Source organism: Phyllostomus discolor, chromosome 1 (assembly GCF_004126475.2).
Source record: "Phyllostomus discolor isolate MPI-MPIP mPhyDis1 chromosome 1, mPhyDis1.pri.v3, whole genome shotgun sequence".
NCBI lineage: Eukaryota > Metazoa > Chordata > Mammalia > Chiroptera > Phyllostomidae > Phyllostomus > Phyllostomus discolor.
Genome location: NC_040903.2, coordinates 187762713 through 188291797, shown reverse-complemented (window position 1 = coordinate 188291797; position 529085 = coordinate 187762713). Strand labels below are relative to the sequence as shown.

At 39.0% G+C, this 529085-nt stretch overlaps 3 protein-coding genes, 1 long non-coding RNA gene and 1 other non-coding gene across 5 annotated transcripts; 4 read left to right on the top strand and 1 right to left on the bottom strand.

Moving 5' to 3' along the window:
• The first annotated feature begins 28208 nt into the window (after positions 1–28208).
• On the top strand, positions 28209–28340 carry LOC114493700. The gene has a single exon (XR_003684309.1). It is a non-coding gene; the product is annotated as a small nucleolar RNA SNORA51 (small nucleolar RNA).
• Positions 28341–38530: 10190 nt separating this feature from the next.
• GPHB5 (glycoprotein hormone subunit beta 5) lies at positions 38531–44764 on the top strand. The gene is made up of 3 exons (XM_028505463.2): positions 38531–38775; positions 39779–39991; positions 43515–44764. Exons 2-3 carry the CDS (start codon positions 39788–39790, stop codon positions 43701–43703), a joined length of 393 nt encoding a protein of 130 aa, XP_028361264.1. The 5' UTR covers positions 38531–38775; positions 39779–39787; the 3' UTR covers positions 43704–44764.
• Positions 44765–55410: 10646 nt separating this feature from the next.
• On the bottom strand, positions 55411–134220 carry RHOJ (ras homolog family member J). The gene is made up of 5 exons (XM_028506393.2): positions 133447–134220; positions 80210–80268; positions 69801–69965; positions 67841–67936; positions 55411–58098 (listed from the first exon to the last, which is right to left on the bottom strand). The coding sequence occupies exons 1-5, from the start codon at positions 133691–133693 to the stop codon at positions 57832–57834; spliced, it is 834 nt and encodes a 277-aa protein (XP_028362194.2). The 5' UTR covers positions 133694–134220; the 3' UTR covers positions 55411–57831.
• An 88284-nt stretch (positions 134221–222504) lies between these two features.
• Positions 222505–482398, top strand: KCNH5 (potassium voltage-gated channel subfamily H member 5). The gene is given in 15 exon segments (XM_036010818.1): positions 222505–222946; positions 244576–244699; positions 251985–252091; positions 256856–256984; positions 265797–265912; positions 269766–270158; positions 295036–295462; positions 379725–379936; positions 385887–385895; positions 413494–413524; positions 413527–413585; positions 413587–413725; positions 425065–425261; positions 475520–478686; positions 478887–482398. Coding segments are annotated over 14 exon segments (2964 nt in total). The 5' UTR covers positions 222505–222873; the 3' UTR covers positions 476468–478686; positions 478887–482398.
• LOC118497143 lies at positions 385984–393517 on the top strand. Its single transcript, XR_004899687.1, has 3 exons — positions 385984–386058; positions 387678–387682; positions 393492–393517. It is a non-coding gene; the product is annotated as an uncharacterized LOC118497143 (long non-coding RNA).
• Positions 482399–529085: the final 46687 nt, after the last annotated feature.

Genomic DNA, 529085 nt, shown 5'->3' with positions numbered 1-529085 from the left:
AAGGCAGATAAAAAAAAAACAAGTAGCAAAGCTACATGCTGCTCGCTCCCCGTACCTAAAAGTCCACTAGAAGACAACTCAGTGACTGGTAGGGCCAGCATGTATTGATTGGCTCTGTCCACATCCTTGCCCATTCTCTGATGTTCAGATTTTCTGTCTTTCTGTTTAATTTAGTTTACTTCTTTTGAAATCATAGTCTGAATTAATCATACAATTTGTAGTGAGGCTTAGTGGGTGCCAGATGATGCGAGGCCTAGCACCAGGAAGGACGTCAGCCCCAGCCCCCTTCATCCTCGCAGGTGCTCTTCAGGTAAGAGGTCTCTGGCCAGAGTCCCCCACGGTGAAGGCCAGGGGCCTGGAAAGCAGAGACCCTTGGGATCCCACTTGGGTTCTTCCATTTATCAGCTGTGTGGCTTTGGGAAAGGTTCTTGATCTAAGCCTCAGTTTCATTTGTAAAATGCAGGTTAAAATGGCAGTTTATAGTGTTGTATTATATTAGATACTATATGTAAAGCAGTTATCACAAAGCCTGGCACATAGTAACTTACCTGCAGTGAATTAGCTGTTATCTAAAGTGGTGACTTAAATATAAATAATTATGATAGCTATCACTTACCAAATACTGTAAGCCTCGCATCGTGCTAAGAATTTGTATCCATTAACTTTTGACAGCAATTCTGGGGAGAAGTTACCATCCCCATTTTGTGGATAAGGACAAGATCCCCGAGGTTCTACCAAGTACTGAACCAAGAGTCTGACTTGAATGTGCTCTGAACAGCGGTCACTATGCAGTAGGATCACTGCTTCTGAGCATGTGCATCACGTTGTATTCGCCATAACTGAAAGACTGAAGTTCACTCCCTTGCGAGAAAGAACCTTACTTTATTCATGCTTGTGTTTCCATTTACTGTTCAGTCCACTTTCCTTGGAGCTCCCCCAGACTTCCGTATCAGGCCTTTCAAGTCCTTTAACCCAATCCCATACCATCTTAACTTAAAAAAACAAAACAAAGCCCAAAAGTTAAACAGCTGGTGCTGGTGATCATGTGGGTAAACTGAAACCTTTGTGCACTGTTGCTAGGAATGAGAAATGGTACAATCGCTATGGAAAACTATGGCAGTTTCTAAAAAAAATGAAAATAGAATTTCTATATGACCCAGCAATTCCACTTCTGGGTACATACCCAAAAGAAGTGAAAGCAGGATCCCAGAGAAATATTTGTATGCCCATGTTCATAGCATCATTATACACATGGGTGCAACCCACATGTGCATTCAATGAATGGATAAACATACATATATATATATGATGGAATGTTACTCAGCATCAAAAAGTAATGAAAGTCTGAAATATGCTACAACATGAATGAACCTTGACATTACGCTAAGTAGAATAAGCCAGTCCCAAAAAGGCAAATACTGTATAATATCACTTAGAGGAGGTACCTAAGAATAGTCAAAGTTGTAAAGACAGAAAGGGCAATGGTGCTTGCCTGGGGCGGGGAGGAGGAGAGCACGAGGCGTTGCTGTCTCGTAGGTACAGGGTTTGGTGTGAGACAGAGTCCCGAGGATGGATGGCCATGATGGCGTACGGCAGTGTGAATGTATTTGATGCTGTTGACGCGGACACTTACAAGGGTTAAGGTTGATAAATTCAACACTGTGTGTTTTACCACAGTAATAAAAACAGAACACTACCAGATCATTTTCTACCGTGGGTGTGACATTTCATACTCGCACTAGCAGTGTGTGTGCCAGTTACTCCACGTTTTTGTCAGCAACGGTGGCTTTCTTTAGAATTAGCCGTTCTGGGGAGTGTTTATGGTGCTGTTTCATATATGTGGCTTTAATCTCTTCTCTTGATGACTGATTATATTGAACAAGTTGTTGATGACTTGTATATCTTTTGGGAAGTATCTGCTCAAATCTTTTGCCCATTTTGCTTTATTGTGTTCTTGGCCTTTTTATAATTGAGTTGTAGGAATTCTGTATACATCCTGAATAATAATTCTTTGTTGGATATATGTTTTGTAATATTTTCTCCCTGTCTGATAAGCAGAAGTTTAAAATTTTGTTGAAATATAATGTAACTTTTTTCTTTTATAATTATTGTTTTGTGACCTAAGTAATCTTGTTCTCTTCTTCCTGCCCAACGCTGCCAAATTATATTCTCTTTTGTTTTCCCTCTATGAACTTTATAGTTTTTACTTTTATGTTTATATCCATGATTCACCTTGGATTTTTCTGTTGCATAAGCTTTGAGATAGGAATCTATATTCATTTTTTTCCCTATATGGATGTCAAGTTATTGCAGCAGCAATTTTTGAAAACTTTCCCCAAAGAATGGCTTTGGTGCCTTTGTCAAAATAAAGCTACCACCCTGGCCAGTGTGGTTCAGTTGATTGGAGCACCATCCTACAACTGAAAGGTGGTGGTTCGATTCCCAGTCACGGCACATACCTGGTTGTGGGTTCTGACCCGTCGGGGCATGTACCATTCCTGGTATGAGTGTGTATGGAAGACAGTCGGTCAGTGCTTATCTGTAGCATCAAGGTTCCCCCTCCCCCTTTCCACTCTGTAAAAGCAATGAAAAAAAAATTCCTCAAATGAGGATTAAAAAAACTTTTTAAAATAAAGTTACCATAAAAGTGTGGATCTATGTGTGGGTTTTCAGTTCTGTTTCAGTGGTTGACTTGTTGATTTTTACTCAAGAACCACACATGCTGTCGTGATTACTGTGGCTTTAAAAAACTCTTTAATCAAGTTGTCTCAGTCCCTAATTTGAAAGGTTTTTTCAAGATCACTCTGCATGTTACAGGTCTTTTGTATTTTAAAATAAAATTCAGAAGAAGCATCTTGATTTCTACAAAGGAAAAACCATAGTGGGTTATAATTGGAATTACATTGAATCTGTATAATTTTGAAAAAATTTGATTATAATAGTCTTATAATCCATGAACATGGTATAGTTCTTCACTCACATAGTCTTTAATTTCTCTCAGCAATATTATATATTTCACATAGAGGCCTTATACATCTTTTGTTAAATTTATCACTTATGTTTTTTGAAGTTAACTATAAATAAAATTTTCTTAATTTCATTTCAATTGTTTGGTGTTAGTATATAAAAACAAGTGTTTTTTGTAAATTAAGTGGCATCCTTAAGCCATGGTTAAAGCACTTACTAGTTCAATTAATTGTTCTAGAAATACTTCAGAATTTTCTATGCAAACAGTCATTATCTGCCTCTTTATTTCCGATCTCTGAATTTCTGTTTGCTTCATTCTGAGACTGGGGAATGGTAGTTATGTTTCCTTTGCATGCTCCCTCTCAAGGTGCTGTTCAGTTTTTTTAAAAATTATCTTTATATTGAGATAAACGTCTCATAAAATTAACCATTTTACAGTATACAAATTAGTGACACTTAATACACAGTATTGCACAACCTTCATTTCTGTCTCGTTCCAAAATACTTCCATCACCCCAAAAGGAAACCTCATGCTCATTAAGAGTTATCCTCCAACCCTCCTTCCCTAACCCCCGGCACCCACTAATCAGTTTTACGTCTTCACGGATTTACCTATTCCGGATATTTATGTAAATGGAATCAAACACTATGTGATCTTTTGTGTCTGGCTTTTTTCACTTGGCATTATGTTTTTGAAGTTCATTCATGCTATAGCATATATTAGTACTTCATTCTTTTTCATGGCTGAATCATATTCCATTGCATGGATATACCACATTTTGTTCATTCATCACTTGATGGACATTTAGGCTGTTTTCACCTTATGGGTATTGTGAATAGTGCTGCTGTGAACCTTCAGTGTGAGTTTTTGTTTGGATACCTGCGTTCAGTTGCTTTTGTGTGTGGGTAGGAGTAGAGTTGCTGCTTGCTGTAATCAGGAGACTTTCTGAGGAATTGCCAAATTGTTTTCCACAGCGGCTGCACTTACATTCCTGCCAGCAACGTACAAGGTTTCCAGTCTCTACACATCCTTGCCAACACTTGTGTTTTTATTATATCATCCTAGTGGATGTGCTGTTCATTTTATTTAAAAAAATGTTTAATATTCTCAAATTGGATAACTTTTATGGTCTACATTCAAGTTCATTGGCTCTTTCCTCTGTCATCTCTAGTAACTGCCTTGCCCGTATAATAAATATTTTTATTTTAGATACTTTATTTTTTTGTTTTAGAATTTCCTCTTCGTTCATTTTTATAGTTTCTTCTCCTCTGTTGAGATTTTCTATATTCTTATTCATTGTGAGTATATTTTTTCTTAATATCTCAGCATAATTATAGTAGTTGTCATGAAATTATTGTTTGCAACATTGAGGTTATCTAAAAATCTGCCTATTTTTGTGGTGTTTTCCTTGATGATTTGTTACATTTTCCCTGTTCATCACATGTTGAGTAAATATGGGTTTTTGTTCTGGATACTTTGAATATTATGTTTTAGGAACTCTGGATTGTGCAATACTCCTCTAAAACATATTAATTATTTTGTTCTAACAAAAACTTACACGGAGGGTGTTAAACTGCAAACTCCTTCTCTTGTGCAGTAGCTCAAGTCTCAGTTCAAGCCCTTTATCAATCCCTGGAGCTTGTTCTGGGCTGTGTGGGCCAGGCATTAGCTGTCGACTGGGGCTGAGTCATCCACACACGGATGCTGGTTCCTGCTCTCTGGCGCTCTCCTCTGTGGGATACCCCCACGCCCCTTCCAGTACCCGTGATTGCCCCAAACTGTCTTCTCTGATTCTTCAGACCAGAAAGATAGTTTCTCTCTTTGCCTTTTCCGGCTTCACATAGTGTTGACCCTCAGCCTAAAACCCGTGAATGTCCCTTTCCTCTGCAGCATCCAATCCAGGATCCCATACTATGTTTCATTATGTCTCCTTAGTCTCTTCCTGCGTGTGATAGTTCCTCAGTGTTTCCTTATCCTTCACGACTGATACCTCCGGACAGCACAGCACTGGCCAGTTATTTTTTAGAATGTCCCCCAATTTGGGTTTTCTTGAGATTAGATAGAAGTCTCGCATGACTGGGAAGAATGCTTCAGGGTGGTGCTCCTCTGAGGGCATGATGTCGGGGGTACATGGTATCACTGTCCATTACTAGGCTGCAGAGAATAGTAACATGGTCATATATTAACACAGTGTCTGATTATATTGGGAAGGTGGGAGAGAGAGACATAGGTCACGCAAAATTAAGCTCAGTCCTTAGTAGATAATGTCTGTGAAGTTGCTAAGTCAAGGAATAGTAGTATAAGCGACTGGAAATGCGGAAGCAGTCACTAACAGCATAAGGAGTTAGTATCAGCTACAAGTAGTCAGAAGAGAATAGAGTGATCATGCAAAGGAAGTGTAACTATCCTTGACAAAAGTCTCAATGCCTGAGAAGTAGGTCAGATAAATAGGGTGCCTGCTGTTTTGAAGCGTAACAGACCTTAAACAACTTCAGCAACAGATTGAGACATGCCTGTTGGTATAAACGGGGCTTTCTTTGAGGACAGAGTGGCTGTAATATGTACCGATAAAGCAGACCCAGGTCAAGCATTAGGAAGTAACTTTGTCAAGCTGCTAGCCCCCCAAATACATAACTATTTTCTTCAGTTTTTGGGAATGTAGGGGGTCAGAACTTGATTTGTGCCACTGTTGCAGTATCCCAGACTAGAAAGAAAGTTGGCACAGATAGTTTCTCAAGTTTGCTCGAATGAGGAAATGCGAACATCAGGTGGTGTTAGTTAGGTGTTTACGGGCGATTTCCCTAACACAAAAAGGATATTATCACTGTTCTCCATGGCGCTTCAGCCCCTGGAGTATCTCAGACAATAGCAAGTTCACGGAGTGAGCAATCTGCAGTGCCAAGGGGTTAGGACTGAACAAATTGAGCTTGTAGAATCTCAAAGGCAGGACAGTTTCTTTGCTGAACCCTGGAATAGCACCATTTCCTTAGAGAGCCCACCGCTAGCTGTGGGAGATCCAGTGAGCCAGGAAGGGCGGCCTGGAGGGGCCTGGCAGGAGGCAGTGAGGAAGTGGGAGGGGCTTCTGAGGGCCCAAAGGCATCCTCTGTGGGGTGTAGTCTGGAACTCTTCTTATTAGTGATTTTGTTACAGAACACAACAAGGGGGGCCTGGGATGATATACTATTATTGAAAGAAGGCCCCGGGTTCGTTATGTCCGCCGCCCTAGGAAAGACGTCTCTCAATGCCAGAGATTTGTGAAAAGGAAAGGAAATGTTTATTTACTGCTATACAAACTTAAAGTAGTGACCTAATGTCTTCACCAAAACCCCAAAGTCCCTTAAAACACCCACAAACAGACACAGTCCTTCCTTTCTTCTCCCTTTGCCCAGTCCAGAGTACCATATCTCAGGAAAGGAAATAGAAGTCCATGGCTCAGGCAGTCCTCTGGTTCTTCTCAGTTAGTAATCCCTCTCGACTGGGAGACCTCCCTTTGTTCCCGGCACCCTCGGCTGAGTTGCCAGGATCTCTGCTAAAACCAGGTGGTGGTTCCCCCTTCTAAAGCTGTGGGGGTCCCCACTCTGTCCAGGCTGCGTGGTTCTCTCCTCCAGGGCTGCCGCGTGGTTCTCCCTCTCTCAGGGCTGTGGGAAGGGGAGAGTCCCCACTCTGCCAGAACTCGTATCCTTCCAGCTTTACTGGGCTGCCATCATGAGTCTGGGCAGGCGTGGCCCCATGTCCTGGAGTCAATTATCTCCAAGCTCCCACGCAGGTGCTGTAACTTGCAGGCGCTGTAACTCGGGGGACCTGCCCCCCCAGTTACGTTTTGGTGGGGAAGTTACTTCCATTCCCCTGGCTCAGGGCATGGCCACAGCTATTTAACATATCTAAGCGACCAGCCAAAGGCTATAGGTATGCTAAATGACCATGCCATGGATTAGCTGCAAAGCTGCCCTGCATGTTCTTGCTGTGTGCCCCTTCCCTCAACTCACACCTGTGGAGGAAGAGGTGAAGACACCTTAAAATCTCCTGGACACCTTGAGTTCTGGACCCCATTTCAAATGCCTATTTGGGGTCCCCTGTCTTGGCTGCACCCTGTAACAATTTGAAGGAGAATTATCAGAGAGAAACATCTGAAGACCCATAAACACTGCATGAGCCGTTTAGCTCAGTTACAGGGCTGGGAGAGAGAGAGGAAGTGCTGGGGAGGATGCTTGTACAAGCTCATAAATAAAAAGCACATCAATTTTGGAAGTTTTATTTTCATTATGAAATTACATCTATGCTTTCATTTTTACTGTTTACTGAAGTGTAATATCCTTGCAGAAAAGTACACATGTCGTACATGAACAGCTTACTGAGTTTTTACTGATTGCTTGTTAAAGGTAAAAACAAGAAACCAAAGTTAGAAGTAGGAGACAGGTTGGGAGAGACAGTATTCTTCTCTGTCACCATCTAGTGACAAGTGTGCACTTGATGGCCAGGTGTGGCTGCGTCTCCCCAGAATTGTCTCTGTTCCTTGAGGGACCAGTCAGGATTGCCTGAGGCATGACCCCTTGTGGGGATGCCCACAGTGACCTGTGACCTCACACCTGCATGGCTGCATCCAGTGACACCTGGGAGGGCAGCAAAAGTCTCCAGGTTCCAGGCGGTAAAAGAAATAGGGCTACGAGCAAGAAAGGGAATACATACAAAGACGCTGCTGTGATTTTCCCAGGAAACAGCTTGTGTTTCCATCCCGTGACTCATCACTGATTCAGACACGGGAGAAACCCGAAGGAAAGGCCATGCCTGGCTCTGAATATAAGATTGTGTCACTCCCCTTCCCAAAACCTTTCCATGACAACTTGATACACTAAGAATCAAAACTAGACTCCCAACCATGGTCTCTAAGTTATCTGGCATCACCCAACTCTCTAACCTCTCCCGATCCCCTCCTCCTTTACACATTGATCCTAACTCTACTGGCTGCTGTCCTGTTCCCTGGCCATGCCTCAGGGCCTTTGCACTTGCTTTGCCTGTGGGGTTCAGTCTGTCTGCTGAGTGAGCAGGACAACTTCCCTTGAAGCCAAGCCACTGGGTATAGACTCTGGGCTTGAAGTTTCTGGAAAATATTAACATCAGGGAGTATACCATTGGGTGAGAGTAGCTCCGACGGGTATTAGGGATGAAACATTTGGTGCTGGGATGTGCTCTGTGGCCTTCAACGCATCTGAACACGTGAATTCCCCAGCAGGCTACTGGGCCACTGCCCATGTGTTTCCTCCAGCAGCCTGACCTTTGAGCAGGATGAGCAATTCCTACAATGGCTGTCCCCTGGGGTGGCAGCCGGGGTACCCATGTGTTCTGACACATGATAAAAAAGCTTCAGACTAGAAAGTTCTCCTAGCAACTGTATTCTGCTCGAGCAAGCCAAGTTGGAATTCCTCGACCTGTGTCCACTTCCGGGGATGTGCCCAGAAGGTGAGTCTGAGGATCACGGCTGGGGGCGTCCCACAGCTCAGGAGTGCTCAGTGGCGTTCGTGCTTGGTCCCTGCTCATCTGGAATGCTTCCCTGCAGCGAGTATGAGGATGACTAATCTCTGGACATTGGAGGGCCCTAAGGATCATGCCTGTCTGACTCGGTAAGTGTCGCAGGAGCTTTACTAGGCAAGATCTCTAGGAGGCCACGGGCACATACCTCAGTGTCCTGACACCTCAGCTGACCGAGCGAGCTGTTCTCCCGCATATGCAGCATCTGTTCTCATGGGTGGTCCCTTTCGTCCAGGTCGATACAGTCTTCAGTTCTCGCCGGCATCCTCTCCTCCACTGTCATGTAAATACATGAGTGGTCTGTTTCTGTTTTTGAAAGATTCATTTTTACTTGTCTGTTAGGAAAACTCCCTCACTCATGGGTGGTCCTGCCTTGTAATTACCCCCAAGAGCCTCCGTCCAAGTTTCCAATCAACTTCAATTAAAACTCATTATCTGTTTTCCCTGCTTGGGTGGATAGGGTCTCCAAGGCAGAGTCATATCGGTCACAGTGACTTCAGTTGATCTGAGAAACAGGTTGTTTCAGAGTGCCCTTCTAAGTAGAAATGCCAGTTCTTAAAAATACACACACGCAACTCAGACCATTGTTGTTTTATTGGCTCTTTTGGAGTAGGTCAACTTGTATCCTGTTATTCAGGTCAGTTTATATCCCATCGTTTTTGATCATCAACCTGCAGTGGACTTGTCCAGAAGAAAGGCCAGGCAGGCTTAGCAGGGGCTCGCACACTCCCTCAGGAGCGGTGGGCTCATCCCTCTCCTGTTTGCTGGGGTGCAGCGAGTACAGTGATGGCTCCAGAGGAGATGTTCACCCAGAACCTGTGAACATGACCTTATCTGGAGTGGGTCTTTGCAGATGCAATTAAGGATCTGGAGATGAGATCATCTTAGATTTAGGGTGGGGTCTAAAACCAATGCATGGTGCCCTTAGAAGAGAGAGACAGAGACACAGACACACAGAGAAGGGGATGTGAGGACAGAGGCAGAGACTGGAGTTATGTGGCTCCAAGCCAAGGAGCACCAAGGACTGCAGTAACCACCAGAACCCAGGAGAGGAGCATGGGGTGGATTCTCCCTCAGACCCCCCAGAAGGAACAGATCGTGCCAACACCTTGATTTTGGACTTCTGGCCACCAGAACTGTGAAAGAAAAAAAACCCAAATGGTGGTGGTAGTTCATTTCGGCAGCCTAGCAGACTAATGCATAGGGCAGGGATGTGAGATGTTACCGTTTGCAGTAGTTTTTGGCATCATGGGATAATTTGAGTTTCCTTTAAGAGAGCGACCTGGGGACTAGAGGGTTATTTGGAGGTGGCACCATGGGTCCAGAATGGCAATGGTAAGGCGTTTGGAAATGGAAAGGCCAGAACAGGGGCTGGAGGCCTCCTTGACCCCGTAACACTAGGGATTTGGCTGAAGGAGGATTGGAAGTGTGTGTGTCTCTCACGTGAGACTAGTCTGTGCTGTCTAAATGGAAAATGAACACTTGCTGATGTAAGATTCACTCACACTTGTATAATTTGTGAGTAAAATGACAGCCATTGCCTGAACCAAACTGGAATCAGAAATGACCATTTTCCATTCACTCAGAGGGTTAGAATATACCCTTCCCCGCTTCAGAGCTGTCAGAGGTCTGTGCAGAGGGAAATGTCCATTAACAGGTGGCTTATGCTAGACCTCACCAGGTACAGAAGCCTGAGCCTCCTGTTCATGTGGAAGGGGTGGGGTTTCTTGGAGGGAGAGGAGGCACCAGTTGGTTATGAGGGGGCTGCATGTGTGTATATGTGTTGGGAACCGCCCTGACTGGTATCAGGAGCTGAAACCCCCGCCTAGGCTAAGGCTAAGGGAACGCCCTTGGAACCGTAAGCCAGCAAGGAGACAAAAGCTTATCTCCCTGGCAGGAATGCTGCTTCTGCTGCTTTATTCATAACTGAACCCCAAAAAGCTTGGTCGGTTAGCCAAAGACGGGTAAGATTCCCCAAGGGGGGAACGACCTAAGACAGGCACGATCACTTTGGGAGGCCCCCCAAAAGAAGGACTTGGGGGGCTGCAGCAAAAGGGGGTGATGGACCCTCGCTCCTTGGCTTTGACATAGCCTGAGTTCTCATCGCCTGGGAGAAAATCTCCTTATTGCCTTAGTTCCCTTGCTCCACCTAAGCCTGAAACAATGACAGGGTGGTGTAGCTCTGTGCTGAAAAGGGCGGATTCCCCGGGTGATCAGGCCTAAGAAAGAACATGTAAATTACTGTGAAACCTTCTTTGTTTAGAATGCTCTCAGTTGAATGAGAGAGGTCCAAGGAGGAAGTTAGTTTGTTCCTCAAAGTCTTACAGCTCTTTGACCCCGACTCAAAATAGACCAGCAGAGTTCCTTGTTTTCTATAGTTCCTTACTTCCCCCTGATAAGTACTGTACTTTACCTGAATTATTATGCAAAATGAGCTCAATAAAAGCAGGTATGGATGGTAAATCGGCGCGCTCTCCCACTAGGGGGTGGCCATTTCGCCCCTGCTTCCCCACAGAAACTAGTTTGTCTCTGTGCATGTTTTTTTCTCGCGTGTTTTTCGACAAGCCATCCACAGGATTCCGTGATCAGTGCTGGCCGGTGACCCACGCAACATATATGCAGTGTAGAGGGGGCACAGTCCACCTCCTGGTCAAGAAGGTGCCCTGTGTGGCTTTCCAGGCGGGGATGGCTGCAGGTCAGTGCGGGAGTCCCCAAGCATAAGGAGATTTCCACAGACTGTCCTCTTCCAGAAAAGAGGGGCCTGCGTTGTGGAAAATGGTATAGCAGTTCCTCCAAGTACTAAAAATAGAATCACCATATGATCCAGCAATTCTGCTTCTGGGTATCTGCCCCAAAGAATTGGAAGCAGGCTCTGAAGGAGATATTTGTACACCCATGTTCATAGCAGCATTATGCACAATGGTGAAAATGTGGAAGCAACCTGAGTATCCACTGGCAGATGAATGGATGAGCACAATGTGGGATATATATATGGAATACTATTGTCTTGAACAGGGAGGAAACTGACATACACTACAACACAGATGAAATAAGTCATTTGCAAAAAACAAACACTATGTGATTCCACTTAGATGAGGCCCTTAGATGACTCCAAATCGTGGAGGCAGAGAGTAGAATGGTCGGTGCCAGGGTACGGAGTTTCAGTTTTATAGGATGAAAGGAGTTATGGAGGTGGACGATGGTGATGGTTGCAGGATACTATGGATGTACTAAATAGCACTGAACTGTATGCTTCAAAGGCTAACGTGGTAACTTCCATGTTATGTGTGTCTTACCATAATAGAAAAAGGCGGGGTGGGCAACACTGGCCAAATACCTTGATGGAGTCCCTTTCAGGCCTGACTTGTTACAGCTTTATAAGAGAGAAGTTGAGAGTCGGTTTACTTGGCATTAAAATAAACCAGAATTATTTGGTTGGGGTAAAATTGGAAATAGGTAATCCTAACAGAGAAGAAGGAAAGAACGAGCCCTCCTCACGCCTCGTCAGCTGTAAAGGGCAACCGATGGACTTTCCCTGATGGTGTCATACCTGAGCCTGCGGTCCAGCCTTTCTTCTCTTTTCTCTTACGTCTATCAGACTTGGTTTCTCTTGCTTGCACACTGGGTGCTTTTGTATAAATTAAACTTTCTGGCATTCAGCTTCAAATTAAGCTCCTTGGAACTCTAGGATGAAAGCCCGGAAGCTAAAGGGGTCAAGGTGTTGGGATCAAAGCGTGCTTATATCTTTTTCTCCCAATCAGGAGGTGAGAGGCTAGCTTTAAAAACACACCCTGTATGTGTTCAGTGATTCATTACGGCCTGGTGTGTGGTCACAGCAAACTTCCACTGTCTCAATTTTCCGAGACAAGGAAACCGTGGAGACCAATGGGCTGCACGAGAGCGCGCCAGGCAGCCAGCAGTGAGGGATGAGGCCACCTTTGGGACGCAGGGCCTCTAGGGCATATCGTTAGGTGAGAAAAGCAGTATTCCAGAGTTCATATGGCATGCTTACATTGTTTTTTTAAGAGGGAAGATAAGATTGTGGGGGTACTTCCTTATATTTGCTGAGTGACACACTGCAAGGATAAGCAAGAAATCAACACAAATGGTTACCTATAGGGGGTGAGGGCAGAACAGGGAGGGAGTAAGACATAAGACATAAGACATAATACTGGTTTGCTTTTTAAATAATGTAGATAAGCTATTTTTCAAGAAGAGACTAATAAGACTGAGGTTTTCTGTTCTCTAAATATAGTGTGTTATATATAATATATAAAATCCATAGACCTATCTAACTAGCTACTTTTCTTGTATGCATCTATTTAGAATTTTTTAAATTCAGTCCGACAATGTAGTCTTTTACTTAGAGTGAGGTCTTCAGAAGATGAATGTCCAGGTGGAGAGAGCAAGGAGCAAGGCTGGTGAGTAGCCAGGGGCTAGATCACACACAGCGTCATAGTTATTATTGCAAAAGCAAGCCAGAGTCGCTGAAGGGCTTTAAGAGGGGGGAGGACTGAATACAATTGCTACGTATTAACTTTTCACTGCTCAGTTTTCTTTCTCTCTTTTTTCTTTTGCCATTTCACTGATAGAGTAAATGAAGTTATTTGCAACTCCCCATACTGGATCACAAATCAGCATGAATCGACCCTATTCAGGGCAAAACACTTTTGGAAACTTTAATAAAACATAACATTATTAACAGAGTAATCATCTAATATGAAGACCACTCTTTCAGTTAAAATGCCTTTTCCTAAAAACTATTGGAATTTGATTTTGAGATTCAGCAAGAAATCTTGGTAATTGTTAATAATGTGTTACTGACCTCATGACTATTAATACAAGTTGCTGATTACCTTATTGAAAATGTATTGAAATGTTTTTGTTTTAGTTCTACCATGAATAAGTTTATGTAAAAAAAGATAGTGAATTTTAGAAATGAATTAACCAAAACCCAAATTTGTCTCTCTTTTTTATTCCCCCACCCCTCTAGTTAAAGTTTAGTCTACCTTTTTTTTAAAGCATCACTCCTCAAAGTGAGAACTTTGAACACTGGGACATTTTTAGGAGTTTGCAAGGTAGAAACTATTTTCTGGGTGAATCAGGATGGTATTTGCTCCTGTTCCTGTGTCCACATCTTCTCTGGGGCTGAGAGCTCGGGGCGGGGGTGCAGTGTGGAAGTGGAGCCCCAGCCTGACTCAAGGCAGCTGCACCAAATCAAAGTTTTCACCACCACACATGCGTAGTTAAAAACAAAAACCTCGTTTCACCCAAGAATATCATGTAAAAAGTATTTGTTATCTTTCTTTATGCCCCATTAAGAGAACAAATCCAAGTGGTAATCCCTAAGTAATGATGATTGTTGTTGGTTTCTAAACAGAAAAAGTGATGAGGCCAGCTACCAGCTACAGAAGTTTCTTTGTGGAGACCTGGAAACCGGCTGCGGCATCTCATTGTCTTAAGGCGTTCTGGAACCTTAGTGAATCTGAGCGACAAGTTTCTAAGAGGAGAGATTACAGAAATCTTTTAGTGCAATGAAAATTCCCTGCTTACGACCTTTTCTTTTTTCCTCCACTTGACACACTGTCCCTAAAAGCCATTGACATTACTCCTATTTTCTGTTTTTTTTTTTTGCTTTTTTTAGATTTACCTACAACCCCTCTGAAAAATCCTTGGCTATGATGTCTGAGATTTGGGAACAGAATGGCTCATTAATGTGACTAGAAACCAGATAATGAAATTTGTGTTTGGCTTAACTACTAGGGAAAAGGGCATGGAGAAATAAGCCACACGTAGTCCTTCTAGTATTTTCCTTTGATCAAATGTCATGGTTATGAATAATAGAAATCCTGGGTTAGCTGGAAAGCTGACTAAGTAGCACCGAGTTACTATGTTATTCTAAAGTAAACAAACATGTCCCTTCATTGTCTCTGTGGTTTCTTTTTACAGGTGCATTTTAAAAGTTTTATATTTTAATGATATGGATTTCATTACCATTGATGACATCTGAATGACAGCTCATGAACAAGAATTGGAAGAAGATGAATTCTTTAACTTTGGAAATGGCTGGAGAATGTTTTGTGAGCAGGTAGGTATCCTTTCTTAAGGAAACTTTCTGAGTATCCAGTCATGGGAGAGGTGACAAAGAAACCCACTTGGAGCCTGCTGGAGAGAGACTGGACAATGGCACTGAAAGAAACTGATGTAAAAGTTGATTTTGCAGCCTGGCTATATATTTACTTAGCTTAAATCTCTGTCTCCATTTTCCTCAGTGACGAAGTCTTCTTCTTTCATAGAAGACTTGCTAGTCTTCTGTGGACGTAAAGCCCACTTCTTCCTTCTCTGTGGGTTGGTTTCTATCTTTAAGAGGAAACATAAGTCATAAATATGTACTTCCCAAACTTCTTGTTGGTCCCTCTCTGGCAAACTCATCCACTTTTTTACTGAGCCCTGCTTTGGTATCATGTCACTAAGCTTCAGTAAAAAATAATAACTTGATATATTACAAAACTATAATTATCAAACCAGTCTGATACTGGCATGAAGATACAGACCAGCAGAACAAAATGGAGAGCTCAGAAATAAACCCAGTCATGTATGGCCAACTGACCTTTGATAATGGAGTTAAGACTACACAATGGGAAAATGATATTCTCTTCAACAAATGCTGTTGGGAAAACTTGATATCATATGCATAAAGACAAAATTGTGTCCTTAAATTATGTCATACACAAAAGTCAACTCAGAATTGATTGAAGCCTTAAATATGGGGCCCAAAACTATAAAACTGCTAGAAGAAAACATAGGAGAAAATTCCTTGACACTGTTCTTGGCGATGATTTCTTGGATGTGACACCAAAGCACAGTTAACAAAACCAAGAACAAGTGGGATTACATCAAACTAACAACCTCTGCACAGCAAGAGGAACCATCAAGAAAATGAAAAGGCAACCTACAGAAGGAGGAAAAATATTTGAAAACTCTTATTTCTAATAAGGGTTAATATTCAAAATATAAAAGAAACTCCTACAACTCAACAGTGAAAAACCAAATATCCCAATTAAAAAATCGGCAAAGGACTTAACTAGATATTTTCTCCATAGGAGACATACAGATGGCCAACAAGTACATGAAAAGCTGCTCAATATCATCAGTCATCAGAGAACTCCAAATCAAAACCATACATCAGTTCATACTTGTTGGGATGGCCAATGTCTTTAGTAGGTGTCCTGTAGGGTCCAGTGGCACAGCTTCCCCATTCACCCAAGCTGGGCATTCCAGGTGCACACCCCCATGTGGACTGTGCACACCCTCCTGATGTAGTTGAGCCTCCATTGTTGTTGGCACATTAATAGGAGGGATTTACCACAAGATCCATTAGCTGCAGGGACCAGCTGAGGCCACTGTGGAGGATCAGCTATGCAGGGGCCCACCCCATGGAGCAGGACTTACCTCAACGGGGCTCTAGTGCTTGCTGAATCTGCCCCTTGAGTGTGTTGCTTGTAGAAGTGGTTGGGTGGTGCTTTGGTGTGGCCTGAAGTTGTCCACTGGGTACACTGGCTCTGGGGCCTCCCAGGAGGTACATGCCAAGATCAGCCACCTGTGTTCCTCTTAGGGCCACCTGGCATGAGTTATAAAGTGATCTGCAGATGGTGGCTATGTCTGCTGGTCTTGGAGGTGCCCAGGAGAGGCCCAGCTGTGAACCAAGACCAGCTATTGCTAGTGCCAGGGGCTACTTAGTGAAAAGTACAGAGCATGCTGAGGCCAGATGCTGCTTGTTTGAGAGATTTTAAGAAAATCTGAAGCATGAGCCAAAACAGCCACTGGAAACAGCTTGGGTGGGCCCACAAGTTGGTGGGGTGGGGTCTCAGGGAATCGCCAAGGTGTCGTGACAGTGTGAGCCAGGTTGATGGAGACTCAGATATGGCGCCCATCTGCCTGCTCTGTAGGGGGAAGGTTCATCAAAGGAACAATGTCCTCTGCCAGCACTTCTGTCTGGGAGAAAGCTGCCTGTCCAGCTCGCACTCTGATGCCTGACACTTCAGTTCCTCCCTGTATGTCCCTGGCGCCTTTTGAGCTGCTGCCCCAGCACTGGGGCTCAGAGGGGGTGAGTCCAAGTAAATCTGTGTGTGGGTCCTTTAAGAGGAACTTCCAGGGACTCCAGCAGTTTGTCTTCCATAGCCTCAATCCCTGCTGGCTTTTTACGGCCAGAAGTTGTGGGGACTTCTCTTCTTGGCTCTGCAACCCTGAGCTGGGGGCCTGGTGCCGGACTAGGACCCTTGTTCCTCAGGGGGGCCTCTGCAGCCATGATATCCCTCTGATTTTTGTCTGTCACACATGGGTGTGGGACCAGCTCTTTCTGCCTATCTGCCCCTCCTGTCAGTCTCTGTGCAGTTTCTTCTTTATCCCCTTAGTTGTAGGACTTTCATTCATCTAGATTTCAGTGAGTTCAGCATGATGATTGTTCTGTAGTTTAGTTGTAATTTTAATGTGGTTGTGGAAGTGTGTGAGTACTGTATTTATCTACGCTGCCATCTTGACCAGAAGCCCCAAAATATTTTCTCTTGTGCTGAACTGCTGCTTCTATTCACGTTGCTTGAATATGAACTTAGTGACTTTTAATTTCTGTGGAAGAATTTTGTATTTTGTAGATGTTTCATGTTTTGATAGTGATTTGAAAAAAATGCTCTCTAGTAAAATGTGCTTTGCAGTGCTATTTTAATTTCCTTCTCCCTCCCAGGAGAGGGATGCCTTTGGCTTCCTTTCTCCCAGGGCTCAGGCGCTCCCAGGAGGAAAATTTGTAAGGAGCTCCAAGATGTAAGTGTGGTATTCAACTCAAGAAACACTCCTATGAACTGACTGTGTTTCAAGATTCTGAGAGCTCAAGTTACTCTACCAGAAAGAGCTCCCTGGGCTTTAGGAGTTCCTCTGAATGAAGACCATCGTGATCATGGCTGGTTGTCTACCCAGGACAAGCACCCACCCACCCCTTCCTCACACAACCCCTGTGAGGCAGCAGAGGCTGACTCCAGCTTTTCTCAATAGGTGGGTTCTGACTCATGGAGTCCCACCATGGAACTCAATTATTCTTTTTGATGACTGCTTCAGGGTGGTCATGTGAACAAATGGGGCTCCATCAGATCCAAGGGATGACTTTTATTCCATGACAGAGGGTGTGATGATTACTTTTATATGTCAACCTGAGGGAATTCTGACTAACCTCAGGGGAGAGTCTTGTTCCCTCTCAAGGTGCATGAAGGAGAAAGCTCATTGCTCCAGTTACTGCTGCAGCTTTCTTATGGCCATGAACAAAACTGGTGCGCTGAAGAGGGAAGAACAGAGAGAACCACAGAGAAAGAAGAAGTCTTGCTTTTTCCTGGAGCCTGTCCCACCTTGGGATTCAGCTATGTGAGATAATAAATCTCTTAATTGTTTATATCTGTATTAGTCAGGCAGGTTTCCTCTGGCTTCAACGACATATTTAATCCGCTCTCTACTCACCAACCACTATTTGCCAGGTGCTGTCCTAGGTACTGGCTGTGGAACAGTGAACAATATGGTCCAAGTGTCTACCCTCATGAAACATCCTCTCTGGTAACAAGAACATAATACATACGTGAACACCTAAAATGAGGTCAGGTAATCAAGCAGGGTAGTGGAGTAGGGGGTATTGGCAGGGGTCATATGTTGGAGAGGCATGGTATTTGAATCAATGTGGTGGGAAATGAATAAAGTGAGGGAGTGAGCCATTAAAATATTTGAGGAAAAAATCTTCCCAGGCAGAGGGAATGGCATATTCAAAAGCACCAAGGCAGGAATGTGTAGTGTGTTTTATTATTTTTTTACATTTGGAAATCTTTCTATTTTTAAATTCTATTTTATTGATTATGCTATTACAGTTGTCCCAATTTTTCCCTCTTTGCCCTCTAACACCCAGCACCCACCTTCCCTCAAGTAATCCCCACACCTTTGTTCATGTCCATTGGTCATGTCCAATGATATAAGTTCTTCGGCTACTCCATTTCCTATACTGTACTTTATATCCCCATGGCCACTCTGATTACCAATTTGTACTTCTTAATCCCCTCTCCTCTTCATCCATTCTCCCACATCCCCCTGCCATCTGGCAACCATCAAAAGGCCCTCTATATCCATGATTATGTTTCTATTGTTTTTGTTTGTTTAGCTTTTTTTAGATTCAATTGTTGATAGATATGTATTTATTATCATTTTATCATTCATAATTTTGATCTTTTTCTTAAATAAGTTCCTTTAGCATTTTGTATAATATGACCTGGTGATGATAAACTCCTATAGTTTTTTTCTTGTCTGGGAAGCTTTTATCGGCCATTTGATTCTAAATGATTGCTTTGCTACATAGAGCAATCTAGGCAGGAGGTCCCTGCTTTTCATGACTTTGAATATTTCTTGCCAATCCCTTCTGGCCTGCAAAGTTTCTTTTGAGAAATCAACTGACAGTCTAATGGGAACTCCCCTATAGGTAACTAACTGCTTTTCTCTTGCTGCTTTTAAGATTCTCTCTTTACCTTTAAACTTTGGCATTTTAATTATGATGTGTTTTGGTGTGGGCCTCTTTGCATGCATCTTGTTTGGGACTCTCTGTGCTTTCTGGACTTGCATGTCTATTTCCCTCACAAAATTCAGGAATTTTTTTCATTATTTTTAAAAATAAGTGTCCAATTTCTTGCTCTTTCTCTTCTCCTTCTGGCACCCCTATTATGCAAATGTTGGAATGTTTGAAGTTGTCCCAAAGGCTTCTTATACTATCCTCATTTTTTTGGATTCTTTTTTCTTCATGGTTGTTTTTTGCTTCCTTATGTTTCAAACCAGCCATTCATATAGAAAAGACACTGTTAACAGCTTGGGTAGGCCCACAAGTTCATAGGATGGAGGCTTAGTGGATATCCAAGGTGGGGCAAACAGTGTTAGCCAGCTTGATGGAGTCTCAGATATGGCATCCGCCTGCCAGCTCTGTGGCTTTGTGAGGGGAAGGTTCAGAAAAGGAATGATGGCCTTTGCCTGCCTTTCTGTCTTGGAGAAAGCTGTCCTATAACTCTTGTCTTGATGCTAGATGCTTCAGTTGCTCCCTGTATGCCATTGGTACCTTTCAAACTGCTACTTTGGTGCTGGAGCTCAGAGGGGGCAAGTCTGAGTAAGTCTGTATGCAGGTTCTTTAAGGGAAACTGCTTGGGGCTTCAGAAGTTTCTTCTACCAACTCATTCTCTGCTGACTTTTGCAGCCAGAAGTTATGGGGCCTTATCTTCCTGGCTCTGGAACCATGGTTGGGGAGCCTGGTAGGGGGCTGGGGCTCCTTGTTCCTGAGATATCCCTCCTGAATTTTTATCCACCATACATGGATGTGGGACCAGCCTATTCAGTATTGCCACTCTTCCTACTGGTCTGGATAGACTGGTTTCTTTAATTCTGTAATTGTCAGACTTCTATTCAGCTGGGTTTCTGATGATTCTGAGTGATGGTTTTTCTGTAGTTTAGTTGTAATTTTTATGTGGTTGTGCAAGGAGGTAAGTTGTGTTTACCTATGCCTCCATCTTGACTAGAAGTCTATTGGAAATTGTTTGGTGTGTTTAAGAGAAAAATAGGAGGTTGGTACAGCTGTGTGATAGGGAGATTGGTGGTAGAGTGAGGCAGTGATGAGACAAGTGGGTTCCTAAAGGCTGCGGTAGTGAACTGGAATTGCATGTTTTTGTGAATGGAAACTATTGGAGAATACTAAGTATGGAAGTTATTTGCAACTCAAAGTATCTTAATGGGTACAGAAGTTAGGTAACTTGGACCTGAGGTTACAATCTGTAAAAACCAGGGTACTCTCTGATAGCAAGTCTGACTTTAAGCCTTTGAATAGTTATTACACCCATTTGGTCTCCAAGGAATCCATCAGATTAACTAAATGTTGCTGCATTTTTGTAGTTTTGAATAACAAAAATTCATTGTAACTACATACTCATGTATGGATATAATACGATATTGAGAAAATACCTGATTTTCATATTGTATAAGAATTTAAACATTATTTAAAATCATAAGTAACTATTTATTTGAGCACAAGCTTTTGCAGCCTCTGTTGAGATGACATCATGTGCTTATCCTCCTTTGATCTATTAATACAGAGAATTATGTGAACAGATTTCCTGTTACTGAATCATCCTTATATTTCTGGAATAAACCCAACTTGGCCATGGTATGTTATTTGTTTAATATAATGCTGGATTCATTTGCTAATATTTTATTTTCATTATTACATCAGTATTCATAAAAGAAATAAGATTATAGCTTTCTCTTCTGTTGCTCTCTAGTTCTGGCTTTAGTATTAGTGTCTTTGTAAAAATTGGGATGTTTTTCTTCTGTCTCTGAGATTGTTTAAATAGCGTCAAACTTTTTTCCTTGGAGATTTAAAAAAATCAGTTTTTACAGTTAACACAATCTACTCACCTTAAAAAACCAATTATTTTTCATATGACTTTCCATTTTTGTCCTTATGCCTGCATAATTGTTAAATAGATGTGGTTACACCATTTGTTATACATAATTTACATTCTAATTTTCCCTTTAAACTTATTTCAAATGCTATTCTACAAGCTACAGGCTTTATAATTTCAACTGATAAATACTATTCCATTCTGTGGATGGACCACAGTTTAATAATTTCCTATCCTTGCATAATTAGGATGTTTCCTATTTCTGTAAGATAATGCTTCAAAAAGGCATTTTGTGTAACTTGTACTCTCATTTTAGATATTTTTGCTTTAGCATAAAGTCCCAGGCATAGGAGGCTAGAAACTTTTCTATGACTTTTGAGACATGTGGGCAAATTATTTTCCAAAAGCGTTGTACCAGTTTATCAGGTTTTCAGAATTTGTGTACGTTATTGGCACAGCATTTTTGTCAGTATTGGGTGTTATTTACATATATTTTTCTGTCATTAGGTATGAGACAGCACCATAAACATCTAGTCTGGAGTATCGGGTGGGGCAATGAGGACAGGACTTTCCATTAAGTGCATTAAGTTACTCATTCTGGAGTTGATTTAGTTGCTGTTGTTTCTCAGGTGTAGTAAGTGTTAGTCCTGAGGTCTGTCTGGAACCCTGGCCCCAGCTCTTGGATGCACTGTACCAACTGAAGTCAAAGCTCAGAACTCAGACTTTGTTGTGCTTTTCTTTTTCTTTTTTTAGTTTATTGGTGAGAGTGAGAGAGAGAGAGAGAAGGAGAGAGAGGGAGAGAGAGAAACTTGTTGTTCCATTTCCACTTAATGCATTTATTGGCTGGTTCTTATATGTACCCTGACCAGGGATTGAACCCACAGCCTTGACATATTGGGCTGACACTTTAACCAACTGAGCTACCTGACCAAGGTAATTAACATTGATTGAGCTCTTACCGTGTGCCAAAACACAAAGTCTTAACTGCATTTGCTTAGTTAATTCCCCAAAAATAAAATGGTTGAGAACACGAGGACCTCTCCAGGAAGATGAAGTATGAGCCAGCATCTGGTGGCCTCCTTTCAAAGACAGAATGCCTTCCATTTTCACGTCCTCTCAAACTCTTTAATTTGGTGACTATGAACACTAATCACTCTTCTGAGTAGGCTGGTAGCTGGCTTAGGGAGGGGAGAAAATATCTTGGCTCCTGGCACTGAACTTGTTCTTACCTAGTTAATCTAGAAAAAAACAAAACACCACTTGCCACCTCAGCAGAAAAAGACCTCTTATTTTTGTGAAATCAAAGTACTTTGTAACCATGACGAATTTCCAGTGTCAGTAAACTGTCCCCAGGGAGAGGTTCTGATTACTATCAGCTCCTCACGTAGGATAGCCGAGCTTGCATTTCCTCGAGCTGGAGTTATCACACAGGTGACGTCTCTAGGAGGGAGGCTGATCTCACCCCACCTGTCAGGGGTGCACAGAAGGATTAACGGAGAGCAGAGGGCAGTTGACAGAATTCTATGATTTTTTAAAATTTAGTTGAATTAAGTGATCCCAGGCAATTCAGAAAAATAAAATTGCCTGTTTTCATGGTGATGAAAGGATACAGATGACAGAGTCTAGAAACCAGACTCCTGCTCTTGAGTGAGTAAAGAGATTGGGAGGCAGGGAGAAGAGGTATGTTTTTAGATTAAAGTTCATCTTGAGTAATACACTAAAGCCTGCTTGCTTTCCTTAATTTGAAGTCCATCTGACTTGCTATTTTTGCCTTTTCCATAAATTAATATCAATCATTAATTTACTTAATAAACATATTGAACATGTAGAATATTCTTAGTTCTTTTTTTTGAGCCTGAGAATACTAATTCAAATACTATTTTGTCCCTACTTCCAAGTTAATTGTATTAATGAACAGGGGGTTGGGGAGGAGAAGGCACATGGACATGAGAGTGATGGATGTTGGGTCAAGGTGCTATGGGAACCCAGAGGCAATAAATACTTTCGTCCAAAGAGGCTGAGTCCTAGGCTTTGAGACCTCTTACTTGACTTCTTGCCTCTTTTCTCTACTACACATCTTTCCTGGGAGATCTTGTTCAATCCAAGGCTTTCCACCACCCCTGTGTGCAGATGACTCAGTTGTCTTCTTCATTGCCCTGAGCATTCTCTGGACCGCAGACCCACGTGTCCACTTGAGAGTAGGAGTCTCTTTTCAAATTTCTGGCAAATATTACAAAGCCAACACAGAGTGAACTCACTTGCTGGAAAACCTATTTCCAAAGATTCTCCTGCTGGCCAATGGTAGCATCACCTGCCGAGTCAACAGGCCAGACACTTGGGCCATCTGAGATGCCTCCCCTCCTCCATCCTTCACAATTGGATCCCAGTGTGTTAACCTCCCAAATAGATTTTGATTATGCTCTCTTTTATCCACACCTCTATTTTCTTAGTCCACACTCTCAGGACTTCTCCCGTCATTACCTCGATGGTCTTATGTCTGATAGGAGTCTCCTTTTTCCAGCCTAACCCTCCCTCCGTGAATACACACACCACTTCAATTATCTGAGTTAGAAAGATCTATTGTATCGGCAACTCTTATGTGATCATATCAGTCCTCTGCACAAAATCCTCCAGTATCTCCCTGGCAGAACCTGGCCCTTGCTCCCCCCTGGATTTGCCCTCCATCACCAGTAACTGCATCCCCATGCCCAAACGACTTTCCACTCCCTGACCCTTCTGAGTTCCCTCTCATTTCTGAATGTTTTCATGCTCTTTCCTCTACCAAGAATGTCCTTTTCCTTTCTCGTAACATGTTTAGTCCTAAGTCCTTTACATGCTCAGAGATCAACTCATCCCAAGAAGCCTTCTCTTCCTCCTCCAGGTTGGGTTAAGTGTCTCTCCTAACTTAGAGCCCTCTAGCCACATCTCTACCATAGCCTTTATCACTGTTGAAATTATTAGCTTATTTTTCAGTCTGTTCCTTTAGACTAATGCCAAGAACTATTCATATGCTTTTCATCTCTATCCCCATTACCTTAAACAGTGCTCAATAGGTAACTGCAGGATAAATGTTGTTGAAGAGGCAACTGAAACTCTCAAATTAAAAAAAATATAGTCAAGTGTTCAGGGCCAAGTAAATTGATCTCACAGAACTTATAGCAGAACCATTGCTAGCAAACACTTAGAAGCATGGAGGATGACAGGAGAGCCAAGAGATCAGCAAACACTGCTTACATCAAAAAACAAAGCAAGAGGTGAATTTTAAAGATTAGACAGGTAAGATTGATAGGTGTATACATCCATTTAGAAAGGCAATAGATGTACACCATGAGCTCACAAAAATGTCATGCGAAACTGAAAAACACTTTTTTGAGAGGTCTATGAAGCTACTAGATAAGGAAGATACAGAACATATTGATTTCAGAAAAGTATCTAAAATGTCTCATTTTCCTTTTTTTGGGAAGATGGAGGAGAGACCCAACATAGTGGTTGTCACGGGTGCTATTCCAGGAGCTCTGTCTGTTCCCAGCCTCTTCCCTTCTTGCAATGAAACTATTTAGGAAGATGGAGCTGTGGGTCTGTATTTAAAAAAATATTGTTGTTCATATATAGTTGTCTCCATTTTCACCCCCCATACCCTCCACCCCACCCATCCCCACCTCCCACCCTCCAACCTACCCCTTTGGCTTTGTCCATATGTGTTTTATACATGAATAAAAGATTTCTGAATATTGACTTTGAATCCTGCTGTTTTGCCACATTCACTTGTATTAACCAGTATTTTTAACAAGAATTGAATAAAAGATAAAACACTCTGCTTTGGATTCAAAGAAGGCACCGCATTTGTGCACATTTATTCTGTCCCATTCTTCCCTCCTTGACATTTTGATGCCATGATGAGCTTCTTGGTTGGAACTCTGGGTAGGATGAAGGGAAAGATTGTGAAAACTTCTTTCTCCCACTCTCCTTTTTATTGAAGAATATGTAGAATTTTTTACAAAGAAACGTAGTACATGGTTAAAAAGTCAAATACTGTACCAAGAGTTATAATAAAAAATGGCGTTTCTTGCTCTATCCCACCCTACTTCAAGTTCAGCTCTCCTGCAGCAACCATTTTTAACACTTTTTAGCAGTTTCTTTTGTAATTGACTTCTCCATTTCCAAGCATTATAATATGCCTATACTGCTACTTCTAGATTTATAAATTTCAGACATTCTTTATCAACTTTGAATTATGGAAGATGAGGGGCAGGTGTAAGCCGGGCATGGCGGTATAGTAGAGCACACATGTCACCGGCCCTTTTCCCTTTCCATGTCCTTCCAATACAGTTACCCTGTGCCCTTCTGCTCCAGTGTGGGCCATCCATACGGCTATTATTTCAGGACTCTCTTCTTCACTCTTGTGTTGGATCCATGATTCCTGGATTCAATATTTTTGTCTCCCTTTACTTACTTCCTTGTTTACATTGTTTGATAGCTTCCTGAGCTCATGCATGTCTGAACATTTCTTTATTCTGCCCTCATGCTTGATGGAAGGTTGTCTGGGTATAGTATTTCCTGAGATTAAAACAATTTGAATTAGAATTTTGAAGGCATTGTTTCATATTCCTGTAAAGAAGCTGTGGTGGATGCAGGACAGCCTCATCCTCAGCCTCATTTACAGTCAGGTCAGGGTTGTAGGACTGAGTTATGGCCAGTGGATGTGGGTGGAAGTGATGCACCTACTTCAGACCTCCACAATCCCCCAGGCCTCCCTTACCATGGTTGACTTCCATGGTTGTCTTAACAGGCCATGCCTTGAGGATGGTGGCCCCACAAGATGGATCCTTGTCCCTTTATGATTGCAGAGACTGTTTCTCTGCTTCTGTTGACTGTGAGTGATTTTACTCGCTGAGATTTAGTGGCTGCTGTTCGCTGACCCTGATTAATAAACAATTCCTATGCTATTCTGATTCTAGTTCCTTTTTATGTGACTTGTTTTCCATGTGACCTAGCTTTCTCTTTGGAAGATGGTGGGAAGAACACAGCAAGGACATGCCATTTGAGCACATCTCTGAAGGAGGAGTAAGTGTCTGCTGGGCAGAAGGAGCCTTAAAAAGTAAGGTGTGATGGTATAATAAAGTCTGTTTGAAGAACAGTGAAAAACCTGCACAGGAAGTCATTCATTCATTCATTCATTCATTCATTCAGTATTTATTCAGTGTGTATTACCTGAAAGATACACTATGAGGGGATAAAAAATGGCCCTTTATAGAGTAGAAATAGAAATGGGAATGTAAACAAAAATTTATAAAATATTATTTAAATACTGTCAGAGAAATATAACATGTGACTAAAGGCATAGGCTCTGGATACAGACTGCCTAATTCAAATTTTGATTCTACTTGCTTTAGATGTGTGGCCTTGGGCAAATTATTTAACTTCTGTTTCTCTATAGGTAAAATGAAGATAATGGTATTATAACAATATTCTTGTTGTAACAGTTAAGGAGACAATGAAATGTAAAGAGTTTCATATATATTAAGCACAGATAAAGATTTTATAATTTTAGCTATTATTATTATTATTATTATTATTATTACTGAGTATGTATAGGCATAGGCTGATGCTTGGCTGGGAAGGACCTTTTATGGGCTATGTCAAGGTGTTTGAGCTGTGTCTATAGACATTAGGAATCATTTCAACACAGAGATGAAGGAGAGAACCATTTTAGTGTTTTGTCATTCTACTTTGCCTTACAAAACCCACTTTCAAGGAAGCAGCAATTTTCCTAAACTTCCGTAAGCCCATTACATGATTACCCTCAATGGCCTGCCTGGGGCACGTTCACAAGTTCTTATTTTTATTAAACTGACACTGGCTTCAGAGTTCATCATTTTTTCATCATATATCAGTTTTGATTTCCCAGGGACAATGTGAGTCAATGTGAGTAGAATTTCTTCCTTTTATAACATCTGTTAGGCTACTGTGGTTTGATTCACTGGGTTGAGACATTTGAATGTTATAGAAGCACAGGCTGTCAGGGCTGGAAGGAGGCTTTGGGGATGCTCTCATACCAACCTCCTCACTTTCCAGATAAAGAAACTGAGGCCCAAGGGGGGTTGGTGATAGCTTTTCCTACAGTCAGCGGTGCTCCTGGAAGTAATTGTTAATGTTTGGGGGTGGTAAGTGATCATGACTCTTTCCTTGCTCTGAGCTGTGAACTAATAGAAAAATAAGACACAGGAATCTGACAGGAGGAGGTAAAAATATTGGTTTTCTTACTGAGTGAAGTTAAATTAGAGAGTACAACTTGATATGTAGTCAAATGGCCTTTGCTTGGAGTTGAACCAACATGTTTGACAGGCACTGGTGTCTGTCTGCCCTACGGGTTTGCCTTCTGCTCTCACCAGCAGAGCTGGTCTTCCACCATAGAGGCTGCGAGTGTCCAGACCTCCCATTCCAAGCCTTCTTTACAGCGAGGGCATGGGCACATGGCCTGATTCTGGCCAGTGTGACGCCAGAGGAAATGGGTGGGAACCTTTTGTGAGACCTTTCCTCTATTAAAAGAGAAATGCTTGTGACAAGATACTTTCCTCTCCTTATTCTCTCTCTCTCTCTCTGTGCTTTGGGCACTGCTGCTGAAGGACACTAAGCTTGGAGCTGGGGCAGGTCACGAAGGGACTCATGCCAACATGCCAAGGATGGCAGCCAGAAGGATGAGAAGTGCCCAAGGCCTTGGTGACACTTGCAGAGCATACCAATGCTCATCTCCCTGACACTGAGCTTCCTGATACTTAAGTGTAAGTACATTTATGCCACCTTTAGTGGTTTTCACTTGTTATTTGCAGCCCAAACCATCCTAACTGACAAATTTACTGGAACTCTAACCTTCCAACATGTTGAGTCACCATGTTATTTATTGATGTCATCAGTCATTCGGATAAGAGTCAGGGTGGGAGCATGGAGCAGTGTTCCATCCACACTTGTTTCTCTTGCCCACTGCAGAAAAGTGAAAGTGGGAGACAAACACCCCTCCCCTCAACCAACCCTGGTCATAGCATTGGGAAGAAAAGATTAGACTGGTGTCTAAAAATAAAAGGATCTTGTATCTTATAATTGTTTACATTGGGAAATTAGACTCATAACTTTATGTGATGAATGGAGTTGAATTGAGTGTGTGTGTGTGTATTCTGATAGAACTTCTAAAGCTTCATGCCTTTGGCTCAGTCTGCTGTAGGCCTCATGGGTCTTCGAAGTTCAGAAAGTGGAGCGTCGGCCTCCTGGTACTTACCACAGGTTGTGCTCTTATGCTGACTGTACAGAAAGAGGAGGCAGAGTAAACACACTGTATATACCCGGCAGCCCAAGCCTTTTGCCTGGTCTGTATTGTGAATGGGGGTAGGGAGGGCATGGAAAAACAAAAGAAACTGGTACCTTCTGCTTTCTATCTCAGATGCTCACTCTTGAACCAAGACATGATGTTGGGAGGAAGTCCAAGTAGCCTGTGGAGAGGTCTAGTTCAGTTAGTTAGAGCATTGTCCTGATACACCAAGGTTGCAGGTTCGATCCCCCATCAGGGCACATGCAGGAATCAGTGAATGCACAGTTAAGTGGAACAACAAATTGATGTTTCTCTTTCCCTTCCTCTCTCTATAATCAGCCAGAATTAACTTGCTAACCTGAAGTGGACCTTCCAGTCCCCAAGCTGAGCTGGTGTAGTTGATATCACGTGGGTCAGAAATGACCATCCCTCCCAAATCTTTGTCTAAATTGCAGAATTGTGAGCAAAATAAATAATTGTTTAAAAAAAGCAGAGTATCAACCACAGTGTTAGGCAGGCCTGAAATAGGCATCTTTTTTCCAGAGTCCTGGACATGAACAATGCAAAAAGGATGAACCTAGTGACTACATTTTTAAGGCACAGTAATTTCATTATGAAGTTTCCTTCTTCACTTTTGACCCTGAGGGAAGAGGATTATTAAAATTATGTCATTACCCATCAGGCTGTCAGAAAAGCCCAACTCATTTTTCCAAAGGGAGCTGCAGAAGAAGAGAAGTGGTCGAAGTGAATAGCTGTCTGCTAATCACATATAATTCCATATCCCCCACATTTCTTTGATGAGATACTTCAAGCTGCAAAGAGGGAAAATGCTTTTTCCCCTCTCCAAGTAATTGGGGTTAGTCATAAACTTAACCAGACCAGTGTGCCAAGGAGTGCCAAGAAGCCGATGTGCACCCTACCTGACCACTCACATGGAGGAGTCTTCAAATGGTTGGATGTGGAAACCATCAGGTTTAGTGTCTGTGATGGAAAAGAAGATAGCGGGGAAGTGGGCACTGACTGTGCTCCCTGAGCCTAATGTTCCCAAGATTGTTGCTGCCTGGGCTAGTCCATGCCCTCATGTGTGGGTCCCACACTCCACTAATGTGAAGCTTGAGGCATTTCATGATGATCCCCGCATGGACCCACTGAGTTTTCATTTAGCTATGGGAAAGCAAGTCTTGTTGACTTGACCATTTGCTCTTTTGGATATATTTGCCAAACTTTAATGGAGACTGACAAAATTTTGAGTTGGGGGGGGTGACAGAAATAAGTGATATTTATTGTTCTCTACCATCATTCAGTTGTTTACTCACTTAAGTGTTTGTTGCCTGCCATGTGCAGGCATTGGGGAGGGATGGGTGAACAGGAGATCACAGTGCAGCTCTAGGGGTACCCTTGGAGCTAACACTGGTGGCGGCTGGAGGCAAGTGAACTGTTGATGACGATGCCACGTAGAAGGAGCTCTGATAGGGAGGCACAAGGACTATGAAAGCACATGTCTTGGGCACCCACCTCAGACTTTGAGGATCAGAGAAGGCTTCTTGGAGGATGCAGTAGTTAAGCCAAGTCCTAAAGGATGTGTAGGGGTGAAGCAAACATAGGAGTTGGGGAGAGGAAAGGGCAAGTGTGAAGACCTGATGGGAGCTCGGAGTGAGAATGGGGAGGGGCCTGGGGAGAGGCTAGGGCTAAGGAGAGTGCTTTGTTAAGGCATTTCTATTTTATCCTGAGTGCATGGGGAGCAGTGAAGAGTTTCACCTAGAATATACAAATCAAGATTAGACTGATATTTAGAGAGGAACTTTTAGCTACAGTGAACAGAGAGGAAAGAGTCAGAGGCATTAGGAAAATGGTCTTCAAAAGTTCTGAATTAGGAAACTGAGTCACAATGTGTTTGGGAGATAGAAGTGATGGAATTGTGTATGTAGTGGGACAGTGGGACAGAGAAGTGCCTAGAATGCAGCTCAGGGGTTTCGTTTAGAGATGTAGAAGGCCAGATAGAGGGGGTGGAAAAGAGCCTGGAGAGAAAGATAATGAACTTCAGTTGGGACATAATAAGGCTGGGTTGTTTCTGAGGCATATGAATACAGGGGTCATGTAGACAGGGAGGAAATCCATTAGATGTTTATATAGTAATATTCAGATTGTTCCAGCTGTACGTTTTGAGCCTGGTTTGCTTTCTCTCCATGGATTGTTCACTCAGAATCATGGTTTTGAGACTTTTACTTTACTCAGCTCTGAAGTCTCAAACTACATCTCTAATCCTTGGTCAGCATTTTGCAAAGGTGGGTCAGTGGTTCCAAGAGACACCCAGCCCCCAGGGGCCACAGCTACACAGAGAAAGGAGTCTTAGATCAGCCTATCCTTTGTTATGAAATTTCTCCATGTCCTTGATTGTATTCGCTTCACTTCTCTGGACCTGATTACTAACCTGGCTTCACTGTTCACTAAACATCAGGACCATTGCTACTTTGGAGAAATTTCTTCTCATAATTTATTTTGGGGCAGGCCCTTCAGTGACGTGGTAAGAAGCTGTGATCCAGTCGGGTAAACTGCACATTTCCAAAGACTGAGACTCTCAGATAACATAATTAGGCCCAGCAGATCAGAAATTTGGTTCTGGATAAATAAAAAGTTTGACAAATCCCCTCCCAAAAAGTCTTTTATGGACTCTTGGCTGCTTGGAGCTTTGAAACTTAACATTGCATCAGCCACACAGGATCCTGGTCTAGCAAATCAGAGATTTCTATAAGGTCGATCTAATGCTCTCTTCCCTGTAGTCAGGGTGTCCAACCAATGGCCCATGGGCCCCATGGGGCTCTGAATTTGGCCCAACACAGAATCATTGATTTAATTAAAATATTATGAGATTTTGTTGTGATTTTATGTTGGAATGTATTTAATGTGTGGCCCAAGACAACTCGTCTTGTTCCAGTGTGGCCCAGAGACACCGAAAGCTTGGACACCCCTGCAGGCCGAGGTTTCTCACTGCGAGAGCAAAAGAAGTGGCTGTAGCAGCTGAAGACAGTAAAAATCAGTCAGTCAGGGCTGAATTTGAATCCAGCTCCATCACTGATTAGTCAGTTTGTTTAAATTCTTGGGTCTCATTTTCCTTATCCTAAAGGGTAGGTAATCACACTTCACAGGGTATTGTTGTGAGGATCAATAGGTGTGCCATGTGACAAAAGGCTAGAAGGAGTTCAAATAATTACTCTTTTCCACTGCATAGCACCGCCTGTGCATTAGACCTGCACTGTCTAATAGGGCAGCCACCACCTGCAGCTCTTGAGCACTTGAAGTTTCACTGGTTTAAACGGGGATGTGTTATCAATGCAGATCAGACCCAAAGACTTAGTGTAAGAAAAGACTGTAAAAAGAGTGTAAAATATTTTTATTAAAATGTTTTAAATTGATTAGTTGAAATATGGACATTTTCATAATATATGGTTAAATGTAACTTTTATTTCTAGCAATTATCACACTGCGGTTAATTAAAATTAATCTCATGTGTTTCCTTCTAGTTTCTTTTTGTTTAATCCTCACCTGAGGATATGTTTATTGAATTGAGAGAGAGAGGAAAGCAGGGAGAGAGGAAGGGGGGAGAGAGAGAGAGAAAGAGAGAGAGAGACAGACAGACTTCAATCAGTTACTTCTTGTATGCACCCCAATGGGGGATTGAACCTGCAGCCTAGGAATATGCTCTGACTGGGAATCGATCCCACAACCTTTTGGTGCACATGATGACATTCCGACCAATGGAGCCACCTGGCCAGGGTTCCTTCTACTTTCTTCAGGTGGCTACTAGAAAATTGAAAATTGCTTATGTGGCTTGAATTTCATTTTTACTGGACACCTCTGTTTTGGAAATAGGATTTACTGCAAAGGGCTTCCAAGATCTGAGGTGGCAAGCAAAGTGCTCACCTGAGTCACCACAGCCACTTCCCAAGCTGGCGTCTTTGCTCCAGTCTATCTCCTCACTATGCCCACAAGGTCCTTCTAACCACAAACTTGGCTCCTACTTCACGTTAGAACAAAGACCAAATCCTTCATGGTGCCCACCCCGTAGCCCATCTACTGTAACCATCCTCATCCCTCTCTCTTCCTGAACACACTCTGTGCACAACCATGATGACTCCGTGTGGCTTCCCAAACTCACCACATCCTCCTCCATGTCTTTAGTCATTCAACAAACAGTCTTGGGGAATTAGCTGTGAGCCGAGCAGTGTTCTATGCACTGGGGAGACAGGGTTGAACAAGACTAAGATTCTGCTCTGAATTCCAACGGTAGAGTCAATGTGCGGCTTCCTTTGTCTGGAATGAATTCACTCCCAACTCACGGAAGTCAGGCCTCTTGGAAGTCTCTCCTAACGAGACCCCATAGTCTAAGCTCTCAGAGCTCCCTACCTCCATTGTATCACAGCATTTATGCATCTAATGTTATACTGATTTATTTATTTTTAAGCTTCTAGTTGTTTTAATTTAGTTTCTTAACAGTAATGCTTAAAAACTGATTTATCTTGTTTTTCTTAATACATCATAATTATTATTATTTAAAAATTGAGATATAATTGACATACCATATTGCATTAGTTTTAGGTATAACATATAACAACACAATGTGTTAACATATAACAACACAATGGTTTGTTATATGTATGTATTGTAAAATGATTACCAAATTAAGCCTAATTAACGTCCATCACCATGCATAGTTGCAAGCTTTTTTTCCCTTGTGTTGAGAATTTTAAGATCTATTCTCTTGGCAGCTTTCAAAGATACACTAGGCAGTATTAACCGTAGTCACCATGCTGAAGGTTGCATCCTCTGGGCTGGCTTATTTTACAACTGTAAGTCTGAGGCTTTTGGCTCCCTTCACCCCTGACTCCCACCCTGAAATAAAATGTTGATTTATTTTTTAAGCAAACTTTTTATTTTGAGATAATTGTAGATTGATATACAATTGTACGATATAATACAGAGACATCCAAGTACCTCCTATCCAGTTTCCCCCAATTTTTTTTTATATTTTAAAACTATCACGCACTATCAAAACCAGGGGATTGGCATTGCTACAACCAGCTATCTTGTTTAGATTTACCCAGTTTTATTTATTTTCTTGTGCATGTATTTTACTTCTATGCAAACTTGTGACATGTTTTGTTCATGTGTCTACCACCAGAGTCCAGAGACAACATTTCCGTTGTCACAAAACTCCTTCGTGTCACCTGTGTGTCACCGTGAGCACATCCTCCCTACCCCCAGTGCTCCTTAACACCAGGCAGCACAGTCTGTGCCCCATTTCTATCATGTTGTGATTTCAAGTTATATAAATGGGATAATATGGAATATAACCTTTTTGGATTGTTTCTTTTTCACTCAGCGTGGTTCTCCAGACATCCATCCAAGTTGGTGTGTGTTCATTCCGTTTTCCCGCCCAGTGGTGTTCCATGTTAAGGATGTGCCACAGTGTGGTGAGCCATTCACCGGTGGGAGGACACGTGAGTCGCTTCCAGTTTGGAGCTGTTATGAATAAGGCTGCTATGAACATTCGTGTACAGGTTCTTATGTGAACACACATTTCCATTTCCCTGGGAGAAATGGCGAATAGTGCAAGTTCTGGGTCATGTGTGTGTTGGTATATTTATCTTCCTCGCTAGGCTTCAGACATTTTGAGGGCAGGTTCTTAGCTCTGTTCATATTGGCATCACATGTACTTAATATGTATCTGACATATGGTAACACTCAATAAAACATGCAAGGACAAAAAGAAGAAAGAAAGAAGAAACAAAGACAAGAATGGGAAGAAGAAAAGAAATCTATCATTTCTGTCAGTTGTTAGCTATTCCACCTACCCCTTACTTCCTTATATCATCTTTTAATTTTTTTTTTGATGAAGCTAGTGACTCCAGTGCTAGGCAAAGCCTGGCACACAGCAGTTGCTTAATAGATATGTGTTAGATTATGTAATGAATACTCTGGAGAGTAGACCAGCTCTCTTCTACTCTCTACACTCCCCCTGCCCTGTCACCTTGCTCCTTCACTCAAGCACAAGCACAGCACACATGGACACACGCACGCACTCTGGGGCCATAATCCTAGGGGTAGTTTTCTGGAACAAAGCCAATAACTAACAAATGAGGTGCTGTTGCTTCATAGCTTAGCTAACAACAACCTTGACCTTGCCTGCCGAATTACAAATGAAGGATTTGGGGACCCAGCAGCTTTGTGGACTCATTCCAATGAGAATACAGGGTGCACTTGAAATAAAGAATGCTTCTTTGTGACTCATTAAGCTCCCCTCTGTTCCTCTCTATTAGGCATGTGTCTGCCATGCCCTGCAAAGCCTATGGCACTCAAAAGTGGAAGAGTCAGGCGGAAATAAAAACATTCCACTTCAGCACCTAAACCATGTGCCCTTAATCTGAAATAAATCTGTGACAATTGACAGATACTTCTTTCAGGCAGTTGTGGAGAAAGGCTTGACTTGTCCTAGTAAATCAGACACAAGCTTCATTATTTTTAGTCTCATAAAAAAAATTGTCACCATAGCAACAGTACTATCATCTAGGGCAAATGTTATCTCTTTAAGTCAAAATGAGGAGTTGTCCCACAAACACCCAGTGCTTCAAAAGGAAGAAATTACTTTTATTGAAAAGTAATTTCTTCCAAGACTTCAGCATTCATCTTAATTTGTAATCCCAGAACTTTCCCCTTGTCAATGAGGGGTATTACAAGCACCATACAACTTTGTAAAATCCAAGGCTGACCTTTCTTGTATCTGTTACCAGAAAATCATTAATTTTATTACTTCCTTGAGACACATAGGTTCATCTGTGGCTTTTTTATTCATGCACAGGAGGCATACTGCTAATTAATTTTATCCTTGGTCAGAGCATTGTGTATTCTGAGAGGATAATGGGGAAAAACATATGAGAGCATAAATATCTTTTTCTGCTTGCAGGATATTATTGTAAGTGATACAGCAAATGGCTTAGTTCTATGGGTCCTCACTTAGTGCCTGTAGACCAGAGGGGGTACTCAGTGTGTGTTGGTTGGCTCAGTTAGTTTGACTCCATTCTTGGTCAGAACTGAAATTGTTTGAAAGTAGTCCTGAAGATGTATTAATATATCGAATTTAAAAAAATCCTCATCCAAGGAGATGTTCACTGATTTTTAGAGAGACAAATGGAGTGAAAGACACATCAGTTGGTTTTCTCCCATGCACACCCCCACTAGGGATCGGACCCACCCTGACTGGGGATTGAACCCATGACTTTTTGGTGTATAGGATGACACTCTCACCAAATGAGCCATCCTGCCAGGTCAATATATTAACTTTTGGAACCATGGTAAACCTTATACCTCCAAAGTATGATTTGGAACTTAAAAATAAGCTCCAATACCTCAGACATTTTTTTTCCTGCTGCAAACCATGTTAATTTCAATGTCAGATCAGGTTGGCTTTGATTGGTGCCCACCCACGTCTTCTGGTTTCAGAATGCTGGTGAGGTCTCATTGCCTGCAAGGACTTTGCTTCTTCTATTTTCAGACCCAGTTTATCCCAGGGTATGCCTAACAATTAGTGGTGTGACATAATTTTTTATTGGCAGCTTTATATTTCTTTGCGCACACACAGTGATGATGGGATAAGAAAGAGGAACTTCCTTTATTGTCTGTTTATCATGGATCGAGCAATGAGATGAGCAATTTATATACATTATTTCATAGACTCTTCCCATGAGCTCTGTGAAGGAGATGTTTTCAGTTTTGTGGGAAGTTGAGATTCAGCAGGTGATGAGACTTATCCAACATCACAAGTTGGCAAGTGCCAGAGTTAAGATTTGGACACGGATCAGGATGGCTTTATTATGACACGAACCTTTCGTCTCCATCTGACTTGCCCTTAGCTTGTTATTTCATAAAGTAGTTTGCAGAAATTTATGTTCTGGTGTGAAGAAGGACCTTGTGATCACAGGGTCAAATCCATCACGTCAGAGATGAGGAAGCGAAGGCCGAGAGAAGTGAGTTTCCCAGTGTGGCCACACAAGAAGCTGTGCCACTGAGAATCAGTGTGGCTAAGCCGGGGCAGGGGGGCGGTTCCAGGCTCTGGCAGTGTCTCCACCTCCTGCACACAGTGTGCGCCACCGGGCCCTCTGTCTGGGGTTGCCCTTCATCCCTTTGAGGCACTGGCACTGCGCTCATGCCTCCTTCGCTGCCACGCTCTTTCAGACCTCAAGACGATTGCTCACCCATGCCCCTTCTTTCCTCTCTTTACCCCTAGAACCTGTCTCATGTGACGCACCCTCCAAAGTGACAATGAATCAATACAAAGATGATAGTGGAACAAGATTAGAGAAGATTCTCCAGGGCCTATGCTTGGAGACACTGCCCACATCTTTGTTTGTTACCTCAAGACAGTGACTTTGATGGTAGAAATGTCAACGGAGATGGGAGGGAAAGTGGGAGATGTGCAGACTATGGTGACAAGATATTCTATAGGGACCAGGGCTTCACGGAGCCTCTCTCACTCATAGAGAGGTGGGTGGCACAGTGTAAAGACTGGCATCCACACACCACTCCCCTTTTTACCCCACGATGAAGCTGATGGGCCAATGCCCTTCACACTGGGGAAGGATTCAGAGGCCTGTTTAACACAGTGTTCTGGACAGCACCTTTCAATCGGCTGCAGCTGGTTATAGGGGTGAAACAAACCTATCTGCCATCGTCAGTGTCATCAAAGGCCGATGACAGCGTAACTGAGCCTCCATTTCTCCCAATGGAAAAAGGAGAAAATAATCATTGATTTACAGAATTGCTGTAAGACTTAGAGATACCATATATAAGAGCACGGTGGATTCCATGGAGCCTGGTACACAGTGGGTGCTCAGTGACTATACATGGTCATTATCATCAGGTTAATGCTGATGGGGAGGGGGTAAGCCTAATGCCAAAGCTGCAATATAAGGGAGTCAGGGATTGTAGAAGAAAGGTACTCTTGGGCTCCATTTGTTATGTTTCTTTATCTTGTGATGTTTCAGACACAAGTCCGTATGTTTCAGGTCTAATCGAAAAGGGCCCAATAGTTTCCTTCAGAAACCCGGCTCAGGGTGGCAGCTCACCGCTGATTGGTTGGCTCCAGACCCAGCAGGCTGGGAGACCACACCAGGTAAACAGTCTGTCCCCTCACACCCCATTCTGATTATGACGTTCCCAGGCTGAAGTGCTGAAGAAAGTCCTTTATTCCGAGCCTAGTTCAATTTTCTATAAAACACATACGATAATAATCTGACTCTAGATATAGGTATATTGATGATACAGGGATGGATTCACTGAGGGCTGTTCCATGTTTTGAAAAAGTCAAACCTTTAATGAGTAACATGTTTATTTAAAGAACACCTTTTTCTTTTGCAGGAAATGGGAATATTTTAACTTCTGTATTTAGTATCATTTACCCATTTAATGGGCATCTTAACCATCTCTGGCTATGGCGTTATTACAGTGATACGTAAACTCCGAAGGGCAGGGATGATGCCTGCTTCTTTTATTTTTTAAACCACCCAGAATAATGTTGCAAACACAAGGTTTTTGATCCATTTGTATGCTGCTGATGCAGATTGGAATGAGAACTGAGTCCCATCCTCATAAAGGATATTATTTTATTCTTAATTTAGACTCTTAGGAACCAGCTATCATATCTTGCATGTAGCACAAATGTGTATATTTTAAAAAGTATCAATATTAACTGACTTTCTATTACCAAAGCCTGCTCAATGTAGAAAATGTGAAAAATTCTGAAACCTACGTAGAAGACATGAAATGTCTTAATTCGCATGCTGGAAGATAAATCACTTTGAACATCTTGGTATTTTTTTCCTATATGATTCATTTCCAAGTGCCGTTAATATTATCTAATCCTTAGCTCATTTTAAGGCTTTCAAACTGATTCTTCTCACTGTGATTTCCATCCTTTCAGTTAGTGATCCCATGTTCTTTCCAGGAAGAATTATTGTTTTGTTATTTTTCAATGTATTGAAATGTGTTGTGAGTGAAGGGAGTGAGTTTGCCATGAGCTACCAGTGACTGCCTCCTGTCTTGAAGGAAATTTGTGGTTACCACAGAGGAAAATTTAATCCATCTTGCCCCAATGCATTTGTTCTCCCGAGAGCTGGGTGAACTACCTTTGACTGTTTCCCTAAGATTATGTCACCCGCCAAGGTAACTTTCTGTTTCAGTAGGTGATGTTAAGAAACAAAACAACACCCTTTAGGTGAATCAGTTTTGGAAAATAGAGACCTGCTTTATATCTCAGGTCTTTGATGTGTTTAGAGGTTCCTGGAAGGATCTGCCTCTCTTTTGTTTTGATTTATAAGACCTTTCCTATATATTTGAGCAGTTGAGCAGCCCAGTAACCGAGGGTAGAGACATTTACCCAGAGCAAACTTCTATCACTCATTGCGACTCTCTGGGACTTTGGGTGCCGGTGTGAGCTCTAAGAGAAGAGTTAGCTCCAGCAAGATCAGGTAAGTGTGCCTCTGCGATTGTGACTTCACTCTTCCTGAGGGGAAGTCCGAAGAGCCCTGGTGAGGTGACAGGTTGGATGTAGGGCCTGGGAGATCAGATTCAGAAATAAATAAGTTTGCAGCTTTCTAAAGCAAAAATGAGTTGAGGGTGTTCCATAAATGCAATGTCCACTCTCACTTTGACACCCAGGTGTGTTCTGTCTAGTGGGCTGAGCATGAAGGGATTGATCTGGCTTCTGAAAAAGCACAGGATATGACCGAGACCCAGAGAGGATAGAACTTAACAGGAGGTTGGGACTATGTTTTAAATGCCTCTGGTGCTTTCCATCATTTGGATTTAAATTGAATCACAACTAGGTGCCATGATGGCAGAGGCACAGAGCAGAGGCATTTTAGAGTGGCTAGAACATGTTGCAGATGGCCACCAAGTCCAGTGCCAGGCTTCACAGTATCTCGTGCATATCCATGTTGTGTGGAGGGTTGGGTTAGTAACAGTACAGGTGGGCATACAATTATTATTTACCCACCTCCACACCTTAATTCCCCACCTACAACTCTGAAAGTGTAATTTTGAGCAAACATGTAATGTGGCACCAAATACAGTGGATATGAATAAAAGTAATTTGTGTGTATTCATGTATTATATTAGGAGATGCATTACTTTTGATGTGACTTGTATTTTGTGTTCATTTTGAAGAGACTATCGGAGCATGCTTTTTTAACACCTAGGCCAAGTCTAGCAGTTGGGCCAAAATGAGGAAAAGCCTGAGGATGCCCGTGGGGGGTTAGGTGTCCAGTGAGCACAGTGGGTCCATGGAATCCATATTGGAGTCACTTAGAAAAAATTTTGGGCACCTGTGTTGGAGCTTGTGGGCATCTGCAGTTTCTTGGCTCATTTCTTCTGGAATGCTAAGAGCAAGTTCCCTTTGACAGCAACTGTGATGGCTGCCCCTTGGAGGACAACTGGATCTGTTCATCAACTCTCTTTGCTTTCCCTCCCCAGAGGAAGAGCATGAAGCTGGCATACCTTCTCCTTGGCCCCATGGCCCTCCTCCTCCTGGCTGGCTGCTGCTGTGTTCTTAGCACCACCAGCGGGAACCTGCGCACCTTTGTGGGCTGTGCTGTGAGGGAGTTCACCTTCCTGGCCAAGAAGCCAGGCTGCAGGGGCCTTCGGATCACCACTGATGCCTGCTGGGGCCGCTGTGAGACCTGGGAGGTGAGTCTGAGACCGGCCCTGGTGGTGAGGCCTTCAGGGCCAGCGACTTGGCGTGATTCCTGAATGTTCACTTTTTTGATGAAATGAGGTAAAGCTAGGGCATCTGTCTTTTCCTATGGGCTTTTAAAAAATAACAATTATTTGGCATGCTCCAAAAAAAATCTGAAGGAAACATGACCTTGCCCCTCTAACAATGCATTGATAAAGTAATAATTTTACTCGGATGGTGTCTGTGTATTTGGGAATCAACTCTGGGAGTCAAGATGAGCTATTATTCTACCCATTTCACAGATGGCATGGAGGAAACTGAGGGGTAAATGACTGCAAAGTCATGTTTATTCCCACAGTGGAAAGGTAGGAATGATTCTTGGTTCAGGCATGGAACCAGAACTCTTCCCTGTGTTCTTCCTGCTGTGACAGAGCCGAGAGAGAGAGGGAGGGAGAGAGAGAGGCAGGCCCTGGGCTGTACGGCAGCTGAGGGGCATCCTCAGCCCCTCCTTCTGTGCTGCTCCTACAGCCCCACCCCCAAATTCCTGGGGGCCTCAGGGATTATCACTGACAGATCTGTTAAGTCCCTTTAGTTTTTTAAATATATTTTATTGATTATGCTATTACAGCTGTCCCATTTCCCCCCTTCACTCTCCTCTACCCTGCACACCCTCTCCCACCCACATTCCCTCCCTTTAGTTCATGTCCATGTGTCATAAGTTCTTTAGCTTCTACATTTCCCATACTATTCTTGTCCTCCCCCTGTCTATTTTCTACCTACCATCTATGCTACTTATTCTCTGTATCTTTCCCCCCTCTCTCCTCCTTCCACTCCCCTGTTGCTAACCCTCCATGTGATGTCCATTTCTGAGGTTCTGTTCCATTATTATTGAATTACATTCAGCCTTTTCAGAGGCATTGCATTTAAACTGGGGACAAAAATCACAAAGAACCCTATAGGGCTGTGGTGAAGATGTGTTTGCTGGATGAGAAGAGAGAGGGCCATTCAGCACCCCATCAAATCACAACATAGAGTGATCATTGACTCTTCCCACTGGGCCCTTAATTGGTTATAATGAAGTATCAGCTCTGATCCGGTCCTCTGGCTCAAAAATCTTTAATGGCCACCCACGACTGCAAATTCAATAACCGAATGTCAAGTTGTTAGCAATATGACGTCTGCCTCTTTTCTCAGCGATTATACATATTCTGAGCTCTGTCCTTGTCAGATTGATTTTAAAAGTTTTATTCATCACCCTTCATGAAATCTCAGTTTTGGGTTTTTTTTTTGTATCCTTTCTCATTTCCATCTGTCATGATCAAGTTTACGCTTTGATGCCAGAACTGACTCCTTTCCCAAGGGTTTTCTGACTCCATGACTCTACCCTATCTTCTGTCTTACTTCCTTGCCCACTCTACAACCCTAAATTTTAAGTTTTTTGAGGGCAGAGATTAATTCTTGCAACTTTTACAGCTCTTGTCAAAGTCATGCACGAACCAGGCAATCATAAACACCTGGTGAATTATATGGGACTGACCTCTACCTGGAGTTATGATGTTTATCCTCTAGCCTAATCAACGCCAACTTAGAAGCCCTTGCGCACCATGAGAGGTCACTGTCATTAGGAAAAATGTCTTCCTATTCAGGGACTCAGAGAGCAATCTACCATCACTTAGATAAAATTATAGCCCCATGAAGGAACTGAGTTATGGTGATGAAACTTCCAAATTAAATGAAACTGCTCCAGCAAGTTAGCTTTATTTTTGCATCATCAAGGGCTTGAGACCTAGTAGCCAAATGAAAATTTAGTTGCTAAAGATACCGTGGTCGTGACTTGACATCAAACATACTCAGGGAACTTGGACACCTTCTCATATTCAGGGCTTGGCCTGCTGGCGCCTCCCTCTGCCTGAAGTTCATTTTTGGGCTACTTGGAGCTCTTTCTGGGCTCAAGTCTCACCCCACCATTTCCTTCAATTCCATCTTCTCTTCTCCTTATTAACTGATGAATGTCTTTAATTGGATCATGGTCACCCACAGGAGGTCAGGAACTATGTTCTCACTGGAGAAATGAAAGCCCCAAGACCATTAGACAGCAAGATTCTCCTTCATGTTAGCTAGCTTTTATTGATGGCTTTATTGCTGTGAAAAGGGAGGTTACTTATAGAAAATAAATAAAAGAATGTGATTCATTTCCCCAGCAATCCAAAAGTTTCTGCGATATAAAGCACTTATTTTTGGTAACTTAACTGGAGAGCATGTCTGAAAATAGGATGTTTATGGTGAGAAAGTGGCTGCATTTACTTTGAAGGTCAAACTGTTGCTGAAAATAAGCATTTACTCATGGCCCAGGTTTAGGGTTGCCTGGTTTAACAAAAACCAAAACAAAACAAAAACAAACAAACCCCCCCAAACAGAATAAAACCATTGTGCATTAAACTTGAATATCAGATAAACAACCATTTTTTTGTAAAAGTTTGTCCCACACAACATTTGCAACAGACTTATACTAAAAGAATTTGTCATTCATTTAAAATTCCAATATGACTGGGTATCCTGTATCTTATCAGGCAACCCTGCCTAGGATTCCAGATTACTGAGGAAAAAGGACATAAAGCAAAATGAGGAAGGGTGAAATACTACCTTAGAAGCAGGAGAAAGCAATGGATGTTAAATTCAGCTTTTCTACACAATCCTTTCATTGAAGAATTTCATCCCGGACTTCCATTACACATATTTTTTATTTTAATTTTATTTTTTAAAAATATTTTATTTATTTATGTTTAGAGAGGGGGAGGGAGGGGAAAAGAGAGGGAGAGAAACATCAATGTGTGGTTGCCTCTTGAGTGCCCCCCATTGGGCATGTGGCCTGCAACCCAGGCACGTGCCCTGACTGGGAATTGAACCAGTAACCCTTTGGTTTGCAGGCTGGTGCTCAGTCCACTGAGCCACATCAGTCAGTATGCCCATACTTTTTAATTTGCTCTGATAAGAACAATAGATTACATTTACTAAACACTTACTGGGTGCAAGGCCTTGTGCATTACATAGATCACCTCACCTTATTGCCACAATGGTGCTCTGGGGTAGATACTGTTTTACAGATGAGAAACTGAGACGTCAGGGGTTTGTTTGTTTACTTGGAGAAGACAGATGAACAAACAAACAAATGAATTATGAGTTGATTACTGATAGCAATAAATGGTACCAAGAAAATGAAGCAGGATAGTTTGTTTTAATGCAGCAATTTTCAACCTTTTTCATCTTATGGCACACATAAACTACTAAAATTCTGCAGTGCACCAAAACGTATTCTTTCTTGCTAATCTGACAAAGAAAGATGGTATGATTCTGATTCACTCACACTGGGAGGCTACTGTTGTGTTGGGTGTTGCTGTTTTTTTATTTGACAACCTAAGGGAAAAGAGGTCAGTGCCCCTGACTAAACAGTCAGGTAGTTTTAAAAACTCCTGCAGCACCCCAGTTGAAAATCGTTGTTCTAATGGGTTTCCTATTTTCTACCTGTGGGGACAGAAGCCCATTCTGGAGCCCCCCTACATCGAAGCCCACCATCGAGTTTGTACCTACAACGAGACCAAACAGGTGACCATCAAGCTGCCCAACTGTGCCCCCGGAGTCGACCCTTTCTACACCTACCCCGTGGCTGTCCGCTGTGACTGCGGGGCTTGCTCCACGGCCACCACTGAGTGTGAGACCGTCTGAAGAACGCAGATGACAGCCGTGAGCCTCACAGACCCACCGGCATGGGCAGCACCAGCAGCTATTACCCCTGGATTCAAGGACTTTTTAATTTGGAGGAGGTTATCTGTCTCCCTTAGGTCCAGCTCAGGCACGAGACCCAGAGGCAGCATACATAAGCTAATGATGCAAAACAATATTTGTGCCGTCACTAAAATAATTGTCTAGTTCACAAACCCGCAAGTTAATTTTTACCTTGAGGCTCAGAACATAATTTGAATAACACTGTCACCCTCCAATTTGGATTTATAATATGCCAATGGTTTAAATGCACTTGGGCATAATTAATTAGGCATGGGTCTGGAAAGTTTTTAAATTCTCATGTCCTCCTTAATGACTGGTCTCCCACTAGATTTATGACCAAAGGGCCAGAAATCAATGAAATCCATGTTTAATTCTCATGCCCCCGCCCCAAATCTCACTGGAATCTTCCTTAGAGGAAGACTCCCTTCTCCTTTTAACGGAACAATTATCTACACGAGAGACAGAGACCTCTCAGACGTTTAAAAGGTAGGGAAATAGTAGCTCAAATTGAAAGGAGTCTGGATTTGGGCGATCCTTTTTCTCAGCGAATTCCCTAAGTCCCCTTAAGATCCTTAGCAAAGAGGTCCCTTTAAAATAAAAATCTCACAGAAATTGTAATTATAGCTATCATTTACACTTAGAAACTTACAAAATTAAACTCATGTTTGTGGATTCATGTGATGTTCTCCCAAAGCGATGCCCAAAATGATGAATCACAAGTGGCATTTCCCATTTAGCATATTTTAAATTGTAGTTGTAATTTTTTAAACTCAGAAATTTTACAGTTTGTAAGGGGTAAAACTGCATTGCTGGCTTAGGGGAAGGTCTGTGGTTGTATAGCTTTTGCCCTCTCGGAAACCTTACAGCAGCTGATTCTCTGTGACTTTAAAAAACAAACAAACTCGAATGCTATGCAAATGTCTGTAATTCTGACATTTTGGGGGTTGAAATGAACCTTGTTCCTTTTCCACAATATGCCAGGAGAATCTTACTAATGCCAATAAAGCATGTCCTCTGTCTTTTGAATTCATGAAAACGTTCCAAAATGGTCTTATTTAATACACTTAGAATAACAATAACAAGCCTTTCTAAAAATGAACTGCAAGGTTATTTTTACTTACACATTAACTTAGGACGTCATGTTTAGTAAGGGACATGGAGAGCTGGCTGGGTACCACGAGTCCCCAAAGTGTTCCTACCTGTGTTCCTACCCCCGGCGCGTCACAGCTGGGGGCCAGGAGTCCTCCTTGAGAGACGGACCAGTGAGTCCCCGTGAAAACATAAAGGCAAATTGGGATTGATAGTCAAGGACTGGCAGCTGAGGTGGACATCTGGGAACAAAGACCACGAGCGAAACCCAGCCCAACCTTTAGTGCAGAGCCATTTTGGTCGGCGAGAAAGTCAACTCTGACATGAAAAGCAGTGGAGTGCCCGGGGCCTGTGCTGGGACAGTGGGTGGTGACAGGGGGTGATACTGTGCCACACCACTCGAGTGTTTTCAGTGCATCCCTATGAACATCCCTCAGGACTTTTTGAGAGAAAGGGCTGCTTCTTAAGGAAACTTAGGGGAAATTGGCAGAGCTCATAAGGGCTTGCTAGAGTCTGAGGAAAGACCCAGCATCTGTAAGGGTCCTGACAGAAAGGGTCCTGATGGGAAGGAAATGAGACAGGGCAGTGGGGCCCTGAGGAGATGAGGAAACCCACAGGGGCTGTGAAACACGTCTGAACACTTGTTTAGGAGCAATGGGGCAGCCCTAGGCTGATGGAACAAGAAGAGGGCGTGACTATCAGACCCCAGAGAGCCTTGTAGGAGAGGGGTGCATAGGAAGATGCAGCCAACACCACCTGAGGCCTGGTGGGGAGGGAGGCTGTCAGCGCCCCAGTGTCACTCTGCTGCCCTGCCCGGATCTTCTGCGGAATCCAATGGGAAGGCAGAGAGCGAGGGAGCCCATTGACTCTGTCCATACACGTTGGCCTCCTGGGAAGCAGGTTGCAGAAGGGTAGAGAGGGATCTATGGGGCAAAGGAATGAAATCCAGCATAGCTATCTTTTGGGAAGCGTAGTGAGGCTGTCTGCCCCCGGCAGTGCTATGGGCCGTGGGAGCAATGAGGCATGCTGTAGCATCTCAATTACTGTGATGGACTGGGAGGGGCTACACATGGAAAAAAAGTAGGCACTGGCTAACACAGTGTGATGCCTTTTGAGAGGTGTGGAATAATGGTAACTACCAGGACTGTGGGATTAGTTGGCTGGTAAGTGCAATCAAAGCACTCGGGGCATGGTATGAAAGCTGACTTTGAAGAGATTCTTTTCTCCTGAAGCTGGAAATCAGGCCTAACTGGGAGAGCCGCTGAATTATTAAGAAGGCTGGACCCACCACACTAGCCATCTCCCATACTTAGGTCAAGGGCCTCCTGGGGAAGGAGTGGGGCACAGAGGCCTGCAACGGGGACAATTAGTGGATGAGGCTGAGTTTCTCTCGCAGAAGGGGCCACGTCACCTTGCCAGAGACCAGCCTCCCGCGCTTGGAGACCTGGCTGAGGACTCATCCCAGGAGGACGCTTTCCAAGGTCATACTTGCCCTCCTCACACACTGCCCACAACCCCGTTGGTTCTACTTGGATAATTGGGGTGAAGTCTCAGGAAGACCTGGCTGGGGAAGGATCTTCCCAGTGATGGGAGGACTGGGATTCTCTACTGAAGCTGCCTTGTCACTTGACTGGTGTACACAGTGACCAGTAGAATGAACTTGGGGGTGGATCTGAGGGTGTCAGACTGGGGTGAGAGAAGAGAGGGTGTCAGAGTATAAGACTGGATAAGAGTTCAGTCACATGGGGACACTGTCCCATGCTCAGGATTTCATATCCTCGTAAGAACACCCGGATCTAGTCCCTATACACTATTGGATGACTCCTTAAAGCCTGGGCAAAACAGTGGCTTGCATTAATGAATAGAAGTTGCCAGAACTGTCCTGGAAGAGTTTTTGAGGACAAAAGGCTCAGAAAGGTGGGTCTTCTAGAATGGGTTTATTACATGAGACCAGAGAACCCGCCAGCAGGCTATGGTCGTCTGGCGGATTTGGTGTGCTTGCCCTTTGATAAAGCAATGTAAGGAATATGCCGCTCAGGGGCGCCCACATCGTAGGAAAGCTGCACAGTGGCTGTCCTTTGTAGACGGAGGTTGGTGGCAGGAGAAACCGCTGTGAAACTGGGCTCCTTGGTGTCAGCGGAAGGGGGAGGGGTCTGGAACAACAGAGACCAGGTGGTGATGTGCAGCTGTAAGATGCAAGGCGACTATAATTGCTGTACCAGGCAGCAAAGCTCGTGGCACCCAGGGGACTCTGATGGGTAGGGTCTGTGGGCTGTACCTAGTCCATGGTACTCAAAACACTTCCACAGGAAATACATATTGTAACCAAAAAGTTATTAATTAAAAGGAGGAGACTATGTCTGTTGGTGCTAAATTTGAATCTTTTCAAATCTCTGTCTTCCCCTTTTCTTTCTCCTTCTCCCTTCTCTCTCTCTCTCACTTCCCTCACTTCTACAAACATTTATTAACTCTAATTTTGTGCAAGACACTGTGTTTGGGAAAAAAGTTATAAATATTGCCACCTTTTATGGATGTTACTAAAAGCAGGACTCGTGATATTAATGCTTTGTAATTCTTGTGTCAGCTACACTCTTAGGCGTTGTTATTACCATTCTGCAGATGATGAAACCGAAGCTCAGAAAGGTCAGGTAACTTGCCCCAGAGCAGGTAGCTGATGGACAGCGCAGGCCAGGTTTCCGTGACCCAGAACCCAACTCTCCCCATGGGAGCACGGCGCCTCTTTGGAGTGCTCCTTCCAAGTCAATCCTGCCTGGAGAAGTCTTTGAATTTACTGATGTCAGTCTCGCTGTCACCATTGATGAGCACGTTTGCAGTTCCTTCTGGACCTGGCTCATGCAGACTTGGGTTGTTTTATGGACATTGCAACTCTTCTCTAGTTTCCTGCATAACCTCTAGGAAGGCAATGTTTCGCTGTAGCTCAAATCAAAGCTTACTTCAGGAGAGACTGAGGGTGAAAAGGAGCTGAACCTCAAAGGGAAATTCAGACGGCTGCGGAGATGAAGGTGGTGTGCTCGCACCTCGTTTCCCAGGTCAGGTGAACTCGGGGTGCAGGAGAATGATGTTTCAGTGCTTTTGAGGGGAGCTCTGGATAAAGCTAACTCTCAGCAACTCTTTACTCTTGGAAATATGTTTATTTTTGCAGTTAACGAAAGATGAAGAGAAGTTGGATTTCCCCACTATGAGAGTACTTTTTTTAAAGAAACATTGACTGCTTTTTTAAAAAGATTTTATTTATTTATTTTTAGAGAGGGAAGGGAGGGAGATATATATATAGAGAGAGAAACATCCATGTGCGGTTGCTGGGGGTCATGGCCTGTAACCCAGGCATGTGCCCTGACTGGGAATAGAACCTGCGACACTTTGGTTTGCAGCCCGTGCTCAATCCACTGAGCTATGCCAGCCAGGGCTGCTGAGAGCATTTTGGAATGAAGAATATAGTTTCTCAGAGTTCATTCTACTTCTGGGTTTATTAGCTCCATTGGTTGAATTCCGTTTCCCTTCTTCCATTGGTTAGGAAATGAATGAGGCACCAGGAAAGTACCAAATTCTGCTGAGTGACCCAATGAACTCCTCCAATTAATTAGACTTTTAACTTAATAAAAACATTCCTGAGATAACAAATTAACTATATATCTAATTGAAAATAGTGTAACATTGGTAAAACAAATTGTATTTCATGAAGTTTTCCAAGGACTGCTTGTCTTCTTCATTCAGGAGATGTTTTCTTAAAAGTAATGTGCACCTTATCCTTTTTGGTTTTCTTCAAAACATTAAATTATCAAGAAGTAACTTTTAAGCCGTGCTTTAGCAAATTCTGCAAATTTTATTTTCTGTTGACATTTTCTACTAGCAAAACAGTTTACTGGAAGTTTGGTTCTCATTTGCAAGATGGATCTTCTGGTATTTCTTTTACAGTGATCTCCCTTTGTTTTAATGAGTGTGATTGTTTGCATTTGGAACAAAGAGATCCTGGCTTAATGGCTGGTTGTGACATTGAGTATGCAAAGGCGGTGCTGAAGCCCTCTGAGGTGGTGATGTCCAGTAAAGCAATGAGAAATGGGAAAAGGATGAGAAAAGAGGAGCGCCTGAAAGCACTGTAATTGGTAGGGGAAGGCGGAGGCTTGTAACAAATTTAGAGGGATTATTCTATTCTCTGCTCCAGGTCCTCATTATCAGGAGTAAAGTCAACATTTCCTAAGCTTTGTGGCTTTATATTTGACTCTAAGTTCCTCCAGCTGTGCCATTTCTTTAGCACACTGCATAATTGAGTTAACAAAAAACAAACAAAAAAGGCTTCCTGATACACAGAATCAATTACATGCTTTGAACTTGATTGTTAAAAAATTGGGGCTTCGGAAAGTTATTCAAACGCCCAATAAAACAACTTCCCAACAGCCAGCCAACCAACCAAACATTCCCCAAAAGAGAAAGAAAAAGCATTTTGCTTTAACAAATAATATCAATATTACTAAAATGAGAATGGTAACTTATTGGGGGGGGGATTGATGTTTAAAATAGGATTTCCATTAAGGAATGAATGTAAATATCCCCGAGTCTCAAATAACATGATACAATTTAAAATCACTTGAAAGAGTATCTATTCACTTAGAATACACTATGTACACACAGTGAAGGATATAGGTGCATCATAAACAGTCATTATCTTGAGGAAGTATACATGCAGAATTATGCACTTAAAATGGAAATTTAATCCTGTTCATTTGCAAGTTCTTCCTACGGGAAATGCAGGAACAAATCATGTTTTCTTGGTCTCACTGTGCTGCTCCAGCAGATCCCTGGGAAGACTGTCATGGTGAGGTGCATCTTCAAAGGAAGGCGATCTCAGCTTTAAAAACTTCCATCTTCCATTTCCCTCTTGGAATCTGCATATTGAAACGGAAATATCTGGCGGGGGGGAGCCAATGTTACTGAGTGGAATTAAGACAGTCAGCATTTTAAAAAGATGTTGGAAATGTTTTTAAGAGGAAGATTTTGATCAGCTTTTGGCTCCTGCTGGAACAAACTCAGAAGCTAATGCTGAAACATCTCCCCATTGAAACATAAGTGTCAGTTAATGAGAAACAGAGTCCAGTTGAAATCGGCTGCAAATTTCAGCATCAACAAAACCCAAGCCAACTTCCGGACAAAGCCAAAAGGAACTAATGTAGCATCAGTTCACTCAATGCCAATCTTCACGCTGTCCGCTGCAGACAGGTGGGGAAACAAAAGCAAGTCGACTCTGATCAGGAGTTTTTCTTGTGTAGCACTGAATTATTTCAAGATGGTTCATTCACTAACGTTTTTATTCAGATGAAGAGAGGCCCTCAGATAGCTTGCACTGGGATTTCATGTTACTGTTGCAAGAAAAAGATGGCGAATCAAACACTTAAAAAATCACAAGTAAACGAATTTTGAAGGGAGATTGAAAATTGATGCAAGTTTTCTTGCCCTATTTGCCTCTTAGGAAGAAGATACACAGACTTTATCCTGTGGCCAGGGGAAGACAATGACTGTGAGGGTGTGCTGTGCTGTGCAGGATGTAGGTGGACAGGCAGTCCCTGGTGTAAGAAACACTTTTTGGCAGCTTGCGCCAGTGGTTATGAGCAAGAAATCAGGGATGCATTTGCGATGATGAAAATAATCTTTGGTAAGACTCTGTTTTTGGATTTGACTAAACTCTTCCAAGAATGCTAGCCATTTTGGGTAGCCACGCTGCTCCCAAACAAAAAAAGCTGCCCCAGGTTAAAAGCTTCTCAGTTTAAAGGTATCTTAGGCACACGTGCATTCCTGAGCCTAGAGCCGGAAGGAAGACACCTGATTGAGATTACCCAAGTCAGAACTGCCCTCAGTGCAAAGGGCAGCCTGCCTCAGGGAGCAGTGGTGTCCTTCCCAGAGCGGGTGGTGCCTTAAGGACTCTGTGTGCACAGTGACAGCAGGTCCTTACTCTGCTGTTCTCAGTACACAGAAAATGGTAACCCTTGTGCGCTTTCTTTATTTGTTTGAAGGTAGGTATGATTTGCCTTCAGAACTTCTTTAGCAACAGTGGAACCCAAAGTAGATGACAGGCTTCAGTGTGTGTGCACGCATGTGTACGTGTTTTTAAGGGCTCTTGTACACAAGGCAGGGTGTGGGCAGGGAAAGAAAGCCTGGTTCCCTGGGATGTTTAGCAAAAACACGTTGAATAAGTGAACACAACTCCGGTCTGTGCCTAGGACACACACACTGCCGAGTGCCCTGTTCAGAGGACACGTTGTCTGCGGTCCGTCTTCACTCCGGTGTCTAGGGCACGGTGTCTTCGTGAAGCTTCACCAAAAGTTTCATGCCTCAGAAATTTGTTTTATCTGCGTTTTATAACTTCATGCAATGTGAATCTTCCTTATTTCTCCATGGAAAGTCATTCTAGGGGGGCATTTTTCCCTCCCCTATAAACAGCAGAAAGACTTTCAGAACAGAAGTATTCAATCCTTCAGAGTTAGCAGATCTTTCTAAGCAGATGCTGCTTTTCTCTTTTGATTCCAAAATACGCCTTTTCCTTTTCTGCAGCTGGGCAGCACATGACAGGAAAAAGAAAGGACTTCCGAAAGCCTTACTATCCATCCCGTGAATGTGAACAATTCAAATATTAGCCCAAGGAATATCCAAAATGTAGCATCTGAGAGTCAAGGGAAGCTGCTGGTCTCTTCAAGAGGCCGCTGCATGTCTGGGTGTCTCACAGATCAGCATTCTCACATTTTAATGCGCACACAAATCACCTGGGGCCTTTTTAAAATGCAGATTTGGATTCATTAAGTCTGGACTGGGCCCGAGATACTGTCCTAGTCCTCCTAACTAGGTCCTGGGAAATACACACGCTATTGGTTCCTGCACCGCACTTTGAGTAGCAAAGAGCTAGACGATGTTCGTGTTCTAACTAACAGAGGCCCGGGGAAGGCAGTTTCCTTGACTGGCTGCTGTAGACACCCTTGGATAAAGCAGAAGTGACAGTGGGAGAAAAGACACACGACTTAAAAGTCAGAATATGGCACAAAATAAAATTCAAAGTTAAAGAGTACATGAAAGAATATTCCATTAATTATGATAAGTATACATCAAAAAGTCATGACCTAAGAAACAGATTGCAAGAAAGCCAACCCCGAGCAGGCCAGCCCTCCTTCCCTTGTCCTATCATTTCCCCTGTGCAGACTGCACGGGGGGAAACACGGACTGCTTCCGCTGGGATGAGCTTCTGCTGAGTGTACTCAAACGGCAATACTGCTCACTCGGAACAAAAAGCAGTTTAAGTCGGGTGATGAGAAGAGTGTAGACTTTATTAATCTCCTGGCCCATGGCTTCTCTAGGGAGGGACAAAATCCAATTCCTTAAAAATAATTGATTTAAAACCTGGTAGGTGGTGATATTTTTAAGTGTGTACTTACAAAGCTGCCACAAATATATCGCCCTGCCATGAAAGAGTTTCTATTATTTCTCCAAAGAATTAACATAAACTCAAGAGACTGACTTGTGCAGGGTCCCTGGGAGGCTAAGTGTGCCATGGTGGCTTCTAGGAGGACTCAGTTCTGGGCCTTGGGGACCCTCTCCTCATTGCCCCAGGCATCATATCCCCTGAGACACTCATCAGAACCTTTCACCAAAGGTAACCACATGCACTGGAAGGCTTGGTGGACATGGCTGAAAATGCAACAATGTTTCTTCAGCTAGAGAGTGCCATGAAGTTTCTGAGTCACTGGAGAACGCAGAACAAGATGAAACCGCCAGAGTAGAACATGTTGAAAACACATGCACAAAATGACTCTGGATTGGGATGTAATACTCCCTGAGGAGGGAAAAAATAGATTGTGACAAAGATTAATCAGGCATCCTTTACTCTAATTTCCTGTACTGGAAGTTGAAAGCCAAGAACTGTGGATGAACTTGCATCCCACGACCTCAGAGATGAGCCAAACCCTCCTTGACTCATTCCGCCCTAACCCAGAGAACTCTCCAAGGAGCAGGGCCAAGCCCCTTGTGCCTGGAGCACCTCGTGCAGAGCTTGGTGCTTTCGTTTCCTTTCTGGTCTTTGCTGACCATGGAAGCACCACAAATGGTTGCTTTATCTCATATTTTTGCACTCCATTATTGCTGCTGTGCATTTTAAATGCAATCTTGCCATTTAGATACATTTCACTGAAGATGATTAAATATCATTCATACAAGGAACTGTCTTTCCAGATATCCTCAAGTCATCCTTCTCAGGTTTTACATTATGTTCACTCCCAAGGAAACTTTCAACATAATGTATTCACTCATATTTCTTGATAAGCTTCCCTTCACTTCCTGTTCTGTGTTAACAGAGAAAGTGTGAGGGGGATGACTTGCTACAGGCTGTTAAAGAGCCTCCCTCTCCCCCTCCAAAAAAAGAAGAAGAATTTTGTCCATTTTTAATGAATCATGAGGTGGAATTATCTAGGACTATCACACAGCTAACCCTGATGGTTGCCTCTGTGTAGATACCGAGAAACGTGAAATGCTGTTCACATTAACATCCTCCTTTGTTCGTGGTGCCTCAGGGACAAGGCGGACGTACAGTTCTCTGGGAGAATGATCAGGTATGTGTTTCTGCCTTGCGTGTGGCTTTAGTTTTCTCTCCATTCTCTACATGTTTCCTTTAAAAAAGTACCTACCTTCCTTTTAAGAAACCGGGTTTCCCTGACCTTCTCTTTTTCTCTGCATTCCTAATGGTCCTTGAAATGAAAATGGTTTGTTGAGTTTCCCTATTTGTACTTGGGACCCCTGCTCAGTGATTCTTAAGAAGGTAACTGGTGACCCATGGTTTTCTCTGTTGAGGAAACGCTTTGCATTCTGGCATCCAAACATAGGGGTAGATTTAAAACCAAAGGCATACATGGTTAGATAATCATCTCCAGCATGGAATCAAACATTCTTTTAAAGCAAAAACCTCAGAATCTAATCTTCCATCACTGTGGTCTCATGGATGAGTTTGCCTTTATGAATGCAATACTACATCACTAAAGTATTACTTCACATCAATTATTTCTTCTTGAAGAGTCTCCATGTTACGAGTTGATTGCTCACAAAAACTTAACACTCTAAATAATGACTTATTTTGGCTTTAAATTCTGGGTTTAACTTTTTAAATTTTCTCCTACAATTGTGAATGTGGTTGTGATTGCTCCTTTACTACTATTTAAGTTTTATTTCCTTTTGGGTGATTCTATGAAAATTGTGTATGGTCACATCCACTTCATCTGGCACTTACAGACCAGAATCTTCCTCACGGTTCCTTGTACACCATGATCAGACACGTTGTTATAGAAGTCGCAGGACTAATACTCTCTTCTCGGCATAGGTACATGGTTTCTTTTTTCATTTCTCAGTTTGGCACTTCCTGGTTTAGGGTTGCTGTAGTTAATTGTAGTTATTCAGTAACTGTTCTTTGCGTATAATTTTTCTTTGTAGAAATTAGCCCAGATTTCTTACTGTTAACATGGCTTTGACTTATGTTTTAGTATTTTGTGTTTTTAAAATAGCCCAAATAGTCCATTAATTCTACCAAACAACCAGCCATCTGATTGAAAAAAACATCTGTCAAACTAGTTATCTGAACCATTAGATTGGGATTATGTTTCTGTGTACTGTGTAATTAAATTGGGATTATGTTACATTGTATACTATGGATTCTAGGCATGTCATGTGTCAATTCTTCTCTCTATGTTATTACTAGTTTGATGGGTTATTATATTTATAGTGGCCTAAGTTGTGTGTTTGAAATGTGGCTGGGATCTATAGGAAAAACAGATGCTATTCCAGTAATTATACTTATAAAGTCAAAGTTACTGTATGCGATAACCATATAGTATGGAGTTGAAGGGCACTAGGTGGGAAGGAGAAAAGCTGAGATCTGCCCCAGCTCTGTCACAAAATGTCTTCTTTAATTCATCTAGGTTTAAGTTTCCTCATCTGTACAATGAGGGGATTGGGCTACAAAAAGTTAAGACTCTACCTTCCAATGGAGATCAGGTTATCTTTTCTTGACTTTGGAAAATGGTGTGGACCATTAAAGGACCTGTCTTCAGATTTCTATGTCTCTTATCTTGCATTTCAGGGTATCACTGTATTCAATCTTAGGGCAGAAAACACTTTTTCTGGAAATGAACTAATATATCTTGACATGAAACAGGATAAGTGATTAATTTGGTGTCATGAAATTAACTCATTTTGGTTGCTTTGTTCTTCATTCTTGTATTCAATAGTTAGCTCCTGGGAGCTCCAGGAGCCTGTGCTCCACCCACACGCTAACAGTCTCCCCAGGTTCTGGTTCCAGGAAGGAGCGCGACCTTCCCGCTGTGAATGAGTTAATTTCTGCGGGCCACTGGGGAGGCGGTGGCCTGGGGAACCACTTGCCTGTAGAGTGCACACATCTGGACAATTCTCCTTGGCTGAGCAAACATCCTGCTCTCAATTTTCCATCCATATCAGTGAAAAGTGAGGAGCGGCCCTCTAGCAAGATGTAACCATGCAATAATGCAAGAAAACTGGCTAACAGTACTTCATTTATTACAGAACTAAATATTCATTGTTGTTTGTAAAGGAGGAATTCATAACCTCTGCAGAGTTATATTTGATACATGGTTGATTTCCATTTACAAAGGGAGAAAGTCTTGTTTTCTTGTCAGGCTTTGACTTACAAAACTTGTTTTCTTTTAGGTTAGTGTGTGTGTATGTGTGTGTGTGTGTGTGTATGTGTGCATGTGAGAGAGAATATTTAAGAGAATGTTTAGCAATTAGATGGCGGAGAAGGGAAATAGAATTGGAAATGTGAAAGAGGGAAAAACACATTCAGAAATTCCAAAAAAACAAACACACCCCAGCACACTGAGGGCGTGTTGTGGAAGGTCTTGACAGAGAAGACTCCCACCATAAACTCCTGTTGTTCTGTGCTTCCTCCAGGGGCAGAAGGGACTAGAGAGGCTGGATTTTTCTAACAGAAAGCGTGTGAATCTGGAAATTCTTAGACTAAAATTGGTGTAATTTCATGCTGCAGGGAGGCATTTTGCTTATGCAGTTGAAATAAAAAATAAAGTGCCTACCTGGGTGTTTCTAGGATAATTGTAAGCAAATGAGACTAATTAGAAGCCTTAGCAGTCTGTAATTAAAAGCTAGGAAGTAACTTACTCTGTGATAACATATCCCTGGATACTTGGAAGAGTCATACAGAAAGGACACAAAAGCTTCCTGGGGGCTTTTTCTCCCTCAAGGTCCCTGTTCTATGGAGTACATTGCTTTGAAAACAGGGGATAAATGTATCCAAAGCTTTGTACTCACAGATCTAGCCCCAAAATACACATTTTGCCCCTAAATATACATTTTGGACAATGACTATGGGAAATAGGGAGGGACAGTATTTCAGTACCAGTTGTACTTGGAAAATGCCATTTGCTGGTAAAAGGAATGGGAGCGTACATGGGCAAGCTGAGAAAGTACAGTAGCACCCCCTGCCCCTTATCTGTGGGGAATAAGTTTGAAGACCCCTAAGTTTGGATGCCTGAAACCAAATCTTATACATATTATGTTTTTTTCCTGTACATACATACCTTTTCATTTAAAGGAAGCACAGCTTCTCTTTGGCACATCCAAATGGCCAACATCGCTACTCTTGCACATCGGGACCATCATTAAACAAGATTAGGGTTACTTGGACACAGGCACTGTACTACCATGAGAGTCGATCTGATGACCGACAGGGCGCCTGAGTGACTGGCGGGCAGGCAGGCAGGCAGGCAGGCAGTGTGCACTGTGTGGAGAGGCCGGACAGAGGGATGATTCATGTTCTGAGCGGGACGGGGTGCATGGTGTGAGATTTCACCACAATACTCAGAACAGTACAAAATTTTTAACTTATGAATTGTTTGTTTCTGAAATTTCCATTTAATATTCTGAGACCATAATGACTGTGGGTAACTGAACCGTAGAAAGGGAAACCACAGATAAGGGGTGGGGGGTACCTGTACTTTCAGTTGAAGCAAGAGGCAAAATAGAGGCACCTTGCTTCCCTTTTGGGGACTTTTAAATGCTTGCTTTTTCATGCCCCGTGGCCAGACCCTTCATGTAGATCAGGTTCTTACTGGGCACGGGAGAAAGAGTGAAATCAGGGGAGGAAAAGGGGGTGCATGGGGGGAAGAAAAGTTCACTTTGCTGAATGAAGAATATTTAAAAAGATAAGTGTGCCATATTCTCCCTCCAGTCAACTTGATTGAAAAGCAAAAATACAACTTTATTAAACACAGTTCATTCCTAATTTGCCATGACAATATATAATACAGAAAAAATAAGGCTACTTATCAACATGAGCATTTCTAGGGTGAATCTTTGGCAAAAATGTAACCTGCAACTGTTTGGATAGCGTTTTCTTTCAACTGGGTTCAAAAACCATCCATGGCTCTACAGTTTCCAAAAGTTCTAACATTTTCTTATATCTTCTCCTAGTCAGGCATTCAGAGGTACAAGTTGGTTCTAATAGCTTTGGTAGAAACAGGCTGAAAATAGAAATGAATATAAAACATGTTAAGCTAATTTAGTATGGATTTGTAAGGCGTGAGTAAACTGGGAAATTAGTAAATTTCTTAAAATAATACATATGAATGTAAGACGCATAGGAAGAATAGCAGATGCAGAAAAAAGAGGGTAGTATTGTTTTCCCGTGTTTTGTAAAAGACATCAAGTAAGGCCACCAGTACAGGAACCCAGTGCCTCCTTTAGTTTTCCTGTGACGATTCCCTATCATCCTCATGTTCATGGGCGGGACAGATGCAAGAGAGGCTTTGACTTTGTTTCCAACGTGTCAGCAGCGGCACTGGCTGAAACCCCGGCTCAGCATTCTCGCAGAGTGTGCAATGTGGATGCTTCTGGCTGGTGGGGAGGACGAGGCAGTCGGCTGGCTAGTGGGCTGTGCTTGGGGTGCTCACGGGGCGGAGAAGGACGTCCTCTCTGGCCATGTCCTCCTGACTGGCTTGAACTTGGTTGTGGAAGCTGGCTGCCGTTCTCGCCTGAAGATGGGGTGGAGGTGGGTCTCCAGCCACCTCAGATAACTGAGCAGCAGCCGTGACACGCGGAGCAGTGTTTCTTCTTTTTTCTTCGGGTGGAAAATGGTGAGGATCGCTTCATCGAACACCGCTTTGAGGCCTTTCTGGGTCAGGGCCGAGCATTCCAAGTAGCACTGTGCTCCGATCTTCAACACAAAAGAGAGAGAGAGGCGTGAGAGGAAAGACAGAGAGGGAAGCGCAGTGACGTCAGCCCTCCGCCAGGCCAAGTGCTGCAGCTGCTTGTACCACAAGGAACCTGGGGGTTGGTTCGGATAATGCTCTTTATATTTTGCACTTCATTTTGCCTCTGCTATCCTGATTTTTAATATTTGCATATGTTTTTTACTTTCTGTCATTAACAATAGATGGTTCTGGATCCCTTTTGGTAAGCAATAAATTCTGAAAGTGATCCACAACCATGTATTCCTAATATCAGAATATAAAAGTATAAAAATTAATAGAGGATTGAAAAGGGGTGATATGGTTTCAATATATTTTGTGAACCACAGGGCTGTATCCTGTTGGTTTTAGCATCCTCTCATTTGTACACAGAATGTGTAAATTTGGTCCTAGTGAACTGTATCTGTGTCTTTCTGGACATAGTGAGGCAAAGTGTCAACTTGGTTGATAAACATATAGAAAGACAGTGGCTGATACAGTTTTACAGGTTATTCTTGAATAAAATTCACTTGTACTAGCTAATCCTCAGCAAGGAAATATCCAATTGATATTATTATTTGGTTTTAAGGTACTTTAAAAATCATTTTTAAGCACTTAATAAAACCCAAAGCATGTAAAAATAAAATTAGTAAAATGCATTTATTGGCAGAGACACCCTTCTTGTCAGAAGATAGTCTATGCATATTTAAAGGATAAAATATTTTATGCTTGCTTAGGGATTTATTTCAAAACTTTTAATGATTTCATACTGTGGTATATCTGATAATCACAAAACCCCAATAAGAAATAATAGAGATTCAAGCCAGAACTATAGGTTCTCATTAGAAAAACACTAGGGCAGAGCAGGGCATGCTTTGCAATGAACTTCACGAAATAATTCATGAGAGGGAGACCTGCAGTTGTTAGTGCTCACAAACTCAGTCTGGGCCAACAGTTTGATGCTGCCCTTTTAATATCTAGGACGTATGGAGAAATGCTCTATTATATGCTTCACATTATAAGAATAACTTTAAAGAATTTAAGCAGGTTTAGAAGAGTGGCTGGATGGTGAACTCCTAGAAACCATAGCAGATAAATGATGAAATCAGGGTAGCAAAACCACATGCTAATAGCTTATGTGAATGAGCAAAGGGCTGGTGCCAGGCAATAGGGAGAGGTGGGGATTGTGGTATGCTGTGAAGTGCACACCACCTCTACACTTGGCAGTCATACTCAGCTTTAGGCAATTGTTGCCATGCAGTAATGTTGGTTCACTATTGCCCAGCTTTGTATTTTTCAAGAGGAGTTGGACATTTGCATTTTTTAGTTACTATTTCCCAATTTTTAAAATAATTTGTGGCCCAAGCAAAATACTGATGTGGGATATCTTTGGTAGCAGCCAGCACTTGGTAATGTGTGGAGTAAAGAAATTTGTGGTTCAGCTTAGAATAGAGTGGGAACAGCTCCAGAAGGTAACATGAATTGCTTAAGGATATTCAAATAGAAAGTGAAAGAACTACACCCAGCACCTGGTCTCTTCTCTGTATGTTCTTTGCCTTGTTTCATGACAGTAACTGTGACCCTTATCAATTAGTTTCTCTGCAAGAAGCTGATCAAGTAGACAATTGACAAAATAATATTGTCCGCCTACTTGAAAGCCCACAGATATAAAAACTAAGCATAATGTTTCAGGAGCTTCCAGTCAAGATGGAGGCATAGATAGATGTGCTTTGCTTCTTCACACAGCCAAAAGAAGGATAACAACCAATTTAAAAACAAAAAAACAACTAGAACTACCAGAAAATCAAACTGTATGTAAGTCTGGGGCATGCCAAGCAGCAGCTGGTGGAGCAGGTGGTCCCACATTCATGTGCGGATAAGCCAGGAGGAAGAATTGGGGAGTGAGAAAGACCACGCAACCCAGGATTCCAGCACAGGATTGCAAAGCCTCAAACCTTGTGGCTGTAAAAATCTGGGGAGGTTGTGGCAGTGGGAGAAACTTCCAGCCTCACAGGAGAGTTTGTTGGAGAGACCCACAGGGTCCAAGAACATACACAAGCCCACCCGCCCGGGAATCAGTGCCCGAAAGGGCACAATCCACTTGAGGGAAGCGAGGGAAGTGACTGAAAGCTTGCGGAGAGCTGAGCATGTGGCATTGTTCCCTCTTGGACCCCTCCCACACATTCAGTGCCATGACAGCAGTGGAGTGGGGTCCCCACGCTGGCGAATACCTAATGCTTGCCCCTTATAACTTAACAGGTGCACCAAGACAAAGAAATATGGCCCAAATGAAAGAATAGATCAAAACTCCAGGAAAAGAACTAAGCAACAAGGAGATAGCCAAACTATCAGATGCGGAGTTCAAAACACTGATAATTAGGATGCTCACAGAAATGATTGAGTAAGGATGCAAAATAGAGGAAGAAGGGAAGGCTATACAAAATGAAATAAAGAAAAATATACAAGGAGCCAACAGTGAAGGGAAGGAAACCAGGACTCAAATCAAAGATTTAGAGCAGAAGGAAGAAATAAACATTTAACTACCACAGAATGAAGAAACAAGAATTAAAAAAAAATGAGGAGAGGCTTAGGAACATCTGGGACAACTTTAAACATTCCAAGATCTGAATCATAGGGGTGCCAGAAGGAGAAGAGGAAGAGCAAGAATTTGAAAACTTACTTGAACAAATAATGAAGGAATACTTCCCCAATCTGGCAAAGGAAATAGACATACAACTCCAAGATGATCAGGGAGTCCCAAAGAAGTTGGACCCAAGGAAACACACACCAAGGCACATCATAATTACATTACCCAAGGTTAAAGATAAGGAGAGAATCTTAAAAGCAGCAAGAGAAAAGGGGACAGTTACCTACAAAGGAGTTCCCATAAGACTCTCAGCTGATTTCTCAAAAAAAACCTTAAGGCAAGAAGGGCCTGGAAAGAAGTATTAAAACTTATGAAAGGCAAAGACCTACCTCCAAGATTACTCTATCCAGCAAAGTTATCATTTAGAATGGAAGAGGAGATAGAGTGCTTCCCAGATAATGTCAAGTTAAAGGAGTTCATCATCATCAAGCCATTATTATATGAAATGTTAAAGGGACTTATCTAAGAAAAAGAAGAGTATCAAAACAATGAATAGTAAAATGACAACAAACTCACAACTATCAACAACTGTACCTGAAAACAAAAACAAACTAAGCAAACAAATAGAACAGAAACAGGAACAGAAATGGAGATCACACAGAGGGTTATCAGCATGGAGGGGGAGGCAGGAGAATGGAGGAAAAAAGTACAGGGAATAAGAAGCATAAATGGTAGGTACAAAATAGACAGGGGGAGGAAATGGAGAAGCCAAAGAACTTATGTGCATAACCCATGGACATGAACTAAGGGTTGAGAGAGAATGCTGGAGGGAGGGGATGCAGGGAGGAGGGAGAGAGGGAAGGAAAAATGGGATAACTGTAATAGCATAAAATGTACACAAAAAAACTAAGCATGAAATAAAATAGTTCTGTTTGGGTCTAGATAGTATGTACTTTTTTTTTCTGTAAAGAATGATTACTGTATGAAGGAAACTACCTAAAGAAAAGATATTGGATCTTGAAGATCCATTTTATGGTTTTCATTTTGGTACTGGCTTGAACTTTGAATTAGATAATTTTTTTAAATAATGAAAAACAGTTGGATGCAAGAGAGGGATAAAAGGGAAAATTTTCCTAGTAGTGTCATGAAATGTCATTTGTTACGTGTTGGGATTGTGTCCAATGCTCAATATGAACACATGTGAAAAGCACATTATTCTAGTGAATGTGTCATCTCAATGACGGCTTGTAATCTGCTAGCTCTTGTCAGACGTCCTGTAAAAAAAAATACCCAGGAAGTGCTGTGGGGCCATTCTATTCAGAATACCTTCCCATGGATGACTGCAAGCCTCAGTGGATTCTGGAAATCACAGGAGAGCTGGACTGAGCTCCACTCATCTGTGGGGTTCTGGGCTGCCTGGTTCCACAGGACAGGCCAGTGCACTCTCGACTGGTGCTCCCCCACAGTGCTCTGACAGTGTGTGACATGTGGCCTTTTGATGGTATAGGAGGAGCCCAAACTTGTCTTCCCCAATTCAGACATTTCTGAAGACAATGCAATGGTAGATCAAGGAATTACTGTGTAACTGGGTTAATATAACATTATTTTGTTCTCATAGTTCCAGGACGAGTAGCAGTCAGATTATGGACATGATTTGGGAAATGTGTGTGAGAAACAAAACCCAGTTATAAGGTGAGTATTGGTAACCATGTACCAAGGGCTCTGAGCGTCAGAGAGAAGGTTTCGTGCTGGAGTGGGGAAAAGGCACAGCCTGGTTACAGGGATTGCTAAAAAACAAACAAACACCTCCCTCCCAAATGCCCCCAAACAAAAAAAAATCTGTTTATACCCACAAAGATGTGAAATGGAATACTGTCTCAAGGAAATACGGTTTTTCTTATGGCAGTGAGTTCCTCCGCTCCTTGGAGCAAAGTGACCTGCACAACCAAGTACTTGGAACCCGTAAGTAAGAGCTCAGGATCTGCAGATCCTAGTTTAGATACATGTGTCAGCAATCTGGAACATCCTTCACCAGAATGATTTATTTCCAAAAACGAAAAAGAAAAGAGAGAGATTGAGGAATGTAAACTGAGAAAACACTTTCCTATTAACTTTATAATAACTAAAATTTTGAAATTAATGTGGGAACCATATGGCTTTTGTGAGTCCTGTGCAAAGAGTAAAACAATTTTTTTTCCTTTTTCCAGTTTTACTGAGAAGGAGTTGACGTCATCACTGCGTGAGTTGGAGGTGCATGCACAGCACGATGGTCTGACTTCGATGCATTGTGACAGCAGCCATGTGCCGTTACTGTTCACTTGCTTTCTTGCTTGTTACAGTCATTGTTTATTATAGCAAATTGGTGCAATATAAAAAACAAGTCTTACTTTTCCTTAATCCTGGTATTTTACAAGGTTATCCTAATGTATACATTGTTGTACCCTGCTTTTTTCATAAAAAGCTACATAAAATGATTTTCCCTTTCCTTAAAAAAATTATTGTTCCAAAGCTAGCAAATTTATCAGCGGTGTGTAGAACATACACGTATCTGACAAGAAGAAATAAAAACAAACAAACTAATAGACAAACCCACACTGACCAAACGAGCAGAGAAAACCCAGTACTTCTTCCAGGCTGTCCTTGCAGCGGGGGACGGGTTACAGAATAAGGTGGTGTGTAGCTGGAAGGAACAGAGGCAGAGGGGTTTTTCCAGCTGCAGGCATGTCTGAGAGGGAACACAGATTCAACGACAACTGTAGTTTGCTGAGCTAGACCTCATGTTAAATCAGCTGATTTATCCGTCCACAAGAACCTTATGAAGCCAGTCTCTCACCATCCTCCTTTGCAGCTCAGAAAACTGATGCCCAGGGAGGTGAGATGCATCCCTCAGGCCACAGGACTATGAAAATGGCCGAGATATGAATTTGTCTGTCTGCAGAGCCAGGGTCTTAGCTGCTCTGTCGGGTTGCCTCTAGCAAATATAAAAAAAATGTGGCTGAAAGAGCAAAAGTAATGAACAAGTGGAGAAGGAAAGGGAAAGTAAGACATACCCTATAAACGGAGAGGAGAGATGAGGTTAGTGGAATAAACAGAGTCAGCTGGACTCTGAAGAAGTGGCTAACAGCAGGGAAGTTCTTTGTTTCTTAAGAATCAGAAAAGATACACAGAGAGGGCAACTTGAGAGTCAAGAAAAGGAAAAAGAGTTGAATGGCTTGTGCAAGAAAATCCATCTCCACAAGTCAGAATTACGATCAAGTTGCCGAAAGAGGAAAACCGTTTCTAAGCTGGATAGATCTGCTGTTGGCTTCTCCAAGACTGTGGAGAAGAGACAGCCCACTCGGGGCGGACAATGAGAGTGCACTGCCCAAGGGCAGGCAGCATGAAAGAGTGGGTTTGTGGCAAGCTGAAGGTTACACGTCTTGTCTAAAAGACGGTTTAAAAGTTGTAGTTGATCTGGAAATGCTGGCTAGTTTTGCCAGACCTGTTGTTTTAGAAGCCCGAAATGTGTATATTTATGTAAAGTTTCCAAACTGTTCAATGTTGGCCACTAACTCACATTAAAAATACCTGTGTGGACTGGTCAGAAGATTTAAATGTGGCCTGTCACTCACCAGTGTGCTCCTTAGGCTTTAAAGGGTGCCTTTGCATGTGCTGCTCACCCTATTTGCACATTTTCTCCCCAGTCCCCTAGCTTTGTTCACTTGCCAAATATCCTTGTCCTTGAACCTGGTTCAGATGTCAAGTGCTCCAAGAATTTTCCTCTGACTCCTTCTCCCCTGAATGTACCCAGCACTCCCTCCATTCTGGTACTTTGCACATGTGCATTGTACTTATTCAGTTGTCATGGTTTTCTCTGTCTGTCTCTCTCCTTTTCTAGCCTGTGGGCCCTTTGAGGGCAGGGGCTGTCTCCTCACCTCTGTAAATGCAGGCCTTGGTGATGAAGTGACGGGTTGCAGTGAGAACAGGAGAAAGAAGAAATGACTGGCACATAAAACAAGTCAGGATGAGAGTATTTAAGACTATGGTTGGTGAACGTGGTTGAACATTGATTACAGGATTTTTGCAGCAATTTTGCTGCTTTAAACCACACCAGTAAGTATTATAAACCCAGCAAGACACAGGTACTAAAACAAAGAGTGAGAAGAACAATAAATAAAGCACAAGGTGAAGAAGATGGCAGGAGACAGCAAAAAGAGGCCAAAGACTGAAAAAGGAAAATGGTAAAGTGTTTTTATCAAGAAATGTCTTAGGAAGTCTGAACTTGGAACATCATGTGTAGGTTGTAACAGATGGAACTGGGAAAGAGAAGGCACAAAGAATTATAATCCCAGAGCTGAAGTGTGGCAAAGCTCCTGGCGCATACTGGGTACCCGATCAATTATTGTTGCATAAATCTAGCAACAGGGACATACACAAATAAGCAGCGGATGGGAAAAGTAGGCTGGAGATTAAAGAACATAATGATGAAAAAAGAGGGAGGATCAAACAAGTGCAGGCACAACAATGGGTATTTATTATAAATTGACACAAAGTATGTAAATGTGGTTGAATTTGGAGGGCAAAGAATTGTAAATACACATGATATAAAGATGTCCCGTAAAACTAAAATGTCATTTGAGAGCAAAAAGAGATGATAGATGAAAAATGCTTTGGAAATGGAAAAGTATTGAACTAAAGGAATCAGATATGAAAACTCTGAATTTGCAAAGTGTTTAAGTTATGGGGGGACAATGCACATTAAAATACTGGGCTTCAGCATACACAAAAGAAGCCCCAAGCTCAAGGGCTTCCTTTCAGATTATAGTAGAAGGGGCAGGAGAATGTTGGTTAAAGCTCACTTCCAATCTCTACTCTGCCACCTTCTAGTGGTGTGACTTTACCTACCCCGCATCTTGGTTTTCTCTAGGAGAGTGGGGATAAGAATATGCACACCTCAGGGGGTTGCCTCGAGGACTAATTAAGACAAGACCCGTAAAGCACTTGGCACCAAGCCTAGCACTGCAAACGCTCCATAAATGCCAGCTGTTATTATAAACTCCTTGACAGGAAAGTCAGGGAGCAGAGAAACTTAAAGCATCTCTATAATTACACGAATTGTGATAAAACAAGTTAAACTCTTGTTTGGTTTTCTTCTAAATTGGATTTTGTAAGCTAAACACGATTCTCTCTGTATCTGAGAACAGTTGCTAGGAGAAGCTGGCAAAAGGCAATAAAGTGGTGAACTCAGCCATTGTTCCTAAAATAAGTATGACATGAGATGGGAGGCCTTGGAACAACTTCTTTTCAGAGGGAAAAAACAACTTCCCAAATGAGGAGTCAGGCCAGGATGCTGACGGTGGCGGGAGGTGGGCCCAGAGCAAGGGCTGCAGAAGCCACACTTCTGCAAACAGCTGGTGCGGGGCCTCCAGCACCTCCTTGCTGTGAAAAATGTATCGCTGGGGATCACATGCAATTATTTATGGAGCTATGTCTTTATGCGCTTTAATAGGATAATTTAAACTGGATGTTTGAGGAAAAGACAGAAGAAACTATAGACGTGTACCCATTTTATAAGAGGAAAAAGAAAGGGTTGGTGGAGATAGTTTACACAATAGTCAGGTGCACAGGTGTGATATCCACACAGCTGGAATAGAATCGTTTATGTGATTATCAGCTGCATGACTCAAACGTGCTTATCTTCCCAAGACTGTTTCCTCATTTGCAAGATGAGACAAACACTGTCTGCTCAGGAGCGTTATACCATGAGACCGAAATGGGACAGAGCTTTAAAGTGCATGGTATACTAAGCGCTCTGTGAAAGGCTCACACTAGTAGTTCTGACATTACTATTCACGGAGGTAGGAAGCATTCAGTTTCTCAAGTATTTGTAAGATGTTCTCATGTGCCATATCCATAAAAAACATAATTTTATTGAATTGATTTCTATTCAAGTGTATTGTACTTGGTTTTGGTACCTAAAAGAAAGTTTTAATAAGAGGAGTACCTACACTTTTGTTAATGAAGCATTTGTAGTTAATTAATTTTTATTTATTGATTGATTTTAGGGGGAGAGAGGGAGACAGAGAGAAACATGGATTTGTTGTTCCACTTACTGATGCATTCATTGACTGCTTCTTGTATGTGCCCTGACCAAGGATCGAACAGCAACCTTGGTGTCGAGGGACGGCGCTCTGACCAACAAACTACGTGGCCAGGACCTTAATTTATTCTTGATCAGTTTAAAAGGGTGACTCCTAACTCCTCTTGGGGCATGCATTTTGCAGGGTTACTTTAGAAAGTAAAAGAAATTTCTAAAACCTCTGGCCTAGGTTGATAGATTTGTGGCTAAATCAACAAAGGGTGGATTCAGGTTATGAAAAAAGATGTACAATCCTTCTCTTGCATAAAGTACCTCATCCCCTTTATTTATTTTTCGTTTCTGCTTTTGTATACATTTGGGTGGTAATCGGGAGACAAAGATTTGGTGTCTGGCAAATACTTATAAAGTATGCCCCTTTCCCCCAAGTCACTATTCATTCATGGGAAGCTCTCAGGAATGAGAAAGGTCTGTTGAAAACAGCTCCAGCTGTGAGCAAGTTGCTATTATCTGCAGCTTGGATTCTCCAACTTGTTACTTTTTGGTCTATGTTACTCTTCTAGATGCTGTTCGTGACATAAGCCAGCTTCTCTAAGTGGTTACACATTATTTGGTGAGAAATACTGAACAAATATAAGCCTGCCAGGTGCTTTACCTAAGTTTCTCCCAAGAAAACCACAAAGTGCCTTTTATGGGGTCATTTAAATGAGTTATACCAATAATAAGCAGTGAGACTTACAAATACATATTGAATGACTCTGTTTATTTGTAATAAGTATGGCAAGTAGATATTCTAGAGGTTGCTAAATCAAATGCTAAGTGCCTCAGCTGTTTGAGATTCACCAAGTTTCTTTCTTAATGAGAAACAGATAATGCTGGCTGACAAGAACGCGAACCAAATGGTCCCTTCTGGCCTGATTACAACAGAGAGGAGAATATGAGGCAGAGAGAAGATTCCAAACACAATGCACTTAAAAATCAAAAGCCTCTGTAGCTCATGCGTTCCAAGGCATACACCAAACTCTTCTCAGCATACATTTACAATTAAATTCACATCTGACCGTACCGCTTTTGCAAGCTTCACACCATGCTCGTAAGTGAGAGGTTTTTCTTTCATGTACAGCAAACGGGCCAGGGTTTTGGGGTCATCGCGGAGATCAATCTGGCAAAACACACACACGTGATAAACTCTTTCTTTTCAGGCACAAGCAGGTATTTTAAACTGTGACATAATAGAGATCCTCCCCCTCCCCTTAACATCTATGAAGTTGCCAAGTTTTCTTTAAGGAAGCCCATATGCATGCCCCTATTATGTCTAAAACTTAAAGCGGCTTCTTTGTAAATTTATACATAAGGCTTTTCTTGTCCCCTCCCCTTCAAAGCAGTTACCCCGGAAGCTGAGGACTTTCTCCAGTGATTCTGTGGCTGTCTCAGCTGTTTTGGAATTTCCTATTTATTTCTAGAGCATTCTTACAGGGCCTACAAGATCAGTCTTATTCCCTTACGGTGACACTCATTTGATCCCAAATTATATCACTCATTTTCAATGGTTACTTCCTGGTAAAATAGATAGAGTTCGGCTTTTCTAAACCAAGCCTTTCGCCTGAAAGGGATGAAGATTTGGCGCCTGCGAGGAGGATGTTCTGGCAAGTGTGCTGCGGGCTCTGAAGGCAAGTCCTGAAGAAGAGCTTCCAGAGGGTTTGCTCAGGGATCAAGCACTAATCTTTCCAAAGGTAGAACTACTCTGAAAGTAGCATGTATGTTTGGATTAGGTTTTATAATTTGATTAAATATTTTAGTTGCTTTAAAATCCCACTGTGTATGAGAACCCATGCATCTATGGACGGGTGTGACTGTGGGTACATGCAAGCTTGCACTTTAAAGAAAAACCAATATATTCATATATTAGGGTCCTATTTATAAGCACATTGTGCAGCTTTACTAATCTGTGTGGCTTTTTGGTTTTTGGCTTTAATTGTTCAGCGTAGCGCTTGAGTCATATAGAGATGTTTGCATGTCCCATCACACAGTTTGGCAGCAGGATATCTGGGCTGCGTCAAGATGGACAGACATTATTATTGGGAATCAAGGCAAAGGACTTCATTTAAACAAATAATAACGTACAGAGCAGAATCATCGACTACATTATTATTTATAAATGTGTCAACTCTATGTCCATATCTTCTGTAGAAAATATTTCTACTTTTATGTTTTTTTAAAAATTTATCTTTGTCAAGCAGAACATGCAATGAAAAATAGAAAGCAGCAACCTATGAAACAGACAACAGAGCCCTTCAGTATCTCTCCTGTCTGTGTCTTTGGGATAGTAATTTAGGTTTAACACAGCAAAGGGCAAAATCTATTTAAAACTATACAAATATACAAAGTTGGAACAATATTTAAAACCTTTGTGCAATTGCTGTTGGAAATTCAAACAGTGGACCTTTATTAGCTTTCAAAACACTTTTAAAGGCTTTTACAGCTGCAGTTTTGTTTCTCTGGTATGTCTGTTTTCATTTTTGTTCTAAGTTCTGGAAGACCCCGGGGCTTCAAGGGAATGGAGAGGAGTGAATTTCTGAATCCCCTACCTAAGAGTGTTACTAGGGAGTTCCCGTCATAATGTGACCATTTTTACTGCTGGGGTCATTTTGACATTCACACCTATTTTGTGGCTTTCAAACAATCATTCACTTCAGATATAAAACATATTAGGTGATAGGCATAATTGACATCCCCACTTCAACCCTCTGGTTCAGGGCTGCAGATGGGTGCCTAGTTCCAAAATTACTTTTGTTATTTAAAATAAAAAGCCGAGAGATTATTTTTTTAAAGGTCACACTAAAACTTCCTGACTCATTAGATAGCTCTTCTGTCTTTTCCACTATGGCTAAATAATTGTGCAGATCTTAAGAACGGACTGTTCATGGGATTGGTGTCTCTGAGATCCTCTTCTACAGTGTTTGGTCAATGAGGGTGTTCAAGAGATCCCTGAAGGGTCTTCCCCTTTCGCCCGCCTTTTTTCTAACCTGGGTTCCTATGAGGACGTAAGGCACATGAGGCATGCAGTCCTTCAGTTCCGGGACCCACTCCTCCTGGACATTGTGGTAAGAGGCAGGATTGACGACCGAGAAGCAGATCAAAAACACATCAGTGTTGGGGTAGGAGAGAGGCCTCAGCTGGTTGTAGTCCTCCTGTGGGAAAAGCAAAGAGTTTGTGCAGCCTGGGGGAGGTGGGTGCCACGTGGTTCAGGGAGCGACACGGGCAACCTTCCCCTGTGACCCGCTCCTTCCCCTGCCCTGGGACCGGGTGCTTCCTTCCATTCCTAAAAATCAAAGAGCCATCGGTTAGAAAAACCTTTGTGCTGTGTAAGGAGATTGTAAATTGCTCTCTTTTAACATGACCTTTCAAAAAGATAGTTTTTAATAGCTTTAGTGAGATAGTTTACATACCATAAAATTCACCCATGTAATGTGTATAATTCGATAAGGATTATTGCAATTCTACTATCACGTTGAAACTGTGTGGTATTGAACATGGACTTAAATTAGTGGGCCATTGGCCAAGGCACAGGAATTCTCTCCTTATACAATTTTTAAAAATGGCATTCAAATGTAATGTTATAGAAAAGCTAACTAAAATGCAAAACAAGAGTTGTTGACAAATCAGACACCACAATAGTGGAGGAAATATATTGTGTGTGGGTTTAGAGCTCAGAATTTGGGATTTGTTTCTAAGTTTACCCAGGGGCCATAGTATGTGACCTAATAAATAAAATGTCAGCTTAATTCTTTTCTCCTGAAAGAGTTTTCAGACCAGGAGATGCTCTCGCCTGAGAGTTCCCGGTTACATGAGATGGTTATGTGTGTGCCGTGCCAGTGGGAGGCGATAAAGGCACAGGGAGACAGCGGGCCATCTCAACTCTGGGAAAACATCAGCACGTACCCTTCGTTCCATACAAAATGTATTAGGAAGTTCCGAGGTAAAACCTGCTATTTCAGTAGAAGATTTTATATATTTTCATAGAATTTAGTAACATATAAGCCAAAAGTAATTTTATATGTATGTGTACATACTTTTGCTATATATGTGTGTATACTATGCATACCTACATGTCCCCACACACCACAATGATATGTGTTTATACATATCACACATACTTATATATGTATACACACCACCCACGTATGCATACAAGTACATAGGTATAACCAAATATATATGTTCACACTTATCATATACAGTTGTACATAGATGTGGAGCAACATGTGATTTCATTTTTTAGGGTCCTGACTACTGTCCCTAATATTAAAAAAATTATGAAACTCATTATGCTTACTGCAAAAATTTGAACATTCCAGTACTACATGGAGTAGAAGTAAAACTTTGTTATCATTTCCTATGTGATCTCTAACAGTATTTCCTCTCTTTCCAGAGGAAGCCACTACTTAATGGTATTCGTTCACGTTTCAGGTACACAGCATGGTGGTTAGGTAATCACGTATCCTACAAAGTGGTTCCCATGATATTTCCAGTACCCACCTGGCCCCGTACACAGTTATTACAATATTACTGACTGTCTTCACTGGGCTGTATTTTACATCCCTGTAACTATTTTGTGAATATCAATTTGTACTTCTTAATTCCTCACCCTTTTCACCCAAGGTCCCAACCCCCTCCGCCTCTGGCAAACAACAGTCTGTATCTATGAGTCTGTTTTTATTTATTTTGATCTTTAGATTCTACATATAAGTGAAATCATATGGCATTTGTCTTTCTCTGTCTGACTTACTTAATTTAGCATGATACCCTCTAGGTCCACCATGCTGTTGCAAGTGGTAAAATTCCATTCTTTCTTATGGCTGAATATATATTCCGTTGTATATATGTACCACGGCTTTTTTATTATCTATTGATGGGTCAAGCATTTTATATTTATAAAGATATTAATATAATATACACATAATAGGTTTATAAAGATAAAATGATGATATAATTGATATTGTTTTGCCACTTTAAAAAAACTTATTGTGTCCTGGATATTTTAAAACAGCAATGTTGCCGTCTTTCTATGGACCCTGTTAATGTCTTTTTAAAAAGGGGGTGCACATGTACAGGGTGGGGCAACAGTAGGTCCACAGTTGTTTGTATGGAAAATGATACAATAACTGATAAATAATACCGCAAGAACAGACTCTGTGTTTCACATACTCACAACTGTAAGCCTTCTGTCGCCCCACCCCGTACATGAACACGTGTGGCTGGAAGGAAGCTCCTCAGGTTGTGAGGGGCACTCAAGGTTGGTGGGCATCCATTCATCTGTGGTTTAGCTACTCCGAGCACCCAGCCCACAGGGCTCAGTGTGCACGCCTGCTACTGTTCCTGCTCCAGTGCTATTCAAACCTAAGCAGAGGTTTTAAGCCACCTAAACAAAATGCAATGCAAGATGGCAAAGATGCTGAAAGATCCTAAAATCCTAAAAATAAACCAAAAGAATTAAAAAAATTAGTTACTGTGGGTCATTTACCATATTTATATTAAAACAAATAAATGGAGTTGGGTTCATTGCTAAATAAGCATTGGTCCTGCTGGGCAATCGCTCTTAGCTGAGCTGTGCCCATGTCCGTGTGTGTGTCTGTCTGTGTGTCGGTGTGTCTGTGTGGCGGCAGGGGTAGGGGAAGGACTCGGTGAGTATGTTGTTACCAGTCTCCACTTTTTACACAGTTAGCCCTGAAAACGAGGTCTTGCCTCCCACAGTCTCTTAGCCTCTCTTCTTTCTCTCTGGGACTTTGACTCTGTGAGTAGCCATGAGGCCCCGACACTAAGAACTCCTTCCCAGGCCATCACCTACAGCTGTTTATGACGACACCCGCCCTCTGCCACTTGTTCCCCCATCTGGACTGTCAAACAAGCCCCACTTATACTCTGTCCACAGCAAATATTCCATAAGTACTGTTGACTGATGACCGGACACTGGGTCTTCAGTGACCTGCAGCTGAACACAGGGCTCTTCCATGGGCCGCTTACTGTGGTAGGATCGCCCGCGGCGTTTGAGAACATCGTGATGCCCTGTTAGCCATCCGGCTTGCCTTTACCCACTCTCCTACTCTGGGACTGAGTACACCAGATAGAATCTCTGGAGAGTGGGCTTGCGTATCTGGGCTTTCTCACTTCATTGGCCTGGAGCCAAGAACCGCTGACTTACATCATCATCATCATCTTCACCAGCAACTGAAGATATATCAAGGGTTTATTCCTAAGGGCCGGGCATTGTTTCAAGCACTTAAATGCATTATCCTTTTGAATCCTCACCACTGGAAAGATGGTCCCATCAATCTCCAGATGTCACAGAAGAGGAAGTTAAGCTTAGCAGAGGTTTGGTAATGGCCAAATGTCACAGAACTATTAAATATCAGGATGGAGTATTTAGTCTGAATCCAACTCTAGCTTTTAATTGTGACCACACTATTTTATTCAGAATTTAAAGTGGCAGGTTAAGCATTTTTTTGAATATTCAGTTATCCAGGAATCTTAATACAGACTCACGCTTTGCCCAGGGATCTAAGAAATTTAGAAATGCCTGCGGTATAGTATCTATCTCATAACCTGCATCTGTCAGTCACTGCCACCAGATGGCAGCAGACACTGTATATTTAAAATCTCAAAGTGGAAACACAATGGGGGGGGGGGAGTGTCACTGGCTGATGTACTTGATAGGAGCGCGTAACTGGTCGTTTGAAAGGATCATGTTTATATTTGACTGTTTCCGCAGAGGCTGTCAAGAGTCCCTCCGGCTGAGTGACTTCCTTCCGAGTGGGTCCTTCCTTGGGCCTATCCTGCTCTGCCTTCTGATGGCCCTGCTGTGGAAACCTTAGGCTTGCTGTGCTATTCCACTGGAAAAGACTCACTGTACTAATCGCCTCCTCTAGCACTGTGAAGGACGTGTTATGGGTTATATAAGGTGGATAAGAATTGGAAAGCCAGTTGAGGGAAAGAAATGAAAATATGGGAAACAGTTCAATATGTGGAAGTGAGATAGGTGAAGATTTTCTTGTTTTTTTGTTAGCTCTCTGATGATAGAATAATACAGAATACTTATTTGACTGAATTGGAAAACTACAATTTCAAGGCTGAAGGAGGTCTTACAGGTCAGTTAGTGCAGCGCTCCCAAAAGTATGGCCCCTGACGGGCAGCACTGGAATTGATTGGGAGCCCAGTAGGCACGTCCACTCCCAGGCCCTCCTGGAGCTGAGGCTCTGGGGCAGGGGGACTGCACCATCTGTGTCTCAACATGCCTTCCAGGTGACTCTGTTGCAGCTCACGTTTCAGAACCATAGGTTATTGAGCCTCGCTTTCACCTCAGCCAGTTTTATAGTTTAAGAAACTGAAGTCTAGACAGACTAAGTGATTGCATTGGGACTACTGAGCAAACATACCTTCAAAGAAGCCTCACACCTGGGCTGGGTGGGCTCCTTTCAGCCCCCATTTGCCACTGGCTGCCGCTATGAACCGTGGCGGAGGGGTGCGGGTTAATAACAGGAAGCATCCCCTGGGGACTCAGAGCCGGCCGTGGGAGGTTGAGGGACCTGTGCCAGTTGATAACTTAAGTGACTCTTTGTGTGTGTGTGTGCGCGTGCGATGGAGCACATTTTGAGCTAGGCTGGAGGCTGAGAGAGGGAGAAGGGCTGTGAGGTGTGGATATAGTGTTGCTGGTATTTGACACGGAGAGTGGAAGACCAGTGCTTGAGTGCTTCTTGAAGAGACAATGTTTTAATCTAAAAAAACAACTCAAAGGGGCCGTTGGGGGGTTAAAGTGGACAAAGAGGCAGGGGTGAGAGTAGGGGTGGGGAAGTGAGGGGGTGGGTAAGGAGGGATTTGGGGCAAGGTTAGCTTTGAGTACTTCCCACCCAACTTCACCCCAAAGGCAGGAGAGTGTTTGGTTTGAAGGCAAGTCTGGTGTTCTCAGACGACTGGGGTGAGAAAAGTTCAGGCCTAGCTTTAGCATCAAGCCCATAGGTGAAGCGTGAACCCGCTAGACCAGCCCTTCTCAGACTTTACGTACATTTGAATCCCTTGGAACCTTGTTAAAGGGCGGATTCTTATTCAGCAGCAGGTCTGGGATGAAGCCCAAGGGTGGGCATTTCACACAGTTTCCGGGTCGTGCTGACACTGCGGGTCCAGGGACCACTCTCTGAGTGGCCAGGAGCGTTGTTCGGCACGCTCCTTCCCGCCTCCTCCTACCCCTTATCTCCCACGCCCACGGTTAATTGGAAATAGAATTGCTTCCAAGTCTCCTTGGGTTTATCAACATTTATCCTGGATTTTCAGCACATCTTATTTTCATGGTGTCCCATAAATACACTCCTATCTGTCAGGCTTGGTTTGGAAAATCCGGGCAACATACCTCAGATGGCAGTGTAGCACAGTGACTAAGAGCATGGGCTGGGGAGGCATGTTTGCTGGGTTCACATCTCAGCCCTGCCAGTGACTGATGTGTAATCCTGAATAAGTTCTCTCTGCCTCAGTTTGCTTATCTATAAAATGAGGTTGATAATAGTGCTGGCCTCATAGGACTTTTTATGAGTATAACATGTGTCAATATTTACAGTCCTTTTAGCACAGAGTCTCGGATATAGTAAGCTCTTTAGTGGTCAAGAGTCCATCCTCCATCCTGTGTCAATGACAGCTGCCGTGTCCCAGCCCTCATTGGGTATCAGGGCTGAAACTGAAACGAACTTTCTCTAAACTGAGTAGTAACAAGACCCACATGTTTACATGCTCTGGCTGAACCTCTGATAATATCCCTACAGGTTCATTTTTCTTAATTTGGGGGAAAGTGAGACAGTGTCCTAAAGTTACCTTTACTAATAACTTGTTGCATGGGCAAACTGCTTCCTAACTCCCAATTTGCACACTTCCAAAACCACATTAAGATGCGTGTGAACAAGAAAGGGTGAGTTGCTCATTGAGGAAAAACATGCATTTTGAGGTTTTAGGCAAACTTTCCATAGAGGATTGATGCCAGGTTCTGTGCTCCAGATGGCCTCACTGGGTGAGCCAATAGCAAAGGGGAAGACTGGCGGCCTTCCAAGTGGACCCTGGGTTGCTGGTAATGAACCCCAGATGCACTTGCCCCTTGCCTGGTCCCACGTCTCTTCAGTGCATTGGGGACAAGGGGCTTCAGAAATCAGGGCCGGTGAAGACGTGCGGTGTGCAGCCCTGGCTGAGGGCAGCAGCTGAGGGCCTTCCGGCTCCCATGCTCCGATGGTCACTGGTGACAGCTAAGCTGCCGTGGGCTGTGGTTTCTCAGTGACAGACACCACTGAGTGATTTCCCTATGGGGCTTGTGTGCAGAGGACTCAGGGGATTGCCCTACTGAGAAACCAGGCCCCTGACACCAAAAGATTCTTGTTCCTCCCCAGCAGGGCCACTAACTACCACTTTTGCAAATGTTGCCTTTGAGATATGTCCATCCTGGAGTTTGGCCTGAGAGGCTGCAATTTGAGCAGGGTTTTTCCCACACTGCTCCTGGAAGCCAGGGTCCAGTCAGAGAAGGAGGCAAGTTGTCTTAGTACCATGGCTGGCTCCAACTCTAGATATTGGGCAGGGGGTAGGAGGGTGCTGGGCCCAGAGCCGTGACCTGGGAAAGACCCCTCTCCTAGTTTGGCACCCCTCCCCCAGCAAACGCCCAGGCTCTGCTCCAGCATCCCCACCCCAGCATCCTACTCTCACTTGGTCTCTCATGACACACTCTAAACAAACTGGCCTGTGAGCACGTCATGGAAAAGTCAGTGCTTGGACTCCTTGTAGCTGAGCCAAAGCTCTGAACTCTAGAGATCCCTTCAAGAGAGACTTTCTGCAACGTGCTCCAAGGGACACGTGCCGAGCAGGATGAGCTGGCGAGACCTAAAGAGATCTGCCTTCCAGGCCTGGCCACATTGCCTCCCCAGTGTGAGCTGAGGGCTAGTAAGCAGAGTCACCGGAGATAAAGCCCTCACTTCATTGCCTAACCTAATGTTTGGAATTCTACAGAACAGATGACCTAGAGTTCTGTAGACTTTGTCTTTGAAGGACTTCACTTCAAGTTCAAATATTAATGTGTTCCAGAGTTTTGGGGAGAGAGTAAAGTTTCATAGCAGCTGCCATGTGCTGCCAGTATATGTATGTGACTTCATTATAAATTGTCTTTAGCAAATGCTTGGCTGACTTGTGAAGGCTGGGAGCAGGTCTCAGGGGGGGCCAGTGGGGTTTGCAGTTGTGCCCAAGGCTGACGAGGTGCAGCCAAGCAGTGGGGACCAGGTCGAATGATTTTGTTCAGGGGTAACTTGGAGGGTAGAAATAATGAGTTCATATTACTTTACCTTTCAGAACACTTGTGCTTCTTGAGGTTGGTTTCATCAACTGTGACCCACAGTTGGCTCAAGACAAAGGAGAGAGACGTTGCTCCTTGGTTTATTCATGAAAGAAAGTCTAATTATTCACAGCAAGATGGAACTCCATAGCAGGGCTCAGAGACTTATTTCCTTTTTTGTGGTTCAAGGAGCAATCAAGTTTGAGATTACCTCTTTCTTATTAGTAACTTTGGCCAAATGAGTGTTTTTGAGTTAGTTACAGATGTTCCTTAGCTATGTGACTGCAGCAACATTACTAGAATATAACTGAGGAGGGTGGACTATTTCACCTGAGGCATGGAATGGAAATTTTGAGACAAGGCTTCTAAATTAAATTTGTTATAAAGTCTTACTGGCAGAGTCATAGAACCATGGGAATCAACTCAGGTAATAGTTATTTCTACCACCTTCGAATGTTCGGAGCTGTGCTTTAAGCACCAAAAACTTCTAGAGTAGTGCTTCTCAAATTTTAATGTGCATACGAGTCACCTGAGGATCTTTAAAAACAAATTTTAGAATTTAGCAGGTGGGGCCTGAGATCTGCATTTCTAATAAGATCCCTGGTGACATCCATGCTGCTAGTCGTTGGACCACACTTTGAGTGACAAGCTTCTAGAACAGTGGTTCTCAAAGTATGGTGTACAGACCAGTGGCACAATCACCCAGAAACCTGTTAGGAATGGAAATTCTTGGGTGCCACCTGTAGAATAAGGAACTCTGGGGCTGGGGCCCAGTGGCTGTTTTTTTTTTTAAATTTAAAATTTTTTATTTTTACAAGGCCTCCAGGTGATCCTGATGCCTGTTCAAATTTGAGAACCACTGGTCTACAAAATGAACTACCTGTCATCCTTTGGTGTAACAAATTCCGACATTTAATAATCCTTTCCTGCTGACAGGTCTCCCTTAGGTCCAGCCTCAAGTCATTTTGCTCAATTACTCCATTTCTTTTAGGCTTTCTTGGAGTTCATCTTTTAAATGTCCTAATCACAGAATGTGAAGCCTAGAAGAAATGGTAAGACATGTTCTGATTCCTTTTCCTCATGTTTTATGGCCCCGTACGAACCTTGTCTACCTCTGAGCCTTCAAAGTAGCTGCTGGGAAGGATTAAAGTGAGAATTAAGTTGAAGATATACCTATAACCCATTTGTTATTATATTTTATCATCCCTGTCCCCTTTGTCAGAGGACTGGGTCATTCTTTAATTTGGAGATTAAAGACGTTTTTCACTGCCTTAGAGCTTCAACTCCTATACTAGTATTATTTAAAATTATTTTCTATAAAGGACAGAGCAGTGGGAAAGAAAAATTAACTTCTACAAGAGCTTTTAAACCATTTTATTGAATTTGAAATTAAATAGAGGCCTGGGGAGGTTGTCCTGGGGGCAATTAACACACAGAAGCGAACAACTGCCATGGATTGCTATGCGAGCAGGGAGAACCGATGGGTCTGAGGGGCACAGAGCACTTTCTAGAAGACAAGGGAGACAGAGAGAGTCAGGCAATAATTCTTGCCATACTAAACTGTTCAAACCGGATTTATTATCTATGAAATCTTACTGTTGAGGAGAAGGATGTAAACTCCTCTGTCTTTATGGCTGTGAGTCCCTGAGGAAGGGGACAACCCAATGGTTATGTGATTGAGCTAGGCAGCTCCAGCCCAAACAGCAGTATTCCCCTAGTGCTGAAATGCTTTCTGGTGAAGGCGTAGCCAAGTGTGAGCTGCCCCGAGCCCCTTGTATTTAGTTCAATGGAGCCAAACCAATTTTCCGTATTGGGTGTCTGGGGGCATCCTTTCCTAGTAGTGTGTCTTGGTAACGATGTGAGTGAGCTCCCCAGGTCAGAGAGGAGCTGGCCCCAACAGTCATCAGCTGATGAGGGGAAACTGGATGCTCTTAGGAGCCTTGAGTTTCATGCTAGATTTTCCAAGTTCCCCACTGCCTAGACCTGTTGTCCAACACCAGCCTTTGACATTCCACAGACATTTCTATGCACACGCATAAAGAGATCCCAAAGAAAATGCTACTATTTTTTTCTAGTATAGAGCTTTCAAGTTGAGCAAAAAGACATATCTCCAGATAACTGTGAAAAAAAAAAAGGCCTAGACAAATGTGTAACTATAAATAACAATTACCAGGAAACTCACAGTGGGAAAGAACATGGTCAGACTTTCACTCCAAAGGACTTAAGCTGCAAGACTAAACAACCTGCTGATTTTGACCTAAATAAGTAACCCAAGACATATGGTAACAAAAGGTCTTTCAAAGAAATTGGCCCACAGTGATCGATTGCTTGACCACTTCCCCTGCAACCCATGAACTTATAACATTAGAAACTTTTCATAATGGAGCAGAGGGTATGAGGAAGGAAAAATAAAATGGCATTTTCATCCAAGTAGAGCATGTGCTAACTAATTAAGTGCTCAGAGTTCTAGTTCAGTGCCTTACACTATTGGTTGGCCTGGTTTTCCAGCTTGAAGAAACATATCTGACACAGTGAGAATATTTCAAAAATCTTAGAGAGTTTACAGGCAACCTCTAGCCATTCAGAGGCTGACCTTCACTTTTGGAAAACACCTAGTTCTGGCTTTTCTTCCTCCCAACACTTACTCTGTCTTCTTCCTACCCCATGGCTCCCCATCCCCTGCCTCTTTCTGGACTTTTGCACAGCTCACGAGGTAATTCAAAGAAAGATGGGCAAGGAACAATACAAGAAAAAAATGGGTGAAACTCACATTTGTGAAAGAGACTCAGTAATCCTAGATCTGGAACTGATACGGGTAGGAAGAGTATAGAATGGAGAGTCTTGGCCAAATATATTATTTTGGTTATTGTCAGTCATCAATCATTAAATGAATCATTATTTGCCTATCAAGACCTTGAATCATGTAATGGTTTAGTTCTTTGGAATTATAAATATTTTTATGATATTAAGAAGGTGCTTTGGTTGTCATTTGGGTAGACAATGATCAGAAGAAGTAATATCTATTGAATGAATTAAGATAATGAAAATGAATGAAGACAATAACAAATGAAGATAATAAAAATGTACCTGTCCTGCGGTGTCATACAGTCCGAGCAAGTGTTGCTTGCCTCCCACCGTCACGGTAACTAGAGGAGAAGAGGAGAGGAGAGTCCGTAAATACACGCTGCAGTCAGGAGCCCTCGCATTTCCGCGTGCCAGCGTTTCCCTGGACAGCGAGGAGAAGCATATGCCTCATCCATGTGTACTCTAAACCGAGTTGGCAGCATGATTTCTAAGTGAAAGACAACCTTGGGCTTTCATTTGGAAATCAGTGACAGTAGATGAGCTAAGCCAAGTCCGGATTTCTCAAATGAGAAGAATAGTATTGGGGCTGCTAAGGCACTCTGTAGGCTGCACATTGATCCTTAGGCCCTAAAATATCAAGCTCATGAAGGAAAAGAATGCTGAACTTATTCTCGGTTAGGTTATCCTCTCCTTTCCTTTGGTTTGAGTCACCTTTCAAGACACAGAATTGTGTAAACAATTTCTCTGTTAGAAATCTCCATTTTTATTGGTCTTTGAAATGTTAATAAAACCCCCAGACAAAGAATATTAACCCACATGCATATTTATAACCTATGAGGCAAAGCAAATAGTGAAATGAGATGGAATTCATATTTATCTTAATAAGTTTTTTAAATTGAGTATTCCTGTGCATTAGCTCAACGGATTCATTGCAGTGTTGAACCTTAGTTGAAGGAGGACATTGTTGTACAGGTTCAGTTTTACACGCGTGAAGGGTGTATGCAGAATGGAAAGTAGAGAGTTTGATTTACACAGCAGGCTTACTGCTTTGCGAAGCAATTGCATCCAACAGCGAGACGTGATAGAGGGATGCCAACCACTCTGTACAAGTCTGGAAATGAAATAAACTCTCAATTTGAAACTAAACTGAGATTGAACAGTTTGCATGCAAGATTAATACAATTCTCTTGGTGAGTGGAAAAGTCAAATTTAAATTTTGAAAAAAAATCTCTTTTAGGAAAAGAGAAGTAAAATAATAAAGGAGAATTCTTTATAAAAGAAAGTGTGATTTCTTAGTTTATTGGAAGCTGTATAAATGCAATGTAAAGCTGATATTTAAAAATGGACTTTATTGGGGTGATATTGGTTAATGAAATTATATAGGTTTCAGGTGTACAGTTCTATAATACATCATCTGTATATTGTATTGTGTGTTCACCATCCCAGAGCAAGTCAGATTTTTGATGCTTCCTAGTATTAGCTGTACAGGAAATGAAAGATAAACTAAATAAGCAGCACTTCAAAGCCATATTTCCAACACGTCAGCCAAATTCTCTCATTTGCTGTGCGGAGTTGCTGATTTGGGATTGATTTTACTTTTGTTTTCAGGTTCATGGGCTACATGTATGCAAAGTACTTCCTAATGGCTCATTCTTTGCAAAGCACTTGTTTAAAAGCATGGCCTCCACAGGCACTGGGAACAATTTTTCATCTATTCAGATCAACATGTGTTCGTTCAGCTTGATAACATGGCTGTAGCCATTCAGATGAGCTTTAAATGTGTCTTTTAAAGTGGTGAACCCAGCTCCATCCAACCTTTGTGACAATGCTGACAGAAGAGGGGATTTTAAGTATTTTTACTTCCTTTCAAATGTCAGCCTCGCAAAGGAAATGAAGCTGAGACCACGCTGCCTGGGCCTCTTTGTCCTATTGTATCTTCCTCTTCCTGCATACTTTTGCTTAGAAGTCCGGCCAGATGTTCCTGAAATCTGCCTAAATTAAAAAAAATGTTTTTATTTTATGGTATTTTCCCCTGCCTAAATTGTTCTAGTGACCAGTTCACTGCCTAGTCAAGGATCAGGAAAAAGGGGAAGAAATCCAGCACATGTAATTTTCTGCCTTCAGCGAGCTGGGCCTCCTGTTCTGGAGACCCCCCCTTGGACCATGCACCCACACACAGGCCTAGAGCCATCCGTGGCGTGAGCACCAGAAGCTGAGTCCCCCTCAGGGCTCCACTGGGTACTGCAAATATTCCTCAGCAATGGCTCTGATCTTTGTCACTGGAGCCCTCAAGCTCCTGTGTGAGCTTTCTCAGAGAAAAGCATTGCCTCCCGTCTGCTCCACTCTCTCGTCCTCAGGATGCACCCTTTCTCCCTTGGCAGATTTGACTGCAAGAGCTGGACCAGGCCCGAGGCCAGCACCAGCCCAGGAAGGGTGGGCTGTGGGCTGCTGAGAGTCTTCCTTTCCCTCTGGCCTTCCTTTCCCCCAGGGTTTGTCAGGCTCCTGGGCAGCTGAGGATTTGGAAGTAGCAAGACTCCTGTCTTGAGGCATGGAGAGGAGCGGTTTACTGGCAAGGTCTAGGCGTGATGTAGCAAACTCCATCCCAGGGAAATGCAAAGGGGTGTGGGAGCTCGCAGTGGGGTAGGACTGTGCGTGCGTGTGTGTGCGTGTGTTGCGTGTGCATGCTGGGGGATGTGTGTAGGAACACCGGAGGGGCACTACTGCGTGTGCGCACATGAGCTGCTGGAGCACAGTTGGGGAAAGCGTTCTGAGGATGTGTCTGAGCTGAGTCCCAAAGATGGCCCGGAGTTACCCAAGGTGCATTGAAGAAGGGATACAGGTGGCCCAGGAGTTATGTGGGTTGGGCTGGGGGAGGTGGCGCAGAAGAGGTGGATGTGCAGGTTCTGGCTCTGATGGTGCACTAATTTAGACTTGACTCTGAAGGCTTTGTTTAGCAATGGAAGTCCCGAATTCTCCCTTTTCCCGAAGAGAGCAAAAAAAAAGGAATTAAAATAATTTCCGTGGGTTATGGCAAATGGCAACAGGAGGGAGGGTGACCTGTTGGGGTGGAAGTGCTGTCAATTCTCTGCTTTGCTGCAGTGGCTGTCTGCTCCGTGTGTTTGGCCAGCTCGGCTGGAAGAATCCAAAGCAAGGGAGCAGAGTTTGTGGCTCTGTCTCTGGAAATCACGCCCCAACCCTAAAAGCTGATTTTGTCTTATTTATTTTTTCTTTTCCTTTATTTTATTGATGACAGTATTACAGGTGTCCCCATTTCCCCACCCCCCTTCTTTTGCCCTCCACCCGTTCCACGCACCCCCTTCCCTCTGGCCCTTGCTGTACTGTTGTCTGTGGCTGAGAGTTCTGCATGTGTGTCCTTTGGCTGATCCCTCCACCTTTATTCTCTCATCTCTGCCCTTTTACTTTCCCATTTTATCGGAAAGAAGATAAGTGGATCACACAGTTGATGCTAGAGAACATCTAGGGACAGCCGGAGACAGATCCAATCGTTAATCACAGACTGTGGGTTGTCCAAATGGCTTTGCGAGTCCTTATCTTGGACCAGCAGTGGATGCGTTATTGTTGCCAACAGGCTGCAGTGTCCTCTGAGGCCTCTCAGGTTGGAAATGAATCAGCCACAGCAGCACAGAAGGCAGGTGTGCCCTAAAATGCTAACGGGAAACGTAGTGAGGTTGAAAGAGCAGGATCTTTTAAGTCAGGTGGTTCTGCTTTACAGTCCTATCCTCTATTCACCTTCGAGTGACCTTGGGGAAGTCACCTAACATCTCCAAGCCTCTGTTAAAATGGGGATGATATTACCTACCAAAGTGAGTACTTGTGGGGAGGCAATTAAAGAGAAAATGCCTGGCACACAGCCTGGGCCCATAGTGGGTGCCGAACAATTGTTACTTTGCCTCCTTCAACAAATGCTTATTGAACCCCTTCTAAGGACCAGACTGTCTTGCTCTCCAATGTATACCCTGTGTACACCAACTGGCACATAGTGGGATCTTAATGTTTGTGAATGACTAGTCACTTTCTACCCTAAAGATAGTTATTTAGTTCTTTGTATTCTATCTCCCACTGGACAGGAAGACCCTGAGGACAGAATTTCCATACCTAATGTCTCATGTAGTACACAGCCCAGATCGTGGAGGGTGTAGTAGATACTGAGCACACAGCATGGAAATGGAGCACCAGGGTCAACGCAGGCAGAGGAGACTCCTCCAAAACACGCAGACCAGCAGCCTGAAGCTCCCTGGCAAGACACTAACTGCTGGGAAGTGCCTGCAGCCAGCAAATCTGCCTGGCAGACAGTGGTCAGACTAAAATCCCAGCTCACCTTCTATTCTCGGAGCTATTAGAGTTGTTTTCTGAGTGTAGAGAGGTTTTAAAGAGAGTGGGTCACATGACCTGCTGATGGCTCAGATAGTTCTCTCCATAAAGTGTGAAAAGTTGTCAGTGACCTGTTAAGTATGTACAATGAGGGCCTTCTTGCCAAATCCTTTCAATTCTTTGCTTCCTTGTGCTTCTTCTTTGTGTAGATTGAAGTGGCTCATTGTGTGAGTTGAGATGAAGCCTAAGTCATGGGTTTGATCTCTTGAAGCTCAGTTTCGCCCAGAGAGGAAGCGCCCCAGGCAGGAAGACCTAAGCTTACTGCTCTCAGCACTTCAGCCACCTCACAGAACTGTGTGTCTTTTGCAAACCTGGATGAGGACGTGTTTGTCATTCCCTGGACACCAGCTCAGCCCACCAGTCTGGCCCATCAGCAGCACTAGGAACCTGGTTCAAAGTCCCTTCCTTGATGGGCAGTGGGCTGGCCATCTCAGCTGCCAAGAATGGTCTTTTGAAATTGATGTTACAAATAGATGATGAATCATGAAAACTTGCATGGTGAAAATGTCAGGCCAATTAGGAGGAAGCCTCCATGTGCCCTTCCGTTCCCAGCACACACACAACTGTCTGTATCATTCATGTTGAGTGTATTCTGTTTGGATGGTAGGGTGAATGAAGCAGACCTGACAAGGTAGGTGCATGGATGTAGTCCCATAAAGGTGCTATTTTGGAGGAAGAAACACTAGATTATAGACATAGCATGAAATGGAATTTTAAGAAAGTAACATGGTTTTCATGTAAATATAGGATGAGGGTATGTCAAAGATTTATTAACTCAGTAATGAGAGACCCAGTAAGATCATAAATCTTGTTCAAAGAGCATTTTGAGGAAGTGGGAATATATACAAGGGGTGACCCCAAAACACCAGAATTACCTTCCAGAGGGCAGGCCTCTTGTGGTACAGACTTCCCTGCTAGGTGAGTGTTGTGGGAACCCTTCTGTATCTGTACCAGCTGGTGTTGTTATGAGAGGCTGCATTCCGCTTCCGGGAATTTTTTTGAAGACTCCCTTAACGCATTTGCCCATTTCATGATGGGTGATTTATGAGTGCACCTGCCCACAATGCGCTGAGCATTCAACAGTTTTTGACCAAAGACAGCATGATCCCTGTGCCCAACTTTTCCTGTTCACCTGATCTCACCTTGAACAACATTTTTGTGTCCTGGGACGAAAAGTCTTCCAGGAGTAAAGGGAAACATTTTGCCAATGTGGAAGAGGTGAAACAAAAAACAGCAGAAGCACTAAAAGGCATCAGAATGGATGAGTTCAAAAACTGTTTTGAGCAGGGGGAAATAATCTCGATAGATATATTGCATCAAATGGTGATTCCCTTGAAGATGACTGAAGTTTAAATGTGTAAGAATAAATATGTGATTTTCATAAATAAATCCCAGGTATGTTTGGGTCCCCCTTTGTAGGTACTTAAAAAGGAAAATGTTAGAATAAGATGGTTGTGTTCAATAGAAAACTGATTATTTTCCTATGGAAAAGATAGCCTTTGGTGTTTTCCTTTATACTACATAGTAATTATTTGCATTTCTACTCCCGAAAATTTACAAGTTAACATGCAGCTTCACAAAGTTTAATCTTGTAGTTAACCGTTGAAGGAAACGAAGGTACGTTCATTACCCTAGATTATTAGTCCTTGGGGGAGGGTGCTAGACACTGCCCCGGCGTGACACTGAAAGGACAACTGTATGTCCTTTGCCTTGTGTCCATGCCTGAATCCAAGTTCATTCTTTGCTGCTCATGTGGTAAAATGTTGGGTAACTGTGTATGTCTCTCTCTCACTGGAACAACGAACAGATCATGTTTACCCTAAAGGGATGAAGAACTCTTTACGAGCTGTTCAGAAGTCAGGGTGTAACCCTCACGGCAGCGAGTCTGTGTCTAGGGGGCTGCAGAAATGGAGTGCTTGGATGGAAATTCACAATTCGAACCCTCATCACGCTCGCTGACTAGGCGTCTTCAGCGGCATCCACCGACCTTTTTTGTTTCCCCCTCTCTGAACTGACCCTCATCCCCTGCCCTTCCTCCTTTCTAGGAGATCTTGTTTGGGACGGTGACTCACCCAGCTCCAGTGCTTCTGCTTTGGGGCAGTCTGTGTGTGTGTGTATGTGACTGTACGTTTTATAAGGAACCAACCCAAAATAAGTTAGAACACAGTGTGAAACTAGAAATAAACAATATATTTTCATAAACATGAATGATGGTGAATTCCTTCCTGGGGTGTTTTCATCCTTCCCATGTACGTGATCCTCTTAACACGGCTTAAAGCCCTTCTCACTCGTCTGCATGGCTCGCCTCAGCCTGCTTGCTTCCCTTCTCTGCAAAGAACCCTTGTTTCCTCTGTGTATGTGTGTGAGTAAAATAAATGTTGCTCGAAGAAGACTCTTACTTGATGTGCTGGCATGAGGTCCTGTTTCTGTAAGTGCAAAGACTGAGGAGAAAAATCCAATGGGCTTCCTGAAAACCTGTTAGGGCTCTGAGCTGAGGGCTTGCTTTTGTGATGTCTGCATATTCTTCCTACAGTAGTGAGAGTCCATGTAAACAGGCTAACATGAATCTTCCCTTCCTCTCCATGTTTCTTTCATCTGTTAGGTATGCCTGTTGTGACAAGGCATTTGGTTTGTAGTTATTCTTGTTGTAACTGCCCTGAATTTTAAGGTGGAAGAGCTGTTTGGAGCCCTGGACTTGCTGTGAAAGAACTCTAGGACCTTAGCCCTGGCTGGCATAGCTCAGTGGATTGAGCATGGGCTGCGAACCAAAGTGTCACAGGTTTGATTCCCAGTCAGGGCACATGCCTGGGTTGCAGGCCATGGACCCCAGCAACCACACATTGATGTTTTTTTTTTCTCTCTCTTTCTCCCTCCCTAAAAAAGAAATAATAAAAAAAAAAGAACTCTAGGACCTTGAATAAGCCACAGCTCCCTATGTCTCAATTTTTATTTTTAACTGGCCAAGTGCAATTTATTTGAGGTGCTGAGGAGGTCATGAATGTGAACATTTTGTACAACAAAGCCTACACAAATGTAAGGTGGCATCACTGAGCAAATGGCTTCTTACATAACAACACTTTTGGGAACAGAGCTTGCCGAAATGAAGTTGTACTGGTTCTGGGTGTGGGGTGGCTGTTCAGGAAATATCTTTCCTTGCCAGTACTTGTTTGGTGATGGAAGAGGAGGAGGGAGGCTGGTGAGAGAAGGAGAAGGGGAACTTGGAAGTGACTGGGGATGGGGCCAGGCCAAAGACAGAGCCATGATTCCACGACATCCACATCCTGGAATTTCAGAGTCTTGCTTGGCCTCACTCACCCTTCCTCTCTCAACATTCATTTGGTCTCCACATCTTGCCAGGTCTACCTGCTAAGTCTCTCTGGAATCGGAGTCCTCTTTACCGTCCTTGTAGCTATCTCAGTGCAGCCCATCACGCCAGCCTTGTCCATTGCAAATGGCTCCGAGTCCACGTTTTGTTCGCCAGGTTCCGTCTCCTGTGCGGCTTTGTCCTCACTGCCACACGTCCACGCAGCTGTGGCTCCTAATCGTCTGCCGTGCACAATTCAAATACTTTCCAAGAGGGTATGAAATCTTTGTAATCTGGCTCCTGGTTTACCTCTCCAGATCTCTTATTTTTTTTTTTAACGTCTTACAATCCAGACCAATTACAGTCTTTTATACTCACGATGCCTTTGCTTAAGCTGTTCACTCTGGAATTCTAGAAATTCTAGAATACTTTCCCTACCCTTGTCAGCCTGGAAAACTCCCATAACCTGGAAAACTCACTGCCATACTCCTTTTTGATGCCTGCCAAATACCTTAAGCCTCTTTTCCATGCTTACTTGCCCATCGGGTCATAAAGTGCTGTGTGTTATTTATTCTCATGTCCCAGCATCTAGAATGGGGCTGGCATGTAGCTACTGGTCAAGTGACTATACAGCGTTAACCTCCAGTGACATCGGAGGTTTTCTCTGAGGCATCTGTTTTCTCGAGATTAGTCTTTGGCTTTTTCCAAAGAGTCACCATGAGCTTTTCTGGACACTAAGTGGCAGGATGGGGTCACCAGCAATGCCATCCTACACTGCAGCTGGCCTGCCTGTTCTGAGAGGCTGCCGTGCAAACGTGACTCTCTGGGGTGGCACTGTTCCACTTTTCCAGGCAACTTTCACCAGCTGCCAGGCTCCAGGCCAGTGGGGCAGGGCCGCTGCCAAGGTGTCATCCTGAGGCTCACTGTGGCTGTGCAAGTTATGGTGGTCAGACTCTCTGGCAGTAGCCACAGAGTCCAGGGGAGCTTCCTTTACTTAAGATGTTGGGAAGAAGTGACTGAATTATAAATAGCACCTGAACGTGGAGGCTTGTGGTCTGCAAACCAGAGCGTACTTTTGCAGGATCCCCTCTATAAAGAAATACTTTTAAAAAATGTCAGCTCCTTTAGTTATGTTCACATATTACTAGAAACTCACAAAGTCAAGCTGCCATTGAGGTATGGTGAAATAAATAAATACTTTCCATTTTATTCTCGACTTTGACTTGGTGATCTAAATGTTTTGTGGCAGCCACTGGGGGAGCGAGTTAAAAACACAGATGCCCTGGTTTCACACACCACCTCTAAGATTCTGAGGAAAAAGGTGGGTCGGGGTGGGGCGCTGAAGTCTGTATTTTTATCACACTCTCCAGGTGAGTGATTCAGATCTGAACCTCAGTTTCTTTATCCTTAATGTGATAATAAAAACACAATTACTTTATAGTATCCAATCCACTTTAGACAGGTTTTGTGAACAATAGATGAAGTAATATAAAGGAAAAAACTTAAAATTTATAAAACCCTACACAGACATTTTTGATCATATCTGTCACGCAGTATGCTAGGTGGTCTGTTTGTAACAACACCCCCCCCCCCCGCCACCGCCCACCGCCGCCCTGTCTAGAAGTAGTCACAGAGGAAAGTCAGACGCTGAGGCGACTATAAAAGTGGAATAGTGTGTTCCTATCAAGAGTTTTCAAAGAATTATTAGGCTCATAAAAATTCTATCAGGTGCCAGCAATAACTAGTTAGAAAATATGATGGGAAATATGATTTTCACAACAACAACAAACACTATAATGTGTCTAGTAATGTGCGAGGCCTTTATGAGAAGCCGTGCAGGAAGCACTCTGCTGAGGTCGTAAAAGAAGACAGATGGGGAAGCAACTCATGGTCTTGGGTAGGAAGCTCTGCATTGTAAAGATGTTATACCTCCCCAATTTAGCAAGTTTAAAGTAATTCCCATGGGAGTTTTGAGCAAAGGAACATGACAGAGGGATTATCTTTGATACATAAGGGTGCTTTTTAGTCAGTCAGGAAAATCATTTTCAAAAGAAAATAAAGAATATAGGCAACTTAGAAATAAAAGGTCAATGAATACTAGAGTAAAAAAAAATCCAAATTAAACAAGATGCAATCTTTGGCCTATCCAACTGATGAAAACCATGACCCAGTGCTGGTGAGTATGTAAGGACGCGGCTCTCGCACACCGCTGCAGGAAACGCAGGTGGGCTCAGGTTTTCTGGCAAACCACTTGGCAGTATAGACTGAAAGCCTAAAGGTGGGTCTATCTCTGACTCGGCAAGCCTGCCTCTGCAGTGTACTCGCAGGAACAGTCATGTAAGTGCGCACCAGTGTATGGGGGGAAAGGCTGTTCATCGAGTGTGTATGACAGCCAACAGGTGGAAACAGCCTAAATGCTTAATAACTGGGGATTGGTCCGCATCAGTTATGGAGCAGTCTTACTTTGTAACTTCTTAAAGAATACTGATGGAAGTGGTAGAATATTGAGGATATAATGCTAGATAGTAGAGAGAAAATTCTACATCGCATAGGTAAAAATATTTATAGAAAATGTGTTTAATTTTTTCCATGCTTTGTTACCATGAACATGTAAATCAGAAAAAAGATAGTTGGGTGTCCAACAATTGTGGTTGTGTCCTTATTATGACCGTTATACATGGGTTGGACTCAATGTCATCAAAGTTGTCTCCTGTCACTGCAGTTCTACCATGGCTTCTTGGTCCTCTCTCCGATTTTGCCTTGGGTTTGCCCAGATGTGTTTTAGGCGGTGGGACCAAGCATCTAGTTTTATGAGCAAGACCGCATAATGCATCATCGGTCTGCTGCAGCAGGGCTTTATCAACTGTGTGCGGCAGGGCAGCTTGTCTTTTTCAGAGAATTACGGTGAACCAACCACTCATGTTTTACCTGTACTTGCTTTTCAAAGGTACTAAGAAAATATTGTTCATTTGAAGATGCTAGAATCTGCCAAAACATATTCACTGTAAACTGACAGAAGTGTCTGAGCTGTAAAGACAACAGCAGTAAATTCATTCTAAATAGAGCCCTTTCTTGACAGTGTCTAGGCCTCGCAAAATGAACTAGCCAAGTGAATATTTAGAGTGTGTGTTTCTGCTCCCAATAACTTATTTTCCCCAGTGTTATAAGATTATTTGGAGAACATGAGGTGATTTTTCTGTTTTCTACTTTTGTGCATGGTTGTTGTCCTAGATTATATTTACTCGTCTCTCTTGTTGTTCCTCAGGATTCTAGAATTTTCTGTACTTGTGGGTTTTTCCTCCTTTATTTCACTTATCTTAGTCTGATATCCCTAACCAGAATAGGCGTTCTTTTCAGCTTTTTCTTTTACTTCTTAACAAGTGTCAAGAAATATTATCTGCTGGTTAATTATGTTTAAAGAAAGATGTACATATAACAGTTTGAGATAACACCATCCTTGGATTCTTTCTGAGGTGAATATCTGGAAGCCCATTTTGTAACTTTGTTAAGTATTTTCTCAGAATTTGTATTGGGTAACATCTACCACTTTTATGCCCTTGTTCACATATTTTTCCCTAGTTGTTTTTCCTCAAACATCTAAAAATAAAAGATAATTTTGGGATGCTTATTAGCAATGTAGATTCGTGGCTGGCCAGCCCTGCTAAGGAGAGCCAGTGGAGGGATGCGCCGAGTACTGGCTACCAGCAGAACCTGTGGTACGCACTGCCACTCAAAGCTAGAAGGGCTCTTGCCATGCTTGGCACCTGGGGTCAGCTGGGTCAACAGATTAGCAACCTGGGGCTTTGAATTCCTATTCTTGTTTTTGCTGATGCTTTTCTATTAAGTTTTAGGTGAAGTCCAATTAATCTAGTAGAGTTTCTGTTTGGTTTCAAAGATTTAAAAAAATCCAACAGATAAGTGGAGAACCATGTGGTATGTTCTCAGTGTGGTTTCACATTCAAGGTCACACCACACTAACAACCCAAAGTCCTTATAAACCATTCTGGCTTTAAGTGAGAGATTAAGACACCAAACAGGGATTTAAATCATAGACCATAGCACTGCTTCTTAACATCGTCTTCTCAGTGTTTTTCAGAGCCTCACCCAGCCTTGAAGCTTTGCCCGCCCCTCCATTCTTTACCACCACACCTCCTGTGAATGTTTTAGTCTTCTTTCTGCCAACACAAGACAGTTCAGGGCTTGACTGGCTCTCTCCTTTAGGGCTTTGGAGGAGAGGAAGCTTAGTCTAAGCAAAAGGTGCTTTTTCTCCTCAGCAGAATTGAGGAGGATTTGGGGGAAGGGAAGGATTATAGACATTTATAATTTAATACCCTTTTGTGTATCTCAGACACTTTCATAATGTGGGTAATTTTTTTACAGATCAAGGGGTCATTTGCCAAATGCTCTTAGGATACTAGCATCATGTCTTTCTCCTTGAAGCTATAGACACTCAGCAGTGTATACTACCACACTGTCAAGGACACTCTGGGTACTTGGGACTGCAGTCCCTGCTAGACCAGAAGGTTAAAGGCTCAAGAGTAGAAAGGGGAATTAGAGATAAGATGATGGTCCTCTTGCGTCATCACCAGTTGGTCAGAAGAAAGATGAGATTGTACCAGTGGGAGCCATGCGGACATAGGATGCAGGCTACATGTGTGGAGGCCTGTGGAATCACCTTTACTAGATCAACGCCACCCTTGTGAAGTGAGGCATTTGGGACCTTGTGTGGCGGTGGAGCTACGGCAGAGGGGTGTTTAGTGGTTTTGCCAGTAACTGTAGAGAACTTGTAATACCAAAGAGGAGAAAAAGAAGGCAGATTTGCTACAGACAAGGAGTCATGGTAGGAGTGAGAAGGAAGATGGAGAGGAAAGAAGGGACTTGGGGAGGGGTGGGTTACTCTAATTGGAACCAATCTTTGGAAGCTCAGTGTGGGCCGTGCTCCAAGGCTGACTCCAAGAGCTGATTTAGTCTAGATATCTAGGCTATTTGGGTTGACTTAGGAGCTTCCGCGATATCTCTAGGGTTGCCCTGAACTAGCCTTGTCACCCAGGTTGCTTCCGACCTGTCGCTTCTCTGTACTTCCCTCGTTCTTGACCTGTGGTCCTCCAAAGGGAAAACCCAAACCTCTTCTGAAGGGTTGTTCAAGTCTCGGCTTAAGCTGGCTGTGGCAGAAAGAGTGATTGGGCCGGGGCTTGGTTCTTTCGTGAACAGCTGTCAGGGACTGGGACTGGGTGATAAAGAGACTCTTGCCACTTCTGTCCAGCCTGTTCTTTTCTGTGTGCAGTTACATGCTGCTGAGCCCTGTCCTCCGTGAGGGCCCTGGTAAAGGGAAAATGGTAGCCCAGGGTGCTGCGGAAGACTGCAGTGTTGGCGTGGAGAGGAAGGCCACACCAACACCTCTCTAACCTTCACTGCAACTCAGGTGACCCCCTGGTGATGCTGGTGCCTCTCCCTTCCCTCCCGTCACGAACTTCTACTAAGGGCTGTGATAGTTAATTTTACATGTCAACTTGGCTGGCCCATGGGGGTCTAGATGTTTGGTCTGACATTATTTTGGGTGTCTCTGTGTGGGTGTTTTTGGTTGAGATTGGAATAATCAGTATCATTGGAATCAGTAGAGTACAGCAGATTTCCCTCCATAATGTGGGTGGGCCTCATCTAATTACTTGAAGGCCTAAATAGGAAAAAACAAACAAACAAAAACCCTGACCTCCCTGTGAGTAACAGGGAATTCTCCAGTAGACTGTTTTTGAACTTTGTCAGTGCTGTCGACTCTCCTGGGTCTTGAGCCTGCTGATCCACATCACAGATTTGGACCCTCTGGTCTCCATAATCACGTGAGCCAATTCCTTATAACAAAAGCCTCTTTTTCTATACTTGTGTATTTACATCCTATTAGTTCTGGTTTTCTGAAGAACCCTGACTAATACAAGGGCTATATGATACACCTTCACAATCTGATCTACAGGCTCTGGGTTAGAGACAAGTGTCTAGCATAGTGTGGCCCACCATAGGGATTCAACAAATAAAAGGCTATGTTTAGTCACAGAGTTTGTTAGGTGAGACCTGATGCCAGCACCAACTGATGTGCTGTGTGCTGAGTAAGGACACAGAAATGAGCTATCGAAGCATGAGGGTGATGAATTAAGGTGCTAAGATGATTTTCAAATGTCTCGCTCACCAATGACACAGACCATTCCCCTATTACTGGTGGAGGAGGCATCCATCCTTAATGAAGCCAATGCAAAAGCCACTTCTTCAGGCACCAGGAAATGTGTCTATAACACAGAGACAGAAAAGATAGCCCACAAAGTGGTGGCCCTTCACTTGAATGTGAGATGGGAGAGAGCAGGCCTGGAGCTGTGTTCAGCCCCTGCTGCCATTAGCAGGTGCATTGGAATCACCAGGATGGTGGGTAGGGATGGAGAACTGGGCCTGGGTGGTGATGGTGGTTCTTGTTAGGTAGAGTGCGGATGCTGCATCAGTTGATCTGGGCGGGGCTTGAGAATCTACATTTCTCATAAGCTTCTAGGTGGTGCCCTTGTGGCTGGTCTGCAGGCCACACTTAAGGGACAAGGCTCTTCTCTGTCTTTAAATGTGGTTTCTTTGAGCCCGTCAGGTGGGTGACAGATAGGAAGTACACTCCGCTAAAGAAGTGCGGGAAGGAGCAGTGTCTGGACAGCAGCAGGAGGACTCACGCTCCCCTGCCCACTTGCTGGTCTTCAGAAATTAAGAGGGTGGGTGCTTCATCTCTGTGTAAGTGCCGCAAAGAGCCCAAGGCCTCTGCACTCAGGGGCCTCCAGAGAGGGCTGCCAGTTTCCTCGGTGGAGGTTTTGAGGCCTGGAAGGAACATGGGCCAGAAAAGAGGACTGCAAAATGATGAAATTATAAACAAGTAATTTTGAGGCCCGGAAAATGTTGTTTCACTCCCCTGGGTCATCGCCGAGGGGAAATTAACCTCAAAATGTGAGAGAGTGAGGCAAGGGCGGGAGGCAAGCAATTTGGGCAAATGAGACCATAAAAAGGGCTGATTTTCTCAGTCATTTATTTCAATATTTCACTAAATTGTACCCAGCAGCTTGGAACATAATAAAAACTAATGTGCTTTCTTCTGTATGGGGATTTCTGAGTATCTTTTTGAAGTTCTGTGACCTAATTTATGAAAGTGTGCTTCTGGACCTTAGAAAGTGCTTGCTGTTGCTGGTCTGTTGGGCCTTTGTAAGGGCCCGTGTGGTGGACATGGTGGACTTTACCGGGAGCAGCTGGTAGAGTCAGACTAGTTTATGTTCTCGGGCAAGCTCCCCTCACCCCAGTGTCTCCTCTCTGGCACTGTAACTGGTATCCTTCTCTCATTTTCTCCCTGATCAAAATCTATCTTCTTTGCTTTTCCACACACACTTAAGTTCTGCAAATGATTAATAACAGACTAGACTGTGAACTCCTTACACGAAAAGACAAACTTCTAAGGCCCAGCATAGTGTCTTGAAAATAATGGGTATTTAATAACTGGGTATTTGTTGAATGAACGGATAGCTTTAGGTGTGCCTGCCCCCAGGGAGGGTACACATTTTAAAGAGGGTCACACAGAGCTGCTACAGCTCTCATTGGGATCTCAGAGCAGCTGGTAGGCTGGCGGGTAGTTGGTGGAGACTTGTGGCTTTCTCAGCACTTAGGAAATCACAGAGGGAGGTCCTGGTGGTACTATCTGATATGAATGCCAGGAGACACAATTATTGAATTGAAAGTGATCAATTCTGGAAAACAAGGAAAGCTCTTGAGCCCATGGCCTGGGCTCACTCCAGGATGGACAGTGATGGAGTCTTTGCCTAGTTCCCCCCAGTGACTATTGAGACAATGAATGCTGATTCAGTTTTGAGTGACAAAAGCAGCCGTAGAGGGTGTCAATTTCAGGGCCTGGGAGTTGGGGAAGGTGCAGCCCAAGCCCTTGACCCTAACCACTGCCAGGGACTGACCGGCTGCATCACCACTCCGAGCACCATGAGCACCATGCTGCTGAGAGGCCTGTGGGGAATGGCGCAAGAGCTGCGGACTCTGCTTTCAAATCTGACTTCCCAGAACAGCAACAGAGAGAAAAAGAGCAAAGCACACCTGCTAATTACATTTCAGTTAAAAAAAATAAAATTAAAATTAGTGAGAATAAATGAACATTATCTATACCTCTTCAGATAAATCTAGTTTTCCTTTTTTTAAAAAAAAAAATCATCAAATTGGCTGACCCTTGAGTGAGTGGTTAGCAAAAAGTTTTTTCTTAAACTTTGGTCTGAAGGCCAGGTCTTCTGCCTCCCTGGTGACCTATGGCATTAGAAACTAGTTGTTTTTGTTATGTGATCCCAGGAAGTGTGAGAAGGGAGTAGCCCGTCACTAAGTGCTGACCTGTGTCAAAATGAAATGGCTGTAGGAAAGCAGAGATGGGTAGGCGAGAAGGGGGCAGTGATCTAAACCAGCAAAAGGAAATATAAATGAATGATTTAAAATATCTAAAACCTAGGTGCCTTTGAAGTACAGGTGACCCTCGAACAATGGTGGGGATTAGGGGCTCTGGTCCCCTCATGTTTGAAAATCTGTGTGTAACTTTTGCTCTGCAGTCAACCCTTCACACCCAGGGATTCATGGTTGGGGATCTGTGCTTGGGAGTGTGAAAATACTGTTTTCCATCTGGGGTTGGTTGAATCTGTAGATGCAAAGCCCATGAATTTGAAGGGCCAGGTATATTTATTGGATTCTAAAGGTCTTTCACCTTGAGAATTATAGAGGCCTAGGCATGTGGAATAAACAATATGTGTATATAAATTAGAGCTAGGGCCAGGGCTAGAAAAATTGTCTAACAATCCAGCCAAATGCTTCTTAAACAATTACAGGGAATTTCCTAATTTCTCTGTCAAACATTACCTCTTCACTTACTGGTCTTAAGAGATGCTTCTTATCCCATCCTCATGTCTCTTTTCTGGTGCTCCTGCACTTCTGGGGAAGGGAGAGGAGGCATGAAGGGCAGGTGTGAAATGCTAGGAGTGTGTGCGTGGTGTGTAGTGGGTGAGGAGGGTTTGGGGGAACACAGAGATTGTGGTGAGTTCCAGGCAGGAGGAAGAGCAAAAGAGCTTCTTTCATTGAAGCTGCCTGTTAGAGGGCTGTTGATTAGGAAGCAGTGATATTTTTTTTAGAGTTAAAAGCATCTTTCGAAGTATCCTTGGACTACGATTCCAGGGTGAAAAAGTATCTTATATCATGTCTTTGGACTGAACTGTTGGGATACATGAATTGGCTTGAGTGGATGGTACCAGACTGGGAATAGTTCTTTGATGTGGTTTTAAACACATCCCCAATTCATACTTTGGTATTCCACAGGCACCTAATTGTTTAATACAGCGATTTTCAACTGGTGTGTCACAAGAATTTTTAAAACATGTAATGCCTGATTTTTTAGTCAGGGGCACTGACCTCTTTTCCCTTAGACTGTCAACTAAAAAAATGACAACAGCCAACACAACAATAATGTATTTTGGGGGGTGCTGCAGAATTTTACTAATTAGTTTATGTGTGCCATGAGGTAAACAAGGTTGACAATTGCTGATTTAGTGTGGCAATGGAGGGTAGAATAATGCCCACCCCCCAAATATCTACCTCCCGAAAGGGACTTTGCATTAAATTAAGGATTTTGAGTTGAGGAGGTTATCCTAGATTATTACCCGGTGGTCAGAATGGAAGCCGAGTTTGGAGGGATGCAAAGGAGGCCATGAGCCAAGGAATGAGAGCGACCTCTGGAGTCTAGCTGGACCGGGCAAAGAACAGATTGTTCCTAGAACCTGCAGGGATGCGGCTCTGCCCACTCCTTGATTTTAGCTAGTGAGACACATTTCTGACCTCCAGAAATGTAAGGTAATAAGCTGTCATAGTTTGTTACAGCAGCAGTAGAAAACTAACACAGAAAATTTTGTTATAAAATATCTACTTGCTGAAATAAATGCTTTGAGGTCGATGATGTCTGAGGAGAGAGGACATCCTTTCCCTTGGCTTAATGTTTCCATGTGAAGGGCATCACTCAGTGTTAACACTCTGGACCTAACTGTTCCCAGGAGAATGATCAGCTTGGTGAATTTGGGAGCAGTAATGGGCGTGCATTTTTCTGGTCTTCCCCCTTTCCCTTTTGAATCTGTCTGCCAAGGGAATTAAGAACTCTGTGGTCTCTCTCTCTCTCTCTCTCTCTCTCTCTCTCTCTCTCTCTCTCTCTCTTTCTACATAGGCCTTTGTTTTCAGTGCTTTTGTGATGTATTAGGAAGCTCACTGTTACCCATAGTCCTAAGCCAATTGTGGTCTTTTTCTGTTTGACTCTTGTTTCTGTCTCTCAAGCAGGGAAGTGAGGTGTCATTTTTTTTTTGAATCCCCTGAAACACAACTCATCACATAACTATTCTCTCTTTTCCTTGAATAAGTTATTTGTCATTATTTAATTTATTTACTATGTCTTGCTTAGTTCAAGAGAGTATTTAAGATGGCTTATGAGAACATTATAACTGAAAATGAGGAGCATAGGGGAAATGAAGGAAGGATTCATTGGATGAAACCAGAGTGAGAGCAGAATACAAAACACATGTCATGAGAGTGTTCTGGTGCCAACAGGGGGTGAGCTTGGGGAGGGGTCACACATTTGGCTCTGAGCTTCTTATCAATCAAAGCACAGAGGGAAGCCAAATTGGTTAATGATTTGTAGAATCATTATAGAATCAAAATCAAATGATTTATGGACTATGGAAGCAAAACACTGACTGGTTGCTCAAGAGAAACATAACCATTGCTAGAACTGAGGCTGTGAAAAGCTCCTATGGAACTTTGTAAAGAGAACACTTACAGAATGTAGTCATCTTGACTACACAAACTATTTCTTACAGTATTCCTCAGTGTATGTAAATGGAACTATAAAAACACTTCTTCCGTTTACATTGAGAATTTACTGAGAATGTACTCTGGGTTGGGGCAAGGTTGGTGCTGGTGCAAACATGAGTGAGCAAAGCAGAATTGTTCTTGTCTTCAGGGAGCTTATGGTCTAGAGGGAACCCAATACCATACACGTAATGCCACACTCTGAAGATGTAAAATCAGGCCATAAGGGAGTGTAAAACAGGGGACTCACTTTACATTAGGGGTCAAGGACAATCTCTTTGAAGAAGTGACATATAAGCTGAGACCTTAGCAAATAAGTAAAGTGAGCAAAGAATGTGTGTGGAGTGGGAAGAGATCAGGTGTGGCGTAGGGTGTGTCTGTGTGTATAGAATATTCTAGGCAGAAGGAACAACACATATAGAAGCTCTGAGATGGAAAAGATATGGAGGAAATGAATGGTCCATGTGGCTAACCTGTAGTGGATGAGTTGGGGGTAGGAGTGAGCAGACAGTGGCCTGGGGAGCTTGTGTATTTTGTGGCATAAGCAGCGGGAAGCCTTTGAAAGTTTTTGAGGAAGGAAATGACACATTATATTTTAAGAAGCCCAACACTGGCTGCTGTGTGACAGTAGGCTAGAGAGAATTGGGAAACCATTGCAGGGGCCAGGGAGGAGATGATGGTGGCTGAGGCCAGGTGGTGGCAGTAGAGATGTGGAGATGTGCCTGTGGTGGCGGGGACAAAAGCAAGCACAGATAGGTGGCTTGCTATTGATCCAGGGAACATTTCTCCCTATTTCTGAACTTGATCTAATCCTAAATCAATTTTAACTGTTTCTTAACTGACTATAGCATTTAAATGTTTCAACATGCAAATTAGGCATGTTACCTAGGAGAGACATATCTGCATCTCAAATAAAGTTCTGCGTAAAGCAGTGGTTCTCAACCTTGGCCATACCCTGGACCCATAATAATGGAATCTCTAGGGCAGAGGCTCAGGCATAGGTATATTCTAAAGCTCCCCAAGGGATCCCATTGTGTGGCCAAGATTGAGAACCACCGATTGAGAGCATTACATTGATGAGGTGTGACATGTGAAGTTAGAATTAAATCCAGCATTCAAGGTTGTGAGCAGGTGGAGAAGGAATAGTTCTATTAATGTGAGGTTTGAATGGAGCCAACTACTTACAGTTTTCTCTAACCAGCTCTATGTGGGGAAAATGAAATCACGATTACCCAAGGAAACTAACATCCTTGCAAACACTGTATTTCAGCATCTCTTGTTGAATTTCTCTGAAACCTTGAATTATTATTATTATTATTATTATTATCATTTGAAACCTTGAACTTTAAAGGTGAATTCTTAGGCACTGCACAAACCAAAGTGTGGGCTAATTGGACACAAACGGTTTTGTTTCTAAATCACTGCCAGGGGCCACCAGTTTTGAGGATACAAAACTGCTCAGTGGCAGTTTTTAACAGAACAATCAGCCTGCATCCTGTTGCTATGGGAAGATTCCCAGGGCTACCCATTTATTAGCCTTTGCATATCAGAAATGATTCATGCATGCACTGACTTGGTGGATTCCCATCATCCTGACAGTTCTTCAGAGGCTACTGGTTCTTTAAGGATAGGGAGTGTAGTATATGTATCATGTTACTTCCAGCATCAATTTCATGTCTTCCTCTCTTTCCTAAAAGTGCTCTGAGCTTTTCAACATGATGCAGTAGGCTCTGACTGGTCCTAATGTGTTGGGAACCGCCCTGACTGGTGTCAGAAGCTGAAACCCCCACCTAGACTAAGGCTAAGGGAACACCCTTGGAACTGTAAGCCAGCAAGGAGACAAGGGCTTGTCTCCCTGGCAGGAATGCTGCTTCTGCTGCTGAACCCCAAAAAGCTTGGTCGGTTAGCCAAAGACGGGTAAGATTCCCCACGGGGGGAATGGCCTAAGCCAGGCACGATCACTTTGGGAGGCCCCCCAAAAGAAGGATTTGGGGGGCTGCAGCAAAAGGGGGTGATGGACCCTCACTCCTCGGCTTTGACATAGCCTGAGTTCTCATCTTCTGGGAGAAAAATCTCCTTATTGCCTTAGTCCCGTGCTAAGCCTGAAACAATAACAGGGTGGTGCAGCTCTGTGCTGAAAGGGGCAGATTCCCTGGGTGATCAGGCCTAAGAAAGAACATGTAAATTACTGTGAAACCTTCTTTGTTTAGAATGCTCTCAGTTGAATGAGAGGGATCCAAGGAGGAAGTTTGTTCCTCAAAGTTTTACAGCTCTTTTACCCCGACTCAAAATAGACCGGCAGAGTTCCTTGTTTTCTATAATTCCTTACTTCCCCCTGATGAGTACTGTACTTTACCTGAATTATTATGCAAAATGAGCCCAATAAAAGCATGTATGGACGGTAAATCGAGGCCCTCCCCACTAGGGGGGGTGGCCATTCTGTCCCTACTTCCCCACAGAAACTAGCTTGTCTCTGTGCATGTATGTTTGTTTCTCGCGTGTTTTTTGGCGAGCCATCCGCAGCGTTCCGTGGGCACTGCTGGCCGGTGACCCACGCGCAACACTAATGGTGAGCTGTGATTACTGTAGGCCTATCACATATATCCCTGATCACATTAATTGGTTGGGAGTTGGTGCATGGCCCAAGTCAGACCAATCGGGACCAACAAGACTCAATTCCGTGTCCTTTATTTGAGCTACTGAGGAATGAACCATATTTCTGGCTGGAAGTGAGTGGGTATAGAGGTAGCTCTAGGAGCTTCTGGTAGCTATTTTGGAACTGTAAAAAGAATTCTCTCTGAGAAAGGAGCTAGTCCTGAGAAGGAAGGGCTGAAAGATGTTGTGTGAGTCACGTATAAAGCTTCATCAGAAGCTAGGACTACCCTTGTAATGTGCAATGATGTGGGGACCATGACTCTAGCGTGACCATAAATGTTGAGTGAATGAATGGTAAGCAGAGAAAAGAGAAAAATGTTAGGAAATAAAAATTAGTATTGAGTTTATGTAATTGCAGAAGAAAAGACCATTATCTAAGAGGCTAAATGCTTATTATTTTTCTGACTCTGAAATCTACTTAAAATAGCAAAATATGGAATTTCCTTCTGATTACTTTATGATGACAAAGGGGCTAACATGGAAAAGAGCAGTGATGAATAATAACTCTGGCCATGGGATGAGCGGGAAGGGACAAATCCTTTTTCCAAAACACTAGTATCAAGGAAAATCTGAGTCAGATTTAAGGCATGAAAGTCAATGTCTTCTCAGACTGAAGGGTTGGATTATTTTCTTAGCTTTACAAATGGTTCACTTCATTTAATCACCATTTCCTTGATTTAATGATCAACATTTTGCCCATATTTGAATTTGTAGAATCACCATATCATGAAATAAAATATGTTCACATGTTTTAATATAACAATAGAAAGATAAACATACCTAGTCAATGACCTATATCATAATTTGTTATATGATAAGTTATTGGGTGCTACAGGTACTTTAAGAGCTCACATGACTCCACTCCAGGAAGACAAAGCAATCCAATTAAAAAATGGGCAAAGGACCTGAACAGATACTTCTCCAAGGAGGACATACAGAGGGCCCAGAAACATATGAAAGAATGCTCAGCACCACTAGCTGTCAGAGAGATGCAAATTAAAACCACAATAAGATACCACTTCATACCAGTCAGAATGGCCATCATAAACAAATCAACAACCAACATGTGCTGGTGAGGTTGCGGAGAATAGGGAACTCTAGTACACTGTTGATGGGAATGTAGACAGGTACAGCCGCTGTGGAAAACACTATGGGATTTCCTCAGAAAACTAAAATAGGAATTGCCTTTGGACCCAGCAGTTCTACTGCTAGATTATATCCTAAGAATCCTGAAACACCAATTCAAAAGAACCTATTCACCCCAATGTTCATAATAGCACAATTCACAATAGCCAAGTGCTGGAAGCAACCTAAGTGCCCATCAGTAAATGAGTGGATCAAAAAACTATGGCACATTTACACAATGGAACACTACACAGCAGAAAGAAAGAAGGAGCCCCTACCCTTTGCAACAGCATGGATGGATATGGAGAGCATTATGCTAAGTGAAACAAGCCAGGAGATGAAAGACAAAAATCATATGATCTCACCTATAAGTGGAACCTAATCAACAACAGAAACAAGCAATCAAAATATAACCAGAGACATTGCAGTAAAGAACAAACTGACAGTAACCAGAGGGGAGGCAGGAGGGGATAAATGGGGGGGGGGGAAGGGGAAAGGGTTTCATGGAACATGTATAGGGTTCAAGGAACATGTATAAAGAACATATGGACAAAGCCAAAGGGGGTTAGGATCGAGGGTGGGAGGTGGGGATGGCTGGGGTGGATGGGAGTGGTGGTGGCGGAAATAGAGATAACTGTACTTGAACAACAATAAAAAATAAAAAAAAATCTGCCTCATTTCATACATAACATGTGAATGAGAAAATGGCAAAAGAAAGGTCTTACAGTGACCTATCTGATGATTTTTACTCAAGAATGTATTCAAATACAAGAAAGAGACAGTTTACCTCTGTAAATGGGGGGAAAAGCTAGCTTGTATTTGCCAATAGGCATGTAGGATAGAAGGAAGAAGAAAAGACAGATACCATATGATTTCACTCATATGTGGAATCTAATGAACAAACTGAACTAACAAGTAAAATAGAGACAGACTCATAGAGAGCAGGCTGACAGCTCAGGGAGGATGGGAGGAGGGTGGAGGGATTGAGGAAAAAGGACTCATGGACATGGACAAACAGTGTGGTGATTGTGAGTGGGGGTGCAGGTGGTAAAAGGGGGCTATATGGTAATGGTAAAAATGCAATAAGAACAGAATGATGAAAAGTAGATATAGTCTACAAAGGATGAAAGTTTTAACTTCAAATTTCATGCTTTGGAAATTCAGATACATTTAGTGGGCAGGTAATCATCAGTGAAGATGCTGTTTTAGAACTACTCACTAGCTATAGAATGTACCCTTGTGAGCCCACTGCTCCAGAGGCTTGTTGGGGGTCTGAGGAGACAGTGTGATCCTGAAAGTCTACATTGCGACAACCTCAGTGTATTATTTCAACATGGTCTTCGATCTGGCTTCATCCTTTAGTTCACCTAACAATAAGGGCCAACAGCCATATGTCTGTTGGGAGCTTCCCTGATCATATCTGATTCTTTCTGGTCCTAGCCTTGTTCTGCATCCCCTTCCAATTCTGTCTCCAGACTTGTGACATGGAGTTTGGTAGAAACCCAGTTAACAGTTAAAAGGAATTAATCAGTCTATTTCCACTAAGGGTTGACTCTAAGTCTTCTCTTGTAAACTTGTAGCAGACTGTGATCTGAATTTGTCAAGCTGCATTTGCAGCTGGGAGTATATTCCCCTCACCCCTCAATGTTTAGGTTTCTGGGCTAGCCCACAACAGCACATAATAAAAGCTGAATTTTTATGAGTGTATATACAAAAACAGCAGGAAGTTTTATTTTTTAATTGAATTTACTGGGGTAACATTGGCTAATAAAATTATATAGGCTTCAGGTGCACAGTTCTATAATACATCATCTGTATATTGTACTGTGTGTTCACCACCCCAAGTCAAGTCTCCTTCCATCTCCATTTATTCCACCTTTGCCCTCTTCTACCTTCTTCCTCTACGTACTGTTACAGAAGAAGAATTGTTAGCAATGCGCCTTGAATCTTAGTGGTAAAAAAAAAGCTAGGTGCAAGAAATAGGAGGATGAGAACAGGATCGCTGCCAGCTAACATTCCTGAGTACTTGCTGTGTAGGCACTGTGCTAACGTGCTTTACCTGAATTATCTCCTTTAATTTCTCACTTTAATAGTGAAGGAAAAAGAGTCTCAGGTTAGTTTCCTCAAGAACACACTAATAGTCAGAGTGAGAGCTGGGATTGGAATGTTGGTTGGTCTAGTTTAAAAGCCCAGGCTTTACCAACTATGTGGTTTTTGTAGAGATTCTGGAGAAAATTCTGGAAACTTACAACGTTCTTGATGTCAGTGGCTTATTATTGAGCCCAATTTTCCTAAACACTCAAGAGTTTTTTGATTTTTTAAAAATTGTGTGTTGTGCTCTTTTAGCTTACACATGAAATGGAAGAGAAGACACTAAATGAGAAATATTCTGAAGGCCAAGATGAAAGGTGGGGTTAAAGGTGAGTGGTGAGAAGTAAGAACATGAGGGGAAGGCAGGAGGGGCAAGTGGGTACTGGAGAAGATGATAGTAAAGGGATACGGGGTTGGCCCCTTCCCTGGAGTCCAGCCCAGCCCCCTTGGTTGCTGCTGGATGAGAGCTTAGGGGGAGGGGAGAGGCGGGAGTGAAGTGTAAGATGCTCCTAAGCTGGGTCTTTGAAACTTGGGGAATCCTTGCACGAACTACAGGGTCTCCTTTAGGTTTATGAAATGGTTACATATCATCTAGTAGTGACATAAGCTCCACAGTTAATTGATGACAAAACCAGGATTAGAATTTAGGTCTGTACAAAATCAAAGGCTTGGATCTCACCACTTTCTTCTTCTGATGTCTCTGGTGGTCCGAGCTCCTGTGTGTGACTGTGGATGTCTGGGTATCTTCTTTGATGTCCCTGCCATTGGTGGTTATGGATTTTATGTTTTCCAGACTCTTCATAAGCATTTACCCATGAAGAGATCATAGACCCAGATTTATACACTGGTGTACACTTAGGTTAGGTTTGGACAGTTTAAAAATGTGTGTATTTTCTAAATAATATACTGTGTGTGTTAGTGTAGCCAATTGAGTCTTCTGCTTTTCGTTCCAAAGAAGCAAAGCTGTTGTGAACTTTTTTCCATGATTGAGTTTACGCTCTGGTGACTCAAAGGTAAGGCAACGTAATGGTGACAAAGAACAACACTGAAGGAGTTCAGGTTGCTTTGGTACCTTAGTGCACACAGAGCTCTTTAGAACTAGAAGGAAACACTGTGGGTTTAGTACTTCCATAGATGTGATTGAGGTGATGAGGAAATGTTCTGTTTTTAGTTATTCAGTGACTTGATATTATGTTGTGCTGGATCAGTTATTTATCAATAATTGATAAATTATTCAGTTTGTTCTTTATGTGTTCACTATTATACTTTTCCAGCAAGAATTTAAAGGAGTTTGCTAAAACAAATATAAGATTTTTTTCAAGTGAGGCAATCAGGGTGAAAATAAAATTAATAAAGAGAGAATTCAGTGAAGGCAAAGAAGATGTTATTATACAAAATCTACCATCTAAGCTCCTGTGCACTTACTAACGAGAGGTGGACATAAAGTTGGTCCTGAGGCTTCCACAGTTGATGTGAAGAGAGTCAGAGGAGAGTCAGAATTCACGAGTCTGTATGAGTTTTTTTGTAGTTAAGGGTCCTGATACACAAAGACGGTCACACAGCTAGTAGATGCTGGACAGTGCGTTTGAGTTCCTGTCCATCTGACCCTAAGACTCATGTTCTTGTCAGTCAGCTGTGCTGCTCTTGCACATGCACAAATTCCCACATGTGGGTGGGCTCAACCAGAGGCAAGGGTGACAACATCCAAGCTAAGGCTTTGCATACCTGAAAACTCCTTTATTGTTGAACATTAATTTTTATGTAGTTTTATGACCTTGGGAAAATTAATTAATATATTTGAGTCCATTTCCTTGTTTTTGAAATGGGGGCCTTAACATCTTTGTGTTCCTGTTGTAAGAGTTTGAGATAATGTGTCTATGAACCACTGATATAATGCTTGATTGAAATTTGACAGATGTTAAAAAATGGTAGCTATTAGTAAGTTCCAAAGCTGCATACTTTTAACCAGGCATTACCATGGTTTGATCACATTTCTAACAGTTTTACCAATGACAAGAGTAATAGCAATAATAGCTAAAATAGATTGCCTCCTTGTAATGTGCTAATAGCAAAGCACTTCTTTCCTAGTGTGTTGTGTCTCATGTATTCCTCCCCCAAAGCCCACAAAGTCAGAGCTCTACCATCCCCATGTTAGAGAGGCTGAGACTGAGGATGAGGAGTTAATAGAACCATCTGTTTGGAAAATGACTGTTGTATGTATTCTGAGCAGGAATTGGTGCTGTTAATCAATTGATGTTAGTCAGTTGTAGGAGTTCATGGATAAAACATCCATGTTATCATGCTACCCTTTTATCATTACATCAGAGATAGCACCTTTCATGCAGCTATGTAAAAAGGTTGCTATTGTCTCAGAAGAGTCAGTGGCTCTCACAGAGTTGTTCAGAAGCAGAGTGCCACTCCAGAGTAGTTACTGTCCTTGCTGTGTTTCCCTGGTTATATTTTAAGGAGTCATGAGTTCATCCTTCCTCAGTTGCTGTGGAGTTGTTTCATGGCCATACTTTTAAGGGTATCCTTGCCATTAGGCAAAATATGATGTGAGTCATTGGATTCGAACCTTTACTGGTGCATCAGAAATACCAAATTTCATGTCAGCATTGTCATTCCGAAGAGCAGGGGAGTCAGAGGAGCTAGCTTTGGTTCTCATGGGTGGATCATTCCAGTGGAGGGGCCAGTTAATGGTGACTTCTGTGCTACCTGGAGACATGCAGGGAAGGAATACTTGTTTTTCTTGGTTTTTCTTAGGGCTTGTTCAGACTGGGAGTGGGGAGAGACTGAAGTTGTATTTTATCACCTTTTCCTTGGAAGATTTTATTCAGTTCATTTTTACCTTAAATTTTAAAAAAACCATGAGAAGGTGCAAGCACTATAGTTCTCCATTTGGCTACCTTATCATTTTGATCGTTTTTGTGTCAACAATACACATTCCCACGGCCCTGGGAGTGCAGCGGGGTCTCTGTGTTTGGTGATGTGGGTGACATAGCAACTGCCCTCTATTGATTTGAACTGGAAAAGTCAATAGCAAGTGAATCCTACTTTTGAATTGTTTGTCGGAATTTTTCATTTATATAAACACAATATATATAGCAAATAATTGTGGCCATTTCATTTTGCATCTCTGAGTTACCTGTCTGGTGTAACTAACTATAACATAACTGCTTGCAGGGGTCTTTGGACAATTGAATTTACTTTGGATAGGAGCTTATGGATTTTTCCCATCAAATGGGAGTGGGGAATGGCTCACTCACAGGGAATTATGGTGAGGAACTTGCGGTGATTGCTGACGTAAGTCTTTCCATCAGGACCAGGCTTCTCAAACAGCATCAGTTTCCAATAAAACAACCAAGTAACACTTCATTGTCACATTAGCACAAAGAAGGCTGCATTACAGGATAGAATACCAAATTCAAAAGGATATTAGAGCTAAAACATGGGACTTTAGAGAAATTTTTTACTTGTCATTGCTCGATGTGCTCCCTGCATCCCTCTCCTACTCCCCACCATTTCTAAGTGGCTCACCTCCACTTTGGGCTAACCATTACAGGGTTTTCCTTGTAGTCATTTCCACCAAAAGAGTATATTTGGTGGAAAAGTCTGAGAGGTACTGGTGATTCTACCATGACTCTTTAATTCACTTGAAGGTAATGGGGTCTTTAGAAATGGTATCTTTCTACTTATTCATTCATCTATCTTGATAGATGAATTTATTCACTTATCTTGCTATCATGGAATCTCCTGGCCTGAATATAAGTTAGCCTGACATTCAGCTACTGGATCAACCGGTGCCCACAAGGGCTCACTCCTGCAGACCCCGGGCAGGCCTCGGGCTGACTCCCCAGTCGGCCCCAAGTGCTAGCCTGCGCTTCTGTCCTCTTCAGCTTTTAACAACATAACCAACTGTTCTGCAGAGTTACCTGGGTATTGATGTCCCTGTCATCGACGAAGTTACTGAAAGCACATAAAGGTAGTTAATGTGAGTGTCTTTTGCTTGTACTTGCTTTCCTTTATGTCAGTAAATCCTAAACCCTTTGGAGTGACCAAAACAGCTGAGAAGTCATTTTTCTGAATGTGTGCCCCGAGACAGGGAGAACAAGTATGTGTTTAAAATATAAAAATGAAGTTGGCAAATTGTTAATGAGATTTGCAATCTCTTCTCTCTCTTGCCAGTGTTTAGGACTATATCAAAGACCTGGATGCTAATGGGTTTTGGTCCTTACTTTTCCGGAAGCTTAGAGGATAGAGGATCAATACAGCTAGGATGGTATCTCTTTTTTGCTTTGGTGGTTAGAATCCACATCAAAAAATAATATACGTGTCCCATGACCATGGGACAAATGCATATGTGGCGTGGCCTCCTGGTGTGCGTGACCTGTCCCTGAGTCGTGTTTCGTGAGCTGCTCTAGCACTGATGACTTCAAAGGAACTTCCCTGGGCAATGTCCTCGATAGCTGGGATTTATATAGATTAGTCATGATTTTTTATGAGCACTCTGGGAAGAAAGCAAGTGAAATATTGAGAGGGGACTTGCCAGCAGTTGAATTGGAAAGCAAAAGATTTAGACACTTAGTTCACTGTTGAACACGTTCTTAACAAAATAGTTTCAGTCTCACGGAACCATTAGGGGAAAACAAATACAAATATATGGTGATAAATGGCTTAGTTACATGGAATGAGTTGAATAATTTTCCTTGAAAATTCTAATTTCATGGGGAAAATCCCGATTTAACTTGATTTTGTTATTTTTTTGCTTGTTCTGTAAAACTAGTAGGTATTTTTGAAGTGTCCACTGTGAGACTTAATGACAAGATCCTGAAGTGGTCCTGCAGTCTGTGGGCTTGGTTGCTTTTCCTTGACAGCTGCTGCTGGGCATGGATCTTCTGCCCCCTCCCTGCCTCCCTCACTGTGTCTGTCCTGTGTTCAGTGTAAATATTCTAGTATCTTTCCATTTACTCACTATTTCTCTTTTGCTGCCTGGAGCCTTCCACATCTCAAGCCATATCATTTTTTTTCCCTCTGAGATCAATCAACCAGCAAGTATTTATTTGCTATATTGTTGCTGTAGCAGGCTTTGCAGGAATTAAGCTATAATTCCTAAAGGAATGGGGAAGATTTTAGTCCAAACTGCTCTGCATGGCAACTGATATAGTAATATTTCATGCCAAAAAGTACTTAATGGTTTTGATGAATATAATAAATACATACTTTAGAAAAGGATAGAATCTTTACACATGGTTGCTTTTAAACACAACCACACTTAGACTGTTCTAGAAAGAAAGAATATTCACATACTCTTAATATTAAAACATGTATGGTTTTGTTTATCTATGAGTAACCTCCCAGCTTTTGTTTCTTCCTATTAACCAAATCCAACTCCTTCAGGGTTTTTCAACAGCCCTGTTTTCAGTGTTATAAACTATTCATCTTACCATTCTACCATACTTTCAGAGTACTTATCGTACAGAATAAAATAAAAAATTCTGTGACACTTTATAAAGGAAATGCCAGAGCCATTGCCCCTGAGGACTGGAAATAGTAGCATTCGGATAGCTGCAAAGTTTCTATTTTAGTTCTTCAGAATTTCACATCTGGTCTCTCAGCATAGAGCCAACTTGCCTGATACTCTCCTTTTTCTGCTGCTTTTATTTCCAGAAAATATCACACAGATTGGTAAAGAACCTTTTCATCCTCTTCCTCTACTCATATCAAGAGGTCTGCTTTCATGTATCTCTGTCCTGCAAGTAGACAGTGGTGGCCGTCATGAAATTACAGCCAAGGCACCCTGACTGGACTCTCTCGACGCCTGAAACAGAGATGAACCCTTGACAGGTGCAGTAGGTCGGTCGAGTTGGCTTCTGACAATTAAATTAGTGGTTCTAGTCAATAAAAGGGTTTGGACTGCTGACTTCTAACGTTCTTAGAATGATGGGGGAAACATGGAAATTCTGTGAGGCTCCTCCAAAGTTTCTGAGGTAACATGGGTCAGATTTGTTGGATGAGCTCTTCTTTCTCTTTCTACTGTCACATGATTTGCTCTTTTTTTGAATCTGTTGCAATCAGCAGTGTGTAAGGACACAGAAAGACCATGGGCTGAGTTTGGGCTGCCATAACCCCCAGGACCCAGTGTAGGGTGATAGACAGTGTGCTTTTATTGCCTGAGCAAAGGATGGAGTGTTGATTCTGCTGCTTGTTCATGAGTGATGCGACTGTGAACATGTTTCCTAATTGTATTGTATTGTCCTCACCTCCAGAAACGGAGAAATCATGGCTACCTTCCAGGATTGCCATCAAAAGGTACTGGTATATATGAACGCCCTCATCACAGTTCCTGAAGCAGGAGCGGTGGTCCATAAACTCCAGGATGATTGTATTACCATTCGAAGCAGGACAAAGTACACAGCTCAAGACTTGCCCTGGCCCTGATTTTAAAAAGCTAATTTTACACCATGTAGCTTTCTAAAAGTGGTCTGGTTTGAACTGTGTTTTTCCTATGCCTGAGGAAAACAAAGAAACAGGTAGATAAGCAAGCAAGATATTGGAGTCACCTTTAATAACACTTCTAAGATGGACTTGACTTCAGCTTTCTAAATATACCTGAATTCTGCAATTTTTTCCTTCCTCGTGTCTTATGAGTTACCAAGAAAAAATTTCCCCTCTGTGAAAGATTTGTTAAGACATGATCTCCTGCTGGTGGAAACCAAGGCCAAGAAGTGGGCCCATCAGAGTGAATCTAAAATGTGTTGTTGAACGTAGCCTGCAGCTTGCCAATGCTTGGCGGCTATGGAACCAGCAGGGTGGGCGAAGAGCCAGGCTTCTGCACCAAGGAAAATTCCTTTCACACCTAAGTCGTGCTTGCTGAAGAATGAGAAGCATGTGAAAAATCCCTGGATCTCACTGTGCTGTGTGCTAACAAGACCGAGTGTGCTAGAGATGGTCCGATGATGCACATCAATTAATTTAGCCTAACCTTCAAATGCAGTAGCTCCTAATAAAATCTGATTCACAAAATGTATACCTACATTTTCATCAGCCTGTCTCAGTTCTATCTCTTATTTCTGCCATATTTGGATACACTGGGACAACCGAACAAAACATTACCCTTTGGAACTGGAGTAAGCTAGAAATTAACAAGTGTGTAGTTGGAGTTTCTGACTAATTGATCACTGATTAAATTCCATGTCACACCCCACTCTCTTGCTGTTGGCCTAAAAGGGAAACTAGGAGAATTTAAGAAATAATGACTCTCAAGAACAGATATGTTTTAATGTTTAAAATTAAACATTTGCAGGAACTGGTATTGATCTGACATTCATACTGTTTGTGTAGAGTATTTTGGAAACTAAAGGAAATGATTCTTTTTGAGTTTTAAAGTTTTTTCTCATGAGATAAACTGAGTTGGTTAGTGTTTTGTCAGATCATACTTTTGAGGTTATGTCATCTTGTTTCCTGCTGGCGCCACGCTCTTTCTTAACAATAGAGAAACTCTGATTTTTTCCTCTTGCTCATATTTTCTCTTATTTCTGTAGGCAAACTACCTCTCATGAAACATCATCTTTTGTCTACTCAATGTTCATTGAAATAAAGTTTCCCACTGTGTGTGTGGGTGTGTGTTTCAAACTTCTTTCTACAAAGAGAGAGTTCCGGCCCCTTCACTGCTTTTTGGCCACTAGAAAACATTCCATGCCACATGCGGACTTGGGAAAGACTATCCCCAGAGGCATTCAGCTGAGTCATCTGCCACCACAGCTGGTTCACGTAGCAAGTTCTGTTGACGAGGCTTTGTTAGAGGCAAAGGTACTATGTCATGCCATTCACGAAACACATCTTCTATGGGAACCAGCAGCCTCTCTTGGAACTTGCTGGCCATTTAAGAGACTTTGTGGGGTCACAGTAAGGAGCAAGGATGCAGAAAGGGAGATGTGACATGTGTGGAGAAATGCAGGAACAATTTAAACTCTCTGTGGGTGCTGTGTTTAGCTTTTAAAATGTTGTAATAATGAAGAAATGTATTTATGAAGGGAAATTTCTTTCATGTGTCTCAGATGTACACTTTCCTCTTGGGAAAACATTTAAGCAAAACAAGGATATTTTTAAAGAAAGTAATAAATGTGCATTTTGATAATTCCTTTCTGTGTAAAAAGTGTTTTGGATGATTCTGGAGTAGGATTGGAGAATTTCATCTTCTAATTTGAACACAGGTCCAGATACAATAATCAGAAACAAGCCGCCCTTGTAGTGCCAGCTTCAACAACACGCTTCCCTAGGACTAATGTGAAACGACCATCTCAATTTGAAAAAGAGTGTGCCATAGCACAGGCACAATTGTCATTAAAAAAAAACTTCCTTTAAAGAGGATTTTATCCCCATGTTCTATTTTGAAAAATTTGGAACATACTGAAAAGTTGAAAGAAAGAATACTCTCTATCCCCTACCTAGATTCAACAGTATTAACACTAAGTCACATATGCTTTGTCTCTTTCTATGCACACAGTTGTTTCCCCTTGAACCATTTGAAAGTAAATTGCAGACATGGTGACACTGTACCCATAAATACTTTAGCAGCATCTCCTAAAAATAAGGACATTCTTCAAAAAATCAGAATGCTGCTACTACACCCAATAAAATTAACATTAATTTCCTCATAGAATATAAAGTAATTCACATCAAAATGTCCTTGTTTTCTTTTTTAAATCAGGACCCAATCAGGTTAAAACATGGCATTTTATCTAGAGAGGTCTCTACTTTTTCTCTTACCTAAGATATTGCCTTTTTTTTAAAGAGTCCGGTCCAGTTTTCATATGGAAAGTATCCCATTCTGGAACTAGTAATAGTTTTGATATGCCTTACCACAAAAGAAGCTTAGGTTTAAGAACTTACTTTAGTATATTAGTAAAGAGATAGTTACCAAAGTGGTGAGTGCTTTTACAATATAGTAACCCCAGGAGATTTAGATAAGAAAGAATAGATTTGGCAGGAAACATAATAGTATTTTGGGATCATGATGTTTCCAAGGTTTCTGGTTTATAAATATTCTAAATCAAAAGGAAGGGAACTGATTTCTTCACCAGGGCATCATTCCTCAGTGGATATGTTTGGCAAATGGCCAGGAATGCCAGTTCGAAGCCTGCAAGAGTAGCTGTGGTTCCAGAGGCCAGTCATTTGTACTCAGTGGATGGAAATCTGTGGGGACAGGGAACTTTGCCCTTCTTCCCACATACCCAAGTTCACATACATTTTTTAGGGAAAAAAACTGAGAAAAATTATCTTACTTTAGTGGTTTATTTCATTTGTTCTAAACCCTTTCATGTTCAAATATGCAAGTGTGTGTATGTGTGTGTGTATTACATATCCAACAACTTTAGATCCAAACCACCACAAAGCTGGTATTACTGTTACTAATACCAATAAGACGTATCTCTTCTATAGCACATCTTTTATATTGAAGTGAAAAGATGGTTTGTAAATAATGCTGACAGTATTCAGATAATCTCTTTAGTTCTCTTTTATTCATTTGTCCAAAGAATTTGTAAGCACCTACAATGTGTCAAGCAGTGTATTGGGGATGCAGAGGCAAAGATAAACAATAGAACATGATCCCTTTTCCCAAGGGATCTGTGGAGCAGATAGAATTTTCATAACTGTGGGACTTGGAATAATAAAAGGGCATACAAGGTGCTATGTGCTTCACATTCAGTAAAGATTTGTTGCATAAATGGATGGATGAAGGAAACATAGAGGAGGAATCATCCAGTAGGGCATTTGGGGAAAGAGGGAAGGTTGTGAGAAGAAGATGGTGTTTATGCTGGGTCTTAAAGGAGGTCTGGGAGTTTTTCACGAGGACAAGGACGGTTGGACAAATGGTCGTACAATCACGGAAGCAGGAGTATGAGGACTACACCTGGTTCTTTTGGCCCAATCTCGGGATCACATGGGATGCTGATGGGGGATATGGCTGTGTTGTGAAGAGGAGTCACAACACAGAAAATGAAGGCATTTTAAGCCTTTCTAGAGATTTTAAACTCTGTTCTAGAAATGGTTGGGAGTCACAGAATGATTGAGTAGAGGATTGACATTCTTGGGCTTCTGTTTGGAAAGCCTCTCCAGTTGTGGTTTGGAGAATGAGTTGAAAGAGTGAAGACAAGCTTGTTAGGAGGTTCTCGCATAATCTAGGGAAGAGACAGTGAATAAACCAGTGACAGATAGAATGGAGAGTGATTTGGCCTATTAGCCAGTTGTTACTTTAGCTGTTCAGTAGAACTCTGCGTGTGCATTCAGGAACTGAGAACTTCGATGAATTTTCTAAGGGTTAGAAGCAAAAATCTCTCTCATGTTATTTCAGTTATTGACTATTACCCACTTTCAATGTGACTTCTATAAACAGAGATCACATTAACATTTTTACTTTTTTCTGTTCTCAATTATATTTTACAGCTTTTAACGTGGAGATATAATTAATATACCATATATTTCATCCATTTAAAGTGAACGATTTTTAAAAAAAGTGTACCATTCTATGATTTTCTTAAGTATAATCACAGAGTTGTACAACCATTACCACAATCAATTTTAGATTATTTTTTATCACTCTAAAAAGAAACATTGTACCCTTTAACATCACTCCCCACTTACCCCTTCCCCCAGCCCCGGACACCACCTGTCTGCTTTCTGTCTCTATGGGTTTGCCTATTCCAGACATTTCATATAAACAGAATCCTGCAATACATTGTCTTTTGTGACTGACTGTTGCCTTCGCTTTTGCTCATGATTACAGCCAGGGAGTTGGGAATGGGCTGAGGAGTGGAGAAATCCTTTGAGATTCTCTCCCTTCTGAAGACTATAGAGAAGGTACAGTTGCTTAGAGCTGTGTAAGAGGTCAGACAGAGAGAAATAAATACTTTTTCAGTAATGATGCCAGTTCTAAATTATCATAAAATATGTAATAATATTTCCATGCATCAAATGCTTGTTAGATGCTTTAGGTACATTAGCTTACTTATTGCTTATGACATACCCATGAAGTAGGTATTTAATTCTTTTGCAAGTGAGGCAACTCAGTATTTGGGAACAAGTGACTTATTTCATATCATACTTTGTATGAGCTCAAAAGCCATACTGTTGACTACAGAGAGAGAATACAAACCACCTTATTTTTTTTTATTCCCAGGTAACTTTTCTGTTTCTTTTTTGTGTACCACTCTTCATAATTTTCATATTTTCTTCAACCTGGAATAGTTTTCCTATCTTTTGGCTACTGGCCTCACCATTTAAATAACTAAGAAAACTCATGAAAACATCTCTTAATTCTTGGAGGGACCGAGAGATGGTAGATCCAAAAATCTTATAGCTTCCACATCCTATAGATAGGTTGGTGGTAAACTCTATTGTGAGAGTGTTTCCTGTTTAATCACGCAGCCAAATGGGTCACATTCACAACTTGAAAAGCATAGTTATTTTTAGAATTATTATAATAATAAAAATCATGTTTTATTTATCATTTTCTGTCAGTGTTGTACAAGAAACATGATAATCTGACTTAATGTTAAACCAACTATGGTTTGTTGCGTTAGGTTACAAACCGCCGTGGAGAGCAGCCCATGGGGCTCTGACCGTGAAGCGGCTGTGGGCTCTGCATCTGCCAAACTTCCTTAAATTGTTACGCAGTGAAGCGGCTCTAAGAAATAGACTGTTGGTTTTCCTTGTTGCCCACGTCCCAGGAACCCGATGTATCTTTCTCCCTTCTGATGTTGTCTGACTACTTCTTGAGATGATAGTGTAGCAAAGTGTAGGGAAATAGGACAGCTTTTCCTACCCTGAATTTAAGTTTAATAAGCGCTTGTGAAAATTAATCTTTTCCATAATCAAAAAGGATGAAAGTGTGCTCAGATAATCAAGAATGTACAAATTTACTGGAGGCAGGCAGTACTAATTCTCTGGCTGAAAATAATTTGATGAGACTCACAGTGTGGGAAGCTTTACCAAGAAAAATAAAATGTAGGTCTAGAAGGAATCCCAGGAAATTGTTTCATATCTCCCATTGCTTCAGGCACATTGGTGCCCTAACCACCCAAGTACCACGACTTTCTGTTCCCTTTAAAAAGAAATCCTTGTATACACACACTCCATAACCCTTATCTCATTTTAGTGTCTTATGAACCAAACCAACTAACAGCAGTCTATATTGGTTTAACCTGTGGACTTTTTGTGTTGTGTACTCATCAAACTGACCATAGTCAGGGCAAATACAGTCTCTGAGATGAGATGTTACAGAAGGACACAGAAGTTGGATCAAGTACCTCTCCCACATGAACAAAAGCAACAATAAAAGCAAAAGCCACTGACAGTTACTCAACACCGATGCATACGTTGACATTCTGGCTCCCTTCATCTTTGTATGTCCTTGAAGAAATAAGTTCCATTATATCCTCATTTTACAAATGAAGGAACTGTCGCTTAGAGAGTTTAAGTGAGGCCAAGAGGAAACTGCCACTGAAAGCAGAGCTGCATGTCTGATGTAGGTATATCGGACCCAAAGGATGTCCTTTTGACTATGTGTGTGCATCCTTCCCCTCCACGGCTGGGCAGCAATAGTTATAAGATAAAATTTTATAAAAGCATGACTAGTTCTTTGCCCACACAGCCAGGAAAAACGATAGTTCAAGTGTGGCATGTTATGAAGAAAGTCATTTTGATTTGTTTGACTAAGCAGTTAAAGTCACCCAGCAAGATGGTTGGGTTCACTGAACGATGAAACTGTTCAAGTTTTCTGTACTTATTTATAAGTATGCTCTGATATCTATTATAAAGGGCTCAAAAATCAGAGGGAAAAGATAGAGGTGAATACAAAACAATTGTTGGAATGAGGGAAGGACCAAGATGTAAAAATAACTAGAAAGTGAAAACATTATAGCTTTGTAAACTTCAGTCATTTACTCAAAAGCTATTTACTGGGTGCCAAGCATTCTTTTAAATGCCAGGGATACAGCCCTTCATCTTAGTAATCAGATGGTAAAGAAATGTGCTTTGTAAATGCATGCATATGTGTGTGCAGTATATTATGTGATGATAAATTCTACAGAAAATAAAGCAGGAAAAGTGGAAGTAGTTTATTATTACGCAGAATGATTGGGAAGACCTTGCTAATTAAGTGACATTGGAGTAGATTTGTGGAGTGAGCAGGCCAGTCATTTGGCTGTTGGGGACAGAGTGTCAGATTGTGGGATCAGCAAGAGCAAAATCTCTAAAAGGGAACTTAATTTTTAAAAATATTTTATTTATTTATTTTTAGAGAGAGGGGAAAAGAGAGTGAAAGAGAGTGAGAGAAACATCAATGTGTGGTGGCCTCTTGCTTGCCCCCTACTGGGGACCTGGCCCACAACCCAGGCATGTGCCCTGACTGGGAATCGAACCGGCAACCCTTTGGTTTGCAGGCTGATACTCAATCCACTGAGCCACACCAGCCCAGGCTGTTTTTGGCATCCTTTTAAAAATATTTTGGAGTATATGTTCTGGTTGTACTAAAAAATAGTTTGTATTTTTATTTTCCATTTTTTCTTTTGGATAGTTTTCAGGAAGAGGAGAAAATGGGATTTATGCAATTATGGTTACATCAGAAGTCCCAATGAAATATGATTACTTTTACAGAAGTAAATATAAAAATATTAAATTGATTTTCACAAACTCTCAATAAACATTTTAGAGTTGAGATGGCTTGAGAAGTGAAAGATTTCAGTATTTATGGGACTGGGGATGAAATTATTATAGGTTAATTATCTATCTTTTTTGGTAGCAAACATAACCCTCTCCTGGAAAGCTAGAGGCAACTTATATTGCTCACACAAAAATTTTTCTCCTCCCTCAACTTCCATCTATAGCTTAACATGTATAAATAATAATTGTATAAGCGATAAGAGTTAAGTGATGGTTGGATGCAATTGGGGGAAATGCTTTTTCTTGCTGGGGTTCAGGGACTGAGGAGGAACAAGGCTGGGAGTTAGCGACAGTCCCCCAGGGTATGGGATAAGGGTGACCATTCACTTCGGAAGTCAGAGAATGCTGGGAAAATCAGGAAAGAAGCAGACAAAATCTTCTAAACAACCAACTTCTCAATCTATCCCGGGAGGGACTAATTGAACTTATTAACTACTCTGAGTTTGGTATAAAGTAGGTCTGGATTTTCCACTGGGCAATAAATTGTTTGAGGTACATTACCAACAGTAAACAATAAAATTACAATTATGTCTTTAGAATAGAGTGTTTTAATATCCAAATGTTCTTCTTGTGAGTCTTTTTAAGGTAATAAAAATGGATTTACATGCTTGATTAGAAACAATTTCTCTGGTACTACAGCTGGATGATTTGGGCTGTGGAGACCCCCACACCCCTCCCCACATCTGCTGCTGAGCTAATGCCAACAGTTCTGAGTCATTCCCACCCATAAAAGGAACAAGCAGCCTGCATACACGAATTACAGTACACGAAGCCGAGACCTCTGGTTCTGAGCCCTGTTTCTGGCACTCATGAATCCATATTGCTTAGACACATGTGAAGGAACAAATAGGATTAACTGCATTCCTGGAGACGCAGTCCTGGACAAAGAGACTATGTTTGGTTTTTATGCCTTTGCTGTACCTTGTGGTTAATTACATCTTATGTCATTCTACACTTGTAGTGCCTTTATTAAATAAAGTGATTTATTACTAATAAAAAATAACATTTGATAGTGTTTTCTAGCACATGAAATACTTTCATGTACATTATAGAATTTGTAATTTCTTAGGGATGTTTGGCTAATACAGATTCACTACCCCGGGGAACCTCACATCATTGTTACCAAGAAGACAAGTTACTTCCTAGATACCTGGTTTCAGTGCAAACTTTCATGTTAGAGTTATAGTGATAGTAAATTTGCTCAGCAAGATATTTTTAGAGGTACTCAAGGTAGGGCAAAATCAAACTATAAGATGAAACTAGAAACTTTTAAAGAATGTTTATGGATAATACCACCTTCTCTTAAAAACAAGTGAAACACATTGAAGTCATTTCATAGGGATGAGGCTGAGCCCTAATCTGGAAGAGCAGAATTGCATAAGGGAAATACTCCAGGGATATATTAATATGCGCATACATCCTTCCTTCTCTCTCTCTCTCTCTCTCTCTCTCTCTCACACACACACACACACACACACACACACAATTTTCTAGGGATGTCTGGCTGTCTCCTGTTATGTGCCTGTGCTGACTCAGTGGAACAGGTCTCCAGGCAGCTCCTGCTTTTAAACAGCACCTCTTTTGGGGAGTGAGATGGGGTTACCTCGTCAGGGACCCCAGGAATAAGGTATTTCCTCTGCTGGTCTTCATCCCTACGATATAATAATCTTGTTTCTGAGACTTGATAGTAAAACAAGGGGAAAAAAGCAGAAATTTGGAGAGTAATAGATGAAGATCATTGTCTGTGCTGAAGGAAGGATCCTATTGGATTCTAGTGGCAAAAGTCTAAGGATTTGAGGCTCCTTGAAGAAGCACACATTAAAATTTTACTTAATTTTCCCTTTCCATAAATTTGATAGACATTGCTCAAGGGTAGACTTGCATTATTCCTTCTGAATCACTGATTAATTCACCAAGGAAGAAATATTAAGCCCTTCTTCATTCCTCTTACATCACAGTGTAATTTCCATAACTGAATTATTGTGATTCTCACATGTACCATTAAAATATTTCTTAAGTTTTTTCCTTAATAAAGGATGGTATTTAAATGGTATTAGCATTAAATTTGGCTGATTAGGAGCTGCATGTCAAGTTAATATACCACTGTCTGTCTTTTAGAAAAGCGACCTCCCTTTCATATAGAATTCACCAGATAAAGGTACCTCAGAGGGAGGTAAAACTCACGTTCACGCCAAAGTAAGTTTAGGACCCTTAAAAAAAAAGAAAGTGGAGAACGTGAAAAGACTAAGTAAGAACAAAAACAATTTTAGTGAGTTTCTTTCTTGAATATGTCATCTATCTTTCAATAGCAGATTTGCAATTTTAAGAACCACAAAAAGAAAAAATTGTTCATTAAATCTTCTGCAGTCACCATTTTCAATTACTTTGCTTAAAGGTTGTTGGTGCCCTTTTACAAAGAGATAGAAAATGTGAACAACTTCTGATGTACCAAATGGATCACTCTGTGGGCTGATTCTTCTCACCCTCGAACTGCTCCACTTGGTGCTCTTTTTCTCCAGGTTCTGAGTTAATTGCAGGGTTTGTGAAAGTAAGGAGACTTTGGCTGTGGAAGTGGACCTAAATGTCTCTGTCAACGGAACAGAAACCCCCTTCCTCATTCCACAGGCAAAGGCTTCTAAAATGTTAAAAGTAACTGACAGGGTAAAGGGTGGGAAAATGGAGGCAGTGAGGAGGTCAGACAGGAAATCTACAATGGACTTGCCGGCTCCTCCTTACAGTAAACACAAATAAAATGTATTCCCAGATGTTGTGTGGATCCTTTGGAGGCTACACATGGATTAATCTATTTTTCTGACCCCCTCCATATCCTCCCCACTACTGTAAGCTCTGACACTTGGATATCAGTGAACATTTTGGAAATGACTTGAGGATCCACGTGTATAAATAGACACAATGTGAAGTAATCTCCTTTACTGTGTAAATTCCTGTACTTAAGGTTAGTTGATAATATAGTGGGTCTAAAATAAATTAGGATCTCTTGTAGATACTTTGTTTATAGCTTGGCACCTAAGATTTCTTTCTGTGACCAGAAAAACCCACTGAGCTCTTGATTACACTGGACCTTCCCTTTCTGTGAAACTAGAATCGAATCTGTGATGATTGGTGAGGTTGCTAAGTAGGAGGTTTGGCTGATGTGCACAACTCTTAAGAAGCTTTTAATGTGTTAACTGGTAGGAAGTGAATGAAATATAAAAGTCAGTCAGAATGATATATCCTGCTATATCCTAAATCCTTGTAAGACTAGCTTATCTGTTACAGTGGCAGAGTGAGTATTTAGCACGATAAAACACAGTGATCTATGGTAACCACAGGGACCAGCATGTTTCCTGTAATACCAAAACATGTGTCAAGTTAAGAACACATTAATTTCCTAATAACAAGGGGGTAATAGATAAGATAGTGGTATTCAAAAAGATTATGTAGTCTAGACTTCCACATCCTGTTAGGACTGCACCTAACCATTCCTACAAAAAAAATTACAAAACTGCTGTGTGCTGGTTGTGGATTTGAAATATAACTTGTTTATGATTGACTTGAAGGGAATTAATGAGAAATTGCCCATTAAAACTGGGGAAAGAACAAGAAACATATTTAACAGGAGGTGGAAAGATTTGGATGTATTTATTATCTGAGAATGACAAGGATGGAAATTTCCTCACTCTTCAAATACATTAAGACCCATTATTCTAAGGATGATAATGAGGGTTTGTCCAGCCTTGTTGTACTTGAGACAGAAGAAGTGGCTTTGATTTTCAGCCTGATAGATTCAATTTACCTAAAAGGGAGGATGGTGTGGAGAGTTACTAGGACGGTAAATGAATTAAATGAGTAGAGTAAAACCTCTACGGCAAAGTTAGTGCTTTATATTGACACTTAATATTGAACATTAACTCTCTGTCTCTTTTGAAAAGTTTGGTTAAAACCTGTTACTGAAAACTTTTAAGCCTTTTATTTATCAACTTGAATTATTGCAAGTGTCACATGAATTTACTTTTAGTTGAGGAAAGCAGCATGTAGGACTCACAGTGCAAGCTAATCCAATATGAGCAGAGGGGAGAGAAAGCATAGCCATTTTTTCCCCTAATGACTCTTACTTTAAGTATTAAGTGCCCCATTATTAATATATATGAACATGTTCATTGAATTTCTTGCAAGCATACCAGTTGAAAGTTAGTCCACTTTCTAGTGAATGAATGGGTTGCAATTTGTAATCATCATTCATAATTCTTAAGAGGTTTATACCTAATATACATTAAGGAGATTACTGACTTCCTGTTTTTCCTCATTATTTGAAGAAAGTTACACAGTACGTGCTTTATGAATTTAAATTTTTCTTTTTTGCCTGTAGTATATGGTGGGAAGAGAAGCCTAGTTAAATCACTCAGTATTCACAAGTTTGAAATTTGTAAGTTTGTTTTTAGTAGTAACTTTTTAAAATTTTATTGTTGGTCAAGTACAGTTGTCTGCCTTTTCCTCCACCATTCCATGCCCCACCCCAGCCTTCCCCACCTCCCTCCCCTGATTCCACCCCTCTGGGTTTTGTCCATGTGTCCTTTATAGTTTTCCTGAAAACCCTTCCCCCTTCTCCCCTACCCCCATTATCCCCTCCCACCTCCCCTCTAGTTACTGCTAGTTTGTTCTTAATTTCAATGTTTCTGGTTATATTTTGCTTGCTTGTTTGTTTTGTTAATTAGGTTGCACTTAAGGTGAAACCATGCAGTATTTGTCTTTCACCACCTGGCTTGTTTCACTTAGCATAATGCTCTCCAGTTCCATCCATGCTGTTGCAAAGGGTAGGAGCTCCTTCTTTCTTTCTGCTTTATAGTATTCCATCGTGTAAATGTACCATAATTTTTTGGTGCATTCATTTACTGATGGGCACCTGAGTTGCTTCCAGCACTTGGCTATTATAAATTGTGCTGCTATGAACATTGGGGTGCATAGGTTCTTTTGGATTGGTGTTTCAGGGTTCTTAGACTATAATTGCAGCAGTGGAATTATTGCGTCCAAAGGCAATTCCATTTTTAGTTTTCTGAGAAAACTCCATAGTGTTTTCTATAGTGGCTGCACCAGCCTGCATTCCCACCAACAGTGCAGTAGGGTTCCCTTTTCTCCACATCCTCACCAACACTTGTGGTTTGTTGCTTTGTTTATAATGGCCTTTCTGACTGGTGTGAAGTGGTATCTCATTGTGGTTTTAATTTGCACCTCTCTGATGGCTAGTGATGTTGATCATCCTTTCATATGTTTCTGGACCCTTTGTATGTCCTCCTTGGAGAAATGTCTGTTCAGGTCTTTTGCCCATTTTTTAATTGTTTTTTTTTTTTTTTTTTTTTTTTTTTTGTCTTCCTGGAGTGGACTTGTGTGAGTTCTTTATATATTTTAGAGATCAAACCCTTGTTGAGATATCATTGGCAAATATGTTTTCCCATGCAGTTGGTTCTCTTTTTCATTTTAATGCTATTTTCCTTAGCCATGCAGAAGCTTTTTAATTTGATGAGGCTCCATTTGTTTATTCTTTCCTTTATGTCTCTTTCTCTATGGGACATATTGGTGAAAATATTGCTGCATGGAATATCTGAGATTTTCCTGATGATGTTCTTCTCTAGGACGTTTATGGTGTCATGACTTATATAAAATTTGGAAATTTTGGAGGCAAAACCTTTTGGGATTTTTTTCCTAGAAAAATGAAATGGTTTTATCTGTTGTAAACAAAGCTGATACAGTATTTCTGAATGTATGTTCATGATGCTTAGGATATGGGAGGGTCAAATTCAACATAGAAAATTATCCTCACATTTCACACAGGGTGCTTAACTTTAGTATAGTGCAGTGGCTAAGACTCTGAGATGCTTGGATGTTCTTCATTTGCTCATTCGTTCATTCATTCATTCATTCATTCATTTATCCAGTAGACATTTCTGGGTGTCTGTTGTGGCTCTTTCCCAGGCATTGGGGATGTATGGTAACTGAGACAGAAAGAACTTTACCTTCATGAAGTATACATTCTAGGGAAAGACAAGCAATGGGCAATTAAATAAATAAGATAATAACTGCAGAGGAAATAAGCAGGTTTTGAAAGGGAGCCCAGTTTAATCAGGGTGATCTGGCCGCACTGAGGAGATAACATCTGAACCAGATAGAGTCGAATGTCACTTCTGCCACTTGGCCACGTGATGGGTGACAGGTTACCTCTCTGAGCTTCAGTTTCTTGTCTGTAAAGTGAAGATACTACCTGGAGATAATGTGAGGCACAAGAAAGACAGCAACAGTAACATGGGGCTTGACACATTAAATAATTAGCTAATTACTATTTTTACTTATAAAATGTAAATATCACTGCAGTTTTGTCCAATTTTCTAATTTGTTTGAAAACAGATGGAGAGACTCCAAAGGAGGGTGTGGTCCCCACTAGCAAGGGTGATTGTCGATTGGTTGTCCAGATAAGGGTGCCTGAGTCCCAGTTACGAAATTTCTGCTTCTTCCACAATTTACATGCTATCTCTTTCAGGAACCAGATTCTAGTCCAAGTACAAACTTTTTGGACTCTGAGAAACTGAATTTTAGGAGACTTTCCATTTTTTTGTTTTTTTTTTCTCCTTTTCCCCAAAGCATGAAGAACAGAGGGATTTGCAGAAGGGGAACAGATGTTTTTGTTCATTTCACAATCATAGAGCTGGATGGATACAGAAGAACAATAACAGGGTCCAAGACAGAGATGTACCAAACCACCCCAAGGATTCCAGGCTCTTTCCTGTTTTTAAAGACTCCTTTGCTTCAGAGAGTAGGTGTTCTCTGATTTCCTCCAGTGACCCCTCTGGAGGTCTCACAATCTTGCTGATTATTGTTATACAGACGGCAGGGTCAGCCAACAGCCATTCATACTTAACGAAGCTTTGCTAATCATGACTTTTCTCCCAGCAGCGCGTGCTTGGTGCACCCTCGTTTGCCTGCTGCTGTAGTTTGCAGTTCCTACTTATCTCTCTGCTGCATCTCCAAGGCTTCTCTCTCCTACTGACACCAGCCTTCTCCCAACACTCTCTCGTTCTCAGCATCGTACGTTCTCTTTCTTCCAGGGTCTCCCTATATCCCAGCCATGGGCACAGACCTTATTGCCAAGCACTCTGGTTCCTCATGGAGGTATCTGCTGGCTGTTTTTGAGCAGCTCTGAAGGCCTCTTCCAGTTTTACAATTTCTCCTGTTAGAAACTACCAAGTCAGGAAATGATATGTATGTATTTTAAATTGCTTTTTACTGATTGATGATTGATTATAGAATTGTTCCTCTTAACTTGACTTATAGGCACTGTTACAGCACAAAGAAGGGCTTTCTGAATTTGCTAAATTACATTAGATCAAACTATGTGAACTTACAGTATCCAAATGGTTTTGAACTATAACATGGGAGTTTCATCTAGTCAGAAATGCCTAAGGTGCTTGTAGAAATGTACTTACAGCTCTTTTTCTTAATGGGCCTAGTATATCAGCCCTGGCGTGGAGCAAAGAATCTGTATTTTTAACAAGCAAGTGTTTCTGATGACTGGAAAACTCAAGAAATACAGGCATGCCATTTGTAGTTTAGTAAACGCCTAACTACATATGGCGCTTCGGGCAGTTTATGTTGTTTATGTGGGTCTATTGTGTTTCACGTAAAATCTGTAAAACTCTGTTCTCTCTTTGGGCATATAGTTAACCTCTCTTAAAATTATGCGTGGCCTAGGGTCTAACTTCTCTCCATTGAAATGTGAACAGAACTGGTGTATGCTGCTTGTGGACCTGGCCCACCCACTGCCCCGTGCTGTCTCTGCTTCATAATCTTTCACCTTCTGCTGTCTGCACACAGGGCACTACAGAGTCCCAGGCAAGGGCAGAGTCACAAGATGGAAAAAACTGATCTATGAATGACCACTTGGAACAAACCATCTCACCAATATGAATCTTCCTCAGGTTTGTCATATGGCAAGAAATAGAATTCTTTTTTTTTCTACTTTATTTTTTTTATTGTTCATTCTATTACAGTTGTCCCATTTTTTTCCTTTTGCCCCAGTCCACCCACTACTCCCATAGTCAATCCCCTCTCTGTTGTCCATGTCCCTGAGTCATTCATACATGTTCTTTGACTAATCCCTTCCCTTCCTTTCACCATCCCCCCCCCCCCCCCCCCCCCCCCCGCCGTGGCTGTCAGTTTATTCCATGTTCCACGTCAGGTTCTAAGAAATAGAATTCTAATAGATTAAATCACTGTGTATTTAAATCTGTTTGTTACAACATCCTATCCTATTTGGTGAGCTGCCATCATTTAAAAAACCTTAAAAAAGTTTTGGCTTAACCATTAAGTGGTAGGTGGTAAAAAAAAAGCACACAAAAAACAGAACAGGCTGGGAAGGTAGAGATCTAAGTTATGCTGTGGAGAAATGTTCTGCAAAACTGCTGTCTGTGAAACCTAGAAGGTGAACCTAGCTCCTACAGAGTCTATTGTACTCAAAGCAAAGACTGGGAAATGCCAGTATTATTACTGAGTTTAGCCAGGTGTTAAAGGAAAGAGCTGAATTTGTTGTTTTTAAAACAGGGGTTGGTAGAACACATATTAGTGGCCTTTCAGAGTTAGAAAGTTGATTTTTGGATCCCACAAATAGGAGATACAATTAAGAAAAGATTTGTGCAACAAATGTTCATTTCCCCATTTAAACTGGAGACTCATCTCTGTGTCAAAGATGAGATCCAGCTTATCATCCTCCCATCTAAGCCTACTGCTTCCTGTGGGCTCCAGGTAGCTATTGTTGATTTGGCTAGAGGAAGCAGACAAATGAAACTTGTTTAAGAAACATGTGTATGAAAGACACTTCAGTTTTGGGTGTGGTTCCTGACACAAGGAACTTACCATAAGCCCCCAATGTTTTAGAGAGAGTTGTATTTCTAAAGAAGTTTCAAGCTTGGACTAAATGTGCTTATGACTATAGTAAAAAAACCACTTGAGCCCCCAAATTGCACAAGTAAGAGATGGGCTCTGAAGTTGTGCAGCCCCCGAGGAATACATACCCTCAAAGGCCTAATTCAGATGTCAGTCCTAGAGCATAATGGATGAGGAAGGAAAGCCTCCCAGAGAGCCTCACCAGGGAAAGTCAACCATGACAGATGAAGGGATTCCTCCCAGAGCACAGCAGTAGGATTAATTCAAGAAACTTCCCCCACTGCCAGGGAAGAGATCTTCCCTGGGGTTGCCACCAGGAGCCTGTTATTGCCAGGTGTCTCATTCTTCCCTGCCCTGAAAGGGGGGTTGAGTATTTTGGTTATCCCATCCCCATTCTATTGATGTCCAAGAGGTGATGGTGCATATAGGGTGGATAATTAGTCTTCTATTGGACCATAAGGAGCCACATCTCCATTGAATGGAAAGGACAACGTGTCACCTGCAGATGCTAGACTTTGACCTGCTTCAGTGACAGAATGGGACCCTGCACAGTTCCTCTTAGGGAAAAGGTGAATTTGTTTTACATGTGGGAAAAAAGTGCACAAGGATATTGGTGGTTGGAGAGTCTGACGCAGACAGAGATGGCTGTTTTCCATCAAAATCCATTCTTCTCTCTTTTGGCCACGTAGGTGGGCTTTTTCTCCAGCCTCACTTGGGTGTGGTGTGGCCTTGTCACTAAGTTATTGCCTGTGGAGCGTGACTAGAAATGACGTCTGTCACTTCCAGACCTAGCCCATAAAACTTTCCACTCAAATTTCTCCATTTTCTTTCTCATTAGTCTGGTCGAATGCAGATAACTGAGATCCTGGGGGACGGCAGGGCCATAAGGTGGAGGGAGCCCACATCCCTAAATGACCACGTGGAAGAAAGCAGCCTTGCTGACTGGAATGGCTGCCCAGGACCCTAACATTCGCAAGGAACACCCTGCCATGGTGTTAATCCCTCACACATTCGCGTGTATGCATTACAGCAAGTTGGTTTACCCCGGCCAACACTGGTTTTGTGATTAATGTTATTAGCTAAAACCTATACACTGCTTAACTGTTTGTTACTATTTCACTACCTTCACTTCCTCCATTACTAGGTACCTAACCTTGGGAGAATTGGAAAATATCTTTGTGCCTCAATTTCCTCATTAGTGAAATTTGGAAAATAATAGCACCTCATAGGATCATCACGAGGAGGCAATGAACTGATACATGAAAATATAAATGGCCTGAAAGCCTGTGGAGGCATATAGCTGTTATCGTTGTTTTTAACACACATTTTTGTGGCATTTGAGTGTCGTAACTAATACTACCTCATAATGAAATTGGGACTGAATAACACCCTACATAAAAGCTGTATTGTGAACCAAGACAAAATGCTGAGTGAATTCACACATGAATCAGCTCTTTTTGTTTCATGAAGATTGAACACATCCAAAAAGTTCGGAGTATTCAGCAATGACGCCAGCCCACTCTATGACTCACAGATGGTCCCTACTGAATTCGTGATGGGATTTATCCTGTGTTACACCCAGAAAATTAACTGTTTGGATTCTGTGAACTAACCCAAAGGGTGGCATGGTTTTTTGTTTGTGGTAAGGTAGATTTTCCACCTTATCAGAACCTGTGCCCGTATACAGAGGGTAGGGTGTCCATACATCCTTGTGATCTTGTGCTCATGATAGATGAGGGAGACGGTTTCTGCTGCATTTTCTTCCCTGTCCTTTCCTAAGAGGCCTTATGTGTGTTGTCCACCTTCATGCTGCTTTTGTAGACCAGGCCACCTCTATCCAAAAACAGACACCCACTGTACTGAATGCTCTCTGAGCCAAATTTGCTGTTTGACTCACAAGAAGAGAAAGAGATGGCAGATTTTGAGAAAGCTATCGCACAAATAAAATACTGTTTACCTGAAGCCCAACCTAAATGGGCAGTTAAGTAGTAAAATTTATGAAGCATTTCCTAGCCCAGACAGTGAAAGGAGCCAGGCCCCATGGAACTCAAAGCCTTGGTCACCAGGAGCCTGTCCCCTGCAGCCCGAATTGGTTGGAGTCCTTGGTTTGTGGCCAGCTGCCGCTGGGATGCAGGAGGGTTATGGACTGCAGGTGCAGTTTCTAACCTGGGAGAGCATTCTCTTTTTTTCTTCCTTTTTACATCTAAGAGAAGCAGGTCACAACTCCCCACCTCTGCAGTATACTTTTGCTTTCTGAGTTTACTTTCTACCCCTGGAGTCTCTGCACTCAGTTGCTCTCACACGCAGTGCAGTGTAGACTGTGGAAAAAACTCCGTGTCATTCCTGCCACTATACCTTTGATGTCGTCTCTAAGAGTCCAGAGAAATCATTAGACACACACCACACTGCCTCAAAAAAGAGATCTGGAGGGTTGGGTCTCTGTGAGTCTGGGTTTTATGCATTACTGCATTTAGAAGGGACAGAGTGAATGATTCTCCGGCCCATTCTTTTCTCCTCTTTCACAAACTTCTTTTATATTTTTGTCTCAAGTTAAAATCCCTGTACTCTATTTCACAGTCCCAAGAGAGGTGTTTTGGCTTTCCTTTTGTCTTATGAAAAAAAAAAATGAACCTCACCCATTCTTCAGAAACTCTCAGGTGTCTTTAGACAGAACAATAGAAACTGCTGAGTAAATATTCATGAATGGGCAGGACTATGTCACAACCCGTTATAGGTCTGGAGCTTTGTTTTTATTTATTTTTTATTCTTTTATATTATTTTTTCCCCATGTGAATTGGACTCTCTCTCTGCTCTGGCCATTATGGTTGTGATCGAGTCTACCTTGGACCAATCACCATTTAATTAGGTGGCAAAAGTTAGAATTGCCTTTAACCTCTCTGTAAAACTTCTTTTTGTATCACTCAGTTGACAGAGCAACTAGATTCCGCACCCCTCCTTCCATGAATTGTGTTAATTTCCTGCATAGGCAGCCTAAGCTTGGAAGTAGTGACTTTACATGATATCCCACACACAGGTGGTCTCAACAACCTCTAGGAGGGATGGGTGATAGAAGGAAGAACTGAGAACAAAATCAGCTCTAATTCTGAGGGTGATGGAAACGGTGCAGGAGGTACATCTTGCCCAGGCCTCACCTGAGTGGGATTATTTCACACACCCATACACCTAAACATATAAACCATGGACATAGTCTAACTTAACATGCAGTCCAGCTAAGCTCAAAATGGAAGTTCTATCCTTTTGTTGTCATGTTGCATGAAATATTAATTGACAGTACTTTCTCAGTGAAGGGTCTTCAGCAAAACTCAAAGCTAAAGATAGGGTGAAGATAGGATGGAGAAGGAATGCAGTGGTTCCATGGTAGGCTGTGAAAACTCTAGCGGCTATTAGGGCATCTTCAGTCTTCCTGGAGAGGAGGACACAGGGCACAGAGATATTTCTTAGGTGCACTTGTAAAAAGCATAAGTGGCCCTTTCCACCATCATCCTGCTGCCCCTCATTTTAGTCCTAGCCCTTAGTTAAACTTGGGGCTGCTCTGGAAGATGCTCTTCATATAAGAACTTAAGTGTTTGAGTATGCCACCCCAAATTTAGGCGGGCTTTTGGATGTGTGGAGGAATTTGAATACATCTCATTTGTTACCAAATGAAATTTACACATTTAGAGTTACATGTTTGATAGATTTGATATTGGCCACTTAGGTCAAGAAATTCAATGATGTATTACAATTCCAACAGAGAGAAAATAATTATTTAATATGTGAACAAAGTAGATAAAAAATATAATACATGTATTAATTATTTTCATATGCTCATTCCTAGAGAGGTATCGATTAGACTAGCAATTTGTTCATTTATTCATCAGAAGTTTTTATGGACCAGGAAGTGTCTCAACACTGCAGGGCTGAAGATGATTAAAAATACTAATCCATTTATTCACTACTATCTGTGTATTGAGAGTCTATGTTGGAGTCTGTTTTAGAAGGTGGGGATAGAACAGTGAATAAGACAGAGTCCTTGCCCTTACGGAATTTACATTTTTGTGTGGATAAAAGTGGTAAGAAAATAAATAGAAACATAATGTCAGGTAGTGTGAAACCTTATGCCTCTCTTTAGCTTGAACTGCAATTTTCTAAAGACTCAGTAAACCAGTTGCATGCAGCTTGTCATCTCAGAATAGTCTGGTAGGACTCAGGTACTGGACACTTGTTGCTTCTCCACATGGAGAAGACAGCATTTGATTTTTTATAATTAGTTATAGATCTCACACGACTGTGTAGAAATTTGGCTCATATGTTTAGAGGATGGCTGTAAAAGGAGCTAGAGTCTTTGTGATGGAGGAGATCCCTTCACTGATGGAAATGTTCACTTCATTACTATTCTAGTTGTATGTGGCTCATGTCTTCATTTCCCCTGTAGTCTAAGTGAAAGCACATGAAAAGATCACACACTTAAAAAGGTGCAAGGTTGAAGCAATGATGCTTGGCAAAGCCTACTGTGTGCAAATTATTGCTTTGGGTGTAGTGACTGTGATTTCTTGAGAGCTAAAATCGAGTAGCCGAAATCTATAAGAAGCTCTGATGCTCGTAAAAATAAGGATGCACACAATTGAAATATAACACAATTTGACCCCAATGGTGGTGGATTTCTAATTTTTTTTAATAGGCTGACTTTTCCTATAAAGTTGGTTTTATTCTCTTTGTGACATTATACTGTAATTGGTTTGCCCAGTAGATGGGGATGGGATACGTAATTTTCAGAAGCACTTGAAACCTCTCCCTTTAGTAGATTTGGGGTTCCATCTTTCATCTAAAAGGTTTTGGAATTAGGTACCACCCAATTTTCCCTTTTTGGCAGAAAGAGGGTGTAGAGTAAATAACCTTTGCTAAAACGTTACAGGTCAACTGTCCTAGTAACCTTCTTTAATTGCAGACCCCCTAATTTCATATTTCATTTTTTTTCCCTCAAAGTGAAAGCTTACCTGTTCTTTTCTTTATTCTGTTCTCATTAGAATATTCTTCTCTGGGCACAGTCATTATATTTTTAGAAAAGCATAAAGGAGCCAGTATTCAAGTCCGCTCTTAATTTCTACAAATACAGAAAAGCCTGCTGGGAAATGGATAATGTGGTTCTCTCCTTGTCTGCTATGTAATATTGCCGTAAATCATGTAAATGGGGGAGGAGGTGGGGGCTTAGGTGATTGTTTAGCTCTGGGAAAGAAGCTACTTCCTGCAGAAAGAGGATTTCAAATGGCCACATACCAAAGCTAACACATGCACAGGTTTCCTGTGGGCCATTTCCCCGTGGGCCATTTCCCCGTGGGCCATTTCCCCTTTGCTGAATCTGACCCAAAGCCAAGGTGAAGGAAATTTTCCTCTTACAAAACCTCCGATCTCTATGGATTGAAACTGATCACCAAGCTGATCACTATGTTAAAGAAAGTTATAAAATCTAGGCTATTGTAAATTTCTGAAGAATTTCACGAACTTACTTTTAAGAAATTTAATAAGGTTTGTTTTGGAAATTAAGAGAAAAAGGAAGAGTAAAATGGACAAGTTTAGATAAGGTATTACACTGATAAACTATCATACTATAAACTTTTGAACACTTAAAAATATATATATACCTGAAAGAATTAAATTATGACTATGGTATGTCAACTGTCATACTTTAAAATATTTCATCCCAAATTTTATCTTTTGGGGACATACTTTAAAATGTTTCCAACTTAATTTTTATCTTTATTTTTACTTTTTAAAACCTATCAATTAAAGTTTTTTCCTTCAAGATACAGATTGCCTAGTAGATATTTAAACTCTTTTAATTCTTTCCTCCTGCCCACAACTCCAAGGAAATTAAAGTACAGTGGTACAGAACTGATTGTTATAGAAAAATAAAAGTTCAAATGCTTATTAATTATAGCATTTTCATTTATGAATGGCATGAGATGAGTATAGGGAAGTGGCGGCAAGAACACGTCTTTCACCAGCTGTGTGATTAGTGGAAGTGTTCTTTTTTCTGTAAAAAACAACTGTGATGGATTACACTGCATTTTAAAATGTTCACAATATAAAGTTGATAGATCTCAGGCATATGTTGTGTTAAATCTCTGGCCTTAAAGCCTAGAGGACATTTCAGGGTATTTCCCCAGTATTATTCATTTGTTTTAAGGGGGTGGAAAAAGTGTTACATTACAGATTGATGTACAAATTTTTCTCATAATAACTACAGGGAAGTCCTTGATTGCATGTTAAGCTAAGCTACCTGGGTCTTGCCAGGCCTGTACCCGATACTGACATTAGAGAGCAGCCAGGCCCCCGTGCAGTTGGGATGTCGCCTCCTGCATCACTCCCCCCGCGCGCACAGACAGGTCTTCACCTTTCTTACCTGCATAGTGATCAAACACGGTGGGCACATACTCCTCTGGGAAGGCGTCATTGGCATAGCTCATCAGCAGGCAGGTTTTTCCCACAGCGCCGTCCCCGACCACCACACACTTCAACATCTTCTTCTCCTCGCTGCCACCGCAGCTGCAGCTGCTGTCATTTCCCTCCTTGCAGTTCATTCTTGCGGCTCCAGCTGCTGTGGCTGTGCTGCTGCTGTTGCTGAGTCTCCTGCTTCTCCCAAAGCCCATGAAACGCTGGGAAGCCAGAGCCAGGCTGAGATCACTTTGCCTTACTTTGGGTACCTGGGACCATACAGACTTGTCCGAGGCAGCTGGCACGTGCCCTCTCACTTCCCATGCTGGTGAAGAAAGGTAACACACACTTGGGAGAATTATTAAAAGGGTCTGTTATGTTTCCCTATCAGATTGAGTTCAGAAACCCTCATTTTCACTGAGTTCTAGAGGCTTCCTGGAAGTCTGGAAATTTCAACAGCCTGAGGGTTTCACTCCGCTCTCCCCCTCTCCAGCCTGGCTGAAGACACGGTGGAATTTTGCTGAATCTTCCCCATTTTCCACTTCACATCTAACATGGAGGGAAGCTGGGCTTTTTAATGGAGTTTTCCCCTTGCTTCCTCCAGCTTGCCGAGTGTCAGGAAATCATGGGTTTCCTGCTGCATTCCATATTAGGATCAGTGGGCTGGGGAAGGCTGCAACAATGGGAGCTCTGTGTGTGTGTGTTTGTACTTCTGGGGAACGCTGCCAGGACATGGAGTGGGAAAACACTAGGGGTCCCGCTGCAGACTCAAGCTGTCAGACTTCCTGTTTCGTCCACTACTGGGAGGCTGTTTGCCTGTGGCTGGCTGGGAAGAGGCTGACGAAAGGATGGAAACTGGGGAGGACTGTCTGCCACAGAGAAGGGGAATGGTTTAAGTGAGCAGGGAGAACCACACCAGCCGGGCAGGATAACACGTGACATCATTCCTCACTCAGTCACCAGTTAAAAGCTCTGTAAATTAAAAATGGAGAGTTCTTCATGTACTTGAATGAGAAAACTTAAGCAATTCCTCCCGGCAATAAAGAAACAAACCCCTCCCACAGTTACATTGTTTCAAAGGGAAACATACATCATAGGTGTAGTATGTGTGATCAGGTTTATAAGTTGCCACAGTTGAGTGCAATGCTCAAACAAATGTGTATTCCAGACACAAACATTTTAATGGTCATAGCACATAAGAAATCAATCAGATGTGGGATATTTGCATCTTCTTATTAGTGAGTAAACACATGTGTGCTTGGCTCACCCTTACTCTTGGAAATGAGAGCGTGGGACAGCTTTTTGGTTTGTTTTAGGCTCCCAAATGCTGCTTTTACTTGGACAGTTCCCTTTTTGTTTAGTCCCATCCTTTTGGGTCAGCCTGGCCCTCTTCAATCGCAAAGGAGCCATTGGCGGCTAATTGATTCTCATCTGTTGGATCACTCACAATGAAGCCCCTTTGAAGCTCTGTGCTTGTTTAATGTGCTTGGTCGTAAAAAAGAAGTGGAACTCTGCAAATGATTTTGACAAATGGGTCAAGCTCCTTTTTGATGGGGGAACTCTGCGTCATTGAGATTTTTGAGGACTGCTTTTTTAAGTATTCAGATTATTATCCAATTGATTTGAAGATTTATTTACATATTTATTTTTATTGTGGAGAGGGTAGGAGAGAACTCTCTATATATCCACATATATACACCATTGGACAATACAACAGATACAGCCCCAGATTCTTCTGTTTTGGATTATAGTAACATTTGCCATAGTACTTAATGTCCTGGTATCTTTCCTGTAAAGGGTTGGTGTTTTCTGTCAGGTTATTGTTTATCTACTAGCTCACATTGCCATAACAAATGACTTCCAGTGCTCAGTGATATAGAATAATGTGTATTTCTTGCTTACATGTCTGTATTGTGTATTTTTGTCACCTTCATTCAGGCTGGTGGAGCAGCCACACTGGGAACGTTGATGTCACTGTGGTGGAGGAAGAAGCTGATGTGGTTAGATGGCACTGGCTTTCAGTGCTTCCTTCTGGAGGTGGCACAGCTGTCATTTGTTGTAAAGCAAGTCACATACCCTTGCTAGGTACGACAGGGTCAGAAGTATAATCCTACCATGTGCCAGGGAGGAGAGAACTAAGTATTGGCGAGCAGCCTAAATTGATTAGAAGTGGTTTAGAAAATCAGAGCTCATTTGGTTGAAGTTGAGTTAGCCGTGCAAAAGTTGGATGGTTTATGCTTACTGCCATTTGGAAACGTCTGAAGGCACCCGTAACTGCATAGGATTTATATAATTGTATTTTCAACTAGTCTGCCCGAAACACTGGAGTAAGTGGTAATGAAACTGCGATTTGACGACTTAGATTTTTCTTCTAGAAAATAGGCTTGAGTGTGAAAGTGGCAGCCAAGTCCGTTTGTGCAGGTGACAGAGTGACTGACAGTGTCCTAACTCCATCCTGAAGATGAACAGGACCACTCTGAGCACAACTTCATGATACGTGTTTGGCAGACCATTGACAGTGTTCTGCCTCTGACCTTGTCCCTGAGCTTAGGCAATAAATATGGCATGGGGTACATACGCCATTCAAATACAGAGTTCTCAAACATGGCTGCCCAGCCTGCATTACAGGTACGCCCCAGCCCACTGACCACTTGGTCTAAGGAAAAATTGAGAAATTGGATTGGATGACATTTTGCCACATCCGTGTATAATCTAAGCTTTGCGCTGTCCGACACAGACATTTACGTTCATGCCGACTGCTCCGTGGACTCCAGTGACGGGACATTCACAGTGAAGGAGACTTGCCGCAGCCAGTTGTGGGTCTTTTCAAAGGATCCGAACATCTGCCAGATTGGATTGTGTACAAAGAAGGGTCAAGGCTGTTGAGAACATTGGCTCTGTTTCTCAAAACAAACTTGTTTTGTCATTCTTACTGTTGCCCCCAACTGAATATTTATAGGGAAAAGTATTTGAGACATTCTGGTACAAATGGCAAAAAAGTTAAAATTTTGAAAGCCTGCTCATTATATGCATCACTTAGTCCATGTGAGAATAAATCTTTTTAAATATTAAAAGACAGACCCGAAGCAGAGTAACAGAATAAAAAAAAAAAGAAGACAGTTCGGCATTGTTTTTATAGGTTTCTGAGTTCATGGAATTGTGATTACTTGTCCCAGCAGAATGGTCAAGAATATACCTGAACCACAGACGTTTATAGGTACACATTTAGAAGTGGTATGCAGATCATTTGCTGAACTGTTCTTTACCAGATGCCTGTACTTTGGGGTCCTGGGCCAAGTGAATGACGGAGCAGTGGTTTCATAGCCATTAATTACTTGGTTTACCTCAAGCACCAAGTTTACACAAACTTACCAGGACATGGTGGAGTCCTGCTGAGTGGCATTTCCTGCTTTTTCTAAGAGATTTTAAGTCCTTGGCTCCGTCCTGTCCTCTGAGCTTTGGCTTCACATGAATTTTGCCAAAAGCTGAGAGAACATCTTTGCGTACAATTCTGACTCCTCTGATTGTTTCCAGTTTTAGTGTGATAAAAAAAATCCATACAAAGAAAAAAACAAAGCAAGCGCCCAGGATTTCCTCCTCTGTTTTTTTTTTTTTTTGTCTTTTGTATTTGAAACTCGAGGCTACTCAGCGAAATAATGCATTGGATCGGATACTCTGATTCTGGATCAGCCTCTGCAGAGGAGACTGCTTTCATTCCTGTCTGAGGAATGTGGGCTGTGCTGCGGTTATTGTGGTCCTGGGTGCCCAGCCCAGTCATCCCCATTCCAGAGGAAGTGCTCTCTGAGGCTGGTATGGAAGTGAGGCCTCTGCTGGTGGTAGATTTGGCGTGAGGTAGGAGGGACTGCTAGTTGCAGGAGTTCTGACATAAATCTCCCACGGGGCCTACACCTCAGGATCAGTCGGGACACTCGTAAAACTGAACAGACTGTCCTGGGACTAGCCTGGACAGGAACCGCCCTTCCCCAGGCGGGTGGGTCACTGTCATCAGGGACACTCATTCCTTAAAGCTTTCCTTAACCCCAGAAATAATTCTACAATTGACGCTGGTGTAACCTAGCTCCTCTCACAGTTATGCTAGAAAATCGAACGAGTGTTCTGAGATGCAGAGGTTGTTCTGTGAGGCAGTAGTGTAAGCCATTAAACCCAGGGGGGCAGATTCTATTTAGATGCCACCCTCCTCCCCTCCAATGCCAGGGTAGGCACGGTGCCCGCTCTAGCTGAATCTGGACGTGACTGCTGAATCTTTCCCAAACCTGTGCTCCAGACATCTATCACGGACTGATCAGCATGTAAAGTAAAATCCTTTCCTAACCCTGTTCAGTCTTCCCCAGATACAGGAAGCAAGTCTTCCTGTACAATCAAGGAGGAAGGAGAAAAGGGAGATGGGTCTTATAACATTTAACAAACAACTGTTGTGTGAAAAATTTTGCACACTTACGACATTCAGTCCTTTCAGTCAGAGGGGTAGGTGTCATGACTTCCATTGTTCTGAATGGAAACAGTCTCAGGCCCAGTCACAGAGGTGGTAGGTTCAGTGATGGAGCAGGGATTCACGTCCAAGTCTGAATCTGAAGGCCATATCACACTTGCTCTTCAAGCCTTTGTAGGATCATTGGTAATAATCAATTAGTTATAAGATTTTAAATGTATAATGTAGGGATGGGTGATGGCTGGGAGTACGGTTTACTGTGAATTTTTTAATTCCTGCAACAGACGTTTATTGAGCAATTCCCAGGCACTGGGGGTATTGTGGTGAACAAATCAGATAAAAAAATTATTGCCCTCTGGAACTTACATTTTAGGGTGAGGAGGGAAGTAATTAGCACTGAACATAGTAAGTATGTGAATTATCTCCATAGGTGATAGGTACTATGGGAAAACAAGAAGACTGTAGCAAGATGAGGATAATTGGCCTGAAAAGAGGGGTGGATGCTCAAAGACTGAATGTTTAATAAGGAGTATCTGATATGTGGGGGAAGAATATTTTAGACAGCAGGACTAGCCAGTTCAAAGGCCCTAATGTGAGGGTATCCCTAGAGTGTTTGAGATCCATGCACCTGGAACACAATGAGCAAGGGATAAAGTGATGGAGGGCACAGAGTGCCAGGCTGAGGAACCCCTTAGGTCATGGTATGGACTCTGGCCAAGTGTGATGGGGAGTCACTGAAGGGCTGGAGCAGAAGAGTGAAAAAGGCTTCATTGCTGAGAATTTGTTTTTTTCCTTGGAACATGATGATGTTCCTCATCAGACACAGGAAAAAAAAACACCCCACCCAGATTATGTGTTATTGGGGTAGATTTAAAAATCTTAGATGCTATAGGAGAACCTGACGAAATGCTGTGAGAGTGGATTGGGAATTGGTTCAGATTGCTAACCTTTCAGATTTGATGTGTGATGTGTTCCTTGACTTAGCACCTGACAGAGCTTTGAAAGTGGTCTTCAGTGAAAAGTCATGCTGTGATTTTTGGGTCCTCTACTTAACTTAGTGATGAGCCCTCTGCAAGACCCGTCCAAGATTGCCATTCCTCATGTCCACAATTGTGACTTAGGTGTTGGGAACCATGGTGCCGCCCTGTCATTGTTTCAGGCTTAGGTGGGGCAAGGGAAGTAAGGCAGCCAAGAAATTAGGAGATTCTCTTGCAGACAATGAGGACTCAGGCTATGTCAAAGCCGAGGGGTGAGGGTCCATCACCCCCTTTTGTCGTACCCCTCAAAGTCCTTCCTTGGGGGCCTCCTACGTGATTGTGCCTGTCTTAGATTGTTCCCCCCTTGGGGAATCTTACCCACCATTGGCTAACCAACCAAGCATTGGGGGCCAGGCAGGGTGAAGTAAAAGGAGCAGAAGCAGCGCTCCTGCCAGGGAGATAAACTTTTGTCTCCTTGCTGGTTTATGGTCCAAGGTCATTCCCTCAGCCTTAGCCTTGGTGGGGTTATAGCTTCTGATACCAGGCAGGGTGGTTCCCAACACTTAGGATTTTACAGTTCATTGGAAATGAAATATCAGAAAATAAACCATCTATATGTGAATGGAAACTGATCTAAATTGACACGACCTTGGATACCTTGGTGAAAATTGTGAACAACATTCTACTTTTCAGTTATACATAACCATTGCTGTTTTGTTTTTAGATAATATTTTTATTATTTAATATTGAGATGAACCTTTGTTTTCTTAACCTAAAATTCATGACACTGTGTCAACTGACTGCCCATTAAAAGCCAGGGTTACCTTAGGCTAGGTCATGCATATAGCCTTTGGAAAAATGTTTGGACTGTATTCAAGGGTCCTGGGAAGTCACCAAAATGTAGGGAATGACATGCTCTTGTCAGTGTTTTTAACAGAGTTCCTCCAGTTGTTGTATTGGGTAGAGAGATACAAATGTGGAATTGGGGAGATCAATAAAAGGCGTGTCTACTTGAGAGATGATGATTGCTGGGACTGTAGGGGTATCGAGGTAGACAGTAATATTGGACAATTATTGAGTACTTACTGTAAGAATCCTATGAAATAGATATCAGTATTGGTCCCAGTTTTACAGATGAAGAAACAGGCACCATGAAACAAAGTACTAACTTATCCAAGTCCACACAGCTCTGAGATTAGAGCTTGGATTTCAGTCCAAGTAATCTGATTCTACAAATCACAACTTTAGTCTATATTAACTTGCCTCTCTTAAATGGAGATGAGAAAGGGAGATAAAGACATATTAGAGATAGGATCAGGAGGACTTGGTAACTGATTGGCTGTGGTGGTGAGGAAGGTAATGATGCAGAGGTGATGCCCATGTTTCTCCTTGAATCGACTAGAAGGAGTCAATATTTATTGAAACAGAGACTGGCGGACACACAGATTTGGAGGGGAAAATCAAGAGTGCAGTTTGGCATGTATAGGTTACAGTTCCTGTGAGACATCTAAGTGAAGATACTTAGTAAGCTGTGGCCCATGTGGTGTTGCAGCCAGGAGGGTTCAGGGCTGGAGATACCATCTGGGAACCAGCAGTTCACTGGAAACTGTGACTGTGCTTTCAGGCGGCCCACCAGCGATGCTGTGTTCAATATATAATGAGTCCCAGTGCTATGCTGATGGAGTGGATTAGTAGAGGAGCTGTGGATCTTTGGATCTGAGGTGTGCTGTATGTTATAATATGGACTTGTGCCATCCAAAGTTTAGCTTTCTGGATGTAGGTGGTTAATAATGTTCACTTGGAACAGTCTCATGCCTCAGACATTTCCCACGAAACTACTGTGAAAGAAAAGCACTCTGAAAAACAGCCACTTCAAACATGTGCACGAATGCTTAAAATTGTCGCTGTAATGAATAGCCCTAAGGATCTGTATTCTAGTTTGCTAAGACATAAACATCATTCTTTTAAGCTCTAGACCTCACCAATATTGTTAATCAAGGTGGTATTGAAACCAATAACTTATTTATGTTTTAAGCAAATGTTTTAAAAGTTACATTTAAGCATTTTAAATTCATTAAATTTAAAGAAGAGTCACAAGACTAGTGCAAAGAAACTCTTATAAGTTCTTTACCCAGATTCACCAGTCATTAACATTTGTCACATCTGCTTTATTATGCCTTCTCTCCTCATACATACATAGTATTTCCAGAACCTGTGTTGCAGACATTACACTCTATTGCTTCTAAATACTTCAGCATGTATTTCCTAAGAGTACACTCATTTAGCAAATTCAGGAAATACAACATCTTGATCATTTGCAGTTTATATTCAAATTGTAAATAGCCATAACTGCAAAATAAAAAACATTCCCCTAAATCCCAGATTTCTTCATAGCATTTTCCTTCTCAATAGAGGATCCAATGTAAGAACATGCATTTCATTTAGTTATTTTGTCTTTTTAAATCTTTTGTTTGGATAGTTTTTCAGACTTCATTTGTCTTTCAAGGTGTACATTTTGAAGCACATGGGCTGATGTTTTTTAAAATGAGCCTCACTTTAGGTTTGTCTGATGGGTTCCCAGGATCAGATGCAGGTCATGCATTTCTGGTAGGAGAACTATGGGAGTTGGGGTCCTACTGTTCTCAGTATATCGTGACTGGAGGCAAACGATGCTGTTTTACCTGATTATTAATGATGCTAACTTTGGCACTTGGATGAAGTGGTATTTACCAAGTTTCCTCATAATAAAATTATAATAATATTAATTAGTTCAAAAGAGTTAAATTTTAAGGTAAAACTTTCTCCCAAAGCTATATTTTACAACTCAAGATCTGGTTTGCCAATTGCCAGATCCCTAGGAAGGAGATGCATTAGGAATCTAGCAGCCAGCTAATGGATTTGGGACCAATATTTATTTGTTTAGCATTGGATGCTCTGATTTACATCTCTCAACCCTGCCACAGGGCCGAGTTGGAAGGGTGGTGGTGAGAGCTCATGTTCTCAGTGTGGTTCCAGCCATTCTTAGGAGAGAACATCTGGCCTCTGTGCCATCCCTGCTTTCCCTTACAATCCAGTTCTAAACAGAGGCTGCCTGATTTTTATTCACTACGCATCCAAGTTATTTTTCATAAATTTTCATTGCCTTCTTTCTCCCCTTTACATGGATTCTAATATTCTTAGTATCCTAATATTGGGAATTAGCCCTTCTCCTTGTCTCTTATTCCCTACATTTATTGATGTTAGAATGCCAAAATAGACCTCAAAACATCAAAAATCTACTCATATGAACATGAAGAAATATACAACTGGATTTATTTTCATTTTATTCTTGAATTAAATGATTATTCTCTCAGGCCTGCTATCAGTTTTAGCAAAAATTCTCTAACAGCCACTAAAAGCAACAACGTATCTGTGTAAGGCTTTATGCACATTTCAACCCATTTTTATTTTATAAACTTCTAATGAGTCATCCAGCATGAATTTTGGCAGCCTAGTGTAAAATAGTACAGTTCTGTGATTTCCAGACTTTGGTAACATCGGACACGTTTTGCCTTGTTCCACATCTCTTCAAAGCTTTCAACAAGTTACCAAAATTCTTGCTGCTTAAGGACAGCCCTAAATGAGATTTCAGAGAGAATTCCTTTCAGGCATAAATATTTAAACAAAGCATTCGTTCTTAATTCCATTCCATAAAAATTAGCTTTCCAGTCCTCTCTTTCCAGTTATTTAACCCTCAAGTGAACTTCATTGGGTTAAAACAATAAGGGAAAATTTATTCCATTTAATCATTCCGTGATTGACCCCCAAGCTAATGGAATGAACCACAACATAGAAAGTATGTTTTATGCTGTTAAGTAGTGTATCAAATTCAGTAAAAAACAATTGCCTTATTTACTATCAGTAAATTAAAAGATATTGAATCTCCAAGTTGAAATAGGAAATTCATATGGCCAAGCAGTGAAACTGTACACATGAAAAACATACATTGCTAACATGAGCAACTACTCTTAGGTTGGATGCTTTGAGTGCACCTAGAATCCTTTGCAACTAAAGTCACAACTGTGTAAAATATTTTTCTGTAGCCTCGAATACATTATGCCTTGTAATAAATTATAAGAAATTTCTCTTGCACAACATTGTTTTAGACTATCTTATAGTGGTTAACTTCATCAGGACAGCTTTTCTATAGGGGAATATTGAAAGGCACTAATAATTTTTAAAAATTACTTTATTGTTGTTCAATTACAGATGTCTACATTACCCCCCTCCCAGCCATCCCCATCCCAGGCATCCCCTCCTCCCCCACCCTGCTCCCACTCCCCCCCTTGGTTTTGTCCATGTGTCCTTTATAGTTGTTCCTGAAAACCCTCTCCCTGTCTCCCCGTTATCCTTTTCCACCTCCCCTCTGGTTACTTTCAGATGGTTCTTAATTTCAGTGTCTCTGGTTATATTTTGCTCACTTGTTTCTTTTGTTGATTAGGTTCCAGTTAAAGGTGAGATCATATAGTATTTATCCCTCACCACGTGGCTTATTTCACTTAGCATAATGCTTTCCAGTTCCATGCATGCTGTCATGAAGGGTAGGAGCTCCTTCTTTCTTTCTGCTGTGTAGTGTTCCATTGTGTAAATGTACCATAGTTTTTGATCCATTCATTTACTGATGGGCACTTAGGTTGCTTCCAGCACTTGGCTATTATAAATTGTGCTGCTATGAACATTGGGATGCATAGGTTCTTTGGATTGGTGTTTCAGAGTGAAAGACACTAATAATTTTATAATGTTCCTATCAATTCCCTTTTATAAAAAGAGTATCAACTAATTCCAAATTGACCTCAAGCAATATTTAAAACTAAGGCACAGAGGATTTATAGTTAGGTTAAGACTAAGATACCACAACAAAGAAACTGTGAATAATACTGTGACTTGAAGAGCGCAGAAGCATATTTCTCTTTCTGAGTCTAGGATATGGGCATGTTGGGTCCATGTACTTATTCAGGACACCACGTTCCTTTCAGTTGTCCTTTACTATATTCTAGGATGTTGTCTCTCTTTGCTTGGTTGAAGCTAGGCTTTGGACACACCCATGTTCTAGTCCTCACAGAGGGAAAAGAACACGAAGAAGTGCATGTCTGATGTCTTTAAGGTCCAGACCAAGAAATGACACACAATTTGTCCTGCTTACCTTCCTTAATCACATGGTTACTAAATGTAAGGGAGGCTGGGAAATGTAGTCTAGCTGAGCAGTCTTGTACCCCTTGAAAACTGCACTACTGTGGAAGATGGGGTGGGCATCTAGAACAGTCTCCATGTGCTCGTTCTTGGGCCCTTATAGGACATAATTTGACTCTCAGTAAAAACCAAATTCATGAAACAGTGGGGCATGTTAAAGATGTTTACTGAATTGCATAGCTACATTCTAAATCTTGAAGATGGATGATCCAGTTGTGCTAAATTACTGATTTTCAACTAGTTCCACATTTTAAGTCTCTTTCAATATTATTTTTAGACCAATTCTGTAGTATTCTTTGTCCTTAGGTTTACTTGTGCGATCAAATCTAACTTTTAAATTTCTCCTCTTTGTCATTGAGGTTTATCATTTTTGGCAAAGTAAAGTTCCCTGTGGGTTTTAGTGAGTAGCATTTTAGCAGCTGTTAGTTGGAGCTTACGTCACACTGTGTAGTTTTTAGGAGTTGTTGATTATATCAACCCAAGAACAATAATGCAGCCTGAGTTTTTGTATAAATTGCCCTTGGAGTTCCAATACTGTATTGCAAGGGCATATATCAGATTCAGGGTAAAAAACCTTCTCCTAGTTATGATATAGAAGAAGAGGAAAGATATTTTGCTCCTATAGTAACACCAGCTAAAGTCCGAGATAAAATTAAAAATTATTCTTATATATGGGAAATATGAAAGAGGAGTGAGTGCAGGGAGCCTTGAAGAACTTATGGGGAAAAAGTAAAACAAAAGAAAATATTATATTCAGTGTTTTTTATACCAATGTCTAGAATGCAATAAAATACAATAACAAATTGAGAATTGAAAAATAGCAAAAATATTTGACTTATAATTAAGAAAGGAGTTGACTCATAATTAAGAAAAAACAGAGATACTAGACACAGACTAATATGTGACAGTGAAATTAGCAAGCAAAGGCATCAAAACATCTGTCATATATATTTAAAATAATTTATAGAAAAGGATGAATATAATATGTGAAGGGAGGGTATTTCAGGAGAGAAATAGAAATTCTAAATAAAAATCAAGTGAAAATGATCAGATTTAAAAACAAAGTTTCTGCAATAAAAAGAAAAATAAACAGTATGGGGTTAAATTAGATTGGGCATGTGGAAGAAAAGATCAGTGAATTTAAAACCGTATCAGTAAAAGTTACCCAGATGAGGCAGAGAGATTACAAAAGATTTTAAAAGAGCGAGCTGTAGGATGGTATTAAGCAGTTGAGAGTAGTGCTGTAATTAGAGTACCAGAGGAGAGAAGAGAGAAAATGGGGCCAAGAATTTTCCACATATGCTGAAAACCATCACTCATGAATCCATGAAGCTTAATAAGCCTCAAACAGAAGCTCACCTGGATGATATAACTCCTGAAAACCAATGATAAAGAGAAAATCGTTAAAGTAACCAGAGAACACAGCCAACAATAGAGAAAAATCAAAGCCCAAATTAGATATTTGAGAGGATTAATAAGATTGATGAACTCCAACCAAAGTTGATGAAGACAAAAGTCCTCCACAAATCATTAATAGTGAGAGTGAAGATTGAACATAACAGATCTTAAACATTAAAAGTGTGGGAGAAAATTACAAACAACTTTATGTTAAGACATTTTACAATGTGATTGAAAAGGACAAGTTCCTTGAAAGATACAACTCATAAAACTTACACAAGAAAGAGAAACTATAAATAGGTAAAACACTGAAGAACAAAATTGGGAGAATTACATTATCTGATTTCAGAGTTAACTATAAAGATACAGTAATCAAGACAGCATGATGCTAAGTATAGACAAATAGATCCATAAAATCTATAGATCTATTGCAAGAAACTGGACAAAAGACTTGAATATTCATTTTACTAAGAATGTGTAAAAACAGACAAAACATAAAAGTGCTCAACATCATTCATCATCAGGAGAATGCATTTAAAACCACAATGAGATGCCACGTCACACCTACCAGAATGGCTGAAATAAAAAGACTGACAACAGCCCTGACTGGTGTGGCTCAGTGGATTGAGCATTTGCCTGTGAGCTGAGGGGTTACTGGTTCAATTCCCTGTCAGGGCACATGCCTAAGTTGCAGGCCAGGTCCTTGCTTGGTGGTGTGGGGTACATGCCTGGGTTGCAGGCCAGGCCTGGTTAAGGGTGTGGGAGAGGCAGCTGATAGATGTTTCTCTTGCACATCAGTGTTTCTTTCCCTGACTTTCTTCCTCCCTTCCCCTCTCTCTGAAAATAAATAAACCTTAAAAAAAAAAAGAATGACAACACCAGATGTTAGTGAGGGTATGGAACAACTGGAACTCTTATAGTTTGCTACTGGGAGTATAAAATAGTATAACTATTTTGGAAAAAGTTGACAATTTTTAAAAATGGAGTTAAATGTATAACTACTTTATGATCCAGTAATTCTGCCCCTGGGTATTTAGCCAAGAGAAGTGAAAAACGTATGTTCGCAAAAAGATTTGTATAAGAATGTTTATAGCAGCCATATTTATAGTAGTCTCAAACTCAGAATATACCATGTTTCCATACATAGGCAAATAGAAAAATGAAATAGAAAAATATTCATACAGTAGAATACTGCATAGCAATGAGAATGAAAGAACTGTTGCTAATTGCAACATGGGCAAATCTGAGAGCTATAATGTTGAATGAAAGCAACCAGCCAAAAAAGAGCATAGTATTGTATGATTTGTTTTGTATGACATTCAAGAACAAGCACAAGTCATCTATAGTGATAGAAATCAGAATAATGATTACCACAAGGAGGTGACTAAATGGGGCAAAGTAAACTTTCTGGGTGATTGAAATATTCTACTCCTGACTGGGGTTAATTGGGCTTATATAATTTTAAAATTCACCAGAATGTATACTTAATATCTCTGCATTTCACTGTGTATAATGATAATTCAATTAAGAAAACAGAATCTCAGTAAGGAATTGAATGTTACAGGAAAAATAAGAGAAAACTCTCTTGTAGCCCATGTTCTATAATACAGTAGATAAAATTTGTTCAAATTTAACATGGACTGGTAATTTATTTTATTTAACAAAAGTATATTGAATACATCCTGTGTTCATGAGGCATGTTCTAGGACCTGGCAAACAGGGCCAAAGGTAGCCTGGCTCTCACACACGCTTTACATTTTAGCAGAGGTAAAGAATGTGTGGGGGTGGGGTGGGAGAAGAAGCAAAACTATAAACAAACAAACAAACAAATAAACAAATCCATGCATAAATAATTTTAGGTATGTGCCATGAAGAATACTGACTGGGAGGAGGAGAGGGGAAAGAAGTATTTTAGATCAAGTAGTGAATGATGACTTCTTTGAGCAGGTGACACTTGAGCTGAATCTTAGATGATAAGAAGGAGCCACCATGTGAAGATGTGCATAAAGAGTGTTCAGGGCAAAGGGATAGCCAGGGTGCAGGCCCTCCAGTGACAGTGAGTGAATGTTGAAAGAACTACAGTAGGCCTGTGTGACAAGAGTATAGCAGGTTAGGGAGTACCTATGGGTGATCTTGTATCTGCTCTGTACGCTATGTGGATTTCATTGGTTGTTTTGGATATAAATATTCCTAGTTAGTATCCAGATCACTTTATGTATATAGAGTTTGCTTGGGAATATACTTTGCAAACTGAAAATAACAAAATGTTAGATATTTTTGCTATTATTTTTAAGTGTATTTTATTGACTATGCTATTACAGTCTTCCCAATTTTTTTCCCCTTTCTACCCCTCTTCCCTGCACCCCCCAACACCCTCCAGCATTCCCACCACTATTAGTTCATATCCATGGGTTGTACATATAAGTTCTTTGACTTCTCCATTTCCTATACAATTCTTAACCTCCCTCTGTCTATTTTGTGCCTACCTATTATGCTTATTCCCTGTACCTTTTCTCTCATTCTCCTCCCTCTCCACTGATAACCCTCCATGTGATCTCCATTTCTGTGATTCTGTTCCTGTTCAAGTTGTTTGCTTAGTTTTTGTTTTTGTTTTTAGGTTCAGTTGTTGATAGTTGTGAGTTTGTGGTCATTTTACTGTTCATAGTTTTTGATCTTCTATTTCTTAGGTAAGTCCATTTAACATTTCATATGTAAGGCCTGGTGATGGTAAACTCCTTTAACTTGACCTTAACTGGGAAGCACTTTATCTGCCCTCCCATTCTAAATGATAGCTTTGCTGGATAGAGTAATCTTGGAGGTAGGTCCTTGCCTTTCATGACTTTGAATACTTCTTTCCAGCCCCTTCTTGCCTGTAAGGTTTTCTTTTGATAAGTCAGCTGATAATCTTATGGGAACTCTTTTGTTGGTAACTGACTCCTTTTTCTTGCTGTGTTTAAGATTCTCTCCTTATCTTTAATGGGGTAACTTAATTATGATGTGTCTTTGGTGCATTCCTCTTTAGGTTCAATTTCTTTGGGACTTTTTGGGCTTCCTGGACTTCCTGTAAGTCCATTTCCTTCCCCAGATTGGGGAAGTTTTCCTTCATTATTTGTTCAAATAAGCTTTCAACGTCTTGCTCTTCCTCTTTTCCTGGCACCCTTATGATTCTGACATTGGAGCATTTACAATTGTCCCAGAGATTCCTAAGCCTCTCCTCATTTTTTTTTTTTTTGAATTTTTGTTTCTTCATTCTCTTCCAGTTGGATGTTTTTTCTTCCTTTTGTTCCAAATTGTTGACTTAAGTACCAGTTTCCTTCCCTTCACTGTTGGTTCTCTGTATATTTTCCTTTATTTCATTTTGTGTAGCCTTCATTTTGCAACTGAACTCAACCATTTCTGTGAGCATCCTGATTACCAGTGTTTTGGGCTCTTCATCAGATAGGTTGTCTATCTGATGAATAGTTGCTTAGTTCTTTTTATGGAGGTTTTGATCTGTTCTTTCACTTGAGCCATATTTCTTTGTCTTGGCGTGCCTGTTACACTGTAAGGTGCAGACATAGGAGACATAAGGAGACATAGGTATTTGCCAGGGCAGGGCAACCTTCCTCACTGTATTGGGGTGCTTGCTATCCACAAGGGGAGAGGTCAGAGAGGCAACAATGCTGCTTGCTTGGCTCTCATCCCACTTTCCATCACTTCCTTCACTTCCCACAAGTGAACTGTGCCCTTTCAGGTGGTGATTCACAGGTGGGTGGGTTTGTGTATGTTTTAGGACCCTGTGGGTCTCTCCAATGGACTCTGGTGTGAGACTGAGAGTTTCCCCTGCTGCTGCAACTCCCACAATTTTTTTGTAGCCAGGGTTTTGAGTCTTTACATTCATGTGCTGAAACCCTGGGTCTCATGGTTTTCTCACTCCTTTGTTGTTCCTTCCAGCTTATCTGCCTGTGAATGTGGGATCATCTGTGTGGTTTACTGCCTTGCCTTGTCATGCGTCCTCTCTGTCCTGGCTGCCTGTCTCTGTCACTCCTACCAGTCAAGGAATTTCTTTAACTCCTTGGTTGTTGGACTTCTAGAAAATGATTTTCTAGAAGTTCTGGTTGTTCTTTGTTTTACATTGATTGTTATCCTTCTTTTGGTTGTGGGAGGAAGTGAAGCATTCTGTCTGTGCCTCCATCTTGGCCAGATCCTAAAGCAGTGTGTTTTTGCTATTATTTTTAATTGTTAAATATCTGTATGTTTTATGAATAAATCCTACTTGTAATAACTCTGCTTTTTTATTGCTTAGTAATCTATGTTATAGTGGAGCAATGAGAAAAGCACAGATAGAGCTAAAAGAATAATAAAAATAAAGCCCTGGGGTTATCTTATTATATAATTCTGGACAATATCATGTACATTGACCAACCATGTTGTAGTGTTTTTAAAATTGACAACACTACTGTATTTTCATGTCACTTAGTATATATTACTTTAAAGGCTACATAGTGGGGACTTCCGGCCAAGATGGAGGCAAAGGTAGTCATACTGTGCCTCCTCGTGCAACCAAAACTAAGGACAACAAAAATTTACAAACAAAAAACAACCAGAACAGAGAGAAATGAACTGAATGGAAGTCTGACTACCATACATCCAGACCGGTAAGGAGGGGTGGAATCGGAGGCCTACAGAGAGGGGTCGAGGGGTCCTGGCAGGAAAAAGCAGTGGCTGGCAGGCGCGGGTGGGCAGGGAGCAGATGGCAGTTGGTGGACCCCAGATGCACAGGAGCAGCTGATGGACTAGTGGCAGACCCTGGGCTTGGGAGGCAACAAGCAGACCCAGTGAGGCATGCAAGGCAGCTGGCTGTCTGCAGCCACACATTCGCGTGTAAACTAAGTGAAACCAGGCAGCGACACAGACCTTGCAACTCAGGGACCCAGCACCGGGAAGCAAAGCCTAAAGGCACAGACTGAAAACACCTGTGGGGGTTGAGGCGGGGAGATTCTCTCAGCTTCACAGGAGGCTCCTTGGGGAAACCCACAGAGTCTGAAAAAGTACACAAGCCCACCTGCCCAGGGGACCAGCACCAGAAGGGCCTGATTTGCTTGTGGGAAGTGGCAAAGGGAACTGAAGCACTAGAGAGAGTGGAGCAGGTGCCATTGTTCCCTCTTGGACCCTGCCTCCAAATACAACATCACAACCCAGTGACTGAGGTGCCCCTCATATATAACAGGCTTGACCAGACTAAAAAGGAAAAAAATGGTGGCTCAAACAGAAGTAAAAGCCCCAGAGCCAGTTTTTTTTTTTTTTAAGTGACCAAGAGATAGCCAGCCTATCAGATGCACAGTTCAAAGCACTGGTAATCAGGATGCTCACAGAATTGGTTGACTTTGGTCATAAATTAGATGAAAAAATGCAGCCTATGATAAGAGAAATGAAGGAAAAATGCACAGGGAAATAGTGATGGAAAGAAAACTGGGGTTCAAATCAATGGAAGGGACCAGAAAGAAGAAAGGAACAACCAAACAGAAAAGAATGAAGAAACAAGAATTCAAAAAATGAGGAGAGGCTTAGGGACCTCCAGGACATCTTTAAATGTTCCAACATCCAAATTATAGGGGTACCAGAAGGAGAAGAGGAAAAACAACAAGTGGAAAAGTTAATTGAACAAATAATAAAGGAGAACTTCCCCAATCTGGCAAAGGAAATAGACTTCCAGGAAGTCCAGGAAGCTCAGAGAGTCCCAAAGATGTTGGACTCATGGAGGAACACAGCAAAGCACATCATAATTACATTACCCAAGATAAAAATGAAGGAGAGAATTCTAGAAGCATCAAGAGATAAGGGGACAGTTACCTACAAAGGAGTTCCCATCAGAATGTCAGCTGATTTCTCAAAAGAGATCTTGTAGGCAAGAAGGGGCTGGAAAGAAGTATTCCAAGTCATGAAAGACAAGGACCTGTATCCCAGATTGCTCTATCCAGCAAAGCTACCATTTAGAATGAAAGGGGAGATAAAGTGCTTTTCAGATAAGGCCAAGTTAAAGGAATTCATCATCACCAAGCCCTTATTTTATGAAATGTTAAAGGGACTTATCTAAGAAAAAGAAGATAAAAAATATGAACAGTAAAAAAAGACATCAAACTCACAGTTAGTAACAACTATACCTAAAACAAAAGCAAACTAAGCAAACAAATAGAACAGGAACAGAACCATAGAAATGGAGATCACATGGAGGGTTACCAACAGGACAGTGGGAGGAGGAGAGAGGGGGAAAAGATATAGAGAATAAGTAGCATAGACAATAGGTAGAAAATAGACAGGGGGAGGGCAAGAATAGTATGGGAAATGTAGAAGCTAAAGAACTTATGACACATGGACATGAACTAAAGGGGGGGGCAATGTGGGTGGGAGGGGGGCAGGGTGGAGGGGAGTGAAGGGGGAAAATGGGACAACTGTAATAGCATAATCAATAAAATATATTAAACAAAGGCTACATAGTGAACTGCTACACAAACATAATGAACCTTGAATATTCAGGTTGTTTTCTACTCATCATTATATACAATTATGTGCATTGCACATCTTTGTACATTAATGCACATCTTTGTGCTCATCCTAATTATTTTTAGGGCTGATTTCTGGAGCTTACCTTCCTTTTGATATATCCTAATGGACCTTCCCCATGTCTGCTCCAATATAATGAACTGTTTCAGTGTAACTTTTTCCTTTATAAAAGTTACCTAGAAAAAAATGATTATCTTTCTATTGTTTCATAGGCACATTCTAAACCAGGAAATGTGCTGTTTTGTATTTTAGGGGATCAAATCCAAGACAAAAGCGTTGTTTTGAAAAAAGGAAAGGTTATGCCCCAGTGGAACAGTCATGGCTCGAGCTGACCAGGATGCTTTCTTCTTCCTGTTTGGCTCTCTGTTACTGGAATCACGTGGTTGAATTATGAGGGGAAAGAAGAAGGAGATTGTGACTCACAGGATGAAGGGAATAGATGGTGACAGAGTCTAGGAACAGGGCAAGGGAAATTGAACAAGCCTGCTGTGGTAGGAAGTATATCCTACCACAAAGATGTTCACATCCTGATCTCCTGAACCTGTGACTGTGTTACTACACGTGGCAAAGGAGACTTTGCAGATGTGATTAAGTTATGGATCTTGAAATGGGGAGATTATCTGGATTATTTGCTAGGGCTCAGTATAATCATGAAGGCCCTTCCATGAGAAAGAGGAAGTTGGGAGAATGGGATTCAGAGGAACGGAGGTTAGAGCCATGCAATTGCTGGCTGGAAAAGGGTGGCCTCTAGAAACTGGAAAGGCAGGGAGACCAGGTCTCCCTGAGAGCCCCCAAAGGAACGCAGGCCTGCCCACATCTTGATTTTTAGCTAGGGAGATCCATTCTGGGCTTCTTACCCCAGAACTTTAAGACAATTAATTTGTTTGTTTTGAGCCACTAAGATTGTGGTAATTAATTACAGCTGCAGTAGGAAAGCAATGCATATGCCAAATTTATTTAAATTTGGTGGTTCGTGGACTATGCTTTGAGTAGTGAGGAGCTAGACGAACTCTAAGGCTCCTTCTAGCTTCAGTGTTTGTGCTGTTGATATCACCATCCTGCTGGTTTCCCAGGCTGTGTCTGTGTACCTTGCAGTTTGCATCAACATCTTCCTTCTCATTGTCTAAATCATGTCTTTTTTCACTGATTCTGTTTCCTTTTTGAAAATGTCTCTTAAGTGTCCACTGAATCTAAATTATGTTAGAATGATTGAGAAACTGATGACACGACTCAATGATGTAGCCTTTAAAAATTGTGAAGTATATAAATGTCCAATCACTATGCTGTACGCCTGAAACTAATATAAAAGAATAGTGAATGTTAACTATAATTGAAAAATAAAATTAAAAAGAAGTGTTAACATGACAAATTTTTAAAATTTGTAAACCATAAATGTATCAGATATGATCGTTATATCAAGAGGGGAACGTACCCCCTGCCACCTGAGCGTTCACATACACAGGACAAAAGGGCAGGAAGAAAGTGCCCCACATGGGCTGAGTTTGGATGGAAGAAGTATGGTTCTCCCTAGGTATGTATTATTTTTTCCTTTCTATAGTTTCTTCCATGAATATGTAGCATTTGGGAAATAAAAACATTATTTAAAAAATTATTAGATTGAAATCCTTCCAATGTAAGGTATTTTTGGAACCCTGAGGGACTATTGTCCTCATTTCTCTTATAAGTATCTGTTTTTTTCCTCATTTGTTATCTTCAGGCTTCACTGACAGAAAAGTCCCTACTCTCCAAAAGGATTTTTCACTTCACCCTCCCCTGTGAACAGAAACTTATTCCCCCCTGTGTCTAGCCTGATGGAAGGGATGGACCTCTTTCCTAACGGGTAACGTGGTGCAGAAGGCTGGTTCCCACATGGCCAAGTCTCACTTCCAGTGGCTACTGGGGGCTTAGGCGCAGAGGGCTGACACAATACAGAATTCTTTGTTTTCTTTTTAAGATTTTATTTATTTATTTTCAAAGAGAGGGGACAGGAGGGAGAAGAGAGGAGAAGAAACACCGATTGGTTGCCTCTTGCATGTCCCCAACTGGGGTCCTGGCCTGCAACCCAGGCATTTGCTCTGGCCAGGAATTGAACTGATGACCTTTTGGTTTGTGGGATGTCACCCAACCCACTGAGCCACACCAGTCAGGGCTGTACAGAATCTTGCCCCAACTTCTTTGGGGTCAGCCTCACGTGAAAGGAGAGGGAGAGGCTGTGGAAGGATGAAGTCAAATGTCCAGAAGCAACTCGAGATACAACTCCACAGCTGGGAAGCAAGCCAAGCAGCCAACCATGTCCACAGCTGCTGAATCTCCAAGGGGAACAGAGCTACAGCACCAGATGTTACTTTCAGAAAAAAACTGCTGTGTGAAATGTGGCCTCTGAATGGTGCATCTGTCTATCTTATCATCTACTTGGTCATAGATAATGAAAACTCTGCTAGGATGATCCGGAAAAAACAAAGATGGAGCATAATTTGACAATGAAAAGAAAGTCGTGATATATATTCTCGCCAAAGAATTCATTTTGCAGTTTCTCAGATTTCTCAGCTTAAATTCATATTGAAATGTTTTTTTCCTGGGAGGAAAAATGTCTGTTGATCAGCTGCTAACACATGCTTTGTTTGATTCTGCATTTTTATGTCCCATAAGGTATGATGAGGAGGTTTGGTCATACCTTAGAGGTCAGAAGACAAGCCCTTCCCTTGCTCTAGATTCTAGATCTTTCCAGCATAAACCATCTCTTACTGTTATGCCACTGTACTTTCCAGGTCTGCTGAGTATGGATGATCAGGTTGTTTGCTGCCTGAGGCTGGCTGAGTGATGAATTAGGAGGAGGCTAGAATCTTGCCTGTGTTGCATACACTAGGCCTGTGCCTTGCACAAATCTGTGTTCAGCTGGGAGGAGTATCTTTTTATAAATAATACAAAGATGCTGTCCACTTGCCAAGTGCTGTGTCCACAGCTTTACCTCTGTGCAGGTGGATGCTTTTTCCTGCAGGAGTGTTAGAAAGTGTTGTATGGGCTTATAGCCCCACCTGACCCCATCTCAGGCCTTCAAACTGGGACCGCTGCTAGCAGTACCCAAGTTCCAGGATGGCTCCATCCTGACCACAAACCAGAGAGAGTTTGTAGGGTTCTGCCCAGGTCTGGCCCTGAATTTGTTTCTCCATTCTGATCAGGAAGGTTTTGCCCTGAGACCCAGGCTCTCCACTTACACATGAGATAGATTCTTGTCTTATTTTCAGAACTAAAGTGATATCTCAGATATGTGCCTGGCATCTTGGTCCCTTTGGAGGTTGGGGCCTGTCTTACTCTGGTCATCCGCATGCCAGGGATTCAACAGTGTTCCTGCTGCCCTGCCTGCTCCATGCCCCTAGTTTCCCCAATCCTTTTCTGCTCAGATCTCAGAATGTGACCCTCTCCAGGGCGAATCTCCTCCTTATTGCACTTGCTTGTTTGGGCACTTCTGCCAATTTGTATTATGTTCTAGAAGCAAACAGCTGCCTGCACCACTTCCTAAATCTGTTGCCCTCAATCCTCTGCCTACTGTATTCCGTTTCTTGGGCTGAACTTGTCCTTGAGGCCTGGCTCTCTCCATTGGTAGGTTTGGCTCAATGTCTTTTCTTTCCTTGGCTGCCTCATCCTGCTCAGGGAAGAGGGCACATATCTGGCCATCCTCTGAGAAGTAGCACTTAGCCCTGGGAGGGCTAACAAATAAAGGATAATAAAGGAGGGATAACAAATCATAGGAATCCAGGGCAGCAGCTTGGGACAAGAGGTCAAGGGAGAGCAGAACAGGAGGGATTTACAGGGAACATGTAGAGGTAAGTGCTGAAGACAACTTTCCCCATTTTCCTGCCTTTGTCTGGTCCCAGTTGGGGGGTAGCAGCTCACATAACTTCAGGCTTTTGTGGTTTGGCACATTATGGGCATTGAGAGAATATTGGAAAAAACATTTCCCTTTAGGGTCATTGGAAAAAGAAACAGGAACAGGATTTAGGTATTATTTGGAAATGGGCAGAGAAACTGAGGAATGAGCCATAACAAGGCTCATTGCCTTGTTATGAATTGGTACAATCTATGAACTGTACCAATTCATAGATTATAATGTAAAACAGGGACCAAAAACGTGGCCAGTGTTCAGACCCATGAGTTTAGTAATAAAGGTCAGGGAAAGGATGCAGGGTCACAGGTAACTCAATTGGCAGTGAGGTCCCACGTCATGCCTGTTAAACTTTGACAGGCTAGAGTACCTCACTTCCCCCATGAAAATAAGGGCAGTACAGGATGAAGGAAATTGCTTAAAATCTGATTGACAGGCCATCAAGTAGGAGTTGAAAACCTTCAGCTGATTTTCCTGAAGCATTAGGGTGGCTCGGTGGAAATTAACCAACCCTGGGAGGTGGTGATCGGAATGGCTGGAACATGGCTTTGGTCAGCCGGGACTGGGTTCTTTCTAGTCCTGACTCAACCTCTTACTAGTTGTCTGTGTTTGAGTGCCTAACTGAAGCCTCGCTGTCCTTGTCTGTGAACTGGATACTGCGTCAGAGTGTATCAAGAGAACTGCATGGCATCATGCTATTACATGATATGATGCTACGATGCTCCAAATAGAATGTCCAGAACAGGGTTATGCAGGGTGCCTCTGTTTGGGAGGAATTCCCTATTTTGCCACAAAACAACCTGGTATCCCTGTCAGTAGTTTCTGGTGTATCCAAAGAGGTCAGAACACTTTCACTTTTGAATCTTCTGGTATGTGAAGATGTGAAATATGAAAGTAGATATATAGTTTACATGGTTACATTTTACAAATCAGTACTGTTAACACACACACACACACACACACACACACACACACACACACAGAATTGTCCAATATGACTGTGTTATTCATATGATCCCGGTGCGCTGCAGGGTGGTCTGGAAGGGACCCAAGTTTGAAGTTGTGTAGGGAAGGTCTTTCAGTTCTGTTTGTGTCTTTCTATAACTGCATGTTTAACCTTATTTGGAAATAAGGTGAAAAGTCTAAATTTGAGGCTTGGGCGGACGGCCCTCCTGGGCCCTCACGTGCTGAATCCTGACTGTCAGAGGAATCTGGGCAGCACAGACCACTGTTCTGTTTCTGCGGGTAGAAATCTGAGAGTGTCTGCTGCTTTCCTGTCCATGCAACACACGTGGTTTAGGCCGAACTTGTCTTGTTTCTGGGAAGTCATGGTGTGGGACAAGCCCCGGACCAGGAGTGAGGTCAGAAGGTTTGAGTCCACGGACCAGTGTTTAGGAGATGAGGGGAGGTGCTTCTGTTCTCCAGGCTTCAGTGCCCTGTCTTTCTAATGAGAGGGTGAGAATTAGGTCTTCCTAAGGTCTCCAAGCTTCTGTGATCTCGTGTGTGCATGGAGTTTGCCCATGGGCATGGGATACACTTAAAGGTTGACATGATCTAGCAGAGTGAAAGATTTGATCTCACAATTTTCAGACTGACTAAGTTAACTATAAATGTTAATGAGTTTGGTAGTTAATCCCTACATTAATTATAATGATTTCTTGAAATAATCAGTTAGTGGTTATCTTCAGATGTCTTGGTATCTTCACAAGATCTAACACATCTGGGAGAAAAAGTGAATCTGGAGATAAAGGGAGTAAGGAATCAAATGTGAAAAGATGGACAGTTGGAAACAGACAGGTCTGGGGTGACAACCAATGAGATCTTCCCCCGGTGCAACCCCAGGACCCCATCAGATGTTTCTGCATTTAGCCCTTACTTTGTTTTCTCACTGGCCTTCCTTTTTAGCTTTATCTTCCTCCCTACCTATTTTTGACCATCCACTTACTCTACTTTTATCTTTTCCTTTTTTATAAGTTCACGGTATATAGCATAATGACTTAAATATACTGTGAGATGATTACCAGAATTGTTAACATCCGTCACCGCATACAGATGAAAAAAAAAAGTTTTTTCCCTTGTGATGACAACTCTTAGGATCTACTCTTACAGTTTAAAATGAATATAATATAAGGTTTAAAATTGCAAATGCTGGAATCTTCTTGGACAAGAAGAAAATCATATCTGTGAAACAGGTATGTCTTCTTATTGTTTCTCTCTGCCAACAGTGATCAATTGGGAGATAGAAAAATATTTTTTCAGTAAATAACTCACATATTTGGACATGCTTAATTGTTTAGATGAGGGATGAGAAAAAAGTATAAAACTTTATTTAAAGAGAAAATTAGAAGCCTATATTTAAGGCCTTCTGTAAAAGTGAGTAATGCACTAAAAATAGGAAGATGTATGTTCAGGGGAAACCATTAGAAAGGAAAAATAACTATGCTGTGATTTAAAAAGTTTGAGAGATAGAGAATACAGCAAAAGACATTTAATAGAATTAATTTCTTTAGTTTACTTGAATAGCAATGTCTTTTAGCTGGAGGAACAGATTTGTTTCTAAAACATTATTCACATAAATTATTCAAAGATAGTGGGAAATTTACTATGGTTCCAGATGAAGGCAGAACTTAGGGTGGGTTATGGGCGTGTCTGTCGTGATTCTCAAATTGTACCCTTAAGAGTTTTATTCCTTTAGATCTTGAAGACCTTCTGTTCTTCTGAAGTTTCCAGTAAGAATGCAGATACTTCTGGAGGGTATGCTCCAGTATGGTGGGGTTTTTTTTTTTTTTTTTGGTTGTTTTTTTTTGAGGGCAAGGCAGGGCCTGCAGGAGGAGACAAGAGGGCATTGCCCCCTGTATTTCGCCAATGTAACTAGAGAGCTGTTACCAGGAGCTATGTGGAAGGCTAAAGGCTGAGACACAGAACAATGACATTTTAATTCAAATTCAGAGGGTTATCTTGATCAAAAGGGCAGGGAACTCATTCTTGGAGAGTGAATGCATGGATTCCAGGGAAAGGAGTAATGACCCAAAGTGCCTGGAATACTTGGCATCGCCATTCATAGAGGTTTCCTTTGTTCAGAACTGAATCCAACCTACTGTCTAGAGAAGTCACTGAGTGAATCCGGGGAACTAAAAATTCAGTTTGTCCCTTTGCCTGTGGGGTCACTGGGTATCTTTCTCCACCTAGTGGCCAGTGCCTCCCAGCCACAAAGCTAAAAGACAATTGGTTATTATGGCAAGGAAACAAGTAAGGTTTTTTGTTTTGTGATACTAGGCTTTCAAATCCTAGAAGGAAGACGGTTTTTAAGCATATGTTTGGCAAAACCAGTGGGCGTGTTGACGATTAGGTTGGCTTGCATAGCTTCCAGTGTTCAGAGGACATGCTTTACATTCTAGCGGAGCACAGTCAGTGAAGAATGCTTGCTGACTGAGTCATACAAATGGAATTAAAAGTCGAGGCCAAGTTTGTCATATCAGATGTTCACACCGTAAAACCCACCTTTTAAGGACAAGGAAAGAGGAGAAGAGATTTAATCTTTAATTATTAGTTTTATGTGAATTTTTAAATGTGAATTTTGGGTTGTTAGTCTCAGTTTTGCTCTAGTATACTGTGGGTACTCAATAAAAGCACCTGTCAAGTTGAATTTGATAGATGCTGCCGCACCTCAATTTTTATTTTATTTATTTTTTTAAAAAGACTTTAGTTTTTTTCCTTTTTATTTTTAGAGACAGAAAAAGGGAGGGAGAAAGAGTTGGAGAGAAACATTGTTGTGTGAGAGAACCGTCCATCAGTTGCCTCTCACATGCCCCCATCCCGCACTGGGGACCTGGCCCACAACCCAAGCATGTGCCCTGACCAGGAATCGAACTGGTGACCTTTTGGTTTGCAGGGTGATGCCCAACCCACTGAGCCCCACCAGCTAGAGCTGTACCTCACTTTTTAAATTGCTCTTATTGTTTCTGCTTTTCCCAACTAAAATCATATTTCATTAAAAACAAAACACCTTTTTATAATATGCATATAGTGAACAATTTTTATTGGTCTTGGCAGAATTTGACACTGTTGAATATTCCTTTTTTCTAGAAACTGTTCTTTTCCTCTCTCCTCTCATTTCTATGACACCACCCTCTCCAGCTTGTCTCCTGCTTCCCTGGCAGGACTATTTTGTGTGAGCTTTCCTGCTGCACCCTCCTTTCAGGGTCTCTTAACGCTACCTTGGCCTGAGGGCCTATTCCTAGCCTTCTTCTTTTCTCCTTCAGCTTGTCTTCCTCCACGGTCACACAGGAATGTTGATCTCTAATGTAGATACTGGTGGTTCCCAAGTCTCCATCTCCAGCTCTCACCCATCCCTCTCGAATTCCAGACCAGAATTCCTGTCTGTCTGTTAGATAGCTCCACCTCAGTGTCCCACAGGCACCTGTAACCCTGTGAAATTCTAACTGAGCTGTTAGTTTGCACCCTCTGCTGCTTGCACTCCTGCTTGCATTTCCTGTGTGAGAACCTGTCATTATTATTAGGAATTCAGGACCCAAAGGATGCATGGTATTTGTCTTCCACACACGCTGGGCTTGGTGTTTCATATATTGTGCCAGATAACTTCTGAGTTTACGCCATCTTACCTATGTCAGCTGGGTGTTAGTGCAATTATGGTGAAAAGTTCTGTGCTTGTCGCCATCTTTTCATTTCAAGCATGTACCTCCCCTTTCCTGCCTCAGGGCTTCCTCTGAAGCTGGGGAAGGCTGGCCCGCCAGTGAACGGGCCAGCCAGCTTGTGAGGTGAAGTTATAGCTCCCAAGAGTGAACCTCAACAAATGAGGAATGGGGCTTAGTGGATGAATGCCCCAAGCTTTCCGTCCTTTGGAGGCACAGTTTTGAGTGCCATTCTTCAAGGTACTTCAGAAGGGCCCTGCAGGGTTAAGCCCTGGTGGCACTGTCAACAAGTCAACAACGTGTGGCTAGTTGGCTTGGTGTTTCCCTGTCCCTTGCCTTGTTCCCCCTGCTCCCTGGGATCACCTCCTCAACAACCTGCCTGAACCTGAGTTCTGTCTCAGGGTCTGCCTTTTGGGAGAACCCAAACTGAGACACACATTGAGTCCTCACAACAGGCCTTCCTTTGAGATAGTACTATCCTTAGCCCCATTTTATAGTGGAGAAAACTGAGGCACAGGGACAGTTACTGAACTTGTTCAGGATTATCCATCCTGCTAGTTGAAGAGCTGGAATTTGAGCATAGGTAGTCTGACTCCACAACCTTCTGTCTGCTAAAACTGAGACCTAAGGGGCAAGGGAGAGAATAGCTGGGTGAGTGTAAATGGCCTTGATGTCCATATATCATTGTCCCTTCAAGGCCAAGAGATTTTGTTTTCCTCAGCTTTTTCCAGTGTGGTGATGAAAATTCTCAGGAGATTTTTGGTTTGATGTCTAATAGAATGGGAAATTCACAATTTAAAAGAACTGGACACCTCAAAAAAACAAAAACAAAAACAAAGCAGGTGCATAGTTTGACAACTTTAAAGGATATTAATGTTTTACAGTGAAAAATATGCATGATTTTGGAAACTTTTGGATACTTGAAGTTAATGCTTGGATGTTCTGTGAATCTCTCTGCTTTAAAAACAGAGGCATCCAAAGTGTTTCCATAAAATGAATAATCACCTTCATTGTTAAAAGGCATTTTAAATGTAGATAAAATGTGATCATTTAGTCCTGGCTGGTGTGGCTCAGTGGACTGAGTGCTGGCCTTTGAACTGAAGGGTCACTGGTTCGATTACCAGTCGAGGCACATGCCTGGGTTGCAGGCCAGGTCCCCAGTAGGGGACACCTGAGGCAACCGCATATTGATGTTTCTCTCCCTCTCTTTCTCCCTCCCTTTTCCTCTCTCTAAAAATAAATAAAACCGTTTAAAAATGTGATCATTTATATTAATGTGTGACAAGAATTTTAGAAACATTAGTGGTTCTTCCTGTAATCTTACTATTTCAGACAAAAGGAAAAACAAAGGGTGGGAATTCATTTTACTTTAAAGTAACAGATGGGTTTTGGGGTATTTTTTGAAATTGGAAGTAGAACGAGGAAAAGGAACCGTGTGTCGCCTTGGGTGCTTTAGCTATACGATCTCCTTCCACTTTCAACAGCCCTGTAAATATTCTTGTCATGTTTCTCATTCTACAAATGAGGACTTAAGTTGAAGGGATTAGACAAACTCCCTTTAAATCATAAGTTATGAAATGGGGAAGCTGGGATTTAAACCTGGTGAGTGGCTCTTCACACCACACTGTCATCACATTGCCTGGGACATAGAATATATGATCACGGTGTAAGGATTTGTAGATGCAAATGTATAATGAGAAATCGAAATGAATAAATCTTTCCAGGTTTTGATATGCCACCTGAGGCAGAGGATGTGGTTTAGGATGTACACAAGTATCATTTTGGTGGACCTTGAATTAATGCAGATAATGACCTCCCCTGGAATAGCTACCTCCAAATTCCCTCTAACAATGTTCCCAGTTTGTAGCTGTTTTTAGAGCACAGCATCTGGATTAAGTAGCAGAGACAGGGACCATATAGCTCTCAAAGCCTAAAATATTTACTGTCTGGTACTTTGTAGAAAAAGTTTGCTGACCCTTGTTCTATACTGTTTGGTGGCTGGGGGTGAGACTTGAAGCATTGGTTTCTTATGGCTTCATTCTAAAAGGTCATTAAAATATTCAATGTAAATCAATGTACACCCAAATACTAATGTGCTTGTACATTTTGTTTATACATGTCACGTTTGCTTCTCTACTTTCAAGTTAACACTATATTGAAACTTGTATCTTTCAGAGTCAGCTGTAGTAGTAGAGAAATAGGAACGTGAAAACTGAATTCATACCAGGACTGAGTCATTCTTTGCAAGCAATTTCCCTGGTAGGAATCAAATTAACAGTGGTAATAACGTTGTTGTTTGAGGTATTAGTTTTATTGGTTTTCTGTTTTAAACTCATTTATTTCTGCTTTGCCTTTGTTAATTCCTCCCTATTGCTTTCCTTTGGTTTATTTTGTTATTCCCTTGAATTTTTTGAATCCTATGCATTATTTATTTTCATGTTTTAATCATGTATATATGTAAAATCCAGTTTTCTTCTGTTCATTGCTTTAGTTGTTGCCTATAGGTTTTCATATGGAGTGTGTTCATTACTATTGCTTACTAAAAATTCTGTAGTTTCTCTTTGTGCTACCCATTTGTCTTACAAGATCAGGAATTTTTTCTGAGGTAGAAGAGTCTGATTTTCTGAGTTTGTAATTAATTGCTAGTTTTCCTTCATTATTATTAGCTAATATTATCTATATTCTTTTTACTCCTTAGGGATTTATTTAAGATTTTCCTAGTAGACTAATATGTAATCAATTTTAATGAATATTCCATGGGCACTTGAAGACAAGATATATTTTCTATTTTCAGATACAAAACTTGGTAATATATCAATCAGATTTACATTATTGATTAGTTGTTTGGGTATTCTGTGTTTTTATTTTTGTTCAAATTGATCTTAGGTAAAGAGAGATAAATGTAAATCTTTTATTTGTATCCCATTATATCTTTCTGCAATTTCTGTTTATGAAAGTTGCTATTCTGCTTTTCTGTGTATAGATATTGAGGGAAAAAGAGCAGATAATTGGGAAAAAAACCCCGAAACAAAACAGCCCTGAGAGCTGACAGCACCTGTCTGACTTTTACAGCTTGGCAATTATGTTCCGCTGTTGAATTCACAATTTCACAGAATACCAACATCAGACACATGTTGACCATGATAGGTTAGAGTAAGACCAAACAAGAGCATTCCACAATAATATATGAGCAAAGGCAAAAAGAACACTGTACAAATCAGAAAAATGACCACACAGGTCTGCCCTCCCCAGCTGACATAAGTGACTGCTGCTTCATTACTGTCTTAGTCAGGGTTCTCCAGAGAAACAGAAACAACAGGATGTATATAGACATACAGAAAGAGATTTAGTGTGAGACGCTGACTCACGTGGTTATGGAAGGTGAGAAGTCCTATGATCTGCTGTAGTAAGCTGGAGGCCCAGGAAAGCCAGTGGTGTAGTTCTGGTCCAAATCTAAAGGCTTGAGAACTTGGGGGCCAATGGCATAAGTCCTGGTCTGAGTGTGAAGGCCCAAGGACTAGAAACACCAATGTCAGAGGGCAGGAGAAGACGTGTGACCCAGCTGCATCTTTGCAGCAGAGAACATGTTCACCCTTCTTCTACCTTTAGGTTCTTTTACCCGTGGACTGGATAATCCCTACCTGCACTGGTGAGGGTGATCTTTACTCAGTACACCACTTTAAATGCTAATCTTTTCTGGAAAACCTTCACTCATGCATATACCTAGAAATAACGTTTTACCAGCTATCTGGGCACCCCTTTGCCCAGTCAAGTCAAATAAAATTAACCATCACAATTACCAATTAAAGCTTTAGCCTTATTGTGAATTCTCACCTCCTAGAGTAAACATCATTAAGATACCTGGTCATATAATTGTTCCCACTTGGAGAGAGAAATCATCCAGTGCTAAACCATACCTCCTTAAACTCTCCTCCCAATCACCCAACAGGCCTCAATCCTGTAGCAAGTCCTGCATAGCTCACTGGGACACCTGGGGTGTGGCCTGCCTTGTTTCAACTGTGTCAATAAGCTCTATGTGGTTGGTGGGTGTAAAACATAACCATTTGTCTTCATTGTGAACTGTACCTTTTAGAGACACGGTACCATTCTTTGTCTCTTTTGATGCTTGAACTGAATTCTACCTTGTGTAATATTATACTTACAACCTCTGCTTTTTGTGTGTGTTTTCCTTTACCTTTAATTGCTTAACAGTAGTTTTCAGGCATGTCTATGGTGTACAGTATAGAACTGAATTGTATTTTGTGATACTATCTGAAGATCTTTTCCTTTTAATAGATTCCTTAAGTTAATGTACATGTATTGATAGAAAGTATATGTTTGGTCTACTGTTATTTCATATTAAGTTTTATGGGTTTATTTATAAAAGGTTTATTTATAAAAAACCTTACTATATGTATCCCCTCCTTTTTTTTTTTTAGCTTTTTTGACTATAGTCTTTTGACTACAGACTATAGATATTTAGGAAGTTTTAATTTTAGTCTGATTTAAAAAAAATTATTTATTATTTTTAGAGAGGAGGGGAAGGGAGGGAGAAAGAAGAAGAGAAACATCAATGTGTGGTTGCCTTTCACGCCCCCTACTGGGGACCTGGCCTGCAACCCAGGCATATACCCTGACTGGGAATCAAACTGGTGACCCTTTGGTTTGCAGGCTGGCACTCAGTCCACTGAGCCACACCAGCCAGGGCAGGGAGTTTTCATTTTAAATCCAGGTATTGCCTTGACCTGATACTCTTATTTCCCTCTTATTTAAAACAATAAATATTCCCACTTGAGAAGTAATGAAATTGATCTCTGTTCCATTCTCTACTTCTCTATTCACCCTCTCATTTTAATTAATTAAATTCACCTTTCAGTTTGCTGGAGTTTGTCCTCTACAGTTTCCTAAAGAAACTTCCATGTGAACAGTATTTCCTGAACTTTTGAATCTCGAAAGCTATAGTCTGTGCTGCTTGTTTGCAGATTCTGTATTGAGGATTGCTTACTTGCTAAAACTTATTTGTAAACCCACCTCCATGCTCAAGGTGATTTGCAGTCACTGGTGGACATGCGGCAGGTCGAGCGGTTTGTCACCTGATGCGCACATCCCAGCTGAGGGACCAACATGGTGCGCTTTGCCCTCTTGTTCCAGCTCCGATCTTGCAATCTATTTAGCACTATCTTTTTTGCATTTATGTGCTTTTCTTGGTGATTTCACTGTTTAAAATGGCTCCAAATCATAGCGAGGAAGTGCTGTCTAGTATTTTTAAGTGAAAGAAGGCTGTGAAGTACTTTTTAGAGAAATACATGTGTTAGAGAAGTTTCATTCAAACATAAGTTATATGCTGTTGGCTATGAATTCAATGTTATATAACCTTCTAGTCCTGACTCTAAAATATGTGTTTTTGTGTCGTCCTTTTTCCCTTTTTTATGTTTTACTTTGCATTTTTGATTTTCTCATTTCAGTCCTCTATATCCTTACTGTACTTTTTATGGTGTCTGTTCTTTTTTTTAACTCATTATAATTTAGTCTTCGTTTCTGAAATGGCTTTGTCTTTTCTACTATTTCTTTTCTGAGTTGAGTTTTGGCATTTCTCCTTTACAGTCCTCATTGCTGCACAAAGGTTTTAAAATTATTAATCGGAATGTTAGGGTTGTACTTTTTATCTGCTTTATGTCAGCATTTTCTAGTGTTTTCATTGTTTTTGAAATTGGCCAAAGAACTTACACGCACAGGTGCATAGCTCATGGACACAGACAACAATGGGGTGAAGGCCGGGGGCAGGGCTGGCTGGACAAGGGCCAAAGGGGGAGGAATGGGAACATCTGTAATAGTGTGAACAGTTAAAAAAGAGAAGGCTTTCTTGCTCTTGTCATCTTTTTATTTTCCTTGTAATATCTTTGTGTGAATATTAAAGAATAGTCTTTGTTGTTAATCATATATGAATGAGAAAGGATTTGTGATGCTTAGCAGGAGGTCCTGTGGAAGGCGTGAGCCAGGGTAGATTCTGGGCTTCATAGCTCAAGGGCCTCCCCTTCTGCTGCCTTAGCAAAAGCTTCAAAGTTACAGCCCTTCTGTGTGGTCCCCATCTTATTTCCCTCATTGCCTTGGGCTCACCTAGACAATAATCAATAAGGAAAAAAGCCTTACAGGGCAGCCCACACTTTTGTAATGTTGATATTTGCTGGCTCTTTCTGAGATTATTCCTCTCAGGCCTTCTCTGCACTCCTTATCCCTCCCTTCTGGGTCTGCTTGTCTTTAGGCAGCAATTATTTGCAGTTTGAAATTTCTGATTTTTCTGTTTCTTAGTTTTATTGAAAATAACATTATGAGTTTATTTTCCTCATTTTCCTTGCTGTTTTTAGTGGTGGGAAGATTTAGGACTAAGCTGCAACTGTGTTCTTACCAGACTCAGAGCTCTTCTGGTTGATGAGTCATTAGAATCAGAATCAGTATCTATGGTGGTGCTTGTTAGTCCTCAGGTTCATTTGGACCCCAGACATGATTCCTCATTTCCCAGACCTGCGGCTTGTTCCCCAGGCCACAACTGAGATGCTACCAAAAGTTGCTGATTCCTGTCTCTATCTGAATTTCCTGTTGCCACCTAAAATTTTATCTCCAACCTTGAGACTATCGCCATTTTATATGATGCTGTGAAATCACTTCTGTAGGTCGCATCTTCCTCTTAACAAAAGTTTCTTTGAGTAGCAATGCATGTTTAACCTTTCTGTCTTGTTTCACACCTTCCTTTGGTCACTCTCCGCATTTATTGTGTATTCCCAATTTGATTTCAGACTAGTTTATACCTTTCTTTACCAAACCACAGTGTTATCTCCCATGTTCTGGGCCCATGTAGAGTGTATGTCCTTCAAGGAAAGGCCTTTGTCATCTATATATTTTGTGCCTATCTCCAATCTTAACAGAATCTGTTGGTTCACAGCTATTCCAAAAACTGCTCAGCAGCTAACTCATAGTTTTCATGTAATATCTCCTTTTAGTTGATTTATCTGTGGTTTTTCAAGATTATTTTTTTAGGTGTTATTGGTGTTCAACCTAACTTTAAACTCTTTCAGTAAATGAACAGAAGTACAAAAGCTGCTCCAAGGACACCATGAATATTGTTGATATCAATTGCCTATGTAGTGCTATAAAATAGATTTTCCTGACATTTTCGCATGACCTTTACTTCAGGGATTTATAATTGCAAAAGTGAAATAGAATGTAAATTAAATTTCAGACACTCATAATGCTGTTTTGAAACAGGGTTAGTGGTTTACTGTGAGAGGTAGTGGTGTGCTGTGCAGAGTTAGTGGCGTACTATGTTGCAGCTTGTAGAAAAAGAGGCACTGCGGGGTCATTTGGTGTTTTGACTGGGGTGATGGTAACGGTCCACCTGCCATGCAAAGCAGCCCTCATATTGTCCCATTAATCTTCTGGCATTGGTCTTCTTGGTTAGCAGATTAATGCCGTAGAAAGTGTGGATGGTTTATAATGAAACTCAATTTGTTCTGGGAATGAAGACCATATGTGAATATTTTTCTTCTTGTATTTTCTGATAGGACAGACAGCATAAATGGGAAAGACAAAGATAAATGATAGGGATATCTAGAAGTTAGTCCTAGAGGTTGATTGTGAGCCCTTTGAATTACATTCTGTTGACATTGAGGCTATCTATTTTGCCATAGATTAGTGTTCCCTCTTTATTCATACAAAAAATTAAGAGAGCACATAAATATGAAACATGTACTTTTCATTAATCAAAGATTTAATTCATCTTTTTCATAGACCTTAAAGCCATAAATTGCTGGTGAGAATTAGAATTATGTAATACAACTGCTATGAAGTGGGTGGTCTTATTTTAAATACATAAAAGTTTTTATGGAAATCTTATTCTCATGCCTAGGTGAAGACTTGTGTGATGGATGTTGAGCCTTTTCCAATGAAAATCTTTCTTTTTATATAAGCCTAATCTTTCCTTCTGTGGTGGGAATGACAAAAAGTATTGGTTGGAAGTATTAGCCACAGAGAGGGAAGAAGGTGTATCCAGATGAAGGAAGATGGAGCTAATTTATTGGTGATAATCCAGTTAGATCTGCAGTGCTTGAAGGACGTTAGAGAGGATCTATTCATGACTCCTGACCTACAGGTGACAAAAACAGAGATTTAGGGGTAGGAGTGGATGTGCATGAGGTCCTACCAACAGTTGGTAGATCAGAGATATAACCAGGAAAGCTGCTCATTGTCACCCTCATAAGGGTCACTACCCGTACTCAGTAACTCAAGCTGCTCTTCAGCAGGGGGAGTTCCCCTGACCCTTGGGGTATACAGAGAAAGGGCAAGATGGGAGGAATTCTTGCTTAGGATGTTCCATGACCCAAGGAAACTAGGGCATTCATACTTTTAAATATTTAATGACAAGGTGCAATAAGTCAAATAAGCACCTAATAAGGTGCCTCATTCTCATGCAGGGTGCTGCCAGTTCCCCTCCAGCTACTGTCCTCACCCTGGTGAGCCAGGTCCCATCTCTAAACCAGGGGCACACTCAGGGAGATTTCCCCAGAGGCAGAAGTGGAGGTAAATGCAACATAGATTCTTTTTTAAAAAAAATTTATTGAATTTATTGGGGTGACATTGGTAATAAAATTACATAGGTTTCAGGTGTACAATTTTATATATACATCATCTGTATATTGCTGAATTTTGCTGACTAGCGCCAAGTGGTTTGGATGTCTGGTATTTTAAAAATGTGAAAATTATGAAAATGATATATAGTTGAAAGTATTTAAATATCATCCAAGAAATCTCTTACTCTGCCCTCCCTTCCTTGCTTCATTGTACCCCCCTGACGTCAGATTAATGAGATTTCAGCCCTTCCATGTGTACACAACCACAAGCACTAGGCTTTTGTTTTCACAAAAATGAAGCTCCATTCTGCACCTCTGATTTTTTATCCTCAATGATCTTTCTTGGATTGCACTCCATATAAGTACCTAGCTATTGTACATAGTAGTCCGTAGTAAGGATATTCTATTATATATTATAAACATTTCTGAGTATTATTGCCTCTAATTTTTTCTTACAAGTAACTACTAGAATGAACGTACTTATCCATGTGAACATGTGTGAGCATTCCTTTGCTAACTCTGTAGAGGTTGAATTTTTTTGGTCAATGCATTTAGGTATTTAAAATTTTTCAGGGTATAGTCAGTTCTTCCTGAGATTTGATGTAGAGGGGAAAACCAAAGTAATGGGGCAGATGTATGTAAAGGTCTGGAGTGTTCTGAGTACCAAAAGTCCACAGGTAGAGAGAAACTAAAATAACTGGCTTCTTCTGCTCATTTTGAAATTCACTGAAAGTGGCTCTGAACCAGAGCTCCTCAAGACCATACTCAGACTTGATGCTGTTGCTAGGACATACAAGATTCAGAAAAGCTGTTAGGCTTACAGTTGCGGTTTATCACAGAGAAAGAATACAGATTAAAATCAGCAAAGGTAAAAGGTGAAAGGGCGAAGTCCTGGAGAAGTAAGCTTGAGGCTGTCCTTTCCTGGTGAGGGCCACAGACAGCTTTAACTGTCCCTGCAATGCTGTGTGACCACCTGTGTGAAGTGTTGCCAACCAGGGGAGCTGCCTGGGCCTCGGTGTCCAGAGATGTCAGCTTTATGTTTCCGGTCAGTCTTAGGCATGGAGCGCCCAGGTGTCTGACCTCAGTGACTCAGTTCCCAGTCAGTCCCTCTGATGTCAAACTGGTACAGCATGACCCATTACCTCAGGCAGACAAGAGCATGAATTGGGGATCAAGCAAAAAAGGAAAAAAAAAAAGAATTCATGGACACAGACAACAGTGTGGTGATTGTAGGGGCTGGAAGGATGGGTGGAGGTAGAAGAGGGTATGCGGGGGATAGATGGTAATGAAAAAAATACAATAAAAATGCAAATAAAAACAAAACCAAAAAATCTAAAAAGGGCATTTATCATAAGTTACATTGCTAGCACACACCTTCTCGTTAAATGGATTGCAGCCTGGCTCAAGACCTCAGGAATACAAAAAGCACTCTTGTCTGGCAGGCTGTTCGAAGGGCTCAGAGACTGTGTCTCCAGACAGGGCGGATCTTTCTGAGGCCAGGCCATCCTTTGGAATGTACAGGTCTTGAGCAATCAGGCCTGAATTAACCCTTTACTACACAGCCTCCTTGTCCTTTGTCGGAGTGATTCTCTGACCACAGGTCTTGATCTACGAAGATGTTAAGCCTCAGAGAGAAGGAGATACTAAGGCTACTTGGAGGATGTTCAATTATTTCTTTATTTTAGGGCTGAGTAATTTCTATTCCTTCATAAAGTGGAGCCATAATTCACATGGTGGGGCCAGTGTCTGACCAGGGCTGACATACTTGGTTTGAGTTCTAGTCTAAGCAAGTCCTGAATTTGAATCTGGGGAGACTCAATGTTCCAATAAAGATCAGAGATTTGCACATCAGAGCAAAGTAAGACTTCCTAGGATGGAAAGGTAGTGACTTGAGTCTGAGGGAAGGTGTGCTTTTGAGGTATTTATCTTTGGTATGGTACCGAAGAAGTGACATTAACAAATGCTCAAAATCCAACACCAGTTATTAAAAAAACACAAACATTTGTTGTATACCTACTACATGCAGGTCCCATGATATCCAAGTCGGGGCAACTGGCCAAGATGTTTAAGCTACCCAGTCTGGTACTTTGTTACAACAGCCCTATGAAAACTAGTGTACCGCCAATATCTGCCTCTAATGGCATTTCATGGGCCTTTCTATTTTTTACTCTCCTCTTATGTTTTTCTATCCACCAGCCCCTCATTAAAGTAAGTGTATTTCAGTCAAAACAATAGGTCAATACCATGTCATATTAAGTGAATAATTGGATAGGTGGCAGGTAGAATGTGGCCTAGGGGTCAGTGAAGAAGAAAAATAAAGAATACATTAAGTAGAACAAAGTCCATTAGGAAAACACAGACCCATTCAAGACTATTCAGTTTCAAGGAGGTCACTAGTTGGAATAATAAAGAGGGAGAGAGAGGACTGATTTTAAAATCTTTGTGCTAGGGTAGTTTATTTCTTTAATGAATAAGTGACTGAAACAACTTTCTGTTATATTAACACTACATTACTAAAATGTTTTGACATGTAGTGATTTTATTTTTGTTACTGTTAATCTGAAATAATATTTTTGATCAGTTTTCCTTCTTATAATAGTTTATGCTTTATATAGTTGACATAAAGATTTATGGAAGCTTGTTAACATAAACTCACCTTTGTGCTGTGTAAGTCTTTGTAATTGGTATGTGCCCCTGGCTTACTTCTTGGTTCTGTAGACTTGATAACTGTATTATCATCTTCTTGTTTTTGACGTGAGGTGCTCCCAGTTTGATTCCTAGTGTCTAGTAGGCATTCACATGACGTGGCCCTTCCTTGCTGAAGCAGGATCTTACTGTATTTTTACCACCTTTGATTCCATGAATCGTTGTGACACATGGAAATTTACAGCCCCCAGCATCTGCTTCATCCAGAGCTGCTCTTTCCTTCCCTACAAGCTGCTGAAGTTTTACACTGAGGGCTGTACCTCTCGGGATGAAATGCGCTGCCCTGGTGATCCTTTCCTCCTTCTTCCTAGGTAGTTGTTTCCTTGAAGTTGCAGTCTCCCGACGTGAGTGGAAAGCAATGTGGTACCATTTGTGCAATCTGCAGAGGGGTTTCTCAGGGTGAATGACTGCCTCAGGAGAGAGACTTGCTCAGACTTTTCCATTAATACAAAACCCTGAATTTTTGATCTGACGCCAACAGTGGGTAGAGTGGACATTATATTTGCCATCCCATTTGTATTCTCTCCTTTCCTGGTATCAAACTCAATTCTTGTTCTTGGAGAGAACAAAAATTCTTCTTCCCTTTCTCTAGTATCCAGGGCTGATGTGGTGTGGGAACAGGAAAGCAATTATATCACTAGAACCCATTCCCCCTGCGACCCCCCAAAAAAGGTGCCTTCTCAGAAAATCAGATCCACTGAGAAAATGGCCAAGGTGTAGCTTTATGTATTCTCACTCTTCCTGTTGGTGCAACCTGGCAGTAGGTGCTGCTGTTCCACAGTCCCTGTGCTTTCAAAGGAGTGTCTACCTGCTGGTTCTGGGGGTGAGGCAGGTGGTTGTGGCATGGCAGATCAGGGCATTGCATGTTGCCCTGGTCAACAGCTACTTATTCAAAGATGGAATGTGACTAAGGTACAGCCAGTGGGACACGATGTTCCCAGGCTGAGAAAGAGATAGATGTTATTTTGTTCTGTGTCTGAGCCCTAGAGAATATGATCCTGGAGATGGTAGGGGCCACCACATGGAGCCAGAGATCCATTCAATTCAGCTAACACAAGGAAAACAGTTAAAACACGAAGAGGAATTGAATCTTAATGATTTTATAAAATCCTCTAGATTAGTTTCTGCCTGAACTTTTATGCTAATTTGAGTTGGATTTCTCTTATTTGGAAGCAAAGAAGCATCGGCTGGTATAGTGACATAGTATATCTCTACCTTGTTTTTGGTCTTGCTCCTATGCTTCTGGTAGCAAAGCGTGACCCATAACTCACCAATTATTTCTTATTTTTACTTTTATAGCCTCACAGTTAGTTGAAATTCCTTCCAAATTATTAAAATAAATGAACAGTCAGCCCTAGTTTTCTTTTTGTGGTCCTTGTAATATTTAGTGGGAGGTTAAGTGAGAGTTAATGAAGTCAGTGACTCTTTAGATGTGTTTTAAAATGGAATAGTGATGCTGACGGCTGAGCTTTACCATAGTCTCATTTGACAATCTTTCCCAGTCGTCTCATGGTGATCCCTTATTAATTAGGCATTAATTAGGCTCTTCTTCTTCTTCTTCTTCTTCTTCTTCTTCTTCTTCTTCTTCTTCTTCTTCTTCTTCTTCTTCTTCTTCTTCCTCTCCTTCTCCTTCTTCTCCCCCTCCCCCTCCCCCTCCTCCTCCTTCTCCTTCTTCTTCTTCTTCTCCTTCTTCTTTTCTTCTTCTTCTTCAGGGGTGGGGAGTTTGACCTCATGTAATAGAAAAACCAAGTGAGAAGTGAGAATAGCTTAATCTAATTATTTTTTCTCATGTAATGTGGAGTTGGAGGTAGGCAAGTAAGGATGACAGGATGTTGTTAGGAGCCTATCTTTCTCTCAAATATCTGAAGCATGGATTCCTAGTCTTAAGGACTCAGGGTCTTGACACAGAATTTCAGACAGAGAAGAAAAAGACCAAGGAACAACTATCATTGTGTCCGCTGAATGAATCCTTTAGGAGAGCCTTCTTGGAAGTGCTACTGAATGACTGTTACTTACTTCTCGTTGGCTCAGGTTGTCACATAGCCACCCCAAGCTGCAAAGGCTGGAAAGTACAATTTCTTAATTGGGTACATGGGTGCTCTTAATAATGGTGTTCTTTAGTAAGAAGGAAGGGGAGAGTGGGTGTTGGGTAGGCAGTGGGCTGTCTCATCTATAAGGAGAATAGATATTGATTGAATAGGTAACTGGAAGTCTCATCCATGGAACCCATAATGCAGCAATCCTTTCTGACATAATAACTATCCTGTATATTCCTGTAGTTTTTGGTGGTTCTGATATTCTCTGAATTTCTTTTTTTTGGCTGTGTGTCTTTCCTACAGTGTTCTGTCCTCTGAAGTCTCTAACGCTCATGTGCACTCTTATGTTGAAGGATACTAGCGGCCTGCCTATTACTTTTATTCAGGATGACACTTTACATATTTAGGCCATGAGTGGACCATTGGTATGCTGGGTGAAGCCATTTCTGCTGTCCCTTGAGAACCGGTTAAATTTTTAGAAATTTTGTTAGCTGGCTGTTAAAGCCATAATTAAATAGTAAATTATGTAAACTTAAAATGAAATGAATTACACAAAGAATACAGGAAAAATACTGACAACTCATCACTTCTTTACAAGTTTTTTTTAAATCCTCACCCAAAGATATGTTTATTGATTGAGAGAAGAAGGGGGTAGGAAGAGAGACACAGACAGACAGACACACATGGACGTGAGAGAGAAACACTGATTGGTTGTCTCCCATAGACATCCTGACTGGGCATTGAACCTGCAACTTTTTGGTGTATGGGACAATGCTCCACCCAGCTGAGCCACCTGGCCAGGGTGAAAACTCATCACTTCTTAATTAGTGTACTCTGTAATTATTATCTATGTTCTTGAAATTATTGGTGTATATTTTATCCATATGGTAAAAATTAAATTAATAGTGTAATAGTGCATATCTCTTCCCAATTTCGCATGAAGGGATGTTATGTTGGTAGCTAGAAGGGCCATGGTGGGAGTATTTATACTGTAGAAACCGGTAAACACTGCAAATTAAGGTCTGAATTACTTTTGTTGATCGTCTATCTAGACCTAAAAAAATGACGGAGAAAATGTTAATAATTCAGATTAAACTTAAGTGTGTGGTGTCTTCAACTGTTTCACTGTGAATGGCACAAAAAACTAAATATTCTTTCAATGTTAGGAAATTATTATCTTGTTCAGTGAAGTTCACATAAATGACAAATGTGAAATTTCAACATCTTAAATTGTTTCACATAAGTCTTACTCACCTAACAGTAACCAAATCATTGCTTGAAGTTCCCGTCAGAACTGTGCCCAGAGAGCTGGTTGTTAAACGTTCGCCAGCACACTGTGGCTGTAACGTAAAGCGGGAGGAAGTCACGTTCTTGTCTCCTAGAGTTGGTGGGTATTAGAAAGGAACATCAAAGAACCTGCTTTCCTTGCAGTGCAAGAGGCAGCACAGCATCACTGGACCTGGGCTCTACCTTCGGCCTGCCTTGTGCCCAAATGGAACCTGCCTTGCACCAGGTTCACTGGCTCACTTCTATAATATTTCCTACTTTATGTGTGGTTTTCTTAAATTAAGTTAACCTTATTTAATACTTTAAACAATAGATGGATTATAGTTGACCTCCCATGCAGTGTGCTTTTCAGACAATCACTAGGGCCCGCATGCCCAGAAAAGCTGGTGTTTCTGCTGCCTGTTACCTACCAGGCCCAATAAGCAGAGACAGGGATTGAATTTTTATGGGCGCTTTATTCAGGTGGTCGGCAATCTAAGAAGATGGAGGGTTTGTACCCTAAGAGACCATCTTAAATTTATTTAAAATCAACCCTTTTACTAAGGGGAAGAAAAGTGTAGGTAAGGGGATTGGAATTCACGGGAAAAGTTAATCAGATAAAAAGCTGCTGCATTCTTTTTGTGGACTTTACCTGTGGCCTGGCCTGTGGTCTTTACCTGTGTTCTCAGTGCAGGGTGTCTCACCCTGGAGGACAATGGCCCAGATCCCATTCTGATGGCTTTCAGTCCTCCTGAGGCACAAAGGTGGAATGGCTTATGGTCTCCTGGAGTCAAGGTGGGTCACACCTTTAGTTCCTGAAACAATAGCTTTTTGCATACATTGATTACCAACCTTATTAGCTATTACCTGAAACTGAAATATTTCCAACATTTGAGCCCCCATCACCAGTGCCTCTTATCTTCCACTACTTACTGGGAGGTTGGCATTTGCAGAGCTAAGAACAAGCATGCAAATTTGTGTCACACCCACCATATTAAACTGTATCCTTATTACAGTGTACCTGGGTGCTGCAGCTTCTCAAGGAGTTATTACTTTAAGGAAAAGTATTGAAGCCAAGTTGAAGTTTGGAGTTAGCTATTCTGAGGATAAGAGATGCAGCAGGAATCTTTAGAACACTAAAAAGGTAGAGAAAATTGGGCATGTTCCACCAGCTCAGTAAAAAAATTTTACTGAATCATTTTTCTTGCCAGCTTATGATATTGTTGGCTACTAAACTGGTGGTGTTTTTCAAATAAATGGAGACAAATGTCCTCAGTTGAGATGCCACCAGTATGTAATTTGAACAAAGGCTGTTGTTTTGGAGTTGACCTGTGTGCCATTCTTGAAGAACAAAGATTCCTAAATGGTTAAACAAAAAGAAGGAAGTAAGAGTGAAAAAAATTTTCAAGTTCTTTAGCAGAATACGTGTAAGTATTATATATTACACATTTATAACTTGTATGGAGAGGATGTGAGAGTGAAATCATGATGAAGCTTTCAGGGCCTCTGAGGAGCTGAACTTCATCCTGCAGCTGTAGAAAAAACTGTTAAGAAAGGAAGTAACTTTGTTTTGTTTTAGAAATATTATTGTAGTTGTAGGGGGGGAGGATGGACTATAGGGGGAAGATGTACCACCAAAAGATTTACTACAAATCATAACAAACTAGGTAAGAAATGATGAGAGTATTTTGCAGGGAGGAAGGTGGAAAGGAGTTAGTTTGAGAGAGATTTAGGTGTCAAAAATGACAATATTGGCAACTTTTTGACGTGTAGGTGAGGAAAAGAGAGAACAGAACATGACTAGCCAACTTTCTGGCTTTGGTTCTTCATGGATGGGGAAAACTGAGGGAGAGCAAGTATGGGGTGAGTGAAGAGGTACCAGGTGTTGGGTATAATTTTTAAAGGCATGGATTTAGAGGCGCTTGTGGGATATTTAGTTGGAGATTACACTGAGTGAGTGCAAGTTCAAATATGAAGTGGAAGAGAAGTGCTGTGGATAGAAATTTTTGTTTATTAGCCAAAAACTGGTAGTCAAATCTGAAGAATGAAAAGTGGGGGCAAAAAAAGATAGAAAGAAAATATTGTGCTAAATTAATATTTAAGAGGCATGTAGATGAGGAGGCCACAAGCACAAGGAGAAAGCATATTAGGGGGAGGAAGACCAGGAGTCATAGGACAATGGCTGCTCGTCTCAATCCTTGAACACTGCTTTCTGGTCAGGTGTTACCTTCACCTGGAAACTTAACACCAGCCATCCTAGAAATTTGATAAAAAGCAGCAAGAGAAAAGAAGACAGTTACCCACAAAGGAGTTCCCATAAGGCTATCAGCTGATTTCTCCAAAGAAATCTTTCAGGCAAGAAGGGGATGGAAAGAAGTATTTAAAGTCATGAAAAGCAAGGACCTCCATCCAAGATTACTCTATCCAGCGAAGCTATCATTTAGAATGGAAGGGCAGATAAAGTGCTTCCCAGATAAGGGAAAATTAAAGGAGTTCGCCATCATTATGCCCTTATTATATAAAATGTTAAAGAGACTTATCTAAGAAAAAGAAAATAATAAAAAATATTAACAGTAAAATGACCACAAACTCACAACTATCAACAACTAAACCTAAACCTAAAACAAAAACAAAAACAAACTAAGCAAACATCTAGAACAGGAACAGAATCACAGAAATGGAGGTCACATGGAGGATTATCAGTGGGGAGGTGGAGCGGGGAGAACAGGGAAAAGGTACAGGGAATAAGAAGCATAAATGGTAGGTACAAAATAGACAGGGGGAGGGTAAGAATAGTATGGGAAATATAGAAGCCAAAGAACTTATATGTACAACCCATGGACATGAACTAAGGTGGCTGGGTTGGGGGGAGATACTTGTAGGAGGGGGTTGCAGGGTGGAGGGAAATAAAGGGGGGGGAATGGGACAACTGTAATAGCATAATCAATAAAATATACATTTTTAAAAACAGATAAATTAGAGTAAGGTTAACTATGTTACCAAATTATATAATATTTGGCTTTATGGAAGAAAGAACTCACCACAGAACAAACAGGCAGTGTTCTCTTCAAAGACAAGAGAGAATTTTATTAACGAAATTTTCTTTATGCAACTTTACAGCTCTCATACAACAAAGGCCTGTCAGCCCCACACGCAACACTTAGCGCTTCCACTTCTTTGATGCCCAGGACTGCACTGCGACATCCCATTTCCTGTAACTAAAGGCAAGGAGGGGCACACACAGAGGACAGTACAGAGGTAGGTAATGAAAAGAGATTAATAGCTTATGCAGGTAGTTGGGTGGCTGCTTTAGGGAAGCTGAACACTTTATAGGATAAAGATATTGAGATAATGTTGGTCGAAATCTGCCCAGGGCAAACAGGCTGCTTTTATCTGTACTACTGTTGGTTGGCAACCCATTAGACTGATTTTTCTGTCTGTTTCTTTATTAATTCTCCATTAAATTTGGATAATACTATGAGCATAAAGCAGCAAGCTTAAAATTAGAAAAATATTTGAATTTCTTTTGAAATCTTATGGCACTATGTCATAAAGGAGAAGAAAAAGCAAAACTGAATTTGTCAAACCTAGTCATTTTGCCAGAAAAAATTGGGAGATTCATAATATAAAGCAAAAACATTATATTTTGACAGTCTGAGATTCAGAAGAAATGGGGGAAAAAGACTAAAAGTCTTAATAGTCATTTAATAGCTAGTTCAGTGTCTATTTTTTAGAGACGTGGAATTAAGACTTGCATTGTGAAATGGTGTGCGTTCTCCGGGGATGCAGTTTAGTCTCTCACCTGGCCCTTGTTCACCACGAGCTTGAGAGACTGGAGGTGCACTGCGTTGTTTGAAGCTTTTGCTAAATTGGATTTTTTCATATGAATTTTATAGGGGGATTTGTGGAATCCTTTCCAGATATGATATTCCATTATTGTAAAAGCTTTACTCCTCTTATCTTTGCAGTCAGAGGGTCAGAATGGCCTGCATAGGAGGATTAAAATCAGCCAGCCCAGGAGCAGAATCAACTGGGATGGATTACGAGGAACAGTTTAACGGATGCTGGAGGTCCTGGTTTACCTTTATCGATTACCTCTGAGATTTCAGAAAATGTTCCGAGAACATCATTTGGAGGAAATCAGATGTCAGGTGTAAAATTTTAGTTGCCACAAAGGCTGAACTTACATAAAATATTGATTTTATTTTCAGGAACCACTTAACTTAAAAAAAATAATAGTAGATTTTTTTTTTTTTTTTTTTTTTAGTTCTTCCTGCATTGGTGAAATAGGGCTCTGCCCTATACTCTGTTCTTCCCACTTTGTCTCAAAGGAGCTCATTTCCTTTCCCTAGCGTCCTATGTAACCTACAAGTGAGGGTCTGGGCAGTGTCCAGCCACACTTCTGAGCTGGCCTCACGTCCTGGGGCCATCCTACTGCCTATGGTGCTCTAATAGGAAGTTCTAGAACTGCCTCTCATCCCATGTGACTAAAACAGACCAGTCCCTTTGTTACTAAGTTTTTATTGCAAAAGCTTTGGTGGGAAAGTGTTAACTCAACATATTAGTAACATGGTCTGGGATGAATATAATACTTTTTCTCTAAAATGTTACAACCTAAGAACTGTATTGGCCTGCCATTGGCTCTGCGAATTAGTTAAGAGTATCTTCTTGTCACTGTTCAAAAAGACAGATGTTTTCTGTGTACTTAAAGTATTAGTAAGTTGTAAGTAATTAAAGTATTAGTAAAAGACAGTCACTTTAAAAAACAAAACAAAACCCAAATTACAATGAGCAGCATCTGACTTTTAAAGTAGGTAGAATAACTTACGTAGGTGGGAGAATAAACCTCTGTCTGGGAACTGATGTCCCAGATGGAGGGAAAGAAAGAAGAAAATAGGCCTTTGTCCTCTCTGGGTATGTAAATTGGGGAACTTAGAGGAGGTGGTCCATTATTGAGCAAAACACATGGATGAATCTCAAAAAACCAGTGCTGTGCTCAAGCCAGCCCACAGAGAACAGAGAGCTAAGGTGTTTTGCAAATTAAACAGGGGGATGAGTCTCCAGAGGATTCCGGGAGGAGGAGAGCTGGGGAGTGGAGAAGCACAAAGTCTTCGGGGAATACTGAATGCTCAGATTTTGTTAGCCATGCGGTACACAGCACGTAACCTTCATGCCTTGTGTTTTGGGTGGAAATCAAAGAAAAGGGGACTGTGTGTGACCTTTCTCTGACTCAGGATAGGAAGGGCAGAGCAAGTGTTACTAGAAAAGACAAAAACAGCCTCTTGGACCATTTCTGGCCTCCCAGTCCTGCCTCAATTATGGAGAATCCCTGGCAGGCCCAGGCGAGGGAGCCCCCTTTCACGGCGTGGGGGACAGTGGTCGGGAAAATGTCCTTGTAATCTCAAAGTACATCTGAGTTACACTTGGCGGTAGGTGCTTGCTTGTTAGGCATTTTTGAAAGGAATTCTAGAACTGCTAATGAATACTATACTTAGAGAACAGTCTTTGGAGCCACCCTGATCTGGGCTTGAATCTTGGATCTGAAAATATATCAAGTTCATATGACTGTGGGCAAATGTTAAGACTTAAAACAAAGTTTGACTTCTCACCTAAGAGATAAGGCTGGTAATACTTTTCCTAAGGCGTTGTACTGAATTATATAATATTTGTCAAGCAAGTGGCACTGAGTCTGCTACATGATAGGTATGCAGTACATGGTACCTTGTATTAATGTCAGCAGATTGGCCTTCTATAATTAAACTTCAGGATGTGCTTGAGCTGAGGCACAAAGAATCATGGGAGGTGGCTCATGTATTTCTCTTCTCCCTTCTTTTCTCCTTTTTCATCTTCACTGTCATCTGTACCCGTGGCTCTGACCTGGCACTGATGTGGAATAAGAAATGAAGAAGTCGGGAGGTAGTAGCAGGTGGGTAAGGAGTTGCTAACAGAGAGAAAAAAAGGAAAGGACATGCAAGATGGGCACTTGGTCTTCTGGTCAAGGCAGCACTTCCTGTGCTCATTTGGCCGACAGAGAGGGATGCTCCCTCTTCCTGACCCCATCCCAATCCGTCCCTCCCCCTCAGGGTAGCTCCCTATATTACTAACAGGTGCTTGTTGTGTCGGGTGTGTGAGAAAGGACTAGCGCATCTTGTAGTTATTGGGTCCCTGCTGCAGCGGGCTCACTTCAGGTTGGCCCTACTGATTCAACATGCAGAGCATGTCAGGGACAACGACTCTCCATCCATGCTGTCCACTCTGCTCTCAGTGGCCATTTCCTGATCCCTCTGAGTCCTGCATTCAAGCTTCACAGAGGTTTCTCATGGTGTCTGGCCTTCTGAGTTCTGTGAACCTCTTCCTGATGTTTGGGCACCTCCAAGGCTCAGTTGAAGGATGCGAAAGCCAACACTGCGTGTGTATCATTGTTTCTCCTAATGTTCTCCCTTCAGAAATGTTCTTTTTTGCATCTGTGATTCTGTTCAGATGTTACTCAGCCTATGGAGACATTTAATTTTGTAATAAGTCTTTTAGATTTGAGTCTACTCAGTATGGTGGAACCTTGGTTACATTGAATAGGTAGGAAGGGAAAGGTGACTGATTTCAGATAAGGAGAAACTCCGTTAGGTGCTTGTTCTGTGTATTGGAGAGATATTTTATAAAATGTTAAATGAGTCATTTAAAAAATACTTGCAAATTGTCCCACAGTATAATTAGAGAAAATGGCAGAGTATCAAGCTTATCACTAACTCTATATGACATGCATTATCAAAATCATAAAGGTAGAGGTATTATGTCTTTTTATTTTAAGATCACAATAAAGTATTCTAGATTCAAGAAAGAATAGAACCTAATAAGAGCCTTCATCATGATGTGCAAATAAGCTGTCTCTGGTGGTGGCAGAGGTGAAGAATGCGGCAATTTGGTTGATTTTGTTTCCTTTCTCCTAGGGAGAGTTTGATCACCGGAGGCACTGTGCGAAGGAAAACATTGTAATCGCAAATCATGTTTTTATAAGAAGCAGTGAAAAACCTATTCAAATTGGCTTACTTGCTACAGAAGCTTCTCTGTGCTATGAAATTTCAAAATGTAATTACTGGGCCAAGCAAAGACAATGAATTAAAAGAAAAAAGGCCAAGCGACCAAGACAGGCACACTTCCCAGTGTTTCCTTGGTGATGTGTAATCTGCACTGCTTCCAAAAAATAAATAATCCTTTGGGCTTCCTAAACCTTTCTTAATATTACAGTAAATTAAATGTCGCTAGAGAATGGTTATTTTCCCTTAATGAGTAATAATAATTGTTTTGTGTTGGTCTTCTATGGCCACTATTCTCCAAAGAACTGATGATCTGTACTTCTGTTACACTTTGGGGTTTGAATTTGTGATTTTAATTTTTATCTTATATATTTTAACGAGAGTATTTCCATTCAAATGAATTTACGAGACTAGAGAACACGGCAGTAATGTTAGCTGGGAGGTTTACAAATTAGCTGTTATCTGGGTCAGGTCAGTTGACATCTTTCATGTCTTCACCTGTAAAATGGGAATGATAATACTTAACGTATGGAGTTTATAGGAGGTTTAAAAGAGACTATGAATGGGAATGTAGTTTTTAAAGCATGATGCAAAATATAGATATTTTAAAAGTGATTCGTAATAACATAATTACTATTATTTGATAAATGTGTTCCTATCACTTACTGAATACTCTGGTTTTTAGAACATTTCTATCTGGACTTAATGGAAAGTTTACAAAACAAGAGAACACACACACACACACACACACACACGCACAGTGGTAAAAGAACTTGTTTCTAGTTTGCGCTCCCACAGTTAGCTTCCTTTTGGCAGCACATCCCCCCCTCGTAGGGTCTGAGGGAGCAGAACTTTGACACTGCTCCACACCCCCATGACCCTCTCCTGGTTTGTCACCTCTTTTGTGTGTCTAGGTTTGTGAAAACATCTTTCTTAATAAGTGACCTTCATGCCAAGGATTTGTTTACTTTTATGAAATTGATCCAATTTTTGGGACTTAATCTATCAAGACTCCAGCTTGGGCTTAAGATGTTATGTTTGTTTACTGACAGCCATGAAAACTGTCATTTTGACCGCATCAATGGGTGTCACAGTCCAGGTTTGGTCCCCATGCAGCATATTGGCCCTTGTCTGTGATCACTGTATCCCAAAGGCTCGAGTCAGTCACTAGCTAAGAAGGTTAAACTTGGTTCACTCCTTGGATTGGTTTGCAGGACAAATGGCCTTTACAAGACGCCTATATCAATGCCAGTTGCGTTTTTTTTTTGTTCAGTTGCTCTCACCCAAGTTCAGGCAATCTTCAGGAAGCTTGTTCTATGAATTTTGTTGTTTTGGTTTAGGTTCATGAACTGCTGGAAATTATCACAATGCTCTTTTCAAATAACAGAGGCCTCTTCTATCTGACCTGGTACAAGCCTGAGTACAGCGAGATTCACAATAGCCTAGAGACACTACCTGACCTAACAATTAAGAGTATCTGATCCTCTCAAGAATGTCACACACGACTGGAAAATAAAATACACCACAGCACCATCATGTTCTTTGAGAGTTTTCTTTTATGGTCAGTATTGTGACTTTGTAGAACAGGGTCTCCCTTTGATCTCTCTGTATAAAAGATGTTTACAGATAAATTCCATGTGTTCCTGTTGGAATTTAAGAGGTCCTTATGCTCCAAATTTCAGGTTGATGAAATATGAAGTCTTTAAATCCATGCCTTAAAGTAAAATGTCTTAAAGAGATAGATTCCTAAGAAAGATATACTTTAAATTGAAACTTGTAATCTATTTTCATAGGGAGATAGCCAGGGTTACTTTGACTTTAGATCATCTTATTCTGAATTTTTAATTTTTCTCAGTGGTTTTCCAGGCACTTGTATGTTTTTGCTTCCATTTATTCTTCAGCAGTTTTTCAAACATGAGTAGGTGGCCTACTTACTTTTGTGAAGTCATACCTTGGTGGACTCAATAGTACCATTCATTCTTCTTAGATGAAGGGGACAACTAGGTGCATTACCTACATTATCTTATTAATCTATAGGAAATGCATTCTTCTTCTTATTATACAAATAAAAAAGAAAGAAAGAGAGGTTTAACAGCTTGTCCCTGCATAACTGTAAATATACTAGTATACGACAGAACCTGAATTTGAATTTAGATGTTGGACTCTGAAGTTCATGAATTTTCCACTATACCAGGTGTGGTAAAAATGTTTTAAAAAACCATTAAGTTATAGCAAATTACCACAGTGTTCATAAATTTAATATGTGTATTTCATTATGGCCTGCCAACTTGCAAGTAAAGAGTTGAGGTAACTCAAATACCAGTATGTTTTGAGACCACAGTTGCAGAACCTAAACGAGGACATGGTCTAACATTTGCCTGCACCCCTGCTTAGTCAATGTGGACATGATTCCCCTCACATGACTTTGGAAGCAGAGATCTCATCTTTAGGTGTTTTCCTCTGCTGACATCTTAGTGCAAGGGTATCATTGCTAAAGAATGCAAATTTGGCCCTGACTGGTGTGGCTAGGCTGGATTGAGTGCCAGCCTGAGAAGTGAGTGGTTGCCCTATTCGATTCATGGTTGATACACATGCCTGGGATGCTGGCCAGGTCCCCAGATAGGGGCGTATAAGAGGTGGTTTATCAATGTTTCTCTCCTTCTCTTTCTCCCTCTCTTTGCCTCTCTCTCTTTCTCAAAAAAAAAAAAATGCAAATTGTAATTTAGAAAACTCTAGGTTACAATGAATTTTGGTCCTGCTTGTGTGAGGCAGGGACTTTAATCACCATGGGACTTGAAGTACATAAAGTTAATGTAATCAGCATGAGATGAAGCCAGTGGTCTAGTTATAGACAGTTCAGAATTCAGCGCTCAGGACCCAGCACTGGCAGGGGTTCACTTCCATCTCACTTGGAAGCAATAGGAATTACGGGTGTGAAACAATGGCAGGATCAGGCCTTTTCATGCTCGCTCAGGTTTCACACAGAAGATTGTAATAAATGGGGACTTAGGAAGTGGAGGCTTTTCTTTTTTTTTAAATTATATTTATGTTTTTTTAAAGATTTTATTTATTTATTTTTAGAGAGGGAAGGGAGGGAAAAAGAGAGAGAGAGAGAAACATCAATGTGCGGTTGCTGGGGGCCATGGCCTGCAACCCAGGCATGTGCCCTGACTGGGAATCGAACCTGCGACACTTTGGTTCACAGCCCGCACTAAATCCACTGAGCTATGCCAGCCAGGGCTGGAAGTGGAGGCTTTTCAATGGCTCTGAATTAGTAAGGTAGTGTATAGATAAAATAACCTGGACAATCTGCTCTACAAAATTATTACAAATCTGCTTTTGCTGAATGAAGAGGAACTGATCACATAAAGTGTAGTGACTTCTCTGCAGGGGACATTACATGCACATATAGATTGGTAGACAGGTAGATCCATCGATCCATTGATTTGTGCATAACATAGAAAAATTAAGAACTGTAATAGTGAAATGGAATAAGTAGTACTAATATCTGGATAAGAAATTAAAGGACCTCAGTACCTGTGGTGACTCCAATGAGGAATTATCCTGACCTTAGCCTCTGGTGCTTTTAGCCCTTCCTCACCAGCACAACAGACCCACATTTTCATAACTCTCCTGACTCTGTCAGGAGTCAGAAGTTCTACTTTTACTCCTGAAAGTTTCCCCACCTGTAAGCAAAATAGTAAATCCAAGGATCTCTAGATTCCTGTAAATAGCACAGGATAAATGGAAAGAGTTAAGATTTAAACACCTGACCTATGTTTGAATCCTGGCTTCATTCTTTCCTAGTTATGTAACTCCTCTGTGCCTTGGCTTTTGTCTGTAAAATGAGAGTGTAATATTGCTTCATGTGGTTGATAGAAATATTAAATTAGAATAACAAAAATGGCTTACCACATTATTGATAAGCAAGGGTTTTTTTTTTTGGTACTCTTTTTATGACTCTTAAGGACTAATTTAAATACTAAAAGTTAGTAGTATTATTCTTGCTTTAGACTTTAACAGTTGAGATGAAACTGGTCAAAACATTGAATATTAATTACATGGACCCATAGACAAATGCATTGCAACTACATTACAATAAGCCATGGTTAAGAGAGAAATATCTCACTGGGCTGCTGTGGAACTTAAGTAAGTAAAATATTTTAAAGTGATTTGTTGATTCCTCCATTCAAAATATATTTAGTGAAACAGTCTGTGTGCTGGTGCCATGCTGGGTGTGCACTGGTGTGCAAAACCCGAGGAGGCTCCTGGCTTCGGAAAGCTTGCAGTCCAGAGTGGGGCCACTATCATTTTCAGAGAAGCACACTGAAGGAGCACTCTAAAGTCCCTTGTCTTGGGGCTTAACTAATTTGGAGAATTAATCCAAAGAGATACTGAGTATGGCAGGCTTCTGGTTACTCAGTGGTGAGTTGGGGGGAGTGCATGTGAAGTGAAGTTCTTTTGATTTAAGGAATTGGGAGCTTCACTCAAGATCCTCCTCACCCCAGGTTTATCATGAAGATACCTGTGAGCTGTTAAAGAAAAGCAGTCAATGTTGGGAACCGCCCTGCCTGGTATCACAAGCTGTAACCCCTGCCTAGGCTAAGGCTAAGGGAATGCCCTTGGAACTGTAAGCCAGCAAGGAGACAAAAGCTTATCTCCGTGGCAGGAGCGCTGCTCCTGCTGCTTCATTCATAACTGAACCCCAAAGCTTGGTCGGTTAGCCAAAAACGGGTAAGATTCCCCAAGGGGGGAACGATCTAAGACAGGCACGATCACGTGGGAAGCCCCCAAAAGAAGGACTTTGGGGGCTACGGCAAAAGGGGGTGATGGACCCTCGCTCCTCGGCTTTGACATAGCTTGAGTCCTCATCATCTGGGAGAAAACCTCCTTTTCTCTTGGTTGCCTTAGTTCCCTTGCTCCACCTAAACCTGAAACAATGACAGGGTGGTGCAGCTCTGTGCTGAAAAGGGCGGGTTCCCGGGTTATCAGGCCTAAGAAAGAATATGTAAAATCTTGTGAAACCTGCTTTGTTTAGAATGCTCTCAGTTGAATGAGAAGGGTCCAAGCAGGAAGTTAGTTTGTTGCTTAAAAGTCTTACAGCTCTTTGACCCTGACTCAAAATAGACCCTCAGAGTTCCTTGTTATCTATTGTTTGATCCTTACTTCCAAGCAATGAGTAATGGGCTTTTACCTGAATTCTTATTCAAATGAAACCAATAAAAAGCCTCTCCGGAGGGGGAGCGGTGCACTCTCCCCACCAGGCAGGGTGGCCAAGTGGAGCGCTCCCGACATGAGGAGTGGCCCTGCTGTTCCTATTCCCCCACAGGACCTGGTTGTCTCTGTGTATGTTTTTCTTGCGTTTTGACGAGCCATCCGCAGGGTTCCATGATCACTGCTGGCTGGTGACCCACACATCAAGTCAAGAACTGAGGTCACCATGGAGATGTGAGGAGACCCTTTACCTCCTCACGGCCTGCCATGATCTCTCAGCTCATGGAGTCTTGTTTCTTGCTGTGGGTTTTTGCCTTATAACATTGATTTTCCATGACCCACTACGACCCTGACAAGATTTCCTGGCTTTGGTCCAGCTTGTACTCACATTAGTAGCCTCATTATCTTAATAATGTCTAATTCAAATTCCTAAGAGAGGCAACTTGGATCAACTCACCTTTTTCTTCGGGTCACACCGAAGTCCCTGACCAATGTGTAGAATGCCGCTCTCCAGTCAGGGGCACATTTTTATTCCTTCCGTTGTGGCTGGGGCTGCTGGACTCTCAGAGGAGCAGCAAGTAGGAAGGCCCTGGGGTGTCTACTGTGGGTCATCAGGCCTCAGCTTAAAGCCTGGATGTAATATTGCTCCAGACCATCTGCTTCCTATACTCACCAAACAGCCTTCTGTTAATGTACATGTCTCTCAAGGCACCTGACCTTGAGAGCACAAGGCTGTGGATAAGTTATGAAGGGAATGGTTGCTCCACTGAAAATTAGCACCTGGATATTTGATCAGTAGATTCTATTTTTTGTCAGTGACCGCAATCCTGACTGGCTTTAGGTGTAATGACAAAACCAGGTGTGTGAGATAGAGAGTAATACACTGGGATGGTAACCTTTCCAAGAACCAGATTTGTTCTTGGAGTCTTACTCTCTTAGTATTTGAGGATGGTCACACTATTTCAGTTCAAATTTGGGAATTACTTAGTATTTGAAATCACCTCTTTATACACAAGCAATACAAATAAACAAAATGTAGAAAATACAAACAGCTGTAAACCTGAGCAATAATTACTATTTAAATTTTTGTGTTCATTCTTCCACAAAGGGGGAATGAATGTGAGAAAAATTATGTACTGCTACATTTATAAATCATATTGTTCTTTTCATACTTTGTAGCCAGTTCTCCTTACAGTATTTATGGAATTTTTTCCCATTTCTCTAACTGGTCTTCTATCATATCTTTCCTGGCTAAGGGCATCCTGTTACATGAACAAAGCAATCACTTCCTAAACTGGTGGGCAATTAAGTGTAGTTCTTGTTATCACAGACAGTATTGTAATGAGTGATTTTAGCTAATATTTACTAACCTCCATGATCTTTTTCCAGGTACCTAGAAAAGTAGTAGTTTTGGTTGATGCTCTGCCCAAAACCCCTTAAATAAACAAGTGCATCCAAGCCCCAGTGACAGTGTTTTGGTTGCTAATGACTCACAACTACTCCTTTTCACCAGATAACTACTCTCAGCCAATGGGAAACTGCCTGCCAGAAAGGTTACAGTTGCAGCCAGTGGGGGAGCTGCAGCCAAAGACTGACCAACACCAGGACACAGAAAGACCAACCCTCTCTATTCCAGGGGGGCAGTTTAGGCCCCAGAACTAACCTTCATCCTTGCTTGACTCTATATTCCACCAGAACTGCAGTCCTTACTCCCTTAATACATTATACTCACTGGAACCCAAGACTCTGACTCTGTTTCCAGGGAACATGAACTAAGACAATGATGAAAACTTAGATGGTATGTATAAGAGAAAGGGCATGCATGAAAGACCATTGATTTTTTAAAAATTACTTCTCTATTGAGAATAGAATTTATACACCATACTATCCACCCTTTTAAAGGGATTAAATAAATCAAGTGTTCTAAAATAGTCACAGGTAAATGTGAGCATCACTGCAATTTTTGAGCATTTTATCACCTCAAAAAGAAACCTCTTAACACTTGAGCTACACCCCCCTATCCAATGATCCTCCTCAGCCCTAAGCAAGAACGGATCTACTGTTTCTTTTTGTAGATTTGCCTAATTTGCATATTTCATATAAATGGAATAATATGACATGTGGTCATTTGTGGCTGACTTCTTTCACTTAGCATAATGTCAAGATTCATCCATGTTTATATTAAAATTTCATTGGTTGACCAACATCGATCTTAATAACTATGTTTTCCTCATTCTAGTTCAAATTCATGCAGTGCATTTACACATTTAGGATTGCTGATTTCCTGGTGAATTGATCTGTTTACCATTATGAAATGTTCCTCAAATATATATATTTAAAAGTTATATATACATATAATTATTGAATTTGGAAGTTCTTTATATATTCAGGATTCAAATCCTTTGTCAGAAATATGTATTGCAATTATTTGTTTCTGGTATGTGGCTTCTCTGTTCATTTTTTTTTAATTTTATTTTAATCATTGTTCAATTACAGTTTTCTCCTTTTTACTCCCAATCCAGCCCCCCCCCACACCTCCCCACTTCCCTCCCATTACCACCCTCCCCTTAGTTTATGACCATGTGTCCTTTAAGTTTGTTCCGTGAACCCTTCCCACTGTCCCCACTGTCTCTTCTGTGGGCACTGTCAGCCTGACCTCTATTTCAGTGTCTTTGGTTATATTTTGCTTGTTTCTTTGTTTTGTTGTTTAGGATCCCGTTAAAGGTGAGATCATATGGTATTTGTCTTTCACTGCCTGGCTTGTTTCGCTTAGCATAATGTTTTCCAGCTCCATCCAAGCTGTTGCAAAGGGTAAGAGCTCCTTCTTTCTTTCTGCTGCATAGAATTCCATTGTGTAAATGTACCCTAGTTTTTTGATCCATTCATTCACTGATGGGCATCTTGGCTGCTTCCAGCATCTAGCTATTGTAAATTGTGCTGCTATGAACACTGAGATGCATAGGTTCTTTTGAATTGGTGTTTTAGTATTCTTAGGATAGAGTCCCAGCAGTGGAATCACAGGGTCAAAAGGCAGATCCTTTTTTAGTTTTCTGAGGAAGTTCCATACTGCTTTCCATAGTGGTTGTACCAGTCTGCAGTCCCACCAGCAGTGCATTAGGGATCCCTTTTCTCCATAACCTCTCCAACACTTGTTGTTTGTTGCTTTGTTTATGATGGCCATTCTGACTGGTGTGAAGTGGTATCTCATTGTGGTTTTAATTTGCATCTCTCTGATAGCTAGCGATATTGAACATCGTTTCATGTATCTTTGGATTTTCTGTGTCCTCCTTGGAGAAGTGTCTGTTCAAGTCCTTTGCCCACTTTTTAATTGGATTCCTTGTCTTCTTAGTGCAGTCTTGTAAGTTCTTTATATATTTTGGAGGTTAAACCCTTGTTTGAGGTGTCATTGGCAAATATATTTTCCCATACAGTTGGTTCCCTTTTTATTTTGATACTGTTTTCTTTAGCTGTGCAGAAGCTTTTAATTTTGATGAGGTCCCATTTGTTTATTCTTTCCTTTATGTCCCTTGCTCTAGGGGACAAGTCAGTAAAAAAGTTTCTGTGTGAAATATCTGAGATTTTCCTACCTACGTTCTTCTCTAGCACTTTAATAGTGTCACATTTTATATTTAAGTCTTTTATCCACGTTGAATTTATTTTGTATATGGTGTAAGTTGGTGCTCAAGTTTCATTTTTTTGCACGTGGCTGTCCAGTTCTCCCAACACCATTTGTTGAAGAGGCTATTTTTATTCCATTTTATGTTGCTGCCTCCTTTGTCAAATATTAATTGACCGTAGAGACTTGGGTTTATTTCTGGGCTCTCTGTTCTGTTCCATTGGTCCATGTGCCTGTTTTTATGCCAGTACCAGGCTGTTTTGATTACAGTGGCCTTGTAGTATAGTTTAGTGTGAGGTATTGTGATCCCTCCTAGTTTACTCTTCTTTCTCAAAATTGCAGCAGCTATTCGGGGTCGTTTATAATTCCATATAAATTGTTGAAGTGTTTGTTCTATGTCTGTGAAATATGCCATTGGTACTTTAATGGGAATTGCATTAAATGTGTAAATTGCTTTGGGTAGTCTGGACATTTTGATGATATTAATTCTTTCAATCCATGAACACGGTATATGTTGCCATTTGTTTGTGTCTTCCTTGATTTCTTTCCTGAGTGTTATATAGTTTTATGAATACAGGTCTTTTACCTCTTTGGTTAGGTTTATTCCTAGATATTTTATTTTCCTTTTTGCTATTTCAAATGGGATTTTTTCCTTGATCTCTGCTTCTGCTGTTTCATTGTTGGTGTACAGAAATGCCTTTGATTTCTGGATGTTGACTTTGTATCCCGCTGTTTTGCCAAATTCACTTATTAGGTCAAGCAGTTTTTTGGTAGAGTCTATAGGATTTTCTATGTATACTATCATGTCATCTGCAAAGAGTGACAGTTTTGTTTCCTCCTTTCTGATTTAGATGCCTTTTATTTCTTTTTCTTGTCTGATTACTGTGGCTAAAACGTCTAGTACTACATTGAATAGAAGTGGTGAAAGTGGACAGCCTTGTCTTGTTCCTGATCTTAGTGGAAAAGATTTTAATTTTTGCCCATTGAGTATGATGTTGGCTGTAGGTCTCTCATATATGGCCTTTATTATGTTGAGGAGTGCTCTCTCTATTCCCACTTTGCCAAGTGTTTTTATCATGAATGGGTGCTGTACCTTATCAAATGCTTTTTCTGCATCAATTGATATAATCATGTGGTTTTTGTCTTTGCTTTGGTTTATGTGATGTATTACATTTACTGACTTGCGAATATTGAACCATCCTTGCACCCTGGAATGAATCCCACTCGGTCATGGTGTATGATCTTTTTAATGTATTGTTGGATGCGGTTTGCCAGTATTTTGTTGAGGATTTTAGCGTCAATGTTCATCAGTGATATTGGCCTGAAGTTTTCTTTCTTTGTTGTGTCTTTATCTGGTTTTGGAATTAGGATGATGCTGGCTTCATAAAAAGAGTTTGGGAGACTCCCATCTTTTTGGATTTTTTGGAATAGTCTGTGAAGGATAGGGGTTAGCTCTTCCTTAAATGCTTTGTAGAATTCTCCTGTGAAACCATCTGGTCCAGGGCTTTTGTGTGTTGGGAGTTTTTTTTATTACTGCTTCAATTTCTTTTGTTGTTATTGGTCTGTTCAGGCTTTCTGCTTCTTTTTCATTGATTTTTGGAAGATTATATTTTTCTAGAAATTTGTCCATTTCACCTAGGTTTTCAAATTTCTTGGCATACAGTTCTTTGTAGTAATTTCTTACAATCCTTTGTATTTCTGTGGTATCTGTTGTAATCTCTCCTCTTTCATTTCTGATTGTGTTTATTTGGGTCTTCTCTCTTTTTTTTCTTGATGAGTCTGCTTAAAGGCTTGTCGATTTTGTTTATCTTTTCAAAGAACCAGCTCTTGGATTCATTGATCCTTAGAATTGTGCTTTTAGTCTCTATGTCATTTAATTCTGCTCTGATCTTGGTTATTTCCTTCCTTCTGCTTGCTCTGGGCTGTCTTTGTTGTTATTCCTTGAGTTCTTGTAGACGTAGGGTTAGGTTGTTTGTTTGTAATGTTTCTAACCTTTTTAGGTGGGCTTGTATCGCTATGAACTTCCCTCTCAGGACTGCCTTGGCTGTGTCCCATAAGTTTTGGGTTGTTGTGAGTTTGTTTTCATTTGTTTCCAGAAACCTTTTGATTTTTTCCCTAATATCATTCTTGACCCATTCATTGTTTAATAGCATGTTATTTAATCTCCATGATTTTGAGTGTTTTTGGTTTTTTTCCTTGGGGTTGGTTTCTAGCTTCAGTCCCTTGTGGTCTGAAAAAATGCTTGGTATGATTTCAATTTTCTTGAAATTCTTGAGGCTTGTTTTGTGTCCTATCATGTGGTCTATCTTTGAGAATGTTCCATGTACATTTGAAAAGAATGTATATTTAGCTTCTTTTGGATGGAGGGCTCTGTATATATCAGTAAAGTCCATTTCATCAAGGGTATTGTTCAGTGCTACAATATCTTTGTTGATATTTTGTTTAGAAGATCTGTCCATTTTTGATAGTGGGGTGTTAAAATCTCCCACTATAATTGTGTTGCTGTCCATATCTTTCTTGAAGTCCTCTAAGATTTTCTTTATGTATTTGGGTGCTCCTATGTTGGGTGCATATATATTTACAATATTTATGTCTTCTTGATGGATTCTTCCCTTGAGTATTATGAAGTGACCTTCTGGGTCTCTCTTTATGGACCTTTTTTGGAAGTCTCTTTTGTCTGATATGAGTATTGCTACCCTGGCTTTTTTTTCCTGTCCATTTCCTTGGAAGATTTGTTTTCAGCCCTTCACTTTCAGCGTGTGTAGGTCTTTTATCCTGAGGTGGGTCTCTTGTAGACAGCAGATATGTGGGTCATTTTTTCTTATCCATTCAGCTATTCTATGTCTTTTGATTGGAGCATTTAATCCATTTACGTTTAAGGTTATTATTGATAGGTACTTATTCATTTTCTTTTATGTACATGTGTTCTCTCTCTCTCTCTCTCTCTTCCTTCCCTTCCTTAAAGCAGTCCCTTTAGGATCTCTTGCAGAGCTGGTTTGGCCGAGGTATATTCTTTTAGATTGCTTTTGTCTGGGAAGCTTCTTGTTTGGCCTTCTATCTTGATTGAAAGCCTTGCTGAATATAGTAGCCTTGGTTGCAGACCTCTGGTTCTCATTACCTGGAGTATTTCTTGCCATTCTCTTCTGGCTTGAAGTGTTTCCATTGAGAAGTCAGCTGTTAGCCTTATTGGGGCTCCCTTGTATGTTACTTCCTTTTTCTCTCTTGCTGCCTTTAAGATTCTCTCTTTGTCTTGAAATTTTGCCATTTTAATTATGATGTGTCTTGAGATGGGCCTCTTTGGGTTCCTCTTGATTGGGACTCTCTGTGTTTCCTGGATTTGTGTGACTTTTTCTCTCATCAAATTAGGGAAGTTCTCCTTCATTACTTTTTCAACTAGGTTTTCAATCCCTTGCTCTTCTTCTTCTCCTTCTGGTATCCCTATTATACGGATATTATTACGTTTCATATTATCTTGCATTTCTCTTAATCCCTCTTCATTCTTTCTGAGCCTCTTTTCCTTTTCTTGCTCTTTCTGGATGTTGTTTTCTACTTTGTCCTCCAGCTCGCTAATCCGATCTTCTGCTTCATGGATCCTGCTTTTCATTCCTTCTACTGTGTTCTTCAGTTCAGAAATTGTATTCTTCATTTCCTCTTGACCTTTGTTGAGAGTTTCTATTTCCTTTTTCATGTTTATATAGTTTGCAGTGAGGTTGATGTAGTTTCCCTCTAATTTCTGATAGGTCATTGTGAGTTCATTGAACTTCCTGGTAATCATTGTTTTGAACTCACTATCAGATAGTTGAGTTGCCTCTATTTCATTTAGCATTTTTCCTGAGACTTCCTCGTTTCACTTCAATTGGGGGTTGTTTCTTTGTTTTCTCATTGTTCGTGGGTTTCTTCTTTTTTCTTCTTGTTTCTTAAATTGATCTGTTCTGATTCCCTGAAATTATGGTGTGAACTTCTGTGGTAGAATATTTGTGAGATTCAGTGGTGCAATCTCCTTCGTGTATCCTGGTGTTCACAGCTTCCTCCTACTCTTTTTTTGTGACCAGTTGGAGGAGTAGAGCAAAATGGTTTAAGACAGCAATACAATCTACTATGATGTTTACATTAGCAGCCAGTAGAGAAGAGATGGGTTATCCTTTTGCTCCTTATAGTGTTAACTATGATCCTCCACCCCACTATCCACATTTTAGAAAGGATAGAAAGAGGGTAAGACTCTTATTGGGGATGAGAGGATTGTTAGTTGTATCTAGAAAGCTGTGAGGCTGTGAGAGGTCAGATTCTAAGGTATGATTGGATTAAAGATTAGTATATAGGAGTAGTGTGTACAAGAATAGAGACAACCCCCACAATAGTATAGTTCAAAAAATTGCAAGGTGGGCTGAGATCAGGTAGTGGTATTGAGTAGTATTTACAATTGTATGAACTAGGTCTTATTAACAGTAATAGTAAAGTGACAGTCTCATGGCAGAATTGATGAGATCTAGATAACAAGAATAAAGAGTATAGAACCTTGAGAGGTGTATTAATGGAACACAGATGAAGAATAGTAAATTATCAACACATTGTGACTGAGATACCAGGGGGAACCTATCAAATGACAGTATAACCAGCCAAGCAAAGAAGATTATACAGAAAGAAAAAGAATACCAAAATACTATTAAAATAAAAAATGTTGGAAAAGTGAGAAAAAGATAATACAAATTTGCAGTAACTTGCAAGATTGAAAAAAAGAAAGGAAAGAAAAGCAGAAGATGTAGTGCAAAAGAGATAAATTTGGAGTGGAAAGAATAATATTAGGATGAATGGAAGAGAAACATAAGGGATTGCGAGGTATAAAAATAATAAGAATTGAAAAATAAAATGTCACATAAAACACAAGATAAAATCAATCAACCAACAACAGCCACAAAAACCAAACCAAACAAAACAAAATAAGAAAAACCTCTTGTTGGTTTCTAACTGGCCCGACCAGTTTTTCTGACCTTGCTGGCTTCAGCTGGCTGAGGGACCTTTGAAATGCTTCTCTCTCTTCCCAGCCAGATCTCAGCAAGACTGTCAGGTACCCTGGGCGCTCCCAAGCACACTTGCTCTCTAGAGCTCACTGCCATGTTCTTCCAGACTCCAGGGTCCTGCAGGGTTCCAGCTCTATGATCTCAGAAGGCACCCGAGACGTTTTGGGATTCACTGCGCCCTCCCTGGGAATCGTAAAAGTGTGTGCCCCTCCCCCAAACTTTTGAGATTCGTCTAGGATCGCCGTAAGTGCCACACAGCGACTCTTCTGAGTTCACAGTGAGCTCGAGACAGGCTTCCCGATGGAGTGTGCGACCCCGCCCCCGAGTTCACAGCGCGCGTGAATCAGGCCTCCCAATGGGGCGCGAGCGGAGTCCTTCCCAGCTCTTCGTTTTCCACCGATCCGAACCCCAACCGGGCCAGGGGTGTTGGCGCCTTTCCTGACCAGGGGTGGTCGTGTTGGCTGGGGGCCCTCACTTCTCCCAGGTCTCTGGGTGGGTGTTCAAAATCCCTGGGCGATTTTTTCCCAGACCAACTGGCCAATCTGTTCCTTCAAGCAACACGTTCTCCCCTGGAGTTGCTCAACCCCCGGATTCGGTGGAGGGAGCAGTGACTCCCCTCTCCCAGGAGCCTTGAGGCAGACCCTGGAGCACCAGGCTTGGGGACTGCACACCCCCAGACCCTGCGCTGATCCCCAGGTCCCTTTTGTCCCAAAGCAGTCTCCCTACCGTCTGGTTTTCCAGTGATCGCAATAATCCCTGATGTCCTGTTTTCACAAGTGATTCGGTAACCCAGTCCACTTGCTTTGCCTCTCCGCCGATCTGAGAGTTTCCCTCCTCTTCACAGAAACTGAGAAAAATGCTGCCTAGAGCAAAGCCGCCATCTTCCTCCCCCCTCTGTTCATTTTTTAAAAAGTATCTTTTGATGAGAGGAAGTTTTCATTTTGATAAATTCTAATTGACTATTATTTTTATTTTAAGATTTTTTCCTTTCTCTGTTCTAAGAAATCTCTGCTTATCTCCATGTCTCAAAGAAATTCTCTTATATATTTAAAAATTTTATTTACTAGCTTTGTAATTTTAGCTCTTACCTTTAAATCTGTTATCCATCTCAAATTATTTTTGAGTTGGGGTTGAAGCTTAATTTTTTTTTTTTCATATGGATATCTACTTGTTCAACACCATTTGACTAAAAGAACCAAAAAAACAAAAAAACCCTTTTCTTTGCCTATTAAGTTGCTTTGGCACTTTGGTGAAAATCAGATGACCACAGAATTTGGGTCTATTTCTGTGTTCTCTCTTCTTTGTGTGAGTCTCTTGCTCTGCCCTTAAGCCCATGCTATGAGCTTGGCTACAGTGCTTTACAATAAGTTGTAAATTGAGGTAGTTTAAGTTCTCCAACTTAATTCTTCCCTTCCCAGACAGCTTTGGATATTCTAGGTCCTTTGCTTTTTCATGCGTATTTTAGAAAGAGCTCATTAGTTTCTATAAAACATCTTCTGGGATTGTAATTAAAATTGTGTTGAATTGCTATATCAATTTGGTTATAGTGGACATCTTCATATTTCCAGTACCTGAACATGATATATTGCTCCATTTATTTAGGTCTTCTTAAATCTTAGCAGTATTTCAAATTTTCATTGCAGGTGTGTCATGTCTTTTGTTAAAGACATTCCTAATTATTTAATTTTTTGATGCTCTTCTAAATGATATTTAAAAATCCTTTTTTTGCCCCAGTGGCTTGCTGCTACTATATTAATTTTATTTTTATATATTGACTTTCTACCCAGAAGGCTTACTAAATTTATTTAGCATCATTAGGGTTTTCTACTTAAGCAATCATGTAATCTGTGAATAGATTGTTTTACCTCTTTCTTCCCAATCTTTCTGACTTGTATTTATTATTTATGCCTCTTTGCACTGGTTAGGACTTCCATCCAGTGTTCAGTAGATGTGGTGACAGCATATTATAAGTTTGTAATGCTGACATCTAATGATTTGAAAGTTAGTGAAAAAAGTGTTGAAATTTTGCATTGATTTACAAATAAAGAAAAAAAAAGACTTACAAATCCTCTATATCAAATTGTCATATAGATTAAATTCACAAAGAATAAAACTAGAATTTGAGGAGGTTTTTTGTTTTCTTTTATGTAACAAATCATTCTATGTCCAGATAACAGATTTATTTTATTAACAAATTGTTCTAACTGTGGTTTTTGAATACTCTTAAATTACTTTGAGAAAAAGGATTATTTTTTTAAAGTCAAAATGTTCAAAGCCCTGGCTGGTGTAGCTCCGTGGATTGAGCATGGGCTGTGAACCAAAGGGTTGCTGGTTTGATTTCCAGTCAGGGCACATGCCTGGGTTGCAGACCAGATCCCCAGTGGGGGGCACGTGAGAGGCAACCACACATTGATGTTTCTCTCCCTCCCATTCTCTTTCCCTTCCCCTCTCTTTAAAAATACATAAATGAAATCTTAAAAAAATGTTCATAGTTATGGTTACTTGTTTACAAATATCACATATAACTATTGTTTTATCTTTGGACTTATGACTTAAGTTCTTGTCTTTTCTGACTAGTCTTAATTTTGCCATTCCCAAGTTCAAACCCTAAATTCATAATAATAAAATTATTCAGATGGCCTTTATGTTTAAATGGTCTTTGAGTTTCTTGGAATGGCCACTAGGAAACACAAAGATTTTCTCCTCCTTTATTCTTATAAAAGAGTGCCTAGGAATAATTATGCTTGCTTGACATTCTCTGTATTTTAATTAATTTGAAACTATTGTGAGAGCCCTTCTGTTTGCCAGATAGAAAATAAAGGAACAGTATGTGAAACCAGCAGATCAAGAGAGAGTTTTAACCTTCCTAAGTTATTTATGCATAAATAAAAGGTGTTAATATGAATAGATCTCAATGATTGTCTTTCATATTGAAATAAACATTATCACGTTTATGTACAGAGGCTGACACTATCTCCAGAAAGATTTTGTTTCTAGGTTTTAATACTCTTGTAAATCAGGGACAATTATAATACAGTTTATAGGATAAAGTAGAGGCCCAGAGGTTTGTCAGTTTTCTCATTTTTCATAATATAATCTTTATCCCAGCATAATCAGTGACTAAATTTATCTTTATAAAATTGATTATGTTATAGCTTGGTAGAAGGTTTCGTTCTCTTCTATGCTGATATAGTTAGTTGTTATAATAAATTAACCAGATCACTTGGCATTTGATTTTAAAATCCACAGAGGTTTCTGCTGCTTTTTTTACATTTACCTAAAGACCACTGATGTAAGATTAATATCTAGAACGTGTATTCTGGAAGAAAATACCAAAAGAATCTGTGTAAGGGACTACAATAGGTTCTCTCTCTCTCTCCTCCCCTCTCTCCCCTTCTTCTCTCTCTATCTACCTATCTCTACCTTTCTAGACCTTCCTCATCCTCTCCACCCTCCCTCCTCCTTCCTCACCCTCTCCACCCTTCCTCCTCCTTCCTCACCCTCTCCACCCTCTCTCTGACCCTCTTGGGATGTCCACTCTTGGAAACCTGTGACCATGTTGTGAAGAAGCCAGGCCACATATATCCAATATATGGCCAGTATCTCCAGCCAAGGTCTCAATCCATGGCCAGGTATTAACCATTAGACAGGTGACTGAGCAAGCTTTCAGATGATGACAAGCAGATGCCCAGTAAATCCATGAGCAGTCTTTAGAAGGCCCCTGCTCAGATTACAGATCAATGAGCAAATTAACTGTGGGAATCGTTTATTATGCTGTCATAATAACTGAAATTGATTTTCCTCCTGGCATATAGTAACAGGATATATGTAAGGCATTACATATATAGGCAATGCATTTATAGTATAGGCAGTGCATTTATAAGTATCACTGATATTACCACCACCACAAGGTGCCTGAGTCAAGATTTCAAGAGGTATTTGGTTTCAGAAGCAGAAGAACAACATGCAGCGGGTTGCTTCCTTCCCAGATCTTTGGTACTAGACTCCCAGATTCCAAGAGCCACAGATTGCTATGAGCTTCTTTGCATGTTTTTGTTTTTAATCCTATTTTTTGTTGTTATACCTTTATGAAAAATATTAGTAGGCAATGTTTCTCTTTAGTTACAGTACTTTCAAACTCATTATCCTTGATAATGACCAGATATGTGACTAATTCTTTAAAAACTGAAAACTTGAACAACTCATAACTAAATTAAAGGAAGGCTAATTGATTATCTAAAGAGGATATAAATAGATTATGAGAATATATAGGATGTGCTTCAAATTTTAATAAAATCTTTGCCACTGGAAGTGGGAGTCTACAAAAATGATTTTGATGTATTGGAAAATTATTATCCAGGGTAAATACCATGAGAAATTAATGGAGGACCATTTCTACATACTGGAATAAAAATGAAAAATTCATAAACTGAACATAGATTAGCCAATCTGATAAATACAAACAGGTATAAATATTGTTTAATTTGAATTTAGCTGATTAGCACCTTCCCCAATGTCACTCTGTTCAGCACAAAGCCAGAGCAGTGGTCTGAGGACTAGAAGCGCTTTCAGCTTCTGCCTTTGCCCTCCCTCTATCCCTTCCTTTTCTCTGTCCTCCCCCTCTTCTCTCCAGTACCAAAATGGCTGCTTTAATTATTTTTTAAAATTTATTATTGTTCAAGTACAGTTGTCTGCTTTTTCCCTCAACCTCTCCACCCCCCCAACTCCAGCTATCCCCACTTCTGTCTCCTGATTCCACCCCCTTGGTTTTGTCCATATGTCCTTTATAGATGTTCCTTGATGATCCTTCCCCCTTTTCCCCTCATTATCCCCTGTCACTTCCCCTCTGGTTACTGTCAGATTGTTCTTAATTTCAATGTCTCTGGTTATATTTTGCTTGCTTGTTTCTTTTGTTGATTAAGTTACACTTAAAGGTGAGATCATATGGTATTTGTCTTTTACCACCAGGCTTATTTCACTTAGCATAATGCTCTCCAGTTCCATCCATGCTGTTGCAAAGGGTAGGAGTTCCTTTTTTCTGCTGTGTAGAATTCCATTGGGTAAATGTACCATAGTTTTTTGATTCACTCATTTACTGATGGGCACTTAGGTTGCTTCCAGCACTTGGCTATTGTACATTGTGCTGTTATGGACATTGGGGTGCATAGGTTCTTTTGGATTGGTGTTTTAGGGTTCTTAGGTTATAATCCCAGCAGTGGAATTGTTGGGTCCAAAGGCAGTTCCATTTTTAGTTTTCTGAGGAAATTCCATAGTGTTTTCCACAGTGGCTGCTACAGTTTGCAGTCCCACTAACAGTGCACTAGGGTCCCCTTTTCTCCACATCCTCTCCAACACTTGTTTGTTGCTTTGTTTTTGATGGCCATTCTGACTGGTGTGAAGTTGTATCTCACTGTGGTTTTAATTTGCATCTCTCTGATAGCTAGTGATGCCGAGTATCTTTTCATGTGTCTCTGGACCTATACAAAGTCAATATGCTTTAATTCCAAGCTGCATAATCTACCAACTAGGTGAGAGAGATAAAGCTTCTTCTTCACAAGAGTGTTAAGTCTTTTCAAATCTCTTTAGTTTTAAGTAATATGGCCATCTTTAAGTCCATCATCGTGGACAAAGTTTATAGGGAATGCTGATTGACAAACTAAATAGACTCCTCTCCTAGAACTGGTAGTGGTGTGGCTGAACTGATCTATTGTACACCATATGACCAATTTGAAAGAGAGATGCTGTAAAATGAACTTAGGGTACAATTGAGAAGGCAGAGGGGGCTACTGGGGAACACATTTTGAAGAACGATGAACAAATGCATACCATACCTCTCCTGAGTATTTACTCTCAACTTGGCATTGTGATGGTGAATGCTATTTGTTTGGCAGCACTGCTGGCTCGCTGTCTGTTTTATGGGTAAAACCTTGGACAAAAGAGAATGCTGAGAGTTTAGAATGGGGATATTCTTTTTTTGAGTATGCTAAGGAGGACATATGGCTAGCATTATCCTGAATATTGTTGAGAGAGAATGAACTTGCTTGTAATTTAGAATAGTCTTTCATTTGATTTTTGTTACCGTGGGTGGCTACGTTATGTCAGGTGTTTGTCACCTTGGGAAGACATCTTTTCTCCAGTTAGAAGGTGCTTTCTGTTTTCTTCCATATGGGATATAGTTTGAGGCAGAATGGATTTGGAGCATTCCTGAACAAAGTGAGTGGAATTTTTGGATATGACATATGGGAAAATTATTTTAAATCTTGTAGGTGGTTCTAACTTTTTAATCCCCGACTTTATTTGAGCCTGATTCACCTCATTTTACATAAGACAGAGTGATTTGAGGAGTTGTTAAACATTGGGTTGGCCAAAAAGTCTGTTATGTTTTTTCTGTACTATGGCTCTAGTAGTGCTTAGTTGTCTTTAACTTCATTTGAAACAATTTCGTTAGATTGTATTGTGACAGCTGTCAGAGAAACGTGCATTAAAAAAAACTTATCAAAGTTGGTGAATTTTTGTGCAGCCATTTTAATATTGAAGATGGAAGGAAATATACAACATTTTTGGTGTATTATGCTTTATTACTTCAAGAAAGGTAAAAATGCAACCGAAACACAAAAAAAGATTTATATAGTGTATAGAGAAAGTGCTGTGACTGATCGAAAGTGTCAAAAGTGGTTTGCTAAGTTACTTGGTACTATTGACATTTTGGCCAAATAATTCTTTGCTGTGGGGCTATCTTATGCATTGGAAGATGTTTAGCAGCACCCCTGACCTCTACCCACTAGAAGCCAATGGAAAGAGACAGCTGACATACTCAAAATATCCAGATCAATAAAGTTATTGGTGAAAATAAAAAATGTGTCTTTATTTTGTGGAAAAAACCTAAATGGACTTTTTGGCTAACCCAAAAGATTATGGACTTTTATAATCTAAAATTTAGATTATAAAACTCTATTCTGTTAACCAATATAATCTCACTCTGGAAATTTCATTCCAAGTTCTCCTTTCCTAGGTTCCATAGGTAGTAGAATAAAAATTTCTTCACTTTTTAAAGTGACATTTTGCTAAAATTTTCCATATTTTGAACATAAAGCATAAATGTATGTGTAATGTAGTATCTATTTTATAAAAAGGTAAAAATATTTTTTATATTTATTTATATGATTATCAATAATTATTTTGTAAGATATTTCTGAATATCTGGTTCACATTTCACAAGGAATATTTGAGACATCAATAGTGAATCACAAAATTAATAGGAATCTTACTACTGAAACTTCAATTTGTGGATTCTTATCATGGGCTGGATTGTGTTCCCTCAAAACTCATATGTTAGTTGTAATATCCAGTACCTCGGAATTGTGGTTGTGTTTAAAGATAGGGCCTTTAGAAAGGTGGTGAAGTTAACATGGAGACCCTTAAGGTGGACTCTAATACAGTCTGACTGGTGTCCTTATGCGAAGATGAAATTTGGATGCATAGAGGCACCAGCGACGTGTGCACACAGGGGGAAGACCACATGAGGGCACAGTGAGAAGGTGGCCATTGCAAGTCAAGTGGCGAGCCCTCAGGAGAACCCAAACCTGTTGACCTACACCTTGATCTTGGACTTCCAGCCTCCGGAACTATGAGCAAATAAATTGCCTGTGGCATTTTGCTATGGCAGTCTTAGCAAAGTAATATAATTTTCTATAGAAGCCAGGTTATTTCCTTATGAGTTTATTGAGGTCAGGGAATAAGATGGATTCATCTGTGCTTCCTCATCATCTAACCCAGGTTGGCCCAGAGTAGGTGCTTGGGAAATGTTTGCTAAATTGAGTTGAATAAACACAAACTATGTTTTGATCACAGCAGTGGCAGAGCAGCTGGCTGCCAGCCTGTCTCTTTAGCTTTCACCTGAAGTTTCCAGACTGTTGTTTGTCTGGTTCTTCCTAAATGGAATGGCTGTTTTTGTTCTTTCTGATTATAAAGGCAGATGTAAAAAAAAAACACACACACATACACATATAAATGTGTGTTCATAGTAAAAATAATCTGGTAATGCATTAAAGCAAGGGTGTCAAACTCATTTTCATCAGGGGCCACATCAGCCTCATGGTTGCCTTCAAAGGGCCGAATATAATTTCAGGACTGTATAAATGTAACTACTCCTTAACTAGGGGCAGGGAGCTCGGCACTGCTGCTGGGTAGAAACAAGGTGGCTGGCTGGATAAACAAGGTGGAGGGCTGGATTTGGCCCTCGGGGCTTTTGTTTGCCACCTGTGCATTAAAGTGTGAAAAAGGAAGTAAAATCCCACTACCAAAAGTGACCACTGTTCAGATTTTGTTTTTGGTGGAGGTTTGTATCAATTTTGTTATTAATTTACCTCTCTCTAAAAAATAAATGACATGTTTTATACATCATTTGATGTTTACATCACTTTGTATCCCTCTCCCCCTCATCACTAGCTCTGACCCCACGTGCCTAGGGTTTCTTCAACACCCCAGACTTTTCTGCACCTGAGGCCTGTCAGGTGAGCTCACTGCTCCTTCTGCACTGTCTTTCCTTCTGCGCCTTTCAGGTGTAGCTTCTTTCCTTACTGTAGTTTTCCACTTAAATGTGAAGAGAGGCTTGTTTTGAGCACGTAATCTCAAATGTGTCTCCCTTTACTTTTTTCTTTGATTCAGTCTCGTTTTTTCCTTTCTTAGAACTTCTTTGACTTGCAAATATCAATATTTTACTTGTTGATTTGTTTTCTTGCTCATTATCTGTTGTCTCTTCTAGAACTCTGTAGGCTTAACTCCATTCAGGAGCTGAGGCAGTCTTGGGACCCACAAAAATGTGTCCCCACCAGATGTGGTCTTGCTGCCCCATAGCCAAGGCACAGTGATGCTGGAGTGACTGCTAGGGCTCATCCCATCTCCTCTTCCTGAGAACCTGCTCCATATGATGAGTCTTCTTCCAGTTTGAGTTTGAATTTCAGTTGCCAGCTAGGACTGATGGTTCCTTAACCATATGGCCATACCAGTTCCTCTCCCTGAAATTAGACTTGGTCCTAATTCCATGCCCAGCCATTGGCTGGCATGCTGCCTCTAACCCCACAGAGTCCTTCTCTGTTTGTCCTTCTGTCCCTCCCTGACTGTTTCACCTACCTGACAAAATACATTGCCACTGTTTAGAGTTTCTACCATCTTTCACTCCCTGGTATAAAGGATAGCTTACATTGGAACCAAGCTCACCACGGTCCCTTTGGATATTAGGATTTGGACTGTTTGCTCTCCAGTTTCATTGGAGTCAACCTATGGAAAGAGGAGTTTGTAGCCAAATAGTTCTTCTGGTTCTGACGTTACTAGCTGTATGACCTTGGGCAAGTTATTGACTTTTCTGAGTCTCAGTTTCACCATCTGTAATGTGGGCATATATAGTATCTACCTCGAAAAGGTGTGAGGATTAGTGATTACCCATGACAACAGATAAGGAAGAGCCTAGTACTCAGGCCTCCCCACCCTGCCAGCTCTAGCCCCTCTGTTCTAGCTTCTGGTTGCCCGTGAGGTAGATTCTGGCCTATGTCCACAGAGTTGCATGGGCTGTTTCAGGCTGTTCTTTCTTTCTTGATCTGAGCTGAGCTGACTTCTTTAACTCTCTGAGTGTCTGTTTTCTTTTGGCCCATATCCTTTAAACAAAAACTCTTTTTTAACTGCCTCTGGTTTACACATCTGAGCCACTTTGATCTATTTCTTTCTAGCATAAGAGCCATTTGTTCACTCTTGAATGTGAGATGCATGCCATAGTGTTTTCAAAAGACCCTATAGTCATCTCCAGAGAAGATACTGGCCTGATCTTCCAGAAATACTGTATGGGGTGGATGGCTTTTTCATTAGGTTCACATGCAAAAAATGTTCTTATAATAGGGGACATTTCTTGCCCAATTTTAAGGTTATAAGAGTTTTTTTATACTGCAAATGGAATGGCAACAGAATGGTCCTTTATGATATGAATCTTTTTTGCAATGACTTTTTACATGCATAATTTTTTCCAAGGTTACAATTAGAATTACATGACCATATGACTTCTCTGGAAGGCATAAAGCTGCTCCCTGGAGCCCAGCCCCTTCAGACACCTTGGCATGAGTAATTTGAAAAATGGCTGGGATCCCATATGTTTCTTCATTCTGCCTAGACAGCGCTGACATTTGGGGATTTTATTCTTAGAGTTTGCCTCTTTGAACACGTTTGGTTCAATTAGCCTACTGAAGCTGAGGTGGCATAAACTGTTTTTGAAAGTAGCAGTACCATATTCAGGACAGGATGTTTGAGACACAACAGATGGGCTTGCGATCTGGCTAGATGACCATTTATCAAATTTAGAGTAAACTTGAGTGGATCCACAGCATCTAACCCAGTTTCTTAAAAAGTAGATGCTCAAGAAATGCTGGCTAAAAGAAAGAATGAAGTATAAAAAGCTAATGGCTGGAACTCTGCTGACATCTTGGGGAAAGGAGAAAACTGAAATGAGTGGGAGAGTATTTAATTTTAGAATGTCAGAGGTACTATAGAGTAAACTGCTGCTAATTTTACTTCCTGAGACTTAAAGGTGAGAACAGCTTTGCATGATAGGGACTACCATCTACTGTTTACTGAACATCTACCGTTATGGCTGCCTCTTGTGTTTGCCCAGCATCTCTATTCCTTTTGGAGAATTGTGCCCGTCTCCATAGTCAGTGAGATTATCAAATGTGCTAGTGCCCAGGACATGGCCCAGGCTGAATCAGTGCCTGTACTACATTCTCTTTGCAACTGTTCTCGGTGTGGCCATAGACATGTAGAGATGTGACACAGGTAGAACCCGACAGGGTTGTCCTCTGGATTGATAGTCAGCTATTCTGAAAAGAGGCTTCTATCTGCACTGGGATTGTTAAACTCAGAACTGGTGAATCTGGGAACTAGCGCTGGGTAAATGTTTAATTGCTGACTCTGGCTGACTTTCAAGAAAAAAATGTATCACATATATGCACATGCAAACATATTTAAATATATTATAAATTCTACTCATAAAAGATGTGTAGCATGTAATTATCAAGTAATATGAAAATATTCAGCATTCTTTATTGTAAATTCCATATAGCCATTGACTCTCACAGGATGCTTTCACTGATTTTCGCCTGACTGTTGAGCTTGTGGCCAATCTATGGTTGTCATGGATGATACTGCAGTTCCAACACGAACGTTGGTTGGTATTGTCTCTTATGTTAATGATAAGAGTGAAACAATGAAAATGCATGCTAGAATTTACATGCTTGCCAATGATGTGAGTGACTTCTTTGTTGAATTGGAAAACAGTTTTTGAAAACTGGTAGAATATTTCCTCAAATATTTTGTTGTTATTTATAGTGTGCTAGCTATACACTTGAACACTTTTAAAGTTAATCTGAATTATTTGTAATCTGCATTTTCTCAATCACTTCCTTGAGTCTAGATAATCAACAAAGCAGAAAGTCAAACCCTGATTTATAGCCGTGGTCTGTTTCCATGGCTGACTTCAAGTTTCCAGTGTGACGTCACTGAACATGGTCTGGAAATTGCTGTGCAGTGAGCAGTGCACCGCTGGAGAGAATTTATGCCACACACACGTAATAGGCGTAAATGAGCCCAAGAGCATACATACTAGTAAAATGTAGTAATGTAATGAGGAAATGATACATTTTGAGTATTGATTGCCTTCATTTTTAATACAATTTATTTAACAGCAAATTAGTATAATTTAATTCTTATTAGTGATTCTGTTTAACAACCTACTCACAAGATCTCTGAAAATCTAGAAGTTGCCTCTCATAAGCTGGTCCCAGCACACCACTGAACATGGGGCTGTTTTGGGGTAGACACTTCCCCCACCAGGTGGAGAGGGGGCCTATTCGCCGAACAAAGGCTGCTCCCGGGAAAGCACTGCTGTGAGAGACCAAAGAAGGGATGGTGCCCAGGGGTTATCTCAGTTTTCTTTTTTCCTCTAGCTAGATTGACAACTATCATTATCAATACTTCGTTTCTCAAATATCTATTACTTCCATTACTTTTTAAACTGTACATTCATTAAAAAAATTTTTGATTTTTTTATTGTTGTTCAGTTACAGCTGTCCTGATTTTTATCTCATTACTCTCCCCCGAACTGCTCACTGAGCACCCCCCCCCAGACAGTCCTCCCCCTCCCATTGTCCTTGTTCATGGGTCCTTTATACACGTTCCTTGATTTGACCCTTCGCCTTCTTTCCCCTGTTATCCCTTTGCCCCCTCTCCTCTGGTCATTGTCAGTTTGTTCTTTATTCCCATGTGTCTGGTTATATTTTGCTCACTTGTTTGTTTTGTTGATTAGGTTATAGAATACTCTGCAGCAGAAAGAAAGAAGGAACTCTGTTTTTTTTCTTTTTTTAAGATTTTATTTATTTATTTGACTCTCACAGGCCCCCTACTGGGGACCTGATCCACAACCCAGGGATGTGCTCTGACTGGGAATCGAACCAACAACCTTTTGGTTCACAGATCAGCACTCAATCCACTGAGCTACACCAGCCAGGTGGAACTCTAGTTCTTAAATGGCTTCACAATGAAGGTATTGCCTCCATTCTACAGGTGCAGTATTTGGGTCATTAAATGCTGCCTCACTGAATCCTCAGAACAATCTATAAGTTGTCTTGATAGCTGTTTTTCTTTGTTCTCATTTTCCTGATAAGCTGTGAGAATAGACTTGCTCCAAGGTGGGTTTCAAGCCCAGTTCTGTCTGACTGAAAGGTAGCTTCCTCAGCTGCATTCTCAGCAACTGCAGAGCTGCTTAGCAGTAACGAGATCAGCATCTATACAATGACTAAACTTTAGGTCAAAGAAGAATCTGTTCACTGGTTTCCTCTACTTCTCAGCGCCCGCCCTCCGCAGTCTACCAGGGTCTCTTGATGCTGCTTTTCTGCATTTCTCAGGTACTTCACACAATCCTTGTGTTCTCTGTAGCCTATAGATTTTAACACTTTAGTGAAACAAAAAGTGGCTCCTCCCTACTAAAAAGAGTCAGTTCTAACCTTCTTTCACAGATCAGCAAACCGAGGCATAAAGTTACATGCCAGCCCCCAGGCACGCAGGCACGAAGAGCCAGACACACTGCCCTGCCTTCTGACTGATACTCATTCCCTCTGGCTGACTGCTGGTAGAAAACGAACTTGAAAATACTATTGTGCCTCCATTGATGAATTCTTCAAATGCCAGAGGAAGTTATTCTTTGGCCATTATTAATGCCCCATGACTCAAAGTTTATGGGGCATGATAATCACCTGGCAATTTTATCACCCTTCCTGTCAATACCTGCAAAAATCGTGCCTGAATTTCAAAAGAATTATCCTCCCTAAAAGGAGGCAGAGAAATAGGAGCATACACTGATTCCACTTGTGTACCATTTTAGACAGTAAACTAATCTGCAGTGACAGAAAGCAGATCAGTGGTTGCCCATGGCCTGGGAAGGAGGGTGGATTGTAAAGGGGCATAAGGAAATTTCTGGGGGCAACAGATATGTTCACTGCTTGAATGTGGTGACTTTTAACATTGCGTGTGTCAAAACTAGTCTGATTCTACATTCTACTTTTAAAAATTTATTTTTTAAAAATAATTTAAGAAATTTTCAATAATGGTTGACATACGATATTACATTAATTTCAGATATATGATTATTTATATGATTACTTATGAAGTGTGTACCCCAGTAAACCTAGTACCCATCTGACGGCATACATAGTTATTACAATATTATTGACTGTATTCCGTATGCTCCAATTCTACATTTTAAATATGTGCAGTTTATCACATGTCAGCTGTACCTGGACATTTTATGTGTGTATATGAGTATTTTCTTCCGGCCAGACTTTTGCATTGTTTTTTAATGATCTACTTAAACATCTGATGGTGAACATTATGTAGAAACACCAGAGTCAGTAGTAACATGAAATATTAGTAGGTGAAAAGAAGATTAAATCCCAATCCTGTAAATCATTAATAAGTCATAAAATCTATAGACTTTTCCCATGCTTCTGCTTACAAGTCAATATATATATTGTAGAAATCAATGAATATATAGTATTTATCTTTATATATATTTTCCACTGACCTATATTTTTAAAGATCTTTTCCAAATTTCTTTATAGTCCTTGAATTTATCAATTAAAAAAAATTCTGAAAAATACTGCCTGGCATATATACAATACAAATTTGCTTTGCAATAGACGTGTATGAGAATGTTATAGCAGTGCCCTGGCCAAGTGGCTTAATTGGTTGGAAAATCTATCCATACATCAAAAGGTTGTTGGTTTGATTACTGATCAGGGCACATACCTAGGTTGTGGGTTCCATCCCTAGTCAGGGTGTGTAGGGGAGGCACTCATCAATGTTTCTGTCTCTCTCCCTTCTTCTTTCTCTAAAATCAATAACAAACATATCCTCGAGTGAGGATTAAAAAAAGAATGTTATAACAGTTTTATTTATAGTAGCTCCAAGCTGGAAACTCCTCCAAAGCCCATCAATGGTAGAATGAATAAATTGTAATATAGTGACACAATGAAATAGTGTACAGCAAAGGGAATAAATAACCTGTAACTATATTCAGTAATGTGGATGATTTAAAAAAATTTATTAATTCTATTGGAGTGACATTGGTTAATAAAAGTATATAGATTTTAAGTGTACAGTTCTATAATATATTATCTGTATATTGCACTGTGTGAATTTGTCAATTCAAATGGAATTTTGCTTATAGTTAACATACCATTGATCTACTTGCTCATTTATTCATATCTAAACATTTGGGTCACTTAGATTTACTAGTAAGAATACATAGTTTAAACCACTTTTGTAGATTTAGTTTTTCACTTGAATTACCCCCTGGCCAATGTGATTGGGGGGAAGGACACTGAACAAGATGCAGAGCACCGAGCTGGCCTTGACTTGCCACTCACTGGCCGAGGACCTTCTAGAAATCACTTAGTTCATCTGGAACATTTTTTAAAATGTGAGCGAGAGGAATAATTAGACCTGTTCTGGTAATCTGACAAACTACTATTGAGAGTAATGACAAATTTACAATTATGGTTGTTATCCATTAATTTTTTGGCTGTGTGTTTATTGGATTCTGTATAGATCCTATCTTGTATAGATCTGTACTCATACCAAGCAGATTTGGAAGAAAAAATGTTCCCCAATAAGATTAATTATGAATGATTTTTCTCATTCTTTCAAATTCTTTATGTACATGATGCTCTGTATGCACAGGTGATCAAACTTGCTTATCTTGTTATTTTTACTTTCCTATGCTTCAAAAATAATTTAGAAGCCTATTTAAATAGTTTGAAGTGTTTAACTTGGTAGTATATTTGGAATTTATTGTGGTGTATGTTGTGAAGTGTGGGTAGAAATTAAAACTTTTAATTCTACACTAAAAATTTCCCCAAAGTGCTGAATAATCAACAAATCAATTTACTTTTGTGGCCTGCATGTTCCGGACACTGAATCAGAGCTAAAGAAACACATAAAGAAGACACCATCTCTGACCTTAGGGTGTTCACAGTGTAGTCACTGAGGCAGTCAGATAGGTAAAACCAATAATACATGTGATATAATTTCACTTTCTCTGCTTCCTGGGTGACCTGTAGGGCATGCAAGAGTCATTTTATCATGTTCATGTCTGCACGCCCACAACGGTCTGGGGTCTCTCTCTATGCTAATTAACGTCTCTAGCCACCCAACAGCTTTTTCTCCTCTTCAGTCTTACTGCCTCCCTCAAATTCTACCCAGGAGATGGGGCAGATCATTCTGCCCTGACTCCCATAAACCTATCGGTTTTATTGTTTGTTTGTTAGTTTGTTATTTTGCTTGGAAATCCAGGGCTCTGCCCACGTGGCAGCAGAGGCAGGACTTTCTTACTCTGCTTCCTCTCCAGCATGTCTCCCTTCCCTCAGCACAGGGAAATTGTTTCTCATTGGGGCTGGAAGTGGGAACATACGGGATAGCTGGTTTGTTTGTTTTTTAAATCTTTTCATCTGAGGATATTTCCATAGATTTTACAGAGAGAGGCGGAGAGAGAGAGACAGACAGTCTTGTATGTAATAGAGAAACATTGATTGGTTGCCTTCCATATGTACCCCAAATGGGGACTGAGCCCGCAGCCTAGGTATGCGCCCTGACCTGGGGGTTGAATTCACAACCTTTTGGTGTATGGAAGGATGCTCCAACAAGCTCAGCCACGTGGCCAGGGCTGAGATAGCTAGTTCTTATTCATTTTTCCCCAGAACTTTTGGGAAGTAGTATGGTGCAGTGGTTTGACAGGATGGCCAAGAATCTAGCTCTGAAGACAGCCTACCTGGGTACATAATCCTCACTACATCACATACAAGTTTTATGACACTGTGCAAGTTTCTTACTGTGCCTCAGTTCCGTTTTGGTGCAACGGGAGTAATTTAAACACATTATGTAATGTCTGTCATGTAAATGCTAGACATTTACAAAAATTGTAAATATTTGTAGGATTGAATGAAATTTAATTTTACTCTATTAAAATCAAATGATTAAATGAGAAAATGCATGTGCCTAGAACAGTGTCTATCACCTGGTAAGAATACAGATAACCTTTATTGTAACAATTTTCTTTGTTTTTTGAAAAGATTTTATTTATTTATTTTAGACAGAGGGAAAAAGGAGGGAGGAAGAGAAGGGGAGAAACATCAATGTGTGGTTGCCTTTCACACACCCCCTACTGGGGACCTGACCTGGCCCTGAACCCAGGCATGTGCCCTGACTAGGAAATGAACCAGCGACATTTTGATTCGCAGGCGTGTCTTCTTGAGCCACACCAGCCAGGGCTTTTGAAATTCAAAAGCCAGGAAGAGGGGAGCATGGTGAGGAGTGGCGGTGCAATGATAGTGAGACAGTAATAGTAAATATTAGGGTGGGAGAGTATTAATGTTTCAAAAATACCATCTCCTCATATGCAGGATTCTCTTACTGAGTTTATCCAATTTTGGCCTTTTCTCTCCTCAGAGCATATATTTTTCCCCAATTGTGGTATAATTGACATACCACATTATATTAGTTTTAGAGTACAACAAAATGATTTGATATTTGTACATTGTGAAGTGATCAGCACAAGTCTAGTTAACATACATCATCATGCATAGTTACAATTTTGTTCTGTGATGAGTTCCCAAAGCATCTTGTGTACCAATTACAAGCAGATGCCATCTCCTAAAATGTTGTCACTTCTTCCCTGAGAACATGTCTTTCATTACTTCAGAATAAGCCCAAACTCATTAAGTTGGCCTCATATGTCCCTAACTGTTCCTCCAAATCTGTCTTCCATTTGTCTTTGTTAAGTCTGGATTACCTACTTTCTGTCATACATCATATGCTTTTCTATTATTCTGATGTTTTTTCTAGTTCTCCCACCTAGAAAACTTCCCTCCTTCTCCTGCTCTGGTGGCACCCATTGAGGGAGTACATAGAAGCTGAAACCTAGCCCATAATCTTCTCACCAACTGGTGTCCCTCCCTTGCCTGTCGAAGGAGACATCTCCCAATCTCACAAAGATGCCAAAGTGGCCAGTGGAAGCTCTGGTGAGGCAATGTATAGGGTTTCAACTGCATTTGTTATTTTTTTTCTTATTACAGGGAGGCAGTGCTTCAGGAGAGAAAGAATACGGTGCACTAGAAGAAGACCCAGGAAATGTACTTTACCAAGTCTTAGTCAAACAAGGCCTTTTGGAGAAAAATATCTAACCTATGATCTACAGACTGTGCTTGGTGATATAGGACATAGGTGAAGGAACAGAGAGAGAGCAAGGTAAGTATAGCTGACCCTTGAACAATGAGAGGGTTAGGGGTGCTGACCACCCCACACCCCCCGTAGTTGAAACTCTATGCATAACTTTTGATTCCCCCTAAACTTAACCAATAGCCTACTGGTGGTCAGAAATGAAGGGGTGGGGGTGGGGGTAATGGGACAACTGTAATAGCATAATCAATAAAATATATTAAAAAAGAAAAAAGAAGACTTAATGTCAGTTAACACATATTTTGTATATTATATGTACTATATACTATATTCTTATCATACAATAAGCTAAAGAAAATGTTATTGAGAAAATATATTTATAGTCTTTATTGAAAAATCACTTAAAAATGGACCCATGCAGTTCAAAATGGTGTTGTTCAAAGATCAATTGCACAAGGAGTCAAAAGGAGTGTAAAGGGCAAGGGTTTACGAGGATGTGAGGTTACAATGGGATGTGAAATGATGAGAGTTGAGACTGGATAGGTGAGCAGGAGTCAGGAAAGGATTAAAGAAAGGCTAGCTAAGACTTTAGACTTTCACCTAGGAGAAGCAAGGAACTTATAAAGGTGAGATAAATAGCTGTTTGCCTCAAGAGCTTTAGTTATAGTGCAGGGTGGAGAATGAATTGAGTTGGAGATGGAGATTGAGAGGAATATGGCAGGAAAAATCCAAAAATCAGGGAGACAGGTTGGAGGACTTGCAGTAGTCCAAGTGAATGATGAGATTCTGGCACTATTTGTTACTGTGTTGTACCCTAATCTACCCTAACTGATACAGATGATTAACTTGCTTTAGGTACAGGAAATTAGGGGAATAATAATTCTCAACCCTGACTGCATAGGAGGGGACTTGTCCTTGAACAGTGCCAACAAGGACAGTGACAAGTAGATACTTTCCAGAGCTATGTGGGAGGTAGAATGAGCAGGACTGGAGGTGGGATAGTAGAGATGTGTTGATGTTACTGATGTAGACAACTGGGTGGATGGGGTGGCACTCCTGAGGTGAGAGACACTGGAGGGGGAGAAGGTCTGGGCAGGCTGCAAGATCATGCACTTGTTTTAGATATGTTGGATTGCCACATAGAGAGAGCCAGTCAGCACACAGGTATGTGTGTGTACACTTGCAGGAAAGAGATCTGTGTTTCGGAATTCAGAAATCTGTGGATTTCTGTATATTTGTATCTCCCCTATCAGGATTAGGGCCAGAAATCCCTGTTGCTGCAATCTATGCAACAAAACATGTCAATACTCACAGCAAATGGAATAAAGAAAGAGTACAAACAGCTTCATGACAATTCAGGTCAGGCTTTTCTGGTGAATAAGTCTGTGACAAATTGATGAAAAGTTTAGGATTTCAGAGTTCTGCAGTTTCAGAAATGTGGATATAGGACTGTCCACCTATACTATCTCAGTTAATTCTTACACCAATCTTATGAGGTAGACACTATCACTATTCTCTCTCTCTCTTTTTGAAGTACTTACCTAAGGATATGTTTATTGATGAGAGAGAGAGAGAGGGAGGGAGAGATTGGGACATTTATGTGAGAAAGAAATATTGATCAGTTGCTTCTTGTACATGCCCTGACAGGGGGTTGAACATACAACCTTTTGGTGTATGGGATGAGGCTCCAACCAACAGAGCCACCTGGCCAGGGCTATCACTCTTCTCTTTTTACAGATAAAAAAATTCAGGGACAGATAAGTTAACTAAAATACTGAGGCCAAACAACCAATATTCAAAACCAGGCAGTCCCAAGGTCTGAAGAGATGAGTGGCACCAGGGTCAAATGTCATAGGCAGGTGGAGTAAAATTAAAAGTGAAATTACTTCACTGAGCCTGGTGGTTCAAAAAATGGCCTTTGGGAGGCAGTTTCAGGAAAATAGTGGAGTGGAAGCCAATCTGTGATGGGTTAAGGACTGTGTAGGAGGCAAGGAAGGAGCGATGCCTACTACAGACCACTCTTCTGAGAAATTGACACAAAGGGATGGGAGAGACAGAGCAAAAGCTAGAGCAAACAACAAATTAAGAAAGTATTCTTAAAGCTTATTAAACATTGAAGAGAGAGGAATCAGGAGACAGTCAGTAGACTGAGGTCCCTCCAGAGGCGCAAGAGGAGAGGATCCAGAGAGAGCACTGGTGAAGCGATGGAGAGGAAAATTGCTTCCTGTTCCCCTAGAAGGGAAGGAAGAGAGAGCCAAGGCAGGGAGGCTGATGATTGACAGCATGACACATTCTCTGGGAGTCACCTTCCGAGACATCTGAAGTGTGAAGAGAGAGATTTGAGAAAGCTACTATAGGGCATGGAAGGACAGTTGACTAGGGATGTGTAGAAAGATTGGGCTGCACTGAGAAGGGCAAGTGGAGTTTGAAGGCCTTGACTTGATGGGGCATCAGCTTGGGAGGTTTTGTGATTCTCTCTTGAGATGTTCAGCAGCTACAAGTATGGAGAAACTCACAGTTGGGTATGTTACGGTTGGCTCTTTTGCTGGGTAGGTGTAATCTACCCTTGGGAGTTAAGGATCTTGACACACTATTTCTAGGACAGTGATTTTCAATCGGTGTGCTGCAAGAATTTTTAAAACATGCAACACCTGACTATTTAGTCAGGGGCACTTACCTCTTTTCGCTTAGATTGTCAAATAAAAAAACAGCCAACCATAACAATAGCCGTCTGATGTGAATGCATCAAAATTATACCTATTTTTTTTGTCAGATCAACTAAAATAGATTTTTTGGTGTCCCATGGAATTTTAGTTATTACTGTATGTGTGTCATGAGGTGAAAAAGCTTGAAAACCACTGCTCTAGGACAGTGGTTCTCAACTTTGAGGCACAGTGAAATCACTTGGGGAACGTTAAAACTAATGATGTCTGAGTCTCATGCTCAGAAATTCTGATTTCCTTGGTCTGGGGGCTATGGCCCAGATATTGGGATTTTTATAAGCTCTCTAGGAATGTGCAGGCAGGGAATTATTATTCCCCTAACTTTCTGTACTTAAAGCATGTTCATAACTTGTACAGTCAGGATAGACTAGGTTGTGATACAGTAACAGGTAGTGCCAGCATCTCAGTGTCTTAACACAACAGACATGTAATTCCTGGTTGTATAACATCAATGGCAGGTCTAGGTAACTCTTCCCTGCAGCTGTTCTTGTGTTGCTCAGTATTCCATAGTCATGAGGCAGAGGAAGAGGAGCACTGAGACCTGAGCCCTGGCCTTCACCTGCTTTCACACATCGCCTGCATTCACATTTCATTGACCAGAACTGGTTTATGGACACTGCTAAGTTCAAGGAGGTGGAAAAGGCATCTGGATATTGGTGAACATTAGTAATGATCCCCACCTACAGCTTTCACTGGAAATGAAAGTAGAAGGGAATGAAAAGTCTTGTTTACTTTACAAAGACTTATGTGGTGCTTGTTATATGCCAGATAGCTTTTGAATAGGAACTCATTTAATCCTCATAACAAGCCTATTAAATAGGTGATTTTATCCCCATTTTATAGAAGGGGAAATTCAGGCTAAATAACTGGCCTTAGGCCATATACTGTGTTTTTTGGACCATAAGATGCACCTAGGTTTTAGAGGAGGAAAAATAGGAAAAAAAATTTTGAAGCAAAAAATGTGGTAAAATATTTAATAACATAAATAACTATTTCACCAGTGTAAATGTAAACAGAACTCAACAGCAACATTAACAACCATTATTCCTCCCAAATTTGGGTTGGGGGGAGTGTGTCTTATAGTCCGAAAAATACAGTAGTTAGTAAGCTGCAGAGGCAAGATTAAATTCTAGGCAGTCTGGGTCCAGAGTCTAAGCATTGAACCTCTCTCTATACAACACTGCATCTTTTCTTAAAGATTTTATTTATTTATTTTTAGAGAGAGGGTAAGGGAGAGGGAAAGAAAGGGAGAGGAAAAGAAAGGAAGAGAAACATCGATTTACGAGAGAAACATCAATTGGCTGCCTCTTGCATACCCCCAACTGAGGACAGAGCTTGCAACTCAGGCACATGTCCTGACTTGGAATCAAACTGGTGACCCTTTGGTTCGCAGACCAGTGCTTAACTCACTGAGCCACACCAACCAGGGCCAATACTGCGTCTTTATTTTGCTTTCTCTCAACTTAGATTCGCTGGGGGTAGGTCGATAGGGGAAGGAGGAAGATTATAACTTTATAAGTGTAAGTGTGGGCCTTTGTGCCCGCAAAGGAATTGAGTAGTGTCTGGATATTTCACTGCTAGAGCTGTGGTAGGGCTCTGGGGGGAGGTAGAGAGTGAGACTTGGGGGAACGGGCTGGGGAGGAGGAGGTGGTTTGAGCTGGTACCACTGCTAATGAGACCAACCCTGGGGGCCAGGATGGAGAACAACTTCTGGCCATTTCCTTTCTTCTTCCCGCTCCTCCATCAGAACTGCCAATTTAGCATCCAAAGATTGTACCTTAGACCTCTGCTGTAGTTACCTCAGAAACAGAGCAGGGAAAGAGAGAAAAATTATTCCCATGGTGGGTTGTGGTAAGGCCATTCTCACATAAAGGATCAAATATTATCAGACTGGACCTATTTCTAATGCATTTCTGAGCATTTACATATAATTGTAACTACTGACAAATAAACTACATTTAAAACTTCTCTAAGAAAGGGTACTTGGTAAAAGAATCCTTCAGCAAACCAGTGGTAATTACAAGCCATCACCTCCTAATGTATCAGTTTCTGTCTTCACTTCTGTATTAGTTGCTGTTAAAGTGGAGCACACCTGCAGTTCAGATAGCTTTCATGCATTTCGTGGCTCTGCCTTGGGAGTCAGCGAACACCTCTGGGTATTGAACTCTTGGTTCTCACAGACAACATGGCTCTAATTACAGCACCTCAAGAGAGGAGGACAGGACAAATGATTCTGCTTTAAATGGAATCTTTGCAATAAAACAAACAAGAAGTAGACCTCTGTGTGACATTGAAGCTTTTAGATTCCTGTCTCTCTGTCTCACCTGTTAAGCCCCGTGATTTGGTTATAGCTAACATATGGACTCTGTATGCAAAATGCTTTTGAAATGCTGTATTGGCACCTTGCTGCACTCTGCCAGCACCTGCCTTAGGGCCAGCAAGTCCACACGTTGCCGCTCTATTTTCCTAAACTCCGTTTTGTTTATGAGCTATTTTAAGTTGCCAGGGGTTCCTCTTCTCTCTAGTGCTACAGAATGAATGATGGCAACAGAGATCACTGGATGTTGCTGGGTATTACTACACTAAGCCAAAATCAGGCTAGTTTCTATTATTTACAAGAAGCTCTGGCTGTAGGGTCAGGAGACCCAATTCTAGTTTCGATGCAGCCTCTAAAGCACCACGTCATTTTGGATAGGTACTTCATTTCTCTGAGTCTCTGTTTCTCCCTCTGTGAACTGAAAATTTAAAATAGCAGATTAAGAAAAGTGTGTAAATCAAGGATTTCATACTTTATAGCTACCATTTTTTACAATGATTAAAATAATCCAAAAACTGTAACACTATGTGGTTATTAAGGACAAGGAAGAAAGGGTAAATGTCATTTTAATTAAATCTGCAAGTGGAAACGAATGGGAAGTTCTACCAGTAACTGTGTGACTATGTCTTAATGGAGTCCGAAAGAGTTTCCTCTTTGGGAAGTGTGAGCTAATACACCCACAGAGGAGTGATTTAGAACAGGGATATTTATATTTGATGGGAAATGCTGGGAAGCCAAGATTTTATATCAATACCCAGAGGCAAGAGTGGGCAGCTGACGAGGTGCAAAAGAACATACAGACTTGAAATATTTCCTATTTATGTTGTTGATGGATTTATCATATCATGTTAGAAGTCTAGGATAGCAATGTATGAATTATATTGGTATATATTTTTAAAAGATGAGCTTGCCTATTCACCCCAGTCTCTGAATGGCTAGCCTATGACAGCAATTTTCAAACTCTTTTCAAAAATCTCATGACACACATGAATCAATTACTGAAATTCTGTAGACCACTGAAAATATATTTTTTGCTGATCTGACAAAAATAGGTATAATTTTGATTCATTCACACCGATAGCTATTGGTGTTTTGGCTGTTAATAATTTTTTAATTTGAAAACTTAAGGAAAAAGAGGTCAGTGCCTCTGACTACCCAAACAGTCAGGTAGTGCACATTTTAACAATTCTTGCAGCACACCAGTGTGCTGGGGCACATCGGTTGAAAATCGCTGGTCAAGGCCTACTCGCCATGAACATAGGTCACACAGAACTAACTTGAGGGGGGAAATCCAGCTGTTAAGGATGTCTTTGCAGTTCCCCTCTGTTTCAGCTGCAGGGAAGGAGCTGTAACCTCAGCTATGTCTTTGACTCCTGTAAGAGGCAGGTGAGCCACAAGGGTCCAATCTGTGCCCGAGTCCCTTGTTATTCAATTAAGGTCACCCATGTATTTAGAAGACATTCTAGCTGTAAGGGGAGAAACTGGCACTGCCAGCAGTGCTTTGGGTAGAAAGCTCAAATAGCCTAGTGTTATGCCACAGTCTCTTGGTTTTTTGAGGAAAGAATTGTAGCACAGCAAACTGCTCTTTGCCTCCAGTCAGCCTTCTGGGTTTGCTCAGCTGCGCAACTGGGCAAATAGGCGGACATTTCCAAGAGCAGAGGGAACATACCCTAAGCTAAAACCTGGATCCTGGTTGTGTGTTTGTGTCTGTCAGTCACAGGCTGCAGCCCTTACCCTGGGGTGCTCAGGAGAGAGAGTGATGGTCACTTCAGGCCAGTGACTGGTAATCTAGGCAGTGGTTGCCAACTTTTTTTTTGTACCAGGGACCGGTTTCATGGGAGGCAAGTTTTCCACAGACCAGGGTTGAGGGGGGGGTGTGGTTTCAGGATGATTCAAGCACATTGCATTCAAGCTCACCTCCTTCTGTGTGGCCAGGTTTCTAATAGGCCTGGTACAGGTTTGCGGCCCTGGAGGTTGGGGACCCCTGATCTAGGGATTCCAAACAAAATCAGACACCACCCCTCCCTTTTTTTCCTTCCAGCCCTGGTCTGGCACTGAGCAGATGTTTCCTTTGACCCCAGCCTGGGGATTCCTGCTGCCTCTGGGCAATTTAGCCTTGACCAGTCCTAACAGGGAATCACCTAGCAAAGGAGCCTATTCTGACTCAAGCAAAGGGGACTCCCTGTCCAGCTTTCCTTTTGCCTTCACTGCTTCATGCTTCCCCTCACCGCCAGTCGTTGATCCTGTCTCAGCACACATTTCGTCCCCACTCCTTGACCCTGCTTATGCAGTTGTCCTTTCTCAGCAGGCCCAGTTGAAACTTCCCGAGAGGAAGCCTTATATCTGCACTTTTCAGAATCTAGTGTGCAATGTGTTTGCCTGGAGGGGGAAAATCAGCGGTTAAGGATGGGTTGTTCTAAGGATGGATAGAACAGATTGTTGTTCCTGACCTTGGTTCCAGGCTCCCTAGCTCTGGGGTCAATAGAGCCCCATCACCTGCATTTCTAACAAGTTCTTGGGAGGTGCTGCCAGTGAGGACCACTCTGAGAACCACTGGCTTAGGGAAGAAAAGCTGCTGCGGCACAAGCTCCCCCTTTTCTCCACGTCTCTCTCAGATGCATTCGCATGTATGCCATTATCCCCTCTCCGTGGTAAATTCTGGCTTTTGGACTCTGTTTCTAACGGTTGCACTCCTGTCCCGGGTTACGAGTGGTTAGAGGGTTGCTGGAGACCAATCCTGCTCGCACTTCCAGCCCTGCTCAGCTTTGCTCCCGTCGCCTTCCCTGGTTTTCCACCGCAACTGATGCCCGCTGTACCCTCTTTCGGGTGTGAATTATTCACCCTCTTTCCCTACTCCTTGCGTTAAGTGCAACCTTTTCAGCAACTTCGCAGCCAGGCTCCCCACTTGCCTCCTGTGCTCCGCAGCTCTAGGGAAGCGCCCCTGTGCGGCGGCTGCTCTCGCCAGACCCAGCCCTAGGCGGACCCTCTCTGGCTCAGACTCCGCTGCGCGGGGTAGGACCGGTGCTGAAAGCTCCTGTGTTGAGAGCTTCGGGACCGAAGCCGGAATAGGGGGGTGGGGTGGGGTAGGCACAGCAGCGTCAGGTGGCTGCTGTGCGTCCCCCTGCACCGCCCAGGCAGTCCTTGTTCGGTGCTCAGCCTCAGCGGAGCGGGAGCACTTTCAACCCAGCAGACGCCTTTGAGGTTCGGGACCCCTCCGGGAGAAGCTGAGATGTGATCCCTCCGATTGCCCATTGGCCCCTCTGGCATCCTGCTGGCTTCTCCCACTTCCTCTCCCACTCCACGGCCCCACTGGACGGCGAGCATTTGCGTCGATCTCCAGGGAGAGAGGAGTGGACACAAGGCGCACAGCCCCGCAGAAGTTGGGCTCCGCGGGGCAGCGGTGATCCAGCTGCAAGAGAAAGGGTGGGCTGGGGCAAGGGAAGAAGGAAGGCGCAGTGAAGGTGTCTGGGTCTGGGCTAACAGTGACTGGAAGAGGCGCCTGAGTTGGCCCTTCCCGCTCCCCTGACCTTCCGGCACGGGGCAGGGGGAGAAATGCTGAGCCCGCGCCCGGGCGGCGGCCACCACAGCAGCAGCCTCAGCAGTAGCCTGAGCAGCAGCACCGGCGGGACAGCGACAGCGGGGGCGGCGCAGGCGCATTGTGCCCCGCGGAGCCTGCAGTTCCCGAGCCCCGTGTGCGGCACCGCCACAGTCTGGGCAGCTGCGGCCGGGGGAGCGCTACTACCATGAACTGCCTGGTCCTCCTCCCCAGAGCTGCTCATCCGGGTTGGGCTGGAGACACAGTCAGGGGACCCCGTCGCCGCCGCAGCCCCTCTTCTTTCGGCACCATCTTCTCCTCCACCTTTTCCTACTCTTCCTCCACCTTCTCTTCCTGCATCCCCCCCTCCCCCGCCGCGGATCCTGGCCGCCGCTCTCCAGACCCAGGATGCCGGGGGGCAAGAGAGGGCTGGTGGCACCTCAGAACACATTTTTGGAGAACATCGTCAGGCGCTCCAGTGGTAAGAAGAGTTGCAGTTCAGAACACCCCTACTTCTATCCTGCACACGCGTGTGCGCCCCCCATCCCATCCCTCTCTCAGAGGGGGCGGGGGATGCAGACAGCCCAGCCTGGTGGCTTCAGGGACTAGCTGGACCTGATTTTGGATGGGGGTGGGAATGAGTGGTGCTGGAAAGTTAGTAGTGCCTCCTCCTCAGGACGTGCTCACCCCCTTCCCACCTGTCCAGAGCCAGAAACAGGAGGAAGCTGGGGGGGGGGGGGCGCGGGTAAGGTGCAGGTACACCTGGAGAAAAGCGTTGAGTTTCGGTTGGGTGAGGGCTATATTTCTTGTCCATCCTCTTTCTATATATTTTTTTTTTCCCCAAGTAGGTTGCAGAGACTGAACAAATTCTTAGAGTTGAATCTCAGTGCAAGGGCTTCCTTCAAGTTGGGAATGGCTGCGAAAGTGGATACTTAATAAGATTTTGTCTCTGATTTGGCTTTTGGGCCCAATGGGCACCGCTGGAAGAAACCTTGTGCTAGGGGGAGTACTTGAAGTTGAACCTAAATGAAGAGAATACTTGAAAAATGGGAAGACAATTGCTATGGTCAAATATATGTTGAAAGTTTCTTTTTTTAAAAAAAATTTGCATTGACTTATAATGATTCATATGATATTTCATTTGACTTAAACAGGAGAAATGTAGAAGGGAAGCAATAGCTTCTGTGCTTTTAAAGTAACTAGAGAAAGAATGTTAAAAGTGCCGTTTTTACCTTGATACCGATGTGAAGGTTTTCTGGCCTTAAATTGTCCTTAAAATGTCATCTACTTATGCATTCATTTCCTCCAATATACTCTGAATGGGGATGCTTATATATTTCACATTTGAAGACCTAGTAAACTTTGCAGTTTACTGAAATCTCCACATCTTCCACTTGTTTTAAATTCTTTTATGTAATTTTCAATTTTATAAGGAAGATAGGTAAAGTATCCCCTAAAGTACTCCCCTTCCCCCGTCTGGGGGCTGTTATTTTGTTTTTAAATCCCTTGCTTGGAGAATTGTGCGAGAGACATTTCTGCATGTTGGTCTCACAGTGGAGCTTGGACCAAAGCAATTGAAATACTCTCTGCAGCTCCATAGTTGTTTATTTATTCATTTGTTTATTTATTAAAACAATATTTTTTGGGGGGGTGCCTTATACAACAGACACTCCGTGGGGTCCTTTGAATAAAAAAAATGATTCAGAAACTTCTGTTCTCAAGAAGTTCCCTGCCTAGTGGGCAAGAGCAAAGCACACTCAAATGATAATAAACAATTAAACACAATTATGCTCTCCCTGGGTTGGTAGCTTAGATTGTATTAATTCTCACATTAGGATCTCCTCTAAAACTGGGCTTGCACATATTTCCCCTGGTTTTGGGACTATATATATTTAAATGCCCTGAGCTATTTTTCATAATGCTCTGACATGTGACTTTATTTCTTCCACAGGGGTCAACATCTGGTGCTGTACAGTCTAGAGTAGACTTTTTGGGTTGGATCTAATTTTTAAAAACCTGTAATATTTTTAGCTATTCCAGTGTGATTTCAAATGTGTTTTTGATTTTTTTCATGATGATATAAAATATAAATTTATAATGGTAGGCAATTTCTATGTTTATCTATTACCTTCTTCTGTTAATATTATTCCAGACATAACAAGGGGATATTACTGTTAAAACAGACAGTTTGGGATATTTAAAGGTTCTTAGAATCAGTTAAGATACATTAGTCTTATTTCAGCTTTCTCATCCTCTTGAGTTATTTCAGCTCCTTATATTTTACTCTGTGAAAGGACTTCTCAAAATAAAGAATAAAACCTATAGGTTCTTGATTGCTCTTCAGGGCAACCAGAAAGCAGATGATAATTCCTTGACTGAAGTTTCCTAATACAGCATCTTCAGTTGAAACTTCTTAAACAGCCTGGAACTATGAGTCAGTTTTTAGATTACCTTTTATTTCAGCTATACCATGAAATTAAGACTTACCTTGTGTGGCTTAGAAATACCTGCTTCCGTTGCCTCCATTTTACATCTTCCATCCAAGCTGGTGAATGTTCTATCTTTTTCACATGTGTGTTCGTAATTGCCTCATTGGTCTAGCATTTCTTTTCATGGATAACACCAAGTGTGAGTGAACATTTATCTGTTTCATCATTTTACATACCACCTCTAATTGCTCATGGCTAACTTTTAATACTACTACTCAAAACCTCTGAGCTTTGTTTGAAATGTGATAACTGAAGTAAGTATATGTACTTGTGTATGTAATAAACACTGGAAAGTCTCTGGACCACTTTTACAGGTGGTAAAATCACACCTGTAATTTTTCAATTACAGAGTACTAAAAAAATTTACTCCCATAAATGTGTGGGAGTATCCCATAGTTGTTGCCATTTCCATATGATTCGGCAGAGAAATAGATCAATTTGCTCTGAGAAATTATTTAATTTGGATTAACAGAGAAAATTCCCTTCAGAATTCTCACAGGCAGATCGAGTTTGTCATAGTGAAGATTTCATTATTCACTAATTTAACAACATTGAAAGTGAAGTGTTGGTAGAGTTTTAGTGGAAAAAGAAAGAAAAGGAGCGGTAACTCCCAGTATATTTAAGAATTGGAGAGATAGGCTGGGATTGTCTTAGTCCATGAAATGCTTCTCTTTCTGATACAACATCATTTTCTTGTTTTAGTGAGAGTCATATGAAACAGAAACAGTACATAGAGATGCACACAGATTAACATACAGACTGCCATCCACCTAGATACAAAGATAGTGCAGAAGAAAACACTCTTTCTCTCTCTCACACACAAAGATGTAGAAAGTAATAGAAATACAGCGAGGAAGGGAGGGAGGTGGGCTGTGCTGGGAGAGAAAGAGAGACACACACACATGGAGGGAGGGAGATAATTGAGATTAGACATGAAAGGGAAATAGACACAAAGAGAAAACAAACCATCAGGCACTTATTTGTCCATGGATATCACTAATGAGCTGAAATCTCAGCCAATTAGAAATCCATCAGACAACTTCTTGATGATGCTTTTAAATGTGAGGATTTCCTAATAAAATTCCAAACTCCTCAGCTGCAATTTCCCAGAATAATGGTGCTATATTCTGAGCCCCAGAGTAGCACTATAGCCTATTTGCTGTTATTTCCTACCTCCTGAGATGGGATTTTTATTTTTCTTATTTAGTTGACTCAGTCTGTTATGGGCAGACATTTCGAATTGTTACTGGTGATTCAAAGTCTATAAAATAAAGTAAGATCAAATCAAATAATGAGGGCCATTGAGTAAGATGGATACACGCATACTTTAAAGAAAAAATCCCAAAATATTAAAAGTAGGGAATTTATTTAGTTTTAAGATAAAAGAGCAAATCATTTCAGATAAATAAAAGGAATGACAATAACTCTTAGCACGTGATTCAAGTAGGTATAGAGAGCACATTATTAGCCCAAGAAGTCGTAAAAGTCAAAAGGGTAAATAGCAAGGTTTAAATACATTTTTAGATAAGTTGGTAGGTAGGGAGAGTTTGGGAACTATGTGGTGAGTTCCTTACATCTGTGCAATGTCTCACAGAAGGTCTCTGGCCCAAAGTGCTTATTGACCAAATCTGTGTCTGGAACATTATTAGGCTATCTTCACTCATTTGAATTTCAATTATTTATGCAAGCTGTTCATCAACATACACTGGGCTGTAAGGATCAAGTACACTTGTGGGTAAAGGGATAGTCACTGAAATAAAACAACAGTTTTTAGAACCATTAGATTGGATTTTACATGCAAAAAACAAACATTTCCAAGGCCTTCAGTGTGGCCATGTCTTTGGGCAGCACATTTTATCACATGCCGTCTTTGATTCCTTGACAAATCGGCAGAAATGGTTATTTTGGGTAACAGTAAACTAGGTTGCCATTTGGAAAAATTATAACTTTGAAAATGGTGTACTTTTATTAGAAATTAAATATTGGTGTTTATTATTTTGAACATTATGAAAAACTAGAAATGTTTTTGTCTTTAGAGAAAAAAGGGGCTCAGGAGAGAAAACAGTGGAGGCAGTATTTTATGAACCACTTAACTTTTAAGAGAAGTTCCACATACTCAATTTCTATTTTTGTTGAGATATCCAGCTGCACCAGCAATTTCTTTTACTCAGTTATCTTTTCCTTATAGGAATATCTGAAATGATTTTGTGCTTATAAAAATTGAGATCTAAAAAAGAACCTGTAGGAGAGGAAATAAACTAGTGATTTTAAAACAAAAAGGGAATAATAACTTTTAGGTATTATCCAATTTGAAAGAAATGGTGAGAAAATGTGTATTTTGGGTATAAATTTCTTGGTATTTTCTCTTGAGAGATTTTCTTTAAAATTTAAATCACAATTTAGGAAATGTTGATAAAACCACATAGTGTCTTAAAAGCATTGGCTTACCCAGTCTTATAATGTATCACTTTCACTATTGAAATATCATAGAAGTTAAATTATACTGACAGCTTCCTAAATTATATTTATAAATAAGCTAGGGGATTGTCTCTTGCTTTAGGGCCCACACTGCATTATGTAACAAATGCAGTACTTTCCTGACCACAGAGCTGTTTATCCCAGGGCGCTCTGTCTTCATTCGAATTGCCCTCTTCCCTATCTTTTGCTTGAGTCCAGAAGTAGGGTGGGTATGAAACCTATGTGCCTAGCCATCTTTTAACTGCCCTACTAACAGAACCACATAAGACACTATTTTTTGATAGAAGGGAGCAGCTATGATTATTTTAAGTGACAGTGACTGGTTAGATTTCCAAAAAGAAACACACTAGTTTAGTCAATATTTATTTTTGACTTTCATTATTAATAACAGCTATTAGCTAGCGTGGACCAACATTGCTTCCATAGTCTCTAGTGTCGGGCCTAGGAAAAGGTTGTAAATTGTTCTCCAAAACTCTGTCGTTGGGATCCACCACCAGAGGTCACTGTAGGTTCTGTCACAGGTGAACCAGGTAGTTACTTTTGCTCTTTTTTTTCTTTTTTTCCTCAAATTTGATTGGAAGTTACAATCAATGTAGTTAAGTTATTGCTTCAGGGAGAAAATATTTAAAATATCATGTATAGAAAAGTAAAACCAAGAAAGGCAGTCATTGCAATCTTATTTTAGTTGATGGTAAACATTTTGTGGCTGAATGGGGTATTAATAAAGACAGTTTATGCAAAGGAATAAATTTAAATAAATTTTAGACTAGTAGAACATTTACTTTGGCAGATGGACAAAATTTTATTATAATAAACCCTTTCAGCATGGTGGTAAATATATGAAATATAAGGAAAATGCCATATAAATAAGGTTTGTACTAGAAAGATGACTATAATATATGGCATATTATATTTCAATAAAATTTGCTCTAGCATATGTCTTGCTGTAATTTATGTGAAATTGGTGAGTCAGTTCATGGCAGTGCTTTGATTTTATTGACAGTTCACAGATTTATGGTTACTTACCTAGGATATGGTTGTAGTGGTTTTCCATTATCCAAACTTTTAAAGTAAAATGCAGAGTTAAAGCTAACACTCTTCAAAGTTCTTCAAACTTATTAAATTATCCCCCAAAATATGATTGGAGGTAATATTACTTTAAGTGGTGTTTCCTATTAATCAGCAAGTCTGAATCTTGGACTTAGGGATTTTTTGGGGGGTGTGGCGGGGGAAGGGTTAGGAACTACATATTGAAATGTGCTTTGAAATGTCCTCAACAAAATTAGTTTTAATGGGAAAATTAAAATATGGCACATAATAATTATATGACTAAAAGTGCTATGTTGTGAAATCAAATGAACATGAATTATAAGTCACAACCAAAAACTAGTGGTGGTTGCTGTGGAAACTGAGGTTAAAGAAAGTAGTCCTGATGTGCTCTATGAAATGGGTATTTAGGAAACATTTTCCCTTTACCAGTAGCAGAGCCAAATTTTTAAAAAAGCCTATCTTATGTTCTTGTCACACATACACAAAAAGAAAAGAAAATGATAAAACTATGTGAGATAAGGGATAAAATAATTAGCTCGATTGTGCTGATCATTTCACAGTGTGTACATATGTCAAACCATTAAGTTGTACAACCTGAAGTATGTACACTTTTTTATTTGTCAATTATACCTTAATAAAATTAAAAAAGAAATCCTCAGTGTATTCCACCAAACACTCTAATTGAATAATGTATGGCATGACCCCTTTTTATCATTGAGTAATGAGTGAAAAGAATTATTTAAATATCTTTATATAATGTAGAGGTTAATATTGGAAAGGTTTAATCTTGAAAAATATTTGATTAAATGAGGGCAGTAATAATGTAATCTCATAAATCAGTGTGCAGTTGAAATGTAGTGTTTGGTTGTATGACGTTACTCTTAAAATAGACACATTTGTATATATTCTAGATAGTAGTTTTGTGATATATTAAGTTTTCATATGGGAAAAGGTAGGAAAATTAAATGAAGAGCAGAGTAATTTGGATAAGAAAGAGTGGTTGAAAAGCTACATGAAATTTCATTGAAATGAATTTCTTTCTTTCTTGGGATCTGGCCCATTAGTGTAAGTACTATGTATGAAGTCCTATTGATTTCAAGAGATAAGGGATTTGAGATCTGAGCTTAAGTGTACAATCGTAGCAGCTTCTAAAGGCACTGACATATAACTGGGAAGTCATGAACATGTTGATACATGAACTAAGCTCTGTGAGGATTTGGGTCATACCTGCACATACTTTAACATCCTCCACTGTGAAGAGCACACAGCACTAAGTACTAGTTGAATAAATGCTTTCTGATTTTGTCTCCTAAGTTAAACAAGTCCATAATGGATATCCCTCCAAAACAGTGCTGCTTAAATCTGTTAAGTAAGCTTGTATAAGTAATTGCATAGTTTAATACGTTTTGTGAATGTGTACATTTGAAACTGGAAATCACACTGCATAGGGCCAATCAGATGGGTTTCTTGAGAGCATGAGAGGTCAATGTGTAAGTGATCACATGTTCATCTTCTGTTCCAACTTGATGTACAGCTGAAATAGTTTCTAACTCTTTGTTCAAATCTCTAAGAGCTTAAAAGCTCAACTACTTTATGCAAGAAAGAACTTTTTAAAAATCTATATGTTCTTATTAAATTATTTTAAAAACAATTTTGCTGTTAGGAGTTATTGATGGCAAGTTTTATCATTGAGAATTGATCCTTACCAGGCTATGTATTTTCTGAGTGTTTTGCTCTAAGGAGCAGCTTACAGTCCTGCACTGTATTTGGTGGGAGAGGGAAAATGGATTTTGACTGTTTAGAGACTGCAGAGTCATTGTCAGATCACCAAGTTTAACTGAAAATCAAACAACTCACTTGGATTGAGGGGAAAATTAACCTTTATCCTGACCTTTTCTGTAAGTCTTTTTTGTCTGCTGGCCTATTTTTTTATTTGGGGCAAATTAAAACACAATGAGTTTATTTTCTTATATTAGTAGCATTGAGAGAATAGAGGACTTTTTCAATGCAGCTTAAATAGTCCTAGAATAAAGTCTCTTACAAACAACTCCCATCCTTTTGCTTGATCCTCATACTCTTTCTAGTTAATCATACATTAATTCAACAGAAATTTGTTGCATGCTTACTGTGTGCTAGGCACTGATCTAAGCATTGGGGATGCATAATGAATGTGATGATAAAAACAATGTTTCTTTTTTCTTTTTTTCTACCTGAGGGCAGTGTACACACTGGTTAAGAGCCATAGGTTCTGGGGTTTGCATTAGAGTCCTGGCTCTGAGAGTTACTAGCTCTGTGGCTTACTTATCTGTACCTCATTTTCTCCTCTGTAAAATACAAGTAATAATAGTATCTAGCTTATGGTGTTTAAGAGTGAGGCTTAAATGAGGTAGTACGTGCAAAGTGCTAAGAATAGTGTCTGGCACATAAGAAACAGTGTAAGTACCAGTGCTGTTGGTTTTATCATCATCGAGGTGTTTAAATCTTTGAACGCACCATCTGTAGTTGCCTTTAATTCTTGGTTGCATCTGTTTTCAACCTATTTCTGTCTATACCATATTGCTGAAGTTTCCTAGAAGGTTACATACAAGTGAACATTCTTGTGACTCCAAAGGCCTTTTATTGGTCCATATTTTTCTGGCTTTGCAGGATTCGAGATTTTGCCCCCCTACCTTTCCACATCCATGCTCCCCTTTTGGATTTCATGTCTTTGCACTCTCTCCTGCCCTTTTTCCTGGGTTCTCTTTCTGTTCCTTTTTTCCTCTCCTCTCATCCCCTCTCTGCCATCCCCTCTGCTCCTCTCCTCCCTTCTGAAAAATGGATAGTTATCCAGGTTCAGCCTTCAGCTGTCTTTCTTACGTCTTCACCCTTCCTTCTGAGCACACTTGTCCTCTGTGCTGGCTTTATCCTCTCTGTGCTCCAGCCCCATATTCCAATGGCCTGTACAATTTCTCCTCATATACTTCTCACGAGTCACCTAAAACTCAGTGTGGCCAGAACTGAATTTATCATTGGTTTTGGCTTCAAACACACTTAATTTCTTTGGTATTTCCCCATTTCTGTCAAAGGTATTGAGGCATAATTACCAATCATCAATCCTTTGGGCTAAGGTTTTGCCATGTTCTTCTTTTAGACCCCCCAGAAGTGCCATGTGCAGAATGAGTACATTTATGCCCATTTACTGTACTGACACATATCAGGGCATGTAACGTGTCCACAAGTGACATCATATGGGGCCAGTACATATAAATATGATGGACCAAAGAAAGAATGTCAGGTGGAAAGAAAAGAGTTGGGCTTGGGAACAAAATATCTCCTTTGAGAATGAGGAATGAAAGGTGTAATACATTCTCCTCTTTATTCCTAAAGTAGTCTCTGTCTCCACTGGAGCACCCGTGGTCAAGGTAACCGGTAATCTTTCTGGAACTCTGCAGGGCATTTGCAAGCTCAGAGAACGGTGCTCTCAACAATGCAAAGACGTTTCCATCTTGATGACACAGACTTCTGTCCTGGTTTGAGCCTTGACCTACAGTGACACACCAGGACTCTCCAGAATTATTAAAACTCCTGGAGAAACTCAGCAAAACCACAAATGTAGTAGATCTTGCACTGTGCCTCATGATAATAAGGGCTTAATAATATTACGTTTTTTCTATTTTCTCTAACATAAGGTTTGGGTAGGTTCCCTCCCTCTCTCCCTCCCTCCCTCCCTTTCTCTTTTATCCTGAAGAAAGCAAAGTATTATGAGTTGAGATTTCCATGAACTAGTGGATCTGAGCTTAAAAGCAGTTGGATGCACTTTACCAAATGACTTAATTAGTTGGAGGGAAAAAACAAAAAACATAAAACAAAAACAAACAGGCACCGCTTCTCTACTCAACAAAAACCTACTACTTAGAGCCAAAGAAACATCAGTTCTCTTCATCCCAGTGACTGGCGGTGACTGAAGAAGCTGAAGAAGGCAGAAATGTCAGCCTCTTTTTGTAACTGGCCCAGTGAAGTCTGGCCAAAGGAGAGAATTGCATTGAATTTGTGATCTGTATCTTTCCCTTGAACAATTAGCTCCTGGTGCATAGATAGTAGAAATTAAAATAAAATAGGACAAAGCTTTAGAAAATTAATTGGACTGTCAATGCATTCAGAAAAGCTTTGCTTATTTTTCTACCAGGTGTGCAGATTAGACCAGTCTTTTAATTGAAATTCTTCATTAGTTATCTTGTCATTAGTGTTCAATTGCCTTAAAAGGTTAACCAGGAAAATATATAATCCCTTCAGACACAATTCATTTGCAAAAAAAAAAAAAAAGGTTTGTTTATTTGCAGGATTGAAAAATGCTGCCGAATCATTAAACATGTAATACTTTTTTCCCCTGATAAACACATCTTGACTTATTTAGCTTTTATGTAAGATTATATAATTAGTGAATGTGTTATGGCTTTAGGTATTTTAAGAAATTTTATTGTAATAAAATCCAGTATAAAACTGTAATTATCTGTATTCACGCACAGGGTTTTTGTTGTATTTTGAGACTGTGAATCTCTAGGCCATATTGTAATCATATTTTCCTTCTAATGATTCTGACCAGTGTTCATTTTAGAAATCCATCTTCTTGTGAACAAAACACCAACTATTAATAGTACAGACTTTGAAACGTTGAACTTTTTTATATATAGAAATATTTTTATAACAAAATTTCTATTATTCCTACAATAGAATTTTAGAAATATGCAGTATCTGACACGCTCTGAACTACTTTGGCTAGATGGAAAAATGATGCCATCAAAGACACACAGAAACTTAAAAATATACCTTTGATCTTGAAGGAGATGAAACATGGAGGCATATTTTTAACTCTGATGACAGCTGAACAAATTTGAATAAATTAACAGATATTTTTGAATGTTTCAAACTCCCACAGTGATGGTCTGCCTAATGTTGGTAATATTAGTATGTAATAATTAGTCTCATTGTGGAAGGGTACAAAGTGTATGTCTTGACACACACACACGCATTTCCTTGTAGAACTGAAGGATAAAGGTGTGCTATAAGGGCAGGAAAGATACCAGCCTTTATTCTGTCGTTGGTGTAGTGGAAGTGGGCAGCGCCTCCCAGATAACAACATGGGGGATGTGGCTATGACGTGTACATTATTTATGCCTCTGTTTAGCTACCTGTGCCAGGACTTTAGCCCGAATAAAATGTGTTACATGTGCTTCAATAATGGTTTTGTTGTTACTGTTCTAGGAAACTTAAATATATCTATAGATATAGCTCACCCAGAAGATGAGTTTAAAAAATAATATATATTCCATGATTTAAATTCACAAGTGCAGGGAAATGTTTAGGAATATATATATATATTCAGGAATATATATATATAAACAGTTGGTGTTTTGTTCACAAGAAGATGGATTTCTAAAATGAACACTGGTCAGAATCATTAGAAGGAAAATATGATTACAATATGGCCTAGAAATTCACAGTCTCAAAATACAACAAAAACCCTGTGCGTGAATACAGATAATTACAGTTTTATACTGGATTTTATTACAATAAAATTTCTTAATATATATATATATATATATTATTCCTAAAATATATATATATATTATATATATATAATTTGTTTATTTTTAGAGAGGGGGAAAGGAGGGAGAAAGAGAGGGAGAGAAACATCAATGTGTGGTTGCCTCTTGCATGTCCCTTCACTGGGGACCTGGCCTGCAACCCAGGCATGTGTCCTGACTGGGAACCGAACCAGTAACCCTCTGATTCTCAGGTCAACACTCAATCCACTGAGCCACACCAGTCAGGGCCATGTATATATATATGTTTGTTTATATTCTGTGTATATATATATAAACAGAATTGTCAGTTCTTTGAAGAGAAACGCCTAGCATGATTCTTACCTATATTCTTGATAGTGTCTAACATTGGTCTAATAATTATTGATTCCTGTATGACTTTACACAGGAATCAGAATTGTTACATTTGATTTGATCATTTGACAGACATTCGTGGGTGTACAGTGATGAACAAACAGACATGGTCCCTGGTCTCGTGGGACTTGGAGTCTGGTAGGGAAACAGGCATTCAGGTGACTCATATCAAATATTTAACTGCAAGTTGTGGTGAGCATTTTGAAGGAACAAGGGAAGATGCTGTGATTAAGGGTAAGAGGGACTAATTTTGATTGGGAGATTGTGTCAGGGGAAGTCTTTTTAAGGAAGTGGTGTTAAAGTGAGACCTAAAGGAAGAGGTAGCTAGATGGTATGTGGGTGGAGAAATATTTCGGGCAATGAGAAAACATGGGAACAGCCCTAAGGACAGAAAAAGAAAATGGCTGGCTGAGTTTGTGCAGTTGGATTGCAGTGGGCACAAAAAGAATAAGATGGGAAGGAAGGGTGGAAGGAGACAGTTATGGGCCTGGCTGTTCAGGGCCAGGCTTTTGCATTATATTCCAGTACCATGGACAGGTCTGGCTAGAGGGGTTACTTGTTGCATAATGACAAGTTGGACTGGAGGGAGGAGGAGGGATATTAGGGGACCAGTTTAGGAGACTCTGACAATAGTCCAGGCAAGGTAGGATGGCAGCATGGCCTGGGATGGTAGCAATAGAGATGAAGAGAAATGATTTGTTGGTAGAATCAGTAGGGTATTGGAAGGCATGAATGAAGAAGCATGAGGATGACTTTCCAGATTTTGACTCAAGCATCTGGGTGTAGACAGAGGTGAAGAAGAGTTCCCTGAGAAAGGGAAATTTGGGAGACAGCCAGATTGGACTGACGCTGTAGCGGTCACCTGTATAATCACTCTCATCTAGCTCCCCCTTTATTCCTCTGAAGTAACGAAGAACACAGTCAAAGGGAGCTCAGTGTGACTGTGTCCAGAGGTGATGTCTATATTCTACTTACAGACATTCGGCCTATCACAGGCCAGGCAGTAGCTTGGTCAGTCTGTTCTTGTGGATTAGAAACATGTAGCTTCAGATTTTAGTAAGAGCCTGATTTAAATGAGAAACAAAGTAAATTGTTGAATAAAACCAAAATCCCAACCCAAAACTTAACTTTATAATGAATATTTGACAGTTAGCATTGTTGAAGATATTCAATAGTGCCCCCTTCTACCAACCTCTTAGAAAATGATAGGGATTATTGCTAATTGGATTTTCTTGTGTTGCTTTTAAGCTTCAAACTTCCCTTCTTGGACGCTGATGTTTGGAATGTGCATTCTGTAGACCTTTGAATCGGAGGCTTGTGGAGGTTGGGGTAACTCAGGTCCTTCCTCGGGGAAGGCGGTGACCTGGGAGAGCAGCTTGAAAGAGCCCTGAGCCAGGTTTCCTGTTTCTGTGTGTACCCCCACATCTGCCAGGGCAGCTCTGCGCCTGGGCTCTGGGGTTTTGGGAATGAGAGTGATGATTCCTGGCTGGTGTGCTTCCCCAAAGGTAGGACTAAGTGAAAGCAATCAGGGGGAACATCTGGCTGGCTTTCCTTAGAAGTAGTCTTGAAAACTTTGGAAAAACTGTAAATTAGTGAAAGTGTTCTATTCAGTGTTTCAGTTTCTTTTTTTGAAGTTTTTTTGCCTTCACCTGGACTCCATGTCTTCTCTCCTTGTCAGTACCCTAGAATTCTTTTGTGTGGCTTAGCACTTCTGAAAATATCTTAAAACTTCTCTGTGCTAGTGCTCTGAAATATATCCCCTAGGCTTATTTGCATTAAAAAGGAGGAGAGGATGGGAGGGAGAGGGGGAGAGAGATTTAACCTCTCCCCTCCCACACCATTCACCCATTGTTAACGTCCATGGAATTTCTGGATCAGAATACACAGTTTTCATAAAAACAAAACAAAAAAGCCAAAAAGCTGTCCAATCATGTCAGGTACAGGTAGTGTTGGAGCAGCTCAGAGAAAAATGTTCTTTTCTTGGAATTGCTGTAGAAAGGGAAGAAATATTTCACATACTTTTATATTATTTTCATGGACTGAATATAACCTCTCTTCTTCCAGAAATTCCTGTCAGCCAGGATTATTGACCTCAGGGTTTGCATATGATCTCCTTTGGGAATGCAGGGGTATTGAGTTGAATGTAGTTATTTTCCTACTGTGTGAAGGAATAACACTGTAAAAAGGAAGTGCTTTCTTTATGTTATAGCAAAACAAAAGCTTAGACAGCAGTTCAGAAATATAGTGTGATAGAAGAGGACCTAGTCTCAGACAGTGAGGCCAGGTTCTATGTTTTGTCCCCACCAAGACACCCTTTTTCTAAGTTTGCTGAGTTCTTTAACTTTTCTGACCTGCCTTCCCATCCGTAAAGAAGAAGGCCAGATGCACAAGATGAATGTATCCATGAGCTTGGGGATCACCAGATAGTCTTGACAAAATGCAGGTTCTGATTGACCAGGTCTGGAGTGGGTCCCAGATTCTGTTTTGCCGATAAAACTCCCAGGTGATGCTGGTTCACACTGTTGAGTAGCACGGTACTAAGTGAAAGTTTCCGAACCTGGCTGAGCATGAGACACTCTGCTGTGGCTGTATTCTGTGTTGTGCCCTGAGGGAGTCTGTTCACTGTGCCTGCGTGAGGATTTAGCAGTCTGTATTTTTGATACTCATTACAGGATTCGGCTGCAGCTGCCAGCATTTAGGAATGATCGTGGCAGCGAATTAGTGCTTCTCCACCATTGCTACATGTAAGAACCAAATGAGAGGATTTAAAAGCAAATATTGGGTTGGCCAAAAAGTTCATTTAGTTTTTTCCTATGATGGCTCTAGTAGTGACTAGTTGTCTTTAACATTGTTTGAAACAATTTTCTTAGGTTGTATTGTGACAACTGTCCTATCAGCATGAATTTAAGAAAAGAAAAATCAAAACTGGGAATTTTTGTGCAGTCATTTTAATATTGAAGATAGAAGGAAATATACATTTTTGGCATATTATGCTTTATTGTTTCAAGACAGGTAAAAATGTAGCTGAAACAGAAAAAAAGATTGTGTAGTGTATGGAGAAAGTGCTGTGACTGATCAAAGGTGTAAAAAGTAGTTTGGCAAGATTCTTGATACTATTGACATTTTGGCCGAATAATTCTTGTGGGGGCTGTGGGGATGTCTGAAGCATTGGAAGATGTTTAGTAGCACCCCTGGCCTCTATCCATTAGAAGCCAAAAGTGGAAGATAGCCAACATACTCAAAATATCCAAATCAATAAACTTATTGGTGAAAATGAAAAGTGTGTCTTTTATTTTACGGAAAAAACTGAACGAGCTTTTTGGCCAACCCAATACTGATTTCACTGCAGACCAATTAAGACAATCTTTGAGGGGCCTAGAATGAGTAACTGAGGTGGCCCCCTCCAGCCCGCCTCACCTCCATCCCAACTGAATGTGCAATCAAACTGAGAAACACTTCTGATTCCTAGTGGGCCATTTTGAATGAGGGGCCTGTGATTTAGTTTTCAACCTTCTAACTCTTGAGGGAAAAGTGCTTGTTTTATTTCATGTCTGTCTCTGAGAGGATACTAGATGGCCTTGCAAGGATACAGGGTGGAGAGAAGGTAGTTGTCATATGAGGTAATACAATAATTAATAAATAATAATGCAAGAATACATTCTGTGTTTTGTGTAGTCACAATGTAAACCTACTTTTGCCCTGTCCTGTATAATGAGATGTTTTCAAGACTCAGCCTCTTGCAGAGATCCATTCAAGAATCTGCTCACGCGTGGAATTATGGCTTCTGACATGTCCTGGGCTAAGACCACCTGGTAGGAATAACGACCCAGTTCTTAGGCCCTCCTGCAGGAACATGTTGTGTATTAGAACCATTTGGATGTGAAATGTTTGCAAACACCTTCACGAAGTGGAGCAGTCTGGCTTCCAAGAAAGGTTCAGTTTTCCATGGCTTTGATGTGCTAAGGCAGCGATTTTCAACCTTTTCATTTTGTGGCACACATAAACTGATTATAACATTCTGTGGCACACTAAAAATGTATTTCTGCTGACCTGAGCTAAAAAAAGGTATAATTTTGATTGATTAACAACAACAAAAATAATAATAGTATTTACCTACCCCTTTTAATCCAAAGTGACTTTTAAAAAAAAATCAGGTGCTTATACTTGTATATAAAAGTTTCTGGTAAAAAAGAATTAAGCAATGGGAGACAATCTTATTATGTGATGCCACAACTAAGATGCAGCTCTATTATATGACCTATATATTTACAGTTCAAGACAGGGCATTCACACTGGATGGTTATTGTTGTGTTGGCTGTTGTCATTTTTTTTATTTGACAGTCTAAGGGAAAAGAGGTCAGTGTCTCTGACTAAATAGTCAAGGATTGCATGTTTTAAAAATTCTTGCAGCACACCAGTTGAAAATTGCTATGCTAAGAGCTATGAGGACAGATTAGAACTAATTTCCTGAAGATTCGTTGATAAATATCTTAGTGTATTTGGGTTGCTGTAGCAAAATACCCAAAACTGGGGGTTGGGGGGCTTGTAAACAACATAGATTTATTTCTTACAGTTCTGGAGGCTGGAATTCTGAGATCAGGGAGCCAGCACGGTCAGGTTTTGGTGAGAACCCTCCTTCTGGTTACAGACAGCTTACTTCTCATTGTGTTCTCATAGGATGGACAACAGGGAAGAGGAAGGAAGCTCTTTAGTGACTCTCATGAGGGTACTAATAGAATTCAGGAGGGACTCCACCCTCATGACCTCATCAAACCCCAACCACATCGACTCTAAACTTATGGAATTGACCTGGTCAGAAGGTCAGGAAAAGCTTCGTTGGACTCATGACAGCTGAGTTAAGACCTAAAAAATGTAGATGTCAGTCAGATAGGGAGGAAAAGGAATAGTGTTTAGGCAGAGAGAATAGGAAGTTAAAAGGTCCTATGGTGGGAGAGTACTTGAAGGTTATGAGAATATAAGAAAAAATTAGTGTGGCTATTATGCTGAGAGCTAGGGCAGAATGATGGGAACTGAGATTTGACACTTGCAGGCCAGGGTGAGCCCTTGATGGGTGTGAAAGCAGGGTGGAGACATGAACCAACTGAATTTTGAAAAGACCAGTTGGGCTTCAGTGTGGACAATCCCCTTTAAAGGAATCACAGAGAAGGTTGGAGTAAAACCATGTAGATAACTATTGGAGTTGTCCAGGGAAGAGATTATGGGAGCTTGGCATTGGGAATGATGGTGAGGATCCAGAGAAATGGAAATATTTGAAGAAATTGTGAGACATAGAATCAGTAAGATTTAGAAATGGATTAGTTATAGGGTTAATGAGCAGGATGTTGAAAGATGGGTCCCAGATTTACGACTTACATAATTACATGGATATGACCCCATTTTCTAAGATAGGAAACATTAGAAAAGTACCTGATTTAGGGTAGTGAAAGTCATGGGCATGTTCTGCTGAGGTCCATTTACCATATCTAAGAGGATACTAAGAGTTAACTTGGATATCGAGATCTCAAGTTTGGAGAAGAGGTCTGGTGTGGCAATATAAGATGCTGAGTTACTGAATCTATGGGGATAGGTCAAAGTGTAAGAGGAGCTGACACGGAGGAGCTCTAATATATACTCACTGGATAAAGAATGTTGAGGCTGCAAAGGAAATGGAGGCGTGTCCAAAGAAATAGGGGAATGTTGTTCTATGAAAGCTAGTGATTGAGAACTTTTAAAAGAGGGAATGGTTACCAAGCTTCTGGATGGTCAAGTGAAATGAGTAAAAAGCATCCTTCGGATTTGGTGATGTGAAGAGGTTATTGGTGATCTTGGGTGTCTTGGAGTGGGAAAGACTGAGGCAAATAAAGAACTGAGTTGAGTGAATAGGAGCTGAGTAGATGGAACCAGTGAGAACAGACAACTTTTATGGTGAGTTTGTCCCATGAAGGGCTGGGGACAGAAGTGGTGGCAGCCAGAGGGGGTGTGGGCTGAGTGGTACTCAGTGCATGTGACACAGAGAAAGTGGAGTTGAGCTGGTTCTTAAAAGTTTTGATAGGCAAAGGGATGGAGGAAGTGTTTCAGATGGACAGTGGGCAACATGAGTGAGTATATTTTGGGGACACAATGAGGAAACTGTCCTAACTTTAGTAGCATGGACTTTAAGATTAGTGAGAAATATGTTTGTTTAGGCAGGAAGGGTAAGGCTGGATTTCAGAGGGTTTTGTAAGATTGGGAGACTATTTGACAGTGTAACCAGTTGGGGGTCTGTTTAAAGAGTAGTGGGATGGAGGCAGGGCTTCAGGGGGACGAGTGAACATTAGTATGAAAATCAGACTGAAAATCAGGATGAGTTGAGGCAGGGAGACCCTGTAGCGAGCTGTATGGACTTCCACAGGTAGCTCATCATGAACCTGGTGTGGACTAAAATAGGAAAGAAGATTAATTTTTGGTGATCATCTTACAAATATTTATAACTGATGCTATGCATACAAGAAAATATCATGTATTTATAGAGAAATTCATTTTTTATGAAGCATTTGGGGAAATAAGCTCATTTTCTACTCTAATCACCTTATGTACCACCTTTGGTATTGCCATTCTTACAGTTAAGTTTCAGTTCAAATGCCACTGTTTTCCTAAAATTTCTGATTCTCTGGTGCTTTGTCTTCCTTGTGTTTTCTTTTAAAGTGGAGGTATAATTTATATGAGGTAAAACACACAGATTTTAAGTGTACAGTTCAGTTAGCTTTGTCAAAAGTGTATATATCTGTGTAACTTACACCTTTATAAAGATGGAGAACGATGACCTTGCCCAGAAAGTTCTTTTTGTCTCTTTCCTGGCAGCTCCTCTACCATTCCACAACTGAACAGGAGTTTGACTATGCCACAGTTTTTAATCCATTCTCTTGTTGATGGACATTTGCATTGTTTTCAGGTTTTGGTTCTTACAAATACATTTTATGTGAACATTTTTCTACAAGTCTTTTTTTTAAATATATATTTTTTTATTTCCCTTGAGTAAATGCCTAGGAGTGAAATTTCTGGGTCATACCTGGTATTTCCCAAATAAATTGTTTTCCAAAGTGATCATGCCATTTTATATTTGCATTAGCATTTTAAAAGAGTTTCACATTTTCATTAACATTTTGTATTGTTAGTCTTTATAACCACTCTGGTGGTTGAGCAGTGATGTATCATATCATTGTGCTTTTAGTTTACATTTCCCTGATGCATGGTGATGGTGAGCATCTCATGTGCTTATTGGCCATTGTATATCTTCTTTTGTGAAATGTCTTCAAATCATTTGCTCATTTTGTTAATTGGATCATTTGTCCTTTGGTAGGAATCTTTTGTACATTCTGGATAGGAGTTCTTTCTCAGATGCCTATATTGTGAATATTTTCTCTTAGTTTGTAGTTTTCCTTTTTATTTTCTTTATCATGTCTTTGAATGAGCAAATGATTTTAATTTTGGTGATGTTTAATGTATTTATCCACATATGCTTTTAACGATGATTGCTATATGAGTCTTATCTAAAAAAATTTCTGTCTTCCTCAAAGTTGCAAAGATTTCCTTCTATGATTTCTTTTTAGCTTTTATTTTTGTATTTAGGTCAATGGCCCATTAAACTTTTTTATTTTTGATTTTTGTATGTGGTGTGAGGTAGAGGTCAGAGTTCAATTTTTGCATATGTGGATATCTAGTTGTTTCAGCACAGTTCATTGAAAAGACTTTTTTTTCACTCTTTAAACTGCCTGGCATCTTTGTAGAAAAAAATCAGTCGACCATTTACGTGAGGCTCTGTATCTTTTTTTCTTACTTTTTATTTTCAGCAGTTTTAGTGTTATCTTCCTACTGTGGCTTTGTTTGTGTTTATCTTACCTGAGGTTTACTGAGCTAAGATCGTGGATTACTTTTTATGCTATTTGGGAAAATTTTAGTCAGCATTTATCCACATAACATTTTTGCCTTATTCTGTCACTTTTCCTTCCAGACTAAACTACATATATTAAGACTGCTTGATATTGTCCCACAGGACATCTTTTAAATCTGTTACTCTTCTTTTTTTCTTCTGTTCACAATAACTTTCATGGATACGTTTTTAAATTTGCCTTTATTTTTTTATGGTCTAAAGTACTGTTAAACCTGTTCAATGAATTATTTTTTAATTTCAGAGGTTGTATTGTTTATCCCTATGTTCAAAGTATTGACTTCTTAATTACTCCTCTATCCCCTGATTTTTGTCACAGCTCTGTGTTTTCACGCCTCATGTTTTAATTGTATACTGAGCATTGGGTTGATACATTGTAGAGAGTTTGGATTTTATTATTTTTCTCAGAAGAGGAGAACATTTTATTTTAGCAGGTAGTTAAATTATAGGTGGGTCACCTTGATCATAATTTTAGCCGTGTGTGTGTGTGTGTGTGTGTGTGAGAGAGAGAGAGAGAGAGAGAGACAGAGAGAATTCTACATTTTTAATCTTATTTCCAGGTCATAAACCTTTATCCTGGGACTTATTTCTTACTTCCAAAGCATGTAAATTTTGAGGAGTTTACCAAGTTTCTTGAGCTTAATAGGACTGGAACTCTGAAATTTATCATGTAGCCTTGAGAACATGGTGAAATTTCTGCCTGCCTCTTAGTCTTCTAGTCCTTTCTAGGGTTGTTGAGTTCCTTTGCAGTCTTATCCTGTGTGTATGCAGTTTAGGTCACAGGTAAGGATTTGAGATCAGTTCTATATAGGTTTATGGCTCTATAGTCAAAGCATCTCCTTCTTTCACTGTAAGCTGCTTGGCAGCCCCAGATTGTGTTTGACTTTTCTGCTTGAATTCTGTCACCCATGAACTGTACAAATTGGGAAGTGCTCACAGGGGAATGGACAGTTAAATGAATATTTCATTTGATAGATCTTTTATTCAAGGGTTTGTATTTTTCAGCTTCTTCTTACCTTTGTTTGGTTTTAGTGCCTTGAAACAGATTATTGCCCCATATTTTGTACTACGATTCTTGATCTAACATCCATTCTGCTAAATTGTAATTGGTATGAAATGTTTTTTTCTTAGTGTTTAAGTTTATTGAGAGTAAACTCAATATTGGGCTACTATATTGATCTTTATAGTAGCCCATTGTCTGACCCAGAGTAGTGCCTTTACTTAGCATCTACTTAATAAATGTTGAATTGCATTGTGATTTTTATGCAGACCAACTGTGAGTCAGGATTTGAAGTTTTCTACTCATAAGTTAATTAATCTTTTTAGTATACTACTCTGAATATAGTCCAAAGATTATTTTAAGTAGAAATATTGAGTATTTTGAAATGTAGTATTTCTTTTAAAATTTGTGCTGTTAAAATCTTTATTTGAAAAATAATTTTATTTTTCTATTTTAATATTATTTTAATTTTAATATTATTTTAATGTTAACATACTTATCATGTTATCTAAATATTGCCAAAATTATTGCCTAAGACTGTTTTATGTTCAATCAAGGTTGATACAAAAGATTATTTTTGTATTAATTTTTATACATAAAGCAAAACCACTTCTTTATGTAAAACAGAGTGGGAATGTTTCTTTATTTAGACTAAAGACAGCTTCTAAATTTTGTTGTAGCACATGGTTGAAAATAATATATTTGAATAATTTTATTTTAGAAAGGAACTCTACAATGTTATTTTAAATTAGAATTCTTAAGGTCAATCATATTTGTTCCAGCATGTCCAAAATTATATTAATAGAAATTTTGGAGGAATCATCCAAGACTGCCTCAGTTATTAAGTCTAATGTTCTCATTTTGTGAAGAAGTGAGTAAGCTCTAATACCTGTTTTTAGGTATAATTATTATAGTCATTAACATTTATTTAATATTAACCATACTTTGTTTTCATAGCTTAGAGTATACATGAATAGAAAGAGGCATTATATAAACTTTTTTCTCTTCAATGGAGTTTTTAGTTTGTATGTAAATCTTGAACTTAATGCAGATCTCATTTGATCATCATGCTAAATTCATTATATGTCAATTTCAAGAATAGGTTTTATTTGTACCATTGCACACCATAGTTGCATTTGTCTATCTTTATGAATTTATTTTTTCAATTACTTGAAAGAAGTACATTGACGAATGAAGCTAAAAATCTTCTTTTTTTTCTTTTTTCTTTAGAATCAAGTTTCTTACTGGGAAATGCCCAGATTGTAGATTGGCCTGTAGTTTATAGTAATGACGGTTTTTGCAAACTCTCTGGGTATCATCGAGCTGACGTCATGCAGAAAAGCAGCACTTGCAGGTAGGTAATGGAACAGCCCAGGAACCTTTTCTGAGACTTAATGATGAATGTTGTTTAAAAGGCTTAAACTGACTTAGACTCACAGTGATATATTGGTGTATAATATACATTTGGTCTTCAAACCAGGTCCTGGCACAGAGCTCCTGAAAGGCTTCCAATTAAGATCAATAAAGGTGTCTTTTGTCATGTTAGTGAGGTGACTATTGGAAAGCCCTTAGGTGTAACCTGAGGAGCGGGGGTTGGGTGCTGGCGGAACCGACCACATGATTAGAGGGGTAGAACTGTCAGTATCTCCCATCCCCATCATCTGAGAGAGGGGCTGGAGCTTAACTCAAACAACGATGGCCAATGATCTAATCGATTGAGAATACGTAATGAAGCCTCTATGAAAACCCGAAAGGGCAAGGTTCAGAGAGCTTCCTGGTTGGTGAATATGCGGGGGTGTCGGGAGGGCGGTGTGCTCCTCACCCTTCCCCATACCTTGCCCTGTGCATTTCTTCCATCTGGCTGCTCCTGAGTTATATCTGTTTTAAATAAACCAGCAATTAGATAAGTAAAATGTTTATCTGAGCTCTGTGCGCTGTTCTAGCAAATTTATCAAATCCAAGGAGGAGGTTGTGGGAACCTCTGATTTGCCTGTCCTCAGAAGTACAGGTAACAACCAGGGCTTGTGACTGGTGGCATCTGATGGAGGGCGGGGGAGAAGGGGAGGGTGTGCATGGTTTAAGACTGAACCTTGAACTTGTGGAATCTGATGCTATCTCAGGGTAGATAGTGCCATAATGGAGCTAAGTCACAGGACTCCCGGTTCTGAAGCTTAGCCAGATTTGAGGAATAATCTGTTTAAACATCTCCTTCTTTTATTTATTCATTCCCAAGCAATCCTCATTTTTTTTTCTACCAAATCATTCTCACAACGAGTCTTCACTATCAGGTCCAAAATTAGTAAACAGACTGATGATAAACTACTATGGCCTCTCATGGAGAAACTCCCTTCGTCAGCACAGATGCCTTTTGTGCCTTTTTATCTGTTGGGTAGATATTAGCTCTTGGGCTAGCATTGTTGTCAAGGTGCACGTTCCAATTTCCGGGAGGTTAAGGTTTGTGTTGCGCATCTCTGTGCCCTTATGTCTCAAGACGGTTTAGGTTAGGAAGAGGTTAGTGTTGTAGTAGAGCTTACCTAGGGAACAGGCTCTGTGGAGAGTCCAGGGAATGTAGATTCTCCCATATCCATTTCCCCTTGGACTTTGGACATCCCATCGTGATGCCAATGCCTGTTTCAGATGACGTCTTTCACCTGAAGGTTTTTATGATTCAGCAAGATGTGGTTTCCATTTCTCACTCCTAAGAGTTCATCACGTGGCATCATCATCTGGCCTTAAACTAACTCTCTTTCCTTTTCCGTTGGGTTCTTAATTGCTATTGCTTTTGTTGTCATTTTTGTTGTCATATCGGGATCTATTGTGAAGTCCTGCTGCCCTCTCTTCTTCCCATATATCTATGGCACCCCCCACCCACCCCCAGCCTGTTTTCTTTGGCAGGTACAGTTTTTCCTACAGAAGGTTCATTTAAAAAATGCTGGCATGCTATATTAGTATATTCTATCTATTCTCTAGGAGAGTTGCTTTTTCCCTCCTACCGTCAGTGCCACATTATACTTGTGTTGAAAGTAAACATCCCATCTCGTTCACTTTTGCATGTACTGCAGGACACAGCTCAGTGTTTTGTGTCAGCATTTGCTGAATTAGATTGGCTGGTTTTGCAATAAACCCTAACCTGGGTCTTACATGCCTCCATATAACATCCTTTTATTTATTGTATTTCATCCCAAGTGTTACAGTATTTAAGGTGGTTGAGAAGGCAGAGAGCTTTGGATTATGTTATGCTTTTTCATTTTTCTTTGTGGGAAGATGTCTCCCCCTAACCCATCTTTACTGTTTTTAGAGACTATTTTTGAAATGGTAATATTATTTACATAAACAGTTATCACTTGATTGCACAAAATGCCCAGTGTGTTTATGCAATCTAAAAATTGCAGGAAGCTTAGCATCCTCACAGGGCCACGAAGACTAGCATCTGATGTGTGAGCAAATGGTATCTGAGCCCTATCGGGTTTTCTGAGTGGCATATTTGTTTTAATGCACTCCCCTTTGAAAATTCCTCATCCTTTTTTAACATTAAACTCTACCCATTTTGTGTTTACTGCAGCAATTTTTAGAAGAAGCAAGATCTAAAAATAATCAAAGTGTCCAGTAGTAGATTTGTTAAAATAAATATCATGGCAAAGCCCTAAATTTCTAAATCACATGTTGGAAGGATAATGACACTGGAAAAGCTGACAACATATTAAGTAAAAAACAACAACAAAAACCAACCAAACATAAAAACCAGTTTATAAGCCACTATCTGTATCATAATTCTCATTTTTTTACATATGTTTTTTTGTTCCCTGTGTAAATCTGTAAGAGCCTTTGAATACAAGACAGAAGGAAACAGAGGGAGGAAAGAAGAGGATGTGAACGTCTACATATATGTATATATACATATATATATGTACACATGTAGAACTGCAGTGTTAGTAGTTAAAAGTTCTAGAGTTTTGGAATCGCTGAATTCCAATTGAATATAGAGATAAGTTATTTGACACTGAGGTTAGTTAATCTTGTAAATAGTTCAAAGAATTTTATTGATTGTCATTATTAATAATGACAGGTTTTGGAATAAGACTTAGTATAAGAATAAGAAACTGTAAATCAGTGGGTGTCAGTTTGTGTGGAAAAGAAAAAGGTAGTTAATATGCCAAAGAAAAAGAATCAACTTTATATATAATTTGTATTAGTTGGATTAAAGTCAATAGGATTAAAGTAGTAACTGAGTAAAGATTCCATGTTCCATTTGTTATTGTTCAAATATGAATTGTTTTATGGGAAAGTAAAAATAGTAATTCATAATTTTATAATATCAAGAGGCTAAGATTTATTTCTTTTGTTTTCTTATTTTTTTCCCCTTCTTGTCCTTTCCAACCCTTTCTCCATTAGACCAGGTGCACAAAATCTAATTAAACTTACTCTTCAGTTTGTCCCATTATTATCCCTGCACTCTTTCTGGGAGGCTCTCTGTTTCATTACTTTCCGCCTTTATCACATCCCCCATCCTCTTCTATAGCTATTCATTGTAGTGTGTTTGTTGTATATCTTTCTAATCTGTCTTCTATTTGTTTATTAAATATGTGTATTCTTAAATGATCTTGCTTTGTGTTTGTTTTTAAGGCCCATACAATTCATACCATGCAGTAAGATTTATAATTTTTATTTTTGTCATTCCACATGCTTTTGAGATTTTTTATGTTGGCTATATGATAATCCGTTTCATTATGTCTGTTGTAGACTGCCGTAGTCTACAGCCTTCACAGCTTTCATTTTATCTATTTTATTTGTCATGAACTCTGACTTCTGATATTTTGCTACCTCAAACAACTAGGAGATAAATATCCTCATAGACATCTTGTGACCCCATGTGAGAAGTTGTCTGTTGATGCTCAGAAATAGGATTACTGGATAGTAAAAACATACACGGAATTTGTACACTAATTGCTCTCATATTACTGTCGAGTTGCCTTCTGTGTCCACTCTCACCAGCCATGAGTGAGGGGTCCAGTTTTCCTACAACCTTGTACTTCATAGTAGTATCTAAGTTTCTCTTTTAATGAATCTGATGTGTTCTATGTATTGTCTCATTCTTATTTTAACTAAAATTAAAAACACATTCTCTAGCCCATTTTATTGCCTAATAATTGCATTCTATGCCTTTGGATCGTTTGGCTGTTTATGGAAGGACACAAAACATACTGCATCTGTAATGACGATTATAGGTTTTAGGGGAATGGCATTTAAAAGCATATGCTCTTATCTCATGATCTTGACATTCAAGACATACTATCATAGCTTAGGTAGAAACCCCATCAGCATGCAGTTTAATCTTTTATTAACCTGAAACTTTAACAGCAAATTCTGCATTTTTTTCTAGGACAGAGGGGCGACAAGAGCAACCATGTTGGTAGGGAGGACTGGAGTAGATAAATGCCCTCAAAATCATTTATTTCCCTGTAAGCGCCCGTAATAATCCTTTGCCCAAGCTATCAAATTAGGGAATGAAGCAGAGATATTAAGAGACAATTTATTGGATGTATTTCATAAGTAGTTTTATTAACACAAGATTATCTCAGCCAACAAGAGCACATTACACATGATGGATGTCAGTCAGTGTGGTACCCTTTGGCTGCGGGCCCTGAGCAAAGTGTTGGAGAGCAGAGGTGCCTCAGTGATGCTCACGCTCCAAAGGTTAGGGATGTCCAGAGTTATCCCAAATTCCCTTAATTACATGTCATGTGTCTACTCCTTATGACTTTACCTGAGTCCTTTTAAGCCCATATAAATGACTGGGTTGTGAAACCTTTTGGTTATAATCTACTATGTAAAGTAAGGCTTTGAATTATTCCAAACTGGGTTCTCATTTGTTTCTAAATTCTCGTTTTATTCTTCCTCTCAGACTTCTTTTTGACCCTTGGACTATAGGTCTCAGCCCACCTTCCCATTAACTTTGCAATGTTAACTTTACTGTGGTGGCTGGTTCCAAGCTGAGGACCACATTTACCAACTAACTGCATTGAATATGTCTGTACAGTTTCCATGATGAAGCATTTGCTAGGCTGTGAACTACAGTCTGAAGATAATATTGTTCTTTTTTAGTGGTGACTGAGCGTGATGTTTTAGTTCAGGAACATTGTTTGACCATTAGCAGATTGAGGTAGCTAGAGGAACTCATGATTAGGTTACACCTTTTTTTTTTTTTTTTTAGTTTGTAAGACTCCTGTGTCCTTTGAAAGTCTCAACATTATAGCCATCCTTAGTGTGAGGTATCATAATGAGTCTTGTTTGTGAGATATTGATGGCAGAACAAGGGATCCAAAAATAAGTAGCAAATTCTGCTATAAACCAAAGTCATCAGTCCCCAGAAGTTTCCTAGGACAGACTTTGCTCAAAAGATGTACTGCCAACTGTTCAGCAAGCTGGATGCAGCTTAGGCCAGGCCCCAGGAAAATTTTTCCCTTACTCTTAGGATCAGATCTTACCATCACTTAGTTCTGTGGCAAGGAAAGTGGCCAGATTATCCAGGGGGGGACCTGGAGTGAGTTTATGCTTCAACCTCAGTGTTTAGGAAAGAAAGAAGATGTACAAAAGAATGTGCATCGCCCATAAAAACTCAGTGACCTGGTGGCCCTGCCCATTAACAAGTGTGGCCCAATCCCTTGTCCTAGAATTGTAGTGAAGTAAGGAAGTGGGATTGGGCTGAATGGGCCTTCTTCTAACCCCACCCCTAAGAAGCCTTCCAGTAATCACTCAGCCATTGTACCACACATGCTAATTTGTTTGCTGATGAGGAAACTAAGAGTTTGAGAGGCTACAGCACTTGCCTGTGAAGTGCAGTCCTCCAAGTGCAGTGATGCTGCTACGTCGGGACTGCTCAGCGTTATAGCAGAGATAGATTGCTTCGGTACAGCGGGTTTGTCTTTCCAGTAAAAGAAACAGCGCAGTTGAAGTCATTTATAATACTGGTGAAGCGATGTAAGAAATAAGAGACTATTTGGAAAAAAGTATTCGGACTGGATTAGTCTGGGATTTTTTTCTTAAAATGCCTTTATATTCTTAGCAAAGGAGATTTTAGCATTGGGATTGCTAAAATAATGAAGGATATATTATAGAATTTTCATAGTTTATTTGAGAAATTGCAGGTTTTCATCTTCTCTCCAGAATTTTAATTGAATCAAACTTGTGCTATATTTCTCCTTAACTAGTATTATTGCATTAATTTTCAAAAGTCTCTTTTTTTAAGTTGTAACTTAATTTTTAATCCTATTAGAGTTTATTTTTCACAATTATTATCCTTGTTGCTTGTTATATTATAGATTTTTAAAAATTTTTTCTGTTGACTAGTTGTGAATATTGTGTTTTAGGTTATTGAACTATAGAACCCTGACATTTGGTAATAGAAGTAAATTGGTTTTTCTTTTTTTTTCCTTAGGACTACAAACATTTGGAAAAATGGGTTGTTCTGTGACCTTTAACAATGTCAAAGCATTGAAAACCCTCTTACTGTTGGTTATAAATATATGGAAATAAAAATATTTGTAGAACTAATACTTAGCTATACTATGGTTTAGGACATCAGAAACACTGAGAACTAAAGTGTCTCAATTTCTTTGCATAGACTATCACAAGGCATTTGAACGTTTCTTGCTTTCTTGTAATATGACATGACATGCAGATATCTTTCCCCATCTCTTTGCAAATGGTCATACTCCTTTCTAAGTCTGAATCAATTTGAACTCTTTTATTCTCCCATGGTCACTACTATTGTGAACTATCTCGTAGGGCTCCTTTAATGTGAAGTTTTTTGTTTTAATTTGTATCAGTTTGGGAAAAGTTGATCCTTTTGTGCTAATGACTTCCTTGGTGGATATTGGTAGGTTCACCTTCCCTAGGTCCCTCTGGCTGTAGACATTGAGTGTCTCAATGGCAGTCATGTCAGTGCTCTCACGTTCATTTATTTCTTCTATTATTTCATTTCTGTTAAAATAAAATTTGCTTTCGGTATCTTCATTTGTTTTTGATGGACTAAAATCTTTGATGGCTACTTCCTGCTTTCAATTTCCATGTTTGTAAAATGTCAAGTGGATTTATCACTGGGAAACAAGGAGGTGACATTGCTACATGCTTTGCCTCTGTGTGTGAATTGAGTAATGGATGCACAGTGTCCAATACTGACAGGCTTTGAAGATGTGAGGTGATTGGCCTCTGATCACGATGTATTATGTGTTGTTTACCAGCGCTGCGTAAACTGAAGAGCTACCAGCAAAGTTTGAACTTTATGCCATTATTCACAGTTCTTAGTCTATGGTAACTGAAATTTGCATGGTGCTGTTGGGAAGCTGGTGTTATTTAATTATATCATAGTAATTGAAATTGGTGTGTATAGGAACTGTGTAAAGTGAGGAGTCCATCTTGCTTTCCCTTTTTCTGTAAGTTTGAAATAACTTCTAAAGTTAGCTGTCAAGAAGTTTAACAATCATGGTCAAAATATAGTTTAAACATTTCAGTTCATTTTGTGGGAGCAAGATTATATTTTGTTACTAAATTTGATTATTTAAGCAACAAAGACAACTATATGATTTTATGTAGCATTTGAAAAGCAACACAAACCTGAAATGGATTGTTTTTTTCCCCAGTTTTATGTATGGGGAATTGACTGACAAGAAGACCATTGAGAAAGTCAGGCAGACTTTTGACAACTACGAGTCAAACTGCTTTGAAGTTCTTCTGTACAAGAAAAACAGTAGGTATCTAAATGTATCTAAATTATCAATAAGATGTACCAAGTCTTTATTAATGCTATATTTTGGTAAGTGGTAGTTGAGCTGTGTTACAGAGAATTATAAAACTCTGTTCCTTCTCCTGGCAGGGACAGGGGATGCAAATAAAATTAGATAGCAAAATTGATCAATGATTCTGGCTATGAAAAGCAGCCTGGAATGGAAGAAAAGCATGGTGCATTTTAGATGTGATTTTTTGTGTGTGCGTGTGTGCTTGTTTCAGGTGACAAATAATATTCATGGTAACAATTCTATAGTTATGTGACAGCAACTAAAAAGGAGAGAAATTTATTCATTTCTTCTTAGAGTTAAAGAAAAAGGCAGTTAGTATCATGGATAAATGTGACTACCTACCTATACATCATACATTGATAACATGTGAACATAGGGTATCAACTTGAGGTGAATCTTTACTAATACAGCCTTTTGCTGGACTCAGGCTATTTTGTGTGTAATTAGGGGAAGTAGTCATTACTTTTAGAAGAGGCCATTCATATCTGGTAAACCTATATTGATTGTTATGAGCTGTCCTGTGGGCAAGATTTGGGAGTAGTCAATTATCCGTTGTGTAATAACCTAAGATCTCATGGTATGGATTCTCCACCAGAGTGTGACGGAAGAACCTGACCAAACAAAAAACCAGCTAGTACACTTATCAGCCAAGACTTCTTTCTAATTCATTTTCTTTGAATATTTACTTTTATTTTTTTTTTTTTGCTGCTTTTGCAAATTGACTTTTCTTTTAAAGTTTTAAAAAAGACTTTATTTTTTGCTGTATTTGTTCCCATTACCATTTATCACCCCTGTTTCCTTTTGCACCTCCACCCACTACCCTGCCTCCCCCCACCCTTCACCACAAGCCCCACACTATTGTCAGTGTCCATGAGACCTTTTCCTTTTTTGCTCTATCCCTCCACCCCTTATCCCCAAGAGCTCTTAGCCTGCTATGAGTCTGTCTATGTTTTGTTTGTTAGTTCAGTTTGTTCATTAGATTCCACATATGAATGAAGCCATATGGTAGTTGTCTTTCTCTGACTGGCTTATTTCACTTAGCATAATGTTCTCCAGGTCCATCCATGCTTTGCCAAATGTAAAATTTTCTTCTTTTTTATGGCTGAGTAGTATTGCATTGTGCAAATATACCATTTCACCCCAAAGTAGCAGACTATACATTCTTTGGGTTTTTAAAAAATGAACAGTTACTTCCTAAGCTGGATCAATTTATTTAGTGTTATTGACATATGATAGCAAAGCCAATTATGATCTTTAGTGGAAATTGATGCAGTTTGGGACACACTCTAACTTCAACAGAGGTACGTGTTCCATGTTCAATGAGTGCCTGTTGGATCTTGTGCAGCATAAATTATTCTTTCTATTTACCTGACACATTTGTTCTCATTGGAATATTTGAAATCGAACTTAAGTTTGTCTTTTTAAATTAATAGACCATCATAGGGATAATGACAACCATGGTTATTGCTTCATAGTAGTGCACTTGGCAATGGGAACACTAGCCTTTAGTGGTTTTACCTAAGGAATGTCTTAACATCTCATCTTTCATTTTATTAATAGAATCAAGGCTGAGAGGTATTTCTCTCTGAAGCCAAACCCAAATGTCTGTTGGCTTGTCACCTAGAAAACAGTCCATTTTGAATGATCAGCTTCATCCTCTACAAGAGAAAAGTCAGGCTGTATGTGTTTTCTGCTTTTTCTTTTACCAGGTCCAAATTCATAGTAAGATAATAGATTCTTATGCCAAAATAGTAGATTCTTATGCCAAAATCCCTCTCTGTTTTCATATACTACTGTTATCTCTTACATGACTTAGATATATGTCTCAAGTTTAGCAAATAATTTAAGAACACTCCATATTACTAAGGCCATATCACTCTGACCTTTAAGCAGAATAAATAAACCTTTGCTTGATTTTGAAGCATAAAAACCAGTTCATAGTTTCAGAGTTTCTCAAAAATACCTCGGTGGAAATTCTGTTTGCTTATGTCCTTTAAGTCATGTTAGCAATAACTTGAATCTTACATCTCCTCAGAAGTCTCCTTTTCAGCTGGTTTAGATTGTCTGCTTTATTTAATGGCTTGAAATAATTATCTGACCTTTGTAGAGGCCTGTCTGATTTTTTTCAGATAAGTACTTATATATGTAGGTGTCGGCTTAGAGGTAGGAAAAGATAGAGCCTACAGTACCAAAGATTAAAACTCCTCTCTCCTTTCTCTGTGGTATCTGCATTGAGTTTTTTCCCTTTAATATGAAGGAAAAATATTACCCATGTATTATAATGGAGTTCCACTATACTTAAAAACAGCTTTAAAAAATCTTGTAAATAGTTAGCTGAAGGCTTTTCAACACCAGCTGAAAAGAGTGTATTCTTTTGACTTTGTAAAATGTTAATAGAAAAATTCGCATGTCTGTAGAAAACTGTTTTGGAAATGCCTGAATGTCACCTCCTCCCAATACTTTCATTAAGTAATTAGGTTAAACACCGTTTTGCAAGTGGGGAGATTGAGGTATCCTATTTAACATGTGTCACGCCTGACATTTCAGTTTGCAACCTCTATTCTTCAGACCTATTGCTCTGATTAGCAGGGGGCTGTCTCTGCTACTGGCAAAGAAACAGCGGCTCTGAGATGATGATTGAAAATGGCTCTTTGTGTCTATACAAAGGGCAGAACTGTGGTAACGGGCCCACTCCAGATAATGCCAGGGTGCTGCCTTGAATTTCCATCAGTGACAAACCTCTCTGCTTAACCCTCCCAGATATCTCATCCCCCTGAAGCCCAAATTCAGAATATGGTTTTTGACTAACCAGTCTGTAAGTACTTAGACTACTTGGGGAAATATGGCCCTGTAGTTCAACCTGATAAAAGTCCACCGTAATATCTAAAAGCAATTTAGAAAAACAGTCCTGACTGTATGCCACAATTTGAAATGTTGCTGTTTTCATAGAAAGATATGAGCTGCAAAATTATCTCTGCTCAGATTTCTAACAGATCTTGGAAAACTACTTATGTTTCATGTCCTTTTCCCTCTGTTTTGATGCTGTGGCCTCAAACTCACTGTGATGGAACAACCATAGGCCATGTATCTCTGGCCTCTGGGTCTGGTGATTTGTGAAACTGTGCACATCACTCACAGTTCCTGGACACACTGTGTAAAACAAGAAGCAGAAAACAAAGAAAAAGCCTCTCTAGAAGATGGATCGTATAATTGTTTCTGAGGTCTCTGTGTCATCCTGTAATGATTTTGGAAAGGACCATATCCTTCTGTAGGACTCCTGGCATTGCAAAGAACCTGGTTGTCAAAGGTTGCCCTGACTGGTGTGACTCAGTGGTTTGGGCATCTTCCCACAAACCAGAAGGTTACCGGTTCGATTCCAGGTCAAGGCACATGCCTTGGTTGCAGGCCAGGTCCCTGGTTGGGGGCATGCAAGGGGCAACCAATTGATGTTTTTCTCACACATTGATGTTTCTCTCACTTTCTCCCTCCCTTCCCTTCTCTCTAAAAATAAATAAAATCTTAAAAAAGAAAAACAAACAAACAAAAAACTGAGTATTTCCAAAGAAATCTTCTCTCTTTAATTCTCTGAGTTCTTGAACCCAGTAGTTAAGTCACCTCATCTTGTTTAAATGGCAAATTCCCTTTTGTGGTGACATTAATACGTGACTTTTTTGGCCATAGGTATGGAGGTGCTTCTTATTGGGTTTTCATTGGTAGCCACTAATAGGCTATCAGGTCTCACCTGGAGACTATTTATAGCCATACAGTTCATTCCCCAGACCCCAAACCTGACAAAGGTCTTTATGTCTTTAAGGTAGAATATTTGGAGAGGCTTTACTGCACTATGGCTTAGAGTGAACATGAAAAATATGTCTTTTTGTTTCTGATGGCATATTCCTTCAGTGTTTTATCACTTAATGGATAATTGCTCCTTTGAAGGCATGTCTCTTGCCTTCAATTACTTATTTGACATAGTGCCAGTTCCTGATTTGTTCAGAACCGAAGCCTGCAATGCTTTGAAACTGTCCCCTGGAGTCTGCAGGAGCCATTTGTTTGAGGAAACTGGTGACAGAGTTCAGCCTCCTGCCTTGAGGAGGGACGTAGGAGGTAGTGGCTCATAAAGACACTTGAGATTCTTAAGGGCTGGGAACATTTTATTTTCTTTAACATTGTTTTAAAGGCTTCAGGCAGAGCTCGTGTAGATAGGGCTTCAAGTGTCTCTGGTGGGGTACAGTCAAAACCACAGAGCTATCTTGTAGGTCTGCCTGAGCATTTGACATGTTCCTCCCAGAGGAATACCCGCCACAGCATCAGGTATTATGCTTGAAGTCAGTTTGGAAACAGGTCTCAAGGTGACAAGGAGAAGCCCGTAGGAGTGGTCATACTTGGTGAGGCATTCAAAAGGAAGTTGTGGAGAGCAGCTGTCCAGCAGGGAGCCAGGCCTAAAGGTGATGCTGGCGTTCCTTTGTGCTCCTGTGTTGAGCTTTACTTTCAACTTTTGCTATTTTGGGTTGAAAAATATGCTTATTATTTATTGAGCAACTGGTAGTTCATACAAAATTAAAAATTTTTGGATGCTTTTTAGCAATGAAAATACTATTGTTTTGTTGTTAGTTCCTGGCATAGTAGTTGGCAGCTGGAGGAAGAGAGAAGGCAGCAGACCAAGCCATTGCTGTGGCTTTGTCACACTCTATTGTCCTTTCTTTCTCTTCCAGGAACCCCTGTTTGGTTTTATATGCAAATTGCACCAATAAGAAATGAACATGAAAAGGTGGTCTTGTTCCTGTGCACTTTCAAGGATATCACATTGTTCAAACAGCCAATAGAGGATGATTCAACAAAAGGTAATTTTCAAAGGAATTACTACACTTAAGAATTAGGCTGTCATGTAAATATATTATTACTATTTTAATAAAATCCATTGGTTAAACTTGAAAACAAAATTGTACTATGTGACCCTTATTTTGCTTTACATTCATACTGGTCTTTGTCCAAATCAGTTTTATTCCATTATATTTTTTGAATGAAATAAAAAGTTAAAATGATAGTTACTTAAACTATAATAAGAGGAATTGGGAAAAGACATAAGGAAGAGATTTCATAGAACATTATTTATTTAGCATCAATGAAATGGGAATTTCAACAACTTCTAACACGGTGAGTTTTAGAAACCAAAAATATACCTTGCTGCATGGCTTGGTGAAGTCTTGTTGGGACACAGTTGATTAGTTGATTGTTAAATTGATTCAAATTTAGTTAGTTGACTTTTTCAGGTTACTCTTCACCTTTTATTCACTTGATTGTTGTAGATTCTCCTGAGTAGATGTTACTAGATTATGTAAAAAAACAATTTTGTCATCAAGAGAGTGTCTGGAAGGTGAAAACATTCTATTGGAGTCTTGTTGACTATAATACTCAGAGAGGCTTCTATAGAATATAGTAGTCAGTGGCATGTGCATTTACTCTCCTTTGTTCTCATTTTATTCTCTTCATTATGTTTAAATTAGAAATTGGTGTCATATGAATGAAAAATTTCAAATATCCTTAGAAGTTTCTATGAAATATTGTTTTTAACAATCTCTTAGGGGACTAAAAATTAAATCTCTTCCTTTTTGCATTTGGCAAACATTGTCTTCTCTTACCTCTTTTTAAGAAATTGCCATAAAAGCTTTAATCTTTCCAACTATAATTATAATTATAGAAAAATTGCATTACACTTATTTTCTGCAGATGAAATTAAATACATATTACCTACCTGCTTAGTTTCCTATTAGCATCAAATTGCAAGGAAAATTTTATGGTGTGCAAACCATTGAAAGCATGACATAGATCAGTTCACTTGTGAATGTTTCTGAAAATGTGTGTATTTCATTAGCTCCTGGAAGAAGGAATAAAAGGATTCACTTTTAGACCTGTCCTATTTATTTCTCTGCCTTTACTCATACACACAGTGTCTAGGAAGTTTAGGATAAATTTAAATACTATTTTTAATATAATAGTTTCTAATGTAATAGTCTTCTAATTAATGCTTATTTGTTTCTTTAAAAATCCAAAGTGATTCATCCAATAGCAGAATACATTTTCTTCTCAGGCTTAAATGGAACATTCACTAGGTAGATCATGTTCTGGCCATAAAACACACCTTGACAAACTTAAAAGAATACAGATCTTACCAAGTATGTTCTTAGACAACAATGGAATTAAACTAGAGATCAGTAACAGAAAGGTAGCTAGGAAATCCCCGAATGTTTGGAGATTAATACATTTCTAAATATCTCATGAGTCAAAGAAGAAACCTTAAGGGAAATTAGAAAAATATTTTGAAGTAAATGAAAATAAAAATACAACTTATCAAGTATGTGGGATGCACCAAAAGCAATTCTTAGAGGGAAATGTATATGTAGCATTAAATGTATATATTAGAAAAGAAGAAAGATATAAAATTGATAACCTAACCTTCCACCTTACAAAAGTAAGCCACAGAAGGGCAATTTGAGCCAAAGCAAGCTAAAGACAATAAATAAAATTAGAGCAGAAATCAATGAGGTAGAAAACAAACAAACAAACAAACAAAAAAATTAGAGAAAATCATTATGACCCAAAGCTGATTCTTTAAAGAGATTATTAAAGTTAACAAACCTCTAGCCAGGCTAACCAAGAAAAATGGAGAAGATACAAATCACCAGTATCAGAAATTAAAGAAGGGCCATTACAACACACCCATGGATGTGAAATTGTCATAAAGAAATACTTTGAACAACTCTACATCCACTGAATTGGTAACTTAGTTAAAATGAGCCAGTTTCTTGAAGACACAAGCTACCAGAATGCACACTAGGGGAAATAAGCTGAATTGTCTTATAGCTATTGAATAAATTGTATTAATCATTAATAAACTTCCAAAACAAGAAAACACCAGGTACATATGTTTGCATCATCAAATTCACAGTCTCTTCCAGAAAATATAAGTAGAGAGAGCTCTTCTCATTCGGTGAGGCCAGTACTACCTTCATACCAAATGCAGAAAAATATAGTCCAAGAAAGGAAAATTACATACCAGTATTTCTCCTGAGATGCAAAAATCCTCAACAAAATGCAATCCAACAATGTATTAAAAGAATTACATATGATGACTGAGTAGGATTTACTCCACATATGCAAAGCTGGTTCAACATTTAAAAATCAATCATTGTAATTCACTATATCAACAGGCTAAATAATAAACATAATAGATCATATCAGTTTGCATAGAAAAAAGCATTTGACAAAACCAAACACTGTTCATGATAAAACTTTTAGTAAAGTAGGAATGGAGAGTAACTTCATCAACTTGATAAGGAACATCTATGAAAAACCTACAGCTAACAGCTGATGATATCTGTTGTTCTCTCTAATTTACACTAAGTGATGTCATGGCACAGCTAATGTTGGCCAAAATGAGTACAGTGCTTTTTCACAGTTTTGATCTGCTGAACATTAATGGTGGTGTCAGTAGCTTTATAGCCTATTTATGGAAAGTGAAAGTTGGCAGCATTTTACAATGATGTTGCAGAAAGGATGTTAATGTTAAGGGTTGACCTTTATTTTTCAAATTAATGCCTCTCCATTTTTCTGCCTTCACTTCCATCTTTGCCCATCAGAATTACAGAGTTTTTTGCCGGGCACAGTCTCGTAAATGCATAATCCATTCTTACAAAAAATACATTTGAATACATTCCAGGCAACTCAGACCACTTGATTTTGAACTATGTGTTTGGTAGACATGTAAAGTAGAATCTATAGGAAATCAGACCCTATTGTGGAAAGAATTAAACTATCTCTTTCCAGTTTCTGTAGAGGAAAGGTTTATCTCGAATAGACTTTTATTTTGAGACTCCCCCATACCTATCAAATATACAACAGGTTACTGAAGAAAGTATTGCACAAAGTAACTATGAATGGTGTATATGAGCTACTTTCTATTATTCATGTGAGCTATAAATTTAATATGGAGAATTCAGTAGAGCTAAAATATTTATGCCATTAAGTAATCATCTTACCATTGCTATAAAACTATCAGCATACAAAAGCATATTTTGAAACCTAGGCCAAAAAATGTATCTTTTAACCTTTTAAGTTGAGTAAAGGGGACCGTGGAGCTTTTAGGAAATAGCAGATGAGATTTTGTGATAAGACCATAATATTAAAATGGGTTGGGGCTAGAAAATTGAAGTTGAAGACAAGATTTACTTTTCACTTAGTGTTGGGTTGCTTAACCAGAGTTACTTAACATGAGCTTTTTAAGACTCTTCTAGGAATATTTTAATCTCCTTGTTTATCTATTTTATCCATTTTTAAAACCAAAAGTACAAGTCAAGCACACAGTACAAAGCAGGCACTGTTCTAGGTCCTGAAAATAGAGTTATTTTCTTTACATCTTAATGAGGGGACCAACAAACAAATCTGTACAAAGTGAAAATTTTCTTCTGATTATTTGTATTTTCTCAGTAATATAGGAAACATGATTATCAGCTGAGAGTAAAGATGGGGAAGGAGGTGAGGAAGTGTTGAAGGTGTGAGAAGAGAGGTGTAGGTGTGAATGGTAATCTCTGGGCGTGAAGAAGAGAGTGGACAAGGGAAATCCATCGGGTTTGTTAAACAGCACTAAGGTCTACTTGAGGCCAGTGGTCATGAGCTTTACTGGTGCCTGTGAGCATGATTTTATGTTTTACTCCACCCATGTTTAGTCAAAGGTATAAAAATGTAGAAGTAGGTGAAGAGTTGGATTTAACCACAGTTGGAATTTGGTCAGGTGAGTAAGATGAAAAGATTCAGGGAGCTAGAGGATCAGGGAGAAGGATCATAAAGATCAGGGAGTTGAGTATGTTTGCAAGAGAGTAGGTTGAGGGTGTTTGCAAAAAGTTGAAAAAATATTTAGGAAATTAAAGTTTTGCCTAGAATATAGGAAATTGTGTTTTGGAATGCAGAACTGTCAAGTGAATCCATACACTGGCAAGCCAGAATGTAACTTTTAATCCTAGAGCAAGGACATTTTACCTTCTTAATGTGAAAAGGGGCCACTGATGGGAGCAAAAGCCCAGGTCCTTTGAGGATTTGCCAAATTGGTTAGAATTGATGTCAGTCTCCTACGTCTGCTGGTATTTTTACCAAGAAGCTCAGACATATGATTGAAAGACTTGAGTAAACTGGCTAGTTCTGAATTTTATTTCAAAAATGATACCTGGGATAGTCACTATAAAGTAATAGTAGTCAACTAATTTGAGTGCGCTCTTCCTTAAAACGAATTTTATGGCCACTTAAACTTTATCCTAGATAGGTTTTTGGCTTTAAAATGAATGAAACTGAATGATATCAACAATACCTTTGATTTATACTGTGATGGATATTAGCAAAAACCATTGGAGGGGAAGGAAACCAGTTTTCAAGTAGTTAACCATGTGTCAGGAACTTTATGGTCTTTATTGTTCATTTCTATAATTCTGGAAATTACTGTTATTATCCCCATTTTACTGTTGAAGGCCCTGCCATGCAGAGTTGGACTGATTCCCAATCCCATGTTATTTCTATTGCACTGCTTGCCTCATCCTTTTCCGTGGAAACTTACTGTTTGGATTTCAAGGTGTTCTCCATTTTTCCTACAATTTTTCCACCTTAATGCTTTTCTCCATTTCCCCCTGTTCTCCTTTTTTACTTAAAAAATAGATAAAACAATAAAGCACAAGTTGAGAATACTCTGGTTCTGACAGAATTGTACTGTTTCATACCAACATAATTTGTTGGTAATAATGCAAGGGAGCAAAGTGTTTTTATCTTTTGTTCCTGGTGTTGAGGTCTTGGAAGTGTTGCTCAGATAATCAATCAATGGTACCTGAAACATCATTTATAATAGTACAAAAATTACAGCCAAGAAATCCATTCTGTTGATTAGCCATATGTGTTCTAAAAGAGATGGCCCAAATCTCTACCCATTTATACTTTGTAGTATTTTCAAACAGATTGTGAAACTGCCAAAACACTTACAGTGTGAAATATCCTATGCCACATAGTTATGGCATCTTTGTGCCAATAATTGAGACAAAAAAATTCTGTAGGATGAAAATATCAGCAAAAATAGCAACCTTCGTCTTGTGGGAAGTCAATGATTTGCTTTAGAAGAAACAACAGATGAAATATGAGTAATTATACCATGTAGTGTCTTTGGCCAAAAGTATAATTGTTTATATAAGCTTTTTTCTTATGGATTAGAATCTTGTATTGCAGTCTAGTAGATTGATTTAACTGCCTCTGTGACTTCCTTTTATTTTTAAGATTAAGCAGTCCATGACAAAGAGGTTAATTGCAACGCAATAGAGCTAAACTAATGTTTTATTAAGAAGGGGTTGGCATCCTGAGCTTTTAAAAGAACAGATATTCTCATAATATCATGAACAACCTACAGAGCAAGTATTAGGCTCTTCGTATTCATCTGTCTGTTCACATTACCCCATATCGATCACATCTAAGTAACATCAGCAAAGTGTGCTGAATAATCAGTCACACAGATAGGTCTTTGTAAAGGTGAGCTCAGTAAGTGTATCACTGTGGAAGTCAGAACTGCTGATGTGTTTTTTCCTCTGACCTAGACAGCGTGGTTGCTCAACTTTTTCAAAGTTTATACAGTGAGAATTGGTGGCAGATCAAATGAACTAATTTAATAACATAGGTGGTTCTAGATGCTTTCAAGAGCACAGAGAGATAGGCCTAAGGAAATTCACTGTGGCATTGTCAGTGACAGTGAAAAGTCTAGAAACCACTTACATGTCCACCTAATTCTCTGATATGATGAAGTTGCAGACAAGAATCAGTGCCATGTGGCTAGGTGTAGAGGTGGAGGGGACAGAAAGGAATGTGAAGGCTATTGTGTTTCTTATGGCTTTTGTTTCTTCAGTAACTTATTCAATGAGGTAATCTGCTGAAAGTGAGGATGGGGGCTGGCATAGTGCTCTTGAGAAAAATGCTGACTGTTTAGGACTGAGGACTCTAAGGAAGCCCTGAACCTAGGAAATGGGAGAACATATACCATTTAATGATTTGTATTCTTCCATGTGTCATTGAACTTATTCCTTTAATGTATTCTTATATTTTTTCAAAATGTTTTCTGGATGAACCTTATTATAGAGTTGTTTGTTACTTCTGGCCAAGATGGAGGCATAGGTAGACACACTGTGCTTCCTTACACAACCAAAAGAAGGACAACAGCAAATTTAAAAACAAAAGACAAGATCTGCCAGAAAATCAAACTCTATGGAAGTCTGACAACTAAGGAGTTAAAGAAGAAACATTCATCCAGACTGGTAGGAGGGACAGAGACCAGCAACTGGGCAAAGAGGACTCCCAGCAAGGCAGAGGCTGGAGGCCTGGGGTGGGAAAGGTGGTGGCTGGAGGACCCAGTGAGGCGGTGGATTGTGAACCGCACAGTCCCACATTTGTGTGCAGATAAACTGGGAGGAACAACTGGGGAGTGAGACAGACTATGCAACCCAGGGCTCCAGCACAGGAGCCTCAAACCTCTGATTGAAAACACCTGTGGGGCTTGAGGCAGCAGTGGGAGAAATGACCAGCCTCACAGGAGAGTTCATTGGGGAGACGCACAGGGTCCTAGAAAGTACACAAAACCCACCCACCCAGGAATCAGCACCAGAAGGGCCCAGTTTGATTGTGGGTAGCAGGAGAAGTGACTGAAAACTGGCAGAGAGCAGAGCAAGTGGCATTGCTCCCTCTTGGACCCTTCCCCCACATACAGCATCACAATGCTGTGACGTGGGTTGTCCCACCCTGGTGAACACCTAAGGCTCTTCCCCTTACTATGTAACAGGTGCGTCAAGACCAAAAAAAAAAAAAATGGCCCAAATGAAAGATCAAAGCTCCAGAAAAAATACAACTAAGCAATGAAGAGATAGGCAACCTATCACATGCACAGTTCAAAACACTGGTAATCAGGATTTTCAGAGAATTGGTTGAATATGGTCACAGATTAGAGGAAAAAATGAAAGCTATGCTAAGTGAAATAAAGGAAAATGTACAAGAACCAAGAGTGATGGAAAAGAAACTGGGACTCACATCAGTGGTTTGGACCAGAAGGAAGAAATAAACATTCAACCAGAACAGAATGAAGAAATAAGAATTCAAAAAAAATGAGGAGATGCCTCAGAACCTCCAGGACATCTTTAAATGTTCCTATATCCAAATCATAACAGTGCCAGAAGGAGAAGAGGAAGAACAAGAAATGGAAAACTTATTTGAAAACATAAGGAAGGCAAACTTCCCCAAGCTGCAAAAGAAATAGACTTTCAGGAAGTCCAGGAAGCTCAGAAAATCCCAAACAAGCTGGCTCCAAGGAGGAACACACCAAGGCACCTCATAAGTACATTAGCCAAGATGAAAGAGAAGGAGAGAATCTTAAAAGCAGCAAGAGAAAAGGAGACAGTTACCTACAAAGGGGTGCCCATAAGACTGTCAGTTGATTTCTCAAAAGAGACCTTGGAGGCAAGAAGGGACTGAAAAGAAGTATCCGAAGTCATGAAAGGCAAGGACCTACATCCAAGATGACTCTATCCAGCAAAGCTATCATTTAGAATGGAAGGGCAGATAAAGTGCTTCCCAGATAAGGTCAAGTTAAAGGAGTTCATCATCACCAAGCCATTATTATATGAAGTGTTAAGGGGACTTATTTAAGAAAAAGAAGATAAAAAATATGAACAGTAAAATGACAACAAACTCACAGTTATTAAAACCAAACCTAAAACAAAAACAAAAACAACAGTGAACTAAGCAAACAACTAGAAGCAGAACAGAATCACAGAAATGGAGATTACATGGAGGGTTATCAGCAGTGGAGTGGGAGGGGGAGAGAGGGGGAAAAGTTACGGAGAATAAGTAGCATAAATGGTAGGTAGGAAATAGACAGGGAGAGGTTAAGAATAGTAGAGGAAATGTAGAAGCCAAAGGACTTATATGTATGACTCATGGACATGAATTAAGGGGGAGGAATGAGGGTGGGAGGGGGTGTGCAGGGTAGAGGGTAATAAAAGGGGGGAAGTGGGACAACTGTAATAGCATACTCAATAAAATATATTAGAAAAAGAAAATAGAGTTGTCTTTTAATCTAATACTCAAATGTACTAAGGGGTGCAACATCGCCTGTTTTAGAAATATGAAACTTCAGTAAGTATAAGATTGACTTGGAAGTTTCTAAAAATACTCAATGCAATTATAGTATTCAGTTGATTTAAGAAAGAAAAGTGATCACAAGGAAATGTTTTAATATATGTTTTGCTAACATACAGTTAGTATAATCTGAAGACATCCTTATCACTTTTACCCAAAAAGCAAAACCAATCCTATATGGTGCAAGGGGAGCACAGCATTTTTTGGACAGCTAGCCACTTTGGCTACTTGGACTATATAATAAATATGTGCAAAGCCCAAAGGTCACACATAAAAATTGCTTATTTCTTTATAGCCACACTTGATATATATGATATCTATATAGAAGTAAAATACTTTTGATATTTGTCCTTAATCCTGGATGTTATGCTATTTCTGAGATCATTTGAATTATTATCAAGAATGTTGATTATGTGCGAAAAACTGAGACTTTCTTTTCTTATTTTTAAGGTTGGACAAAATTTGCCCGATTGACACGGGCTTTGACAAATAGCCGAAGTGTTTTGCAGCAGCTCACACCAATGAATAAAACAGAGGTGGTCCACAAACATTCAAGATTAGCTGAAGTAAGTGTGAGACTAACTTTGCTTTCCATGGTGATGGTGGTGGTGGTGGTACATGCCCCCCCTCAGTAACTCAATATGGATATTTTTGGCTATCATTTTACAAATACTTAAATGATAATTTACTTTTCCCTTGTAGATTTATAGAAATTTCAGATACTTCTTTTTATTCCCTCCTGCTTTTGAAATTGGAAAATAGTTCATGACATCCCAGGTGATGTCTGTAGGGTGTGAGGTGTCCTTTGAGCAAATAAGATGGGAGTTCATGCATTCATCCATTTATGTATGTGGCACACAAATGTTGAGGGCTTGCTCTGTACTTGATACTCTACAAAGGAAGTAGATATGAAACAAACAATGGGCTCTATCACCAAGGAGCTAAAAATCTAGCCAAGGAATCTAATAATTGAATGTGATAAATATTATGACAGGGTGCAGTGGGAGCACATGCAGGAACATTTACCCAGACTTGTGGGCGGCGCTACCTGCATGAGATGATACCTGGGCTGAGTGAACCTTGAGGGAAAAATATAAGAGGCAGGTAAGGAAGGTTATTTATACCAGGGAGGCCAGCATATACAAAGGCTGAGAGATGAGATAGCATGATGACTTTGAATATTACTTCACTGTGGGTGAAGTCAGGTGGGAAAGGAAAAGTTAAAGTGGTGTATAGTGAAGCATTGGTGGTTGGAGTCCCATGAGCCAGGGAAGTGACATGATCACATTTGTGCTTCAGAAAAACCTCTTAAAAGGATATTAGTTCCAATGGTTTCCTTTGTAATCCCATGTTTTTATTGTACTGATTTAAAAACTTTATTCTAAGAAGAGGTTCCTAGATTTCACCAGATTATGAAAAGGGATTCATGGCACAAAAATAGTTAAGAACCCCTCCTTGACTTAGTGGCTCTGTGTTAAATAGGTACATAGAGAAACCAGTTAAGAGTTTCTAGTAAGTGTTCAGCTAGGATGAGCATGACTTTAATCAAGGGAACCAGAAGTAGAATCTGCAGGCAGATTGCAGACCCAGTAAGATCAGAGTTGACATGTTTGTTGATAGATTAGAATTGAATACGAAATAAGGAGGTGAATTAAGGACAACTCTGTGTTTTTAGTGTGGACAACTAGGTAGATAGTGTGTGCCATTGCTTAATAAAATGGCAAATATAAGGGGAGGAAGAGAAGGTTTGGAGGCAATGATAATCATTCAGTTTTGGACATATTTTTTAAAAATTTATTTATTTTTAGAGAGAGGGAAAGGCAGGGAGAAGGCGTGGGAGAGGAACATCAATGTGTGGTTACCTTTTGTGCACCCCCAGCTGGGGACCTGGCCCGAAATCTAGGTGTGGACCCTGACTGAAAATCAAACCAGTGACCCTTTGGTTCACATGCTGACACTCAATCCACTGAACCACACCAGCCAGGGCAGTTTTGGACATATTAAGTTTGAAGTGCATGACAGGAAATTGGAGTGGAGATTTATGGGTCCGGCCCCAGAAGGATATCTGGGTTTGAGTTGCACATGTTGGTGGCATCTTCACACATATGGCTGTTAAAGTCAAGGACTAGATGGTGTTACCCAGAGATGGTGTATTGAAACCAGAGAGAAAGAGAATGAGGACAGGCTCTGAGGCAGCCCGAAGCCTTGTTGTTCATGTGTCTTCTGTATTCATCATTTGTCTTACTGATATGCAAGACGCCAACAAGCTAATCAAGGTTCCAAAGCTATGCTGAGCAATGAGTGGGCATTTACAAAATATTATGAGACAACTGAGAGAAAAATGAAATTAAATGCATGAGTTTGCTCTGCTGGAGAAAGGTGAGTTGAAGCGCTCCAGCATAACTTTGTTAACTAGCTGAAGATATTAATTGGGTTTGGAGACAGGAATTATGTTCCCTGAAATTGAAGGATTCTGCAGTTTTTCTTGGATTATGCATAACAGAGGAATTTGTATGGCTTTCTACTCTAAATGGATTTGTTAGCTTGGGGAGAGAGTAATACTTTGATGAGCAGATATGTTTTTGAAAGTCCAAATAAGATATTAATGTAACTAAGTATTAACATAATAATAAATCACAATACTTTAAAATGATGATATGCAGTTGGCACAAGATTTAAAGTAGACAATTAGATACAACTTCCTCTTTCAATAATGCTTGTTATTAAGTACTACTGGATTTTGAAGCAACTTTCTTGTTTGTCTTGAGTTGTCTATTGCTATAAATCAAGCAGAAAAGTACAGGAGCTTGTTTCTATGCTGACTTTTAAAGCCAATATTCCTTGTGGGTCTTAACTACATCCTATTCAGAGCTTCCTTTTTCTTTGTTAACACAATTGGACAAGAACAAGAGGAAAGGGAGCATAAAGAGGAAAATGTTCTACCTTAATAGCTGAATCACTCATAATCATTTTTTTCCCTCTACATCAAGTGGAAAGTTTCTTTTCCTTTGACATCTCATCATTTTTACTTTTATTGTTGAGGAACTTTTACTCCTGTTTCTTCTCATACGACTTTTTGGCTTTGCCTTTTTGATTATTATTAGTTTCTTTATCAGTCACCTACAATTCGCAAACATTATTCATGTACAAAACTACTTTCTGTCAGGTCTTAGGCTAGATTGCAGAGAACATGCAGAAATAACAGGAATTTCAATACATTTAGTCAGTGTGTGCTCTTAGATCTCCAAAGACTGACCCAGAACAAGCACCAAGTTAGTACAAGGATATCGTCTTTCTGATTGTTCTCAGAGTCACATAATTTGCTCAATCTGGGTATTTGGATTTAATATTCAATTTCAGCCTCCTTTACTTTTTCCAAGACATATAAATCTTATCTCAACTCCACTGGGACAGCTAAATTTGGAGCTGATATCTAGTTTCAAAGATCCTGGTCTCTGTGTAGGCAATTTACTAATTTTCCGTGTGACATCCCGCTTACTGGCTTCAGCCTCCCACTTTGGATATGGATACTGGGTAGAGAGAAACACACCACTGTCCATGGTGCTGACTCCATACCAGTCAATGCTCTCAGATATTTAGAGAGAAAGAATGTCTGTATTGGTACAAAAAATACATCAGAAAACATTATTTCATTCCCCCTCCAAGTTATTGCTTATGACAATAAAAATGAAAGTGAAGAGTTGTTACTCACTGGTCCATTTAAAAAAAAAAAAGCCTCAGTAAGGGAGCTATGATAAAATGGTACTATGTCCATGAGAAAGATCAAAGCTGAAGCATGTGTCCCCCACTTTTTTGTTGTTGCCATTTTTTCTTCTTCTCTTCTTCCTCTTTCTCTTCCTCCTTATTCTCTTCTTGTAGCATTTTGGGATCACTTTGCATATGAAAGTTAGTGTCTGAAGAACAGGGTTCTGAATGCTTAAAGAAATAGAAGATAGTAGTTTTACCTCAGATTGTACGTTACAATCACTTGGAGAACTTTTGAAAATATAGATTCTTTGAGAACCCACACAAAATTAATTTAATTATGTTCTGGGGGTGGGGTCTAGGTATGAGTATAATGGGTTTTTAAAAATGTCTTCACTGGCTGGCGTAGCTCAGTGGATTGAGCACAGGCTGTGAACCAAAGTGTCACAGGTTCGATTCCCAGTCAGGGTACATGCCTGGATTGCAGGCCATGACCCCCAGCAACCACACATTGATGTTTCTCTCTCTCTATCTCCCTCCCTTCCCTCTCTAAAAAATAAATAAATAAAATCCTTAAAAAACTTCTTCAGATGATTCTAGTTTGTAGCCAGATTTAAGAGATACTGAACTCCGGCTTGACTGCCAGTAAGTTCGAATTCATTACTAACTGTGCAGAGTTGTCCATTTCACTTGTATTCATTTTCTGTTTTTTAGGTTCTTCAGCTGGGATCAGATATCCTTCCTCAGTATAAGCAAGAAGCACCAAAGACGCCACCACACATTATTTTACACTATTGTGCTTTTAAAACTACTTGGGATTGGGTGATTTTGATTCTTACCTTCTACACCGCCATTATGGTTCCTTACAATGTTTCCTTCAAAACGAAGCAGAACAACATAGCTTGGTTGGTGCTGGACAGTGTGGTGGACGTTATTTTTCTGGTTGACATTGTTCTAAATTTTCACACAACTTTTGTGGGACCTGGTGGAGAGGTCATTTCGGACCCCAAGCTGATAAGGATGAACTATCTGAAAACTTGGTTTGTGATAGATCTGTTGTCTTGTTTACCTTACGACATCATCAATGCCTTTGAAAATGTGGATGAGGTGAGTTTCTTCTTCTTTTTTGTTTGAGCACTGTGTATCATGGTTTGAGAAAATTAAGATAAAAGTAATTTGTAGGTAATCTAAATATTTTTAGCCACCAGTTAAATGTTATCTGCTTTTCACACTTGATTTCTGGTTAAAAATACTAGTTACTAGGAGAATGTCTGTGGTTATGGTTGGAAGAATTGGAGGCTGTGTTTGGAAGAGGTGGAACAGAAGGAAAGCAGCCACACTGGAGTCAAACAGTTCATAAACTAGATAATTGACTGAAAGATGATTAAGTAGATATATTTACTTTGGAAAACTGTAGCATTTTAAAACTGCATGCATCCATAGAATTTTGCTACCATATATAATAGACATATATGTTAAAAGTGATTGTATTAACATAAAGATAGGAAAACTTTTATGGTAAAGCAATTCTTGAATTTTTGCCTTTTTGGTTCCTTCTTTATAGCTTTTGCTTTAAATTTTAAGTAAATTTGTAGTTAATGATTGTATTAGATGTCTCCTAATGCCTGGTCTGATTGAGGGTTCTGCTAATTCAGTGTTACCTGTGCAATAAGAATACTTAAAAGATGTATGATATCTTAAAAGACAACTTGATCCAGAGCTTCTTAGGCTCTAATTTAGTAGTGGATAATTTCAACTTGCTATACCAAGCTAATAGGATGGAGCCAATAATCTCAACTAACAATATATAAGTGAGGCAATATAGAATATATTATTAAAATGTGTTCATAATGATAATACTACAGACTTATTTTTCCTAAAGATTCTACTCTGTCCTTGTAGACTGTTGAGATGGAAAATTCTCCACTACACTGTTGTTGCTATTATTGTTATTTTATGTGTGTTGGGAGGTAGGTCTAAACTTTTCCTTAGTGAAGTTTTTCCTCATAAATTTTCTACATTCAATCAACTTTAAGTATATTTAAAAAAACCTATTTGCCTGAAAGTTGCATGTAGACATTATATTTGATGCTCTACATGTAATTGTTACTTTAAAATTATGGGAAAAAAGGAATCATAGTAATTTATTTTCTAATTAGAGATTTTACCTACATCAAGCTGTTAAAGGTACATTTATTTCTTTCTTCTTTACCCTCTGGAAAGGGTTGAGAGGAGTTAATTTTGAAAATGCTAATCATGTGATAAGGAGATAATAAGCAGTATTTTCTATAATTTGTACTAAATGGATTAATTCATTAAAATAAATACATTGAGATTTTTTGTTATTTAGAACATAGGCATAAAGATTTTAGTAAAAATAATCAATTCATAGGAAAGAAAGTACATTAAGTGTATTTTATAATAATAAATGCATTTGGTGTAATATATAAATATATCAAAAGATCCTTAGCCTCATTCATATTAAGGAAAATACAAAGAAAAACTGCAAACTGCAGTGAAATACTATTTTGGTTATCACAGTGCTAAGATCAAATCTGTATTAAAACTAGGTTGGTGAGTGCGGTGGCTAAGGAGGTTCTTTTCAGGAAAACCTGCCACATGGAACCTAGTTAGTGTCTTCCTGGTTAGTTGCGCTTTCAAACTCAGCATTCAGTGAGCCATCATACTGCCCATGGGTGGCTTGAAACTGCCCATAGGGGAGATTTACACCCAGAAAGATGCAAATGATATAAACAAAGACTTTTTTTAAAACTTGCCATAGGCCCAATTGTTAATCATTCACCAACATACCACTGAACACAGTTAACCAACAGCAGCTGCATTTTCTGATCTGCTGTGGTTTACACACTGAAGCCATATTTTCCTAAAGCCAAGGATGTCCCCAGTGACTAAATATGGTGGTGATACTATATTTCACCTATTCCTGATCAATGAAGAACTGCCCTGTTGAACAACTTTTGCTCTGGACTCCCCATATACATGTACTGTGGTCTGACGCTCTTCCTACCCAATCCTTCTTTCCCTCCTTACAGATGTCAGAACAGGATTGTGGTCTGAAGGCCCCTCCCTCCTCCCTTTATTCTTCTCAGGCATTTATCTCAGTAAAATTTGTGTATATCTAGCCCTGACTTGGCATCAGTTCTAGGGGACCTGAACTGATAAAGTGATAGTGTGGGCACTCTCATGCATGGCTCAAGGGAGTATAAATTGGTAGGAACTCTGTGAAAAATAATGGGCTTTGGGTCTAACATTTAAGTCTTTGATACATTTTTAATTTATTCTTGTGTGTGGTGGAAGAAGGTGGTCTAGTTTCATTTTACTGCATGTATCTGTCCAATTTTTAACACCACTTATTGAATAAACTTTCTTTAGTCCATTGTATGTACTTGCTTCCTCTGTCAAATATTAATTGAATATAAAGTTGTGGGTTTATTTCTGGGCTCTATATTCTGTTCCATTGATCTATGTGTCTGTTTTTATGTGAGTACCATGCTGTTTTGATCACTACGGCCTTATAGTATAGTTTGATATTAGGTAGCACGATTCCTCCAACTTTGTTCTTCTTTCTCAGGGTTGCTGTTGCTATGTGGAACCTTTTGTGGTTCCATGTAAGTTTTTGAAATATTTGTTCTGGTTTTGCCAAGATATAGAAGCAGCCTGTGTCCATCAGTAGATAAATGTATATAATAAGTATGGGACATTTACACAGTGAATATCAATAGAATACCATTTGGTGTAAAAAAGAAGAAAATCTTACCCTTTGCAACAGTATGGATAGATCTGGAGAACATTATGCTAAGTGAAATAAGCCAGTCAGAGAAAGATAAATATCATATGATTTCACTCATGTGGAATCTAATGAATAAACTGAACTTATAGGGAACATGGGGACAGACTCATAGATGGAGAGCAGGATGACAGCTGGCAGAGGGGAGGTGAGGGGGTAGAGGGATTGAGAAAAAAGGAAAAAGGACTCATGGACATGGACAACATTGTGGTAATTGCTGGTGGGAAGGGGGTATAAGGGGACTAAATGGATATGGAAAAAATACAATAAAGATTAAATCAATAAAAAAGGTTAATAAAGAAAAATAATGGGCAATATCTAGTTGTATAAAAGATGAATCACCAATTCAAAAGAATCTATGCACCCCAATGTTCATAGCAGCATTATTTACAATAGCCAAGTGCTGGAAACAACCTAAGTGCCCATCAGTAAATGAGTGGATCACAAAACTGGTCCATTTACACAATGGAATATTATGCAGCAGAAAGAAAAAAGGAACTCTCAGCCTTTGCAACAGCATGGATGGAACTGAAGGGTATTATGCTAAGTGAAACAAGCCAGGTGGTGAAAGACAAATATCATATGATCTCAGCTATAAGTGGAACCTAATCAACAAAACAAATAAGTGAGTGGAATATAACCAAATAAAGAGCAAACTGACAGTGACTAGAAGGGAGGGGGGATAATGGGGGAAAGAACAGGGTCAAAGAACATGTATAAAGGACCCATGGACAAAGACAGCAGTGGTGGGGAGGATGTTGAGGATTGAAAGTGGGAGGTGGGGGGTGGGTGGGGCAGGGGAGAGTAGTGGGGGGAAAACGGGGACAATGGTAATTGAACACTAATAAAAAATTTTTAAAAAGGTCAGAAACTAAAGTCAGCCACTTCTTTTTTTCCACATTTTTTACTGTTGTTCAAGTACAGTTGTCTCCATTTCCTCCCCATCCCATCATTCCTCTCCACCCCAGCCATCCCCACTTCCCACCCTTGATCCTACTCACCTTTGGATTTGTCCATGCGTCTGTCCTTTATACATGTTCCAGAAAACCCTTCCCCCTTTCCCCGCCATTACCTCCTCCCACTTCCCTTTGGTTACTGTCAGTTTGTTCTTTATTTCTATGTCTCTGGTTCCATTTTGCTTGCTTGTTTTATTGATTAAGTTCCAGTTATAGGTGAGACCATATGGTATTTGTCTTTCACCGCCTGCAGGCAGCTACTTTGAATTGTTTGGAGGATTCTTTTGTTATCTGCTTCCATGTCACCAGACAATAAGATTATGTATCTACCTTTTTGTTTTTCAGTTTTAGGTCTTGTCTTTGACTTCTCACTATGGAGTTTGTGGTTTTAACCTCTCCTTTTTCACCTGCCTTCACTATATGCATGTATTATGTTCATTCTCACAATATGTTTAACTGTTTGGTTCAATAAATAGTAGTGTTTATATCACTATAACTAGAAATGTGGTATTTATAGCTGAATTTCAGCTATAATGCTATGATTACTTCTCCATTTCTGTGCTTTCCATTTTTCTGAGGGTTAATAACTGTCTGGTTTTATCATTTGCTTAGTTTTATGTACTTATGAGCTCAGTTGTCTAAATCTCTCCTTGTTACATTAATGAAAACAATATTCTATTAACATCATTGTCTTTATATCTTCTTTCTGCCCACCCACCTGATTGACAGTTTGACTAGCTACAGTATTCCAGGCTGGAGATAATTTCTCCTCAGGATTTTGAAAGTCGTAATGCCTCTACAGTCTACCTCCTGATAATTCTGTTAAGCAGCTTGAAGCCATTGTGATTTCTGATCCTTTTCATGTGACCTGTTTTCTCTTTCTGAAAATTTGGGGTATCTTCTCTGTCCCATAGCTCTGAAACTTACTCATGATATGCCTTCGTGTGGGTCTGTGTTTATTAGTTTTGCTGGGCAATGACAGGGTTTCCTTTTCAATCTGTATTGAATCAATCATATATTGATTTTTCCCCTGTGTTCTTCACCTTCACACCCCAGCCCTTTTCTCTGCTTTTTCTCTTACTCATTCTTCTTTTATTTGGATATTATGCTTACTGGACATGTCCTCTAACTTCCTTGGGTTTTCCCCTCTTTCCTATTTCCAAATATTTTATTTATTTTTTCCTATGCTTTCCGGAAAGTATCCTCAATATTACTTTCTAACTCTTTTTGTAACCAATAATCTTTCTTTTTCCCCTTAAGGTCTATTGGCTTGATATTACTAAAGCTAAATTCAGTTTGGTATACAAGTATATATTTCTATCCTTTAACTTTTTATTATCCTAGATTATTATACTATAACTATTTATTATAAACAATCTATTGATGCGTGGGTCACCGGCCAGCAGTGATCACGGAACACTGCGGATGGCTTGTTGAAACATGAGAAAAAAACATGCACAGAGACAGACCAGTTTCTGTGGAGAAGTAGGAATGGAACGGCCACCCCCTCTAGGGGGGAGCGTGCTGATTTACCGTCCAAACCGGCTTTTATTGGGTTCATTTTGCATAAGAATTCAGGTAAAGCACGTTACTCATTACAAGGAAGTAAGGATCAAAGATAGGTAACAAGGAACTCTGAGGGTCTATTTTGAGTCAAGGTCAAAGAGCTGTAAGACTCTAAGGAACAAACTAACTTCCCCCTTGGACCCTTCTCATTCAACTGAGAGCATTCTAAACAAAGAAGGTTTCACAGAAATTTACATGCTCTTTCTCAGGCCTGATCACCCAGGGAACCCGCCCTTTCCAGCACAGGGCAGCACCACCCTGTCATTGTTTCAGGCTTAGGTGGAGCAAGGGAAGTAAGGCAGCCAAGAGATTAAGAGATTTTCTTGCAGAGCAAAAGGACTCAGGCTTTGTCAAAGCCAAAGGGTGAGAGTCCATCACCCCCTTTTGCTGTAGCCCCAAAGTTCTTCTTCTGGGGGGCCTCTCATGTGATCGTGCCTGTCTTAGGTCGTTCCCCCCTTGGGGAATCTTACCCGTCATTGGCTAACCGACCAAGCATTGGGGTACAGGCAGGGTGAGGTATGAAGGAGCAGAAATGGTGCTCCAGTCAGGGAGATAAGCTTGTCTCCTTGCTGGCTTACGGTTCCAAGGACATTCCCTTAGTTAGCCTTAGCCTAGGTGGGGGTTACAGCTTCTGATACCAGGCAGGGCAGTTCCCAACAATCTATATAGTTTGAACATTTCTAACTAGTAAGTTTAATCTATATATATTTATTGAGATTAATTACACTTTAACTTACTTATAAAGAATCTTATTTTCCATTTTAAAATGTTTTTTTCATTGCTTTTCTCTCTGTTTGACTTTAGTTTTCTTCTTTTCTTCTGTCTTTTGGGGTGATTGAGGTTTTCTTTAATCTCCTGGGTCTCCCCACTGTATGGAAGTTTCTCTAATTGATTACTCTTAACATGCAGATCAGTGTTTTAGCATCAATATTTGACTTATTATTGTCTTTTCTCTTAAGTAATTTAAGGACCTCTGTTTATCTTCTCATCTTTCAAATTATTGTCTTGTATTTTGGTTCAACATTGTTTTAAACTTTCTCTTTTAATTACTATTTTATTGTCTTATTTAATTTAAGTATTTATTTAGAGTTATTTGCATGTTTATCAGTTTCTTTGCTGAGACTATTTTATGTATTTTTGGCCTTTTCATTTTAGTTCCTGTATATTGCTTCTCTGTTATCTATTATAGAATATCCAACTTTCTGGAACATATTTCTTTCTTTCTTTTTTTTTACAGTCACCTTTAGGGTGAACTCATTTATTTATTTATTATTTTGCATTTTTTTAGATTGTTGTTCAAGTACCATTGTCTCCATTTTTACTGCACCACGCCCCCCTGCCCCACCCATCCTCACCTCCCACCCTCAAACCTACCCCCTTTGGCTTTGTGCATGTGCCCTTTATACATGTTCCTTGATGGACCTTCACTTATATTCCCCCATTATCCCTCTCCCCCCTCCCATCTGGTTACTGCCAGTTTGTTCTTTAATTCAATGTTTCTGGTTATATTTTGCTTGCTTGTTTGTTTTGTTGATTAAGTTCCACTTAAAGGTGAGATCATATGGTGTTTGTCTTTCACCACCTGGCTTATTTCACTTAGCATAATGCTCTCCAGTTCCATCCATGCTGTTGCAAAGGGTAGGAGCTCCCTCTTTCTGCTGCACAGTATTCTATTGTATAAATGTACCACAGTTTTTCTGATCCACTCATTTACTGATGGGCACTTAGGTTGTTTCCAGCGCTTGGCTATTATAAACAATGCTGCTATGAACATTGGGTTGCATAGGTTCTTTTGAATTGGTGTTTCAGGATTCTTAGGGTGTAATCCCAACAGTGGAATTGCCAGGTCAAAAGGCAGTTCCGTTATTAGTTTTTTGAGGAAATTCCATACTGTTTTCCACAGTGGCTGCACCAGTCTGCATTCCCACCAACAGCGTACTAGGTCTGGAACATATTTCTTATAGGAAGCCTTCCTACATTATTCCTAAGCAACTCTTATGAATATCATCATATTTTATCTTTAGATGTATGCACATTAACATATTTAAATTATTTTTCTTTTGTTGCTTTGTTGTGTTCATGAGCACCATACCAGTTGTTGGGTGATCCAGGTCTTATGCCTTCTCTAAGGACACATTTGTTGTGAGCCTTTGGATGGTTACTCTGGCTCGCAGTCATATGTGTAAAAAAGGGAAGGAATGCCTAACTTACTTACATCACAAGGTAGTGATGAAGAATAAATGAGAAAAAGAGACATGAATGAATTTTGCTTGTAGAATTCTTCCTTTTTGAGGGGATATTATTATTATTTAATTTCTCTCCTCAGCTGATTTTAAGCTTGGGGATGGTGCAGAATGTGGTCCATCTCCTTGGTAATCCTTTCTTTACTTAGTGCATATTGGTGATTCACTGACTGAAAGCAATGAAGTATTGGCAAGGTTTTAGGAAATTGTACAATAACATAAAACAAACTAGAACTTAAAAATGAGGAAGTGAGGTAGTGGTGGCTGGGGAATAGGAGAGTATGAGTCTGAAAATCACAGTTTGATCCTTTAACATGATGCAGGTCCAAAATGACTTAGAGGACTTAATAACACTGTCTATTTTTAAGATTGTCTCAGTTGCTGTGCTTTCTGAAGGTAATTTGATTTACTAGGAATTCATGAACTGGATATGTGATTCTTTTTTAAAGAGAACTATGAGGCAGGCAAGACAGAGTCCATTAAAGAAAAGCATTCTGTTTGAAAAGAAGTAATGCAGATTTCCTAGACACCAAAACAGTGTAAACGTTGTCACTCTGAATTCAAGCAACAGGAGCAAGCTCCTTTGTAGTGTGCATTTGAATACAGCTCTGGGACAACCAGAAGCTAGATTTCTGGGAGCCTGGGAAGAGCTGAATTATAGAACATCTGAGAAAGATGGGGAAGGTGCAGATAACACACTGTTTGGTAGCATTAGTGGATTTAGAAAACATTATTCAGGGAATTCAGAGGACAATGAGTGGTGTCTGTAAGTGGCAAACATGACAAGTCAGGTCAGTGCAGAATGACACTGGGAAAAAGATAACTTGGGCATTGTTTCAGGAGGCAAGATGAATAGGTCAGTGACTGTGGAGTGGAAATAGGTAAAGCATTGTTTATTTTCAGAAAAGATTTGGGGAAATAGTTTTCTAAAACTTTTTATGAATTATGCTGGTCAAGTGTCCACCTGCATTACTTCATTACATTGCACATTTTTATTTCTTACTTAGTTATCAAAACAAGAATGGAAATCAAAGAAGCTAATTATCCTCATAGATTTTAGTGATTTCTGTCAGCCTAGATTCTCTGTTGACTCTCAGACCCTCTGCCAAAATAGCATTTTAGAAATTGCTGTTTACTACAGTTTGATTGCCACTTATTTTTCATTAAAGCCAAGAGAGAATTTAAAATAATGTTGGAGTGCTAAAAGTAGGAATTATGTAATATTTCTTTCTTTTTATAGTTTTTCTAGGTTTAATCTTATTAAATTCATAGAAAAACTGCCTAGTCCACCTTGAAATTGATTGATTTTTCTTATCATTGTGTTTGCCCAGTGGATAATAAGCTTCATTTTTAAGGGAACTTTCAGGTTCACTGCAAAATTTAGAGTAAGGTACAGAGACTTCCCATAGAGAGACTGCCCCCACACAGGCATACCTCCTGCCTTATCAACATCCTCCACCAGAGTGATACACTTATTACAAGCAAACCTACACTGACACATCATTATCACCCGAAGTCCATAGTGTACCTTCGGGTTCAATCTTGGTGTTGTACATTCTATAGGTTTTTGACAAATACAAAATGATCATTGTATCTATCACTGTAGCATCATACAGAGTAGTTTCATTGTCCTAAAAATCATGTGGTCTACCTATGTATTCTTTGTTCCCTGAACTTCTAGAACCACCTGATCTTTTTACTGTCTCCATAATTTTGCCTTTTCCAAATGCCATATAGTTCAAATAATGTATTCTGTAGCCTTTTCAGATTGGCATCTTCACTTAGCAATACACATTTAAGTTTCTTCCACAGAAGAAAGAAACTTGGAAACTTTTTCCAAGTTTCTTTCTTGGAAAAAATGGCTACTTGAAAAAATGGCTATTAGCTCATTTTTTAAAGTACTGAATAATGTTTCATTGCCTGGATGTACCACAGTTTGTTTATTCATTACCCGCTGAAGGACATCTTTATTGCTTTAAACCTTTGGTAGCTATGAATACGCTGCTATAAAACATTTGTGTGCAGGTTTTTGTGTGGGCGTAAGTTATCAGTTCATTTGAGTAAATATCAGGAAACACAATTACTGGATCATATGGTAAGAATATAATCACCATAATTGATTTGTGAGAAACTACCAAAGCATCTTTCAAGGTGGCTGTACCATTGTGCATTCCACTAGCAATGAATTAGTGTTTCCAGCATCTGATGTTGTCAGTGTTTTGGATTTTGACCATTGTAATAGGTGTGCAGTGATATCTCACTATTGTTTTAATTTGTAATTCCCTAATAATATATTAAGTTAGACATCTTTTCATGTGCTTATTTGCCATCTGAATATGTCATTTGATTGTGTGTCTATTTAGATCTTTTGCTCATTTTTAATTGGGTTGTTAATTTTCTTATTGTTGAGTTTTAAGAGTTCTTTGTATATTTCGTATAATTGTCTTTTATCAGATATGTATTTTGAAAATATTTTCTCTCAGTTTTGGCCTTATTTTGATTTCCGTGACAGTATCTTTCACAAAGCAGGGTTTATTAATTATGTCTTTCATGAATTGTGCCTTGGTGTTGTATCTGGAAAGTAATCACCATATTTGAGGTCACCTAGAATTTTTCCCATACCATCTTCTAAAAGTGTTGTAGTTTTTTGTTTTAAATTTAGGTTTATGGTTCATATTGACTTTTTTTTTCATGAAGTGTGTAAGGTCTATGACTATACTCATCTTTTTGCATTAGGATGTCTAATTTTTCCAGCACCATTTGTTGGGAAGATTATTTTTGCTTCATTGTCTTACATTTATTCCTCTGTCAAAGATTAGTAACTAAATTTATGTGGGTCTATTTCTGGCCTCTGTATTCTGCTCCACTGATCTATTTGTCCATTCTTTCACCAATACCTTACTGTCTCGATTACTGTCACTTTACAGGAAGTGTTGAAGTCGGGTACTGTCTGTACTCTGTATTGTGTTGGCTATTCTGCACAATCTTTTCCTCTGCACGTAAACTTTAGTTTATTGATATTCACAAAATAACTTGCTAAAATTTTGAACTGACCCCTTTAGACATAAATTGTCTGTTGATACTTTGCACTGAAGAGTCAGTGGGTCTTTGGGAAGTTTCTATAATGAAAATCAAGCCATTTTCCTGGGCATGGAGATGGAGTCCTGGAAAAGTCATGTCATGCTAAGGATAACCGAGGAATGGTGCAAAGCCTTATTAGCATAGACAGTGAGGTATGGTTTTAGTTCTGAGTGTACAAGCTGAGTGTGGGGTTGGACAATTTCAGTTTTAAGACTTTTTAGTTTAGATGGTTTCAGTGTCTGCCATCTGAGCCCTGGTTTCTCACTTCTGAGTTGTGCTCTGGAGGAAAGAGCACAAGGAGCACAGCTCTGTGGACTTCTGCAGAGACTGCCATGAGGTCAAATCCTGTGGAAGGAGATGCCTGATGCTCCTCCACTAATAGACAGTGATCACAGCCCGTATCCTTCTGAGTCCACTGAGAACAAGTACGATTTATAATAGTCTTGTGAGTCTGGATGTTTACTTGGTCAGCATTGTAGACAACAGTGTGGACTTTACAACTAAGTGCCTGGTGTGCATTTTTCAAGAGGATGCTAGTTTTCACTGTGATTATTTGTGTTGAGATCACTGAATCAGTAAAAATCAGCCATTTGCAGTTACATTCACAAAGGATTACACTGGGTTATAAATGGTCGTACTGAAAAGCTTTTGTTTGAGCATGTGCAGATAGTACAGTTGTTTCGGCCATGGTGAATAAAGAGGCCTAGACAACAGGAACTTGCACAACAATTGTTTTGTAATAATTACATATAGACTAACAGATTTTTTTAACCCAGATATGATCCTGCTAGAGTTTTAGAACCAGTTGTATTTCTTGTGTTCAATATTGACATCTAACAATTAAGTTTAATAATAACATATGTTTTTAAAGACAGTGTAAACTTTATTGGCAAAGAAAGTAATCATATTTAAGAAATAAAATCTGCATGTACAGAAGTCTGTCAGTGTATAATATAAAGTTGTATCACTAGGACTGATCATTTCTGCTCTTCATGTATTTTAAACATACATTAAAACTTTAAAAAGTGTACATATAGTTTCAGATAGTGTGCTCTAGGAATAAAAATAATACAGGACAGCCCTGACTGGTGTAGCTCAGTGGGTTGGGTGTCATCCCAGAAACTGAAAGGCCACTGATTCGATTCCCTGTCAGGGCACATGCCTGGGTTGCAGGCCAGGTCCCAGGTTGGAGGTGCGCAAGAGGCCCCCACATCCCTTTTTCTCTCCCTTTCTTTCTCCCTACATCCCCCTCTTTGTAAAAATAAATAAGTAAAATCTTAAAAGATAAGATAATAGAGAATAGGTAATGACTGGGATGATCAGGATTGAGAAATGTGGGAAAACATGTAGTGAGGACTAAATGAAGCTCTTGGATTAGGATTTTCTTTTTAGTTGTAAAGAAAGGAGATTTAAGTCATCTCAAGTGCTGAGAGATTTAAGTGATCTCAAGTGCTGAGGACATTTATATAAGGATGGATAATAAGCTATATACTTAGATTGACTTTTGAAATGTGGTTGTACATTCAAAAATATAAAGGAATGGCCCAAGAAGGACTTATTTCTCTCTCTTTTTTATTGCTGTTCAATTACAGTTATCTCCATCCCCCCCTTACTCTTCCCTGCCCTACCCACCCCCACCTTCCACTTTCTCTGAGTTATTCTTTAAATGCAAAAAAAATGCCTTACATGATTTCATCCATCTATTCACTCACCAAATATCTATTGAGTTACTTGTTTATTCTAAGTATTGGGGATCTAGCAGTGTGAACAAGCACACAAATCATCCCTTATCTTCCTAAAACTGTCAAAGAGAAATTGCAGGGGACACTTGTTAAAAAGAGCAAGGAAGACTTTACTCAAGACTATTGCATTAAGGGAGAGAGATTCAACCTGAAGCTGCTGAGAAAAAAGGCAAAAAGGTTGGCTCACAGTTAGGCCATCTGTGTTCGCTAATTGGTGCTTATCAAAGTTAGGCTTCTACCCTCCTACAGAGACAAACATAGGGGTGCTATTTTTTCATGATTGCATTTCAAAGGGATGGCTCCCAAATCCTTGAGAAAGAACTTCTTAGGTTGTAAAATTGATGAGAGTCTGGGAGAAGATTTATATATCAAAGGAGCAGAGAAAGAATTTGTAATTTAAAGGTTTGTAAGCAAATGCTCTAAGAAAAGGAATGTGAGGAGCCAAAGTCAGGAAAAAGCTTGTCTCAAATGTAGTCAAGCTGACAGGAATGTTAAGACTTTCTTGGTCAGAGTTTTATTTTGGTGGGGAAAACAGATAGTAAACAGACAAGAAAACTTTAAAAAGTATGTATATATAATTTTTAGATAGTGGTATACTCTACAGATAAAATAAAATGGGGCAATAGGGGGTAGATAATGACTGGGATGATTGGCAGTTGAGCCATGTAGGAAAGCATGTATAGACTACATGCAGCTGTTAGGTTAGGAATTTACTTTAGTTGCAAAGAAAAGAGACTCAAGCAACCTCAAGTAATTGGAGATTTAATTTAAGGATGGACTTTTTTTTGGAACATTGGAAAAGACACAATGGGAACTTAGGAAGTAGTATGTGGTCCTGGACTATGGTAGGTCTGGGAGCCTGGGCACAGCCACGTTGTAATATTAGGGAAGTGAGCCTAGAAGTGGATCCTGGGTGGAAGGGCTGGGAAGGGAGGGAAAAGCTTATAGGAATGGGGCTGCTCTTTGACCACCTTGGGCACATGTCTCATAGACATTCTTTGCTATCTTTTTATTATATCCTTAACAATCTCATTGCCACATATTATAAAATGGTTGGGAAAAGGTCACACTTTAGAAAATAACTTTGGAAGATACGAGCATTTACTCTGTCCTATTTTTTCAGAGTGTGCAGGTCTTCACTTGAGTGTTGCGCTATCAATGTGGTTCACTGACTAAATTCCTACCTTTTCTTCTTCTTTATTTCTTCTTGGCTTCCTTCCTGAATCTTTGTAATTTTCACTAACATATAGTCCATCATGGTCATGCCAGCCTTTCTCTAATTTAGTTCTCACTGTCTGCTACATTGTTTCCTCAGCATTGCTTGGATGAATTATTCACACTACAAAACAAGGGTGTAAAAAATAAACCTTTTTAAGGATGGGGATAGGGTAAATGTCTGAAGATGTGACATTTAAGACAAGACTTGCAAGATGAATAGGAATTAACTACACAAAAGGAGTGGTTGGTGGGTTAGGGAGAGTGTTTTAAACATCATGTTTGGAAATGCCCCCAAGTGAGAGAATATAAAATTTTCAAAGAAAGGAAAGAAGTTTTCTATGACTTGAATACAGAGAGCAAAAGACAGAGATGCACAAGGTGAGACTGTAGAGACATTGCAGATTGTGTTAGAGTTTAGATTATTGTACAGGCAGAAACAATTTATTGAAGGATTTAAAGCATCCACCAACCTAGTTTGCTTGTACATGTATCATAATGTTTGAAAATTAATGAAAGCTTTAGGCAATATACCTCCTTTTAGAGTGTGTATTTTGATTGTGTTTTATATTTACCGTGGACCCATTGAATATTAAACAGAAAGTCTTTTCCACAATAAGAAACATAAAAATTTAGTGCATTATGGATATGGTTAAACATCAATGTCTATTCTTTGTGTACCTATGTGCCGATGCCACCATGTTTTGATAAGAATATAAGTTGTACCCTGACTGGTGTGGCTCAGTGGATTGAGTGCTGGCCTGCAAACCAAAGGGTTGTGGGTCTGATTCCCAGTCCAGGGCATGTGCCTGGGTTGCAGGCCAGGTCCCTGGTAGGGGTTGCATGAGAGGCAACCACACATTGATGTTTCCTTCCCTTTCTTTCTCCCTCCCTTCCCCTCTAAAAATAAATAAATAAAATCTTAAAAATAATATAAGTTGGCTAAAACAAGTTATTTAAATTGAGGTCCTCTGCTGAAGCATGTTAGCGAATGCATGGACTAATTAGGATTATTTACTTCCTCATGGATCTTTTGATAGCTTGATTTGGAGAAGTGAATTCTGAATAAGAAGGAGGCAATATAATTTGTTGTCTGGGTTAGAAGTTCAGATAACAATTATGGTTTTCAGTTTTCTTTCAGCCTTTAAATTGTGCTGTTGAAAAGGAAACAGAAATGGACTATGTAGTCATTCATGTATAAAATCTATTTAGCATAAGAACACAATGGTTATGAAATGGAGCTTATTATTATTTTGTGTTTTTTATCCAGTTGCCTAATGGGGTGCTACCTGTGAAGATGAATTAACTATTAATTATTAATTACAACATTAGTGCCAGAGTAGTCAGAAATTATTATGAGAAATTAATGTATTAATTTTTTTTCAATACATATTTGGTGTCTAGTAAATGCCAGGGAATGCTAGAGAGTGTTCAAAGAATGTTCAAAAGAATGAGGGTGATGTGAGTACACAGTCACAAACAGACAAATGTCATGAAGGGAATGTTCTTTGAGGTTATGTAATGAAATGACCTGGCCTAGACTGGTCATTACTAGCTAGCCTAGTAATGTTCTAGGAACATTTCTAGGAAAGGAAAAGTTCTCTGAGAAAGTAATGACTGAGCTGAGGTCTGAAGTATGAATCAAGCTAACTAGGCTAAGGACAGGGGCATTCAAGAGCTATAAACCACTCCATTTAGAAATAATAGCAAGTGCGTAGGCCTTATGTTTGAGGGAGTATGGAAAATTTAAAGAATTGAAAACTGGATGGAGAATGAGCTTAAGAATGTTGAAAGGTGAGATTAGAGTGGTTAGCAGGAGCCAGACCATGCAAGTCTGTGTAAATCAAAATGGATTTTAGAGCAATGTATAGAAACAGAAGCTTAGATACATAAATCAGACTGACAGCTGCCAGAAAGGAGGTGGGGGTATGGGATGAAAGATGGTGAAGGGATTAACCACAGAACATTTACGCAGAACCCATGGGCACAGACAACAATACAGGGATTGGCTTGGGGAAGGTAGAAGGTGAGGCTGGGTGGAGGTACGAAAAGCAAGAAAAAGCAGGAACAACTGTGATAGCATAAACAATAAAAGTAAAATATAAAAAAACAATGGAAAGATATCATATGATTTTAAGCTAGTAGTGGTTTGGAGTTGTAACTTTTATACAGTGTTCAGAACAAATTAGATGGGGTCAAATGACTACCTTGAAGGTTATTAGAAAACTTCTGCAGGTCCAGGAGAGAGATGCTAGTGGCATGGTCTAAGGTGGTAACAGTGCACATGGAGACCAGTGGGTAAATTTGAGACATATTTAGGAGTTAAAATTAATAGGATTTTTAAAATAGATTGAATATGGGGGATGTCAGAGAGATAAGTGACAAAAATACATTGTGGTTTCTGATTTGCTTAACCAAATGCCTACCACTTACATTTATTTACGTATTAGAAGAAGACCAGGGACAAAGTCTAGAATGGGAGAGTGGAAGGGGGAATAGTAACTTTTTTAAATGGGTGAGACATTTAAATGTCTATGGAAAGGATAGTTGTGGGGGGAGGGAGTGGATGGAATTTTGAACAGAGTAGAGAAAGTTTGAAATACAGTGAGTAGATGAACACATAAGATTCGTAAAATTGCTAGGTAGTTGAAAGATGTTTGAGACTGATGATAATGCATTTATAGTGGAACAAGTCTGCCCTATTGTATGTTCAAAATTATGACTTTCTTGAACAGTTTATTAACACAGGCATGAATAAAGCTCATAACTGAGCCAGGATTCAGGTTTTGATGGAGTTGTAATGAAGAGACAGAGATGGTAAGGAATTCAGGGTGTATAGTATTATTGAAATTATGAGGCTTCAAAAGGAGGACAGGGGAGAGTAGAAAGGGTTAGTAGAGGGAGAAAAAGTAGATCTGTTAGTGGACTGGAAGTTCAATGAAGTGTAAATACTATTACATTGGTGAAACTGGACAATTTAGTTTAACAGAGAAAGGGATATGTTCACACAGCAGGATCATTCAATTCAAGACTTCAATTCAAGACTTCACAGCTGGTAAAAGTTTTTAGGACACAACAACTTTCAGATTATGGCCGTGGAAATCTGTGTCTGAGGAGAAGTGGAAAGACTATTGGAGATGAATTGGTAAAGAAATTGTGAGGCAAGATTGTTGAAAGGGTCACCCACATGGGAAATGAAGTTACCTAGGATTATGGCGAGATTTTAGGTGAGGTTAGACTTGAGAGAGATTTAGGAAATATGTGAAATAATGACTTTGAGGTCTCTGTTCTTGTGGAATATTGACTGGCATGAATCTTCCCATGCAGTTTAGTGGACATAAACACATAATGTGCTTTCCCCACATTTGTATCAGATAAGATTTTCCTGTGCCTAACAACTCCAAAATGTTGTGGTTAATAACAACCATCATTTCTTTAACTCATGAGTCTGTGGCTCAACTGGATGGTCCTGCTAACTTGGGCTAGGTTTGGCCTATCTTAACCAAGGTTACGCATACATCTGTGGTAGGCTGCTGCATTGGTTGGTGGTTGTCTGATCTGGGATGGCCCAAATTGATGATGTGGTCTCTCATTATCCAGAAACCTAGTGGGTCTTCATGTGGCAGCTGGACAGGATCCCAAGACCGTGAATGAAAGTGCTCTGTCTCTTGAGGTTTAAGCTTAGAACTGGTACAGTGTCACTTATGCCACATCCTTTTGGCCAAAGCAAGTCATAATGCCGGCCTGTATTCAAGGAGGGGGAAATAGACCTTATCTCCTGATAGAAGAGTTGCAAAGTCACATTGCCGATGGTTGTGGATACAGGAAGGGAAATAACCATGGTCATTTTTTTCTTTTCCAATCTACTGCAACATTTTGTGTGTGAGACTGCAAGATGTAGGTGAAACACCATGCACCTGGCTGTTACAAGTCTGTCTACCTGCACTATCACCCCCACTTAATTGTCATGTATCCTTGGACAAAAAAGTTCTTTGATCATAGCTTTACTGATTATAAAGCAAGAAGGGAAGAAGATAGGAAAGAACATTAGCTGAGTTCATTAGTGATAATCAAATGAGAGAATTGATTTATATTTAAATGGCTTTATCATGGAAAGATACTATCTTATGCTGATAACACCCTGTATCTCTTTAATGTGGGAATCCAGAAAAGTGACTTGGAAAATTAATAACACAGAGAGTCTTCTGGTTATTGTTCCATGAACTTGTCCAGAAAGGTGGAAGGCTGATGACTGAAAGTTCTCCATTAAACCTGCTATGTTCTGTTATGCATTTGATGCATTTGTTATTCTCTTCTATCAGGAGAAATGCAGGGACTTGTGTGTTTAGAGCTTAGAGGTGGGGAAAGAGGCAGAAAGCCACTGGAGGGCAGAGGAGGTTGCAGAGGACTGGGAAGTGTGAGGTGAAATGAAGCAGAAAATGAATGAGCAGATAAAACTGGAGGAAAATACAGATTCAAGAAGTTGTTATGAAAAGGTGATAGTGTAGAAGGAGGGCATTTTTTGAGGATGGCCTATAAGTATCAAGTATTACTGTATGGGTGAAGTAAAAATTTCCAGCAAGCCAAAATGTCCACAATAGATGAGTGGATGAAACAGCCATAGTACATTTACTCAATGGAATACTACTCTGCTGTGAAAAAGAAGAAAATTTTACCCTTTGAGACAGCATGCATGGACCTGGAGAACATTATGCTAAGTGAAATTAGCCAGTTAGAGGAAGAGAAGTACCATATGATTTCACTCATATGTGGAATCTAATGAACAAACTGAACTAACAAGCAAAATAGAAGCAGACTCATAGAGAGCAGGCTGAGAGCTCTGGTGGGTGGAATGCTAGGGGATGAAGAGGTTGAGCAAAAGAAAAAAAAAGAGAACTCATGGACATGGACAACAGTGTGGTGATAGCGGGGGTGCAGGTGAGTGGAGCTGGAATAGGATATGGGGGGATAAATTGTAATATAAAAAAAAAATTCCCAGCAAGGAGAATACAATTAGTGATCCAATATAAAGGATATGAGGTTGAGTCATAAAATAAGAAAAATCTATTATACTTACAATATTGAATATAATTCCCCCCAAAATCATATGATTTGAAAGAAATTTTAAGTCTGAATTATGTGTTGTTGTGAAATGTTAACCTAACAACACAGCAGCAACTATTGAATTTTCTACAACATTATTTTTGATGTTTAAACACAGCATACTTGAAGAAAATTACACCAGTCTTAATGTGGAGATCAAAGAATCTTCACTAAGTGAAGACACCTAGTAATTACTAGCCATATTAAGAAACTGATTATTGCCAGAGCCCCCACTCTCCCTTCGTAGTCACCACCCCCCTCTCAACAAAGGGAGCTGCTATCTTGACTTCTAATTCCATAGAGGAGTTCCACCTGTTAAGCTTTTTACAAATGAAATTATACAGTATTTACTTCAGTGTCTGGCCTGTTTTGTTCAACATAATGCTTTTTAGATTCGTTCTTGTTATTGAATATAGTTCTAGTCTGTTCATGTTTATTTTTGGGTAGTGTTCCACTGAGTGAATGTGAGATAACTTATTTCTCCATTATACTAAAGATGGATATTTGGATTATTTCAAGTTTTAACTTATTTCATCACATTTTAAAACCAAGTCATTTTACTTTGAGTTTTTGTTATAATGATTGAATTAAATTCTTTTTGATACAAAACAATGGAGAATGAGATAATTTTAAAAAACCTTCCAAATAATGCTTAGTTATTTGTGTATTATGTGAACATAATACACAAATTTGTATATTTGTATTCAAACACTGCTACTCAAAATGAAACTTTGGGGTTATCTTTGGGAGCAAAAAGGAGTTAGGTTTGATCAGAGCACTGTGGCTATGCAGAGACATAGTGGGAAATGACCTTGCAGTATAGTCAGAGATGTGACTGAGGACCCTGAAGGCCTGCAGAAAATGTTGTGTTTAATCCAGTGTCTGTGATGAGCCCCAGAGGTTATGCTGTGTGCTGTCTTTTGGGGAGATTAATCTTACAGTGATTATTGGGGATATGGACAGGAAGAGTGTATGGCAGTTGTCATGTTGTAAGAATTGTCATGGGGAATGCACCAAGAATCTGGGAAACTAGCTCTGAGTGATGCTTCCATTCTTTCCTAGCTGTATGGCTTTGGGCATGCTATTTGACCTGTCTGAGCCTCAGTGTCCTCATATGAACAGCAGGGATAAAAATTCTGCTATTGTGAGAATGAACTGAGTTGGTTCACGTAAGAAATTACAGACTATATAGAGTTCTAGGGCCTCCACAGTCTGACCCCTATTGTGCCTGGGTCAGGGTAAGAGGGTGCTAGTATTTAATATCCTTTATTCAGTCATGTAGAGAATGTCCATGTTGAAGCCAATATTATAGGTACTCATGTGCTTAGTTACATTTAACGTTATGCTCTAGGTACAGTGAGTTCCAGAGTGTGATCAGGGAGTGAAGTGGTGAGGAGCAAGGGGCCCGAAGCCAGACTGCTCATATTCGAATCTTGGCTCCTCCTTTTACTACCTGCATAAACTAAGTCAAATTAAATTCTTATCCTTTCTGAGCTATGTTTTAATGCCACATAGAATAGTTTTGGAAATTAAAATTTTAAACACATACAAAGCTCTTAGAATAGTACCTGGCATGTAGTAATTATTCAGCATTATTATCATCTTTTCTGTATTCCAAGTAGCAATGAAGAATCCTATTTTCTGGTTGGTTTACTATGTGGAAGTATATGGTACAGGCTTGTTGAAAACTTTGTTGCATCCTTCTGTGATTCTACCCCAGTTTCCTTTTTGCCATTTTTTCACACACTACCGAATAGGGCATACTTTTAGTTCTTTTTGAAAATATTTTATTTATTTAATTTTTTTTTAGAGAGAGAAGAAGGGAAGGAGAAAGAGAGGGAGAGAAACATCAATGTGTGGTTGCTTTTTGCATGCCCCCAACTGGGGACCTGGCCTGCAACCGAGGCATGTGCCCTGACTGGGAATTGAACCTTGGACCCTTTGCTTTGCAGTCTCGAGCTCAATCCACTGAGCTATACCAGCTAGGGCTAGTTCTTTCTTTCTTTCTTTCTTTCTTTCTTTCTTTCTTTCTTTCTTTCTTTCTTTCTTTCTTTCTTTCTTTCTTTCTTTCTTTCTTTCAGCAGTCCTCTTCTGAACATAGTTTACATGTTGCCTATAGCTGTGGTATGGTCAGTGGAGAAATTACAGAGAATTTCTCTTTCATACTTGCTGCCATATCTCTACTCATGCAACTCAAAGTAACATAGACTGTTTTGTTATCTATATTTTACTGTTAAATCACATTGCGTTTATTACTAATTAAAATCCCCCAAATTCATTTCAGCCACATTTGCTTGTGTTGCAATTTTTTCCTCTTCATTTGTTAAATATATTGATAGTTTAACATATTACCATACATCAAACTTTCTAATGGACACTAGATATGTTCTTCAGTGGTTTAGAATTTTCTGGGATGCCATGCCTACAGAGAGACTTGTCATAATGGGTTATGGTGATAACTGGTACAATAGAGATGTGCAAATGTGTCTGATAACACAAAGGAAGGACACCCCACTCTCAGGGTCGGAGAGAGGGGATGAGGGAATGTCAGTGAAGATGGTCCAGGTAGGGGGAGTGGGAGAAGTCAGAGAAATTTACTGGAGGAGAGAATGTTTGTCATAAACTGTAAGACCTTAGTCACCAAGAGTGTGTGAGGCACAAACCCTTTCAGAAGAGGGAACAGCTTGTAATGTGACGTGAAGCAGAATGGACACTTTAGGGACTATGCATTGCTGAGTGCTGAAAGCACAAGAAGCAGTTGTGGGAGAGATGCTGATTAGGCAGGCAGGTACCAGGTTCTGAATGGCTTTCCATGTCCTAGTAGACAGTTAATACTTAATCCTGTAGCATTAAAAATTTTAGGTTAGGGAAGGACAGGATTAGATTGACATGATTTTAAAAACCACCAGGTGGTCGCTTGTATAGGGTGATGCATGAGTTACAGGGAGTGAGAACAGAGGTAGGGTTACCAATGGTGAGGCTATTCCTTGTCCTACAAGGAAGGAAAAACATGAAGTTCTGACTAAAGCATGACCTTGGAAATGGGAAAGAAGGGACCTTTTTGAGAGATTTAAAAAGTAGATATGTACTGGGCACTTGGGCAATTAGAATAGTAAGATCCTCAGGACTTGGTCAGCAGCTCTGTATGTGGTGGGGAAGGGAGGAGCTGAGCCTCAGTCCCAGGTCGGAGGGACTGGGTAGATCATGCTGTCATTCACAAGAGTGGGAGACAGAGAATTGACTCAGGAGCAGAGAAGGATTCCCCTTGGGACTTACCCACAGGACATAGAAAGGGAATGCATAGAAGACATTTGGCTTCTGTGTCAGGAACACATTGGAGAGTTTTGTGCTAAGAAGTGGATCTGTGAATCATCCTCCCATAGAAGTCGGCTGAAACAACTGACTAAATCAACCAGGAAAGGGCTCAGGGGATCCTGAAGAGAATCCTCACACATAATGGAGGCATGGAAAAGGGCTGCCCTAGAAAATGATTTTGAAAAAAATGTCAGTTGGGGAGTTGGCTAAAACCAAGGAGAAAGTGGTAGCATCGAACCTGTCAGAGAGTTTACAAAATATTTTGTGATATTGAAGTGGTATTGGACACGGCTGTAGAATATGTGCTTTTTTCTGAAGTGGAGTCCAGAGCAGGTGCCCCTCAGGGTGAACTGCCTCCTTTAGGAGAATGCTGCCTGCACCAGAGATGAGAGAGTGTCCGTCTCTCACTCACTGAGGCCTCGTTCCAATAGACCCTCATTCTTCACATTCCAGTTGAGAGTTGGGAGTGTTTTTTAGTTTGAATGGATAAAGATTCTCCTGTTTTTCTTTTTCTTTCTTTTATAGATGACAATTCAGGTAGAAATGACTTGTCTTTGTAGTGTTTAAACAGGTGTATAACAGGTGTAAATAGTTCCTTTAAAATTTTTTGTTAACTGAAGAACAACATCTATAGCAACACTGTTTTTATTTTAACCCTGAGTTTTTCATGCACTTTGACTGTGAATTTCTTTTTCTTTTTCTTTTTTTATTGTTGTTTAGATACAGTTGTTTACCACTCCCCCCACCCCACCTATCCCCACCTCCCACCCTCAATCCTACCCCCCTTTGGCTTTGTCCATGTGTCCTTTATACATGTTCTTTGAGAACCCTTCCCCTTTATACCCTGTTACCCCCCTGCCCTTTCCCCTCTGGTTACAGTCTGCTCATTATTTCAATGTCCCTGGTTCTATTTTGCTAGCTTATTTGTCTTGTTGATTAGGTTCCACTTACAGGTGAGATTATATGGTATTTGTCTTTCACTGCCTGGCTTAATGCTCTCCAGTTCCATCCATGCTGTCTCGAACGGTAGGAGCTCCTTCCTTCTTTCTGTTGCATAGTATTCCTTTGTGTAAATGTACCACAGTTTTTTGATCCAGACCGTGGGTTTCTTTAGAGCAGAAGCAAAGCATATTTATTTTAATGTCCCCAGGACCCAACTCAGAATCTTGGCTTATAGAGGTTCTCAACAAATGCTTAGTTTTGTCCTATTTGTTTAAACTTTATTTTTATTGTTTCCAAGATTCCAGATGTCCTCATTCTCTACCCTCCCTTTGCCCACGTCCATCCAGTCCTCACCCCCAATTCCCTCAGGCCATCACCACACTGTCGTCTGTGTCTGTGGGTTATGCCTGTGTGTTCTTTGGCTAATCCCTTCACTTTCTTTCATCCATTCTCTCCTCCCCATTGACAGCTGTCAGTCTGCTCCATGTATGTGTTCCTCTGTGTCTATCCTGTTCATGGGTGTATTTTGTTCATTAGAGTCCACATATAAGTGAGATGGTTACATAGTTTCATTTTCTAGGGCTTTCATGTTCCTTTGAATCTTCTTACCTCTCAACATCTCATGTCATTGAATTGTGCTAATTCATCTTTGAATTTTGTTAAGGCTACTCTTTTGATCTACCTAAAATTCAGTATCCTTTTTTCTTCCCAAGTGTTCAAGTGAAATGAGAATTTATTTTAAGGCTTCATTTATGCCACAGCATTTGTGACTGGGAATTGAAACAGAGCCAGGCTTAAGGACATCAAGGTTGGAACGAAAAACTGTCAGGATGCTTCTACTCTTTCACTTCCATAAGGTCTCCTATTTCTACTTCTCTTTGCTTTTTTCACTCTCTTTCAAGTTTTTATTTTGAAAAATTTCAATTTTATGGAAAATAGTATAACCAAATGTATTTTTAACCTTTTTACCTTAACTGTGAAGAATTTTATGATGCTATAACTTAGAGTCTCATTAATGTCATCCTGGTGCATCACACTAACCAGTTCCTCTGTGTTGGTTAGAATTGAGCTCAGAGTAAGTTAGGTTAGATTCCTGTGTCCCTTCTGGGAGACAGAATTAGTACTAAGGATGTCATGAGACCTGGAGGTAATGATCAGATGAGAGGCTTACTCAGTCACTGCTTTCTCTTCCCTCCTTGTATCAGGGATGCATTTATCCTGTCTTCCCAGGTGGCTTATTACATGCTTCCAAAAAGTAGCTATGGGACCTTCATTGACTGGAGAAAGCCTATGCTCTATTTCCATCTGTATAATGCTGCTTTTGGAATTTTAAGCTTCTCAACAAAATATGATTTAGTTTGCTGCTCTTCCCTTTTTGATATTCTTTTCTGTGACTGTTGCTAGAGGATGATCAGCTTTGGTAGGTTGTGTACCCATTCAAAGTTTGTCTCTTCATTTTCTCAAAGTTTGTGCTTATCTCGACTGCGACAGCCAGTATGGCAGCCAAACAATGGTATTTGCTGGTTCTTCCCATATGCACAGAAATGTTTTCTGTTTGCTTGCCTGTAAGATTGGGATTCCTTCTTCAGACATTTTCTGTTTGTAGCTATTATAAATTAAGAAAAAATAAATATTTAGAGAAAAAGCTTTATAGGAGAAGAACTAGAAGGCCTGAACCCATCACCCTATTTCTATTATATATTTCATAAGCAGTTCTCCCCTTTGTTTTTTCTCTGTGCTATTTATACTGCACTTACGAAAATAAATTGGGCCTTTCTTAGCTAATGAAATGCTTTGTGTAAGAACTCACAAATAGCTTATTTCTGAGTGGGAAGGAATCTGCATTCAAAAAATGTTTCTTTATAATTTCAGCTTTTTGACTTTGTTGACAAAGTCAGAACTGTATTATGATTATGTTGTTAGTATATAGGTGGGTGATGATCAAGTTCATGAAGGTGAGCCATTGTACCGTTTTCCTTTCTGACACTGTGCCATTTCTTTTCTTTTATTCAGGGAATCAGCAGTCTCTTCAGTTCTTTAAAAGTGGTGCGTCTCTTGCGATTGGGCCGTGTTGCTAGGAAATTGGACCATTACCTAGAGTATGGAGCAGCGGTCCTTGTGCTCCTGGTGTGTGTGTTTGGACTAGTTGCCCACTGGCTGGCCTGCATATGGTACAGCATTGGGGACTACGAGGTGATCAATGAAGTCACGAACAACATCCAAAAAGGCAGTTGGCTTTACCAGCTGGCCTCGAGCATTGGGACTCCGTATCGATACAACACCAGTACGGGGATATGGGAAGGAGGACCCAGCAAGGATTCACTGTACGTGTCCTCTCTCTACTTTACCATGACAAGCCTTACAACCATAGGATTTGGAAACATAGCTCCTACCACTGATGTGGAGAAGATGTTTTCGGTGGCCATGATGATGGTTGGCTGTAAGTATCTTGCTTTTAAATTTTTTATTTACTTTTTTTTTTACAAGTGATTGTTGTTGGCAGTTTTCCATGCTCCAATCTCTGGCAGGATTAAAATGAATGCTACTTAGTTTTCAAAAGGTGTTTAATCCATATAATTTTCATTGGTTTTTATTTTATTCAACTTTAGAAAGTGAAAAATGCAAAATAATATTTTATTTTTTGGAGTATGTTAACACACTTAAAATAGTGTGGATAGACTGATACAAGCATCCAAATGGAAACTGTGATTCAATTCCGTTCACAATGTTGTACCTGGCAGAGCTCTTTCCCAGGGAGACCAGCATCTAGACGGGCAGCATCTGGCACATTCCATAGGTTTTGCTGGCAATGCATTCAATTCCAGAAAAGCAGACAGGATCTGTTGTGAGACACGTAGATTAGAAAATATTTTACAAAATAAAAGAATTATTGAATTAAAGTTCATTTCAGGATATGGTTTTATGCAGGTTTTACAATTAAGACCAGTAAAAAAAGGTTTATAAATCTAATTTCCATTACAAACACTCTAAGTTGGATAGATGCTTGTTTGAGATAATGTAAGGATTAGTAAATATAAACCTATTCAGCAATGACAAGAGTTTCTAGGATTTAGCATGGGTACCTGGGTACTAAATGCCTTGAGGGCATTCTTAGGAGTAGAATGCTCTCTAATGGAGCTAAAGGCCATGTGTTCCACACTCAGAGAGACTGGGTGTTGTAAGAAGGCCAAAACACTAAAGAAATGTATACCAAAGAAGTTGTTGTAAAATAAGATCTTAGGGAGTAGTCACCACTATTCAGACCTTCAAGTTGACTTAGATGATTTATCTAAACCTAGTTTTGATACCTAAAATAACCTTAATATTATTGTATTGGAATTTTGATTAGTGTTATTAGACACTGTTAAGCCTTTAGATCACAGTCATTGGTTTTGGTCTAAGCCATCCTTTTTAAGTTTTCATGTTGCAGAGGTTTACTGGCCAATGAAGGGTCAATGTCTTGGGTGTAAGCAAAGTAGTTTTCAGAGTTGAGAATGTCTGAGAGCTATTGGAGCACCTATGTTAATAGTTGTTCAGTTTCTGCCCCTCTACCTCCTTTGTATGGGTATGGAAACAAGAACTCACAGGTTCTATTTACTGGTTAACGTTAACAGTTAGAGGGAGAGAAAGGATTCCAAGTGTTGTTTGCTCCAGAGGCTTTTAGGAGCAAAAATTACATCAGGAGACACTGTTGCCTACATATCACAATGGTAAGATGTATTGGGAAAAAGGTCCTTTATAAATTCAGAAGACAATGTTTTTTAAGATGTATTTATTGCTTTACTACTTTTAATATTTATGTAATGCATTTTGCCTTAGAACAAAGTTAGATTTTTAAAAATGTATTTCAAGTAATTATAGATTCACTGGAACTTGCAAAGATAGTGCAGAGAGGGCTTTTGTGTTCTTCACATTGTTATCTCTAATAGTTACGTCTTATCACACTCCAGTACAAGACCTACACTAACTTTGGTACAACAGGTATAGTTTGTTGGTGTTCTATCACATGGGTGGATTCCTGTAACTACCACTGAAATCAAGGTACAGAATAGTTCCATTCCCACAAAGATTGTTGTTGTAAAATAAGATCTTAGTAATCCCTAATGTTACCAGATCTATAGTCACACCTAATCATCCCTCCCCAGGCACCTGAATCCCTGCCACCTATTGATCTGCTCTTCATTTCTATAATTTTTTGATTTTGGGAATGTTATATAAATGGAATCATACAAAATGTGCCCTTTTGAAATTGGCTTTTCCCATCCAGAATAATCCCCTTGAGATCTAAGTAGTTGAGTACATCAACAGTGTGTTCCTTTTTATTTCTGAGTAGTGTTTCATGGTTCGGATCTGTTTGCCATTGTCTGACCATTCATCTATTGAGGGGCATTTTGGTTGTTTCTAGTTTTGGGCTAATACAAATATAGCTGCCCTGAACTTTCACGTATGGTTATCTGTTTGGACATGAGTTCTCAGTTGTCTGGGGTAAATGCCCTGGCATGTGGTTGCTGGGACATATGCTAAGTAAGTGTATATTGAGTGTTTCTTTTAGGAAGTTAGCCAACTATCTTGCAGAGTGGATATACCAGCATAGCTACATTTTTCACAAGGGAGTAAAAGGAAAACAAAATGTATTGTATGTAGAGTTGAAGGGCACCATTATTCATTTTGTTTTTCAAGCCCCAAACCTGGAACTCATCCTAGATGTTTTCCTCATGTGTTTTATCTGTTTGTAACATGCTCTGTTGGCTTTGCCCTCTTTATGCTTCATAACTTAACACCCAAAAGCAAGTCACCACCAACACTGGCCTGGAAGTTTGCCATAATTTCCTACATGTTCCTTTTGTTTCTACTCTTGTCCCACAATCTCTACTCAAAGTGTCCCTTTTAAAGTAAGTGACAAACTATAGAAATGATCCCTGAAAGTATAGTCTAAAATAATTTAAAATAAAAGAATACTTTCAAGAAAAAAAAAGTGAGATCACACCTTTCTTTTGCCCAAAGCCCTTCAATGTTTTCCAGTGAACATTAAATAAAATTCAGATTCCCTATCCCTTTTATCAAAGCCTTAATGGTCTGAAACTTGCCTGCCTCACCCTCTTCACTTTCTACCGTTTCCACCCTTGTTTATTCTACTCCATCCATTTGAGCCATTGTACGGGCTCTCTACACATCAAGCCGAGTCCTGTCTCAGGGTCTTTGTTTTTGTCTACTCCATTGCTTATAACACCCCTCCTCTGTGTTGTGTCCTGACTTCACACAGACTCACACTCAAATTTCCTCTTCAGAAATTCCTCACAGTGCTACACTACTATTAAAAAAGCCACCCCAGTGCCAACTACTCTTGTTCTCTGCTCTTGAAACTTTTTTCTTCTTCCTTGTACCTACTAAGACCTGAAACCATGTTGACTCTGTATTTCTTTTCCATCAGTATGTAAGCTCTGTGACAGTAGCGCTTATGCTTGCCTTTATTTTGCTTTTGTAGATCCAATTTAATAATTTTCAACACCATGCTTAATCTAAATTTGTTGTATAAATGAATGAAGTTGCAGATGTCCATGATGGTCATAGTGAAGTTCTCCTGTTCTTAGATCCACTCCAGTTAGGTTTCTGATGAAGATACATGGCAGAAAAATTCAGTCTTTGAATTTTGGCCCCAATTCCTTTGTGAAAGCCCTGGTGAGCTCATCTGTGTTGTCTGCCTTTGGAAGTGTAGTGGCCCCTTTAGCTGGATTGCTGCAACCCTAAGCCTCTCCCTAGGCCTGGTGATAAGTTTTAAGAGGCTAGTCAGTAGAAGCACCAACAACTTTCATCAGTTTTTACCATCTGCCTGCTGAATCTACCTACACTGAAAATTTTCACATAGATTCAGTTGAGTTTTCAAAATTTCATTTGATTCACAATTGATCCTATTCCCTCTCAACTTCATATTGTGCATAAACCTTTCTTTCTTCTCTTTTCCTTTCCTGCAGTTTTGTCTTGATTTCATGATGAAGCCCTGGTCCAAAAGTTGGTCCTTTTTTTTTTTGTGAGTTTTTGCTACTTTCTTGCAACATCTGAGAAGTTGTCTTTTATTTATAAACCAGTTTCTGGTATCTTTGGCCTATTGATTTAGATTTTCTTTTTATGTCTCTGAATAAACTTCAGTCTCTATAGCCAGAATGTTCCTAAGAGATGCCTTTTAATTTCCTTCTTGGATATGGGTCATTAGTAATTTCATGACATGTCTTTTCAACAACCTAAGAAGATAATAGAAAACTCTTAGGACTCATGAATTGTTACAGTGACTTTCCACAATTCTGAAATTTATTTGACACACATGTATAAAATACCAGACAAAGGTGGCTGTTACAGATGTTTGCGATCTTAGTGTAATTTCTTCCCTACAATAACACTAAGGAAACAAACCAACCCCCAGTGTTCCATAACCAGTGTGTGTGTCAGCAGCCATAGACATAGCCAGGGATTTAGTGGTAGTGGTAGTGGTGTGTGTGTGTTTGTGAGAAAGAGAGAGAGAAAGAGAGATGGGGAAGGAAGGAAAGTGAAGAAGGAGGCAAGAGAGAAAAGGTGATGTTTTCAGTTGTGCTAAGGTTCTAGTCAATCCATGCTGGCTGTTTGAGAAGCACCCTTGTAACCTTATAATGTAGTGACTGAGAGAAATGTTTTATCAAAAGATTGTTGGAGATACAATATTCTGTTTAAAAACATAATCACTACTTATAAATGATAGCCTCTTTTTCTGAAGAAGGACATCTAAAGTTTTCATGCCTTCCAGCAACAAGAAGGTTTCCGTAGCAGCACTTACAGTTCCTAGGTCCTTTCTGACAAATCTTCAAGTAGAATTTATGACTGTGGGCTCCCTTCAATTCTGCTCACCTTGTGTTTCCTTTAGATCCCTCCTGTATCAGCAGGATCCCAGGATATTCCCCTTACCTGTCACCTAGAAATTTCATAGACCAAAACTTTCATGCTTACATCTGCTCCGGGTGGAGAATCCTCCTGCTCAGATTTTAGAACCGGAAGGTTGTTTGGATCTTCTCAATATATGTCTCCATATATTCCTTTTTTTAAAAAGATTTTATTTATTTATTTTTAGAGAGAGGGGAAGGGAGAGAGAAAGAGAGGGAAAGAAACATCAATGTGTGATTGCCTCTCACATGGCCCCCACTGGGGACCTAACCTGCAACCCAGGCACGTGCCCTGACTGGGAAATGAACCGGTGATGCTTTGGTTCACAGCCCGCACTCAATCCACTGAGCTACACCAGCCAGGGCTGCATATTCTTTATATTAAATTTGTCTCTTTTTTTTTTCAGTCTTAGCATGCTCTGTGCCTTGGGTGACCTGCACATCTCTGACAGCAGCCATTGCCTCTCAGGAGAGTCAGCTCCCCCTCCCCATTTCTCTGTATTGTCCATTCACGAATGAACCTGACTACTGTGCTGACGTCCATGAAATTCACAACCAAAGGGCTATTGTGAAAGAGGATATTTTTGTAGTTTAGCTCTGCAGCAGTTGTGGAAAATAACATTTTTTTTAAGATCAAGATGTGGGTAATCTCTTTGCTAATTTGCTCAGAAATACTTAACGATGCCTTTCTGAAATGTTTTTTAATCCATTTTGTTTATATAATCTTATTATTGAGCCCTAATAATTTTCTTTTTTCTAAAGATTAGCAGGCTGACTAATTTTGCTTCTATTCAGAAAGCACCTTTTGCACGGATGGTTTGTTTTGGTGGCTATAAAAGAAAGGAATATGAGCATGGAATTTTTTTGATATGGTTATCCTTGTCTCTTCCTGTAGTTTATGAATCCTCTTCTAAAGATTTACCAAGAAAATAATCCCCTCTTCATTACTAAATAATGACATAAATTGTATTTTAGTTTAATCCAACCATTATAAAAAATTATATTTTTGTATCTTTCAGTGCAATTTTATAAAAAAGAAACATAAAATAAAAACCGAAGTTATGAATAACTTTTGGCCATAGTAATTTGTGTTCAACCATCAATTTCTCTCTCTCCAATATATATAAAATTCCCCCCTTTATATATATACATTTCTCTCTCTATAGTTTATTTGCTTTATTTTATTTTAAAGAACTATTAAGTAAATTAGTAAACATGTAGACAGCATATTTCAAAGGACTTTAAGATTGGACTTTGTATATTTACAGGGTGGGGCAAAAGCAGGTTTACAGATTTTTGTATGATATATAATATAGTAATTAATAAATAATAATACAAGAATAAACTCTGTTTTGTGTACTCATGACTGTAAACCTACTTTTGCCTTATGCTGTGTTTTATTTACACTAATTTTTACTCTTTCCATTGTTGCCTGCTTTGTTGTTAAATTCAGGCAGCCTAGCATGTGATATTCGATCGTCCAAACCTGTCCTGCTGGGTTGCCATGCGAACTAAGTCTTTAAAAGTAAAACGAAGCAAAACTAAAAACTATAAATAGGAAAATTGTCAAAGTTTAATCGGTAGACAGGAAACCTAGTCACAATAATGCTGATCTGCAGCTTTCAAATTGGATGTAATTGATGATAGCTTAGACAGCGGGAGAACTTTCTGTAATTGGTACAGTTTCTAATGCAGAAGGCAAATGGTTTAGTACATTTAGAAATATAGCAGGACCATCTGCTAGTGGGATGGGTATGAAGGGAAATTTGGATCTCCATGTGGGTGGTTACGTTCTGCCAGGGAGCGCTTGGTTACACACTGGTCACTCAGCATCACACCAAGGAGGCTGCCACGCCTTATGGTCTCCAGTTGATGAGCTCATTTAGCATCCTCTGTGAGGTTCAGATGGAAGCCAAGCTGAGATTATGGCCATTTCCCTTATTCCTCTCCCTAGGAAAAGGAAATAACAAGAAGATGGTGAGACCCAGAGGCTGGGGGAATGTAGAATAAGTTGAGAACAAAGGCCTGTATAACTTTGTCTTTGAATCTCTCTGAAGAAGGTTTTATTTTTTTTCAATGGTAAAATGTAGGAGTTGAAATAAACAGCTTTTTAAAAAAGATTTCATTAATTTATTTTTTAGAAAGAAGGGAAGGGAGGGAGAAAGAGAGGAAGAGAAACATTTATTGCCTCTCACATACACCCTGACCAGGAGTGGAACCGGCGAACTTTGGCTTTGCAGGACAATGCCCAACCAACTGAACCGCACCGGTCAGGGTGAAATAAATGACTTTTAAGGCCCCTTTCAGTGCTAACATTCTGTACATCTAAGATTCCGTTAGTGAACTTACACCACTGTCCATAGAATTGGGCTGGTGCTATTGGAGATGATATGGAAAAGAGAGAGGTGTCACTTAAAGGTTCTAGGCTTTTCCTGTGCATTGCATACCTTGTTTTATGGAGAGTGAGGCATGTCTTATATGGAAGATGTTCAGTAAAGAGTTAAGAGGGGAGACTCTTGGGATATTATAGAGGAGAAATATGCTTTTGGGGGAAAAAGTATTTTTCCATATTGAAATTAGGCAGCTAGGAACACTGAAAGCCATTTGCCTCTAGCTCAGAGAAATGGGGCCGGGGAACAGTCTGGCCACCTTGCCAGCAGGGACTGTGAGGGATGTCTGGCCTAGATGGGTATCCAGGCAGGTTTAAAAGTGAGTGGTTACCCTTTCCCAACACTAAAAAATTTCTTTATACATCTTCATATGAGACAGCAGGTGACTAAGATACAATATTAAGTTATATGTTAAGCTGTTTCCTTGACCTTGCTATTGTGGTGTAGGTAGGAAGTGGAGTGTGAACATGCTGATTTTCATTTCTGGTTTTAGTTTTAGCCAGATGGAGAGAGCTTTAAGCTTAATGTTTATTTTGGAAACTGGGTCAGTTCTTTGTGTCAGCTTTACCCCTGCTTGTAAAAAATTGTTTGTCTTCTTTGTTGCTTCTTTTTAACGAGCTAAATGTTTTTCCTCACAAGGAAAAACATTTTGTGGAGTCCAAAGTTCAGGGTTATAGGTACCTTTTTCATGGTTTAGTAGTTTCAGATATATAGTCCAATAGTTAAAAAAGGACTATGTGATATTCATTTTAGTTCCTATTTCTTATTCAAAGTTGAACTTGTATCTTTTTCAGGATTATTCTTTTATAGTGAAGTTTCTTTTTATTCTTGTCAAAATTTTCACAAGGCCTCTCAGATTCTGTTGAGGTTGAGTTTTCCCAGAAAACAACAAGAAATTTCCTCAGTGGCCTATTAACCAGCCTGGCCTCTTTGCATGGTTTCTGGAACTGCTTGTTCCCTGCATCACTAAAAATTCTTTAATTCATTCAGCATTGTCCCAGGTGTTCTGGTGAGTATTTGAATTAAGGAGACAAACTGGATAGTTCCTGGTCCTCAATAAGTTAGTGGTATGTTGAGTGTGAGACAAGAAAATCACAGAATCATATCTCTCTTTCTCTCTTATTCTCTCCATCCCCATTCCCAATCCTGTCTCATCTCCCTTGTAAGCTAAGAGCTAAGACTATGAGCAAGTGAGTAGAGAAATTGGGCTAAACTGTAAGGCTGGTAAGTGCAGGGTCTGTGTTTGTCCTGTTCATCATTGTATATTTAATACAAAGCACTGTGCCTAGTTGAAACGTTATGCTTATTAAAAATATGTAGAATGAATGAATGAATGAAAATTCATCTAGCTCAGCCTGGGGAATACAGGAAATATTGTAGGAGAAAGTGACTTGTGAGCTCAGACTACAAAAAAGAATGTAAATGGCACAGAATTTAAGTAGTTTTCCAGGTAAAGAGATCATGTGGGGAAAAAAAAAAAACAAGAATGAAATGGCTTGACCTTTTTGGTGGGACCCCATGCATTTCACTTTGGCTTGAGGGGAATGTTGATGTGGATGGAGAGGAAGGAAGGGAGCAGGATGTCAAAGGCCTACATAGCTGGATCAGGAGTTTGTCTTTTATCCAAAAGGTTGTGGGATAAGTAAGAATTTCATTCTTCAGTGTGAAAGATGGGTTGGAGGAGGTAAAGGCTGTGGGCGGAGGTAGCAGAAGGCAGTAATCTAGGAAGAAATAAGCTTTCTGGATGTAAGGTAGTAGGAATATGGAAAATGGTATAGTTTTAGAACTGGCAATATCTTTTTTTTTCTGTTAAAGGGCAGGTATTAATTTTCTTAGGCTTTGTGGGCCCTAAAGTCTCCTCTGCTGTGGTAGTGCTAGAGCAGCGATAGACATACGTGAATGAGCATGGCTGTGTGACATAAAACTTTATACAGGTGGCTGGCCAGTTCTGGCATGCTGGACTTGGCTTCCCCAGTCCAGCACAGACAACACAGATTGTGAAAAAGCCATGGATTTTAGAGTCACACTCTTAAAGTTCAAATTTTTCATTATTTATTAAGAATTTACATCTATTACATAAACCATCATCTACAAAATGAAGATGATAATCCCTACATTGTGGAAGTATTTGGAATACTCAAAAAGAGATTATATGTAAAGTTCCTGAAACATTTTTTAAAGTTTTTATTGGTGAATGGATGAAGGTGTTGGACATGGTAGAAGGAAGAGTTCAAAGGACTTATAGATTTCTGACTAATTCAGCTGAATGAATGACAAAGTTCTTTACTGAGATACAAAGGAAGGAGCAGACATTACTGAGGGAAGAGAGTAGTTGTTTTCTGGATATTTTGAGTGTGAGGGGCCTGCAAGTCATTCGGTTGTAGACCTCCATAGGTTCGGCAGTTACAAGTGTGTTACGGGTTCCAGAGATGTGAGGCATGGAGAGATCTCTCTGGGAGTCGCAGTGTAGAAAAAGTAAAACTGATGCCAAAAGAGTGCAGGACAGAGTTGGAATGAAGTTGGCCTGGGTTGAGGAAGGAGAGACCCAGAGAGCTAAAAAGGAAGCATGGCTCTCCAAGAAGAGTTTATTGCTGACAAAGGATGAGGGAACTTTAGGAAGGAAGTGGGGACAGCAAGCCACAGGGAAAGTGAGTCAGGAGAGATCTGGCTGGCATCAGGCAGTCATTGGTGACCTCCAATGACTAGTTCCATTGGATAGTGCAGGGGCATTTGTCTTTATGGAATCTACAACTTATTTTCTGTGTGAAGGGGAAAAAATTATCAGTAGCCATTAACCTAGTGTAGGTACATTATGCTTATACAGAAATTTTTTCCCTCCAATTTGCCTTTTTTTCTGAATCAACTTTCAAGTTCAATAAAATATATTTAAATTAGATTATTAGTTGTATTACATATATGTGGAATTTTTTGGTGTTACAAAATTGCAAACAAAATTGACTTGGAGAAAGTTTTTTATTTTTAAATGAAATCTCACTTTCTAAGAGCAGGTATTTTACTCAGGAGAATTTTATTTACTCATCACTACAGGATTATTTGGTGATCTTCCAAAAAATTTAGCATTGATTCCTGTGACTGCATATATTGCCTGGGACAGTTGTTACCTGGTAGGAGAAGTGGTGCGGTGCTAGAGGAAAACACGGGGAGCTTATATAACCTTTACATATGTGGTATCAAGGATCATGATTCTAATTTTGATCAAATAAAATACTTAGCAAAAATTGTTACAGGTTGAAAGTCTATAAAATCCATAGATTAGTATATTTAGAACATGTTAAAATAAATGTTATACCCAAAGACCTTTGCGCATGGTTTTAAAAATTGCATTGGTATGCAATTTTTCAATTGGGGGACATGTTTTTGGAGTAATTTCTAAGCCAGTTCTCAAGTGACTGCTTCTTTCCTACTTATTTAATATTTACATAAATCATGAAGACTGAGTTAGGTCTCCTTGGGAGTCCAGGTGCCGGGCGCATGGTCCTGGCTTTGGGCTGTGTGTGTAGGTAAGAAGATTTCTATAGGATGGAACTGCATCCAAGTTGACTCTGGAAATACTGAAAGTTTTTAAAAAATCCACCCTGAAGCTAACTCTGTAACTACTTTTTAGATCGTATCTTCTTTAAAGTTGAATCTATGTTTAACAACTCCTGAAAGTCTTCCTCTAATTTGGGAGTGTTACTGATTTAAAATGAATATAAGAGAAAACACACTCATGTGTCTCATTAGATAGACTTTGGCGAAAGAGACAGGTTGACTCCTTTAATGAGACTTTGGGGACCTTGGGAAGTTTTCTTAGTGCTTATGAGTTAACCTGTCGGTTTCCTTAGGAAAGAATCCCCGTAGTAGGTGTGATTCCTCAACTCTTTGCCCTTAGAAAGGCCTACCTAGAGATAACATCGTTTTCCTGGCCCCGTACACACTCCAACACTCTAGATCCCATTATCTCCTGTCCTTCTACTGCACCATACCCTGAAAAATTCTGGATCTGCATATACCTGCCGCTTTTGCTCCTGTTCCAGGATCACAGAGCACTATCTGGAGTTAACCACACAGCTGTGGGAACAGGTGCCACTAAAATGCACAGTCTCACTTATTTTACGTCACCTCCCTCTCACATCCGCTGAGCAGCTATTCTTATGCATCTCTCACATGTTTCCTTCCCACTTCTCCAGAACCTATGACCGCGCTTCTTCATCTCAGCTGATGGCCTTCCTTTTATTTCTCTGAAAAAGAAAGGGTAACTGTAGCAGATGTGCATCCTTTTCATTCCTGACCCTCCTCTGATAAAGGCAAGCTAGAGGAGGGGAAAGGGGTGGGAGTGAGGGCACAGCCGAACCTCACGAAACACCGTAGGCCTAAGGAGTGGTTTTTCTTTTAAGTTAGGCAGGAAGACTTTGAAAGGTTTTAGGTCCACAAGTGGCATGATTTGTTGTGTGTTTTATAAAGATCAATCTGGCTGCTGTGTGGAATTTAGATTGTAACTGGTTAAGGATGGAAGAGGTCAAGGTGAGAGATGATGGCAGAGCAAGTTAGAATCAGTTAGATGCTGGACAAATGGTTGGAAACAATGAAATATGAGAGTATGTGAGAAAACAAGGGTCAGGACTTACTTTAAGGCTCTTGGTGCAAGCAACTGGTGTGCTAAGTCGAGGATGGTCATTTTTTAGGTCGAGTGGCCGGGGTTAACATGTCTGAGTCTAGAGTTTATGGAGTGGTCCAGGGTGAGGACATAGATTTGCTTTGCTACTTGACATTCACGCTTCTCTCTTCTGTGTTGTCCATTCTCTCTCTACTGGCTCTTTCTTGTCAGCCTGTAAACATGCATATGTCTCTTCAATCTTAAAAAAATACATATATGAATAAAACACTCAACTCTGCACTCTCTTTACCTGTATCTGTCTACCAATTCTTCCCTTTTTAAGCATGCTTCCTAAAACATGTATTTTTACTTTCTCATCTATTGAAAGTAGACTTCTTCTCCTATACCACCTCTCAAAGTACATTGGCTAAATTTCACAGACACATTTTCATCCACACAGGACCATCTCCTTTGGCTTCTTTTGTTAGCACAGGTAGCTTTATTAATAAAGGAAGAAAGGAAACAGACATTGTTGAGTCTAATGGTCTGGGAAGCTAAATCCAGTACTACAGCTTCTCACATTCCCCAGGCCACCCTCTGCCCTCAGGACCTAATCCCCGACAGTGGACAAAACAGGGGAGGAATAAAAACAGCAGGGAAATTTCCCCTGCTGGGTGCATGCACAGTAAAACCCAAGATAGCCATTGTAGAGGCCTATCAGTCCAGCCTGGGAAAAGAATCACATTGACTAAGGAACCCCAGCAGATCTAGGAAATGGACTGCTTAGGGGGAGGATACAACAGAAGCCCGGGAAAGTTTAGGAAGTTGATTATTTAGTTTAAAGAAGTGCCTGGTCCTTCTCAAGTCTGACATAATATAACCTGAGCCTAGCAAAGACAAAGGCCTCTCTCTCTCTCTTTGTAATATGTGGTCACACCATTTGCTCACGAATTCTGTCTGTAGCAGCCATGTGGCCCTAGCAACTGCACTGACTTCAAGCAACCTCCAGGCTGAGCCTGGGTACTGGATCCAGCAGTGCCAGCTGACCAGAGCACAGTCAGGAACTGGACTCAGCTTTGATATGGACTAAAGTTTGGCAGGGCACAGAGTCTCTGTACATTGGCCCTATTTCTGGACCTGATACAGACAAGGCTGAACTTTTTCCACAGTAGGATGGACTAAGATAAGACATCGGAAACCTTGGCACAGCCTTCTATTTCCACCCAAATAAACCTCATCATGCCACAGCCTCCCACGTGCGGGTCTCAGAATGTTTTCCTTGCAATCCTGTGAAAAAACATGATTTCCACCGGCAAGACTTTGATGATTTTCTCGGCAGCTCTGGCTATTTCTTCTCAGTTCGTATTGCAGGATCATTATATTCTGTCTCAAATATTGAAAACTGTGATATTGGGAACAAATTATTGAAAATTCAGCTCTTTTGAGAGGCTGAGCAGTGTCTCCCTATAAAGAGTGATTTAAGGGGAGCCAGCCAACTTTCAGATATTTCCCTGATCACCTTGTCTGGTAGTCCCTGCTTTGTGTATTCTTTCCTCCCAAAGGCCCCTACGAAACCACCATTTTAGTTTCTGAAGCATGTAAGTCTAGCCACTGTCAGCATAGCAGCAGGGACTGAGTTTCAAACTAGCTCGGTGTCACAATGAAGAGAAAAGAGAGGCTGAGACTTCAGAGGAGGGTGGAGAAAACGTTCAGAGCATGGGGTGCTTGCTGGCAGGCAGGGCGGGAAGGAGCTGAGATGCTGCTGCCAAAAGGGAAGGGCTTTTTCTTCCCAGCTCTGTGGTGGGAAAAATAATCAGGGGTTTATAATTCATGCTCCTTTTCCCTGGTTTTCTGCCATGAGAACTTTCTTCCCCAGTCTGTCTGAAGTGTCATTGTTCTCGATCTCTAGTTATCCCTTTATTATGGTCTGTATTATATTCTTTATTTTTTAAATGTATTTACTGCTTGTCTCTGCAACCAAAATGGGAGCCACGAAGGCAAGGAACTTGGCCGTCTGGTTCAACTCTGTATCCCTGGTTGCTCCATAATGGGTTTTGATACTCCAGATTAGATATTTTATAAATTCAGAGCAAAGAAAAAGCACACTAGTTTTCCAGACCTAAGTATTTTCATGGTAGGTTTTTAAAGAGGTATACAATGAAACTTACATATATAAATATGTAGCTGGCTTCATTTTTCTCTAACAGAGCTCACTTAATTTGTGACTTCCCCTTTCCTCTTTTCCAACTTTCAATGTGTCCTGTGATGCTGTATCTGTCCTGTGGTTGCACTGCTCACTGTGTCTGTCACATCCGAGCTGTGGCCAGGAAGCAAGATACGCTTCTCTGTGGCTTTCAGGTTTCCTGTCAACCTATTTCAGGTTTCTTTTTTTCACCTAGATTTCCTTCATTCCTGCCCACCTTTGTTTCACTGCTCCTCCTGCCCCCATATTTTCTGGGAAAGGAGCTAAGACTTTAACTGTAAAAATAAAACACAATCCAAGTGCAGCAGCAACAACAACAAAAAAAGCCATTTGCTGTCTCAAGGGTCTGGCACTTACCAAGGAAATCTATACTTTTAAGATTATTGTTTTGGCTATGGGCTTAAAAAAAAGTCTAATTTGAAACTCAAAGCAATGCTGCTTTCTTTGTTCTCAGCTGTGTGGACTCTCCCCTTGTAAAGTGACTGCCACCGAGCAAGTGGGAGGACAGCAGAGGGACCGTTAGAATGGGGAATCAGAGGGACTGAAGTACTTGTGTGTGCGTGCACTTACATCTTCTTCATCTCCACTCACGAGTGCGTGCTGGCACACGAGAATGGAATTTGCCAAACTCCCAATCTCTTTTTGTTCGTTGGCTATAAAAGAGGAACCCTGGGAAATGGCTTAAATGGTTTGGAAACAGCTGGAACCAACTGTCTGTACCGTAGACAATTTGATGAGGAAAGCTTGGATATTCTGTTCTATAGAGGCAACATAAGGTTAGGACTATTTCAGTTTAGATCAGAAATAGAAATATCCTTTTTATTGTTATCTGCCAAAGAAACAAAATCATATAAGTATATTTTAGAGAAATAGGTAAACTGAAACAAGGGTGTCCATTTACTCAAAGAGAATTCAGTGGCTTCTGATGGTTGATGAGTGCCTTCCTGTAGCTATGTAACTTAAGTTGCTAACTTAGCCTTTAGAGAGAAATTTCCAGAGAACAACAGGTGACTATAATAGGATGTGGTTAATATGACAACACCAGAGAAGACAGCTGAGAAAATAGGAAGAGACCCAGGGTCCACAGAGGAAGGGAAGGAAATCCCAAATATGCTTTGAATTTCTGGTTTTCCTTGTTTTTTATTTTTCATTTAGTCTGTGTGGTAATTTAGATTGTCTTCCTGTTTGTTTTAAATTTAATTTTTAAATCAAAGTAATACATACATATAGTTTAGAGAGCAAAATAGTGCTAAAAGATTTATTTTTAAAAAACATGGTTCACAGTTTTTCATTTCTCAGATACTACTTTAAAAATATTTCCACTTTCTTGGTGATATTTATTTTTTTTCCTTCTAAATAACATGCTTATTGGAGAGGATTTTCCATTTTTGTCATTACCTATTAACTTCTTTCTTCACATGATGAAAATATGCTTCTCTTTCCGGCCTCCTGTCCCTGAACTACCAGTACATGCACATACATACATTTTCCAGTTCTCCATCTTCTCCGCATGTTTAGATCATAATCTTGATTGAATGAGAACTCTGTTTCCACTATGATGACTATGCAGACACCATACCTGACTCATGTATATACTACCATTATTTTTCTGAGCAACATTTAGTTTTCCCTAGGATAATGTTGTCATTAAAATTTTCTTTCTAGTTTTACATGTTCTTCTCTTTATTTCATTTCCAAACTCTCTTCTATTGTGCGACTGTCATTGCATTATGGTTATATTAGGTAGTGATAAAGTTCTCATCTGTAGAGGCATTTTCTTGGAGGCTTCCGGCCATCTCTACTCCCAATTAATCATTATAAGCCTGATATCTCCCTTCATTCATGACCTTCCGTCAAATATCCCTTTGCTTCTCTCTTTTGTGACCTCATGTTTTCTATGTCTGCTTTGAAGGAACAACTTGTACAATAGGCTCCAGAGGAAGGATGCATAAAAGATACTTTTTTTTTTGAGATTGTACATCTTTATATGTCTTTAATTTATCCTTACACTTAATTGGTAGTTCATCTGGGTAGAGAGTTCAAAGTTAGAAATGATATGACAAAAGAATTTTGAGAATGCAAACAACTGTAATTGAACAACAATAAAGTAATTAAAAAGTAAAATGAAATAAAGTTAGAAAAAGACTTTTGAGGCATTTCTCCTTTCTCATTGAGTTTTGAGTGGTATTAATCATATCTTTTTATTTTTAAATTTTTACAATTTTTATTTTTTAGATTGATGCATAATGGACATATAACATTAGTTTCAGGTATACAGCATAAAGATTTGATATTTATGTACATTGCAAATTATCACAATAAATCTAGTTAATATCCATAATCTTAAATAGTGGCAAAATTTTATGATGAAAACTTTCAATATCTACTCTCTTAGCAACTTTCAAATATGCCATACAGTATTGTTAACTACAGTTAGCATGCTGTAAATAACATTCCTATGACTTACTTACTTTATAACTAGAAGTTTATATGTTTTGATCCCTCTTACCCATTTCTCCTATCTCCTACTCCCCTCTCTGGCAACCACCAATTTGTTCTCTGTATCTATGAACTTGGTTTTTGTTTGGTTGTTTATTTGTTGCTTTTTTAGATTCCACATATGGGTAAGATCATATGGTATTTTTCTTCCTCTGTCTGACTTATTTCACTTAGCATAATGCCCTTGTGATTCATCTGTGTTGTTGCAAATGGCAAAATTATGTTCTTTTGTATGGCTGAATAATACTTTGTTGTATTATAAATATACTCTATTTTAAAAATTCATTTGTGGATGGTCCCTGAAGTTGTTCTATATTTTGGCTATTGTAAATAATGCTGCAATGACCATGGGGATATACATATATATCTTTTCAAGGTAGTGTTTTTATTTCCTTCAGCTAAATACCCAAAAGTGGAACAGCTGGGTCATATGGTAGTTATATATTTAATTTTTTCAGGAATTTCCATAATGTTTTCCCTAGTGGCTGAACCAATTTGCATTCCCATCAACATTGCACAAGGGTTTCCTTTACTCCACATCCTCACCAACACTTGTTATTGATGATTGCTGTTCTAACAGGTGTGAAGAGATATCTTACTGTTGTTTTGATTTGCATTTTCCTGATGGTCCATGATACTGAACACCTTTTAATGTATTTGTTGACCATCTATAATGTCTTCTTTGGAAAATTTTCTTTTATTTATTTTTTAAGGTATTTTTATTGATTATACTATTACAGTTTTCCCAATTCCCCCCCTTTATCCCTCCTCCACCCTGCACCCCCAACCCTCCAGCATTCCCTCCCCTTAATTCATGTCCATGGGTTGTACATATAAGTTATTTGAGTTCTCTGTTTCCTATACCATTTTTATCTCTCCCCATCTATTTTATGCCTACTGATTACGCTTCTTCTTCCCTGTATCTTCCCCCCATTCTTCCCTTCCCCCTCCCCACTGAACTCCCTCTGTGTGATGTCCATTTCTCTGGTTCTGTTCCTCTCCTAGTTGTTTGCTTAGTTTTTGTTTTTGTTTTTTTTCTTTTCTTTCAGGTTCATTTGTTGATAGTTGTGAGTTTGTTGTTATTTTACTGTTCATATTTTTTATCTTCTTTTTCTTAAGATAAGTCCCTTTAACATTTCATATAATAATGGCATGGTGATAATGAACTCCTTTAACTTGACCTTATCTGGGAAGCACTTTATCTGCCCTTCCATTCTAAATGAAAGCTTTGCTGGATAGAGTCTTCTTAGATGTAGGTCCTTGCCTTTCATGACTTCAAATACTTCTTTCTAGCCCCTTTTTGCCTGCAAGGTTTGTTTTGAGAAATCAGCTGATAGTCTTATGGGAACTCCTTTGTAGGTAACTCTCTCCCTCCTCTTGCTGCTTTTAGGATTTTCTCTTTGTCTTTAATCTTGGGTAACTTAATGATGATGTGTCTTGGTGTATTCCTCTTTGGGTCCATCTTCTTTGGGACTCTCTCGGCTTCTTGGACTTCCTGGAAGTCTATTTCCTTTGCCAGACTGGGGAAGTTTTCCTTCATTATTTGTTCAAATAAGTTTTTAATTTCTTGCTGTTGTTCTTCTCCTTCTGGCACCCCTATAACTTGGATTTTGGAATGTTTCAAGTTGTCCCAGAGGTTTGTAAGTCTCTCTTCACTTTTTTAAATTCTTGTTTCTTCATTCTGTTGCAGTTGGATGTTTATTTTCCTTTTTTGCTCCAAATCGTTGTTTTGAGTCCTGGTTTCCTTCCTGTCACTGTTGGTTCCCTGATTATTTTGCTTTATTTCATTTTGGATATCTTTTCATTTGTTCTTTCATTTTTCAACCAAGTTCAATCAGCTCTGTAAGCATTTTGATTACCAGGGCTTTAAATTCTCCATCAGATAGGTTGGCTATCTCTTCATTGCTTAGCTCTTTTTCTGAAGTTTTGCTCTGTTCTTTCATTTGGGCCATATTTTTTTGTCTCAGTGCACTGGTCTGGCTGTTCTGGTTTTTTTCTTTAATTCCTTGGTTGTTGGAGTTCAGTGCAGTTTGATTTTCTGGCACTTCTAGTCGTTTATTGATTTCATATTGGTTGTTATTTTCATTTTGGTTGTATAAGGAAGTGAAGGGTTTCTACCTATGCCTCCATCTTGGCTGGAACTGTCTTTGGAAAAATTTCTATTGAGATCTTCTGGTCACTTTTAATTGGATTTTTTTTTCTGCTTTTGAGTTGTAAGAATTCTTTATGTATTTTGGGTGTTAATCTCTTATCAGCTATATGAATTGCAAATATTTTCTTACATTCAGTAGGTTGCCTTTTAATTTCATTAATGGTTTCCTTTGCTGTGCAGAAGCTTTTAAATTTGAGGTAGTCCCACATGTTTAATTTTGCTTTATTGCTTTTGCTTTATTGTCTAATTCATTGAAGTCTTGATTTTTGTAAATAAGAGCTCTTTTTTCTCTTCTTCCTTTTTGGAAACCTTTAGAATCTTCTTTTGGGAAGCAGTATTATAAAATACTATGGGTGATGTCTTTTTCTATGGGTCTGCTTTCACCCATTCTTCCAGATTCTCAGTGGGTATACTTCATCATTTGGAAATATCTATTCTTCACTCTTGGGAAATTTTCTTTAGTTATTTTATTGATAAGTTTCTCCTTTCCCCCCTTTATTGAAACTACTATTTTTTGGAAGTTGGATCTCTTGGCTTGATTTTCTAATTTTCTTAGCCCCCTTCTACAATATTCTATGACTTCCTTTTTTCACTCTTTGTAATAGAAGGTTTTCTTAAGCTTAGTTTCTAATCTGGAGTTTTTATTTATTTTATTTTTTATTCCATGTCAGTTTCCAAGAGCTCTAGAGTTTTCTTTGTGTTCCTTCTTATAACATTCTTTTTTTGGTTCATGATTTCAAATTCTATTTTCCCTCTGAGGATGTATGCTAGTTTATGTACATATCACTACATGGTCTTTGGTTTTTTTTTTTAAGTTGATTTTTGGTTTGCTGGTTTGTGTATCTGTTTCTAATGTTGGAAGTTTGGTGCAGTTTTCTGGGTATCCAAGACTGAAGTTGTGACTATGGCTTTACTGTAGGGAGATCTGAATGGCTTATTTTGAACACTCAACATCACGACTTTTATGTCATTTCTTTGGGTCTACCAGTTTCCCCAGAGAAATTTTTCCAGTATCCAGGTTAGAGAATAAAAGCCTTGCTTCCAGCTTCCTGGAAGCTGAATGGGGAAATAGAGCTGGAGGTTTGACATTCAGTGTATAAGCTTTCACATTACCCCCTGATTTCAGTATGGTGCCCCTACTTTCTTCTGTTCCCTCAGTCCAGACGTGCTCTCCAGTCTTCTGCTGGGGTGTGCAGAGGGAAATTGCCTGGCTCTGTGGAATTAGGAAGGGCATCTGGGGGATGGATATCTACCTGTTTCTTAAACAGACTTTCAACTAGTCCTCTAGTTTTAGTTCCACCTTTACCTTCACTTCTAGAAGGAGCTGGTGATAGCAAGTCCTGGTGTATTTGGAGGTTCTATAGTCCAAATCAGAGGGATTCTTGGCTTTCCCTCTGGTGGTTTAAGTTAGTTACTACTTGTCCTATGCTTTTCAGCTTTAAACATTTTGTGTTGTGTGTTTCTCTACTCTCTTGCCCTTGTGGATTTATGCTTTTAAAATGTCTATTTATTGTTGTTTTCTGGAGTTTTGAGAGGAAGCAGAGGTAAATACATGTGGCCAATCTTCCATCTTTGGCTGAGCCTCTCTGCCTCTTTGCATGGTTCTGTCAGTTCTGCTGGTTTTAGCTTCTCTTTCCTTTGTTTATAATTCAGATTTATACAGCTGTTGATCTAAAAATTCCCACTGCTATTTACCATTTGTCTCAAGCTTCTTAGTAGGGAATATTAAATCATGGCTAAACCTGTTAATGGTCCATTGCTATCATATCTGTCCCTTGAACCTGTAAGTCTACTCCACTGTCTGCTTGTCTTCTCAGCTATACTGTGTGGGCCCTGATGTTTCCAAGTCTCGTGCTGTTATAAAACCCCTGCTCAATCATTCTTTTTGCTATTCTTCCCCTCTGCATTCATTAGAGCCAAGCTTTCTTTTATATTGTGTCAATCCTCAAGCCCATCTCCAGCACAGCATCTTACTCAATTCCTTAAATATATAGACTAACACTGTAAAAATGATCATATACTCTGTCATTAGCTAGATTGAGTTTGGGGCTTAATCTTTCATGTAGGTTGATACTTTAAAGGACAGTATGAGATTTACCAGCATGACAGATAAAGCTGGATTTAAATATCTTAAATTTCTTAAAGTTAAGATTCTGTTACACTCTTAGGGCTAGAAATGATCAGCAATAAAGGAGGAGTGAGGGGAAAAACCACTCTCAGTACTATGGACTAAGTTTAAAGCAATCAGGGCTAAAATTCCTCTTCTGCACTTAATAAATAGCATTTTATAGTCTATGGTGAATTTAGCACAGTGATGTTTGGATTTTGTTGATAACTTGTAGGTGTTTTTCAGCTTATGTTTGGGCTGGAACACTTCATCAAGGCACTCAGTGTAAGATGGGAACATATGTGCCTTTGATGAACACTGCTTTGCAGTGAAAATCACTGGGATTCCTGTGAAGCTGTATATTGTGAGCATTGTTATATAAGTGCTACCTTTACAATCTTTGGCTTGAGTCTCAAGTTAATAGGTGTATAGAGTAAGGGCCTATTGGATGAGCAGGACTGAAAATGGAATATCTCAACTACTGTGGTATGTGGAACTTCTCTGTTGTTGGATAGAACTTTGCCCATATAAATATACAGCAGGGGAAGCCTGAAAAGTAAAAGCCATCATAATTAATTGTAAAAAATGAGCTTTTAAAGTATCATTATTGAAGGCTGTGTCCTCATTAGAAGTAACTGAACTTTCAGAAGTACAGTGAAGAAAGAAAAAAATGATGTGGAATAGGTCAGGAAGGTAATAGGATCTGGTCACTCAGGGCCCTAGAGACCATGTTATGCTGTGGATGGGAACCTGCAGAGGGTTCTGAGGAGAAAATGGCAAGAGCTGGCATGTCAACAAGGTCACTCTGGGCACTATGTTGAAAGTAAACTCTAGGGTGACAAGGGAAGGAAGAGATAATTCTCTCGAAATAATCTTAGTGAGAAATGATGGTGGCTTGGACCAAAGCAGTAGCAACAGAAATCGTGGGGTGTGGTGAGATTCTAGTTCTGTTCTGAAGCTAGAACCTGCATTACTTTCTGACATATAGATGCAGGGTGTTAAAGGAAGAGAGAAAGTAAAGATGACTGCAAGTTATTTATTTATATTTTGGTCTATGTATCTTTAGAGATAGAGATGATTATAGGAAGAGAAGAGGGTTATTTGGGAGGGGGAGGATGTGGTAGAATTAGGAGTTAAATTTTGGTAAGTCATGTATGTTAAGTTTGAGATGATTGTTAGACATATAAGTGGAAATGTCTAATAGGCAGTTGGATAGAGAAGTCTGTATTTTAGGGGAGAGATTCTGGCTGGAAACATATCTTTGAGAACTGTTGGCATAGGGCTGATATTTAAAGTCTGGCTGAGACTGGGAAGCCCTCCAGAGGATTGAGTGTTGATGAGGAACAGGTCTAAGACCTAAGCCCTGGGACATTCTAGCACTTAGAATTAGTGGACAAGGTGAAACCAGTAAAGAGGCTGAGAAGGAGCACCTAGTCATGTAGGAAGAAGCCTTGGGAGTGAAGTGTCCTGTGGGCCAGGTGAGGAAAACGTAACAAGGGGACGTGAGTGAGCAGCTGTGACTTGTCAAACAGGATGAGACCTGGGAATCAATCACTGGATTTTGCAGCCTGGGGGACACTGGTGGCCTTGAGCACTATTGATGGAATCATGGGTGGGGGGAAACTGTTACCTTTTTAAACCTCGATTTTCTCATCTCTAAAATGGAGTATCATTACTCATGTCATAGGTTGTTTTCAGAACTAAACCAATTGATTCATGTAAGTACTCAGGACAGTGCCTAGCATGTTATAAATGGTAAATATTTATTTTGTTGCTTTTAGACATCTCTATTCAGGTGGACATTAAATGCTAGATACAATCATTTTGGGAGGTCATGCAAATTAATTAAGAATCCACCTAACTGAATGAGTATCCAGCCCACATACCCCCATGCCAGGCTACCATTAAAGACCTTGTCCAGCAGCTCACCAAAGTATGGGTGAATGTGTACAGTAACTGGATCAAGCAAGAAATGACATGACCTCTTCCTCATGATCACATACTGGATGTTACAGATAATCCCTCTTGTGTCTGGATGCTTATCCTTCCCAATCTTATCCAAAGATAATACTTAATTTACCAGTTTCTTGCTGGAATTCACCAATTTTGTTATTCTTATTTGAAATTTACAACTGGGTTTGCTTTATTATCTAGTGTTTTGCCAGCTCTATCTTCCTCAAACATAGGTGTCAGGGAAACAATTATTTCTTTGGCAGGTTCTCCAGTGTCTTGGGATGAAATCTGATGGAACTGGAACACGTGAATTCTTTTAGAACTATTAATGTTTTTTTTAATCAGTTTGTCTCCTGTTGGGTTTATGTCCTCTCTCAGCAATGCTCCTTATGATCTGTATTCTAGTCGGAATGCCATTCTGCTTGAAGTAGAGGACAGGCTGAGCAGAAGTGGAGGATTGTGCATCCTGTGTGTCATCCATCAGCACAGGCCCACAGCTCAAGGAGCAGGTGCTGTGGACTGAATTGTATCTCCCCGAACACATATGTTAAAAGTCCTAACCATCATGCAACTGTGTTGGACATTGGGCCTTTAAGGAGATAATTAAGGTTAAATAAAGCCATAAGAGTGGAGCCTTGACCTGATAGAACAGGTGTCCTTTTAGAAGAGGAAGGGACAGCGGGGCTCCCTGTCTCCATGTGAGGGCACAGCAAGAAGGTGACCTTCTGCAAGCCAAGAAGAGGCTCTCGCCAGAATCCAATCATGCTGGAACACCTCTTCCAGCCTCCAGAACTGTGAAGAAATAAGTTTTGTTTTTTTAAGCCACCCAGTCTATGGCATATGGTGATGTCAACCCAAAACATTAAGTCAGTGGGACTCTGCTTTCTTTCTACTATTTGTTGTCCTTAACATTTTTTCAAATATTAGGTTTCTTTTTGCTGGGGGGGGGGGCTTTAGATCTCCTAACAACCTAGTTAACCATCTTCATAGAGAAAAAATCACCATTTAGGCCTTGAACACTGTCAGCTTCTTCAACTGCGTTCAATATAGTACTTGTGCTGAAGACCATTAAAAAATTTTATAAATTGACCAGAGCAGCTATAAAGATGCATTTGTAGTTTATCAAGCTCCTCTAATGTCCTAGAAGTAAAGGGCAGGGTAGCTGGTGCAAGCCTACTCTGCTTGCCTTCCTTGCGTTTTTTCCCCTTATTTTTCCTCTGTACTAACAACTAGCCTTATTTCCTGTCTGAAACATTTTGAAATGTTTACTGTATGGTGTTTCAGGATACATGAAACATTCATCCAGTATTGATCAGTCAGTAGCCTTTGTAACTTTAAAGCTTGTGCAAGCCTATGGTGGCAAGTAGAAAGTCTATCTACTCCTCTGGTTTATGCACTAACAAAAAAACATGCCAGTCCTGTGAGGTCTTTTCTCTGATTGTTACAGATTTTTTTAAAGGTGGGCATTTCTTTCTATTTTAATATTTTATTAGAAAGTACTAAAACACTAAGCTATTATTTGTAGTCTCTGGAAATCTGTAATTAGAAATCTAATTTCAGATTCCAGAATTCCAAGTGTTGATTAGAGGTTGCATTGTGTCCACGTGATTCAGACTGTGGACCATTTCTGTCTTACAAGCACGAAAGAGGATGGCCACTCACTAGGAATTTAGTGGTTTAAAGATATCAGATATATGTGCAAGGAGCAGTGGAAGGGGCCTGGTTAATACATTTAATGCCTCTTAATTCATTCTGTGAAATGCAGAATGAATATTATTTATATTATTTATATCTATATGTCTCTATACAACATTACCCAACTTATTATATATAATAAATATATATTGTAGGCCCACACAAAACTGATGTTGAAGAATGTTCATTATGGTACTCAAGGGGGAAAAAATAAAACAGTGTGCTCTTGGAGAATTTTCAAAGAGGAGGAGGAAACATTTTGAAGAACAGCTAAATATGCAAACTACAGTTTACAGACGAAAGCCCATATGGTTTAATGCCATAGATTTGTTTGTTTTAAATTTTTTTGTGGTTTATTTTCAATTCAAAATGAATATGTACTTTAATTAGTTTTGAAGTAAGCTAGGGAGGCATATGTCTGTTAGCAAACACAGAATAATTTATGTGGTGTCCTCTCCCTTATTCCTGGTGATAGGTCTGAATGCCAGTTAGCCAGCAAAATGTGATCCACAGAGACCCAGGCCAGCCAATTCTTAATGTATTGAGAATGTGGTTTGGTTTTTCTCTTATTACACTTTGCTTAACTGAAAAGAAAGAATTTCTAGGTTTTCATTCATCTATTTGTCAGTCTAATACTTGTTTACTTGTGTCTTTAGTGACTTGAAATATCTCTGCTTGGCTCTCTAACTATCAAGATAGGTCTAGATATAAATAGAGATATCTAGGCCCAAGGATACAAAATCAAGTAAAATCCTTTTCCTACTCCCTCAGCCTCAAAGGTACCAAAGGAAATCCACTTTATGCAGTTGAATCTGAAAGAAATAAAAGTTAGACAACCAAACGTGCTTACTTACGTAAGGTGGAACCCAGATTGTATATCCCGGAATAAGCCAGAAAAAGAGCCCTGGTTATAGATATAATCATATATTGCCACGTATGTCACAGAGTCCCTAAAAGGTCAGATTAAAAAAACACATGATGAGCATATTTTAAGCTTCTAAGCACACAAGAATTATTGTTGGTATTTTTAGAATACTCAAAATCCAGTCCCTGTTAAAATGGGGCAATGTAGGATGTATTTTATTCATGATATGTTGGCCCAGAAGGCTGGTAGGTGAAAGGACCAGTCTTGTCCCTTCTGAAACCAGGCCGTAACCAGCCAGGGTGGTGGGTGGAGGGCTGTTTCAGTGTGATTCTCCGGCATTGTGCTTTCCCCAGCATGGTTGTCAGCTCTTCAGGCGTCCATGGATGTGTACTTCTAGAGAATCATTCACAGTCAAGAGCAATCGTGTCACTTAGTCGAGATTGCCCAGAATGTGGATGACTCAGAACAGGATCAACCAGGCTGGAGCCATCTCCAGACCTTTTTCAATCACACTTGATTGCTAGGTGAGACCCAAACCATGATGTTCTTGTTATGAGACACTGCATATTCAGTTTGGGTTTCGAGATTCTATCACAAAGTCATGAAAACACAGATCATACTTACCTGTATTTCAAAGAACCAGCTTAATTTATCTTCCATTTATTTAGTGAAGTGATAGAGCTTGAAACTCCTATTTTTGCTTTGCTTTGAACTAATGATTTTTGGTAGCAAGAGAATGAATACAGAGACCCATGTCCCTGCAACCATGTTTATAGAGCATCCTGAGCCACAGTGGACCACTTTTTGCTTTTTTTTTTATTACATTTATAGTTTTTTTTTTTAATTTTATTGTTTATGCTATTATAGTTGTCCCACTTTCCCCCCTTTGCCCACCTCCAGCCTGCCCCCACTTCCAGAATGAGTCCCCTCACCATTGTCTATGTCCGTGGGTCCTTTATATTTCATTTCTGAACCAGTGTCAGCTTCTCCAGGCTGCCATGAAAGATGTTTTGCAGCTTCACAACAAAGGATAAAACTAAAATAAATGTTTGGGAAAATGTACTTTGAGATAGCTAAAGATAGAGAGCCATACGAAAGCACACAGGCATTGGTAGGAATGACAAATTAATTGTGTGTCCTTTGAGTGGTAACACAGAACAGTTAGTACATTTAATTGCTTTTTTGAAATAAAAAGCTCTTTTGCACTTTGCAAAATTTCTTTGGGTAATGAGAATGTTTCATAAATTTGTAAATGAATGCATGACCTCTGCTTTAGGGAGTTTGAGCAATGTTTCTCTTTCTATATTTCTTAATTTAACTTTTATTTTCAGACAGTATTTTTATTATTGTATAAATCCAGAACTGAGTTCTTAATGAGTTAAGTCATTATAAGAAGTTAGGGAAGGGATGGAAAGTAACATTATTTTTAAATATCTAACAGCTTTGAATAATTTCTTGCTATTTTAGATTTCATGATTTAATGAATCTTGTTTTCAAGACTGTAATTTTTCTTTCTTGATGGAAATATACCCTAAATAAGTTTATTTTGAAGATTGCTTAAAAAACACAGAATAACAATGAGTTCAGTGTTTTAATAGTTGTACTGGAGGCTTGAAGATTGCTAAAGGGTCATCTTGGAACTGGGGTCACCTTAGAACTGGAAAGGTAGGTGAACAGACAGGGCACCACCCTGTGAGCTACATAAGAGTTTCTGCATACCATTGTATGCCTAGCACTTAGCACACTTGGTGCATTGGAATAAATAAATGAGCAAGTTGGCCCCTACCCCTCCATCCCTACTTTAACTTGTGAGATTCTGTTTTTCCCATTTGCTTTATTGCACTCAGAATGAGCCTTCCAGAGTGCACTAGAGGAGTTCTGGAGGTGAAGTAAAATATTATCTGGGGCTTCTGCCCTGTTGCTGCTGCTCATCAATACCCTGGCTCCTCTCTCAGTCATCTGCTTTCTCTTCCCCATCCCTCTCCATCATGCTTCCTAGACTCCCAGCTCCCCTGTACCATTTACCCCAGTGGGAGTTGGTGTCCTAAAATATGGTCAAGCACCAGCTTCAGTTCACCCACTGAACTGGCACAGTTATCAGAAACATTGCCAACTCTTCATGGAAATGGGCGAGCTCTCTGAAAACTGCCATGCACTATATAAATGCAGGGTGTAAGTAATAGTTTTATATAGTAGTTTATTGATTTGTCAAAGTAATTGTATTACCTTGACAAAATTGGGCAACCTCAGATATCCTGGGACTTTGGCTGTATGGCATGCCTTCCTCAGCCTTCGATGACCTCTCTTTGTCTCCTTGGTTTGGAGATGCTATATTTGAATTTAATCATCTTTGATAGGCCATTTGACCTTTTGTATTCTGAGAAAATGATCTGTCTTCTCACAGCGTGCATGGATGACACATGATGAGCAGGTAGATGATAATAGTAAAGATTTTTTTACTTCTGTGAATAACTGATATTTTGTTTAGGATGTCAGGTATGAAGTGAGGTGCTTTCCATAATTTGACTTATTTCTTTCTCACAATAACCTTGAGTTAAGTTATATAGTTACCCACATTTTACAGAGGAGAGGAAATTGTCAGAGAGGTTAATACCAGGAATCATTATTCCCAGCTAGTAAGACATGAGACTTGGTTAGGCAGTCTTACTACAGTATAGGATGTCCTTTTATGTTTTTTTTCTTTTATTTTGGTGGATTCTAGAATGTTTTTCTAACTTTATAAGACATAAAAAGAAAGCCCAGAGCAGTTATATTATTATTAAAATATGTATATTATCTCTAGGGAAGTATCTCTTATATTTGTATTCTAATATAAAAAGTTTTATTTTTTTCTGATTATAAAACTAATTTATACTTGTGAAGAAAAATGATGCAATGCAGAAAATACAAATGAGAAATTATAATCACCTGAAGCCCTGCTTCCTTTAGGTGTCTGGGTAAATATGCATTCTGACATTTCTCTGTGTACATGTATGTATGTGTGTATATGTATATAGTATGTAAATATGTATGTATGTAGAAGACTATACTATGCATGTTGTTTTGTAACCTGCTCCTATACACAAAGTGTGTTGGCCATGTCCTTTTCATGACAGTGACTATAAGTATATACCATGCTTTTTTAAAAAAAATTGAATTTATTGGGGTAACATTGGTTAGTAAAACCATACAGGTTTCAAGTCTACAACTTAATAAAACATCCTCTGCACACTTTAAAGTTTACTAATATTTCACAAATATATTCTGATTTAATTTAGTTCACAATTTAACATTATTAATAGTATTTCTCAGATGAGGAAAATGAGGCAAAGGGAATAAGTAACTTACCCCAAAACACACAGCTAATGAGGATTAGAATATAGGTTAGTCAGATGCCCAAGCCATGCTTTCAGCCAGGGCGCTGCACTTGATCTATTAGTAGAGGAATGGGAAAGTTAAATGGCCTGCCCCTGGCTGAAAAGTATTCCCCTCTTTTGAGAGAAAGATTAGGAGTTGATCCTTGACTGTTGATATGATGCTTCTTGTAGTAATCAGATACCAGTTCAGTCTTTTGAAAGGAATTTCAGTGGGAAAGCAATTTAATGTTAAAAGAGACATACAAATGTTGAGGAATTAAGAATAATGTGGGGTATGCTTTGGATTTTAAGAATTAAGAGGATGATGCCCAAGTAGTTAAACGAATTTGTGAAAATAGGTCAATGAGAAAGCAGCCCATCAGAATGCATGGTCCATTCTCAGGCAGTCATACTGAGCAAATTCTCCCCTCATCTCATTTCCAGTCAGTAGTCAGAGCAAGTATTAAGCAGGATTTTACATGTACAATTAGAAAGGATTTTGTGTCTGGTATTATACTGGATTTTGATTCAGATAAAGTATTCACAGCATACCTTCAGTCTTCAGGTCAGACTTCAGTGTTAGAATAAAGGGGTCTATGATTTCAGTTGCTATCCTATCATTAATTATAAGCACTGTGTGAATGCACTGATATTTTTGGCAAGCTCTGTATTTGAGACAATGTGAAAAGTAAGTTTTTTTTTTTTTCATTTTGCCCCCCCTCTGAGGGTAAATTTAAGTAGGGAACAGTAAGCACGTGATTCCTGGTTTTGCGATGAATTGTCTTTAGATCTTTCAGGATTCTTTCTGAGTGATCGAGATGATAGAAAATTGCCTCCCTGTAGCATGCAGGCTGTGCTGTTTTTCCCTTTGTCCAGACCTTTTCCCTTGCAGTTGATGTAAATCAATCACTGCTGGGATGGAGAGCTGTAAAAGCTGAGAAGACTGTTTCTTTCTGAAACAGCATTTATTTGGTCTGCACCACATGGAAAGAGTATTGGCATGACCCTCTGTGGAGTCGTGGTTGTTTCTCTCCTCTCTAATCAAGCCTTTCAGTTCTAGAGCCGCTCTGTGTTCACATATCCCATTATGTGGCAGTGGGGAAAGATTTTTTCTCATCAGAAAGGCAGACAAGGCACATCAGTGGTACAACAAACTTAATTGTTTTAGTGTTCTAATAAAAAGCTTTCCCCTGAAGTTAATTACTTCTCATATCAGCGTTGTTCTTTCTAATAAAATAAAATGGTGACCCTGAGAAGAGGCTGATTTTTTTGACACATTATAAAGAATAACATTAAGGAATTTGGATGCTCAAGACACTTTTTTGGCTTTCTTTTTAGCTGTGCTCTCCTTTCAGTAATATTCCCCTCAATTAACCAATTATTCCAGGTGTGGTTGTTAGGAGTGTGAACGTCAACCACACTTGGATTCAAATGCTGGCTTTGCCGCTTAACTATGCAGGTAACTTTGGGAAAATTGCTTATTTCTAAACCACAGTTTTCTCATTTATCAAGTGGGAGTTGTGAATTTTCTCTCATTCAAGTTGCATTAAATGGGGTAATGGACATCAGATGCTTTCATTGTACCTGACATCAAATAAGCTTCAATGGAAAAGAATTTAGTATCATTATTAGGCACTGATCGTTACCAAACTGTTGGTACTTTCATAAACAGCTAACCTTTATGAATGAATTTTGGAGTAACATTTGCACCCTCCCCCCATTAACTTATACTTTTACTTCAGTGTAAATTGAGGGCCTACTATGTGTTCAACACTGGGATACGAAGAATAGTAATATATGGCTCTCGAGAGCTTAGGGGCTCAGGAGATAATTATACCTTTTGTTTTACTTCCTTCACTTGTTCAGATATCGTGTGTGACTTTTCATGGTATCTGTAACCCTTTAAAGAGTCTACTGGGAAAAAGTACAAGCATTCTATCTGTAAGAATTACTTGCTTTGGTGTTTATTCAAAAAATGACAGTAATTTTGGAAACTCATGTGCCTTAAATACTCTATTCAGTGTGGTGTAAACTAAAGCATAGAGTTCTCACTTTCAAGAAATATGGAAGGAAAGACTTGAAGATTATGAAAATGTATATAGTGAGTCGATAGCATTAATTTAATGCAGAGAAAATAGAGAAGCACAATTAGTTATATCCAAGTAATTTGTAAGAACAAGAGTCTTGGCCGTTTAAACAAAGTCATGGAGCTAATAGATAAAAAGATTGTTACATTTCATATAGGGCTTAATTGTAGCAGGGAGATCTCTGGTTGAGACTTTTGGTGTATTGATCTGCTTCCATTTGCTGAATGTTTGTTCTCTTCCAAGCACTGGACCAGCTTTAAAATGCAAAGGTGAGTACAGCAAACACCCTGTCTTCAAGAAATATAAAGTCCAAAATCTAATGGGAATTTGCCTGATAATTTATGCCTGAGAATTTACTTTCTGTCTGTTCTCACTGTTCAAATAGCAAGGTATACACATTTGAAATGTGAAGATTCTCCTGAATTCACATTTTTCAAATGTGTTTACTTTTGTAACATCTCATATAGCAAAATAGCATTGAGTCAATTGCCAGATTCTGAGGGCACTATGTATTTCTACATATAAACACTATTTTAGAAGTGTTTAGAAGTAGTGTAGTATTATAGTAGGTACTTAAATATAATTCAAAATTGTCCCAATTCTTTAATTAGTAAGAGAAAGGAACATAAAGAAAATATAAAAAGAGCCCAGCTTACTGATAATTTCTAATAAATATTTTTTTAGTGCAATAATACCTCATATGCAAGCCGAAAAATATCACAAATAAAGAAAGGTTGGGTAAATACATGGTATTGATTTTTTAGACTGTCAAACTTTAAAAGTGATATTTTATTAATTTCAAGTTGGTTTCTAGCCTAGTACCCACGGACTGGAATAGAAACATACCATTTTTCTAAAAAAAGAATAAGGAAACTGGGACTGTGCAGGCGCTTATTATGACAGACATTCTTCTACACACCCTTCTTGAGTATGGCAGTGCTGCGAAACGGGCTGTTAATTTGCACCGCTGTTCTTCATCTTCACAGCTTCCTTTCTGAAAATCAGAACTGCTGATAATGGGCAATGGCTATAACCTGTTACTTTTCCTTTCCTTCTCTCCTCTGTTTACTGAGTGTTTACTGAGCATTTACTGAACACAGGACACAGTATCAGTGGGGAAATTGAGGCATGCATAGAACTAATGTTACTTTTGAGGTCAAAGCAGCAGGTATAATAATGTAAGTGCCCTAGTACTGGGCAGTGATAATTCTGCTTCTGTGCTTCCTGGTTGTGTCACCTTGGACCACTTAAACTACAGGTAACACTATCTAATGGGTTGTGAAGCTTACAGACATGTGTTCATTTGTTCATTTGGCAAATATTTGTGGAGCACCTACTATGTGTCAGGTACTATTCTTGGCTCTTGGAATATAACAGTAAACTAAAAAGGATTCCTTTTCTCATGGAGCTTACATTCTAAAAAGGGGAGACAGGCAATAAATAATAGACATAGCGAATAAGGGAATGAATGGCATATTAGCAGATGATAGTGATTAACGGGTGGAGAAAGAGTAAGTAGAACAGGATCTGGGCATTTGGGAGTGTGGGGGTCAGGGAGGGATCCAGGTATGTTCATTGAGAAGGAGGTGACTGGGGAAAGCCTGGAAGGCAATGAGAGTTACCCTGTGCATCCTTTGGAAGTGCCTTCCAGATGGAGGGCACAGCTAGTGCAAAGCCCTTTGGTGGGATTGTTCCGGCCCTGTTAATATCTGAGGAATAATGAGGAGGAAGACAGTGTGGCTGCGAAAGTGTAAGTAACATGCCCCATGAGCGCCTGAGCAATAATGGACACTATTGAAATATATCATTAAAGCAGGAGAAGCTGAATGAGCTGAGGTAGGCATCAAACTGTTTTTGTGGAACCAGTGGTATTTAAGATGTACCTTAAGGGACAGACAGGATGTAGGCAGTGCCTGCTAATTATGCTAAATTTAGTCCCTGCACTAAAAGGAGGCGAGGACTTGAGCCCAAACTGTATTGTCATCATAGCAACAGGGTCTGATCAAACTGCTTGTTTTCTTGCCAAAGCTTGGGCAGTTTTAAGATCACTCTCCTGCCTATATCCTGCACATCACTTCAAAGAAACTTGTAATACGTGTAACTGTACCTATAAACTATATGTAAATATGAGAAGAAGGAGAGACATGAAGAAATTCCCTTCTCGTCCAATGAAATGAACAGTTCTGGTCACCTCTATTATAAAGCTACCTTGTAACCTCCTCTTTTTATGCAGTTTCATGTAAAATCATAATTTTTAAAAATCATCTTTTAATTGTCATTCTATTACACTTGTCCCAGTTTGCCCCCCTTCCATCCCAATTTTAATTATGTTTTTAGCTGTCTCCCTGATAGAGGCAAATCGTACTTGATTTATTCAGTGTTTGGAGTTCTATGGTGGTGCAGAATTCCTGCAGCATTCTCTGCCTCTATCCCCTCACTGTTTCCCTCCCGCCCCCGTCTCTTTCTTTTTTTATTATATTTTTTCCATTACCATTTATTCCCCTTGTACCCTTCTCCCCACCACAATCAACACACTGTTGTATCAATGTCTAGGAGTTCTTTTTCCTTTTTGCTCAATCTCTCCACCCTCTAGTGCTCCACTCTCTGTACCCAGAGCTGTCAGCCTGCTCTCCATCTATGAGTCTGTCTCTAGTTTGCTTGTTGGTTCAGTTATGCTTAAGGAAGCCAGCCAGAGAAAGAACTATCATGTGATTTCACTCATATGTGAAATCTCTCATCTCTTTCAATTTGAAGGGGTGGTTTGGGGCCTCGAGAAGTTCGGCCAATGTCAATGATGATTCACCATGACTAACTCAATAGAGACGGTGATTAAAAATCTCTATTTTGGTAGGAGGAATATAGTTGACATCTGAAGCTCTTTATATATCATTAGCAAATTTAATTTTTTATAATAACCTGTGATATATTTTTCTATTTTAAGAACATGCATTAGAGTGTATATATTATATACACACACACACACACATACTCTCTCTCTCTATATATGTATATATTCCAAAAAATTCTCTCTGGGTATAGCCAGAATTTCTGTGAATGTACTTTTTTGTTGATAATCTCTCAGACTTAAAAATGAGGTGAAAATTAATTCTTTGAGTTTTATACACAGAATGAGGGATTTTAGCTGGGGAGGTTTGAGGCTAAAATTGTTGTTCCTCTCTCCAAGACTCTTAAGAGCATATTATGCGAAGAAAGCCAAAAGCAATTTTTTTTAAAACCTCAGGGATGTATTACTGCTCTCTGGTTACTTGAAAGATTAAAAAAAACTCTTTGACAAACTATGTTATTTTAGGTAATGATTATGAATCATTAAGAAACCAGAGCTTCTTCCAGTATGCATTAAAAACCATTTTGCCTTCAATTTTATAGTGTTCTTACTCCTTAACTTCTCCTGAGCACTGTAATTATTCTAGGTGGTTATATAAATTGAATTTAGAGAGTTCCTATTAATTAGACAAACCATTGTTTTATTACCTACATTTCTGATTCAGCTGCCCACCACTACTCTCCAAAAGTACAAGTTTTCAAATTTATTTTGACATGTGGTTTATTCTTGATTTATGTCACTATTGATTATTCATGGCTCACTTTACATCCCAGGCCAAGAAAATGCATTAGATTTATCCTGTGGCTTCATTTGTCTTGACAAACCACTATCCCAACTCCTCCCCTCATAGATTTTTATTCCTCAGGAAGAAAATATTTAACTAAGTACCAATTTAGAAGTCATTTTCAGATAGATATTATTAGAAAATATAGATACATTTTTAGGTAATTCTACACAATTTAAGGGAAGAAAAATTTATTACTTTTTGTTCTCTGTAGCAATTTATAATTCCAGCAGATTTCTAGCAGGGTTTCAGTCTTAAATAGATATGCTAATCTGAAAAACTTGAAGGGAAACATACTTTGATATGTATACATTTATTGAAAAATAGTTGAAGCTCTCTATACCCTCCCATTTTCCTACTCAAAATGGCTTTTAAAATGATTAATCTTACATTGAACTATGTTGTATTTGTGCATGGAAGTTTGCTTTTGAGCCAATTTTTACCATAAATCAAGTTATAAGAGAAAATAAAAGATAATAGAGCAAAGTAAGAGACTGGAAGACTAGATTCTGATTTAATTTAGCAAACATTCTAAGGACTCTAAGACAAAGAGGAGGAAGATTTGATTTTCATCGATCAAATTTTAATTTATTAAAAAAATTCTATATATTTATTTTCAGAGAGAGGGGAAAAGAAGGAGGAGAAGAGGGAGGAAAACATCCATGTGCTAGAGAAACATTGATTGGTTGCCTCTTGCACACCCTGAGTCAGGGACCTGCCCACAACCCAGGCGTGTGCCCTGACTGGGAATTGAACCAGTGGCCCTTTGGTCTGCAGGACGATGCCCAACCCACTGAGCCACACCAGCCAGGGCTCAAATTTTAATTAATTATAAAATTATAAAATAATTATTAGTACTAAATTTACTGAGTGTTTATTATGTTAGGGACATTCTAATTGTTCTTTTTTTTTTTTCATGTACCATCTCATTTAATATAACAACCCTAAGAGATAGGTAGGCTTAGGTCATATATATTTTTCAGTATGTCTTTTCCCCACAGCTCCATTGAGCTATATTTAATATATATTAATGTTGCATAAGTATAAGCTATACAGTGTGATTAATTGAGATATGTCTGTATTGTGAGATAAACAGAATATGTAAAACACATTATATTTCTTGAGTTTTCAAAAATTAACTATATAAAAGCCTTCACTAACCAAAAATGCTGATTTTTCTCATATCCAGAATTTTTACACTCAGACTACTTTTCCATCTTCTATAGTATTTTATTAAGATGTTTATTTCTGAACCAATGCCATGTTATATTTATCTATACATCTTTGTAATGTATTTTGATAATTGGCAGGGTACAATTCCAGGCTGTAGCTATTCTTGAACATTTAACTCTTCTACATGAATTTCAGAATTATCTTGTCAAATTCCATGTAAATATTCTATTGGACTCTTAAGATTGAATTTATAGATTAACTTGGAATTATTGGCATATTTATAGCATCAATACTTCTCCTCCATTCACATGGCATACCCCAATTTATTCAGGTATTCTTGTGCGTCCTTCATTCAACAAACATTTTTTGAGCACATACTCTTTTTAGGGCCCTGATCTAGATGTTGGGGATACAACATAGATTACAATGCTCCTACTCTTGTGTTGCTTATAGTCTAGTGGGGGAAGAAAGAAAACAAATAAAATTCCAATATATAATATGTGCTATTGTGATAGTGCCCAGAAGGAAGCAGGGTATTGGGAATAAGAACAATAAAAGCGTGTGCATGTGTGTGTGTGCATGTGTGTGAATGCAGGCACCTGTTTGGTTTGGAAAAACTTCACTGGCACAGTAAGATTTCAACAGGAGAGAAAGTGAGCCGTGCCAAATCTTGAGAAAGAGCTGCTTCCCACAGGGAACAAGGGATGCAAATCTACGAGGCAGGAGGCTGATCAATGTGTTCAAAACGCATTCCAGAGTCCAGAGAGGCTAGAGCGTGGGGAGGGGGAGGGAGAAACATTTTGTAGTGTCTCCATAAAAAGATCCCAAATATTTCCTATTAGGTTTATTTCCAGGTATGTTACAGGCTTTATTCTGAATATTTTTTTATCTTCTTTCTAAAATTACCTTAGAAATTGGTTATTGCTGGTGTATAGAATTATTGATTCTCATATATTGGTTTTCTACCCTGTCACATTTCTGAACTCAGTATCACAACAGTTGATCCTATTAGTTTTTCTACTAGGCAACAAACTGAATCTGCATAATCATCATCTCCACCCTAGCTTACAGGTTTTCTTTCTTTTTTTTCTTGTCATATTATATTACTAGGATACTTAGCAAAATATGTAATAGGAGCTATAAAGGTGAGCATTTTTCCTTTCTCTAATTTTAATGAATGGCTTCTAATTTTACAATAAAGCATGATGTTTCCTATTTCATTCATTAATGAAGAAGGGAAATTCTTCTCCTCCTTATAATTTGGAAAGAGACATTTTAAAAGTGGAAACTTCCACTATTATGAAGCTCGTGTGTGTGTGTGTGTGTGTGTGTATATGTATGAGAGAGAGAGAGATATGTTAATGTAGTGAGTTGCACTCTTCTTGTGTGAACTATTTTTAATGTCTAGAGGCACAACAGGTAATGTTCTAGGCACTTGAGCTGAATCAATGAAAAAAACATCCCCAAATTGCTTACTTCATGGAGCTTACATGCTAATGATAGGAGGCATAATGTAAACACTAAATATAATAAAAGGGAAAAGCGTACTTTTAGTTAGAAGAAGTAAATGTGATAGAAAGCAGAGCAGAACAGGTAAGGGGGTCAGGTATGGGGACTGGGCCTGTACTGGGGGTTTTACAGGCGGACGCTGGGGGCTCTGAGCAGAGGAATGGCATGAGGCTCTGCAGGCTCACTGGACTTGCAGACTGCAGGGAGCTGGCGAGCAGGGGAAGAAGCAGGAGACATGTTAAGGGCACATTGCAGCAGTACAGGAGGGAGTGATGGAGACAGACCTGCTGAATGGTTGTGGATGTGATGAAAATTCACTTCTATTTTGAATTAGAGCTAAGTGGGTTTTCTGGCTTTTTAACTGCTTATAGGGTATGAGAGGAAGAGAGAGAGGTTAAGGATTTTTGGCCTGAGCAAACTGGTCATGATGTTTCTTTCTTTTAGTAAATAGCTTTTTGGTTTGATTTGCTAGTAGGACTTTTGTAATAATACTCAAATTAAAATTATGTTAGGTTGTCAATTCTTTCATAAGCCTTTTGGTTATATTAGCCTTAGTAGCTGTTTCTATGTTTGGGAGCAGCTTCTATGAAATGAGTTTTCTTTTACTGAAAACATTGGTTAAGCTTGCTCAAAAAGTCACTTGGATCTGTGCCTTTTTTGACTTAGCTGGGAGATGTGTCAGGAGCCTCCAAGACTACCCCCAGGTGTGGTGATTTGCTAGAAGAACTCACAGTATTTAGTCTTTAGTTGTACTCATGGCTAAGATTTATTACGGCTACAGGGAACAAAGCAAAATCAACAAAGGGCAATGGTGCCTGGAGCGAAGTCCAGAGGAAACCAGGCACAAGCTTCCCAGAGTCCTCTCTCAGTGGAGTCACGGGGCCACATCGCACAGATCCTCCAGCAACAAGATGAGCACGTGCGTGTGATCTGCTGGGAAACTCCTCAGAGACTCAGTGCCCAGGGATCTCACTGGCTGCTGGTTGGTTACATAAACACCCTCTGTCTAGCATGCACCAAATCCAGACTCCCAGAGAGAATGCCAACATGTACAATAAACCACACTGTTTATACAAAGTGTAGGCACAACGAACCAGTCACTCAGATAAAGTTTTGTGTCAGTGTAGGGAACTGTTTACCAGCTGAGTTTGCAGACGCCAGCTGAGAGCGAGCCCTGCAAGCTGTGCATCCTAAGGACAGCATCCTCGGACCTGCCCTGTTAACTCTCTGACTGGAGGGACTGGTGTTACACAGACAGCAGGTGGATCACCATGATTGCTGTTCAATTTCTCCTGTATTTTTTTGATGGATTCAGAATTTTTAACTTCTTATCAGATAATTTGGGTACTCACCCCCACCCCCAGAAAACTTTCATTTTAACCAGGTTTCAATTTTATTGACAATTGTTCATAATATTATCTTAAAACTTTAATATTATTTTCCACATTTCATTCCATTTTTTTTTTTTACTCCTAATACTTATGTGTGCATCGGTCTCACTTTTGTGGATTATACTTGCCAAACGTTTGTCTCTTTTAATTTTTTAACTGAAGTAATTATAGAGTGACACTGACATTTTAAGAAACAATACAAAATGATCCCACATCCCCTTCACCCAGTTTCCCCCAGGGGGAGCATTCTGCACAGTGGGAGTGTAACCTCACAACCAGTATATTGACATTGTTGCAATCCACTGATGTTACTCAGGTTTCCCCAGTTTTACTTGTAGTCAGGTGTGTGTGTGTGTGTGTGTGTGTGTGTGTGTGTGTAGTTCTATAAAATTTTGTTGCATGACTGGATTTGTGTTTATACTGCTGAGGTCAAGATAGTAATTAGTTTCACCACTGCAATAATCTCTCCTGTTGCCCCTTCATAAACACACCCACCTCCTTCCTGCAGATATACCGTTCCGAATCCAACACTAATCTGTTTCTCTATTTCTGAGAATTTTTTATTTAAAAAATGTTCTATAAATGGAAACATATACTATGTAACCTTTTGGCATTGGCATTTTTCACTCAGCATACTCCCCTGAAATTAATCCAAGTTGCTGTGTGTGTCAACAATTCATTTCTTTTTAATACTGAGTAGTATTTCATGGTATGTGTCTAAGTAGACATCTGGTCTCTTTTTAGTTTTTGTCTGCTTGTGAATTAAGTGTTTCCCCTTGCCAATATTTCAGGTTGTTGCTGTTCTTAATTTTATCCACTCTGATGGATGTGTAGTGATGTTGTGGTTTTAATTTTTCTTTTTCTATTGGTTAATAATGTTGAGCATTTTTTCATGAGCTTATTTACTCTTTGGTTATTTTAAAATAATATTTTATTTCATTGATAATTTTATTTTTTACTTAATTTATTTAAACTTTATTTAGATTTTTATTTTCTTAGAGTTTATTTTGTTTTAATCTTCAATTGAAAACATAATTCCTAATGTTAGTATTTTTATTTTCTATTAAGAGTATCTATTGATGAAAACCTCCTCTGAGAATCTCCCACAGGCTTCGATATATAGCGCTCTCTTACTAAGTTTCCTGTTTCCAATTTGTGTTTTATTTGTTAATACATGATTTGTTTAAAATCACTTTATTTCCAAGTTTAAAATTTGCATTGTTTTCTAATGTCATTTTAGTTGCTAATTTTATTTCATCTTGCTCAGTGAATGTGTCTCTCATGAAATAAGCTCTTTTAGAGTACATTTTTGTCTACTCTATGGTCAGTTTTTGAGGCTGTCTCTATAATGTTTGAAAACAACGTACATCCTCTATTCCGTCTATCTATCTATCTGCACATATACATACATAAAAACTAGTGAATCATATATAGTATATAGTATATATATAAACTATATATAGTGTATGTATAGTATATATGACTATAATCATATATAGTATATACATTAGATATAGTTATCAAATCTTTAATGTCCTTTAACATTTTGACCTACTTATTAGCTAAAAGGTACACTGCAATCTCAAAATGTTTGCAGATTTATCAATTTCTCCTTATATTTGTATTAATTTTTATCATTTATGTTTCTTGCTTTATCAAGGTTTTCTCTGTTGATTGTTACTTTTATCAACATGAAATCTTCCTTCTGGTTCTTGTTCTTGCTTTTTATATTGCTGCTGCTCTTTTCTCCTTTTCCTTCCTTTTCTGCTTCATGTCATCATTGCATAGTTTCTTTTTATTAACTTTCTGGGTACCGCTTTTTCCACCTCTAATTTATATTGCACATTCATATGAAATTTTGGTTTAGATACTTTTTATTTTCTTTCAACAGAACTTATAAAAATTTGTCTGTTAAAATTTGAATTAATATAGTCATATTTAATTTGAATTTTACTCTGTAGAAATTATTTTATCATATTTTCTCACCCTGCCAATTTCCTGAAATTTGCTTAATTGACTATTTTTGTTGTGTTTGTTATAGTTTTATTTATTTCCCCTTTAATAATTTGAAAATTAAACCTGTCTATGGTTGGCGTTCTAAATTTTGAATGCACATACTTGACCTTCTTTTTCCCAGGTTTATTGAGAAATAATTGACATATATTGCTGTATAAGTTTAAGGTGTACAACATGATGGTTTGATTTATATATATTGCAAAATGATTGCCGCAATGGATTTAGTTAACATCCATCATCTCATATAGATACAAGAAAAAGAAAAGAAAAAATTTCCCCTTGTGATGAGAAATCTCAAGACCTACTCTCTCAGCAACGTTCCTGTATACCTTAGCAGGACTGTTAATGGTAGTCGCCATGCTGCACATTACGTCCCTAGTACTTTATCTGATAACTAGAAGTTTATGATCTTTTGACCACCATCCTCCAATTCTCCCTTCCCCAGTCTCCCTTCTGGTAACCACAGATCTGATCTCTTTTTTTTCTGCGGGTTTGGTGTTTGTCGTTTTGTTTTCCTTTACACATTCCACATACGAGTTCATAGGGTATTTGTCTTTCTCTGTCTGACTTACTTCACTTTGCATAATGCCTCAAGGTCCATTTAGGATTTCCTCATGGTTTACGGCTGAATAATATTCTGTTGTCCTCATATATACTACAAGTTCCTTATCCTTTCATCCATCAGTGGTACTTAAGATGTTTCCATGACTTGGCTATTGTAAATAATGCTGCAGTGAATGGGATGGTACAGATATCTTTTTGAGTATCTTTTAAAAAGTGTATTCCAAGAATGGAATTACTGGATATAGTAGTTCTCTTTTAAATTTTTTGCAGAACCTCCACACTGTTTTCCCTAGTGTCTACCAATTTACCATCCCACCAACAGTGCCCACGCTCCCTTTCCTCTAACCTCTCCAGCATTTATCTTGTCTTTTTGATGATGGTCATTCTCACAGGCATGTGGTGGTATCTCACTGTGGTTTTAATTTGCCTTTCTCTAACGACTAGTGATGCTGAGAACCTTTTCATGTAGCTGTTTGCCATTTGTGTATTTTCTTTTGGGAAAATATGACCTCTTTAAAACATTTTTATTATAGTACTTGGGCAGGCAATAAACTATATATTTAAAATGTAAAATGTTATATTTTGATATGTATTTCAAATATATGTTTCTTTATATATAAATACATATGTAAAATACACATTTGAACTATGTAAAATAGGGCTATTTTAATAAAGCTCAGAGTTGATTGTGTGCTTTTCTGCACAGTCCAAGAAAAGAGCCATGGCATTCTTTCCATTTTGCCCCTCCTTTACTTCTCCCCTGCCAGCCACCATGATGTAATCATGTAGAATTTATTTCACACTGTTGTTGTCATTATGAACAATCTTTCTTTATTTACAGCTGTTGAGTCTAGTTCATCCCTCTCGATATTGGGGCTTTGTTTTCCTTCTTTGTGCAGATGCTGTCTTCCATTGTGCAGGGATCCCCAGTGGTTTCCCTGAATCTGAGGCTTGCTGAGGGTTTCTTGTCTTAGTTTTAACAAGCTCTTTTGTAATTTCTAGGAATTTGCGGTGGGGATGAGGACTGTAGCATGTTCTAAAGCTGCCATCTTGATCAAGAACTCATGAGGCATGTTTGCGTGACAGGAGGCCCGTGTGTGAACAGGGGGCAGGCAGGTGTTTGGAGGGAAGCTTGTCATAACTCTGCTTAGTGTCTGCTCCCCTGACTGCTCACAGAGTAGTTGACCTCACTGAGCTTCAGGTTTTTAAGCTGTTAAATGTACATCATAGCAGTCTTCTTCTAAAATTTTTTATTGTATTTTTTCCGTTACCATTTAACTCCCGTATATCCACCCTCTGCCCGCAATCACCACACTGTTGTCCATGCCCATGAGTCCTTTTTCCTTTTTGTTCCATCCTTCCACCTCCTAACCTCCCCCATAGCAGTCATATGATGATGAAAAGAATCAAAGAATGACAACTAGCCTTGTGTTAGTAAATATTTGATGCTTAATAAAAACTGGTTCTTTTTTTATTTTTAGCTTAGTTAAAGTGACACATGCTATTTTATACAAAGTTGTAAATATATGGAATTGATTACCCCTAAGAGTCTGTTTATTTTATATACATAGCTATGTTTGAAAATCATTTATAGAAGAACCTGGATCATATATTCATAATGAAGTATTGAGGATACCCTTAGGGTGACTGGGAATATATTCCCAATATTTTAAAGACAGCCTTAGTGATAGATGATACTCACCTTGCAGAATGCCCTCGTGTGAATCTAACAGCAGGAGAGCATTGGCGATTAGTTGGTTACTGAGTTACTTAAGATGTTATGGAGCACAGGGGTCCAGGACGAGTGTCAGATGCTGGTGTGCTTTGTACCTGTTGCCTGCCAATCCAGCCAGGTGATCCAACCTTGCAAATCACCTCCTGCTTTATAGAAAACATATGAATGAGGAGGGCATGACAAAACATGGGACTTAGCATCAAGATCCTACTTTTACTTTCCAATACTTGTTACTTCTTGTCTAGGTACTGACTCTCAGTTTCCTGACCCTGCGGGCATTCCTGGATAGCTGCTGCTTGGTCCCCTGTCCCAAATCTCTTTGGATTTCAGACCCCTTGTTCTATACTAATGTTGGCAGTTGCCCTTTCCCTAAAGACATGTGATATTGTCAACAAGAACATCATGTAGGAGAAAATAAAAATGCATGATAAAATAGGAAACAGTCAGCATGGTACCATGAAGACAAATCACGGCAGACTTATTTCATTCCCTTCGTTGATGGAGTGACAGGCCTCATAAACAATGGGGAATAATGGATACAGTCTGCGTTGCTTCCTTGTAATCATTCCTGAACCACTGCAGTTATGATGGGGCCATATTTTATGTTTCCATATAGATAAGAAACACGGGATGTTTGTCACTGGCCTGATTAATAGTCCCATTTTTTTCTGAGACTCTGCATCTAAGCCAACATGCTGGATAAGTTGTGCTAACAAAAATCAGGACAGCAGAATTAAATAAAAAAATCAAAGAGTGAACTCTGTTTATGTAGAAAGACCAACACAGGTTTCCTATGTATGGGAAATGTAGTCAGAATTACAGGAAGGAGCTGGGATTATAAGGGTAAGAAAAACACTGGAGCTTGAAGAGGCGAGCTACATCTGAAATAATCCAGGAAGAATTGAGATGATATTTTAAATCGTGCTGTGAGGGACACAATTTTTATTTTTGAGACACCTGAGGGAAGGTGTTTGAGACTGCTGTGAAGTAGGTTGGATTCTAATTTCCTCTTATGTCCAGTAGAATGTCTTTACCAACACATACTTTCATGGGGAAAGTGGAATGAGAAAGAATATTGAATGCCACCAGAAAATGAGACAAGAAAAAAAAGTCTTGATATTAAAGGGGAAGGAAGAAAACAAACTCTCTAATTTTTATCCTACGTGTAGTGGGGGAGTAACATGACTTTTGCATGTGAAGGGTGGTCCACTCACTAATCTTTGTGTGTTTAACAAATTCAGTTGGAAAGCAAAGGGGGAAGCCCAGCTGTGCTCTGTTTATCGTTAAACACGGAGATGAATGGGTTTTATATTTTCAGTGTCCAACCTTTTTTTTTAAAGGGAAGATGGATTATTCTCATCCTTTATAGAAATGGTGAACAGTGTTTACCCAGGCAAAATATAGATTTGTGTAGAAAGAAAGTGTTTTCATTATAGAATGAGCTTTATGTTTCTTCTCATCTCAGCTCAGTCACTGTTTCAGTAGAGAAGTCTTCTGTGGCCTGTGAGACCAGATCAGCTCAGCCTGTGATAAACTCACACCCCCAAGTCCATGTGTGCCTGTCTGTGTGTGACACTCATTTTCATATGGAGATGGTATTTGTGTCTTTTTAATTTATTTAGATAGACTGTAAGCTCCACTGAATGCAGGAAATGTGCAAGTTGTGCCTCAGCATTTTCTAACCAAAACCTAGCATGGTATCTGACATCTGTTAGACTTTCAATAAATGAAGACAGTGAATTGAATGAATGTAGTCAAGATATTTACATAGTGAAAAGAAAATGGAAAACAAAGGAACCCCCAAACTATTAGGTTGAATAAAATTGTAGTCATTGCCCATGGAAGGAATTTTCATATAGAAATTTTATAGTAAGTGTGTTTGTTACTGTTTTGAGTAAGGAAGGTGACTTTCCAAACATAAGGAGGAGGCAGAGTGGTAGATAGTAGGCAAGGCTGTCACATTCTGGGTGGGTGGCAGATGCATGTGAAGTGGGCCTGGTTCCAGCTTCAGTCTCAGTCCAGTTTCAAAAACTGTTAGTGAATGCTTCTGTTTTATGGTGCCATTGGAAGCCTGTTTAAAAGCACTCTGCGGGTCCTTTTGCTATAGCAAGAGAGAGCGATCGGAGCCCTGAGAACTAGACATCACTGGCTCACCTTGGAGGGCTGGCTGTGGTAACACTTCTTCACCGCTCTGTGCTAATGGTTGGTTTGCTGAGCAGGAAGCTAGGATCCATGTCCTGGAGAACAGAAAAAAGCAATTGGGATTTCACAGCAATCAAACACATTTAGCAGAAGAAATTTCTAACCTTTGGCAACCTCACAGTATCACAACTTCCATTTTGTTGGAAAAGTCCAGGACTTTTATCTAACGTCTGCCAACTTTTTGCTTGTTTGTTTCCAGAAAGTAAAAGAGGACGGGGGAAAAGAAATCTTAGCAAGGAAGGAAAAAAAATGATGGAAAGAATCCAAACGTTTATCTTGTAGTCATTATGGAATCAAGTCCTGGGTGAGGGCGGCTTTCGTGGGAGATAGATGTTGAGTCTCACCTTCCATGGCCTCATTCTCTGTGCCTCATTATTTTCCATATTCATTAATATTTTTTGCTATTAGGGTTAATGTGCAAGTATTACCAAGTATTTTCCTTTTTGTTTGAAGCTCAAACAAAACAAAAGAGGGTTAATTGTATTTCAAAAGGATCTGATGAACTGGTGAGGTCTTGAGATTTGGAGAGAGGATAAGAAGGGATGTTGTGGTCACTTACTTGTACTTCATTAGAAAGGAGATGTGTGTGTGCATGCGTGTGTGTGTGTTTTCTTAGCCTCATATGGGTACAATACCATCTGAATCTGGATGATTGGCTTGATGACTTTTTAATGACTCCTCCAGCTCTGTGATTCTGTGATTGATGCTAAAGAAATAAACTGATACTCAGAAATGCATCTAGATCAGTGGTGGGTAAATTTTGAATTTTACAAATAAATGTTCTTTACATTGTAACTGAAATTATTGTAGTTCCATCTTCTTTGAAAGATTTTCTTTATGCAAAAGCAAAGCTTGAACATGCAAGCTAATAATTACTGTTGGTTTGCAGAAGCTGGACATAATAAAGTTTCAGATGTAAGACCTCCATTTGGCCTGTGGTGGGGGGAAAGTTAGAATTCAGCACTTTTTATTTTATCAAAATCTGGTGTAATGATTATCATTGGCAGCCACTTAAACCACACTGCATCACCTGTGAACAAAATGAGAAATGATAAACGAGTCTAAAAGAAAAATGCTTTTTATGCAAACTAGTTTCCTCCTAATTTACATTAGGTGAGGGAAGGAATGAGACCCAACCCAGAATCTTCCCTTTTAGAAATAAAGAGGAACCGTTCTTCTGAGATTGGAAAGGACAGCTGGGGGCTGGAATGGCAGACAGCTCAAGTGAATGTAGAAAGAGGATGGATATCATCATCACTTTGTATTTCTGACTTCAGTTTCATGAAAAAGATTAGTCAGACAACATATATTGTCCTCTTCAGTTCTAGCATTCTATTAGCCTATGTAGAATGCTGAGTCACTGTGAACTCAGAAAGAGTAATCTGGAAACAGCAGGGAATGAGCCGGGGCCTCCTGATAAATAAATAAAAAGTGTCTGCTACAGTGACAAAGAGGAAGCTAGACTGCATCATTCATACAGCCTGAGGAGTAGCTGGGGAAATAATGAATGGATAGATGACTGGGTGGTTGGCCCCATTCTTGGGGCTACCAGAGTTAGATAGCATGTCTGATTACTAACTATATTAGAAATAGTTTAATAATTAAAAGTTAATCTGATGTCATATGCAAATAATGTCATTATATCATGCTTGTTTATTATTCAGAAAATAGTGATTGTGAAGAGATCAGAAGCTACTTTCTTAAGTGAAAAAGAAATCATTCTTACATCAATTCTTAAGGAATTATAATATTCATGTGCCATTAAGAGAGTATGTTTTTCCAATATGTCAAAAATGATGGCAGTTCTATTAAAAATACTCCAAGACTACTCCTTATTGAATTTGTCACAGATGCAACCCCCTCAGAAATGCACATCATCTTCATTAAGAATGCCGGTAGGTCAAAAAACAGTTGTTTCAACATTGACAGATAAATAATATCAGCCTAAGTAAAGTCTCTAAATGTCAAAAATGAAGCTACTGGAATATTTACCCTTAATCACTACATTTTCCCTTCACTGGCATGAATCTGTTATTTTACTCAAGTGATCGGTCTCCACACTGAATTCAGCCATACTAGCTCACTTTCAAGCTACCATTCAGAAGTGAGAGCAAATGAAACCCATTTGGAAGCAGCATAGTTCATTAGACTGCAGGGTGTGTTATGTTTGATTCTTCCCATCCCACCCCAGAGGTCCTCTCGCCAGCCCCCAAACCACACACATGCGTGCGCGCACAGCACGCATGTAGTGCTTCCCTGTGGTGTCTGCGTAAACTACACTTTCACATGGAGAGGCTGCCATGAGTCACCTCACACACAGGCACACCCACACACTCCACAGAAATTAAGCTCTAATCCAGGGTAATAAACATTTGACATATTCTCATCCTGAGAAGATTTTTGTCAAATGGACACTGGAAGGGACAGAGTTGGTAGTGTAGGAGTGTGGGTTGAGGTGGGGGTGGAGGTTTGAGGGTTCTATCTTTTCACAGGAACATGAGGATGGAGTGAAGAAGGGAGGCCTTTACTTTTATTTGGAAAGCATTTATTGGACTACTGTATTCTGCTCTTACAAACAGTTATTATGCCCCACTGATGGGCCTGACATTGTTTTTAATGTTCATAATTTAAAAAAAAATACATAATTTTCTTTTTGGCTTTGTCCATGGGTCCTTCATACATGTTCCTGGAGGACCCTGGAAAATGAAGACAACTGTACTTGAACAACAATAAAAAAATAAACATACAGACGGAAGTTGTGTTAAAAATGTATAGTTTCCAGTTAAAATAGAATACTATGGGTGATTAAAAATTAAATCATTTTCAAAAATGCCTTGTTACCATCTTATGAAATAGATATTATTATGCACAATTTTTTTTTCAGTTGAGGAAATGGAACCAAAGGAAAAATTAAGTGATTTCTCTGAAGTCCTTCAACTAACTGGTGGCAAAGCCAGGGTGTCAGCCATGCTCCTCTGACTCCAACATTGGGTTCTTCAAAAACATGCTACACTGCCCTTGTCAGCCCCAACCTATGTTACAGAGTTAATTAAATTATAATTTCCAAGCGTGTGGTATAAATATGCAAGTAAAAAAGAAAGCCTTCTGTAAATTTGCTGGTTGGTTAGCAAGATATGCAGGTGCGAGCTAAATGACGCCTGCGGACCTGCATCGTGCCCCCAGATGGAAACGCTATACTGCACATTTACGACTATGTTAAGAAGTTACACATTATTTTAAGTGTTCTTACCACAATAAAAGAGAATCATATATGTATTGCAAGAAACATTTATTACGTATTTTTTAAGTATTATGTATTTTGGTGAGGGCAGGTATTTTAAGTGTTTTTTTTATTTGTTAAAATGATTCTTTGTTATGGGATATATCATACATCCAAAAGCAGTGTTTATCAAATATACACAGAGTATCAAAGCAGTAAAATGTACTTACCACCCAGCTTAAAGCAAAAACGGAAACCTTACCAGTGTCTTAGATGTCACTGTGACCCTTTACAAGACAGTACCCTCTGCTCCACCTTCGGGAGATGACTCCTGGTTTTGTTTTTATGCCCAGGGAGTATGGTCACAAACCATGCCTTGTTTAGTTCTGCCTGGTTTTGCACTTTATATAAATGGATTTCTGTGCTGTATGCATTCTTCTGTGATTTGCTTATTTGTCTCATCATTATATATGTTTTTTAGATTTATTCCTGGTTCTACATGAGACTACTTCATTTTTTCCCACTGCTGAATAGTGTTCTGTTGTATAACTGCTGCAATTATTTTTTTACCAGTATAATGCATGGCATAACTATGACGATATCTGTTTTTTTTTTCTGAACAATGTTTTTATAAACATTTTTTGCACATCTCTTGGTGCTCATGTGCAAGAAGTGTGCATATACTGAGGAGTAGGATGGCCATGTCATACTGTGCACTTGGTCAACTTTATGCGATGTGAATTTTTATTACACACTTTTCCACCAGCAGTAAATGTGAGGTCTCCATCCATATCACCACCAGCTAGATGGCAAATATGGCAATTGAGTTTTCAGGTTACATTTTCCTGATTACCAATAAGAATTTTTAAAAGACGAGAATCTTTTAAAAATTTCTCCTATTCTGTAATGGACCTTTTCAAGTTCATTTTCATTAGGTTGTTTATCTTTTTAATTGATTCATAAGAGTTCTTTCTATATTGTGGACATGTCCTTTGTTATAGGTGCTGCAAATATCTTCTCCCAGTGTGTTGCATATCTTTTTATTATCTTATGATATATTACCATCTTTTTACCATCATTCTAGTCTTTTAGTTCTGTTTAGTTTTTAGTGCCAGAAATTATGTATTATAGTGACTAAAGCATACATCATAGTGAATATTTTTCTCTTATTTTCTGAAATGTAATCTTAGAATTTAACCCTCTATTATGTTATTAATATATGACATTATAGTCTCAAGTCTGTGTCACAAACATATCCTAAACTTTTTAAAAAATATTTTATTTCTTTATTTTTAGAGAGAGAGGAAGGGAAAGAGAAAGAGAGGGAGGGAAACATCAATGTGTGGTTGCCTCTCACATGGCCCCCACTGGGGACCTGGCCCGCAACCCAGGCATATGCCCTGACTGGGAATCGAACCTGTGACCCTTTGGTTCACAGCCTGCCCTCAATCCACTGAGCTACACCAGACACGGCACAAACATATCCTAAGCTTTTTAAGACCAACTATCTGGTATTTCTTATTTATTTTTAAGTCCTCAGTGCCTAGGACAGTTACAAATACTTAGCAGGTACTTAATAAATGCTCATTGGCTCATTGACTCAGTGTTCAATTATACTCTTGAGTTTTCATTAAATGAAAAAATTTAACATCCAAGTTTAAATGCTTAAGTATATTATTTCTGCCATGGTTAGTATTGGTTTTCCATGCTTGATTTCCATGGGACTAATTCAAATGAAAGTTTCAATTAGCAGGTCAAGTTGGTGTGGGAAGGAGTGGGTAGGAAGAGGGATAAAGAGAAACAGTGGGGAATGCAAAAAGTGTTACTACATTTTGTGACTAGGTGAAAAACTGTAAAACTAATACAGTTCCATTTTTTCTACGTCACTATAGTCTTTACTTTTTTACTTATTGACATCTATAAGTTCTTGTAATTTCTCTGTGCTGGAGATGAGGCAGTGATATTCCCTGGCTTGTTCTGGATCCAGCAAGGCCATAGTAGATCTGAGGCAAAATTCATGCGTCTTTTCTTTATTATGCATGCTCTTCTTTTCCAGTATTCCAGTGTCTTCAGAGAAACAGCTTCACTCCTATCTTTTCTGCTTGGTTCATCTAGAAAAAAACTTCTTTCCCACTAATAAAAATACTTTTCTTGCTTTATAATATGTGATCCAGGTATAAGTTAAAAATAAGCCTGAATTTTAATTAAGATAATATAATAAAGGTCTCCAGATCAGACATCTGTTACTCATTCTTTATAACCCCTGGCTACAGGCCATGCTAATCAGGAGTTATTGCTATTTAATTCCCAGACTGCTTGCTCAGAGAACTCAAGCGTTGTCTCCAGTCATTCCAACGTTGCTCGTGATGTTAATAAAGCATAAGTAAAATCTGAAACACTGGTCGGTATTGGGAATGGGAACCCGCCACCAAAAAGCAATTTAGTGATTGAAATTTGTCAGTTTTAACCACGGTTCTTCAGTTGCTCAAGGATAATTTGGCATTCTTGCCTTTCAATAATTGTTTTCTTCTAAAGATAGGCAGGGGGTGCTTTTTATGCATATTCTTCATATTTGGCTGCATGATATTATTTATATAATTTTTAAACAATTTTTAAGTCTTCTATTGAAATTATTTATTTTGTTGTAATGTATAATTTTGGGGACCCAAATGATGGCTTCCTATGGCTTCATATAGACCTCTGTTTCTGAAAATCATTGAGTTTGGATCACAGTGCCTATAAAGAAAAGGGAATTCACTTCAGAGTCTGTTAGTCATGTAGCAGGTGATTGTATAAATTCTGTTGATGGCTGGACAACATATGCCATGTGGATGGTAAAATTGAACTCTGAATCTACCTCACAAAGACTTTTGAAAATGTGGATAAATCTCCTTTTTACTTTTTCTTTAAGGATATTCCCCATGGTAAGAGGAAGATAGAAAGGACATTCTCTCACCATTTCCAATATTCACTGGCAATGTGAAATGAAGAACTGAAGTAGCGATACCAATAGTAGGCTATCATCTTGGACTCTTCCCTCACCCCCCAAAGCATTTTTATCTTAGGTATCTGTGATTTGACAGCAGTGTGGTGAAGGTTAGGAGAGGGGGAGAGTGGGGAGTGGATGGAGGTGGGCAAAGGGGGGAAACGGGGGCCATCTGTAACAGTGTCAACAATAAAGAAAGTGAATCAAACTGTTACACTATATTCATACAGAGTTCTTTTATGTGGTCAGACAATGTACTATTGGTAATTCATAGCTTATAGCTGCAGTGACCTATTGGGGTTGCAAAATGAAAGAAGTTGCCTGGAGCTACTGATCATTATTATTTCTGCCCTTTTCTACCTAGTCTGAGTATTGCTATCAGGGAAAGCAATTATCTTGGGCCTCTTGCCATGGGTTCCCTGTTTCTGGACATACCTATAGAGTATTGGATTGAAGACAGCAAAGATATCCATAATTTCTGCCCACTGGAAAAGCTTATGGTGTGAAAGTGATTTCTTTCTTCTATACTCCCAAACTTGGTCAGTATTTTCCCTACTGTAAGAGTAAATTGAGTCTTTGCGGTGTGGCTCAGTTGGTTGGAGTGTCATTCCATAACCAAAAGACTGCAGGTTTGATTCCTGGTCAGGGCAGGTGCCAAGGTTTTGATTTGATCCCTAGTCTGGATATGGGTGTGAATGTCCACTGGTCCTATTGTGTTTGATCCCGCATCTGGGTGCATACAGGAGGCAACCAACTGATGCTTCTTTCCCACACTGGTGTTTCTCTTCCTTCCTCTCTCTCTCTTAAAAAAAAAGCAATGAAAAAATTTCCTTGGGTAAGGATTTAAAAAAAAAAGAATAAATTACGTCTCTGTATAAATTGAGTTAGTGAGTTAGTGTTATACCTGCTATAGGAATTCTTAGAACGGAGAGTTCAGTATAGGCTAAGAATTCATGCTAAGAAATGTTCCTTAGTAATGACGATGAACCTTTACAAGGGAACTCTTTGGAGTATAAGTTCTATCACCAGGTTTTTATGAAAAAAGGAAAAGTGTAAGACTTCTAGCAGTCTTAAATTTCAATATCTTCTTGTCATATCTCTGAACTAAGAAAACTGTGACTGTAGATGCTGCATGTGATACATTTTGATTTGTTTTTTGCCTTTGACCTGACTCAGGAAATGATTCGCTTTATTCAAATCCTGATGCTGTATTAGTTGTTGTTAACTAATGAATTCCTTAATTTGTATTAGTAGCATAAGGATTAAATTTGTGGGATACTAGGTTATCAGAATCTTTCTATAATTTCCTGGGAGTCTGAAGAAAATAAAACAAAGGATATTTATACTTAATATTAATACTTAAAATATCTCAAAATAGATGTAAGAAAGAACCATCCTATTTCACTTTTCTAAAGCTTAAAAGCTTATTTAAGAGTTAACTGAGCTCATGGGAAATATGTATTATTTAGAATTTATAAACAGAGTATACAACTAAAGAAAGGCTGAATGTCAAGTTTTATTCTATTATTAAATTTACTATTATGAATTGAAGCTTTTTTCTTTGTTTCTGAGTTAGCATTAGATTTTAGACTTATCTATAGATTTCAAGCTATAGAAGAGAGGGAAATGTATTCACTCAGAGTTTTAGAAATTAAATTAAGGGGAGTTGTCTTTTGAAGTATCTGAAAAGCTTATTGTACGTTGATGAGTTTAATTTTAGTGCACTTAATGAAAATCAAAGGTGGATCTATTTAGTTAAGGCCACCAGGTGGAGGAAACTTCATTCTGTATAGAGACTTAAAGTGAGAATGAAGAATGACTTATAATTAACCTTTGGTTTCTCGTTTAGCACATGGTCAGATAGAAGCTATCTAGCTTTGGTTGGAACGCTAACCAATGCTAGATAGCATTTGCTTTGATACAGTGGAAATAATTACCTTGACTTCTAGGTATTCTAAGGATGCAGTTTGAATATTCAGATAAAAGTAAAGATAGAATAATTTGATGTAGTAAGAACCTTGGATTGATTCAGTGGTACTGCTGCTTGTGATGGAGGTGGTTGGACACAAATGCATTTACAAATCAATGAGAGGGCAATGAAAGGAAACACCTGCATCTCTTGGTTGATGATAGCTTTTATTACTTACCAGTCTGAACTTTTCTCTGCCACTGCCATACCTGTCAGGATGTATGTTTCTTCTCTTTAATACTTAGATTTAGTGTGCATGTACAGGGTGGGGCAAAAGTAGGTTTACAGTTGTGAGTGTGTGAAACATGGAGTTCATTCTTGCACTATTATTTATTAATTATTGCATTATTTTCCAAATGAACAACTGCAAGCCTACTTTTGCCCCACCCTGTATGTTTCATGGTGGGGGTGTGGGTGTGCATGTTCAGAGTGCAGGGTTGTAGCATTAGGGGCATGAGGTTTAGTTTCAAGTCTTAAGGCTACTATTGAGTTGATGACTAGTTGATCATGACATTTTTATGACCTTCAGCTACTAATTTTTCTAACCTTCTAATGCCTTTCTGAACAACTGTCTTCAATACTCATGAATAACTAGCTTATCTCCTATGTGGTTATATATTCAACTGAGATACAATGGCATTAGACTGGATAATTTATTACCACAAAGAATTATTATACTGTCTAATTGAGTTGGGGTCAGTAGTCATCTTTGTGTCATGAAAAATAACCTTTGGGAAGAGGGACACTGATCCAAATGGGTTATGCAAATGGATGGCAGGCATTCTGCTCTCTCTTAGAATATCTATAAGTAACAATGATACCATTGTGTAGGTCAAGGTGTACATAAACACTTGCTTCTAATATCCAGTGACACTATTTCTGCCACTGAGAATCTAACACAGCTTTCTGAAGGGAACCTTAAAATTATATAAGTCTGAGGAATGTACTGATATATCACATTACTTTCCAGCTTAAAACCATAGAAATATATCACAGATTGTAGAGCTGAAAGGCCCCTTAGAGATCAGTCAGCTCAGATGCCTGCCTGTAGGAGAGTTAGGTGAAATTTGAATTTCACACAAAATATTCATATAAGACCCAAAGAGGCTGAATGAATTTCCTGCCAAGGGTGACATAGCAAAGATCTGAGGAAAACAGATTTTATCTATTGAGTTATAGCCCAAATGTGAATATATATTCTCATAATTTTTGTTTGAGTTTTTCTTTCATAGAGAGCCTTCCAAACAATCTGCAATATCATAAGCATATCTTCTTACAATATGTGCAGGACTTTCAAAATTTGTAGTTTCGGCTGAATGGGATTAGATAAAATCAAAGAGTTTTTCCATTTTTTGAGGAAGAGGGTTTGCGCTGTTGGTAAGACAATGCACACAAACGCAGGGTTGGCAAAAGCAGGTTTGCAGTTGGGAGTATGTGAAACAGAGTTTATTTTTGTATTATTATCTATTAATCATTGTATTGTTTCCCAGATGAACAACTGTAAACCTACTTTTCCCACAACCTGCATAATAAATGGTAGGAGGCCCTAAAGTCATCTACAGACTCTTTTTAAAAATTTAGAAGTTTTTTTCAATTACAGTTTACATGCAATATTACTTCATGTCAGTTTCAGGTGTACGGCATAGTGGTTACACTTCACAAAGTGTTTCCCTTGATGTGTCATCTACAGACTCTTGATTGAGAATCAGCATGCCAACATTTTTCCTTGTATTAGGTAAAGGAAATGTAAAGTGCTCTTAGAAATGTGAATTAGAGTTAGCAGAGAATAAAATTTCATAAAATTTCCCAGATAGCTGAGACTGGACATTGTCTCATCTGTCCTCCTTATTTTAAGGAGGAAAAACTCAGCCCTAAAAAGTGATGAGACTGTGCAGGGGTTGGCAAAAGCAGGCTTCCTGTTGTTGATATGGAAAAAGACAAGCAGGTTATGATTATTACAATAGATTTATTAACTGTATCACATACTGACAATTGCAAACCTACTTTTGCTGAACCTGTATATTTGACCACAATGAAAGAAAAAGCAATGAGGCTCCAAAGGTTCCATGCTAGGCTACTCAGTGGCAAAACCAACAGTAGAACTCACTTGCTCTGACCCCAAGGCCAAGGCTTTTTCCATTTTCATGAAGTGAGTCCCCTTCTCAGAACCTCAAGCCTTATCTCAGGCTCAGCATTATTTTATATGATGTGTTCAGCACTGTGGTTTCCACTGAAAGCTTATTACCATCTTTAAAAAATATACCTTAATGATTTTTGAAGCATGGATGGGAGACATATTTGTCTTGCTTTTTTTTATATATATATACTTTTGTGTTCCTACTTCTGGAAATATTCGCCATATAGTCTTCAAACACTGACATTGAATTGCATGACCCACACAACTTCCGATCTGAAGCCTTGAGCAATCCTTATTTGCATTTATAGTCTGTGTCTGAACCAGAATATCTAGCTAATGCTGTTTTGCTCTTGTCACAACCAGAAACTGATCTGACTTGTATTCCTTTCCTGCCATTGCAGAAAAGACCACACAAGCTGAGTTGTTCCGAAGTCCGCCTGAAGTCCAGCTGGGCATGTAAAATTGATTAGACCTGTGTTTTCTCAAATTTATGCAGTGATAACAGTAAAATAAACATCTAATATAGATAAGATAGTGTAATAACTTATATAAGGGAAATTAGGACCAAGGTGGCTAGCTACATATTCTTTCTTAAAATGCCCTTTCTGCCATTATCAGAGATAGAAGATTAGGTAAACAAAGTGGCATTTTGTTGGGTATTTTCTTATGTTTAGAAATATTATTTTAACAATCTTGAAAGTACAGTTTCCCATGTCATCACACTATCAATGCTACTTATATCTAAATGTCCTGTTATTCAGCTGTCTCATCTACCAGTCTTAACTGTTTGGGTATTAGCCCCTCCCTTAGTTCTTTAAATTTTCTTATATAGACATGTAGTAACTTACACAGCTTGTGCCTTTTAAAAAATTCTTCATAAACTCGAACCTACTCTATACCATAGCTGAGTCTTTGAAAGGAAACACACATCCAGCCCTGTGCGTACGTTACCATAATGCTCGTGTTGACAGGAACCATATTTTTCCTGAAAAGCATGATTGATGAAGCCAGTTTTGCAGAGAACTCATGACCAGTTTCTTTCAAGGTTCAATTCAAGTTTGACAGCTTGAAGAATTTCATGCAGCAAATGGGAAATGTTCTTTTACATTTCCAACTGGTGTGACAATCATTTTGGGCTTCCAAACACATCCACGCCCCAGCCCTGGTTAAAGACACGGGAGGCCCTGCTGTACCAGAGCTCTGGTGGGGCACAGCCCTTAAAGGGAACACGTGTCTAGCTGTGTTCTTAGAAGCATGCACCCCACAGGATTCTGCTTTTTGTTAGCTTTAAGTGCAGATCTCATGGCATAATAATGCAAAAATCAAAGTGTGAATTTTTACATGCTACAAGTATTGCAGTCTTTGACCAAACTGCTTCATGCTTGGCTGTTATCCTATGGGTTGATGGTTTTCCAGGGAAGCTAGCTGTGCAATTTGAGATGTTTTGGTACATCTGTTCCAAAATTGCAGCCTAAAGTGCCAGAAGTGTGACATTCTCATGTGCGTGTGTGTATATGTGTGTGTGTTTTCTCGGCAGGTGCTAAATTTTCAAGGAGAGAAGTGTTCAGCGTGAGCAAACATGACTAATAATTGTGAGATGTTTAATTACAAACAGACCAGCACTGGCAGCACGGAACCCAAAACAGAAATTGTTACATTGCAGAAGAGCTGTGGGGCTCGGGGCTTCAGATCTTCCTCGCAGGCCTTGCCCTTTCTTCTAACATCCTTTCTATTTTGAAATTTTAACATTTTATTTATTTGTAAAAAAAACCCCACTAACACATATTCTTTACCTAACTTTGTACTCGATTGTGCTTCTCCCATGTGATGATAAATAATAATTCTGAAACACAGAAGGATCCGAGGTAGTGATCTTCACCATCCTGTTAATTTATTTCCTTATTCCAGTAATATTTTAAAGTACTTACTTGTTCAGCTTCCTGCTACTTCTACTGGAGTTTAACTCCTCTGAGGGCACAGGCCATGTCGTTTTGTCATTGTCTCCCTACTGTCTGTTATGTGTTTGGAAAATGTATGGGGAATGAATCATATCATTTTTAGTATTTATTCAATATATTTTATACTTTAAATATTTAAAAGTTTTGTCTTCAAGTGTGCTACGTAGGACAATTCTTTACTGTCTGTATTTGTCCATGGTGGAACAAAAGAACAGCAGAGTCTGAGGTGAAAAGCTTCCCTCTACCCTCAGTACCCCAGCATTTTACTCTACATAGATATTTAGCATTATTAATAGCTTCTTGACATTCTAACATCAATTTTGTTTATCTACAAGTATACAGGGTCTGGTACAAATAACACCCCTTTTTATTACAAAATCCTAAGCATGTAATTCTGTAACATAACAATATCACACTCAAGCACACCATGTGACATTTTAGATGAAATGTTCAAATTAAAACTATAAATTATTACACCCATATTATTACCCTACCAACCACATGCAAGCAGGTGTCACTTCTGCTAGACCCTGGATACTTCATTTAGCCAATCTGAATCTCAGTCTTTCTCTCTGTATATGTCACTTGCAAGTCTAGTTTTAATGAACACTGGATTACCAGCGCCCCAGTTTTAAAGTGTCCTAGAACTTCAATATAAAAGTTTGCATTCCATGAGTAGCAGCAGCAGCAGCAGCAGCAGCAGCAGCAGCAGCAGGGAGGGCCTAAGGGACTAACTCATTTACTAGCTTTCTAAACCCGGCAGCTAAATTTTCTCAGATACATCCTAGGTAACTGAATTCTCATGAAGCTTGAAATATGTCCAGTTCTTACTCAGAAAGTTGTTCTAATTGGATCAAGTAGCTCAATGGGCACTGAGGAGGTGGGGAGAGAACCATACTTCAGAGAGCAGAAGGAAGCATCTGCCGCTCATCCCCCAAGTTGATGAGTGCGGCTATTTCAGAAAAGTTAGTACTGATTAACTAATTAAACAGTTCCTTCTGTGATTCCTCAATGTAGTTTTGGGCTACACTGATGTTTAGAGACTTAAAACCTAACCACAGAAACTTATTGTAAGCTAACATCTCTGAAAATAGAACTTTAGGGATGTGAGAAAAATTTCTTAGGTAGTAGAAAAGATGTAATAGAAAGCTAAAGGCTCTTGTTGTACAGAACGTACTTTAACAATTTAGCTTAGTTTTCTAAATGCTAATGAAGTTGACCAAATAGAGCTACAGTTGCATGTTTTATTAATAAGTGCCTTGATTTGTTGTGAATCTGCATCTGTGTCTAATTCTGGAGAGTTACACTGCTCAATTAAAATCCACGCAGGAGGCATGTTCAGCATGTGTGTTGTTATAATGATAAAATAAATTTATTAAGCTGCATTAAAAACAAAAGGGAAAGAAATGAACATCCCAAATTCTGCTGTGAAATGACAATCAGGTGAATGAGAATAGTGGCATTATTACTCCAGGGAGTGTATTACACGAGAGGGTAGAGTCAGGAAGGCAGGTGGCCCCGCTCTCCAGTCCACCACGCACAGGTCAGCGTTGTGGGCACTGTCAAGTTATGTGTCCCTCATATTAAGCAAGAATCTGATCAGCAATGAACACATCCAGGACTTATTTTTTTCATCTTCTAAAAATAGATCCATGATTCTGAGATGTTTTCAAATGAACAGATACTACACTAAATTTCTACAAGACTATTAATTATTGAAAAAAAGAGAAAAAAAATTGGGCAGAGAAGGTTTCCACCAAGATGATGAAATTCTTCACAACCCTCTCATCTCTGCTTGCCTGTAAGCCACTACTTTGACCTTTGCTCTTGTCCATCTACCTATCATCATTTTATTTTTATTCTACAAGTTCATGACTGTATGTAGTTTCTAGAGTATAGCTGGTACTCACTAAGTTGTTTTTTTTTTAAGTGGTACTCCTTCTGGCTATAGAATGTCACACTATTCTTACTAGCATTCCCATTCAGATCAGTTTCTTGTTCCACCAGCATTGAAAATAAGATCTTTTTCAAAAACATTTTTTAAATTGTGAAAGGGCTTTAAAAATTCAGTGTAGGGTTGTTTATTTTTTTGAAAATTTTCTCATATTTTCTTTGAGGTGTTTTTCCTTTACTTTTGGGAGTTTGGAGTGCTCACGTATAAGTGCACGCATGTGCCAGTGCGTGCATTTTTTTCAGTGCATTTTTAAGGAGGGCGGAATTTGTAGCTGTAATATTTAATTGCACCACTAATGGACTATTTTTCAAGTGCCATTGCCTTTTCTGCAGAAGTTATAATTACATGTAAAATTAGCTTCTAATAAAGAAACTGCCACCAGGCCCTTGATTATGCACGCATGAGTAGGAATTGAGACACAAGGGTTGGTCCCGTGTCTCACATATTATTGTCACCACCAGAAACTTCTCAGACTACAAATTTAGATCAATAAGTTTGTGATAGAAAAAAATTATAAATGCAGCTTGTTGTGAAGCAGCTATGGAATAAACATTGCTTAGTGTGCTTAATTATATATTCTTTAATGAAAATGTTCTTATGTAGCAGGAAGCGGACACAAAGTCCTGGTCTGGTTCTGTGAAGTTAAAGATTGTAATAGCGTATGGGCTATAGTATAATTAGAAGACATGGATGATGTTTGCCTTTGAACTCTACTAAAAGCAGAACTATAAAAATAGACTTTTCAAAATACGCAAAGAAGAAACACAAATTCTATGGAAAATGATCAGTACCACTGATAATTAACAAAAATGCAATTTAAAAAGGAATATTCCAAGTCAAATTGGCAAAGCTGCAGTAATTTTAATGCCTGATACTGGGTTAGAGCAGAATAATATAACTGTGTCATACTATAGATAGGAATATAAATTGCAGAAAAGTTTTTAATTTCAAATTTCATACCTTTTATAGACATTCAAATTTTATATTTATTCTTGTGGCTGTTTGATAAATTGTGTCATTTAGGAATTTATTCATTCTACCTAAGTCATTGAAATTATTGACATATTCCCATATAACAACATAGAACTGACAAAATTCCACTAATTTTTATTATAGAATTATAGCTTAATTTCTTAAGTGCTTTGTATGTAGCAGCCTTTGTTCTAGCCCTTTATATGCATTATGTCATTCAGTTCTCCCAGAAAGGTTTATTATTATTATTATTATTATTATTATTATTAGTTTTCGCTGAGAAAGCAGAAACTCAGAAAGATTAAATAACTTTTTGAAGGTTACAGACTATTGTGTGGTACTTTGGGACTTGAATCCAGACCCATTTGATACAGAAATCTTATGCTCTTAATTTTATCAGTCATTTAAAAGGCAAGAAACACTTGTACACAAGATACTCATTTGCTTTTATTATGAACTTTTTTGTGAAGTTTGATTTTTCTAGGGTAATCAACACACAAGCAAAGTCTCCAGCAAAAACTTCACTTATTCAGAAATGAAGTCCTCAGAGGCAAACTTTAGTCTATGCTCTATTCTTTTTTCTATAGGAGGAAATTTTACTTTAAATACAATTTTTTTTTCATCATTAGCCTCAGGAGTTTCTCAGGCCTCAGGCATCCTGTATGCTTAAGAGTTAGTGGGTATTGAGTCCCCTAAAACACCCTGTTATGTTAGAAGCCTGGGCTTATAGTTAAAAGTAGAAAGCTAGAACCAGGCCAGCCCTTGGCGCATGGACCATCAGTAGACCTATGCATGTGCAGAAAGCACTGTGTGTTGGTAAGCAGCAGACCTGTGTCTGTAGAGTCCAAGGGCCACTCTCATTTGCAGTTACTCCTGTACTCAGTCCCCTGCTCTGTATTTGGGGAAAAACATTGAGGGAGTGGGCATTGATGATACCTGGATATGGAATTTTATCATTTTCTTGTACTTTAAATCTCAGAAGAGCAAAAATAAATAAGAGTTAGATTTCCTTAAGTACCTTAAAACAATAGTTAATGAAATTCAAAGGGCATTGGATTATTAAACAATCATACTTCCTAAATATAATATCTGTGATTTAGCCAGTTGGTCAACTCATTTTTACTGAGTTCCCAGGGATGTCTAATTACTGATATGTGCTTGCATCTCTGATTTGTGTATAGTTCTCATTTGCATATAAATCATACAAATTTGCTGAAGACTGAAACAATTATAAAATGCATTTATTTTACTCAGCATTAGCCACATTTTAGGCCTATAAATTGGTAAAACATCCATCCTATAGTTGTGAATTATATTGTTAGGCAACTGAGTTTTCTGGTTCTGTTGCCTTCCCCAAAAAGCCTAATATTACTCAGTTCTTACATTTGGAATGTGGTCGTTGGCAAGGATGGCAGTAAAAAGGCTGACACACAGTGCCTCAGCTGATAGGTGGTAGGTGCCTGAACTGGGCAGAGGGAAATGCAGCTGGGGAGGAGAGGCAGACTTCTCGTGGAGAGAGAGCAGGGCCCCGACCCATGTTTGTCAAAAGGGTTAAATGCAAATGTGAAAGCACCTGTGAATTTTAAAAGCTAGGAAATCTTAGGTGGCACATTTCTTCTTCACCTTGTTAATGACAGGTGTCAGCCTCAGTCACCCAACCTCTTCATGTAAATATTCAGTTTTAACCTAGTGTCAGCTTTATGGACTACCTGCCAGATGCCCTGAAGATCTCTTTCATCACATGCTTATTACAGTTGACATTACTGCCACAGTGATGTGCCCAGTGGAGTGAACTTGGTATGGCTTTATTCTGTACACGTCAGACCTTGGCAGTAATGATTTATTAAAAAGGTGAACATTTGGTACCAAGTGTTATTAGGGAAAAATGAAATCTTAGAATGTGGGAGGTAGAGAAGACATTAGTAACATATCATGTGGTGTTTCATGGGACACACAGTGTTTCATGGGGTACACAGTCTTGCAAATTAAAAAATAAGAATTATCTTTCAAGTTGAGAACTAGTTTTAGTTAAAAAAGGTTTGAAAAGTTTTATGAGATCAAGAATTAGAACCTTTGAACCTATTAAATCAATGGCATTTCTGTTGACTTAGCAGGTTGATGTTGGCTCCATTTATTTCAGGCAGTGAACTAAGTTTTATTTTCTAGTTAACTCCTAATGAATAGACTGAGGGTAGAAAGTTTCTGTGACCAAACACTCAAAGTTTCCATGAATCATAGTTATCAGGAACCACATGTGGAGAAACATTGTCTGCCCTTCAGATTTCCAGATGATGGACTTTTTCATCATATGTCATCCCATGGGTCTGTTCCTCTAATTTGATGGCAATGTGATTGTCTCATCCATGATAATCTCTTGGTGATTACTTGCAATAAGATCCAATTATGTTTGGGGTAGGAAGGGGTGGTGGGGGTAAAATGGAGACAACTGTACTTGAACCACAATTAAATTAAAAAAAGATCCAATTATGTTTAAACACAGGATGGGATAGTATCTTTCAAAGAATTCAGTGAAGTGCCCTCTCATGTACAAATCCATGCTCATAGTGCATGCTTAACTTCAGTTAATTTACTGCTGCAAGCAATGCCCAAGGTTCTCCTAGGAAATACACAGTTCATGGAAAATATATCCTGTCTATGATAAATTTACACTGTATGTAGAGAAGTAAATGTGTACAACTGGGCGGTGATTTACAAAAAAGAATTGGGAAGGTGCAGTTTGATATACAGGAAGATAGTACAGACTGAATATGCAGAGTGCCAAGATATGGCCAGCCCTTCCCAGGCCCTCCAAGGCTTGCTCGAATGTAGCTGTATTAGGGTTCAGGTACTCTATCTTGCTGATTTGTCCTCAAGTCTTTTGGTTTATCTGCCAGCCCCTGGTCTGTTTCTTATCCTTATCATTTAACCTCTTCACAGACATGGTTACCAACCTGGTAGTTTATTTACCTGTCTTAAGTCTACACCATTCCAGTGTAACTTGTCTAAAACCACAAGACTAAGCTTTTTCCAATAGCATTTTACCCTTTAGTTAATGAACACTGACATAAGAGTCATAAGACTACAAATATGGTGGCAGGGGAAGCACTAAAATCTGTGCTTAAAAATCCAACAAGCCTTGACTAGAGAAGGCACGGAGCCCTGCCTGCCCTTGTGCACTGTCCTTCACCTTGCTGCCTACAATGACCTAGATTATATTTTGATTGAATTCTAGTTGGGCCTCACCACCTGGCACTCCTACTCTTCCTGTTCTTTCTTCAGGGGGACATTACCTTTCATGACTAGTTTCTTCTGTACCTCAATCTGTGACACTGGTTGATGTAGCACTACCAGTTTTTAGATTTGTGGAAATGGGTTTCTTAGTTGCTAGCCTGCATTAGCACTCTGGGATTGTGGCAACAGTCCCCTTATGCTCTGATGTCTGGAACTCATCCCTCCTGCCTGCTGCAGTGATTGCAAAATGGTTTTCCATGGAGATGTGCAAAATGTTCATAGGTTTTTAAGGAACAAAAAGGGTTCCAAGAACAAACAAGTATGAGAAATGGTGTCTACTGCAAGGCTTCTCAGAGCTTTTGTTTTGTTAACATGCATTGTTATATGCTAATGTGAATTGGGACTCTTTAAGAAGATGAACTAATATGAAAGTTACCTCATCCAGTAACTACTTTTTTAGACAAACATTTGTTGCCATCACAGTTAACGAAGTGTTTCAACAGAGTATAGTTTGCAAATTTTGAACTGCACCATCAAATCAAATTCCTTACATCTTGACCAACTCATATTGCCTTCTCCAGAAAATAGTTGTAGCTTACTCATAATTTCAAAAATTCATTGTTCATTTCATTTTATCTTATTTTCATTGTTCATTTTAAATCCTCAGGGTCAGCTAAATTAGTCTGTATACAGTCTCAGTAAAAAATTAAACTAAAAAGATTAGCAGTGTCAACTTCTAGACCCTTGTTAATACTTTATGCTCATTCAGATGAATGTAGAAAGGAATTTGGGGAGGAGTAATATTTTAGAGGAAATGACATGATTCATTTAGGCATCACAGCAGGCAGGTTGAAAGATGTGGTCAAACAAATGAAGTGATTGTATAATCACTTGCTACGTGAGATGGTAGTGCACATAGACAGGAAAGCCATGTGAGTTCATATGTTAGTAAAAATCCTGTAATTGGACAGACTTCTATAGGGGGTGAGGGCCAATGTAAATGGTCATCAGAAGCCCAGACACATTGTCCCTTGTAGTGGGGGAGGGGGCCATAGGCAGAGGAACTGGAATAATGATGGAATGACCCAGTGACCCTGGTTTACTTGGGATAGTCCTTCTTACTCCTGTTGTTCCAACATAACTTTTGGGTATGCTCTTTTACTCTCAAAAAAGTGCTGTTTGAATTATTCATTGTACAGGCACTTAGATAAGGAAGGAGACAAGAGGCACTAGAGGAGCATTGTATCCTAAAAGCGAAGGAGATTTGCTCTATTTAAAAGGAAAAGAGTAATGAAAATTGTCAAGGGCAATGTTAAGTCAGTGATGAGGCTAAGTCAAGATTTTAATGCACACCACTTCTAGTAGGAAAGTAAGGCCAACTTGTTTAGTGTTGTTCTTATTCCCTCCTTCAGAACATTTTGCCATATGTATTGTTATTTAATGACCAGGCTTCTTATTATGTTGATATTTTGGCAGATTTCTGCTACATTATTTAGAATGTAGCAGATTCTTCAAATTTCTTTTTTAAAGAAATATGAGCCCTGGCTGGCGTAGCTCAGTGGATTGAGCGCAGGCTGCGAACCAAAGTGTCGCAGGTTCAATTCCCAGCCAGGGTACATGCTTGGGTTGCAGGCTATAACCCCCAGCAACCGCACATTGATGTTTCTCTCTCTCTATCTCCCTCCCTTCCCACTCTGAAAATAAATAAACAAAATCTTTAAAAAAAGAAATATGAAAAAATCATACTCATTCTTGAGCATAAAATTTTATAACCAAATTGGTTTAAGTATTAGTTAAAAATAAAAATACAAGGCCTGTCCAGAAAAAGTCCAACCATTGTTAATACACTGGGAATGGTTTGCCCAACATCAATGTAAACTGGCAGCCAAGGAGAGTGGACTGGAATGTGCATGTGTGAACAATGTTGGCTTCACTGTACTAGTCAGTGGGGGCGGTAGATGCCTTTGGGTGAGCATTTGTACTGTGTGGCTATTACATTCAAAATGACTCAGCAAGTAGAGCAATGGACCTGAGTCAAGTTTTGTGTTAAGCTTGAACATTCCTCTGTGTGGACACTATTTGGATGACTTAGAAGGCAGCAACTATGGGCAACTGGTGATTGGCAGCTTCAAAATGACAACATGCTTGCTCATGTATCACGTCTTGTGCAGAGTTTTTTTTTTTTAAAACATCAAATCACCCAGTTGTCTCAGCCCTCCTACAGCCCAGATTTGGCACCCTGTGACTTCTGACTTTTCTAAAACTAAAATCACCTTTGAAAGGGAAGAGATTTCAGACAATCAATGAGATTCAGGAAAATACAGTGGGGCAGTTGATGGCAATTGGGAGAACTGTGTGAGGTCCCAAGGTGCCTACTTTGAAGGGGACTGAGGCATCATTGTCCTATGTACAGTGTTTCTTGTATCTTGTATCTTCTTCAATAAATGTCTCTATTTTTCATATTATATGGCCGGATACCTCTGGACAGACCTCATAAGTATATAAAGTTATACATCTCCCTTAGTGCCTAGCATTGTGTTTATACACAGTAGGCACTTAATAAATTTGTGTTTGATACTAATGAATCTCTGACTATTGGCCAATGCAAAAGAGGCTGAATTATAATTATAAAATGTTTAATATACTATTCTTAAGAAGTTTTGGCAATGCACACAAAACTTAATTAAGTCTATACTCACACAAACTATTTGTATCATTTCATAAAACAAGGAACAGAATCTAGATCAGTTATTATAATTTTTTTCACATTAGTCTGAAACTTTTGTTGGCAACTCACTTTTTTGAAGACCATGTTAGTTATTCTCGAGGAATATGAAGGAAATAGATGATACTGGACCTGCCTTAAAGAGCTTAAAGAACACATTTATTCAAAGATGTTATTCCTTTTCTTTCTCTTGCTGAACTGTTCAAAATTCATTACATGAAATTTTAATAAATAGTGAGATCATTCATGCCATACTGGCAGCCAGAGAGATTCAGGCATGCTAATGCTCTGTTATGCTCATGCAGTCAGGAAAAACCTCGCATCCCTTTACTTATAGCCAGGAGAAATTCACTTTTTAAAATTCATTCACTGGGAAAAACTCTGACTTGGTTGGAAAAGAAGTTGAGGATGTAGATTCTCCTTTCCAATATCTAGAGTCTAGTTAGGGACGTGCTAAATTACAGAAAAAATGCCAAGCACTAAGTCTGGCACATAGAAACTTTTCCCATTGTGTAGATCCTATGGGTTCTCTCAGAGTACCTTTTATATTTATAAAGTATATTTGTATTTTATATTTATATTTATGTTTATATTTATATTTATGTTTAGTGTACAGGCTATGTGTACACTAAACATAGCCTGTACACTATGTACAGTTTTTTAAGGAGGAAAATAAAATCAGAATATATTAGTATTGTAGGAAACTTTGTCTACTGGCCACATGTAGGCTGTATGATAGCGGAGACTAGGGGTAGGGAGAATGGTTAGGAAGCTGTCGTGGTAACCCAGCCCTGGGATGCTGAGACTAGACTCTGAGGTGTGAATAGGAAGGAGGCTGAGTGAGAGCCATTCTGAAGGCAGAATGAGAAGCTCTCAGTAGCTAACTTCATCAATGGGTCCAGCAGACAGAGGGACCAGTGGTGGCCCAGGAAGAGCAGTGGTGCCCTTGACCCAAATATCTGCCTGATAAAACCATTCAGTTTTTTCCTTGAAAAATTGGAACTTTCTTACATTTATCACATGTAGAGTTTCTATCAATTGTGTATGTTGTGGAAATACTTACAGAAAGAAACCGACAATATCTCATCTCCCTTCCCAGCTCCAAAATGAAAACTGACACCTTACACCCAAAATGCTGTCTATCTGGTTTGGAAATGTGATATTTGTCTGGTTTCCAGGTTAGAAGGAAGCAAGAGAGTAGTGACAAGCCAATGGATCTCTAGATCTGAACAGGTCACTCTGCCCAGTGCTTTAAAGAAAGGGTTAACACATTGCTGACAAAACACATCTATTTGTTCTTGAGTTCAGTGCACTGATCTTAATATTAGAGAAAATAGGAAGAGCCTGGCTGACCGTGGAGCCAGCCTTTACGGAGTGATGGCAGAACACCTCTGTCGGACCAAGGTGCAAGGCTGGTGGATGTGGCACTGGCTTCATGTGCAATTTGAGGATGGTGATGGGGCCATGTTAGTTTTCTATTACTCATGTTTTCTGGGTATTTTGCTTTCTAAAAATGTAGTGATTAAGTATATATGCAGTTCTTTTGAATTTTTAATTCTCTCAAAATAATGAATAATGCCTAATTAATGTTGATATGTGTCATAGTGAATATGCATGAGCAAAGTAAACTAAAATTTTCCTTTTACGTTACAGAGATATTACTAAATATTCTTTTCTGCTGCATTAAATGGCTGCTTTGGTAATATGGCAACCGTAGCAGACTTAAAGGTTCCTTTTCTGTACCCAACTAAGCATATCCTAGTTAGTGATGGGCCCAGATCTTCTCTTGATGCATGTTGGTTAAGGGATGCATTCTGTGTCCACTTGGTCTGTTTGTTTCATTCTTGGCCCTAGGCGTTCTTAATTCTTTGAGGTCTCCTGTTCATACCTCAGAACTTTTGGTCAGACCAATGACGGCAGAAGACCATGTGGCCTTCCATGGGACAGAAAGATTATTATTTGCAATATCAAGCAAATAAAACTCATACACATGTTAGGTCATGTAGTTTCTGAGACTGAAATTCTGGTCTGAGTGTTTCCCTTTATTTACAATGAGGATAAAATGGTAACACTTTATGAAGATTCATAGCTCTACCTTCCTAAAAATGTCAATAACTTATTCTTTTTATGAAAATGGTGCATACTTGCTGTAAAAAATCAAAGATTGCAGAAAAGTTTAGAGAACATAAAAATCACCACAAATCCTACTTCTCAAATATAATAGCTGTTAACATTGTATAGACATTCTTCTAGTCATGCTTCTGTGTGTCCCACAAATCGTCCCCCCTTCCCCACACACACTCACAGACACATATAATATTACAAAGAGTGGGATCAAGTAACATGTTTTTTTCTAATAAAAAGATGTCAGTCTTTTTTGATATGTGCCCAGAGGCCCTGACATCATGTTAATATCAGTTATGCTGTGTGGTCATTTGCATCATACAATCTTTATTTTTGAACATCTTACTTTTTTTCTCACATTATAAACAACCTTTCAGTGAACATTTGAGTGTGCCCACTTCATTATGCTACATTTAACTTCCAGGAAATGGAATAATTGGGCTACGTGGCAGCATTTAAAATTTTGACCCATACCTGGTACAGACAAATCTGATAAAGTCTTTTTCTACAGTATTATAATACCATTTATATTTATTTTTATAAATGATTCAGTTTCAACAGTTGATGTACCCAGATTGTAATATTCTTGGGGTTGATTAGCAGGTAATTTTTATCGTAGCCATAGCCTGTGTGATTTTGTATCTTTTTATTCATATTGCCCCTGCTCCCCTCCCTCTGTCTCTTCACACTGTCAAGGCAGAATCGTTTGATGATATTCTCAGTCAGATCTGACCTGCGGTGGTTTTTATGTACTTGCTGTCTACTTTGCTACATAAAGATTCTTTTAAATTTAATTCAACTTCTGTTATTTGTTTTTTCAGAACTACTCTATCAAAAGACAGATTTGAACAGGTTTAAAAGGCCTTGCTTTCAAGAACTTTGTTATATTTATAGTAAGATATGTTAACACATATAAAGGAATTTAAAAATATGAAGCAGGGCATATAATTACTATTTTTAGAGTGATGTATTCATAGGTTATGTGTGAGAATAGGAGAAATTCCTTGACCTATAACAATCAGAGAAGGTTTTATGAAGGAAATAATAAGCCCTGAAGAGTGGCTGGGATTGAGGGAGGGAGGGCTTTCCTGGAGAAGAGATGTATCCGTTATCTATCACTGTGTAAGAACTGGCTTCAAACATAGTGAAGGAACACCACCATGATTTATTATTATTCATGACCCTACTGGTTCAGTGGGCAATTGGATCCTCTGCTCCTCTTGCTTGAGCTCCCTCTGGCAGCGACATTCAGTTGGCGCCTCATCTAGGGGCTTGGTTCCACTGCCAGCACAAGGATTGTGACACCTCCCCATCCTTGCTGTCCCTCAGTACAACCCAGGCTTCTTCAGGAACGGTGGTCTGAAGGCAGCATTACAAGAGAACAAAAGTCAAACGTGGAAGTTCCCTTAAGGTCTAGCTTTGGAAGTCACATAATATCATCTCTGCCACATTCTATTAAAAGAAATGAAGTCAAAGCCAGCACAGATTAAAATAAATAGATTTTGGTGGAAGAAGCAGTGAAGTCTTATTGCAAAGAGATGTGCATACCAAGGTACGAATAATCTGTGGCCATATTTTGAGATTCACCACAAGGGAACTGCATGAACAAATATTTGGAAGCAAGAATAAATTATATGGAGAGTCAACAAGAAGACAGGTTATGATGCTGTTTTTCAGAGGATAGGAGAAGTGGTTCTTGGCCATTCTATAGGTACTGTTCTCAGTATCACTAACAGTTTATTTAGGTTGTTAGCAGTGATACTTCACTTTCTGGATCATGGATAAAGAATGCATGTGTCTTGGCACAAAGGTATTTCAATATTATTTCAAGTTATTATACTTACTGCTTCCAAATTAATGTAAGCATAATAGTAATACCAACTGTATAGATATATAGAAAGATTAAGTGATTCAATGTTATTCTCTGTTTATTGCTTCTTTTCATATTCTGGTGCCAAAGATTAGAGAAATGATTGCAGGTATCATTACTGAAAAGTGAGATTTGCCAAAATAATTAAAATATGTATCTAGTATAAAATAGAGAACAACCATAAATTTTAAAAATTCCATTTTTTACCATAGTGAGACAATTTTGGACTCACTGCATTTTCCTAATTTTTTTTTTCTGTAGCTGATAAAGCTAGACTTACAACTGTGTAGAGCAGATAGGACTGTGCATTTTTGATTTGAAGGACATAGGAAAATCTCTCCACCAAATCACTGGGCTGCTATGGTATCTAAATCTCACTATCATAGTTTCCTTGTTTTGTATTTTAAAGTTTTTTAAATAAAAAGATGCAACGTAATTTATACATATCCTGAAAATACCACTCGTGTCATCATCAGCTGTTCATCAGATCATATCATAACGGCCCTCTGTGCGTGCACGTGTGTGTGAGTGTGTACGAATGGAGATGGTAGAAAGAAAATGTGCCTTCTTGTAACTTGAGAAGAAAAAATATTAGAAACAAAGTAGAAACACCAAAAGCATGTTGCCAGCCACATAATTTGTGAAATGGTATACTTTCAATTGTTTCTTGAAACTATAAAACTACCAATTTTTAGATATAGAATAAAAACAAAGAAATCTCTTTAATTGTAAAAAAAAAAGCCTGTCACGTGACCTTTCCCAAGTTGGTGTTCTGCTTCTTGTGTCAGTGCTGACCTTGACCTATCTTTGTGTCCCCTGAACAAAGGTGCCCTATTTTATCTTTTAGTCATTTGTATTCAGCTAAGGTTTTATTCTTTGTAACAATAATTTTAAAAGATAATGTCAAATAAAAGCGTCTCCTTTTCCTTTGGACATGTCGGAGAGACTGCATTACCAGCAGTCTCTGTCTACGTGCCTTTTTACTTCCCGACCTCTCTTGTTCACACTTCTACTTCTTTCTAACCTGGTCTGAGAATTCCTGAGAAACATGGTAAAGAGTGACCAGTGTCCCAAGGTGGGCATATCTAGGAGTGCCCTCACTGGAGACTGTGTTTAGGGCCTGAGACAGCTTCCTCCAAATGGTTGTGTGTGTGTGTGTGTGTGTGTGTGTGTGTGTGTGTGTGAGAGAGAGAGAGAGACAGAGAGAGAGAGAGAGAGAGAGACAGAGAGAGAGAGAGACAGAGACAGAGGCAGAGACAGAGACAGACAGAGAAAGACACTAAGGTAACCTTTGTATCAGCTGTTGCATTTATCTAAAGACAACACACAGTTTTAATCTTTAGTTGACTCTTGTTGCCTGATAGTTGATATATTTTGGGAGCTTTCATTTGACTCATAGTAAGTGAGTCTGAAATGATGAAGTCAGTATTCATTGAGCATCTATAATTATTGTTCCTCTTATTTTAGAGGCTGTATTCTAGATTGCCCAGTTTGTCTTTAACAAAGTTACAGAAACTTCTGTAGCTATATAAGCAATGTGAGGATACTAGTTTTAGAGAATAAAGAAAATTGATTTATTTACAGCAAGATAGAATAAGTATCATAGAAGGATAAAATAGAGATAAAGCTATTTAGATTCTTTGTTTTTACTAATATTATACTTTAATTTCTCAGAGTTCTTTGGAAAGAACAGCTCTTCTACATCTTTCCTTTATCCCCCTCTCTCCCCTTCTAACATCGTTGATCTTGTATTAGTAATTGATTAACATAGGTTCATGATTAATTTTCTAAATTAAGTGATTCTCTAGGGTATGTAGGAAAGGATATCAATAAGCATTGCTACTTAATTAGTGAGACAATTTTAATGAAGTCAGTTTTTATGCTAATCATGGGGTCAGCCAGAAGTTGGTGCAATCTGTTCAATTTATGCTATAATTAGGGAAGTTCTAAAATGTATCCCTTCTGTGTCCCAAACTATCTAACTAGTAAACAGTTAATTTAAACAATTATTCAATCAACTTGTATTGCCTGGAGTTCCTCCTTCAAAGCTCCAGCATCTCTGAGAGGAATAATGTATTAAGTAGTTTTTAATAGTTAACACATACCATAAAGACATTAATGAGATTAGTTTTAGCGTGATAATTGACATAGTTCAGGTACTAGATGGAATGCGGCATACATTAAGTAAAGACTGGGAAAGAAGACATGTCTGGCTCTCAGGTGGATGCCTAGAGGATGCCTGCCTACCTGGATCATTGCAGACAAGCATCCAGGGAAACCAGGAGCTGTTATAAAAGAATGAGAATGAGAGTAAGACATTGAAACTGGAAGTTTCTGAAGATCATCTTCTTCACTTTGTTCTAAAGCCAACTGGAGTCATTTCTAATGTTTTAAGAGTCTGAATGCTACACATACAATCACCGATGGATGGAACACTTTCCTTCTGTACCTTAAATACCATTATTAAAGATGGGCTTTAGTGAATATCAATAAAAAGGGAAATGATCATTGAACCACCTATGTGGCCTTAAAGGTTACCAGAAATGCATTCTCATATTAATATTTTAAATTGCTGAGTCTAGAGCCAATGATTGCTTGCCAAGACTTATAAAAGAAAGATAATTAGGAAAAGTAAATGTCAGATGTCATCATGAATAGGCATGAAAAATCTAAAAACTACAAATTACTAATAAGGAGATGAATGCATGCAGCTTGGCCTCAGGAGCAAACAAAATGTGATGACTGGAGAACATAATTTCTTCAGAGGCCAGCACATCATCTTACTGGTTAGTGTGAGCAATCATAGGAGTGGTGGCTGAGTTACAGTGAATTAGCTAAACATAGATTTTTGTTTGACTCTGCAAATTGCTTGACCATGAGAAATAAACTATAGTTTATATATCTGGAATGGCTCTAAGTTTATTTGTGGATTTTTGTAAACTACAAAAAGGAAAAGATCATTAGCTTTCTTTCAAAAAATGTGATTTGGGAGAATTAAAGACTAATAGTTTTCTGTAGGAAGCAGTGGATACTACTTGAGAGCAGAGATTAGGGCTGTCTGAGTTATCATTGTATTACTGGTGGCTAGCATAGTGGCTGTCATATAGTAGGTACTCAATAAATATCTACTGAATGCAATAATGCTTGAATGAATAAAGACATCTCTGATTTGTGTTAAGGCATCCTTCAATCTTTTAACCTATGTCTCTTTTGAAAGCATTAAACATTAACTCATGACTCTAATGTTTATATTATAAAAACAATAGGCATTTTTGAGCTTTAAAATATAAAATATATGAAATATTTAGAAAAGCATTTTCCAAAATGTACTGTTGTGTTCTGATTTGCATGATGAGAACTCACTACTCTTCTCCCCCAGGTTCTAGACCCAACTGAGGGCCGATCTGTCTTTATTAGAGTTTATTATTATAGTTGCATAACTAACCAAACTCAGTGACTTAAAATAAGAACAAAGTACAACCAGAGACATTGAAATGATGAACAAACCGACAGTAACCAGAGGAGAGAGGGGAGGGGGATAATGGGGAACAGAAGGAGAAGGGTCATTAAGAAACATGTATGAAGGATCCATGGATAAAGCCAAAGGGGGATAGAATTCAGGGTGGGAAGTAGGGGTGGGGGAAGTGGTGGCAGGAAAATGGAGACAACTGTACTTGAACCACAATAAAAAACAAAAACAAAAATAGCTATTTTACTGATGAAAAGCAATTTATGCTGGGCTAGGAGACCATGACTTATTTCTAGTCTATGCAGTATCAGCTGGGTTGGCTGAAATGGGTCTGAAAAATCTACTTCTTAATTAGCTCAGCTACTGATATGGCTGGTAAGCTGATGTTGTCAAGCTGTTTGCTGCACCGACAGTCATTGATTGATGGGTCATTTTGCTTCGTGTCTTACCTATCATCATTAAATATGAATATATATAGAAAGAGAATGGGTGACCATCTATGTAGCCTTAGTGCTACCAGAGAAGTCTTCTCATATCAACATTTTAAATTGCTCAGTCTGTGGCCAGTGCTTAACTGGGGGCTCAGTCAAGGTTATGAGCCAGGGGCCTTGGTTCCTCTCCACGTGAACCTCTTTAGAAGAATGCCTGGGCTTCCTCACAACATGGAAGCTAAACTCCAAGAACAGGTGTTCTAACAGTGAGGAATTGAAAGTTTTTAGTTCCTTGAGGCCTGGGACCAGATACGGTCATATGATCAAACTACTGTTGTTAAGCTACCATATTGTTAGTCATAGAGTACACCTATATTCAAGGGTAAACGATATGTACGATGCTTCTCAATGCAAGGGGCGTCAGGGAAGGTGTAGCCATTTTTAATCTGTCACAATTATCTTCTAGATAGTTCCTTTATGGTGATTAAAAATATGACTTTTTAAATAAGACATTTATTTATTGGTGAGTATGCCAGAATTATCAAGACTTTAAATATGATAAGCTTGTAAATTTAGTTAGATTTAAGTTGTCTTAAGCTAAAAGGTTGCAGGAAGGCATAAGACAAGGGGCTTATCAAATTTTAACCAATTAACCTCATTAAAATAGGTGAATTGACTATATGGCATCCCATCCAAAGGGTAAAATTATATAACAGGCCTGTGCAAAACTGGTCAGGCCAAGCACGGGCATTCGTATTTATTATCTTCACATGGTCAGGACATGTATCACCTTGGTTTCTCAATATCTGATAATGCTACCCACATTAATAATGTATATTCCTTCTATGTTTTTGTACCACCAACAGTAAGACTTTGGCTTGAACAAAATTATGTTTTTGAAAACCTACTTTCTAGGTTTCTGGTGTGTGAATTTACTGGAAAAAAATGTTTGAATTCCTACTATGTCTCAGGACTTGTCTGTGTTAGAAATATAGCAGTTAGCAAAAAGGCCAATGATTGTACTCATGGAATTTCTTTCGGAGAAGATAGATAATAAACTAACACTAAATGTGGTATAATTTAGTGATAGATAAGATTAAGAGCATGGCACACTAAGGGATTGGAGAGTGATATTGAAGAAGGGGGTGTTTAGACGGGTGGCCTGGGAAGAGAGCAGCTAGTGAAGGGGTCCTGAAGAATGAATGCATTCAGAATGCTTGAGTAGCATCAAGAAAGCTAGTGTGGCTGGAGCTAAGGGAGTGAGGGATGACTGTAGAAATTATTTGATCAGTGAGGGAGGCAATGCTCTGATTATATGTGTTCTTGGACCATGACTAGGTTGGATTTTAGTCTATGTGTGATCTCATATATATAATTATTCCTGCTACAAGAAAAATTTGTTTGGAAGCTATTTTCATGATGATGATGATACATAACAATTCATGGATAGTTTTTACTAGACTTTCTTTTTAACCTGTTTTGTATAAGTTATCTCATTTAACACAGTCCCTTTATAAAGATTTTAGTGCAATTTTAAATTTATAGGTGAAGGTGTAGAAGCATAGAGAGATTTAATAACTGGCCCAAAGACACAAAGCTAGTAAGTGGAAAAGCACATTCTACTAAAGATTCTGCAAGGATGCCGGTAGAGGAGGGGAGAAATGATTGAATTGAGGCTATATTTTGAAGGTAGAGCCAAGAGGAACTGTTGAGGAGAGTGAATTGAAGGATGATTTGGTTTGGTCTGAGCAACTAGGTGTAGCTTTGCAGTGTACTAAGATGAAAAAGTGCATTTGGGCTGTTAGAGAAAGAGTGTTATAAATTAAGAGTTATTTTTTTGGAGGTTGCAAGATGGCTATAGAGTAGCTGGAAGCTCTGTCCACTTGCTTCCAGCCTGGACCAGTCTTGCAGCTAAACCACAGAGCAATCAATTCAAAAATCCAGCTGCTGGTGAGTGGGAGCAGGTGTGAGTGATCCTCTGCGTGGACAAATGTGTGTGTATGTGACTGTGTGAATGCCTGCCTGCCTGCCTGCTTGCGAGGGTACTTAGGGTCAGGCAGCCCAGGCCCTTTGGGCAGAGCTGCTGCCACTGCTGCTGCCCAACCCAGTGCATCTGTCTGTGCAGATTTGGAGTGGGAGCTATTTCATGGAATTTACAATATCCTCCTCCAGAAAGGCACTGGAGTGGCTGTGCCCGGGCTCCTGGACTTATTTCTGTGCCCTCCTCCCCAGGCAGAGCCGCATACTCCACCACTGCTGGAACCCAGGGTCTGGAGGCTGGGGTACTTTCCCAGGAGGGGGCTGTCACCTCCCTGGCCCCAGGCACTGCTGGAACAGTGAACAGGACAGAATCTGACTGAGGAGGCTGTGGATCAGCTAAGGTGCTGGGAGCCAGGGGCAGGGCAAGAGAGGCAGCTTTGGCAGTGTTGGCTGCAGACACCATGGTGAGAGCATAGTGGCAGGAGCCTGAGGCTAAGACTCACTGGAGGGAGTGGCACAAGCACTCTACTATTGTCCAGTGTTACAGATGTGCTGCTGAACTCTTCTTCTCCTTCCCCTACCCCATCAGGATGATATGAGACTTGAAAGAAGATGATACATATAGGATGTAATCTATTGATTTGAGAGAGAAGGGGAGAGGCATCAGTGTGAGAGAGAAGTGTTGATAGGTGGCCTCCCATATGTGCCCCGATTGGGGTTCCGGCCCATACCTAGAAGCCCTGTCAGGGCAGAGACAGCCATAGTAGGGATTGAACTCTTTTGTCAGACAGATGGGGGAAAGTCCCCACCAATGAACAGACCAATAACAGTCAGGACCCAAATACAACAGGAGAGTCCACATAATCTGCATGAGGGACATTCCTAGAGCATCCAGGTCAGGAGATTAAGGAGTTTGTACTGTGGGGGTCTCTGCTCTGGGGAAAGATGAAAACCGCTAGAGACAAACCCACCATCTTTTTTTCTTTGTTTCCTTAAAGAGGCAAAGCTGTGTTTTGCATTTGTGGCTACCCACCTAGGGCCCCAGCAAAGGGAGAGTGGCACAGACTGGCATAGCATGAGGCGAGTCTGGAGTGGGAGGCACTGGGGAGAGTTTTGGGGGAGTGGCTGTGGGATTTTTAGGGCCTGGATATCTGAGCTCCACAGCAGCTGTATATTTTGAGAAGAGCTGGACCCTCCCAGGGGAAAATCAATGACCTTACCACATGGGATACCACTCCCCCCACCCTCTGGAAATCCCCTCATCACAACTTCTGAAACCCTGTTTGCTCCACTCAGCAACTGTTTTTGTTCTTTTTTCAGTTTTGCTCTGTCTTGGTGTTCTATTTTTTCTTTCTTTTCTCCCATCCTGAATCTTAACCTTTGCTGAGGAAACAGCAACTTAAAGAGACTCAGGGGTCATCAGAGACTGGTGGTAGGTTGCAGCCATTCCATACACTATTCCTGGGAAACAGGCTGGTGCTTCTCCCTCATGGGGGAGCCACAGAAACACTCCCCCACCATCTAGCAGACCCAAAATCTGGGCTCTGGAAGCCTACTAGGGGCTCTGCCCTGCCAAGTACAGGGAAATGATCTTGGACAGACTCAGACTAGTGGCACAAGGAAGGTGGACACACCCAACATCTTCCCTGAAGTCTGAAAGGCACCTGCCTTGGAAGATCCAGGAATCACAGCCTCGGTTTCCTCCAGAAGCTTTCCCAGAAATGATCAGGTCTGTGACTAGTCTAAGATTGACAGCAGGCCAGCAGGCAGGCAGACAGACAGAGGCCGACCCTGTGGTGACTTGGAACAGTTGCTGATGTACTCTTGGACCCAGGGCTGATAAAAACCAGCTTTGCAGAGCAGCTTGGCCCACCCTGGGAGCAGCCAAGCCCAGAGGAAGCAGCCACAAACTATGGATTGTCTGTAGCTTCAAAAAGGCAGCTGAAGGCCAGATGTGGACAGCACCTGACATTGACTTACACCAGACTCAGACATCAGGGCAATATCCAAAGGGAGAAGCCAGAAGACAAGATCTAAACTGTGCTGAGGCAAATCTGACTTGGTTCTTTCTTCACTATCTTGGTTGTTTTTTCTTATTCATAGTCTTTTAATTTATCTTGTTACTCATATTTTCTTTGCTTTGCTTTTCTTTTTGATGCTCTAATTTTTCTTTTATGTCTTCTATTCTACTTTTGCTTTTGATTACTTCACTGTTCCCTTCTCTCCTTTTAGTATTTTTGTTACTTTTTTGTGTTCCTTTTCCCTGTTTTTCTCTTTTATTTCATTATGAATAGTAGTTCTCTTCCCCTTTCTCCTCTCATTATCACTTTTTTCTTTTGGTCTTCTCATACTTGTTTTCCTTTTCCCCTTTATCTACTATTACATTTGGCTTTCTGCTGTTGTTATTCTTCCTCTCTTGTGGTTGATTTGCTGAGGTAGTCAGCGGGGAGTTGCTTGTTTGGTGTTGTATTTGCGTTGTTTTTCTTTGTTCTGCCAGACCCTCTACAACAGTGTATAACACGTGGTGGAGGCTGAAACTCTTAGCCAGCCAGATGGAGGGAAGTCCCACCAGTGAAGGTGCCAATAATAATCAAGATGCAAAAACAACAAGAAAGTCCACATAACCCACAGAGAGGTCATTCCTAGAGGATCCAGATGAAGAGATCAAGGAGTCTGTACCACTGGGTCCCACAGGACTCTTAGCACACAAGGCCACTCCACAAGTCAAAGTCAAAGCAAATCAATCTAATATATGGAAACAGACACAAAGGGACAACTAAAATGGGGAAACAAAGAAAGAACCCCAAAACAAAAGAAAAAGGAATTTCCAGGAAAAAAGCTAAGAGAAACTGAGGCAAGCAATTTATCAGATACTGAGTTCACAGTAATGGTTATAAGGATGCTCAAGGAACTTAGTGAGAACTATTAGGAACTTAGTGACACTTACATCAGCATGAAAAATGACATAGAAATCTTGAATAAGAACCAGTTGGAAGTGAAAAATTCAATATATGAAATGAAGAATAGACTAAAAGGAATTAAAAGGAGACTGGATGAAGCAGAGGATTGAATGAATGAGTTGGAAGACAGGGTAGAAATAAACACCCAGTCAGAGCAACAAAATTAAAAAAAACTCAGAAAGAATGAGGATAGTTTAAGGGAACTTTAGGACAACATTAAACACAATGATATTCATATCATAGAGATACCAGAAGGAGAAGAAAAGGAGAAAGTGATAGAAAACCTGTTTGAAAAAATGGCAAAAAACTTCCCTAATTTGATGAAGGAAAAAGTTATGCAAGTCCAGGAAGAACAGAAGATCCCAATCAAGATGAACCCAAAGAGGCCCACTCCAAGACACATTACAATCAAAATAAAAAATTTCAAGACAAAGAGAGAATCTTAAAGACAGCAAGGGAGAAACAGCTAGTAACATACAAGGAAGCTTCAAAAAAGCTATCAGCTGATTTCTCGACAGAAACACTACAAGCCAGAAGAGATTGGCACAAAATATCCTAAGAAATGAAAAGCAAGGATCTTCAGCCTAGACTACTCTATCCACCAAGGCTCTCATTTTAAATGGAAGGCAAAATAAAGAGCTTCCCAGACAAAAGAAGGCTAAAAGAATACATCTCCACCAAGTCAGCACTGAAAGAAATACTAAAGGGACTGCTTTAGGAAGAAGAAGAAATAGAGAGAGAGACAGGAACACAGGTAAAAGGGGGAAAAAGACAATGAATACGTACTTATCAATAATAGCCTCAAATGTAAATGGATTAAATGCTCCATTCAGCTACCCTATGTCAAAAGACATTCAGCTACCCTATGTCAAAAGACATAAGAATATAAAACCCACATATATGCTGTCTACGACACCCACCTGAGAACATAAGATCTACACAGATTGAAAGTGAAGGGGTAGAAAACATCCACCAAAAAGGTACTTGAACTAATAAGTGAATGTGGCAAAGTAGTGGGATACAAAGTCACTATTTAGAAATTGATGCATTTTCATACACCAACAATGAACTATCAGAGAGAAAATCTAAGAAAAAAATCTGATTTACTATAGCAGCAGCAGCAACAAAAAGGTACATAGGAATAAATTTAGCCAAGGAAGTAAAAGACCTGCACTCAGAAAAGTATAGAACACTGAGGAAGGACATTGAGGAAGATACAAATACATGGAAGCATATACCCTATTAATGGATTGGAAGAATTAGCATCATTAAAATGTCCATACTACCCAAAGCAATCTATAGATTCAACACAATTCCTATTAAAATACCAAGGGCATATTTCACAGGTCTAGAATGAGTATTCCAAAAATGTATATGGAGCCAAAAACCCCCCCAAAAAGACACTGAATAGCCACAGCAATCTTAAAAAAGAAGAACAAAGTTGGAGGGATAATAATACCTGGTATAAAACGATACTATAAGACCACTGTAATCGAAGCAGCCTGGTACTGCTGGAAGAACAGACACATAGATCAATGGAACAGAATAGAGAGCCCAGAAATAAAGCCCTGTCTCTACGGTCAATCAATATTTGACAAAGGATGTATGAGCATACAATGGAGTAAAAATAGCCTCTTCAGTAAATGGTGTTGGGAGAACTGGACTGGTACATGCGAAAAAAGGAAACTAGGCCACCAACTTACAACATAAACCAGAATAAACTCAACATGGATAAAAGACTTAAATATAAGTCATGATACTATAACAGTCTTAGTGGAAAAGTGGGCATTAAATTTCAGATATCCCACACAGCAATATTTTTGCTGATATATCTCCTAGGGCAAGGGAAGTAAAGGACAAAATAAATATACAGGACTGCATCAAATTAAAAAGCTTCTGCATGGCTAAAGAACCAATCATCAAAATGAAAAGGGAACTGAATACATGGGAGAACATATTTTCCAGTGATACCTCAGACAAGGGTTTGATCTTCAAAATATATAAAGAACTCATATGACTCAACACCAGAAAGACAAATAATCCATTTAAAAAATGGTCAAAGGACCTGAATACACACTTCTCCAAAAAAAACCATATATGGCCCATAGACATATGAAAGGATGCTCAATGTTACTATCCAAGAGAGCTGAAAATTAAAACCACAATGAGGTATTACCTCACACCTGTCAGAAAGACCATTATTAATAAATCAACAATGACAAGTGCTGGTGAGGATGCAAAGAAAAGGATACCCTAGTGCACTGTTGGTGGGGATATAGACTGGTGCAGCTATTGTGGAAAATGGTGTGGAATTTCCTCAAAAACTTAGAAATGGAACTGCCTTTTGACCCAGTGATTCCGCTCCTGGGAATATACCTTAAGAATCTAAAAAACACCAATTAAAAAGAATTTAAGCACCCCTACATTCATAGCAGTGCTATTTACAACAGCCATGTGTTGGAAACAGCCTAAGTGCCCATCAGTGGATGAATGGATTAAAAAACTATGGTACATTTACACAATGAAATACTATGTATCTCAAAGAAAGAAGAAGGAATTCCTACCCTTTGTGAGAGCCTGGATGAAACTGGAGACTACTATGCTAAGGGAATTAAGCCAGTTGGTAAAAGACAAATACCATACGATCTCACTTGTAAGAGGAAACTAATGAACAAAATAAGCTAATGAGTAAAACAGTAGCAAAGACATAGAACAGGGAACAGACTGACAGCTTCCAGAAGAAATGGGGCGGGGTGGACAGAAGGGGAAGGGACTCATTAAAGAACATGTATGAATGACCCATGGACACAGACAAGAGTAGTGGGATGGACTGGTCGGAAGCAGGGGTTGGGGCAGTTGGAGAAGGACTAAGGGGAAAACATTGGGACAACTGTAATAGAACACAGAAGAATTTAAAAAAGTTAAAGTTCCTTTTTGGACATGGTTGACTTGAATGTCTATTGGGCATTTAAGGAGGAGTGTCTGTTCAAGTCTTTTGCCCATTTTTTAATTTTTTTTTTTTTAATCTTCCTGGAGTGGAGTTGTGTGAGTTCTTTATATATTTTGGAGATCAAACCCTTGTCTGAGGTATCATTGGCAAATATATTTTCTCATATAGTTGGTTCTCTTTTCATTTTAATGCTGTTCTCTTTAGCCATGCAGAAGCTTTTTAATTTGATGAGGTCCCATTTGTTTATTCTTTCCTTTATGTCCCTTGCTTTAGGAGACATATCAGTGAAGATGTTGCTGCATGGAATGTTTGAGATTTTCCTGCCGATGTTTTCCTCTAGGACTTTTATGGTGTCACGGCTTATATTTAAGTCTTTTTTTCCACCTTGAATTTATTTTTGTGTATGGTGTAAGTTGGTGATCGAGTTTCATTTTTTTGCATGTAGCTGTCCAGATCTCCCACCACCATTTGTTGAAGAGGCTATTTTTACTCCATTTTATGCTTCTTCCCCCTTTGTCAATGTTAATTGACCATAGAGATTTGGGTTTATTTCTGGGCTTTCTCTTTTGTTCCACTGATCTATGTGCCTATTTTTATGCCAGTACCAGACTGTTTTGATTACAGTGGCCTTGTAATACAGTTTGATATCAGGTATTGTGATCCCTCCTACTTTGTTTTTCTTTCTCAAAATTGCTGCAGCTACTCAAGGTTGTTTATGGTTCCATATAAACTTCTGAAATGTTTGTTCTATATCTATGAAATGTGAGATTATGACCTTCTTTAGTTATCCCCAGTATAGAACTCCATACTTCCATGAAAATAGGAGGCAAAGTGGATATCTTTGTAAATATACCAAACTTAAGAGATCTTGATTACATTCTTCATTTATTAATGCTGCAAACTTTTAATACATTGGCAGTTTTCTTTATATTTGAGTGCTTAAACTTTTCATTCAAGCAGAATGTATGCATATTTAATGTACCCAAAAGATGAAATGTGTGGTAATTTGTTACACTGAAAAACAGTAGTAAGACACTTTGGCAAATACAGAATATTACAAGCATCTTAGGAAGCCAAGTATTTTAAATATATGAAAATTATAGGTAGTTCTGTGATATTTATTGACAACTTATAATTGCTGGACACTATTAAAACACATGATTATAGCATTATTTTATTAAGTAATAAAATGCTCATTATTTTGAAAACATACATTATTATTTCTCTTCTCTGAAAATGAAATTTTGCATTTGTTACATGATTTTTTGATTATTTATTTGTTAATATTATTTCTGTGTTTGTTTTTCTTAATACCACCATAGTGGAATACAGATGTAAAGTTTGTGATTACCTCTATTTTTTTTAAATAAAGGCTTAAAGATCCAGTTGAGAATGTCAGCACTATATTCTTCTTATTTAGTTTTAACAAAATATCATCTATCTTGAAAATTACCTGCACCGACATCAAAATTCCTAAGTAAGCAGAAAACTGGCTAAATATTTATAAAGTTATAGCTAATTTGTTGTACTCAGAGAACAAGAACAAGAATTTGTTCTTGAAAGAAACAAATGATTTTCTGAAAGTATGTTAAGGATCTTAAGTTGCTTCCCTACCTTGTTTTTATATCACTTCCATCAGAAGGGATTTGTTTGGTGAAACAGCAAAGTGAAACAGCCCATACTTTGTTTAGAGAAGTCATTATATTTAAAGGCTTGGAGGATGGAAAATGGAAATTATCCTCATTTGATATTCTACTAAGTTGTCAAGTGCTTATGTAATGTACATTCCTGTAAACATTGTGTTTACTGAATGTTAAGGTAAATAAAGTACTGCCCTGGTTCAAAAGAGTTTAGTGTTAACAAGGAGGTGAAATCAAAGGTACAGGGCAGGGTGGGGTTGTGTGCAATTGGGGGTATGTTTGATTTGGGGTGAACTCAAGTGCTTTTCAAAGTCTGTGAGCATGAGTGGCTTGACCACCTGTGAAGAGAGAAGGCTTGGTAATTTATGGATTGAGCGAGGAGGTCATAGTCAGGGGCATTACAAAACCCTCTCCCACTAGTGGGCTCCTATATGTAAATACACTGGTCTGCAAGCTGGCTTTACTCTGAATTACAATGATGGAATCAAAAAATTTACAACAGTGATGTGCTGACATGGGTTTCCTAACTTGAATTTTTAGCTACTCCCAAAGTTTTATTTTAGCTGTTAATTCCAACCGAGTTTCTCCTCAGAACCTTCTAAAAATGGACCACTTTAATCTGTTTCCATTCCCTATATTTCTTGTGCTCTGTCAACAATATTTATAAGTAGGGAAGTATTCCGAAAGCTGGAAGGTGCAAGCAGTGAGAAAGAGTGTATGTTTCTGAAATGGATCATCAATCCCTGGAAAATTCAAATTGACTAGGCTTCCTTCAGCAGTCAAGGCTGGAGGACAACTTAAGTTGTAAGGTTAGAATTCCTTAGGTAAATTATAATTTCAGGTCATTAATTCTTCATAAAAATCCGTTAGCCATTCTCATGTTTTACCACATTGACAAGAGTGTTGCATGCTCATAAAATTATGTTTCTCTTACTGAATGAATACCAAATTCCAGGCACTCTCTTCTCAGGAGTTAACATGCATTAACCCCTCAAGTTTATAAAGACATGTGTCACATTATTCATTGGTTGGACCAATATTCATATTTTTTCACTTGTGATATTTGTTTCATTTTCATCATTTCTTCTCTTTCAGCTCTCCTTTATGCAACTATTTTTGGAAATGTTACCACAATTTTCCAGCAAATGTATGCCAACACCAACCGATACCATGAGATGCTGAATAATGTACGGGACTTCCTGAAACTCTATCAGGTCCCCAAAGGCCTTAGTGAACGAGTCATGGATTATATTGTCTCAACATGGTCCATGTCTAAAGGCATCGACACAGAGAAGGTATGGGTAATTGTTGTTGTTACTTATTTTCTACTTCAATCAGATCTTCAGAGGCCTGTAGTTTTCCCACTCACATATTTATTGCTTGTGTAATTGCTTCATAAATGCTACTCTATTTCAGAAGTAACATATTAATCAATCATATTATTGGGTGCTTAGAAGGTGCAAAACACTCAGCCATTAATCATCAATTAGTACTAGTCATCACACTTAATTTAGAAATTGTGGTTCCTGAAAACAGCTAATTATTACATTCCCATAAAACACTCTTATTACCACTCAGAGTTATTTCCTGCATTCCTCCAAAACTCTAACAGTGCTGCCATTTCTCCTGGTTGATTTTATTCCTTTGACTTTTTGCCCATTTTAAATTTAGAAAGCAACTTCCTTGCTTATAAACTGAAAAATTATGTTTGCTATCCTGCACTTAAATCTCTCCCCTTTCTCTCACATGTTTATAAAACAACTTATAGTTCTTAGTTTTCCCAATACAAATCTATTAAATAGATGTCATCCTCCCCATTCATTTGACATCTCTAATTTCTTGCTTGTATTTTCATGGAACCTTAAAATTTTTTCCCCATTTATCTTGTATTAGGGGCAAAGAAGGAACTGAAGGTCTCCTAACAATAAACAAAAACCAAATTTAAAACATTTTTCACTTCTGCCTTTCTCAGTGGGTTGGGCATCATCCTGCAAACTGAAAGATCACTGGTTCGATTCCCAGTCAGGGTATATGCCTGGGTTGTGGGCCAGGTCCCCAGTTGGGGGCATGCGAGAGGCGACCAATTGATGTTTCTCTTGCACATTGATGTTTCTCTCCCTCCATTTCTCCCTCCCCTCTCCTCTATCTAAAAGTAAATAAAAACAAAATCTAAAAAATATTTCCACCTCCTGCACCCAACTGATGCACACAAGAGTTTTGGAGGAAACTGATTGTGAGCCATGTTACTTTGTGACAGCAGTGGAGACTTTTATTTTTAGGTACTGATTTTTGACAGATGATAGTAGTATAGTACATGGCTTTCCTTGCCATTTCCCACAAATTTGATTTGTTCTCTTAATTGTATGAGGTTGACTTGTAGTTTTTCTTTAAGACTTGCTCAACAAGCACCTTTCAAAGTTAGTGGGAAAGAGCAAATGAGTAAAGTAGGTGTTTAATTAGGGGAATTTCATGAAACCACAAGCAGGCAGTGTTTTAAGCCAGAGCAGGCATTGCTGGGAGCAGAGGGTCGAGGAGACGTGTAGAGAATGAACATGGAAGGTGAAAATGGAGGGGGAGCAGTCTCAGAGGGTGTGTGGGTCATACACTCAAGGTCAGCTATGCGGGAGGATAGTGAAAGAGGGTGAGATGTGCTCCCCTTAAACATTTTACAACATGCGTATAAATTTTCTAGTTAAATGGCCACTTAAAGTGACCACAGAGGAGAAAAGGACAAAGTACATTTCCATGGAATTTGATTAATGTGTAAATAGGCCAATAAGTGGTTAGTAGGGAGGGTATGCAAAGAAAGAACAAAATCTTCCTCAGAGGGGCAGGTGTGAGTCAGTATTTAAAACTTAAATGCATGATGTCCTTTGAGGTCCACATTCAGGAAACTGAGATCAAGAGGCAATTATCTATCTTGCCCATCAGCATCTCAGGTAGAAGCTTTACATTCTAGAAAATACAATGGGGTCACATGGTAGCTGACAGAAATATCAGTAAAATGATGGGATGATGGCCTTTTACATGAGAAAAGAGCTGAACTTGTAGCCTGTGCTACTTCTGGTGGACCTGCTCAAGTCCCTGCTTTGTGACATCATTAGGGTGTGAGGCACTGGCACGGGGTATTGGCATGGCACGTGCCACGCAGCAGGAAATGATTTCTGGGTTCCTATTATTTACCACAATTTTTTGGTGTTCATAATGTGTACTTCTGATTAGTAGAGTATTCACTTGAATAAAAGGAAAAAGTAGGTGGAAAAGCTAATATTAAAAGTGAAATAAAATATTAATTCAAAAGAAAAGATTTTTAAAGAAATAAGGATAGCCCTGGCTGGTGTAGCTCAGTGGATTGAGTGCAGGCTGTGAACCAGTGTCGCAGGTTCGATTCCCAGTCAGGGCACATGCCTGGGTTGCAGGCCATAACTCCCAGCAACTGCACATTAATCTTTCTCTCTTTCTCCCTCCCTTCCCTCTCTAAAAATAAATAAATAAAATCTTTAAAAAAAAGAAATAAGGATAAATATCAAAATGAATTAGCTTTTGGGAAGAAATCATGGTTGTGCCTTCTAAGTGAATGGGAAATCTTTGGGTAGTTATTAGCTAATGGAAGAAGCAGATTTAAATAACTGGTAAATATAAAAGTTTTATTGTACATGTATAAAAAATGTCTAAATTTAATTTGTTGTGGCAGCAAACTCCCAGGCCTATGTTAATTTCTTCCAGCCTATTCAGAAAATTCCTACCCAGATGCGTAAGAACTAACCGTAACAGCAATGTAAGTGAAGAGACACAGGCCAAAGTCTGGGCCTGGGAAGGGGGCATAGGAGATTTCCATTGATTGCATAGGCAATGAGGGTGAATTTAAAAATGTATTCTTAGACTACATATTAAATGCTATACCAAACAAGAAGAAAACAAAAATAGGCATCTAGTCTCTGGTTTAGTAGTGAGCCTAACAACCAGGGAGAAGACTTACATTCCTGTTAGGCATTCAGTTATATGACTAATAAATAGTATACAAGGTCTGTCTGGAAAAAGTCTAACCATTGTTAAAATAAAGAGAACAGTTTGTGTTAATCGATGTAGACTAGAATTTGCATGAGTGAATGATAATGACTTTATTGTACCAGTCAGTGAGGGTGATAGATGCCATTGAGTGAGCATGTGTACTGTGTAGCCATTGCATTCAGAATGATGGAGCGAGTGGCACAATGAGTCTGCATCCAATTTTGTGTTAAGCTTGAAAATTCCTCCTTGAAACTATTTGATGATTCAGAAAGCAGCAACTATGGGCAACTGGTGATTGGCAGCTTCATCATGACAACTTGCTCACTCGTGCATCTCATCTCATGCAGAATTTTTTGGCAAAACATCAACTCACCCAGGTGACTCAGCCCCACTACAGCCCAGATTTGGCTCCCAGTGAATTATGGCTTTCCCCAAAACTATAATCACCTTTGGAAAGGGAAGAGATTTCAGACCATCGATGAGATTTAGGAAAATACTACAGGGCAGCTGATGGTGATTGGAAGAACTGTGTGAGGTCCCAAGGTGCCTACTATGAAAGGGACTGAGGCATCGTTGTCCTATGTACAGTGTTTCTTGTATCTTATATCTTCTTCAATAAATGTCTCTGTTTTTCATATGACATGGCTGGATGCCTTCTGGACAGACCTTGTATAAAACATATAACTTTAAAATATTATAACAAAGTAGTGAGGTATATATGCAAGAATTAGTAGCCAAAAGAAATAGAGGGAATAGTTATCTCAGAACTAAACTTTACTATGGATAAGAACTGAATATAAGTGAAAAGACACATTGCAAAGACAAAATTGATATATTATTCAATATAATTATAATGAGCTAAAAATCTAAGAAAATGTTTAATGAGAATCTGTCTATATGACAACATAAATATAAGAACAAATGAGTTAAATGTAAAAAATAACAAATTATAAAGTATTAGAAGAAAACACATAAATATTTTTGTATGTATTAAAACAATAGAATATATAATGAAGAAGTAATAAACAGATTTGACTAGAAAATGTAAAACTTCTCATACCAAAAACTATGCAAATGAGAGAATTTGCAATAACTATCATAAGTGAAAGATGAATTATCTTAATATGTAAAGGTGATTTTATAAATTGGCAAGAAGAACCAAGGACAAAAATGAACTGAGCACATAGGTGATTTATAGAAGACAAAAATACAAATTACTAATAAACATACAAAAATATTATTTTTACTTGTAATGAATTCATATTGAAACAGCAAGAAACCATTTTTAATCTGCCAAATGGACCAAAAAAAATGCCCGGTCTTAGACAAGGCTTTAGTGACTGACACTATGATATAATTTTGGTCTGTGTGTAATTTGACAGGGCATTGCTTGAATGAAGTTTGACCAAGATAATATCCTAAACTTGGAAAAGTGTAGAGGTCAGCCCTGTGCCTCTTCTTTTTTATGACTACATTCTTTCCTTCAATGATATAGTGTAATCCAATTATTTTAGTAATATATGCTAATACCATTGAAATATACATACTCATCTTTGAACTATTCCCTGAACTGTATGTAGGCTTTCCTATCCAGTTGCCTAATTATGTCCAGTGAAATTGTCCAGAAGTGAACGCCCAATCATCTGCTATCAACCTACTCCACTGACATTCTTTCCCAATGCAATTAATGGAAGCTCCAGTCCTCAGTTGCTTAGGGTAAAACCCCCCCACATTAAAACCTCCACTAAATTTTGTTGGCTCTGGCTCCAGTTCTTATCACCTTTATTGCTATTACCTGGTTCAAGTCACTGTCATGTTCTATCTGGGTTATTGTATAGCCAAATAACTGCTTTTATCTTTGTCTCCATATAGTGTATTCTCAGCACTGCAGCCAATGAGTTTATAGGACTTCCCTAACAAAGCTTTCTATCTATCTGTCCATCCGTCCATCCGTCATCTATATATCTTTTATATTCATTTTTACTATGGGATATTTTTAAAAACATTTTATTTATTTATTTTTAGAGAGAAGGGAAAGGAAGGAGAGAGGGAGAGAAACATCAATGTGTGATTGCCTCTCATGCGCCCCCAACTGGGGGCCTGGCCCAAAATCCAGGCATGCACCCTGAGAATCGAACTGGAGACCCTTTGGTTCACAGGCCACACACAGTCCACTGAGCCATTCCAGCCAGGGCTGGAATTTTTTGATAATAAGAATGAGGTTGATTGAGACTGTTAAAAGCACAAGAGTAGAAAAAAATGAAAGGCTGATGACAGTAATGACATAAATTCTTTAATTGTAGTTATAAAATCTCAGAAATAAGAATGTATTTGATGATGTCACTTCAGTAAACAGTTTCCCAATTTTAACAAATATCCCTTTTTGGGGGTTAGAGATTTCTATTAGATTTCCCATTCCTCAATAAGCCAAATACTTGTCTTACTGTATTTCTTGTCTCACATTTTGTTAGTTGTTTCTTTTAAATATTTTATTAGTGGTAGTTGTTACCACATTTAACTATGGGTATATAATGAAAAAGATTGAAATATAGTGTGTGAAGCTAAATGCCTTTGTTCTGATGCTTCTCTTGTTACCTCTAAAAGAGCTATATTTTTTTAGTTGCTAGTAAAATAGAATTTAATGAAGCATGGCAGCTAATTACAGAAAAACCTTCACCCCAATTACTGAGATTTCCTTTTGTCATTTCTACATACTTAGTTTTATAGATTTTTTTTGAATTCAAAACCAGAAGTAAATTAATCACTGTGATTTAATTCAGTCTTAACTTGCCTTATGTGAATAATGCTTCCTCTAATGCAAGTTGTGGCATTAAAATCAGTACTGATGTGGAGATTGTAGCATTTTTATCATCAAAGGTAGCCTTAGGTGATTTTTTTTAAATTTATAGAACAGTACCTAGATTAACTTTATTTGGTTGAAAGTATTTTATTGACTATTAATTACAATCATTTTTTAGATTCTTTTAAAATTTAATAACCAAAATCTATCCCCTGGGCTTTAATACTTGCTACTATTCTGTGCACTTAAAAGACAAGAGAAATGGGTGGGATGAGTGAAGATTTAAAAGGGAAAGAGGAGATTATGGAAAAGATAGAAAGGAGGTCAGTTAAAGCTAAAAAATGTACCCTACAGTTTGAAATTACTTTACTGGGATAATTATTCAAGTGAAGTAGATGGCTAGAGACTTTATTTTAAGCTTTTGGGATCCTATGAAAGAATGTAAGTGCCCATCAGTAAATGAATGGATCAAAACCTATGGTACATTTACATGATGGAATACTACACAGCAGAAAGAAAGGAGCTCCAACCCTTCATGACAGCATGGATACAACTGGAGAGCATTATGCTAATGAAATAAGCCAGGTAGTGAAAGACAAATACCATATGATCTCACCTGTAAGTGGAACCTAGTCAACAAAACAAACAAGCAAGCAACATACAACCAGAGACATTGAAATAAAGAACAAACTGACAGTAACCAGAGGGGAGGTGAGAGGAGACAATGCAAGGAAAAGGGGGAAGGGTTTTCAGGAACAACTATAAAGGACATATGGACAAAACCAAGGGGGTGGGAGGTGGGGATGGCTGGGGTTGGGTGGAGTGAGAGGGGAAAGGAGACAACTGTACTTGAACAACAATAAAAAAAGAAAGAATGGGACTTCCGGCAAGATGGAGGAATAGGTGGACGCACCGTACCTCCTCGTACAACCAAGATTAGAAAACCAATAATTTACAACAATAATTTACTATCAGAATAACACCCAGATCCGGCAGAGGATTTATCTGAATGGAAGTCGGACAGCCAAGAAGTTGAAGTAGACGCGTTCATCCGGACTGGTAGGAAAAGACAAGCCGGGCGGGCGCGGGGCTGGCTTGGGTCGGCGGCGCACGGAGGTCGGGGGAAGGTTTGGCACAAAATCGGCGCAAAAGCCATCCGGCGTGCAAGAAGGCAGCGGTGATCCCTGAGTACTCAAGCTGCGGCTGGCAGACCCAGAGGGGCAGCGATTGTGGACCAGGGCAGAGCTCGCGGCACAGAAGCCCAGACAAGGGTCTGAGTCCAGGGGAACGGAACTACCGCCATCGTTTTCTCCCACCCCGCTCCTGCTCCCGCCCCGCCTCCACTTATAACGGCACAATCTAGCGACGGGGGCACCCAGCCCCGGTGAGCACCTAAGGCTCCGCCCCCCACCGTAACAAGAGCTACCAGACCGGGGAAAAAAAAAAAGGAGAGACGGGAAAAAACACCATGTTTTCAACAGAGCAGATCAGTCCCCCAGGACTCATCCTTTTGAGCGACCAAGAATTAGCCAATCTATCAGATGCACAGTTCAAAACACTGGTGATCAGAAAGCTCACAGAACTGGTTGATTTTGGATGAAATTTAGATGAAAGAATGCAGATTACCATAAAACAGATGCAGGAAGACACGCGGAGGAGAGCCAATAGTGAAAGGAAGGAATCTGAGTCTCAAAACAATACAGTGGACCAGAAGGAAGATAGAATCAACCAAGCAGGAAAGCATGATGAAATAAGAATTCAAAAAATTGAGGAAAAGATTAAGAGCATCCAAGACACCTTTAAATGTTCCAATATCCGAATTATAGGGGTACCAGAATTGGAAGGGGAAAAGCAACAGATTGAGCATGTATTTGAACAAATAATAAAGGAGAACTTCCCCAATCTGGCAAAGGGAACAGTCTTCCAAGAAATCCAAGAAGCTCAGAGAGCCCCAAAGAAGTTGGACCCAAGAAGAAACACACCAAGGCACATCATCATTACATTAGCCAAGGTAAAAACGAAGGAGAGAATCCTAGAAGCAGCAAGAGGTAAGGGGACAGTCACCTACAAAGGAGTTCCCATCAGACTGTCAGCTGATTTCTCCAAAGAGACCTTACAGGCAAGAAGGGGCTGGAAAGAAATATTCCAAGTCATGAAAGACAAGGACCTACATCCCAGATTGCTCTATCCAGCAAAGCTCTCATTTAGAATGGAAGGGCAGATAAAGTGCTTCTCAGATAAGGTCAAGTTAAAGGAGTTCATCATCACCAAGCCCTTATTTTATGAAATGCTAAAGGGACTTATCTAAGAAAAGAAGATAAAGAAAAGACATGTATAGTAAAAGGACAGCAAACTCACAATTATTAACAACCACACCTAAAGCAAAACCAAAAGAAACTAAGTAAACAATTAGAACAGGAACAGAACCACAGAAATGGAGGGCACATGGAGGGTTAGCAGCAGGGAGGTGGGAGGAGGAGAGAGGGGGAAAAGGTATAGAGAATAAGTAGCATAGAATGTAGGTTGAAAATAGATAGGGGGAGGGCAAGAATAGTACGGGAAATGTAGAAACTAAAGAACTCATAAGTATGACACATGGACATGAACTAAAGGGGGAAATGTGGGTGGGAGGGGGGTACAGGGTGGAGGAGAGAAGGGGGGAAATGGGACAAATGTAATAGCATAATCAATAAAATATACTAAAAAAAAAGAAAGAATGTACAACTTGTATAATATGTAGACCACATATTTCTCATCATATTGGATTTTCTGCATCTTTTTTTATAGAATGAAGGTTAACATTAACCTTGTCATCATATTCTAATTTTTTAATGTCTTTTTTTCTAGTATGTAGTTTGGAAAAATCAGTAGAAACAGCTCTTTGGTTTTCATTTCTTGTTTCATGCATTTTGTAATAAGCATAAAATACCAGTGGGAAGATCCCATTATATGAAAAGTTTGGGCAGAGTTATGCACAATATTCAAACACAATTATGCCTTTAGAATTTAAATAAATTGAGATTTTGAATATTTTAAAATCTTAGTTTATTTTTAAACCTAATCTATCACAGAAGCACTCTACTTCCTCTAAATATAGTTTTCAATATATTTTTTCTATAAGTAGAAGTAACTTCCTTTTGATCAATTTGCTTTAATTGATCAAAATTAAATTAAATATTTAATTTATATATTAAATATTTATATATTTAAATTATATATTTTTAATTTAGAAAAATTATATATTTTTAATTTAGAATAACATCTCTAAATATTTCTTTGTATTCATAAATGTGAAAAACAAGGATGACATTCTTATACATATCTGGCATCATTTTCTTGACTCAATATTTAAATACTTCAAGAGGTTCTCTATGGCAATATACAGCTGAACCCAAAAGTGAAGGCAGCAGCCTTCCAAGAAGAGCTCCACAGACAGATGTGCTGGGTTCAGTGTGCCATGTAAATGCATACATGTGAATACAAGTACAGTAAAAGGAAGCTGAATTGATCTTAAGATGCATTAAAGGATGTTTGTCTTTGGATCTAGAGAGGTAATAATCATCCCAATACAGTCCATATTAATTCAGCTTCTAGCTGGGTATTTTATTTTTATTTATTTTATTTTGTTATTTATTGTTGTTCAAGTACAGTTGTCACCATTTCCCCCTACCACTCTTCCCCGCCTCACCATCCCCACCTCCTACCATCAATCCTACCTTCCTTTGGCTTTCTCCATGGGTCTTTTTACATGTTCCATGATGACCCTTCCCCTTTCCCCCATTATCCCCCCCACCTCCCCTCTGGTTACTGTCAGTTTGTTCTTTATTTCAATGTCTCTGGTTATATTTTGCTTGCTCATTTGTTTTGTTGATTAGGTTCCACTTATAGGTGAGATCATATGGTATTTGTCTTTTACCTCCTGGCTTATTTCACTTAGCATAATGCTCTCCAGTTCCATCCATGCTGTCATGAAGTGTAGGAGCTCCTTCTTTGTTTCTGCTGCATAGTATTCCATTGTGTAAATGTCCCATAGTTCTTTGATCTACTCATTTACTGATGGGCACTTAGGTTGCTTCCAACGCTTGGCTATTGTAAATTGTTTCAGCTGGATATTTTAAAAGAAATATTATCAAATGGCCACATGCATACCAGAAGATAATCATGAAGGTATAAAGTTCTGGGAATCTTGTTATAAGTCTCATAGTTAAAGGAAATATGAATATTTAGTTTGGCTAATTGAAGATTTGGGGAGAATTATGACAAGTGACTTAATATATTTGTAACAACATGGGTGGACCTAAAGAATATTATGCTGAGAGAAATAAGTCAGTCAGAAAAAGCTAAGAATCATGTGATTTCATGCATTTGTAGTATAAAACTGAAACTGATAGGCACAGACAACAGTAGCGTGGTTACCAGAGGGAAGAGGGTGAGGGAGAAGTAAAGGATAAAAGGGGCCAAATATGTGGTGACAGAAGATGATTTGACTTTGGGTGGCAGATACACAATGCAATGTACAGATCATGTATCATGGAGCTGTACACTTGAAACCTATATAATCTTGTTAACCAATGCCATTCCAATAAATTTAATTAATTAAGAAAATTAAAATAAGAATATTAAAACTATTTAAAATACAATGATCTATCTAATTCAGGAGAAAATGAACTCCTGACCAGTAAAGGATACAGGCAGAATGTAGTACAGGTCCTAACACTAAGATTACATGGTAATTGTGTCTGAATGCTTTTGAGTCCCATTATCTATCAGATGTTGTTTACAATTCAAACACATATATTCAAGGGATCTTGTATAAAAAATACAGGAAGGAGACCTGGCTTTGGGTGGTAAAATATGATACAATATATAGATGATATATTATGGAATTGTACACCTGAAACCTATGTAATTTTATTAACCAGTCACCCCAATAAATTCAATAAAAATTAAAAAATTATAGAACACATTTCTGTAATAATTAATAATTATTTCTCCCCAATGTTCATTAGTACATGTAAATACTATAGTTTTACAAATGAAACTAACTGGTTTTTCCAAGATGATAGAATAAATACCATCTTTAAAAAATTATGAGGACCCAGAATCCCCGGTAGGGCTAAGCCAGGCTAGGCCCATGGGACATGACATGTTTTCCTCATAATCTTTAAGTAGACTTCTAGTTGAGCAGGAGAGTCTGTGCCTAGCCTATGCTTACAAGGAACTGTATTCCTTAGCCTGTGGTATGAAAGCATCAGGCCCCAGGTATCTGAAAACCATGACTTTTGTATAAGTTTTCTACCTAAACATGGCAGGGGAACTTAACTATTGGCATGTCCACACGTGCTTTTCAATGGTTACTGCTGAAATATTACAGAGCAAGCATTGAGTTGTTTTTGATATTTATCTTTCCTAGCTCACCTTCAGGCCTTATCTGAAAATGTAGACTTTACCTGAAACCTCAATTTTATCTTTCCTTTCATGTATGAGAAGTTAAACTAAAGCTTGAGGGTTCATTAGAAACATTACAAGTAGAAGACAACTTTAATATTTTCTGTGATAGTAATTTGGAACATGCAAGTATATATATAGTTTTTTTGTGACTTTTGGCATAGTTTAAGAATGCTCCAATTGAAGCTTTATATTACTGTTAGCTAATATAATTATTAGGAAACTTTTTTTGTGTCAGGTAGTAGGCAGTATTAGTCTTCTCTGTTAAGGATTATTAACAGGGAGGAGTTATATAACTAAATTAAATCCTGTGTGACTCAAACCTCTCTCTAGGAATTATATTAACTGCATTCTTTTTATGTTCCATGTTGAAATTACTTTAGTGCACTAGTGTTTAGTGCACTAGTTTGTGTTTCATTTTCTCATCAGTCTGCCACTATCCTCTGAGGAAGGGACAAAGAATCATTTGGTAATAATAGTCCAGGAATAAGAAGTAGGAGTTGTCCATATGGGGCCATGGATGACTTGTTCAGTAGCCTGGCTTTATTTAGACTGTGGAGGAATGGGTTCCATGCTCTGTGTTCCCAGTTGTGGTGGAGATATCATACCACCACCCACCTTACTTACTTAGCTGGAGGATGAAAAGTGCTCTCATAGTGCAACTATAAGTGTTAGCAAGTAATTTAGTCTATGGTGGTTGTAATTGATTTTTCCTTTACCAGTTGTAAATTACAAGAACTAAGTCATGCCTTGCACCATATTTAATCTTAAGTCTTTACCTGGTATTTAGTACACATCATTGTTTTAAAATATAGATGAAAATGGAACCTCATTTGGAGAGTAATTTGGGTGAATAAAATATTTCTATATATATTTCTATATATATACATACTGAATGCAAAGACACAAGTATAATTTAGACTTTTGGGGAAAATTAAACCATGAATGAATCCACGTGCTGCAGATGGTGTTGTAGTATGAGGAGGTGTTTGTATCTAACCTATTATTTTGTTCTGAGCTGCCTTGATTGATCCATTTTCAAACTCTCACTAGAGTAAACCTACAAAAATGACTATTGAAACACCTGTTTTTGAATGAGATTCTAGTGCTTCCTACATAGGTTTTGCAGTTTACTAGAAAAAGGTAGGATTATGCAGATGGTTGGATTTTATAAATGGAACTTTTTAAAAAAGATTTTTATTTCTGTGATTTCTATTGTTATTATTTGACTATATTTGTTATATTTTATTTTTTCTTCCAGGGCTCTGTCTGCTTCCCACCCAGTCTCTCATCTCTTTCATGGTTTTTATGATAATGCCTAGAAGATGCCTGTCTTTTGGCTGAGGCTGATTGCTTTTGATTTTGGGTTCATTTAAATCCTGTGAAGTACTGAAAAGCCACTTTTAGCTCCTTTACTAGTAATGCCAAATAACCACAGGTGTCTCTGTTGGGCACAGCAGAGGCAGCAAGAGACTGGATAAAATAGAGAAAAATAGATTAAAGGATAATAAAAATTGTTATGTAAGAAAGAGATTTCTCAGGTGTTCACCGTGCATTGGCTCAGACAGCACTGCAGGTCCTGCTCCTGGGCGTGGTCCTGGAGTCAAGGATGCAGCCGCATGATGGGATGGTCTGAAGGCTTTCACTTCTGCTTTTTATGAGTCTTGATCTGTCTTGAGACCTTCAAACATTCTCTTCTTTTCATGTATAAGCATTCTTCCTCATTGTGGGGTTTTTTTTTTTCATTTTTTTATTGTTGTTCAATTACAGTTGTCCCCATTTTCCCCCCATTACTCCCCCTTGGCCTACCCACCTCCACCTCCCACATTCAATCCTCCCTGCCATTGTCTTCATCCATGCATCCTCTATACCAGTTCCTTGACTTCACCCTTCTCCTTCTCTCCCCCATTATTCCTCTCCTCCCTCCTCTCTGGTGACTGTCAGTTTGTTCTTTATTTCCATGTCTCTGGTTCTATTTTGCTCATTTGTTAGTTTTGTTGATTAGGTTCCTCTTATACGTGAGATCGTTTGTCTTTCACTGCCTGGCTTATTTCACTTAGCATAATGCTCTCCAGTTCTATCCATCATTAACAAATCAATACACAACAACTGCTAGTGAGGTTGTGGAGAAAAGGAACTAGTACACTGCTGGTGGGAATACAGATTGCTGTAGCCACTGTGGAAAACAGCGTGGAATTTCCTCAGAAAACTAAAAATGGAGCTGCCATTTGACCTGGCAATTCCACTGCTGGGATTATACCCTAAGAATCCTGAAACACCAATTCAAAAGAACCTACACACCCCAGTGTTCACAGCAGTGCTATTTACAATAGCCAAGTGCTGGAAACAGCCCAAGTGCATATCAGTAAATGAGTAGATCAAAAATGGTGGTACATTCGGTGGCTGGTGTGGCTCAGTGGGTTGAGTGCCAGCCTGCAATCCAAAAATGGTGGTACATTTATACGATGGAATACTATGCAGCAGAAGAAAGAAGGAACTCCTACCCTTCACAAGGGCATGGATGGAACTGGAGAGTATTAGTATATATTAAGTGAGATAATCCAGATAGTGGAAGATGAATACCATATAATCTCCCCTGTAAGTGGAACCTAATCAACAAAACAAACAAGTGAGTAAAATAGAACCACAGACATCACAACAAAGAACAAACTGACAGTAACCAGAGGGGATGGGGAAAGGAGACAATGGGGGAAAGAAGGGGAAGGGTCATTAAGGCACATGTATAAAGGACCCATGGACAAAGCCAAAGGTGGGTAGGATTGAGGGTGGGAGGTGGGAGAATGTGGTGGGGAAAAAATTGGAGACAACTGTACTTGAACAACAATAAAATAAATGAATACATAAGTACATAAAAGAAAAAAGAAAAAAGAGAAATTAATGGGAAACAGCTTTCCCAGGGAGAACCAGTCATTGTTAGAAGAGAAGCAGCCCAGTACAGCCACCAAGTTACACCCAGGTCTTTCAATTAAGATCCCTCTTGTCGAATGGTGCACTTTCAAATTCCAGTACATCCAAACAGACTTACATGTTTAATCTGACAGTTTTTACTTGACTTTAGAGTGCCTTCTAAAGTAGCGAAATCAGTGGTCTCATAATTTTAGCATGTTTTTAATGATTCACACTATTCAGTAAATTATAGAGCACAGTACACTTAGAAGTAATTCACTCATTCAACCATTCTCAAGATAGTTGAGAACCATTCTTCCATTTGGTAAGGAAGCAAATAAAACCAAAATCCCAAGCCAACATCCTCTTTACTGTTAATAATAACACTTTATTATCATTTACATCTTCTGTTGGAAGAGTTTTGATTTTACTAATGGCTTATTAACTTCATAATAAGTATTGTGTGGTTAAAAGAAAATGGAAAATAGTGTTTAGAAGGAGGTAAAATTTACCATGCTGAGAGCTGAGGCTTGACAGGAAGTTTAGTCAAGAATCCACAAATATTTACATAAATATTGATGCATAGGTTGGAGTTTAAAGATCTGTTTCTGGTTCCAGTGTTCAATAGTAAATGTTGATTGAGTTCCTACTTATACTCAGGACATTGTTCCAGTCTCTGGGATGACACTGATGAATCAGGAGGTTCCCGTCACACAGGACTTGCAATCTAGCAAGACTGATAAATCAATTTCTGCTTTCTTTGACCTGCTGATAGTGTTTTAATAATTATTTCAAGAGGCACTTGGCCTTCAGGCCTGTGACACCTGGAAGAATGTAGACCAAGAATCAGAGGGAAACAGACACATATTTACTGAATGTTATGGCACAGTCAATGTTTGATTTTGATTCCCTGAGTTCTGACTACAAAGTCCATGCTCTTTACATCACTTACATGTCTCAGGCCTCCTGTGTTCCAGCTGCTGTGCCAGACACTGGAGGTGAAGGTGTAATCGAGAGAGGCGAAGTCCTTGCCTCATAGAACTTATAGTCCAGTGGGGTAGACAGACATGATTGCATAAATAATTAATATTTTCCACTTTCCTAATAAAAATCTAAATGATTCTGAAGTGTTAGCATTCAATGTAAAAAAAATTGATTTTCTTTTTTAACATAGAGAAGGGTGGGTGGTTATCACCTACATGGAGAATAAGTGCACTATTCCTAAACATTCTGTGCTCTGAGATACAGTGAAGGCTGTGAACCCTAAATTGTACAGCTGTGTGATCTCTGATTACTGCTTTGTTAAGTACTCTGAAGCTAAGTAACAGCAAGATTATGATAGCATCTTGTCTCTCTTTTTATTAATCCATAAGAGGTATGCAATTTTGCTGAACTGAATCAGTATAATTACAACTAGGAACAATGAAACTTAAAATTTTAGTGAGCTCATGTTGCCTAACTTAGGATGTGTATTAGATTCATGTTGGGACTTTCCAATATGGAGAAAAGTTCTTGTGCTCTTATTGTTGGAGTTAGAAAAAGATGCTTTCAATTGTACAGGTGTTTAATATGTAACATTTCAAAATTCTATACAAATTTTATTTCTTAAATTCTCTTAAGAACCTATGTTTTCTTAAGAATGATATTTTAGTGAACAGAGTTCAGAAAGCCATAGGATCTAACTTAAGCCAACAACCATACACTACCACTATGAGAAAGTACTGAGCAAATACATGTATTAGTAATGGTCTTGCCATCAAAACCTATTACTTATTCGTGACACATATATACAACAAAAAGAACTGGTTCTGTCATCTAAATTTGGTAGAACACTAGAGCTAATGTTTTCAATATTAAATTTATTTTAATTGTTTTTTAATCTTATGTGAGGATATGTTTACTGATTTGAGAGAGAGAGAACTTTGCTATGAGAGAGAAACATCAATCAGTTCAGTCCTGTATACCCCCTGACCAGGAATCAAACCTGCAACCAACTGAGTCCATCCAACTGAGCAACCCAGCCAGGGCTACCTTTAATCAGTTTGAGGAATGTTCTTGTGGTGAAATTTTCTTATAAGCCCACAGAGAAAGAGTTTCACTTATTTGGCTTCTTGAGAACTATTGTAAAATGTTCAAAAATAACGTAAAACAAACCAAACAAGCCAATGAACAATAAAAAAACCAACTAATTTTTATTTCTTGATACTTTATTTTAAAGGTATTTTATAGGGGATTCAAAAGAGCTGATAGAAAAACCTAAATCTTAAATGTTTTTTCCAACTAAAAAAATGTGTGAGCTGAGATTATTATTTAATATTAACATACTGCCTTTCTCTATTGGCAAGTGTATGTAAGAATGTTACTGTCAAAGCATGAGTTACTTCACAGAACTAAATTTTCTACTTGATTGAAACTTGTACTTTCCTGCACAATTATTTACAAAGGATCTTGAGAAAAGCCTTTTAAATGATATTGCATATTTTCCTTAAAGTATATGTAAGAATATTATGTTACATAGTTATGAGAATATGTTCATCACAGAGTTGCCCTACATCTGTTCATGAAGTTAAAGATGTACTTATTTAATCCCATCATTCCAAATCCCTTAGCAGAGAAAGATAGTAAGGTAGGTCACTATAGGTTTAAAGATGACCTCTTAAAATAGTATACCAAACACAACTTAACTTTATGTTTGTTCATATTTGTAATGACTTTTACACACAATTATAGGTGTCATAAAATTAAAATCAATATAAAACAAGACAACAGACACACATAAACTCTTATACATACACATTTAGGTAAAAAATTAAACACAACAGAGGTGTATTCAGCCACCTGGAGTGTCATTGCCACTGAACTTGGTCATATCAAGCTTCTGATTTTCCTGACAACTGAATTAAAAAGAGAAATGCTGTCTATTAAAGAAAGTAAACATGTTTGTCTAAAGAGTTAGAAACTTTCTTCTGGCATTGAATTCAAAAAGGGCTTTGTCATGTAAGGCTACTTGTTTGCAAGTAATAGAGCATTTTGGTTAAGATCACAGATCAGCAAACTTTCTCTGTACAGGACCAGAAAGTACATAGTTTAGGTTTGGCAGGCCATGTAGTTATTGTTTCAGATACTCAACTTTGCCACTGTAGCATGAAAAGAGCCACAGATAATATGTAAATAGATATAGCCATGTCCCAATGGAGCAGTGTTTATGGACACATTAATTTGAATTTCATATATTTCTACATGTCATAGAATGTTATCTTTTTCTTGGATATTTAAAGCCATTTAAAAAATGTAAAAACCATCCTTAATTCACTAGCCATACAAATACAAGTGGTGGGCCAGATTTGGCCCTTAGTTCTTAGTTTGCTGACTTCTCCTTATGATTATTGAATAAGATTGTCAGATTTCTATCCTATTTAAAATGGCATCATCTCCATCTCTAAAGTCCTTAGGTACTGTCTATAATTTTGTTTTCTTTATAGAGTTTCTCATAATCAAAACTGTTATATATATAGTTTACTCCTTTATTTATTGATTGTGTCCTATTAGAACAAATATTTTGTGTAGGGAATATTTTGTGACAGGGAATTTTGCCTCTTTTGTTTGACTCTTTTGTTGAATAATTAGCACCTAGAATAGTGATTGGTACATGTAGATGCTCAATAAATATTTATCAATGGATTTAATTCTGGGTTTCATAAGAACATATACATTTAGTAGCCACTAATATATAAAAAGCCATGAAGACCTAGCTATAATCACTGAAAATGATATTATAGCTAGGAAAGAGAAAAGAGCATAAGATCAAGCTTTAAGAAAATGCTACTTTTTAGAAATTGTTGTTCAAATACAGTCAACTCCATTTTCCCCCCACCACTCCCCCCCACCCCAGCCTATAAGTGGAACCTAATCAACAAAACAAACAAGCAAGCAACATATAACCAGAGAAAATGCTACTTTTAGATGGAGTAGATGAAAATGGCCAGAAAAGACACTGAATAGTACCTGGTGATATCAGATGAAAGGCAGAAATATTTGATTTAATAGAACCCAAGAAAGAAAATGAACAACTGTGTTGAAGTCTTCTAAGAGATAAACAGTATGGAACTTCTTCAAAAAATTAAAAATGGAACTGCCATTCGACCTGGCAATTCCACTGCTGGGATTACACTCCAAGAATCCTGAAACACCAATTCAAAAGAACCTACGCACCCCAATGTTCATAGCAAGAACAATTTACAATAGCCAAATGCTGGAAGCAACTTAAGTGCCCATCAGTAAATGAGTAGATAAAAAAAACTGTGGTACATTTACACAACAGAATATTATGCAGCAGAGGGAAAGGAGCTCCTACACTTCATGACAGCACAGAGGGATCTGGAGAGCATTGTGCTAAGTGAAATAAGCCAGGAGGTGAAAGACAAATACTGTATGATCTCACCTATAAGTAGAACCTAATCAACAAAACAAACAAGCTAGCAAAATATAACCAGAGACATTGAAATAAAGAACAAACTGACAGTAACCAGAGGGGAAGGGAAGGGGGATAATAGGGGAAAGAAAGAGAAAGATCATCAAGGAACATGTATAAAGGACCCATGGACAAAGCCAAAAAGGGGAAAGATTGATGGTGGGGTGGGGGAAAGTGGTGGTAGGAAAATGGAGACAACTGTACTTGAACAACAATAAAAAAGATTAATAAAGATAAATTAAATGTGAATAATTTCACTTTGATTTTTTAATATGGAGTTTATTGGTGAACTTGATAAAAGGAGATTTATTAAAGTAGAGGAGACAGATGCAACATTGGAATGAGGAGGAGTAATGTGTAGTAATTGAGACAGTGTGATTTTGGCATAGGGATAACCAAATTAACATATGGTAATGATACAATTTAATGAGTTTAAAAATAACTCCAAACATATGGGGAGACTTTGTATATTATGACAGAGACAGGCCATATACATCAGTGGAAAAGACAAGACCATTCAGTACATGTTACTGAGATTAATGGATACCCATATGAGGAAAAAAATTCAGTTTGACCTCTCCTTCACATCATATCAATCATTTCTAGACGTTAAGACTTAAATATGAAAAGTGGCATCATTTTTTTTACAGAAATAGAAAATATATATATTCTGAAATTCATAAGGAACCACAAAGGACCACAAGAGCCAAAACAATCTTGAGGTAGAAGAAGAAAACTAGAGGCATCACGCTTTCTGATTACAAAATCTATTTCAAATATGCAGTAATTAAAACAGTGTGTTACCAGCATAAAGACTGACATATAGACCCTGAAAGAGAATAGAGGGCCCAGAAATGAGCTCATACATACGTAGTCAACTGATCTTTGACAAAAGGGTGCAAATAATTCACAATGGGGAAAAGATAGTCTTCACAATGGTGTTGGGAAAACTGGATATTCACATGCAAAAAAAAAGTGAAGTTGGATCCTTACTGTAAACCATACAGTAAGTCACCTAAGTCAACTCAAAATGGATTAAATATAAGCATAAAACCTGAAACTGTAAATCTCCTAGAAGAAACCACAGGGGAAATCTTCCTGCCATTAGTCTTGGCAGTGACATTTTGGATATGACTCCAAAAGCATGGGCAGCAAGAGCAAAAACAGACAAGTGGAACTACATCAAACTAATAAGCTCTGCACAGCAAAAGAAACAAGAGTTTAGAAAACAGCCTATAAAATGGAAGACATTTGCAAATGCTATATCTGACAAGGGGTTAATAACCAAAATATATAAGGAATTCATACAACTTAATAGTAAAAAAACAATAACCCAATTTAAAACTGGGCAAGGGCTTAAATAGATATTTCTCTATAAAAAACATACTAATGACCAAAAGGCATATGAAAAGATGCTCAACATCACTAATCATGTGGAAAATGCCAGTCAAAATCCATTTCCCTGATATTACCTTGTAGCTACAAGGATGACTGTACTAAAGAACCAAAAGATAACAAGTGTTAGCATGGTGATTCTATGAAAAATAGTATGGAGGTTCTTCAAAAATTAAAAATAGTATACCATATTATCTAGCAATGCCACTTTGGATATTTGCCCAAAATAATTGAAATCAGAATCTGAAAGAAATATTTGTACTGCCATGTTCATTGCAGTTTTATTTATGGTAACCAAGATGTGGAAACAACCTAAATGTTCATTAACAAATAAATAGATAAAGAAAATGTGGTATAGATGAGTGGGTATAAAGGCTGTGGTATATTTACACAATGGAATACTATTCAGCCATAAAAAAGAAGGAAATATTACCCTGCACAACAGCATGGTTGGACCTAGAGAACATTACCTAAGTGAAATAAGCCAGTCAGAGAAAGACAAGCACCATATGATTTCACTCAAATGTGGAATCTAAGGAACAAAATAAACTAACAAATAAAATACAGACTCACAGATACAGAGAATAGACTGATGGTTGCCAGAGTGGAGGGGAGTTGAGTGGTTGGGTGAAAAAGGTGGAGGGATTGAGAAGTACAGATTGGAAGTTATAAAATGTCAGGGGAATGTAAAGTACAGTGTAGGAAATATAGTCAATAATACTGTATTAACTGCATGGTGCCAGTTGGGTACTGGAAATATCAGGGGAACACTTTGTAAAGTATGTGATCATCTAAGCACTATGCTGTACACTTGAAACTAATACAAAATAATATTGAATATAAGTTGTAGTTTAAAAAAATCTAAGAATAAATTACAGTAAAATAGGAAAAAAGAAAAGAAGCCCAAATTGTATTGTCTAGTGAAGAAACTGCACTTACCTGTAGTAACAGAAGATAACTTTGAACCATGGAATCTGGTAAGATACAGAAAAAACCTCCCCTTATGCATTCTCTCCTTACTCCCTTCCTCCTTCTCCCCAGAACCTGGAGGATCACCTATGATTACCGGTTAAAATAATACATCACAAATAATCATACACAGGAAAAAAAGCTTTCACATAAAGATGATGGAAAATAAATAAAAAACAAAACTTTTGAACACAAAAGTACAAAAATCTATGATGATACAGAAGAAAACTAATATAATACTCAAATTAAATTAAATATAGTGAAAAAGCAATTTAAGACAGGAAAGTATTTCATGAGTCATAAATCTGAAGATTTACAATATAAAGAATAGACAGCTGATTAAAACCAGAAAGTAAATAAAAGAAAAAAGATAAAATAGTCTTATAAAAAAGACTTAATTATAATATGCCTATATTCAATGTTCTGTTATATAATGATGATTATAAGTAGATATACAGAGGATTAAATGAGGAGAGCAAAAAGTTAATGAAACAGAAGTAAAGAGGTATAAAGTGTGCAGACATGTAATAGAAGAGCTAACAAAGATGGACAGGAAGACCTAACATATATATAATTGGTGCCTATCAAAACATGAAATAAAACGAAAATAACAGAGCTAACATTTAAAATTCAGGAAAGCATGCCTGAAACAAACAACACTCCCCAAATTGCATATATAGCCCAATGCATACTGGGGAAAATGGACCTGTTATTATAAACTTCAAGGTAATATCCTACCAGTGGGAATATGCAAATGTCAGGGAAATATAGAAGAAAAGCTACGTATTGATAAGTGCCCTTTATAAGTGTATATTCATTATTTTAAAGTGAAAGCATTCAGCAGAGCTGTGCGATGTTATCTTGCCAAAGAAGGACAAGTCAGGGATGGGTTTTCATAGATATGAAGAATAATAGGAAGTGTTTATAATGGTGGACAATAGAAATCTATGCTATACATTCAAAAAGTGAAGACAGGATGGGTTGAATGAATAGTGAGGAAGTACTTAGAGTGGTCAATGCTTTGAGGATCTTAACCTAGTTAATGAAGTGCTGCTGACAGTGTGCAACAATTTGCCTGTTGTAGAGGTGTTTAGAGGTATTTACGTCCACAATGAGCATGTTATTTACACCATCAGCCTCAATGTTTTATTAAGGCTCTGTGTGACAATCTCTACCTTATATCAGAATGAGCTTTCTGATTTGGTCAGAAACCTTTGACAAGGGATAAGCTAAAGGCAGAAATGATTGCATTTATTATGGCAGTGAGTGGGAGAAGATTAGGGTTAGTTGGAGGAGAATGAAATTAGTGAAATTTCGTACATTTCTATTAGTTAGAAATGAATGAAAAGATTAGAACATTCAGGGTGAAAGATAGGTGGCCAGGTTGTTATAAAATGTTGAGAGTGTTGTCAGGTAGGTTGGGTTTTTACAAAAGGGAGCAGGATGCCAGTCTGAGGATCGTCCAGGAAATGTTTTCACTAACACAGTGGAACATTCTGAATGAGACCAAGATTATGTTGTCGGTGTGCCACCAACTGTTACAAGTTGACCTGCGATAAATTTCTGTGGTCTCTGTATTCAGAAGCATTGTGGTGTGATAGGAAGAGCAAGGGGGCTTTAAAGTCACCCAGACCCTGGGTCCTTTACCAACCCTTGTAAAATGTAAACAATACGTAGATTATATATCTTACTTACTTTTGTATTCATTGTATTCATTCTTTCTTTTTGTAAGAATAAATTTCCATTTCTTATTTCCTTCAAAACCTGAACTGAGTCTAAGAAAGCAATGTTGAAATTCCTGCTGAGTTGTGTTTGAACCTTAGGAAAGGGAAATTTGTTTTGCTCCTCCACTGAAATACTACATACTGTGACTTCACAAACAGGCATAAGGTTACTGACCATCCTAGTAAAGGTGTTCTTTAAGTTGCTCAGGTATTTGGCCTTTCCCAGTATGTTGCTCACATTTCATTGATAAAATAATATACTTTTTGTTGTTGTTAAAATATCTTACTAATCCAATAGACTAGAGGCTTCTGAAGGTAGTGGCTGTGTATTTTTTTTTTGTCTGTATCCAAAAGACATAGCATGTTTCTGGCATTCATGGATGACCAGTGAATCCATGAACAAATGAAATGGCAAACGATTCTAGAACAGTTTGAGAGTGCTTTGAAAACTTCCGTGAACTTAGGGAAGGAGTTATTTCCTTTTCTTTGATGCTGCTGCCTCAGTTTGTTAGATCAGACAAAATTTGAAAAACTATACAATAAATAAAGGATTTTTTAATGGGAAAATCATAGTATAGTTTGTTCAGTTAAAAAACATCACCAAGGGCTAAACAAACTCTTCTTCTAAATCAAAATTTCAGTACAGTTTTGAAGTGTTCTGGGCATGTAAAATGAAACTGCAATATTTTATGGAGAGCTCTGTTATAAATTATAAGGTTGCAAATTGATTTCCCCGAGCAGAGTTTGTTTTTGGCCAAAGCACTTGGCTTTGCGCTCGAGGCTAAGGCCTCAACTCAGAGGTTTGGCTTTCAGTCTACTCTGGAGCTGAGGGACAAACGACAGTTGCCCCTGGTGAGATTCAGCTAATCTTCTTGTCAAGCTGGTAGATGTAAATCCAAGGCACACAGACAGTTCTGTTCAGGGGCCTCCTCAAGGGTTTTGGGGTTTATGGAAAGTAACACAATGAAAGTGTGTTAATGGCACCAAATGTTACATCCTGTTATTACTTGATGTTCTGGGGGCTCTGGTTATTGGGGAGGGCTATTGCTCTGCTCTCAAAAGGGAGGAACAAAACTTCAAGCTTTTGCTAATTCAAAACTGTAACTTTTTTAAAAAAAGTTTTATTTTGAGATAATTGTAGATTTACGTGCAGTCATGAGAACTAATACAGAGAGATTCTATATACCCTTAGTTTCCCGCACAACTAGAAACCTGGCATTGATAGGAAATCATCAGCTTTATTCAGATTTTGCTAGTTTTAAATGTACCCATTTCTCTTCTTTCTCTCTTCCTCTCTGTTTGGTTCTGTGCCAAACAACTTTATCTCAAGGTTAGATTCATGTAACCACCACCAGTCAAGTTCAGAATAGTTGCCTCACCAGGATTTCCTGTTACCATCTAACTTCCCTCTTTACCCACCTTTCTAAAACCTGGCAACCACTAATTTATCCTCTGTCTCTTAGTTTATTATTTCAAGAATGTTATATAAATATAATCATGAAGAATTTTGAGATTAGCTTTTTTCATTGAGCATAATTCCCTAGAGACCCATTGAAATTATTGCCTGTAACAATAGTTTGTTTCTTTTTATTGTTGAATAGTATGCCGTGTGATAGTTGTACTGAGTTTGTTCAACCATTCACCAGCATAGGGCAATTTACGTTGTTTCCAGTTTGGGGCTATTACAAACAGAGCAGCTGTAAACATTCAGGTATAGTTTTTTGAGTGAACATAAGTTTTCATTTCTCTGGGACAAAAGCTCAAGAGACCAGTTGCTGAGTGATCTGGTAAGCCCACGTTTAGTTTTGTGAGGAATTGTCATACTCTTCCCAGAGTGGATATACAATTTCTAAATACAGTATATGAGCAATCTAATTTATCTGTATCCTCACCTTTCAGGGTTATCACTACTTTTTATTTTAGGCAGGTTTGATGATATCACATTGTGGCTTTAATTTGTATTTCCCTAAGGATTAAGGATGTTGAGCATATTTTCATGTGCTTATTTTTCATCTTGTGTACTCTTGTCAGTGAAATATCTTTCCAAGCCTTCTGCCCATTTTCTGATTGGATTTTTTAATGTGAAGTTTAAAACTTCTTATACATTTTAGATATTCATCTCTTGTTGGGTATGTGATTTGCAAGTAAATGTTTTTCTCAGTTTGTAGTTTATCTGTTTATCTTATCATTTTCTTCAAGTTTTATAATCTTATATTTTATATTTAAATTTGCAATGCATTTTGAGTTAATTTTGGTATAAGGTGTTAGGTCTGGTTAAAGGTTTTTTTGTGTGTAGGGTTTTTTTTTTTCTGTTTTGCAAATGTATGTATCCCGTTTCTCCCGCACCATTTGTTGTGAAGGCTGTCTTCCCTCCCCACACTGCTGTACCATCCTCATTACTACAGCTACACAGTATGTCGTAACATTGGGCAGGTGATTCCTACTGCCTTATTACTTTATCAGTGGTCTTAGCTACTCCAGATACTGTGCCTCCTTATATAAATTTTAGAATAAGCTTTTTGTCCATCTCGATAGAAAAACTTTTTGGGAATTGCATTAAACTCATAGATCAGTTTGGTGAAAATTGACATATTTACTATGTTGGTTATTCCAATGCATTAAAATGATATATTTCTCCATTAATTTAGGTGTTCTTTGATTTATTTCATCAGCATTTTGTAATTCTCAAGATACAGATCCTGTCTATGTTCTGTTAGATTCATACCAAAGTGTTTCATCTTATGAATTAATATATGGTATTATGTTTTTATTTTGGTTTCCATATGTTCATCATTATGTTTTAGGTTTTTGAGTATTTCTTTGGAATTTGGCTCTCATCTGTTGCTTTTCCTTACAGTAAGCACTCTCACCTTCAGCAAAATTTCTGTCAACCTGCTGTCTTTGATTTGCCATAGGCAGAATCCAGATGGTGTTTACAGGATTTGGGGCTCTGCTAGGGTTCCTTGCAGCATTACGTGACACCTGAGAGTGTCTGTTACGTGTAAGACCTACATGCTCTGTGACAGTCCATCTCTCTATTCAAGGACATTTTTACTTACTCTGTTATTCATGCCTATTTTCTGGATGATAAGAATTGTGATAGGTTTGATTTATGAATAGTGCTACTGACATGTCTAGCTTCTCAGTTATGAAAACACTGATGACAAATATTAGTGTAAATAATACACAAACCAAAATTCATTTAGGCCTAATTTCCCCCAAATGCTTTAAATAAAGTTTGCACAACATGATATCACAAAAGATGATAATTTGGTTTCTAGGATATTATAGAAAACGACTGAGCTTTAAAGGTATCTCTTAAACTTAATATAAATAAATAAGTATGAGTATATAAATATGCAGTCTGTCCATAAAATATCCAGTCACGCACTATGAAAAATAGACACATTTATTGAAGAAGATACAAGATACAAGAAACATTGTACATAGGACAATGATATCGCAGTCCCCTTCAAAGTAGACAACTTGGGAACTCACACAGTTCTCCCAGTGTCCCTTCCACTGTTCAAAACACTGCAAAATCCTTTGTTGGAATCACCATTAGCTGCCCTGTTGTATTTTCCTGAATCTCATCGATGGTCTGAAATCTCTTCCCTTTCAAAGGTGATTTTAGTTTTGGGAAAAACCAGAAGTTGCAGGGCGCCAAATCTGGGCTGTAGGGGGGTTGAGTCACCTGGGTGATTTGATGTTTTGCCAAAAAATTCTGGGCAAGACGTAATGCATGAGTGGGTATGCTGTCATGATGAAGCCACTAGTCACCAGTTGCCCATAGCTGTGGCCTTCAGAATCATCCCAATAGTTTCCATGGAGGAATGTTTGAGCTTAATGTAAAATTTGATGCAGATTTATTGCTCTACATGCTCAGTCATTTTGAATATGATGGCCACACAGTACACTGAAGGGTGCTCACTCAACAGTGTCTATTCACCCCACTGACTAGTACAGTGAAATTGTTATTGTTCAGGCATGCACATTTCAGTCCACCCTCCTTGGCTGCCAGGTCACATCAACGTTGCACAAACCTTTCTCTTTATATTAACAATGGCTGGACTTTTTCTGGATGGACCTCGTATATAAATAAATAAATATAAATATAGATAAATATAAATATATATCTATTTCCCCCATATAGCTTAGGATCCATGCAAATAAGAAAAGTGACTTTGTTTTCAGCACATTATGTATGTTCAGCTTTAGAGCCAGGTAACAGAAGTGCCCATTTACTTCCTCGTGCTACACATGTGAGGAACTCCTTCTTTTAAAGAAGCTGGGAAGCCAGGAACCTCCTTTGTTGTAGGTGACTGTAAAAAGATCATGGCCAGGTTGTTTCCAATATTATTTGTACTCTGGATAACTAGTAAAATATACTCTGATATATTTCTAATTTTAGAAACTATGTTCACACATTGAAAAGTATTTTTATTTAATCAAACATATACACATTAAAAAAGACAGAATGAGATTAAGAATAGAGAACAGCGTGTCTGAATTTCATCAGAGTCCTAACTTTGAAAAGTTAGTGTCCCCAAACATCTGCTAGTTTAAGAAATGAAAAAATGGTAACAATTGCTATTTTTTCCCGTACTCCCTACTGCAAAATCAAGACCATGAAGAACATGATAAAGTTTGTTCTCTGTGTTTTTTAAACAAAAAGCTTAAGCCTCGCTTTTGTACATGAAGTCTATTCACAGGAAATTTATCTCTAAAGTGAAACCCATGAATTTTCACCTATAATCTCTCACTGGTTATAACAGTCTTCTCTTGCTAATATGACCTTTCACTTTTAAATAATGAAAGTTAATTTGCTTTGGTTTTATTTCATTACATTGTTCCTGAGTTAATTCCTTGGAGGTTTTGATAACCCCAGGAGTTGGCGGACTAACATCCAGACATCTGCTCTTTCGTGATCCACGTGGCTGACTCATTATGCCTTTTTCCTAATAATATGAGCTTTCTTTTCTTTCCATAAAATGGATGAGAATTGAATGCCCATAGCAAACTTTACTTCATTTGTTGGCAGTCTTTGAGCACCTCATTCCCAGGAAATATTGTGAAAATATTTGGTGTTTAAATGTCACTTGCCTGAATCTTCCCACAGATTTTCACTAACTTAATACCAATTAATTGGATTGGCAAGGAGAGATTAATCAGCAGTGCATAATTTAATTGCATCAAAGGAAGTAGTAATTTTGAAGAATGTCAGTGGTAGCTTCAATAATATCATTAATGCATTTATTCCTTTGTCCTAAGAAAGAAAACACGGGACTCTTCTTCATTTGTCAATTATTGTTAAAAATAGCTGACACTTCATTACTCCTGATAGAGGATTTTATAGATAATCAATAAAATAATTTACTTTAGAGCAGTAACGGAACTCAAGAGGGAGCCTTATTTAGTTCAGTACTTTCAGACACTTGAAGTGAAATCCTTATTACCCCCATTTTCACATTAGAAATTTGTTATAGATTAATTAAAGTGGCCAGTCTCTGGTCACTGAACTAGGGTGTAGTGGTAGGAGACGGCTAACGACTGACCCTCTCTAGCCTTCCATGTCATTACACTCTACAAATCTACTGTTTCACATCAATTGCCTTTTCTCTTTAGAATGCAAAGGGAAGATTTCAGGGGGCTTATTAAAAACACGTAAACACTCTCATACACTACTGGTAGGAGTGTAATTTGGTACACCTTTTATAAAAGGCAATTTGTCAAGAGACTTAAAAGTTATTTTATATTTTACCCATTAATTTTACTTCTATAAAAACCTGTTCTTAATCAGATACAGGTACAGGGTATTTGTTACAACTTGATTTATGGAAGAGAAAACTAAAAATCTCAATATCCAATTATAATGCAGTGGTTAAATTAATTGTGTTCATTTATATAATGGAATATTATGCAGTGATTCAAATCATATTTTTACATCAGTATTTTATGGCATGGGAAATGATTGTATTATAATATTGGGTGATTATAGCAGGAAATAAACCTTTAGAGATTCAAGTTTTATGAAACTGGTATATAAATATGTGTAAATAATGGAGAAAATTTATTTTCTTCATGTTTTATGTCTTCTATGCATAAAGACTGTTCAAATACATTTTTAAGTTATTCAAAGAATGAATAAGAGAGAGGATACAGCTGCCTTCTTTTAACTCTCTCCAGTCAAACATTTCCTCAGAGGATCTTGATTCAACTCATTGGCCTCTAGTTAAAATATTTAGGCTCACTCTTCTAAGTTTTTTCTAAATCACTGATACCATAATGGATGAAAGTGATGGAGGAGGGGAACTCAGGAGACTGACATTTGTGAAATGTTCTTTCTATGTCAGTATCTAGCTTAGGTCCTTTTATACTATACCATAATTATACCATATTTATACCATAAATATACTAAAACTTATATTTCAGATAAGATGACTGACTTTTGGCAAATAGTAATAGGTTAAATAAATAATTTATTAATGAATCAGTTCTGTGGTGATGGTGGTGGTTACAGTGATTTCCTAATAAATAAACTATGATTTGATTAATGGGACTCTAAATGAATTTTCAGAAATCAGCATTTATATTTTTGTACTATGATGTTTTCTGAACCAGAAAACATCAGAAAGTGCCAGATGCTGTACTGCAATCTTGGGTAGCTTCATTGAGGAGCATGGCTTAAGAGTCGGAAGTCAAGAGTTTTAGGTTTTACTAGTAATTTATTGAGAGGCCTTGAGGAAACCACATAACCCTGATGCTAGTTGCCTTATCTGTAAAATAGGACACTGGACCAGGAACAGAGATTTTTCAAGCTATCCCTGACTGGAAGCTCCAGGGAGGCAGGCGCTCAGAGAGTTTTTGCTTGTGGATCTGGATGGCCTGCGTAGTAGCCAGCATGTAACTAACACATATCTAGCACTCAATAGCTGTGAGTTAAATGAATGACTGAAAATGCCCCTGTGAAGCCCTGCCTTGGAGTCTGCCTTCCCATCAGAACTTCACCTAACATAATTCTTCTTGTATCAGCTTTACATTGGGCATAAGGTGGTACTTCATTAAAAATCAAAGAATAACTTTATTGTTGAAAATAAAAATTTGAAATTATTAAGTTAAAGTCCTTTGAACTCTGTGGTAGTTTAATGTTACCATTGTGTGCTGTTATATTTTTTAAAACAATATAGATCACAACACTTCTTATTCTCATTTTCTCTTTCTGTACACTACCCAGTTCTATGAGAAAGCTGTGTGTGCATTGAATTTATGGCAGAGAGAGGATGGTCTGTGCTTGGTGGATGGATCCAAGTTGACTGGGCAGAGAAGGGGATGATGGGGCATGCCAGTCGGAAGAACAGCATGTACAAAGGCATAGTCATGAGAGAGAATGGCAGGAGAAAGAGAGATGAGAAGTATCACATGACTGAATGCAGGGTTGGAGCAAGGCAATAAGGGATGTGTCTGAAGGAGGGTCCCACCATAAAGAGCTTTGTGTGCCTGGTTAGGACTTTGGCTTTACTTGGGGAAGCAAGCCATTGGATATTTTAACAAAGTGAGATAACATGATTGTATTTGTGTTGTACTAAGTGTTCTTTAGTTGCAGTGTTGAGGTTAGATATTTGGAGCCAGAGGGATGTCTGTTAAGATACCTCTTAATCTGGAACTGGTATCATAAATAATTTCAAAAGAGTTTTCTTTTCCAGACCATGGCATTATTTTTTTCAGGGTTTGTTTACAGAATTCTAAAATGATTCCTTATATGCAACCATAGCTCTTCCAAAGAGGAAGCTTATTGTCTCAATTAAGAATCTGATTTTATACATATCCTGGTATAAAGATGGCATAAATAATCAACCTGAAGACAAACAAGTCAGTAGAACTTGAATATTTTCTATTGGAATGTAATTTCATTTGTTTATGACTATGAGATCTCCATTAGGGAACTGACAAGAGACTGGATATGACATTCAAGGCAGAGTACATTGAAATTGGGATTAATGGACCAGGGCTTAGCATATCTTGAATTATAATTTTATTTTATCACTTAAAACTAAATTTTTACTACCTAAGACAGTTGTTAGTACCTTCATTTACAGAAAAAAATACTACTATACTCATATTGAATGACAGATATACTTCGGAAGGCATATGCCCTGTCTAGGGATGGGGAAAGAGCTGGGTGTGGCTTTGGTCTATTTTAACACTAAGTTTTAACTTGTCGGTTAATGACATCCGCACTTGGGTCTATTATATCAGTCAAAGGAATAAATCTGTCATAAGTGAAGTAAAACAAAAAAGGAAAGATGCACTTAAAATAATAAAATCCTCTTTTGATATGCTACTAAACACAGGATGTTGCTAACATTGGAAGATTTCATTTGCAGCTTGAATCCTGAAAGAAATAATTAAAAAGACATAAAATGGCTATTACCAAAATGAATCTAAAACAATGAAAATCCTTTAAGGTAAATGGGATAGAAATAGAATAATCAATTTTTTCCATTAAGCTATTCAGTGTAATGTTAATGTGTGTGTATTTTTAAATTATTTTTAATTTTTTTGCTTTCCTAGCATTAATTTTATTTTCAGCTTGAGATATCTCTAGGTTCATGCTGAAATACATCCTTAATTGTTCCTGGAATCTCATCAGAGAGCCACAATACAGAATTTAGACAGGGATGGAAAATGAAAAATAGCAAATTGCTTTTGTAGGGAGCTAAAGTGACAATAAACTTTGTAGGAACACTCATTTGCAATGAGTATGATAAAAAAAACAGCATTTCTTTAGCTCTTGTCATGTGCAAGGCTAAACTGGGCTAAACTCTCATTTAATTCCTGTAATGAGCCTATGAAATAACCACTATCAACCCATTTCACAGATGTTTTAGGGAGATTAAATAACATGAGTTATAAAGGTACTGATAGATTTTGTATACCTTAGGTTACGGAGGTAGTAAGTGATAGATTTGCACCCAGACTTATGTCCTTTTGAGCCCAATCTAAGGGTGCCCTAAGTCATAAGTAATGACTTCTAAGCAGCACATGCTCCCTGGCACCTGGCCATGCCCTGTCATTTTTCTCATTGTATTATAATTGTCTCTTTACATGCCTACCTCTCCCTACTGCATGGTTAGCTTCTCCAAGGCAAATACAATGTCTTGTTTCTCCTTCTAGTTCCATGGGGCTTAATGCAGTGGCATGCCCTACAGTAAAAACTCAGTAAGAGCCTACTGAATGACTAAGTTGTCAGAGGTCACTAAAAGTTAATATATTAAAGAAAACATTACATTATTATGGAAAACAATTGATGAGGAAAGAAAGTGTCAATTGCTCCTGAAGCTCTTGTTAGGTATTCTTTCCTCCAAGATGAGATTTTTAGAAAGCTAGTTGAGCTGATTGCTATTGCCTATAGGAATTCAAAGGAGTATAAACAACCCCCTCCAGAGATACTAAGTACTGTATTTTTGAACTATAAGATACCCCCCCCCCAGCAATTTGGGAGGAATAATGCTTGTTAATGCTGCTGTTGAGTTCTATTACATTTACATTGGTGAAATATTATGTTATTTATGTTATTAAATATTTTACCACATTTTTGCTTCAAATTTTTCCCCATTTTCCTCCTCTAAAACCTAGGTGCGTCTTATGGTCCAAAAATGCAGTATGTGAACTGATATATATAAGCTTTAAGAGGGGTTAAAGAAAGGGGGTATGGAAAGCATAATTTAATTAATGGTCTTACATTTATGATAGGCTTGTCTTTTACACAGGGAAGTAGCCAACTTTTCATTGATAGTGAGCTCCAAATAAAAAGAATAATCAGGCCCTGCCTGGTGTATCTCTGTGAATTGAGTGTAGGCCTTCGAACCGGAGGGTCACTGGTTTGATTCCCAGTCAGGACACATGCCTAGGTTGTGGGCCAGGTCCCCAGTAGGAGGCGCACAAGAGGCAACCACACATTAATGCTTCCTTTTTCTCCCTCCCTTCTCCTCTATCAAAATAAATAAAATCTTTTTAAAAAAGAACAATCAGGAGTTTATTTTAAGCTTTAGGTAATTTTTAAGGGTTAATATGAAATTAGTACAAAAAAGAAATTATTTTATATTAAAACATTATTCAGTATAACTTAGACTCCAGCTTGAGGGATTTAAAGCTTAGCAAAGAAAATCATTTCTGATTATAGGAAATAGTGTACCAAGATGATTGGGAGAAGATTCTAAGTGAGTTTGCACATGCATCTTTAAGGTGGGTGATACTGACTTCTGTAATCACATCTTGCTTGATGATGATCTGATTAAATATGATAATAATGTCCATTTTAATCTGGGTCTTTAATTGCCCTGTCTGAAAGCTATTGGCAATGAAAGCTCTCTAACCCTGGCTCTTCTAAAGGAAGCCTAGAGCTTGGATTCTGCTGTTGCCCTCAGCAGTCTTTAGGAGTCAGAAACCAGAATGCAAGGGCTGCCAGCAAAATGATGTGCCCACTTTGCTGGCATTGACATTTGCAGTTCCCTAAGCCCTACAGACGGCTAGCGAATATGCTTTTCACTTTCTGGACATAAATGCATTTGTAAAATTAAAAAAAATTCAGAGTGGGAAAAACACATATAAAGTGGAGTTACATCAGCCAGTGACAGCATGTGAAGTTGCAAAGGTGCTTTTGTTGATTGTGTTTTCTTATAACTGGTTTCTATAAATCCAGCTTCAATGTGGAATAAAGAACATTACCCTGAATCTTCATTTACTTATAAAACATTCTAAAACAGAAACTATACGAAAATGAATGTTAATGCCCTATTTTAGTTGGCTCTTGGGTGCAGTTACATTATGTGTTTTTCTGAGACTCTTCCTGACCGCCTCGAGACTGTTCTGTGGAGAGATCCACACCCCTCTCAAAGCCTCACTATGTGGTACTGTATTGTGATAGTCCATATGCTCATCAGCCCATCTCATTGGATCACTTGGTCTTTGAGAGTAGAGCTGTCTTACAACTTTTCCTTCTGAGTATCTGGTACAGTGTGTTGCAGACTTTGTCATAGTCAATAAATATTTATTGCACTTTTTCTGAAATAACTACTTTCTCTTTTCTTCTCACTTATTTATCTTTCACTTTCCTCAGGTTCTGTCTATCTGCCCAAGGACATGAGAGCTGATATCTGTGTTCATCTCAACCGAAGGTTTTTAATGAACATCCTGCTTTTCGATTGGCCAGCGATGGGTGTCTGCGCGCCCTTGGCGGTAGAATTCCAAACTATTCACTGTGCTCCTGGGGACCTCATTTACCATGCTGGAGAAAGTGTGGATGCCCTCTGCTTTGTGGTGTCAGGATCCTTGGAAGTCATCCAGGATGATGAGGTGGTGGCTATTTTAGGTACTGTGAACTTTCCTAATGTAGTAGCAAATGCGTAACAGTTTCAGAGATTTTCACTTCTCGGTTTCTTAAGAGAAATTTCCTTTGCTTGCTGACTTCAGAAATCGGGTCACTAATGAGATGATGAATCTCAATGAAAACTAGTAACGCTACTTCAGCAAGGAACATTAGTATCTGTCACAGCTCAACGGGCTGCATGAGGGTTTGATGAAACTTTCTTCGGCAACAATAGGATAGTACCTTTTGGACGAGAGCTGGTCATAGCCTTAACTGGCTGTGCTCCATGTTGACGAGTGTGAAAATGGCTTGGGGATTGACCGCCAGATTGGTAATCCAGGATGTTACTTTTAGAAGGGCAATAGAAGCTGTCTAACTCAACACTTTCTTTAAAGTTCAGCAAAGGGAGGCCCCCAAAATTTAGCAACTTGCCCGGCTAGTTAGTAATGAGTCAGAGCTTGAGTTCAGATCATTTACTCTAAATCTTTTTACCGAGTCCCAGTGGACCTAAGTGGTGAGCTGAAAGTGATGAGGAGATAAATGAATTTGGCCCATTATAATGGAGTAATCACAATGTAAGTAAATTTAGGCTTTTAAAGCTGGTTCTGTCCATTCACAACCAGGAAAATTATTTGGTTAATAAGTTTATTCTATAATTCAGAGACCTGCTAGTTAGTTGTACTAGCAAAAAAGGCAGTGACAATGCATATAAATGACAATGTTTGAAAAAAAAATTCATGTTTGGGGACAGTGTGTGTGTGTGTATATATATATATATATATATATATATATATATATATATTGTTATAACAAATGCTAAATGATATTTTAGATTATTTTCACTCAAATATCAGCAGCAGGTTCCTGAAGTTCACATAGATATAAAAGGAAGCAATGATGAGGTCAGAGGAGAATCAACCATGTTTTTTCCTCAAGTAAAATAAGTTAGAATTGCAGGTTGTCAACTCCCTTTTGATCACATTTTCCTGGCTTGTGTCTCATGAAAAATGAGCTCAATTTTAAACTATTGGATTTTTTAGCTTCCGAGGTCAACCTAGCATAGCTTGAATGCCACTTACTCTCGTAAGTACAAGATTGGCTGATGTGTTTCAGCAACTGCAAAAGCAAACTCCAGCACAAGAAATGGAGAAATGATTTCAAAAAGCATAATTGCCTGGCAAAGACAGAATGGAGAACCCAGAAACAATGACCCCTCACAGAACGGTTTCTGTAAAATTGGCATGAGCCGGAGAAAATGGTTCAGGGTCTCAAATGACTGAACACTGTTGTTGGTAAACCTCCTTTTCTCATCTGTTTAGAAATAGTATTACAGTTACCATTACATTTCAATTAGTACCTATTTTTATTTTTTTGTGAGAAAAATTCACACAGCATTTAGAGTCAGCACTGGGGTGTGTTTAATGCCACTTAGCGCTTGCTCTGCTTCATTTCCTAGAGTATAAAGGGGTTGTGTATAATCTTTCATACAAGGTGTACATTTTGTTAGAACAATCCTTTGTAGTGTATACACACTACAACCATTCTTGTTTACTTAAAGAAGAGGATAAAACACAAACCCCAAACAGGTGTATTTTCTTTTCCTGCATGTTCGTGTCGATGGCGGATGGGCAAACAGATATCAAATATATTACAGTGATGTGAGGACTATTGTGATAAATTACCTAGCTGTGTACTCATTGCCATTTGCTTTGCCCCATATTCTTTGTCATGGTTTTACCTTAGTAACTTCTTTTCTTAAAAAAAATGGAGAAAGCCCTGAGTGCAGTCTGGGTCTGCTGAGCTGCAATCATTTGCTCAGTGAGAGAGACAAAATGCATTTTCTTTTTCTTTTAAAATAAAATGGTAGCTGGTTTTGCTCAGTGACACAGTAAAAATGAACACAGGGCCTCTGGGTATTGGACCGATCTCATCACATAACTGTCACATTTTATTTCCTTGAGTGTGTGCTTTTTTGTTTATCCCCTCAAAAATCTTGGGATTCAGAGACTTTTCATCTCTGGCTTAATGAGTCAAGTTATTTGTGCACTTACCTGTCTGGCAACCTTTTGTTTGTTTTTTCCATGGGCATCTAACAAATATTAGTTCCACCAAAAAGCAGTCAGAAGGTTTTCATTTTTTTAAAAATGTTTACACCTGGAAGTGATCTCTCCAAGGCAGAAGTAAGCAGGACTGGTGGGGGCGGCACCGTGCTGGCAGAGGTGCAGGTGGGCTGGTGGCATTGCGTCTGTGCAGTGGGACCCAGGAAGTCCCTGCAAATCACCAGTCTGTGATTTGGATAATCTAGGAGACAGATGCAGAGACAAATGTAGGGAACTCATCCTGGTATTGAGCTTTCCTCCAGTCTGGGTTTAGAGTAGAGGCAATCTGAGGGGACTGTATACAGGAGTGTGGGCTCCTGGTGACTTTGTGCAGGAGACCAGTATGAAGCTGCAAGAGAGACATGAGGGCACATCATGCCCCAGAGAGCACTCCTGCCATGGCCCAGACCCATGCTGTGTTCATACCATTTGCAGGTTTTGTCTTCCAGGCAGCTGAAGCTGGGTGCCCGCTGCTGCCTGTGCTTTGCTTGAAGGGCTTGGAACCTGCTAGGAGGGCCCTCCCTAACTGATCCAGCAGGTCATCACACTGGCTCCATTTTGTGACTTCTCCGTGTGGATTCCATTGGGAATGCATGTTTTCAGACTTTTCTAAATCAGAAATACTTTATTTTGTGATGAAAATAGGGGAATGGTTTCTTTAATGCTCAAGATTGCTTAATATTTTAAGAAAGGGAGAGGAAAATAGTTACTCCTGACTTTTTGATGATGTCCATTCCTTTCCAGCTCCTCTGTCCAGTCATTCCTTTGGTTCTTCTCCTTCCTCCCACTCCCCTCCCCTGCCCTCTCTTCCTCTCCCCTCCCCTCCCTCCCCTCTTTTTCCTCTTCCTGCTTCCAATTTTTTTGGTAGTAGTTTACTTTTGGAATAATTACAAACTTAGTGAAAAGTTTCCAAAAATTATCAGGGTGCACAATTTGATATATATCTTTAGGTTTTCTACCTACCTTAAGTTAGGTCTTCTATCCTTTTCTTATTTTTCCTCTTCTTGATCTATCTTTCAATAGAGAGTGGCATGTTAAAGTGTCTTATTATTAATGTTCTTTATCTATGTCTCCTCGCACCTCCTTTAGTTTGTGCTTTATAGTGGTTGTTGCCATGTGATTTAGTGCACAGATATTTATAACCATTCTATCTTCATTGTGAATTGTGGCTTTGAACATTGAAATATGTCCTTGTTCATCTTTAATGATTTTTTGCCTTGTAAGGGTTAAACAGAAATAGTATCCCTCATATCTGAGTACATTGGAAAAATGACACTTTGTCTACATTGATCTGATAGGAGAAATAAGCAGGTTTTGCCCTCTCTTAATACAGATTCATTTGTCAGTTGAAAGGTATAGAAGGGAGGTCATTTAAAGTTAATTAAGATCTTTGAATTCAAAAACAGGTGCAGTTTTATCCTTTTGGATCCTTGCCTCTAAACAGTCCTCTTGGGAGGTACATAATTCTTTAGTGTGTCAAAACCCTAAGGTGTTTAATGAATAAGCTCTGAAGCATAACTAATTAATGGAAAGATTAAAAATGTAGTCAACAAATACCTTCTTTTTTTTAACACTGAAAGATGGCTTCAAGATGGTTTTCTAAATAGGGCATATGAAGATAATTGCAGTTCATGTCTTTTTTCAACTTGAAGTTCTTCAGTTCTTCCACCTCCACTTTTCTGACCTTCATATTTTTTATGAAACACAAAGAATTCTAAATTAAGTTCATGATGCATGCATAATATTTCATATTCTTTAATATCTTCTTGCTTTTTTGTTCCTACCCTATAATTACCTAAGGTGAACAGATTTATTGGTATGGCTAAAATAGCCAGGTTACTTCCAAGTGATTCAACAAAGTATACGGTACCTTTCAGAGACTATAAAAATGGCATGTCCCTATTAACAATAGACCTGCTTCTAAGATATTTGTTTTGTTGCTTTGACAGTTTGTCATTGCTATGTTTGCTAATTGTTAGAATCATATGATTGGAGTCATTAGTCTTTTTTTTAGTGACTATGAAAGTGCCTTTGTTTATTTATTTTTAATTTTTTACTGTTGTTCAATTACAGTTGTCCCCATTTTTATCCCATTATTCTCCTCTGCCCCTCCCCTCCCCTCTCATATGTAACACCCCCCCCCTTTGGCTTTGTCCATGGGTCCTTTATATGTGTTTCTTGATTTGACCCTTTCCCTTCTTTCCCGTTATCCCCCCTCCATCCTCCCCTCTGGTCACTGTCGGTTTGTTCTTCATGTCCATGTGTCTGGTTCTATTTTGCTTGCTGTTTGTTTTGTTGATTATCTAACACAATCTATATCTAAGTATCTTAATTGTAACTTCAAATTCTCAAAAGAACTGTTCTTGTTCATATACATTTTGGATGGAGGGGTTAGTTGTTATGGGGTGTGGGGAAGGGGACATCATGAGGAAGGAAAAGACAGAATTAAATGAACTTCATAGTGTAAAAGAGTAATTTCTAGTACTGAGGTTGAGATTCTGTTTAATAATTAGAATCGGTCCATGTCTTATAAATATTTGTGCATTATCAAGGAAAACTTATAAATTATGGTTCTCAGAATTAAAAGCCTGCTTCTTGTTTTTATTGCAAAAAGAAAAAAAATCTGAGATGTGAATGAATAATATTTTGCTATTTTGAGAACCTGTGAAAATGTGACTTTTATTCTGCACTTTAGATTCCTTCCTGCGTACTTGTGATTAGATGTCAAGTGCTTCACACTTTAAATACCTAAAAGAATTTTTTCCCAAGCCCCAGAATATTATTTTTTGCATTCACATTTTTGTGTTTTGAAAAACTGACCTATGCACCAGATAGGTTTGCTCTATATATTATGATGATGAACTTAGTTAATTCAGACATGTTTAAAGGGCAAACTTTATAACATTTTTTGGTTAAAAATGCATACTTGTCTTGCTTTAAACTTCCCAAGTTGTGATCATAACATCATTTATCCATGGTTCTAATGGTACACTTTAGAGTTCCTCAGCCTGCAGATTAAACACAAACACTGCCTTCTCTGTGTGGTCTTCCTGATTCCCCTCAAATACAAAACAGTACGTGCACGTGTGTGTGCGTGCTTTGCCTATCCTGGTCCTGTAGAACTTTTCTCCTCCTATTTTGTAAATTTTTTTGCATGTCTCTCTGACTTACAAAATTAGACTCTTAAGAGCAGGCTTTTTATTTCTTGTAGGTCTCTATCCCTACACAGCACAAGGCACATGCTCCAGCTTAAGGAGAGTATTAGGACACTGGAAGCATTAATTCAATGGGCTGAATAGGGCAGCCATCCTTTCTCTCATATGTGAAAGTTATGCGACTTAGTTATAATATGGACATTATTATAGGCATCAATTCCAAATGCTTTCCTGGGAAAAGAAAACAGAAGAATTTCAAGATATAACTTTTTTAATTTAGTCTTTATCTTGGATTTTTAAATATATGCTATAACTTCCTTGATTGGGGCACATGTTTGGGTTTCTGTTTATAACCAATATGTTCTTAATGCCAATAGTGCCAAACTCAGAGTACCACCCTGTGTCTTACCATATAATCTATCTTCTTAAAGGTGGTTACCATCATTTCTTACCAATATAAGGATACTCTGTATTTTTTTTACAACTACTTAATAAGAGCTAGTTGGCTCACTCTTTGTGTGTGTAGAAAAAACTGTAAGCTATGTCAGTGGTTATTTTTAGTAGATAAGAATTATTTACCTATGGGGATGTTTGGCGGGGGGGATGGTGAAGGGAAAATGGAGACGACTGTACTTGAACAATGATAAAAAATGTGAAAAAAAGAAAAAAAAGATTTATTATCTATCTAAAAGTGTCTATAAGTTTGTATTCAATATACCAGTAATTTTTCAACAGAATGACTTTGGATGTTGATCACTGAGGATTGGCAGGCATCCATTCTAATGTTTGAGAAGATTCTATTCTAATCCCCCTATATAATTCCTTAATTTTAGTACATATAATCTTGTTATTTCTGTTCTTTTCCTTAAAATATTACTATATGACACTTGCTATAAATACTCAAAGCTCTTAAAATCATGTAATTTAAAAATTCATAGTATTGTTCATTTATAAATGAATATATATTGTGCATATGTATTCATATTCAAGTTTATGAGCCTACTGCAATCATCAATTATGGTGAAGGGCTGCCTAATAAACAAATTAAGTCCATTCTAGAGAAGGATCATCAAATAGAACCATCACTATAGCCCCACTTTCACTCCAGGATACCACCTAAGTAAACTTCAAATGCTAAATTTTTAGAGATTTGTTGGCTATATTAGATAGCTGTACATAATGATGAATAACCGAGATAATTTATATGCATTCATTGAATCCATGTCATTAACTCACCAATAATGTGCTTTGCATTTTTTAAAACACTCTGGTTGTAAAACCAGCACCTCAGAGGACCATAGTCCCCAAGCATGCCATTATCTGTAGTACTCCTTTAATTATGGTGTAATGCTGTTTCTATCTTGTCTTTAAATTTTCCATTGCCTACTCTATGAAACTTTCACATTTGCCTCTATTTTACAGTCCTGTTTTCTGTGGTTTAGAAGGGAAATACTTCATACGACTTAATGCAGAGACCTGAGAAAATATAAATAGACCAAACAACAACTTTCATGTTGAGTGTGAACTCTTCTACTAATTTTAGGGCTTTGAGGGAAGTTTAATTTTCTCAGGCTCTAAAATGTTTACAGCTAAACTACTTGCACACAGTGGGAGCTGACCTAAAAACTAGCATCAGATATTCTACACTCATCATGACAAATGGGGGTCCCCAGCCCTGCAAGTGTACAAAATGTTTGTGGTGAAGAGCAGTGTACTTCTCTATTGGACATTCCATACATAATCCCGTATCGCCACAACCTGTGATTTCTGCAGATCACTCAGTGTAAATGTGCATAATATTCCTTGAAGAAGGACACTAGCCAGCTCTACTGTTGCTGGTAAATTAATTAATTGATTCATGTGGCAACCATCTTCTCAGAAAGGCTGTAAATGTTTGTTGTGAATTGAGTAACTATTAGATGATATAGTAAACTGGATAAGTGAATTTTGAAATAGTTGATTAATATCCAGCTGATATATTGTGTAACCTAATGGAAATTCTATGGTATAAAACATTAGTATTACTTGTTAGGTAATGTCAGTTCTGATGTTGGGAGTAGAATTACCCACATTTGTTAATTTTGCTATGCTTTTCTGTAGACATTTTTAGGGGGGAGATGAATTGAGGAGATAAGTTTTACTTTGGTTGAGTCAGTTAACTTTTCTGTTACTTTTCAAAATTGTAATGGGATTTAGAATTGAGGGCCTAGATTTTAAAGTTATTTTTTTCTGACAGTGAGACACTGAAAAATTATCATCTTGAAAATATAATTTGATAATTTTGAGTTCACTTAATGTAGAATTATAGATGTAGAGAAGCCATAAGCTTTAGTTGTTCTTTATCCTGTTCCCTTTAGAGTCAAAGGGACAGACGATGATTCAGGTAGCTCCGTAACCTGGTCTAAACTACACTGTTAGTTTTAGAGCATCAATTCTAACTCTAACCTTACATTTCTGATTTGCACTGTTGTCTCCCCTTCTCTCCTTTTCTCATGTGTGTGTGTTTCAATACATGTTTGCTGAGCTCTTGAACTGTTCTATGCATGGAGGTTAATGGTGTTAGTCAAAACAGAGACAATTCTGGGCCCTCATGAGTTTATATTATGTTATAGTTTAATTCTGTTCTTTCTGCATCATGTGCTTTTTATTTCTCCAAAATGCAAAAAATATAAATAATTTAAATTTAACATTTTTGATGTAAATATGGCAAGGGTTTTAATTTCATCAGTTAGGTAAAGTAAAATATGTAACAGACATTTGAGTGCTTCCATAATGAAAAGTGGCAAGGGGAATTTATCTATATATTTATATATCTATAAATTATATAAATATATAATTATATATCTATATATTGATGATGCACTTACCATCAATGAATATTTATTTGATATACATAGATTTATGTACATATTTTATGAATTTAGTTTTATTTAAAAGTGTAAGGAAAGACATCTGTGAAATACTTTGCTATTTTTAAATGAGGCAGATTCAATTGAGAAAAATTTGATAAAACAAAGTAGAAAGAAGAAAAGCAATAGACATTATTTGAAACCAATTACTGTAATTATTTAAACACATTCTCTTTTAGTCTTTTATTCCTTTTGATTTTTAACATACTTTATTATCAATTGACCTATTAATAGTAACTTGTAATATACTATATAGAAGAATGCAATATACTTCGGTTCTATCAACATTATTTTTCTTTAAGAAAAATGAGATAGATATTTCATTGACAACTCATTTAGTCTTGCAGTTTCACTTTCATGTTTACGTACTTAGTTATAGCTCTGATGACAATCATATTCTTCTTTGGATCTTTTTTAAATGTAACATTGGAAGATAAGCATTTTTGAATGTTATTTCAGAAACTAGTTTTAATTCTGTATTCTGTAATTGATGGTGGGTAGATAGATAAATTTCCATTGTTGTTGGACATTTATTTATGTATGCCCGTCTATAGTGAGTATTGCATGTGTTGCTTCTGATTCTTTTGACTGATTCCTAGAAGTGGAATTACTAAGTCAAAGGCATTGATTATTATTAAAGTTACTATACATGAAAATCAAATAGTTGAAAACTAATGAGCACTTACACGTGGGTCAGAGATTGTATTGTGAGTGATAACTTGAAAACTGGTCACAGAAATGAAACAGAAAGAAGTGTAACCCTTTCTCTATCTCTTCAGAGAAAACCGCAGTATAGAAAGAATAACAATGGCCATAGAGGAAAAGAAACAAGAAGTAGATCATTTAAAATGATGCCATTTAAAAGCCTGTTATTTTCGTAGCACCAAGGGCTATGATAATATAGGGTCTAGCACAAATAATGCCATCCCCTTTTTACGAAATATTTTATTACAAAACAATAAGCATGTAATTCTGTAACAACGATATCACACTCAAGCACAGCATATGACATTTTAGTTGAAATGTTCAAATTAAAACTATAAATTATTACACTCATATTACTATCCTACCAACCACACTCAAGCAAGGCTTACTTCTGCTGGACCCTGTGTAACAGTTGATCTCTTCTGTTGAAAAACATTATGCATGTAAATTATAAGACTAAAGAAAATCTATCCCTTATGCCCTAAAGCAGAGAGAGAACCTACCATTTTAATGAATTTTCTTTGAGTGTACACATGTGTTTCTGACAGGTGGGATAAAGTGCATAAAATGAGATCATATGTATATGATTTAATATCTTGCTTTTATTATTTTACATAACATGAACATATCTCTGTCACTTTTTTCAATTTATTTAGTGGCTGCATAATAGTCCAAAATGTATTTATTCATTTATACTTGTCTTCTACCTTTTTTGGATGTTTTAAATATTATGTCAGTGAACATTTTACAAGTAAATTGGTACTTTAATCATGTAATTAGAATAAACATGTCTAATTTGGCATTACTAATGTAAAGAGAATGGCATTTCTGAGCTTTATCTATTAAGTGGAAGTGGGGTTTGTCTTTGAGATTTCCCTGGCTGAAGTTTCCGTCAGGTCACTGCAATGCCCTCCAGCCTTGGACGCCTTATTCGGGTCCCAGGCACCTATTACTCCTTCTTGAACAAAGGTGTGGTGGCCAGGCAGGTAGTTGAGTTGTCAGTGTCACTAACTAAATGGAATATTTGAGGGCCCAGAAACAAATGAGATCACTCAAGATTAATTAAATATCCATTACGGTTAGTTCATGCTGACCATATGATTATATGGTACTTTTAATTACCTCTTCAATAATACGAGTGTTTTCTTTTTCTACCTCAGATTGCCTTGTGGTTCTCTAAGGATTTCCAAACTGCTTGTGTGAGCAAAGAATCTGTAATCTCACTCACTCAACCTTTCTTTGTTTCTGCCCCTTCCCCTTCCCTCCCCTCCGCTTCCCTTCCCTTCCCTTACTTTCATTTCCTCCCCTCCCCTTCCCTCCTCTCCTTCTCCTTCTTCCTCTTTTTCTTCTCCTCCTCCTCTCTCACTCTCTCTCTTTCTCTCTCTCTCTCTCTCTCTCATACACACACACACACACACACACATACACACACACACTTCTCTGGTTACATGTTATTTTTTCCTCTGATGGTCTCACTGGCCTGAAGTGTTATGTCTTTATCCTTCTTTTATTTCCCTGTCAGTTCTGACTTTAATCTTCATGATGAGAACAGGTACTTGCTCATCTCTGTGGTCAGAGTCCAGAAAGAGTTAGTCTTTGGCAGAGTGTCTGTAGGAAGATTTCCCCACCTGCATGTGCTAGGGGCCTCATGAAACTGCCTCAGCAGGAAGGGCAACTAAGTATGTACTCTTGATTTGGGATGGGGAACTGTTGAGTTGAGGTCACGGACTGGAATGTACTCTGCAGTGAATAGATTTCTGTGTGTTCTAGAATTTAAAAAGGTATCTACATTTGACCACAGTAGATGTACTCTTTATGGGGCTGTTTAAGGCATAACAAACCTGAGTCTCTGTGTTTTACCCTACTCAGCTCCCTAGCCTCTGTAACTGTGGCCGGGGAGCTCTGCGGCTGCACCCTGAGGACTTGCATAAGGTTTGGCTTGGCAGCAAGGGAAAAACATCTTTGGTAGAGTAAGTCATGGAGAGTTTCTGTCTGCCGGAGTGCAAGACTTAGTTGCTGGATAATACATGTTTCATATAGGTTGAATCAGTTCCAGATTTATAGAGGCTGTAACAGTAGATCTTGCATATCGCATTTTACTGTCATCTCTACCAGAACAAGCAGAAGAAAAGATCAAACTAAGGAGTCTCCTTTGCTTCTTCTGTTCAGAATGAGAAAAGTTAAGGTAGCAGAAAATAATGAAATTATTCATTAAAATACGTTTTTTGGCTTCTCCATCTGCTTTCATTTATTCATGTCACTCCAGATTTCCATCAAGAATTGAATTCAAGGTGATATTATTTTATATGTCATATAAAAATGTTGTAAATTGTTATATGTGTACCGATGGGATTATACACTCAAGCTCAAAGTTATGCTAGGACATCAATACCATGCATGAAACTGAGTAAAAAGAGTGGTTAGGATAGGAACTAGTGTGGACACTTGAATACATATCTTATGCTGTTTTCCAGGAAAAGGTGACGTATTTGGAGACATCTTCTGGAAGGAAACCACCCTTGCTCACGCGTGCGCCAATGTCCGGGCACTGACGTACTGTGACCTCCACATCATCAAGCGAGAAGCCCTTCTCAAAGTCCTGGACTTTTACACAGCTTTCGCAAACTCCTTCTCCAGGAATCTCACTCTTACTTGCAATCTAAGGAAACGGGTATGTTGTCTGGATCCACTTCCCCTGGTCGTATCCAGGGGGGTTAACATGTCCTGCTGTGTTAGTGGAGGCTTGGAAAAATTCTTTCATTTTGCAGCAGTGTGAAGTGACATAATTTCCCTTTTCTTTGCATTTTGTTTACTTTTTAAGAGAGGAAAAGCCCCTGAGTACATGGCTAAAGATTTTAATCATTACTATTTAAGATGCAAAATGAAAAACAGACTTGAGGAAAAATAAACAAGCTGTACTATGATATAATTAGTTAGTTCTTGGGGGTTTATAATACTGCCACAAAGTTAATATTTATGTCTCTTTATTATGTGGATTTCTTTAAGCTGCTGAGGTTAATCAAACTGGTTGCCTATTTCTTGATTCACTTTAAAACCTTTTCTCATTTAGTAATCAACTCATAAAGATTTTTCCCCAATAATTCTTTCTAAGCACACTATCTCAAAAAATGATTAGCTACACTGACATATCCTACAAATACATATAGGAATTCTTTACTTTGCCCTTCTGTTGCAAATAGAATCTTCATTGCCATTTTCTTTTTTATGGATGATGTAAACACAGATTTAATTTACATAAAGAAATCTCATAGCTCTGGTTTATAGGTCATTGGACATTGGCTAGGGCTCTTTTGTTGCCAAGAATGAAATACCCATTTGGATAACTGCATAAAGGGAATTTCATGTAAAATGATTGCCCATCGACTATCATGAAGTATTTTGAACTAACAAAACTTCTCTTCCCCTAACCCCATTAAACAGAACCTTCCCTGTAGTTAACATGCAGGAAAAAAGTCAAGCCAGGAGACAAATTAACATCTCTGCTGTAGGAACAGAGAAATGAACATAAGCAAATCAATGTAATTCCCTAGTTAGGGTTCTAAAAGAGGATTAGATTCAGAAATCATATTCGTACTAGCTGTGTCACAATATTTGTTCTGTATCTGAACAGCATTTTCAGTCTATATTTTTGTTAACCAATAGCTGTTGAGCATCCACAGCCTGCAAGACAAAATGTAAAGAGCTGTTGAGAGCACATAGACTAAATACAGAGTTCTTACGTCAAGGAGCCTACAGTCCAGTGTGGGTATTATGTGAAGCACTATTTGTAAAACGTGCATTTGTACAAGTAATTGAGAGTTAAGGTAGTGATGAATGTGGAATAGGCTTGCCAAATACAGTCTAAATGTGGAACTTTCTTGCTTACTCATTAGGGACTCTGAGTCCCTTTTAGTATGAAGCAAAATTATTATGTCTCCTTTGATTTAGGCTCTCTCTTCTCCAATGACAAATTTCTTTTCTACAAGGCAGTCTGTTAGATATTTGGAGTTCTTATATATGTTTTCCAATCTAAATTTTGCCAGTTTGGGAATCTTTTTACATACTGCAAGATTACCAAAAAGACCTACGTTGTTACCATCCTCAGTACAGATCTTATTTGTCACTGTCTCCCCCAAAGCAGGTTGTTTACACAGAATCTCATCTTATGTTATAATATACCTGTGAAAAAAAAGAGCAGTTATTTTCTCTTAAAAACACATAAGGAAACTCAGGCCCAGAGGGATTTTATCAAATCTCCAACTGATATGTTTGCAATGCAAGGTCTCAAAGACGTAATTAAAAACTCACCAGTAGAAAACAAATTTTGGTCCTTCAAAATGAATTCATCACAAAGCTCCATTGCCATTTTTCTTTTTTTAAAGTATATTTTATTGATTATGCTATTACAATTTTCCCAATTTTTGTCTTTCATACATCTGAGCACATGCACACACTCACACATGCACACACTCACACACGTGTGCACACTGTCACATGTGTGCACACACAGGCCATATACACAGGTTATAAGAGCCAAGTGCACATACCACCAGTGTGCCCACCTCTGATAGGAAGAGAAGCTGGAGACAAAACGCATGTAGTATTTTAAGGGGGCCCAGGAATGTGCGCCTGCCCCTACAAATGCCACTGCGTGAGTTACATCAAGTGGCTTCTTCCCTTTATAACCTGTTCCCTGTTATAACCTGGATAGGTTTAAATAATTGTTTTCAGTGTTTCTGAAGTCCATGGACAACCTTGATGAGCTGGGCAAAATGTAGGGACAAGCATATTGTCAGTCAGTGTCACTGTATTCTCAGGGAAAAAAGAGAGAAACTGTGAGAAAATATACTCCAGTGATTCATGAGAACAGCTACCATTTTGAGAGCCTATTTTATAGCCATAAATATCAACTTATTTTATATATAATAACTAATCTTACTAAATACCAACCACCCACAGACAACATCCCCCATGTATAATCTCTAGCTCTTCAGTGAGGAGGTTAAGTTCCAAGAGTGGGACAGCTAGTTGCCAAATAAATGATGAGTTGGGGTCTGGATTTGAATCCATCTCTGTCTGATTCTAAAACCTGTATTCTTTCAGATTATACCCAGTTGCATTGGCTTGTCCAAGTAGCTGACTCTTTTTTTTTTTCCATGACAATATCCCACAGACACACTCAGCAATTTAGAGTTTCTAATTCATTCAGTCACTGTTAACTTCATTCCCAAATGAGCTAATAAAAAATTATTTTGTTCTCATTGCTATTATTGTAAGCATTCTTGCAACAAACACTTGTTGTGAATTATATGATTAAAACTATGTCGTTAGTGTACCACTGATACCTCATAGCTGTCATAACCATAATTAAGTGCAAGCTTGCTCCTAGGAAGTTGGGGGAGCAGATTTGGAGCCCTGGTTTTCAGCCATCATTGATTATGGCTCTGGCCACATGAGCAGATACATGTAAGCGGTTTGTCTAGTGTGCAGTTCTTGGTGGCTGCCACGGGGAGGCATGTCACAGTGCTTCAGCTGCCTGCCTTCATCCTCATTAAGGAAAAGTAAGGTTTTTGTTATGCAAATATAGCTCTCACTACACATCCTTCAGCTCCTCTATATGACATCCTAGAACTAAAACTGGTAATTTCTTCCAATAGCCAGAGCAGGGGTTGGCAAACTTCTGTCAAAGACCACTAAGTAGATCTTTTGGGATTTGAGGGCCCTGTAATGTCTGTCTCACCTACTCCCCCTTGCCAGTGCCATGTGAAAGCAGCTGTCTCAATTCCGGGCTATTGCAACAAAAGACCACAGGCTGGGGGTGCTTACACACCGGGAGTTTATTTCTCACAGCTTAGCTCAGTTAAGAGGCCTTCTTTTGAAATGTCAAAATGGTGTTTATTAACTTAAGAACCAGCTTGTATGTATGGGTCTGAGAAGGCAAGCGGCACACCCAGCATGGGTGATATCTAAATTTTAAATGATTCTAATCAGATTTTTAAAGAAATTTTTGCAAATTGCCTAGCTGTTATACAATGACATTTACCATTTGTGTAAAGGAGTTAATATGGCGGGCATGATGGCTGAACTTTGAAAGACCTGCTTATAAAGTGGGCCCTTGGCTGGCATCTGGGAACTTGAATTTCAAGAGGGTTCCCGTGACTCTGATAAGAGTGGCTCATGGTGCCTACCCTATTTATTCATACAGTGTGGTTTATACTAGACATTTACTTCCTGGAGTCTGGAATCGTGGCACCTGTGAGGCCAAGGATACCTGTGTGAACAGTCTCCACCAAAAATGCCTGCACAGAGTTCCAAATAGCATCCCTGCTGGCGGTAGCATTTCACAGGTGTTGTCACAACTTGTTGCTGAATGAATTAGGTAGCGGACCTTTGGAGACTTGTGCTTAGCTTCTCTTGGACTTTGCTCGTGCGTCTTTTCCCTTTGCTAAATTTGCTTTGTATCTTTATACTGTAGTAAGTCAAAGCCATGACTATATCTTGAATTCTGTGACTCCTCCTAGAAAATCATCCACCATGTGGATGGTTTAAGACCCGCAATGTACCATTTATAAAGGTTGATTGGAAATCTGTATTCTCTGAGGTCCTGACATCTGTGCCTATCTTGGTGATTTCACTATAACTTTTTTCCATAAAGACACTGAAAGCTACTGACATTATCTTTTGTGAGTATAAGGAATGAAGTATTTTCAAATTGGTGGGTACATTTGTCCATGAAGCTGTCAGGAATATTCCTTTCCCTTGAAACCTAAAATAAAGGCTACATTAACACTTCTAGCAACATTAAGTATGGCTGGGATTTTTAATTATTTCTAAACATCTCTTTCACTTGCAAAAAAGCAAGAACACATTTTTCCTCCAATTCACTGTTTAAATAGGGTGAGTGAGGAGTTCTATTTGTTACTTTCTATACCTTTTCTGGTGAGACATTTCAATAAAATGTGGCACACGAAGTACTGGCTGGCTTAGTGTATATGCAGTATACATTCATCACTCTCCTGTTGCTTACCTGTGGGGTAATGGAGATACAAGGCCGAGTGCCTGCTCTCCAGGAGCCTGCAGTCTAGTGAGAGAGTCAGGTGAATAATCATAATAGAGCCAGGTAAGTGCAATGAGGAGGCTACCCTCAGGACACCAAGAGGGCATGGCAGGGGTGAATCTATTTCATCGCGGGAGACAGGGAGGGATTCCAGGAGGTATGACAGCACTGGAGTTAGAATTTTATTTCAGACAGTGAAATATTCTAGAGCACGGAAAGACCTTGTAGATTCTGTAGTTCAACTTATTTTCTTTAGAGATGAGAAAACTGAGACCCAGAGAATTACATGAATTGCTTAAGTTCATTTAGCTAATTAGCTTCAGAGGTGGGATTGGAATCCACACTCTTTGAATCCCTTGCTGGCTGTACTTCTGCTATGCAGCCTAGATTAGAATTCTTGGGCAGAAGATTGTGAGTAAAATGCAATGCTAAGTTGTGTTGTTTTTTAATAGGGAAGAAGGAAGGTATATAGCATGAGTTTGCATGTGATTTACAGATTGATTTTAGTGCCGTTCACACTGTGATTCAGAATAAAACTAACAGTGGAGCCGAAAAAACAGCTCTAAGCTGTGTTCAGAGTCCAGAACAGGACTCCTAGGCTCAGCACGAGCCAGCATTTATGGTGTGGCCACAGCAGGTATGTCACATGCGTGGAGAAGGGTCTTGTTTCAGGAAGAGCATGCAACTTGCATATCAGTATTTTTCAAGTGGTGCTGCTGAATGTGGTAAAATCTCACTCTGCTGATAATGCTATGCTCTGATATACTCTTTGCTATCTTGTCAATACTTTTAAGAGCTATACTGGCTACTATACCACCTCTTATAAGCATATATAAGGAGAAAATTCTCACATTAAGCAAAACAGTTATTCTTTTCATCTTGGCATTTTGTTATTTTATAAGAGGTTAGCACTTTCACATTAAACGTTATGAAAAACTGACAAGTTTACTGCCAAATATGGCAATTGAACACTAAAATTTGTTGATTTTTACAAATGGAAGAAGTAAAGGAAGGAAGAAAAGAAAAACGTGTCTGCATGTAGAATTGGGAAATTCTGAGCCATGGTTGGTAGCAGAAGCAGGCATGGAATGAGCTGGTGTTGAGGACGATTCTTAATTAGAAATGACAGTTAAGATTATGATATGGCCAATTTCACAAAATCTCAAATAAATATATTGATAACTGAAATTTGAAAAAAATGATGCAGATTGAACACTGTCAACACGGGCTAAAATTATGTAATGAAGTGGGGTTCTCTTTTGCAGGCTATGTCCGTTATATTAGTGAGGATAAACCCCTCTTGTGGGCACGGCCAGAGGATTATTGTGTCTTTTCATTCCATGGTTCTGCTGAATTTGATGCTGGTGTAATAAAATTTTTTAGCCAAGTGGCTCAAGACAAAATGTTTCTAGTACATCTACTATTGTCATGGAAGGGAGCCCAATGGACATTGGTCAGAAGTGTTGCCAAATTGACACCTGCCCTTTAGTTGTAGTCTCAGAGAAAGGCTTTGGGGACCCATTCTGCTTCTGGTTATAGTCCTTGTCACTGAGTATCTCCATACCCCTTAGTTCAAGACACAGGCTCCTTCTACAATATTCATTTAACTCTTGTGTTAATCTGCTCAGGCTTTCATCATAAAATAACACAGACTGGTTGGTTAAACAGACATTTTCTCACACCCTGAAAAGTAGAAGTCCAAAATCAGGGTGCAGGCAGGGTCAGAGTCCGGTGAGAACCTTCTCTTTGGGTTGCAGATGATTGCCTTCTCACTGCAAGCTCACATGGCCTTCCTCTGTGCATGCACACGGGAAAGGGAATGAGCTATCTGGGTCTCTTCCTTTAAGGGCACTAATCGTACTGGATCAGGGCCCCATCCCTTTGACTTCATTTAACCTTAATTGCTTCCTTATAGACCCATATTCAAATATAGCCACACTGGGGGTTTGGGCTTCGGCATACGGATTTGGTGGGGGAGGACAAAAAACATTCAGTCAATAACAACCACGTTTGTTGTTTGTTTTTAAATTTAAAATCAAAACAGCTGAAATGGGTCTACCTTACTAGGGATGTGCAGCAGCATCAGCTTCAGTATTGATTTTTGTAACTTCTGGACATTACATAATTCTCAATCCTAGCAATATGTTCTTGCAGTCCTACAGTGATTTAAGAAAAGATTCTCATTTAAACTTAAAAAAAATTTTCTTCTAATGATTAATACAAATTGAAATTTGGAAAAACAGAACAGAGAGGTACTTACAGCATCCCTTTTACCCCATAAGGCCAGAATCCCTTCCCATAGATGGCCCTGTTCTTAAACAGAGAGCAGCTGAATCCAGCTGGCAAGTTTATAGACAAGCGTAGCACCAGTCCCGTATTTTAATGTTCCAGGAGTAAGAAATAGCAGTTTAGCTCACTCTTGCATTGGAACAGGCTAGAACTCAGTGACTGTTTTTGTTTCCAGAAACCATTCTTACCATGGTGAATCCAGTGGCATACAATGTCTTTTTTTTTCTTTTCTGTGAGCAAGGAAGCATCTGTGTAACAATGACCTTTTGTGGATGGCAAATGTGCTGGAATTAGCTATCAGATGGGCAGATAGGACTTGTTTGGTGTCCATGTGGTGCAGAAAACAGGTATTTTGGTAGTGGCATTTTTGAAGAAACGATCTAGGAAAGAGATAAGAGGACTTCCAACTTCACTTGTTTCTTTTCATCCTCCCCCCTCCCATAACCACACTAGTATGTGGGTTAAACAAAAGATGGGAGCACACTCATTCCAGAAATCTTTAGTTTTTTAATTCCATGAAGAAGACATCACTTAAAACATTGTCCACAGTTGGGACCAATGATGATAATGGATTCCATAAAACTCTGAAATATTCCATAGTATCTATGCTTACTTTTCTTGTAGCATTGTTGTGGTGGTTTCCTATTTATGTTTTTGGTTTTTTACCTAAACAAAGAGCTCCATAAAGTAAATATTTTCCATAATCTTGTTGTTGCCAATAAGCACAACAGTGCTTGCTATAATTGAGTGAATACATCAGTGAATGAATGAAATACATCAGTGAACAGACATGCTGCCCAGAACAGCTTTTATCGTCACTGACTAGAATAATCACTGCCCTCCAGAAAAACAAACGATACCTTGACAACTTTGGCAAAGAACCCTATGAAATAGGATTATGAAAATGACCATTACTAATTCTTGTTAAATCACAATTAGAGTTAACTTCCAGCTGAGGTTTCTAACATGCAGATTCTGCCACAAGGTAGCAGCTCTGCATGTGCTTTCAGATTAACACAGCGGTTTTGACATCTCTGTTGAGTGAATTAAGCTCACCTGATGCCAAGGGCCATGATTTCTGGAATAGTAACCCGATCTCATTCTAAAGAACTTACTGCACTTGAATCTGAGCAGAGAGTAGTTATAACTCTCATAACGTCAATTGATCATCAGGATTGCAAATTCACTGCCAAGTACTGGCCTTGCCAGCAGTACCTCTGCTCACGTAGAACTTTGAGCCCTCCCACTGAGCTACATCCAAAATGATGTAGCTCACTGCCCGGCAGTTTACAGGACACAGTGCCTTATCTCATTTGAACTTTAAATGAGGTAACGGGGAGTGAGCTAAGAGAGACGCAGTGACTTGCTTGTGCCACACAGCTGATGGCTGCTCTGAGGTTCCAACCACGGTTCCCCAGCTCTGAGCTGGCTCTTACTCCACTGATGGTGGTAGAGAGGGGCTGACTTTCAGCAGTTCCAGGAGTTTGTTGTGTGCATTTAGATGAAGCAGAGACCTAATTATGCAGTCTCTGAGCCCTTATGCTGCTTCTATTTAGGGCTCTCTGTTGGTCCGCCTCCAGACAGAATAGCCATTTTTCCACATTTAGTCACCAGGACTTAGGTTCACAGAGCCCTCACTCTTTAATAACGCCTCCAAAACAGTCACTTAAGGACAGAATTTCCCAAGTTTCAGAGTGGGGTCAAGATTCAGTAATTTACCAACATACTTCAATTACATTACCTGTTGTTTGACAATGCCTTTTTTCAAACTAGAGTTTATTCTAGATCACAGGAAAATACATATTTTAGTAGTAAATAAGAAGGAAATGAATAAACATTTAGTAGACTGAAAAGTATTCATCTAACATAGTATAAGAAGTAGACTTCTTATAAGTTATTTTTCTTGGGAATCCTCAATGTATCCACCAATTCACTTCCAAGTGAAATGCTTCAGCATGTGTTTTGAATCAGGGCTAAATCCTGCTTTGCAATGGTGCCCTTCTAGCAGCACTGGATGCCAGGCTGTTTATTCCCAGTGTGTCTACCGCTTCTTAATTCTCAACAGTTAGTATGAGGGGCCACTGAAAGCATGGCGCTCTATCACACCATCTTTATTTAAAGGAACTACTCCTTTCAAATGAAAAAGCAAGGATTTCTATTAAGACTGAAATGCATGTATTATTTTCTCCCCTAGTGCCTTTTGGTACTGATTTGAATTTGGAATCCATGCAGTTCTTTAATATACTAACTTACCTTCTTATGTCTCTTTTTTGGTATTTTTTCCTTTACCATTTATCTCCTTTATAACCATTCCCCCACCCCTTCAATCACCACACTGTTGTCCATGTCCATAAGTCCTTTTTCCTTTTTGCTCAATCCCTCCACCACGTAACTACTCTATTCTGGAAAAAGAAGTCAGTGGATATTATCTATGGTTGAAAAAATATGTTATATATATAATATTAAACTAGCATCTGTTCATGGATTTGAATATTAGTATATTTTCAGGCAGAGTGCTTTTGGAGTGTTCCTTCCTCCTCAATATGTAACATAACATCTAAATTTGATCATGTAGTTTGTCACTTTTGGGAGTTCTCCCTTTACGTTTTTGAGCTGAATCCACTGGCTTAGCCTTTTCTGTGCTCTGAGGTACCTGAGAAAATCTTCTACTCAGCAGACAGGTATTCAAAAGGCTTCTGTGTTGCTTCTGAGAAGAGCTTTATAACGGTTTACAACCATGACATATTTTGAGAAACATTTGATTATTCAAAAGGAGGGGTTTCAAGTTGTTTACAATGTATTCAATATTACAGTGCATTCAGACTATTGCCAAAAAAGTAAAATATGTATTGTAACGGCCTGTATTAATCTATAAAGAATAGAAAGTGGTTTAAAACACTATGCACATTTTGCAAATGAGAAAATAGAGACTGCTCTGTCGCTATGGTTGACTATTAGGAGCAAAATTGTATCTGACTTCTTAGAATGTCCATTTTTTTTCCTCAACTGAGAGGTGCATTTCATAGATTTTGACATTCCAATCAAGTTATCTTTTCCCAAAGGAATCAAATCAAGTCATTCTACTCAATAGCCAGAGACACTCAGATGACCCAGCAAGGCTACAGTAATGTCACCCAGAGAAAGTCATTCATTTTCTGCCTCTTCTTTCTGAATCAGGTTACACCTGATTCACCCAGCATTTTCAGAGGTTGGCATTCGATATAAGTGGAGTTTATGTCCACAGTTCTATGTCCACAGTTGAATCCCCTAAAGAGTGATGTCATTGGTAGAAGTCCAGTAGAGGTGCTGTCCCTTCAGAAACTAACAATCTCAATGGAAATGGCAGAGTAAAAACTCTAACTGCTAATTCCGCGCATAAGCAGCAGCCAGTTTCCGCTAATGACAGCACACAGAGGTAATGCAGGGCATTGGACCATGTCCAGGAATTTGCTTCCTTCTTTAACAGGTGCCTTAGCAACTGCTTTAGATGTGGCTGTGGACTGCATCGTGATTCCAGCAATTAAATAGGTAATATGTCGCACAGGTCCTTTGAGAGTTAGTTTCCCTTGACAGGAAAACTTGACATGCCTGACCTTGAGTGAGAAAACAAGGCTTCCTAATGCTCAGAAATCAGAAACCAGGATGGAGAATAACCTGCTTAGCCATTGTAGAGTGTGCTGTTACCCGAGGAAGGGTCTGTTGTGCCAACAGAAAGCAAGCCTGAAAGACCAGATCCACCTGCTGCATTTATGGCTCCGTAAGATGAGGCTGACTGTCTGCCTGTTGACAGTAACATTTCCACACCTGACAGTCACTCCATGGCTTGTTACTGAATGAAATCCCACACCAGGAGGACTTTCTCTGTAGGCTGTTGGGATGGAGGAGGGAGGTGGTGAGCAAAGAAAGTGCTGACAGACCTCATCCCCTTTATTCTAATGCAGCTGAATTCTCCAAAGTGTTTGCAAAGAAGGTCCTAATATGAACATTTGCTCTCCCAAGAAAAATATGAAAGTGGATTTGGGGTTGGTAGCTTTGCCAAGCTGAAAAATCTCTGTTATTTGGGGTCCTGTGACATTCTGCTTAACATATTCCTTTAGAGATGTTTTTAATTGTGAACCAGCAATTCCATGGAGCTTGGCAACATTAATGAAACTTAAGCAATGCTGAGAGAGAGGGGGTGGGGGGTGGAGAGGAAAAGAGACAGAGAGAAGGGTGCTTTAAAAATTTAAAAATCAATCAGAATGAGTTTGTTAGCAGAATAAACTTGCAACACATATAATTCTATGAAAATGTATCTGATGCTTTACTATACCAAACAGAATAAGAGACTTGAACTTCTAGCTTTTGAGCCAACTTTATAAAACAGACATGCCATCTCTTTATGGATACATAGGGCCCCTCTGTATTTTCCATGGTTAAATATCCATATCCCAGGAAAAAATTATAATTGTTGCCATAGGGTCTAGTACCTACCTTGTAGAGATGTTGTGAGTATTGAGTGTATAGAGACTACTCCATGTGAGGTCATAGTGATGACAATAACGATGGCGATGAAAATGCTGACAAAAATGTGTTTTGTAAGTGGCAGTGCCAGACTGGTGCTCAAGAGCCCCTCTCACAATTCTGGCAGAAAGGGAAGGTCAGGCTGGGATCTGTTATTCACTGGTGATGGTAAAGTAATGGAAATGTCAACAAGGCATCCAGGTCTGAACCCTTTTGAAGCTAGAAACCCCATTTTATAGGCCAAATGTGATACATGGTGGCAGGGAATTCTACACCCAATAATGGAATGTGCCGAGAATTGTGGAAAGGAACACTTCTGCACTTTCCCAGAGGAAATGCCTACTTTCTTCTGTTAACAGAAAGCAGTATGTATGTCCACCTCTTTCTAAACCCCACACATTCAGCACAACCTCTCTAGGAGTAGAATCACAAGTGTGATCCTAACATTTGATACAGTGATTTGGCTCATTATACATATTAAGAGAACAGGCAGGGGTTGTGATATCAAATCTAGTTCATGGCACTTTAACACGTGGATTGCATGTCTCTAACTGAGGTTAATGAACAAATTTCCATGCTCCGTTTTGTTCTGTATATAAGATTAGCATTAGCCAATTTAACTTGACTTAAAACTTCCATTTTCACTAGAGGTTCTAAACTCACCCTAAATTATGTCTATCAAGTTGGCCATCTGAGCACTCTGCTATCTATTGGAATACTGTCCCCTTACCAAGCCCCTGTGGCTACAGAAGCAGAGTTATTACATAAATGTGCTCCTCTTAATGGGAGACACTCAGGGGAAACATTGGGGAAAATAGAAAAGAGTTTCCCAATCTGTGTTTAGTATTAACCCAGTAGTTTTGTAAAACAAGAGCTAAGTTCACTTTTATTTAGAACCTCAAGCTAAATTTAAATTGCACTTTTAGAAGTAAAAGGCAACTACATTTTGCTTTCATAAAAATTTTAATTTTACCTGCCTTTAACATGATGGCATCTTTGAAGAATTTAAATTTTTAAATCCTATTTTAAATGCTATTTGCAACTATTCATTTACTCATGAATGAACATAATAAAGAGAGGCCACTAGTAGGGGAAGAAAGAAATATTGCTCTGACAAGCTCATTCCACTAGTCAAATTTGTCAAAGAAAATGTGAACTAATATCTTTCATTTTTATAATATTCTCTGTAAGAAAAAGTCACTTATTTTATTCATGTTTGACATTTTGTGGTAAAGGTAAAATTCATTTTTAATGAAAAATATTCTACAGGGTTATTAATTAAAAGAAATGAAGAAGGAGAGATCTGTCATTTAAAAAGAGCAACTCGTGAATTAGAGAAAGCTTCCAGTTAAAAACACAACTCAGTGAAGGTCTCTTAGCACTGGTGGCTGGCCGGGCAGTGGCCGTGACCCTCATCCTGCATCCTGTGTCCTGCATGCAGAGGACCTATGTCACCTTGGTCTGAGATATTTTTGCATCAAAGCTTTGATAACACTAAAGAAGTAGCTCCTTGAGTTTATTGCTTAGGTCATTTATTATACTTTTCATTTTTGTTTTATTGTTCTCACCAAATTGTAAACTACTTGAGGTCAGAGATTGTGAATAATATAATCATAGCACCTAGAGTAGCACTTTGTACGGTAATGTTCAAAAAATGTTGGCAAGTGAGTGAATCAATATTTGAGTGTCTCCTATTTGGAAGAAGACTGAATACAGTTACTATTACATGGATTTATATTCCCCTAACATAAATAATGTCTCTAAGAAAATATTAAAGTGGCTCGATTGTTTAACTTGCTGAAGAGAAGTTAATGCTATAAAAATCCGCAGAGCCAGGTCATGAGACAATGGTAATGAAAATTTTGAAGATTTCATACTTTCCTCCCACCTCCTAGAACTTCTAATCTTGCCTTGATCCCCACTCCCTATGCTTTATTCTCCAACTAGCTTTTGGGGGCTTAGAAATCCCCACTTCTCTGTTGCCCCTGGCACCTATCTTTTGGGACGTGGTAGAGGTTTGAGGGATCCAAGATAGATAACCTCTGTGGCTATGCCAGATTTGGAACCAATGGAGAGATCAAAATATGACTCTCAGATGATTAGAGATCATGGCCATAGGGCTTTATCAAGTGAACTTTCTAGTACTTAACCTTGAATCAGACAGATTTACCATTCAGGCACTGGTCTGGCTGGTAAGCACAGTTCTCCCCGCTGAGGGCAGAGCTTGCTCAGTTAAACTCATCCCACAGTAGATAGGCCCAGATGCTTCATCTCTGCAGGAAGGACAGCTTCTGAAGGGGAGAGAAAGTGACTGGGCTCTGTTTCTTCTTCCAGCCTCCCCAACCAGAGAGGTCACCTCTTTTCTGGGGAGAAGAAAGTGAAAGATGGAGGAAAATGTTGGGAATATGAATTAGCCTCAAATAAGTCTCACCATTTGAATACATAATGAGGGGAGAGTAAATATCTCCCCTAATGAGTGCAAATGGAATCACAATACCCAGGAATGATCTATAACTTACAGGTATAACATATGCATAAAATATGTTAACATTTGTAATGTAATAATACTATTAACATAGTTAACATTTATATATGTTAACATATTGAAATATTAACACTTACAAAATATTAAAATATTTTAACATTTATACTACTATTAACATAGTATTATATATTATATAATTATATATACACATTATATACACATATATGTGTGTATATATTATACACACATATACATTATATAATATATAATATTATTATACATAATATATTATATATTATATAATATGCTAACATTTATCATGCATATAATACTATATACATTTGTAACATGTATAACATTTATAAAAATGCTTTTGTAGGTATAAATATATGATACACATACATATGTGGCATTTCACATATATATATATATTTCCACCTTAAGAGGTTACCCAATTTCCACCAGTGGCATTCGAGACAAAATGACTTTGTATAATATGAGTTGCCCTGCAGAGAAGCAAGTGGTAAAGAGCTTCCTCTGCCTGACTCCAGGTCAGACCAAAGCCTGCATCTCCGAACTCTACCAATGTTTCCATAGGGCGCACCCTGTACATTCTCCCTGGTTGCTTACCCAACTTCTCCCCTTCTCCCTTCGTTTCTCCTTCTCCCCAGCAGACTTTTGGATTAGAAGGTGTTCTGAAAGTTGTTATGATTTACTTAATTTTTTTTTCAGAGATTCTGATTTTCTAGACCTTAGTGATAGGCCTGTGGTATATGGCAAGAAAGTTTCTGCCATTTTAGCCATTTCAAATCAGAGGAGGTGTCCTCCAAGGGCTTTGAATGATTAGTTTGACGTCATGGTTTCTGATCAGAGTGTGAAGTTTGATGCCAGTTGCTAAGAGACTCTATTTTCATTTAGTTTTTCTACTTGTTATTTCAGAATATATAAACTTATGTGGTTATAGCTCCCCTTCCTAAAGATATGGTCAATACACAAAAAGCCCTTAATATCCTAGACCATATTAAGTTTTCAATATTTTTTTACTTGATTTGATGTTAGAAAGTCTATTTGCCAGTATCTGAAACAATTGGTAATAATATCGAAAAAAAACCTTACTGACAAAGAACTTAAAAGTCTATATTTTATCCACAGTAGCATGTCTGTCTTACCTTGGGTGATCACCTTAACCTCTGGTGCCTCATTTTCATCATCTTAAAATTGGAACATTTGTAACATCTGACCCTTCCATAGCTCTTGCAGTTCAGAAATCTATTTGAAATGCAATATCTTATGTGTTCTTCAGAGAACATATAATTGTCTTCATTTTATAATTGAGAGAACCAAGGCCTATATAAGTGAAGTAACTTGCCAAGATCCCTCAGTTCTGGAACCAAAATGCAAGTTTGGAAAAGTTTGCTAATTTTTCCCTTCAACAAATATATCTTTCAGAGTTTACAGAATTAATTCAGAGGAATAAGTGAGGTAGTATCTGAAGGATTTTTAAATAACCAATAGTTATATAAATGTAACTTAATATTTAATAAAGCAGAACTGTTTTTTTTTTATTAATGAAACTGTCACAGGTGGGCACAAGGTAACCAGGTTCTTGGTGATCGGGACAAAGAATTGAACCGAACACCCAGAGTTTATAGCAAAGAACATGGGGGCAGGCCAACTCCAAGCAGAGATTGACCTCATGGGCTGGAGGGACTTTATTCTTATAGGGCGGATCCTTCCTGGCTAGTTTTGGTGGGCCTTTACTGCACATGTACAAGTAGTTGTATTACTTTAAAGCTACTGCACATGTGGTCCCCCATGATCCTTCCCGATTGGCCACTGGGGAAGGGGGTCCCACAGTGCTACTGAATTGACCCCCGTTTCTCCTGGGGTCACCCTGTACTAGGTTCACCTTTCCCTTTGCCAGAGAATTATAGCTCTCCATGTTAGAGATTGGTGAAAAGGAAAGGAATTATTTATTCAAGTTATACAGACTTAGGAATGACTTAATGTCTTCATTAAAATCCCAAAGTCCCTTAAAACACCCACAAACACACACAGTCCTTTCTTCATCCTTTGCCCAGTCTGGGGTACCGTATCTCAGGGAAAGAAATGGAAGTCCATGGCTCAGGCAGCTCCCGGTTCTTCCTAGTAATCCATGCTGGGCTGATAGGCCTCCCTCGGTTCTCAGCACCATCAGCTGTGTTGCCGGGATCTCCAGCTAAAGCTGCGTGGTGGTTTCCTGCTAAACCCTCATGGTGGTTCTCTACTAAAGCTGCATGGTGATTCTTCTCATGGCTGTGGGGGTGGGGGGGGGGTGTGGTTCCCTTGTGCCAAAAGTGTGTGGTCCTCCTTACATGGCTGCAGCTGCATGCTTCTCTTCAATGGCTGCAGGAGTCTCCACTCAGCCAAAACCACATGGTTCTCTCTTCAATGGCCACCAAGTCTGGGTTTAAATATCCTTCCAGCTTTACTGGGCTCCCTCATGAGTCTGTGCAGGGGTGGCCTCATGTCGTGGAGCCAATCATCTCCAAGCTCTCATGCAGGCGCTGTAACTAGGGGGAGTTGCCTCCCAGGTACATCTTGGTGGGGAGTTCCTTCCATCCCCCTGGCTCAGAGCATGGCCACAGCTATTTAACATATCTATGCAACCAGTTAAAGGTTATAGATGTGTTAAATGACCATGCCAACAGAGGTTAGCTGCAAAGGTTAGTTGCTATGCAAAACAGCTCTCAATGGCTCTGCTCCATATGTCCCTTCCCACAACTCACACCTGTGGTGGAGGGTGAGGATGTCCTACATATCTTTCTAATATTTCCTGGACACCTTGAGTTCTGAACCCCATTATGAATCCTTCTTTTGGGGGCCCCCTGGCTGCACCCTCCTACAAAACCCTTCAATAGTCTTATTTTTCCCTTTAGGTCCCTGAAGTTAGAAGAATTCAAAGCCGATATGAGAAAAATAAATTAATCTAGAGGCAAGCCTTCAGATGGCAGTTCAAAAACTTAACTTGATTCTCATTTCTTGTGTTAACTAGCAAGTCAAACCAGGCTGAGGCTGTTAGATGGCTGTTTGCTGGTGGGGCCTGTCCTGACCGCTCCTGCCTGCACCTGGGTGCTCTGCATCCAGCCTCCTCTTCTTTGCTGAGACAGCTTTCCTTTCACAACCCGAGTCATTTGGCAAATTTCTGGTGACTTCCGCAGCCACTCTCAGGCGAAATGTTAGCCACTGTTAAAATAAGTAAATGCCTGTTTTTGGTCACCCTGAAGCCACTTAGAATTGTCCACGTGAGGAAACAGTTTTCTTTGTGGATTGAGCCCCACCATTCGAAGAATAGGCCCTTGTGACTTTTGGTTTGGGCCTCATATTTGGAGCACTCTGCACTCCTGGGCCAGAGCGTTCCAACACACGTTTCCTGTTCCTCCTGGACAGCAGTCTCGGGGCCTTTCCTGGCATCCTAGCTGCTCTGGAGGGGGCTGCTTAGTTTTCATCATTCTTCCCAATGTGTGAATTTCATGTACGCCGTATAGCGATTTTATGTTTCTAACATACCGTCCAAACTTGGTGAAAATTAGTTTATTTTTGCATGATGTGGTAGACAGTTTCCTTAATTTTATTCATGTAGATTTTAAAAACTTGTCAGCAAGTTTGGAACTTGTAATTTCACCCTAGATTGTGCGATGCATTGGCTACCACTGGAGCTTTAGGTTTGAATAGTGAGCTTCCTACTGTTAGTCTTTTAAAGACAAAGAGACTGTGATAGATTGAAAATTTGTGTCCTTCATAATTCACGTGTTGAAATTTGATCTCTCAGGGTGATGACATCGGGAGGTGGGGCCTTTGGAAGGTAATTCGGTGATAAGAGCAAGATCTGGTGAATGGGATTAGTGACCTCACAGAGAGTGCCCAGAGAGGTCCCCTCACCCCCTTCTACCATGTGAGGCCACAGGGACAAGGTGCTGTCTGTGAACCAGAAAATGGGTCCTGAGCTGACACCATTGAGAATCTGCTGGTGCCTTGATTGTGGACTACTCAGCTTTCAGAACAGTGAGAAATAAATTTCTCTTGTTTATAAGTCACCCATTTTGTGGAGTTTATTGTTCTTGTTGTTCTTGTTGTTAGAACAGCCTGGACAGACTAAGACAGAGATCCATATCCAAGCAACAAATATTTATTGAGTGACTACTATGTGACAAAAAGTGGCAATGGAATAAAAAATGATAAAATGAAAAGTTTCCTTTGAGCATCAGTTTTATTCTTTAGATTAAATTGGTCAGATTGGGAGTGGACTTGAGGGGAACACACCCCAAAACTGATCCCTGGGAGGACATAGGAACCTAGTGAACGTGGGAGTGGGAGGCCCATGCGAACCGCAGCAGTGGGGCCCAGCTGCAGGTTTGCACAGAATGGCCTGTTGATGTTTCGACACAGTTGAAGCAGAGCATCGTGGTGTGCTGTAAAGCAGTGGTCCTTCACCCAGCCTGCACTTGAGAATTTGGGAACTCTGAACAAAAGTATGATGCTGGGCCTTACCCTTAGACAATCTAATTTAAATTGGTTTGGGATAAGGTAGATATCTTTCTTTTTTCTCCCTGTGTGGTTATATATGCTCCCCAAGTGATTATAATGTGCAGCCAGCGTTGAAACCAGCGTTTTAGATCAGTGATTTTAAAACTGTGCATAAGAATCATCTGGAGGATATTGGTTAACATTCAAATTCTATGGGGCCTGCCTTCAGAGATTCTGATTTGATTGTTCTAAAGTATGCTAGCTACCCTAAATTATTATTATAATTTAGGTGCTTCCTAGAAAACAGTGAGAAACATCACTTGTGAGTTTCAAGGGTTTGTAATCTGATTTACTGTCTTGTGGGAATCGGACCACATATTTTAGTCCACTAAAAATGAGCATCTAAGTCAACTTTCCCAGGTAGCTAAGGGAAAAGAATATAGCAGTTTCTTCCTTCTTATTTTAAAAAATATCTTGCCTTTCCCCCTCATCTATAAAATCATGTATTTGCTGTGCAAGAGCTGGTCACCTGGACATAGACTCAGTCTGTACAATCTTTAAGAGTTTCTGCTTTTGGTTTTATGAAAATGTAATTGAACTATTTTTATTCCCTTTATTTAGGATTTTACAAATTAAATATAATTATGTTACCTTATTTTCATTGAAGTCTGATAATAAAGCTTACAAGAAATGAAGATCTTTCAAAAACCTAAAATAAGTTGAATCACGTACTGCTGGGTACCTTGTACTTTTGCTACCTATGACGTTAGCTATTCTAAAACTTCTAAAATAGGTTGTATGCTATTTCTGCCACCAGTTTCTGGTTGCTATTTTATTTAACTCTACCAGGCCCTTGAGAAAGATATTACTATCCCATTGTGTTCTCCTGAAAACCGAAATCCACAGAAGCTAAGACTAAATGGATCCCAACAGTTGTAACCGTAATAAGCAGCAGAGAAGGTGTTTAAACCCCGGATCTCTCTTTGCAGTCAGAGGTCTATTCTTATACTAAACTATCTTAAGCTACGGAAAAGTCTCAGACAATTTTTTGCACAACAATTTAAAGTGCATTCAAAGCTTTTCATTTAAAAAAATGCAACTTTTCCTTTGCACAGGTCCTGCAAGATACCAAATGAGATGCAAGATCCTTTACAAACCAAAATCTGGGGAACTCAGTCTTAGTTTCAACTGAAAATTGGCTTGGCATGTTCAGTCCCTTCAAAGAGTGAGCCATGGCATGTTCCGTCGCTGTCTCCAGGCAACCTGTGTTACAGAGTTAGGGGGTCACTTGTCCTCTGATGAGCCTTTATGAAAGCTTTCTTCCCTACCTAATCTGGCCTATTGATAGAGCAGGTCCTCTCATCTGAAAACAGAAACAGTCCTTTTTCCCTACCACATCTGAAGCATTGAGTTCCTTAGAAAAGTTCTAAAGGAATAGTGCAAACCACTTCATCTATCTGTACACCTGTTTTGCAGAGAAAATTCCATTATAAACCTTCTTCACATAGCAGTTGATACAGTTTAAGATTATAATGTTTGCCCTGAAAATGTGGGAGGGATGTCTTTTACATTTGTAAGCATTTTTTTCTTTCTTTTGTACTCAAAGAAATCAAGACCACGTTTAAGTGACTTCTACTTAAAAATAAAATACACCTGGAAATTAGCAGATTAAGTTTTGATAAGTAATGGAATCCAGAAATGAGACTATTAAAAGCTTCCCATGAGTTCTTTGTTCTAAATTGCTGTACAGAACTCATCAGTCTGCATTACTCTAAAGAGACAAGGGGAAGGCTTTACATGGTAGTGGTTATTCATTTCATTCTTATTAACTATTATCCAGAAGAGATTCCTTGACACTAAATGATCAGATGTTTGATATATCATAGAATTGGCCAAATTTCACTTTTACCTCCACATTAAAGATCTTTTATTTTATGCATAGGTTGTTCAAAGTATATGCATACCAAGATAAGCTTAATAAAAACAAACAAAGGAAGGAAATCAGAATGAGATTGAAACTTTGGGACGTCATCCTTTGGGATTACATCTCCTAAATGCTGAGCTGAACTAGCATCACAGCCTACGAAGGCTTTTTTCAGGGTGGGATGAAAGCAAAGGGCAAACTTAGGAAACAGCAGGGGAACACAGTGGGCTAAGGCTCTGGTGAGCAAGAAGAGGGCAATAGACTAAATAGTAGCTGGAACATGCAGTCTGACTCCCTACGCAAGAGGTATTTTTGAAAAATACACGCACACACCAAGGGTGGACAATGGTCAGGTGGAGCATAATGACGAGAAGTGTGTCTATGCAGTCAAATACATCCTGACAAACGCCCATATACATACCTTCTATATATTATGTCCAAGTGGTTGTTCAAAAATACATTGATATCTGAGTCTGATCCCCCACTTGATCTTTCTTCTTTTGGATTAACCAGAACTCACACTTGTTTAAATGTGTGCTCTGTAGGAATGGAAAGTAGCTTGACTATTTATATGGAATGTTTGTGAAGGGGAAGAATTCTTGCTGATTCAGATGTTAAAACATTTCCACCCCACCCCTCCAAAACACCATCTTTCTTTGCTAAAAGGTTTACATCTGATTATGTTTTATGTTTATGGCCTACCTATAAAATACCATTGAACTGCTGTTGTAAATCAAAGATAATGTTCTCCTGGCAATCCTTGAGCTAAGCAGCAAACTTTCCCTTTATGAAGGTTGCTGCAGGTTTATATCACAGAGAATAAACTCTCAAATCCTATGCCCTAGGTCTCTGTCCACTCGTACTGTTTGTACAGAACTTTCTCAGAGAAATACTTCAATCTGCACAGTAGTATGTGATTGAAGCTGGCAAGCCTTTGGGATTTATTCTGTCAATGGGTCACAGGACTCCCTGTTAAAAGTTTTCTATTAAGATAGCAAATTATGACATTCAGTAGACAATAATTTAGACATTCTGTAACACATTGACAAATATTTTTTTTTGTTTTTCAAGTGATTTAAGTGTTATTTTAGCACTGCCCTCAAACCTTGGCTCTAAGAACTCCTATATGCCTTGGCAAAAATAAAATCCTCAACACAAATAATTTTGTCATTTTGACTAGAGGTTCTAAGCACAAGGTTCAAATGCAAGCTTTAATGAAATTTATTGAACTTTTGAAGTAAGATTAAAAATTTTCCATGTCCTGGATAATGTGTATTCTTGAGAGAGATTTTGTAAGTTTTACCAGATTCCCCCCAAAAGTGTGTGATCCCATAAGAGATTAAGATTTCTTCCGATTCAGTCAATAGGAAATGCCATATATCACTGTCTTTGGCTGTGGCACCATCGTATACTTTGTAGTGGAGTGCATGTTTAGTATTGACATTATTAATTCTTAAAGATTAAGGATGACCCTTAAATGTCTACATTGTCTCCTTACAACCAACCTTCTTACGGATAAAGTTACCCCACATCTGAGTCAATTCTTCTTGCACCTTATTATTTCTCCTGGTCAAGTTTCTCCTTCTGCCTGGCACGCCCTTATACTCTCCCTACCTCTCTTTAAGACCCAACTAAAACAGCACCATCTCTAAAAACTCTTCCAGAACCCCTTAGTTTCTGTTTTTGACAATGCACTTTTTGTGTGAGAATTCCTTTTATTAAAATGCCTCTTATAGTTTGTTTTATATTGAGGTTCTATATGGCTGTACATTCCTAATTAGATTGCAGACTAGTAAAAAAGAGACAATGTTTTATTCATCATTGCTCCCTCTACCAGACACAGTGCTTCATCCTTCACTGTGTCTAAAGAAATGCTTTCTGTTTAACTGATGAATTGTAAGCTGATAGCAACCCCCCTAAGTCTGACTGTAAGATATGATAAGGAGAGGAACACAAACTACATATTGTCCATGGAATACTTACTTGGCAGGAGTATATTAGCATATGTAAATCATAGTGGACAAGGTAAATTAAAGAAACCACTGTATGATACAATAAGTCCTTACTTAATGTCATTGATAGGTTCTGTGACTTTAAGTGAAACAACATATAAATAAACCAATTTTACCATAATTGACTTGATGTAAACAAAGTTTCTCCATGGCATCTTATCAACATTATAATGAAATGACATTATTCAAGACCTACTATATTTTTAAAATATTTTCTCTCTTTTTTTAATGTAGATACACTTTCTAGCAATAATGCTGAGTCTCATTCGGTCATAATGAGCTTTTTGTGGCACCAAGAAAGCTTAAATGTCCTGGGTTCTTAAATATTTTGCTATATATACAAGTATGTTCAGAATCTCTTAGCAAGTAATAGCTATGAATAATGAACATAGCATTTGGCAGCTCCCACTTCTAACAAATATTACAGTGGTGCTGGAGAGGGATTCCTTTTACATTTTCTTTCTTAGAACATATTTTCAGGAAGCTCACCTTAACAATTAAGAATGTCATCTTTTACTACTTACCTTTTAGCATATAGAAGAATCACTTTTATTCCATAAAAGTGAACAGATTTATTTTAATAATGGCTCTCATATTTACAAGATGCTGTATAGATTACAGATGTACTTTTATATACAGTACCCAAGTTGATCCTCAGAACAACACCGCAAGGTAGATAAGGATGGATTTTATTCTCCTGATTTTCACAGGTGTATAAACAGACTCAGAGGCTGATAAGTGGTTCAGTGCGGTGCAGAGCCCAGGCATTCTAACTTCAGTGGCAGTCAGTATCCACTCTACTACTTGTGCTTCCTCTAAGTACCAGAGATAATCCACTTACACACTCAACAGATGCACCTCATGCATTTTTCATGTCAGACTCTGTATGTTCTAGGCACTCAGCATACATACATCAATGAACAAAACAAACATCAAGTCTAATGAAATGAAATTTATGTTGGGAAACTAGCAAATAAGTAAACTGATGGTGATGATTATGGTGGAATAAAATGATGCAGGGAAATAGATTGGATCATTTTCAGAGGGTTGCAATTATATATAGGATAATTGGACCACATCAGACAAACAGTGCTTGGGAAAGACATAAAAAAGATGAAGGAGTATGGATATCCAGGGGGTGTAAGTAAAGGGAACAGCAAGTGCAAAGGCCCTGAAACAGGACTTTTCTTTGTATGTTTGAGGGACAGAGAGGAGGCCAGTGAGACTAGACTGTGGCAAATGAAAGAGAGACCAATGGAAAATAAAGTTACAGGAATGGAGTCTTAGAGTCCGCTGTAAGGACTTTGATTTCTACTCTGAATAAGATGGGAAGCTATCAGAGGGTCTTGAATAAGAGAATGTATGGCCTGGTGTACATTTTAAAATCTTCACTCTTGCTTCCATCTTACATGTTGAGAAGAGATTATGGGGATTAGGGTATGAGGCAGAAATTCAGAATAAGAGAGATCAGAGAGGAGGCCATTGCAATGACCCAAGCACTGATGGTTGCATTAGTTCTCTAGGGCTGTCTTAAAGCACCCAAAACTGGGTGGCTTGTAATATAAATGTATTTCCTCACAGAGCTAGAGGCCCAGTGCCTGAAATCAGAGTGTCAGCAGGCCCACACTGTCTCTGACTGGTCTAAGGGAAAACCCATTTTTGTCTCTTTTAATTTCTGTTGTTCCCCTGCAATCTTTGGCTTACACACGCATCACTCTAGTCCTACAGCCATCTTCTCCTGTGACTGTCCACTTCTTTTCACTGTGCATGTCTGTCTGGGTCTAAAATTCTCCTTTTTTATAAGGACACCAGTCACACTGGATTAGGGTTCAGCTTAATGACCTCATTTTAACATGTTTCCTCCTGTACAGGCTTTCTAAGTGAAGTCACATTCTGAGGTACTAAGGGTTAGAACTTCAAGATTTCTTTGTTGAAGGACACAATTCAACCCCTAACAGTTGCTTAGACTAGAGTGGTATCAGTAGAAATAGTGAGCAACAGTATTTACTGACTACTTGGAGGTATACATTATAGCATAGTAACTAATATAAGTACTAATTAGCAGCTATAATTATTTTTGTTATTAAAATTATCATGGTCAGATGATCCCATAGTAACAATACTTGCATGAATGATAAGAAGCCCATTATTACCTTCCATATTCACTGAGGTAAACAGTGTCAGTGAAATTGAGGAACCTCAGGCATCAAATCCTTCTCTTTGGTTCAAAGCGTCTCTAGAGTAACTCTCCTGCTCCTGACTCATCTTGCCTCACTTGTTCTACTGTCTGCTCTGCCCTGTAACTAGAGTCACTATCACTCCTGAGACCATCCATGTCACTTCCTGCAGCTCCATCATACTTTTCATGTCTTTATGTCACCAACATTGATTTGATTATATCAACTCTTTGAACCCTACAAGTTTTTGTGCTATGGAATCCTTCCATTTTCCAAATTGAACATCATTAAGTTTGTTTCTTGTAGGACCTCCAGTGGGGGGTCTCAGGTATGGGATGGGCTATCAGCTCTAAACATGATGACATGACATCTTCCTCAGTCTGCAGGCATATAAATCCAGCTCAATCTGCCCCAAGGACTTGTCCACACTTTTCTTAATTTCAACTGAATGCATAATGCAGGACCTTACACTGATGTATGGCTGCTGCATACAATATATCAGTTAATGGCTTGGATAAACTTTCCTATAATATGCCAGAATACTATTTTTTCATGGATATTCAAAATGTTTCAGTGTTCATTTTCTAAGTAGTGATATTGAGGTTAAATTGTAATAAGAGGCTTATCATCAGAGGAGAGGGGAGAGGGGGATAATGGGGAAAGAAGGGGAAAGGTCATCAAGGAACATGTATGAAGGACCCATGGACAAAGCAAAGTGGGGTAGATTGAGCATGGTAAGAGGGGTGGGTGGGGTGGGGGAGATTGGTGGGGGGGAAATGGAGACAATTGTACTTGAACAACAAAGCAACAACAAAAAATAAATAAAAGTTTATGTTGTAGTATTGAGAAAAAAGAGGCTTGTTATTAATACTTTTAAATATAAAAATTGATGAAAAATATTTTCTTTAATTTGGATTACTATGCTATGCAGTTGTGAAAAGATAACCAAGTCATGTTTGCTGCCTTAGAGTACTTTTAAGGTTAATAAGGTAGAGAGAAATGCTAACAGATCATTTTAATATACTATCTTAAATTCTCTGAGGGATTTTAAGGTGTTCTAGGGGCCCGAGTGTGGACACTTATAAGCAGGAAGACAGTGGGGAAGGTATAATGCCAGTAGAGGGAGGCAGCGGGGTAAATAGGGGCAAGAGGAGAGGCTTCCTGGGAAAGAATGGTGCTTAGGCTAAAACACTGAGGACACAATCAAACAACATGGTCAAGAGCATTTTGGGAAAATGAACAGGCTTCAAAGGTCATGGACACATAAAGTATTTTCACTTGAACTAGAAACTATAAGCAATTTTGATATTAATAACACACAAAGCACAATACGTCATAGTTCCAGTGCTGCAGATGCAGCTGATGCAGCTGGAGAAAGCATCTACGTGCCTTGAAAGAGCTCCAGCTAGAGCCACTGAAGGGCCTTAAAGCAGTGGAATGGCATAGTCAGATTGTCACTTTAGAAATTTCTCTCTGGTGGAACTATGAATGATAATTTTAATAAATCATGACTGTGAATGAGGAAGAGAGAGGAGTCTAGGCTGACTCAGACTTCTGATGGAATAAATGGAGCAATTAGCCTAGAGGAAATGAGCAGTAGGAGCAATTCTGAGTATAAGCACATAGTATAAGGATAAAGTGTCATTGGAATATACAGATAGTTGTGTCTAATGTGAGGATAGCGAGGGTTGGACCATGTTGAGAATGTTTAATGTCTTGAAAGTAGAAGGCTTCACTTAGGAAAAGCATATAATGTTAAAAGAACATTGGCCAAGACTGAACTATGGGGAGCACCAATGTTTGGAAGGGTAGTACCAATGTTTGGAAGGGTAGTAGTAAGAACCTGTGAAAGCGATATAAAGGGAGAAGAAAAAGGGCATCATAGATGCCAAGAAGCAGACTTACTAGAAGAATAGAGTGGTCAACAGTGTAAAATGCAGAGAAAAGGTCCAGTAAAGTAAGGACTGAAGAATAACCACTGGATTTGTCTATGTGGGGATCAATAATAGTGCCCGGAGAAAAAGAAAATAGTTTTAGTCTAGGGATGGTGGGACAAAAGCTAAGTTGTGTGGGTTGATGACTGAATAGGAAGTATGCAAGCAGTGTCTATATATACTATTCTTTCAAGAAAACTGTATCACACTTGGACCCTGCAGGAATAAAATGGCAGACTCTTACTGGATAACTCAAGGAAGGCTAAATAAAGCCTTAAGTATAAAGTGTGGGCAACCCTATGGTTTCTCTGCATAAGGGATAGTGCTACCCATGGGCTAGTTACAGCACACTGTTACCATCCATTGACCTAAAGAGATAAGGAAAAGGAGAGAGAAGATGATAAGAAGAGAGGGAAAAGGAGGAGGAAAAAGAGAGGGAGTGGAGAGAAAGATAGACACAGAGAGAAACCAAATCAAGATGTCTGCCTGATACGAGCTGTGCCAGCACGTGATGACACCTCAAAAAGTAGCTGAGATTTAAATAAAAAAACTTGACTCTCACTCTCCTTCCTCCTTTATATCTCCTCTATTGTCTCCTATTGGCAGAACCCAAGTGGAGACAAGGCTGCAAGTAAGCCCATTAATGTAGTCATATAGGCCAGTATCTCAGGGAAAAGAGCAGAGTAGAAAAGGGTGGAGAGTGAATCTGGAGGGGTAAATGGAATATGTTCAATGTAACGTTAGTTTGAGTAAGAGAAGAAGAGGATATTAAAGTAGCTGAATAGTCAAAGGAAATGTTTGAATGTTGAGAATGTTCTCTACCAAGATTAGGAGATGAATTAAAAGCTGAGGTGAAGAGTTAATAGAAAAGAAGTTAAAGCTATTGGAAGATATACAGATAATTGATGAAGAAAAGTCCTGGGACATTCAGATCCTCAGATAAAGAGTCCAAGTGAAGAAGTTGGCTTTAAACAGAAGGAAGAACGTTTCATTCTCATAGGTTGGAAAGAATGAGAGGCAGAAGCATAGTGGTATTGAATGCCTACATGGTGAGAGTCAATAAATTGATGGAGCTGACCACCCTGCTCCAATGACCCAATGAAGAAGGAATGATCATCTGCGAAGAGTGAAAGGGTGGGATCTGGGTGGGTTCTGAGGAAGTTATATTTCTTTGAAAGTCTCTTTGGGGAAAGGGTTGGGGGGAGGGCAGAAGAAGAAATCGATCAAGAACAAGTTATATCCACTGAAAGCCCAGATGGTGTTGAACATCCTGAGCTATCACAAGTACCCTATATGTATGATGGGGTTCTCTCATTCAGTGATGTGCACACAGCAGCCTGATTGTGTAAGTCAGGGTGGCCAGTTGAAGGAATGATTTGGGATCCTGGTTTTATCAGATTAGTTTGGTTAGTGGGGCAGAACCACAGAAAATGAGGCCATCAGTGATCATCCTTCAAAATCTGTCTTATACCACTGAGGTTATTTTATTTTCTCCCTTCTCTTTTGGATGCTATTTTTCAAAAGCGCATTTGCAACATGGTTAAACCCATGATAATGGTGTTCTTAGAATATTTCATAATACTTGTGGGTAAAATTCCTACAAGTATTATAATTAGCATGTTTATGCTCAGTACATGTCTTCTAAAGGTTAAAATAAGTGTCACATAAGGTATATAAATACAATTGAGGTTTGAACTTTAGTAAAAAAATTGTACTACATTTATATATCCACATTGCATGTACAAACCATCAATGCTCTTTCTAAATCTGTGTAACTTAGAGCTAACAAATTAACACTGTGTTTTAAAAGGAAGAGAACAATATTAAATTACAGCTGTGACATTTTCTCTTTACTTCTGTTGTTTTTTCATCAATGTGATTAGTTTTGATCAGTAATTATAATGTAAAAATTCCAAAAATTTTATTTTTTACAAATAAAGTAAGTGGAAAAATGGTATTGTTAGAAGAATGTCACATACTATAGCCATTCCGCACAAAACTATACTTATTGTCTGGAATACAGTTAAATATAATCCAAATAGAAATTGTGCCTTTGCAATTTTGCTCTACCTCCTACTTACTAAGGACACTACATATGTGTGTCCTGGTGTAGGGGATGAAATCTGTCTACCAATAAAGACATATTTGAGTTGTACATAATGTCATCCCTGTAGAAATGAAGATTTCTGTGAGTCTATTATGTTCTCAGATTATTCAACAAATAAGCACTTCCATGTTGTTGTTCTTGATTAGATGTGAAAAGAGGTTTCTTGATTCTGTCAATGTTAAACAAGATAATACAATTTGGAGAGTTTTATTTCCATATAGTGAAGAGTAATAAGAGGAAAATAAAGAAGGGATGTGAGTCATGTAATTTGGTTACTATGGCATTGATTGTAGTAATTGATCCATGGTGGACATTATGCTATAAAGTTATTGATTTTGCTCTCTTGCAATAACTTTCCACATAACTATCAAAGGAAATATGATAATCTTATCTATAGGAATCACTACTTTTCAGGCAATGCTTAGAATTAAATAGCTGTACTTTAGCAGCTATTTTATTTTGGCTTTAGTAAAATAAGGATCATATCTCTTTATCCTCATATCTCTTCTTGAGTACAATCCAAAGATGAAACTTGCTATTTAAGTCCAAAACTATAGTTTCTTTTCCAACCATAAAAGTAAATGCTAGAGAAACAATATATTCTTGCAGAATCTGGAAAGAAAAAAAAATAAAGACCTGATTGGCATGCAGAGTGTAGATTGTTTTAATTTACTCTTTGATTTCAATTCAATAAAATAATATTTATATGACACAAAGAGTAAATCAAACTGGAAATTCACAGAAGGTCCCTTGGTTTCTTTGCAAAGAAACTACCAGCTACTAAAATCAATAACCCCCAAATTTTAGTATCTTATCACAGTAAAACTTTAATTCTCATTCATGTATCAATCCAAAGCAAATGTTTGGTGGGCAGTCTTCCACTGAGTGATTCAGATATCCAGGATCCTTCCTTTTGTTTTTTTTTTTTTTGAATGCATCATGGCCTAAATGCACTGGTCCTTCATTTCCTACTGACAACAAAAGAGTGTATATTGGAGGGAAATTATGTGAGGCTAGGCCTGGACATATGCACATCATTTCTCTTCACATCTTCTTAACTGGAGCTCAACCATAAGGCAACCCCTTTCTCAGAAGGAGGCAGGGAAATGTCATCTAGCTTTGTGCAAGGGAAGCAGAGGAAACAGTTTGGTGATAAATTAGTAATCTGTCATGGTGATTGACTCTTTGTCTTACCCTTCTTCCCACACCTAGAACACAGAGCAGACAATAGCAAGTTTCATCTAGGTAAAGTTTCCGGCTTACAGTTCAGGATTTCCAGGCAATGTGCAATCCTCTTGTTCAGGTATGAAAGTCAAGAGTTTGTTTGGAAACATGTTAAGGTTGAGATGCCTATTGGCAATGTAAGTGGGGATGTTGAATAAGTAATTGGGCATATGTGGTGTCCATATGTTCCACTTTGTCCAGGACAATTATCTTGGAATAATTATTGATAACACTTTCTATCTCTAAAATGTGTCCACTTTAGATGATACCTTACATGGATATATGAGTCTGGATTTTAGGGAACAAACTATAACTGCATAAAAAATGTTTCATTCTTGTAATATACCTGCTACTTATTGTAAAATGGTAGAATCTCAGACACTTTGAAATTTAGACTTTGGGAAGAGGAATAGGATACAGACAAGGTGACTAAGGCTGGTCATTGGCCTCTGACCAGGTGAACCAGTAGAGCATGCAGGTTATATAATCTGGAGGAAAAGAAGAAATGGTCACTGCTCTCATGGAACTCACAGTCTTTTGGGGAGGAATGGAAGTTTTAAAAAACAGTGAATATTTTGAGGAGGAATGGACCTATTAAACTTCTGTCTGTTAGTACAAGGGACTTTTGACTGCAAGAATTTAGAACAATTCCAGGTTCTTTAGATGCATCATGCTCTTAGTTTTCTGTACCTTTCTGCCAGCTGTGTCTCTGTCCACAGTTCCTTACAGCCCACATGCCTTTGTTGGATTCTTACTCAGGATTCAAGATCCTGCTCAGAGGTTTGTGAAGCTTTCCCCAAATCCCTACACCAGGCAAAGTTATTGCCTTCACATAATTGACTGTCATTAGTCACTCCTTCCTCCAAGATCCATTGCACTTTCCTGTACCTATAGTACTACAGCCTCTCTTGTCTGACATAATAGGAACCAGAGATATTGCTAACTAACACAAACTGAGAGAATGCAAATGATGTGCAAGCATTCTTCAAAGTTTTTTAGATATAACAATGTATTTATTACTAACAACATTCATATAAGAAAAATACTGTTACTATCTTTATTTACAAATGAAGAAAATGAGGTGCAAAAAAGTTAAATAACTCACCCAGAATCACATACCTAATGAATACATGAACAATAATTTGAACCTAGTTCACTCAAGGATATGTTCATTGAATTTAGAGAGAGAGGGAAAGAATGAGAGAGGGGAGGGAAGGAAGGAGAGAAAATGAGAGGGAGGGAAAGAGAGATAAACATTGATGTGAGAGAGAAGCAATGATCAGTTGCCTCCCGTACATGCCCCAGCTGGGCTTCAAACACACAACCTAGGCATGTGCCCTGACTGGGGATCAAACTTGCAACCTTTTGGTGTATGGGACAATTCTCCAACCGCCTGAGCCACCTAGCCAGAGCCAGAGCTTATAATCTTAGGAAAGCATTTTATGTAGCTTAAAAATTAGTAGTTTAATTAAAGAATGTTGGTTAGATGTTTTATTATAACCTTAATAACCTTAAGGTTTTATTAAAACCATAAAATGTTCATTCAGTTACTAATGTTTTGAGACATTAATAATCTTTTTAATATAAAACATGCCATAATATAGCCTGTGAAATTTCCAATTTTGGTTTCTTTAAGTGGAGCAAGAGACTTTACTGACAAACATATAGACAACTAACTATTAATAAGCATGCACATCAACTGATGGAAGCAGAAGTTCACAGGTTGGCCATTCTAGAGTTTCTGCTGTGCTGTGGGCATCAGTCAGTGTGTTTTACGAAGAGGATGGAAGATGATGTTCAAGCTAATTTTGCTGATTCACTGAAGGCCAGTTAAAGAGGTAGTAGTCTATTCAGAATCATGTACATTTCTCTAACTCTGCATTTACAGATTGTGTTGAAAATTACCTGTTTATATACCTTAATTCTTTCCCAGACTATAAGCAGCAAGCTTGTTTTATTCATCATTATATCCTCAGGATCTACAAGCCTATCCTGTACATAATAAGGAGGGGTTCCTATAAGTCTTTGATGAATTATAATCCACTGAATTACTCCATTCATTGTAGTTAAATACTAATAAAAGTTCTAATCCTGCTACATCCTTGAGGATGGGAAAAGGTCTTATTTATTCAGTAAAATTTAATTGAAACATAGCTTATACATAAATGGATTTTTATAAACTGAACACATCCATGTAAGCAACACAGCTTAAGATGAAGATGATATATGTTCCATATATTTAATGGCCACCTACATAATTTGGGAGGTAAAAGGCCCGTTTTTCTGTTGGACTTGTCTGTTTTTGTTCTTAAAGATTTGTAACAATTCTTTATATATTCTGGATGTGAGTCCTTTTCTATAGGTATTTGTATTGCATCTATCTGCTTTCACTCTGACTTGTCTTTTGATTCTCTTCACAGTTTTTCTCACAAGTAAAAGTCTTAATTTTAATGTAGCTTCATTTATTCTTTTTTCCCCCTGTACTGTTACCACTTTTTGTTTGTTGTTTAAGAAACCTTTTCTTATCCCAAAGTATTGAAGACTTTTGTCTTATACTTTCTTTTAATAGGTTTATGGTTTTTACTTTCCACATTTGGGTCTATAATTTTTTAATTTAATTTACCTTTTATTGTTGCTCAGTTACAGTGGTCCCACCCTTTTCCCCATTCCTCTCCCCTGCCCCCACCCCCACCCTGCATTCCCTACTCCCACGAATTTAGTGTTGATTTTGGTGAGATACAGATTAAGATATTTGAACCAGGACACCAAATCTGCCAGTCCTTGATCTTGGACTTTCCTGCTTCCATTACTTTGAGAAGTAAATTTCTGTTGTTTATAAGCCACCCAGTTGATGATATTCAGTTATAGCAGCCTAAAAGGATTAAAATATCCGCTAATATTACATCATTTTAATTACTGTATTTTTTAGAGTAAAATATGGGCAGTATAAGTCTTCTAGTTTTTTTTGTTCTTCATTAGTATTGCTTTAGTTGTTCTGCCTTTTCATATAAATTGTAGAATTAGTTCATCAACTTCTTCAAGAGATTGTGCTAGGATATATATTTGGATTATAATAAATCAATCAACCAGTTAGGGAATAGCTTCTTCCATCTTAACATTAGTCAGTCTTCCAAACCATAGACATGGTATCCCTACACTTACTTAAGTCATTTATTTTTGTGTTCTCTGTGCATGTGCCCAGAGTGCCCAGAGTTCAGCTGACCCTCAAAAATATGAACTCTCATATTCTCTCTTCTTCCTCTCTGATGTCCCCAGTCAACTATGAACTCTCACATTTTCCCCTTTTTAGACCCTGTGATCCTCAACTAAAAATAGTTAGTTCTCTTCTCAGAGATTATCTTTTTCTCAGAGCCAAACTCTCTAAAGTATCAGCTAGGCGAATGTAGCCTGTGCTTTCTAAGACAGGACAAAAACTCTTCTCAAGTTAGCTGCATTATGTTATTTATGTTAGTAGGAGACAGTGCCTCCAATCACAGGGATATATGGAATATGAGATTCTTCCAGACTAACACAACCAGTTAATAAACAGAATAGCACAGTGGGAGATCTATCTTGACTATATAAAGATGCTTCCAAATAGAATAGTTCACAGATACATATGTTTTAACTAACAAATATTAGATTTTTATCAATTATATAAATATTTATATAGAAAGTTTCACATAAACTATTCACATGTAAGTTTTCACAATTTCTACTCCATAATGTGCAGAGCTACAATCTCTTTAATAAAACTTTCCGGTGACAACAGCTCAACCTTTACTCCTGAGGCCTCCACTGGCTTTGCTATGTGCAATGCGCATGCGTGTTTGTGGGCAAGGGTACTGGTCTATCTCAACCACTTAAACAGCTCTACTCTTTTTTCAATTGTAGTTTCCAACTCTTGGCAATTGCAGCACTAAAGAAAGAGCCACATAGCTTCTCCTACTCTACTTTGACTGGAATAACTAATTATAATTCAGCACTGTAGAGACAGAGTTATTAGCTAATACTCAACTCTAGACACTACAGTTCAGTTACTGGCCAGCAATGTTTAGAAGCAGAAACCTTGGCAATTAGCAGCAAATTTTCATTATCTCTCAGCATAGAATATGAACAATTGCCTCCAGAAGAAGCAGAATCAAAACACATATAAAAGCCACACATGTACCCTAGATCTGTAATTGTCAATGAGGATCATCAAAGCGTCAGTAGGGTTTGATGCGAGGAATCTTGACACCTATAAAATGAGACAAATGTGTTATCACCTGAAGAGAAGTTATGTTAGAAATGAGTTAAACTACCATGAAGTAGATTGTCTTATTTCAAAGTGTTTTTTTTACCATCAGTTAATGACCTCTTATTTCATATATTTGAAGAATGTTAATGCTGAAAAAAAGCCCAATACTATCATCACGATTTAAATAAAAGAACTAAAGTCCAAAAAGATTGTATAACGTGCACACAAGGTAGTGTAGCTGAGTAGAGCCCTGGCTACAACTGGAACTCCAATTTCCAAACGACCCTTTGTTGTTCTCTCTGCTAGATCTTCCAAATATCAGGTCCCCTGCAAAGGAAGTTTTCAAGTAGGAAGTGGCACTAATCACCAATTCTGTTTCTAGTAGCCTTCTACTAAATTAAACATAACACAGTGTGTATGGTACACTACTTTCTAATCTTTGAAAGGCAAGGATCATCTATCTCCTTTGCATTATCTAAAAGTATCGAGCAAATTCTTCAGTTGGAATAGAATAGAGATGGTTCAAACAGATGGGGTAAAGTCACTTGCATGTCTAATTTTGCTGTGGAAAGTTCAAAAACTGAAGTGGTGAATGAAAGAGGAGAGATTTCTGCACCAGGGTAAACCTATGCTGTAGTTCTGCCACTTGTTAGGTGTGGCTGTTGATATCTATTTTACATGGAATGGCTATAGTATCCTGATGAGACAAAGATTCGTTGACCTTAAACAGACCTTCAGGCACACCTGATGTGTAGAAGAGCCAAGTTTACCCCAGTAGTCAGTGTCAGAGATAGTATTCAAACCCTTGCCTCCTGGCTGTCTGAGACTTTATAAAAAATTTTCACTGCACAATTTTATTTTAAAATTAAGATTTATGCTATGAGGAAAATGGAGAGTGGATTTAGAAACCAGGAAAAGTAAGTTCTGGGTCCAGCTGTGGACATTCAAGTGCCTAATCCCTTTAACTCTTATGAGTGTCAGTTGTCAAATTCCACACAATTAAGAAATTCCAAAAATTTATTCCATTTTATGTAAATTTGATTCCAATGTAAAAGATGGAAAGAGCAATTGAAACTAGGTATATGTTTCTAAATATGTCTACATGCTAGTGCTCCAGTAGAGGAAAACTCTACCTACTCCGTCTGTATTTCCCAGAAGTGAAGAATTTGTATGTGTGATCTTGAGTAAGAGCTACATTATTTTTTAGAAATCAAATGAAAAAATTAACACACATTTAAATAAATATACTAGAGTTGGTTTTGCAAACAAAAGCTGTAGGAATTGCTTTCACTGTGGAAAAAAAGAAAAGCTTGAAAAGTATTGTAACTGCTCCGCCTCAGTAATCTCAGTAATTGTTCTCCCTGAGGCACAACAATGATCTTACAGGGCATAAGCTAAGGCCATGTTAGATGTGTTCCTGGGGACAAAGAAATAGTATTGGATGGCCTCTGGTAAGGTAATATAGTTGAAAGTGCCTTGTACACTACAAAACAAAATTATGCATAGCATTTGGAATGTTGGCATAGAATAGCAGAAGGGACATTGGAATTGGCATTAGGAAATAGATTTCAGTCCCAGTGTGGCCATTTACTAGCTACGTGAGCTTAGGCGAGTCACATAACTTCTCTGACCCTCATCTGTCAAACAGGGATTATCATAATTGCCCTGCCTTATTCATAGATTGTGGGGAGAAAATGAGGTAATATGTGCTAACGTGGGTTGTAAAATGTATCACATTTGCCAAATGTTAAATGTTATTTTCTACTTACATACTGAAAAAAATCCCATTACATATTCATGTGTCTACATCTTCTGTGTGTTAAACTTCCAGCCCAGCGTCATGACCTTCGGCATAGTCTATTATTAAAGTGATTCAATCTCCTTTATTATTTCATGTCCTTCTCCCAGGCCTTTGATCATTAGCTACTTTGCCCCTCTCTTACATTTAGATCAAGCATTAGTCTTTGAGTCCAGTAGACTCGGGCTGGAAACCCTGCTTTGTTACCCATTGGCTGTTTAGACTGGGGGAAGATTTTTAAAATCTCTTTAAGCCTCAGTTTTTTCATCTATAAAATTGATTATTATGCATTAAGTGAGTAAATAATCCATGGGAAATACTTAGTACAATTCCCCTAATCCTTACATTTTTATTGCAGTGATTCTAAGATGGAAACGTGTGGAAGCAATCACTACTCTGACTGGAATAATTATGTGCACAAAGACAGTGCTGTCTAATGGTTCACTCATGGGACTCTGGCGGTACTGGGAGCTGTATTCTCACATATGCAGAAAAGCGTAATGGTGTGGTTTTCTTTGTCAGTTTTGTTCCTTTGAACCTGAGTGTGCTAAACGTTCTATGCTAAGAACTTAGGAATAAAACAATTTAATTCTTCCAAATTTTCAAATTCCAACAAATAAATGGCAATTGCAATACTATTGGATATTAGCTAATTGCCAGTAGTGGGACTGTGCCACCATTTATTCTAAAATATGTAATACTGACTTAGCAGAAGTGGAAATAAGTAAGGAAATTGATATTTCAAACTTGGAAAGGATGGAGGCAAGTAATTTTTTCAGTGCCAAAACATTTGGTAAAGTTAATACCTGTCATTGCTTTCTAATGCTAGCTCTTTTGGAAGATACTAGAAAGCAGAATATTAGTAATGAGTGGTGATTACATGTCGTAAGCCATGAGAAGAAATAGGTGGTCTCAGACAAGAGTCGGCTGGCTTTTAAGCAAATATGGAAAAGAGTCAAGAATGGGAAAAAGCAGATATAAGAATGAAAGTCATTGTACAAAAAAGATCAGATATGTATGATGTTAGAGGCCCTGAATTTTTATTTTGGATGGAGCCCTGCACATTATATAGCTGGTCCTGCCTTAAAAAGAAGAGCATAGTCAACCTAAGTATTAAAGGATTAGCAGGACTTCCCCAGCAGGTGAGGAGGAGAGAACAATATGTGCAACATCACAAAGAGATTCTGGACCTCTAAGTTACTAGCAGCAAAACAGAACCAGGATATTCCTGGTGACTGGACCTCAGTTTAGCAACCTCAGTACTTGAGTTCTGGCTGAGAAAGAATTCAGAGCCAAGACTCAAATACAAACAAAAGTTTATTTAAGAAAGTCAAAGAGGTAGAATAAGTGAGCTGTGGAAGAAGTGAGCCAGCCAGGCTGCATAGGCTCAGGAAACAATTTACAGAGGCAAAAGAAGGGCCCTGGGAACTTAGGAATAAGAAAGGCAGAAAGAATGTGCTTGGGGGAAAGAGAAGAGGGGAAGGTATGGGCATGCTTCAGAGAGAGAAAGAGCTCATAGGGTCCTCCATCCTGAGGGTTTTTATCTGCTTTGAAAAGGTGGGGATCTTAGGGGAGGCCCCAGGGAAGGATCTCAATGGAATATTCATCAGCTTTCCAGAAGTGTCCTTTCAAGGTCGTGCTCTCTACTGCTTGGTTGGTGTTGAGGTAGGGGTCAGTAGTCATCATAGCTAGTTCTGATGTCAGCCAGGGCATTGCCCTGCCTGGCCTTGCTGCTTTTCTGGGCCTGGAGCTGAAACACATTTGAGGCCTAGATGTTATCTCTAGTTTGACAAAAGCTCTCTCTGTGGCCAACAGACTTGAGGCTTTGTTCCTAAGGTTATTTCATGTGGATCAGAACCTCATTAACCTGAGGGTTTAATGCTTAAGGGAGTGGTCAGTCAAGGGCTTGTATGGGAGTCTTATGTGGCTGTTCTCCTGCCCTCTTGTTCCTCCTCTGAGGGGGGTCTACCACATGACTAGCCACATGCCAGGGAAGGAAATGTCAGGGGAGGGTCTGAATCGCTGACCAGTAATTTGAAAGGTCAAGGGGTCTAAACTACACAACTTTTCTTCCCTAGAGGAGGAAAGGTTACCCTAGGGGCAAGTTCCTACCTTACAATTCCTCTTGCTAGGCATCTGAGGCTTTGTGCCCTGGTGACATACCCTACCTGGCCTGTACATCCTACTTTGCTCATACCTGTCTGACTGCCCACTACAAAGTGACCTAGTGTGGCTGGTGTGCAGAGGTCAAGTTAAAAATTAAGGAAACAGGTTGGAGAGGCAGTTCAACTGAACCACAGTAGGCTTGCTGACTTTATTAAAGAGTTTTAATTTTATTCTGTAATTTTTTGACCTTAGGACACTACCATATTTGCTATACAATAGCAAAAGATGGGATGAAGGGAAATGAGACTAGAAATTGAGGCAGGAAGGGCAATTCATGGATTAATGCAATATTTGAGACAGGGAATTTAAACCTTGCCAGCTTTACCTTGGAATAGCTATATATTTGGATTTGAAGACCTCACCTTCCTTCTTTTACTATCTTTTTTAAAATGAAAAGCCTTTAGTAATTGAAACAGAAGAGGTATTAATCAACTCTATTTCAGAGTTATGCTAACATCAGTAATTGAGTTTATAATCTATGTTTTGTTCCTTATGAAAAATGTATTTTCATGTTTGCGATAGCCTGGGGATTTCAGATTAATGATCTTTTATATGGTAAATAGAAATAAGGCCTAGAACATTTCATTAGTAAATTCAGGAATTATATCAGTAATTCTAAAATGTTCTGCATTTGCATCTTACTAACCACCCTTATCTACATTTGCAAAATCAAAAAATATTTCTTTTTTCCCTTTCTTTTCTTCCTTCTGTGGGGGAAGAAAACAAAAATTTCCCTTTACCCTGCTAGGCTGAAAATAAAAGACAGATTAACAGGAGAGAAAAGTTTAATAACAAGCATAACTTTTGTATACACGTATACCTCCTTTAATAGCATTTCCAGCTAACAGCAAAAGTAGATATTGGGGGAGGTGTGGAGGCCAGTTATCGGGAGGTGGGGGTACTTAGAAAACCACAGTAAACAAGGTAAGGTTGTTATGTAGATTTAAATCATTGCCTCTCCATTGATAAAGAATTTCTAAAGATTTAGAATCATTCTTTTCTTTCTGGTAGAGACACTCTTACAAAAAGAGATTTCCCTTATAAATGTAAATGTCTCTTACAAAGGAATGACTTCTACTCAGTTTTTAGAGCTTCTCCCGCCTGATGTTTCTTAAAAGTAACCAGCTCAAGATAGTCAGTATGCCAAAGAGATATGTTTTGGGGGTGATACATCTTGCCCTCCCTCCCTCCCTTCTCCTGCTCTACTTACCTCCCTTTCTTCCTATTTTTAATTAATCGATTGATTAATGCCTTAAAGTTTATTTAGGACCTAAGAAGCTGGACTAGATCATAACACATCCTTTTTGTTACCGAACAGAAAGAGTTCATCTACCTGATGTAACCAGGGCCGAACACTAAACACGGAGAATTGCAGTGGAGAGATTAGAGTCACTTTATTTGCAGAGCTCTACACAAGAAAAATGAGAATGCGATGGCTTGAAAGGCCAAACTCCTCGATCCTGTGTTTGGGCCAGTTTTTTAAGGAGTTAGGGGGAACAGGCTGGGCAAGTTTAAATGGAAGGACCTTGGAGCTTGTCCATTTGTAATAAGGGGCTCTAGCACCAGATCCTCCTGAACAATGGACATTTTGCTTCTGAAAGGGCTCTGGTGTTTCCATTCCAGGTCCAGGTATGTCCCAGTTTTTTGGTTCCATGTGTGTGGTGGGGGATGGGCAAGACTTTGGTGCCACGTGCAACTGGAGGTTAAAGTTCTCTCCTCTGCACATGCTTTGGCTGCATGACATGTGGTATTTTGTCTGAATGCAGCTCAGGATTTAAACAGGATAGGACCATTCTGAGCTTGTTTTGCAGTTACAGTAGTCCTTGGAGAGCTTACAGATTTATGAGTGGCCAAAATAAAGCAAGGCTACCATATTTCAAAACAGAGTGTGGTGCATCATCCTTTTTGAAAAAATTGTATTTTATTGATTATGCTATTACAATTGTCCCAATTTTTCCTTCTTTTTACCCCCTCCACCCAGCACCTCCCACTCCCTCAGGCAATTCCCCACCATCAGTTCATGTCCATGGGTCATGTGTATAAGTTCTTTGGCTACTCCATTTCCTGTACTGTACTTTACATCCCCGTGGCTGCTCTGTAATTACCTATTTGTACTTCTTAATCCCCGCAGCTCTTTACTCTTTCCCCACACCCCCTTCCATCTGGCAACCATCAAAATGCTCTCTGTGTCCATGATTCTGTGTCTGTTCTTTTTTGCTTAATTTGTTTTTTAGATTGGATTGTGGGTAGAGATGTATTTATTGCCATTTTACTGTTCATAGTTTTCATCTTCTGTTTCTTAAATAAGTCTCTTTAACATCTCATATAATAATGGTATGATGATGAAGAACCTCTTTAGTATTTTCTTATCTGGGAAGCTCTTTATCTGCCCTTCAATTCTAAATGATATCTTTGATGGGTGGAGAAATCTTAGATGTAGGTCCCTGCTTTTCATGACTTTGAATATTTCTTGCCACCCCTTCTCTACCCTGCAAAGTTTATTTTTAGAAATCAGCTGACAGTTTTATGGGAACTCCACTGTAGGTAACTAACTACTTTTCCCTTGCTGCTTTTAAGATTCTCTCTTTATCTTTAAACTTTGGCTTTTTAATTTTGATGTGTTTTGGAGTGGACCTCTTTGCATCCATCTTGTTTGGGCCTCTCTGTGCTTCCTGGACTTGCATGTCTATTTCCTTCACCAAATTAGGGAAGTTTTTCTCATTATTTTTTAAAATAAATTTCCAATTCCTTGCTCTTTCTTTTTCTTTATTGTTGTTCAATTAAAGTTGTCCCCATTTTTCCCCATTACTCTCCTCTGCTGTACCCCCCCCCCCGACATTCTGTCATTCCCTCCACCTGTTGTCTTTGTCTATGGGTCCTTTATACGTGTTCCTTGACCACCCTTCCCTTTCTTTCCCCCTTTCTCCCCTCCCCTCTGGTTACTGTCAGTTTGTTCTTTATTTCAATGTCTCTGGTTATGTTTTGCTTGCTTGTTTCTTTTGTTGATTAGGTTCCACTTATAGGTGAGATATATGGTATTTGTCTTTCACTGCCTGGCTTATTTCACTTAGCATAATGTTCTCCATATCCATCCATGCTGTTGCAAAGGGTAGGAGTTCCTTCATTCTTTCTGCTGCATCATATTCCATTGTGTAAATGTACCATAGTTTTTTGATCCACTCATTTACTGATGGGTACTGGCACCCCTATGACGTGAATGTTGGAACATTTGAAATTGTCCCAGAGGCTCCTAACACTAGCCTTGTCTTTTTGGATTCTTTTTTCTTCTTCTTGTTCTGACTGGTTGTTTTTTGGTTCCTTATGTTCCAAATCATTGATTTGATTCTTGGCTTCATCCACTCTACTGTTGTTTTTCCCTGTAAATTGTTCTTTATTTCAATTAGTGTATCCTTTGTTTCTTGCTGGATCTTTTTTATGCTGTTGAGTTCCTCACTAAGTTACTTGAGCATTTGTATAATCAGTGTTTTGAACTCTGCATCTGATAGATTGCCTATTTTATTTTGTTCAGTCTTTTTCTGTCATTTCGATCTGTTTTTTTTTTTTTTTTTTTTTTTCACTTGAGCTGTGTTTCTGTTTCCTCATTTTGGCAGCCTCCCTGTGTTTGTTTCTATGTATTAGATATAGTTGCTATGACTTCCTAATGTAGTAGGTGTCCTGTAGGGTCCAGTGGCACAGCCTACCCTATCACCCAAGCTGAGTCCTCCAGGTGCATTCTTCCTGTGGGCTGAGTACACCCTTCTCTTACAGTTAAGGCTTGATTGCTGTTGGCAGGTCAGAGGAGGGATTTACCTAAGACAGTCAGCTGCAAGGACTGGCTGTGACCACTTACCACCATCTCTCCCTTCTGTGGAGGATCAGCTGTGCAGGGGCAGGGTGGTGGTGCTCTGCAGTGGTCTGTAGTTTTCCACTGGCCGTGCAGTCTCTGTGGTTTCCCAGGTGGTGCATGCCAATGTCAGCCCCCACCTGTGTTCTGTCTGGGGCCACCCTGCCTGAGATATAAAGCAGTCTGCAGATGGCTGCCATTAGTGCTGGGCTTGGAGGTTCCCAGTCGAAGCTAAGCTGTGACTCTAGGCTGGCTGCTGCTGCTAGTGCCAGGCCTGGAGCCACTTAGCAAGTGATATGGGGGCAGGGGGTTCACTGAGGCCAGCTGCTAACAGCTTGGGTGAGCTATAAATTGGGAGGGACGGAGCCTCAGGGTAACTCCAGGGTGGGGCAAATAGGACTAGTCAGGTTAATGCAGTCTCATATGTCATCCACCTCCTGGCTCTGTGGCTCTGTTGGGGGTGGGTTCAGAAGAAGGACTGTGGCCTTTGCCTACCTTCCTGTGTGGGAAAAGGCTGTCCCCCAGCTCTCTCCTTGAAACCAGCTACTTCAGTTCCTCCCTGCATGCCACTGGTGCCTTTCAAGCTGCTACCCTGGTGCTAGAGCTCAGAGTGAGTCTGAGTAACTATGTGTTTGGGTTGTTTAAGAGGAACTACTTAGGACTTCAGAAGTTTCTTCCACCAACTCATTCCACTGCCTTTTGCATCCAGAAGCTATGGGGACTTACCTTCCTGGCACTAGAACCCTGGGCTCGAGGTGTGGGGCTGCTTTTGGGCTGGGACTCCTCATTTCTGAGATACCCCTTCTGAATTTTATCCATCGCATGTGCATGTGGGACCAGCACATTCCATGTCTCTGCCCCTCCTACCAGTCTGGATGGTTGTGGTTTCTTTAATTTGGTAGTTGTTAAACTTCCATTCAACTTGATTTCTGATGATTATGAATAATGGTTGTTCTGTTGTTTAGTTGTAATTTTGTTGTGGTCATGCAAGGATATGAGCTGTTTACCTATGCCTCCTCCATCTGGACCAGAAGTCCTGATGTGTTATCAGTACCCTTCCTTCACACATCTGAATTTGTTGGATGGCCACCAGCCACAGCTCCATCTCTGTGGCCTTTGCTAGGAAGAGCTTATAACCTCCTATATGGATATGACAGTGTGTTTAATAAATATAATGCTTTGTAGTATTAGTTCAGATTGGAATGGATTGAAAGTACTAGAGTTAGAATTAGTGACTAAGTTTATAGAAACAGAAAAAAACCTCATATTCCAGGAACAAACCAGCTAGACCACATAGGGTCAGGGAACAGGAGTTGCTGTTTGATCATACATGCCTATAAATTCCTAGTCCGTTTCCTAGACTCACAGACACGGAGAGTCATGGGCCATTTGGGACAAAACACAGAAGCTATCCTTCTTCATATTATAAAGCACTGAACCTATATCATTAAACAAATTATTCTAACCCATTTTTCCTTTCCTTTATTGGATTTCGAAGTTCAGTACATATTCAAATTATTCAATTTTGCTATCACTTTTATGATCAAATGTCCTACTTTTGAAATGGAGAACTCAGCTGGCTATGTTTCCTATTAAGTTTAAGAAGCTTTTATCATTTAAATAAATTAAGTCTTCCAGTATGAGCTCCGTTGAACATAATGAAGCATGAAGAAGAAAAGCTTGAATGAAATAAACCTCTCTACTCACAGAAACAGTACCAGCTATTGTGCATTCTGCCAATAGATATATGGCTAGAATCAGCCTGATTCGTGATTTTTTAAAATTTTTGTCCTCATTTCTTTTGTCATGTTCATCAGCAATTTCATTTGCCATTGGGGGAGAAAATAGACACAGAGCACATCAAGTGCAAGAAGTTCTAAATTTTTAATACTGAGAAAAAAACTCAATGTTAGATTTTTAAAGGCTGATTTAACACCACATTGATAATCATGTATATACATTTTTCCTTTTATTTTATGTGGTTTAATTCATTTACATTGCTCTCCTATGAACTTCACTCAGATTGTTTAGCATTTTCTTTCTTTTTTCCACATTTTCTTTTTGTTGTTCAAGTACGGTTGTCTCCATTTTTCCCCCACCACTCCTCCCCACCCAAGCCATTCCCACTTCCCACCCTTGATCCTACCCCCATTCGGTTTTGTCCGTGTGTCCTTTATAGTAGCTCCTTAAAACCTTCCCCCCTTTTTCCCCCATTGTCTCCTCCCACCTTCCCTCTGGTTACTGTCAGTTTGTTCTTAGTGTCAATGTCTTTGGTTATATTTTACTTGTTTGTTTTGTTGATTAGTTTCCACTTATAGGTGAGATTATATGGTATTTGTCTTTCACTGCTTGGCTTATTTCATTTAGCATAATGCTCTCTGTATCCATCCATGTTGTCACAAGGGGTAGGAGCTCCTTCTTTCTTTCTGCTGCATAGTATTCCATCGTATAAATGTACCATAGTTTTTTTTTTAATCCACTCATTTACTGATGGGCACTTAGTTTGCTTCCAACTCTTGGAGGCCTAACATTTTCTAAAATGACATTTTGGGAGTGGTTTCTTTTGTTTGTCTTCTAGAGATAAATCATCATCATTTCCATGTAATAAATGTGTAAAATTAATCTATATAGCTAATGTAGTGAATTAGCACTACATTAGCAGGGAACATTTTACTTCTGTATGGCACATTGCCCATACAAGAATCAATTGGATTATGAAAACTCTTATCAATAAGTTTGCAGATTCTTGCAACTTCCAAAGAGTAGTATGTAGGTTTTTTAATCTAGATAAAATAATTCTCTTTTTAAAGGGTTTAACTAAATAAAATGTATCAACCTTCCATTCTGTTATTAAGTTGAACCATTTTATTACATGCATGATTAAAAAGTTAAAAGTAAAACGCACCTCTTAGAAGGAAAGATTCTGAAGGATATATTTGAGAATACTCATGCTTGTATGGTAATGTAGAATAATCTCCTTGCTATTTTTGTGGTGAAATGTAGCTCCCTTAGTAATACAAATACATTGTTATTTAAATTTAGAGTGAAGGGTCATAAAGTTTATCTTCAAAACTGTGAGGATTTATAGGGAGGGCCTATTACTTTTAATGCTTTTGAAATATAATGAGTTACTTTAGGCATCCTTCTTTATTTTTTGTTTGTGACATGTGCACTCTTTAAAACAAGACAGAACAGAGAGCTCTCATGCTTAACATATAAGACATGTATCAAGGGTGGTGGCACCTCAGTAAATTATTAGTCTTTAAACCTTGGTAAACATGATTAAATCATCTTTTTGTTTCTTTGTTTTTAGTCTTAGTGCCCATATTCTCTTACTTCACATTAAGAGAGTTTTGCACTGTCATTAGCTAGAAAATAAGTTTTTAATGGATGTTATTACATCCTTACAATGAAATTGTTCTGACTCAAGTTCTTTAAAGACTGGTTTGTGGGTCGAAGATCTAAACCTGATGCCACTCAGAAAGCATTTGTTAACCATTTCCTTCTGCCTGGCAGTGGGCTAGGTGCTCGGGATGCCAGGGTAGATGGTTTCGTGTTTGCTTCCAAATGGGGAAATAGGAGAAGACAGTAATGATTGATTATAATAATATATATAGCATCGATTCATTGTTTAGAGAGTATAAAATAATAAAAGTAGAAAAAAGTCTTCCTATTTGTACTATTTTTGATTCATAGACCTATTACAACCATATATTTGCTGAATATATGAAAAGGTTATTGAATTAATAAATAACACTTATTTATTAGGGTCTTTCAATGTAACATACACTGTTGTAGAGACTGGAGATACAGACAAAAATTGCTGTCCCCATAACAAACAAATCCGGGAATTAGTTGGATCAAAGATGGTATTTAAGTACAGGGAAAATCACTTTCTTTTATTTCCCTTGGTCATTGCCTTTCATAAAGTGATAAATTTAATACATGTAGAAGCAAATTAAAAGAAAATCAAGGGTCCCCTTGAAGGGAACAAGAAGCCACAGAATGGTGGCAGGTATTTTGAGCACAGGTAGACAAGCCTATAGGTTTTGCCTTTTTTTTTTTTTTTGATAACTTTTTAAAAAAATTTTTAATTGTTCAAATACAGTTTTCTGTCTTTTACTCCCATCCCAGCCCACCCCCCCCAGTGCTCCCCACCTCCCTCCCATTTCTACCCCCCCCCCCAGTTTTTGTCCATGTGTCCTTTATACTTGTTCCTCTAAACCCTACCCATTCTCCCCTGAAATTCCCTCTTCTCTCCCCCCTGGTCACTGTCAGCCTGTTCTGTATTTCAGTGTCTTTGGTTATATTTTGCTTGTTTGTTTGTTTTGTTGTTTAGGTTCCTGTTAAAGGTGAGATCATATGGTATTTGTCTTTCACTGCCTGGCTTATTTAACTTAGCATAATGCTTTCCAGTGCCATCCATGCTGTTGCAAAGGGTAGGAGCTCCTTGTAAATTGTGTTGCTATGAACATTGGGGTTTATAGGTTTGTTTGGATTGGTGTTTCAGGGTTCTTAGGATATAATCGTAGCAGTGGAATTGCTGGGTCAAAAGGCAGGTCCATTTTTAGTTTTCTGAGAAAAATTCCATACCGTTTTCCATAGTGGTTGTACCAGTCTGCAATTCTACCAAGAGTGCACTAGGGTCCCCTTTTCTCCACAACGAGATACCACTTTACATTGGTCAGAATGGCCATTGTAAACAAAGCAACAAACAAGTGTAGGCTTTGCCTTTGAGAGTAAGGACAGTTTAAAGACTGTCTCCCTTAAGGCTCTCCTCAGCTTTTTCGGCAAGGTTCTTAATTACTCAACAAGCACAGGGCTTCAGTCTTTCGTTCAATTGACTGCTTTCAGGGACTGTTTTCCAAGGCAAAAGCTCTGTGAAGGGCTACTTGCTGGGTGTAAAACTGCTGTATCACTCACTACTTCACCCACTTAACTATCTGGGTTTTCACAGGGTCGGGGAGGAAGTGTCAAAGTCACCCTGAGGAGCTGCAGTGGGGTGTAAACTGTTGGAATGTGGCTCCTTGGACTTGTATCCTGGTCACTTACTAGTTGCGTGACCTAAGGCAGACCCCTTAAACTTTCTGTGCCTTAGTTTGCACTTCTGTAACATGAGAATAATAGGACTTATTTCACAGAGCAGTTATGAGAGTTAAATTAGATAACATGTGTGGACATAATCTTTTTGCTGTAGGTAAACTTCTTATAACTGTTTTTCAATTAGTCTTAATTTCTCTTCTGTAGTCAAAAGATAGAAGACAAATTCAGTCTCATTCAGCAAATTCCATCCAATCCAGTAATGTTTTTTTAAGTTAATTTTGGCTTAAAAACCTGGTTATGGTAAGTAGTTGATCAAATGCAAGTATTATTTTCAGTTAGGTTCCTGTTCAAATTCTGTAGCTTGCGTAGGAAATTGCCTCGTGACCCTCTCTCCTCCTGGCCCTTCTTCTGCCCCCACTTCTCCTTTCACAGGGCTCAAGACTGCCTGTGCACCTGTTGCTGAGACAGGTTTGTGTGGTGCGGGGTGGGGCAGTCACTTTAGTACCAAGGGCTTGTCTGTAAGATCTGGAAGGCTTCTGATTAATCCATAGTGTTGGCTGTTTGAACTGTGTAAGTGAGCTCCAGGGCTTTATTTATTGTGGGGCATGTGTAATGGTCTGTAAGTCCTGTCAGCAGGTATCTTACTGGGTGTAATAATTTCTTCTACCTCATGGGGGTACCTTTGCCTCACCAGGCTTTTGTGGGGTAGGGGCTGAAATTACAATTGGCTCTCTTCTGTGGTTTTCTGTGCCTATGGGGATCCTAGCCATGCCCATCCAGGCTATACAGGAGGTAATCTTTTCACTCCAGTGAGGGTACCTGCGTTTTCCACCCAGCTTTCTTGGCTCCAGAAAGGAGATGTGTAGGTTGTGTTGCTCTGCAAACTCCAGATGAGAAGTCAGGACCTGTCTCTATGTTCATAAGTATCACCCAACCTCAAGGGAGCTATGTCTAATATCACCTCATCCCCTGTCCCCCAGAGTGGGGAGTAGAGGGAACAGGCCAATGGGCCACACTCTTAGGAGTCTCCTAATGTCCCAAACCTCTCTCTTTATCATTTTCAGGTCCTTTTACAACTTCTTGGTGGCAGAATATGCCAACCCAGTTCTACTGCTTTGTCCCCTGGTGCAGACTCTCGGGACTCTGACAGTTTGACATTTGGAGTCTTTGTTCTCAGCAGTCCAAGCACCTTTGTTTGTTCTTGGCTGCTGGGGTGGGGGTGGTGCGATGCAGCTGGGAGTCAAGAAAGCTGGAAATGGCTTTTTTAAATTGATGTTTTACTTGGGCATATTACACTCTTAAATCACCAAGCATCCTGAACTTGGTAAGCACACAATAATTGTAAGCAATTATTAGCCATTATTTTAAATATAAAGCTTCTGGCCTCAGATGTCCCCAAGTCCACAGTTGTCAAGGACCCCAAATCTCTCATAAACTATGAGCCTCACATGTGGCCATTGCAGAGACAGTAATGTCCTTGTCTATCACATACCAGTAAGTCTGCCACATTTAGCAAACAAAAATACAGGATACTAGTTAAATTTGAATTTCAGATAAACAACAAATAATAATGCACAATTTTTTTAGTGTAAGTATGTCCTAAATATTGCAAGGATATCCTGCGTTTTATCTGACATCCCTGTGCCAAGTACCTACCCTCCTCCACTACTAGTTTGAAATAGATCCTTTTTTCCCAAATGGGAAGGCTACTGCCACTTACCACATTGCACTAGGCTATGTCTATGAAAGGCTAAGTAACAATCTTTAAAAAAAACAAAAAAGGTAAGAAGTGAACATGAAAGAGGACATGGCCAATTATTTATGTTAGTTCCCGCATGTCAGTTCATAGAACCAAAGTGAGTGCCTTCTTGGCAACAGGGCATGAAACACGAATAAAGTGTCTGAGTTTCCATGTTTGGATATGTCTGGCCCCAGAGAGTGTTAATATCTTTTCTTTTAAGAGTGTGCATATCTTGAAGTCTTAGAACAAGCTCTGTTTACTTAGGAGATACAAGAAACCTGTCAACCCTTTGAAAGATGTCTAATTAAACTGTTGGAGCTTTGATGTCAGGCTTGGAGATTAGTATTACATCTTTTAAAAAGATTCAATATCCTGTGCCACTGGAATGGGGAAAATATGCTGATCTTTACAGACGGTTATTGAATTTAGAAAATATTTATTTTTAAATTTCAAATCATTACCACATGATAAGCTGTATTTAGTGCATCAGTCTCACTTTTTAAAATGTGCCCTTAGAGAACTGCTGTCTCCCTCACTTCCCTGTTGATGAGACCATTATTACTATGGGTTTCTGGTATAAAATCAATGACTATATGTTTCTCCTGCAAGCTGAATCTTTAAGAGGTGATGGAAATGGCTTCAAATACAAAGTATTTTATGAGAGTTCACAGAAGACAGCCAACATATTTTGAGAGTCTATTATATGCCAGGGACTCTTCTCATATATTTCCAATCTAACCAAAAACGTAATGAGAAAGGGTGATGGAAGTAAGTAATATTGCTGTTATCATAAAATTGTCTGTTTCTGAAAGCACTTCATCTAACTCCCCTTTGAATTTTCCTTACAGCCTTCATCTGCAGTTATTTTGTTTTTCAGAAGGACTCAGTCAAAAATCTTACACTATTTAATTCACTTCTAACTCTGATAATATAAGTGATAATTTCTTATATAGTTAATATTTTTATTTCTCTTGATAGGAATTATAAATTTCCAATATCATTTTCAAAATATATTTGTTCATAAAAGTATGCTTATTTATTTGTGGATACTCATCTAACATCACATGCACTATGTATTTAATTTTAGTTTAAAATTTAAAGAAAATTGGAATTTGAAGAGTTCAACCTTCCACTCAGTGAAAGTGTTACATGGACAATGTCCTTCCTTCTGTTTGAATATCTTAGTGGTGTGAGGGTCATGAGTTTTCAAATTAGTCGGATAATAGATAGCAGATTGAAATTAAGTGTATACACGGAGGTAGTGTTTACTTCCAGAAACTTTTACTTATAGATCCTAGGTCTGCCCTCTGGGACCCTAAGAATAAATGTAATTTTTCCTCATAGCCAGCTCAGGTGCTTTGTTGGTAAACTGTCTATCTTTTCAGTACTTTTATTCCCTGGAAATTTTACTATTTGACTTTTAAACAGAGGATGGTATTAAAATGGTTTTGAATCATATATATTAAAGAAAACATACAAAACAGTGATGTATTACAGTGATGTATTACAAGTAAATTTAAGAGACAAATATATATTTCTTAACCCATATATATGTATACACACATATATATTAATATATATATTTGTCTATTAAATAGGAACATGAACTAGAAAGCAAGTATCTCTATTCAGTTGTCTCTTCACTATATTCTCCCTAGAATTAAATAAGCTAAGTAATCTTAGTCAACAGTCCCATGCTGAGTTTTAAGCACATTGTATGCATGTGTTGAACAGTATTAGAATATTTTTTGCCTTCAGAAATGATTTTGCCCTGTGTTCAAGGATTTCCTCTGTAAAACCAAGTACATATGGTATGGTGTCACACAATTATAAATTCATCTGTTTTTATTATATTTTCAATATCTCTGCCCCACCACAGATCATTTTCCGTAAAATCAGTGATGTGAAGAAAGAGGAGGAGGAGCGCCTCAGGCAGAAGAACGAAGTCACGCTCAGCATCCCTGTGGATCACCCGGTTCGAAAGCTCTTCCAGAAGTTCAAGCAGCAGAAGGAGCTGCGGAATCAGGGGTCAACACAGAGTGACCCGGAGCGGAACCAGCTCCAGGTAGAGAGCCGCTCCTTGCAGAATGGAGCGTCCATCACCGGCACCAGTGTGGTCACGGTGTCGCAGATCACGCCCATTCAGACATCGCTGGCCTACGTGAAAGCCAGTGAGTCCCTCAAGCAGAACAACCGTGATGCAATGGAACTCAAGCCCAATGGCGGTGCTGACCCCAAATGTCTCAAAGTCAACAGCCCGATAAGAATGAAGAACGGAAATGGGAAAGGGTGGCTGCGACTCAAGAATAATATGGGAGCCCATGAGGAGAAAAAAGAAGACTGGAATAATGTCACAAAAGCTGAGTCCATGGGGCTATTGTCGGAGGACCCCAAGGGCAGCGACTCAGAGAACAGTGTGACCAAAAACCCTTTAAGGAAGACAGATTCTTGTGACAGTGGGATTACAAAAAGTGACCTTCGTTTGGATAAGGCTGGTGAGGTGCGAAGTCCGCTTGAACACAGCCCCATTCAGGCTGATGCCAAGCACCCCTTTTACCCCATCCCTGAGCAAGCCTTACAGACCACACTGCAGGAAGTCAAACACGAACTCAGAGAGGACATTCAGCTCCTAAGCTGCAGAATGACTGCCTTGGAGAAGCAGGTGGCAGAAATTTTAAAAATACTCTCAGAAAAAAGCGTGTCCCAGACCTCTTCTCCCAAGTCCCAAACGCCACTCCAGGTACCTCCCCAAATTCCGTGTCAGGATATTTTTAGCGTTTCCAGGCCTGAGTCACCTGAATCTGACAAAGATGAAATCCACTTCTAATTTATATATATATATATATATACATATATATTTGTTAATATCTTTAAATAGTATATACATCTATATACAGAAGTGTGTATATACAGTATATACATATATATTTTCATTTGCTTTCAATATGATGAACACAATATGGGTTTTGATATGTAAATATTGCATGTCCAGCTGGATTCTGGCCTGCCAAAGATGATAATTAAAAACATAGATGTTGCTTGTATATGATGCAGTTGACTGCATGCACACTTTGCTTTCATTTACAATGTCTAGTCTATAATTTTAAAAAAGTATGACTTTTATTAATCAAGGCAGTGTAATATTTGAAGAATCAGGGTCCAACCTGCCGACGTTGCCGTGACAAATCTGATCTCAGGCTGAGCAGATCGTGCTGTCATTTCCTCACTGTTCTTTTGAGTTAAAATTATAGATTAATGCCAAGGAAGAGTTCAACCTTGTAAACTCTTAGGGTCATTTTTATGATCTCTTTCCTTAGAATATTTTTCTATAACTCAGTGTTAGGTTATTTTCCCCAACAGGCAGTGTTTTCTCCATTTAAATGCCTCTTTTGTTGCCTAAGTCAGATAGCAGTGTGGGGTATTGAAAACTTATTGCTATGGGTTTTGTGCATGATTGCATTTTTGCTTAGCTATACCTCTTCTTTTTCCATATTATACTTAGATAGTAATCATTAACACCAATGTAAGGAATCCCTCTTCCCTCCGTCTTGGAGAACAGCTACCATCTTGTAAGCTGCTTTTGTCAACCCCATAAACACTAGACTATTAATGTAGTATATATTATTATAGAAATACTGCACCACAGGGTAAAAGGGCCTTTTAACAATTTATGTTAGAGATGCTGGTTTTCCAAAGGTGATAAATGTTCTAAATTTGTGTTTCTAAAACTTGCTCAAAGGTGAAGTTAAAAGGCTCTTAGCAAAGAACCAAACATTTAAGTAATCATATCAAAATTTTAACTGTAATGATATAAAATAAAAAAGAATGTAATCCGTCAAGTTTTTGTAGCACATCTGTATCTTTTAGGAAGAATGAAACACAGGTATGGAATTGCTTACACATGAATTTTCATATGTGTAGCAATAACACATGAAATGTGGTTAAAAAACAACTAAGTAGATGTTAAGTTGCTCAACTCAGATAACTGCTTTTCTATAATTTTATTCTGGTTGCAATTTTCTACAGCTCTTTTGTACACAGTTCTACTGCTGGACTTCTGCGAAGTTGACAAATAGACTACTATGGCTCAGGCAGATCCACTTATGAAAGAGCAGTACTAGAGACTGAATTTCAGAGTCTTTTGGGTCACAAATCCTCTTAGAAAGTGCCTATTATCAACTAAAAAAAGTCACAAACAGTTGTGTATAACTAGTCCTTTAAATGGTATGTATTGGGAATCGAATACACATTTATTTATAAGAACTCTGAAGAATTTATTGCTTTTGACTACAGAATATTTTGTAAAGTTGATGAGTGAGACATACTTTTGAACTGGTGTGTATGCATGGGAGGTAACGGGAGCAGGGCAGTTAGTGTTTGCATCATGTGAAAATATATACCAGTAATTTGTACATTATCAGACCACCTGTACACATAGACTGACAGCGTACACCAACTGATCAAAGGAGATGTTTTGATCTATTGCACCCATTTTTATGAGCTTTTCTAACTATCTCCCGGTATCCCTCAACAGAACCGCCAGAACCAAAAGACCAGTTATCATGATCAAACTGGGGAAGTGCAAAACAAAGAAATTTATAGAAACAGTTGATACTTTAGAATTTGTATTAGAACTTCTTCACATGCCCACAAGATGTGCCTCTTCAATCCAGGAGTCTCGGAACAGCTGCCATGTGCCATGGGTTCCATTTTCCTTTCTTCGTGCTCATGACTTTCATCACCCATAATGGAAGTTTTCAGGGGAGCATGTCTCCATGCTCTGCTACAGTGTCCCCCTCCCACAGGCACCGAAGAATGAGGTAATCAGGTGTGAGGGATCAGCCTTGAAATGGGGACTTGGTTGCTTTCGTGGTGAGGATGGTACCTTCCTCTTGACCTCTGACATTTATTGAATTTCAGGGTATTTTTCTATTTAACCATGTGTGAGACAAGCTAGGCTAAGCTTTTCAAGGTGGGTGAGTGGTAAAAAATAATCTGAGTATAGAAATGGCAGGTCAGCTTTAGCCATGTGCTTTAGAAATAGCAGTTGCTAGCCCTGGCTGGCATAGCTCAGTGGATTGAGTGTGGGCTGCGAACCAAAGCATTGCAGGTTCGATTCCCAGTCAGGGCACATGCCTGGGTTGCAGGCCATAGCCCCCAGCAACCGCACATTGATGTTTCTCTCTCTCTCTGTCTCCCTCCCTTCCCTCTCTAAAAATAAATAAATAAAATATTTTTAAAAATAGCAGTTGCTGTGAAGCTGTGAGAGAGTGACTGTGAAATAGCCAGGCAGTGTGAAGCTGCAGCCCAGGCCTTTGCACGTCAGTGGTGCATACACTCACTGTGTTCTGGCATTGACTCAGAGTTTCAGCACGTTGACCTATAATGTTGTTCTTCATTTGTGTGGGAAAGAAACGTGTAGTTTTGAATGACTCCAAGTCATCACAAAGGGAGAAAAGAGTATCAGTTGCTTATTTATGGTGCAGTTATCACTGCATTCTTTCTCAGCCACCTCTGTTCCTGTTCGCATGACATGATGAGCTGCTGAATGCACTCTGGTGTTTTCAGCAGGAATGCATGTGTTCAGCAAACACTGTACATAGAATAGTCTTTCAGGTTCCCAGATTCTACAGTTCTTACCAGGTGAACTTGCTCAGATTTGAATGAAGGGTGAGCACTTGCTTTAATATGTGCAATAATGATACAGTCATGTTCTGCGTTGCCTCAACCAGCATGGACAGTAGATTCTCTTTGGGGGGACCAGATGACCGCATGTTTATTCTTACACTGTATAGATGCTCCTGGTGTATCCAGAATGCAATTTTTACTATTATATTTCTGAACACTGTACTAATAGGAGTAAATAGATAATGTATTTAAAATCTAAACATTTTCCAAAGCAACTTACACAACTTCAATATTTTTCTATGACAGTATATAAGATCAGATGCTATACCCTGGACAGGTTGTTGTAACAACAGTGAAAGTCAAACAAAAGCAGAAATGTGAGCTGTGCCTTGCAATGGCAATTTTTATCAGTTTGGTAAAGGATGTCATTGCATCAAATGAATGTGACCTAGTAGATAGAAGAGTTCATGATAAAAGGCAAATAGGCACACACAAGGCAGATGACAATCCCAAAGCCAAGATCATCCCACATTGATGTAAGCAGTACTTAAGATGACTTAGATATGGCTGTTGAATAGAGACACATACTTCATTGTTAAAATGGAAAAATGTCATTGACACTGGCTTCATCTCACATTAAATACTTAAATACATATGTCTCAAGTCTCAGAGCAACAGAATTAGAAAACTTGGTGTTTAAAATTGCTCCTAAGAACACATATATACTCCCGGAGTACCCAGCACTTTAATAGAAATGTTAATTATGACCACTAACTAAAGTACCATTTTGAAATTGAATCTTATTGAAACCCAAATGCAAATCACAGCTTCCCTTAAATTTAAGGGGATTTTGTTTACCTGTGAGTTCTGGCCCATATATTGTTCTATTTTAAATAACTAAATTCTTTGAGAAAACTATCCTTTTAATTAGTCTTCAAAGCAATGACTGTTTTTGAAGTATGCCCTGACTGGTACTGGTGAAATTATTTGTCATATTCCTAATGAATTCTACTATCTTGTATAATTTTTATCTTTGAAGCTATTTTATCTATGTCTTTTCCAAAATCTGATGTAGGTAATGAGAAAATTCATCTAGAATGTACATACATACATGAACAACTTTAAAATATGAAGATTTTGTAATTATGTGAATGTTGTGTTTTCATACTTGGTATGTATAAGAGTAGTTCTCTTGTGGTCTTGATGCAAAGGGGACAGGGGAAAGATCAGTCTGGAAAACAATTCAATTTCTTCACCAATAAATAATAAAATGAAGAACTGCTCCTGTCTTATATCAAGACAATGTTAGGTGATAAAAATCATCTTCCTCTCAAATGAAAATCACATTAAGACAAATTATAATTTTTTCTTTTTTTTCATAGGAGATCAGCCAAGATGTGCTTTTCAAATAGTCTAGGTTTAGTGGAGACTTCTTTGATCAGAGCTTGGGGAGACAGGCATGGGGGCTAACTGATCAGGAATAAATGGCATGGAAGAAGAAAACTTGAAAATTGCCTGGGAATTTAGAACTACTGATCAAATAAACATGCAAAGAATGAAGGTCTTTCGAGGGAAGAGAGAAAAAGAGAAACAATATGTATGTAGATATGATTCTTTCTTACTCTCCTTAATCATAAACTGATTGGTGAGTACTCAAAGTGTGAGTCTTCCCACTTTGGTGAGTATTCATCTTCCCGTTTTTTGTATAATCATGACTTGAGCTCTATGGTTCCACAATGGCAGGTGTTTAAAAAATTCTTAATATATAAAGAATCCTTTCCAGTGACCAATGAATTTTTCAATGTATATCTTCAACTGAATGTCAAAAAAGGTTAAAAAAACCACTTGAATTACATTTAAACACCAATCATATTATTGCGTCCTAAGAAAGTGTGTTTGAATTTAAAAAATTATAATGAGTGATTAGTAATATTGGGGATTCAAGAAAGCCACTTTTAGCATGTCACCATTTTTTAAAATGAGATTCATTTTTGTTAACATTTGCTCATTCTGCAGAGACAGCTTTATATCTAAGGGATACACTCATACCTGCAGTCACTTCATAGGCTGTGACCCTTTGGGTCAAGACAACAAGAGCACATAGAAACAAAGGGGAAATTTTATGCACTAGAAGAGATGCTTAGATCTCCTTTAGGGTTTTTTAAATCTTTCCATCAAGTAAGAATTTAAAACTGTTATACAGGTTAGGAATTGGATGTTATTTTGAAAGCAGACAATGTTTCTCAAGTTAAAGAAGGGTTAGTAAGAGAAATGACTGATGTATTTGAGATGTGTTAAAGGAGGCTTAGGGGATAGGTCATTATGACTATGACTTTTTACTATCTATTGTAATCCTTTTGATTTATTTGCTAAATGGTCAGTAACATTTATATTTGTATCCACTGTGATAGGCCCATAGCAGTCCAATTCACAGTTGTGTTACATATGTAAATAAATATTTTCATTCAACTTGCTCTCAGTGTAAACTTTGTACTTACAGCTCAAATGGTGTTAGCAGCTTCAATAATAAACACTCTAACAACTATGGCATGACATTTAGTGTTTTTAGAGGGCTGATAAAGATAAATTTGACATTATAGTCATACTCATCTTGGTCCAGGAAAACAAACCAAGAGGAAATGTGTGTGGGGCTATACAATCAGAACCAAAACAGTCAGGTTTTAAATAAGCTCCGGTGCCAGGCTAACATGAGCTCACAGGAGTCCAAATCAAGACCTGCATTTCCAATTTGGATGGATATACAAAGAATCATAACAGAAGTGGCAATTTAGACTCATGGAGAAGTATGGTAATTGGTAATGCTTATGAGTGCAATCAGATCAACTCTGGTGAGTTTATATAGACTTTCTCATTGTTTTACCTTTGTTTTACTGGTATACCTTGCTTTAGGTTACTTTTATTGACTGGTCTGTGGAAGTATGTGCAGACTTCACAATGAGAAGTGTTGGCTAAGCCTGGATCTGCCATTATTCATTAAAAAAAAAGAAAGAAAGAAAGAAGTGTGAACGGGCCAAAAACAACATGGGCGTTTGAATACAAGCAAAACTATAACATCCACATTTCTGTAGTTACAGCCTGTTTTTCTAGTATGTCACCAGGCAAAACAAAAAGATAGATTCTGATGCATTCCCATGTCAGAGTCTTTAAACAGTAAATACTGTGAATTACTAAATGCTAGGATTTGAGCAAGTAACAAATTCAAACATACCTATGTTGCATACATTCCTTACATTCCAGCTTTTCTCATTTTTAAGTAAAAGAGTGCTCCTGTGAGATGTTTTTAGGGTCCATAAATGAATTGTGAAAATTGTCATTTTAACAATGTAGCTACAGAACCATTCTCATTAAAAGAGATAATGTGTTTGGGTTTTCCATACCATTTTCCTGTGAAATTTAGAACTTCAATGAAGTCTATTTCTAAAAGTCTATTTATTTGTACAAAACCATCACCCACAAGCTTAATATTTACTAATATTTGTATTTTTTCTTTTTGGCATTTGCCACTTATCTATTTTTTCCCCCCAGAAAGGTGTCTGTTAATTTTTCACAAATTTACAGGTCTTTTATCTTCTGGATTTTAACCATCTTTTCTTTAGAATATTTCTAGAACTAGAAATTTAGATGCTAAAAATAATTACTTTGTTAGCAATTCTCTTCCCAGAAATGTGAGTTATTAAGTATGCTCAACATTTAAAAATTAATAGACTTTTCTTATGTTAGGGTAAAATGCTTACTCTCAATTTTAGTGGTCAGCCAAAGTTTATTTTGTTTTTAAGTTTATTAGCCAAAACTTAAAAATAAAAAAAAATCTTCTTTGTCTCTAAGTCATTTTCTACATTGGAAATAATGAAAATAATGAAAATAAGCTTTTATAGAATTATATGTTTGATTTTCATTTTGTTTTCCATGGTAAAGGAATTTAATTTAATTCTCATAATTTTGAAAATAAGTGGTTATGGTTCCAAATGTCATAGTAAAAATCTGTTAGAGGCCATAAAGTATGTGAAGATGAGAAGTGCTAAAAAAATTCTTTATTAACAAAGTAATTAATAGAATTATGATGTCTAATTATATCAAACATCAATTTGTTAAACAGCGCACATGTGAATTATTATTAATGAGTTTAATCTTCAAAGCTTTTTATGCCAAATAATTGGTTCTCAGCCACTCAATGAGGGCAGAAAATGTTCCTCACCCAAGTCCAAAGGCAATTAAAACATTTGCAAGTTCTGTCTTTATTGCTCTTCACCACCTTTCAGAACACTTGGGGGCCCACACAAACACACATCACCAAAAAAATCACCTTCTGTGTAGAGAAAGGCTGGTAACTTTTTCACGGTTGGAGAGTATTTAAATTCATAAAACAGCGTTTGGGAATGTTTAATTGAGAAATTAAGAAAAGGTAGGTAAACATTTATGTTGGTGTACTTGTTTAGATGGTACTAGAATTTGTAGTTGGTCCTACATTCTAATTACAATTCTGACTCATGTTATGTAAGGAAGGTGGATATGAGCTAGAATCTTTTGAATGCCTATTATCTGCCAGGTGTTTTAAGAGTATTAGTCTGTATTTCAATTTGAGATGTTCTACCTCTTGATTTTTATGATGAGACTGATGTGTTTGCATGCTTTATGAGGGTCAGGACCATTGAGCATTTGGACCGGGAACCAGGAAGATGAAGGCAAAGGCTGAGAGAAGACTGAGTGGAATCTATCTGCTGCTTTACCTTCAGGCTTAGAAGTTAAGTAAGTTAATTGAGGCTTATGTATATTGAGTGCTCACTCTTTATTTACATTATGCTAAAGGCTTTATTTAGATTATCAAATTTAATTACTGCAACTGCATACGTATTGAGTGGTTGAGATTCTAACAGAGTCAGACAAGCTCTAGGGAGAAAACTTCATCTAATAGAGTACTGGCATTGCGAGGTTGTCTAGTTCAAAGGCAGATTCCAAGACTTTCAAGACGTACTTTTAAAGGTTCCTGAACTTAAAATATTTTTTAAAATTTTACTTTGTAATGTAAATGCAAATGTTTGCTTTTTTCATAGTAGGTTAGAGTAAATGACAGAGATTGAGGTTATAACTTTTACAAGCACAAGGTGCCCCATCCAGTAGTAGAATTTCCCATTACTTCTCCCACCAATTGAAAGGCATGGGGGAAGGTCAAGTTGCCAAATGTGGTTATTAGTAAGAGGCTAGTTGTAGTCACTGGTATTAGCATTTCCTTTTCCAATTCAATTTCAAACCTAAAAAGGTAATGCACGGCAGCCAAGGAAAGTGAAAAATTTTCTATAATTTCTTTTCACTTTCAATATTGGGATTTAGATGAGACTCCAGGAAGATTTTATTTTTAGAATTTATTTTTTGACCCACTGAGTTTTAAGTAGACTAACACAGATCTTTTTATTTGATTACACTAATGTTGGCTTCTTGGCCAAACCACTACTAAATGCATTCACCAAATAAACTTTTTCTGTTTTGAATGGCAATCTGTGTTATTTCCAAATTTAACGAGCCTGTGAATATTTACTTCAGAGAGTTTAAATAATATTCTCTAATGAAAAAATGTTAATTTTCTGAATGTGATTTGTTTTTTCCATTGAGAATTTTTAAAGCTAATGTCTGTAGATAAGGAGAAAAAAGAAAATATTATGTACAATATTTCACTCTGGAACCCTGAGCCCATACTGTCTTGTTTCCACTTTGATGATAACATAGCCAGAGATAAGCAGGAAAAAGACCATTCTGCGTTTTTCATAACAACTGTAGGGGACCTCAGTGATGCTGTATGAAGCTTTTTAGAGTTAGCTCACTTTCTTCTCTGGCTTTTATATTATTATGGTATTATTGTTTAAATGAGGTCATGACTTGTACTATATCTAAAGGCAGTTGGTCTAAGAACAATTGACGAAAAATACAGTTTTTGGCCAGACTTCTGAGAAAAATGAAAGAAAGAGGCAGGAATAGCAGTTGCTTTCTCATAATGTGGTATGTGTGTGTGATGCTTTTGAATAGTTTTTATTTATTTATTTGGAGATAACACATTGTCATAGCTGTTGTTCAGATTTTAATGCAACATTAGGAAACATTTTGAAAGCTTGTCAAATATTGGGGCATATATATATATATTCTCTTACCAAGCAAGTTTAGAACCTCTATTTCTGAACTAGAAGCCCAGGCCCATAAACACTTGGCTGGTTGAACTGTGAATAGTGTAAAGCCAAGAGGATTTGAGCAGTCTCTCCTTCATGAAGAACCACTGACTACTGAATGAAAAGACCACACAAGGCTAAAATACCCACATTGATGCCTGCATAAACCAGATTGAGTATTCATAGTAACTACTTTGGTTAATTCATTGTCAAATATTGTATCCTCCTTCTTTATAAATCATCTTTGATAGCATGAAATTTAACCTTTTCCTTCCATGGTCAAACTCGTTATTGACTTAGGGAAATTGAACTTTGTGATTAAAACAACATAACGATTATGGTTGATCATAGAGCTGTTGGTGTCATGGATCCCCCGTTTGCTCCTCAACTTTTTCCAACCACAGTATGATGGGAAAGATTTCTGATGAGGCTGGGATTGAGCAAAAAGAAGAGTAGATAGCAAACTATGCAACTTCACAATAAAGATTCATTTTGAATTCTGTGTTGAAGAAGTTTTGATAGCCCCAGTCTTTAATATCGGTACCTCACATCACACCCATGAATTGTTAGTTTATACAAAAACCAAATGTATTTTCATTTAAAATTAAGATTAAGATTATTTAACCTCTTCCATATTTAGAAATAGTGGGAGGATTGTTTTTTGATCTCTGCATGAATGTTTTCATGCGATTTTTGGGATTCTTCTGCAAGAGGGTATAAGTGTAGTGTTTGTGTGCCTCTCGTTTTTGCTGGAAGCGCTGGCATCTTCCCCTAAGCAGTCATCTTCCCCCTTAGAACCCATTCACAGTTAAAGCAAGACAGAACACAAAGTTCATCCTGGGAACAATGTGATTGTTACCACACTGGAACTGGAAAACAATTAGAACCATTTCTATCTTGAAACATCCAGTGTAGTTTATTGAAAAAGCAATGACTTCTAAAAGTGTTTGGTACTAAAAGTGCTTGGTACTCAGACAACACAAGTTAAATGTACGTATTTATATATATATTGAAAATTGTATATTTCTTTTTATTCTATGTTCTAGTGACTTCGGTTACACTGGTTGATGGCATTTTGTATAGCATAATGCAAATTCCTGGCTATGGGAATTAATTTTGGAAAATTATGTTACTATGAAAAAATGTTACTATGGGAATTAATTTTGGAAAACTCATAAATATTTTTGCCACTGCAACCATACTGGTGGGAATTGGGGATATTAAAGATACCTCTATCTATAATGGTTAATTTATTGGAGACAATTAATTCACACATTGGCCAAGGAAACAGTGTAAAAACTTCATGTGATGCTTTTTAATACCATTCTGCTAGGCAGTACTTGTTTGCTCTTTTCAAAATCTAACTCATGCTTAGTAGGTCATTTTTTTCTGTTAAAACAAATGTATTGCAATGTGTAACACAGAAATTTTAATCTGCTGTTGACCAATTACCTGATTGCTGAGAGAATGTGTGAAAATATCTTAACTTTGTGACTTGGGGTCAATTTTGGAATATTTGTAATCAAAATTTGATTGCTTCTGAGATGTTTATGGTGGTTATCAATTTAGTTCAAAATTGTTCTCCAGAAATCATCATTTTAAAAAATGAATTGGCAGGTGGATGTTTTTAACCCCCCAAAATTCTGGATTTCAGCACAATAAACTATATTTCATCAGGGAGGATTAATTTTGTGTTTTTTCCACACTTTATTTAAATGTGAATATTTTTTCATAACACAGAATAAAATATGCATTTTATGGAACTTGTTTGAATTGAGTCTTTGTTTAAAGTTACTGTTTTGAATCTGGTTTATTAAATGAAAAGCTCCTCATTACAAATATATGAAACAGTGTGTTCAGATAAATCAGTCTTTTGATACATTAGCTCTGATAATGTTATTTTAAACTTCTGTAATACTTTATCTTTGACAAATTGTACTGTGACAGTATAAGTAATAAAATTAAGGAAATATTATATCAGAGGTTAAACGTTTAAACCCCAGCAGTAAATATGCTTGAATTAGAAGATTTTTCTCTTCCATGAAAGATAATGATAAAATCTACATAGAATTTTGGAGAAGTTTTTATTTTACAATGGAGTTTCTTTTCACATTTCTTAATTCTATTAACCTGTCAACAATTTTATTTTCCTAACATGGGTTTATCCCAGCCCGTGAAACATTGAAGTATAACGGCAGAATATACATGGAATGATAGAATGATTTCATTTTTTTGCATTTTTTTAGGAAAAAAACAAGTGGTTTTGCCACTAAGCCTTGAGGCAGTAAATGGCAAGAGCTAAATATGTAATATAGGAGGACAATTGTATGAGAACTGAAGATTTTTCCTAATTAAAGAAACACTAATTTAAAGAATGCATTTTTTGTATCACTTATTCACATCTACTGCTTTTCTGTGCAATATAACATTGTGGGTGGAGAACAACTAAATAAAGCAGTGTCTTTGTTATGGCATATTAGTGTGTATTTACAAGGGATAGGGATTCCAGAGTCAGCTCTCATTTATAGGGGAGTCATATGATGATCACACATAACTAAATGGATCATCAAAGTGGTGGCATACTCTCTAAACAAATATTCAGTGATTACTACTTACTCAACTATTTCTCCTTTTTTCTTTCCTTACACACATGTGCACACTCATACACACTCAACAATAACTTATACTCTTTTCTTGTAAATTCTGTGGTAATGAATCAGTTGAGAAAGATACCAATTTTCAGGACATGATAAAACATACTATACTATAGCTGCTTGAGTAAATACTCAGGTGCCAAATGCTATTAAAAGAAGATGAAACAAACTTTTGTCCTGTGGAATGTTTTCTCCTAAGAGTGTGATGAAGGACAGAACATGGTTGACCTTCCAACTCTCAGTCTTGTGTCAGTATGGCTCCACTCCCAACCAGCAAGGAGAGTCTTGCTTTCTGTAGGATTGTTGACATGAATGATGTGTCATTTATCTATATCATGTCAGATCCATTTTGTTTAATCCAGGCAAGTAAGCATAATGTGCTTTAATTGGATTAAATAAAGATGCATCCAATGTGAACAACCGGGAACTGACATTTTACAACTGGAAGGGACTCTGGAAATGAATCAGGACCACACCTACTTTGGGAAATGAAGAAACCAAGAATCGGAAAGGGTAAGCAATGTTCACATGTGTGGTTGATGGAAGAGCTGGGATTAAAATTGAGTTGTCTTGATTCCAAGTCCAGTGTTTTTTTCCACAGTATCACATTGCTATTTAGGTTTTCCACAGTGTAACACCATGTGCATTTGTGCTCACACACACGTGCATTTCAGCCAATGCTACTGACAGTATTGCTAGGCTCATCTCTGAGTGTTGCTGAAAGGACAGTTGTGTGTTCAACTATGCTATTTACATAAGGGTATGTGTCTTTTATTTTATTTTTGTTAAATTAAAAAATGGTATCTTACATAAGATGTATACCCCCTTTGAATTGAGATCGTTATTTAGTATCCTACAATCATGATACCTAAGAGTCTTAGAAACAGAATTAAATAGATCATCCATTTGTTAAATCTGACTAAAGCTGCCCATTTGGGAAAGAGTTCAAAAAGATTGAAAAAACATTGACTGGCTGCCTAGCACCCCAAATCACTATGTGAGGAGCAGAACCAGAGCTTCTGGGTCTCTTATCTCCTGTAGGCCCATGTGGGTGCATCAAACACTACTTTCCATCTCGTCTGATTCTACGGTTTTCTGATACCCAAACATAAGTCTTTGTGTGTGTGTGTGTCTGTTTAGGGAAGGCATCCTCTTGGTTCTTAAAATGGGACTATGATTATGATTCAATATGGTCAGTGGCTAGCGTAGAGCTGTTAGCATCCTGTCACCTGGAGTTACTCAGCACATCAACAGATATTGCTTCCATGTGCAATGTGGTGACCATACTAATTAAATTCAGTTGCACCCAATTGTGACTGTCAGTGTTGCCTCACAATGGTGAATATCCTGTTCTAAGACTAACAAGATTCTGTTGAAATGCTTCATGCCAATGATTTGAGGTATGCACTTTGCTGATTGGCAGGAGTTCCAGGAACAGTAACCAGGTTCAGAGAGAGGGAGGAATTTCAGTTCTCTTGTGCCTTTGAAAAATTTTTATCCTCTCCACTCTTTTTTTAGGTATATTTTATTGATTATGCAATTACAGTTTTTCCATTTTTCCCCTTTATTCCCACTCTGCCCTGCACCCTCCAAACTACCAGCATTCCCTGCCCCCTTAGTTCATGTCCATGGGTTGTACATTTAACTTCTTTGAGTTCTTTGATTCCTATACCATTTTGACCTCTCCCCATCTATTTTATGCCTACCAATTATACTTCTTCTTCCCTGTACTGTTCCCCCCATTCCTCCCTTCTTCTTCCCCACTGAAAACCCTCCATGTGATGTCCATTCCTCTGATTCTTTTCCTGTTCTAGTTATTTGCTTAGTTTTTGTTTTTGTTGCTTTTCTTTCTTTTTTTAGGTTCATTTGTTGAGAGTTGTGAGTTGGTTGTCATTTTACTGTTCATATTTTTTATCTTCTTTTTCTTAGATAAGTTCCTTTAACATTTCATATAATAAGGTCTTGGTGATTATGAATTCCTTTAACTTGACCTTATCTGGAAAGCACTTTATCTGCCCTTCCATTCTAAATGATGGCTTTGCTGGGTAAAGTAATCTTGGATGTAAGTCCTTGCCATTCATGATTTTGAATAATTCTTTCCAGACCTTTCTTGCCTGTAAGGTTTCTTTTGAGAAATAATCTGATTGTTTCATGGGAACTCCTGTGTAGGTAATTGTCTCCTTTTCTCTTGCTGCTTTTAGGATTTTCTCTTTATCTTTAATCTTGGGTAACTTAATAATGATGTGCCTTGGTGTGCAACTTGTTTCGGATTCTTTGGGCTTCCTGGATTTTCTGGAAGTCCATTTCCTTTGGCAGATTGGGGAAGTTTTCCTTCATTGTTTGTTCAAATAAGTTTTCCATTTCTTGCTGTTGTTCTTCTTCTGGGACCTCTATAATTTGAATGTTGGAATGTTTCAAGTTGTCCCAGAGGTTCAAAAGTCTCTCTTCATTTTTTTTAATTCTTATTTCTTTATTTTGTTCTGATTGGATGTCTGTTTCTTCCTTTTGTTCCAAATTATTGATTTGAGTCCTGGTTTCTTTTTTGTCACTGTTGGTTCCCTGAATATTTTGCTTTATTTCATTTTTAGTATCTTTCATTTTTCAACCAAGCTCAGTCAGCTCTGTGAGTGTTTTGATTACTAGGGCTTTAAATTCTCCATCATATAAGTTGGCTATCTCTTCATTGCTTAGCTCTCTTTATGAAGTTTTGCTCTGTTCTTTCATTTTCGCTCTATTTCTTTGTTCAGGACACCTGTTAAGTTGTAAGAGGGCAGGGCCTTAGGTATTCACCCTGGCAGGGCAACCCTCCTTGATGCTTTTGGGGGAGGGGCCCGAGGGGGAACAGTGTAGCTCCCCTGCTCTTCTCTAGCCCTCTTTTCAATGAACTCAATGCAGTGAGACCAGGAGTTTCTTCCACTGTGTCAACTGCCATAGTCCACAGCCAGCTCTGAGTCTGTTTCCCCTTAGGTCAGCCCCTCCTTTGCAGACTGACACCTCGCAGCAGCCAGCCCCGCCCACACAGTCTGCTGCCTCCCCTCAGGTTCTTTCCATCTGCAGCCTTACTGGTGTGGTTGTTCTCTTTGACTGTTTCTTTAATTCCTTGGTTGTCAGAGTTCCAAGCAGCTTGATTTTCTGGCACTTCTGGTTGCTTATTAATTTTTTAGATTGGTTGTTGTCCTCCTTTTGGTTGTACGAGGAAGCAAAGGGTTTCTACCTATGTCTCCATCTTGGCCAGAACTCTCGTTCTCTCCACTCTTAATACCCTTCCCTAAAATTTTAGGCAACTAAAAACAACTCAGGCAAAGAGAGAAGGGTACAGGTTTTCAAGATTCTGGTTCTTTAATAGTGTATGCTACATACACACACTACAGTTTTCCTCTAGGCTCAGGGGAGAAGAAAGAGAAGAAACACTCTGTAGGTGACCTCGAGCTAGTGGCTGTGTGGCTCCCTGCCTGTTTAGAGAAACAAAGGAAGAATAAAACAAGACATCCAACAATCCCCATTAGACCCTCTGAAGGGTAGGATCTGAGAGGCAAGGGGGCAGGGAGGGGTTTTGTCTCTCAGCATATCAGCAGCAAACAGGACAGGTCTGTGCTGTTGGAGTTGACAGAGACTCTCTCCTCTTCTCTCTACTAGTGGGTACTTTATTCTTTGTGTAGCTAAAATAGGTTGGGACCAAATCAAATGAGATAACAGCAGTAGAAGGGCTTTGAAAAAATGTAATGGGTTATACAAAATATGGGGTTCTCTCTCTTTGTCATTGATTTTCCCAGTAGTTAAGGGTATATTCTAAAGGTTATTGAAAAGGATCCATCAATATTAAAAACATACATTGAAACCCAGCATCTAGTGACATTCTAGGTTTTTCTCACTTATATAGAGACTCTATAGGACAAGATCAAAATGTTTTCAGGTGTGGCTAGCTGCTGGGGTGCTTTTATTTCCCTGTCAACCACAAACACCACACATGCTCTCTCCTCCTTTCCACCTCCATTTCTGGACATAAAATATTTTTTTAGAAACTCATTCTTATGGGCATTATAATAAACATAGCCCTAGCTTCATTTAGCAATACTATTTAACATTTTTTTTCTTTCAGCATTAGTTATCAATATCTTATGAGATTGGTTACACGGGTTAGGAGTTAAATACTGTTTCTGAGTTCTTTCTGATTTATGATTCAGAGCTCTAAGATGAATTTCCAAAGTTAATGCTGAAGCAGTAGACAGGCTCCTAGATGTTGAGTTAGTTTAACACTCACCCAATTTTTTTGGATGTAAGTGAGGAGGTAGTGCTGGAGTTGGCAACTTAAAGAGCTCATGTCATACATAGCACAGAGGTCAAAAGTCAATACCACCAATTTCATCCTCCCCACTGAGCCTTCCTTCCACACTTTGACAGGATGTCTGTACCTTTTATAGAACTGCATTTGTTAAGTTTTTGCTGCTGTTGCTATTGTTTAACTTGAATTGACTATGATATAGGACCAAGATTCTTACTATTTTGAATGTTGTATATGGGTGAACAAATGGATGGATGGATAAGTAGAATTATCTACTGCCTGTGAGATAGCATCCTAGTTACTTTCACATATAACACTCCCAATGACCCCATTAGAGAAGCAAGGATCTAGGCTCTAAGTGATTTAGAGCCTTTTCTATACTCATACAGCTAGAAAGTATCAGAGTTTTCAAACCCAAATCTCTGACTCCAAATCAAGTTTTTATTTGCTTCAAAGTGACTTTTGGACATGCATTAGCTATCTGGTTTTTATATTAGAACCTGTAAAAATAAAACAAATGTTAATATTTTGCAGCAGAGGACTTTTTAGTGGTTCATGGTTGTTATAGAAAGTTATCATCTGATTTTTCACGGTTTGACCTTGTTCTGTTTCTAAGGCAAGAAAATATACTAAGGTTTACCTTCATGTAAGGTCTGCCTATTTGCAGATGTGGAATACTACAATTCTTAGCATCGCCTGAGTTTCTCCTTTGCACAGTAGTCTGCACAGAAAAGCCCGCAGGAGCACTGAGATCAGTGCGGGATGCTCTGGAGATGTAGATGTGAGCTACTTAAAGGAAAGGGCTATGTTTTCTTCTTCCTTTATAGCTCCCTGAAGTGCTTATAAGTGTGTGCTGTACCCAGTACAGTAACAACAATTAAAAATCTGGAAAGAATGAGTGGAGTGGCTGCAGATGTATTTCTTTTAGACTCACCTCTGTTAAAAAGCTTTAACACAGCTCATGCATGCAGGAAAGATACACCTACCAGTTGCTGCTCTCTTTGCATTGAAGATGAGTGAGCCATCGTAAATCACTTCTATCTGAGAATGTATATCATGAGGTTTAAAATTCTGTATGCTGCCTAAATATCTTTGTGTCTTCCAGGGCCCCAAAGATCTATCTGTGAATTCCCCCCATCCCCTATGCACCCCCTAGACCAAAGGTGCAAACCCTATCCCCCATTCTTCCCCAGGCAGTAAGGGCTTCCACCTGGCTAGTGTACTGTTAGCTAGAATAGCTGCATTTCACCTGGTTCTCAACCTAGTAGCATTTTACTTCCCTGCCAGCCCATGAGTTTTTTCAAACAAGCCAATCCTCATCCTCACGTGAGAACCGAAGGTCACTTTACCGGCTTGTTAGTACCAAGGCTCCCCACTTCACCCTAGCCACTGCTTCCTGTTCCTGAATGCAATTCCAGTATGGCTCTGCATAGTATTCAATGTCCTCTCTCTCGCCCACCTGTGAGTATATGTGACTAATAAACCCCTGTCTGTTTCATTTGTCCAGTGTTTAGTGGTGTGCACTTGACCATCTCGTACTCTTTGGAATGGGGCATCCCTCTCTCTTCAACAAGGTAATAGAATGCAATTAGAACAGAATGTTAATTCAATTTATTCAAGATAATGTCTATAAACTAGTAATACTCATCAAAAGTAAGCACATTATGTCTCTTCTCACTTTGATGGTTTAATTAAGTGATGATCTTTGTACACAGTGGAGCTTTGTAGTCAAATGTGATGATTAAATTTGATCGAGTATACATTTGAGATATTATCTTTTGACATGAAAATATTCCATAATAAAGGTAATTTGTTTAGCATGGAGGTCAGCCATGTAGTAAAAATCAATCTCCTCTTATCCAGTTTGAATACTTAGAACAAACTCATTTCCCTCATTTGCTGTTTTTGATGCTGAAGTTTGCTAATGAAATAAAACTGGAGTACTGATACTTTCCTTCCTGCACATGTCTTCACTTTCCAGGATATTAACTTAGCATTTTCTAGCTATCAACAGATATATAGTTACCAGGACAATTCAATGGTGAGAAAAATAACACTTTTTCAAAGTTGTTTTACAATCTGGAGGGTTTGAACTGATTATTTAGACCATTAGTTCAAATGGAGGGCAATTTTGCTCCCAAGGGAAGTATGTCAGTTTTGGGGAACATTTGTGGTTGTTTAACTGGGGCAGGAGTACTATGGGTGTTTTACTCTGCAAACACCAGGGATGCTGCTAAACATCCTACATTGCATAGGGTTAACTGCCCCTGACCCCCAATGCAGAGTTATCTAACTCAGTATATATTCATAGTGCTGAGGATGTGTGATATTGTGTTATAACAAAAATATGTATTTGGTCTTCACCCCATTTTTGGCACAAACCTTCTAAAACTCTTGTAATTTCCTAAGTAATGAGAGTGATGTATTTTGTTATGTTAATGATTTGACTTTGGGACCACACCTAAGAGTGGCAGCTATTGCCATGGGAGCCACCAGTGTGACTTGTGAGTTGGAACTTTCAGTCCCACTCCTGACCTCAGGGGAGGGAAGAGTGGAGAGGGGCTGGAGATTGAGTTCATTTGACATTGCCATCAATTATGCCTGGAAAATGAAGCCCATATAAAACCCGGAGGACTGGGTTCCAAGACCTTCCAGGTTGGTGAACACATGAAGGTTTGGGGTAAGTGCTGTGCCCTTTCCCCGTACCTTGCCTTATGTACCTTTTCCATCTGGCAGTTCTGGAGTTATAGCCTTTTATAATAAACAGGACATTGTTGGGAACCACCCTGCCTGGTTTTGGGTTTCTGGGGCAATCAGGTCTAAGAAAAGAACGCATAAAATCCTGTGAAACATGCTTTGCTAATACCCTCGATTTAAATGATAAGGGTCCAAGCATAAAATGAGTTTGTTTCCCAAAGTTTTATGGCCCTTTGGCTATGTGACCCAGACTCAGAATAAGCCCTCATAGTTCTTCGAATGTTATCTATTGTTTGCTCTTTACTGCAGGAAAATGATTGAGCTTTATGTGTAAGCCCTCTATTCCTATGCAAATTAAACCCAATAAAAGCCCATTGAGGAAAAGGCTCAAGGCCCTTCCCTTTTGAGAGTGCAGCCACCTTTCCTCCCCAAGCAGATAGTGTCTTGGTAGCCTTATTCTCATCTGTGACCCACGCAGCAGAGCTCCCCCACAAGCAATCTCATAAGTAAAATATTTCTCTGAGCTCTGTGGACTTCTCTAGCAAATTAATTGAATTTAGGGAAGGAACTGTGGAAACCTCTGATTTATAGCTAGTTACAAAAAACATAGTGTGAATTAATTTGACTTGAAATAGGATCAGATACTGGCTTATTCAGAAAGCAGCCCTTGAGAACATTGTCCAAAATAGTCTGGGGGCTAGGGGATGGCTGACCCAAGATTTTCAACCCTTTTAGTCTGTATATAATCTCTACACCCAGCAGTCCCGCCCCGCCTGTCTGAACAGCCAGAATGGTATTCTGCCAGAATGGAAGGGCAGTCCTCAGACTATTGCTATGATTTTCAACTCATTATATCCCTTACAGAATAGTTGTATCTTTATTTAATTTTTAAATTTACACACATTGGATATTTGTCATAACCTTTTTCAGTCAAAATTTTATAAAAGAAAACTTTATAAATTCATAATTTTATTTTGGAAGAATTTCTCACCCTTCAAATGACTTTTAACTGGCTCTCAAATAATAAATTAGCCTTTTTAAAAATAGTACCTAGGATTTGTGCCTTAAATTTTAGGGAATAGAATAAATGTTGGCCAAAATATCTTCTCTGGAGTCATTATGATAATTGTGAAAGAAAGGTACTATGTCTTAATTGTGTTGGAATCCTTGACCTTGCTTGGCCTCTTTCTCTTCTAAATTGTACTCAGTTGTGATGGACTCATTAAACAATCTCTGGAAGAAGAATCTGGGTTTTGAGACAGAGAAATGACCTTGCCCATGCACACCAATGAAAAAAATCATTGAGAGCCCTGCCCACGTTCACATTTCCATTACGATTATTATTATTGCAATTCTGGCTGAAGTGATGGCTCCTGCATACTGGACACACATGTACATCACATATGTGAGTGGAAGAAGCTTATATATGACCTTAACTGACTAGCCACCCCTCCCATTTCTGTGGGAATGAGATGATTCCTAGAAATATTCTTGACTCCAGCAAGTTTGTCTTCCTAAGCCCTCCTAGTGATTCACAGTCTGTTTACAAATTAGTTTATTCTGCTACTGGAATAGTGCTGCCAGGTGCAGACCTATTGGAGAACCTGTCATTGGAGAAGCTTTATTGCCTCTTTACAAATAACTTTTTTGGAAGTGTAATTTAAATAGCATAAAATTTACTCATTATGTTACAATTCAGTGGTTTAGTAAATTCATATAGCTGTATAATCACCACCATGCTCCAGATTTAAAACATTTCTATCATCTTGAAAATGTTCTTCGTGCCTGTTTACAGTCAATCCTCCCCACCAACTCAAGCCTAAGGCAATCGCTGATCTGCTGTTTCTATAGATTTGCCTTTACTAGAAATTTACATAAATTGAATTGCGCCATATGTAGGCTTGTGTGTCTCACTTGCTTCACTGACAAAATGTTTTTGAGGTTGATCCATGTTGCTGCATGTGTCAGTACTTTGTTTTTATTGCCGAACAGTATTTCAATGCACAGTTATGTCCCATTTTCTGCCCATTCCCTATTTTGCATTGTTTTCAGTTTGTGGTTGTTGTGACTAATGCTTCTGTAAGCATTTCATACAAATCTTTGTATGGAGATAACATTTTCATTTGTTTTGAGAAGATGTTTAGGAGTGGAATTACTGGGTCATATGATAGCTGTATATTTAACTTTTACAGAAAATACCAAACTGTTTTTTAAAGTTACTATTCATTTTACATCCTCACCAGAAATGTAGATGATGGCTCCAGTTTCTCCACATCCTTGCCAACACCTAGTATTACCAGTCTTTTTGACTTTAGCTATTCTAACAGGTCTATAAGGGTATGTCTTTGTGGTTTAAATGTGCATTTCTCTAATGACTAATGAAGCTAATCATCTTTAATGTGGCCTTCCTATATTTTCTTTGGTGAAATATCTATTTGAGTATATTGCTTTAAGAAAACACTCAAATCTCTTGCCTTACTTTTGTCTCTTGGTGCCACCAATTTCCAGCTCCATAGGATGACAATTGATTTGTGAGCTATAAGAGTATATCCTTTTCAAATATTTCAGTGAGTTGATATAGATAGGTAGGAGATGTAGGTAAGAGACTCTAGCTCTTGTGGGAGGTATAAACGTGAAGTTACAAAGCTATATTAGTGCTTAATATGTTTGAATATTCCAAGGAACCCACTTAGGCGGTTTAGAGGTTCATGCTATTAATCACTCTACTTGCTACTCCATCTATACCACATTTAAGGTTGCAAAATTCATGTTTGGAAACTTGTACTTTATTTTGGTGTGTTTTTGTTTGCTCATTCATTTGTTTTTTAGATGATAAGCTAAAATAAAAATATTATTCTTTCTCTGTAAATCAGATGATATGGCTATATAACAAAGTTCTGTTTAGAATAGTCATAGTTTGGTTCAAAGCTTAAGAATACAATAATATAGAATTTACTAATATACTTTTGCTGGTTTGTATTGCAAACTCATTCCTGAAATATTATGAAGGAAAGATTTTTTTCTTTTGACTTGTTAACTGTGGTTCATTTTCCTAAAATAACATAATAAAAAGAGCTTGAATAATTCAGAGCAGAACAGACATAGAGGGAGTTAGAGGGAGTCAGTGTTGCTCCAAACCAAGTCTTTTGGCTCCTTTTCCTGCCACATCTCAAGCTACAGCGAGGCTTTGAAAGAAGACACCTATTGAAAAGAGCTTCACAATCCTGGGACCCCAGACTGTGCTGCTTCTAAATATATTTGTTCTGTGCTCATCAAGTACAAGCTAGGCTCCCACTAATTTACAGAAATAAATCCTCTTCCCAAATGGACTGAGTCTGTGACCTGATTCTGTGAGGGCTAAGACCACATTCCTTGGACACGCTTGTTTCTCCAGGACATGAAGGACAGCCATGCGTATGGAATATATTCTCTAATTATTTGTGGACTAAAAAACATTGCATGCTATCTTAACATTGTTTAATGTTAACATTGTGAAATGTTGAGTGAATGAATATCTGGGTGCCTCAATGGCTTACTCCCAGAGAGACTATCTTCTAGCTCAGTATTTTCAGGATTCTTTAAATTTGTTCCTTTCAGTGCAGTATGGTTAAATGAAGAAACCAGCATTGTATATTCTGATATGGTGCTAATAACATTATAGAATATGCATAATCACCAATGCATTATTGTGCCATTATAATTCTGTAATTATTCAAGTGTATTTTATTTTAGAAACATGCACTAGATTTGTTCTGAATAAAACTACTATGCCTAGAAGGGGAGAGTTACAGAGGTAAATCAAAGAGAAAGCTTGCTTTCAAAGGAACTTAGAATTCAGGATGGGAAGCAGAGAAAATGCTGATTGTAGAAAGAATCATCCTGAAAGTTCCAAATGGGGACATCCGGGATAGGGCCCAGTTTGTACTCCCAGGAATGTAGAGCTGTGAGCAGGAAAGCAGATGGACTGAAGGTGCTGCTCCTGAGTCCCAATGGTGTGGCTAAGGGTCTGAGTGCACCCAGTCCCAGTTCAAGGGAACTGAAGGATGTTAGTACGACATATCCAATCTCGACATACTAATTTTTCTAAGCATAGGTTTACCTATTTTTCCCATAGTCTATTAATAATTGGTTTAAGATGTATATACAAACCATATTATTTTAGTAGATAGAAATTAGATTAAAAATGTATGGCCTATAGAAATAAAGAGGTACTATTTTATTTTCTGACTTTTTGGAGTGTTGTGCTATTCCAATTTCACAAGTAGTATGCAGAATACCCCCCATCTTTATTGTTTTTTAGTGAATGAAATTCATCAATATTTAGTATGATGCTTTCAAGAATAGAGCTACAAAGGTTATTGACTCCTTTTCCATTCAAACTGCACATTAAATCTTAATAGTATATTCCAGAACTTAATCTTTAAAAAATTTAAATTATAATTTAATATTTTTAAATTAAACTTTTAATTTTGTCCTGGCTGGTGTGGCTCAGTGGATTGGGTGCCAGCCTGTGAACCAAAGGGTCACCAGTTTGATTCCCAGTCAGGGCACATGTCCAAGTTGCCAGCCAGGTCCCCAGTAGCAGGCACATGAGAGGTAACAACACACTGATATTTCTCTCCCACTCTTTCTCCCTCCCTTTTCTCTATAAAAATAAATAAATAAAATCTTAAAAATAAATTAATTAAACTTTTTATTTTGAAATAAATTATAGATCTGCTGTTAGTTATATAGTACGGAGAAGTCTTGTGTATCCTGTACCCAATTTCCTCTAAAGATTACATCTTACTTAGTTATAGTGTAATATTAAAACTAGGAATCTGACATCTTCACAATCTGTTTATAGTTCTAACTCATGTAATCTGATGAGTAGTTTTATGTAACCACCACTGTAATCATACACAGAAACTGTTTTATTACCACAAAGACTTCCGTTGTGGTAATAAATGATTCTATTACCTAGAGTCATATCCTCCTCCCTGCCATTCTGTACCATCCCCAATCCCTGGAAACCTCTGATTTGCTTTTTGTCCTATAGTTTTGTCACTTCAAAATGTTTTGTGAATACAGTCATACAGTATGGCACCTTATGAGATTGACATTTTTCATTCAGCATAATTCCCTGGAGATCTAGCCAAGTTGTTGTATATATTAATAGCTTCTTTTTTTTATTTTCTGTATAGTGTTTAATAGTATGAGTGTAGCACACTTGTTTTATCATCAAGGGGTATTTTAGCTGTTTCCAGTTTTAGGCTATTACAGAAAGTAGGTTCCTGTGAACAGCTGTATAGATACTTCTGTGGAAACATTATTTATTTCATTTATCTGAGATAAATGTTTAGGAGTTCAAATTGCTGAGTCACAAGGTAACTTTTTGTTTAATATTTTAAGAAATTGAACTTCTGGCCAAGATGAAAGTTCAGGAAGAAACACTTTGCCTCCTAGCACAACCAAAAGAAAGACAACAACAAATTTAAAAACAAAAAATAACCAGAACTGCCAGAAAATAAAGCTGTTTAGCTGTCCAAAAACCAAGGAGTTAAAGAAGTAACATTCCTTCAGACTGGTAGGAGGGGCACAGTTGGAGAGCTGGGGCAAAGAGGATGTGCAGCAAGGGGTGGCTGGTGGACTGGGTGGTCCCACAATTGTGTGCAGATAAACTAGAAGGAACAACTGGGGAGTGAAACACACCATGCAACTTAGGGTTCCAGCATGGGAAAAGAAAGCCTCAAAACCTTCAGCTGTAAAAATCTGTGGGGGTGTGGCAGTGGGAAAAACTTCCAGCCTCACAGGAAAGATAGTTGGAGAGACCCACAGGGTCCTAGAGAGTCCACAAACCCACCCTCCCAGGAATCAGCACCAGAAGGGCACAATTTGCTTGTGCGTAGCAGGGAAAGGGGCTGAAAGCTGTCAGAGGACCCAGCAACTGGCATTGTTCCTTCTCTGACCCCTCCCTCACATACAGCACCACAACACAGCAATGTGAGTTGCCCCATCCTGGCAAATACCTAAGGCTCTGTGCATCACAATGTAACAGGTGCGACAAGATGAAGAAATATGGCCCAGATGAAAGTATAGATCAAAACTCCAAAAATAAGCCCTGGCTGGCATAGCTCAGTGGATTGAGCATGGGCTGCGAACCAAAGTGTCGCAGGTTCGATTCCCAGTCAGGGTACAATGCCTGGGTTGCAGGCCATGGCCCCCAGCAACCGCATATTGATATTTCTCTCTCTCTCTTTCTCCCTCCCTTCCCTCTCTAAAAATAAATGAATAAAATCTTTAAAAAAAACAAACTACAAAAATAGAACAAAGCTATGAAGAGGTAGCCAACTTATCAGATGCAGAGTTCAAAACACTGGTAATCAGGATGCCCACAGAAATGGTTGAGTATGGTCACAAAATAGAGAAAAAGTGAAGGCTATGCAAAGTGAAATAAAGAAAAACATACAAGGAACAAACAGTGAAAGAAGGAAACTGGGAATCAAATCAACTATTTGGACCAGAAGGAAGAAATAAACATTCAACCAGAACAGAATGAAGAAACAAGAATTTGAAAACATGAGGAGAGGCTTAGGAAGCTATGGGACAACTTTTAACATTCCAACATTCGAATTATAGGGGTGTCAGAAGGACAAGAGGAAGAGTAAGAAATCAAAAACTTATTTGAACAAATAATGAAGGAAAACTTCCTTAATCTGGCAAAGGAAATAGACTTCAAGGAAGTCCAGGAAGCCCAGAGAGTCCCAAAGAAGTTGGATCCAAGGAAGCACACACCAAGGCACATCATCATTAAGTTAACCCAAGATTAAAGATAAAGAGAAAATCTTCAAAGCAGGAAGAGAAAAGGAGACAGTTACTTACAAAAGAGTTCCCTTAAGACAGTCAGGTGATTTCTCAAAAGAAACCTTACATGCAAGAGAGGGCTGGAAAGAAGTATTTGCAGTCATGAAAGGCAAGGGCCTACATTCAAGATTACTCTATCCAGCAAAGCTGTCATTTAGAATAGAAGGGCAGATAAAGTGCTTCCCAGATAAGGTCAAGTTAAAGGAGTTCATAATCACCAAGACCTTATTATATGAAATGTTAAAGGGACTTACCTAAGAAAAAGAAGATGATCAAAAATAGGAACAGTAAAAAAAATGAACCCACAACTATCAACAAATGAACCTAAAAAAAAAACAAACAAAAATAAAAACAAACTAAGCATACAACTGGAACGGGAACAGAATCACAGAAATGGAGATCACATGGAGGGTTATCTGTGGGGAGGGGGAGTGGGAGGGGGAGGTGGAGAATGGGGGAAAAGGTACAGGGAATAATAAACATAAGTCATAGGTACAAAATAGACAGGGGTTAGTGAAGAACAGTATGGGAAGTGGAGAAGCCAAAGAACTTATATGAATGACCCGTGGACATGAACTAAGGGAGGGAATGCTGGTTGGAAGGGTGTGCAGGGTAGAGGAGAATAGAGAGGAGAAGAAAATGGGACAATTGTAATAGCATAATCAATAAAATATACTTTTAAAAAGCTGAAAAAAAGAAAAAATAAATAAATGTGCATTAAAATGCCTTAACCCCCCAAACCAAAACAATGCAAAATGAAATGAAACAAAATATTTTAAGAAATTGCCAAAATGCTTTTTAGAGCAAGTATATCATTTTATTTTACTTAAAAAAATTTTAATCCACCCCCAAAATATGTTTATTGATTTTAGTGAGAGAGGAAGGGAGAAAGAGAAGAGAAAGAGGCGTTGATGTGAGAGAGAAAGCTTGATGAGTTTCCTCTCATGCACACACTCTATGCAGGGATCAAACCCACACCTAGGTATGTGCCCTGACCAAGAATCTAACATACAACCTTTTGATGTACAGGATGTTACTCCAACCAACTAAGCCAGGGTTGACTATACCATTTTTCATTCCTATTAGCCATGTATGAGAGATCTAGTATCTTTACATCCTTGACAGCATTTAATAGTGTCAATATTTTTCTTTTCTTTTTAAAAAGAATTTATTTATTTTTAGAGAGAGGGGAAAGTAGGGAGAAAGAGTGGGAGAGAAACATCAATGTGTACCTCTTGCACGCTGGCTACTGGGGACCTGGCTGGCAACCCAGGCATGTGCCCTGACTGGTAATCAAATTGGCAACCCTTTGGTTTGCAGGCCAGCACTCAATCCACTGAGCCACACCAGCCAGGGCTAATAATGTCACTGTTTTTCACGTGAGCTGTTCTAATTGGTACAAGATGGTGGCCTGGTGGCCTAAATATGCATTTCCCTAATGGCTAGTGATACTGAACATCTTTTCAGGAGCTTATTTGTCATCAGTATATTCTTTTTAGGGTAATATCTTTTCAAGTATTTGTCATTCTTTATTTTTGTTTTTTCAATTATTCATTTTTTAAATTGAATTGTTTTTCTATTGTTCAGTTCTAAGAATTAATTGTATATTTTAAATATGAGTCCTTTGTTGGATGTGTGGTTTGCAAATATTTTTTTCTCAATCCAAAATGTGTCTTTTCACTCTCTTATCAGTCTTTTATAAAGCAAAAGTGTTTAATTGTGATTAAATTCAATTTATAGACTTTTTAAAATAATGCTTTGGAATCATGTCTAAGAACTTCTCAGGAAGTTCTAGGCCCTGAAGATTTTCTTCTGTCATCCAAAAGTTTTAGATTTTTGTGGTTTACACTTAAATCTATGGATCTATGAGTTAGTTTTCATGAAAGATGAAACTTTTGGATTTACTTTTTTGACTGTGGGTATCCAATTATTCCAGGATCACTTGCGGAAAGTTTATCCTTCCTCCATTGAATTATATTTTCATCTTGTAGAAAATCAGCTACCATACTTATCTATCCCGTTTATTTATGTGTCTATTGTTCTTCTAATACCATATGATCTTGATCACTGGGGCTACATAACGAGTCTTGAAATTAGGTAAAGTAATATCTTCCAATTTATTGTTATTTTCAAAATTATTCTGAGCTATTCTAGTTCCTTTGCCTTCACACACAAGTTTTAGAATAATCTTGTCTAAATTTATATAAAATCTCATTGAGATTTTGATGGAAATTGCATTCAACCTGTATATAAATTTGGGGGGTATTAACATATTTACTATGTTACAGTGATTTTCAACTAGTATGACATGGCACACTGGTGTGCTGCAAGAATTTTTAAAACATGCGATACCTAACATTTAGTCAGGAGCATCGACCTCTTTTCTCTTAGACTGTCAAATAACGAAATGATGACAGCCAACATAACAATAGCCATCTGGTGTGAATTAATCAAAATTATACCTTTTTTGGTCAGATTGGCAAGAAATATAATATAGTCTGTGGTATGCCACAGAATTTTAGTATTTAGTTTGTGCCATGAGATGAAAAAGGTTGAAAATTGCAGCTATGTTGAGTCTCCCAATCTATGATATGACTATAGTATATATGTTCTTTTGTTAGAGATTTTTTGATATCTTTAGTTATTAGTATTTTGCATTCAGCATGCAAGTGTTATTGGAGATATGTATATATCTCCAATGAATATATTATTTATTTATATTTAGTGATTATAAGTAGTGTTGTATTTTTTTTTAAAGATTCTATTTATTTATTTTTAGAGAGGGAAGGGAGGGAGATAGAGAGAGAGAGAAACATCAATGTGCGGTTGCTGGGGGTTATGGCCTGCAACCCAGGCATGTACCCTGGCTGGGAATCGAACCTGTGACACTTTGGTTCGCAGCTCGTGCTCAATCCACTGAGCTATGCCAGCCAGGGCTAGTAGTGTTGTATTCTCAATTTGGTTTCCACAAATTTACTTTCATTATGTAAAAATATATATATTTTTATGTTTACCTTGTATTCTGTGATCTTGCTGAACTTACTCACTAGTTCTAGGAATGTCTTCATGCATTTTTTGGGCTTTCTATGTAGACTACCATAACATCTGTAACTGGGGACAGTTTTGCTTCCTCCTTTATTTCTTTTCTTGCCTTATTGCACTTGCTAAAACAGTTGATGAGGAATGAAAATGGACCCTGGTGGTTAACTCCATCTTCAGGGAACAATGAGAGGTATAACACGGCAAAAACAAAGTGTGCATCTAGGTTATCAAACTACTGCATTACACTCCCGACACAAATGGAGGAAGAGACTGGAGCAATGACTCACAGTCACAATGAGAAAGACCTCAACTGCCAGAGTGAATTTAAAAGGAAATTAAGAAAGTAGTATTATGTATTGAATGCAAAAGCTACAAACCACAGCTTTTCATATTTTTTTCTTATATTTTCCTCAAATCGGAAGGTACCACACATATTTTGCCTTTTGAAATGTATTAGAATTTTATTAAAGAGAGACAACTGTAGTTGAACATAAATAAAAAAAGAGAAAAAAGAATTTTTTTCTCATTATGAAGTCTACAGTCTAAGATTTTTTAAAAAAGTTAAATAGGAGAAAGGAGTTTTCTGGTACCAGATTTGAAGTTTTTGTTTTTTTAAAGCAAAAACAATTGTGCTTTGTTATTGTAAATTATTTTTTAGCTTTTCACCTTTTAACTTCTCACCTTTGTTCAACAATAAATCTATACATTCTTATAAATTCTTCTTGCCTAGAGTTATCAAAACTTTCCTTTATAGAAAAATATTTTAGAGGACGTTTGAAGGAGATTCCTCAGACAGAATCAAAGGTAAGTGACAAACTAAAATATTTCTAAGTAACTTCTAAATATTGACAAATATTAGCAACCCTCTTTCTCACTCTTTGTAAATAACAGTTGCTACAAGCAAGCCAGAAATAAGGGCTACTTTTACCATATTTATTAAAGAGCTATATAGGTGGAAATTTGTGTTAAATGTTAAAAAACATTTGCAGACAATAGAGATACTGGAAAATGGGGTTGCAATGGGTGGTTGAAGCATCTTCCTGTTAGATAATTTCTTGAATACTTCTTTCACATGCAGACTTGCCTCATTTCTTAGGGGATTTTGTTGTCATGACAACAAGTTTTACAAGAGCATTTTCAACTTCCATAGTTATAATTACAAAAAAGATTTTGATACAATGAATACAGGTAAGCTTTAGTTATTATGTTTGGGTAAAAGCCCCTATGCTTCATCATAGTTATATCCTTGAAAATATTAAAAAGTTTATTTTTATCTTGAGTAAATGAATTTAAGAGGCTCCATTTTTTTTCTGTGTTAATACTAGTAGATTGAAAGGTAATTTATAACGAATAAGACATGATGACATCCAATACATGAATAGACTTTGAAGTTATATTTTATTTCTTCTAGAGCTGAATTTGAAGAGTACTAGTAAGACACATATAGTTGAAAGCATGAGTTCAACATGAAAATACTATTAAGAATATGGTAGTAGTCTGCAATAGGCATGTTATTCTATGTTATGTGAAAATCTCATTAGTGTGAAAAAAACCTCTGGATTTTCTGTTTCTCTTTTGCAAATAGCTTCAAGATAAATGAAAACTCTTTTTTCATGTTAAATTCAAATTCATACTCCTATAATATTGTTTTATAGCTATGGGTTTATTGGTAATCATCTTCAAAATATCAACACATAAAGTTTGACTTTGAAATGTTTATAATCCTCATTTATAAATAGAGAGATGAGGTGACAAATCAGTATTTTGTGCTTTAAAATATTTTTAATAGTCAAATTTCTTGAATAACTACAAATTGTCTTTATCATAGCAGCTTAACTGGACCCAAATTTTAGTGCCTTACCTTCTCTCATCTCCATGTCATGTTAAGAATGCCTTTCTGACCTCAGATATGACTCCATTTTACCTTATTAGAAATACTAATATTCTGAGAGAACTTAATATTTTGTATGATCAACCAAGCTATCAATTAGAATGTCATGTATGCTATATGATAAATTGCAGCAACAGCTTGAGGAAACTATACAGTACAGGGGCTAAGAACTTTCTCTCTGGGGTAAGCCTTGGTGGATTCTCTAGCCTTGCTCTATCACTGAGGAGGCTATAACCTTAGGCAAGTTTTTTTCTCCTCTGTGCATTTGTTTCCTCTTATCCAAAATAGTAATATGACTATTCCAGGGCCTTGAGAGAATCATGTTTCTTTTGTTTCCTGATTTATCATTCCAAGGTAAGACTTTAATTCTCATTGTTAAGTTGGTTACTGGAGCCCCATTCATTTCACCTGCTTTAAAAGTAGCAGATATAGTGGAAAATGATGGGGGGAGAAGAAAGGTGCCCCAACCTTTTAAGGAACCTGAATAGAAATGTTGCACAACACTTCTGATCACATCTCATTGGCCAAAACTTAGCTCCAGATCCTTTTTACCTGCAAGAATGACTAGGACATGTTGAGTTTTAGCCGGGTGGCAATATGGCTGGCTAAATAGACTGGGTTACTTTTGCTAAACAGAAACAGAAGAATGGATTTGGAGAGATGATTTCCAACACAAATTTCTGGTAAAATGTTGATGTTGATGTTTCACACTTAATATTTCACATAAAATATTATGTAAAAGAACTGGATGCTTCAATTAGGAAAAGACTTGGTAAAATCATACTTTTTCTCAGTATAGAAAGACACATAGCTAATTAACTTAATGGGTTTATAGAGCTGTGCTAAAGAAAAGAAGGTGGTCACTAAATTAGCTGTTAGTCCACAAATAAAACTTTTGCCAATCTCCACTTAAACCTATCCTTGAATCTCAAATATATTTATTCAAAATCCATCATTTATGAATTAAAAGTTTGATTCTGCTAGGGCTACAATAGTAAGATACTCTCACCACTTTTATTGAGAGAGGAGGTTAAATAACCAGCCATTATTTAAGGCATGGTATGGTAAGTGCTGTCAAGGAGCTATATAGTATATTTGGAATTTGAGGGAAAAGGTAGTGGCTCTGAAATTGGAGGAATAGTTTAAAATAGAATTTCAGTGGATATGAGGTTGAAGGGTAGCATTGGGGAAGAAGAGCAAATAGATGATATAGCATAAACAAAGGTACAGATATGGGAAAAGATAGCATGACTTTTGGGAAATGGTTTGACCAGACCATCTGTTCATTAAAACAGAGAACATAAAGCCAAGGGGGGCTAGAATAAAGAGGGCCTTACACACCTTACTAAATGGCAAATGTGTTCTGAATTAAGAAAATGGTGGGCCATTAAAAGTGCAAGCAAGAGTCACATGATTCAAGTTATCATAGGATAATGAATTTCACTATAGTGTGTAAAGTGGAGACAATGAGAAATGGAGCCAAAGAAATTAAGTTTACAATTACCCTAGTTCTGGGCATATACAGGTGAGGAGTGACTAAGACTTGGGTGAAAACATCTTTGGAATCAAAGATTTTAGACTTGGTGACTGAAATAATGACATTATTATTAAATCAAAGTAATGGGGAAACAGGTCAAAGAGTATAAAAATTATTTAATATAAAAATTATTTCTTGATACTCTGGATGTTAAAGTTACAAGTGAGATTACCTGAAACATGCTGTAAGTGGTAATTCAGACCAGGTTTGCAGATATTTATAGAGCCAAACTCTGTGCGGTTAAATCCTCATTGGCCAATTACTAATGGCGTCAACATGGACAAGTTATTTAACCTCACTGTGTCTCAGTTTTATCATGGCTATGACAATAGCACCTGTCTCATTGGGTTGTTATGAAGATAAAGTGATTGAATACCAGTCTCTAGTTTGTGGTAAGTAATTTGTGTTAGTCATTATTATAATGATCATCATCATCATTATTGGTTAGTTATTCTCATAGTGATTGTAGGGGTCAAGAATAAAATGAGCAGATGGCAAAAAAGACAGAGAAAGAACAGTGAAGGGAGTGCAATGGCCTGGAGTCCACGGGCAGAGTTCCAAGATAGTGAGTGGGTGTCTAGGGTTACAACTTTCCCAGAGAAAAAAGAGAAAATGCTAATAGATTTGGAAAGTAGAACATTTGAGGTAGCAGATTTGGGGGAGGAGTAATGGCAAAACCCAGACTCTAATGGGTAAAGAGGTAAAGTGAAAGTGAGACAGTAGGAGCAAGACAATGTATAGTCCTTGTTTAAAAATTGGGATTGGAGGGAAGGAAAAGAATAAAGTTAAGCAGCATAAGCTGACAGTAGAAGGGAGAGAAACATATTTGGGATTGGTTTGGTTGTTTCTGTATTTTATAAAAAGGTGAACATATTGATTGATTATTTTATACTAGGAACCTTTTTCAAGACTTTTAGGAAAGCATTTTACCAGTGAACCTGCATATACGCAAAGATGTGGGTTTGTTTGTTTAATGATTCAAAACATCATTTAGATAAAAGACACCAGTATTATTTTTTTGAAAGGCACCAATATATATTTACAAATGGAGGCTTATGGTAATATTTTGAAGTTTTTATATGTGTAAGTTAAATCTTTATTTCAATAAAAAGTAGATGATAATCTAGCAGTGTTCTGTGTTTCAGTGTTCAATATTTTCACAGTTATTTTTCATTCATGAACCAATAAAAGTTTATTGGTTCTTTACTTTGTGTAGGCATTGCTGGGTGCAGTGGGAGACACAAAGAAATAAAGGATTTCTCTTTCACTGTGTTCATGAGACAGGTGGAATCTGGGTAAGCACAGTTTCTAAAACCCCAGAGAAATATACCTATGTTTTTTTTTAAAAAGCATAATTTATGCTTCTGTCTGTTCATTTATTTTGGTAGAAGATTCATATAGTTTACTAAGAGACTTTAAATTACTTCAGTGATGTTTTATATTTTCATATGATTAATTTATTCATATGTAATAAATTAATGTAGCACTCTTAAAAAATGTAAAAAAATGTAAGAGTGCTACAAACAGATATACATGCACACACTTTAGAAATGTGACTTACTTGGGGAATGTCCTATCAGAATTACAGAAGTATCTTAAGAATTACATTCTTTTATTTTCAAATAACTATCTTCATTGGAAGTCACTGCTAACAACATTTGTAAGTAGAGTCCAATGGACACAGCAGAGTCCATTCTTTACATGTGGCTTCATATTCCTTATTATTTACTGACCAATAGTTTAAGGCTGAATCACAGAGCTACAAATATGGCATATCCTCATTGACAATGTCTTGCTGCATGTTGACAAGCAGAAGAGAAGTGCTGTGGTCCTTTCTTTGCAGGTATGACTGATGGTGATTACTACCTGTGTGAGGCTGTGGCTCAGAGGATCAATACCAAGTGGCCGGCCTCACCATACTGTACCCATGTGCCATTGATCTCAGGTTTGTGGTTGAAACCATTGTCCACTAAAATTTTACATCATATAAATTACATACACACTTTTGTGGTTGAGAGTTTCTGATAACTCTTCTTCAGAACCTGTCTTCTCAATATTTATGCTGAAGAAGCCAGGTTGTAACCAAAACCGTCTGTGGCTAAATATTCCTTTCATCTGAATGAGCAATGGGGCCAGTAGGAAGCCTGGAGATGCAGGCTTCATTAACAACAGAATTGCTCACCATCACAATTCTTGCAGGCTTACTCAAGGCCCAAAAGTAAGGCCATGCCCCACCTCTGTCTGCTCAGTTGGCTACCTGTGCAACCCCTTGACCAGACCTGAGCTCAGAAACAACTGTTTGGTAAGCAGAGTATGTCTTCAGTTTTCCCAGGAGTTCCTCCTTCTCTTTATATTCTTTCTCTCCTTCTATCCTTAGCCAAAGGCTTAGTTTCCACACAGATATTCACATCAATGGGCAGAAGTGTACACCTTCTTAATAGAGAACATCTTTTATATCCCTCTTGAAAACTAAACCAATCCACATCAAAGCAAAACTTATTGCAAAAGCTGTATTTTCCATATGTATGTTTACATTATATATACACATATATGTGTATATATAGTGTATATTCCACATGTATTTGTCACTGTCTTGAAAATATATAGAAACTACAATATTTCTTCTTATGCTGAAAGATCCGTATTCAATTTACGAAACCCCTGTGCATCCATATAGAGACATTTGAATATCTTCTCATTCTTTTCTCAGATTTTTTTTCTGTGAATTTTCAGGCACTGTCTTCATTGTTGACCTTTGTACACCTCAAAGTAGTCATTTTAGAAGATATGATCAATAATTTTGTCAATTTCTCTCTATTTTCACTTGAAACCTCTTTCCATTGGACCAACAAAATATGTAGAAACGTATTTCTCTTTAAGTCCCTCAATTCCTTTCCAGGACTTTAGGCAAACCTCTCCTGTTTTCTGGATCCTTCGTTTTTCTTTCTTCCTTAGTTCAATTCTTAGTTTAATGATGACTCTCTAGTATCTAGGGCAATTCTTGGCTTTTGTGAAAGAGATTTGGGAAGCTCTAGTATAATGCCAAGAGACAGATGGATGCCACCTAATATTCTTACTTGACCTTGTGTCCCATTTCATGTTTCCACACCAGGACCCTCCTTTTTTTCAACTCTGTCATTCCTTAAACCTGTGTCCTGGACTTGATCTGCCTTCATTCCGGCCTTCATCCCTGCCTTGATCTTGGCCTTCTCCTCTCAGTGATGAATTCCTGCTCTCAAACTCCAAGCTACTGCAATGGTCTTGCTATTTGCTGACAAATTTCCCATTATCCCATTACCCAACTCCAAACTCCATAATACTTTGTGCATTTAAGAGGTACTGATTCATCCAGATGCTAAGGCCAATATGTTGTTACCTTTAACTCTTCTTGCTCCCTCACTTAACCTATTCAATCATTTGGATTCTTTCTTCACCATGTCTTGAAGCTATTCCTAACTTGATTCCATGGCTATTACTTTGATTTAGGCTCCCACTGTCTCATATAAAGTATTACAATACAATTGGTCTTATTAGTGCTGATGTTCTCTTACTTCAGTTGGTCTAGGTTCATTCCTCTGTGAAAACATCCATGATCTTCACTTTTAGTAGCCATTTCTCCTTTGCTGCCCATCAACCTAGTGTCTATGTGAGAGCAAGACTCACACTGTATCAAAGCAGTATTTGCATGGACTCTATGCCGGGTGCTATTATCCTAAGAGCTTCACAAATATTTACTAATTTAATGCTTATAACAACCCTATATTTTATGTTATAGATGAGAAAACTGAGGCATAGAGGTAGCTAACTTGTGCAAGGTCACCTAGCTCATGCAATGGCAGTCATAGTTTGATCCAGGTTGTCTAAAGACCTCAGCACCTCATGCAGCTTTTCTAATTACTGGTAGTATTAATCATTATCTCCTCTTCAAGGCTATTACAAATACTCCACAAGTTGTACATAAGGTGGCAACAATAATCTGGGTCCACATCTTGCTTTAAAGAAACTTTCCATTTTTAATATAAATGCTATTTAGACAGGTTTGTTTTCTCTGCTTTAATAGAGATGAAATATCTTTGGATATTAATTATATTAGTAGTTTTTGCATCCAATATAGGCAAGGTAATAGCAAAACCTACCTGAAATAATGAGACATCAAGGAGGAGAAAATAGAATTAAGAATATTAGAGGCAGCTGTGAAACACCAGAGGGCATTGAAAGTAAGCACCTCATCTTATGTGTATGTATTAGGAAGCAGGCAGGGGATATTTGAGGTCAAAGGCCAGGAGAGGCAGTGGGAGGTGAGGGAGATGGAGGAACCAAGTGAAGGACTGTTTCAACTTAGAAGAAAGCAATGGATCATAAACTATGAATTCCTCATGTGTCCTTTTGGCATAGGAATGCCACTACTACTAACTGGACACTAGCATCGTATAAGGAATTATATGTAATTTAGTAGATACATCTATTGAGTTGGCTTAATGTTAAGAGATTGAAAGAAATGAAAAGAATGTAAGGATATATAAAAGAAAAAATATTTCTAAGGGAAAAATTTTTAATAAACTCAAATTTTCTCATAATATTTAATCATGGGATTACATGTGACAAGTTTGAAACCAGAACAAAGTTTTAGTTAAATTCTTTATCCAAATATGGTCTAAAGGTAGATTAATATGTAAAGTTCTTTCTGTTGTCACCAAGAGAGAAACATTACTCCAAAAATAGTGAGAATTTAAAAATGTGTTACACTGTGAGTGGAAAATGTCATTCTTGTTGTGTTTTTAGTATCTGTAAATATGATCTCTATGGCATATTATTCACTAGGACTATGCTATTTCATCTTTGGTGACATGCTTTTCTACCTCCTATTGATTTGTTTATTAGTTTAAAAATGAGGATTAAGGATGGCATTTGCTATGACTATTAAGTCAATAACAAGGACTTGAGACCCTTTCTGAATCTTGGATGGGAATTAAGAAAGATCCTTATTAAGGTACGTTTTATCATTTCTCTACTTAGTTTACTCATGTGAAGAAGCATGGAACCTAGAAGCATAGTAGGTAAAAGAAGGAGACAAATAAATTAAAGTTTTGCTCTACTCAACTCTGGCTTCCATTTAAACTTATTTTTTCCTATGGTACCACACACTCCTATACACAAATGCACATGTAAAACATAAAATGAAATGCCTTTGGTTTATCCTAGTAACCATACTTCTCTATAAGGCAACCAGCCGATAGTGGCTGTATCTACAGATTCCCTATCATTAAATAAAACAACTACCAAAACACACACAAAAAACTCCTGAATCCTGTACTTACTCTATTATGTCTTTTGTGTGGTAGGTATGCCCAACATTTTTATATTCTTATTCAAGGGTGATAATTTTTAGCAAAAGAAAGCAGTTTTTCAAATATTATTTCTTATTAGTTATTAAGTACATATTCTACTGCTAGAAACTATTAAAAGACATCAAGCTGAGAGGGAGATAAAAATCACAGATGGCATAAATCATTTGGATCCATAGGACCATTCATTCAGCATTCAGGTAAAGGTTTGAGCCACATTGGATGGTCTTCATAAAGCAGGTGTGCAAATTACTCTCAATTCAGAAACAGGGCCAGACTTCTAAGGGTGGTACAGGTCTGGTTTGTTCCTTATATTGAAATGCAGTAAGCATGCCTCTGGTTCTATTTTGCTTATTTGTTTTGTTCATTAAGTTCCTCTTATAGGTGAGATCATATAATATTTATCTTTTACCACCTGACTTATTTCACTTAGCTTAATACTCTCCAGAAGCAAGGAACAGACTGATAGTGATGGGGGGGGGGGGGGATAAGAGTGGAAAGAAGGGGAAGGGACTAGTTAGAGAACATGTATAAATGACCCATGGACATGGACAACAGGGTGAGATTAACAGGGGGGAGCACGAGGTGGGTGGGGCAGGGGAGAGCAAATGGGGGAAAATTGGGGCAACTGTAATTGAACAACAATAACATATTTAATAATAAATAAATAAATAATAAAATAAATGCAGTAGGCGAAGACTTTTACTTTAAGAAATCTTGGATCTCTCCCATATAAAAATCAAACTTTTGATCTGTTGAGACAGGCTAACTATTAAAAGTGATAACTTACTCATGGCATGCACTGAACTGATAACATCTGTGCCTCTGAGGGCCCTTTCCAAGCTAGTTCAATTTTAGTCCTCTGGACTCAGTGCCCGGCACACTGTGCAAACCATAGTCTAAGAACAGGTCTTATTTTAGGCAGTGGTGTGATTAGGGTATTTTATCCTTGGAGCAAATCATTTTTTAATAACTTATTTCTCTGTAGGACAAAAGCATTTATGATAATAATAATTTAATGGTCAGAAATAATCATTATTTTTAGACTTTTTCTGTCATTTTATAACAAACAATTAACAATGAAAGTGAAAAAAATTAAAAGGACTTGTTCAAATTGCAGTAAAATATTTTGTCTATGAAATAAAATTTGCACTTACCAAAGAAAAATATCATATCATACTGTTCACACTTTTACTGTTTTAATATAAACACAAATAATAACAAGTTGTATAAATTAATATGAATATGTAGTTACATAATATATATTAATATATGTCATTAAAACAATAGTAGATGCAGGATTTGTTTAAAATTTAGATGAACAAATTTTTCTTTGAGAAGAGTATTTATCACTGCTTTGGTTAATTAAGGATTGCCAACTAATGATGCTAATAAATGTAGATTCACTCTCAGTTGGCTTTATCACTATTTTTCAATCATGTAGGGTCAAAGCATCCTCTTGTCTTCTTCCTATTGCTGCGCAGGGACAGACCTCTCCACCATTGACCTTGGTATCACTGTGCCTGTAGAGGATTCCCGGTAGCTCGTATTAGCATCTACTATGTCCTTCTCTGGAACTGGAAGTATTTTAGCCCAAACAAGTATTTTTTGGTGCACAGCAGCCAGTTTTTCTGCGGCCCCACCCCCACTTACCTACACAGGCCCACACACATCTCTTTCAAATGGCAATGCAAGTGATCTTCGTGAGATCAGAAATTTTACTATAAATGTTTTTTTTTTCCTGAAACTCCCTGTGAAAACTAGAGTTCTGTTTGATCTAACAGCTAGCCTGAGGATAATAGATAACACTAGGTATGATGTGATTTCTCCTCAGATTCCCTCTGGAAATTAGCCTAGCCCAATTCTTTACAACACATCAAACTTTAGTATCAGGACACCTAGAATTTTCTCTCTGCTCCTAGCTCAACTGGAAGACAGATATTCTCAGTCCACATTAAATGCATTAAAATTATATATAGATGAAACTGTAATGATGTAATATTCATTTTAAAGCTGTTTCGTCCAGTGAAGGGGAACAGAAAATAGAATATCTAAAGAAAGGGACATGCATGATTATCACATTAATGGCTTTCTTGCTGGTTAGAACACAGTGTGCAAATAAAAGTGTAATAATTCGGAAAGATAGAAGATATTGAAATGAATCATTAGCAAAATGGTGCCTAAGCCAAATTGCTGAAGTAGATTCCTTTGCAACTTTATCATGTCTTGACAGTGGGAGTTTTTATTTGCTGAGTCTCAGATCTGTATTTACAGAAATTGTTATTGTTAAGCAAGAGATTTAATAATCCAAGATCCAGAAAGCTGTTATTATTGCATGTTTTTCAAACATTTTCTTACTGGCTACAAACAGTGGGTAGTTGTGTGAGAATCCTTTTAGAATTCTTTGAAAAGACATATATGAAAGTGTTGTGGGGGAGGAGGGGCAGCAAGATACTCATCTGTAAACTCATTAACTTTGAATTCTCCTTGTGTGAAGGTCAGAAGTATTAGGATCTCAATGCCAAGTTCATTAACTTGTTTGTTTATTTACATGTTTATGGCAAAAGATATGAATTTTTAAGAATCTGGAAAACCACAACCTAATGGATCTCCATAACTACAAATGAGAAAAATCATATTCATGTAAATTATTTTACCTCAGTGTAAGTGGTTTAGGAAAAACAGATAGTTTTTTGAACTTAAGAGCTTCAGTTAATCACCAAACCCCTATACTCAACTCTTCTAAATATACTGGTCATGAAAACAGGCTTGACATAACTTCTCTACATATAAAGAGAGTGGGTATATATGATTTCTTTTTTTTTAACATTTTTTTAGATTTTTTTATTTATTTATTTTTAGAGAGGGAAGGGTGGCGGGGGGAGAGAGAGAGAGAGAGAGAGAGAGGGAGAGAGAGAGAAACATCAATGTGCGGTTGCTGGGGGTTATGGCCTGCAACCCAGGAATGTACCCTGGCTGGGAATCGAACCTGGGACACTTTGGTTCCCAGCCCGCGCTCAATCTACTGAGCTACGCCAGCCAGGGCTTGATTTCTTATGTATGTACCTCTGTACCATGAGTCCTCTCTTAACATCACTAGGTTCTGCACCTTTAGGCAAAATTACACATAACAAAACCAGTTTTACGATAGGGTGATTGATATAAACAAGAGTTAAATGACTACAGAATCTCATCAGCATAAAATAATGTTGAACAAAATGATGTTATTTAAGCCTCTGCTTTAAACAAATATTGCATATATAAATCACATATCTAAAAAACACAGGTAAGTCACTTAATAATCACCCATTTTGAGGTTTAGAATTTATTTATAGTTTATACACATATTAATATAGAGTTTGTTTTCTAATCCTATAGCTTTGTCATCCCTTCTGGTTCCTTGGTTTTCCCAGCTGCAGGAATCACTTGACCTCACTTTACAGCACTGATGGGACTAATTCTGACTTCCAGCAAGACGGGCAGAATCTTAAAAAAAAATGCCACGCAGTTCAACATTGAGTCACTGGGACTTGCCTCTAGTCTGGCTTTGCGATTGAGTCCTCAAGAGTGGCTGGATCCTCATCATTCTCCTTGTACGTCAATCTCAAGATCACTCATGGGCTTAGGTCAAGCTCCATAGAGAAAGATTCTTGGTTCAACCAAAGAGTCTGGACCTTGAGGCATAAAGGACCATTTCCTGAATCCATCCCCCTGAAAATTTCTGTTTCTTCAATCTCTGAATCTGGTTCTCAATTATTGGCTTGCTTTTTCCACTTCAGTCCATCTTTTTTAATTACTTTGCATCCAGGTTTGTCTTAACACAAAATAAGCTCATAGATTGTTTAATATCCCAGTTTCTAAAATTCTAGAGCTTCTGCCTTGCTTGATCTCTGAACTTAGTATCTACTGGTTCTTTTTTTGCTTATAACTTGTCCCAGTCTTAACTCTTCCTCTGTGCTGTGAGAGTTTGTCTTCCTGGGAAAGCTTACTGAGAATCCTTGGTACCCAAGGATTGAGAGCTTATTTCTAGACCCTTAATTTTACCTTGATCATCTGCTTCTTAGTTCTAATCAATCTATTTCCTTCTGGTCTTATCATTCTAGCCTGACTCTTTTCTCTGAATTATTCACCTTGTCACTGACATTCGTAAAGCTGATGTTTAATGTATTTTGATTAGGCAGGAGGTAACTTCATCAAGCTATGTGACAGAGAGAAAACACCGTAAAGCTTGAATTTGGTGCCATAGAAACTCATGTAGCTTTACAAATTTCACCTAATTTTTCATCCCAATGTCTTTAAAAATGAAGCTGTGTGAGGTTTTAATTGGACAGTGTATAGCAATGCTCTTGTCACAGGGCCTGGCATACCTGCTGTGTTGTGCAGGATTTGATCAGAGAGGCAATACTATCAGGAATGAGATAAAATAAGGGTTTATTAGAGGGATTTGACATTGTACAAGTGTGAGTGTTGGTGAAACAATTTACGCATGGCTTTTGCTTTTCCACCAGTGCTGGGCCTGAAGAGAGCAGAGATGGGAAAGAGATGGTATGAAATGGAGGAGAGTGAGGACAATCCAGGATCTAGGAGAACAAACTGGGACTTATAAGAATAAGCTGGAAACTGAGTTGATTTGTCACCACCTCCAATCCCGTTACTTTGATAAGGTAGGTAACCCGCAGGAGAAGCTGACACTTTCTATCAGTATAATAAAAATGCACCTGGCCCAGCAGGTGGAGAAGTGCAGGGAGCAGATCAGACAGAAGCTAACAAGGTAAACCAGCTTATCTGCAGTAACAGGCATGAGCTGCACTAGCATTAGTCACTACACTGACCTGTTAAACTAAAAACACTCCTGATTCACTTCTGGAATCAATTTCCCCCACAGATTTCAGTTGTGGTCAACCCTAGTCCAGATCATACAGAGAGGAGAATTATGGAAAATATGTTTCAAGCTTAGCTAAACTGATGTAGTGCAGAGACACCAGACCCCTTCCTTCTTCCCACCTGAGCTTCAAGTCTATAGCTACAAAGTTGTGTTGAAAAATTATATATAAATCCTTTAGGTCTTGTTAAATGACCTAATTGAATTCATCATCTCTGATTCAATCAGCAGGGTCACTTTATTCTATCTGTCAGGAAATTGGACATCTGGTCAACTTTGTTTTAGTCTTTGTTCTTTAAGCTGATCGAGATTTCATTTCTCTTTGCCACAGTTATTGTGTGTCTAAGATATCAAACTACCTTTGAATCTATAGCTACAGCAATTTTGTACTTCTGTCAAGCATAATGGGGAGATAATTGGTTTATGACACAGGAGGCCCTTTTAAGCTTCTTGGGTGAGTGTAGGGGGATCATGCCACCAAATGTTATAACAGTGTTCATTTAATTGTTTTACTCATCCAGGTCCACTGATGATAATCCTGATGTGAACACCATGCATTGTTCTTCCCAGGACAGGGTTATTTTAGTTTTAAAGACATTTCCAAAGCTTTCTAAGCCTGTTTTGAGCTCTGAAGGTCTGCAAGACAACACATTTTTTCACCACGTTAAATAATACATTCAAGTGTAAATGGTTTTCAAAGTGAGAAACTAAAGAAAAGGGCACTGGATGAAGCAGTTCTTGCTGTGTCTCCAAGGTGACAATTTGTCACATAGCAATAGGCCTGCCCCCTGACAAGGCTGGTAACAGTGGCCTTGGAGAGGGATAGCGGAATCAATAGAGGCCCCTTTAAAGCTGTCACTCACAGACTAGATCTGACCGAATTCCTCAAAACATTGAGTTCAGGTTTTGGGAGAAACAATTTGTTTCTGTGGCAAAAAACAAAACAGCCCACTGCTTGTATCAACCTCTAAATTTAAAATCAAAGATGATCTATTAATTTACTGAAAATGAACCTCTTAAGAACTCAGATTTGCAACATTTGCAACAGGAGAATAGAATCTTTAAATCCTAATTTAGTCTTTCAAGTATCTCAGTATCTTTTTCCCTGAAAAAAAAAAAATTAGCATTTCTTAGAATACTGTAGAATGTCTAATTAAAGAATTTATCTCTCAGCTCTATGGATATTGACTCTAAGTACCACATGAAAATGATTCCAATGGAATCATTTCATTTTATTTCTAGTTTCTACTAATCTTATTTATTGTACATTTTGTTTCTAGTTTCTATATCTTCTAGCATAAAGTCTACAATGTGTCATCTAATCATTTATTAGACATAGAATACGATGTTAGCATTTCATTATGGTCAAACACAAGCCCGATGAGGACCATTAGTAGTAGCCTAGAGGGAAATGAGAGAACCTAAAGTGTGGCAGTGGGAGCAGAGAGGAGGGGGTGGCATTGAAATTTCCAGACTTTGGTGGTTGGGGACGGTGTAGAGAGAAAGCCAATTTGAAGGTTTCTAGCTTGGACCATTGGGTAGATGGTAATGTAATGATCTGAGAAAGGAACTGCAGGAAGAGAAGCAGGTGGGAGATGAAAAGATCAGTTTGTAACTAATATCTGGAACTAACTGCTGGCATCACTGGGTACATCTGTGGAAGTTCTTAGTGGCTTTTCTGTCGTATCCATCCTTCTGAGCATCAAGGAAAACACTCTTAACTTCTTACCATCTGCCTTGAGTGAGGGGAATTACAGCTGCTTTCTGAGTCTCCACAGTTGGAAAACCCTGCAATGCTGTCAGCATTTCAGTGGTTGGTTGGCACTGGTTTAATTCGTGGGTGGATTTTATTGTTGATAATAATAGTGGTGTTGGCTGTTTGCAGGGCTAGTGATACTTCCACTGCTTGGCATATGAAGCAAAATTGATGAAAGGGCACCTGGGGGAGCATCTTAAAATTGTGTCCTTTTAAAATGTTAACTAATGAACTTCAATTTGATATTTTACCAGAGCCTGTAGGATTATGGGTAATAAAAACTGAAAATGTGAGGTTGAGGTGCTGGACACAATGACAGAATTTGCTTTCTATGCGACTTTAGAAAATGCACTAACGTTTCTGGTCAGGCAGCACAGTTGCCGTCGTGTGTTGGCACCTTGTCACTCTTACACTTTGTCCTCTGATAGGATTGTGTTTGTTCTGGCTCTGAGTTGCAGTAGGCTGCTCCTTATTAGAATAAAATATACTCAGTTCCCTCAATACTGAACTAAACTTATTTGGGCATTTTAATGCTGGTTTTTAGTCCAGCCCCTTGTTTTTTATGCCCAAACTTAATAAACTCAAATGTGCCGATGCCTAAGTGACAGTTGAGATGTTCTTTACATTTTTCATTATTATGTAATGAGAATGGGGTGCCATGAAATTGACTTACTGTGTGGGTGTGTTTTAATGTACATTAATTTTTCCCTGTCTACACAGTAAAGAATGTCTTTTAGTAGACTGGCCCTGTCTTTGCACACTTACTTTCATATTATTTGGAATTTCTGCCTACATATAGTACACATTCAGAATGTGGTATAGATGTTGCTCTCTAGTTGAAGAAAAATGCAGTGAGAAAGAGAATTGGGCTTTTCTAAAATGTTGATTTGGAAAAATTAAATGGGATTATGTCTTTAAAAATATCTGAACATGTCATCTTTTAAAACTTAAATTAACTCCATGGCTTTTATCCAAATTATCTTATTATAAGTAACATTTTGATTTATATGCTTATCTTCAATGTTCTCTTTCTCTGGCTCTGTGCACATCCTTTTGCTCCCCTGGAGAGCCACTGCACATTTTATTCTTGGTTCAAGTGCTCTCTCTTATCCATCCATTTCTTTTACAACCACGTAACCAGTTAGGTTTTTTATTGCATCATTTCTGAAACACCTGACAGGCTTTTGACTTTTTATTACTTATTTTTTAAAAGATTTTTTAATTGTTATTCTATTACAGTTGTCCCAGATTTTCCCCCGTTGCCCCCCTCCGCCCATCCCATCCCCCACTCCCACAGTTAATTCTGACGCTATTGTCCATGTCCGTGGGTCATTCGTATGTTTTTTCATTAGTCCCTTCTCCTTCTTTCCACCATTATACCCCTCCCTCCTTCTCTCTGGTCACTGTCAGTCTGTTCCATGTTTGATAGGACTTACTACTAGTGTGTCCATTCCTCATCGTTTTATACCAGATTAATCTTCTTTCAAATAAATTCCTTCATATTATTCCTTTTTTGGAGAACTGTCAGTGGGTTTGTATTTCTCACATATGAGGTTGAACTTTTTTAGTGCTCCTGCATTTTCACAATTCAGAACTTTCTCCCAAATTCAATATTTGTACCAATCATCCCTTACTGACAAGTGTTTAAATTTTTCAACAACGTATCTCCTCTTTTCCTTTCCCCACTACGTTCACTTGCCTCAAAGGCCCTCTCAATGCTTCTGCCTACCCAAACTCTACCCTCCCTTCAATATCTTGCTTCTAGTCCCATCCCCTCTTTGGCAATTCCTTCGAACATTCTCTGACTTAGTAATCTATACTATGTACTTCTGTGCTGAATTAAGTAATATTTTAACATATAGCACTTTGAGGCAGAAATAAATTCTCACTATTTAAAAACTTTTAATTATGGAAAAGCATTTTAATAAATGTAAAAGTAGATAATTTAGTAAAATATGTATCTATATATTCATCACCTGCTTCAAAATGATCAATCATAGCTAGTCTTGTTTGATCTATGCTCCACCTATTTTCTCTCTCATATTTTGGAGTAAATCTCAGGAATCATGTCATTATATTTGTAAATATTCATAATGTAAAATGAGCTGTTTCTTAAAAAAAATTAGTTTATTTGTAAAATTTTCTTTTTATTGAACTTATTGGGTGACATTGGTTAATAAGATTACATAGGTTTCAATTTCTATGATACATTATCTGTATACTGCACTGTGTGCTCACCATCTACAGTCAAATCATTTTCCACCAGCCATATATTTGGACCCCTTTACCCTTTACTACCCTCCCACCTCCTTTCTCTCTGGTAACCACTATACTGTTGTCTGTGTCTATAAGTCTGTTTTATATCTTACATATGAGTAAAATAATATGGTTCTTTGCTTTTCCTGTCTGATTTATTTTGCTTAGCATTATACTCTCATGGTCCACCCATGTTGTCACAACTGGCAGTATTTCATGTATCATATCTTCTTCTTCAAACCATCTATCGAAGGCCCCTTAAGTTATTTTCATGTCTTGGCCAATATGAATAATGCTGCAATGAAAACAGGGCTGTATATATCTTTGTGAATAAATGTTTGGGGTAAGTACCCAAAAGTGGGATTGCTGATTGATATGGTATCTCTATTCTCAGTTGTTTTCAGGAAACTATATACTGTTTTCCCTAGTGACTATACCAGTTCACATGCCCACCAGCAGTGAATGAGGATTCCCTTTTCTCCATCTCTTCAACAGTTGTTATTACCTGTATTGTTAATAATAACCATTGTAACAGACATGACATGGTATCTCATGACAGTTTTGATTTGCATTTCCTTATTAACTAGTGAAGTTGAGCATCTTTTTATACACCTGTTGACCATTTGTATGTCTTCTTGGGAGAATTGTCTGTTGAGGTCCTCTATTCATTTTTTAATTGGATTTTTTGTTTGTTTGGTGTTGAGTTGTATGAGTTCTTTATGTGTTTTGGATATTAACCCCTTGCTGGAGCTCCTATTTGCAAATATCTTCTCTCATTCAGTTGGTTCCTTTTTGTTTTGTTGACTTTTTTTTTCTGTGAAGAAGTTTTTAATTTGATATAGTCACATTCATTTATTTTTGCTTTTATCTCCCTTGCTTTTGGGGTGTAACTCATAAAATCTTCTCTAAAATTCAGAGTCCGTAAGTTTAGTACCTATGTTTTCATCTAGTAATTTACAGTTTCAGATTTTATGTTTAGATCTTTAATCCATTTTCAATATATTTTTGTACATGGGGACAAACTGTATTCTAGTTTCATTCTTTTGCATGTGACTTTTTTTTAAGATTTTATTTATTTATTTTTAGAGAGGGAAGGGAGGGAGAAAGAGAGAGAGAGAAACATCAATGTGTGTTTGTTGGGGGCCATGGCCTGCAACCCAGGCATGTGCCCTGACTGGGAATCGAACCTGCAATGCCTGGTTAGCAACCCGAGCTCAATCCACTGAGCTATGCCAACCAGGGCTGTATGTGACTTTCCAATGTTCTCAGCACTATTTATTTATTGATTTTTTCTGTGGCTAGTGGTGGGGATCCCAGAAGGCTGTGTTTGGAGAATCCACCTTCCTTTATTTCATAGGTGGTTAAGGGTTTGAATGAAAAGGGGCCACATACTAAGCCTGACAAGCCCCAGGAAGGCCTACACAGGATGGTCTAAAATTAAAACTATTTTTTCAATGTTTATTAAATAATTTCCATTTTTATTTGATTTTTTTTTACCCTTATTTTCTTTTTGTTCAAGTACAGTTGTCTCCATTTTCCTGCCATCACTTTCTCCTGCCCCATCCACTCCCACCTCCCACCCTCAATCCTACTCTCCTTTGGCTTTGTCCATGGATCCTTTATAGATGTTTCTTGACTTTACCCTTCTCCTTCTTGCCCCTGTTATCCCCTTCCCCCATCCCCTCTGGTTACTGTTGCTTTGTTCTTTATTTCATTGTCTCTGGTTCTGTTTTTCTTGCTTCTTTGTTTTGTTGATTAGGTTCCACTAATAGGTGAGATCATATTTGTCTTTCACCACCTGGCTTATTTCACTTAACATAATGCTCTCCAGATCCATCCATGCTGTCGAAAAAGGTACCTCCATATTCATAACCATATCTATAACCATCTCTATATCTATATTATGTATATTTGTGTCTATATTAACATCTGTACATTATCTGTATGTATCTGTGTCTATGAATATATCTCTATATCATCTCTCTATGTTATATCTGTCTATATACTGGAAGGGGTTCACAATCAAAATATTTGTTAACAAAATTGACCTGTGTTATGGAATAAGAAGACATCACATTCTACTATTCATTTAGCACAGCATATTTAGATATTAAAATTATTATATCTTTCCACATTAGGCTTCTTATATTAGTTTGCTTTCTCATTAAGGAAGCAACTTTAGTCCCCAATTAAGGAATTAGTGAATACCTTTAATCAAGAGTCTGCTTCTGGCTGTGCCTCTTCGTACTTATGTAAATTATACAGATCCCAGCTGAATGTTTCATGCTGTACTTGTCCCACATAAATCTATCCTGGGGTGCTTGGTAATTTTATCAGGGTCTTTGCTAGGTGTTCTTAACTAATATATCAGGAAATACTCCAAATTCACTTTTATACCCTTAGTCAACCATAATGGTAAGGACATTTCAGGACTGTGTAAGATGCTCTAAAACACACACACAAAACACTGCCACTGAGTACTCTTGGAGTGACTGCTCTACTTGGATCTCACTGGAAGCAAGGATGACCTAAAGTTTATGAAGTTTTTGGCTAGTTGCTTTTTTGTTCCACCCTTCTGTTTCTGTAACTGTAGTTTCTTTTCTTTTTTTTTTTTTAAGATTTTATTTATTTTTTAGGGAAGGAAGGGAAGGAGAGAGAGAGAGAGAGAGAAACATCAATGTGCGGTTGCTGGGGGTTACGGCCTGCAACCCAGGAATGTACCCTGGCTGGGAATCGAACCTGGGACACTTTGGTTCGCAGCCCATGCTCAATCCACTGAGCTACACCAGCCAGGGCTGTAGTTTCTTTTCTAATTGGCAGGTTAATAAGGGATGCTTCTGTAGGTTAGACGAATAACTTCATGATTAGGCTCTCAGCTGACAACAGTTGTCCCCATTTACTGGAAGGTAGAAATATGGACATCATGACTGTCAGCTCAGGGTATTCCTGTAACCCACTAACATGCATGCTTTTGTTAGGGGAGCATTTTGGATGGTATTATTATATCTCCAACTGCTTCTCTGGCAGCCAGTGTATTTCATACATCAATCCAAAGAACATTTCTGAGTACCTACTGCATGCCAGATATTTTGTTAGATGCTGGGTAGTTTGGATTTTAAAAAGACACTATCTCTTTTATTGATGGCTTTACAAACAAAGAAAAAAATGTCAGTTTGAGCCCTGGCTGGTGTAGCTCAGTGGATTGAGTGCGGGCTTCGAACCAAAGCATCGCAGATTTGATTACCCAGCCAGGGCACATGCCTGGGTTGCAGGCCATGGCCCCCAGCAACCACACATTGATGTTTCTCTCTCTCTTTCTCCCTCCCTTCCCTCTCTAAAAATAAATAAATAAATAAATCTTTAAAGAAATGTCAGTTTGATATAGTATCAATGAGGCCATTTTTCTTAAATTTATCTTCATCTTACCATCCTGTGTGATTGCTCTCCCTACATTCCTCTGGCCTCTCTGGCCATTCCTCCTTTGTTCCCATTGCAGGCTTCTCTCTTTCTGTCAATTCTGTGCGTGTTAGTGTGCTCCAACACTCTATAGTTTACCTTCTTCTCTCTTATTCTACATATTCTCCCAGAGTGACCTAGAGGTACTTCTAACTAAAATATATCTCCTGCATTCCAAACTGGTATTTTCCAATTTACTGGACATCCTTTCTTTTTCCACTAAATCTTTTACTTCTCTTCCACTGGCACCTTATGTCTCCACCAAAGCCTGGCTGTTAACCCAGCATGCCCCTCCACCCCTCCTCTTACTCCCTACGTGCAGTTAGTGCTAAAGCCCTACCAATTCTTTTTTTATTTCTCAAATCATTCTTCGGATTTGCATCAGTACTTCAACTACATTAGCCTTGGCTCTCTTAATCTCTTCCCCAAGATATTACCCAAATCTATCAGATCTTCTTGTCTCCTCTTACCTTCTCCAATTCATTCCTTACACCAGACAAATCTTTATCAATTATTCCATAAAACATAAAGTCCAAAAATAAAACATAATATTCCTCTGATTAAAAACATTTAATGATTCTCTAATGACTATGTGATAAACTAAAATTCCGTACTTGGGTCAGGCTCTCCAAATTTTGACTCTGTTTGTTTCTGTAGTCTTATTTCATGATTCCACCTCTCCTGACTCTCACCTTCAGCCCCCAGTGACGTATATATATTACCCATTTCCAAGTCACATGTAACTACTTCGGTGACTTTCCTCATGCCAAGAAATCCATTCTTCTTTCCCAAGAGAACACATTGTCATTTACTAAGACAGTTCATCTACTTTTATTTTTTTTATTTTTAGTTTTTTTTCCTGCTTAGGTAAATGTGTCCCCTCACAAGTCTGTGCCTCCACTCTGCTGTGTACTTAATTTCATGAAGCACCCAAGCTACACTATTGAATTTTCTATTTGCACATATATCTTATTCTACTATAATATGAATTGATTGAAGACAAGAACAGAGTTAAATTCACCTGTGAGTTCCCAGTACCTAACAGGGCACCTGGTCTATAGAAAACACTAACTACCATATTTTTTGGACCATAAGACACATCTAGGTTTTAAAGGAGGAAAATAGGGAAGAACTTTTTGAAGCAAAAAATGTGGCAAAATATTTAATAACATAAATAACATAATATTTCACCAATGTAAATGTAAACAGAACTGAACAGCAGCACTAACAACCATTATTCCTCTCAAATTTGGGGTGGGGGGAGTGTGTCTTATAGTCTGAGAAATATAGTACATGTTTATTGACCAATGGAATGAAAGAATGACAGAAAACTTCATATTTATCTAATGTTACTCAGCTGTTACAAATGTTACAAATGACATATTTGTATGTTTCTAAACTTTTTCATTTTCCCCACTTTTATTGAGATATTATTGGCATACATCATTGTATAAGTTTAAGGTATACAGCGTAATGGTTTTACTTACATATTTGTGACATTATTACCACTGCAATTTGAGGTTGCATCCGTTATCTCATATTGACATAGTAAAGAGAGAAAACAAACTAATTTTTTTCTTGTAGAACTCAGGATAATATAAAATTTTTTGTGGACAAATCTCTGAATAATCTGTACTAGTTGATTCTCCTTAAAGTTACTGATATTGTGATGTGCAGTTGGTAATTAATTTTACTCTTTTAGATGTGTTATATAGCCCATGTCAAAAATTAGTTATTTGGAGTCAAAAGGGTTGAAGGAAACATAATTCAAACTTCTTGTTGGATGTTACCATAAAGTGTAGTGGACTTGAGGATGTTCTGACTGCCCAGAATCTGAATCCCCTTCCTATGTTTTCTTAAATTTTATTTTTTAACTATAATTTACATTCAATATTATTTGTATTAATTTCAGGTGTTCATCATAGTGGCTATATAATCATATAATTTACAAAGTGACCTCCCCAATATTTCAAATACCCTCTAGCACCATGCGCCATTGTTACAATATTATTGACTATTTTCCTTAAGCTATAGTTTCCATCCCTGAGAATATTTGTAACTACCAATCTTTACTTCTTAAGTCACCTTTTTCACCCAGCCTCCCAAACTTCCTCCCCTCTGGCAGTCATCAGCCTTTTCTCTGTATCTATGAGTCTGTTTCAATTTTGTCTGTTCATTTGTTTTGTTCTTTAGATTCCACATATAAGTGAAATGATATGGTATTTGTCTTTATCTGTCTGACTTATTTCATTTGGTATAATACCCTCTAGGTCCATCCTGCTTGTGGGAGGCAGGGTGTGAATCCTATCAAACCTCCAGAAAGACCTGTTAATTCAGATTCAAATTTCTCCCATGAATGAGATCTGGGCTTTGCCAACAACATCCAAATCCTCCTGTTATTCTGAATTTAGAGGTGTGACACCAACATTAGAGACAGTGGGCTGCATTCCTTTGTGCAACAACCACACCCATTTCCCAGGTGGGTAGCAGCCACCAAGTTCATTCCTGTCCAGCAGCAGAGAAAAAAGCGATTTCACCCAACAGTTCCCATGGTCCTAGCACCTACCTGGCATTTCCTGCTTCCTGCTCATTTTCCAGGCCTTGTGCTCTAGTCTTCTAAGGAGTTTCCCAAGTTACACCAATCTTTTTGATAAAATCCTTCAGCTTTAATTGGCTACTCAGTTTCTGTTTCTGTTTCTGCTAACACAATTGACTAATAACTATTGATGAACTTGACTAGTGCAAAATAGTTTAAGCAGAAGGCTATGTACTAGTATGCCTCTAATTTAAAAATGAATGTATTTAATTCACTAAATACATTGGGCGCCACTCTCCCAAGTAATGAATACAAAAGCAAAATGTTCTTCTAACACGACACCAGGGAGCAGGCTCTGTAGGTAAATGACATAGGTAATTTATGGACAATAACCATTGCTTTGCCTTCAGATATTTCTTTATCTCTTTTGCCTGCCTTCCCCAGGTGCCATCTGAAAGAGGAAT

Bases quoted from the DNA above. Each gene is read 5' to 3' on its own strand.
- RHOJ (XM_028506393.2), bottom strand. From the start codon at position 133,693: ATGGGCTTTGGGAGAAGCAGGAGACTCAGCAACAGCAGCAGCACAGCC. The intron at 80,269-133,446 runs GTAAGAAAGGTG...CTTCTCCTCTAG, and splicing joins CGTGTTTGATCACTATGCAG to TTACCGTGACGGTGGGAGGC. The intron at 58,099-67,840 runs GTACGGTCAGAT...TTTGTGTTGAAG, and splicing joins GTGTGAAGCTTGCAAAAGCG to ATCGGAGCACAGTGCTACTT.
- GPHB5 (XM_028505463.2), top strand. From the start codon at position 39,788: ATGAAGCTGGCATACCTTCTCCTTGGCCCCATGGCCCTCCTCCTCCTG. The intron at 39,992-43,514 runs GTGAGTCTGAGA...CTGTGGGGACAG, and splicing joins GCCGCTGTGAGACCTGGGAG to AAGCCCATTCTGGAGCCCCC.